The sequence below is a fragment of the Bombus vancouverensis genome, chromosome 1 (genome assembly GCF_051014615.1).
Source record: "Bombus vancouverensis nearcticus chromosome 1, iyBomVanc1_principal, whole genome shotgun sequence".
NCBI lineage: Eukaryota > Metazoa > Arthropoda > Insecta > Hymenoptera > Apidae > Bombus > Bombus vancouverensis.
This window is the reverse complement of record NC_134911.1, coordinates 13,898,206-14,474,921: the sequence shown is the minus strand read 5'-3', so window position 1 is coordinate 14,474,921 and position 576,716 is coordinate 13,898,206. Positions and strand designations below refer to the sequence as shown.

Sequence of the window (576,716 nt, the reverse complement as noted above, 5' to 3'; positions counted from 1 at the left end):
GTATAGAAAAGAAAGCAGAAACGCTTCATACTGAAATTCCCGGTGATTCATGATGCCCGTGAAAGGCTCGTCGCAGTGTGCGAGCCTCTCCACGAGGAGCAGGCTCTCCAGAGACGAGGAGATTTTCGCGTGACACGCGACCACGTTCTCTCAGAGCACGCGTGTTTCGCGGCTGAATCGAACGGAAGCGTTATTGAATCGGCAATACGGCCGAGTGGCTCATTGGAATGCAGTGATGCATCGCTATATACATATACGTGAAGCTGGCGGGTGCCGGTGGCCGATGTGTATAGCGCATCTTCGGGCTTAAACAAACGATCGGTATGCAAGGTGAGAGGCCGACCTATTCAGGCCTCGACAGAATGCAGAAAAAGCCGACGTTTCCAGACAAAAGGTATCGGCACTAGGTTCTGACCGAGTGGAAGTCTTCCTGGAGCCCGTTATTCGCTTGTCGGCCTGCTTCTTCAGCCTTGAAAACGTGCCGGGGAATCTGAAACCCTCATCCGTACGGGAGAATTCGTTCTGTTCTGGACAAAACGTGTTACGCACGTGCTTCTTCTACTGGAAGATGTTGTTTCAACGAATGGAAAAGCAAAAGAGAACGAGTTAGGCTCTAGGGTTGCATTGGAAAAATAATCGCGCTTCGATGTATATCGGATGTTTGATATATTGACAAAATTCTCGATTATCGACGAGTAGTCAGTTGTTCGAGCTTGTTATGCTTCCAACAACCTGCACTGACTGGAAAAAATCCTGGACACGAATTTCTCGTGTGGTTGGTCTTATGGCTGCTCCGAGTTAGACATGGGTGGGCTCCGAGGCTGCATCACTATTTTTGGAGTACTCGAAGTTGACTACATAGATACTTGTGATTTCTTTATAATTACCATGTTATGTGGTATTAATAATCGTTGCGTTCATGTTGGTTTATGATGAAAATTAGAAAGTGTTGAAGTGGTCACCACTTCTAAGAAAACTCTACATCTGGTCTTTTTTAGTTTTCTCAAGCACTGAAGCCATCGACAGCGTGTAGACAAAAGACTGCGACAAAGACAGACCATAAACGGTAGACAGGCGACGTTGGCTTCGGGGTTTTTAGTTATTGGGTAACACAGCTAGCGAGCGGATCTGAACCAGCTTAAATAGTATTCTTACTTACAATTACACTTCTATTTAAATATATTTTCTGCCTTAAAATTTATCCACGAGTTTTCTCTGTTTACACATCGAATAACCTCAACAGAAAGGAAAAAAAATGAGGAAATATTGGTATGGAAAAAGATATTCTATGTAATGTGACATAATCTTCTGGTATAAAACGATATGATATGGTAAAACGATTCGATAGATGATATGGTAAATACGTATATCGAATTTGAGAGAAAATTAAGCAATATCGAGCGGAAATGGTCTGTACAAACTCCAAAAATCACTTTCGTAGAGTGAAGTAAGTGGGGACTGGTCGGGAAACAGCTCACCAGATAACTTCTTTCGAAGCTTTCTCTTCGGCTTATCGGACAACTACGAGGCAATAACCGAAGCCGAACGAAATTACGTAAACGTTTTCGAATTTAGAACTGGATAACGACTAATCCCGAAGGAATAAAGAGTTTCTAGTGCTGTTAATCTAGCACGGAGGAAAAACGCCGAGGGCGAAACTCGGCGTACTGCGACAAAAGGAACTTCTTTCTAGGCTGCTCACGGGAAGGAAAATATATGAACAGGGCAGTGACAAAAAACCTGCCTTATGTAGCTGCTCCTATATCCTCTTGGATTTTTTCGCGAAATTTCTCACCGAACGAATTTAATTTCGAATCGCGCTCGTCCAATTATCAGGCTCGATTCATTAAATTGCCATTGTACGCTGCAAAGAAGCTCGTAATCGTCCGTGCGATAGAAGTTTCTAATACGCGACTTTTTCAATAACTTGTCGATTCGCTAACGTTTATCGATCGATACATTTTCGAGTAAGAAAGATTCAGGTCGGCGCGCAGAGTGGTATCACGATAAAATTTTAATCAAGCGGTCCAAGCGATTCAAACTGAACTTTATTCTTGCCGATTTTCCCATTTCACCCGTAACGTTGGTAACAAAACGCGAGTCGTGTGAAGTCAACCTGTAAGCTCGAAGAAACGTGAAAAGCGGCGCCGGGTAGCTGAAAGCGCTGTTATAATCATTTAGATATAAAGAACGGTCCGGAAGGAGCAACTTTCAGCCGGTTTCCGTCGCAAATTATCTTTGAATTAACATCGCGAAATATAGTTCTCCGCGGCGACGAAGACGACGACGACGACGACGACGACGACGACGTTCCTTTTCAGAGGTTGAATTTTCCGTGCAAACGCTTCGGGCCTCGTTGCACGAAGTTACCTAGAGTATTGCGAGATCGAGACGAGAGGAAGCGAGAAGAGAAGCAGGCTCAGGGCAGGGACTTTTTAACAGTAGAATTGCAAAGCAAACTATGTAGAAGCGCCTCGGGTATAGCATCTTCGTCTCTCTCGTTCTTTTTATCTTTCGCGTGGCTTGATGAAAAGAAAAATTACCCGGCCAGAAAGAGAGCACAAATAAATTATCCCTCGGATACGGCAGTTGTCCGCCGCCTTCGACACGTTACGCTAATTATTCGAGTAACTTGAGATTGAACAACGCCGTTTATTAACGCGCCTCTTCCTCTATCTGGTTAGAGGATCGTTCGAATGAATATGCAAGCGATTAATCGAGATAGGAAGCGCGTCCAGCCGATTCAAGCGGCATTTTCAAATGTAGCGAGAATTTGCGTTGTCAGAGACAAGTTGGTGATTGTTTCGCGAAAGTGAGACAGCATCAGAGTTAGGTTTATTTCGGTCGATTTGGTTAATCGTTTTGGAAGTTTCAATGAGAAGCGACCGATTCGATGATCGTCTACGATTGTCCATCCGTAGATGTCTCTATGGGTTTATAATTGGAAGTTTGTTTGCTTCTAAAACAACTATCGGAATGAGTCGTATCTTACCTCTGGCTGATCTGAAACCCGCTATAAACGAATTCCTCGGTAGCAGTATAACGATACAAAGACGAAACGATGAAATACAATAGCACAGTAACTGCAAAACGTATTTGTACGCTTGCTTACAGTTCCCAGCGAAGTGCATCGTACGTAATTCGTTTCCTACATCTTTTACGAGGGAAACACTGGAAGAATATTCGTACATTCGTTGCAAGGAACGTTAGGAAAAAATTGCGAGGTTATTTTCTGGAGGGAGAAACGAGGCGGTCGCGTATCGGTGAGTGCATTTTAAAAGTTGCACTGGATCGGTGAACTGGGTAGCGCGAAAAGGGTCGCTAAAGGGAAACTTTTATAATTAAAAACGAGCCAGAAAAAGTAGCGTAAACAGCGTTATAGCCTGGTCCCGGAATGCGTACGATCCCCGTGCATCTAGCAACAAATGTCCGACGTGAAACGTAATGGACGCTGAGGAAAGTACATAATTACCATAAAACGCGTGTAATATTAAACCTAAAGCGTTGGATTTCTTTTTACGAATAAACGAACGTCAGGTTGTTCGTCTCCTCTGGCTGGTGTCCTAAAATTTTTCCTCCACGAAGATTACCGTCGTTTCGACCGTGAAAAGACAAATGAAACAGCCTAATACGATTTTTACTGTATTACGTAATAACGCGCAAGGGAAATACAATATGCAAGTACAGGATCGCAAAGAGTTAACTATCGTTAGCGACGATGACCGTAAGTCATGTGGCATCGACCTTCTGAATGACCGCTCGATAGCTATAGGGCAGCCAAAGCGGCATCGATCGAGCAATTATTTGTTATTCTTTCGATACTTTTATCTTCATTTGCCATTATTCTCTTGTGTTATATTCCGAACGGTTTACTCTTACGTATTCGCGTCCTTATTTTTATTCGATAAAGACGAATGACTAATAATCAAGGGATTTGGAACGGTCATTCTGCGACAACGGTGATTCATCGAAGCGATGGTTCATCGGTCAACTTAATCCACTTTGACTTTATAATGTCGAGTCAATATTCTTTGTATTATTCGAGTACGTTATATCAGGGTACTATTTTTCAATCGTAAAGTGACGTTAATATCAGAAAATCTCCTGCGATCTCCGTACCATAAAACTACCTTCCAATATCGAAAACATCGAAACCGGGTAAAAAAGATATCGATCGAGCTATTATGGAATTGTATAAAAAACAGCGTATCCTATCACGAAGAACGTGAAATTCCAATGGGAGAATGGAAAATCGAATCGAACGAGCCGCTCGTAGAAAGCACGGTAATCGAAAGGCACCGGAAACCACGCGGAAAGGAAAGGTTGACCAAAGAAAAATTTCCCAAGCATCTGGTCGACAGTACTGTTTATTCGGTCACATGGTGCATTCGGCTTTGGGAACGTTGTAAATCGTCGCGTTTACCACGAGAAGACACACGATGTGGCATCTGGTCGAAAAATCGCGTCCCTGCTCCACCTTCTACCCAGCCCAATCCGCCTTCGTCGCATGTGCTTTTTCTTCCTTCTTTTCCCCCTGCAACAGTAAATCCGTCTCGCTTCTTAAAGTCCTTCTCTAGGATTTAAACTGGCCAACTTCCGGCTAATGTGCTCGCGGCAATATTTACCTAGTACCTTGCCGTGAATTTATCACTGTGGCGTGCAAGATACGGCAGAGACTCTCGCGATTTTTTATCTGTCGCGACTTAAATTGTTCGAATTGGATTCGTGCACGGTCTCTTCCAGCTCGACTTTCAATTACATATCCGAGGAATGGTGCTAGAGAGAGACCAAGCACGGGCAAACGGCGGAGTCTCGTTAACTCGTGTTCGTCGCTGTAAGAAATATACACGATACGTGAGTTCGTGGGTGTTCGTTGGAAGAAAGATTAATAATTATGGCGCAAATAGTATTAATCGGTTGCTGTTTCCCGAGGATTGCCAAGCCTTGGTAGGAACTATTCGCAGACGTGGTCGACGCGTAAGATAGATAGAACGGAGGAGCTCGTTTATCTTTACCGGAGACGATCTTTTTAAATTTATGACGAGGAAAATTGCAAAATGGTCGCTTGGTAATGCATCAATGGCACCGATTGCCTATTTGGAATTTCATAAAACGCCTTTGGCATGATATAGGGCACACTTTGGAACAGCCATGCATAGGAATTAAGCGACGTGAAAAATGAAACTGCAACACATTTTATGTAATCCTCTTGTATCCTCATAGGCACTCGATTTCCTTTGTCATTAAAATTTCAATTATATACTTTCTTCGACATCGCATATTCCGACCAATATTTCTTATCGCTTTCTCTTCCCAACGATACGTATAATAATTAGACCGGATGTTAAACTGGATCGAATAATAATTAATTAGTGTTATAATTGGAAGGTTTCTAGTATTCTAGCCTGCTTCGAATAGAATTTGACACCAATAGGTATCGATCTACATCGGATTAATCCATCGTTTCGGAATCCGCGATTTTCATCGATACTTGGTTCCAGGAACTGGCTGGCATTCCCATCGACCAACTGGATTCGGTATTTGCATTCCGTAACCATTCCTTGAACGACGTTATTGGTTCCTCGAAGCTCGACGGCAGAGCCAGGATAATACGAAGAACTGAAAGAGATCCTTAGCTGACTGATTCCTTCTCCGGAATGGAGAAGTGCCTTTGAAGATTTAAAACAGTCAAGCTTCGTTCTTCCTTTCTACCTTTGGCTTCCACTTTCTTCTAGCTCCACTTTGTCAACGAGCTAGGAAAAATTAATGCCCTCGTAATACTTATGTTCATTCGGTATTAAAGGGAACGTTATTAAACGAATGTTTGAATAACGATCGCAATTCCTCAGAATTAAAGATATTCGCAGAGCGAAACGTGCGCGTCCGGTGATTTTGCGTAGCAGTCGACATCAAGAAGAAATTAAGAAGCAAAATGACGAACATCGGCATTGGATAATTTTAATTAACCCTTTGAACTCGAGAACTTTTTCGGTCGGGCGTACCAGCTACCCCGTATGATTTAGCGTATACGTGATGCGTGTCGTACAGTTAGCGTAAATTGATTTTATATACAAATTAACTTACAAGAACATTATATTCTAATAATTTATCTATATTTACATCTTTGAAGATATGATTTTGCAATATTAATTTCTGTATTTTCTTTTATGATAATTCATACAGCATTCACCAAGATGCATTCTTGAATATGATCGATCTCATTTTTCGGCAGTTCAAAATCAAGCTCTTTCAAAATCTTCATTTCAGCTAATTTATAAATAGGTTTCCGAAAACCATTTTTTTAGGGTTTCTAAGCTATAATACTTTTGCCATGATCGTCGAATCCGAACTAACGTTGGAGACGTTGTCGGAACCATAGTTTCGAAGAGACATGGGATTAAATATTTCATCTGCATTTTAAAGTCAAACACTTTACACTTCATAACAAAGAACACAAAGAGTTAAGGAACCCATTTACGAACCAATATTGCACTCTCATCAATTGAAGATGTGGAAATCTAGCATAAACAGGGATTGTCGCCTCTCGAGTGCAAAGGATTAAAAGCATTACAAATAAACGTAGAAGTCAGAAGTCAGATGATTTCGATATTACGATTTCTTGAATATTAAACGTCACGTTAGAGACTGAGAATTCTTTTGTATTCGATGGACTAATCTAAGTAGTGATCTAAGAATCGAATCACGGTTAAATGGATAAAGATGTCGGCTAGAAACTATCGCTACCAATCTAAAACGAAACTGGAATCCCGGATTCCGGTTTCTGGGTTGGAAGGAATTACGTTATTTAGCGGTGAAATTTTTCTTGGCGTTGTTCAGGTTACGAGCACGCCGCGGCGCCAGAAGGAACGCGGAAAGGGGAGACGTTGAAAGAGGGCGACTCTCTTTCGCCGGGGAGCATCGACGTTTCGAATCTTTGTAACAGACGGCAGCTGCGGTTTAACTTTGTAACGCGGATAATAGCGTCGCGGCAAGTTTTCCTACCCCTCCCGCCACCATTCTGTCCTCGTAATTTCGTTTCGCTGCAAGCGTACACTTTTATCAAGCGCCCTGCTGCTTATCGATGCACCTCCTCCGATCGCGTACGTTTCCCTTTTGGGCTTTTCGTTCCGCGGAGACAAAAGGTGGATCGATGTACGCGACGAACAATCGCGTTCTAACAACGAGACACATTATACCCATATAATCCATTGTACGATGAATCGTTCGTTTTAGAATTGTCGTTTCTCAAACTAATTCGTGACTAATTACGATACCTTTACGACGTCTGCAAAATATATCTTCGTGCTTGTAACACGAAGCTTCTATTTAATTGTACGAACGTAACAACGATGTCCGTGTCGTATTACGGCGCTTTATCGCTGCGCCAGGTTTCCCCGTTTTCTTCTTTTCTCGACGGAGTCGAAGATTTCCAAGAGCGAACTTATCTCACGGAATACCACGAACGTTATTACCTCGTGTAATTACCAAAATATCGTTACGATCAAACGTCACCGCACGAACCACGAACGAATACACGCTGCCCTAGACACGCGGATATCACGAGACGGTTTATCGCTACTTTAAAACTGTCAAAGTTCACGAAACCGCAACCAATTAATTCGAAAGCTCGAAAACTTGCATGTCACCGAACACGATCATTCCGTAATAGCGTTCAGGATATCAATTTCGTATCGATTAATCGAGCCGTGGAACCGATCAAGTAGCGAACGAAGAGCTGCGGCTAAGGATCGCGAATAGATTTCGATCGGTTGGATTCAACGGTTCGATAACGAAGCGAAATATCGAACTGGGAAGGCGTGGCATAAAGGAGCCCGCTGGAGTTAACCGCGAGAGCGCAGAAATCGATCGGCGGAAGTCGTTGCTTTCCATCTCTCTCTCCCTTTTTCGTCCACCCCGCTCACCCTCGCTCTCGCTCTTTCTCTCGCTCTTTCTCTCCTCGTATAGCTTCACCGTTTCCTCTTCGACGTATTGCTGACATTGTTGTGTCGGGTGACGTACACCGGTTCATCGTACGCCCAGAGACAGGAATTACTCGTCGCGATTCATTCAAAATCACCGGTTAACTGCTGCGATCCGGAAATACCCGCTTACGAAAAAGCCGGCCTAGATACGCATCAAGGAAAATCATGATTTTTAAATCACCAGGAACGCACAATTCATCGAGAGTACAAATGCGGCAACTTCCTTTTCTATCTCTTCTTTTCTTCTTTTTCTCTTTTCTTTTTTCGTTTTGTATTTTCTTTTATTCCTCTTCTTTTTTCATCTTCTTTACGGCGATATCTTCTTGCAGTTGATGTGGCGTATCGCGTCGTGTCGATTCGATATTCCGCGTACCAGCGGTGGCTGAGGAATTGGGGCCACGAGCGAAAGAAAGATAACGAAGCCTGACCTATTTGACGCTTTCTTGCGCTCGACGCATTGGGAACGGTTTTTGAGGTACATGCCCCGTTTCTCTCGTTGTAACGTGTGTAGAAGACTTTATCAATTTCCGTAGAATGCGGTCTGGTTACGCGATGTGTAGGTCTCTTTGTGCTAAATACATAAAAGTTACCGCTCGATGTATCTGCGCGATAATTTAGTAAATTGGCAATTTCTCAAGCACTTTGTTATCTTCGTTAGAGTCAAAGGTTTGGGGATGAACACGACCTATAATTAAACTATTAGAAGCGAGGTAAAGAGGAAGAAAATTACGTGGCAAAAGTGGTACGTTAAAATTCAGTAAACTGCCGAGGAAAATGTCCCGCATGATCTTTATCGCGATTTTGCAAACGTTTTACGACACCGTCCAGTGGAAAGTGCAAGTACCCCCTTAATTCGAATTATCCGGGCCGGTTGAACGCGGTCGTTCGAAATTTGTCGTCCAGCCTTTTACCCTGATCCTCTTCCTCGTAGATTCATAGTCGACGACACTGTATCGAGCTCGGAATAGCCAACTCGCCGTGTGCAGTAGTTTCCAACGTTTCAAGCTGTCGACAAGCTCCGAACCGAACGAACTTGCCCCGTAAAAAATGTTTTACCTCTCGAAATACAGGGGATGCAAATTTTTCCTACCTTCCACGCCCGCTGCTTCTCGGCTTTTTTCTGCTCCCGTATTTTAAAAGCTCTCTAACCTCCTCCCTCTCTTGGTGAAAGAGAAAAAGACGAAAGAAAAAAGGGGACAGAAAAGAGAAAAAGTGGCAGCGGAGCGCGGATGGTTCGTGCTTTTGGTCGTGCAAGAGGATTCTGGCGATAGAATTTTACGCGTATCGCGAAAGATAGAAATTCGTCGCGTCGAAACAACGCGGCGATGACTAGCGTCACGCGATTCTTTTCGTCGTAAACGTGGCCGATCGTAAAAAAAGCTGAGGATCATCCCATAGAAAACTCTCGATGCAATTTCATCGCGAATAAAGCATTTCTCCAGGAATAACGAAACGAGGGGAGAGGGTAGGAAATGGACAGGCTGAAGGAGAAAAACGCGATAATTCGGCGCGTCATCGTAAAGCGTGTAGCTTCGCTCGTAAAAGTTGCCTATGTACGTCGAAGAGAACGTTGAAGGAAATCGTTGCTTTCGTTCGTGGAAAAGGTCCGGCGAGAGCCGCGTTGCCTCGTAAAACGAAACTCCTGATAATCGGGAACTTTGAATGGAAAACGTGAATGAAGATATACAGGGTACACGCCTAGATACGGACAACTTTTTCCTTTGTCGCGCGAAGGATTAACAGGCGAAAGAGGAGTTTGACTATTTACAGGCCGATCTTTATCGACGAGGTTGTGTCAGAAATACTTGTCGCTGTTTGCTTAGGCTTGAATGATGCATACGCTTGTTGCTAGACAAATGAATGTACATATATACCAACGTGTCTGAATCTGGCCGTGAAATTCCAGGTAGAAACAGCGACGTACATTACGACGTGTATTACGATATATCACGACAGTTACGTCACCGTGTTTCCATTGAAAAGTATAATCGGTGGAAATAAATCGAATCTAACATCGTTGGCTCGTGGCATTAGCAATCGCGTTTGCAATGAACTTGATTCGAAGTTGCTTTGCGCGAGGCCTACCAGGTTGAAACTTACGAGACGGTATAATTGCTTTTGGCGGAACAATAAGTACGCTCATTGTGCCAGGTGTTTAGAGTTCCGGAGAAGCGCAAATAGAGATTGTCGTTGCGTCGATTAAACGTTTTCGTTGTAATTTATAGGGCGTGTCGCGTAACTCGATGATAAAGTATCTTGATGTTTGTTAAAATGATTTGAGGTGGTGTTAGATGTAAGTGCCCAAGAAATACTCTCGATGTTTAACAATATAATTTATTTGACAATCAACAGTCAACAATCAACAATCCCTGCTTCTCGACTATGTTTGCTTCGTTGATACACTTGATCCTTCGCACTTCGCTCCATTACGATATCTGTTAGCTTTTTCGGAACTAGAATTTTCCAGGGTACAATATATCATCGATGTTAGTGAGTAATTAGATTATTCGGGGGCTTTCTTTTATATTCGTCCGAATATCGAAGACTCTTGCCATTTTTAGTTTGGTCTTCGTTGGTACGTAGATATCTGAAATATAGCCGTGTCCTTTCGGACGACCTGACCTGACCTAATGCCATTAGACCTTGCTTTTGAAAATTCTACTAGGCCAGATCTGGTGCACGCAGGTCACTTCAATGTACATTCTTCGTTGACGTATGGTATCTGTTAAATGAATCTTTAACAAACATCCAACGCCCGGAAATATTCAGGAACTTGAAATGCAATCAGTCGATCGACCAATGAGTAATCTGCCACGCCATAAACGATGATTCATAATTGCTTTTACCGCAATTGCTTCGCCATTGTATTCATCGCAAATACAATTAAATAAATTAGCCGAAACAACGGTATCGTGTCGTCGTTGCAAACAAATTAAATCTCACTCACCCATTTCTACTCACAGTGGCGATCTATAAAGCGAATAAAACGTTAGTCGTAATTGCCTTTGTTTATCTGTTAACGTTACTCGAATTGGCAATTTCTTAGGCACGATGATCTCTTCCTTAAACAAATCCCATAATTTCTAAATGGAAAAGTTACTCGGCTATGATAGAACACGAAGAGACGAAGAGGCGCTGATCTAAAGTTTGAAATCTAAATCATCGCTACCGACAAGTCAAGTTGCTCGTGAAACAAACAAAACACCTTACCCGCGACTTAATTAAACTTTTTCGTCGGATTGCCGTCAGGAAGCGCGTTCTGCCGGTTCGCAGCTCGGCGTGTGCTCCCGTTAAAATTCAACGCGCGTTGCATGCATGATAACGAGCGATCAGCATCCGTCGGTTCAGCTTGGTAATTCATGCGCGCAAAACTTCTCCACGGAAATTTCAAATATCCGACGCTTGGTCTACGTCGCGACCGGTTGCAGCCATCTCTTCTCTAAAAGGAGAAAAAAAGGGAAAAAAGAAAGACAAAGGAAAAGAGCAAAAGAGAAAGGGTGAAGGGGAGGGGGGAAGTCGATTCGCCAAAGTTTTCTCATTGTCTCAGAGCGCGGAAAAGTTTCGTTGCAATTCCGTGGAAGATAACTATCGACAGCTCGTCGTACTTTGCCAGCTGCTCGCACCCGCCATCGAGCTTCATTTGCAACGAGCTTTTAACGTTAATATCGTCCCACCTAGGTTCGCCGTTTTGGATAAAGAAAATACCGGGAACAGGTTGAACGTGTTCGTAAGCGATTTATAATCCACAGGCGTGATTTCCTTTTTATGCAGCCGCGATATTAAACGGCCGGAAAGCTTCTTGCGCAGCTTTTAAGCGACTCTGCAAGAACTTGAAAGTTTGTACCCAACTATAAAACGATATCGATGGAACGAGACCTGGATTAAGGTAGATTTATAGATATCCGTTTAGAAACACTACGTCGCTTTCATTAGGATAGATAACATCACGTGTAATTAAACGCGGTGCTTTATCTACGAAGCGAGACACGTACACGTTGATTAAACGACGAATTTTTATGCATTTATAGGAAATTTATGAAGGCAGAAATGCAAAGAGTACGACAAAGAAAAATATATATAATATATAAAGTATTCAATGTAAAGTAGATAGAAAAATTGTTATGTCGATTTTTATAAGCAGATTCATTCGACGATGTTCGGACAGCCTTGCCAAGTTTCAAATTACATTTCCGTTTCGTTCCTGGTCTTCGAGAGTTTCCCTTTACTTAGAGTACTATTCAAAGGAAAGTTCTTCCTCGATCTGGGTCTGTATCCTCTGTTCCCAACTTGTACGAAGTATTCCTAGGCGACTCGGTAGGAGGTAATTTTCGCCGCTTACATTGCTCTAATTACCAACTTTTATTCCTACAACTCCGTTCCTTGGGGAACTCCTTCTCTCTTCGATTACTAAAATTTCTTCGATTCTATCGCGGATGATTTTCAGACAATCTTTTGTGTACCCTACGGTCTTCGTTATCGGGGAATTTGATAATTCGAGAGGAAGATACGAACATAAACGCGAAAAAGAAGCGAGGGAAACGGTAGGGGTTAAAGCCGGAGACTCGAGAAATATTCGAAGCAACGGTAATTTCAACAGGAAATATTCACGGAGCGGTAGCGCACTTTTCTCATCGAACAGGCTGCGTTTTCCAACCCCATCGTCTCATTGCAGAAGCGTCTCGTGTCTAATAACTGTAATTTACTTAGCCGAGAATCGACGTTTAATTACGACTACTTTCAGGAAACGTTTTCAATCGTTCGTATATCTATGATATTCCACGGAGAAGTTGAAATTGCACGAATTCCAAGTACGATCGTTACTACGAGGCTGCGTTAATAGATAAGAGACGAGTAGATAAGCTTTATATCACGTGCACCGTTATCTCCTATAGTTACCGAGCTAGGAAAAACGAAAAAAGAAGGTGGAAAGATACAAATTATCGTCGATGAGACAGATCGGTCGGATCGTTGTTCGAATTCATAAATTCTTAAGAAATAAAATCTCCGATGTCGCGGAGATTTTCTGCATCGTTGGCGAGTTTTGTCTCGTGGAGGAACGCACGGAAATAATTTGACATTTCGGAGGAAGAATCGTGGCTAGCCGATGATCACTACGGAAATTACACAGAGGAAATAATTACTCGCACCGCTCGTCGTTTTGATTTTACGCGCGATTCTGTAAACACTGCAATTATCATCGTTCGTATATACAACGACCGTGCGAAACAGAAATCAGCGCCAGACTGTTTAAACAATTACGTGGTCTCGATAAATCATCGAGACGTCGCGTGAAATCGTTGATGACTCGCGATTTCTATATCGTCTGGTCATTTCTGTATTTCCTATCAAGTAATTCGCTAAGAATTACGTGCAAAGTTTACCAAAAATTTAAGCAAATCTCTACTACAGACTTTTGGAAATAATATAAAAACAACGAGTGGAAGATCAGTGGAATAACGTTTGCATCAAACTAATTAGTAAACGTTGATTAACATTGAATAGGCAGCCATACGTTTGTGATTTGCGGATATATTCTTTCTTTAGCTTTTAGGTGAGAAATTCATACAAAGATCGCAAAAATGAAAAATTCATATTCTCACAAGAGCATAGGTATCGCATATAATTAGGTGGTAATGACAAAATCCGCAATCACTTAGTTGTCAACAAAATATGTTGAGCAACGTTGCTGATATTTCAGTCGACGTTTAACTTGCAACATTCTCTTATGCAATAATTAATCAATTTTTTGTAATAAGAGCTGCAGTAGTTCCGTGTATGTTATTTATCGGAATAATCACGATTTTTCTCGTGAATCGTTGCGACGCTTGGAACGTGACATAGAAAGGTCCCAAGAATGTCACGTGTTACAACACGAAGCGTAGTAAAAAGCACACTCTGATAAGATAATCTTGATAACTGTGAAATCGTTGACCGCGCGTATTACCGGGCAAATAGGAAATTCAAGTCGTACCTCGTGTTCGACTTTTATTGTAAATCTTCCGAAATCTTGGTACGAAATTTGATCGTACAGTCGCGATCATATTCGTTTGTCGCAGCCACGCTCTGTGATCTCGATCGATCCAAATTTAAAGCGTTACACAGATCATCATTGAACGCAATTGAAAACAATTGAAATCCTCTGAACGAGACATTAAGGTCCTCCAACAACTAAACTAAAAGCAAACCGTTTTGTCCATGCTGCTTTATCGTTATTTTCATTTTCTCTAAACGGTGGCGAATTAGAGCGAAGGAAGTAGATCGTCAATGTCCACAAGGGAATCGTTCCAATAACATAATTGTCCATCCTCTGCTCCATTATTTTCTTTAATGCCCAGCAAATTGCTTCTATCTCTGTATAAAGACCAGTTGCATTGTCATTATAATCGATACGTGCATTGTAATCAATTCGTTGTGAATTACTGTTATTTAAACTAAGCACACGGAATAGAATTTTCCCCACTAAGTCATCCAACATGTAGGTTTCGCTTTAGCGTCTGGCCCTTTTCACTTGGCTCGAGCTTGGATTTGAAAATCGAATTCCTGCTCCATCTATTTTCGTCTACCTGAAACGCACATCCAGAACGTGCATCGTCTACGAGATAAAAATTTCCTTCCCGAAAGTGATTACGTACCATATTGTGTACAAGTATCCTCGAACTCGAGATCGCGCAATTCTCATAACAGCCCAGCTTTTCCAAATTCGTTCTGTCAGACATCCCACGGGGACGTGTCCATATCGTTCAAACTCGAAAACAGTTAACTGGAATCAAAAGGAAAGGTCGGTACCAGCATCGCCATCCTCGCTTCCGCGAGGGTGGACTCGTCTCGGACGCGATTATTTGCCACAAACAGTAGCCGTAGAGGAAGGAAGTAGGAATTCTCGGGGATGACTGGCGGAACCGTAACACGGTAGTCTAGTCTCTGTCGCGTGGACACACAAACGATGATGTGCGACTCTTTCGTGGGCCGGTTTGAAACACGGCTCGTAAATGTTAATCACCGTTATACCCGGTGAGGCTAATCCAGGTCGGTTGTACACCGCGTTGGCTTCCCTCCCAGCGGAGCCGAGGTGATTCCTGCAACAATTTCGGGCTTGTTTGTTAATGCAGCGTGCACACGAGCGAACGGTTCCCCGCGCTACGATGTATTTAACCTTCGTTGCTGTTGCAATGAAAGATGCAGGTGGAAGCAGCGCGTGGAAAGTTAGAACCCGCGTTTCTCTGACCTGCGAGCTATTTGTCGAGAACGCTATACAATTGCTCGTGAGAGTATTTCAACGCTTGCCGTAAAAACCTTTGACGCATATATTACGCGTGTTACGTGGAACGTCTTGGAGTTTCGCTGGCGCTGCGATATCGCTGAAATTTGAAGATTCCTTCATATTTAATATGAAACTTCGATTCGATCGTAGAACCGATAGGTGATGATAGTCGATGATATTATTTGCAATCGAATCGCAGAACTGTAATTATTGACAGAGAGACGTCGCTTAATCTGTCCTTTGAGTTAGGCTTAGACACGTGTAGCATCTTGAGAGCTAAGTACCGCGCTTGACAATATTTGTCGAGGTGTCGTGCATAAGGTGTCTCGTGTTAATCAGACTCTGCAAATATCTTGAAAATTCGATATGATACGCGTTTCGCCGTATTTATATCGCGAGAAACGTTATTTTCTATGAATCAGGCAAATTACGGAAGATACATGCGAGGTATATTAGTGGTACCTTAAATTGTATTAGTCGACGACATCGAGGCTATTCCAGATCAATCAAACGTACATGCGTTTCCAACATCTAATCTGATCACCATATGCATTCAATTTACGCGATACGATTCTACTTCCGATCGAAATTCTCTCGCTCTCGTGAAATACCGCAAATAAAAACTAACCACTCTCAAAGTTTCCAATCCTTCCGTTATCTGTCAAAGCACAGCGCGATTGTAATCCAAATGGACCACTCCGTGCATTGTATTATATAAATCTAACAATTTTCTATGATTTTGAACACGCTTCGTTTATCTGAATATCTGCAACGTAATCGACGCTCTCGTCATACGAAAGCTATGCACGTGGATCTGCACGGAAATCGCTCGATCTTGTTCGCCGGAATGACCTTGTGGATATGCTCACGGATCGCACTGCTCGATGGAATCTGTTGAAATAATTACGCAGCATGGCAAAGCAGAGATGCTCGCACGAATAGTTTCGCAAAGTTATTCAAACAGCGTGCCGCGATCTTGGCGGAATGCACGGCCACCTGAGAACGAGTGCACTTGTTCCCGCGATGCAACCTCTGATGGATCCGAAGAATTTCATGCTCGAGCAGCTGGATGCCTTTGTGGCGTATGGGAACCACGAAAGAGCAACGTCACAATAAGCAATGCAATTGCCGCGGTAGCTTGCCACTCTTTCCTCCTTTAATTCCAACGAAACCGCCTGCGAGCTACACCGTGTCCACTGATTCCAGATTGTCAGAGAATTTCGAACGTGATTTAAGATTTATAGCAGGTGTCAATTGCCGAACGTGTTCATTAAGAATGAAAAGTTTTCATGAAACTTTGGAATGAAAGCGTAGGTGTGGTTAGGGTAAGGAGAAACGATTTTGAAATATTTATCAAAGTTTGAGAAAGAGTCGAGCGAAAAAAGAAGATTCGCGAGTTTCCTTACGAGCGGAGTAATTTTGAAATCTGGTTTAAGCGAGGGTAGAAAGAAAGGTCGTGGAAGAATAATTTATGCGGCTGAACCCACTAACCGAATCGTCGACGATGCAGACGAAATTTCACCCTCGAATTTCTTTCGCTCGAATTTTTATCGAATAAAGTTTCAAGCGTTTGACGTTTAACCAACGACTCTACAATTAGTAGAAACGTTAAGAAGTTTATGCAATAACAAAACATTACCGGAAGTTTTTCGAACTTTTTGAAGCCTAGAAAGTAAAAAATTAAGCTCGTGCATATGGGAACTATTCGTTTAGATTCTGAGGATTTTTTTTTTTTACAGGACCATTACAGCGCTTGCATAAGGCTCCTTGCATTTTCTATCATTAAATATTCTATGAAATAAGTCCACCATAAGCTTGTAGGCGGGTAATGCATTAGATATCACTAGCCAACTCAACTATTATCCTTAATCCCATGTGGGACCACGTATACCTCAACTGTTGCAAACCACGTTGCAACCTGATATTTACAAGTCTGCCTGACGAATGAAATATTCAAATCTAAATTCGCGAACACGCGGTATTATCTCGTAGTATTACGATATAAGCCGCGAAAACGTCGAAATAACACGATGGAAACGTTCGAATGGTCGAAATTGTGCCCGCAGAAGTAACCAGGTGTAACGTAGTTTAAAGCCGGCATGTGGCAGCTGGTCTTTTCCCACGGTGTTCACGGCAGCCCGAGGAAGTTCAAGAATGGACTGGACCATCGTACTTCCCTTTGCTCCACCTCCGTCGTTTTTTTCACCTATTTTGTCCGAGGGATCCGCTCTTCTACGGTCCTGCGTTTATAATTCCGACGACGACGACAAAGAACTAACTGGGAATGCAAAGTAAGAACCTCCGTTTCTGAACGTTTTTGTGGTCACAGGACAACGATACCTTTGAATCGACGGTTTTGCAAACACTTGTTAACGTATAGATACTATCTGTCCTGAAATTATCTTGTAAGAAGAGATCGTTGTTTTGTCCTGTGAAAAGTTTATGTTTGTTTATGGAAGATCGTTTTAACGTTATACTTCGTACGTAATTTGATCACTGTATTGCGAATAAGATTGCAAATAAAAGGAGTTTAACGTGTGTCGTTCCAAGTTAAAGAAGTTACGTTAAAAAACATAGGAAATGGATGAGAGTAGAAACGTTGGGAACTCGTCATCTTTCAGAAAGCGAATATCACTGAAACAAGGAAAAGAAAAGACGGTGAAAGTAGGAAGAGATCGACACAATCGATGACGGCGTGCAACAGAGGAAGGGGATCAATTTATGTCGTGAACAAGATATCGAATAAATTCTAGTTCGACTCGGATCCATGGAAGATTCTAATTTTAAACAACACGTTCGACTCGACTCTGGCGATATCTCTAGCCTCCTATGAATCTCGCAGTATACATGAAAAAAAGACAAACTTTCTCTATTTTAAACGATCGCCTCCTGTTACATTTCACTGGAACGAGGAAAAGGCAGAGAAGATACATCTAGGAAGATGGCAATCGACGATGTCGTGCAGCTGAAGCTTCTACTTGCAGCTGGTTAACCTGTATATCAGATTCTACCGGAAATCATCAATTTTCTACGACGTTAAATGTATTAATATTCTACTTGCTGCTTGGATTCAGAACGAAATCTCCTAAATTTTATATAATACAATTTTATATATATATCTAATATATAATATATATTATATATAGAAAATATTATACGTAGGAGGATATCGGATCCGTAAAGAAGATTCATCTGTGTTCACGCATTCATCTCAATTGTAAAATTCCAGAGGATATCGCTTCGGACCGGGAAAATGATATTTCGTAGTCTGCCGGTCAGATTCGGCGGGTATAGAGGATATTATACATGGGTGTGGCTGTCGAAATAGGGGTGGAATGGAGGAATAGAACCCGTAGCGGTTTATGTAAATCAAATGCTACGCGTAGGGATGCCGTCTAATCAAAGATTTCTCCTCTACCCTACTTCCAGTTCGCTGAAATTCAATCTCTTGAGCTTACATTGTGTCTTTGTTTCGTCTTCCTTCGATTAAAACTGTCATAATGTATTTATGCGGGTATTCTAATTGGTCTAGCGCGTCTAGCGTGCCACGGTATTACGTAATTGTAACAGATAATTTTGTAGCTTTGATAATTTCAGTTTAACAGAATTTTAATTCAACCGGTTTAAATGCGAAAACCTGAATCTGCAACGGAAAAGCTTTGAAAGTTTCTAACCACTTCCTGTGCGAAAGTTTCATAGCTCAAGTTACTCGACATCCTTCCGAAATAATCGCAAGGAATGGTGAATCGATAATTATCTTAAAAGACGATAACACAAATAGAACAATGACGAACAAGCGAAGGAAGGAGCATAAACGCAACAAAGGAAGAAAAGACGAAACTAATATAGGGAAACCGATGTCCGATAAAGCTTCGGTCCTATTCGTGGACCTATTCGAACATAGCTGCCGGAGGGTAATAGTTCGTTAAAAAGAATCTCGAGATGCTTCCGGAAGAGGCACGTGTTCTTGTCGGGTATCGTCGTCGACGAGAGCGGAACGGAGCAGCTGGCACAGATTTCATTAATTAAGCGCTCGTTGCTTCCACAACGGCGCTTCGAACGTAATTGAATCAGTCCTGGCAAAGCGTTTCGGAGAAGTGACAAAGACTGAGCGGTCGAGAAAGAGAAAGAGAGCACATCATCGGGCAGCGTGACGTATCTAACAAAGATTAAACTGCGTCAAGATCGGCCAATTCGACTCGAAACTAAATGGTATCCGGATCGTATTGGATCCACCTTTTTGCGCGGTGGTTACCGGTTTAATTGCACGTTAAATCGGATAATCGGTTCGCGTCAAATATAACAGCATTAGCCGGCTTTCTTTCTATCGCCGAGCGTCGATTTCCCTGATCGATTCGCCGATCCGCCTCATCCTCACGGAACCTTTAATTTTCCCTCTACCCGAGAATCACCGAGTCAATTTCTACAATATTTTCCGTATACACGTATTGGTTTAACGTCAGATTGCTTTGGCAGTTTCAATTAAACTTGAAAATATTGGAATTCGAAAGAAGGGAAAGGAGCCAGAAGCAGTTCTTAACCCACTGACTCTTTGGTGTTACAGTTCTCGTAGCATGTCTTGACGAGTAGGAGAGGCTCTTCAACGGGGTTTTCGGCAGACAAGGGTTCTCCAAAATGGCGGGCGGTCAGCAGCTTCCCGAACAGTACACGGTTCCGCAGCTCGCTAGGGTCTTCCACAGCCTGCCGCACCTCAACGTCTCTCTCCACTCGGTCAATAACACCTTTAATCCACATTCCGAAATCTATCTCGAGGTAAGTGCAAATTTGTCTTCTCTGCTGTTCCTTAAATTTTATCCGAAACCTTTCGGTTCTTCGACGAGAAACGAAACTCTCATCGGGATATTATCGTATCTCGTCAATTCCTCGACGATCAGAAGAAATGCGCGAATCGTGTCCACGCCACCGGTAAATTTCGCCTGGGTCAGCGGAATAAATGGCGTATCGCGTGGTTAACAGAATCGTGATATCAATCCACCGGCTCTGCTCTCTAGTTAGGGCAGTATACGAAAGCAATCCAGGCTCGATTCCGTTTTGGCCAACGTACAGAGAGCATTCCCGTCGATTTCAAGCAAAATGTTCCTCGATGCTTTCCCCGTCCTAAAGAAATGAGAGATTCTTTGGCAATGCTCCGTGAACCGAGCATTCGTCGAGATAGTTACAAGCGTTGGATCCGTTTCTGAAACGAATCAAAAAGTTGTTTGGCTAAATTTGAATCTTTTGGAGATGTGGTGGTTCGATGGAATTCGTTGTACATGAGTAGTACAATTTTTATTAAATTTAATATTAATATTTTAATATCGATGTATGTGTAATACAATATATATGTCGGAGATGAAAGGACATCCCCAGAAAAACCCCAATACCCTAGTCCAGACTTTTACTATAGCTACACTTAAGTAATAAAACTAAGAAATAATTTTAATGTTCTAATCCGATTTTATGACGATGGGCTTGGGCTCGAAGTGACATAACGGGTCACTAACGTAGCCACGGTCACGGGAGGGACGTGTACCTAACAGAGGTATGGAATAATTATATAGCTCTCTTTAAAAACAAAGATTGACCCGAGAGGTGGGGAGAAGAATATATAAGGGCAGTTCCACTTGGACTGTGAGTTCATTCAGATAAGTTCTACTTGTACGTTGAGTCATACGTGTATCGCATCGCATTCGTCATCCCGTTGACCGTGGATTCGTTATCGAACCTGAATTCATTGTCATCAGCATCTCGACCATCCGATCGTCGCTATTACTTGTAGCCTCTTGTAATAACCACATTTGTGCCAATAAATATCAGCTATAACTGATGGTTCGTCAAACGCCCAAAATTCCAAACTTAACCGGACATATATAAAGTAAAAGCAGCATATCCTATCTTAATCAGATTATCGTTCGATTCGAAGCTTTATTTCGTCTTATTTGCAGTTTCAGAGAAATATGAAAATTGATTGCGGAACGTTAAATTCTTTGTTACATGAAAAAAATCATCCTGTAATTCGTGGTTCCAGTTAGCACGTTAATTAGAGTAATCGTTTCACAGGACGTTTTAAAAGCTATTTGAGTTCGAAAATTGGGCGCCGAACTCGCTGTGCGTGAAATAACCGTGAAATCGTCGAGCTCGACGAATCTTATTAATTCTCTCGTTTTGTACCATTTACTCTGGAAATTAATTACCGCGTATAAAATCTGTGGAACTCTGTAAAATAACTAGTGGAGAAACATATTACGTCTCGTTCAATTCCAAAGCGACCGCGACTATCCGTAAAAATATTTCCTTGAATCGTGCTAATTAACAGAGGCGCGCAATCCTCTAGTCGCAGTAAGATGAAATTACACGATGTTCCAGTCCCATCGGACGTTCGAATCCTCGTTTTTCCACTTATTTTCTTTGCCCCTCTACCCCTCTGCCTCGTATTTTATTGACCATCGCCACACGTCCGTCGACGAGAGTGAATTGCCTCGTGTTCCCGTGTCTTTCGACGAAACTCTATACGAATGAACGATAATGACGTGTTAATCGACTGGCATTCTTTTTCGTCAACCGCGCTGGGTCTACCTGGATCCAGTCGCGTGCCGCTCGTTTCAAATCTGAAATCTTCACCGTTTATCGTTTGTCCGCGTGTTATTCGCGAACTGACGCAAACGCGTTCGTGAAACGTGATCGTATCGCGATAGTGTGCGAATAAAATGTTAACGACGTGCACGTAAAGTATTCGCGAACTGTTTATCGGTGAATACGCCTCGTAAAAACCGTTCGAGAGGATGAAATATCTCGATTGACAGACGTAACCTTTTCCGCGAACGTTCGACGAAAGCGGGAAAAATGACGGTGACCTACCCCGAAGGAAACGGGTATCCCAGACGCCACGAAACAGTTCCTCGGTACGTTTTTTTTATTCGGGCGAAGTGTTTCCAGTTTCTTGTCCCGTCCAGACGGATAGCTGTCCAAAAGGTAGCTGTATCGAGGAAAGAATCGCGCGGTTCGGCGTAACAAAGTGAAAGAGAAAGAGAAAGAAAGGTGAAGGAAAGAAGAGACAGGACACGGCCGGGATGAGAAGCGAAGAGGAAAAAGGACGAAGAGAAACGCAGCTGGATGCCACGAGTGCACGAGAATCCAAGCTGTGTGTAACTGGAAAGCACAATGGCCGGGAAAGCTCAAACAATGCACAAAGGCTTTCGTATAATACGCCTGGGGCAACGTGTGGGCTTTAACGGGCTCGAAACGTCAGACCGCTAACTAGCGATGGGCTCAAGACACTTCCAATCGCTTCGAATAGTATCTCCAGTCAGTCACATGATATTTCCGAGTTAACGGTTACCGAATTAGCCTGTTATCGTTCCGTCTTCCTGATCCTTCAGAGGTTTCCACAGTTAGATGTGAAACTAACGCGAACATTGATCGTTCGTTTCACGTGCCATCACTGTTATCCTGTATCTTAATTATTAAAAATAATATCAATAACTTCGAGATTTCTAAGGTCTTCGAAAATGAATCGAACCATTACTTCGCTAAACTAAAAACACGAAACGGCGAAAACCAATGTAAATTACAAAATTTTTTATCGAAACGGTTGCGATCGATGTTCATTGTGAGATACTTGAAACTACGTCGCATTCAAATTTCAATCAGTCAACGTACGATTATATTTCCATATATTAATAAAATATCGTGGAAGAATAATCCTGCACTTTTATCCTGACAAAAGTTACCGAACGTAGTAGAACATCGATATTTCACGTTTCGGTACGAACCTTTCCCCATCGCTGCTTACGCGGTATTCTCTCCCTCTACCACAGCAACCTCTTGCCCCGTACTCCAAAAGCATCGGGTTCTCGTGCCTCTCGACAAGAAGTACGATCGCCTGGTGCAACGTCTTTCGTTGCAGATGTCGAGGGCATGGGCAACATATTACTACGGGATCAAGACGGATATCTCGTTGCGTTTGAGCAATTCGATTGTCGCTCGTTCGCGAGATTTCCTGGGAAAGAGGTGCGTGCAACGGTGCTCACGTACATTGATCCTTTTTCCTGTAATCGGCGAAACGAACGCTGTCCGCCCAATTATCGTAGCGGCAGGTGCCGGATAACGAGAGCAACAGGAGGAAGTAGCACGTGTTTTGACAACGTTCATATCGTACGAGAGCTCGCAATCGAATTGCGAAATTTGTATAATTTTCAATTTCGATTTGGGGTCAAACTTTATGAGTGTGAATATTTGTGCCAAGTAATTATTTGTTTGCACGCTGCGTCAGCGATGTACATAAACCTTGACTGCAATATAAATGTACGATCGCATTTAATCTTTTATTTTCTTTCTTTTTTTTTTCTTGTTTCAATTTCATGAAATCGTTGAAAAAAGGTCGAAGGAACAAGAATGTGTAACGACCTCGATAAATTCGCGAATAACAAGCATTTGCCGGTTAATGAGCACATCCATATCGATACCGATCGTGGATTACGCTTTCATTACCGCATACAGAGCGTTTCCTGTTTCCTGTTCCAGTTTCTCATCAATCATATTTCTTGTTCATGCGTTTTCAATCATCGTAGATTACAGAGGAAAGATTCCAGTTTCTCTCGCGTCGTTGTTTCTCGTATCCAGCTTTCCTTCGCTTCCTCTTTTGTCTGCCATTTTTCTTTACCCCCTCCCTCCTTCCCCCGCCTGTCCTTCCACTACTTCGTTGCTGCTTTTTCTGCTTCAGTCAACCGGTGGATATTTCATTTTTCCCTTTCTTTCAGACTGTTTAACGTTTTCTTTCTGTTCCTTCGTAAGTTCCATTAACGTGCCGTTTTATGCGCTATTTCCGCCATTTTCTGCCTTTGAATCGAAACAGATGGAATTACCTTCAGCGTATAACGGAATTAAATAATACAGATATTCCGCTTTTCATAATATTCCTTCCCAGTATCGTCTGTTCTGTATCAAGTTATACGCTATATACCTGAATGAACGTTCGAACGTCTTTAAATTGGCATAATATCGGCGGATCGCTCGAAATCGTTCAACGATCGTACGAACCGTCAGAAACGAAAAGTGAGAAAGAGGAAGAAAAGAGAGGAAGGTAAATAGCGTCATAACGTGGAACGTTCACACTGGCCTGGTTGATCGTAGTATATCGGTGACATCGAAAGCGTGCGAAATTTAGCTGGCATGCACACGCAGACACGTTACTCTCGTATGCGTCGTCGGTAGGGTAGTCAGCGAAGGAGAAGCCTCGAGGAAACGCCTGTCTGAGCACCCTCGACGCAACACGAGCTCTGGTAATTGGGTCCCCGGCTATTGTTCCTGCTGCTTGAAAATATTTCACGAAACGCCCGCTGCAACGACACCGCCGCGCCGGGTAATTAAATCGTGAGATGGCGTTTTGTCGTATCTTTCATCGTTTGTTTCCTAACCTCCAATTCGACCGTAGATTAACGATCTCTCTCTCTCTTTTACCACCTCTACCACCTCTGTCTTTTTCATTTTCGTACAAATCGGTTTGTAGAAATTACCGTTTCATTACGCAAATTTTCTTTCGTCGTATCTTGTTACATTGCCATGTTAAATAGACAATTTCCATAATGTTTGAAGTTGAAAAAAGAAAAGAGGAAGAAAGAACTGACGACCTCTGGTATCGAAGTGCGTGACTGCCTTAAAGAAGGGCACTGTACTTTAGTTAAGAGGATTTTTGTTCCAAAGGTATCTCACGTACTTACAAACGCCTTGAAAGAAATCGGAAAAAAGCCCGGGTACGACGACCCTGCTGGTAACCTCTCTCTCGTTCATTCTATTTTCAGATTAGCATAACAAGCAGATAATATGACACAACTTAATTATACTGTCGCAATTTAAAGAATTACCATACCGTAGAGGTTTAAGCCAATGTACGTGCAAATAGGGATATTATCGATCGAGATTAACGACGGGAGATATCTTAATTAATTTCACATACGTCCATCTCCTCGTAACGAGTCATTTTCTTTTTATCCATATAGTAACGAAACCATGTCATTCTCAATGTCCACGTTTGATAATTAAAATGTTCAATACCCTTTCCCATGTATTTAGTAAAATTACGCAATATTCACTGCGCAATTATTTCCCTCCCTTGATAGAAAGTCATTTTCCGTGTACAGAAAATTCGTTCCGATGGATTAACTACCGTAAATTACGTTTTATGTAACGCAAAGTACTTACGCGACTTAATCGAAGTATCGAATATTTCAAAATAGTCGAAAGTATCCAGAGATTTACACACCATGTGCCTCGATTGATAAAATCAGGGAAACAATTCAGATCAACCAGCGATTTTTGCCAACAAATTCTTCAAACGTTTCCGAGAATAAATGGAGTTGTGATTGCCCTCTCAACAAGATAAGTCTCTCGGCACTGCAAAGAGCTTGTTTAATGTGGCACAAACGCGGCGGATTTTTCTGATTAAAGTCGATGTACAACGAACGTTCCTGCTAATTCCACTGATCGTTGTTCGGGGCGGGCTCCTACTCTCTTTCCCTCTTCGCCAGTCACTCGAATAAATGCGTCCGAGTTCTTTACGCGTCGACGTTCTGCCACGGACACAACGAAAAGAGAAGGAAAGGAAGTAGAACGTTTCTACGATTCGTCGACTACGAACGTGGCGGCTACGTGGTGTAAACGTGAAGAGGAACACGAAGTCGCACGTGTTACGTTGCGACACGAAACAAACAGAATGGTGTCGAAACACACAGTCGAGATCCTTTTCACTTACGAACTCGATCATTCAGATTCGAGCAGAGTTTTGTAACGTGACGATATAAAAGAACCAAGTATGCTAACAGGGCAAAAGAAACAACGCGTTTTTCGAACGATGCAAGAAGAGAGGGCGGTGAAGCCCGTATTTACTCTTTCAGAGGTTCGCGAGTCTCGAAAGAGAATTCATTTGCGATTTTATGTGCTACCTTCCTAGACAACCGGGTCCCATGAAGTTCGAGCACGCCCTTTCCGCACGTCCCTTCTTTTCTCTCTCTCTCTCTTTTTCTCTCTTTCTCTCTCTCTTCCTCTATCTCGAGTGCACTTCCGGATTTATTCCAGAGCTTCTGTCGCACTAGGTGCAACGACCGTCTTCAGTTCGTGTTCCGTAAACTGTAAACAGAGGCTTGCTGTCTAGACGCGATTCAGGTCTCGAAATTCGGCCACTCTTTCTACCTCTATCTTTGACTATCAAGCTTCAAACGAGAGTAATTAATACAGTAAGAATGGCTATTACAATTCATATTATATCTGTGCTGTAGCTGCAGCACAGAAAATGCTCCACGATTTGCAACGCAACCAAACAGAAATCGTTTCCAAACCAACTTCTTTGCTTTCCTGTAGTATTAATTTTCGAAAAGTTTGCCTAGAAAATGATCTAGGTGTATAATGTCAAGAAATCGCATTAGCATAGAAAAACTGCATACGTTCGATTCTTCCGATTGTAGAGCAATCGTACGTGCGAAATTCAGCTCGACGCGCAACGAGGTTTGTTTGGAAGAAAAGCATATCGGTTGCCGGCTGGGAAATGCGCCAGTGAAAGAAAGATTTTCCATAAATTCACACGTCTCTCTGTATCATTCGTCTTCAACTACTCGAAACTGTCGCTGAAGTTCTCGACAAAAGTGAGGAACAGATATCTCCCTGATGGCTAGCATCACGGTTTGCGATCATTTTCTTTTCTCTGTCTCCAACTTGGCGACACATATCTGCTTTTTCTTTGCGAATCGGTTTTGCTACTCGGTACCTCGGTATCGTTGCTGGATGACTCGGTTTCTCTGCCACCGATGATCGTTCGAGGATTTCTAAGGATGTAATTATCTACATCGAACGCGATATTTAAGATATTTTACGGGTTTCGTTAACCAGTTAGCTGTTGCGACCTCTTTGAAAAGTGTGTACCTAAAATGTGTCGCGAAAAGTAAGCGATGACGAGTATACTCGTCAAACACAGAGTATATGTGATTGTTATAATAGAGAATTGAGTAATGAAATGACTGTTTTATTTTCCTTACGCATGACGAGTAAACTCGCGTCACAACACAAAATATCGCCATTTCTTCATGACGAGTATACTCGTCAAAAACGTTCTTCCTTCTCTTATACGAATCGAGGTAATGAAATAGTTTCTTGTCAGAGGAATTCCATTTCTAAATTTGGAAAAAATGTAAAACATCAAATTGGTGATATCTTCGTTATATATTTTCAAACTATTGTATTCGACTTTGCTTTGTTCGCGTCGCTTCAGCAATTTCTTTCCAAAAGCATTGTTCGAAACAGTCGAAATGGACGCAGCATCTAGCTGTTTTCAATATTCATCACACGTTTTGAAATATGTAACACTCGCAATCGTGTTGTTCAGTCTAGAGAACATTCGCACCAATTAAATAAATTATACTTCAGTTTGTTATTAACCGGCCGGTGTAATAAACTGACAAACTGACTGAAATTAAAATTCGTCTCTCATTTTAATTTCATTATTGTCCTTATATTCGAACCGCTTTAAAAAGCCCTAAACTTTGCTACGATTTTTGTGCGACAGTTAATATCCCTGCGAATGAAAATTTTGCCGTTATCGCTGTTTGTTACACGTGGAAACATAGAGACGACCGGCTTCCGCGAAAAATCACAGGCATCGAGAATTATAGGCGAAGTTTATCGATGTCGCGTAAATAATGAAATGCAATATGTACATACACCGGTCGATGTAGCCGGTTTCACGGGGTGGCACGCGAGCCGCGAGGGTGGTTGACCCCACGGTGGCGTGCAGGCCTTTGAGTAACACGACAGAAAAATCAAATCTTCCGCGAGTCACAGCAACAACGACAGTGCGATACACCTTTCGAGCGTACTAAGCTTCCTCGCTAAACAGAATATGCGATAGCACTCTCCGCTACGCGTTAATCCACCCTTTACCAAACCAGATGGATTAATAGAATAACGACGATAAAAGTTATTACACAGCTGATAACGACGACACGATTTATCTTTGTTGGATCACGGTGCCAATATAGCTCGCGTGAAAAAATTCAATTGGCCATCCCCATTAAAAAATAATTTCAGTCGTGAAATTCGGTTATTCCATAATAGTCTCGCCTGTGCTTTTTCGATCCTAGATTTTTGAATCCTATCATCTCACAGAAGCCACTTCGATCAATTGCATAAATCGAAAAGCAAAGAAAGACGACAATGCTAATTGTAAAAACAATGCATTTTGCTAATTTGCCTTACCGTTACTTTACTGTTACTCGTGTCATCTTACAGCGAATGACCCCGTGGTAATAAATAAAAATGAAATTGACCAATCTGGCTCCTTAGAGGTTCGTATTGCGTATAAAGAAAACTCAATGGGTAAAGAAATGAAATTTCAAATAACAAATATCCATCCGTCTGTCGATAAAACGCATTTACGAGGACAGATTCTTACGAGGGAAGTTTCCGCAGTGTCAATAACGATAACAAATACAGCAACTTGTAGCGGCGATTTCGAAAACTTTTCAATCTTCCCTCGTAATGCCTAAGATACTGACGGCAATCGACGATCGGCGATCGGCGAGCATTCTGGAGCACGTGAATTCACTATGATTCACTCGGTGTGAGTCACTGTACGGCGAGCGACGATCTTCGCGAGACAGCCGGATCACCTTTCGACATCCTTGCAGGCAGTTAATTAGCGCGAACAAGAGCAACAAGCGTGTTCTATAGCGGCGTTCGCTAATAATATGCTCCGATCGAGCGTAACCGGTGGTCCCGATTAGCGCACGCATCCGTCGGCGATCGGCCGCGATTCGGTTCAACGTTCGCGTTATCGGGCCGGGAAATTAAGAGAACGTCGAGTCTAGTCGCGGATGTCCGCGTGGTTACTGGAAATACTCGTTCGCGTCGCATTTCTTTTAGATCGCCGCCGAGTGTGACGTTCGTGTTCTGCGTGGTGATACCTCGTGCTCCACGATATCGAGACGGTTATTGCAATTTTTATGCGTTCAGGAAGTCGAGTTTTAAGCTTAATTAACGGTACTGGTCGCGTGAGCGGCAGCTACGAATAATCATTAATTAGAAAGTAGCTGGGAAGCTTCTCTGATCTCTCTCCCTCTCTCCCTCCTCTCTCTCTCTCTCTCTCTTTCGCTCTCTAACAAGGAGTCATTAGCGCTCGCAGGAAATTTTGGAAAAAGAAAAACGAAAGACACGAAAGAAAATGGAGCATCCCGGCGATGGTTTTAGATTTAATTAAACCTCGAGATTTCCGTCTACGCCGAAAGAAACACTACTCGAACGTTAATTGCCAGAAAAATAAGGCGAATGCAAACGGTAGTGCGGGGGGAGGAAAAACGGAAACGATAAAAATGAGATAAGGAGGTGGTATACGCGAACGGTTTTATTAAAGATGCACGGCGATAACTAACGTTTAACTTTAATTAACAGAGTCTCGGGATACTTGGAAGTATCCCTGCAGCCTGGTTAATCCTGACGTTGCTGGTGCTCCTGGTTTACCTGGTAACGAGATGCTGCGACCGGAAGCCGCGCCCCAGGAGGTCGATAACCCTGCTGAAGTGTTCGCTGGCCATCCTGGCGTTACTTTGCAGCGGAGCTGTTGCCGTCGGCCTCTACGGTAACGACGACGTGCACAACGGTTTGGTGCAATTGGTGGCCGCCGCAAAGAACGTCGATGGTATTCTCATGGGTGTACGGAATCAGGTTGGTCTGCCATCACGAGATACGTCTGTCTGACACGGACTCTCAAACGTCCTCCTGCCCGATTCTAATTAGATACGCTCCGATGATGATATCGTTATTTGCCTCGTTCCAATTACATAGGCGAATATGTCGATTCAGAATGATAATCGATGCTTCGAAATCAATGGCGAACTTGGAAGAACAAATTATGGATGTTTAAGATAGCGACGTTTATGTTGTGCAATGAAATAATTAATCGGAGTAGATTTGTTGGTTCTTTCGAAATTCAATTCGTTGGTTGATGTTTTACTCGATCTATGCATTATTTTTATCTTTTTTTATCGTATTTATAAATTAAATTAAATCATTTGGAGAAAACGTTGTTTTTAGAGAAAGATAAAGGAAACGAAGAATGTTATCTTACTACGTAATGCAAGAAAGATCTTTCCTACTATTTCTGCTCTCTAGCGACGTTCAACGACTGCAAACCTTCGTTCCGTTCATCTTCAGTAGTCGCTTCTCGAAGGAAACATCTCGTCCACTTCAACTTTCTTATTACTACTTGTTCGTTCGTACATTCATGTTTACACTTTAACCGAAAAAATAGAGCTGCAACTCGTTCATAATTAGTTCACGGTCTTGTCTTCTTTTCCTTTTTCTTTTTTACATTTAAATGTTCCTTGATTAGCGCTTTTAATTCGGGTCAAGAATAGCGAGGAGTTTGCGGACAACCGTAATGGAAATAAACCTGAAAGAAGAGAGACTCGTCTCGTGATAAATAATCCGATTTCCAGCCACCAAGGAGATTCCATTTTTTAATTAAAGATCTTTATCTGACGGACTTAATTTAACCGAATCGCCGTAAACGGGATTAACTTCGTTTTTAAAGAATTCGGCGAGTGAATTATCACTCGTGTCCTAGAACTAGCGATTACTTCAATTATTTCCGCGGTAAAGGAAGAAAACATTTTTTTTTTATCAGTTTTGGAATTATAGCATAGCGTGATTTTATTGGACATTCGCAAGATCGAGCACAATAAAGATGTAAGACGATCCACGGTGCCATTTTTCGTGCAATAGCGTTCTATCTTCATTATTATAAAAAAAAACTTCAACATTATAATAAATTCATTTAGTTTGAATAGGCGATTAAATCCAAATTTTCAAAATCTTGACTTATGCCAATGTGATTGTCTGCCATGCGAGAGGATAAACTTCATTTGTCACCTTTATGCTCGCTTCATTCTCACAAATTACCCTATTAAATATGGCTATCCCGTTAACACTGTGAGTATTACCTTGGCGGTTGAAATCACTTAAAAGGTATTTGCTTTTCAAGACCGACACCATCGAGACGACATTGAAGAAGAAGGTGCAGCTACAGTTGACTGCCTTGGGGGACGATTTCGATGCCCCCGTCAGCAATAAAACCATGCTCGGTCTGCTGTTGGCCGCTCTGCAGAGCATGAAGCAAAACACGAACATCGCCGTGAACCGCAGCTTCGAAATTCGAAAACCGTTGAGTGGAATCAGCTTGGCTGGCGCGATCGGGATGGGAGAGAAGATAGAGCAATTAAGGTGGCCCGTCACCATGGCCGTTCTCAGCGCGCTACTCGTCCTCTGTGTGGTGCTGGTCGTCGGAGTTGCGCGACATTCCAGATGCGTTCTCATAACGTACGTGTTTCTTTTCTTTCGTATGTCTGGCAAAAACCGTGCGAAAACAGGGTTCTCCTGTCCGACTGGATTCAACTCTCTTAAATTACTACGTTTTTGTGCCTTCTCGCAGCTGCAAACGAACGAACGAACGATGGTAATCTTACATCAGTAAATTTCAGAAACGTCTTGACGATGTTAAAAGTTAGAGATAGGATGAGAATCGCTTTGAACATAATTCGACAACACGATACGATAATATTTCATAGTATTTCACGGTAATGTGAATAAATATCAAGTAGAAATGTTTGAAAAATATGGGAATAATAGATCGATTAGTTCTGGTTACTGTAATAATCGTTCGCTTTGAAATCTTCTTTTCAGATTTTCCGTGTTTGGATTATTTGCGGTGATAGTCTCGTGGTTGATGGCTTCGCTGTATCTCGCAACTTCAGTGGCCTTAGGTGATCTCTGCGTGTCCCCAGACGGTTACCTAACCAGAGCGGTACCGGCCACTCTAGCCTCCGAGGTTCTTTCGTATTACACGCATTGTGAGAACACGCGCAATAATCCATTCAGCCAGAGATTAAACGACGGTCAAATCGCGGCAAACAACATGAGAGACAACATGAGTACCGTGACCAGGTTGGCACTGGAACTATTCAAGGAACAACAATTGCAGCCGAAATTGACCAGCCTTTCGATCGACGTGAACACCGTAAACAAGCTCATGTCAGGATTAACGACGTTACTTGATTGCAAGCCTCTTCACAAACAATACGTTCATGCCGCGAAGAGCTTATGTCATTTAGGATTGTGAGTTTGGCACTATTTTTTATTCTTTCGCTATTTAACGAGGGCCACGAGAAATTGATGTAACTATATATGTACATGTATCATAAATTCTCAGAATGATACGAAACGCGAATGTACGATTCAAACTATCGATCGCGTTGTTTCTATGGTATTTTGTGTAAACTGTTTACCTGCTGCGAAATGATTGATCGCGGAAGGTTAAAGCACTCCATTAACTATCCGAGATGTAATTAAAGAAATACCGTAACACCGTTGAAATTCTTCAGATACGGACTAACTTTCATGCTGTTGGCGAGCTTAGCCGCGGGACTGTTCTTCACCGTGCTAGTTTGGGTAGACTCTCACACTTGGATCTATATTCGAAAGCGGTGAGTGTGTACGTTTAACGCAACTAAAAGATACAACGCGCGGAGTATGATTAACGAGGACTTTGTTCTAGAAGAGATTACCATCAAGTCGATGAGCAGGACCCGTATCTACCGCCATCGGCAGCTTCGCAGGCGATAGCAGCGCGGACCCTTCGAGGCCAAGGGTCGTACCCGCCTACAGCCCCTTCTGTATTTTATCCGAATGCTCATGGCACTCAAAATACCATTAAGCAGCCTCTCTTGCTAACGCCGCCCCCGCCGTCCTACGCTACTGCGACTGCTCGAGCACGTCAGCTGCACGAGAGCATGCTAAAGTTTGTGCATGAGATTTTATTCGGTTTCATTTATTAGCTGTCGTCTACCTTTATCGTACACGAACCTTCCGGTTGCTCAAGTAAACGTCGGTTTAGGGGAGAACGCTCAACGAAGATAGTTATTAGCGTGGAAGTTATCAAGCCATAATTTCGAGTTAATGGGAAGACCGTAAGTGGGCTAGTAAGAACGTGAATTTAAGTAGTACCAGATTATTAAACTTCAGCTTCATAAACGGGGTAATTATGGAGCTGCATTTAATACGATAAAGGTTGAACGTTAAGTGAACTGCGACAGTTCGTCAAATTAATTTTACGATGCGGTTTGAAGTGGGATTTAGTTTTATGACGATTGTTCTTTCGGATCATGCGATGGGTGTTAAATTAAGTTTAGTACAAAAAGTTGGCACTTAATCCCGTTTCATAACTGTCATCAAATTGAAGACTTGATGTGAGAACCATGAAATTTTAAACGGATCAATTGTGAATTACATAGTTATTTCATATTAACGAACGTACTGATGTTACATCAAATCTTTACTTGTTCGCTTTACATAGACGATGTGTTTTTTATTGGATTTTATGAGATGCATTAATTTTCTATTTTTACCAGTGTGTCGAATCAATTCAGTTTACGGTTTACGATGTGATTTGTTTATGTCGATAGATACTATGTTAGGTCTGAATGTTGCTTTAATTGTTCACAACACTCTGGTGGCAATAATGCAAACAATATGGTACAGCTATTGATCTTTCAACCTTTACAATGAAATGAACGAAATCACATAATCGCTTGAAGACGAATTAATCATGGTTATCGCCAATTATATTTCAGGACAATAACTGTACAATCGTTTGGTTTCCTCTTTGGTGTTCTTACAGCATTCTGTCAGTTCAAATTTTTTTAAATATTCATATAGATATGTTTCTCAATTTTCTCCATTACTTTTTCTAATCGATGTTTAAAGCAAGGAAGAGAGTTCGTTTTTGCCTTTTTTTCTATATATGAAAACATTAGCGATAGTATGCTTTTGCGCGTGTTTTCATTTTTCATGACGTTCATGTTTAGATTATTTTACGAGATGAACGAATGATACAGAGTTTTCTTGATAGGAATTAGACATCAGAGAACCGTCCGAGAGAAAGATAATGCTGCAACTTTGTTCGTTTCGATTTGCCATTTACAGAGGTGGGGGTATTAACGGGAGCGGAGGAGGCGGGGATCACAAATCGTCTCAGCATAATCAGCAATCGACAGGTGGACGAGCTGAGCACCGTTCTGGGCTCGGAGATCAACCTGGCCAGTACGCGACTTTGAGCAAACAATGCAAGACCCTCGAGTCCAGTGACTTTTACTGAGGGCACGCCCCCGCAGGGCCCGGTAATTTCACCGTTAATCTTTTCTTTAATTTAAATACAAGTTTCAAATTTTGAAATGAAGATTCTGTTTTGGAATCGTAGGTAGAGAACCACCTTGGACACCAAGCGTGGCGTCCTTCACCGGTACCCTGTCTCACAACTCTCACGGACCTGCTCATCTGGCCACGTTCCAAGACTCTCGCAAAACACAGACTCTAGACCCGAAGAATCTAGCGAATCTAAAAAGAGGCCCGACTCCAGCTTGGAATCAGAATCGCCCGTTGCCACCAAATCCCAGTAGTCAACCGACCTGGGAGTTCGAGTCTCGTTCGCAGACCAATATGAATCAGTTTCGATCCCTGGTGCGAAACAAGACGCCAAACATTCGGATTCAAGACCAAATGCAAGATCAGGTGCGAACATTAGATAGAAATTTCACTAGGAATCAGTTCAACGGTACGACGCAAAACAATGCTGTACCAAATATGTACGGAACGTACAATCGAGCGCAATCGAGACAAGAAAACAAGTCAACGGTGGCGACGTTGAGTCAAGTACAGGGTAGCGATCCCAATTTGTACTCCGTAACAGAGTTATAAAATCAAACGACACACCAAACGCATAAAAACTGCCATTATTAAGATTTTTGGAATATCGTCCGATGGAAAGTTCGCTGTGGTCACTTTCACTGAATGTCTATTAAAAAATTTAAATCGTCAATGCACAATATCATTGTCCCAAGGGACTCCTTTTGAAAGCGACCAAGCACCAACGTGCATATTTTCATATATGCGTTCTTATTTTATACGCTAAACCCGAAGAAGAATGGCTCAACCGTTTGGTAACTTTTGATAAGAATCACGAACATTTATATACGTTTAAACGTAAGATTTCATAAAGGGTCTACGTTTTAAGAGTACAATCGGTGGAAACTGCGGAGCTAGAGTTTTCACCCATGCTTTCCGCAACGATATTCAGAATTTTCGGGGAATCAAAACAAAAGGGGAGAAAGAGTAAGATCATACATGTTTTGTAACTATACGATAACCATTCGCACATTTAATATTTCTCATCAGTTTCACGAACGAAAAGGATGAAAAACAATAAAGGAATTGCTATACCAACGTGTAAGAGTTTCGACGAAGATAGTTGTGCAAGCAGGAGTGGCGACCCAATCGAGAAGGTCGGCGAGTAATGTGAGTTAGGAAAAATGGGGGCAAAAAAGAATTTTAGAATCGGAAAGATCACCAGCGGGATGATGTATACCGCATTGTAAAAATTCGCGCTGAAATTGAAAAGCGATTAGAAAAGGTAAAAAGGATTCATTTACATTGATAATCGAAGTATATTTACATGAATATTACTATATGGAATTGTCCTGTGGAAACTTGGAGAACACTAATACGATCACTTTTCTTCTTATCGTTTATTTGTTCGAAACAATGAATATTTAGACCTGCGAAGTCTTGTATGCCCGAGACTTCGTAATTGTATATCATGTACAGTTATTCTTATCATTCTACGTTAGTTTATTCTGTAAATGATTATTGCTTCTTGATCGAGCAGACGAATGATAGGTTATGCGAACAAAGAAGTTGATTGCCATATTTATTATTGCTTGTTAATTATTCATTTTCATTAACATCACACAAGAAAGCACAACTGTATACATAAAGTATTAGTATGTATAAATCGCCTACAAGGAAGATGCAGAGAACACGTTTATCAGGCATCTTTGAAGATGCTGGAAATTTGTTAAGTTCCGTTTGAACGTTTCATGTTCATGGAGATAATTTATGCTGTTAATTTTTAGTCGTTATCGTGGCCTACTACTTTCTCTTATATATAATCGTTCTAAGCTACGTGCATCGTTACTCGCCCACGCAAAGTCATCTCATTCCGACATTTCAGTTCCGTCTCCTTTTAAATTAACTATATCGTACCGAGCTGTAAAGGTGAAACTTTTTGAACAACTTTTTACACGAATTATACGGCGATTATACCAAATGTAAACGATATTCCACGACACGATTTTTATATACTTTTGTATACTTTTTATCGAAGAAAGCACGAGACAGAATTATCATTGATTTTTCGGTGAACCATCTCAGTATACAGTTTATACGTTTGCGAGATAAGTATATACATATTAACATAAGAAGTTACCGCACGAAATACAGAACGAGTGATATGAATATATAAATATATATATAAATATATATATTATATATTATATATATATGTGTATGTATATTTATCAACGTTAATATTTAAAGTTCGCAACGAGACGATGAGTGTTCGTGAATTTCTATCGCAAAATACATCACGATGAACCGAAACGAGAAAACTAACGATAACCGTTGAAGAAACGGATTAAAAAGAAGAAACAAAAAATTCTGCCAATACTCAGGCAAGCATACGTTTTTAAGTACAAACACGGTGAAAGCGCAAGCGTTATGTACGTCAGGTCTTTTTTCATTTTTTATATGTGACGAAAGTTCTAGAATCATCTGGTGTATCGATATCGAGTATCCAGATTGCATTTCACGAATTTATCCTTCGAGCCAGAGGGATGTTGGGATCTTGAAGGATAGATCGATGAGAATACCAATTAATCTATGATTCACACACACACGCGCGCCTACACACACACACACACACACACACACACACACACACACACACACGATGTTAACTTATATCATAAAATTTGAACGAAGGAATTATCGACAGTCAGAACATTTTTTTCTCTTCTTTCTCTTTATATATTTACTGTTTAAAAAGTTCACTGAGAGATTATTCGCAAATATACTGGAAGCAACTATCGTTGCACGATGATGGTATTCTCGTCGATCAGAACAAAGTTTTCGTAATATCGGTGATTTTCAACCGAATAGGAAATAAAGCAAAAAGTCGAGATTGAATTATTTGCGGAGCGCAAAGTCTTCCTTGTAACGGTACTCCTAGTTGAAGGTGTCCGAACGAGATCATTCGCGATTGGTGAAGATAATTGCAACGAACCAGCGGACGACTTTATATTCCGCATCCTATTCAGCGAAAACGTGTGTAAATAGGCAGTAATACGATAGGCGTATAAGGTTGCCGAGGAAATGCGAGGAAGAACAAAAAAAAAAAAAAAAGAATGGAATGAAAAAGGAAGAAGAAACAAGAAGATGTACGTGTGATATAACTTAAATTTAGGTGTTACAAATTTTACACAGAGATAATATCGTTCTCCTCTGCCGTTTTCTTTCGTTTCTTATCGTTTCTTCGCTTGTAAGGAGGAACAAGGGAGGGGAAACGAGCGGCGATATCGCTGAGAAGGAGAGCCGCCATTACCGAAGAAATGTTTTATTATTCGTTTACGTTTACACGATATTATCAAGAGAGTTTAGAGGAGGAAATACGATTTTACGTTCACTGTTCGCAACGAGCATAGAAACGGTGTAGGTAGAAAAAGCATGATTAGGTATAAACACGTTTGATCCATTGTACATAGTTGTAATATTTATTAAAGTGCATAAAGTGCATAGAGTATAGCGACACATAGATTTAGTCATTAATTGATCATAATCTTAAGATCGAATCGACGAACGAGATCGGAAACGAATTAGAGCGTGCGTATGTGTGTGTATATGTGAACTTCGTTTTCTTGAATTTATCGAAGAAAAGGAACATCCTAGTCAGTGAGAAAAACAAAGGTTTTTCTTTTCGTACACGTTCGACTTTGTCCGGCAGTTGCATACGACAGAGTTTCTTGCCAAAACCTTTCCACATGGCTCAATTTTTCAAACGTTTTTTTTTAGAAGAGTTCGTTATACCTTGAATTGATGTATTTCCCTTAATTTTAAATATTCTACTTAATTAACTATCGATGAGGAAGAATTTAGCTGGCAAGGGAAATCTTTGGATCCAAATGAATTTCTCGTCGTTCTTAGATTTTAAGCGAAGTTAGTAATCTCGAGTACGTGAAGCAAAACACGAGCGACATCATACGATGATCTTCATATGTCAATTTTGAGTTTCGGTTGGTACGATGGGGTTGGATAATATATATATATATAATATATATATATATATTATATATATATTATATATATATATATATCTTGTATACTGCAATATCTTTTTATGTAAAAGTGTATATATTTTTATTTTCGTCTTATTTTAATAAAGATTAACTCGAGATTCTTTGCGAATAATTTAAAAATAAAAAGTATTTTTAGTTTCTATCGTATATTTTATTGACTCCATCGCATCGTTGTCGCTCAGTATCGAGAGTATCGAGTATTATTTAAAATTTTTAATTAATCAAATGATAGAGTATTTAAGTTCTAGTAGATTAAACAAAAGTGGGGAGCAAAGAATAAAGAATTAACGTAGAAAGACACTGTATGAACACAGTCGACGCGAGACAGTCGAAAGAAAAACCTTGACCAGTCTCTGTCGTCTTCAAGACTGTTAAAAAAACGCGCAAACGGGATCAACACGGTATTTTCCGGATTTACGAAACAAATATCTTTACACGATTTGAGAAGATCGTATGATAAAAAGGGAAGACTATCTTGTATTTTCTTCTCGAAAATATCTTTGTATGTTCTAATCAGAATCGGCCTGACACGAAAGTCTGAGTAAATCCTCGTCTCTCAAAGAGGAGGGCAGATCCACGAATTCGCGAGAGAGACTCGAAAATATCGATAAATTCTAAATATACGTGCACGTAGTCTAGATGGTCGTTGACGAAACTTTAATTCTAATCCTTTGTCAATTTGTATCATTGTATCGAGCAGCAACCTGCACGAGATCAAATTGAGAACCACTTTTTCCGATGAGTACAACCGTATTTAATTTTTCGCATCATTTTGATACTGTGTAAGTGGCGTGAAAGAGAGTTATATGTGTACGAATGTATGATAGGGAGAGAGCGAGAGAGAACTAATTATTTTCAGAAGCGTTGATATATATAGTGGAAATATAGTACGAATATAGGACGTAAAAAAATCTTCTCTAATCGGTGCATTGTTCTGGCCTATGAAACTTTTTAATTAATTTAACGAAGAACCTTTAATGAGATTAGATGATAAGGAAAAACAAATCAAACGTCAAGATTATCGAACGATATAACGTTTCGATTTTCACGAGGGCTAATTTTCCAAAGCTGGATCCATGACGAATGTACGATCGATTCTCGAAAGGTGTCGTTTTCCAATGAGATAATGTCTTGTTGGAACGCGCACGTTCTCTTTACACGAAATAGATCCTTTAACACGATAATCACAATTTCTTTCGAACACGGATATTGACGAATTTTCGTTGATAATTTAATTTAATTAAAACTGAAATTCTGAAAAACTTGATATTCGTTCGACGCAAACATCGCGCGAGAAATATTCGCCACTTAGAACTAGAAAGTTTAGATTCGATAAATTTTGTTCGTATAATAGACTATACAGTGTGTATGATTTCACGGATCAAATCTCAGCAATAAATGTAAAATTATCGTTTACGAACTTCTCAATACTATCTATTCGAATATCAAACAGCATTTAATCGATTAGTATCACATTTAATAAATAATCGTTTTATATCTTACACGCATAAATTACAGCTAAGAAACAGTCGATTTGTTGGGAAAAAGAAATATCGCACCGAATTGCACACACTGTACAGTTCAAGATATAATGTACGCACTCGAATGAAAGAAATTTTAACGCGATCGTTCGGTGTACATCGATGAACACGTTCGTTCGTTCGTTCGTTCGACCAAAAAGAAAGAAAATGAAGTGCAACTGAGATCTTTGGACCTTGGAAATATCGATTCACGAAAATAATAGAGGGTATCGCCCCTTTGTTCTTGTGTTTCTTCTCTCTCGACGTACGAAAGAGGTTTAGTCACAAAGTGTGCAGAGGCTATTGAGATTTTACGTAAGTTTAAGATTTCTATGGTGTTTTTGTACGCGCGGAAAGATGCATTCTCAAGCGTGTATTGTAAAGAGAATTCTTTGAGAGGCATATATAAAGAGCAAAACGAAACTCGTTAATCGATACCGTTTTTGTGCATTGCGAATTACGTCTAATTGCCATATTCCAGACTTAATTCCTCCTATTGTAATGGTAACACGAATATTATGAAGAGAGAAAATAAAAAGACATAAGATCCACCGTTGTCTATGTTTAAATAACACCACTGCTCCCTCTACGGTGTATAATCTGTACAAAGCATACTCCTTTTAGATGGATGTTTGATTTTTAATCGATGAAACAATGGAAAATTGTCCTGGATCTTTAAAAAGTCGTTAAAAAAAGATATAATAATTACATCTTATATTCTCTTGAATGCCATCTATACGTAATTTCCTAATTACATGTAACAATCTAAATTCCTTTGTCCCTTTCAAGGAAATGTTCTATATCTTTAAAAAAATATTAATTTCAATTTAAAAAAGCACTCAAAAACTTGAAGTTATGTTAAGATCATTTATTGAATTGCAGTACTTTATTAAAACAATTTTGGTACATAAATATACATATAATTTAATTTCTTTCCATTCAATGTAGCTATCAACAATTTACCGAATACTGTAATAATGTGAACGTATTTCTTATGGTTTTTTAACACAACAGAACTAAGTAATTCCTATTCCGTTGCAAATTGCACATTATTACATCGTAACAATCCAAATTGCTTCAATGTAACTCTACATTATCGCTCTCTCTCTCTCTTTGGTTATCGTTCTAATATCGGAACATTGTTCTGATTTTCCTTCTTTTTTTACACGCTTTGTTAGATGCTTAAAGAAAAGCTTAATTTTCTCGAATAAATTTTACAACGCGTGCGTAATACCTTCTTTTTTAAATGCTCGAAGCAATCGCGACTTTATTATGTATGTGTCTTTTTTCCGTTCTTAATGTATGTTGTGCTTCATGAAGAAAGAACTCGCAAATAAAATGTAAAAAATGTAGTCTGTAAAGTAAAATGTGGAAAAATTTAAGTTTGATTGATAAACTTATTCAGAATGTATGTGTACATATCAATGTAAAACACTGTTGTTGGAAACTTAAATAGTCAGCTGTTCAATTTATGTAGTTTTATTGTAAAATCGATACTCATTCGATAAACTAAAAATTTAAAGGGAACTCTTTTCATGTTGCGTTATGAAAGTAAGAAGATACGCTTCTGATTATTGTGCTACGAGAGAAATACTTTAATGAATGAGGAACAGTTATCACTTGTTATCAAATTAACTCGTAGTAAGATTAACATCTTTGCTTATTATCAGTCTAATAAGTACACAAGCCATCTTCGATAGATCTTGCTAGTATCCATGAAATTAAATTGTCGATGAAAGTAATAAAACGGATAAAATAGAAAAAAATAATACGACTAATCCAAGATGACAGAAAAGTAGCATAAAATAGTTTATTGAAGAAAGAACGACAGAAAGGACAGCGTGGCTTTACCTTTGTCGATTTATTAAGCTCCTCAACGCTTTAGAAACGCTAATTCTTTTGCTGTGCTCTGAGAATGTAAAGGGTAGCTTCTACCGAAAACGCTCGATCGTTTCACCTAGAGCATCGCTCCTTTGTCAAGTTCAGAGATTTGAACTTAACGAACTGAATCTTCTTCGATTAATCGTATCGTTTAATGTTTACTACGACTTCACCTCACCGGATTCTTCTTTTACCTGCGGGTGGGGTATGGTATTTGTGATTACAGAGATACTTTTTCCACTCTGTAAACTGGAATGGCTCGATGAACGACTATGACTTTGGCTACCAGCGCCAACTGGAGTCTGTACAAGGGGCTGTGGTGGAGTTCTAGCACCAGATCCATTAATCACCGTGGAGTTTGGTTGCAATTGCATATGGTATTTGTAAATATTCTCTGTACTCTCGACAACTCCTGGATGCGAAAAATATGTCATTGACTAATTAATTAATTATGGATACGTAAAGGAAGTTTAACGTGTAAATAAAGTATGTACCGGCTTGTAAATTTAAACTACGTCCACGAACTCCAGTTTCTTTCGAGGGTGGACTCCACCAATTGACGAAAGTTCCAACGACAGGCACGTGTCTAAGAATACCTTCTTGCCATAATTTTTCTGCATTTTCTCTTTCCAAGTCCGTCTGTGCTGCTTCGATACCTCTTTTCACCACTTCGGATATAGTATCCAATAGCTTGGAGCTAGCTTCTACTTTTTGACCGACTTGTAGAACTAAGGATAGTAATTCGGCCACATCTGTGAAAAATTATATTTTGTTTCAAGTCCACATGCTAGATAAACTCAAATCAACTGTGGGACAAGAAATGTAAATCTTTGCTCACCTGTATCTTGTGTAACCATACCAAATCGTACACAAGCTAAGCCGTCGGCGCCTTCTCCTAGAGAAAATGCCGCGTCTGTGTTCCGTAAAGCTTCAACTAATTGCGTGTTTAATCTGTTCAATTCCTCTTTTGCCTGATCGGTCATGACGTGGATCCAAGTAGGAGGTGCGTATCGTACACCGCCTAAACCTGCCCAATCAGGCATTTCTACCAAATGTAAAGAGTCATTCTCTGAGACTAATCGCACGAACGTTGCTTTATGCTCGACCGTTGCCTGTAATATTTCCTATTATGCAAATGGCAGTGGTTAGTTGACAAATAATTGTCACTACCTTAACTGCATATGACCGTCACTTTTAAAATATACTCACTATCTGCTGTTCCAAACAAGCTATTACGTTATCTATATCCTCGGTCGTAGGAGGTTGGTCTGGATTTTCTAGAGGACAAATACGAATCGCAATACCATGATGTTCTATTTCACACAGCTCTATTTGTACGTTTTCAATGTCTCTTTGAAGAATTTGTCCTAGCCAGGAATTTAATTTATCGTAATAAGGAGGAACACGTTCTGTTGTCTGTGGATCCCTGTCTGCAGGTACAAATTGAAACACTAATGCACTGGCTACAGCTTCGAATAGTTGTGGATTATTCACGGGGTTTGTTAGGAGCTCGTTTATGGTATACGACCCTGTTTCTCCTCCAGGTGGTTGACTCTGGAAAACAAACCGTACGATTTGGAACGAAAATTCGAATTATGGAACAGGATATCATTGTTCGGATCAATTACCAGTATCCTTATGCAAGAAAATTTCTTAATTTTATTGTATAATTCTTCCACAGCCAAAAAGCATCTCTTTAATCTATTATGTACACCATCTCTACCTAACACTTGCAAAGTGGCCCACAAGGGTAAAGTCGGTAAACGTCTTGACAACGAATCTGTCATTAAACCTGATACCAGAGACAAAGTTGTGTCTCTTGGAGTAGGTCGACCACCTTTCGTATCTGTTAATCTATACAGTGTCTATGTATACATTAAGAAAATTTCAACAATACCTAAACAGTTTTTCAACCGAATGTATATATGTATAAAAGGATACTACTACTGGTAGTGATGGTATACCAAGCCATATTCCAAGAGGTAACGTAACACTATCTGCGATCTTCGAAGGCTGAAAATCAAGAAAAAGTCCGTATATTACACACTTTTAACCTTAAAGGATAAAATGAAATAAATACTAAATATGAACACACCAGATCCTTCGCAGAATTATTTAACGCTAACGCGGCTAAAGAATGACCTCTAAGGTGGAGCCAGACATTGTACTTGTCGCAAATTGCACGCAATCTAGCGATATTGTCACAGTGTCCCGTTAATACTGATCCCGCCTCTGCCAATACCAGGAGCGGTGTCACGCTATTTGATTGCGTGTCTTCTGCGAGGCGGCGTTCCAAAGCTGACACGTCCATGCTATATCGCGATCCAAACATTGTGTTATGGGGGATGGGTCTTACACAATGGAGTGGCAAAGAAAGCTAAAAAATAGAACACAAATCTATGGTTATACGCCCACATTTTTTGTGAATCAAACTCTAAGTTTATATACCTGTTTGCACAGATGTTGAACCACACCTAAAGGTGCGGCCACAGAACTGTAAATTAAAGGTGGTGAGGCCGCAAGCGCGGTGAAACCTTCCTCCATATACCGGGGATATTTCCTGTGTAAAGCCAACCTGGTCACTCTGACTAAACCTTCCAAGTGATCTTCGTGAAACGAAGAAGCGCAATCGACGAAACGGAAAATATGACTTAGCCATCTGGTTGTATCTGCGGCCAATCGGCCAGCTAATCTCTGAGCATGCGATTTTGGAAGTGCGAGCGCGTAAGCAGAAACAGTGTGTGCGATTAACGCTAATTTTGCTGGCTCTGTTAATGTTGGTAAGGTAGTCACTTGACTCGTTGCCGTTTCCGTTGTATCATCTTTCACTGGTTGGGGAGCGTCTTCGTGAATTACCAAGTCCTGTAAGCATGATTTATAATTAAATTTCAAGTTTTTCCAAGAGTATAATTACAATCACTAAATAGAAATATATGTGTATGAACAAGAAATATATATGTATGAACAAGAAATATATGTGTATTATAATAAATACATGGTCGTGAGTGTAACTCAAATTACGTATATTTTAATGAAAATTGAATAATGTTTACCTATTACAATTAATATATCTATTACTACATCCAATAAAAGATAAATACAAATCGATACATGTTTGTAAGAACATCACGAAATCATATATGAAAAGTGAGAATGAAACCCTGATATGAATGGATCAAAAATTTTGAAAATTTTTACATTTTTTGGCAGATACGTTCAATTAAAGCCTTGACATGAATGGATCAAAATTTTTGAAAATTTTTACATTTTTTGGCAGATACGTTCAATTAAAGCCCTGACATGAATGGATCAAAATTTTTGAAAATTTTTACATTTTTTGGCAGATACGTTCAATTAAAGCCCTGACATGAATGGATCAAAATTTTTGAAAATTTTTACATTTTTTGGCAGATACGTTCAATTGAAGCCCTGACATGAATGGGTCAAAATTTTTGAAAATTTTTACATTTTTTGGCAGATACGTTCAATTTAAATAATTGAAAAAAGAGCGGCGGCTTCCAATTCTAGAAGAACAGTTAAACGATTCGTAACAATCATAGAGCCACGTGACGAGTATTCGCCAAAATCAGAGCTATACCGACCAATTAACATGCAAATCTAAGGGAAACAACCAATAGCCGCGAATCAATGGTTTCTGCTAGCGTCGTATTTACCTACCTGAATTAAAGTTAATATTTCGTCGGCAGTTTTTGATTGCGAGAGGAACCCAGAGGGATTGTTCCAGGTGGTACCGCCATCGTCTGCTGCCTTTTCGACAGCTTCCTCGAGCCTTGATATCACCTGCGAGGCTTGAAACTCTAATGCGGCTACTTCGTTCGACGTAGACCCACCTCCGGTACTGACCTGTCAAAATGATCGAAAAAGACCGGGATAATAGGGTATTGTCGGTAGCAAAATTTCTTTCGATACTTCGAAAGCTACTATTACGTTATCACGCACTGTCTTGATCACGGCTGACACGAACCTCGAGTATGTTTTGCGCTATACTTTCCATCGTCGCTTTATCGTTTGTGTCAGTCTCCTCAGCCATCGTGGCAATAGTCGTCGTGGCGCAGTACCGTCGCAATTCGACTTCCGTTCACCGCCGCTGAACACTAGCAAAATTCCCACAATTTCCGTTCTACGATTAAAAATAGATTTTATATAGATGTATACCCCCGAAACGCGATACACTTTAGGTTCGATAAAAGTATTTTGTATTCTTCTTCTGGCATTAACTGGTAATTAAAGAAAAGACGACTAGTTAGTTGATACGGTCCTTATTTTATCGATACGGCTTTTATCGCAGTGCCAGTTGTTCAATTCGCTGATTAGCTGAAATGCAGTACTTTGCATACGTATCAGCTTATTAACATACATGTGCTTTTAATTTAAACGAAGGACTTCGAATGAATATTGAAAATATGTTAGTTATTTGCAAATGTTCGAAGAAACAACTCTTATTAACGCGATTAAATTTTTTTAGTCGTTTTTTCCGATTTTATTAGAATTTGCAGAAATGGAAATTACGTTTATTTGAAAACATGCAATTGATAATATTAAATAAATGAATATTAAAATGCACAGTTTTTTATTTCACATTATGGTTTTCTGTACAATTCTAAATTATTTATATGATTAAAATTATTAAAATTTTTTATATAACAATAGTGTAAAGCATAATTTAAATGTACACTTAAATGTTAATCTTTACTTGTAAGATTTATTTATGAACAATGTACGCAAAAACATGGAAAATAAGTTGGTAAAATGATAAAAATAGTGGAATTGTTTTATTTTTGTTTAATGGATCATTGTAAATGCTTACTTTATTATAAAATTCTATTAAATCCATAAAAGATGAATTTCCGTATATATTTACATAAAGGAATTAAACAATTTCAACTGTAGCACCAACTTTGGTGACAATTTCCTTTATCTTTTCAGCCTCTTCTTTCGGGATATCAGATTTGATTGTAGCTGGTACACTCTCAACAAACTTTTTGGCCTGTATAGAAAAAAGATTACAAATTTTAATGAACTTGATAGGATTTTGTTGTACACAATATATAAGGCAAAAGAGTTACCTGAACAAGATTACAATCTGGTAATATGGCCTTTATCTCTTTTATTAGAGCAATCTTTTGTTTTTCATCAAAAGCAATAAGTTTAATAGTAAATGCAGTTTGAACTATTTGAGATTCTTCACTCTCTTCCTGAAACAAGACAATTTTTATGCATATATGTATAAGTATATAATTTTTCTTAACTTTATGAAATTCTTATAATAGCAGCATATATACTTCTACTTTTGGTGCAGCACCAACAAAACCACCCATAGGCATTATAGGTGCATCTGGCAAGTTTAATCTTTTTTTAAGTAAGTCACTCAATTGAGCTACTTCTATAAGATTTAAGGAAACAATGTGATTAGCGATCATCTCTATTTTAGCATTAACTGGTTCTTGCTGTGTAGAAACAGACTCAGACACAGAAGTTGTATTAGCTGTAGCAGCAGCTGCAACTTCTGATTGTTGAATAATACTAAAACATAAGAATTAAAATAAAATTAAGAGAGTGTGAACGATCATTTTCTAAAACTACAAAAACTACCATTGTAAAATAGACACATCATTTTTTTACAATTCAACTTGTTTCATCATACTGTGTTACATCATTTTGATGTAATTATTCGGACTGTATTTTATATATTAAATAGTAGTTTAAAGATACCCAGAAAAGTGAGGTTATGCAATCACGTTTCACTAAATTGCATATTTTCAACATAATAATTCGTACCATTTGTGAAATTGGCGAATTTGATGGATATTCCTTTGACAGCTAAATCGTAATGTATGCATTATATTCATTTTACAGTGGTTTATAAAACTAAAACTTTTTTCACATAAAAACAGCGAACAATGAGAATGAAAACGTTAAGAAATGATAAATGGGTCAAACGTTTCACCACGACATCTAGGATCATTTTAGAGAATTTATAACGCCTACAGTACCATTGATGATAAAAATGTTTTCGTTAGAAAATAGTAAAATAAAAGCCGATTTGTAATAATTCGATAGTTGTATTAAAACGCATTAAAAAATTACTGTTTAAAAAGCTCAGATTTTCAGTTTACTTAATAGTTCGAAAATAAAAAATAACTTCACTTAATAGTTTCAAAAACGAACATTAATTTATGCAGTCGGGACGTATTTAAACTAGAAAATGTTAAGAATATAACATGTTCTGCACAAAATCACTGTTTCAACAGTTGCAGAAGTATAAGATTCTATATTTCCTTCGCAAGCTATTCTATTCTATACGTTACTTGTAATTTCACACTATACTGAATCGATAACGTTGCATGCGACAAGAAAATGATATGGGGGGTCAGGTGAACCCCAAACATGGTTCACGACAAAGCATTGAATATCGCGTGTAGTCTGTGCCTCGTCGGTCATAATACATACGTACATTATATTTTTGATTGGACATTAAAAACATTAAAACTATCGGAAATATATAATCGTATATTTAGTTAAAAAGGTACAAAAAAGACTTTCCAATCTTTAAATTTATTTATTTTAAATAAAGATAGTTGTCTACGAGATTTTTTACGAAATGGAAATATTTATTAATTACGTTTAAATTAATACATATAAGATCGTAAATACAGTACACAGATCAGTATGAATACATAACAATTATCGAGTGAAAATAATATACAACGAAATATACAATTCTGCACTGTAAAATACAGTTTTCTTTATACAATTCTTAGATTGAATAAATCACTTTACTAATACACAAGTTTTATTACTTGCAAGTGTGCATCATTTTTATCACTTGACGAGTTCTTCATCAAGAAACAAAATTTGTGCTCTCTTATTTTCGAATTCAATCAATCGTTTTGATTAGAGTATTTTAGATTAAATTATAACTTTACACATTGTTCGGGTTGATTTTTCTTTTCTTTTTATCACTTTATTTCTTATGAAAAAATTTCTCGTAAGTCGTATCGTTACTCTTTTTAAAATAGGTATTCGAACAATTCTACATCTCTGCACATCAGCGTGTTATTTCAATAATTTGGTGTAGTAGTAAATGTAATTAATCAATCTTTCCCCAAATAAAGTACAAATTATATTACATCAACCTACAAACAATTCTTCAAGGAAACATGATATGAAGGATGTGAACACGTTAAGCAATTCTCCTAAACTAACTTTACACAACTCCTTAACAATGTGTGACCAGTTTTTTTTACATCTATCGTTACTGTAGCATTACGGAAGGAAGGAATCATCGACGTTGTTGGATAAATATTACAGACGAATAATGATCAACGTGGTGTCCCTCGAATTGTTTGTATAATGTGGTTGCAGGCAGTTGAAGAAAGGAAAGAAAAAAGAGAAAATAGTCTGTACAAAGATGATTCAAGGACGGGTCGGTAACCACGAATCAATTGTCTGTCCATTAGTCGAATAGAAATAGTGCGTTTCTTCGAAAACTACAATTGGGTACAAATTACTGTCTCGCAGAACAGTTATACATCCTACCATGAGTAGCGTGACGTTAAAAAACTTATATCCTATTAGTCTTGGCCCTATATAATTACTTCTGCGTTTCATTATTTAATGTATGTATAATAAGGCTTCTTCGATGTCTGACTCTCTCGTATGTAGCAAGAAAAAAAAGAGAACATAATTAATCCTGGAGTTCTATTACATACTCCTTGCATATGACGGATTAATTGTTACGACTAGCTTGAACAAGATCTCAAAGGCACCCGCATCTTTGCCTTTCCTTTTTATCTTCTTGTCTTTCCTCTATGTATTGGTACGATTATGATTTAAGCTCGCTAGGTAATCGCTAAGATGGACCTACGTTTAGAAATTGCGACACGAAGACGGATCGGTACGATTTCTTAAACTAGAATCGGAGAACAATAGCGAGTAGTGTAAAATCTGCTTCGGCAACTACTTAATTACAAATAAACATTTGAACATTTGAACATTTGAACATTTGAAATGCGCTATTTCCTGTAAAAAGGGCTCGATAAGTAGAAAGAGCTTGACTAGCGACAATCGATACACTTTGTAAATATAAAAAAGGTTGCGGTTATCTACAAAAATCATTACCAAATGTATTCGAAAAATCTATCGTGATATATTTTTCTTTGCCTAAATCATTTAAAAATGAAAAAGCAGGAAGAATAACCTAGACGAATAAGTTATTTTTAACGCATAATAACAAATCTATGGATTTCGTAGATAACGCGGATCCACGCTTCTGTAAATTAAGCTTATATTTCAGTTTTTTGTTGCGAGAATTTAAATACTGTCAGGATGCAGGCTCTTAATTGGATCTTATCAAGTTACTATTTAACTTTCGCGTACTATCATAACTATTATATTGCGATATATATAATGCACAAAGTTACGCGCCTCGTGCGTAATATGTATATTTATATATATGTATATATTTATATTTATATATATATAATTCAAACGAAAAAAACGCAAATCGTTCTAGCCTACTGTCACGTAATTGGCTAACATGCCATACTTACAAACTGTACGACAATGTACAGTTTAAGATGATTTCTGGCATATCGAGGAAACGTTTTGAACTAGTCTTATCTATACACTTTTCATTCTTCTCTCAAATAAATACACAACTATCACATTAATGCACGCGTCTTACCAATTCGTTCTCGCGTTTATAATTGTTCGTTTATAATTGTTTGTAAAGTCTTTGTTCCATCACACTTCCTAATCACCTTCGGTTGGAGGTAAAGAACCTCCGGTTCTTTTTCTTCCTTGCAAAGAACGCGAAACGGCATTGTCACGCGCGAAGGTTCCGTATAAAATAAATATTTTACGCATATTTGGATTGCTCGAAGCAATATCGAGCTTCGGTAATTCTCTAAAGCTGCCAGAAAATAAGAAAGATTTCACTCTTTCCAAAATTGTCTCTTCTTTGTTCTGGACGAATCTATCATCCCATCGATCGATAAGCTACACGCGTCATATTCTTCTATCAACTTCCCCAAACATTCCGCCGAAGCTTCCCTCAGAACATCTTTTACCTATCTTTTTGCGAATTCTACGAAAAGAAAAAGTAGTCTTCTCGCGTCTAATTCGAACTTGTCCAGCACCGTCGACGAGATCGTTGGATGTGTATACGGTTTACTACCTTCAAAGTTACTACAGCTTTCAACGTTTCTCTCTCTCTTTCTCTCTCTCTCTCTCTCTCCCTTTCTCTCTCTCTCTCCCTTTCTCTCTCTCTCTCTCTCTCTCTTTCTACTCGTTCATCTTTTAGGGAAACGTTTCGTGTCTATCGTCGAAATCTGTTTAAATAATACACATCTAGGCCCCTAAAACGCAGCGTAAATTCTTATACAAAACATAATGTCGAACGATCCTCAATCAATAGCATCGTTTTCCCCTTCCTTTCGTATTTGTCCCTGTGTCTTGCGTGTCGCTTAAACTACATTGACGAACATTCATCAACAGGTGAAGCGAACATCTGTATATCTTCTGCTAGATCAGCGCAGTCGGATGGAGCTCCGTACAGATTAGTTTGATTGTATTTCACGATCCTGATAGGAACGTAGGCTCGTGAATAGACAGTCTTGTGTCTCGCCAGGCTTCTCTAGAAGCTGTGTCCATGGTAAAGTTTAACTCTTCGAATGTACATTTGTCTTTTGCGCCTTCTTTTTCCTGGCTGCAAGCATGTCGTAGAAGGGATTGTGCGATATGCTTTGCCTAGAATTGAAAAAATTGCGAATTATAGAAGCGAATTTGGATTGCATTACGAGCGAAAGATACGTTTTAGGCGATAGTAGAAATATTTGAATTTATTAAATCACTGATAAAATTAATTGCGATATTTGTGTAAAAGTTGTTTGTGCTTAAAAACTTTTAATAACAAAAAAGAGGAAGAATCGTGTTACAAACCCTCGACCATTAAAAGCGTAAATTATATAAACTCAAACCGTCCACAATTTTCAGTAAAAGATTCACGGAAGCGTTAAATAAGCAGCACTAACCTCAGTCAGAAATGGAAGTCTTCTTTGAATTATTCACAGAATGAATAACAACTTACCGCACGCATTTGATCCATTCTTCTTTCTCTTCGTCCGTGGCCGCAGACATTCTGTACACGGTGTGTTTGCCTGTAAAGAGCAAAGAACAACAGTTACAATTCCGGTGTAATTACTGCGAGCACGACGACGTGCTATGAAAAAAAAGGGCTGCGTTAAATGGCAACGCAACACGCATAGGATTCGATCGTTTCACACGAGAAAGACGTTTTGCCCGACCGATACTTGAATTCTTTATCCTTCGTGCTCTATTAATTCCCTGGCTCTTCCAGGTTTCAATTTAGAGAAGCCAACGTGCGTTTAAAATTGCATTTTTTTCTCCAAGTGATCATTTCGTTCCTACGCTGAAATTACGCATGAGAAAAGGCAGCGTAATGCTTTTGATACGTAATTTAAAAAAAACAATGTGCATTCGCTTAGCTGATTCTCTTAATGGTTCCCACGCGTAGGATAATCATTAACCCATTATAAGAACCAAAGTCACGTCAACGCATCAACGTTTCATTTATAATTATATTCTTGACCAATTGATTACATCGAAGTCATATAATTCGTGCCGTAATACTGCGTTTACAACTTGCGACTTTCACGCGTTATTTCGCCTCTTCTGCCTCGACAGATTGACTCTCGTTCAGATAAGCGAAATTGCTTAAATTCAGGTGACTTGACCGGTCAACGCCGTTAGCCGCGCTGGAAACACTCGTTCCCGGCCGATCACGAAAGTTAAGCAGCAGCGGTCACGGGAGCGGTCTAGGATGGGTGACCGCTCCGTGAGGCGTTGACGAAGAGGAGACGCGCCGAAGCCATTTTTCGCCCTTGGAGTTTTGGGCCAATTCAATAGTCAGGAAATATTAGGACTGGCTAGAACAGAGAACGCGTGAAGGGGGGGTGCAACTGAAGTTAATTCATAAAAGTGGTTGCTGGAGCACCCCTGTCATACGCGTTGAATGGTCATCGTGGAGAGTCTTAGTCGGTAAGAGTCCGACACTACTCTGCTGTTACGCAATTACTGCAACAGCGGAGTGTCCATGAGGATTTCTCCACGTACAAAAAAAAGAGGTAACTTGAACGAGCTGATCGAAGTTACAACAATCTACGATTGTTAAAAGTGTCCAAGTATAGCGCAGGCTCGAGTAATTAAACGCGCTGATAGCCGTAATCGAGTGGATTGGGTGGTAGGTCACGGAACCGATCAATTAAGGCTTTCATCTAGGATCCCCGGTTAGGTACCTTCGACAACTTTTCCCTCGCTGTCCGTCTTGCACGCTTTGATGAACTCGGAGCCAGCGGCGTATAGCTCGAAGCAATGCGGCTTGTGCCGATCCTGCACCTCTCTGACCTGAATGTTTTCCAGCGGAATGATGCCTCGTGGCTCCTTGTCGGTCGTGTACTCGAAGTAATACAGACAGTTGTCGTTTAATATGAACCACCGTCTCTTCCAGCTCTTGTAGCGTCCGCCTGAAACAACCATCAACGATTTAAAAGCTAACGATCGATGCACAACTATAATTGCGTTATTTACCTGCTGTCTCCGTCAGGGCAGCAGAGGGACAAAGCGATACGATATAAGAAAAGTACAGACACTTTGACGGGTTTTTCGTCTCGTTGTCGTCGGGGAATGCTTCCGGACCAACGATTCCCAAACGTATTTCCCATTTTTCGTCCTTCCTCAAATCTTGCATGAACGTAATACACGTAATTACGAGGCAGGCAACGTCCGTCAATTTGTAAATTCTATTTTTGCGTTTCAGCGCGACTGAACATAGAATGCCAGCAGTCACGCGTCGTATCTCGAATCACCGCCAGTATCTTTGGAATGCTTGGGCATAATGGTGAAAATATTCGAGTCGCCCGACCGAGGCTTTCGACCTCTGTGGCCGGACAGTTTGGGAAACGCTGTTCCAGGATGTTCTCACTCGTCCCTGTAACCCTTTGCAGCGACAACCTTATCGTCTCATCTGGTTTCGATTGTACACGGAGAATGGGCTGTTCTCGATCGCGAATCGATCGTTTGATTATGGCTGGTTATTAACGATCGATTCCTTGTACGGATGCATCGAGCGAGTATTTTTGTCCGTCCCGTAGGCCTTTGAATACCCGCATACATCGTGGAAACCATCCGGATCGCTTTACGCGCCATGGGTGGCGTGTACTTGCGGAACTACGTTGGCAATAGAGAACGCGTTAGCTCGAACAACGATCTTGGGAATTTAGAGGATTCAACGGTTTAGATTGATATAAAATATTTACCATGTAGATTAATATAAAATAATAACGAAAATTTCTAAGACCAGAAAGTTACGTACAATGTGAAATGTAAAAAGTATTCTCAGTGGGTGAGAAGTTCGTTAAGTCCTGCACCTGTGATTACTTTGCAACAAGAAACGTATCTTTTACGACATCAATCAGTACGGATCATTACTTTACTTGTATTTACTTTACTTTACTGTGTCGAAAGCTACAAGCTCTACGTGAACAAAAAAGCAGACAGGTCTACTTAACCCTCCGTAGGTAAACGTATTTTTCATATCTCGTAAGCAAACTGCTCCAGGCATTAAGAAAATCTAAGAAACATCTCCAGTCTGTGTTATCTATCTATGGATAACTAAGCCAAATGTACGAAACTTCGTGGATCGCTAATCCAATTTACCTACAGAGGATTACCTAAAGAAAAGGAACAAGTTACTTTCACTATACACAGCCTCTTTTAACATTCCTCGATTTTTAGAATCACTTTCCGTTTTAGGCGAAAATTACTATTTTACTATTTATGCAATCTTCTCTCGATTACTCTTCTCTACTTGTATACCGGAGAAAAAGCTTTCTCCCTGTTGCAAAGAAAGGTCGATGGAAAATTTGTTAAAAAAAAAATCCGCCGCTGTAAAGGGTTAACATCCTCATGCACTCGTAACATTCCCCGGAAGAAAGGGGATCGCATGCAAGCCGGGATACATTCGCAACATTATTCGATCAACAATGGCTCGAGCAGCGTTCTTTCTTCGTCCTTCTCTCAGCCACGCAAAAGACGTTTTCTCGTTTCAATTCATACCGGGTGAAGGGGAGAAGGGAAACGTCAGAAGGGTCAAAAGTCGAATTGCACGTTACACAGTCTACGAAAGAATTACCTTGCTTCCAGAGCCAGCCTTCCTTGTCAGGGTTGAAGAACGTGTGCATCAGATCGTTCCCGTCGTCTTCCGGTATCTTGAACGGTTCCGTCTTTATACTTTCGTATAAGCTCTGCAAAAGTAACGTACTGCTTTTAAAAAAATACCTATACGATCTTTGCGAGTAAATCATTTGGTTGTTCGAAATCAAGAGATATGATCTCGTATCTCTCATTGTTGTTTCAAAATTCGGATAAATCGGTGCGATGGAATCGCTTGTCTCGACGGTACGCAACGAGGAAGATACTAGAGGAAATTCGAGTTTCTGCGAGCCAAACGTGTCGTCAGTGGAAATTCTAGTTTTCCTAAACGTCTCTCGCAACCGTAAGAAAACACTTACTGCGAACATTATACAAAAAGGATTCGACGTTATAATATTATAAGTACAAATCGATTTACTCCAGACGATGCAAATAGCAAAAGAGACTATCTCGCTGAGAAGAGAAAAGGAAGCTACTCGTTTCATTTTTTACAAAACTTCAACCATTATCCACTTTAACCATTATCGCCAAAGCATAAATGAGAACTATAACGTTTATTCTCCGTTTATATGGCACGAAAGAAAATCAACGATGTACTGGACAGGGGCAGTATCGGCATTCCATTCTGCTCGTCGAAGACGATACATAAAATCGATGATATCCTGCAACTGGTAAATCTATGCTTACATAAGAGCAGCTGCATATGATCGCCAGTCTAGAATCGTTTTCGATCCGGCAACGCGTCGATTAGACGAGGTGAGACGAGGTGAAACGCAACGCGCCACTTTGCATAAATCTACCATTAAGAAATCACCGCAACGGACTTCCCCGTTAGTCAGTAGGTTCATTCTAATAACTGCGATCCGCCGGTTGTGAGGCGACTTGTAAAGCGCGCCAATTGCTTTATATCCTGGCCATGGATCACGCGGATGGAAACACGCGTGCATCACGACATAACACGAACGAAAGGTCGGCCACTGCACGCGAATGACGTACGTCCTTTGTTGCACACACTATTGCGTTATTTATCGTGTTTGTTAAGACCCACTTGCCTCCTTCTCCGCCGATCCTCGGCTCGTTTATTCAATTTGGAATTTTTGCACCAGTTCGTCTAACATTTAATGCCAATCGTCCGATATTCATTGGAATATAAGTCGATTAAATCCTAGTCGTATGGAATTTGGATTATCGAACTCCGTGTAGATACTCCGAGCGGACGACTGAATCGATCGGTCAAACGAGAATCTACGCGTGACGCAAACGTTTGCCAGGAATTTACCAGAAATTTCTGATTAATACGCTTTACGTCATCGGAAACGGGAACGGGAATAAACGCAGAATGTTTCAATAACTCGGTTAAACCGCAAACAATATCGTAAAGATTGCTTCCTCGTCGATAGAACTGATTAAAGTCAGCCGAAGCAATATACAAGTCTCATCTGGAAACACGATCCAACTCGATATTCCGAACGATATTCTAATGGCACGTGCAGCATTTTAGAAAAACGACAAATTGGAATTTCATAGCGCCCTATCTTTGAATTACGTCGAACGTGCACCGATTATTATCGACGATTTAGTATAGCGATCTAATTTCGACGTGTGTATCGCCTTTATTTATTTGCGGTGATAGAGCTCCACCTAATCATTACGGTTGCCCACACGTAATAAAATCGTTGCACCAACAGCGCTGCCCTAATTGCAGGAAATCTTTCGTGTATGTTTTCGCGGCACGGCTTGCGGAACAAGGAGAATTTGCATTTTTCGCGAAACACGAATATCGGGCGAAAATTGTAACGCGAAACGTGAAACTGCGAGTCCAGGTGGGAACGAGATTAAATCTCGAGGCACATACGCGAAAAGTAAAGCGAACCAAGATCGAATTAACCTTCGGAACTTTCACATTTTCATCGTCGCTCGAGGTTCGTACGATTACGCTGTAACGAACAACGAAGAGAAATAATGGAGCATTCTAGAAAATATCCAAAAATGTCCCCCGTCGATAGTCTGTAAATTATCGTTAAACATAGATCGCATGACTTTATTTATCGTCGTACGAGCAAAAAGATCTGGCTGCGATCTGACGTTGTAGGCTAGCTATACACGATTCGAGGAACGGTTCCCATAGAGAGACAAATGACACAGGAAGCGCAGATAAAGCGAGAGCGAGCTTTTGCACTCACCACAAGGAGTTCGCGAGGTAGGTCGCCGCCATTGTTGATGCCACGGTTCATGGAAATGAACTGTTCCACGCTGGGCTTATCCTTGACGCTCGGATTGTGCAGCGACGTGTTCAACATAATGATGGCGAAGCTAAGCACGTAACAGGTGTCCGTGTTGGTGAATATGTTCGGGTTCAACTGGCAGTACCTTTGCGCGAAACACTCCATCATCCGGTCGATCTTCTGCGCCTCACCGGGTAATCTGAACGACCAAAGGAACTGTCGAAGAGCTTGTACCAGGATCAGGTCTGTAAAATCGTGCAGTTCGACGAACGCTCGCAACACCCTCTCGTTGAAGTCGTGTCGTTCGCCCAGGTAGTCGCCGATCGCGGTTTTGTTCAGGCCCTCGCCCTTGTAAAGGAACTGGGCGACGTCCTCGGGCGTCGGGGCCAGCAGATTGTGCTCGATCAGGTACTCGATTCCCTTCTTAGGGTCCATGTTGAACTTCTTACGGCCGATAGACGTCTGTTTCGCCTTGTTCGACGGCTTGGTCTCGTCGGCCGCGAGACCACCGCCCTCCATCGCTTCCATCTCGGCCACCACTTCGCCCAGCTCATCTTTCAGTTGCTGCAACAGAAACGGACGGGTCAGCGAAACGTGCACGACAACGGCTTCCTCGTTCTCGCGAGCGAATCTCCACTCACGCTTCCATCTACCCTTGAATCGTCCTCTTCGTCCCGAATCGAACGATCGGTGTAACGCGATTTGCCAGGGGGAAGGTTCGAATCGAACGTGCCGTTTCGAGGTTCTAAGGTTGCTTCGCGGATCGAAGGTTTAACCTGTCTCCGCTTTCATTTGATTAATGTTGCGTGTAATGCCAGGTAGATCGAGTATCGCTCGAATTAGTCGCCACGACGAGCGAAACATTTGCTCGGCGAAGCTTTTCCTGTGGACGTCGAGGATATAGGGACGAATGAAGTTTGGAAGTAACTCAATCTGTTGGGACAGATTGCCCGGAAACGAAAGATCCCGAAGAACCTGGTACATATGTACATCGTGTAGGAAAGTTGCAAAGGAGGTCAAGAAATCCGATAGAATCGAACGCAACTGCGACTTACAGTTACGGTTGATTTCTTCGTGTATCTTTACTTATAGCGATACTTTTAACATCAAATTCCAACGACAATTTGTTCCACCATTATTCGAGGCTCTTTCAAACGATCGGCCGTTTAACCGCATTGCAGCAAATAGTAATATCGCGTTAAGATTCGATGCGAGAAACACCGTAGGATTTCGTAAAATCGACCAAGTTTCTACGGTTCTAAGTTCGTTCTTGCCTGATGCTCCTTCGTTTTTTTGCGCCTTACTACTTCCATCCTCCTCCTTCACTGTCGTCCCTTTATAAAAATCATCGCTATGGACGCACCCCATGTTTAAAGGAAGTCCTTCATCCGACATGGTCTCGTCTTTCCGATTTAGATAAGCAAAGAACTTTCCTAGGGTGAATACCGGGAGGGAAGCGTCACGAGTGTCACACCGGTATCTGTCTCGCCCACGTAGCTTTCGAGCTACCGTCTACGGTTTTATCATTACGGAATTAATCACAAATAAGACGCTGAGTTTCGCGTTTCAAGGTTTAGGATTAAAATTGCAGGAAATACCAGTTTCTCTGATCTCGCTATGTAGGATTTACTACCGTTTCGCTATCTTCTGTACAATTTTGAAGAAGGAGAGGATACGAATATCGCAGGAGAGGAACATGACAAGTACATTTTTGGTGATTTTCTGCTTTCAGATGTCGCACGCAACAATCGTGCAACCTTCTTTTTCGAGGTTTGTAAACGCCAAGCAGTTCACCAGCGATCGCAAGTACCAGTACGCGGACTTCCTGCCGAGTGTCTGACTCTACCAGTCGTTTGCAATTTCCTTCTGCGGTATTTCCCGCTGTACGCGCCGGATTTGGAGGGCATGCCGCGGATTCCGGTGTCCTTTTTTGTTTCCTTCTTCGAGCTGCTAAACTACGTCGAAATCATCGAAAGTGCTCGACCGACCAAGCAGTAGTTTTGCTTATTGTTAGTTAGATACGTCCGTATCGTTGCGAAAGAAGCGAAAAATCGTTCGACCGTTGCACCGTAATTGGCTCGACTTTATCGACTTTTATCAACGAATACGTTGCAAAACAGCTTAACTTTCAAAAGAATACAAGATCGATCGAATGTGTTACGAGAACTTGCTCCCCTTTCCCATTTTCTTTCCCCACCGACGTTTGAATTGGATAGAAATACGTGTCAATTTCTTCTACTTAATTACCCATCGAACACGATGCAACGATCTTCCGCGGCAGAAAATAATTCCACGCCGAATAATTCCATGCCGGAAAATCACAATTACGAAAATCAAGGCGAAACACAATCTCTTGTAACGTTGAACAAAAAGGAGGAAAAAGAGAAGAAGCCGCGATGTGTGTACGTAGTATGACAATGGAACGAGCGTACATTTTCATTCGTCGAGGTGAACAAGAGAAAAAATTGAAACGAGAAACGTTGGAATAATATTTCCACGGTGTCGTACGCGAACGCGTGTCTCACGGTTATGTTTTGACCCGGCCGCCTCCCAGAATGCACCACCTCCGACTTTAATACGGGATCAGACACTTCCGGAAAAACGCAGACACGTCTCTTAATTACGATATCGTGTCGAGGAAACTTCGAAATCTGTCTGTTCGGTTTCATTTATCCACCCAGAAGTTTTTTATCTTTGCGAATTTTGCCTGCCCATCCAATGCCTGTTTTGTTAGGATGATCATCTTTGCCCGGTATATCTTGAATCCTTGAATCTGATAAGTTTTTCGATAAAGAACTTATGTAAATAATTGATCAGAGTTGCGGATATATTTTCAAGCTGAATATTTGTGTTTCGATAAGTACAAGCAGACACGAGATCTTACGATCTTATAGCAATTTCCATGCGAGATTCGTTAGGAGAAGTGAAATAGATGAGTTCTTTGTAGATGATCAAAATAGGTTTTAAATGAAGACATTAGCGTGATTGAGCGTGCGCGTCTTGGAAAATGGCTTGAGGCGTCACGATCTTGCCAAGTATCTTCTCAACTGCATCAAAATTTAATATCGTCGCAGTAGGGTGAGTCACGAATGCCGACCAATTATGAATACGTTGGAAAAACGAAATTTTTACGACGACCGAAGTTCACGTATAAATCTTTAGTATGAAGTTTCAAATTACTCTTAATTACTCGTGCAACTGATCAGCGCGGTATAGAAATTTTATCTGAGAAGATCGCGCGTAGAAAACATTAATATAAAATTCTGAATGCAATTCTCCCGCGAAATACTCTATTCATTGAATTCTTGCTCACGGTACGCTCACCCCTTGTAAGTTTTTAATTAACAACAGACTCGAACGAGTAACAATCCCGGGGATTTTATTAAACAAACGATTCTCCTTTTGCTCTCGCGTCCGCGGATTCATTCCGCTCAAACAATGAGCATCTCTGACAGCCATCGAGAACAAATCTTCCGGTTTTTCCGTTTTGAAAGAACCGTGAAAACTTTTCGAAAAAGCATGATTTTTTTGTTATAAAAAAAGAAGACGGAGAAATGAAGGGGAAGAAAAAGTTGCCCTTTCGTACGGCAGAAAGATAAATTCTGCTTAATTACCGACAAAAGGATATCCGGCCTAATTAATGTTCGGGGTCGGCTTTCTTTCTCGCGAGAACCGCGCGATATTTCTCGAATGCTTAAGCGAGGAAATTATTCAACGATCTCGCTCTCTGCCCTCCTCCATTGAATTGTTAACCCGATTTCCAGAAATTGTCAAACTAATTGAGCGCGAATCTTTATTCGCGGAGCCATGAAAATTCCTCTTTCTTTTTTTTTTTCCGCGATAACTTTCGATTCACGATCATGAAACGAATCGAAAGGAATTCTGCGATATTGTCTTCCGTTCTGCTGGTAATTGCGTGCTAAGGTATAACAAGCCGTCTGTCGGCTTTAATTGCGCGTGTTTATAATATAATGTATTACTTAATAAGGTGGGTGCATCGAACTGGCGAATTAACTTTTTCCGTTAGCCGGCGCTTGAAACGTCTGGTTATCGCTGTGTAACTTTGCTAAGAGAAAGTAAATAACTCGTTGAGTAAGTTATTTGTTACAGTGATATGTGCACAGAAGAGGAAACGAGGATTGCCTTTTTACAAATGCTAATCGGATTTTTGAGTGCTTCGAAAGATTCTATCTCTATACTTTCGACCACATCGTAAGGAATTTTTCAACGTGATACGATTGAACGAGAGACACGATGACTCAAACCGAAAACTCGAATAATGGTTTAGAAAACGTTACTAAACTCGATGACTAAGAAAGAATTCTTCGCTCGAAAATAACCTACGATATTTCATGACGTATTTTCACTGTCTATCGCAAAGACTATACGCACATAATACGCAAAATATGCCTGTTGAACAGACGTCTGTTTAGACTCTATTTCTTCAGTCGTGTTTGTAAAACTACGATTTCACGCGAATATCAACAGACTACTAAATAATACAAAAATAGTATAGTTGCTTATACAAACGTATCGATTTCTGCTTACTGAAATCATTTCGACGTAAGTATACTGTACATAGAGGCATCCATTTTAATATCAAATATTAGTCGCAAATATGATAAATCCGAAATATGAAACAATAAATTGAGTAATAACGGAGGAAAACAACGAGCGCGCTGTTTGCTCGGAATAATAGAAACGGGGGAAAGAGAATTCGTCGGGGATCAGAATCCGGGGCCGGAGTAAATTTTCCACTTCCTTTCAGCCAGCTCGTCCAAAAGCTGTTTATCGAGGCCCTACGCCCAAGGAAGTACAGTTTATTTTTAACCGGATACATTCACGACGCGTTCCACGCGTTTACGAGCGCGTCAACGTCCGTTTTGTCGCGGGACACTTGTCAATGAAAGCCTGACATCGAAATTTCGTTAGCGGAGGAATGATACAACGGAAGCTTGTTTGTGCTTATAAAATATGAAGCAGACGCTTCAAATAATTCAATGGTCACGTTTCTAGACAAATATCGAGAGTCAAACGAAAAGAAGAGATATTACAATCGAATTAGAGAAGAAAAATATTCTTGAAAATTCTTTCGGATTTGTTCGGTGGAACGTTACTCGTGCACCGTTCAGGCTTACGTAAGTCGAATGTAAAACAATGGATAATATGAGTTGTTGAGAAAAGCTACTAATGTTGGGAAAAATGAAGAAGAGACTACGTTACGCGACGAATGTCGAATGCGATGGTGTTAACGGAAGACCCTGAAGAGCAAACGGCTTCGGATAGGTATAATTATTTACTTGATATCCTTAGAGATCTTCGACCTGTGTCGCGATGCAATCGGGTCAGACTCGATACCTATGTCTGGAAGAGAGCAAACGCGTTTTCATATGTTCGAATAGATTTCTAAGAAAACAGTGCAATTTCGTCGCGAAGAATTTAATTGAACGCCGAAACGTCGAATTATTAAACGTTATTTTAACGTCGAAACAAAACAGTCTGGTCTAAACCAGAGCTATTGAATTTTTGTCCCAGAGCAATCATAATAGTTAGACTTTTAAATAACCAGCTAAACGTACGAAAATTAACCCAAGAGACATACAATTGCCTCGTCTAAATAGATAATCTTTCATCTACCATAAACAGTCTCTATTAATTCTGTAGAAAAGTCTCATATACGTGTCGCGTCTTACGACAACCTAAATGATATTAGACTACTTTAATCACGATTACATTCGCCCTTATCAATTAAAATCGGCCAATTCACACAATTCCCCCGTAATATAATCCTGCATCGAAACAATGATTCCAATATTTTTCGCAGAGTTGTTCATCGTGTAGACGTGGAAGCTCGATCAAAGAAAGCAGAGAATCGTATGAAAAGGAGAAGGAAACGCGAGAGACTTTCGCGTTGAAAAGAGCGAGGGACAATCGGTCGCTTTCCGGTAGACTGTAGAGCGTTCGATATCCATCCTCTCTGTCTCGACGAAGATTAAACCTTGGTCGGTTTGGTCGCGAAATGACGAGTGAAGAGTATCGAAGGCTTTGTCGGGAATGGAAGGATGGAAGAAAAAATCGATGGATACGTGCAAACGACGCGGTGGTTCGCGCGATATCCTGGCGATCTTCGCCAGTGTCGCCCTGGAAAACGACGCGAACACGCGATCGTAAAATATTTATTCTGCCCGTCGTGGAAAACGATACAAACCGTCGTAATGCATTTCACGTTCGAATATTCCGAGTAGTTAAATCGTTTGTTCAACTGCTATCTTATTTTACTTTATTTCGTTCTTTTTCTTTTTCACTGATTTCCAACACGAAAACAAGTCATCAATTTTTTGTAGCAAGTATTTACTCATTTTTCTTTTTTTTTTTAAAGTTTAGAGTAATTTAGGTAATCCGTTTTTTAGCCTGTTTTTATCCGTTTATTCGCCTTTGATCGTAATACATATCTCACGATTGTTTACAATTTTTTATCACCGCCGTGATTTCATATATTATTATATTCAAAATTTCGGATCGATCAATTGGAAACGACATTTACACGTTCTACGATGTCAAAGATTGACGTGTACTAGTTCATCGTTTTAATATTTAGCCGATAGAACGAGCTCGACATCAATTATTCCTTGAAACGTCGCATCTCGTAAACTATAACATCCTATGTTCGTTATTCGTTAATGTCCACGATGGCTATGTGCAACTTACAATTTCACAACAAACGTAATCTAAAATGTTAACGTAATTATAGCCGCATAGCTCGCAAACTTATCGCATTAACACCACCGCTAATTATATCGAGCAGGAAGATAAAACGCGCGATGTTATTTCGTGTCGATCTCGCCATTCGAAGCGTTAGACATTAGACAAATTTGATGAGAGAGAGAAAACCTAGGAAGAAACATTGTTTGAACGCGAAAGGTAACTGTGCAAAGGTGAACAGCAGGAGTTGTGTACACGATACACCCTCCTGGAGGCAGCCAGCCCTCGGTAATATCGAAAAGAGGTGGGAAGAGGTCGGAGACGTTGTCCTGAGTACACCGACCGTATTAAGCGCGTTTTACGCCGCTCTACTTGTTATTCAGGTTCCACGATCGGCAGTTCGTTCGCAGGGAAAAAGAAATTTCACCGCGTCGCTCCGAGGCATGTCTTTTATTTTTACCACGACCACTTTGAAGAAACTAAAAATACGACTATCACTGAAACCACCCGGTAAATTGACCCTTTTTTCGGAAGTTATTGGTTAACTCGAGTCAAGTTTAAAAACATTTAAACAAAAAAAAAAAAAAGAAGAAGGAAAGTTTAAAATTTTGTAGATGTTAGATCGTTCTAGATAGATTTGATTATCTAAAAAGAATGCTATGATCCTAAATAAGGGATATATCATCTACGTTTACCCGGAGGGCGTTGTACAGTTAAGCCACCCTTGTGATGTTTACTGGCGGAAAAGAAACCCTCAAGCTGACCTATCTTCATGGTAGGCTTTAACTATACGGAAAGGGTTAATAAGGATACGTAAGGATTACGGACAGAAAACAAGTATTTCGAATCTTAAATTTTTGACTAGAAAATATCTGTCGCGTAAAAAGTATACGTCGCGTAATGGTAAATTTCTATTTAAAAAATTGTCCGCAAATAATTCTTTCATTAAATTTCCTGCTGTTACTTACAACAACCATAGTTCACGATAGTTCCAAAAATGACTGCCGGAACTACTATTGGTGAAGGGTGAAACGAGTAAAGGGTGAAACGATGAATATCGAGGTGTATCAGGGACTTAAAGCGCGAAAACATTGACGTAGAAACGCGACCGGCTGCCTCGGTCGTTAAGCCATTGCTACGTCTGCGGAAGGTGTGGCCCTTTTCCTATAGATAGGCTGATCGGAGGGGCGATAATGTCCCAGAGGGAAGGTAGAAGAACTTCACCCTCCTATACAGAGACCAGCCCTTTTGACTTGGTCTGAAATTTCTGCAACGCCACACCAAACTAATCGTATTTCCAACTGTCTTCGTGCTCGCTCTTAACGCCAACTCTTTTTCCGCCCAGTTCACCGTTCTAGATTTAGACGAATTAAGTTTACTTTTCCTTTTCTTCGAGAATAAGAATCGTGATGCAAGAGTTAATTAGTAGCAATAACATTTCTATCTCGCCTAACGTTTTCACTTCACACAAATGGTGTTTTTTTAATTGCTTCGTATTACAGAAGCACAATCTTCTAATTACTCTGCAACATCAATAGTAATCATGGGTGATCTTCAATTTAACAGAAAATTTATTCGACGAGCTGCAAATAGTCGATAGAAAAAGAAAGGACGCGTCGCTACAAAGAAACTTTTTTCTTTCCACAAGTAAACTGATCGTTTAAGGGAGTTTTCCAAAACAAATATTTCGTTAACAAAACAGGCAATCGAATTGTTCGTTTGAAGTTCAACGAAACCCTATCAACCTCCAATCCTCAATATCAAACGGAAACTTGCCCCAAGACCTATCACGCATCTAAAATCCTACTATGCAGGACAACCAGCAACCACCCTGTACGACAAACCTTTGGCTTGAACAAACGAAAGACAGGCAAACTTCTGCCAAGTTTGTACTCTTGCGCACATCGCGTTAAAGAGGCGATCGCGTTACTCCTTGACAACATCGCAAACCTTCAGAGACCCAGTCCGCTTCGTCTTCGACCCTCTTGTGAAACGGTTGTTCGAGGGGAAAAAACGAAGAAATTAGGAGCGAGAAAGAAAAAAGAATATAAGAAGAAGGAGACGAAGAAGAGATTGGTTCGCATCAGCGACGCAGAACTCTTTGCTCGTGGCAGCATAGCCAGGAAAAAAGGCAGGGAGACCGGAAGTGGGCTCTCGTTGTCTTCGATGGACCTCGTTAACGGGCGGTCGCGGCGATATAGCGCGAGTCACGGACAATAACGTTGGTCGTCTGTGCCGGCACAGAGTGGTATTGTCTGTTATGCAGCCGTGTTTCTTTTGTCCGTTCTCGGCTCCGCATCCGGCCACGACGCGGCCCCGTCCTTCCACGCCATCTTCTCGTCGATGCGTGAGAAAACATGCGTGACTCTCTCTCGCGGTATCTGTTGTATACACCGAGCGCAGACCAGACGCGAAAATGCCAACCGTCTGCAGCTTCGATGCTTCTGTGCCGGTAAAATCGATCGTCCTTCCGATTCGACCTTGAGTAACATCGACTCAAGGGCGTAAGCGCGCGCGACTCAATGAAGCGGCCACTGGATTCGACGCCGCCATCCGGTGCTGAACGCTCCTCAATGGAGAAATTGTTTCGGGGAATCTAAGTAATTGACTGTGCGTCTATGTTCAATTTTTGTCGAAGTAGAAGATGGGGGTGTTTGAAAAGAGCGTTTCAGGTTCATGTTCGCAGCTGATACGTATTCTAAGTTATCGCTAGTTCGAAATATGAATAATACGCCTTGAGGAAGACTTCGATAACTGTAGACAGTGAACATTTGCAAGTTGAATAACGCAGCGTGGCATGCGCATTCGGTTTTCACACGAATTGACGGTGTTGCCGAGAATGTCTTAAGATAAAAAGAAGGCAGTTAGACGAAACGAGAGAAGAAACGTCCAGTTAGGCTAGAAGAACAGCGCGGGAAATCGCGCATAACAGCCACTGGGTTCGCATCGCGTATTGTAATTTACATGGGAACGTTTAACGATGCTATCGCTAAAATTGCCAAGCTCCCAGTAGTAAAGTCGCCCCGCGGACTTCTTCACCGCGGTTCGAGTTTAATGAACCTTAACCTTAACTCTAATGAATCCTGTCGAGACGCCACAACGTAATTGTTAACCCCGTTACGCAGCGCGTTGCTACTTTTACGGCTGACTCTCCGTTTCTAAAATAACACCGCTCCGCACTATATTCGTCATTAGATCAGTTGGTGACTGGCTCTTTAAGTCAAATGTTCTTTAAACGCACCGATTTGTTCGAATCTTTCATCCCGTTCTTTTTTTCCTCCCCTGTTCCCAACTTGTTTAAAACGTTCACATTCGCGAAGGGATATCGACTTTCGATTTGGTTCGAACATGTTAAATTACTGCGAGTAATCGCACGCAAATGAGGAGAGAGAGAGAGAGAGAGAGAGAAAGGGAGTCGTCGTTCAGCGGAGCATACTCCATTTGATTCACCTAAACGACATGCATGCGCTATTTATTTCTCGACTCGCGAGGGTGATCTTTATTTTTACACATCGACCCCATAGAAGCTTTTATTAATCAACCATACGATGACCTCTCCTCTTCACCCAAGGAATTACTCTCTTCGAGCGAATCGAGAGCAACACGTTTACCTCGTTGTTCCTATATGAATATTTTTAGCAGAGCGCATCTAAAAACGTACACTGTTATATACCATCATTATTTAATGTTACTCTCATAACTTATTCGAGGATTAAGAATAATTGCAAGATCCGTTTCATCCTAACCGTGGAATTTCAAGACCACTGACCCGAAGGAGGTTCACTTCGAAACAACCAAGGATCTTTCTAACTTTACGATCAATGGACTCATAAAGCTTTAGACCTCTTTAGAATTTACGATCTAAGATAGTTAGTTTCCCACTAATCTCCGTTAAATTAATTGTTTCCTGGAATCAAATGGACGATTCCATTGATCCATTCGCGATAATCGACAATTTAAATAAAATTAATCTTATCTTCCTTCCTGGTCTCCATATTTTATCGTAAACGAGATACTGTGGGAATATTGCCAGACACGATATAGAGCTAATACGCGGTGTTCCAAATATTAAAACACCTTGTACGAAAGAATAAATATCGTTTAAATCAACGAAGTCGTCGTTGAACGTTAGATAAAATATACAACGCACTCGTTCCAACGAAAATATCGCTTCGAGCAACCTCTAGCTAAGGTATGCGATCGTGCAAGGTGTCGCATGGTGGTTAGCATTGCTAATAGACGTGTTTGTCATCATCGACAGAAAATACAAACGGCAGTCCTTACCTGACCCCGTCAATTAATTCAGTCCGTGACAATGCGTCCCACGGTAAATCAACTACTGTCGTGACACAGGAAGCTTTGTTGACGCCATCTCTGTGAACTATGAACTGTCCTGCTTCGCAATCGACTCGCATTTCCTTTCTCTTATCCAGCATTTTTCTTTTACCTCGTATCAGTGGAGTATTTAGAATTTTCAAAAAAGATAAAACGAATTCTCCAACATAAATACAACGAATATGATTCACTGTGACGTTAATGAATAACTTAAATGCCATTTTAAAAGGATGACGTAAACTGTAAAAGTAATTTATGTAATTCGAAAAATTCTTAGGGTTGGCTCTGTTAAATACCGTTGCTTTTTCCCATTATTATTCCGCGGAATTCAACATTTAACCATTGTAAATTAAACTCCGATGTCTTTCAGCTTTCCCATGTCGAACAATGCGAGACCGCGCGCTCAATGCGATGGCAATTTGCATTTTAAGTCCCTTCCAGATAGAGGAGCATCGCAAAACGATGAATCATTCGCGAACGTCGATGTTCGCGCGGGCCTGCGCGCATTATCGTCGTTTTCGCGATAAACACTTACATAATATCGAGCGAAATACATACATATGTACGACGTGTAACGTCGTTGCGCCGGCTACGCGAATCGAGGCAGCTGATCGTTAGATTAATCGCAGCAACTGATCGCCAGATTAATCGCAATTTGTCTGGCTGTGCAATTCTCAGGATTCTATCTCGATGTTTACGTTAAATTAATCGATGTACGAAATCTAAATGAATAATAAGTCAAAAAAAGAAAGATACAGTCATGACGTTTGTTTTACAGATAAAATAAAAGACGACCCACTAACTCGACAATCTCGTCGATCGATGATTTATAGTCATTTTTCGTGTCGAAAGTATTAAAATAATGGGTCAAACGAAGTTACCGCGATTAACTTTTAGCAAAACATTTTTTTTTTTTTTTCGTTTTTCAGTAAATCGTATTATTTATTATCTGCAATCGGTTATCAAAGCAAACAGGCCTGGAACGTAACGAGGTTCCACAATCTGTGCGAAAAGGAAATGAGAGTATATAGCTTATCGCATCCTGTGTGTGCTCATAGCGATGCACATTGCTCTTCTTCGTTGCATCTCAGGATGCATCTGCTTCGAATCGTTCACCACGTTATTTACATTTTCTCGTTATTCTCCCTTGCTCCTTTATTGTGTTTACAGTTCATCTTGGCGGACCGTATCTTTCATTTTCGAGGGAAAGAAACACGGTCGAGCAGAGTCCGAGGAAAACCTCGCTGCACAGCTAAATGCACTGCACTAATTGCGTTCTTACCTACTGTTTCACTTGTACTTGAAAAAAAAAAAGAAAAAAAAGAACAAATATTTCCAAGCTGTTTTACATTTCACCTCTTTCCTGGATAGTTTCTATACTCTTCCCTCTCCTTTCTCCTTTTTGTTTCTTTTAAAACAATGTTGCAAAGAGCTTTTCAAAATCTTGCAGCGTTAGAAACGAATTTAGATGAAACGAATTTTGTTGCAGTAAAGTTACGAATAAAAAAAAAAAGAAGAAAAAAGCGCAATCGAGCGACCTGGGAATTTTCCACGAACGCGAATTCGATCTGTGTACCCGATCACTTGACCCACATGAGAGCGGTGCTTTTAATCACGAACCCTCGTTTAATCGTCCAGAAATGAAAAGCTTCGCTCGACCGTCTTTTGTTGCTTGCGATGAGGCCCGAAAACGTGTCCACGCCGATCGAACCTGCCCAACCAGATGGCGAAAACAAAATTCTGTTCGTAGAATTACCGAAGCTTACTTTTCCTAACAATACTACCCACATACATTGCCCGTGAAGTAAGCCTTTGAAGATTCCGAAACCGAAGTAACGACGAGAAAAGAGAAATCGGATAAACAAGAATGCGAGGCAATCTTTCATTTGCGAAGCTACCGCTTGCAACTTAGTTTCGGCAAACTTGCCGAGTCCGATACAAGAAAATGTCTACCGCCTACGACTAAAGGTCCGGCAAACAAAAGCAGCAACGTTTCGAGGAATTCGTACCTCCACGCAATATTCGTTACTTCCATCCCTCTTGTTCCGTACACGGTAAAACCAGAGCATCGTTCGGATTATTGCGAAAGCGAAAAAGCATGCCAGTTAAAAGTCTGCCGGAAGATGTTTCTTGGCCGTTGTCGAAGCGGATTCCCGCACACACACACACACACACACACGTGAGACAACCAGAAGGGAAGTCTGGCTCGCTCCTTTTTCACATTTTCCTCGATACTTTTGCTGTAGGAAACAGTACCAGGCTCTCGTATACAATACGTGACCAAAGGCCTCGGGGAATCTGCATCGAGGACGTCTTTTTTCCCATCTTCCCATTGACATGTCGGAAACAATACCAGCTATTTTCCACCAGGGACAACCAACGAAATCGTTTTCCTTGCGCGAACTACTTCCTATGGGAAGCTTCTTCAGGAATCAGTCAGATAGTCGCGAATTATCGATTCATCGGTGAACCACGAGGAACGATGTTCCTTCAGAAATGAGAGACACTGAGTGGGGAGGATCGAACGATAAGGGACTCGAATTCGACGAATAATAAAGGACGAGGCAGAGATACGGCGATGATGGGGCTTTAGACACGCATTAAGATGGAATTTGTGTACCATTTTATAATGAACGAAGGTTGATCGGTCTGAAATAATTTGAGTATACGTATAGAGAAAATAGAGAAAATAGTCGCAAGAGCCTCGCGAGTATCCCCCTTGTTCATCGAGTGCAGATGAAATACAAATAACTGAGTGAAATTGTTCTTGTTAGAAAAGAGACCTCTGTTGTTGGAGGACGAAATGAAAGACCCTTTGTATTCAAACTTTACGTAGGAAACGTCGACGAAAGACTGGGTAAGAATTGAACCGACTCTAATCGCGTTACATAATTCGCATACAACTTCAAATTTCTCGTAAGGCCGAGACATGGCAGAAAATATCAAGCACTCGGTATGACCACAAAAGTATTCACCCGTAACTTCCACGAGTCGAATATACGATTCGTTTCGAAGGAACGACGCGACAGCCGTGTCTGCTCTCGAAACATCTTCGCGGACTATTTTGTCCTCTGCACGACCTCGTGACATTCTACTAGAATATCCGTCGAATTGGCACAGGTGCAAGCGAGAAACGATTTAACGCAGCTGCGTTCGTGTTTGGCACGACATTTCCTTTCGACGAAGAAACTCACCCCTTCTGAACATTTTACTATTCCATTTACTCGATTCATTCACTAGAAGATGTCAGGTATTGTGTCATCTTTCGTTCCTCCTCCGCACGAGATCTAGAACAAATTTTCGTTCGTCCTTTTGTCCCTGCGAAGATGATTCGAGTGGATAAACCGGTTTCGATTTCGTTGTCGATACACGTTGTTCTGGATAATTGAGAATCCTTGTATTTAAATTGCCGCATTACTAGGAAATGGAAGTTCCAAATGCTTCGACGTATGAAAAGAGTGCGAGAAGATTTCGTGATTAAATTAACTATGTCGTTTAACGTTGTAATGTAAATGCATTTTATATCTCGAAGACGACTACCGATCCTCCTTCGCGGAATTTTTTCATTTGATCGACCATCGATTCCGACACGCCTTTACGTTCTTCGATCGGATGCTTCTTTCTCGAAGGGAAAAGGATTGCAAACGTTTGTACACTCGTAAACTCTCTAACGAATGATTTAGCGTTAGCCTTTCTGCCGTTAAGCGTTTGAAACGTGCCCGCGGCGAAGTGGCTGAAATGGGTAAATTGCCTTGACGTGTGCCTGTGCACGTGTATGGGGTAAACGTTACACCAAGGGTGGTTACACCCATGCGCGGTTAGACTGTGAGCTTGACAGAAAACAGAAACTGAAGGAGAAATTTTAGAAGATGAATATAAAGAGTTTCAGAACCAGCGTTCAACAAGAATGGATACTATACTTCTCGGAGAGAAACTTTTAGAAAATTGAAGTTTGATTGGCCGTGGCACCAACACAGTAGAGAAAACACAATGAATATAACGTATCTTCTCGTGCATCTCTTGTTACAGTCTGTAGTCCTTGAACGCACACCGTATTGTCACGCTATCGTAAAAAGTCAAACGTTACTTTCTACGAAGTAACGACGTAAAGGTTAGATGTACTGATCGAAGACTCGGTGCGCAACATGATCATGAAACAAAACGATGCTCGAACATTATCTTCCGTAATCCTAAGGTCGTGAAAGTTGAATTTTATTTCGTCAAAATTTCATTATCGAAAACTGTAAACAACTAATTGTAATTGTAAATGTAATTGATGACAGTCGAGCGTAAAAATTTGTCGCTGAAAATTTTCTCCATCTATTGTTGCAACGTAAATGCTATCTTTGTATTGGAGCTTCGATGTTCAACCAGTTTGTGCGTGGATAATCCTCGAAATTTACTAGAAGCGGCGAAAGACGTATCTCTGCTCGATTAGGTCGACCAGTTCATCAAGATCAATGCTCGCCTTGCCTGTTGAGCTAGTTAAGTCGTCTAAAATGAAAAGCAAGATATCTGTCAGAAACACGCAAGCCTCGAGCTTCCGCGTTCTTGGAACTCCGATCGCTTAACATCCCTTTAAACAGCAACTTTTGTACGACTAAGATATACCTATATCTACTTATCGGTTATTCGATTCGTTAATCCAAATATAAAATGAACAATTCGTTCCCTTCTCCCTGATTTTTCCCGAGCGTTCAAACTCACGGAGTTTACCTCTATCGAATTACGGTGCAAACAGCATGGAAAGGAAGATAAATGCAACTGGCTATCGATAGCCGTGTGTTCGTTTTTCACGACGACAACGAGCGTAAAACACGATGATGGAATGCGCGGTTTCCGCCCCAAGTCATCGCACAGATATCGCCTCGTATTTTGACCCGGCGCGGCGATTTCCTTTCGCGTCGAATTGAAATACATCGTCGCACCACGCACTCGGGGGAACGAAAACTAGCAACAGATACCAACCACGGTCAGAAACAGCACCTAAAGCAAAGGAATCCAAGTCTGTGAATCCAAGCGGAGAGAAACAAAAAGCTGACCCTTACGATTCTCCATGCATTCTGGCGTTTACGTATAGCGTTTCTTTCGCGAAGAAGAAAACTCCTTTCGTTAGGAAGCGGAGACGTTCTTTTTAAGATTTGTATAAATACCTGTAAACTATCTCTTTTAATAATTGTAAGCTCAATTTAGTTTTCTCCGCTGGCTATATTGCGTGCACATATGAATTCGGTATTTTCTGCTGTGTCAAACTAATCATGCCACTCACGGAAGCAAAGTACAAGAATCACGATGCGAAATGCATGGGACAAAAACGTAGAGTTGTAGCGCGTGAGTCAAAGTGGCACGACGGATTCCATCAAAGATCTGAATCTTTAATAATGTCTGTCTTAACCGTTTGGTAAGCCCGCAACACGCATTCGGATAGGCCTGACCTGGCCTACATGTGTTTTCTTTTGTGAGTATCCGGAAAAGGAGAGCGTAGATCATTCGCAAAGAACCGACTAAAACCCGTACCTCGTTCAAACCAACCGATTTTTATGCGAATCAACGAACTCTATTCTTATCCTTTTCTTTTCCTTTTTGTCCTCTGGAGAAACCATTGTTTCTACGAGTACAAATCTTTCCCACCTGTTGGCCAACTACCTTTAGAACCTAATTTTTCAATTTCCACGAAATCAACGAATGCAATTATGACAAAGACGCAATTGTTTATTAAAGTGGTACCTTGAAAACCAGTCAATGGAGTTTCCAAATGAATTTCTACTTTATTGACAGACCGATACGACCGCTACACTGTTCAAGTACCACTCTGTGATTAAACGGAGGAAGTAATTTTCGTATTATTGCCGGTTCATCGAATCAGATTTTCTTTCTTCGTACGGACGAGATTCTGTTATACTCCGCAAACTACGAATACAGCAGAGCTCGAGCCTTCGATTACAGAGGCATTGATTCCCTGGCAAGGGAAGTCCGGATTACTGATTTATTGAACCAAGTCACTCCCCCCTCCCTTATATCCGCTGCTCTGATACGCTCTAGCATTACACTAGTCGCGTTACTTTACGCAAAACTCGTTTGCCACCGCTAGACGAGATTTAACGTGTCTGAGATTCGAAACGCAGAATCCATGGCACAAAGAAAAATGACAAGAATGGGGAATTTCGATATTACGATTCCCCTGGAACATACGAAATAACAGGAACGAATATCACGTTCATCGGACAGACAATGTACCTGCTTGGCCGCCGACATTTACTTAACACATCCATCCTGGCAGATATCAAGCACCCTCGAGGTGCCGCGAAAACGTGCACACGAAACATTTCCACGATTTCCTTTTCCCCTTTCGCGCAATTATAACTCAGCCAGACCAACAGTCGACTCATTGTCCGATATCGATCGGTCTAACCACCCACGACAAGCTTCATCCGCCCATCCATACACGGCGTGCCATTCTCATCCGGCAAGCATTGAACCAAGGGAACAGGATATCGCGACAATTACAAGGAAATTTAAAGCGATCGTAGGGTAAGGTACAAAGAGGTTGGAAAGCAGCCGAGTGTCTCAGTCGGTGTCCGCGAGCGTGGCTAACGGCTCGACCGTCGAGGAAAAGAGGGTTACAGTCGTTAAAAGTCGCTGGAATGCGGCGGCTCGACATTTCTGCGCTCCCCTCCGTTGCATGGCGCGATCCTCACGCGCTCGAAATACAGCCAGCTTCTGTACAAATCCGCGTCTCCACGCTCGAGAGAGACTTTCGCGGATATTCGCCAACGTTCTCCAGTGTTTCAAGGGATATCTGTGACTTTCAGGATTGGTTCCTTTCGCTTCGTTTCGTGGTCTCCTCGAGTGTGACTCTGTCTAACCGTTCACGAGCCATTATTTACCGCGAGCAAAATTCATAAATTTGGAAATTTGAAAAATTTTATCATCGACCTCTGGTGTAACGCGGTGGGTAAATTTCAAAGTGCAACGATACACGAGGATTTTATAAATTTTTATAAACGAACTTTATTTCGCGGATGAGTAATTTGGTTCGATAATTTTTTTTAAGCTCCGTGGTCCGTGTAATGCGGAACGTGTCTGTTACGCGTGTTACAGGATGGCCTACTGCAAAGGTCGAATTTCCATGTATCGCGATTACACGACGTACGCGTGAATAAATGCCGGCGAATGCGGGTGTCCGCTATTGCAGAAGGATAATTAAATCCCAATGGACAATGGAAGAAATTAATTAAAATCGGACGACTAAATACGTTCGCGATTGCCACGGGCGTAAAGCTGCAATGGGAATTTCTTTGTAGACGCATAGAAGAGAGAGTAGATTATGGAGATCGATTCTATTGATATTCATTAGCTCTGGCTGTGTATGCGAAATTCGTGTGCCTATTAGGGTATATAATTAATTTACCGTGAAGGTAGTACATACTTGATCCTTTATTCTTTCTATTTTCGGTGTATTTGAATCGTTATTGTTGTTTTATGGCGGTGGCATTGAATATTCATGGTGGGTCAACGTAGCGTCCAATTGGACAAACTTTGGAAAGTATAGTGTATTTAAATTACTACTGTGTTATTTTATACCGACGAAATTGAATATTCATCCGGAGGTGGACGTGGCATCTAATTGGATAGACTTCGAGAACTATGCTTTCCTCTCCAGTTAAGTCGCCATGATGGACGTAACCCATCGTAATATCCTGTAAACTTCTGTCAAAACGAAAACTAACGCTGCAGCTGCAACAAAAGTTTCCGCACAGTTCAGCCTATATGGATATCGTGATATTAATGATATTTCACAAATAAATATTCAATTGTGGAACACATCGACGTACCATCATCCCCCGGCTATTATCATAAGAGAAGAACCACGATATCTGGTAGCAAGGAGTCTTTATCTTGGAATTATCATTCGTTCACCGCTAATAACGGAAGCTATTATTATGCTAATTTCCACTATTCTTAGGTTAGCTCACGTGTATTGGTTCTGAAGGGCCCGTATTAATATTTATACAACATTTCAGAAGAGATATCTCCTGTACACCCTCGGTGCTCGTGTCCAGTTGCGATTCGTAAAACATGTGACTTCTCGTACAATCGACGCTCGTTCCTTCTGCTTTCTTCCCTCTCCTGTCCTGCTTTAATCCAATAATAGCTCGTGCACGTTTATTTTAGACCCCCAGAGACGAGACTGCACCGTTTCTGTTACACGAGAGTCGGCTACCTGGCTCGTGACACGCTTATACGGCTCAAAAGTGGACTGAAAGTTCATCTGCAACGAGTCTCAAGATCTTGGTACATACCGACTTCGATATGAATTATATTAGTTTCCGTTAACAGTATTTGTAGGATCGTTTATTCTTCCTTGTCTCATTTTCTTCGGCCGTGTAATATATATCTTTGCGATTGATGACGAAGTGCCTACGCCTTCCCACGCGTTAAGAATAGAATCCTTTGACGTAATATTATTTCTTTTCTCCTTGGCAAGTGCGATGACTCTAACGTAGCGTCGTGTCTCTCTTTGTATCCTTCTGACAGGAATAAGTCTTCCCTTTTTTATGTCTTCAGGGAGCAAACGGGCGACGACAAAGGATTCGATAGAGATGGAAATTTCCTGGTGCGAATCGCGTCCTTTCGCGACACTTTCTCCGTATTAAGACCAACATTCGTCAAAAGATATATTCATATATTTTAATACCCGAGTCTTTTCGATGTGAAATATTAACGGAAGACGGAGAGGGACAAAATTTCACGACTAGCATGAATGAACGATTCGTGCTTAAAAAACCGATCCAATAAAAATTTCGTAACCCACGCATTACGAATGCCATTCATCGTTTCAAAGAAACAGAGGAAAACAAATAAAAATACAAAAGATACAGGTTCAAAACGATTTGTCTGGCCGGAAGCGTATTTACGTCAACCACACCAACTTTCGTTCCATTTTTTTGACGACCTACATAGCGGCCACCTCTACGCGCCGCGACTCCGAAATGGAAAGGAAAAGGAGGTCCGGCTATTTTTTCTGGCGACCAACAGCCTTGTTTCGCGTCCTTGAAAGGTTGGTTCGCTAAGCGAAAAAAAGACACCACGGTAATCGCGAGATCAGAAGCGCCGTGCAAGACACGTGCTGTTAGAATGCTCTTCGCTTCTTTTCTTTCTTGGCTCCCCTCGACATGGCCTTGAGTGGTTAGTTTTCCAATTTATCTACCATACTGTCCGCGCAGCTTTGCCTCTCTTTCTTATTTCCCGATTGTCCTTTTACCTTCGTAACTGACTGTACGGCTCGATGAACCTCGATTAAGTTGGACATCATCATCCATGCAATCTTCGCTTTTTCAAAAAGCAGCCTTTAAAATTGACTGCTAAAGTTTTACCTCGGTTTTTTTCAGCGATCGCCTCGAGCGTTAATCTAGGCTTTTACGATGGCTAACGAATAATTGTTTAATTATACTTTTTTATTAAAGCTTGTAACGATCGCAAGTTTCAGAGTTTATCCAGATTATGTGTTTCGCACATAGTAAATGAACTCTGATGGAATCGAACGCGCGATTTTTTGTTACGATTCTCTAAAAGATTGCAGACAAGAGCTATTTTGAAAGTTAAATTCTTGGTATAGTAACAGAGAGAAGAGGGAACAAAAAAGAACGGACAAAGACTAGATTTGTATCTAACCAACGGTATTTACCGCACAACAGAGATGCCAGACGTTGACCATGTGCTGCGGTTTCTATTCAATCCGATGCATACTGAGAAATGGCAGCTAAAAGCGGGCTAAACCTTCGGCGTTAAATTCTCTGGTGCGCTTCTTCTATCGCTCAACTCTTGGAGACGCAATGATCGAAACGGTCTTCCATTCTTCTCAGAGTAATAAACCAACAAAACGAACATCGGTTAACAAACTTAGGATTACGATCGAGTCACTCAACAGCGCGTCTCTATACCGTAAGCGAGAGAGTAAGCACATCATTCGGCTCTAACGCACGGTTAGTAGATACTTGTACGATCAGAAGAAAAACTTGTAGTCCGACGAGTTTTGCACAACATCGGTACGGCTATGTCGCGACACAGGTATTTCGCGTTTTCTCGCCAGAAATCTCTTAGTACGCGAGTATTCACGGTGGATAATAACAGGCATGAAAAAGGGGCGGGGGGAGAGGAAATAGAAACAAGATGGAAAAAAAGAAAGAAAAGCGGAAAAGGAGAAGATAAAAAATAAATGGTCGTAGAATGATAAGGCAAGGTGGAACGTGGAGCGTGAATTAGGGAGACGATACGCGTTCCGCCGAGAGAAAACGACGACTCGTTGGAAACGCGCAGACGTTATTATCATGCCCTGGCGGAATACCAGTTACTTCTACCACGTTCCAGTTCCTTTCTTCGCCAGGTATTCAGCGAACGGTCCCGGTAAAGTGACCTCTCAAGGCCGTCGGCCAAGCAACAAGAGAAGAGAGGACGAGGGAATTCCCCCTTTCGCTCGGTCAGCAGCCGCGCGCAGTTTCATCTAGCTGGACACGGAGCTCCGCTGCCGGAAAATGCGTCGTGGAAACACACTTCAGTGATTAGATCGCGTAACTACCTCTTATCTTCTTTTTCTATTTTTTCTTTTTTTTTTCTGAATACTTTATGCATGCATTTTTCGTTTCACGGTAAATTTTGTCCTTTGAAGATCGATCGAACGATCGCTTCTCACTAAAAAAATGAGCCAAGACTGGTTTCACACTTTATCGTGACAGTCGTACATATAAATCACATTCACACCTATTAACCTAATACAAGATGATAAGAAAATGGTACGTGATAGCGCGAAATTAAGTTCGTTCAACACTAGCGTGACACTGTGACATTTAACGTCATTAGAAATAACGATGGGCTAATAACCACTGGTAGCACATTTTTTAGCATGTGATTTTTAGAGGTTCTCGTTATCCCATTAATTTTCCTGATCGCAGAAAAGCAAAGAGAAAAGAAAAAGACAGAGAGAGAGAGAGAGAGAGAGAGAGAAGCTTACCACAGACGTTACAAGTCGTCACGGTAATTAAAAACGGTACTAATGGAATTACGAGCTGTTAACGCGTCTTTTTCAGCTGGAACGGCAGAAAGAACGATTTTGCTTTTGAATTTAGTGGTTTCACCTTCTAGCAAGGCTGCTCGAATACGTTGATTGAAATTATACGCTGCAACGCGCAACGACGCCGTTCTACGCTCAATTATAACCATCGTTCGTGTACTCTGTTGTAATTAACCCGACACCTGCGCCAGTGAAATTATCAAGCGCGGTTATTACGGTTTTATCGTAGCTACCATTAACTTTGCTTTCCGATTATCGATAATCTTTGAACGTTATGCTGCAGCATCGTAACGTGCGATAAAAATACGCTTAATGAGTGAAATCTGATTAATTATAAAAAGATGGATGGAAATATATACCAGTTTTACAAACATAAATTTTACAAGGAGAAAATCGTAAACCGCTTCAGTTCTTGGGAACACGCAACTAAAAGTAGCGCTCCACTTCGTTACGTGAACTTGCAACTTACAATCGTAGACATACATCGCGATATAACGAGTTGCAACTGCAGTTTTAGTCCTAACAGTTAAACCCTAAGTAGGAGGAGGGTGTGACACGTTTTCTAAGTTGGCGTCCTACATCATAGAATTAATTACTCTTTAACTGTGCAAATGTAGGAAGTACTTTGTTTTGCCTTTTGCTAAAAAAATCGCAATTAGTCATTGTTCGCGGAAGTGTTTGTTCGATCATACTCGAACGGTCGCATTTAACCTTGCCGTTGATGATACATAGAAGCAATCGCACATGCTCGTTTCCGTTTCATAGTTCGCTATAAAATTTGCCCCAACCACTATGACCTGATAGCGCGATACGCTCGATGCAGGATACGCAAATCAGGACAAAAGGAAACGATCCTGACGGACGGAAATAAGAATCGCTCTCGATGGAACTGCAGAACTTCCGGCGGCGAAGAATAGCATACCACGTATAATCAGCGAACGGTCTTTCTTTTTCTTTTTTTTTTTTTTTTTTTTTTCAAATAAAATGGGAACACGGCTCGATCGAATCAAATCTTAGGATAAATAAAGTTAGGACAAGTAGAATGAGCGCAAGTTGTTTGAATCAAATTAAGTGATTTTCTTCGTAATACACCAATCCCGGCTATGAACAACTTTTAAGCGATTTGCATTTGAAAACGGACTATTTAATTCGTTATTAGTAGCGTGATAAGCAACGAAATATATCTTATACATTTATACAAGTCGACGACGGTTATAGATTTCTTCAAAGATATATCTTGTATTCATCATTCATCAAAGATAAGTTTCTTGAACCAACATTGATATCCTCGTTTGTAATTATCATAATTTATTAGCTTTATTAATTTTCATATAATACTTGCTTGCTTACTCAAGTAACCCTGTCGTGTTATATTTCGTTATGGAAAAGCAGGCATACGAACAATCGAATTTCAGCGATAAGAATAGTTCTCTGTGCGAGAAAGGTGCGTCAGATTCGAACGGTATGCGAGTTTGCAGGGATGGAATTTGCGCGTGCTATTTAAACGAATGATTCATCGACGCCAGTAACGCAACTTCGATTTCTTCCGCCACCGTTTTCGTACGTCGTCTTCTCGCTGATATGAATGAATTCTCGCTCGTTTACGAATTGTATTTATAACCCTTTCGTCTGCATCTGGTTCCTCCTCTTCCGGATGATACACGTTTCTCACAGTACCGTGAAACAATTCGGTTCAAAAGTAGTCACGTTGTTGCTTTAAAGGAGAAACCGAAATATCGTATGATGTAAAAAGATTATCATACTTTTTAGCGTAGTGCGTAGGAGTGATAGAACGAGCGATCGGGGATTGAGCGAACGCTTATATTAGACTATTGACGTGAGTGACGAACGATTCGAAGAACACGCATAAAAATTTACCTGTGTATGGCAAGATACGTGTGACGCATGTGAAATCTTCGAACGAGTATCATTATAGCGTTTCGCTACTATTTTATTAAAAATCTGTCTGCAACCCAGTATTCCTGCGAATTGAGAATTTAAAATTGCCATGCTGAGTCTGAACCTTGCAGTGATCATACAGCTATCGTACCTACAATTATATTTTTACGTTTCTTCAATCAATGCTCTCGTCGATACTATCTTGAGACTTCGTTAAAGCTGAAAACCTGAATTTCAACGTTGAAGTTGTAGTATTACACAAGCCGATAGTTATGCATACCTTTAAGCATGCTTATCGATATAACCTTGAAATGTCCTTCAGTATATGAAATTTAAATTTCAATGTTCACTATTACAAGAGCGTACGCTGTATCCATTTACGAAACATATTCGAAATAACGATCGTTTATGGACGAACGTTTTGAGTGTGAACGTTGCTTGTATAATTCGTGCATTTCATTTCAACATGCATAAGGATGTAAATCCTGGAGAACTAGATGTTCGTTTAGAGAAGGAGGATACGTCCTGAGGAAACAGAAGTTCGCCAACGAAGGAACATAGTGTATGTATAACGCGCAAGAAACCTTATACCGCCAAGCTCTGTGTATACCCAAACGACTCGGTTTGTCTGTGCCCTTTGCATTTCACGTCATAACGGAAGAGTTAACAGTCCTTGGCCTTAAGAAAGGAAGCGGGAGGAAGTTCGGGTCGAACGGACGCTTGTGTGTTATTGCGTCTTCCAATTAAATTAGAACGTTCACCATTTCGCTAATGTTTTCCCGCCGTTTAAACGTTCAACGATACTTCGCAACGCATTTTCTTCTCAAGTCTGAATTTTTCGTTTTTCATTCCATTCGATCGGTGTTCGAAGTTTGAACGACTATTGGCATCGACTATAACCAACCACTATGGCGAGACCAATGCCTCGACTACAGTCGACAATTGATACTCCAAAGCAGCTGTGTGTATCTTCTTCGCAAATGTCTGTGCCATTCCAAATAATTTACAATCGAGAGAAGCAGTCTTTGCGCTACGATAACAAAGTCACAACGAGACTTTTCAATAATCGTTCGTTACCCTGAAAGAGTTCATAGATACCATTTACGACATAGAATATTCAACGGCAGCTGCGTCTACGATTCATTCGTTCTTTGATCGCCTGTTTGCCAGATTCTGTAACCTTGCTTCGCAGACGCCATCGCGACACTTGCAAAACACCTGCATCATTATATTTGCCACTATTCGCTCTAATAGTAGCGGTACTCGAGTACAACTATCTGTTGCGTAAGATTTTTTTTTTAATCTTTTTACCAGTAGCAAACTGATAAGCAGTACACGGTAACCTCTTAATCGCCGTAGTCTCTTGAACATTTTCAATCAAAATATAATTGCAAATCGATGGAAAGAACGTCGCGTGGCTCTGTTTTCCAGCGATTCGTTCGGGCGTTTTCGTATCAACACCTCAATGAAACGCACATTACAACAGCGAGGTTCCTCCCACGCGTTGAAAGTTTGCCCTCTAAACCGGTAGCGTTCCATTATTTATTTCTGACAGTGAGTCATTAAATCGAGGTAATCGGAAGAATATCGATGTCCCAATTAGTTGAAAGAGAGACAGAAACGGCGGAAATCTTTGAAGTCGATCGGTGGGCGTGAGAGATGTTAATGTTCGCACGCGTCCAGCAAGGCCGAGGACGCGAGAAGCGTAATTGGAAGGCATCCAACTGCCTTAATACTAGCAGAGATTTCTTTTATTAAAAAGAGGGCGGAACGCGCGGACCTGGCGACACTCCAGAAATTATGAATCGGTGAAAGAAAGGGAAGCTAGCCCATAAATGATGTATAAAAGTGTTCTCGATGTCTATCTTTGCTTTTCTATCTTTTTCTCTCGCTCGTGCTCGCGTTACGGACGATGACTCCGACTTTTTAAGGCTTCCTTTTAATAGGACGAAAACCTTTTGTATCGGATCTTCAACCGACCTACTACTCTTCCAACCACAAAGCTCACCTCGTGTCTCATCGAAGTTAAACCGATGAACGTGTTCGCGAGAAAATCGTAGCGGTCGATGATTCTCATTGACCCTTTGAACCGGTACGTTCTAACTTGGATATATTTAACGCTAGATCGTGGCTAACTACGCATATTCGTATTTTTACGATTGCGATGGAACGAAAGGAACTTAGACAGAAATTTCTTTCATCTGGTAGATATTACAGAGAGTATTCTAGATATTTCATATATCTTTGCATAATATATGCATTCTCTGCATTTTCGTGCTTTTAAATTTCGCATTAGTGCAGAAAAATCAGCAGCTCATCCGTTACTTTACTTCCAAAAGAATGATTACAGTAATTTTATTTTGTAATTTCATGCACAAAGAGTTTTGTGATAAAGATACCACATAAAAATAAGTTATTCGTCTCTTTTGAAATTACACACCACCGATGTATCAGGATAATGAAATTGAGAAAGTAGCAGAAAGTTAAAGCGAAATTAAGCAATTTCACTCACTTGTCGGACAAGTCAATAATGAAATAATATCAAAGTGTATTTAGAAAACCCAGTTTACTATGGCACAGTAACTTGATCGAATCAAATAAATCAGGGAAGGCTTACGTAGATGGATCAACTGATCGATCACCATGAAGATCAGCTCGTGGAGACCTAACTGCATACAGAGAGACTCTGACTGAAAGTAACCCTGACGTTTTTACTCATCGCAAACGACTTCTCGGTCCTTCAGAAACAGCTATAAAAAGTAGATAGGTACAATCGTTCGACAGACGACTGTGTAATGTGCAAACACACGAGAGAACCGAGTCAGCCACGAATCGCGTTCCCAGAAGGAACCTCTATACTCGAGTTACCCATTAGTCATTAATTCAACAATCGTCGTCGAGGTTTGTTAGCTTTTCGATTATTATCGTACCACGATCGGGTTACGGCGGCACATCACGCGCCACTAAATTCGTCCATTGCAATTTTCTTAAGTACCCGGACCTAATTAATCGATAAGTGTCCCGAATGTCCGTTGAGTTAGGCTTTCACCGAGTGGTCCCTATTCGGTTCCGGCATTGGCTTCAACCGAGTAATCGCATCCTTGCGGAAATATATTTCCATTCAATCGTCCTATTACATTAGCCATCAGCGTTCTGTAAATATGGATGACGAATGACTCTTCGAATCGCAAACGATCGTTCCTACGACTTTGCTGTCCTCTTTATGATTCGCAACTACCACTACTCGTCTATTTTTTCTCGTTTTTACGCGCACGATAATTTAGCTTCGAGAAAATGTACTTTGAAAATTGATAGGTCGGCACGTGTGTTGAAACTCGGTTTAGTAAACGACATTAGGGGCGTCCATTAAATGCTCGCGGGTCTCTGGTAGAAAGCAATACCACGTGTACCATGCAATTAATGCAACTAGGATCGGTTGCTCGAAAACAAGTTAATAATAATAACAGTATTCTTGTAATGTTTCTAACGTCGTTATGCGTGCTTTGGTCTCGCTCGTTACTTTTTATTTACCACTTTCACTGTGAATTCAAACGACGATGTCCCAACTACGATAATTGTGTTGCAAAACTCGAAGAGAAGTTGCTTTACGTGTACAGTTACTTATCCATTCGTTAATATGTACCCTTCCTTTATGTGGATTTTAAAACAGGGAATACATAATTTTGTTCATGCGCCATCCTAACAAATCTTGACAGTTTATACTTTCCGGTGTGACTGTACGGTGACTTCAACGGTGAAAGGATTAAGAAGGGACACCAGGTAAAAAATACCTTAAAAAAATACCTTCGAATTCTAACGTACAAGCTATGCAGCGTTAAAAGCTACGCGAATCGGCCGGTCACACAGTTCGCTTCGGTCTATTCGCGGTGCCGAATGGCCGTCGATACGCGGTATGCATACGAAGCAAGAGAAGATCGATATGTATGTCTCACTGTAAACACAATGCCGCGTTTAGAGTTAGCCAGTGACACGTGTTTCACCAGGGTAAACACATCTACGTGCGTTCTGCAGATAAATATAATTTTCCCCACGACCCATATGTTCTTGCTAACATATTGTTCAACGAAATCACCCTCGGCCGCTTACATAGCTTGCTGGAATTATGCAAATTTCAAGGTCCGAATAACACGCCAATTAATGGCGATTCTTTTCCCAGAAGCTCCTGGTAAATAAGTTCTTGTCTTTTCACGGTTCGAGTTCAGATTTCGAGCGACTATTATATTATTGCTCAACTGTGGCAGAGCAACTCGGTAAACCGAGTATAATGCACATCGTGTTGTGCGAATATTATTATTCTCAGCAACTTTGTCGTCCTTAGCGTTGTACGATGTTACAACAGATGCCAATATCGCAATGTGTTCCCGACTGTCGTATCATATGTATACAGCCTTGTATATGTTCTAGCCTTGGAAATCTTGAAAGTAGATGAACTAAATCATCCGTTCGATAGTCTGTTTATTTGCTCATCTCGATCTACGTTTATTTATCTTTTTATCTACGTCTTTTAAAAAACATACACACGTTCTTCTTCTCTTCCGCTGCACGTTCTTGCGAAATTTCTGGCTTTTACGTAGTACACGTATATTTTAATCCATTCATCTTTGTACACAGAAATCCACGTATTGTAACTTCAAATTTTCGTAATCTCTTTCCTTTCCAAACCTTTCATTTTGCGAATTCATACATCATCTCTCTATTCATACCTTCGCTTTCCTCATTTTCTTATCTATCCAGTATCTATCCCCACCGTCTACGGGTTACGGCTCGTTCATTAAATAATTCGCCAACGAAGCACGATTTTCTTCGGTTCTCGTTATATTACGTCCCTCGACGTTGGCGCTCCAGTTCTTCAGATTCGCGGCACCGTCTTAGCACCTCCGAATTCTTCCATTCACGTATTTACCCAATTATACGTTCCATTCTCCTACAACATCGTCGCGGCGCACACCAGGCTGGCGTGCACCCAAACACATTCTTTTTTCCCCCTTGCTGTCCAAAAAGCAGCCGTATAACCCAGATACACGAGTGCTGGTCGCAAAAGGCGGGAACAAACGGAGCGGATGCGGAAAGAGGAATCGCGTCGCTTAAAACAGAACCTGTTTCCTTTGTTCACCGCGTCTCTCTCTTTCTCGTTCCTCTTTTCCTCCTTCTTCTTCCTTTATTCGGCCACGTCTCGTTGTGTCCTAATAAAATTGGATAGCGACGAATAGTAGGCAGAAAAAATGTGACAAAACTTTTAAATAAAAACGTGAGATTACTTTCGCACACTAAAATAGTTCGTCTGTGTAATCAGTGAGACACGATGTCTCTCTTTGAATATCTTCGTCCGTGGCGCGCCCAGAGTCAGTCTCGTTCGATCATTAACAAGATAACTTATAGTCAACAGAATGCTTATCAAGATTTCCAGTTCTTACTCGCGATTCCGTTTGCCACATTCGCTTGTCAAATCGATTTTGCCGTTTATACCTTGTCCGAGCCAATTACTTCGAAGCAATTTAACTGGACACTCGCGAAGTGACAACGACCCTGTTTTATTAGCTTTATGTAATCCTCGATGACGAGAAGATGTCATCGTCGCTGGTGTCGTGAAACTGTTGACGTCAAATGAGGCGATTAAGGTTCTACTGATAAACAACCGTGCAAGCAAAGTCAGGTGCCATGGCTACCGATAAGGACTCGCTGTAGTAAACTGGCAATAAAATTTTCACGCGACGCGAGACAACTATATTCTGATGCTTTTATAACCAACTATGACGCCATAATAAAACGATTTGTTTGTCGTACGATTTACGTCAGGACGTAACAAAGATTTATCTACTAGAAGGTGTCATAGGAAAAATTGACAGCTGTGATTCATATTCTTCGAATCAACTTATACTAGTCAATGGTTTATAGAGTACTTTAATTTCGTTATATGCTTCTCCGACGTTCGATTATCTAAACGCGAACTGTGTTTTGCACGAAGTCCGTACAACTTTAACGTATCTACCGTTCCACGCATAGATCTCGAGCCATGATCCGATGCTGCGTTATATAATTCGACATGAAGCAAAGACGAAACTTGAACGACTCCAAACGCGGAAATTGTCTCTTAACTCATAAACTGATCGAATCTAAAGATGTAATCGTGCTTACGTTCGAGTTAGATCAATTTGTTATGAAATTGCAAGTTTAACATCACATGCTACCACGAACGTTACCAATGAACGTTAAACTCGACCGCTATCCTTCTCACCTTCTTTAACAAAAGAGTTAACAGCCTTCCTTCCTACCCACAATCATTTCATACAGCCAGTGTCTTCTATACTTACAGACCTTTAAAATGCTGAATGACTTAATATCACGATATATATACGTAGTAAAGATTGCTCGAGCAAATGCTTCTCCGGCTACTTTTTTCTACACATCACAAGCACGATAGTAGTAATCGTAGCACGTAGTACTCAATATTCGATACAGAGGCAGACACAACAAAAGACAGAAGCTTTCTCTGCCGAAATATGTATTTGTATCGCGAGGCATGCAACAATGCCGGGTATTGGCACCGATGGCTCGTCGCGAAATGTAATTTATGTAAAAGCGGCGTAGGTTCGCGCCGGACAACGGTGAAACTCGGAAACCGATCGACACACTTTTTCCCGTTGGACGATTTATGAGGACTCGATGTTTTAACGCCACGCAACACGACGAATAAATGCGACAGTTGTATCGATCGCAACACGCTGCAGGCCAACAAAGAGCAATAAACAAAGAAGGAAAGACAGAAGAAAAAATGGTACAAAAAGCAAAAAGAGAATGAAGAAAAAGGGAAAAGAAAGGGAAAAAAATTTCTCTGTTTCCTTTGAAACGATCGTCGCTGTTCCTATTCCCCACGGATCACTCGCTCTTTCCGACCGCCACCGAGCCACCCCATTAACCTAAAAATATTGCCGGCAACCACCAAGCTGAATAACTAATATCATAAAGTGTACCGCCGCGCACGTAACGCCACGATGTTACGTAATTTCCACGTGTACCACGATACACTCGATAAATCCATAAACTGGCAACGAACAAAGGAAGAACTGATACTTTTCTCCTCTCGCTTCGCTTTATCAAGGAGGTTTCCGATTAATCCGTATACCGCGAAATATTCAATGACACACAACTCGATTACCAGTACGCGATTCAAGATTCCACGAATTTCATTCGAGACTATTTAGGTCGGCGTAAATCCTCGATAAGCGGTATATACGAGATAGAAATCTCGACATTACGGTTCTCTCTCTTTCGCGTTGTTCGTTACCGAGGTATCACCGGGTCTTTCGAGACAGAGGAAGAAGATTTCTAGGAAGCATCGCTCTAGGAAGCGTGCGCGTGTTACGCGTTGATTTCACTGCGGCAAGGTCGTGCGACCGGCAAATTTCTTCGACGCCTGATCTGTGAACACGCAATTTGACGCGACCGTAAAAATTCATAGCCTCTAACAGCCTGCCATAGGGCAACGATTGCTAGCCGTTTTCACGATGCGTTTCGATCACTGACTTGTGCAGAGGTTCACGAAGATATTCCAACATTGTTCGATACTTGTTCGAATACGTTCGTAGGTTACTGTACGTAGATCATTAGTGCCACGAGCAAGTACTTAGTACTTAGTACTTAGTGCTTAGTATATAGTGTTTAGTGCTCAATACTCAGTGCTCAGTACTCAGTGCTCAGTACTCAGTGCTTAGTACTCAGTACTTAGTGCTTAGTGCTCAGTACTCAGTACTTAGTGCTTAGTGCTCAGTACTCAGTGCTCAGTACTCAGTGCTTAGTACTCAGTACTCAGTGCTTAGTGCTCAGTACTCAGTGCTTAGTGCTCAGTACTCAGTGCTTAGTGCTTAGTGCTTAGCGCTTAGTGCTCTGTACTCAGTGCTTAGTGCTTAATGCTTTGGAACTTTAGTACTTTAGTACTTTAATACTTTAGTACTTTAGTACTTTAGTACTTTAGTACTTTAGTACTTTAGTACTTTAGTACTTTAGTACTTTAGTACTTTAGTACTTTAGTACTTTAGTACTTTAGTACTTTAGTACTAAATAGGAAATTACGTAACGATAACAGAATATTGAAAGTAAAGCGAAAATGGGAAATTTTCTCATCGAAAAAAGATGTATCATCCTTTTATCGCGATTTCACGAAAAGCTGACTCAACTATCTACCGGTACTTCGTTAACAACTTATGCAATTAGATTACGGTTCTGCGAATCCGTTACTGTACGACCAGCAATTTTCTGATCACTATAAGCAAATAAAAAGTAAAAAAGTAATTATCGGCATTACAAACGAAATATCGAGAATAATTATAATTGGCTGCGTAATAGAATGGGAGAATGGAACGCAGGGTTGCGATTAGCTCAACGATCAAAGCAACCCTGCATCAAATGGCCGTCTATTTGCGTAAGATCCATTCGTATCCTGATTCTCTCTATAAATAAGTCACCCTGACTTGGTTCGTCTGTACGATCTTCGATTCGTGACGTCAGAAACATCATGGAATGATATTTTCGTCAGGAATGCGAAAGAAGCCTGGTGCCATTGTAAACGATCGAATCACGTCGTTGTTTACAGAGACACGGTGTTCTCCACTCGTTTAATTCATTCATACAGAAACGTTTTTGTTTTACGGAAGAAGACAACTATTTCGGCGAAGACCCGTTGAAAGAAACGATCGTTATGATCAAAAGATGAAAATTCACGATCGTTAGACGAAGTATTACAAAACTGAAGACAGCCTTTGCAACAGAGATACGATACAAATTTTGGCGAACCTATTTGTTTGGTTCAGTAGTGCAGTCCTAAGAATACAGAAGGCCATGCAATTCTATAGTTTCCACTAGCCTGCTTTTACCTTGTTACTGGTGTGTAGAAACGTTTATCGAAACTTTATTGATCTTTGTACTTTGTGTACACGACGTGGTGATGCATTATCGTTGAGAAGAGCAATGTAATAAGACAAGTAAAAAATGCGTAGTTTGCTTTGTCAGCTGTACAGCCTCCAAGGTACACCAAAGATATACTACTTGTATTGCAAACAAATGTTATTTACGTGGTGTGTATCTAACATCAATTGTCAAACAACACTTCGTCAAATCATTTATTCTCGAAATCGTTTCTTTTTATGGTTGCTACTATTACTTTGTCTCGCTAGTGTCTCGCAAATTACACACTTCTTGTTGAAACGATATGCAAAATAGGGACGTGTCATCCTTTTATTTCTTCTCATGTGTATGTTCGCGCGTAAGAACTTTGGCATTTTTTAGAAAATAACAAGTCTGACTCACGAAACGCGATCAGATGGACTTACTGATTTCGTCTACCGACTTCGAACGTCATCGAGCACATTCCCTCCAAAAATTACAAACACTTTTCTCACGTACGTAATATTCGTAAACACGTGGGAATTATAGACACGCGATTCCACAGATTTTCATCTTAAATAAATTTGAAGAAATGAAAATTGAATAAAAAATTGTTTCGCTCATCTCTCAAAATACCATAACAAGTACTTTACGTTGCACATTTTACGTATTTTCTTATAATATATACATTCTGTTCTATATCTGACTCTAAATTTTTCATAAATACCTAAAATTTATACTCCATGAGTTATATGCTTTATTAGTCGACTGAGGTAGAATTAAATTTATTCTTATAGAAATGAAAACAAGTTTCGAGAGTGTAAGTGTACATCGAATTGGCTTCATCAGTGTTAAGTCCCTAGAAATAAATTTGGCTGGTCAGCCAACTCCAGAGCGCCACCGTACTCTTATTTTACATCGTTTCTCTGTTCTTAATAGCGTCCGCGATTTATTTAGGAAGCGCCTTTTGGCGGCTTTTCAATTACCGATCGTCGAGATCGGACACATACATCGATCGATCGCAGTTTCTTGTTTGAGTTTCAGTCGCTCGAGGTAACCGCGCATAACCTCAAAATTTTACCGCGGTGTTTCACGCGACGGTTGATCACTGACATTTGTTCAAATAAATTCAACATCTTGCGATCGTTTTCGGAAGTTTTCAGGAATCGTATGCCACTTAAACAGACATATCCTTATTTTCTCTGATCGACTGACTTTACGCTTGACAGGAGCTGATCGCGTGTTCAAGAAGGTAAATAAACAAAGAAGAATGTTAAGAAGAGATGTTGACATCGCTGACTATGATTCGACTGCACTTCATGCGCGTATTGAGTTTCACGTTATCGTGTAGCGATATATGTACGTACTTACTTCGATGATCAAAGCCGGTGTTTACGATTCAGAAATAGGCGGGAGTTTCTAAAAACCCTTTGTAAACACAAAGCGCACCAATGAATATTTGCGCGTTGTTTTCGTTTATTCGCACGTAAATGTAAATAAAAGAAAATATAAATGAAGATAAATAAGATAAATCGTATGTTTGATAAAATAAAAAAGTTTTGGAAAATACGCTCCTGCCAAATCGAGCAAGGCACGTGTAAGGGAATTTCAAGTGAGACACGTAAATCGTTCGAGGGATATAAGAGCAGCCAGACAGAACGTTCAACTAACCATAGATAATGTGCTAAGGTCCCATGTGCTCTTGGCCTGCTTTTGGTAGCCCTTCTTGTTCCTTTTGCCGGGTCTGCGCAAACTGGAAAACCATCCTGCGGCTATGGCGACGGCGCTAACGTCCCGACGGTTGTCCGTCTGCACGTTGCTACCGCGAACTTCGTCGAGGGCGTCCACCGACCTGCCGGTGAAAATCATGCTTGGCACCGAGTTCGCGTTGCCAAACTTCACAAACCAATGGAATTCGTTCCACTCGGCCCCCTTCACTTCTCTTGAACCGTGATACTTTCAGGAACAACCTAACCACACTTTCTGACACCATGCGCTGCATGCGACACTGTAGCCGTTCGATCTCGAGGGTGACATTGACATACGCTTCTATCGTTAACCGATCGTTAACGCGATCAAAAACGATCGCTCGCGTTACGAGTACTCGAGTAAACGTGACCCTTTGTCGAAAGAAACTGTCGACACGCGAGATCGAAGATCTCAACGGTTCAACGACCCTGAATCAGTAATGCAATTCCTTCAAAATTAGTATCTTCCGATCGATCCACGATCGATGTTTCACTGACGCGTATTGACCACTACACGTGATAATCTATCAATAAACGCATCTAAAATTTCGAAAAACGTCTCGGAATTCCTGATCAAATAATGTTCACTCGTCTATCGATGAAAATATCGGTGAACGAAGTAAGAGTCTGAAGTGTAGAATTTTTTACTAAACCTTATTTATCACTTAACATCGATAAACTCTGATAAGTTGGAATGACAGTAGTCACGCGAGATGATACGAGCAATTTAAAGCTTCCGCGAGATTTAAAAAAAAACACTGTCGCACGATCGTTTTATCTTCTTAAAGTCGACTCTCTCCGATAACAACAACGAAAGCAGCGTAATTTTGACCGGAGACCGCGATTGTATCGGGTTAGCTGAGATCGTAATGCTGCGGGATAAAGAACGATCTGCCTCACGCAGCGGCTGCCGTGCGACTCGCGACAGCGAGCTAGAGTAAACGGTCGCGCTGGAAACGCGCTGGCGCCTCGTGGTGGACGCATCGTGAACTCAGTCACGCGTGTGCGAATACAGGCTGATTCTCGTAACTGGTATAACTTATAGCTTTCTTCTAAATAAAGATAAATGCATAGAAAATATTATTAGAATCGTTTGATGAATCGCTTATTCATGTATTTAAAATATAAAAAATAAAACAATACTAAATTAAAAACGTTAAATACGTTCTATCGGTTAGCTGCGTGGTAAATATGTATACAGTAATAATGCGCAGAAACATGCAGATACGTGAATCCCAATTAATCACATTGACCTTTGTTTTTCACGAAGTATTCATTTCCATGATTTGTTTATTTTCTCAAGTGCATGGAAATTTTTATGTAAAGAACAATTTAATTAAAAATTCTTTTACGCGCGATACACAATCGCGGACGTACGCAGCATGAGAATAGAAAACGAACAAGGTTGCATCTTGCACAGATCCACCTACGGAAGAAATAAAACCGATACAACTTGAATTTTTCTGAATCGATCTACGGTTTCATTCTTTTTTCTACCAAGGGTTTTTTTCCGTTCATCGCGAAAATGAAGTACGAGCCACTCCAATTGCAAGGAGCAGCCTGTACACTATACCACGTTTGCGGTGGCTCTCGTATGAGGTCAAACCGATCCTACTCTTCATGGGCGAAGTACGGTTTAAAAAGGCAGCGAACGCAGGCGCGCGGACCGCGGGAATTTCTCAATTGCATGATGCAGTATCTCCTCGTTACCAAAAGACTTCAGCAACGTAATTTCGGTCGTTTTAACGCGCTACAATATACCGAGAGCAGTGTTTTTCGAAAGATTGATATTTGAAGAACGATAGATATTTTTTATGGCGAGTTATATTTTTTGCAAGGATGTTCCAAGTTTCATTGCACCAGGTTCGCATAAATCAAAAGAAAAAAAAAAGAAAGAAATAGACTCTGTTCGAAATGAAATTTTTGAATGTATTGTCAAAAAGCTATAGTTTCAAAGTGTCCACTGAATATATATATACATATATCGTAATCGGCTAAAATTGTAAGTTGTATTTCTAGGAATACTTCATTCGAACGTTGAACATACAGGCAACACCAAGTGTACACTCTAGCACGCATACTTGCCGAAGATCGTGAAAAGAATGCTTCCGAGAACGAGACAGGCTGAAATTTCGCCGACTGCTTATCAATTGGAGGCGCTTGAGTGTCGAGCAGGGCGTTGACAGGCCACGGTTCAATGTGACCGTTTTATCTACTCGTCTGGGCTTCTTCGACAAATTATTTCACCTAACTTTCACGTTACTTAGGTTACCACGCTATTTCGCGTAGCTATATACAGCACTCGCTTGAACGTCAATGTACGGTTCTATTTAAAGTAGCCATCTCGTCCATTGGAACGGAATTTTATCGAACGATTACGCTTTTCTACATATTAATATGTATATATTACGATGACAAAATTGAAAATTAAACATAGAACGTTCCCGCGAAAAACATGATACTCGACGAAGCTCCTTTTGCTTCTTGCTATCGAATTCGACGTCAAGTATCCATTGAACCGCATCAAGCATATTAAAAAACACTGATAAAAAATTTTAAATTAAATAACGAAGTGGGGTTCATTCGGACGCGGATTATCGTTTCTTCGGCCCCGTTGGTTCAACGGTCAGCAATATAATTTGCGTATGTTGCGAAAATTATCAAATATAACTCACATAGATCTCGCTCGCTACTATCCATCTTAATGAAAAAATACGAAAATGCGCGCTGGTGTGGACAAGTGACGCGCTTCTCCAATAGTTAGCAACTAAATATATAGCTCGTTGATTAATTACTGCGTAATTGGGAAATGACCCGGAAAGTCGAAGCTGTAGATCGAATAAAACCGCTAGCAGCTCTATCGACGGAATTACAATGCAAATCAAAACATCGCATAATTCACCGTTTCTCAAATGCGTATCAAATGCGTAAATAACGACGTGTTCCTATTCTAATTCGGATTCCACTACTACGGGGCTGATAAATATCGTCGTGGGACGAAACGCAGAGAGAAAGGGGAATTCATTGCCGAATTGCTGATCACGAAATCTGCTCGTCGCAAAAAAGAATTGAATTCCATCCGCGTGATTCACGATTCACGGCTAGAAGAAACGAACGGAAGAAACGTTCGACTTTGTTTGCTCTCTTCTTTATCGGCTGACGATTCTTTCCCCACTCTAACCAGAGACGAAAAATCGAACGAGAAACAGATTAAGCGTACAGCCCAATATTGCGAAGCAGCGAACAAGCGTTCATTCGCATTTGCAAACGATATCTCCTTGGAGTGATCGAATCGGTGATTCGATCACCGTGTTTAAACGCGATTCAACGACGTGTCGTCGTTGCACCTGCTACAGCTGCATCGTGAACGGGACGAGACGATTAACCAGGCGTGCACGCGTTTATCGCGTGACGGTTACGCAGATGCGCGCGCACGCCCCTCACCAAACTTGCCTCGATTTGTTTTGCTCGACTCGCACTGCATTTGACCAGAATTCGCAATTCGATATTTTCTAAATTGCATACGCATGGATTGCATGGAATAGGAAAACGTAACAAACGAGATGGTTCTTTCTCCGATTTGTACTGAATGGTTTTCAAGTATCGATTGTGCTAGCATACAGACATGTACGTACAATGGAATAATGAGAATATACGTATAGCACGTCTCAGAATACATATTATTTATATCATATTATTTATAGCGAGACGCTTTTTTATTTTGATGCAATGCGAGTAAGGAAAAGATTCAATCAAACACAGGTAACAAAACGGTGAGAAAGAACGAATAAAAAGTTTATCGTCCGAAGCGAAGCTTTGGTAAAACGAGGAATACACGTTTTTATTTTTTCTGGGTATACGTTTTTCAGTCGTCAATCTCAATTACAACGACGAAATAATAATAGAACAGACACCCAAGGAAAACAAAGTAAAAAGGTTCGGGATGAATAAAAGTGCGTTCAAGAGGAGGGTAATTCGAATGGTAAAAGTGATTACCGCTGGCAAGATTCCCAGTTATGCGATAACCGAGGACACAATCTAACCGACAGAAAACAACAAAACAAACGAGTCTATTTTCTCAATAAAAGCAACGCGCAGGCGTTACACTGTTAATGATCCATTAACAAGCAATTTCACAGGTTTAAATAATTCCACGAAATCACGATACAAGCAAGCGGGTGTCGTTACTCGACGAAAGTGCACGCACGAGTGTCATGAATTTTGCTCTTTCAGTCCCAGGGGATGCCATATGCCGGTCAACGATGTAGGGTTCGCTGTTGCTCGCGTTCCATCACGAACTCGTCATAGTTCCCACCTCCAGATACATCATTAAATTTCCCAGAACGATCCCTAGCTGATATAAAATTACGTATACAAATCTGTGATCTTTTTTAATATTATTTTACTTTATTATTTTGCTTTTTTCGTAGAGAATTAAAAAATGCATCGAACGACGTATGACAAAATGTAGAGTTCCATTTAAGAAAATAGAGGCGACCTTGAAACATTTGGAACGTCTCCACTTTCGGAGAAGACACATGCATCACGTGATGCATCATTCAAAATCATTACATTTTTTCCTAATTAAATTCTTTTTATCTCCTGCCGTTTTAACGTTGACTTGACCCCGCTGCGTGAGACGCTCCGTATAGATTTAGACATGTCCGTGGATTGATCACCGTGGGAAGCTGAATCTGCACGAGGTCTGTGTACTAATACGGCACAATAGAATAAGAATATCGACTAATAATATGCCAAGAGACCCGTCCACGAACTTGTTAACCGAACTGGCATTAGCTTTGATTCAGTCTCTGTTGAAGAAGGTAGGCTACTACGAACGTAGTCCAGTTTGTACGATCGATGCATCAATCCAGTCCTGATGTAATTTAGAGTTTTGCTATATCGTGAAAATTATTATACGCGCGAAAGGATACGCCCTATGACTCACGTTACCTATTAGCGTTACCGCGAAGCACATCTACTAGTTATTGCATTGATATGTCAAGCTTCCTCCATGGGTGCTTGTCACTGTAATTTGACGATTTATTCTCTTTTAAGCGGTCGCATTAAATGGGCATCAAAAGAAATGACTTCGCTAAAGTGACTCGTGAATTTAAGAAAAATGTCAGAACTTGTGAAAAACCTTTCTCGCATATTTTTGAATGCTGTTTAATTTTTTGAGAAACAGTTCCCTCTTCTCTTTTATTTTACTCGATCAATGGAGTTCTATCTTCGAACGACCTTCGTTGTACGAATAATTTCTTGCACCATGGCGCAATACAATTTCTCGGAAGTAATCATATCGTCGTCGTCGTCGAGCTATTCAATTCACAAGTAAAAATAGACACGTTTGATTGCAATCACATCCTCCGATGGTAACGTAGTTTCATGCATACACAATTTTATTAACTTTACGTCGATCAACAGCAAGAAATTCCTATTTTCTTCTGAAGTTTTGAGATCGAGGAAATGCTCCATCGAAGGTGTAATACGATCGCTTCGAACAGCGAATAGTTTGCAAAATAATTATTTTCTGCGCAACTGTTCTACTGCTTCAAAGCCATGTATCATACGAGAATATTATCAACGTCGAGACAAATTAATTTTCTTCAGCTACGGAAGACACGCTTCGTGTCACGTCGTATGACATTCGATTTTGTGTGAATTCCTCGAATAACGGTATTCGATTGAAAGATCTTTACGCGATAATTTTTTTCATTCTTTTACTCTCTTAATATTGACTTTTCTTACGACCCATCAGAGAGAGTGAAAATTCTAAATAAAATAAACTGTTACATCACGTTACGTAATCAATCTCGGTAATCTGAGAACAAATTATTAATGGAAACGATACAGCTAACCGCAGTTAGAAATAAAAGAACATGCGAGCAACGATAAGGAGGCACTTGGACTGATTTGCATACGGCATTTTGAGTGCAACGATCGTATCAGCCTCGTTTGCCCCGTTTCGTGAAAACAAACTAAAGTTACGAAATCTTTCTTTTCGCATTACGCTGATAATCTATCTTAAACACATTAACTGCAGTGATACGCAATTTGCATGAAACTCGAATGTCTTGGAACCTAGGAAATATTCGATCGATGTATAAACGTTCGATCACGTACGATCCACTGCAATTGATTCTAGAAACTTCGACTTCGGTACACGAATTTGCCAATTTTATTTTTTCGAAATTACAACAGGCAACGAGGCGTGAAGCAAAATTTTGCGGTTACCTAGAAGAAAATCGAAAGTGGCGACTTTCCAAGAGCGAGCGAAGTCGAGGGAAAGTTTTTGAAACTACGGTATAGAGAAATCGGAAAGAATCGGACGCGAGATGAGCCGGAGATATCGCGGGGGTGGGAGAAAAATGAGTTCTTTTTTCCTCGGTATTCACTATCCATCGCGGCTAATAAAATCGCAGCAGTCGCTTCGAGGCCCACTGACCCGATTCCCATTCCTCGCTTTTCATATTTTCCGTGGCCGAGACGCGTGCAAATTAAACTTTCTAAGTACGTTTCTGCACGAATCGGTCAACGAAGAACGCTGAAATCAACAGGTCTACTAACATGACTTTGTAACAAACGCCAGTCGTACACGGTTATTTTCAAACCGAAACGTTTAGGTTCGTCCGTTTTTATCTCACATTTCAAATATGTTAAATAAGCAACAATGAGATTAGAATGCTTGGAAGGGAGTCGAAATAAATATAGGTATAAGGTAGAAATTAATTAAAACATTTTCGGGGATAGATACATCGATATGTGTTAAGATTTTGTGATGTCATGATAATTGCCGATGCGATTGCACGGGACTTTCGTCATTCTTGCACGCGCGGAAATCACGGCGAACGATTCTATTTACATCGCTAGAGTAATAAGCAACTTCGAGAACGACCTCAAAGTTAGCCAAATATTTATGATTTAATCGTTCGCTGCTTCGTTTCCAGATCGATTTCAATTGTCAATACGATCGTCACTGATTGACTCTTGCATCATCTTTGTCTCCGTATATCTTTGAATACTTCGTCCTCATGTTTTGTTATTTAACGCAATAGCTAAAGCTGACACGATTCGTCCGAAATCAACTTGCCGATCAAGATCCACGGACAATCATTCTTTCATATCGAATTGATATAAAAGTTCAATACAAAAGAGCATGATCTTTAAGTCGAAGTTCGAAAAATAAGATTATTTCTGATCTTTTGAAAGGTCAAAACCGTGACCTTGGATGGCAATCGATTTCAGACCGATTTTAATACGCTCGATGGATTAGTAATCAAAATTAGACTAAAAGATATAAACTTGCCCTTCCTTCGCAATTAATATTGAACAAAACAAAAATTATAGAAACAGTAGAGTGATGACGTTGAAAACACGCTGTCAATAGGAAAACCAGACACACACACATCATAAAACGAGCACCAGGAAATCGTATCCAAACAAGCTTTATCAGAACGAAATTCACCTTTCGAGCTCGTTTGCCAGGGCAGAACCAGATAACGGAGCACGAGCAGCAGCAGAGCCATCCTCGTCCGCCGCCACAACGAGAGCTTGACGTCATGGATGTCGAGAGTCAGGATCCACATGGATCAGACGACGGACCGCTAGATCGATTAAATCCATTTAGGAAGACCGACGAGCGCAAGAAACACTGAGGATATTCAGCATGCGACTTTACCGATTACATATCTAGTCGACTCTCTTTTTTCTCTTTTGCCGATCGTGTTTACACTCGTTTGCTTCGTTCCCGTCTATTGCTCCGTGGAACACGTTGAATGAAAGGCGTACGCGCGAGATCAATAGAAACGGAAACGATGAAAAGGTTAGGGATAATCGATATCTACCAGCGCACCGATGTCTCTGTAATTGGAACTGAAAGGGAACGTAACGCGACACGTGACGCGTATCGTACCGAATCCTTTGTTGATAGCTGCAACCTTGTTGCGGGTTACGCTGAGAACCCCTACGAGTGTTATCGCGACTGAACGATACCTTGATTTACGTTTAATTACGTTAAACAAAAGATGAAACCCGCGAAATATCAATAGTAGCTTAATCGGAGGGAGATGTTTATCGAGATTCCTCGTGGCTAATTTCTCAGTTTCGATCGGTAAGATGCTTAGAAAATGATACAGATCTCCGTACGAAATAAATAGATATTGATAAGTAGACTACACACGTGTGTTATGTTTTGTAAATATTTGCAGGAACTAAATCAATGTTCGATCATAATGCTCGAGAACTTAGTTCCGGTAACTACCAAAAACTCGATGCTATACGTCAATATCGTTGGTACTCCTCGACCTCACTAGCATGAAGAAATTCATCCATCAAACTTTTTAATTAGGTCGATCAAAATCAATTACTCGTTTATGGGGACAGTGTTAATAGATTAATTCCCGACGTCGGAAACTTTAATGTTACTCTATATTCTTCGATATTTACCTTTTCTCTCGGAAGCGTCGTAATATGAAATGCGCATGCGCGCAAGCGTTTGTTATTTTATAGAAATTATACGAGATGTATAAGTAAACGAGAACCCTATCAATTATCACGGAAACGTTTTATCATAAAGACGACATCCTGGAATTTTTGTGAGAGCAGATATGCGCGCGTGCCAAGCGCCAAAGATAGATAGCAGTCAGGAATTTTTAGGCAATCGGTCATTTGTTCGACCATAAGGTAAACACGATGCCCACCAACGTAACTACGGATAAAAAAGAAAATCATTCGATTCGCCCTCTATGAAACATTATTGCAGCTATCAACGTGTCTTGTTTATGCTCGAATGTAATTATCAAAATTACATACAATATGAAACACATTGTGAATTATGGGAAGTTTGTGCAAAAAAATATTTAAGATTCGATATTAGAGGTTATGAACTCTCATCGATGTTTACATGCAAATACATATGAGGTTAAAATATTTTTCGTGTCTTTTAATAGTTTGCGAAATACTGATTTAGAAATTAAGATACAATGTTTTTCTTATGTAAAGGGAATATTCCATTCATATTTCATACTAAATAAGGAACACAAACGATAGGTAATTATTTATGTTACTCATTGATAACATACGTGTATATGCGAATTGTTCGAATGAACTTGATGACCTGTGTTCAAAGTCAGTTAATATCACGACTTCAGACTGTCTTACATAATAAAGAAAAAAGAAAGTTTAGAATTCATGTTTACAAACATAAGATAGAATTGCGTATGTGGCGCCCTCATGGTTCGCGACTGTGAACTTAAGCAATCGATAACATAGAAATCTAGTAACGACTACATTACCATTCAAACATTTGTTATTAAACTTATCATTATTAAAAAAGACATGCATTAATCTTTGTCCCACAGATTTTTCATTTTTACAGACCTATTCAAACGGTCAAATTATTAATTGCAGCTGGATATTAAATTTCAAAATTGGATCTACAAAATTACTACGGGACTATAAACTATCCTCATTGCTTATATCAACTATATTGCTATTCACGATAAACATTTCACGTAATAAGACACAAACTCATTTTACGTCGTAATTGATATTTCAAGTTGCAGGAACTGGTGCATACTGCCATCTGACAAGGCAGCGGTAGTCACTCGGACGACAATCGCGATTACTAATTGAACGTTGCTAATTGTCTAGCACAATCCGTCCAACGGTACTTCAAAGCTGCATACTTCGTTGCATTCCCGTGTTCGTTTTAAGTCTCCACCGAAGTCATTGGAGCCAGTTTCCCTTCGTAATGAGTTTCCCTTACAAAGCACTCCGACGTCTATTCAATTTCCTCGGTGTTATAGATCTTCCTCCCTCGAGAAATAACGGTTTGCCGCGCGGTAAGTGCAAAGGAAACGTATAAGAAGTCTATTGTTACCGACAGAAGAGGACAGGAGAAGCACAGGTAAGCCAGACTGAATAAGAAAAGAAACTATCTATGATCTATATCATGGGTTTTGGTTCTTTAAAGTGTAACGTTAAGTAACTGCTGCCAACGAATCGGCTCTTTCTATTCCCTAATAAACTTCCTTTTAGTTGACTCGTATGACATTACGATTCGATCAACTCGTGGTAGTTTGACCAATTTTCGTATCATGCAATCTTTCCCTTTTTCTAAAAACCGCTTTTCTGTCTACGAAATCTGGCATAACAATGTGCTTATAACAACATTACAGTTTTCTTCGTAATTAGAACTTAGAATTAATTTCAGAAAATACTTAATCCTCGTCTTCTGATTCCTTAAATATTCAGCAACAATACAACAAACAAACAAAAAAAATAAAAGTAATGAAAAAACGATAAAGAAACTCAAAAAATCGAAGAGTTTCTTCGAGTATAGGATGAAAGAAGCGTGGAGGATTTTCCTGAGCGAGACTAAGGGCGGTTCAGAGCGCAGCTATCGAAGAGGTCTAAGCTCGATCCCAAGATCCTCTTTCCATAGATGGACCCGTGGGGGATAAAAAAAGCACCTGACCAGTCTTTACCCGAGACTCGTCTGCGGACGAGGACTCCCGCTCCCTCGGAACCTATGTCTACCATGGAGGACACAATGAGAACACGGTGCGCGCACAACAACAGCAGGTTGCGCGTCCATTTAAAAGGAGAAACGTAGGTACAATGCACTCCGCGTAACAAAACGGACGTCCACATAGACACGGAGAAACGCGACGAGCTGTTCTGAGCCGATGTTCGATGAGCGTCTATCTCGCTAAATAGTTCAAGCTGTTGTTAAACAACCGTTTATAGGAAAAACCTATGTGTTCGACCAGGAACGCTTAATCGCATAGAGTAAGTTTCTTTCTCTCTCTCTCTTTTTCAATTAACAAATAAAACACAGTCCAGGTTAAAATTATGAAAATCGCATCTTAATTTTTCCTGATTTGGTATTTAATTTAACGATCATTGAATGTTTGGTCAATTTATCGTTTGCGAAAATACATCGTTTGAAACATGTAGAATGTACCGAGTTTCCAACATACGGTAAAACACTACTCATTCGAACGAAATATTTTCTTTTCACCATTACTCAAAATATATATATACAGGGTGGTTGGTAATTGATGGTACAAGCGGAAATGGGGCGATTCTACGCGAAAAAGGAAGTCGAAAATATAGAATAAAAATTTTTTTTTAATTTTTTTTTTAATTTTTCCATCGAGACAACGATCTACAGTGAGATCCGTTATAACGAGACACGATAAAGTGCACGCGTACCGAGCGAAAATTCAAAGTAGATTTTCTCGAAAACAAAGCCTCGAACGAAAAATTTTTATTCTATATTTTCGACTTCTTTTTTCGCGTAGAATCACGCCCTTTCCGCTTGTACCATCAGTTGTACTTGTACCAACCACCCTGTATATGTTTCGCGAGTTACATATTTTCACTTTATCATTTTAATTATAATTCTGTCGGAAGGTGGTAAATTCAAAAAGCAAACGACCTGTTCAGACTTCCAACTCACTGTTTTCTATCCGTCGAAAATTCCCAGACTACGACAACAGCTGACGATACATCGAGAAGACCCCGAGACACCTGGCCAAGGTACGAGGCATGGCAAAAGTCGATGGATATCTTTCCCCGGAAATATACGAATATTTCACAGCCCCAAGCTCCCTTTTCATTCGTCCCCTTATCGCGATTATTATTGAAAGAAACACTTCGGAACGGAGCACGAATTACCGATGAAGCAAAACTGATAGTGACAAGTGAGATCATTTCTTGTTTATTACGATAAGAGAGCCAGTTGAGAAACTGAATCGTTGTTCTAACGCGGTCACGTTTATTGTTCGTGATAATGCACAGCATCAGCTTCCGTAGGCTAACTGTAATAAACGTAACAAGGGCACGATACATCGGACATGCGATTTTTTTTTTTAACGAGTTCGAAATTCGTTTGATTCGTTGCCAGCAAAATTCGCTTCTTACAAAAGATACAACTTGCGCGACGAAAATTACCAAATGGTAACTATATGAAATACGTACGAGGACGAAGGTTGTTAGTGAAAAAATATCTTAAGACCGATTTAGTATTAATATCGATTGGCAGTTTGCTCGCTGTAGCCACTGACGTTTACCAATAGAATCTACGACTTCCTATATATATGACAAAACATATTGTTTTTCCGAGTGCAATCTGTTTTTAAGATTAATCAGTAGCTTCTTTGCGTTGATGTTAATGTATGTCAATGTGAGTGAAACAATAATACGTTTTGCTACTTGTACGTATGTTAACATTTCCTATCCATTCCTTTAGTTGCTGAACAAGCGGCGATCAGTATCCTTTCTGTTTGTAGTGTTTTCTTCCGATACTTCTATCTTCTACTTCTATATCATTATTGTGCTATTGTTGAGTTATTGTTGCCTCGTACAGAACTATTTTGTATAAGACGTTTCTTCTGCACGGTAAAATACGTCGAATAAAACACTTTACTTCTTGGAGCAATAGTAGAAAGGTAAGAAGGATAATAGAAAATTTACTTAGATTAAATAGAAGAAAATTGAAAAAGTTTCTTAAACGGTGAATATAAGTAAATTTGTGCGAAAAGAAATTGATTATTCTTTATCAATAAACCGTAACAGAAAAAGACTCAAGCCCGTTAACTCCTGAAGGAGTTCAACAATGTTATTATATATCATCATCGTATCATCATATACTATACAGGGTGGTTGATAACTGGTGGTACAAGCGGAAAGGGGGTGATTCTACGCGAAAAAAGAAGTCGAAAATATAGAATAAAATTTTTTTTTTTTTTTAATTTTTCCATCGAGACAACGATCTACAGTGAGATCCGTTATAACGTGCCGCACGTGTACCGAGCGAAAATTCAAAGTCGATTTTCTCGAAAACAAAGCCTCGAACGAAAAATTTGTATTCTATATTTTCGACTTCTTTTTTCGCGTAGAATCACCCCCTTTCCGCTTGTACCGCCAGTTACCAACCACCCTGTATATTTACTTTCAAGTTTCATTGAGGATGCATCATTATTACAGAATTAAACGCAAAATGGGAATAGGAGTATTATTATATAGTAAAAATTATCGACGTCGAATATTTTCCCATTAAATATCTCAGCTTGGTAACATAGCCAAAAAATCGAATAAACTAGGTCTCGATAGGGCACGTTCTTCGCGGGCAAACAAATAACACGAACGGATAACAAGCAGAACGATAGAAATATTGTAAAATTTCGGTACGCGAGATATCGGATAAAATTGTGAAAAATTCTTTCTCACGACACCGTTTCGCTTATACAGGCAGAGTCGCTAGAACAGAATCGCGAAGAAGAAGAGGGCAAGAGAAACAGGGCAATTGACTCACTTGTATCTCGAGTAGCAGCTCCGTCTTCTTTCGCCTGATGTCTATTAGAATCTTCTGGTGTTCTGGCGTCAATTCTGCGCAACAAAAAAGAGCAATCTTATTACGTGCACTTTCTTTTGCTATGCAACTGTGATATGTAATTTGTTCGCGTAAACGTTTTACATTAGCGGCAAAGTAACACAGTTCGGCAAATGTTGCATTTCCATTGTTTCGAAGAAAATCAGTTATAAAATTAAATCAATATCAACGCACGTTCGTCGATGAAAAAATACCAAAAATTTAGTAGATTCCAGATCGTGTCATCCTTGTCGTAAACTACGTGGAAAAAGAAAATGTACTTTGTACTTTGAGGAAACTAATTACAAAGAAGATTACGGCTTTCCTATCGTATTTAGTCCAGACAAAGAAGCAACGAAAATTGTCTAGTAACGCTAGAATCATCGAATTCGTCAGAATGGTGAATTTTGCATATTTTATGTTCGCAATTATTACACTTAGATAGTAATACTTAGGTACTATTTTTTCCAAAGGATTTATTAGAAATACTATCCAACGTTTTCAAATCAAATTAATATCTTCTTTTGCTCGTTTACACGATACCTTTGATAGATTCGAGCATTCGTTTGAGAATCGAAGATTCATTTACAACGAACACAGGAACGTGATTATGACATTACATAAACGACTGTTTATTTTTACCATATCACTTTGGTTGTAATTTTATTAATAGCACTCTAAGTACGTGGTATATTTAGATACACCTTACGAGCGTTTTGTTCTAACGTCAATTTATACTAAACCGTTGAATGACAGATTTGCTTGTTACTCACGAACGACTTACACGTGCTCCATTCTTCGGTCTCGTAGCGTGTCGGCGTACAAAAGGGAGACAGAAGCTCGATTGCGAATCAATTAAACAAACAGATACGAACGATTAATAATTGATCGTGAACTTGATTGGACGACAACCGGTCTCGATTGGAGCAGCGTTCGAACACAATAGCGCATCCTCGATGCCAGTCAGGCCGAGGAAGGGGCCTCATTAGAAGCAATTTAACGACAGATCTAAAAATAGGTCTTTCGAATTAAGGCTGGGGTCGTGGTACACGCACTGAATAAACGCAAATAGGATTAGACTTCGAAGGGGAACAAGTGGCAAATAAGTAGCTTTTATTATAAAAACCTTGAACCGCTTTTTGCAAAACTTTCATCTATTGTCATCGAAATCATACGTGCTGCTATATCTTTTTTCATTTCGTCATCGTTCGAGCGATGTTTGTAGCTGAACGATATGCGAGTAATTGACCGTTGCCCAAATTATAATGTTTTTATTATACAGGGTGGTTGGTAACTGGTGGTACAAGCGGAAAGAGGGTGATTCTACGCAAAAAAAGAAGTCGAAAATATAGAATACAAATTTTTCGTTTGAGGCTTTGTTTTCGAGAAAATCGACTTTGAATTTTCGTTCGGTACGCGCGCGGTACGTTATAACGGATCTCACTGTAGATCGTTGTCTCTATGGAAAAATTTAAGAAAAAAAAATTTTTATTCTATATTTTCTACTTCTTTTTTTGCGTAGAATCACCCTCTTTCCGCTTGTACCACCAATTACCTACCACCCTGTATATATTTTTTTATTAGAAACACTTATGTATACTGTACGCGAAAAACGAATATGTTGCTTCACTAATGCAGGATCATTATAATAGATTGACATTATTCGTTATATTCTTAGGATACTTTCGTCCCTATAATTAGCACTCCAGTCATGCGTGTGTAAGATCAATGCATACAATCACGTAACAGTAGACACGCATTCTTCATCGCATCGATCGTTTTTAAAAAAAGAATGAGCAATAAGACGAGATATCGATCACAGAGGATTGATAAAAATATAAGGATGTATCGTATATAAGTAACTTCGTATCGAATTGAAATTACACAGAATTCATTGACACATCGTTTTTAGCTAAAACAATTTTCCAAAGTTTTGAAATATCGTTTTATGCTTCTTTACTTGTCTAGTCGAATAGAAGGTCGTTCAACTTGTTAATCGTACCGTAATTACGGGACACCTTGTACAAGTGAATAGTATTACTAACGACGACGCTCGAACAATTTAAATGCTACGGCAAAAATACTACCACTAGAATCTCAAAGCGTTAACCTTTAAGCATCACGAACTTAGGTTGCGCTTCTTCCTTCGAACGTTAGGCGCGTACCCGTTATAATTTAAGCCCTAATAAAAAGGAACAAAAATCGAGCGATTAAACGATGGTGCAGAAGAGAAATTTCAAAGAAGTAACATACCGTGATAAATTTGAATCGGAATGACACGATCATAGGGATAATAAAACGCGAATGAGTGTCGGAAGTTAATAAGGTGACTGTGGCGTATAATTTGCTCGTTTCCCGAGTGAGCGTAAACATGAAAATACAACAGAAGAACGACGGAGGGAGGAGAAAAGGAGAAGGAAATGGTGCACCGCGTTTCATACGCCATTCATAATGCGTTCTGCCACCTGCGCTACGTCGCAAGGGTACCGTATGATCCCGTGTCTCGACCTCCGCGCGAGGTTATGTAATTCGAACGGGTACGCTAACCTCTTCCTTTCGCGCGACGAACGGAAAGTCGCGCCGTTCGGATTAGGCTAGGTTACGTGGTCGAGCGGAACAATTAGAAACTGTTGCTTCGTCGATGGCACGAGGAACGTATAACGGGGTCGATAGTCGTGTTTCACAAATCAGAAAGGGTCTCATAGATCCTATTTGCAATACCGTTAACTCTCGATACAATACCTTCGATGGATACCATAACATTAAGAAACCATCTCGTCGCCGATCTTGATACTACGATCCGTGATTGTCAGCAACATTAACGACGCTGCAGCGATAACAGTACTATCGTATTTCCAACGAGATTGGGACCGTCCCAACGCGTGTAGGTATAACACGCGATACGACGTTTTGCGTAATCGTGTGAATCACCAAGATATTTTGTTTCAAGATGCGCGAATGTAAACAAAAAAGATATCGAAACGACGAATGCATGGAAAGGTCTCTTTTTTTCTCACGTACTGTACAATATCGATCGCTAATGGGTATAAAATTGTTTCCGCGAGATTCCCGAATTCCAGTAAATCTCTTGCTCGGTCGCTCAATCTTCTTTGCTCTGTCTCTCTCTTTAATGCTACGAGAAGCTGCATTTTTGTTGACAGATGGAAGGTACACGTTCAAAAAATTTCGAACGTTTTATAACTCTTTATCAGACAGTTAGATGCTACGAGACGAGAATCAGAGTTGAACGAATCCCTTAGATTTTCTCGAGGAAAAGAAAATTTCGTTTTGTTTACGGGATGTACACAATGGAAAAGTAGAAAGAGAGAGAGAGCGCGTGCGCTCTGACAGGGAAAACCTAGATTTTTGCCAGGTTGCTACGTACATAGAGACAGATAAATTAGGCTTATTGAAAATGTTCTTACCCGTTGTGCCGAACTGGTCGAGCTGGTGAGCACCAGAATTTACTCCCGCACCCCCCAGACCGTCCAGATCCTGCCACATTTCCGAAAACACGCACTTTCCGGACACACGCACGCACAGAATCACCCACCTTCACTCAAGCGGCGCCATTTTCACTGTGTACTGATTACTCTCGGCTTATACGATCTAAGCGCCCTCCTCGATGTCGTAGATCAATCTTCAACTAATAGCACGGCGGCGTTTATTTTTTATCGACGATTGCGTAATTGAAAACTATTGCACAAAAAGTCAGTTAAAAATAATTTCACTCGTTCTACATATTTATGAAACGACCAGCTCTATTTTACTGTAGACATTTACAAAATAAATATACTGTCACATATTTATTTTTGAAGAAAGGAAAAGGTATAAAACACTATTTGCTGAATTTGCAGATGAAAATAAGATCGATATTTCCAAATATATTACAGTAGAAGAATTAGACAAAATTATGTATAACTTTAAGCCCAGACGAAATACAAAATAAACATGACTTGTTATGTAAATTTCTTTTCTTAACCACATACTGCTTTGTCAACATATGTTAAGGAAGATCATGCATTTACCAATCTCCATTGTTGCCCCTGAATTTATCGCAACCATTACACAATTACAATTGCATATAGAATCTGTAGTACATAATCAATACACCATTATTGTACACTCGTATATTCATGTAATATTAATGTTATATATAATTATGAATTGTATTTGCCATAATTCACAGACTATACGAGTTCCAAAAATATTAAGGTAATTTTTTATAAATTTTCGCTAATATTAAGCGCAATTAAAAAACTATTGTAAAACAAATACAACAATCAAATTTACTTCCAGCTTTTTTGTTAATTGATGATTATCAGAAACTACCACTTTTTACATTTATGTGACTCATTATTATTTGGCATGTCGCAAATTATATTCCAAAACGTAGTTTATAATTGCCGTCGACCGGAAGATGATGATATGTCTGATCTTATATCACTGTGTTATTAACCATATCCACAACACAGAGTGCGATTGACATTTGTAATAATTGCGGCATTGAACTAAGCAAAAATCGTAGAAATAGCAATTGCACGAATAGTATTGTAGCATAATAGACCATCAATTATTGTAGTCGAATAGAGCATAGCATATAATACATGTATGTGTATGTATAGGATCTAGCATATAGCGTAGCATTTACAACTGTTCATTTCCCAAGGTACGCGAATGCAAATATAATTATAATCATAAAATACAAGGTGGAATGAAAATGGTAATACAACCGGATAAGGGATGTATACTTAAATGTGGTTAATTCAGAACTAAACAAGTGTAAATAATCAACAACAGTTTAAACGAAATGTGAAAGTAAATAAAAAAATATGGAACGATAGTTTTTCATAAGATGTTTCGTTTTTTCGAGAAAAATAAATTTAGAAATGTATCATGTACGTATATCAGATCAATTCGTGATTAAACATATTCAAACTTCATTTTCTTGAAAATAAGGCCTTGAATGGGAAGATATTATTTAACATCATTTAATATTTTTAACTTATTTTCGCATGTATATATGCCGATTGCTTAGTCATACGTAGTTGATATCCAATCAAGTTACATAAAATATATTCGTAAAGTTTTTAACTCGATTTTTTCAGAAACGAAGCTACATATAAGAAAATTTTATTCTACCCTTTTTAATTATGTTTCCATGTTAGAATCACCCCGAGGCCTGTTGGACTATGATTTCCGACCCACCCTGTATAGAGAGGAACAAGCCCTTTATAATTAGTTTTTGATTTCTGAAAACATCCAGGGAAATTACTAAAGAAGTAGGTATTACAATAAATTTAAAACTATGTCTTTCAACAATATGAACATCTAGAGGCTCTAAAATCTATTAGCTGTCAATAAGATTCTATCAATATTATTTATCAACAAGTAAAGAATAGTAATTAAGGAAATCCATAATAGATTTTGAAAAATGACTAAAAACATAAATTATAACAGAGATGACCGATACAATAGCACGATACAATTTGCAAAAGATAATTCACAATTTTCTAGTTATCTGCAGACAAAGAATCTCCGTCTTCAGCAAAATGTTGATCGCGCAATGTACGTTTAGGTTTCATTTCGCATGCGCGCGACCACCAGTTCGACCACGTACAGACGATAGACGTGTTACTCGCGTACAGTATCGAGCAAAGAAATATAAATACGAAATTGTTAATTTACTGGCAAAATTGTCTCTACGATCGTTACGACAGCCTTGAATAATAACTTAAACCTATACGTTACACATGATGGAAACGTTTACATTCTAAAGTTTCACATATTTTATTCATACGTCCAGTGTATCAGTGAATGACAACCTTCATATTTTTTTTCGCAATGACAAGGAAAGAATAGAAAAAAATATTTGACTGAAAATTTTCTGGAAAAGTGCTGGGAGATGAATGTTTATTGGCAGAGTGTCGTTAGTGTAGCCAGCCAAAAATGATGTGTATTGACGAAAGTAATCAAGTAGTTTTAGTAGTGTTTGTGGAAAAAAGCCAATTACTTCGATACAAGTGTACGACGTTATGTTCCTTGAACGATACGCGCAGAACAAGCAGAACGACAGAATCAATCCCCGGTTTATTGATTCTGTGAGATGAACTAATTCGAAAAGAGGACAGGGGCTAGAGCTGTTACTACTCAACTCGTTGAGTAACCAGGTACACGGATTTCGACCAATTGCAATTCTTTCAAAATATTTTTTTACTCGTCGCCTATTAAACTAATCTTTCTATCATATCAAAAATAAAACTACGTTGCTTGATTCAATATTAAGAAAGTTATTCTGTTTTGAAGGGTGTACGGAGACCTTTTTGACTAGTTATACGCATATACACTAATGTTGCTGACCACTCAGCATAACTAGTAAAACTATTATAAGTTGTAATCGGCTGTCATTCAAGGAAAATGAAAAAGAGGTTTGTCCTCGGCTTCCTGTGCACCATCGTAATTTTCATCCTGATGATTTCCACCGATAACGATTTCATTCAACACATATCACCGTTCGTGATTGGTGTTTGGAACGACATCACGTGTTACGAAGAAGAAGGCGCGCCGGATGGCCTTCCGGATTTTGATCCGCAGTTAGGTTAGTTAAATTTAATTTATCTTATTTAATTACGATCATCCCTTGTAATTGATATTGCTTACCTTATGATACATGTAACAACTGCCTTACTACAAATCATCTATTTCATAATATTCCAATGAAACATCTCTACGGTGTTTCTAATCGGAACAACCAATCTTACACACATTTTATCTCTTCCTGTGAATTGCGTCGATTGAAGTGTATTTATATACGTACGTCGTTGTTTCTTTGGTGCAAGAAGGCAACTCGGAAGAATTTTGGATGCATTTTTTTTCATTCTCTGTATGTTTGCCTTAGCTTATCGCAGAAGACTGACTCATCAGCCAAACTCGTGAAGCTAAAGAGCAGGTCCTGGGTGGGTGGAGCTAATTTTGCTTCAAAAATTAGACAAAGTTGATTAGGATCGGACCATCCCTTCTAAGGCATTATGTAACAACGCAACTTTCTCCCTACTTACATGGGAGGCGGGGGATCATTAACTAATTGTAAGACATTTTTCAGGCTAGCAAAATTGCGCTTGTGCCTCGCTATTCATCTTCTTGAGGCTAGATAGCTGGCGTTGATAGTGCTTGACTCAATAAACAAATGTTTTTGTCCAAGGACGAAATACAAATTCCAATGTAAATTTGTCTTCTTTCTCTACAAGATAAAAATCATATAACTTCAAGATAAGAATTGTCTAATCGGTAGTTATTTCCGTAACATAATTAATACCTTAAAAAGTGTTCAAGATTTAATGTAAAATTTCGAGGGAAGTATTATCGCGAATTATTATGAAATTATCATTGAAAGAAGAAGAATTTTCAATTAATATTTCAATAATATTTTTCACCATGTTATTCTTTGTTGTTATGTAGACGTGCCTGGTACACCCAAATGCTTCAAGCTAATTGTTTTAATTTAAATCCCTCGTGATACTAAAAAAACCAAACATTAATGATATATCTCATACTCCTAATATGATCACCTAAATTGATAATAACAATTTAGAGCGTGTCTATACAATCACGTGATTAACATTTTAAATGAAAAATAACCGATGCTTTTTACTATATCTTATCATTTATATTGTTTTAAGACTGCTTATCAGGATCTTTTACCATTTTACTAGCAAATTTTGTAACCGTATAACTATATATCCTTTATACTAATCGACAACAGATAAACCAATGACGGATAGAAATATCTTCTTCCACGAGACATCCTGCTTCGACAAAGATGGTTTGGTGCTGAACGCTCGTCAAGCATGTGCCGTCGAATCCGCGGCCAAAATGAATCCAAGTATGAACGTGTATTTGCTGTTCATCTCCCCTTCGAAGATTTCGGATCAATCAAGAGAAATGTTCAATCAACTGCAAACCTATTCGAACGTTCGGATCAGGCATATTAAACCTGAAAAATACATGAGGGACACGCCTCTGCATCTATGGTATAGTAGTGGCATATTGAAAAAAAGTTATTGGCCAAGAAGTCATATGTCAGATATTCTCAGATATCTGACCCTTTGGAAATATGGAGGAATATATTTGGATCTGGATGTTGTTGTCATCGCGTAAGCGCAATTATATAGCACTGTTAAATATCTACTTGTTAAATATTTATTGTCAGTGAGTTTATAATAACGTGACTCTAAATTCATGTTCATATATTCTGCTAACTGTAAAATGACAAATTCATGAGAATATTGAGAAATCCGTCATGAGTATATTTCGTGTAAATATTATTCACGAAAGAGGAAGTTTCCATTGTATAGGCTCTATGGGTGTGCAAAGTCCCAAAAATGTCGGGATCCCGGTGTTCGAGACGGTTCAGGAAGAGATCGTTTCGGGTTGGATGAATACCGAAAGTATCTCGGAGATTGAAAATCTCGAGATTCCCGAGAATCTCGAGAACTAGTTTTGTTTAATACGACCATGGTTTCGATTAGAATTGATTCTATGAATTCATGAATTCGATAGAAATTGAAGGTGGCTTCGTTATTCTGCATATTTATCGTCATTTTATATGTTTTAAAATCGAAAGGAAGGAAACTTATTTTGTGAAAGAAGTTTGAAATTACTGCAAATGTATATCGGATTTTCGAAATTTTTGGGAATCCCAAGATTCTCAAGCCCCGAAATTGCTTCTAAATCCGTCTCAATCCTGAAAAGATTTTTCGGCCCGACCCGTCTCAATATTTTCGGTATCTCGCGCATCCCTATTAATCTCGTATTAAGTGTAGTAGAGTTGTGAGTTGCTTGCTATTTGCGTACTTGCTACACTAAACAAGAGGAATGCTTTGTTTATTTATGTACTTTACATGTAAAAAAACAAGGAAATCATGCATGTTTTCATGGATTCTGATAGATTACAATATTTATAATTACAAAATCAATCAATAATATATTGTACGAAACGCTTGTGTCAGATCCCTCGAACGTTTAACAAATTTTGCTGGTGCCGAAGACTGGAAAAATGTTGCTGCCGGTGTTATGGGATTTGACGTTACAGAGTTGGGTCGTCGTATGGCAGATGCCTGCATTCGCGATATGCGAGCGAACTTCCGAGGTGACGTCTGGGGTAACAATGGTCCTGGTGTGATCACTAGAACGTTGCAAAAACTCTGTTCAACTAAATACGTGAGTACAATAATTTGATACTTGTACAACAATTTGATTCGTTGAAAAGTATTATTTTTTTACGACGGCATTGAAATAAATTAATATATACGCTATAACGTAAAGTGGGATAAGTATCGAATACGAATTTTATTCTTCAAAGTAATAATATATATATTATATATATTGATATATGTATTAATAATATATAAATGAACGAAGTCAGCAGATCTAAATATGATATTCAGGAAAATTGATAATTTATCTTTATTACATATTGCGTACTATGCTATTATATTATATGTAGTTAGAAAATAATGATTATACGATACGGGAAACTTCTTCAATATTTTGTTAAATGTACAAGATTCGATATTTCAAATTATTCGTTGATTTAACTTTGAAGAAACGAATATATAACATTTTATCTTCTCCCAGGTTCGTGACATGACAACAAGTCGGTGTCATGGCTTTAAAGTTTTCTCTCCATCGACCTTTTATCCGATCCATTACGAGAAATGGAAGATATATTTTGAAACAAAGGACAAGAACACAACGATGCAGATCGTGGACAAGGCGATGGCCATTCACGTGTGGAATAAATTCAGCAAATTCGAAAAAGTGGACGTAAATAACGATGTTCCGTACGTGATCATCGCGAGAAAACATTGTCCAAAGATTTTTAACAATTGTGGAAAGATATTTTAAAGAATAGAAGTGAATCTAAACAAAATATCTTCTACATTATGTCTTGTATGTATGTACATAATTTTTTACAATAACAAACTCTATGCTTTGTAGTTTGTACACCACTTCTTATCTAAATGGCCAATACGGGTGCTTATACTCATATTTTTCTTAAAATATTGGTAAAAGATGATGCAGTTCAATCAACGACCGTAGTCAGATGCAAAATTTATTGAAGAGCAGATTATTACAATATCAAAGACCAAATTCAGGAAAAAAAAAGTAAAAACAAATAATATACATGTATACATATTGTATATCATATCTATCAAATCTATACATATCCTGCATCTAGTTACGTATCTATGGATAATAAGAGACTACAGTTTTAATCGTATCAAACCTTTGTTAAAATATCCACTATTAAATCAAGAAACTTTAGTAGAACGCGAGAAATGACGTTATTTATGAACTATATAAAAATGATTGAGACATTCGATATAATCATAAAAATTCAGATAGGTACATATGTATAATAACTATGTAAACCTGAAAAAGTCTTTCAATCTTTAAAAAACGCTGATATGTACTGTGAAACATTCTTCCGCTGACGCGATTATATATTTTTGCATACCCTCTTCAAGCAGCATTATCTCATCTTTTATTAACAAGCTAAGAAAAAGTTGAAGAGAAATGAAAATGTATCAAAAATCGCACTTGAAAGGAAAATACGAGCATACGTTAATTGATAACAAGGAAATACATATCAGAAATATGTACTGCTCAAGAGCGAATGAATGTAAAAATGAACATTTCTAACATTGAAATATGCGAATTTAAGGTCTAAAAAAAGAGAATGTTTATATTATATAAATGAATGTTTGATGACGTCGAATTGACTGCCTTGTGAACACCCTGTTAATGAACACAGTGTTTGTTCGTGTTCCTATGTACATAATATGTATTTATATAATTCATGAATTATTATTATGCAAATACAAAAATCTTATTATGCACCCGTTTTGAAGGTTTTATGTGTTTTGTATGCATTTACAACTATTTGCATACCCCGGTTGTATGTTGAGAAAGAAATAAAAAATATTGAACCCTTATACATGAAAAGATAATACAAACTTTTATTAATTCCGTGTATAACCTCGAAAATGAAAAAGATATTATACATATGTCGTATCACATAAATAAGTAGTTAATTGTGCGCAATAATAAGATACGTGAAATAAATGATTCGATAGTGAATATTTGCATCTTTACATTTTTAGTTACATCCATTTATAGATAGGCAATGAAACTATACTCTCCTCTGTTTACATATACTGTAAAATATAATGCTGTTTTTATATTGACAGATAAAGCTATTAAAACTATTAAATTTGCATAATTAATTAATTATCGAGGTTTTGTAAGAGTAAAATAAATTCTATACACTGATATTAAGACAGATTAAGATTAATTAAACTACTATGTGCTTACATACATAAATTTCATTTTCATTTCCGTACGATATATGCGAGCTGCGATTACGGCTACATGTACACAAGTGTAATGTTAGGATAGGTATGTATTGTATAGCGTGATATTTCATAAATGTATATATAAATTATATATATATATATATATATATATATATATATATATATATATATATACACACATATATATACCATACACATTCCAAATGTATATGCATAAACTGGACTTTTAGATTTAAAAAACGGATATTTTTCAAATAAAGTTGTAGAAATATATAAATTATTACAAAATATCTATAAACATCTGTTATCGACTAATGATAAATCTTCCTAAGGATAAGCTACATGAAAAACATCTAGAATTTTATAGTTCATGCCCCCAACGTCGCTATGAAATTGTCGAGAAAACGCAAAGAATGTACGAGTTATATAGAATGAAAGAATACTACAACGTTGGAACCTTAATCTGATATGAAAAAGTAAAAAACACATAACTAATATCATGTTCGTCCATTTTTTGCCGTAATGTATCAATTAAATTAATTTTTTCGCGTAGCGTGTACAATTCGTTCGCATGCAGAATTAGTATTGAAGCCGTATCCTTCAGAAACCTAACCTCTTTCGAGTATATTAAAGAGATTTTTTACAAAATTGAGAAAAGAATGGCGGTTGGATCTACAAAAGTAGTACAGGTGACAAATATTGCACCTCAAGCGACAAAAGATCAAATGCAAACTTTATTCGGGTACCTCGGAAAGATAGAAGATATTAGATTATATCCTACTATACGGGACGTTGCAGTACCTGTTCAATCTCGTATTTGCTACATAAAATTTCACGATCAGGGATGCGTTGCAGTTGCTCAACATATGACAAACACTGTTTTTATTGATCGTGCATTGATTGTAATACCTTACCAGAATGGAGACATTCCAGATGAACAAAGAGCCCTTGAATTGACAAATAATGGTACAGTTGTTCCAGGTAAACATTAATGATAATCAAATTTTTATCTTATATCATCCTTCCGTAAACTTCATTTTCAGTTCTATATATGTATATAATTTTTATTCATAGGTCTTTATCCTTCTGAGCCCAAATTGCCACCAAATGTTGTAAATGCAATAGAAGGGATTCCTCCAAATCATGTTATTACCACTATGGATCCAAAATTAGAGGCAAACGGATTACCACCTTATCCACATTTACCTGGCCATTTAGATAGCAGAAGGATTGAAGAAATAAGAAGAACACTTGTCCTTGCCAATTTAGATCCTTCTGTGACAACAGACCACTTACTAGATTTTTTCAGTAATAACAATGTTGAAGTGAAGTATTTACGCATGTGTACTAGAGATTCAGATACAGAGCACTATGCATTAGTAGAACTCTCTGAACAAGCTGCTGTAGTTTCTGCATTATTATTGAATGGAAAGCTGCTTATGGACAGACCAATTAAAATTTATCATTCGACTCAAGCAATAGCAAAACCTGAAGCAAAAAGTAATGAAGCAGCACAAAAAGAAATAGAAGAAGCTATGTCCCGGGTAAAGGAAGCTCACAATTTAATTTCAGCTGCAATAGATCCAATGATCGGAATGCTGTCAAAGGACAAACGAAGCCGTAGCGGTTCTCGTAGCCGAAAATCTCGGTCGAGATCAAGAGGACGTAGTAGACGGTCCAGATCGCGCAAAAGATCACGTTCTCGTCACAGACGTTCACGATCACGTCATCGACGAAGATCAAGATCTCGTTCGAAACGTTCTCGTTCTAAAGATCGTAGACGAAAGTCACCTTCTCGTAGAAGAAGTAGCTCTCGTGGCCGACATCGTTCCCGCTCCAGATCTCGACGTTCTCGATCACGTAGATCAAGATCTAAATCCAAAGATCGCAAAAAAAGATCTCCTCGTCGAAGGAGCCGTTCTCGATCTCGAAGTAAACGTTCAAAATCCAAGTCTAGACGGTCAAGATCTAAATCTAAGTCCAGATCCTCGAAATCAAAGTATTCAGAAAAATCGAGAGATAAAGACAAAGATAGAAGAAGCAAAGATAAATCGGATAATGGCAAAAAGAATGAGGGTGACAAGGTTGATAAAGAAAAGAGCGAAAAAAAATCTAGTAAAGAAAAGAAATCTGACAAAGAATCAAAATCTGAAGAAAAAAATAGAAATACATCCGAAAATAACGAAACAAAGGAGAAGATAGAGTCTGAAACTTAAATCTTGATAAATTACGGTCTATAAAAGTTTATTTACAACTCTCAATCATTTTGTTATTTTAATGTTACGATATATCGTAATGTATCGATCAATAAAAAATATAAGAATATAATACCGAAGATTCTTCTAGCTTATATGTACGGAAACAGTGTACATATTAATACAATTGTAATAACATAAATGATGAATACATCTTTATTACTATATTTTAATTCCTTATCTAACTTCTAAAAAATTTGGTAATGAATAATTAATAAATACAGTTATTCTATATTTAATCTTCCTTTTATCGTTTTAAATATTTATAAACTATATTAGTTAAGCAAGATTTGATTGTTGTAAACATTTGACATAATACATACATTTTTTTAACTTTTATAATAATATAAAAGATGTTTAAACCATAAACATAAACAACTGCAAATTATCAAAAGTAGTAATTATCAAATTTGTATTGTTTCAGAAATATTTCTTATCTAACAGTTTCTTCTCGTTAAAATATTCTCTTTATCATTCATAGATTCATAAAAAATGTCCTCATTTTTTAAAATTTTATATTATAACTCTTCTTATTGTATGTGGCAATAAATAACAAGGAATTTAACATATTCTTAGTTTTTCTCTTTGTGTGATTTTAAAATGTCCGGTATACATATATCCGGGGGCAGCACTAACTCGTTATTGAGGAGTCGATGATTATTGCAACCTCCTTTCAATAATTTTCTCTGTTCCTTGATTCAAAGTATGTAACAAGTAATACCGAATCATGGTATTGTAATGTTCAAGACACTTTAAGTGACAGACGAATGAATCAACTCAGTTTATTTACTTACAAATTGTAGCAGTAGAAAAAATTAAACAACATTTCATTATATGCATGTAAGGTTGACAGTAATGTAAGTCTGAAGCTTTCAAATACGTATAACGAAAGATAACACGGTAATATAATTGCTCCGTAGAATATTCATTGTTAAGAAATTTTGATATTTAACATCGGTAGAAAATCATTCGTACTTTAAAGAGAAAAGCGTCGGTTTATTTATCTTTCTTATATTCAGTAATTCTAAAATACGAGGTTAGATGGTGAAAATGACATCTCTAGATGAAGGGAAAATAAAGCAAAGCTTATCGAAGGTGTGTACTGTATATTTTTTTGGAGTATATACATATATTTTTAATATTATTTCTAATACATACACTTCAATGATATTTATAAAATGTATCTTATCTTTAAGTATCAAAATGCTGACATCACTAAGAAACATGTCATGAAAGTTTTGAGTCTTTATAAGGGTCTAAAATATAATGTAGAACCATTTGGTAAGTGTAAGAAATGTATCTTCTTTAAAAAAGAATGTATTTATTTCCAACTTTATAATAACATATAAAAATAAATATAAGAAACATGAATTCATTAATTTATTGCTAATGTATTTTATCTTATAACAGTATTTAATGATGGATCACGCAAAGAATTGTTTAATTTGCAAGGAACAATACCTGTCTCTTTTAAAGGTGATATAATTAGATACTTCTGTAAAAAGCAATTGAAAAAGTACAAAACAAATTTTTATGTTATATTGATTTTAGGTACCTATTACAACATTCCTATATGTATATGGTTAATGGATACACATCCTAATAATGCACCTATGTGCTATGTTAAGCCTACTGCTGATATGGACATTAAAGTGAGCATGTTTGTTGATCATAATGGGAAAATTTATTTACCATATCTTCATGATTGGGTGCCAGTAAGTAACTTGTATATAGTTATGTCTTATTATCCATTATCTTATGATATCATTATAGTAGTGTATCATTATTATGTTTAGCACTCATCTGATTTACTTAGTCTAATTCAAATAATGATTGTAACATTTGGAGACCAACCACCTGTTTATGCTAAACCACGACAAGGTATACAAACAAGTTCTACACCTTATCCAGTACAACGTAAGTATTTGTCATTTTTAAATATTCACATGAAAATTCTATTATTCTATTATTAAAGAAAATTCTATTATTAAAGAATACAATTTTATATAGCTTTCATGCCTGTACCTGGAAGTGGAACACATATACCTGGTTCTAATTTCCCACCATATCCACAAAATTCGCAGTATCCAGGTGGGAGTAATATTTATTCTCCATACATGTCTACTACATCTTCTGGGTTTCCATACCAGGGCTCGTACGGTTCATATGGAGGAAGTGCATCAAATTATCCATCACAGGGATGTACTGGTTCCTTTCCATATCCTCCATCAACACAGCCAGTAAGTTATAATTTTTAACAGGTAAATAATATACATTATTAGTACTCATCTCCTTTTTACAATTTTCAAGTCACCAACAGTGCCTGCCACAGCTGGTGCATCAGGTACAATTACAGAAGAACATATTAGAGCATCTTTATTGTCAGCAGTAGAAGATAAATTAAGACGAAGACTTAAAGAACAGTTCTCACAATTGGTAGCCGAGCTGGAAACGTTACGTCGAACACAACAAGAACTCACAAGCGGATTTACCCATCTTACCGACTTGTTCGAAAGATTAAAAAAAGAGAAAGCCGAACTTGAAAAAAATATAACTATACTCCAAGACAAAGAAGCTGAATTGGAAAAAGAAATTGCAAAACTTTCTGACAATCAGTCAATAGATGTTGATGAAGCTGTTACAACGATCGCACCACTTTATAAACAGTATGTATTTTTAAATAGTTATTTGTTTTCAATTCTTTTAAGTAACATTATTGTTTTTTGTACAATTGTAGAATGTTAAACGCGTTTGCGGAAGAAGCAGCCACAGAAGATGCTATATATTATTTGGGTGAAGCTTTACGTTGTGGTATCATAGATTTAGATGCATTTTTGAAACAAGTGCGACAGCTTTCACGCAGACAATTTATGCTAAGAGCACTTATGCAACGCTGTCGCCAAAAAGCGGGTTTGGCTGGTTAAACATTATACTCAATTTTTACAAAGTTACACTATTCAATATTTTATTTTATTACAAATGATGTACGCAAAACAAACTATATAAATCCCACAATAATAGAGGGATAGAGATATATGTTATAAAAAAGAAGCATCCTCGTTATAGAAATTGTATGCTATATATACAGTGATGTATTTTTGTTTCATGTTGTATACATTTTGTTCATAACAAAGGACTTGAACGTAAAACTTTTATACATAAAACTGAACAAAAAACATACACAAACACATACATATATATATATATACACACACACAAAATGAACGAATGAAGGTTTAAACAATTATACTAAAAATAAATATCTTTGTTTTACGAAATTATATTTCAAAATGTAATGTATTTAAAAATATGTAAAAAGTGTGTAGTTTTTAATTGACTTTTTTAAAACTATGGAAAGAAGTCATATACCTCAAATAGTGACTTTAGATACATATTAAAAAATATAAATGCTTGTTCACTGTGTGATAAATGTATAGATTGATCACTACATTGCACGATTTAGTAAAAATACATTGTTTTTATTCCTAATGATGTGAGATTATTATATAATTTCTTAAATGCTATTACACATAATCCTAAAATTAGTTTTTCTCATTAATCGAATCAATCTGCAATAAAAAAGTGAGGCTTATAAATATTATAAAAAATTACAGTTTAATTGTATTGACTTAAATTTTTAGAAAATAATGTACCTATACATAAATTCCAACCCAAAGGAGTAAAAATAATATACCAAAACCAGAAAATATTGCTGCTACTAGAGAGATTAATAATTCTTTAAACATGTCCCTTGTAAATTTTGTGCTAGTAACTTCATAAACAAAGAACCATGCTGTAAAGAATATTCCAATTCCTAGTAACACCACTGCCAGTAATGGAAAAATTGCAGGATTTATGGGAGAGACATATCTTGTCATAGACTCGATTTCCACCTAAAGTAAAATAACAAGATTTTATTAGGAAAACAAATAATTATTCTCATTTATTTGACATACATACAAATTTTTAAATATCTTTATGAAACCTGTTTCCAAATTTCAAAATTAAAATTAATGTAAATATAATTACAGTTTTCTATTCTCTTCAAGCAGAATAAAACTTTTTGCATGAATGATTTTATAAAAACAATATTACGTAAAACACATATAAATGTACATATTATCAATTAAATAAATATATAGTTTAATATTAATAAGTTTTGAAGATATACATCTTTGGTGAAGAAATGCTGGGAAAGGATTCCATAAAATTATAACTGTACTACAACATAAAATACCGGATTAAATATAATAAAAGGATAATAAAAAGTGACGTTACTCTATGTGATATAAATTTTCATAATAGAATAAATATTACACTCACCATTGTATCAAATATTTTGACGTGGCTTATAGGACACGTAAACTTACACGCGACTAACGACAAGTATGCAATTGTACTCTGCAAACTTCAGTATAATGCACACTTATGAACGCAGTCATATACACAGGTTTCGGCAGTCACTAGTCACTATCAATATGGAAGACAAGTTTCTCGCTTTTTCGAGGCAAACAGAGATGAGTAGACTATCTCTGTTTCTATCTGAGCATTCATAGTATGTCACACATACACAGAATAAGAACTTTCTTATCTACCATGTTGATTTTCATGATTCAATTTTCGGACGGTTTTCCCTAGGCTTCAACATATTAGTGTCGAGACCTATTTATATGATGGTGCCATAGACATAGATATATTCACAGTTTAGTATACTATAGTAATAACAAATATTAATATATTATGTCGTGAGTATGTTCATATGTTCATGGATCGTGCTTATGAAAAGAGTAAATATAAGTAAGCTACCAATAGTTAAAATATAAGTTACTCAAATTTATGAGGATAACACTAAATTCCTACTACCTAGTATTATATATCTTAAAAAGTGAATTAAATAAATAAGCAAAAAATGTTGTCATTATTGACAAACAATTTACTGATTTGTCATTTATCAGTGTTATAAAATATACCTAAAAAAATTGATTTATTAAAAATAGATTTTACGTAATGACATATTATTACATAAATTTTACATTACATATGTACTGATATGTACCGATATATTTTTTAATCGTGACATTAAAAAGAATACAGCTCTAATTTCTTAGTCATAAACCTTTTAACTCATGTTAACACTTTAAAAATTATAATAAGTAACAATTTTTAACTAGGTATAATTATATAACTGATAGTGTAATGAATTTCATATAATTTTATGAATGCTTTTTAAAAAAATGTTACTTCTCTAGCAAGCATATCTCACATATCTATCGAAGGTAACATCATTTTCATTTTCAGCTAAAATTATCTTTATCATTATTATTCGTTTAAACCAATTTTATTTTAAATTGTCTGCATAATAATTATTCTATACATATCAAAAATATATATTTAATATATGTTACACAGAATATTCTTTTTATTATCACTTATTATCAGTTTTAAACCTGCGATTATTTCGAAATCAATAGTATGTTTGTCACCATGATATGATTCATAACACATAACATAGTATTATATTTCCATTCTTTGTATTCTTTGATATCTACAGATATTTCTTGTAGGTACTATGTACAATTCTGTATATTTTAAATACTTAGATATAGTAATACTTTATAATAGTCAGGAGGAATTGAATTTTTCTTGTAATTACATAAATAATTATTAAATTTGTAGTTATTAATTTTATAATTATATATTTTATTCTTAAGCTTTAATGAAATGTGTTATTAAAGAAATTCCTATTATTTATAGATAAACATGGCAAATAATTCATTGTCAGAACAATTCTCCTTAAAGTGGAACAATTTTTCTAACAATTTAACATCTGGGTTTCTAAGTCATCTTACTGAAAATGATCTAGTTGATGTTACACTTGCAGTGGAAGGTCAATTGTTACAAGCACACAAACTGGTTCTGTCAATATGTAGTCCATACTTTAAAAATATATTTAAGGTATATAAATTATCTTTTTTACATGTTAAATATCTATATCTAAATCAGTTGTGATTGCTCAGAAAAGAACTTCTTAGAATTATTTTGTAGGAAAATCCTTGTCAACATCCAGTAATTATACTTAAGGACATGAAGTATACTGAAATTGAGTCACTATTGAAATTCATGTATCAAGGTGAAATAAATATCAATCAAGAAGATTTATCTACTTTTCTAAAAGTAGCACAAACATTACAGATAAGAGGACTCACAACAGAAGATACAAATAGCACAAAATCGTTTCCTAGTTGTGATATTCAATCAGATATTGATTGTAATATACAAAATGTTGCTCAATCAAATTTAAGTACAATAAATAGAACTTCCAAAGAAATAGAAATGATAGATAGAAGAAAGAGATCCCATGACATAACAAAAAAAAGTTACAAAAGAAAAAAACAAGATATGTCCTTAACAGCAGAAAATATTCATGATCTATCTAATGAGAAAGTGGATAATGATAATCACGAAGTTCTATTTTTGACGACTGACACAAATAATGAGACAAATGAAATTGTAGATGAGGAAGAAAATATTAATATTCCTACTATAAAAATCAATGATAATAATAAAAGCGATGATAACCCTTTGCTACCTTTTCCCTTGAATACTGAAAATTCAAGAGAAAATTCAACTCAGCAAGGTAAAGGATGTATATAGATATCAAATATATAGGTGGTTTAAGATTAACATAGAAATAATATTCTGAAATTAATAAAATTTAAAAAACTTAGTAACTAATAAAATTTAGTCTTAATATTATATTTTAACATTATAGATGTTGAACCAGTAATTTACAGGCTTTCTGCACGAGGTCGACCACAATTAGTGCATGAGGGTTATGTTTACAATTTGACTTCTCGCTCTGAGGGATTGAATAGGTCTCATTATAGGTGTGCTGAACAGCATCGTGGTTGTAAAGGTAAATGTGCGGTTATTGCAGAAAGATTTATGCCTACAGGTGTACATGATCATAATCATCCACCTGGGTATCAATCAGAACATGATTACAGAAAAAAGAAAGGTTTAGATGTAGATACTTCTTAAATCATAAATATTTTAAGCTTGTAAACAGCATTTTATCATATTCTTATTTTGTTACTGAAACTTTAGTAAAAATGAAAAGTTCTTTCCAAGTAATATTGGCATATAGTATGGCATATAACAATAATTCTTCATAGAAAAGAAGCATACAGTTAGGAAGTATTCATTTGCTGTGCAATTTTATAGTGAAAATAAAATTTAGTACATTGCAATATTGCAAAAATTGTACATTTATAACTATACATAACAGTAATATAACAAGCCAATGTGGTATATGGACCACTGTATTTCAATAAACTGTGATGCACTTTTTTGCGATATATATATATATATATATATATAAAGAAAAACAATATAAAATAGGTGATGAGTACATTCCATTTAGTATTATATTTAATTTTCATTAAAGCCAAATAAAAGTATTTAATTTATGTTACTTGTTTACATATAGACTACTATTTGTCGTGTAATAAATATAATTTGTTTTTATAAATACATATATGTGTATATATACGTATGTACATATGAAATGAATGTTTTGCTTACTTACATTTAAGTTGTATAAAAATAATTTTTTTCTAAATTATCACACAGAATAATAAATTTAGTAATATATAAAATGAATTAATCCAAAAATTAGAAATTGGACATAGAGAAGTCGTTAACGACATATAAAACATTAAAAATTATAAAAAGTTTATTTTTATATTACACTTCATAAACTTCTTTTCTTAGATACAAAAATTGCCAAAATTAATATGATAGTGTTCATAAATATTATTCAATTTGTAAAAAGTTGACCTTATAATTTATGTAAAAGTTTATAAATTTATAAGAGGACATGAAAATAATCTGTTCATAAACATAGAAAATGTAGGAAACAATGCAGGCTAAGACAAAAGTAAAATAATAAGCAGTCTTGTTGCACAATGTTGCTCAACTTTATCCTACACCCATTAAATTTTTTAATATTTATTCAAAATGCATGCTTATTTCTATTCAAAATGTTAATGCCGTCTAGCCATCTTTTTTTCCAACTTCCGTTGTTTCTTCTCACTAATCTCAGGTTGCTCTGGAGTAGAGGCAAAAAACCATGGAGCTAATATTTGTTTCCATATCATCCAACCTCCCCTGAATGGTACCTGTTGTAATAATACAAAATATTTCATAATCTATTTAAACATTTTATGTACGCTTTAACTCGAAAATCGTGAGGAAATTGTAAAAATGTTATTTTAAATTGTTTTGTAATTTATGATGAGTCAATGTACTATTTTATATTTCTATCATTTACTAAGTATACTTACAAGAAGCCATAACAACCAAAAGTAATTTGATATAAGAGAGAGTACTTGTACTCCTGAAGTTAATATAATTAAATCTTTTACATGTCTGAAATAACATTAAAATGTCATTATATTTATCAAAGCTGTTACAGTCTAATAAAGTGTTATATTATTTGAAGAAATCATTAGAATATGTTGTGATATTTACTCTGCTATACCTCCTTCCATATTAAGATCAATTCCAGAATCTAAAAGCTGTCCGGATTCTGAATATGTTGCATGTGCTATATATTTCATAAACTGATAACTTCCTATATATACAATTGCAGAAAATATGGTTAATGTCTGTAATCATAATACATAATAGAATAATATATGTTGTTATATATGTACACTTTAAAAATAAAAATAATACCTTAAATACAAAACTCACAGTTGATAATGTTGTAAAGTTAAAGAACAACATTGTAACAGTAAAATATATTCCTATTGCTCCAATTATCATATTTTGATAAAAATTTAATGTAGTTTTATTTTCTTCCACTATCTGTTTTGCACCTTTTGTTGCTGCTTTAGTTTTTTTTATCTAGAAATGTAATGAATGACTTTACCTAGTACTCATATTGTTATAAAGCAATTTTATAAAAAATGATAATTATTGATTGACTTTGTTATGCAATGACACATTACAAATCATACGGAAATAATTGCATATCCAGAATGGTTAAGATGTAAAAAAAGAGAAAAAGAACGATATTTTAAATAATAATGTAACTTACCGTCATTTTCTTAGTAAATTATAGGTACAAGTATTTAATATATTTAATCAATTAATATCTATTTAACAATCAATACATGACGTAGACAATCTCGTAAGTATTTAAAATTGCTTAGGGTTTGTTAAAGCCACGTGAAAGATGTCATATGAGGAAGTCTCTAGGTTAACATTCCATAATCTATATTTCAATACAGATACGTAAATATTAATAGTCATCATTTTTTACGATTCATAATCATTCGAAATTCGAAGTTCTAATAAATAATTGTAAAAAAGGGTTACTTTAAACTTTTTACTAAGTAATGGAAGTAATGAGTATAGAAATAATATCTTATGATTATATATTATATATATATATATATATATATATATATATATATATATATATATATATATATATATATATGTATGTATGTCTACTCGTTTAGTGGAGTTGTCGAAATTCTTTATATCCATATGAAATTGAAAGAAAATATCGATATATAATTTTCACAAAATATTTCTTATTTTTAAATTTATCTTTTTACATACAAAATTGTATTAAAAATAATACAAATTTGATTTTTACATCATTTATACAAATACACTTTTGCTTTGTTGAATATATATAAATTAAAATAAAAAAGTATTATTACTGCAACAGGAAATCTACATATGTATGTAATTATTAATGTGTGTATAATTAAAAATAATTAAGAAAAACGAATACATAGCTTTTCTATTCACTTCTTGTCATAAGTAAGAGAAGGATAAAAAGAGCTTTCTATCAGGAAGAATTTTCTCTCTGTATATACATATTTCATCAAATCTCATTTTATTATATTACATCACTAAGGAATTTAGGATCATTTAAATTTAAACATTTTAATACTAATTTAAATTGATCAAAAAGAGCTAATGATACATACATATGTACATATTCTAGATTTTCAAATTTTATTAATTTGTAATCTTAAAATATAATAAACAAATTGGATTTTATTTATATGATGATGCAGATTATAGATATTTACATTTAGATCTAGAATTGTTGAAGGTACTAAAATCAATTAAATCAATTTTATTGAATTTAAATTTATTTCTTACAGAAAGATACATGTAATCTAAAGATAATTAAAGTATAGTTGAAAGTCTTGGAAAAGGATTTTGTTTAGAGATGACTAATTTTTTATGTTGATGAGATATGTATCCTTTAATTTTTCCTTCAAAAATTAAATTTGCCACAATGCATTCTACTTCATCCATATCAACATCATCAATTCCTTGCATTTCCAATGCTGAAAGTAAATCTTGAATAGGAATCTGATGTATATTTAATACTAAATACACTTTTTTAAATAAATTTCTGTATGCTATTATCTTCAATTTTTCCACAATTAAATATATTCCTGCTCCTATAAAAAATAATTCGTGTTTTTCCATCACTTTTTCAAGATTGCATAAATCTCCTCTTTTAACAGCTTCCATTAATTCTCCAAATTCCATTAAGTTATATTTTTCTAATAAGTTATGTTTAGGCATATACCCTAATAACATTTTCACTGGCACAAGATAAGTTAAAATTAATCGTTTGTTTTTTGAAGATTGTTTATGACAATGTTCAAAAGCATAAGTAAGATATTCATCAGCTAAAAGATGAATAAGATAATTATTTATAAAATGATTAAAATGTCAAGTTTATTATAATAACTATCAAATTTTAATACTTGCCAGCTTTGTAATCACTATCAAACATTGCTTTACGGCCCACGAAAAATTTATAAGTAATTTGTTGTGCTAATGCAAAATGTGCTTTATATGGGGACGATTCTATTGCCCTTATTAAAGGTTTACATAAATGCAATTTATTTATTCTAAAATAAATTTTTAATAATTGGTTAACTAATGCCAGCATTCCCCATCGTTTTGTATCATCTTCTGAGCTACGATTGTCGCAAGCACATACTCGAAAACATCCCATTAGACAATCTGCACATTTCTCCAAAATTTCTCCAGGCTTCATATTTTTGCTGGATCTTGTATTCTCTGCACAAACTGCTAATAACCGTAATTCTAAACACATTACGTTCATAACAGGCAACATCCAATTTTCTTCCTTTTGCATTTGAAGAATCTTTGTCAAAGATTGAACTGCAGAACTTTGATAATTATACATAGACAATGGGTCATCTTTATGTATTGTTGTTATAGTTCTAAGGATATAAATATTACAGTCAACATTTAGAATAATAGTTATAAAAATATACCAATATTTAACATATTTAGTTACTTTAAGTGGTAAAGTACTAAGTCATCAAGTGGAGCAGATAAATGTTCCATTGCTTTTGCTATTGCAGTTTCAGATCCAATTTGTGAAATTGAAACATGATTATGCCGTAAAGACAATAAATCCTTAAATTAAAAAATTATATGAAGTGTTTATGTAAAATTGGTGTGTGTGTAAATATATTTTAATGTAAATATGTATTATTTACCGCTAAACCATCGCCGTCCTGATTCAACCACATACGTCTGATCTATAAACGTAAATATAACCTCGAAATAAATGATTTCTTTAATTACAGCATATTATATGTTATTAAATGTTTAACACATTACCTGCATTATATACGAATCCATTGTAACATGTGTAATTTAATACATGTATTTATTTTGAAAATGTTTTTGTTTTTAAACTTAATTACATTACTTGAAATTACAAATTGATGGTATATAATTGTATAGCTTAAACACAATTAAATTAACAAATGTCTTTATTATCTGTAATTACTCAATAAAATAATAAGGAAAACATTTCATGGTTCGACAATTAAAACTTATCAAATATATACAGAAATATTTGTTATATATATATATAGATATATAGATACATATAACTGAATTTGCAATGTACACATCCGTGATACATGTACATATACGCAAAGTTGAATCACTAGGAATTACAGTTGTAATGCATAATTGCGGTTATAAACAAACTTGGTCACGTGATAGATGTGCAACGGCTCTAGGAATTGGTTAGCAGTCGTCAGTGAATTATGATTTGCAGGGATATCACTATAGAAAATATTTAAACTATTTGACTAAATATAGTACATTTAAACGATAACAAATATACATCTAATATTATTATTTAAGAGGTTAATGTTTGAAAAAGTAGTTTTCTGTTCTGTAAATTTTACTTTGTGTCGCTCAAATTTTGATCACGCGATTTTACTTTTCTGATTCAATTAATCATGTTGATAGAGTCAGATAGAATATATACGCATATCCTCTAGATATAATTCTAGAGAAAAACGTACTTCAATATCGATAAAATATTATCTAAAATAATGTATTATTATGTGAGTTATTCAGAATGGATACATTTAACTAATAAAAATAATAAAAAATATATGGATAAATTTTTAACTGTATGTAACACATATATTAATATAGAAGAAATAATTAAATATTTGAATAAAATAAATAGTGCAATATAATAACTATTAGAAATAGATTCAAAAAGGATTTTCTCTCTATTATTACATGCCCAATAGTGTAATTGAAAATAAGCTTTTAACTTGCCTTCATTAAGTGTTGATTATACCTAGGAAATTTCTGATTGTCTAGTTAACAAACCTGAGCGTTCTAGTATAAAATCGGCTACCCGTATGGAGCCCGATAAAGCATAGAGGCGGTGCTGCCAAGTCAGGGAGGGGGGCCCGCGGTCACGTGACCGAGCTGCGTTTTGAGCGCACTAACCAGGTACGAGTAAATTCGTTGTTTTTTTCGTGGTTTTTCGCGCGCCACGGCCGAAAAAGCCGAGGCGTCGTGAATTTCGCTTGTTTCTGACTCCGGACGTGTCCTTCGAGTACGCAAACAACGCTTATAATAACTGTGAGTTACTTGCAAATACTTTGACTCAATCATCTTACGGAGATCTATCGATGCTCCACCGCGGCGATGGTTGACAAGCCTTCCTCGCAAAACCAGAAATGGCGTCTACCGTGCACATGGTCTGCGGAAAATATTCTACATCAACGTCATAGTACCGATTCAGGAATATAACGAACTCTACACGGCCAATTTCTTTATCATCCGTTTGAAGAATTTTCACAACTCGCTTACGAACAACAACGCAACGGACAAGGTGTTTTTTGTGATGCGCCAGATAATCCTCCTTCGTCATATTCTCACCGCGCACGTCAAAATTTCTCTCTTTTTTTTTTTTATTACTTCATCGTCATTTGAAATCTTCTGTGTTGCGGGAAGAAAGCTCACAAATCTTTTCGGTGTTTTCGGTGAATTTAATCGTTTGCATTGAACGACATGGTCCTTGGGAATTTCGCAAAATCTTGTGGATAAGGTTTAGATCATTCTGCATATCGCCCTGACGCTTACTTATTCGTTCTTCTTCTAGACAACCGTTTTAGGAAAAACGTGACTATTTTAAGAAATATCTGTTAAATCGTTTGATCTTGTATTTATCATCATTAGCCGACCCTAACCTTTTCATCTATGCTTAAAAGGTAGAAATAAAATTGTATCTTGCAGACGTTTATTTAATGTCGACTTTTTTTATTGTTAATTCTTCATACACACATTTTCATAAATGTGATTTGATATTGTGCTTGACATGTTTTATAACTGTTAAAATGTTTTTAAATACCAATTGTTTTTCTCACTTAGGTTATTTTCAAAATGCATATTTTTATGGTATAATTGCTAATACCGTGGGTTATGTGGGTATTCTAAAAATTCCTAAATTGAACAAGATGTATTTTATTCTTCTTCGCTAATTCTTCAAAATACATAGTTTTATTAGATATAATTATGTGTGATAATCATGGTTATACAATCTATCTGATGATAGTACATATACAAGTAATTTATGGTTATACATTTTTTATAAATATTAATTTGTGTATTTATATATTTACATTATTTTATCTACTTAATGGTATGAAATTTTATTGTATGATATTTTGGTTTATTCTTGATATCAAATTAATATTCTTAATTAATATTAATTAATTCTTATTTAGAAAAAATGTGATATTAATCTATGGTCATTTACTGAAAAATTTAGTTTGTTGAATTAGTCTTTTAACTTTTTAGTTAATTTATGTATTTTATCATATATTCTAAAAGATGTTATTTATTTTTAGAAAATTAGAAAGTGTTTTAAAAGTATGTATCTTATTTATAATATTACAAGTTACATTTTATAATCTGGAATCAATAATTTTGTGCATTATTTATACTTTATTCATCATTAGTGAAAAATAGCTAATTGCTATTAGAAATGTATAATTTTATCATATACTTCTATAAAGATAATAATTGAAGTACTTACAGACATTAATTTTAATTCTTATATAACTTTCAGAATGTAAAATTTATAATTAATGTCAAATATTTTCAATTTTCACAAAATTAAAAAAAAATTCAGAATTATATGTAGTTTTGTTATTGCAATATATTATACATTGCAATAAAATAAAATAATGTTTTTGACTTTTTATATTTTAATTAGTTAATAAAACTAAGTTTGAATTAATAGATGTATTTATAACACATAGTATTTATTTTCAGTATATTATATTAGATATACACAATTAATTGTATTCTTTGTTACAGACTGTAAATAGAGAGTGTATATAGTGTGATAAGGGAGTGATATAGGTGTGCGGCAGTTTAGTTGGCAATGAGTTCAAGCAACAAATCGGTGTCCTCCGGTGGGAGAGGCACCAATAAAAATAAATCATCACAACAACATGGGAAATCAGATCATCATCTAACTAAAGCATCGGATTCGATAAAGCATGAAAAAACGCAGGTCAGTAAATATAGCTAATTACTTTATTATTATGAGTGATAGAAAGATGTCTTTTTATGCACTTTTGTTTTTTGTTTATTCAATAAAGAATTTTTATTAAAAAATATGGCGTTGTAGCCAAACACTGTTCAGATGCGGCATGCACAAATCATTGACACTAGAATGGGCAGCGGTGAAGATCCTGTTTTGAAAGAGCGCATAAAGCAAGTCATGGATATGACTAGACGATCAGAAGATGAAGTTGTTATGGCTTTACATGATAGTGATGGTGACTTGGACCGTGCCGTTAATGATCTTTTGGAGGGAGTAAAAACAGAATGGGAAGTGAAAAAAAAGAAGCCTCGTCAACCTAGTGGTTCAAAACAAAATATGGATACCTCTGGTGGTCAAGATGAAGGTGGTGATTGGGATGAGAGGCGTAATCAACGAGGAGGTGGTCCTCCACGTATGCGAGGTCGTGCTAACCATGATAATCGTGGATGTACGTTAAGATAAATATTATACATATTGATATATATTATTGATGCCACGTGTCTAAATAAATCTTTATTTAGGGCGCGGTCGAGAAAATAAAGAGAACGAAAGAAACATGGAAGATGGTATTCGTGATGGAAGTTACAGTGGTAACAGAAGAGGAAGAGGTGGTCCAGGAAGACCAGGTCGAGGAGGACGAGGTGGAGGGAGAGGACTTGGTCCACGAACATTTGCTAACCGTAATGACCCATCATCTACTTCATCTGCTCATAGTTTTAATCGATCAATTGATACATGGACAGGTAATGAAGAGCAACAACAAGCTGCTCAGGAGCCAAAGATGGGTAAGTCTGTTTAAATATTTCAATTATTCACATTTTAAGTTATTTAATCTTATCTCACACAACAAAAATATGTGAGTAGATGCATGGAATAATTTGGATTCTGCAGAAGACTGGGAGAATGAAGAATATACAGGTTCATTGGCGGATACAAAAGTTTTTACACCGAGCACTTCTGCAGCAGAACCTACACCTTCTACAGAAGAAGCAAAAACTCAAGATCTGCAACCAGTGCAACCTAACCAGACTGTAAATTTATCATTACTACAACAGGAAGTATGTAACATTGCTTTTTAAATCAATATTAGTAATTACATGTAACAAAAAGTATCTTTTTTATTTATGCATATAAGGAATTACCAAAATTATCAGAAATACAACCAATACAACAACAAACTTTAATTCAACAAACTCAACAACAACAACCTGTATTGAGCTTACCTACAATGCAGCTATCACAGCAACCAAACGCTATAAGTGGTGGGGTATTAACAGCTGCCCAAACACAATATTTAACACAACTTACCCAACAAACAAGTGAAAACTTGAAATCTGCTGGACAAAATACATTCTCCTCGTCGATATCCAGCCAGGTAGCTAAATAATATACATGTTTACGAATTATTTTATAATGTAATATATAAACTAGAATATCGTTGTATTTCTTAAATATATCAGCCTCAGAGGCAGACAAAACAACGTCCAAGGGTGCCACCACCATCAAAAATACCATCAAGCGCTGTAGAAATGCCTGGAGATGCTGTTAATAGTGGCATTGGATTTCTTGATGTCCAATTTGGTGCACTGGAATTTGGTAGTGATTCAAGCTCTCTTGATGGTTCTGCAAATGAAAAATACAATTCAGCTAATAATACAATAGCTGGTGTAGAGGTATCTTCTACTACAAATGCTGTAAACACTGCCAATACAAATAATTCCATGGATATTGAAACAACGCAACCATCATCGACGACACCTTTTAATACTACTTCTCAAATGGTTACTTTATTATATAAATATTATTACTTGTCATTTTTTAATGCTTACAATTTATTGAATAATTAATAATAATTCTATATTTACTTACAGTTATCAAATAGCGACAATTTACCGGTATCGAGTGAACATTCGATAAACGCTCAAACATTCACTGCTCGTGGTAGCAGTTCTGGACAAACTTTAGATATAACTAAACAAGATTTCACTTCACAAGTCTCACCAGGAAATGCACCTCCGTATGGTACAACAACAACTTATCAATCTCAAAAGTCATCATTTCAAGCACCTACAGCGACTCCCAGCACTTATAACGCATATTCTACAAATGCTCAATCTGCTCAATCATCTTTTCAAACCGCATCCGGCACGAGTGCTAATAGTTATTCTGCAACAGCAACTGTTTCACAAGCAAGTTATAATTCTTCATCATCATTTCCTCAATCTAATACATCAACCTTTAGTCAAGCTTCTCCCTCTGCATCTGCATCTGCAACTTCAGGTTATAACCAACCAACAACTACAAATCAGGTAATTATTATGTTGTATAATACTAAAATGATTTATATTATATAAAATTCATTTTTTTAAATAGGTATATCAGTCTGCGACTGGATATGTACCTACCACAACATCTCAATATCAAGCACAGTCTGTAGCTACAAATACTGTATCAAATAGTAGTACAGGCTATCAAACAAGTGGGTATCAAGGATCGTCTTCGTTTCAGTCGACCCCACAAGCTTATCAACCATCTGTTACTACATTTACTTCACCTATTACCCAAACATCCGGAGCTTACCAAAGCGCAGCACAGTCTGTAAGTATTTCATTTCATCAGCTCGAATATTACTTAAATGCAAGAAATTACTAAACTATACTTACAGGTATATGCAAATGCATATGGCACATACGCCAGTCAACAACAAACAGCGTCTCACAATCATAAATTGAACAGTAATACAACAAAAGATTCTCAATATGATAGTAACACGACAACATCAAATAGTTCTCTTGCGACTACAACGGCACCCACATTAGGTCTTAGTTCTGCCTCCGTAAATAGTTCACAAACTAAAGTAACAAATTCTAATGGTAAGCAGTATCTAAACACTAAAAATTGAAGTTATTTCTATGGTCAGATAAAAAAAAAATTGTAATGTGATTTTTAAAGCGGTACCGAAAAGTACATCGAGTGGTGTAGTAACGGGTAGTAGTGGAACTGGAAATATGACAGGTGGTGGTGCAGCTGGTAGCATGACTCCAATGCTAAGTCACCAATATATTATGGGTCAAGGTGTACCTTATGCGTTCCAACAACCAATGTACAGTTATGAGGAATTACAGCTTATGCAACAAAGAATACCGCATATGGTCAGTTACTATTTGATTCCTCAATTTATTTATCTTACGTCTCAAGTACAACTTACTCATATGCTAATCGTAAAAGTAATTTGTACTTGATTCCATTAAAATGCTTCGTTAGAGTAATGTACACTTTAAAAAAAGTATATCATTTTATTTCATATACTATAACAGATATTATAACTATTATATTTCTTGAAACAATAATATTAGCATTCATAATCAAAAAGAAAAACTTATATTTCGGGTGTACTACTCTGCGTGCTATTCTATTTTGTCATGATTATTTAGTAAGAAGAATGCTAAAGTAATCATTTGTTTAATGCTTGGTAGCTGCTCGTTATTTCAATATTCTTTTTTCTTTTTAAGAAATTATGGATTTCTTATTCACATTTTCAAGGTGGCACACGAAGTTTGTTGTACTTTTTATAGTGAGATGTTTCGCATCAGATAAATTATTGAAAACATTTTAATTTCTGAAACATTATTTAGTAGAAAAGTAAAACTGTCTGTGATTAATTTGGAATATTATCGTGAAAGATTAGTCCGCTGAAATGAACCTATTACAGATAATATAAAATACCATTTTGATCATAGACTAACTGTAGTTTTTATATATATATATATATATATCTTCCTTCATTATTGGTTTCATTTGCTCTATACCTCATGTTACGTATTTGAAATTGTATAAAAATATATAATATAATTTTCAAGTGGTTAAGTTGTACTCTATTTTAAAATAAATTACACTGGTATGTTTGTTAATATTAAAGATAAAAATTTACATTAGAACAATAATATTTTAAAACGTAGAAAATAATGGATTTTAAATTACAACATCTAAAGAAATTTTAAGTTAAAGTCTAAGACTCTAAGATAGGTACAACCAAACCGCATGTAACCTACCCCCAACCTAGTACGCGTAGACTTAGATATTAGTTAGCCTTCTTGTATTTGGAGTACACAGTGTATGCATGTAGTTTTGTGTTTGGCCTTCCTGACTAACCTGCAGCCAACTACTGGTTACTATGACGCGGCCTTGGGCTATCAGACAACCGGCCCTGCTACCAGTCTCGGTGGGGGACGAGGAGATGCACTTTCCGGTGTACAAGGTGTTCAAGGAGTACAAGGCGTACAAGGAGCCTACACCAGTATTAGTGACGCCAGGTTCGCCAGAAACGACAGCAATGCATCTCCAGTTCCATCAACTATGTCACAACAGGTGAGGTTTATAAACATTTAGTAGACATGACAATCAGCTTAAAAATATTGTTATAATACTTAAACATTGTTTTGATATTTCCGACTAAATTACAGTATTGTATTACATTTAAACAATTTTTTTAATTCATATTATTTGTAGACTGCTACACAGCATCAACAACCAATGATGAATCCTACACTACCTCCAACATATGCATACTTTGCATATGGTGGTGGAATAATGCCAGGTGGCTTTCAATATGGAACCCCTGCTATTTATCCTGTAAGTTAATCAACTTATATAATTAATTCTTTATTTATTTTTTAATATATTCTAATAAAACATTCGTATTTCATTTATCAAAATTACTATAGCAGATAGCGACTGCTGGTAACGCGGGTACGAACAGTGGTGCATATAGTGCTAAACCAGGAAGTTATGGATCTGGATATGGAGCTGGAGCAAGTTATGATGCTTTAGCATCTGCTGGTCCTGCGGCCGAATATAAAGGTGCGGGAAACAGCTATACCACCACACAAACTGGTAAAACAGGAACATCTACCGGAAATACGAATACTGGTGGATCATCTGCAACCGATATAAGCGCCACTATGTATGCTAAGAGTCATGTAGCGCTTAGTAAAGTGAATGTAAGTATTTCTATAAATCCAATTTCATAAAAATGTATTATTTTCAGCGAAAATTAATAACGCTTTAATGTTATTTCAGTCCTACGATAAACAAACTTTTCACTCAGCAACTCCCCCGCCATTTAGTCTGACTGGGAGCCAAAATGCTGGTTTGCCTGGTGCATATGGAACACCACATTTGTTTATCCCAACTATGCCTCATCAACTGCACCAGCCACTTCATCAAGATGGTGGTAGCAGTGCAGGCCAAAGGTCCAATACAAGTTCCCAAAACAAAGCCCAAGCAAAGCCTGGATATAGTCCTAGTTACTGGACTGGAAGTAATTAAAAAATTGGACTGCGCAAGGAAAATGAGAGGATAAAAGCAAAACTGCACCATTTTAGACAAACTACCATTTCGCCATATGATACACGGTGGTGTGAAATAAGGACATTGACACAATGATACAAAGGACACAAGACAAGACGATTTTTTTCTTTTTTTCTTTCTTGGTGAAACTAAATGATTCTGGTATGACACGAGTTAATGTAAAATATAAAATTAATCTTAAAATGTGGAAGGATTAAGCAATTTTTAAAGATTTTGTGTTTAACACAGTGGTAATATTTCTTTTCCACATAAATCTGCTACAACAATTAGTTAGAAAAAACGTTATACTCTTTTTAATTAGTCATATTAATTTCTACATTCTTATATCTTGAGATATTAAGTTGAATTACAAAGAAATCTTTTGACACGTTATTATTTTACTTATAATAATATATAATTCATTAATTGTATTAAACAGTTTTTGGTGTGTATAATGCAATATACATATATATATATTTATATATAAATATATTTCTTTAAAGTGAAATGTAATATGCAAAAAGAAAAAGAGGAGTGGTCAAATGCAGCATGAAAAAATTGCATAGTTCTTCCTACGTGAGGCGCATTCGTGCCAAATAAATTTATAGCGTTTATAACGTATAAAACCGTGAAACGAATGATCGTACATATTTGTCAAGATAAAGAAGAACAGAATTAATTGTAGTATGTTGAAACGCTATGAGAAAAGGAAAATCAAGATTTGTGAGTAGCTCTCGTGTGAAATACTGAAAAGATGATCTAGAAGAGTAATTGACTGTTAAATTTACTTCCGATCTCTTATCTGTATACTACTGTGCAATTGCGAATATACTGCATCGACTGCAAAGGGTGATAGTTTTTTTGTATGATGTAGGCATCTCGGCTCATTAACATCTAAAGTGCTTCTTTACATGAAAACAAAGCACCCCATACGTGATGGAACATAAAACTATACTATGTAAATTACAATTATTGTATGTATTTAACCATGGAACATCAGGTATATAAAGTTATAATCATCATAATGTTGTCACTTTTGGTATTTAAAAACGAATGTATAATCGCACTAGTTTCGCATTCTTGCGCGCACCCATATATAGATATATTTGATTTGGTCGCCTTGCATTTCTTTTAGTTACCAGAATTTTATGAACGTTATATTTTATTAACAAAAAGCTATTAAACCAAAAAGAAGATACCGTCATACCATGTTTTCAAAGAACGTTGATTTCAAAATGAGAGCGGTACTTATTTAATATATCTTATGTTTATAAAAGCGGCGTTGCAGATTAGATAGTGCCACAAACTACTAAGAAAAACAAGCAGAATTCAGTAATTTTCTTGTGGTGCCTTGAATAAAATTCAAATAATAGAGTTCAAACATCTGCTTTTTGCAGGAATTTCTCATATAACTTTTTACAATCCTTTCATACTGTAAGTTGTATTATCTAAAACGTACATTACCTTACCCTTATTCATATATTAACTTTTACTAATTACTCTATATCATCCATGTAATTTATCTTCTAGGAAATAATAGTTGATGCTTTAGTTTAATAACAATTTTAAAGTTTTCGTTTGCAGAGTATTGTTTGCCCTCTCCAAATTTATAGTTTTCAAAGAGATCCAAATGATTCTTGGATCAATAATTGCATTATACAAATACAATATATCTGAAAACAGATAAAAAGATTAATTTGTCAACAAATTATTTATAATTATTATGAAATAGTTACACCAGCTTTAAAACTACATTTTTGAAACTTATTATGTAAGGAAGTTCTTCGGATATAGAAGAAAAATAAGACACATATTATGACATTCTATTTGATGTTTACAAAATGTATAGTCCAAATAATAATCTTATGTGGCTACGTCGTAAGTTCTTCAATTTCTTTTTTACTTTTTGCTTTTAATTCATACTCATTTCTAGGATCTGCTTAAAAACTGTAATATTTGTTAATACATAAATAAAAATGAATTTTAGTTGATCAAAGTATTGAGTATTGAATGTTGAATAAATTTATGTTGAACATTACATGCTGATTACAAATACGTACATAAACGAGATCAACCCGCACTGTTTACATTTTTTTAATTTAATATTAATATAATTTTTCAACGAATGTAATAAAAAACAAATGTCGATGTTAGTGTACCGCTAATAAGTATTCACAATGACCTGTATCATTTTAATTAGATTATAATAAAGAGGAAAATGTAATTGTCGATTCCGTCTGATAAAACAATTTTCATACTATTACATTATTTATGCTGATTAGAAACATATTGTACAGTTATAAAATAATCAGACGAAAAGGAGTAAAATAATACATTAATTAACACAAGTCATTTTAGGAAACATACATTACATTTTTGTATTGTGGATAGCAATCATTACAATATAATTCCTATCATTAAGAGTAAACGAAGATATGAGTAAAGTATTTTCACGAGATGCTGTTGAAATCCTTACGACCTAGCATGTATTATACTTTGGGAATAAATTGTTTTATCGCAAAACAAGTACCGTTTCCGAGTACCACTGATACGAAAAAAAAGTACATAATTGTAAGTAAAATCTTGTTAGCAATTGCATTATACATATATATAAATATATACAAAATTGAATGACATCGATATGGATAGGATATGTTTGAAAATCATGGGAGACCAAGTGTAGAATAGTTCTCTTTAGAAGAACAAAGAAAATGTAAATCTGTAACCATAAATTACCGAGAAAAAAATGATCGATTTTATCGACAAAATCATTCTCGGATACGGATTATTCGATCATCCTGACTATACAGGATAACGAAACTTTACTGTGTAACACTAATGACTTAATAACTTTAAAATATTGTGCTATACAAAGAAAACTTTACAAATATACGTATGATTTTAAATGGTTGCTAAATATGTTATCATTAAAAGCTTTGAAATTAACTTAAATATTACTTTTATTTTCAATCTAACAAACTCAAATTTACATATTAACCATCTTGTTTTTTTAAAGAAATTTCTTTTTAAGATACATTATTTATTACAAATATACAATTTAATTAACGTTTTGTAATTAGTCCTTTAAGTAAATGTTTTATACACATTTTATATATAAAAAAATTGTTTTTGATTGCTTTAGCTTTACATTATAGTACTTATTCAGTCACCTAAAATCGAAAATATAATATATTTAAAGCGTTTATGTTAGTTATATAAACATTTTAATAAGTTAATAAATTTATATTAAACATTTTTAGAACATCTTTACGCATTCAAAATACGCATATTTATATAAATCCACTCATGTAAACATTTAAGGGTTTGGTATGATAATTGAAAAAATCAATTACTTTTCTTGTTTTTGTTTTTTTTCAATATAAATTTTCAAATATTTCCAATCTTATGTGTATGTTCAAATGAATTAGGGGCAAGTATATTAAATGTAATGTACGATGAAAGATAAAGTTGCAAAATATTCTACAAAATGATAGAATGTAAACGAAACTTAAACATTTAAATTAAAGAGTTCATTATAACAATTATTAAGCATTAATAATTTTTGTATTTTTATCAAGTAATGATCTATCGAAAGATGCAAAATTCATTGCGTCATTATTGCTATTATATAATTATTAAAAAAATAGCCACCACTACTGTGTATAAATATGGGTATCTGAGAATAAATGTATTAAAAAAAACCTGTAACATTCATACATATATATATATATATATAATTATTGTGTAAAATATTTTAATTCAACCAGTACTATATAATTTTTTAAACAATCTTTAGTTGTCTAAATAAAGAGAAATTATTTAAAATGCAGAAACAAGATATTCACTATAAAGTAATTAATTTTTATAGATATTTAAGATCTTCAATTATTTGTTAATTAAAACCAGATTTGAAAAATCAGCTTGGATTTTTTATAAATATTTATCACTTATTGATCCTTAATTTTATTATTTACGTATTAACGGAACGTGGCTGCATATAAATACATTTTAAATATATAAATTTTAATAGTTTAATATCTAAAAACAATACTGTAAAAGAATGTATATAATAAAGATAAAATTGAAATGATTTATTATAAACATGTAATTTAAATATATATGCATACATATATGTTCTTATATACGAGTGCTTTATGTAACATATGTATGTATATATAAATGTACATACATATGTCTACCGTGCGTATTTTGTAACGAAGAACAAAAATGAATGATAACGATTCAATCTAACATTTTTAACGACAATATACTTAAAATTCTTATTAATTGCGTTTATATAAATTTTCAATATACTGCAAGTGAGAACGTACGAGTTAATGAAATATTTTAAAAAAATGTTACTTATTAACGTCAATAGACCCAAGAAAATTGGCACAATACGTATGTTTTGCTTCAAGCTATGATTAAACCAAAAAAGAAAGAAAAATGCACAAAAGAATAATAAATAAAAACATTTTTAAACATTTGTATTATATATTTTTTTACAAAACATAAATTATTTAATAGGTTAAATGTCCATGTTTATGTAGCGTTTTATCTTATGCAATACTATATTTATTTTAACAAATCAGTACTTGATATTATTTGATTTGTATAAATATATAGAATTGTTACTATGTGGCATCAACAAGTTTTTGCTCTTGATGCTAAATACAATGCACAACGTGTAAATAAATTACCTACTTTAGGTTTGTATATGTATATTTATAATTCAATATATTGTAACATACTAAGATTTACAAATGATTAATATAAGATAATTACAGGAATGCTTTATATTCGTCGTAGAAATCAACTGTTAAAAGAAAAGTTTAGTAAAGATCCAAATATTAGAGAAAATTATATAAAATTAAGAGCAAAACTGTTATTTCTGCGATATGGCGAAAACTTAGAACAAAATAGTTTTAGTAGCTATACAGCTGAAGAAGAGAAATCTGAAATTAAAACAAAACTTTATAATATACAACGAAAATCAATTGCAGAAAGTTTTGCCTTTGATGGAATGCATCATGTTTTTGATCAACACAATGCACCTGTAATGATGCTTAAGTTTGCAAATAATGATAGATCAAAGTTATGTTGTGCATCATTAGATGGATTATTATCGATATGTGATGCTATCAGTACTCCTCCAAAAGTGATAGCTTTATTGGAAGGACATAAAAAAGGTGTCACTGCATTAGACTGGAGTATTAGTAATGACCTTATAGTTTCATCTTCTCTAGATGGTACAATAAGACTTTGGAATGTCCTGAATCCAGAAAATAATCCAACTTGTTTACGAGTGGTTAATGATCAACAGCGAGCAGAAGTTTTATGCTGTGGATTTATACCCGTAAATAATAATTTGATTGTTGCTGGTAATTCTCAAGGACTAGTACAGATTTTGAATATATCTACTGGTATATATACTCGCAATGGATCTTGCAAAATTGGTGGAAAAGTTAGTATTCTTTAATCTTTCTTAATGATAAATGTTTATGTTAAAATTAATTATAATTCATTTTAATTCTTATAATAACCTGCCATTTTCTTAATTTTTTATTATTATTTTTTTAATGAGTTCTATGAGAATACTGTTTGTTCTCACTTTTTAAAAATTTATTTAAAAAATAATATTAAATAAAAAGAGAAGTATTCTATTTCAGATTCTGTCATTAACTTGTGAGGGTAGCGGTGGTTCCATAATATGGGTTGGAAATGATAGAGGAGTTATTATGTCATTTCAATTGGAATCAGGATCAGGACGATTAACGAAATTAAAGAGAGTACAAGAAATTGGTGGAATGATAAGTAGTCTTTCTTGGCGTTCATGGCTTTCAAAAGATGCTCCATGGCCAGCACTTTTAGTGAGCAGTGCTTGTAATGTAGTATTATTGTATCATATTATTGACAATCAAGGTTCTTTATCTCTGTGGACAAAATATCCAATAAAACACAAGTAAGTTGTTTGAATATTATTACAAGCATAAACGTTTCTTTAATACGAAAAATCTATAAAATTATAACAATAAAATGTAATTCATAAATTTGTTAACAGACAATACCTTGTGAGGTCTACTTTTTGCCCACAAATGGAAACATGTTTAATAGCCACTGGTTCTGAAGATGGTACAATACATTTATTGGATTCAGCAAGAAAAGGCAAAGCAGCAAAAATCAACCGACTTGAAGGTCATGCAACACCGACAATTGCTTTATCTTTTAATTATGATGAATCTCTTCTTGCATCTGCGGATTATCAAGGACTTATTATTTTATGGCGTAATCGTCAACGTCATATATAAACTTTTAATAATGTACAAACATAAAATAATATTATACAAACATTTTATAAAACTAATTACTATAAGTAAAATATTTATAATAAAATTTTAAATGTTCTTTATCTGTCTTGGAACTTGAGCAAATTAATTATATCATCTGTATTTTATCCAATACTATATTAAATTTTTATGATTTTCTGTAGAAATAAACTAAAATTAGTGAAGTTAATCAAAATACACGAAACTAAAATATTTCGTACGTAAATGTGTATGTTATAACGGTATAGGAAATAATAACAATGAAACACATATTCTGTTTAAATCAATGTCTGCTTTGTATAACAATATATTAATCGTTCTCTATTAATATCCTATGTATTATAATGAGCATGGAGTTAGCATTATCAATAGTGATAATAGTAATAGTAATTGTAATGGTAGTAAAACTGCATAATAATCGCAGTGCTATTAATAGTAGTTATAACATGTACGTTTTCGATTTCACATATGTTAATGAAATTATATATCGGTGCAAATATCAAGTATATTGGTATTATTTGTATTTTTTAATATTTTTTATTAATCTAATCTATTCTGCCGCTATATTATGATTTACTTTTGTTGTAGCAACATTGGAAACTTTGAAAGATATTTCCCAAAAATTGTATAATATTAATAATTAACAGTTACTAACATATCTTTGTTGGTTTTCACTTTTATATTCAAATAAATATTTGCATATTGTGAATTTAATAGTTAATACCATATTCATAATAAACAATCTTTTTCTTGTGCACTTATGTCTCACGCAATATTATTCTTCTGTAAAAAATTATCTAAATATTAAAAATGGTTAAAAAAGCTATGAGAGGTGCTCAAAAATATTTAAAAGTATGGAAAATAGTATGCAGGAAAGTACGGCAGCATATTTTCTGTGCTACTTCATCTGCAGTTTTACTAATTTGATTCATCAAATTAATTGAAATAAAAGTGCACAAATTGTGCCCATCACAGTTCTAGTAAAAATAACAGTACAACGTACATTTAAAAAGAATTATTTGTGAATCAGTTACTGTACACGTTTAGCTAAAGGTTGAGACTTAATTATAGTACCGTCCCTCGATTGACACTATAATACTTTTAGAGTAGAGAGCTGTTTTTTACTAATATAATTTTAATATAATACCAAGAAAGATACCGTATTTAAAGATAACAATAATTAAAAATCAATATGAATAATTATCATATATCATCAATGAAAGTAATAACATTAACTTACACAAATTTTACTTTTTTCATAACGATTACGTACTGAACAACTTTTAATAAATATTTACAGATATGAAATGAAATTATTCGTTAGTTTTGATGTAGCTTTTAAAAATCGATTGTCTGCTATTTGATTCAATTAATATTTACGTTTCTTTATCGTCACATGAAGCTAATTGTATAAAAAATTATATCAGTATTAAGCTCTATTTATGTTAATGTTTCTATACAACAAACAAAAATTTAATATAATACTATAGACAATCGATTGAATCTCAGCCACAATAAAAATTTGCTACATCTTATGTACAATAATTCGAGATTCATTTAATAGTGAAATCGTTGAGTAATCACTATACTTTTGCAACGAAATTAGTTCGGACGGACTTCAGCTAAATTATTTCTTTTAACATTTTACTAACGTCTTCGAAACACATTAGTTCTGAGTCAAAACACTACACTTGTCAATAGGCTCAATTTTTTCTTGACTATCACATTGGGCACTTTTTGAAGAAGTCGGATCAAGACTCTTTTTTTGTTGAATGTCTTTGGGAGGCACCGTTGGTAACGTATTGTAATTCAAGGAGTTTGATAGAATATGTTGGTCCTGTGTAAAGTCTATACTTTGCAAGAATTCTGACATGTTTTCTTTATCATGCAACTGTTCTACATTATCCTCTTTTGTTTGTTTATTAGAAACAAAGGGTGAGCCAGTTGTAGATAAATTCAATTTTAAACGATCTCTAGTATGCCTTAATTCTCCTAATTGATATTGTTGACTTTGACTACAATCATTTAACAAGTCTATTCCGTTTTGTGGTACTCCTTGTTCATCACCATCTATTTCGTCTCGTTCTTCAATCACTGATGTAGACGCACCAGGAAAGAATTGACTAACATATTTACTCTCGCTAGTTTGAAATTGAAACGGACGATTTGAACTGCTCACAAAAAACTCTTCGTGTCCTATAACCAAAATAAGTTTGATGATATAAGGTAAAATATAAATTCATAAATATTTTACATATGTTATATTAACTAAATAAAAAAAAATATATATATATAATGCATATAATACCAGACCATACCAGTATGATTGGTATCATCATAATCAAGGGGATACAGATCTAATCGTGGTTCGTCTATCATTTCCTCCCAATCTAAAATTAGAGAAAAGTTATATACGTCATAGATAATTTTCCAATTATTTTCTTATATATGAATTTCCAATTTCTAATATAATTTATTTGTACTTTAAAATATTTAAAATTTACCACTATATGAAGTTGGCTCCCAAGTAGTGGTTGGTTCTCCTTGAGTTTCTGTAGCCAGTGTTTCCTTCGGGTATTCGTATACACAGTGATAGCGCTGTTTCTTAAACCACACACTCTTTTTTTGATCCTGAATAGACCATACATTATAAATCTAATAAAATTTATATTACATTATATAAATGTAATCTAATATACGTAATATACATATAAAGAAAATATTGCTAAATAAGGAATACCTACCAATTCATCCTAGCAGCAAAAGCAAATATAGAAAGATATAAATATTTACATTATATTTAAACAACTGTATAGTAAGTTATAAAACTTACACTAGATTTTAATGTTTTATCTGGAGATCTTAGTGCAGAACGATGAGGCGCTAATGTTGCATTCCAAGCTGATGGTGTAAATTCTTCTTCTTCCTCTTCTTCTTCTTCTCCTCCTTCTTCTCCACCTTCTTCCTCTTCATCCTCCCCTTCTTCTTCTGCATCCATTTCATCTTCGATATCAGCATCTAGTATTTCTCCTTCATTATTACTTAAACAACTTCGAATTTGCACTTGCTCGACATGCGGTTCATTATACCTCTGTAAAACAATATGAAATTATTACATATATAAAAAATAAATTCATATATATTTGATTATTTATTTATAATGCACCTACTTTCCATACAAATTCACCAGAGCTGGAGCTATTATTTTCATCCTCTTCTTCGTCATCTTCCTCCTCTTCTTCTTCATCATCTTCATCCTGACTAACCCACCCATGCTCTGTTCCAAAACTTGTTGACATTAAATCATCTTCTAATGGTAAAGGTAATGGCAATGGAAAAGATGAAGGCAATTGTTGCCATTTAGTTTCCTCCTCTGGACTTGGTAAAGGTGCTCCACCACTCGCCATCATAATGTGCGACTTATCATCACGAGAACGAACTACCGAACAATTATAATCCAGATTTTCTTCTTCAGATAAGTCTCCATTGGTTGTATCTCGTTCATCATCTTGTAGTTTTTCTCCTAGTCCTTCTAACAAAATCATTTTATTTGTTCGAGTATCAACTAATAATACATCATCCGAAGTAACAGATTCTTTTGAAGCGATTGATGTATCCCTAGAATTTGATATTAAAGACTCCGAGGTAAGAGTACTTTCACGTTCTTCTTGGATTGGACTAAGTGGTGAATCATATACGTTATACCTAAATATAATAATAGACTTTTAAGTTTGGTTTTAAATAATAAATAAATTATAATCATTATTAACCCTTTGCGGACTACCGCTGCATATATGCGTTCTGCGTAAGAAATCAATTTGGCTGAGGAACTCATATACGCGTTTGGCGAAAACAACTGATAAAGCCGAATGACTCATATATGTGTCCCACGTAAACGCGTCGCTATGGGCGAGAAACTCATATATGCATTCGGAGAAAACAAATGATAGAACCAAAAGACTCATATGTGTGTCATTCTATTTATCCTGTGGAGAATCTGTGCATGTACATATGTCTAAAATTTGACATCTATGAACGAAAAGCGTGTCTAAGCAGAAATGTGCGCTGGTAATTTTAAATAACTATCGTGGCAGCAGCTGGGCCCCACGGTACGGTTGATTACGAATCGTCCCGTCCGCAAAGGGTTAAATAATTTTGTATTATATTGTTGGAAAATAAAACAGTACCTTATTGAAATACCCACTCCTCCACTACCTTGATTAGAAGATTCTTCACTATCATCATCGTCCCAATGTTTACTATCTATATCACTAGATATAGATGGATTATCATCATCGTGAGCTTCTAATGGTTCTACAACAGACATCTGAGCACAAGGTAATTTCTCTCTAAGTTCATTTCGAATTGCTGTTACAAACTCTTCTTCTATATCAAATGATACATAAGAATTATCACTACGTAAACTCATTGTAGAACTATCTTCATCTTCAATTTCATTTTCATTTATTTTGTCTATTTCTTTTTCATTGTCACTTTCATATATCTTTTCTATTTCTTTTTCATTTTCAATTTTATTTCTAGTTTCTCTTTCATCATTATTTTCAATATTATTTTCATGTTTATTTCTATTTTCATTTTCTTTATCATTTTTACTTTCAATTTGATTTTTATTTTTCTTATCATTTTCATCTTCAAATTTATTTGAATTTACATTTTCATTTTCTTCTCTATTTTTAATATCATTTTCGTATTTGCTTTTATTTTCAATTTTATTTTTGTCCTCATGTTCATTTGCATTAATAATTACATTATCATTGTCATTACTAATTCCAATTTCATTTCTATTTTTAATCTCAATTTCACTTTCGCCCTTATTTTGTAAATATTGTTTTAATTCACCTTGTTCTTTGAGATACTTAATATCTGTTTGTATATTATGTTGCTCCAAATCTGTTTCTTGAGAAGAAAAATTGGTATCACTTAAATGTTTTAATTCCATATTTTTCTTAATATCAATCACATTTTCTGCCTGTATTTCTTGTTTATCTTCTGATACTAATTTTATGTCAGTTTCTACTAAACTAATATTAGGGGTACAATTTTCATTATTCTCTATTTCAACTACAGTATCTATAGTATGAATAGAATCAGATTCATCTTCATTTGTACAAAGAATTTTATTTTCTGTATAATTAATTGAAGTTAAGTTTTCTGTCATTTTTCCAGAATCAGGAAGTGTTGCATAGTACTCTGCATCAAGAATAGTATCAAGTTCAAATAAGATTTGTAACTGTTCTTCTTCAGTATATATTGGTATATTCGCTGTAGAATCATTAGTAGAGGTGGAAGGAATTAAAGCATAAACATTCTCTTCTTCTTCACAGGATTCTTTATCTCTAAATCCAGAATCAGAACTTTGCTCATCATCAGGTGTAGATAATTGTTTTCTTTCTTCTTCATCTTCATTTGGTAAACATCTTCGGTTTATGTCTATATCTTCTTCATTAGAAAATTTATCACTTGCATTATACATAGAGTGTTTCTGAGATTGTAAAGTATCTGGTGTAGATTCAATAGTTACAGTTAATTTTGGTGTGGTATTATTTTCTTGTTTAGACGAAGATTCTATATATTCATTAAATTCACCTTCATCCAAGAAACCAGGTACTTTCTTTTCTAAAGCAGAATCCAATGCATGATTCCAAAGTGCAACATCAACTAAATTGCTTTCATCAGTCCCAAAACTAACTGAGAAATTATTAGGAAAACAAATATTGTCGCTGTTTTCATACTTAAATGGATCATTAGATTGAGATTTATTGTTTTCTTCTAACATTTCGCAAGAAGGTGTATCATCAGGTACATAACGTAGAAGAGGAAAATTAGGATCCCCCTTTGACAGAAGTCTTAATACATGTTTTTCACTGCATGCTTCTGTACTTGCACTTGCAACAGATCTCGTGTCAGATGCTTGATCATTTAAAGATAATCTCAAAATCGGAGTTTGAGTTTGATCCATAGTTAATGTCAGTAATTTTGGCCTTTCTGAAATGTCTAACATCCTGATTTTATTACAAGTATTATTTGGCAAAGGATCTCGTAATTTTCTTAACGCTTCGTCAAATTCATCTGCATGAATGCTATGTCTAAGATCGCTATCACTGCCGGTAGCGGGCAATTTCTTTTTCCCATATTTTTCTGACATTTGAGCTCCCATTGATAATTCTGCATCAGAATCAAAATCGATATGTACAAGTACCATTAAATCAGTAACAGATTTAGATTTTTGTTTCACTTTTTCAGTGTAAACTCCTTGTTCAATTCGTCCTTTCCAACTTTCTTCTTCAGTTTCAGAACTAGATTCATGATGAATAATATTTTTAAAATTTGGTACGTTTTTTACTAGTTCACCAGGTCCGAGCCGAAATGACGACTGTCGAGGTGTATCGTCGACAATAGTGGTCCAATAATCTGAATCTATACTTCCTCGAAGATCTTGTAAACTAGCACTTCGAACATGTTTAGTGTTAACTCGCAAATTCTCCCACCTTTGTTCAAAATCCAAATATTCTGTATATTCATTTAAAAGAAGTTGCTTTACCTCATCCAAATTTGGTCTTTTCTGTGGATTTAAATTCAAACATAAATGAATTGCTTGATATATATTTGATGGACAATTTTCTAGGTATGTTTGCAATACTTGTATACCATTTGATAAAAGATCAGTTCTTAAAGGTAAGAGCATTTGAATTACTTGTTCATCACTCTTATCGTGGTATGGTCTATTTCCCCATGTAATAATTTCCCAAAGAAAGATAGCATAACTCCACATATTTGCTTGAGATGTAATTTCTCTAGTTTCGATAGTAGTATCAGTACATTCTACACTTTCTGGTGCTGACCATCTAATAGGTAATGCGCGATCTCCAACTACATAATAATCTTCAGGGTATTTCTCTACACCAGTTCCATAATCTCCTAATTTTGCTGATAGGTCTGATGCTACTAAACAATTTCTGGCAGATAAATCTGTATGTACAAATCCATGACTATGCATATGTTTCAATCCAGCAGCAATATCTAGTGCCATCCGAATTGGGATGTTTTCTTTATTAAGTGCTTCTTGAGATTTTTTATCATGATTTGATAATAAAAAACCTTTGAGGTCACCTACTGAACATGACTCAAATAGTAATAGATACGGATCAGTTTCTAAACAAAATCCTAATAAAGTTAAGATATTTTGATGATGTAGCTTCAAATATGGAGTAGCCTCTCCAAGAAACCAGGCTTTTTCCTTCATAGTAGCTTCTTCCGTAAGAATTCTCACAATAACACCACCATTTTTAGAAGTTCTCCTGTGTCCTTCTAAATCTGCACGACCTTCAACAACTTTTCCAAACCAACCATGACCTATCTCTCTTAAATACTTCAATTTTTCTCTGGGTACACATAAGTCCTGTGCATCAAACCACTCGTGACAATGTTCTGGGAGAATATTAGAATCAGAATCATGTTCTTCAAAAAAAGATGTTGATAAAGGTAATGGTTTAGGTTTTGTAGTATTTCTAGGTCCAGATATAATATGTTCTACAGGCAAAGGTTCAAACTGTACTCTCTCTGAAGCAACTAACACATGTGGAACATTCAATTCTAAACCTTCGAGAGAATGTTCAAATACTGATTCCTGACCAATATTGTTCCCATCTTTGAATTCCTATAACATAAAACCACAATTATAGTTTCTAAATCTTTTCATAAAAAATTAAAATATATTAAATTATATTACATACTACAATTACTTGCAAATAATACACATGCAGCTATACCTAAATATTGAAAGAAAAATAACAGACATGATACATTTATTACTTTCTTTATATATAAAATAACATGATTGTTTTACAATATATTTAAATGTAATGAATATTAATGATTTTTTTCTACATTCATAAATAGAAAGCTTTTGTAAAAATTATATAAACTGTTATAATTTTATGATCAACAATATATCTGAACATGTAGAATAAACAAATAGTATTTAATGCTAAAACAATCTTTTGTTTAAATTCACATTGCTATCATGCTTTGAATACTTAAATAGAAGGGATTAATTACAACTCTTGTTGATTCTAATATGATTTTCTAATAAAACTATATTTAAATTTTGTCATTCAAAAAATTTGTAGCATTAATTTTACCTGATTGCACTTTCCTGTTTTGTCCTACAATTAGTAACATATAAGTCATTATTCTTAGACAATAAGTAACCTCGGTAAGGAATTTCATTTGTTATAAATAACAAAATAAATGACAATAAATTACCTGAAATCCCTTAGGTCTCCTAGGTCTTCGACAACAAAGACAACCAACTAAGGTAAATGCTGTAGCAGTAACGCTTAAAAGACCAAGGATATATTGTATCCAGTATCGTTCCCATTTTGATGAGGCATAGGAGTATGGCAAATCTATTGTAAGCAAAATAACCTCTCATTAGCAACATGTTATCAAAATAAATATTCAAATATGCAATTAACGTACCTGTCCGTATAGAAGATGATACAGGATAGGCTGTAAGTGTCGGAAGACCCGCCCAAAACAGCCAACATATCCAACATAATATGATATTCAGCATCGCGCATTGAAACTCTTCAATGGTGTGATCGCGATCTATTTAAGTCATTCTTAAAAAATGTATTACTTCTTGAAAAAATGCATGACTGCAAAAGCTGAGAAAATCTAGTAGATCGTAACACGTTCTAATTTTACGACACACATATCACAACTATCTGTAATCTCATATTTTTGATGTCTACAATCTATTGGAAACTAGCTTCGGTATAGAATGTTGTTAAATAACTTTGTCACAGCGATGATGAAGTGTTGCAATAGTATGTAAAATAGAAATACACTTTTCTTAGGGAAACCACCTGGGCCAAGCATGATACGTATCGTAAACCGAATACAATACAATCGGCTACGGTCCGGTTAAAAGGTAGGTGTAAAATCACCACGCTTGCCAAACCCAGTTCTATTCTTGCCCCTCTATTCTATCTATTGCTTTATTGCTCTCTTTCTATCTCCAATGCTACACACTAATATGAATGTATTCTGACTAAACGATCGCCCTAAGTTGTAACATTTTGATTAGTGCAATATTATGTGTATGTTTGACTATTTAATAAATTGTTACAACGATTAAATAATACTTTTTTATTTCTACTATCATACATATGTTGTAGCAGTATATAATGTACATAATAGATTTAATGGTAATTAAATACAACATATATATATATATATATATATTAAATGTTGTATTTAACCATTGTATGTTGTATATAATGTTGTATATCAACCATTAAATGTTGTATTTAATGGCAATTACAAATATAACATATAATGTTTTATTTGATCGCAATTAAATACAACAAAATTTTGCAAAAATTACGTCTATAATGTTAGATGTAAAGATTATATGTATAATTTAATCTAATGTAATAAATATGAATAATATAATAGGTGCACAATTAATGCTACCGAATAAATAAAAGATAATTTTAGAAATATAATACCTTATTCTCTTTTACTCTTTTCCCAAATATTTTTTTGCTAAAATTAGTATTATTTCTAAGTAAAATGTTATTCAAATGTTCTATTATAAAAATAAATTTAAAATAATTCTACTATGTAACAGTATTAGATCTTTTCCCTTGTTCTTTTTCTTACTATTTTCTTAACGTATTCTTTTCATTCTTGACGTACAAGACTTTTATGTAAACAAACTTATGTATATATTTTATAATACGTATCTTATCAAAAATGTTTAATTAAGTTAAATATAACTAGAAAGAGTTTTGTAATTACAAGTTTTTATTAAAAATTTATAAACTGCTAATTTGGAAGATTATGTATTGTATTATGATTACTGTATACAATTACAAGAATTTTTAAATTGAACTATACATATGCATAGAAGTACAACAGGCAACAATAAATAAGTATAATATGTACAGTGACCCATTATATTTCTCTTAATATAATGTAATACGTATAATGAAATATAATTTACAATCCTTTAATTGTTAGTACAACAAACAACTTAACAAAATCATATAATTTAATGTATTAAGATAATTAATTAGAACGGTAAAATCTTAAAAAATAAAAACGTTTAGTATAACTGGTCCCATGGTGTAATGGTTAGCACTCTGGACTTTGAATCCAGCGATCCGAGTTCAAATCTCGGTGGGACCTTAAAAACATTTTTTTCTAGTACAATAAAAAATTTATTAAATTTTATTAAAGAAAATAAAAAATTTATATCAAAATTTTGAAGATTCAGTAATATATAAAAATAATAGTTTTATAATAGTTATATGAATAACATATTCATTAATAATTTGTTTTGAAGTAAGTAGTTATGAAAACAAAATATAATATCATTTAATATTCAGAATAATAGTAATTATTATTATTATTATTACTATTATTATATTATTTTTATAAAACTTCTATTTTCTTTTGTTGCAAATTGAACAAGACAAAATATTTTTATTCATAAAGTATACATTTAAAGAAGAGGGCGTCGTTGTCAACTGTCACTTCGAAGTTCATTGCTGGTTCGTTCAATTTAAAAGGTTAGGATAATTTATAACCTTTCGTTTTTAGTTTTTGGATAGAAGAAAATTTTAATAATAGGTAGCGTAAATTTCTATCGAAATGAATAAAGAATAAGCTTGTACATTATGAATTCTATATATTATATACAAAATAAATGAATCATATTCGTATAATATACCCTTATATTAAACATTTTTTAACAGAAACGTAGATATAAATTTTAGGGTTAATAAAATTATTGAAAAAAATTGCAATCATGAGCGAAAAATCTGATTCTGTTGTGATAATTAAAGCGAAACCTGTTCGTAAGGTATTTAAAGCTCCAGTTAAAATAAATAAAATACCTGAAGAAATTTTAAACAATTCATTGTTAAATGCAGCAATTGCTGCGTTACCCTGTAATTACAATTTTGAAATACACAAATCAGTATGGAGAATTAGGGAAGTCAAAGCTAAAAGAGTTGCATTACAAATGCCTGAAGGACTTCTAATGTATGCTACAACTCTAGCTGATATTATTGAAGACTTTACAGATGCAGAAACTATTATAATGGGAGATGTTACTTATGGTAAGGAATTTTATTGTTGTGTATTAATAAAAAGATTATTTAATTGTAGGTTTTCCATGTACTTTTTAATTGCTAAAATACATAATTTAAATGTATATTGTATAAGTATATATAATTCCAAATAAAAACTAATATAATTGATACAGGAGCATGTTGTATAGATGATTATACTGCAAAAGCATTAGGTGCAGATTTTTTAATTCATTATGGCCATTCTTGCTTAATACCAATTGATCAAACTGTTGGTATTAAAGTACTTTATATATTTGTTAACATAAAAATTGATACTTCACATTGTATTGAATGCTTACAAGCTACATTATCAATTACAACAAAAATTGGACTTGTAAGTACTATACAATTTGCTGGCACATTACAAGCAATTGCAATGGAGATGAGAAGAAATGGTTATGAAGTATCTACTCCACAAAGTAAACCATTAAGTCCTGGCGAGGTATTGATATTTGTATATCTTATTAGGCTAGACTCAAATTACATATATATCTTTTTGCGTGTATTGTAATCTTTACATCATAAATAAATCATATTATTGCTTAAAGATTTTAGGTTGTACGGCACCACAGATTCGGTGTGCTGATGTAGTTATCTATGTAGGAGATGGTAGGTTTCACTTAGAAGCAGCAATGATTGCTAATCCAAAATTAAGGGCATTTCGATATGATCCCTATGAGAAGAAATTGACAGAAGAATTTTATGATCACGAACAAATGCTAAAAACTAGATTAGCAGCAATTGAACATGCAAAAGAGATTGGAAAATTTGGATTAATACTTGGTACTTTAGGAAGACAAGGAAATCTTAATGTTTTGAAAAATTTGGAAACTAGAATTAATTTATTGGGAAAGAAAAATGTCATTATATTGCTCTCAGAAATATTTCCAGATAAAATTAAATTATTTAAAGGCGTTGATGCTTTTATACAGGTTGTTTATAAATATAAAATTTGTTCTCTTAATTCTATTTTCATAATTATGATGAATTTATATTGTATGATTCCTATATTACAGATTGCATGTCCACGATTAAGTATAGATTGGGGAACAGCGTTTGAAAAACCTTTTCTCACACCATATGAAGGAGCTGCTGCTTTAAAAATGATAAATTTTAATAATGATAAGCCATATCCTATGGATTTTTATGCTTCAGCTAGTCTTGGGCCATGGACTCCTAATTACAAAGAATCTGAATTAGAAAAACAAACTAACACTTGTTGTGGTAAATGTAAAGATAAAACATAAACAATAAAGATTAATTTATATTTAACTTAATACCATTAGAAGTTTTATTTTTTAAGTATTATTCAAAAAATGGTTAGTAATACTGTTAAGATTTTAATAATTTACAAATGCTTTTTGACCCAATATTACTTTGTTATAAATTCAGTAACAAAGGTAATGATTATTTATTGTTTAGTTTTTAATATATTTTATTTTACATGCAACAAAATTTACATTTAATATATTATATGCAACAAACATATATGATACGTTTAACTGTAATTCACGCTACCTTCACGAGTAGTAGTGTGATTATAGAAATGTCCGCGTGGGCGAATTACGTCATACGCCCACCTGTAGCCGCACATCTATATAGTACCTTTTATGAATGTGAGTAATAAGTGTATGTCGCAAATATAATTTTTACACATTGCCCAAATTTTTCAATCCGAGAATTTACAAACTATTAAAAGATTTATATTTAACATTACTACAGCCGATTACACATATTTTCATAAAATTATAGTTTATAATCTATGTGTTACATCGTAAATAAAAAATTACAATTTCGCAGAATATTATTTAATTTTTACTTTTGTTAGCGCTGCGCTATTACAAGCGACTTAGAAATATTTTCAAATAAATATTATATCGTAAATTAATTTTATATACACAAATGAAAATTTATGAGAAACAAACAATGTTTTACGAAAAAGTTATTAAGAAAAGGTCACAGGGTAGATCGCATAGTTCCCGGGGGTGGAAGGCTGTTTCGGCCGCACCCCGGCATCGCTACGTTAGTCGTCATTCCAACGTGGCTCAACAAGTACACGCGGCAGTGTACAGTTGATTCAAATATTTGAAAATGTACCACATAATATAAGATAACTGTAATCTTGTTTTGCTTCCAAATATATCGAAGAAAAGCGTAACGAGACACTCGCGTTTCAAGAATATTAACAAATTTAGACATATTCATTATCCTTATACTTTATTTCTCCATTGATCTGTTAATAGTGAAACAAAGTATCTTACTTGTAAGTATATAAATAACATTTCAATCTTACATTTAGATATTACAATTTTTTATTTAATTTGTATACTAAAAATATTATTCTTTTCTATAAAAGTAAGGATATTTATTTATCTATACATTGACCTTGAAATATTGTTTGTGAAATAATTAAATATTTAAATTATTTAACATTAACAAGGAATAATAAAAAATAATTAATCAAAGTGTGACTTTATGCTATAAATAATACATGACACTTTTAAGAAGGGAATCTCTGAATGACATCCAAAGTGATGAATAGGAATAACTGGGAGGGAAAATGGCCTAAACAACAAACACGGACTAATAAAACAGTACACAAGAACAGTAAGCGAACTAAAAAATCCGGACTAAAGTTATCAAATTCATCCAAAGGGATAACACCTAGACAAAGAACTCTTAGAAGATTGGAAAGTAATGAGAGAGAAAGAATGAGAATGCATAGTTTAAATGATGCTTTTCAGGTAGATATAACTGTAGTAATTTGTAACAAAAATTATCTATTTGTAGAAAAACATAAATGGTTGTATTTTGTAGTCTTTACGTGAGGTAATTCCACATGTATCAAAGGAAAGACGATTATCCAAAATTGAAACCTTAACATTGGCAAAAAATTATATAGTTGCTCTCACAGATGTGATATGTGCAATGAGAAGTGAAGAAAAAACTATAGATTCACAGTCAGAAGTTTCTCAATCTCAAGAATCATCTAAGAACATAAAGATTTGTCTAAATATGAATATTCCTATTCCTTCAAAATCCCGTAGTTAGGGAAATATCAATATTTATTGGAATAATTATTCATACACGTAAAGAAACAATTCTAAAAACACTGCAGGCCTCAGAAATAATAACAAATATTTTACATTAACAGCAGTATCAAAAAGCTGTTAAATTTTACTTTATGTAAATCTTTCCATTCAAGATTTATCCTCATATATCTGATTAAATAATAGGTCAAAGAATTAATAAATTCATATATAATTCTAATCTCATTTAATTTAGTTTTATTTATATCTTTTAGCAGTATTATTGAAAATACAGTGCCAAAGAATACTATTATTTTCATGAAATAAAGCAGTATTATATTCTAGTAGTTACTATATATATGTTGTGTAGTATTAAGAAATATTAATATGATTATAGCAAAATATTTTATTTAAATTGTTTTGAAATTATGAATTGCATGGTATATTGTTCCATATATTGAATTAAATACTGTTAATATAATAATTAAGAATACTTATAATATATATGTACGAGCATTTAAGAATACTATAAATGTTACCAAATATAAATTATTTATAGAATATATGTTATAATTTGTTATGTGAATATATATTATAGTTTGTTTTTTCATATATTTATGTATAAGTAAAAGGCAAATAAAGATATATTTTACTTATGTACTTATTTTCATGTTCTTTTCCTTTTCATCTCTATAAGTAAAGATTACATAAAAACATGAAAAAGGTATACAAATAAAATCGTTTCATTAGAAGAATAAATAATATGTTTGCCATGTACAAATTATGGAGAGATTATTTAAGAAAACTGATTATTTTCTTATATGAATATATTATTATATATTGCATTATCTAATGTTACTATATTGCATTGTCCAATGTCATTGTTTTAAAACAATTAAATATTTTAAGAAATTAATTCACAGCAAAGGAAATAGGCCAAGTTTCTAAATCCTGTAAATTAACTAACACACCTGTTTGTGTCTTAGAAAATGTTGGAATACAAATCAATCGTATTGTTTGTCCTTCATCTGCTGTGAATACATATTTTATTTTACCAAGACTATTTCTTCATTATAAATATAGAAATAAGAATGAATAAAGAATATATTTACCTGTGAATAATTTGGTATCATACTTCTCCATATTACCAACAAAATATATATCAGGACATTCTGTTATAATAAATGGATCAATTTTGCTAGATGGATAAGCTGGTATAGTATCTGGTGCAGTTGGAGCATAATGTCGCCAAAGTAACGTACGTTCTAACCACATTAAAGGTGAAATATCAACAAGTCCAGCAACTTTCATGATATCTATAATTGGTTGACCACTGGATCCAGCTACAATGCGAGAGTTTATACTACCAATCCATGGATTAGTAACTCCATAAAAGCTTTTAAACCTATATAATATGAATATTAACAATATTATGATATTCTGTCATATACACATATGTTTTACATTACCTGAAACATTGTGGCAAAATGCATGGATGAAGTGGTTGTTGAGGTAATGTATGACATGTTGGATCAAATTCTCCAGGCATTAATATTATGGGACAACATTGTATGATAGGATGAAGAAAGTTATCCAATTTATGCGTTATGTTTGCAGTCTCTTTAAATATCGCTGCATCATGTGCATTTGTCTCAAAATAATTTTTATAATTGTGGGTCTCCACAGATCCTCTTACACTATTTCCTATGTTAATATTATTGTTATTTATTGCAAATACTATTATTATTAATACACATTAAATACCTGCTATAATAATACACACAATAGATGCCACATCTTTATGAACTTCTTCACAACCAATCATTCCAGTGATCCATTCAAATAATAAATCTGTACTTAACGATTGTAAATTATTTGCTAGATCTAGACCTGAAATTATTAAAATCTTTCCTTGCGTTTCTAGTGGCCGATCAAATATTGATAATTTTGGACAACATCCTGGCAAACACCAATCTATTACCTGGAATCAATACATTTTATAAAAGAAAAAGAGAGCAAAACTCAATCAAATCAAAAAGACAAAATATCAAACTAAATCTAAGTTACAATTTTTACTTTAATTATATTATGTATTTCTTTGTAATTTTAATTATTTTTGTAAATTGTATAAAAGAAGATATTTACTGAAAGTTCACCATCCTTTAGTTCATGTCCCAATACAGCACAAACAATACCAGTAACTACATCTTGAATATTTATATGATTATCAGCCAATTTAATACGTAATGTTTCATCTTCCAAGTACAATATATCTTTAAATGATGCATAATTTGCTCTAGCTGGTTGGGTTTGTAATTGAAGTTCGGTACTAAGTTCGCGTAATAACGATGGTTTCAACTCTTGATGTTTGTATAAAGTGCCTATTATAATACAAGTATCATTTTCGTTTCTTTCACTAAGTTGTTCAAGAGTAACTATTTTATTGTTTCCTACAGCAAAATATTAGATATAAAAAAATATAACCTAAAATGATAACAAATGTAATTTATATAAAAATATCTACCCCATTTAATTTTCGCTTTTTGCAAAAGGTAATCTTTTAATGCTTTTAATCTTGCTTTATAAATACTACAATACTGTTGTTCAAAACGTTGTTCAGAAATATTAAACTTTTTAAAGTCTTCGAATATACATGACTTGCGACGATACGTCGGTTGCGGTTGAATTTCCATTTCAGAAAATGCTTTTATTAGATATTTATAACAATACACTGTAGTTTTAGTAAATTGAATATATTACTATATTCACTAAAATTAAATAATCATAAAAATTAAGACACTGAATATAAAAAAGGAATATTAATGCAATTAAGCAATTTAATTTTTTCTTTGAAAGTTATCGATTTTTAATATTTTTATGACATACAACAAATAACATTTCACAAAATGTTGAAGCTATATTCGTTTTCGAGATATTTTTTGAACATTTAAATTGAAATGTGAAGAAATTAAAATTGCTATAAATACAACCTACTAAATAAATTATATTTAATGAAAGGTACGTTACAGTTACATATACATATAAGACATGGGTCGATTATTTATGAAGATAAGCAATTACTTATCAAAAGTGAGTGAAATCTCCATTAAAATTTATTTTGATATCAATTTTATCAAAAAATTTCATGTAAATATTATATGATTTTATAAAACTGGATATCAAATCTTAATTATTAAGTGACGTATGTAAGATAATTTATTTTATACTGATATCAATATTCGTTATGTGTTGACTATATTATAAATAAAAAATTATGCACAACCTTGAATACATAAATATTGTATGAACAAATAAGAGAGAATACACTTTATATATTAAATTAAATATTACCCAATATTCTACATTGTATAAAACATGATAAATTAATTAAATGATTATGCCGGATTTGGTGGCAATCCCATTGACCAAGTATCTAATAATTTTTTATCATGAGGTCCAGCACCTAAACTAAGCATAAGTCCAGAGAGATCACCACTATGACCACGTCCTCGCATGGCATGAACTACTTTGGCAATGCTACAATTATAATAAGAATTCACAGTTAACACAAGAAATATTGTTGAATATTAATATAAAATACACAATATAATTGTACTTTGCCCATTCCTCTTGTAGTGCAGCAAAATGTGCCTTTAAGGTCGAATTTCCAAGTTTCTCATTTTCAAGTGATTTTTCAATTTTTGTTAATAACGTTGGTAACTTTAGTGGCAATGTTCCTGTCCATCTAACAATATGTGAACTTGAATTTTCAACTTTGTGTTCATCAGTAACAATATCTAATCTACATACATTTGCACAAGGTAAAGGAACAGCTACTGACGTGTCAACACCTGAAATTAATGTGATTATTTATAAAATATTTAATAAAATATCTATATCTTAATATCTTTGTAACAAATAATGTACATACCAATAAAGTTACACTTGTTAGGATCCATATATTCTGTCGCTTGAGTCTTAACTCTTCTACATGCACGTGGAATAAGAGAACTAAGTCCATATAAAGATTCCAATCTTTCAATGTTTGGACCTCTTACCAAAATTTGAACGCCCGTTAAACTAGAATATAAAAGTTGTCTAAATTGATCCTTCCCCAGTACAGCTCTCAAATCTTTAAGTATCACTGTAGTAGATTTCCCTGAGACCTCTGAGAATTCAAGTGTTGTTTCTGGTTCATTTGAGTTTAAAGTTAAATTTACAGGTAATTTGGCATTTACTAAAGTAAATCCATCTTCAGTTTCTAAACAGTGAGAAATGCTATTTGATGAAATAAATTCAAGTATATATTCTTTATAAATGTGGTATTTTTTGTGATGCTAACCAATTTGATCCTCCAAATTGTAATTTAATTCATCATCTAATAAGCTCATGGGAAAAATTTCTATGAAATGTCTTGCTCCTGCACTAAGAATCCATACCAGCCACATGTGGATTCTGGTTTAATTGTAATTTATTAATATTCTATTTTGTAAGTATTGAATACTTATCCCATAACTATAAAACAGACCTTATAAAAACATGTTTCTCATTGGTTATATCACTAAAAGTTCTAGGCTGTCTGTTTGAATTATTATATAATCCTGGTCCATTGTTGGCTGTTGATAAACGAACAACTCTTTGTGGACATTCTGCTTCTTCTGCATTGTACTTCTTTTCAGCAAAATCTTGTAATTCTCGAATTACTTCTTTTAAATTATCAACTAAAAAGGGCCACATATTTAACAGAAATTGTTTATCCCTCATGAAAACAATAAAACTGCACCATTTACGAAAACCTCTTGCCTGTAAAAAGAAAAAGAGAATATCTTAATATTGATGAATTACTTTCTAAATTCCTTTCTAAAAATTTAAAATTATAATTAATGACATGGTTTGAATAATTTGTTGTAATAGCTACCAAACATGCTTTTTCGTTGCATAATTCACCTGGGCATCTTTTAATGTAAATGTATGACTTAAAACATGCCCCCTATATTCATCTCCAAAGTAGCAAACACCTTCTTTACCAGGATGTACTTCACAGCTTAGACTCCTTAAAAAATTAAAACATACATATGATTATCAAATTTTAGAGGATTGAGTAATATATAAATTCATGTTATTATATGTATAAAATATATATTTAAAAAATACGAAGGAATATTTCATAATTATTATACCTAAAGCATGCATGCTTTAGCAAGCACCAAATATCTTGAGTTAATGATTGCTGAGCAGAAAGAAATGATGTCCTTGTTTCATGTTCATTACTTAAATATTTCACATTACCAATACTTTGACATCCTTCACATTCATGCTGTCCATCTTCCATAACACTTTGACTTCGTCTTAGTATTTCTTTTGGACCATAGAATTTCAGTTTCTCTGTACTTTGATTATCATAATTACGATATGATTGAGTTGTAAATATCACTTTAGGTCCATGTGATTCACAGAAAATACATAAAGCAATCACAGCATTCATTGTTAATATTACTGTTTTTTTTATATGAGTGTTACAAATTTACTGTTCATATATTTTTATATCCTTATCACTCTTATCATCTTAAACACACACATTATGTATTATGTGTATGTGTGTGTGCGTATAAATAACGCAATATATTCGCAAGATTTAAATAAAATATTTAAATGTTATACATATTTAAGAATTTAGAAAGTTAGAATTATAATTTTAAACATAACCTCTGTTCATAATGTCAGATATAAAATGTATCTAATATAAAAACACAGTGTGAGTGTATTATTTATTAATTTTTAGTTCACGTTTTGAAACAACGAAATTAATTTTTTTCAGCTTTTTCACGTGATAAGACAGAAATGAAGAGAAGCCAAGAACACGTGACATTATGATAGTCTTTTATACATATCTGAACATACATTTATATCATTCGTTTGTATGATGCCTGCTCACGCATACACTCATAGTTTTGATGACCTCGTACATATAAGTAAAAGCAGAAATATATTTATGTAGCATAATGAATCGCTTCATCTAAGGTGTAACATGTAATATCATTAAATATTTATTAATTTCTTTTCTCATGTATTAATATATTTAATATTAATATAACTAATAATACTTATGAGATACTTATTACAAATTTATTATTTTGTATTACGATAAATTAATTTTAATTTAGTGCCTTCATATGCAGCTCTCATCCATATACCTACTGAATGTGCTTGAGGATCAGGATATTTGAGTTCCTGAAATAGATTTTAAATAAATTTTTCTTATTTTAATATATTATTACAAACTAAAATTTGTGAAGTAAACTATAATATTTTATATTTTTTACATGAGAAGATTGTGTATACAAAACATTTGTAGTAAAATTTTCAGCGGCTTTCACAGCTATTCCAAATGCATCAATAGGATCCACATTTCTACTTAATGCATTTTGTAAATCTATCTGTACTGCTGTTAAAGTCGTTAATAGAGTTTGGTCACCTACAGAGGATGCTTTAAATTGTTCAATTGCTTTATTTGCAGTAATTAACACATGTAACCATACATCTACTGTTATCTCTTTATCATTTTCATATTTTGAAAAAGCCTAAAATGTATTATACATTTAAGGAGTTAACCATATATGCAACCGAAAAGTTAAACATAATATATTATATCTTACTTCAGCAATATAGAAAAAAAATAAAAAATATAGCCTTCCTCGTATATCACTCACTGTCTTTTGAATGATATGACTAATTTGTAAAAATGTTATATATAAATTTGTTCCCAATAATTCATTTTTCTGTAAAATTTTTTAATTAAAATTCCATTATGTGTGTTTTTTTAAAACATATTTAATACCCAACCTGAATAGCATTTTGTATAGCTTTAGCTCCACATGCAAGACTTGTACCATAATTTCCATTGCCATATTTTTGATCCATTATATTCAATTGTCTTTCACATGCTATTATTGCTTCACATGCCATTGATATGATTAATAAAAATGTTTGACTAGTTTTATGATTCATTGTTGGTCCTTGTAAATTTAAAATATTCCAGTCCATATTCTACACATTCATTGAGATTTTATTATACTACATCTTCCATAATGCACTAATAGAATGTAATTACCTTATGGTCCTTTTTTAATGTAATTAATTTTGTTTTGTCATGCTAGAAATTAATTTTAGTTTCAAGTTAAAATATAATATAAATTGAAAAATAGAGAAGAAGCTAATTCCATAAATTTTACAATACCTTTTTAGTTTCTATTGCCTCTAAACCTAATGCTACTGGCCAAGTAGATACAAATGTTGGAAAATCTAAATATTTAATTAATATTGTATTGAATGAAAGATTTAATAGACAAATGTGAAAACCATTACTATTTGAATATTTCATAAATTCTTTCATATATATTCTTTTTAGTTTTAATCCATTTATTTCTATTTGTTGCAAAAGTTCTAAGATAAATATGTTTCCTTGTATTTGACCGCAACCTAAGGAATAGAAAATGTTTCAAGGTAACAGGGTTTAAAAGATAAGCAAAATTTTCAAATGTCTAGTTCTTTTATACCAAAGTTACTTATTATAATTGCAACCTCATGACCAATACAAAACTTTTTGGTTTCATGTATATCTGTTTTAGTTTGATTTTGTGATGTTATATTTAATATATCTATCAGTGGTTTGAGTACTTGTTTAACTAAATTTGGAAACATTTCCAATTTATATCCTTTATGAATTATATTTTCAAAATAATTATCTGTAAAATATAATCTTTTCTTTATATTATATTATTAGACAATTTAATTTAAAGAAAATTGTGTAACCTGTTTTTAAAAGTACTATTTCTCCACTATTTGTAATAGAATTACAAAAAGAATAGATCTCATCTAAACATTTTCCTTCTTCTGACATAGCTCCAGCTATTTTACATATAAAAAGTGTAGGTAAAAGATTATGTTCTTTTACACTATTACCAAAATAAAGCATATCACTGCTATTTATTGTTATTAGTCTAACAACATACCCTTTTAGTTCAGCATATAATTTTGCCAAATTAAAGTTTATAGAATATTCTGCATAATTTTCTATAATTAACAATATACCTGTATATATATATTTTATTTAATTATTTAATAATATAAAATAATATCTTATTATATAATTATATCTTATTACCTTCAGTGTAATCAAATCCAACTTCTTCAATAACTCTTAATATATTATCAACAGAAGGTGCAGAAAAGGTATTTCCTAAAACTGCAGCTGTTAACATCCCAGGACCCACAACTCCTGGATATATCAATTCATTTTCAGCTCTGCTACCAGATATTAATTTAACCTATTATTATAATGCCATATAATATCGTAATTAAAATCTTTATTTAATCATGACAAATTACATACCTTCCCAATCATATTTGCATAATCTTTACGTAAGATTGCATTACATTCTTCTAATGCAATTAAACTATTATGTATTTTTGCCATTCCCATAAGACTTTTATTCATTATTGTATCAAAATAGTCATATTCTTGTTCTCTTAATTCACACATCCTTTTGCATAAAAATATTACCTTCATATATTAGTGGAATAAACTTAAATAAATATTTATAATAAATATATTATATTATGTTAAAAATATAACTTATAGTTTTTAAATATTTGCTTTCAATATCTTATATTTGTAAATTGAAAAGGTTATTTAAACAGTTAACCTACCTAATTTGAGGCAAGTACAATTTGATCCCTTATAATAGGCTATATTTTTTTTCTTATTTCTCAAAACATAATGTTGTTATTCATTTTATTATGAAACAATAATTCAATTAGTTTTTATAAATTTGAATACAGACATATATAATTTAGAAACCTATACATAATCAATCTTGAGAAATTCATATGAATTGACAGTTTTATATTTAATATTAAAATTTATTTGCTGTTAAAAATATGTATAAATCAAATTAATACTATGAAATTTAATGTATCAAAGTTAATGTAAAAAGATTAAGAAAAATATCGTGTATATAAAGATGTATTTATTTATAACTGCTTGATTCAGCCTTAAATGGCCGAATGTTGCACTACATTTTGACTACTTTTGCAAACTCTGCTTTTCAAAAGTATCAACTCATATAAAAATTTTTGATAATCATTTTTTTTAATACTTAAAGTAAAAATTTAATAATTAGATAAGATTAAGTCAGATCAATATGAAATAAGAACTTTGAAAGCAAAGGTTGCAAATACATTGGTGACAAGGTTTATCTTGTCTAATAATCATGTAACAACCTTAAACATTATCAGTCTACAAAGTTATACTAAAATTTGCTTATATAAATGTATTTAGATACATTTGTCATAACAATATCAGCAGTGTAGTCATGCATTCACACAAACAATGCATGTAATATGTACATCATTCTATGCTTAAAAATTCATTATTTTCACGCTGCATTCATACCACGCAGGGATTTCTGTGTTTGCCTAACCCTATCTGGTATGTATTTATGAGTTGTATCTTTACCTGCGTTACTTTAAAAATCTACAAACGGAAATAGCAATCGTACTTTGTATCACATTAATTTTTCACCGGTTAATTTATAACTTTGCAATATCTTCTGAATTTGAACAAATTTTCTGTACAATTTTACATTAATCAAAATTTTGGAACAGCTTCAAACAGAAATGTATAATTTATGTGTATTGTTATATCACAATTCAAGGATAGTGTTGATAATAATGCATATTTAAGCTCATGCAAGTTACCAATCATAATCCCTTACAATATTAAAAAAAATGCTGTTCTATAGTTACATATGTATATGTATTTAAAGTTCCAAACAAATTAATTTTTAAAGTTGCATGTATAATAAAAAGTTGATATTTCATACAAGAAATTCGTTGTAACAAATAATTATGTATGAATTCTACAACAGTTTAAATTCGTCAATTGCAACTTTGTGGTATCCAACAAATTATGTTAATTTCTAATTTTTAGATTCAATTCTACACAGTTATTCACTTAATTCTTCAATTACTTTTAAATTACAAAACAGGCTAATCTTTAGCACTGTTTGCCATTCTGTACTACTTCAAGATGTATTTCCATAACTGTTATAAATTTCTGTGTCTTTCAAAGTGACTTTGTGATATTATTAAATAATCGTTTACCCCACCATGATTCCAAATCAAATGGTTTAAAATCTGAAATAGTATATTTATTTTAATCTATCTCAATTATATATAGTCTTTTTTTAAAAGAGAGAAATTATAGCTTACCTTGGAGGGTATCATTTGGTTCACCATCATTGTAATACACTATAGAACTAGGACCTGAAATTTACAAAATATTTTTGTTTATTATAAATATTTAATCAAATTTCAATTAGTTACTTATGAATTTGTATATACACAAAGATATACAAATCACAAGATATATATTTAATGCTTAGAAAGGTAAATAAAAGTAAAAAATTTACAGTCTGCTTCAATTAGATTTAAAAAACTTACTGGAAGGTTCTGAACAATCTGAACCATCAGAACACTCAGTTCTTTGTCGTGTATTAACTTGATTCCATGCTGATAAATAAAAATGATAATTGTAGTGTTATGATATTATGCAATACAAATACAGTATAAATATATTTCCTTATACACTGTGAAATAAAAATTTTGTTATAACTTTCAAAATCAAGTAACAGAAATGTTTAACCTACATTCATAGACAAATTTAATAAGTTCTTCATGCTGAGGTGTAATAACTTCTTGCATTTGATGCCTCTGTGAACTGAATTTAGATTTCCCATTCATGTGAAAGACTGGTTTTGGCACATGGCTGTGAAATAATAATTGTTTTTATTATACATATTAATGTACGAAAAAACTGCTCATAGTACATCACATAACTTTTTTCTAAAAGCATATGAAAATGATATGATTGTGTAATACTTTATGAATTATAATTTACGAGTTTCTAGGAATACAACATAGGAATTGCACGTGCTTACTATCAACGGACAATTATGAATTGCGTAATGTCGAAATGCTGAAGTTACAAAAAGAGAAAGGAAAGAAACGAACCAGGGTTAACATGGGTTCAAGCATTACTTACCGGGTGGCCTCGTGGTCATCATCAGGATCTGCTTTTCTCGTTAAATCACGCAAAGTTTCCAGCCTCTCAAGGTTCTGACTAATCCCTGAAAGATGATAATGTTCAACGAAGTTGATATTATAACTGTTTATAAATACAGTTAAAAATTCTTCTGGTATCTGTACCTCTTCGTGTCTTAGCGGCTATCTTGCTAGGTCCTTTTGATACAGTATACATGTTTCTTATGAGAAAAGCACAACAATAACTTTGAACTATATTTTCGATACCAGATCATCCGAGATTAATCTTGAAATATTAGTATAGAATCAATCAAATTGTATACTGTGCGTTCAACTAGTACCGATTAGACCAACCACACGGGTTGAAATGATCAGCGTGAAATACACGATGAGTGAACCACGTGACCTTAGCTTGTGGTATCGCAATGATATATATTCACGAACATATGTATCTGTACTTACACATCGATGGACCAATATGAGAAATTTGAATGCGGATATGTATCTTTTCATATAGTGAAACGATAGAGAGAAATAATTTATATACATATATAATATGTTATATTGTATATATTGATAAAGAAAATTTGTTTGATAACCATTTAATATGAATATTATTTTATTATAAAATAGGTCATGCGATCATATAATTATGATTAACAAAATAAAAATTTATTTGAAAAATAGAATTTTAAATAAAAAAACTTACAGTACGACACAATTTTCTCAGTCCTTTTTATGTTATATTCGATAATATATTTGCAAATATCAAAATAATTTAAAATATAGAAATATTGTTGATATAAATAATACCTGTAATTGTGATCTTGATTAAATATTAACATAAATATAAAATTGTAATTTATATAACTGTATTATAGAAGATCTTGATATGTTGTAATTTTATATTAATTTTATATAAGGATTAGAATTTTTAAATATAATCATCAGTATGTTGGAATATTAGAAAAGTTTATTACAAAACGAAAAAATGATGTATAATTTTAAAATATAAAGAAATTATTAAAAATATAAAATTAATTTCTTTCACAATATTCAATAAAAATTGCAATAATCACATAAAACAGAAGAATAATTTTTTATGTTATTACTTACATAGATTACAAGTATTTACGTAGAAGTAAATACAATTCACACAAATAAGCAAATTTAATTTTTCTTTCATCTTGTTTTAAACATCTATTTGAAATATTCTTAAATATTTCATCTATTCTAGAATAAAAGAATTAACATGTTTAGTGCTATACCTGCACTATTTGTCAAAAGTAATATATTTTTAGTAAAAATATTTGACTATTTGATATTAAAATAAAATATTCATTGGTAGAAGGATACAGCCTTATAAAATCAAACATTTAAAGATAGTTTCATAATGATTTATCACATCTTTAAAATTGCATAAAGAATCTTAGTTCTTATCATAGTACTGTCAATATGTTTGCTTTCTTCAAAGTAAAACTATAATTTTAAATTACAAACATAAGATTTACATAACGTTCCTTATTACCAATGATATTCCTATAATATAATTTTAGAATATATTAGTTATTTGTAATATATCGTTACATAATTATAACAATACTATCGATAAATTTATATTACTCTATAATAATAATACTTCATAAAGATCAAAATTACTATAATAATGAACGTATCATATTTATACAAAATATTAAATGATCGACAAATCTAAGATATAAAAATATTTCGATCTATAGCGTAACAAAATCGATCACAAAATGAAATATTAATTTTTTTTCTATTTAAATCCGCAAATTTGAAAAATGCAACTGCATAAATTAATAATTCTTATATAGTTCCAAGGCATGAGACCACACATTGTAATATGAATATTATTTTGCATACAATGTGTTTTTTTATATACAAATAACATAAGTTAGTATTTCTCCTATTTTTGCATTACATAATATTTACGCGTAACGGTTATTTTAAAATAAGTTATTCATTGTTATTAAATTTTTACAACGTAATAAAATGCTAATTTACGATCATTTAGTATCAATTCTATTCTTAAGTACATTTAAGCACAAAGCATTTTCTTTTTACTTTTTTTTATATTGTTTTCTTCAACTTATTTTATCAATGTTTCTAATATTAATATTATTATTAGAAGCATTGATTTATTAAAAAGTGTATTTGATGACCGAATTAGAATAAATTTAATTTTCATCAGTTTTCTAAAATGTAAATATGAAAATTACATTTAAAGAGCAAATAAAGATTTATCTTGATCCTTATTAATTTGACGCTGAATGTTAGAGTTTTCAGAATTTGTAGTATTTCCTGTACTAGTAGTAGTTGTAGGTAGAGTTGGTAGAGCTTCAGCAGCAGCAGCTCGTTCTGCTAAGAAACGTTCGAACTCTGAAGATGTTAGAGATTCTTGATCACCATGTGCTCCTGGCTGAAAAAGAAGTTGTTTTAATAACTACGAAATATAATTAAATGCAATTTACATATAATTGAACATTTTGAAGAAAATTTTAATGATGTGTTAAATGATTATACTACAAATTTTTAATCTCATTGTTATATATAACTCACCGTATGATCTAACCAGGCTGCCATCTCATTAAATTCAGATTCCCGGTTCAGCTGAATATTAAAAGAAAGAAACAAAAAAATAAAAATAAACATACCAAACGAAACAATAAGAATCTGAACATATGCATATATATAGGCAAAAATAAAGCAAAAGGAAACATAAGAGAAAATTAATTATTTCATGCTATAGAAAGCAGTGAAAGGAAGCAACTTCTAAATAAATCTACTAAATGAATAAGAATATGATCACAACGTTTTAATATTACAATGTGTAGTAAGTATGATATTCTTACCTTTATGAGAGTAATTTTAAGCTCATTGTATGAAATCGTAACTAAATTGCTTACAAAAATATAATTTTGCAATATTGTGTAATTAAATTTATAAAAAGTTTTGTAATAATCTTACTCTTTTCAATAATAATCAGTATCTATATTATTCATGATATTAACTAAATGCTTAGCAATAATTATAGGAACAGGGATTACGCACAGAAGTAGCAGTAGTAGAAGCAGCTGTAGAAGCAGTCTGCTGGGGATACTTAGGATTATTGCGATTGAGAATCGCTGTACTGAGACTTCCTCCGCTCACCTGCTCCAAATTATCCTCATATTTGCTACCGCTACAATAAAAATAAGTGGATAGTTATATATTAGGTATACACATTTAAAAGTTGCAATTAATTTAATATTAGAAACCTGTTTTTTGCAGTTTCGTAAGATGTATTCCGTGATTGTGCAAACATATCAAATTCATCACTATCACCTTCTTTCTTCTCCTTCCGATCTATCCTATTTTGGTCAATATTATCAGCTATGCCTGTAATTTAATATAAAAGAATTATCCACACACACACAAACATTATTCAATTATTACAAATATAATACTTACCTATTTCTGTCATTTTTTTCTCTAAAGTATCAGTTTCATCAGATAAATCAATAAGAGAATCAGCTTCTTGTTTATTAATTGATGAAGCAGAATCTATGTTTGGAGGATGACCAATTGTTTGTGCTAAAATAGTACTTGCAGCAACAGCTTTGTTTTTTGTATAACGAGAATAACGCAAAAATAAATTGTTTAATTCATCATTAATACGCAATAATTCTGCTGTCATTTCATCATGCGCCAGCTTTCCAATTAAATCAACAACACGTTCTTGCATTGCTTTGCATGTGGAATGAAGTTCCTACGAATGATAAGTATTATAATTTAAATATATATGTCTACCTTACATAAAAATATATTTTTCAATTTCATATATACAGCATTACATTGTTGAATAGAAAAGGCATTTGTTTTAATGGGTATTTGCTATAAGGTATTTACTGCTATTCATATATATAAGACAAATAATTATATTCATACAGTTAAAAGTTCAAGATCAGCAGGATCAGGTTGTTGACTATTATTCTGATCTGAACTTGTAAAATATGCCAACATTTCTGATAAGACACGCATGTTTCCTTGTACAACATCGAGTTCACTTTGTATTTTAGCCATTTGTTGTTCATTCAATATAGCTACTTGTCCAGATGATTGGTTTTGAAGTTGTTGGACTTGTGGTGTTACAGAAGTTACTGATTGCTGTTCAACTGTAGGTACATTCATGATATTTTGTTCTGACTCAGGTACACTCTACAATTATATTATAATAAAAAAAAATTATAATAATCACAAAATATATAAAACAATAATTTTTTGATCATATATCACCACAAAAAAAAGCTTACTCGTTCTGGAGTGATAATAGGTGCCATGGCATCCAAGTCTGTCATTGGAAATTGAATCCCTTTTACTTTCAATTCTTGATATACTTGAACAACTCCTTGGGTATGTGGCTGATGGCGGAACGTATCTGCCCATGTTTGAATTAAACTCAAGACCTTTTCTTGCACTGCTGTTGGTGGTTCATTTTTTGGTCCAATTAACTTAACCAATTCTTGTACAAATTCTCGTGAACAGGCAAGCGAATGAAAACGTTTTCCACAATTTTTTACGCATGTCTCCAATACCTATTTTTGGCATTCATCCATTAACATATATAAATTAATGCTTATGGATATTTGAAAATAAGGAGACTAGAAGTAAGAAATAGATGAGTTCTAACAAAACAGCTATCATTAACCTACTAATCATAGCTGCTACGTATGGTTAAAACCTAATTCAAATAACTGTAAAAAGAAGCAAATTATTTTGAAAAATTAATTCTGTTAAGAAGTAAATGCTTTATATTACATACATATATATTATTTAATTGTACAAAATAACTTTTAAATATTGCCTATGTCTTATCTGAAATGTAAGTATTATCAAATATATAAATACTAACAGTAAGAGTATACATGACTATAGTATAATTTTTTCCAGCAGCCTGATTTAGTCTACGCTTAATTGCTTTAATTGCATCTCTTGGCCCATCCTCTGTTTCATTTATAATATCACATATTTCCATATTAAGTGACCAATTTTCACTTGGCAAACTACCATCTGTAGCTTGCTCTGAAATATACAAATAAAGATGTTATAATTTATTAATTGGAATAAAAGATGTTAGATAGGTCATGATTCATGATGTGAATGTTGAAGATATATACATATACATGGAAAAAATCTATAAGTATTTAAGCATTCATTAATATTGATGTACAAATAGTTGTCCATATAAAAAGAACTTATTAACTGATTATTAACATAATAATAAAATAACGGACTTAATGGATTTCGTAAAGGTAAATAATAAAACTTACCTATTTTCTGGCCTACTGGTGTTGAAAATGGATTGACATTTACTCCAAAAAATGACATTGTTGCAGGTTGTATGAAACTGTTTCTATATTCAATAATATTACTTTGATTCACTTGTGCTTATGTAAGGCACGTAACAAATTTTGACAGGAACAATACTTGATAATAAATTAAAAACTTCTTATAATGAGTGACAGTATCATATGACCCAACGACGATAAAGTCAGACGTCAAATACAAAGTGACATAAAACTCTAACCAATCAGGCACAGCATTCTGAGAATGCCATTTTGATTGGATCTAACATTTAAAATAAATACATTTATTTTACGAATACCTCAAATTTCTAATTCAAAATAAATGTATTAATAACTTTTTAAATATATCTTCTCGAATAAGAAGGAACGAAATATTTACTTATTCTATATATTTTGTGAAAATAAGAATATTGAAATTTTATTATCTGTCTACCTAAATTTCTATCTAATTTTATCTGTTTAATCTAACACTTTTCTCTAGAGTTTAGTAGTAACTGGACAAATTAGAAAAGGCGGATTGTATATTTTGTAATTCGTTATTAACTTTTTGTACGTAACGTTACGATACAAAAAGCGTAATTTAATTTTACACTTATCAATGATAATTAGCTTAGGAATTTGAACATAGAATATGTAATTCCTAGACAGTTTTCATTCTGGATCAATATTTATATAAATCTCCATAATTACGTGATCAAACACTAGAGAGCGCCGTAAAGCAAAATTATAGGGATCTTACGACTTATTTAAAATAACTCAAACAATTTTTAATTAATAAATGTTTGTATTTAATTTATTAAATAAATGTTACTTAATTTAATAAATAAAACTTAACTTACATACATTAAATACTTTCAAGTTTTAAATTGAACTATACATTTTACAATCAAACTTTAGTGAAATCTCTCTCTCTCTCTCTCTCTCTAACTCTCTAAGTGACACTTTTTATTTCTTAAACTTTTGTCTGTAACTATTTATAAAAAATAATTGAAAACATTTGTACGGCGTGATCAAATAATAAATAATAAGGAATATAACAATGATATAATCTGACTTAACAAAATGTTGTTTTTAAAAGATAAATTTTGATAAAATAGATTTCTTCGGGTCGATAAAACAGGAAACTTCTTTGGTATGAAATTGACACGACATGGTTCTGAAGTTCGCCACAAAATTAATAAATCTTTGTTGCGCGGCAACCGCAAATAAAGGCTATATAAATTAAATCTTTTCGATGCAAAGCAGTACATACATATGTATATGTACTGTGATAATTGTTCATTTAATTTTGTATAGGATATTTATGAAATATCTAAAAATGATGATTGAGGAAGACGTTCCTACTATATTACAAGAGTTTGTACAACCTCGTGTAATAAATCAAGATATGTTAATAAATTTGGCAATTGAACAAGGGCCAAAAGGAGAAGCTGGTAAACTTTTTTACGAAGATGGTATTAAATTAGATGAAATAAAAGAAATTCGAATTGAATTTCTTAGTACGTATTATACATAAATTTTAAACTTGCATTTAGCTTGTTATACATACGTATACTTGGTATTTTTTCTTCTAGATATTCTAAAACTTGATTATCTATGGGTAATGCCAAATCTAATGACATTAAAATTATCCAATAATATAATTGAGAAAATAGAAAACCTAAATGCGCTCGTTAATTTAAAAGAATTAGATCTTTCTTTCAATCGCATTAAAATAATGGAGAATTTAAACAATTTAACAAAACTAGAAATATTGCTTTTATTTAATAATGAAATTCGTGAGATAGAAAACATAGATGAATTATGTCATCTTACGATTTTTAGTATTGGTAATAATATTATAACAGATACAAAACATGTATGTAATGTGCAAAATATACGTGGATATTAAATATTTTATATTTTTACATTTGTATTGTTATTTAGGTACTATATTTGAGAAAATTTAAAAAGTTACGTAGTTTGAATATGAGTGGAAATCCATGCACTAAAGAAGATGGATATTTGCATTATGTATTTGCATTCTTACCACAATTAATTTATTATGAATACAAAATGATAACTAATGAACAAAGGAAAGATGCTACAGAAAAACATTAGTAATTATAAAATATCCATAAAATAGATATATAAAAAACAATATATATATTTATTTTAAAATATTTATATTTTATAATTTAGTAGGACTTTAAATACTTTAGAAGAAGCAGAAATGAAAGAACAAGAAGAATTGGATGCCCAGCAAAAATATGAAAAGAAATTAGCTATCCTCACTGCTGCATATGTAGAACATCTTGATGGAGATTATCTCTTTCATCAAATGTTTGAAGATGACAAAGGTTTATCAATTTATTTATACATACAATAATTATTATTTACTTTTTCATGCACTTCCACATAAAAATTTATTAAGTGCATTTTGTGTGTAGAAGGAAAGGATTTATCTATAGTAACTGATGATACACAAAATGCACATGAAGAATATAAAAAAAATTTTACTGCTATATGCGAAGAGTTTTGTGAGATAGGTTTGAAAGAACATAATAAGCGAATGAATGAAATAAATCTTTACAATATTGCTGTAAATGAAGGTAAAACCATTTCAGAAAATCAAGGTAGAATGTGAGTGATATATATACATAAGCATCAAATATAAAATATTCAAAATTGATGGTAATTTGTACTATTTCAAATTATAGGATTGTAAATGAAGTCTTGCGCAGGAAAACTGACGCTTTAGCAACTGTTAAACAATTATTAAAAAAGCTAGTTGGAGATGTAGATACTGCTACATTAGAAAATGTAACTGAAATAGCACAACAATATTCTGAAGAATTTAGTGATATGGTAACTGATGCATGGACAAGATTAATGTCCATTGAAGTAGATCTGCATGAACAAATGGAGGTATATTTTAATCATTATGAGTTACATATAGAAAAATTAAATTGAAAATAATATTAAACTTATTTAATAAAGGATATAAATGAAGTATTTAGGATCAACATTTCTGATATGGTGGATTCTTTTCTAACAACTGCACGAGGATATTTTTCACAATTACGTAATTGTGAAGCAGAGTATAATGACACTATTAACGGATTAATTCTGTATTTCCTTAGTGGTATTGGAGATGATGCAAAAATGCCACGTCATTTATTAAATCTATGTGAAGATAAAGACATGTTAAATTACAATCTTAATAATTCTCATGAAAGGCATTTACAAGTATGTACGCGTATCTATGTATATTTTTATTGTTTGTACTTTAAAAACTAATATGAATTTTCTAATTACAGATAATAGATGTTCGAGAAGATATCATGATAAATCGATTAAAAAATTGGGTTGAAGAATACAGTGAACAGCTAATAAGGCAAGTTCTTTCGTTTTTTTAGATATTTTCATATCTTTGTGAAGTTTAATTTTCGAAAATCTCTTATTTTGGTTTAATAGGCATGAGAGTGAAAGAAGTAGTCAACAAATATTAGAAATATCACATTTTGCAGATTCTCAACAACAAGAATTTCTGCAAGTATTGCAACAATTAAATTTAAATGTTGATGATTCAGAAATTATATTAGCACTTGATGAGTGACTTGATAAAATGATGCATGATCATTCAGAAGTTATATTATAAACGTATTACTTTGAAAATTAATATAGAAGTAAGTATTTTTGCTGAACTGTATATATTTATTAAACAATATAATATATCTCTTAGTACATGAATATATTCTCGTATAAAATATTTTATTTCTATAAAAATCGTATAAAAATATTTAATCTTTAACGTGATAGTTTAAAATACGACACTTTGATTAAAGTTTCTTATTTTTTCTTCAAAGCTTCCATATATAATTTTAGGCCAGTTTGTACTTCCGGTAATTGAATAAGTGTTAAAAATTGATTTAGATCCATATGTTTGTTTACTTTCAACCATAATGAATTACGTTTCCTTAACTCCATTTTTGTTGCTTGTCTAGCTCTGGCTTTATAAATATTTTATATGGTAAATATTAAGCGTACTTATCTTAATTAAATAAATATTGTACTTACAGGGTATGTGTTTAAAAGATTCAATATAATTTTGACACTTTTGGATTGCATTGGCTTTATCAGAAGCTAATTCATCTACAATTCCAATTTCTAATGCTTCCTTTGGATGAAATAGGGTTCCTCTATGAAATCAATAGTTTTCAATTAATTATAGATATTACTAAATGGGATAAATGTTTTGTTATACATTCATTAACAATAAATTACTTTAAAAGTGCTAATTCAGCTCTTCTATGTCCTAATATGTCAACATATATATTTCTAAACCATTCTGGAGCAATAATTCCTAATTGTGTTTCATTCAATCCTATAGTATGCTTTCCTTCAACTAAAACTCTATATTCACAAGACATTGCTAAAAGACATCCTCCAGCAGGGCTGGCACCCTTTATAAATAAAGTAACAAATATATATATATATTTCTCAGAAAATAATTATACTAATAATATTTATAATAATACATTAATTGCAGCAGCTATTGGCATTTCCAAATTATATAAAGTTAACCATGTGTCTTGCAATGTTTGCCAATATTCAGTTAGCTGTTCTTCAGTCCGATTATACATTTCGTTTATATCAAGTCCTGCTGAAAATATATTTGATAATGACGATGTTAATATAACACCTTGACATTTTTCTTCTTGTACATCCATTAAGGACGTGTTTAAAGCATTTAATAATTCTTTGTTTAAATTGTTTACAGGTGAACGTGCCATAGATATTGTAGCAATACCTGTTAGGAAAAAATATTCTTGAATAAAAACATAACTTATGAAAATTAGGATTCTGATATTACCTGTATCATTTTTTGAAATTTCAACTAATTTTGAATTTGTGGCATAAGTTTGGTATAAAGGAATTCGTATTTTGTTCAAAATTTTTTTTATAGCAAACATGTTTAATCAGATATGGATTAAATCCTGAAATTATATAATATAAAATATTATTTATTTATACACAAATATTATTATTCACCTTAATTTTTTATTGCACACTTCACAATTATTTTCGAATATTATTAAAATATTGTACTGTATTTTGCTATCTTTTACCTTTGTTTCTCTCTGCTACTAACTTAAGTAACTTATTAAAGATATCTCAATAACCTATTCTGTACAATTTAATTATTTACATTTACAATTTACATTTACAATTAATACATTAATTATCATTTAAATCAGTTGTTTTATTATACAGAACATAACGTTATAGTAAATGATAAGAGTAAAAAATATAGTAAAAGAATTTAAATAAATACACTTGTAAGAATGGAACGGAACGGAGTGGAACAGAATGGATCGCGGGCAGGTGCTAATATGGCGGCTATTCAGCTTTATAGTTTCGTGACATCGCCCTTTATCTTAACATTTTTTTAAGCAAGATAGAAAACTTTGGTCACCGTGTGACGAAAAAAACAATGTCTTAAATGGATTCGTTGATGTTTGAAAAATAAGCCAATTAACAAAATGTCAACTAGATCGCAACTTACGAAAGATTTAAATGGTTTGTCTTCTACTGAATGTTTACGTTCGTATTATGGAACTGTCATACATAAAAAAAATATATTTCTTGTTCAAATAGTTATTGTTATAAAATGTTTATAGAAGTTTCATTAATCCTCATTTTATTTCACAAAAATACAAATTGGATTATAATACAATTTTTTTAAACCTTTTCCTTAATTTCGTATATTTTACAAAATTGCCATTAGCTTAATTATCATTTTTCATAAATTATTCATTATTTGTAGAATCGGTGAAAGCATTATTAGGTAAGCATGTGAAAATATTATTAAAGAATGTCGTAAAATTAGAAACAAAACAAGATAAACAGGAAAATCGTGTTCTGGTAAGTAATATTTGCAGTATTGCAATATTATAATGTATAATGAATTTTAAGTTATTTAGATTTAAAGTGATTCAAAATTAAATTTTTCTGATTTAAGGTTTTTTCACCATGCCGTTTGTTTCTCTTAACGGCCAAAGTGCCCACAAGAGTAAGATAATATGATTATTTTGTTTTTACAAATAAAATTATATGATTATTTTAATAATTGTGTTTAAAATATTTTTTACAGATCGACTGCCATTTTCATTATTTAGAAATAACATCTATAGAATCAAAAAGAGCAAACCAATTATCTTTAAGTGTTGGGGAAAGATATTACAATTTTACTACTACTGGAGCAGGTGCAGATACTACAGAAGTAGATGCAATGATTGAGGCCTTACATACTGCAATTCGAAATATCTTTCCCACTGTACCATTGAAGTATGTGTTTGTTACCTTATATGTATAAATTTATATTTATTTTAATTATTATAATATTAGAATAACTGATATTAAAATTATAATTTTTATTATAGTTATATTATAAGAAAAATAGAAGTAATACCAGCTAGTAGACTGCAGAGTATAAGAGGTAGTGAATTAGCTAGAAGTACAGAAGCAACAAGACATACTGGACCTTGTGGGGGGTTTTCAACCCAATATGCATGTATGTGTGATTTACATGGTGTACCATATAGAGAAGAAGTAGCCTGGGTAACTTGTTAAAGTATATGAAAATGTCCTACTATTATTATTAAACGTTTTTCAAGACAATTATATTTATAGGATGTTGATACAATATACCTCTCTCATGATACAAGAGAGCTAAATTTAAGAGATTTTGATCATTTGGATCAAAAAGATCTGGTGCCAATCATTTCTGCCTTGGAATATAATACTTGGTTTACAAAATTAAGGGCATCTCATCTTAAACTAAGTCACGAGCCTTTGGAAAGATTGTTACATGTTATGCGTAGATCCCTTTCCATTCAGGAACTTTATCTAGATAATCTTGGAATAAAATGGTAAAGCTAAAATAAATGCATAATTATGATACAATTAATTTTAGTAAATAAATTCCAAATATGATTTTTTAGGGACTTTGCGCACAAATTATCATTAGCTCTAATTTCAAATGCTAATACAATGTTACAGACTATTGATCTATCATATAATACCATTGAAGATAAAGGTAAGTATTAATTATAAAGACTTTTATGTAGGATGTTATTCCTTAGTAGATCCATTTTTTGTGGTTTCAGTTCTTCTTTTTTTACTCACTTTTTAAGTATGTTCTTAAAGTATCCCTATACAAATTTCTTTTTATAGGAGCCTCTAGCTTGTGTGGGATAATAGCCAAATTGCAAGGTGTGCAAATAACCATTAATGTTATTTAAGTTTATCCTTATCCTTTTATGTTTAGAAATAATCCTCCATTTATAATTTTACTCTTTTCCATGAAAAAAAGATGATTGTTACAGTGTATATTTAATTGTTTAACTTACATAATGTGTACTTACATATACTTAATAAATAGTATTGTACATTGCTATGCTTAATTTGACCATTAATTATTAATATTAATTAATATATGTGTCTACTAATAATATTACTTATAATAATATTATTTTTAAGGAGGTGCACATTTAAGCGGACCTATTGGAAAATTACCCAAAGGTTTACAAAAATTAAATTTGGCACATTGTGGACTAACTGGAAAAGGAATAAGTCAAATTGCACATGCACTAAGTTTAAATAGAAGCATGCCAACTAGTTTGCAATATTTAAATCTTTCAGAAAACTCTTTAAAAGATGATATCAATGTAAGTTGTTTCTAAATATTATTCCAAAATTTAATATAATAAATGGTTATATTAATATTATAATAGTTGGAAATGCAATTAATATAATTATTACATATTTACAGAATTTATGTAATTTTTTGGCACAACCTAATAGTCTAACTCATTTAGATCTAAGTGGTACAGATACAACATTAGAATGTGTAAGTATATTTTAGTTTTCTATACGTAAAACTCATGTAAGAGCAAATAAGCTCATATTTTACATTTACTCTATCTAGCTGTTTGGTGCTTTACTACGGGGTTGTGCAACTAATCTAGTCCATTTAAATGTTGCTCGTAACTCCTTTTCAAGTAAAAAGACCAAAGAAATACCTCCCAGCTTTAAACAGTTCTTTACTGCTACACTCTCATTAAAGTACTTAAATATATCTTGTTGTAAATTGCCGCTAGAGGCATTGAAACATTTGTTACTTGGTTTGGCATGCAATGAAAGTACAGTTGGTTTAGAACTTGATATGAGTGGAAACAATTTGGGCTCTATGGGTGCTCATGTATTGGAATCATGCATTCATGGTGTACGTTGCATAGCATCATTGGATATATCAGATAGTAGTAAGTACAGTATAATATAAATAAATTATTTGCTTTAATATTTGGATTCTATATCTTGTAAATATGTCTTTTCACAGATATGGATGTTGATTTAGCACAAGTAATAACTGCTATAGGAAAAAACAAGTCGATCAAACAATTATACATGGGTCGCAACACTGTTAGTATGAAAAGCAAACATATTGCTGTTGTAATGGATGCCCTTGTGCAAATGCTTCAAGAAGATGATTGCGTTTTGCAAGCATTACATTTACCAGATTCTCGACTAAAATCTGATCTCTATAATCTTATCAATGCCCTTGGTAGTAACACATGTCTTCATACTTTAGATATTAGTGGTAATCAGATTGGAGATCCTGGTGCCAGATTATTAGCAAAGGCATTACAAATTAATAATCATTTGAGAACTATTATTTATGATAAAAATAATATTACTCTTCAAGGTTATGCTGATATTGTTCATGCTTTAGAAAAGTACGCAATCTTTCATATTAATAATGAATATGTTAATATATTTTCTAATATGTGACATCCTTTTACAGGAATTGCAGTGTAAGACATATGCCATTTCCAATTTATGATTTGCAACCTTGTATGAAAACTTCAGCTGAAAAAACGGAACAATTAGCTAAAAAAATCCAGGACTTGTTACAAAGAAACGTTACTCCTTGTAAATATAGTCATGGACAAGCATTTAGATTGCAACAAGGATTTTTGTTAAGCTCCACACAACAAATGGTTGATAGATTGGTTGTACAGACGCAAGACACTATTAAAGCTATTGCTGCGGAAAGCTGCGATGCTAATAATGACATTAATTATGCAACTGGACTCATACAAGATGCAGATAATTCAAAACAGGTATAAAATATCGAATAATAAATACATTTTGAATAAATTTGTATACAAATGATACTTTTGTAGCTTTTACCAAGATTGCACGAAGTTCTTCAACGACGAGATGAAAATAATCCAATAGAATTAAAATTACACGAAATGGCAAATGAATTGCATAAAGTTGTAACCATATATTTACAGGTATTTTATTATCAGATATATATTATTCTTACATTAAACATAATACGTTTCAATTATTAAAATTTAAATACAGGATTCCTTAGATGCTATGATAAAGTGTGCAAATGAACAGTGTCCTACGATACTTTCTCAAACGGTAATTAGAGGCGATGAAAGTGAATCAGTTGCAGTGGAAGATGATCTACGAAGTAGTTGCAAAGAAAAAAATCAAATTAGTAGTGAATTCATACATACCACTATCACAGAGCAAGCTGGGGCGGATATAGTCAATAGAGTCAAGTATGGATCATAATTACTTATTCGTTTTGACTTTAATACATATCTGTCAAATAATCAGTAACTTATCTCATTGCTTGTAATTATCTATTATTAATATTTTTATAGTGAATTAAATTTGGCAGTTGCTGCACATGTATCCGACAGAATAACAGATGAAGTAATTGAATCATTGTCAAGAAGCTATAAAAACTTAGTATGTATAATATACTTCACTATGTGTTAAATACATGCTAAAAGGTATTATACTAAAAGTTTAGTATTAAAATCTTTTAATTTTGATACTGATGTTCATATTTATATTTTCAGATTGGTGACTGTGATAGTAGAACAAGAAGCAGTACGCCTGATGTGTTGCGGCCTAGTGCTGGTTCAATGAGTAGTGGAAGTGTTATAGGAGTTACAAGTACTGTAGGTGTATCTACAGCATTACCAGTTGGTAGAACCAGTATTGCCTCAGAAGAAGATTGTCCACCAGAAACTTATTCACTTGTGAATTCTATCGGTCAATGTTCCAGTGATCAATCTCCAATGGTAAAAAACACAATTTTTTTATTTATGTATATATTATATATATTATATGTATTATATATGTATTACGTATAATATATGTAATACATATATTAGAATAAACTTTGCTACATAATAATTTTAATATAAAACTTCCATGTCTGTCCAGAAATTGGATTATTTAAATCTTGTAAGTAAAGTAAATACATATTTAAAAATATAATGTTTGTTGGTTGACTTTTGTATACCAAATCTTTTGTAGTACATAATAATGAATTAACATATTACAATTATTGTAAAAAATTAAAATACATATTAATGATATTAATTATTGTTCTTTACGTAGGCTACGCCACATTTATCAAATAAACGAAAAAGTTTACATGGAAGGAAATTGCGGCCGAAATCTGTAGTCGATTCTGTGGAAGGTCTTTCAGCTGATGACATTCCAGATCTGTTACCATCCTTACCAAAAAGTCAAGCAGAAGGTTAATTTTTTTTTAACATGAAAAAATGTTATAGTTGATATATTTATCATTCCTGATATCAACATATTCTTTCAGCTATTTCAGAAACAGAACATTCTTTAACAGAATCACTAGATTCTGTTTCTGAATTACCTAATACTGTAGGACAGCAACTGCAACATTTAGTAAAATCTAGACCACGCAGAACAAAAACTAGAGCACCTACAAGACCAATGCTGAGACCAGATCAACCAGTGGATGGTCTTGCTCTTGGAGAAGGCCTCGATGTATTTTTCAGACCAACTACACCAACAACACCTCTTATATCCCCCACAAGTGATGACAGGTATTATTTTTAAAACTGTAATTCATTAATATTTTATGAAAATTATGTACATTACACTTCCTTTTATTTTGCTGTAGCTCTTTGCATACTTTTCCAACGGATGGTAGCCCAAATTTATCTCTTACGAGTCATAAAAGTATTCCACCTGAGACGGATAAAAAACCTGGCTGTAGCTCTCCAATGTTAAAAACACTTCTTGAGCCTGCCCCGCGATCACGATCTAGCGATAATTTAGAAAAGTTTTCTCCTCTTGTTGGCAGGAGATCTCAAGGTGATTCGCCGTTAACTGCATCTCCATTAACTCGGCGAAATACAACAGACAATGCGCAAAATCATGAAAGAATTCTTACAAAATCTGATAGCAACAAAGATACAAGTAATAATGTATGTAATAATTGTGTCGGTAATACCGCTGATACATCTAAACGTAGTACATTACCCATTATTGGTTCTGGTACAAGTACACGCAGTTTACGAGATTCGGATGAAAATAGTAAGGTATTACAACAAACAACTGCTACAAATTCCTCGGATAAAGATGCAACAGCTGTTCCTAAAGATTACGAAACTAGGAAAAGTTTAACAAAAAAATCTGCAATAGATACAGATAAGACTGCAAATCAACCTTTACCTTCTCTTAAATTAAGATCGACAGGTTTTGATCTTCGTAGCCCAACAAATGGTAGCAGTACAAAAAGTAATTCGGAAGTATCGAAATCTCCAGTGTTAAGGTCTCTAACCAAAGGAAATAGTTCACTTACAGATGGAAAAAGCAATGGTGCTCTTTCCAAAACTAAACCTGTTCCGCCTATAACAGCTCCTAAACCAAGACCCTGGAGCATGGCTACTGATAGAAAATCTGGTATGAAAAATGTAAATTATTTAATAATAAAATTCTTAGCTTATATAATAATATATATTATGTGTTTAATGTTTTAGGAGAATTTAATTTATTAAGCGATGGTTCTAGTCCAAATACTTCAGCTGGAAATACACCTGATTCTGGAGATGCACTTGATGAATCAACGGATAGTGGTGTAAGTGGTCCTGCTTCATTACCGCCGACGTTATCAGCAAGTAGTACTGCTAGTTCTTTAAGCAATGCCAGTGTAGAGAAAAGGTCAGTGAGGGAATTGGCAGCTAGTTTAAACAAAAGTAAAACTGAAAGGAAAGAGAATGGTAAGAAGCAAAAATATGTTTTTCTACTGCATGTTCAATGTATCTAATAACATCTTAAACACCATTCGCGATTCACGCATAATTTTTAATTAATTATTAATTCCCTGTTAATTCCAAGTACATTGTGAATATGCATGTTGTATCCTTTAATTAAGAAGCCTTGCTGTATATATTATTTTAGAGCATACCGCACCTGCAGCATGGAGGTCGGTGCTTCAACGTTCTATCAACCAACCAGATGTCAAGGTACCTTATGTAATGTTTGTTTTTTTTTTCTTTTTTTTCTCATTTTTTAAATCATTTAATATAATTTTTTAAAAGTGTGCAGCGTCCTAAGCCCTTTTATGATAGCTTGAAAAAATTGTTTTGCGCTTGAAATCCATTAACGTGATTTTATATTTTTACTTTTTTTGATACAGTTTATTTGTCTTAGCATTACACAAAAACATTATTACAAAATTATAAAAATACTTTGAAGTATCATGTTGGGTTAAATATAATTTTATATATACAATCGTTATATTTTTAGGTAACGGAAGTGCCGAAAACGGTTGAAGAAAATCGTATAAGTTTTAAACTTCGACGTACTTCATTTTTACGTGACTCAAATTTCAACTACAATAATGACGTAGTTGACGTTTGATCGTGACTTAATACAGTAATAATTTACAAATTAATGTCAATGACTGGATACTTATTAAGATATCTTTTATCAAAGTATTTTATATTGGGCACAAAAATCTATGATGTGACACGTTTGTACTTGTGCCATATGAAGTCAAATGCGAAAGCAAGTGTGCTAACTCAATATTTAGGGACAGGGTACTGGGGTCTTTATAGAAAGTACCAATTTATTATTAAGGTGGCATTAAAAATTTTATAGTTTTTTATAGAACTGTAATTTTAACGCAGTTTATCTTAATTTAGAAGTAAATATTTCTATTTAATGTACTAAAATGATTTAATATTTTCAATGCAATAAGTTAAAACACTTACTTCCATGAAGAACATACTAAATGCTTCTACATTCCTCCAGATTTTTAGAAAGAAATCAGTTTGATATTGTCAATGATATTATTTGGAAGATGAGCCATGTTATGTTTGTTTTAACATTTAAATATTTATATATTGTTTGTCTGTATATTTAAACTGATAGACTTTAATATAGATCATAAATTACATGATTTTAATTATTTTAAGTGTACAACCGCTGATCTGTTACCAAAAAATAAGCACAATATATTCTTATCGACATAAAACAATATTTCTTCCTATTATTTAATCAATGTCGCGTTGTCTTCCGAAATCAGTTTTTGTATTTGTTTTATTTTGATTTGTTTCTTATGCAACCAGTTATAACAAAACTGTGATCATAAACAAAAACGGTTCTATTTAGGTCAGGTCAATAATTGTTTACAATATTTTATAATCGTTTCCATACTGGTTGTATTAAGTTATTTAACATTTCTTAAATACAATCGGAATTGATAAGTGCACAAAGCGAGATTCAAGAATCATAAAATGTATGAAGTGTGCCATATAACATAACATAAAATAATAAATGCTTTGTTTTCCACATAATAAGGACAAAATTAAAAGATTTTTATATAAAAGATATGATACTGTCCATGACTATCATTGATTTATAAAAATTTAGTAACAAAATATATAAACATTATGTAATGCATATATAACATATATATGATGTGCGTAAATGGAAAAAAGAAAATAAACTAAACTGTCAGCTAAATTAATTAGAAAAAAGATATTGCAGACTATTATTATATTTCAAGAATTCTTTTGCGATATTTGTAAGCTGTATTCGCTATTTTATACCTTGTTGAAGATATATTGTGATTAAGAATAATTTAGTAAAATCTTTCTGCTATCTGCGTCCTCTTATAAAGGAACAGCTTTTTTACAAACAATTTTTTTGTATGATGTAAAAATGTATCGCAAAATACGAACACCTAACATAAAATTCAATTTACATAAATATATTAAAAGCTAGTTTTTGAATAGCAAAAGACTTCTGTACATATATATGTAAAAAAGTTACATATAGGTAAATTAGCCATAACTATAGTTACAGTTCTTATAGATAAATAAATATTTGAATATCTATTTGATATTGGGTTTATGTATTAATAACTGTGACTAATGAAATATGTAAGTCCTTTTGGATACAGGTATATATTTAACAACATACATCATATAACAATATTAGATGTTTAACTGGAAATATTCTTTTTCAGGCATAATTAAATCAATTGTGAAATGTTGTATTCTAACAAACACATTCTACTTTAATATTCCCTCATTTAAAATTATATATATAATATAGATTGGACATAAAATTTTTAAATCATTTAATTCAAAACTTTTTCTATCAGGTGATTATTTACTCTAAATCTTGCTATATGTAAATTAAATTCATGAAGTATTTGTTAAATCATACATTTCCTCAAATCAATGTAAAAGATTTTCAAATAATATAAAACAAATCAGTATCATAAAAGGTAGCTAATCATAATGTTACTTAATAATTCTTTTCACTGTCAATAATGTTCACTAATAAAATTGTAATTTAGTTATTTCCATAATAAAATAGTATTTGTAAACATGTATGTACTTGTACTTTTGCATAAGTGCATACAATTAACAATTTGTATACATATTACATTGCAGGTGATTTTTTGTATAAAGATACAGATAAATTAATTATGTACTTATGAGCAAAAAATATTACATTGGACTCTATAAATGTAATGTAAGAGTTAAAATTTAAGCAACTGTGCCAAAAAGGGAATTATATTATATGTATGATTAACAAAATTTGCTGAATTTCTAAAATCTTTATCTCTTCTTTAGAAATTAAAAACAAATATAATTTTTCTATATCATACTAATTATTACTTTACATGTTAAAAAGATCACCTGTAATAAACCATGTTTTAGTGTGTAAATATATTAAATACAATTACTATATATATTATGTACTAATGAGTGAGTAATATCATATTCACTCTATCGCACAATCACATGATGCGTGCGGAGAAAATCAGACGACATATACACACATTCTTTCTTCATTACATTCCTGTATTTACATTTACACATGTATACATATGTTGCGATGAAGCACGTTTCAAAATCTGCTATTAATTTTATTATATATGTATTATTACCCAATAAATATCAGTATTTGCAGGTTTCGATACGTTGCTTATTAATCATGCAATATAATTTACTAATAAATAAAGACTCCTATTACATATGCAGCACTAATTGTTTTTCTTATTTTATACACTAGCAACTTTGTATATTTAAATGATTTTCATTGCTAATTTTGGAAAAATATAAAATTTATTTGCTATAATAATAAAATTATATTGTTGTTACTTCAACAGGTTTTTATAATAAAGTTAATATGGTATTCATTGATACAATTATGTATTATTATACGTTCACAATATGTTTCAATGAAATAATTTGGCGGTGGTATAGTATATAGTTATACAATTATATTTTTAAATATTAATGATGGTATATAAAATATATATGCAAGAAAAGACAAAATAGTTTTATATATGTGTTGTTTACGACATTAAACATTAAACTATTAAAAGTATATGTGATATTTATTGAAATAAATATCAAAAGATATAAAACGAATAAAATATAAAAAGATCAGTGCGCGTGCGTGAAAAATTGTATGAAATGCGTCTTGTGTGGCACATTTCCATAATTCAAGAGATGGAAGTATAGCAGCAGAAGGTTTAAGGAAATAAAGTGTATGGAATCTGTTTCACTTAGGAAATGTTAATGAGTTTTATTACATGTTTTATATTATTAAGCTGAGAAGGTGCAGAAATGTCACGTTCAAAACCTGAAAAGATTGGAAATGGTGGTAAATGCGAATTAAGTGTATGGACACGTGCGATAACAGCAAACTCCGAATGGCCGGATAAAGTAAACATAACCGCACTTCAATTAATTATGTTCTGTATATATTTTCATGATTTCATTCATAAGCGCTTTTTATTTACTATAGGAAGAATTTCTTGATGTTATATATTGGGCTAGACAAGCAATTGGTATTATAGTTGGTATAGGATGGGGTCTTATACCTTTAAAAGGTTTCATAGCTCTACTATTGTAAGTTAAAACATAATATAATCGCAATATATAATAGCAAAGTTATAATTATACATTTCAAATTTATGGTTTGATATTTCAGATTTGTATTAGTTAATGCAGGTGTTACATACCTGTATTTTAGTAATTTTCAACAAATTGATGAGGAAGAATTTGGTGGTATATGGGAATTAACTAAAGAAGGTTTTATGACATCATTTGCTGGTTTTTTGGTAATTTGAAGTTATCTAGTGCTATTTATTTTAATCTCTTTATCTCATAACGTTATAAAAAAATTATTATTCATAGGTGACCTGGATCATTATATATTCAGGACTACATTTTGATTGAGCATTTTCAAAACTGTACCAATGATGATTTGACTGATAAAGATGTTAATACATATATTTCAACAATCAAGTGCTCCATGCATATGTGCAATTTGCCTCATAAACATTTCTGTGAAGAGCAATTACTTATCATATAGATTATATGCGCTTTGAATTTGTAGCGCAATAAATATACAAAAGAATTTCTCATTACTCGGATAACTTGTTATATGGAATTAAACATTATCACAAAAAAGTATTTCTTCATCAAAGAGTTTCTTTTTTTGTATAGAAAATTATGTGTCATATTTTAAAGGTCAATTATTTGCTATTAAAGAAAATGTTTTTAAATATTAGTTATAAAATATTTTTATTTCAAATTTAGTTTCTTTGTTGCATATCATTGATACAAGTAAGTACTGTAAACTATGTTACGAAAACATGTTGCATATGCCAAATCAGATTATATATCTGTGCAGATAATTAATATAAATAAACATTTTAAATAACCATATTGCTCAATATTTGACCAGACTTAATACTGGATGTATCATTCATAAAATTTTTATACTCAATATTGTTTTTACTGTTTAAATATATTATGTATTAACAGTCTTAGCTTTTGTCTTAATAAGCACAAGGCTGTTATATAAAAAATCAATTTGAAATGTTAATATAACTGTGTATATGTTAAATTTGATTAATAACAATTTATTAGAACATTTTTCTGAGAAGTAAATGACACTGATGGAAAAAAATGTCTGTACCTATAAAGTTATTAATGTTCAAGTAAAAATAATAAATCAGAACTAATTAATATATAATCTTAAAATTATAGTTTAAAAATAAAACAGTACAGCTCAAATTTCATATAAGGTGGTTTATTTAAGGTATATTTAACATGTATAAATTATTGAGAATATGTTAATAAAATGCGTTTAATATATTCATAAAAAATATGTTGAAATTAACCGATCATTAATCGTTTCCGTCCTCGTAATTGTACTTCTTTATATTTAGAAACAATTTCTTTACACTGACTTTTATCTGTTCTGTTGTAATGTTTCTGATAAATCTCAAATATCTTTGAAAACAAAAGAGGTACTTCTGAATGTGCACTTAGTAATGATCGTTCAAGAACATACAAGTCAACTGCTTTATCTTCTACGTTCGCTTCTATACGAGCCAAACCAAAATCTATTATAACAAAATTGTTCGCAACTAGAAGATAAAAAGAGAAATAAATATTATATCATTAAAGTGATCTTATGACATTAAAATGGTATACCATATTTTCCAATGTGATCTTCATCAATATTTTTCAAAAGTACGTTTGAGGTAGTCATGTCTCCGTGAATTATATTTTTCGAATGTAATTTAGCAATAATTGTTCCAAGTCCTTGCGCTATAAAGTTTAATAAACGATCATCATTTGTTTCTTTTGAAACTTTTTCATCGATAAAATCTTTTAGTATTATTGCATCTTGTATATATTCCATATAAATACACCGCCGCTCTAAATTTGCCAAATATATAGCTGGTGTTGCAATCCCTTAAAAAAAGTAAAATCTTAGAAAAAAAGATATGTTTTGTCAAATTATTTTGACAGTAATGATATTCGTATTATTTTACCTGCGGCTTTAGCACGAATTATAGCACGGCATTCAGCTTTTATTCGATCTTTTGTGAGACGCTTATCTAGATCAGCATGTCTATATTTTTTTTCGAATCTCTCTTTGATTAACATTAGTTTACCTAAATAAATACCCTTATACACACGTGCCTCGGCACCTTGTGCTATTAATTCGAAATCATTCATATTATTCAACATCTGAAATATGTATGCAAAAATATGGATCTCGCATACGTATACGTTCTAATCATGTTATTTTTTAGTATTATTTTATGAATTATATGAGTCATTTCATTAAATCAAAAAAAAATAATATATAACTGCATTCTTTTACTAAATTCACTTTCTATGATTACAAAGTTATACTGTCACATTATTGATATAAAGAATACTTATTATATTTGGAATGTTATTCAAACTGAAAACAATATCTAATAACCCGTAATTAAAAAATGTTCACGTGACTAATGTTGTAAATTTTTATATGTAATAGAAAATCAAATAGCAAGTTGCGATTCGTGAGAAGGGAAGATGAAGTTATTCGCGCTAGCAAGGGCAAGATGAGGGCAAAACGCGAATCGATCGTTACCCGAGAGCGTCCTGCGCGCTAATCGCTATCCCAGCGCTAGTATTCGCCTGTACTTTGTTCCTATCGGATTGACAAGCTAATACTGTGCTTTCTTGCCTTGTTCAAATTACAGAAAAACGCTTTTTCATATACCTAACTGGCAAAAATGAGAGACGAGGTGAAGATGGACGCGAATCGGCTAATCGCCGAAGTTTATAAGCGGCCAGCGCTTTGGAACCAAAGGCATATCTCTTATCACAATCGCGAGGTGACGAACCGCGTTTGGATGGAGATTGCATCGATATTCAAATTGCCCAGTAGGTGCATTGATGAAATCGTTTTTCAATCATATGTTATTCCCGCGCACATTTTTATCATTCATTCAAACTATCAGCAAAATTTTTAGTCTCATTTTTAGCATAATATCGTTCTAAGTGTGAACTGTCAATATTATTGATACAATAAAATAATTACTAAATTATTTATTTTCTTAACCGAGAACAATGTTTTTGTTATAATCATTACATATTTATGCAATAATTTAAATTTTACAACGGCGTGTAAGACCAATAGTACAAATTTTTACTTCTATACAGGAAAGGTTTTTTATATTGTAATTGCCTCAATTAGTGCACAAAATATGTATATACATTTAAACAATGCGATTATTACTTATTTGTGTAGTATAGTATTTTAGTGTACTCGCTAGTACGAATCGCCGTTTAGTTAACCTTACTTTTTCGTAGGGTGACATTACCGGATATATTGTACTTTAAATCAATTTGCATGTTTACTGTTTAATATATGAACTTTATAATCACATCAAATCTTACTCTATGAACCATTAATAACTTACAATCTATTGTAGTTTACAGTATTAAAACTCTGGAATATTTAAATCGCAAGTACATACAGACTTCTTAGGTGAAGACGCATGCGTACAAGCAGCCAATAAATTTCGACTATCGTATCTATAAATTACTTTCGTTATATTTAAGATTTTTATGATACAAATATTAATTCATAATTGTATTTTACAAAAATCATTTATTAATATAATTTTACGTATATAATTTTATATGCGAATCGTAAAGTGTAATGTTCATAGAATAAGATAATTTTTTAACTCAATTAAAATTACATAATCTAATTAAATTAACGCAAAGCTGATTAAAGTATTAAAAATATTAATATAAATTATTAAATTAGAATTCTGCAAGTATTTTTATTAGTAAAGTAAATAAAAATACATTGTTCATACATTTTTCAGAACCAGTATTAAAAGCAAAGTGGAAAGGATTACGAGATACTTTCCGGGCGGAGTTAAAAAAGGACCAAGTTTATCGCAAAAGTAAATTTCATCGAAATAGGCCAGTATGGATACATTTTAAAAGTCTGCAATTTTTGAAAGAGCAAATGTTACCCCGTCCTCCAATTTGGGAACGAAGTAATTCTTGTCAAGATGATGATCGGGTGCCTAGCGAAAGTGAGAGTGATGGAACGCTAATACAGAATGGTTCGTCGGTAACAAATAGGAATATGGACGATCGAAATACAATTGCGAATCATCTACTGTCGATAAATAACGATAACGGATTAAAAATCGACGCTGCCAATCATATAGACGTGAAGCAAGAACCCGAGGAGAATTTTGATAATCTTGAATTTCAGAGCGTCTCTGACAATTTAACGGAAAACGAAATGATGCTACAAAATATTTCTCCTGAACAGGTGCTCATGGGTGACAATGACAATATCCCGGTAGATCCTTTAGAAGGCAACCGTTTCGATGATAATTATTATTTTCTTATGAGTCTCTTGCCTCATATAAGAACACTGTCCGCTGACAAAAGAATGTTACTCAGAATGCAAATGCAAGAGCTGGTTTATAAGGAAGTTTATAAGAAAAATTCGGATGGCGTTACAGCATCATAAAGACAGAGATATTAAAAACGAGTACATATTTTGTAACAGAGATATAAATACTTACATACATGTTTCGTTGGACCCGACTAATTTATCAGAATCGTTTTACATTGTGAAATGAAAAGCAAATTAATTTTTATTTAGAAAAATTAATTAAATAATTAATAGATTGAAAATATGATACAAAGGGTAAAATTATATAGGCTTAAGTTAAACTTGAAATAAGTCAATACTCCGTAGGTTGAGAAATACTGGTGCTTTCTCGTACCTGCGGGTACGACCGTGATGTTTAGTGTGATGTATATAGGTGTAGTAAACGTATTCGTGTATTCACGAACATTCCTGTTTCGTTGCGCATGCGTACCTGCCACGGCTCCTCTTGGCTGATCGTTTCGTTCGTTTTCGCGTTACTGTTACGATTCGGTTGTGCTTTCGTTTAGTTTGCTCGCGATTGCCATAAGACGGTAGTGTTCATGCATCTGTTGCCTCGAACTCGATACTGTGGATTTAACTACGTGTTTTCGTGGACGTACCTGTCTGCACCAGAGATAGTTGCTGTGACGTTTTTTTGTGTGCGTCTATTACCTGATCATGGCTTAGTGTATACAGGTGTTTACTTCAGGTGACAGCTAGAAAGGTGCATCTGCCTCGGATTTTTCATTCTTCTTTATGTTCTATACGTTCCGCATTCAAGCGTACATAATTAACTCATTCACTCCATTGCGACCGATTATTCTAAGTTGAAAAACTTCATCTCGTATACATCAGTGAACATAATTTCTCTGCATTTTTTTGGAATTACCTATCGGTTCGGTTCAAGGTGAGTCAACGAACGAGCAACAATGCAAGGAACATCTTGATGTTTCTTTCTAAAATTCTCACCCTCTGAATACTACAAAAAATACATTATGTGAAATGAATACTAACGGGAACGAAACATCAATTATTTCAATGAATTATGCTAAATCAAATGTAGTATTTTCATTTCATTTTTAAATACCAAAATTTGTATATCATTCCTTTGTAGGTTATCACTAAATAAGTTTTGTGCAATGGTTGATCAATAAATAACGCTACTTAGGTACATTGAAGATAACTATTTAATAGACAGGAAAACGTGATATTTATATTTTCCTTTTTCATTAAGTAACAAATGATATTTTGAATAATATTTCGTATGCAATAACGAATAATTGATAGAAGCGATTTTCGTAATCGCGAAACGTTGAATATCCACGTTAATCATTATGAAGCATATATTTCAGTAAGTTAAGAGAGTTTGTAAAAAAAGAGAACCATATTACTTTCATCAAAGCCTGAATAATGACAAAGTTAACGATACTCCCGTGTCATTATAATTAAGGTTAGAGGTATTATACGCTGAGCGTTAAATATATTCTTCGTCTACACTTTCGAGCTTGCTCTAAATAGCGTACTGGAATCTCCTGGCGATTCGAAACGCATCTACGCATTCCGTTCCGAGTGACAAGTACCTGGAAACCGAGACGCCAGTTATCTCGTGGATAATTTTCGTAACTAGTCGTAATAATGCTAATAAAGATGTTTGTATTCAAAGCAGCACACCGTGTATTCATTTATGTATAGGACAAAAATATAAAAAAATAACAATTATAGAAAATTTCATAAATAAAGTAAATTAAGACAATTTATACGTTCGAACTAATAGTTTCTTAACATGTAACTAAAAGTATTGTGAAAATTTAAGTATAATTATTTAATTATTATACAGTTGCATTGTAGATAAGTAATAATAAAAGACTAATGTCACTAATTTATCTAAACGATTGCAAAATTTATCGATAATATTAGCACATGCATCTAAGAAACCTTCAAAACCTTCGTTACCAAAATGACAATTGAAACAGCGAATCGCAGCAACATATTTGTAAGACGATCTGGAATCACTAAAATCGCGGTGTTATATTACTTATATCGTTTCCTTTTTATAGTATGCAAGGCATTACATGCAGATGGTTTATTTCATATAATTTGTATGATTGAAATTTTGTAATTTTGATAATTTTCATATCAATTTATGGTTGTAATTTTAAATTAGAAAAAAGAAATATTATTATTTTAAATAAATAATGTATTCGGTATTTGGAATAGAATTGCAAAATGCATCTCGTTCGAATAACTTGCATTTTTACTAAAAAAGCGAAACGCATGTTAGAACAGATATTTTTAAATTAGTATTTGTATTAGTGAAAAGATTCTATTGGTTTCTATATTAGGTGGTAATGACAAAATCCGTAATCACTTGGTTGTCAACCCAATATATAAAGTAAAATGTTTCGGGCTGCTTTTGAAACAGCAATATCCGATGATATCGCGATTATTAAAGTACACTTTTACCGAATGATGTTCCCTTTCGTGATTGTCTCTTTGACTATCTTAATTAGTATGGCTTCATTTTACATGTATAAGGCACACTCAACACGGATATGAAAATCGTTTAAATTAATGACACATGATCGAGTACAAGATAAACTGTAAGATATAAATGATCCATGATTATTTCATTTAATACCGTTAAATTCGTGTTAAGCACTTATATTGTACATATAAATATTATTGAATATTATTTCTTTTGACAAATCAATGAAATTTTTAACATGGTATACAATAAACATTATTTCATTGAGCACTTATTTAAAACAAATCTTGATGTTGTAACATAAAATTAATGACAGTCTTTATCTTCTGGTTTTTTCAAATCCTTCAAAAAGATGACTCACCATGGAACGTATGGTTATATTTCTTTTTACTGTCCTCAATCAGTCATTCTCCTATGTTACTGAATACATACACGTTTGTCACAGTCATGTCTGGCATACATTTCTTTTACGAGTCAGTAGAACGAACAGAAAATGCTGTCAGAATTTTCCCTTTTATCTCACGTGCGATCTAACATGAATAACATTTTTTGAATTCTGCTTTCGTTAAAAAAAGGGAAAACAGAAAAAAGATACATATTTCTTGACCTTGAACTATGCAAATATACCTTAATACATTACCTACATACGTAGTACGTATGTATGTAAACACTTAGTTACTTGGACTTTTCTCATGTAGTTGAAGTTTGACTCAGTGTACCATGACTTATTGTTAGTGCGCTCGGTTCTCACGCTTTTGTCGGTCCCTAAGTTGTATTAACGTTGCATATTCATTAAATCACATTCACATAGATTGTAAACTCATTGCTCCGTAAAGTTAGGAGAAGCGTTCTTACCGGTACAAAATATCGTTATCTCCTTCTTCCTTGGAGGAGAAGCTTGCCGTTAGTTCACCGGTCAAGAATGTTAAAAGGATAAAACGAAGATCATGTTACTTTTCATTTCATCTTTTTATTCGCGAACGATCTTACTCACTTAAGGTCGGACTAGACTGCTTCGGAGAGATATTTTTCAGGTAGCTTAGCCGAATTTATACTTTTGAATGATTCATTTCATGAAAATATTGTTTTCATCCGCGTTTTCCAAAGTGACCAGTAAACAAAATCAATCTCTACTTTGGATGAATTGAACTGTTAAACGTATTCCGGTTGCCATCTTTCACATGTTTCACAGATGATTCATCCACGGTGATCATCCGAAATGTGAAGGTGCAAATTCGTTTTAGCTTCTCAGTGGATTCTCAATAAGCTGTGCAATTAGCTTAGCTTAGGTTTTGATGAAAATTTTTTTGTATAGATGTAATTGAAGCAAATGTTTTCAAATTTAGTGTATTAATCTAGTTTAGCTTAGTTAGCCGTTGAATCCTTAGCTAAGAAGATAAAACGAAGATCGTGTTACATTTCATGTCATTTTTTCTAGAAGCGATCAGTCTTACTTTCTTGCAGTTCCAGACCGTCTGACTCATTAAGAACGTTTTTCAGTAACGACCGGTTTTACTGGCGAGGTAGTCGGCGATTAAAGGAGCTCGAGCATCCCTCCGTTCTCGTTGTTCACCGAGCTTCGGCTCCAATCTGGCCGATAACGAAGGATGGTAAGCTCCCGTTCGCCCGGTGTAAATGTCTCGCCAGCTAACAGCGTGGCTACATCACGTGTCGTCGTGTCTGACAGTGACGTAGCTCGTGATGGTGACGCCATCTTACCGAGCACCCGCCAATCATATCGCGTGGAGGACGAGGGTGGTCACGTAAACGGAGCTCCTGGTGCCGTCGAATGGAGCCAAAGCGGTCCGCCCTCGCTTTCTATGTCCGTCGACCTGCATAATCTCATCAATCCGAATCTCCAAGACTCCGGGCATTATTCCGCTAGTCTCGAACACGCCGATGCCTCTGCGTCATCCTGTAACGTTAAATCTGCGAAAAATCACGAGGAAGAGGAAAGCTACGAGGCGTTTGGAGCTGTTGAGGGTGACGCTGATGACGGGGTGGAATCACCAGGTGGTAGCAGTTCTGCACCCTCACCCACAGGAAACAATACTGTCAAGTAAGTTCGTTGCCTTCTCTGTTTCTATATATACGTACTACCTGTATATTGATCGTTTTTTTGCGCGATAGTATCGATAGTATCTATACTGGTTTGGAGAGATCGAAGTACATTTTGCGCGCGAACATTTTTAAGTTCGACAAACTTAGATTCCGGACGTGACCTGTAGAGGGTGCATTGGTCGTTAGGCACACGTATATGAATTAATGAAATAATTGTGTTTATAAGTAGACTGCGAATTTTTATATATTTATGGAAAATTGGAAGATGCAAAAATTTGCAAAGTACGTGAAATATGAAAAAGTATGTAAAATATTAAAGGCAAACACACGTTATAATATTTATTAAATGAACCAAATCTCTATTTGGATCTCATTTTTTTAATTATATTGATAAAAAAATTTGTATAAATGTTTATAGTCTATTTATAATTCAGGTATGCCTGTGAAACTTTTAAAAGAACGATCAGGATAATTAAGAAGATAATTGCATTTTGTGATTTCTGGCAATACTATCTGCGTTTAATTTTGTTCTCTTGTTTGAATCGTTGGAATAATAAATTAATAGAGAACAGTGGTGTATAAAATGTAACAGATACATTCAATTTAGACTCTAATAAAGGAAAGGAAGATTATTTAGTAAAGTATTATTTAGAATAACGACAGGCACATCTTTTTTCTTAAATCTTTAACATGAAGAAATAATATTATAGATATAATAAATATAATACGTTTCTTTATTGAAACGTATCGAATGACATTTTGACATTTGTTTGAAATAACGATCTATATAAATGAAAATTTTTGATAATATAATATTCATATTATATTATGCTTATTTCAAAACTGCTGCACCGAAATGTGTTTGGTTTTCACGTCAGGCACTAAATTATTTGCCTTGCGAAACTGCGTGTACGTATTGTATTTTGTACGTCGAAACTTAATACAGCTTTTCTCACATTTTATATGAGTATCATTCGGACAGATCTATTCTCACGATTAGATCAATGTTTCGCTAGGTGGATGTGATGTGTAGACAAAAAACTTTCACGTAAAAAGAGAAAATAACTGAACATCTTATTATTTTCTGCGTTTTCCGGAATTATTAATACGTATAATTCCTCCTATTTTCTTCCGAACTGTACTGCGTATATTCTGTTACCTTGTATATGTAATCACCTTCGATATAATTATATCTAAGAGTATATAATATCTCGTATATATATATATATATATATACACCATATTTATTTCTTATCATTATTAAAACTGAAACCATCAACAAAATTATAATAATTGGCACAAGAAATTGAAATCTGAGTTTAGAAGGTTTCGAGATGTATGTACGTACGTAAAGCCATTCAATGTTAGTCATAATTGAGATTTATGTGCTTTATCATGACAACGTGATACAATGCACTAATTTATAGATAATGTAGATGGTATACATTTTTGTAAATTGTTAATTTAATACCTTCATTTAACATCGTAAGATGCTTATCTGTTAATTAATGGAATTAATGAAGTGTTTATAGCGTATCTTACTCGTTTATTAGTAAACAATATACATACTATTATTAGGATTTCTAAATACAGCTACAAATATTCTTAAAGCTCCTTTGTTCTGTTTTAATTAGAAATCCAAGAAGCCCCAATTCAACCATAGGAAGGCATTCTTGGCTACGAACGTCACTTAGACGAACTCCTCCGTGGTAAGATTTCTTCACTTTTTTTCTTGCAAAAATTCCAAACGTCTTCCTATTCGGAATTATAAATCCTACAATTCGTATTCTGTTCGTTTTATGAGAATCTTAGTGAAAAAGTTTAATTTACTCAAGTAATTGAGATAGGTTCGTGTCCTATATCTGCTTGAGGCTGCTATTTCAAAAATATTTATCTTTTAAAAATTGTAATATGTATATTATTCAAACAAATAAAAATTTTTCGAGTATACTGAATTTCAACGTTAAGTATTTCAAATATTCACGCATTTGAAAATAATAATTTTGCATTTGTATTTCTGAATACAAACTTTCAAGTGTTCGGTACAAATAGGTACCTTAACTTTTCAATTCGAGCCTCTAAGTATGCAAAGCAACAGTTATACATAAAAGACAAGGTAAATTATGTCTGCAATAAGTCCTGGTTGAAAGAAAGCTCTTGGAATGTAGCACGAAAGTTAGACGGCATGCAAAAACGAAGTTTACGCGCCGCTGATACTATAATCGTCGTGTGTTAGATTTAATTCGCCGCGGGAGAATTTCCTTCGATTCGAAAGATGGAACAATGACGAGGTTACCGTGCGAAAAATTGCTCTTGTGAAATCGTCTGATAAATTACGGTTGTCTGGTCGTGTTAATAGACCGAGGCAGATAAGAAACTGGTTTAATTCCCAAAGAGAGGTATCCTGGAGTTATCTACAAGAAACTCGTTAAAATTTTTTCCAGGAACATGTCTATAACGATCTGTAGGACATGGCGGAAGTTCTTACCAATAGTACAGTGCTAGGAACAATATTAAGATAACGTACACAATGCTTCTGCATTCTATGTTGCGTCATAAGAATTTTCCTAGATAATATTCACTTTACAAAGACAATTACTCGGTCTGTGTAGTTGTAACTAACAGTACCGTGTTTACAATTTGTTCACTGTTCATCAGTCGTGACATCAGACTTATAAATAAACAAGTTAGTGGTGTTCTTCGTATCTGGTAAAATTGGTCTCGGATGATTTGAACCGACTATTAGGAGAAACGAGGTGGAAGAAAGAAGAAAGCGTTTTCGTGAATTAAACGTTTCTATTTCTACGTTTATTATTGAGTATTAAAGCAGAAAAAGTATAAATAAACAACATATGTGAGTCTTGTCCACGTCTACATATATGGATTGACGAAACTTCTTATGCATAAATTATGTGTTATAATATATACGAAACATTTTGAAATTTCATTATATTGTAATTTCTACATACATTTTCGGATTGGTTTTACATTTTATCAATATAATCACAAAAAGTCGTGGCTCGTGATGGTGTGAATGAAATTTTAAAAAGTTTCATATAATGGACACAATATATTCATAAAAATTGTCTATGATAAGTGTTCAAATACCTTTATGAATCACCGTATGTGGAAAATTACAATTTCAGTTGCACATTGTACGCTTGCCAATTATATCAGAATAGAATCGATCAATTTGTTGTTCATCTTTTATAATTATAGGTAATAAATATATATACTTAATACCTTGTTGGCATCGTTTACTATTTCGTAACTAATTTTGGCCTTCATCTGTTCTATTCGACTATATAGGCATTTGGTTCATTTATAGAAATTGTAATTTGACTGGATTTAGGTATTTACTCGTTTAGCAGACACGATGCTAGTTTACTCGAAAGTTTTATAGGATTCATGATTTTGAAATTGAAATAAATAATTGTAAGATCAGATGTACGTGTTGAAGGGGAGAGTGATTGATAGCTGAAATTCATTAACAGTGTTCTAAGTTAAGTCTAACACTTGTGTAGCGAAAAGTTCTATTGCGTAACAATATCTTGGCATATTTTTCACGGTCATGTTATCTTTTTTTTTTTCAGTTCCGGAAGGAAGAGACTTAGTTCCAATGCATTAGCAAGGTAAGAACAAACCGTTAATTTCATATTTCGTTTCTTTTTTCTTACGATAACAACATACTATGTGTTACGTAAATCGTTTTTCCTATTTTAACGATAGCTTGAGAACCGCTGTAATCATTTGCTAAACCGATTAACTCCACAAAACAAGAAGTAGAAAGAAAATTAATGAAATTATATAAAAGTAGTGAAGTCAACCCTTTGAACGGTTCAATTAGTAATTAAAATTAAAAAAAAAATATAAAATTTACGCGGACGAAACCAGATATTTTGTGTATTCTTGAATTTGTTAAACACGGAAAGGTATCTATAAAAACTAGCAAAAGATATTTTTACGTATTTCATCTCTGGAGTTGGTGAGTTGACGTCACGAGATAACAATAGCAACGATGTAACTCAACAGCGGAGAATTTACAATTCATAGAAAGAACCTTCCAGGGTGTCCTTATTCAACTGATAATTTTCAAGTCGTTCCTTTCACGAAACGCAAAACGACAGACTTTCTAAAGCGTGGGCATTGCCTGCACACGCACTTCCACATCTTATTTCCTTTTACGCTTCCATAAATGCTTCAAATATACGTTTTACTTCGTTATCTATATTTATCCTCTTACGACATTTCATTTTTTTCCAACGGTATCCTGTTTCGAAAATGTGATTATATTGCTAATATCGTATTCAATCGTATCGTAATTTCGTATCGTATTATCGTATTCAAAATATCGAACGTTTATGGTTTTCAGACAGAAAAATTTAATTCAATCGAGTCAAAATTTTAAATAAAATTGAGGTTTCAGTATTTTGCGTTTATTAAAATTTGATATTTGGTTATTCTATTTACTTTTTTTATAGCCAACTTTATCGAAGCGGCAGCTTCAATAGCTCTGGTAGAGGCTCCAACTGTGATCCCGCGGACGATATGTACAGCGATGTCTCCCTTGAGGATGATGTCATTGATCTCAATCATAGAGTAAGTACCATTGTTACCAATTATTAACTTAGATTCGATTTGATACCTAGTAAGTACTACATAGCTTTCCATAATATCACAACACTTCATGTATCTGAAGTTCCTCAGCCAAAGATCAATATCGATATAAAATTTCCTTAGAATATTAATCATGTCAAAATTCATCCATGCGAAATGACGTTTAACCTTATGTTTGTAATTATTTCCAAACAAAATTATCGCTCTTACAGTACAAGAGTAAAATCTAAGATTTTGCCGAATTTGCAGAGAACGTATTTCAAATTTAATGTGTGATGAGAGAAAAGGAATTTTATAAATCATCAGGATCTTAGATGTGTGCTACTATCACACCCTGCCGATCACCACCTCGATCAAGATCTCCAACCGAAAATCCTACAGATGATGTCAGATTCCATCAGCAACATTCACCACATCCACCACCTTATATTTATTATCCGCCGCCTTATCCACATTTGAATCCGTACGGTCCTTATCCGTATCATCCTGGCGCGTTTTATTCACCGCCTTACTGTAACGAGGTATCCCAAGAATCGAAAGGTTCCTCTTGGTTCAGCATTGTGTTACTGGTCTTTTTGTTGCTGTGCGTCGTTAGCATTATTTTCTATCGATCCCTGTCTCGTGATAGTCGGCGAAGATTAAACGCCAGGCTGCCCACCTTAGTGCAACCAGCGCAGGTAAATCTGGCTTCCGGTTGTTGCGTAATTGTAGTTTATTTTTTATTGTCATTTTTCCCCACTAACGTTACGCTACCGCGATTGTTTTAAAAGCATAAACGCCGGTTAATTACGGATCGTTACAAAATTAAATAGAGAGCGTTCAAAAGAAATGATTCAAGATTTTTGGGTTGTGAAGCACTTACTTATGAATTCTTTCGATTCGAAAGGCAATTCAAATTAGTTACAGCAAAATCATAGTTCCGGTATCATTAATAACTAACTTGCTTCTATTTGTAAAAGGTGTTTGTTTTGTTAAAGGTGTGAAAGTCAGTGAACAATAAAGCAGGAAGATGTGTCTACAATGATAAAGTTGTACTAATACTAGACATTACAAATAGGAGGAAGTTAGTTCATTGTAATATTGAAACTGACAGTCATTATTGCTTTCACAGGACTGAGTTTTAGATTTATTTCTATATAGATAGATAAATCAATTGTTCTACAAATCTTGAACCCTTTTTCTAGATATTCCACGATTATTTTAACTGTCAATGAGTACAATCATAATCATAAATAATCATAAATGTATAGAGACGTAAATAGTGATAATATTAAAAATGAAAGATAGTGATTGGTGTAAACGATAAACGTAAAGATATTTCCAATTAATTTCGAGTAGATATAATTTAAAAAATGGAGTGCGTTTTAGAAGATTAATAATAAATAGAGAGCACAAACATTTCTCACATCCAGGATTATAATCGTGGGGACAGGGTCCTTTAAAAAAAACGATTTCCTGACCGGACAACCCCTAAAAACGGTGATCTTTCTGAACCTGTAGACCGCGGACAGAAAAAGGGATGCGAAACAGAATTATCCCGCTGAATTTGTTCTATATTCTGATGTAACTGATCCACTCGATAGAGATTACAATATTATCTGCGATGGATGCGAGGATCGTCAACATGGAAATCAGTCGGACTGTATATGGGACAGAAGTAGAAATGAAAGTATCATAGAATATTCGTCGGAGAATAAAGTCAATGTTGCTACAGATATATCTGGTACGTCCATGAAAGAAGTTTCCCGATCGGTTGCTACTTGGAACCATGAAAGTTGAATAAAAACAGAAATCAAGTGATCAAGATTTAATAAAAAAAATATCACATAAGCAATATCGACAAGCGATAAAAATCGAATAATAAAAATAAAAATTCAAGGAATTTAAATTTAATACATATCAAGAAAACTTTCGATGTTTACACCTTTTCTTGGTACTTCACTGTTTACATATTACACATAATACTACAAATTTATAGGCGAACAGATAATAATTGCGATAACTAGAGGAAGAAATTGTACAATTACGAGTAAATGAGTGAATTGCATAAGAGTAAGGTAACTCATTTTATTAAGAGGCGTGATGTCTGTACTTGATGTAAATTCAATTGCATGTTTTATCGTGCATCAAATTGTACGTTATTCATAAACCGATATATTTATTACAGGTTTAATACTGCTTCTTAATGAAGACAAATAAGATTCTCGAGTTAGACAAGTGTAATCAAAACACGGAATTAATGAAGTCCGTTAATTCATTGGATAAAACAGAATTCCAGAATTTGTTACTTCTTTATAGTTATTAAAAACAACCATTTACTATGACATTATACATTTGATATAGAAGTGATTTTAGACGCTCTGTTAATGTGTATATTTTTATAACATGAACATATAAAATTTATAAAAAATTTTATCGCAACAATAAACCATCTATTGTTATAATAATAGAGTGAAGTAGCGAGGAAAATATTGTTTTGTGGTTTTGTATCGTATTCATTTTTGAACCTCGAATAAAAAATTACACATATTTAACTTTCATAAAAAGATAAATTAGTATGTAGTTTTATGTACTCTGTTATGTAATGCTTACGCGATTTTTAATTGTTCGCGTAAGGAAAACTGAATATATCTTCACGAGAGTAAAAGTAAATTAAAGAGATTTATAGAATAAGTTGGTATAAATGAAACAATTATAGAAACGCGTGAACAATGATGGGGCACAATAAAAAGAACCGTGTTAAGATATTCAATCGAACTAATTAAACTCTTGGTTTTAGAAAACTAAACATAACTACTTCATTAGATGATACGAACGAATAAAGTCATGAATCATGACTCACGATGACTCGTAAAATAAGCATAAAGTTTATTAAAATACATAATAAAATGCATAATACATTTTTTCATCGAATAAACAAATGCAACACTGAGCTCGATAGACAAATACGATCGGCATACGAGATGATAAAATTTATTAGTTGTTATATAAAATCTTTGACGAACTAAATTAGTCAGGTGTTAACAAATAAAACAGAAACGTAAAAATTAACAAGTTTATCGGAAATTAATTTGAAATAAAGTATGACATGTACTAGATTACAATCTGACGGAATTATTGAGTGGAGAAGTTGGCCTTTTATAAATTTTTTTATTATTCTTGTTGTGATTGGTTATCTCGCATGTACTGTTTATAAGAAATTAAAAGATTCGGGTGGACTTCGGGTTCCAGATTTGATGTAATGAAGACCAAGGATCATGAGATACTTTTCCACTGAAGTATTGATTCCATACGTAAGATTATACACAATCTTATACGAATAAGTTTTAATAGACTCATTCAGTTGATACAACTCTATAAATATAAGAGGTTACAGAAAAAAATTTTCTTTCTGAATTGAATAAACTTATAATATAAACTTATAATATACTACTATCTTCGTTTAAACCTTTGTTCATTTAAAACGTAAATTTTGTAGTCATTTATACATGTATATACGATTTGTTTATAATGATAATGGCCTGTTCATGGAAGTAGCTCTTAGTCACGTGTACGATGTTTCACAGATAATTTTGACGTCAAATCTGTTTGATAGTAACACAAACCATGCATCTGTAAAATGATCTGGGGCGTACATAGTTTTCTATATTTATTAAAACTATCGCACTACATATGTAAATTAATAATGACATAAATATGCGTTACTAATCGGAGGAATATCATTTACAATTAAAACAAAATGGTTTGTAATATAATACACTATTTACTTAATAATTTCAAATTCCGATAACTTTAATTCATTATTATATTATTCCTTTTATGAAACTATATACTAAATGAGAAAAACATTTACATTTTCTACTTCATTAGTAGGTAGAAAGAAGCACACAAAATACATTCTATTGGCTTTAATTGGATTTCTAAGGCATGCGTAGGGGTGGGCGAAATTCTGTTCAGTATAACATGCCACGTACGATATGTGTATACATTCAGTGGAGTTAGTCGATACGTAGTATGGAGTTCACAAATAGCCTCTCGGCTACTCCCAGGTTACAGTGGGCGATTGAGACGACCGATTATATTCGAAGTACGCCCAAAGAAACGGATGTGCGCGTAGTGTTGTGCTTCTCTCTGTACATCTTAGATTGTCTTCGTGTTTATTCTCGATATTTACCTATTGTTGTGTACTTGGACACATGAAATTTCGAGGTTAGGTTAGTGACAAGAATTGTTGACCGTAGAAGAGGATGGATAGGGAACCGGCGTGCCTTCACGTCGTTCTAACGGAATAATCTCCTGTATCGGATTAGTCAAAGAGGATGACGAGTCTACCTGACACAGGTGTGACGTGAGAGATCACGAATTAGAATGGATTCGAACAATTACGATGAGCAAACAGACACAGGTGCGATCGAACGTTACGATCGTGATAATCGAATAACTTCCGGGGAGGGGCCGTCTCCTGGACCTGGAGCCGGCCTCGAATATGATTTATGGGAAGGCCAGTTTCAATTTGTCGGACAGCCGTCTTCTCGCGGTAGTCGACTACCTCGTCGTCGTGGTCCTCGGCTTACCGAGCAAGTAAGATAGTATATTGAGATCATCACAGATCATTTTCCACATATGATTTATTCATTTCTTATGAATATTATGATAATGATAACGTAACATTGAATGTAAACTGAACATCAAATGTATCATTAACAATTTTCGGATAGATAAATTTGTTACTTTGTATTCCAAAAGTGATATCTGAAAAAATTTTAAATTATCCTATTGGGCATGATAAATAAAAGATAGTAAATAGAAGTGTATGATAAATAAAAAAAACATAGTAAAATATATAAATACTAGTATATGGTTGTATAATATTCCTTAAAATCTTTGGAAATACCGGAAATTTCGGAATCTAAAGTGAAAAATATAATTGGCCGGAAACATTTGCACGGCACTGTAATTCAAACATAGGTATTTTTAGTAACAATTATATTTATGATAATTCATAATTTAATTGAATATCTTTTATAGCATCCATAGTAGCTATGCAGTGCTTATCGTTAGTAATAATTTTTTCTTAATACATTATTGCTACTATAATCGATTAGTAAAAACTGATATACTGATTAATGATAAAATGAAAAATTGATAACATAACAGAAAAGTAGATAGCAGCCGTATAGAAAAAATGAATTGGACGTATCAGAATTACGATCTACTCGTTTACTCTCAATTTTTAGTTTAAATGAAGTAATAGTTACGTGAGAATTAGAATGGTAGTTCCTTTGTAGTTGCGATGAACGCGTCTGAGGAATTATTGAAGGGCGAAAGAATGTTCATTCTGTTATACTGTCAATGAACTCCTTACTTCTGTTAATGGAATTTGAATTTTATTTAGCTAATCAACATAATTACGTGACATTAATATAATAATATAATAATAACATTTTTTATAAAGATGGAGATTTTATCGTGTAAAACAGAAATGTCTTTCAGTTTCATAGCAGGGTAAATTTACATTACATGCGCATTTATGTCTGGTATTCTAGAATTGAAGACAGTGGTGCTTATTAAACATATGGTATGAATTAATTATAGATTTGTAAAGAACGTATTGAATTTAAAATGAGATTGTTTGAAACTATTTCTGGTGATTAATACTTAGGTTTCATAACGATATTTAAATTTTGTTATATAAAAATTAGCGTAATATTAATGCAATAAAGCATAATATTAATAGGATTTAATTGTTTCGGCTTGAGAATCACTGGCTGACGAAGTCTATAGTGTGAACGCATACGTGCACAGGGTTTTAAACTCGAAATTATCATCTTTACCTTCAACAGATTAGGTTTCTTTATGTACTTCTATGCTATGTCTTTTGAAAATTATGTTCGTAACTTCGAGCATTAAATCATGTAAAGCACTAATATATAATTAAAGGAATAATTTGAAACAATTATCCAATTAAAAATTAAGTATAATTTTAAAGTATATTGTATTTTTTCAGGTTCAAATGATTCAAGAACAAATGCATGCTTTAGTAGACACTCAATCGGTCGGGGAAGAACGGTATGCTAGGGCAAAACAGGAAAATGCTATGTTGCAAGCACGAATACTAATGTTAGAAGAAGCTGCCAAAGATGCTGAAACGAGGGCTGAAGAAAGACTTCAGGTAACTCATTAATTATAACATTCATTATAATATAGTTGATAATTATTGTGTATATATTATATATTGTAAATTTATAATATGTTATAATTGTATCCTAGGCGGAACAACGAAGACATAGAGAATGGGCAAGCCGTTTAGAACGCGAACGACAATTGCAACTAGAAAATTATGCCATCAAATTGCAAGCGATAGAATTAGAAGGAACTAATTTAAGAGATGAAATAGGAAGGTTACGCGAACAACTCGAAAAGGTTAAGGGAGAGAAAAGTCGGTTAGAAAATGATCTCGAAGAGGCTAGGAGAGAAATAGATACCGTTCGCGAGAGTGAGCGACAAGCCATAAGCCGGGCTAACGAAACTCACTATCAACTTGAAGCTATTAGAGAAGAACTTTCTATGAAAGTCGAAGATCAACAAAAAATAGAGGAATTAATGCAAGAAGTGGCACAACTTCGGGCTCGTAATAAAAGTACGTTTTTGATCAAGATTATTTACGAGTAATTGATTAGGATTGTTCGCGATAATATTATGAAAAATTATACATTCTTTGAATTTTTTCTAATAAGGTTTGGAAGAATCCCGAGATGAATTACAAGCTGCAGCGGCTCTGCAGGCAGGCCGTGAACTTTTAATGTTAAACCCCTGTAATAATTCTACTGAAAAAGGACCTAGCCTTGCTGTAGAATTATTAGCTGGGATGAACCAAGATCAAGTATGTTATACTCGTTATTTTTATAGAAAACATAATTCTTTATCAAATAACTAATATAAATATTTAATCTCGCATTTTATTCTCCTTTTTACAATTTGTGTTTTTTACAGATGGACGATCAGCTTCCTGAAGATAATGGTGGACTGTGTAGTATATCTGAAGTATGTACATATTAAGTTATAAATGTGTATATGTATAATTTAAACTTAATTATATCGATTATTACATTATATCATTACAATAATTATTAAATTATTATAGGTAAAACAAGCTTTAAAGGAGCAACAAGAGGTCAATACACAATTAAGGGCATACATTGATGGGATTTTATTGAACATAGTTGAAAACTATCCGCAATTATTAGAAGTGAAACAAACTCATTGAACTATTATACAAATAGACAGTTATTGAATTCAATGTTAATTGTTGAAGGCAGTTGTACATTACTTTGTTGGAACTCTTTATTATTTATAGATTTATACAAGCAACTTTGTCATGGTTATACACAAGTACCATATAGGAAAGCGATTGCCGTCCATGTGAACTTAAAAGTTTAATAACGTGTTATAAATATTGAATTAGCAAATTTTCACTGCCATGTTACTATTTCGGTCATACATTTTTAATATGAAAGGCAGTGAACAAATTAAGAAGTTAAAATATGAAGTAGGAAAACACATGTATAAAACTTAATTAAAAAATTACTGTAAGCTCTATATCATCCGAATTTAAAAATTCGGGGCCTTGTAACGTTGCCTTTATATAAACGGTATAAAATTATTTTCACAGAAATAGTTAATGTATAACGTAAGGTATAATACATTATACATAAAATCACCAAGTTTTTTCTCATAAAAAGATAATATAGTTGCATATTGGTATCATAAAAATTGTGGCGTGTTAACAAAATTTAATAGTGAACTACGTGCAAAATTTAAATACCTTAAAAATGAATGCTGAACGATATTGAGAATGTAATGAAGTGAATATATTTTATTTAAGTTTGAACCTAATTATGAATCTAATAGAACTCAATTTTTGAAAATTAAGAACGACTTTAATCATTTGTTATATTACGCTCAAAATTTTTGAATAAGCCATAATTATAAATTTTGGAATCTGTAACCAAATAATTATCTTTGTAAATCTAAGAATTTTGTAATTGAATAAATTTAATTCGTTTTTATACCTTATTGGGAAAAGAAGATAAAAAGATTATTCATGTCACAATTTTTATAATTATTATTTAAAGAAAATATGACAATTACTAATGAAACTTAATTCAACTATTTTGTACATAATTGTTAGATAACAAATTTTTTACATAACAAAATATAATAAAAAACAAATTCGAAACTAAACATTAAATGTTATCTCTAAAATTATAATGCAAATAAAAAATAAATATAAAATTAATAAATAATGTGCTCCAGGCTGCATAGCTTTCACGCGATTTTGTACTAAGTAAGGTTTTCTTATACATATATACATAAAATATATATAGAAAACGTATCTTACAATAGGATTGATGAAAAATGATGTATTTATAAAACAAGTGGAACATTATAGAACAAATCCAATATTTTGATACATGTAGTTTATGGTTAAAATGGTGTGTTACGATGTTCTTTATTAAAACATGTCAAACATAAATGAGGCTCATTAGGGCAATCAGCACAAAATGTTGCTACTCGTTTTGTCTTATTTCGTGCTAGTTCGGTACCAAAGGTTTTAACGTTTTCTTTATAGCAAGAAATGCAACGTTTTCTTACTGATACCAATTTACCCTCTCTCTTTTTAATTTCATGACGTTTCTTAATGGTTACAATTTCACGAGATAAATTTTGAAACCTCTCATCCTGACAATGTGATAGATAAATGACTAATCGTTTTTTGAACTCTATTAATGAAATAGGATTATTTTTTACACTGTTATGCATTACCCAAGCATTTATAACAGCTGTATTTAATAAAAGTTCAAATGCTAATTTTTTATACCATTTTACATTCTTGTGTGATGAAATACAACATATTGTCATTTGATCAGAAATATCACTTGGAGGCTTGCCTTCATTATAATCAAACAAAATTTTAGGTTTAATATAATTAGATCTTCTTCTTTTAAGAGTAACTGTTTCTGCAGAATGTTTAGTAGACAATAACAAGACATCACGTTTATCTCTCCATTTTATCAACGTTATACCAATGCTATTTTCCTTTGCAAATATTTCTCCTTTTTTTAATTTCTTTGTGACAACTTCTTTAGAAATTCCACGACAATTTCGTTGGACCATTCCTACTAAATGTGTAGTTTTAGTGATTAATTCTTGAGCCAAGTCTATACTCGTGTACCAACGATTAGTACATACAGTATGTCCCTTATAAAATATATTTTGACAAAGTGAAATAACAGCATTTGTAGGATTCGCTCTTTCTTGGTCTGACTTTTTACTGCAATATATTTGAAAGTTATAAGTGTATCCTGGATTGAAACATAATTTAAATATCTTGATACCATATTTATATTTTCTTTGTTTTATCAATTGTTTAATACGGCTATGAAATGGTATTACAAATTCATCGATATAAAGAGTTTCAGGTGGATCATAGTATTTCGTGAAATTTCTATTTAATGTATCAATAATTGGACTGATTTTATAAAGTCGATCATTTAATAAATTTGCATTTTCATTATTTGTAAAATGCAACATTTGTAAAAGTAATTCAAAGCGACTTTGTGACATTATAGATTGTGGGAAACTTTGTGTATATATAGAATCCTTGGACCAGTATAAGTGTAACTGAGGTAGTTTTACTAAATCCATCCAGATGAGAAGACCAAACAGTCTCTTTATTTCATTTTTGGTAGTGGGAACCCATTGGTTCAAACGACTTGATCGTTTCTGTGATAATACTTGTGCTGCATATAAATTAGTTTGGTGTGCTATTTCTTGAAATATTGCTTCAGTAACTAGCGATAAGTAAAAATATTCTTCTTTGTTTGGATTGCATTTAAATGATTTTAATCCAGGTATACCCACAAAGTTGATATCAGGTTGATTTCCAACTGGATTTATCCATACTTGATCTTGTGAATTGATATTATCATTAATATCGCCTTTATTGCTGTCACTTTCATTGGAAAAAATTGAGTAAGACTTAGAACTTGAGGCATCATGATTGGTTTCACTTGACGTGAAGCATAATAGTCTGTCAGAAGATGTAATTTTTACTTCACAGTATGGTTTTATGTCAGGTGAGAACTCTAGTTCAACAGATACATCACTGGAAGCCTCTATTTCTTGCATTCCTATATATTGAATTTGTACATAGATAATACAAATTGAGAATTGTATAATTGAACCTATAAGCAAAATTAGATAGTTAAAAAAAAAGAAATACATTACACATATTTGATAAATTAAAGAAGATTTAAAAAAAGGTTTATTAAATTAAAGAAGGTTTATCTTTTCAGATATATATCATACCTGTTATGTCCTATTTATTTAATTTCTGAGAATATCTTTAAATTGATGTATATGACTTAAAGACATTTCATAGCCTATACCATTATATACATCCTTAATAATGCACGATGTAATAACTACTGTCTAGAGTGTCTATGTCTGCTGATATAGTGAAATATCGATAGTCGGCATTATCGATAGCATCCGACAGATGGACACATCGACCATCGATAGCTATCGATAGCGATGGTATATAATACCAAATAATACAATATATTTTGTATATTACACGCTACTATTTTGTATTAGAAATAAAAGGTGAATTTTACTTTAAGGGACGGAGTTAAAGTTGAGCCTAAATTTTTATTTATCTTAGGAAATGTGACTGTTTAAACCCCCCTATAAATAATTAAAATACTATATACTATATTTGTATTAATAAGGAATAAATTTCACTACTCAGAATCGTTTAACTCCTGAGGAGAATATATTCATTTATAACATAATGTGCTACATAAATTTTAATCAAGAATTTGTTAAAGACAATAATAATTAATTACTTTGGTTTGTTCGCCGTAAAACAATGGATGTGAGTATTAATAAGTCAGTTGATCCATCACGTTTATCCACCGTTATCAAAAGTAATAAATTTTGCTGTTAATAAAAGTATAATGAATTAAGATTTTTGTTTGTAATATTTTAATTAAATAATAATTAATTTTGTTGTTGTTTTATCTTACTTTTAGGAAGCTCTAGATTTAAAAATGAGTGCAAAACAAAAAAAATAAATAATTATACTGATGAAATTGGAAATTGGTTAAGTTAAGAAATAGAACTGATGTTATTGATGTAGAATATTCTGTCAAAAAATTAATGCAAGATAAAACATTATTAGTGTGTATGATGGAAAAGTTTCAAAATAATGATGCTGCATATAAAGCAATAATTATTGAACTTAATGATGTTTTTCTGAAGATCGGTAATTTGTGCATTACATAAATCTGTAAATTGATTATTTTTTGATAACAATGGATAACCGTGGTGAATTAATTGACTTTGAAGTTTCTCAAAGACTGCTTTGAATTTAAATCACGGTCACAGTCTACTGGATATGTACATAATATATGCTGTTACCATAGACTTGTCATAAACAGATTTATCACACTATATAAATTTGTATCGCATGGTTCACGAGTATCGACGAAAGACCGAAGGACGGAATAGACATGACATCTTATGGTATTTTGCGTTTCATATACTGAAATATCGACCTGAAAAAGATATTTCCTATGCTGCTTCGTACATTTGGCCACGTAAAAGCGCAGCAACGATCAATGTTTAAAACATGTTTTAAGTATGCCTATCTTATACTGCCCTATAGTTCATGGAGCTATAGTATGTTAAAAGTCGGAACAACAGGAAATATGGCGGCATTGCGCCGAGTACGAAGGTGAATTTGTGTAAACTACGTTTGTTTGTGACGATTTCTTGAGCAAATAGGAAAGACAACATTGTAATGATAGTGTGCAATGCGTAGTGATAACATGTGCAGTGTTTTGTGACGAAAATAACAGCCCCTCGCGGCTGAATCGGATTTTCGGTGTTGGATTGTCGTCACACGAGACGTATAATTGGCAGTGCCCTCGAGGTGGCAGGTACGTAATACAGAAAATCACCCTTAAAAACGTTACAGCGTTATTTCTACAGCTATCATTATACTATTTATGAATACGATCATTAACAAATTTATTACGTTATTTGTATACTGTGTTGTAAAATTCCCTTGATGTTATTATCCCTTAATACTGATCCGTTTACGACCTGAATCGGGTGTGTACCCTGTTGTCATCAACAGGACATTGACTCCTTGAGATATGCCCTTGTTCGACCTTTCCCTTTAACTGCTCTTAAACAACATAAACTACGGTTATTCTAATTCCTTTCAAATACATATTAATATGAACGTATTTCATTGTTCTCAAGGCTCGGATTGAATAAGAACGATATCATTGAAAAACATCGTGAAATTCAAAAGTTTTAGATAATCAGATAAGAATCGAATCGAACTTTGTATTTTCAGTAGCACCACTCAGCGTTTCTCATACGTAAACAATGTGATCAATCACATACTATTGACCTAAGTTAAAACGTTTGCCGTTGGTTAGCTATTTAAAGCGACTGCTCTGGCAATGGCCGTGAATACGTATTTCATCTTTTGTTCGAGTCCTAAATTAGTTAAAGTTTGATCGATAACGTTCGATTATTGTATTTAGCGTTACACACGCATTTACACTGCTATTTATAATGAATGAAATATGGTTGAATGACACTTTACAACTAGGAATTACGAAATGACCTTCACATTCTATTTTGTACAACGCTTATCAAAATGTCAATGTTTTTCTGTTATTTGTTTTTATGACGTATATAATGTGTTATTCATTCCGACTTTGAAAACGATAAAAATAGTAGAGAAAATATTACGAGGTATGAAATAGTTAATTATATGATTGTGATAACGAATAATAGAACACGAGTTATACACGTGTACGCATGCTGGATACATTAGTATGGTACTTGGTATATAGGTCAAGCGCTCCTCAACATCGAGGTCATTGCCCCAGGATTTACTCCGTCGATAAAACAGTCTTTAATTGGCTAAATTCGTTCCATTACCCACATAGGATTCGACGATAGAGGTCACCGTTTGAGATATTCATAATTTATTTCTTCCTCTTAACACTGTTGAAGTTTGATCGGAAGTTGGGCATGTAGTTTTTGATGTGCAACACTCATCACACGTAATAACAAATTACGCTTATCTATTCCGAATAATACGTTTTATCTAACGTTCGTTTTTTTCTTTTTACGTTGAGAATAGATAATTCTTGATTTGGATTTAACGCGATATTGCCAACTTGTTAATTTCCTACATGATTATCATCTTTAAACACTTTTTTGTAATGTTCATTATTATAGTTATTACTATCGTTTTCAAATATTTCCGTATTTTTATCAAATCATCTAGTTACATTGGTGAATCAGCTAAGCATGGTCGATGCTTTGTCTTCTAAGTTAGACTTGGTTAGAAAATACTCAGAGGTAGAGCGTGTTGACCTTGAACCTAAAAACATATTTCAAACTTAACAGTGAAAAATATTCATCTTGTTTCTTTCTCGACAGAAAAATTTCTTATTTTTATATTTAGAATTTTATATAACAGTTTGTTTACAACTATTCTAAATGTATATATTTTATCTGAAGAAAAAATAATAAGTAAAACACGACAAATTACACATTCCATTAGTCAACTGAATAAAACATTCTTATTAATAGAAAGCATACGTTTATTACTACGTGACTCATTATTACTCGCTCGTTTCTTTATTCTGACCCCTGTATGATGAATTTAGGGTCAACTTGCTTCGTTGGACTTCCTTTGGTGATCGTGAGACTCGTTATTATCATTCGATCGATTCTGACCAGCGTGTTCATTCAAATTAAAATTACGACAAACTTGTTGCGAGTACGTGTATCGTAATCGTATCGATAAGCATGGTTGTCTTTTTAACGGCTTACGGTATGCCTTTTTCAAGAAAACGTATATCTTTTTTGTGTTATTTTATTTTATCTCCATCTACAGCTATATCTCGCTTACTCCACATTAGAAACCATTTGTATATTTGGAACACATTAATACATTCTCACTCGCTCGTCCCTCCTGTTCTCACACATTCTCAGGCAGCTAATGCTCACACTCCAATGCAATATTAAAATACACGATAAAAGTTTGTTGGTGGACCGTACATTAAGACTTACGTTTGTAAATTGTTCGTAATACTACATTATCCAGCTTATATGATCGTTATCTAACATAACCTATCGAATGTTTTCTTTCGTGTCTGTGATCGACGGGCGTGTGTGTGGCAGTCAGTTACCATCGTATTAGACCGATCGTCGGTTCAATTTTTCTGTTTCTCTACTTCGCCGATGATAGTATTAACATCTAGGAAATTAACATTAATATCTTCGTTAGCGGATCATCGAGCTTCTCTAATTAGTCCTAGTATTTTTCCCTCTTCCGTTTCTACTTCTTTCAAGCTTTTTAGCTTCTTAAATTTTAGTTTAAGGTGGTGTTCCATGTGCTGTCAGTGATTCGCTCAGTAAGATACAGATTTGCCGTTTCAACTCGATCGGAAACTTATCTTGTGGTGTACATGGAATAACGTTTCAACGATAGAACGAGCTATTATCGAAACAGCAAATTTAGCAACGATAATCGGACGAAACTCGGCGAAGCGTAAGCACGCGTAAACATAATTCGTTCATCTTGACCTAGATACTTTGCGTCTGTTCCGTTGTATTTATAGGAGGAATCTAACCGGGAATTCTCTTTCCATCCGCTTCCATTAGAACTCGAGCGTCGTAATTATCTTCGATCGTGCCATCGATCGACAAATTCGTTATCGTTGTCGTCTCGTGACTCGCATTTATTTCCCTAGCATTCGATCGAATAAAGTACGAACGACGCTTCGATTCTCCTTCGTTCGTGACATCTGTTTCTTCAACGTCTTGCACGGTTTACGTGAGAACGAGGCTTAACGCCGGTTCACGTACAAGAAGCGTTCGATAGGATGTTATTTTTAGTACGACGCTGTCGGTTAGTCGACTAACGAATTATTAATAAATCACCGCCTATTTTTGATTAGGCGGATAGCGTCGATCGACAGACGGGCAAACTACGCGCGAGTTTGCATCTCGCGTAAGTTTGTCGAACGGTTCCACGACTACAGCAAACTCCTGAAACATCGCAAGTTTTCTCTAACGTTCTGCATTCTATAAATTAAAACGTCCGTATCTCTTTCAAGCATTCCACGATAATACGTTGCGTCTTTCGTCGTTTCGCTGTGAATGCAAGATTTTCTTATTCTTCGCGTTTCCAGCGTATGTTAATTGCATTTTACATACTACGATTAACGTATGTTAGTCGTAGAAACCCTCTCGCCATTGTTTGAAAATATAATTGGAAAAGTAGAAGTTCGATAGAAGGTTGTTCTATCTATTGGGTTGGCAACTAAGTGGTTGCGGATTTTGTCATTAGGTGGTAATGACAAAATCCGCAACCACTTAGTTGCCAACTCAATAGCAGCTACTACACGATTTAAGCACCGTACCTTGGATATTTCACGTATCTTCCACTTAGTTGCCAATCCAATAGATAGAGCAACCTTCTATCGAATTTCTACTTTTCCAATTATATCTTCAAACAGATGAATTTGCTCGAAGTTAAGCAATGGTGAGAGGGTTTCTACGATTAACATACGTTAATTGTAGTATGTAAAATGTGATTAACATACGTTAATTGTAGTATGTAAAATGCGATTAACATACGTTGGAGACGCGAAGAATGAGAAAATCCTGCACTTACCACCTAATGACAAAATTTCCAACCACTTAGTTGCCAATAGCAGCTACTGTACGATTTAAGCACCGTACCTTGGATATTTCACGTATCTTCTCGTATTACGAGAATCGTGTGCAATTTTCAAATATCCTATAAATGCATAAATATTCATCCTGCTTGTTATAAAACAAATAGCGAAATACGTTACTCGCCGATGTCTCTCGACAAATCGTTCAAATTTATCGCGAATCGAGTCGAACACCGCTGGGATTATCAATTTGCCATTAGTTTGTACGTCTTGGCAGGATTCGCGCGCGGTTATCGCACATGAGTCAAAAATATTTTTACGAATAAACGATGGTGTTCGTTATCAAGCATCGTAGAGTCAGAGTGGCTACTAATAAAGCGGACGTGTCTACTTAATTAGCACAGAAGGATGATCGTGTGGATTAAACTAGGTCAGGCGAGTGACGCGCTTACATGCCTGACCGGCTAATATTTATTCTTGGCATTGCACGCAGCGGAGATGCTGCAGCCCGTAAAAATATCGTTTACATTTACGCGATTTCTCGAGCGTCGCTTTGTCAACGCGCTTCCGACATTGCTGCACCGCGTGATGCTTGACGCGCAGCTCTCTTGGAAAAAGATCAGAAACTTGTTTGTCGTTAGTTTTAGTTTAACGGATTTACACGGTCTTTCTTATTCGCATAACTTTCATACTCGTCGCATTCCGCGTTATGTTTTCTATTAATATGCAGGGTGGTTGGTAACTGGTGCTACAAGCGCAAAGGGGGTGATTCTACGCGAAAAAAGAAGTCGAAAATATAGAATAACAATTTTTCGTTCGGGGCTTTGTTTTCGAGAAAATCGACTTTGTATTTTCGCTCGGTACGCGTGCACTTAATCGCGTCTCGTTATAACGGATCTCACTGTAGATCGTTGTCTCGATGGAAAAATTAAAAAAAAGAATTAAAAAAAATTTTTATTCTGTATTTTCGACTTCTTTTTTCGCCTAGAATCACCCCCTTTCCGCTCGTACCACCAGTTACCAACCACCCTGTATATTATGGTCGAATATCTTGCGCGTATACGAGCGATCGATAATATTGGTGAAAAGATATATCGTTCTAGACAGTGCAATTTATTTGTACGTGTATACGTCGGATCCAAAAATATGGAATATTCAAATAGTACGGTAATTGTTTGCTGCTATTTGTATGCGATTTTTGTACGAAACGTTCATCGTGCGCGCGTTTTCGGCACCGATGCTTCTATTTCTAAATGTTAGAACGTTCGTTAATCCTACGCCGGGTGCGATAGTCGAGCCAAATCCGCAGGAAAACAACTAGTCGGGCTCATGGAACGATCGATCAGGTGTTACGTGTTGGCTTTCAATGGTCCTTTGATCGCGTAAAACACTGGCGGTGAATCGGATAAGAAACACCGAGAAGTCTGTGAAAGATCTGTATTCGACTCGTCGAATCATTTCGAGTATGTACGCAAGCAAATAAGAAACGTAATAGAAAAGGTAAAATTCGTTGCAAGATATAAGAGAGAAAAGATAAATATTCGCTAATTGCTCAAAGCTTCTTAGAAGATAGTAATTCTTGTGCATTTTTTAATTTCCTAATGATTGTTCGATTCCGTTCAATTTTTCCTAAGATAGAACACTCTATAGAGATTAACGTACGATCGATATTGATTGCTGCGAGAAAGAACGTTCGGAAACGATGGAACTCGTAATTTTCCTCCCTCGAGAACATACTTATCTTGAAAGTTAATATCTTGCATCCAAATGAGATCTCATGGAACGTTGATTCTTAAAGCGAAGCGGAGATAACTTAGCGTGTTCACCTTCGGAAACTTCAGCGTTTGATCGATGGTAATCTTAACGGTCGATGAGAAGCCGGTGCACGTTGCTAATACGAACGTTGCTAATCGCACGAATGGTCTCGCGATGGAAAGTTAACGAATTAACACTTTGACTGTCACGCCAAAATCACACGTTTCGTTGAGGACGCCACGGCAGTATTTTTATTATTCAAAGCATATAATGGCAAAATAATAACAAATTCACGATATAAGACAACATTCTTCCCCAATGGACCGTTTATCTTATTGGCGGTCACGGCTGACCACCGTGGCGCTTTACTAACAGTTGATAGCGACATATTATAACAAGGCTTTGTTTATTTCAACAAACCATTCGCATTTGTTATTTCGTCGTAAGCAAAACGTGCAGAATATATTGTTGAAACGTGTAGAAGATATTAGTAAACAGTATTTGCTCATGCTATATACAGGGTGGTTGGTAACTGGCGGTACAAGCGGAAAGGGGTGATTCTACGGGAAAAAAGAAGTCGAAAATATAGAATAAAAATTTTTTTTTAATTTTTCCATCGAGACAACGATCTACAGTGAGATCCGTTATAACGTACCGCACGCGTACCGAGCTAAAATTCAAAGTGGATTTTCTCGAAAACAAAGCCTCAAACGAAAAATTGTTATTCTATATTTTCGACTTCTTTCTTCGCGTAGAATCACCCCCTTTCCGCTTGTACCACCAGTTACCAACCACCCTGTATAATAGTAAGGTATGTGCACACTTGTAACTTTAATTACATGATTATAATAAAGCAGCATTTACGATTATTTTTTAAGCTGTGTTTATAATAATATTCGTAGATTATCCCTCAAAGATATGGATGCAAACACAGTGCACCGTTAGATGCAAGATTCGTTCTCATTTTCTTTTTTATCGATGTTCTAATAAAAATGTTCAATTGTTCAATGGTGCACTTTTTATTTCAAAGTGTCTTCTAATTTATCGGTTATACTCAAAATGCCCTAACTGTCAATTTTCATACAATTTTTGCAATTGTGAGAAATTCAGGCGTTCCGGTTACCAATGGCCAACGTGGCAGTCAAAGTGTTAAGGAGGAAGCGGTTTGACGTAGCCGCGTTCGCGCGTACCAAATCGAGCTCCGACGTGTAAAAGAGTTAACGATTTTAATCGTCCGGGTGTGACCGGGTTCAACGATACGGTCATTCTTCTCGCTAGTCAAATCTGCAAAGCGGCTCGTGAATTTCTTATTTCCATCGGAACTGCACCTGCCGCAGGTGCAGCTGCGAGCCAATGAAATATCGTTTCAGGCCGATGACCAAAAAGTTCGCCACGACGTCGATGGTTTCGGTGAACATGTTTCGATGCCAACCCCGTCTCCTCTCTAGACTATCTGTCTACATAGTAGCCGTAGTATAGTAGAGTCTTCTGCGTCCAAACTAACAGCATTTTCAGCTAATGGAACAATCGGTTTTCTCGTATTAAATTCCACTCGCTCCACGCTTTGACCACCGTACGCTCTGACAAGCATATAGCACGAGTTCTCGCATACTTTTCGACCGATTAAAAACATTCAAACGGTCGCTCGGAAATCTCGTTCCGATTTACATTTCCACCCGAAATACGTTTATCGAATTATACACGTGGCTTTTCGTTTCACGACATTTCTCCATCTTTCGCGCAATTTGGACGTTCCATCCTTTCGGAAGCTTTCAGGTTTTTCGGCGAGAAACTTCTGATTTTTAACGTCGACCAAAGAGTTAAAAATTGGAAGAAAGTTTAACGAACGTGTAACATTTTATTGATAATCTACGAGCATATTTAAAGATACTTCTAGTGACGTTTTTTTTAGCGCGATATGCTTGAAAACAATTTCCTCGACGGAGAGGTACCAAGCAAAATTGATCGTTTTATTAAATTCCTTAAAAATCTGAACGAACTTTCCGAGCAATCGATATTATATCTGATATATCGATAATTCTTTCGTATTATTCGAGCATGTAACGTAGGAACGTTTCGTTCATAGCATTCATTGGTGCTCTTTTTTTTTACTGTTTTATTTAACGGTAGTAGACGTATGTAAGGCGCGAATTGACATTTGCAGTCCCTGAAGTGTTAAATAGAGACGAAGAAACTTGTCATTGTTTATTTGCAATCGCCCCTTATCGTTTTGGCTAGTGGACCTTATAAATCTTTCATCGCGGGTAACCGTGCAAAGCGTAAAGATATGTAGAAACGTAATTCAAAGTATATTCTTACGAAAGTCGCTTTCTTATTGTGTGTCACACCATCGAAGCTCTTATCCAAATACTTGGTTGCGAGAAAGTGCATCCTCGTCGTTTATTTTCGTCTTTCGTGCCACGATGCGTATAACGTACAGTACAGTGGAATCTCATCTGTATCCGAGCAGCTTGCGATTATTCAAATCAAATAGTTTAGATAACGGATAATACAAATTCTCTAGCTGTCCTTCTCGACTCGTCTTATTACTTCGGATAGTAAGATAACAAGGTTTTGAAAAACGGAAGTTGATCAGTTGTTTCCGTATTTCGTTCGACCATCTTCCGTTTCGACACACGACATTTACTTTAAATACAGATAAGCCATCGTATACTATATTCATTCGAAGAATACGCGTGTTTGTATAATAATTAAAGTTAATACGATGGAGCGCGACAGCTTCTACTATAGGGTCTCGTCTACGAGTTTCTGAGTATCTCAAATCCAGCGTTAGTTTGCTCGCGTAAATGAAATACGAATAAACGATATATTGTATTTGTAACTGGAGAGAATATTTATTAGCATAACGAGTTTCGTGTTTGGTTGAAAGAACGTTTGAACAGCAGAAGGTCAGATATTATAGAATATTTGGATAATGGTAATTAGGATACAGTAGGCTTTACCGCACATAGTAGCTGATGCTAACTACGCAACTAGCGAAAACCTTGCGTCGCTAGCATGCATTTACGTAGCATTCGATATCTTATCTTGTACAGTAAACAAGTCGCAACGTTATTGCAGTCCGTTTGAAAAATTCGAGGGAATATTCCTTGTCGCGAATAACGACGACGCAGTACAAATTTTCTATCGCTCGTTATCTTAAAAGGAGAAAAAAAGCAATTGCGAAAAGCGAAGATTATCGAACGTGAAAAATGAATAATTCACACGATAATTGAGCCTGTTAACTGGCGCGTTTCTTAATAAGAAATTAAAAGGTGCTTAAGAAGAATTATGTATATGGGTTAAAAGTACATGCCGGTACTTTCGATACGAATACGGTAATGCGTTAAAAAGTAGTAATGAAAGAGTAACAAATGTTTGCTCAAATGGATGAACGAAGCAACGTAGCGTGTAAATTTGAAAAAAATCCATTCGAACATTTACGAGATATGTTAACACGATTTTACTTCCACTATTTGTTTGCTATTTGTTCCGAATAATCCAATAAAGTTGATCGTATTACGGTAAACATCGAATTGTCGATTCAACTCGTCTAAAGTTGAATTGTACATATTTTAATACGCTTACAAAAAAAAAGAGAGAGAGAGAAGAAAAAAGAAAGGATTGGATCGATTCATTTTTATCCACGCTAGATACAATATTTCAATACTCGCGTGTTCTGTACAGAATGCTGCAGTTTAAAACGCGTGCTTGGATTTTACAATGAATTGAATTTTCTTTCGTCCTTCCATTGTTATTAACATTTATGTACGCTGCATACAGAACAGACTTAAATTGAATCCGAGCTTCCCATAGAAATTACGTAACGCTACAAAATAAATCGCTACGAACCTTCGAACTCAAATTTTCTCAATTTCCGAATGGACCAGTTGCTGCTTGCATAACAAGATCCAATTATTTTCTTCGACAATGTTTCGAAGCTCGTCGCTGGCTAGTTATCGTGCGACAAGGTCAATAATAGGCCGGTCGTCGGATGTTATCTTCGTGAATCGTAGTAAATAGCTACTGATACGAGCAATGGTTATTTATTGTCGCGTATCTTAGTAATGTAGTAGAACGTCGTTCGTCACTCGTTCGTTGGATTCAAAACTCGAACGCGTTCGAATCTTTTACGCGCAATGACTGGCGAAAGTGTTGGGAAACTCGTAGAAGCTTCCCGTGTACGATATATCGTACAAAACGTTCTGAAATTTCATAACGAGACACGACTATCGTGATAATATCGGCAAAATTTCAAACGGATTTCTAAGAGAATTTATATGGAAGTTACGAGGCATTTGTTGCAAACACGCATTTCGCGAACAAGATATATTAATAAACCGGAAGATACGGTGCTTACAGATCGCTTGAGGCTATCATTCGATCTGTTTGAGACTACTATTCGTGCTGTATATCGATTTCTCATTAAGTATATGTTTGCGACAATATCTTCAGAAGAAATATCCCAGAAGGCAATCGGTGTAAATTTCTTTGTATCGTTTCTTCCTTATATCGTCTCGTTAAAAGAATTGCAATCAACGGAACAATTTAATCGTTGTAACAGATTCGCTGTTTGGTGAAATTATAATTATTGAACTGTCTCGTTGACGAAGGTTCTAGCTTCGGCCAACGAGAAAGTATTAGGTTTTCCGTTAAAGTGTCCTTCTTTTACAGACACGTCTTTTACAACAATGCATCTTTATACAAACATGAAATCTAATCTGTCGAACGTTGTGATCTTTATTTTGATAGAACAAAATAGATCATACGTAATTCGATAAAATAATATAAAACGAACAATATTGTGCATCCATTATTTCCTTATAAAACGAAAGAAACTTTTCGGACGACCTAATATTTACATACGTTCGTTCCCATTCGTTTTCCACACATTTCGTGTGTTACTATTGCGTTGGCAACTAAGTGATTGCGGATAATGACAAAATCCGCAATCACTTAGTTGCCAACACAATATTACAATCGCGGTAGTCGTGTCTCGTTACGGTGCTAACGAAATTCCACAAAAATTCGTATATTCTACCAAATGTCCAAATTGGACAAATTGTGAATGTGAAATTTTAAATAAAAAAAAAAATTCGTATAATTTCGTTATAATTAAGGTGGTCGTTGGTGAAGGTGTCCACGAGAAATACTCGTGATGTTCAACGATAAAGTTTATCAAACTATCAACAACTAAGAACAATTAACGATTAACAATTAACTATCAGGAGTCAATAATCCGTTTCTCTAATTGTGTTTGCTTTGCTACGACGCTTAACCTTTCGCACTTCGCAGCTCCGGGCAGAATGAATCTTTGGTTCGAAACCAACGGATTCTTTTCTTTGTTGTCCTTCGATATCCCCAATACGCACGCGGTTATTAGATGTCCGCGACGGTTGCCGCGTATGCAATCTTCCGAATATTCGGCGAAAGAACCATAGGAATATCGATGGTACATTAGGCATGTCGGTCTTACGCTTTGAAGGTATAGCGCTTTGTATCGCGAAGCCGTTGGAAAGTTCCGTGATCGAGTGTCACCACATAATATACAGGGGGTTTGGTAACTGGCGGTACAAGCGGAAAGGGGGTGATTCTACGCGAAAAAAGAAGTCGAAGATATAGAATAAACATTTTTCGTTTGAGGCTTTGTTTTCGAGAAAATCCACTTTGAATCTTCGTTCGGTACGCGTGCGGTATGTTATAACGGATCTCACTGTAGATCGTTGTTTCGATGGAAAAATTTAAAAAAAAATTAAAAAAAAAATTTTTATTCTATATTATCTAACCTAACCACCTTCCCGCTTGTACCACCAGTTATCAACCACCCTGTATAATATATAATATATATACAATATATATCGAAAATATAGAATAAACATTTTTTTTAATCTTTTTTTTTAAATTTTTCCATCGAGACAACGATCTACAATGAGATCCGTTATAACGTACCGCGCGCGTACCGAGCGAAAATTCAAAGTCGATTTTCTCGAAAACAAAGCCTCAGACGAAAAATTTTTATTCTATATTTTCGACTTATTTTTTCGCCTAGAATCACCCTCTTTCCGCTTGTAGCACCAGTTACCAACCACCCTGTATATATTATAATATAATATAATAATTTCGTTTCGTTACGCATTTCGTATAAGTTGTACAAGATAGTCGTAAGAGAAGTCTTCTGCGGTAAGCGTTCGAATATACCTTCGCGAGCTCGTGTGCGACGAGTAGGAAACAGATCGCATTGATGCGCGCGGTTCCTGTGATCAAATGTGAGCGCAAAAAGATTCGTTTAAACTGCACGTTGGTCTCATTGTATCGGTGCATTTCGTTGGCTGGCTTTGTAGGTGATGCGCGACGCACACGTGTTTCGTACGAACCAACGAATCTTTGAATAGCATCCATTTTCCGAGAAAGTAATTCAGCATTGATTTAACCGCGTGGGTGTTCATCGAGAGGTGGATGGCGCAATAAAAAGAGAGTATCAGAAATTGTGCCATAACGATTTTCAGCGAGCGCCTCTTTAGATACAGCGGCTCTATTTTTGACCAAGCGAATTCGTTCAATTGCAATAGGTTTCGCGCGTCACTCGCGTGCGAGAACGCAGCCGAACCAACAGGCAAACGTCCAGCTCGGTGCTTCGTTTCTTCGCGAGAAATTCTCCTTTCCATTGATCTCGTCGTCTTCGTTTGCTATCGTCGGATAAACGCAGCGACCGATTACACGTCTAAGGATTCTTACAAAAATCGATAGATCCCTGTAACGTATAATCGTGGAAAAAGTAATTACAATTAATCGCAAATAATCGTAAGAATGGAGAAGTTTCGTGGTAAGACAGCGTGTAAGATAAGACAATGGGTCGAGAAAATTGCGTTAAAAGCTTTACGTCTATCTTCTGGATATTGGCTACGATTGGATTGCTAATTAAAACAGATCTTAAGGAACTTTGTATAAAAGTAATGGGTATAAAGTTCATCGAGAGATATTACAACAAACGATAGTAAGTAATAGTTGGAATATTTGAATGGAAAATGCGCTCGGTACGTACGTATCTACGATAGATGAGAAATCTCGTCAGTTTTGAATAATCGTGAACCTGTTGCGTTTTATTCGGAGCAGAGAAACGCAGCGAAATAAGATGGCCTGTTAAAAGAGGTAGTAGTTTATTTATTGCCTAGAGAAAAAACGTAGTAAACATAGTAAGCTGTAAAAGTTACGCGTAGTAATACAGTGGTAAATACGACCCTCGCGATAAAATGATGAGAAAATAAACTCAGCTGCGCTGCAAAATGTCCGTTGACGCGAATCACCGATTCGCAAGGAAGAAATACCGAATTAATATTACGATAGAATTGAAGCAGAGAAATATCATCGAGCTCGTGACGTTGAGGTTCTTTCGTGTGATTTGTTGTATATCGATCTTCTGACTGGAGTGAGAACGATCAGCAAGCTACCACCACTGTAGGACAAAGTTCAAAATCGAATTATTCGATCAACAGATTTGCGAAAAAAATTGAAGTTATTCGTTTATACGAACCATACTCGCTCTTGCTACAGTTTATCGATTACTTGCTGTATAAGACGGCGATAAAATATTTTAACGGTAATTTGGTTGTTCGTGTACCGTTCGTTATGACACTCCTTCGTAACGAAAGGGTTAAAATTATACAATCGACATCGGGGCACGTACATCGTCACCTTTCAACGTGTACGAACGTTTCGAATTTTGTAGAAAAATGCGCGAAAAGATTACATTTTTTCTTTCATCGAAAACAGTTATTTCAGATGAGTCCGCGAGAAGGAAGAAAAATAAAAGATTTGGAAAAAATGATATCACGAAGTTATATTAAAAACACGAAATGCTTTACTCGAGCGCACTTAGAAGCGTAGATGTACGTGCTAACAAAAATTATGTACCCGTGTTCCACGCGTGAATGCAACTTTCTTTCGTATAGAGAATTTTCTTGATCTAAAAATTATATTTACCATCGAATGGATCAATTATTTTCGTCGTCTTAAACGTCTTTGTTTTTTTTTTTAATATACGACAAAAAGTTTTATTTCGGAATTAAATAGTCGTTTCCTCGCCGTTAGAGGGTTTCTGGGGATTTCGAGAGATCGCGTTATCTTTTTAAACTTAAGCACGGTATATTTTCTCGTATGCGGCGGATGTTTGGACAATTTCAACGACCTATAATGCAAATACATACAATGTCAAATAAAGAACTAAAAGTAAAGGAGCGAAGGAGTAAAACGACGAGTCTTACGTCATAAGACGCGCTGGAAGTGGTGTCCGTTTGCATTGACGTAACATTGCAATCATTAAATTACTAAAGCTCGTACATTTGTTATCAGTGCTGTACAACCTCTGTAAATGAAGTTTCTTCGTATCTCTGAAAATAATTAAGTAACATAATTAGAAGATACGAGTGGCTCGCAGGAAGTCGCATCTATCGATTAATCCCATAAATAAAGTTGAAAAGGCTCTGACTTCTGAAAGATTGATACGATCGAAGCTGGTGATTTTATCTTGTACACATTTTTATATGCGCTAAGGATTAATCCATTTGCACGTGGAGATTTTAATATTTCTTTCTATCAGCTCGATAATTAATAACCGATTATGCCGCTATAAATCACGACTACTTGCTTTCAGTGAGATTAATTTATATCTTTGGGAACAATTTCTTGATGATTACAAGGGAGAGGAGTTGATAAAAGAAATTCGTCCTTTGATCCATTGTAGACTCGTTAAAATTGACAGATCTTTTCTTGGAATGAAATGTTCCACGAATTTCTTATTTGGGAAACCAAGGTAACGACTAATCGTCTGAATCTTTTCTACCATCCAAACGTTCGTTTCTTTCTTCGCGTATAACGTGCCCGAAAATCGCATAAATCGATTACACGAGTATCCTCTTTTTTTTTTCTTTTTACGAACGTTATATCCCAACGTTGAGAAATTTAATTAATATAATTAGAAATTTCTGGTTCTGTACTACCCCTCTTGGTTAAAATATCTTATCTGCTATTTCGAAACCGAAGGAGTTTGTTTATCACTCAATGTAAATTATTCGGTCAGTGTTTCGTACCAGCTTCCATCATGATATAACTTTATTAGGAAAACGAAGAAGCACGAGGAATATCAAACGTTCCGATATGTCTTGAGAAACGAAAAAATGCCACGTTTTAGCCCAAAGAGAGCAATATAGTTACGTAATGTAATTTTTCCTGTGCAAATGCACGCGAGCCGTAGTTCTCGTACTCGAACGGCAGATATTAAAATCGAGCGAAGTCTCATCCTTCCACATACAGCGTATCGCTCGGGATATAGTGTTCCACGTGTACGTCCTGCCCCGTGCTTCAGGGGCAAAGGACTCTGCCTCTGTCTTACCTTCTCTACGATATTCTCCGCGTGTCTCTTCTTCTGGATGTGCATGGATACGTACACACGTATATATGAAATGTCCGCGATATCTATAAACTCTCGGTGAACTTTCGCGATTACATTTCCGCGAAGGAATGTCGCCTGTGCTTCGAGATATCGTTAAGGAAGAAGAGTTCGATGCTACGAAGATCCGCGCCGAGGTGGAGATGCTTGATAAACTCAGCCATTCGACTACCAAAACAACGGTTCCCGCGTCCGATCGATATACGTGCTCGTTTAAACGAATATTCCCGTTTCCCAAAGGAGCTACAATGAAGCGTGATCGTTGAATCGCGGATATTTATGTAAATTCGTTTTTTTTTTTTTTTTTTTTTATAAAAGCAGATAGAGGAATAGAATCTAAGCAGTTTCTTTTACATACTAAATATCGCGGATAGGCAGGGCAAAACTGCATATTTTATACGTGCTTTTGCATATTACGCGCAGTTTTCTCTGCATTTTTTGCGCTTACAAATTTTACATAAACGCATAAAAACTCGCGGTCTAGTAACGACGATCGTGGTCGATTCGACGCATTTTACGATCAACGAAGACACGCGGACGATTCTTCTTGAAAGGCGTCATCGCACCTGTGCTTTTGTGTGTGCTTGGGGCGTTGGTCTTACAGCTTATCGTTATATCGCCCTGGTATCAGCGTCAAGTTTTTAGTTTGCAACTACGAGGGACGATAAGTGGAATGCCTTTTAACACGTTCTCTGTTCTATAGTTTTCGTGAAATTTCTAATTCGATTCACGTAGGAACCGGCGATCGCTGTCATTTATTTTATATGCACGGGATATATCGGTGGTTGTAATCGATCAATGGCAACTGATGCAATATGTATGTTAATTCACTCGACCGAGGCTAAGGTGTCGAAGACACAGTTTTTTGACTCTTCCGATTACGAAGCAGTTTATCCTTGAGTCTTTTCGATATCAATATCCAGACTTTCGCACGTATAATTTAATCGCACCGTTGTCTTTGTAGCTATGTAAACTCTTCCAATCGCGAATAATGTTGTTCTCTGACGATACCAGGTCCCTTCTTGTCGATATGGGTTGTTACCTTATCGATTTAACACACCTACGGCATTGAGGCGTAAGTTGTCGTTTGTTTCAGCACGATACATTATCTAAGTGCTTTACGGTGTATTTAACGCGCTCTGTCGCTGTTACAAATTTTCCCAAGAAATACAATTATTCTTTAATTTCAAATCCATCCGTAAGAATTGACATTATGGGTCATCAGTGTCCCCTCCGTCCTATAGCATTATCGGCGTGTCTAACGTCAGTAACCACATAACCCCACGGAATTTAACGCGTCAAGCGGTTAAAGAAATGTCCGTGCTCCCCTAAAACGTGATATATATCACGCCGTTACGGTAGAACGTTGATTAACCAGGAACAACAGCTTCTGAATGGAAACGTAGCAATTTCCTTCAACTTCTGCTCATACGAAGGGCCACCGTGAAATTCTCCATTAATCAACGTCTCGATCATCGATCGTCGATCGTTCCTCTAATAATCGAGGATTTGCTGTGCCAATATCGCAGCAACCCTTCGATTGCGCGGCAGACACGCAAGGGCAGCTTCGAGCTAAAGAGGAGCCGAACACGATCGGACACCTTCTAAATGGACATCGATCGAGCGTGAAGAAAGAAGACAGACGTCTCACGATTCGCAGATAATAATCGGACAGAGACGGCAGAGTAAAACGAAATTGGTAGGTGAGCGTCGTTAACCGGCGCTCGCTGCTCGAGAGAAGAAGAGTCGTGGAACGACGGGCGGTCGCGCGTGCACCGTCACGGCCCACAGTTTCGTCGTCGTTGATCACGAACGTGTCGATCGTCGACCAGACCAAACACATGCACACACCTTGGGGTTATCCTCGTGTAACCGTTGCTCCTCTCTTTCGCTCTCGTACTGTGCCTTCCTGTCTTTCTCTTTGCTCTCTTTCTCGTAGACTCGTGCATTCCTCCGTCCACGGGCACGGTTTACCCTACGCTCGACCAGGAACAACCCCCGAAAATCAGCCCCTGAACGAACAAAGAGTCTAGTGTCTAGACGGCTGGATATTACCGGCGGCGACGACATGCACACCGTGTATCGCATTTTCTTTGTTTCTTTCGGTCGTTCGATACGCCTCTGCCTAGTTGCTGCCTTGGCTTCGTATTTTTAATGCGCCATATAATGTCAGCCTCTAACGCGCACCTAGGAAGGTTTGACTATCGCGCTACGTGGTAGATACGTATCTGGATCGCGTTATGCGGCACGATTGCTTTTCAAGCGATTTTCCAAAATGTTCAGACAGCTAAATAGATAGGGTTGGGTTCGTTTCAGCGGTTCGTTTTTCTTACATCGATCGTCGTTCGTTGTACGCTATATCAGTCAGAAGCGACGATGGATCTTTGAAGATCTCAAGTGGTAGGATTATTGAACTGGTTCCGAAGGATCGATTAGCCTGACGCGGTTAATCACCGACTAAAACATTGGAATTATACCGTATGTTACATAGAATGTAAGAATTTCAAGAGGAAAATTACGCGTTATCGTTAGTTGAGACTAGTCGTTGAAAGTTTGCGGTGGGAAAATTCGATACTGTTGATTCGTGATAATTTAAAGTTAAATGGTTTGCTGAAGTCGAAACATCGTCAAAAAATAGGGAAACGTTGAAAAGTTACTTCGTTAAAATATCAGAGCTCGTTAAAAAGTCGCTCTTTCAAGTTGCTTCTCTCGTAATATCTTATTACGTGTAATTGTTCCCTGCGGCCAAACACCGTACATACGTAGAATTACGAAGAGAAGCTACGTAAGAACGACAAAAGACGACGATAGTTTAAGAATAACGTTGCACGAATTTTCGTTTCGTATTAAAAAATCTGTGCGTTCCATCATCGATCGAACAGAGTGCTTCTTGTTGGTTCTCGTATCGAAACGAAGAAACAATCGACTAATGGATAATCTTCTTTTTTAGCTACAAGGAAAATCTGATCGTTGGATATTAAATAACGCACTCTGTGATAGCTGAACGACGATAAGACGTAAAAATGTTTGTGATTCGATCGAAAGAGACCCATACGTCGCGCAATTGTTCATCCGCGAGCTTGAAGCGGTTTTAAAACGAGTGCATCGCACGTAAGTTGCTTCTCGTCACCTTATCAGTTCTGTTGTATAGCGCACACACAGCGCAACGTAGCGATAGTAGAACGATGTCGACGACCCGATGTATCAACACAGACCTACCTGACGCCAGCTTCTAGATACAGACGTCTATCTATAAACTCGTGTGTCTCCGTACTGTGTCGAGCTACCTCGAAACCATGGAGAACCCTTACGGTCCCATTCTATAGAATTCGAACTGTCGATCGATAACTTTCTTCGATAATTCGTCCTCGATATCGGAATCTTTTTGCCGGCGCGTGCTTGCGAATCGACACGACTACGTTTTTTCGTTGTCTTTCTTGCGTCGTGAAATACACGCGTTTCCTCTTTTCTTTTTCTTCTTGGTTTTATCTACGTACCTTGGAGCGCGAATAAGTTTGGATTCGAAATATACCGAAAGCGAATTGGACAGTCAGTTTCTCGTATTTTCAGTTTTCAGTTGGGAGTTTGCTTTCGTGTTAGGATGTTGTACGACGAAGTGGATGAGCGACGTAAACATATTATTTCCTTTTTATTTTTCAAAAATTTAGATAAATAGAGGAAAGAATATAAACGTTTGCCAGGTACTGGTCGATTCTATTTTCTAGATGTTTTTTTAATCTTAGCATAACTTTTCTATTAATACATCTGGCGGGTTGAAAATTACAGTAGTGTAAGTCAACGTATTTCGACTCTTAAAAGCATCATCTCTCGAGTCTCGTAATTAAGTTACAACTTTATTCTCAACCGCGGTACGTTTTTACGACCTGGAAAAATATAACGAACTTTCTACGGTAATAAACAGGAGAAGAGAATCGTTTGATGAAAAAAGTAGCTATGGTCTGACTTACGTTATTCCGATTCTCAGCCATTCATACGACTACCCTATACGATGGAACAAGAAACCTCGAGTACGTAAATAGGGTATCACGAAACATTCGCGATAAACGTATTCGACTTGTCCCAAGACACTGGAAAGTGCAGTGAACGCGAGGAAATATAAAGAATACCACTGTACCGTGGCCGCGTCGAAGCGAACCGATTCCGACTGTTCCGGATATTGTAACGAAAGTCAATATTCCTTAAAGAACGGTTTTATCGATAAGAGCGATAAACAGAACCGTTCACCCTGCTCGATCGCACGAAATATCGTCGGTACGAAGACGGACACGCCGAGAAGAGAAAAGGAGGAAACGTTTTCCTGCACTTACTTTCTTTCCTTTTCGTTTATACGATCCGACGTTTGTTTTCGGAAACCATCGAACAACAGGCTGCTCATCTGTAAGTTGGAGCCGGACGAGGAATTCTCCGTGCGATAGAGTAAAAGCAAATCTGTAATGCGACTGTGCGGAATTGGCTGAACGTGAACAAAGGCACCGTTGATCCTGAGCAGCATCGGTTGATTGTTTCGAATTAGCGTTGTTATTCGAGAGAATACGCAATCGGCCCACGCCACTTGATGTTTTGTTCGCGACCACCGACTGAAATTACTTGGATTATGCGTTGCATCGATGAACATTGTCGGTTTCCATTTAACGCCATCGTTTCCTTGGCAAGTTACACGTACAACGGAGGCATGCGCTCGTTTTGATAGCTTCCTTAGTACGATCTTGACGAGATTCCCTTCCGAACAAGGTTTAGACTGCTTTGACAGTGGAAATGTGGCGTGGGCGTTCATGCAATACGTCTTCGATCGTATCTTGGTCTGTGGTTATGCGAATTGCAGGTAGACAGGTAGATATCGTACGATTTGATGGATCAGGTACTTCGTTATTAATCAGATCGACTGCGATTGACACGATTCTTTATATGTATTTCACTATATCGAGCGAAGCGAGCTACGGTGAATTTAATTAATTATAGACTTTCTTGTGGTGTATATATATATGTATATCGATGTTCATAATTTATCAGATAGATTTTGAAGGAAATGTTCATCGGGTAGTTTGCAAGGTCTCGAGGTAGACCCTAAGTACGGTTTCCTCGATATGCTATAATTTAGTATGGTCAATAAATAAACGGCTAATACATGTTAACGTTATTTCGCGTTATACGTATCCAGGGTAATTTCGTTTTAGACTCACAGTCTGACACGTAGTTACCATCCAATATAACGATTTAAAGCGGGAAAGATAGGGTACAAAATATAAATAATGAAATTAATTTATGTAATTTTTATACATGGTACACGTGAATCTAAAGAGAATAGACAACGTTTCCTTGATTTAATCCAAATCGAGAATAAACTTTTTAAAGTAACACGCAAGTCGGATCGACTAATTCCATCGAAAATAATCGCTAAACGTCAATCGTATATTCCGATGCTAAATTCAAGAAACTTTTTAGAAAATAGAAAATCAGCATCTACCATACTTTTTATACACTAAAACGAAAAAAAAAAAAAAAAGAAAGATACGTATCTCGTTCCACACATCTTGTCATTGTAAGGAAAAAGTATACCTTTACATCAGATATTCATTGAACCAGTACAAGAATATATGCATGAAAATCAACAGTGTATCGAACCTTTTTCACTTCAAGGTTCGACGAATAATTCTCAACCCGATCGACATGTGGCACATCCTTTCGGGAAAGTCTTCAGACATCGAACGTTTGATCGAATAAATTCCGTGCTGTTGAAAGAGAAAGGAAAGTGTGTAATAGATCTTCTCGGAGTAATATCACGAGCGATCTTACAGTTGCCAACGACTCACTGAAAAATCTTAAATTCTTTCTCTTGAATCCTACTTCATCTATTATTCATGACCTGCAATTTTTTATCGTATTCGCAATATTTTCGACGTTACAAATTCGACCAACTTTGTTGCAAATAGTTCGTGACGGGATCTGTCGATCGATCTTCACGTTGAATTGATTGCAATGATTCAGGCACGTGTCATTTTTGCTATATATTAGCGCCGGTAATTATCATTTTTTTTGCATTATTAAGCAATCAACTGTCATCGCCGTCTTCCGTGTGATGTACATCGTTCTTTCTCGTTGGTTGGTATCGTAGGTCTTTTTATTATCACTGTCTGTACCTAACAGATGAGCATTAGCGATAAAACAAGTATGAGAAGAAGAGCTTCGAGACGTTGAAGCTTAACCATCGCGAATTACGAGTACAAAAGAAAATTTCAATATGTATAGAACGAGGAAAAAACATTTTGATTTATTTGATTCTTTGTTAAAATCACAAAGGGAACAATTTGGTTTATTCCATTGATTCGAAATGATACGTGAAATGCATCGTGATAACTAAAGGACGTATCCGATCAAAGCTATCTCGAGCTTTTCAAAGAACAATATTCGGACAGCGAGTTGTCGTAATTCGCTAAAAAAAGAACTTTCAAAGAAGATAGGTTTCGACGACGTGATAGCAATAAACGTAAATATCATATGTTTTATTACATTGCAGGAAATAATTAAAAAAATGAAGGATGACGTGGACGAGGATGATGCTGGCGCGTTGTCTTCTACTTCTGTGCCGGAAACGACAATCTCGTACGGGTAAGAGTCCAGTTTTTCTACTCCGAATCGTGTTCAAGGTGGAAGAGGTTGGAATTAACAAACGCGTTACCTTCATCGTATATTTATTTCTTAGAAATTATTCGACGAAAGATACATCAGGTAATTCTCAGTAATATGGAGATGCGTCGCATCGAGAGATATACGAATGCGAGATACAAGACTGAAAACGATGACGTATCGACGTTTGTTAATTTCACAAACAACGAATAGCCTGTAATTTAAATTGATGCCAGAATAATTTTAAACAAGCGATAGAATTCTGACTGTACGTACGCGCGTATAATTCGTCGATATGCATTTCGATCACGCGCCACGTGTCCAGTTCCTTATCCTGCGCGAATAATTCGCGATACCGATAAACAGGCAGTATTCGTCGTAGCGTTCGGTCATCGATCGACTGTGCTCGAAATCTCGCGCCTAAATTCAGTAAGAGCACACGTACGAGAATTTGTTTCTTATCGGAACGAGTGGAAGCAGCCTTATACAAGGGAACCGCCTAAAAATGTGTTGTTATCATGCTGCGCGGTCCGAGCGCGGGTAGGTAGCATTGGAAGAAGACGAGGGGAACGACGATTGGTCGTCCGCATGGGAGGGGAAACGCTGATTGTTAGGCAGAGTGGGGGTAGCGCTCCACCGGCAGTTCGCATCAGACTAGCGTACGTGTTGCGTCTTGATGTTCGTTAGCCTGTTTTTGGCAAATGACTATTCTTCTTTGTACATTCGTTCAAGCGTACGCGCAAGTACCGTATTGACAGTTTGACACGCGTTTCGTACGTATCCGTGCATTCGAAGAGATTATCGTCGGGCGAACCGTGAACCGTGCTGTGGCATTGTATTTCACGCGAAAAATTGAATCGCAGTGTGTCGCGTATATCGATAGACAGCGTAGTTGGGAACCGCAGTTCGAAATCAACGTCTATAACCATACGGGTTTCGTACGTGTACCGATCGAAGTGACATTAGCCGAAACGGAATGTAGCAGATATTCTTTTGGCTCTATCCACGGAACGCATAATCGACGAAATAAGAAAACATTTTCTCCGTTCTAAGAGACATTTGGGACAGTGTGTCAAGGCCGGAAATTCTTCGAACTTACGTTGTGCCTTGGGTCTTTATCACGTTTCACACGATGTAACGGAACGCCTGAGCGGGAAGTAAAGGCTATCGTTTATGCATCTGAAACGCGTTTGGATCCGATGGTAACAGCTCGGCTCGTCGATCGATGCCCCCTCGCGATCCGTCTGTGTCTTCGTGTACGGATTTCCTGCTGCGCCTGGATCTAGAACACGGTGTCAAGGTCAAGAGAATCCGATCAAGAATTCGCGTGCATGTCAGACATCCGTAAGCAGTAACAGCAGTCTGCAAACGCTTCTAGACGCTCGTCGATACGTGACGTTTCATCGTACGAGGATCAGTGTTTTTCAAAGTTGTCGATCTAACGTAGCGAGTGTTGTCAAGATCGTACGATTTTAGGAGAAGAACGTTACCACGATCAAATAAGTCGTGACGATTCGAAGCTGATACGTAATAACAATAATAATAATAATAATATTAATAATAATAATAAATAGCTTCGAATGTAATTCTCGTGTGATCTATCGAGCGTCTACGAAGGTCACCGTGTTTCTACAGTTTTTTTCCATCGATGCGAGCTTCCATTGGACTACAGGCTGGCGCACGAAGCGATAAACTGACGTAGAATTTGGCGGGACACGAAACGAACGCTACTAGGAAGGCGTACGCGCTATTTGATAAAATAATCGGTCTCTTTTTTTTCTTTCTATTCTCCTCGTCTTTCTTTCTTCGTTTTTTTCTTTTTACGCGCGCGTCCGAAGCATCGTCTACGAAGCTTCGATCTCGCCGAGTGTTTGTCCGCTGTTGGACGCAGATAGAGAGGTTTCTTTATCTGTACGCGAAGAAACAAGCGCGATCGCGCAAGCAAGATTAACCGGCGACCTGGCTAATTTTAATTCGCGCAACAAACAAGCAGCGAAGACGCGATTGTCGCGCGATAACGGCCAAACATCGCCGCCGTAACGTCGAACGTCGCTGTTCGCGTGTTCTCCAATATGGCGAGTGACGCCGAAGACGAGTCCAGTATCTCGAGTGGTTTCGTTGTCTTCTGAATCGAACGTATCCCGTTCCAAGTGTCGACTATCGCGGTCGAAGGGCGCACAATCGACCATACAAAGTATACCGTTTATCCAGTGAAACGTTACGAGAGATATCGGACACGGTCGAATTTTTATCAGACTTGGACGATTGACATTCATGCGAACGTTACGATATGAGAAGCAAAGATGACGATCTATCGAATTCGAGGTTCTGTTTCGACGGTACAAGAAAATTTCGACATTCGCGCGGCCATGCGAACCGGTTTGCACATGGTTGAGGCGAATCATTAAGAGAAAATTCGTTGGACACGGTAAACTAAACTCGTTTGGAAAAGATGGCAACATTGTGGAGAGAGCAACAGGAACAAGTGTACCTGCACCCTCAGCAACACCAAACGTTACATCCGGGGATCATGGCCGAGCAAACGCACCATCACCATCATCGATCCACCGCTATCACCAACATCACCACCATGGATCTGCCAGTTCCAAGGTCAGACTCGTTGTTCTATTAACGACATAATGTCGGAGGATGCGTCAAGGTGAACGGATATGCGTGTAATTCCGTGTAATGTTAAAGGTACAGCGTTAATCGTTTTGTGGGTAACCCTGTTGCCCGGCTAGGGTGAAATATTTTTGTTACGTAATCGGCTGATGCCGGCCTATTTGACCGTAATGAAAAAATCAAGCTGGAATTTACATTTACTACGCAACTCTATTGCATATGAATATTAGATTGCTCGATCATTCGATATTTAAATAGGAAAATTTAAATTGCAATTGAACGAATAAGAATCATCTTGATAGATTAGAAATTCCATGCTTTTTTCCATCGCGTTCGAAAATTCTTCGCGCGCGTGGATAACGCGAGCCCTGAATCGAACTTTTCTCACTGCGATCGACATTATTTGCCGCGTTACAAACAAACATCGATACCTATTATTCTGCTCTTGTAGATCTGTTAAACAATAGCACGAGACAGATCGTTTTTGCGAGCGATTCGTTCGAATGAATTTTTGTTTTAACTAATCGCCAGGATTAAAAAGTAACCGGTTCGTGGAGCTCGATCGCTTGTCTATCCCGATGTCCGCCGCGAACGATCGACAAAATTCCAGTAATGAAAATTCTTTCTCTTCCATTTTCGTTTCCTTTGATATCGCGTTCTAGTCGACACGGCCAGTTTGAAAATTAATGCGACAGAGAACGGTGTAAGTTACATATGTAGGTAGGAGCGCGCAGAGATTGCAGAGGTCGCGTACATATTGCTTCAACCTTGCAATCTATATTCTACACCGAGCATAGATAGCAGTTGACATTATGTTTATTATCAACGTGTATTATCAGTCCTCTGACAATCGGCTTTAATGGATTGAAGCAGTACTGGGTGGTCCATTAAAAATAAATCGAGACAATATCAGCGTTATATTAAAGAAAAGTGTTAAGAAAAAGTTTCTATATTAAGATTTCCCCAAGTTATCGCCGTTATACCTTTAGAATAGTTCTTACTCTTTATGAACAATTTGAATAAAATTGCAAATTCAAAAAATCCTCAAAGTTGCAAAGTTCTAAACTCTTTCGTATCGAAGATTTCGAACTCTCCGCTTCTCGATATTCTGAATCGTTCAACGTTCGAAATGGCAGAATGTTTCATTCCTTTTCTTTGAAATTCTCCGTTTTTTAAATTAATAATTAACTGTTATTTATGTTTTCTATTCCTGTTCTGTATCACACACGCGACCCCTTCTTTGCATTTAAAACTACGGCATTATAATTTAAAAAACGGCGATCATCGTTGAAAAATTATCAAACAAGCTTCGATTGACGCATTCTCGAGAATGCAAGCTCGAAACACGTGGCGGCTATAAATGTTCTTTATTACGTTTTAAATTTGCTGACAGACGGTCGCGGAAGCTTCGTTTTCCCCATCCGCGTCTCGTCTCGATAATCGAATTAGGAATTAGCTAAGGAATGTTCTGTCATCGAACGTTGAATGAAAAAACATGGCGACAGTTTGATGCAGAGTACACGCTGTCTCTTCTCGTTCGCAACTTATGACCCGTATGCTTTTTTACAAATTGTTTCTTTTTTATAAATCATTGCGAACACTCGATTATCGTTGCAGCCAGCGATTATCATAAACGTTGACTGGCGTATTTAATGTCAGTGGACACGTGAACGTTACACGTGATTCTACAAAAATCGAAGTCTACTGGAAGAGCGTACAATGTTGTTATTCCAGCATTTCATTTAGCATTGCAAGTTATACACAGGAAATTACGTAAAAAACAGAAAAAGAACACTATCTTGAATACATTATACAGTTGTAAGAAGTTTTTACGATATATGTACAACGACTCGAACTTTGAATATTAATGTTGGCTATAAATCGCTAGCCAATGAAAAATACTTTTAACGCGTTGCTTACGTTACAGTAATGCGAAGTAGATAACGGAAAGTACGTTTTCTCGGATACCTGGTGATGCCAGTTGCATCGCTGGTGAAACATTGGAAACGTTTTACACAAGGACGCAACTTGCAATCCCGACCTGGAACAGTAGTATTTATCGTAGATCTCTCTGTTACATTGATGACAACTATTTACGGTACTGTGTTGTATAGCTTTCAGTTCCGATATCGCACCTTGTAACGCACATGAAAAGTTACATGGTAGCTTTTATTAAACGTATTGTGAACGCGTTCGTTTCCATATCTGGTTCACAGCGATGCAATGTTTTCGTTTTAAAATTTCACGAAAATTGCCGACCGGCGAGTTTGTCAAGTTTAAAGATCAAAAGATACGAAAACTGCGTCCAAATTGTCCAAAGTTGACAACATTCACTTAACAATCTGCCACGTTAAACTCAATCGAAGACGATAGAAGAAAGATGAACGCAACAAACGACGCATCGAGCTGTATTCTTTTCGTATTTTTCGTCCATTGACTATATTCAATGGATCGTTACGGTTTCCTCTGCGCTTAAGACGTACGTGCAATTTTGTTTATCACGCGATTCGTGGAAAATGCGCTACGTAATTTGCGTGACAAATTAATTTACTGCGACGACCTTTATAAGGATCCGCCGGTGGTGTTAACGACGTCTTTGTATCTATAGCCGAGGATTTTGTGTGCATACTTCTCAAGACGTTTTCGGCAGATTGAATGGAAAGAGCAAAGGGTAGAGCCGCGCGTGGTTTTTACGTTTTTCGTAAAATGGACCCGTCGAACGAGTCCAGGTAGAACATAAAATTCTGCGAAGAAAATACGTACTACGTTTTTATCGAACGATTATGTATCACGAGTAACCCTCGTCTACCCTTTGTGTCAATTTTACATGGTGCAATAAATTCTAAAAAGGTAGTAATTTCCGCTGTATCGTTTGAGGAGATCGGCAAAAAACACAGGAAACGATAGGCAACTTTATAATAAATTTTCACGCGAGCTTCTACGAGTACATATAGCAAAATCTTTTAGCTTTTGAAAGCATACAAATATTCTATCAAATGTTCTATCAAAGTTTAACTCCACTTACAGCTTTTTATTCGTTCAACGAAGAAATTTCCAAATATTTTTATCAATATTATTAATAATATCGATGTATATTTGTTATAAATATTCCAGTCATTTTTCACCATCGTGTCAATTTGATATCAGAGAAAAAATTAAGTAAAGAAAGCGTAGGATGAACGAGGATTGAGGGGATGAACGATGCACTTGAACGATAGCTAAATTAAAAAAAAAAAAAAGAAAAAGAAAAACATGAAATAACAGAGAGAATATAGATCAGGAATTTTGCAGATGAAAGTAATGTGTATTATCTGCATTCGTGTTATTTTCATTAGGATTCATAGGAATATTCAAGGTTTCCTTTCGCAAGGGCGACGAACGCCACCGATTAATTTGTTAAAATTAGCCAAGGACTATTATAATTAGCAAATAAACAAGAGTCTGTTGTGTCTACGCTTTTGTTATCGAAAAGACTCATGCTATAAATATGCAAATTTCGAAGGTTATATGCGCTAACCAAGATACTAACGCGTTTACTGATCGTTTGTTTTTTTGTTCAATGTTTAAACGGTGTACTCGCGAGTTAATCATAGTTCGTCCGTCTTCCTCTTTTCACTGATATATAATATTCCTCGATAATTTTTCCATTTACCACTAATCCGAACACCATCCAACTTCGAATAGAAACACATGCGATCACGATTTGATCGACTCGTCGACCTTGCTTACTTTTTTTTTTACAAGCACAACTCGTGTCCGCTCGTTCTTGTGATTTTAGAACGTAGTTTTGATCTACGATCCGTATATTACACTGTCTCTGGTGACTTGCTTTTCCCTTGTCGCTTTGACACAGACACGGTATCGTCGACTCCTTGCCAATGTCGTTACGCAACATCCAATTCTGCAGTTCGAATCACATTTTTCACAGGTAGAAGATAATTTCGATTTTTACCGTTGTACATAGGCAGAGCGAGAAAGAGAGAGAGAGAGAGAGAGAGAGAAAAAGAGAGATAGGGAAATATTTGAATAGATCCTCGGTTATAGAGCACCGGGATATTTATTGTGACCGAATGGAAATCAACTTGTAGCTTTTTTGCTTAATATGAAGTATTTATGTTGCTTTGGAAGTAAGCGGCAGAAACTTTTCGAATTTTAATATCCTTCTTTTATAAATAATAGAAAATGTAATTTTGCCTGTGTTTTCAACTGTAACCTTTCTCATAATCAATTTCCATTCCTTTCTCTCACGCGAAGCTTGGCTTACTTTGATAAGAAACGTAGACGACTTTCAGAATGTTAATATAGTTCTATAAAATCTCTATAACGGATGAAAAATGTAATTTATCAAGTTATCTGCGATCGTGGTATTTTTTTTTTTAGCAGGTAAGCTTAATCTATAGTTCGATGATTACACAAAACAGCTAATAAGTCTCGTATTAATTCATTACCAAACACGCTGCTTTTTTTTAACGAGCTATCAAATACTTTCAGATTCGAAAAAGTGTATTAGAATTCACAGAAACGTTCTCGAGAATGTGGTCTCGGTTTGACAAAGTTCAATCGATCGAAAATAACCCTGCTCTTTGCAATTATATTGCGTAACTAAAATCAGAATCCTGCTGGTGATACGAAAGCCTCCCCGCTGTGTATCTACCGTTCCACGATCAATTTGTACCTTCTATACAATTCACGAAATTCATTTTACACATGGACGAAAGTGAGCGGATATTTATGACCGAACTTATTCACGAAAGGCTGTCAGTGTACCATCGCTCAGTTAATCTGTATGTACACTTAGCAAAAATTCGCTTATTGTTGCTACGCGTCGACGAAAGTGTTCGAATATTTATGAGTGGCATTGTACGTCAGAGTAATGTACTTAGCGTCGGTATTTAAAATTCACGTCGCGATAACCGCGTGTCTATCGGCATCTATCTACGCTTATTGATGCTTCATTCATACGCGCAACTGGACGCCACGCTAATCCGTTTGTACGATCGGTAGTCGCAGAGAGATGTTTGCGGCGAAGGTGAAGGTTAAATCGTTCTTTCACGGGCTTAACCTTTTGGAAGGATCGAATCGAGAAACTCTCGGACGTGTCGTACGAATGATTTTTATGGCCTTGCGAGCAACTCTTCCTTTACTGGAAGCGTCGGGACGCGACACAATCCGCCACCTTGTCTCGTGACGAAACTTCGCTCTATTGGTCGTCCCAACGTTTGCCAACAAACGTATTCTCTCCGATGTTTAATAATTTCGATCGCGTCCCTGCGTTTATGTAACGCAACATGCATCTGTTTTTCTATGCAATTACCGCTAGTTACCAGATCGGGTCTTCTATTTTCTGCAACGCGTATGTGACGCGTCTTCGTTGCAAATGAGATAACTTGACGCGTTGATGCACTCGTTTGTTGCTAATTAGACGATCGTTCTCACGATTCCTAGTACTATAGTTTTAGTTTTATATCTTATCTTTTTGGGTTATCTAGCGTTTTGCGTGAACGGTAGTATCGTAGACTTTCGAAGAAATCGAGTCTTCGTAGTTTGTCGAAGAGTATAGTTTCAAGAATACGCGTGGAAAACATCGTGTGTCTTTCGGATCCTTAAAATCGAAGAAGTTATAACTGTTGGAATGATGTGAGAATCAGTCTTGAAGACGTTCGTGGGCGTTTTAGTTTAGCGGAATAGCGTTTAAACACAGTTTCTTCCAAACTATGATATTTTAAAACATACTCGATCGATTGGCTCCGAAGTTTGCATGCTCCTTCGATGTACGTGTCGTGACGAGTGTTTGTTATTTTTTAAATCCACAATAGATACGGCAAAGATAACAAGATTATAGTCCAATTTCATTTTCAGCTAATACTGTGTATCCACTTACTCTGCTACCTCTGTCGTAGCCAAGTTCGTCCTAATTAAGAATCTTTTCCTTTTTCTCTCTCTTTCTTTATCTCGAAATCTCAAGCTCCACGGTATCATCGATTTTTCTTATTTCGCTAAAAAAAAATTTCTGACGTATTACAACATAAATAAATATCCGCGGAATATCGAATAGAAAAATTGCTCAGGTTTTCCGCAAAAAATCCTAAAGTCCTACAATATACCCTGTATCTTGCAACGTATCTTATCTAGAATACCTTTTTAAACGACTTGCAACGTGTCCTTCGAAATAACTATTTAAACGTTTCTCAAATTGTTGCAATCGTTGCAACACTACAGACATTGTACAAAGCTACGCAACAGTTGTTTACGTTTTAAAGAAACGAATTTTCCTGAATATATACAACTTGGATGAATTTTCTATCTCGATAATTTTACAGTTTACATCCGCCCACGTACGCTTCCAAACAAATCGCATCGATATTCCGAATAAACTGAATCGTCAAAGAGAAACGTTCCCGTGCTTGTATTTAATTCTATTCGTATTATGCACGCGAAACGTGGGAGTTTCGAACGATCCGAGGAGCCATGAGCACATTCTACCGTTGCGTTATTCGATCGAGTATGGGTCGCTTATCAGTTTTCTAGTAGGCGATCTGACTCAAATTTACCAACTTCTCTCTTGAATGGATCCAGGAGCGTGAATCAATCCTGTTGCTATACCACCTAGCTATGTGTTGGTACACGTGAAATACAGGCTCGTGGGTGGATCGATGTCGTTTTCGACGAGTTTCCACAGTATGACATTTCGTGCTCTCGCCAAAGTGGAAAAACAAACGTGAATGGTCTTTTAACGAGGTCTAGAGTTTCATTCCGTCGCCGCTGACGATTCACTTCGTTTCAGAATATATGTAACCGGCGTATAAATGTTTTCGTAATGAATGGAAAATAAAAGGCGAAAATAAAAGAGGGAAGGAGAAATTCGTCGAATCGCTGCGATATAATATAGTAGGGATGGCATTAATTTCAATTTGCGTTCGCGAATTTAAGTCGGATTCTAATAAAAATGGTTTTCGCTTTGCCTCTATTTCATTGCTTTCATATATTCGTAAAAGATTGTTTCGGTTCTCGCGTTTGAAAAGCGTGGTCGGTTTCAACAAACAAGTCGATTTTCACGAGTTGGTTTCGAAATACAGAAGGGCTCGTAGGTTTCGAAGATGTACAAACCGATATCGATCGGTTCCGTAGGTCGAAAAATACAGAGAAGCGGCGATGTTGCAAACGCTCTGGCGTTTTAAATTTATTTTAGAATTTCCTGTTATTCGTGCCATCTTCTTGCGACGAATCACCTTATGGAAGTAAGTCGTTTGTTTCTTGATAATTGGATATTGTTAGTCATTTACTGGTTCGTAATGAAATTAGGAAATTAATAGAAAACGCAGTTGGTTGGAGCTTGCCTTCTGAGAAGCTCACAGCGAGGCCACGAAGTGGATCGAGTGTCAGAGTTTACACGTTTCGAGAATCAAAAAATCGTACGTTATCATCTGAGAATTATTTCTTCCTTCGTAGCACATTCAACGGGATTTGTACGTAACGTACAATTTCCAAGTCAAGTTCTACGTTCTATACAAATTGCTAACTGAGAACGAAGCTTCGAGATTCCGCTCCTATACGATACCTATACGTCTACAGCTTCTATCGTAGAATCTATTAGAAAGCCAAAATTTCATGATTTCTCTCACCGTGAAGTACCGTTTCTATTTCACGAAGAATTGATTCGTTTCTTCTTGAAAAATTCAAACCGATTTGCTATATTTTCCTCGTTGATTGAGTTCGTCATCGATCGGCTAAAAGTGATATACCGGGAGGAAACACAGTTGCACTGCAGAGAAACGTCGGACATATTTTTCCTTTGAAGATAAACGCGTGAATCCATTGTTTGATAATTTTATTACAGGAAAAGGACGAATATGAGGATGGGAAGGTGCAGGGGAGGATGCACCTTTAGCTCGATTATGTTTTAATTAAACTCGCCCGTGCCACGTGTAACATATTGCACGTGGAGAAGTTCACTCGGCTTTCAAAGCGAATTACAAACCATCCTGGAATACTGTTCGAAATATTATTGAAAATACACGAGCAGAGGTAACTGATAAATGTTATGCTCGCGAAAAGCGATACAGTTATGGAAACACGAGTATCTCGGCTTTAACGTGCAACGTTGTTATTTGGAAACCGATGTTGTTTCTCTCCGTAATAACAAATAAATCACAAAAGAAACGGCCCTCGATATTATATTAATATACATGTGGTTTGATTAACGGAAGGCGAAACGAGATCATCAACAAGGACGTGCAGCAGCTGTATATCTCGTTAAGTTCGAGGTACAGTAGCTCGCGAAAGTATTTCGACATTTGCAGAAATCTTTTTTAAATATTTATCGTGCGCGTTATGCGAAACATTTTGAAATTACATTAACATCGCGACGAGACTCTGTTATCGTGATTACGTTGGTGAAGTTTTAGGCGAATTGCGAGATGTACATAGAGGCTACGAAATATACAGTGAAAAATATATGTGTTTTTCGCAGAGATTATGAAAGGTGTAAAGAAAAAGAAAAAAAAAAGAGGAAAAAATGGACTAAACGCACGTAATTACGAAACTATCACGTTATTAAATTTAACCAAGTAAAATACATCAGCCACGTTGGTTTCGTATTTTTAGTTGTGTCCACAGGATACAAGATTCGAGCAAAACTAGTTTGTGTTTACTTGCATAAACAGTGTATTTATGTGTATTATACGAAACTTGTGTAAATATTGTTAGCGCTATAACGAGATACGATTATCCTGATTGGCTTGGTAAAGTTCGAAACGAATCAAGAAAACTAGATATGGAAACTACAAAATATTTGATGCAAGGATATCTGTATATCACGCAGATGTCATGAAACTATTTAAATAGTCAATTATTCGTTGTATTGAGAAGCTTCGTATCAACATTAATCTTTTACCTAATACATGTTTACTGTAAATATCTTGTAACTTTTGTATATACGTTTTCAAATTGGTTTCGAACGTTATCAGTGTAATCGCGACAGTCGCGTCTCGTTACGATTCTAATGATATTTCGAAATGCATAAAAATTTTCAAATACCGTCACGATCCGCTGTAAATCCAGCTGATTGCCGGATAGATTAACGGAAAAATATTTTGCTGTCACGGCGATGTTTATCGCGATCTTCGACCTTACTTCTTTTATCGGAACATTCTCGATGCGGAAATTACTTAATTGAAAGGATGATGTTGTGCGTACGATGCAATTAGCGTAATTGCGCGGTAACATTGTTGCATAAATGAATTGCCGGCGTATAAAATAAATGAGAAGCGTCACTCGCCAGATGGAACGAGATAAGAGGAAGAAGAAGGAACATGGAATTTCATAAAGGCGTACTTTGCGGTAGAGTCGATGGATCGCAAATTTTTATTGCCACGTCGTCGATTGTTTCGTACATACGTACATTTCTCAAAATGCTGTCAGTTTCGTCGGATCTCCTTTTTAAACATTTACCGGATGCCATCAGCACACTATTTTAGTCGTGGCGAATCGCTACTATGCATTCCAGCACGGTCGAGGACAGGCAGATAGCGAGGAAAAAAACAAGAAAAAGAAACAGGGAAAAAAGAAAAAATGAATGTTCTCCGATCGATCGGAGCTACGGAAAGCAATGAAGAATCAGAGAGAAAAGGAAGGAACCGTGATCGATGAGAAACTCGATGAGACAGGATTTCTACGCGGTTCGACGCGTTTAGTGGAAGAGACGAACAGAATCGGACAAGCGTTGTTCTTAAAGTAGAAATGGTTGGAGGTCAGCCACGTCACGGTGCATCGTACGTATCGTTGCAAGTGGTAACGCTCGATCCGTCACCACGAGAATAACCAAATTTACCCGTGAACTTGAACTCACCTATCGCACGATGACGTTGGCGACAAAGTTACAGAACCTCGTTGTCTATTGCTGCAATTCTCTTTTACATGCTTTTCCGTTGAACAACTTCACGAGTGACATAATCTCTAGTTCGAGAAAACCATTGGCGAAGCAAATTTTAACGAGGTATTCTAAACACGAGTTCCTTCCGCTCGAGCAACATTTGAATATCTTCGATTTGACGACTAATACCACGGCACTATCACGGTGATAGACAAATCTCGAATCTTCAAACTGAATTTCCTGCAAAACGAGGTCCGCCACGAGAAAATACTATTCTATATGTCTGACGACTTTATATTTTTACGAACTTAATTAAATAAATGGGATTTAAACGAATTTGTTTCGTCTATGAAATATCGTGATAAACGCTCTGCTTGAAATATCTCTTTAAAACTTTTGGAATCTTAAATTTTCCAAAAGTGCAGATCCATTATCCACCAGCGATAATATTCGCGCGTAAGTAAAAGTTGGCAAAAGAAGATGCTACTCTTGCAACATTTTCCAATCGGAGAACGAGAATGCAGTCTCAGTGAGACCTGCAGCTCTTGGCGAGGAACTGTGATCGTTAATTTTCTTACGTAACAGTTTACGATTGAAGCTTTCGTTCGCTGCCTGCGATAAGATGATTCTCGTTCGCGTATTTATTGTTTCGTTACCTTGAATTTCGTTCAAGATTCTTGATAGCGTTCAGCCGGCAAAAGAAGAAAACAAAAAGTTATTTACCAATAGGTCGTTTGAAGAAGGTCGGGCGTAAAGTATGTGCATAGCTCGCTACGATCACCGATAACGCGCAAATTCTCCCAGCAAAGTTAATTGTGCCGATCTCGAACGATAGAGCACCGTTTATGGTTTAATATGTTTGTGAAACATCGTCTCGATAACAATCGACAATAACAATAATACGTCGTCGGATTTGTCCTCTGGTGTAACACGTCCGAGAAGACGTTTCTTATCGATTATACATGTGACTCGATATTTCCAACTACCTGTGCCATTTCGAAGGATAACACACGCGGCTACAACAATCACAAACATTTTGTTGGCGATGCTCGTTATCGTATTATCCGATCGACAGCTTTTAATCTAGACGCCGATACGGTCTGTTCTTTGTCGATCCTCCGAGAACAGATTAATCGTCGTATTATTGTTTGTACGAGAAAGTTAAGAATTTTCGCAGAATTTAAAAAAAAAACAGCCTGGAAATAACACGCTAGATTATTTTATTGCGGATAATGTATTTTGTTGTTTTCGTTCGAGTTACAAAATGACCGGGGATTCTCGTTCGATCGATTGGTTCTTGTTCAAAGTATCGTACGCCTTTGTAAATGGAAAATTGACATCGTTGATATTCGTCTGAATTTCATCTTGATTTTATCTCATTTTACCAAATGAAACGTAAATCCTCCGTGTTGATATTAATTCCTGACGCGAATTAATTTCTACCAGATAAGTCGCGTTCTGAAGCTCCCCGCAAGTAAAACATTCGTTGGACGCTGGATCGACAACAGGGGCCAGTCATTTAAAATTTCGCTATCTTTGCTACAACTTTGTGCCAAAGCATTCTCACGATTCTGTATTTATATCACATGTTTTTCTTACTTTTAATCATAGAATACGCTGACGCAGCATTTGGCGGGACAAGAACGAAACAGCCTGTACGTTGCTCGTATTAACACGTCCTGGCTTGAAGAAACAATCTATATAACGCTCATTCTATTTGAATTTCTTAATATATCGCGTTTACTTCTTATTTTGCAGCTGTTACGTATTATTCCTCTGCTTCGTTCTTAATTGGTTAATTTCAGGTTTGTCAAGGTGGGAGTAGAAGGTTTCTAAATTGGCAGAGAACTGCGCGTCTTCTGATAGAAACAACGATGACGTAGCCGCATCTACGATCTCGTTGTCCTCTACCTAGGACATGGCAGTCTACGTTGCCTCGATTTTGGTTACGTCATTCTCTATCGCGTAACGAACTTCGTAAACAAAGCTAAGAAAATAGATTTGCGTGCTGGCGTAAGATACGAAATGATATATCTACCAATTTGTCGATGCTTGACTGTTCAAGATGTGCTTCTCATACACGTTTATGAAACGTCGTACTGTGACGTCTTGTCATGCATATCCAAAGCTTCTCTTTGTGCGTTTACTTTTTTCCAATCTTCGTTCCTCGCTTTTCTTTTCCTCTTTTAGTTTCGTTTCTCTGCTCTTCTCGAAGTATTCGCACCTCTTTGAAGATCTCTAGTTCGCAATATTATATATTAGCATGAGATGCAGGAACCAACGATAATATTATGCCCCTTTGATCTGTAATTTCAAAGGACATATGGAATAAGAAGTTGCGTTTCAGTTGCTACCTGCTTTTTTTCTTCCTTTTTTTCCTTTCTACTTTCTGTAACACGTCGTTTATTCTAACTATTCCAGCTATTCTAACGTATCGATGCTTGTATTAGATAACGTCGAATATTGTTTCTCTTCTAGATTATACGCGAATAAATATATTTAGGTTTATTCTATTTTTCTTTTCGTTATGAAGCATATTACAAAGACACGTTATAAACAAAGTCAGTGGTACGTTCTATTACATGAAATAGCCCATTAATAATGCGTAAATGTTGTTGTGAAATTATCAGTATACGTATCTTCTTTTCATGTACATTTATCTTTCGTCGGTCCTCGTTTCCCTAGCCTCGTTTCTTCCTTGACATTCATAAACACAGTAATGAAAAGATCGATACAGCGAGAAGATGAATTTGTTATCTATGAAAAATACATAGACCAAGTTTCTACACATTCGAATAGTGTAAGGCGTGTGTAAAACGATGTGTAAAAGCGTGATGCCTTTTTATTCTATATCGTAGCCTATCACAGTAACATAAGGAACTCATATCGGTTAAACGAATGATAATTTTGTTTGGAATTTAATGTATAATTTAAAGTATATACCATTGCTCGGTTCTTCTTTCGAGACACTCATCCAACGCGAGGCATTTCCTTCTCGTTGCACTTTTTAATTAAGTTTATCCTGCAACTCGTTCCCGCGTTTCGTATAGCTATGACGATCGTCCACTTTGATACGTAGCGTGTACATGCGTTCCCCGAAGTCCATTTCCTTCGATACGTAAGTTACCCTTTGCCGCGAAAAAATTCACTTCCTTTCTGTCTTAATTAAACTTCGTCACTCGCTAATTTAAATCGTCCCTGCTCCGACGATTAAGAACTACATATAATCAAATATCTATTATCTTCGTACGATTGCGTCGTGCAAAATTTACATTTATCGTCTGACACATTGCTTTGAAAAATTATCGTGACATTCAAGGAAAACATTGAGAAACATTCAGATGATGAAGTGTTTTCGGTAAATCGTCTTTTTATCCTGTTTTTTTCTTATTCCTCGTTTTATTCCTCCACGTTAGTTGTATCGTTTCTACCGTTTGCAAAACCATTTTCTTTTTCAATTTGTACGTTCTTTTTTTTTTTGGAAATATCAATTTATCGAAGCTTGCGTCGAGCGCTATACAACTACGAGCAGTTTAATTACAAACATCGACAGCTGCTGTTGTCTAGTCGTTGGAACGTAGCGAATATGTTGAAGCAAGTTTAACCCTTTCAGCAGGGGGATCGACTATAGTAATTTATTCAGCCGCGGAATTAAAAATTAATAGAGACAGAACCAGTTCCGTTCGAGGTAATTTTATTCCATGTGAATACGAGAGGATAGATGATATATTTATTTTTTAAATAGAAATGATACGATTTTGATATTTAAAGATGTGGTCAATCAACAGATTAACAGGTTAACGCAAGCAAATTCTTGCAAATGTAATTATGTTATAATGTCTTTTTTTGTTAATTTTAGAAAATTGCCCAGTAAATTATTACGCAAATGAGCTACTATTATACTAATCGCCGGGAGCAGTTCTTGATAAATAGAATCATTTTTCTCTGGGAAATGTACCGTAAAAGACATTAATCTATTTAGCTGCTAACATCATTATCGTAAAAACCTAGTTGATAATAAACGTATATAAAGTTAGCAAACGTGAGGTAACGAGAAGGAAAATATAGAACCACGTGTTGTAGAAACTCTTATATGGTTTAAAATGTCTTAATCCACCGTAGTGACTGCAATAAGCATTGGCACAAACTCTTATTTTTCATCAAACATCTATCCTTGAGTTTTACATTCCATTTTCATAGTGGTATCAAAGTTTTTTGTAATCGTACGAAGGTTCTACAAAATGAAACGTTTGACATACCTGCTTAATTAGTATATAATTGCTACAATAAATACAATGATGTACTAATATTTATTGTAATCACTGTATATTATGCGATATCAAGTATTAATATCTCTTTACAGAATATCTGTTTACTTCAACCTATTATTTCTATCAAAGTTTCAGCCTAAAGTTACATGGCGCGTACTATATCATTAATACAAAAATTTCATATATATATATATAATAAACAAATTTTCATCCATGTATTTTATCAAGAATCATCCAAACTCTAAAAATACGCCATTTACAGCTAAATTTATCATATTTCCACGAAAGAATTACAAATCGATTATTTTGGCCACACTGGGTAGCTTCGTCGTAATTTATTAACTCTATGATGATGTTCGAGCAATTTCATGACCTCGTTATAATTCCTTTATCGACTAAACGGCTTTCTGCGAAGACGAGGCTTTCCTGAACTAACCTGAGGCCACTTCTCCTTGCGCAACAGGTTCAAGGTCCTACCGCAACCTCTCTCGTCCTACCGCAACGTTTATTCGCGCCGGTGTTTCCGTATTCGACGGTCCCTCTCTTTCTACAACCTCGTCCGGTTCCTGTCCGAAACACCTGACGTGGACTTGCGCTCTCTCTTGCCCCGGGTTCCCAGTTCCCCCTGTTTTTCGGCCTTTCCAAAATCGATTTAACCCGGCGACTCGTTACAATATGGAATTACTTTGGTTACGTTGTTAACGAAGTATTGACTCAACACTGTTCAACTATGTAAGTTTATAATATAATCAATGTCCAAGCGTAGCGTTAAAAGTTTTGAAACTAATTATAGTTTGTATAATTGTACGTTGTACTACACGTATTTGTAATTTCGCGTTTCGGTATAATTTACATACATAAACATAGAGCGGTAGAGAAAGATATAAAATGAGTAATTAATTTTGCAGCAAAAGTGGAAACATTTTATGAAATAATTGTTGGTTTCCGACATTTGCTTTTGTTATATATATATAACGCAATATTTCAAAATTATTGGACTATTGCGTTATACCTTTTCCTCTCGTTTATTGTTTTCTATAGATAGATACGATGTAGCATTGAGCATTATCGAGATTATTGCAGTATGTGTTTCCTCTTTGTTTGCTTTTCTTTATCTGGACAGGTACTATTTAGCATTAAACGTTATCCAGATTATTGCCTCGTGATCTTTCCTTTTGTTTTTGCTTCTTTTTTATGATATGATAGGAATTTATCGTCGCTTGAATCGTCGAATTGATTTCTGAGCTATTGGCAAGTGGGATTCTATTTTTACGGTCAAGTTTCGAATGGATTAGGAATTTAACGATATCCTTTAAATGGTCCTACGAATTAGGTACAATATCTGGGTTGACGTTACGTTTGCTCCTTGAATCGAAATTTCTCTGTTCAAATGGAACGATGGATTGTTGCACGACCGTAACAGAAGTTCCATTAAAAAGAACCTGGTTTTTTAAAAAGATATTCGTGACTAATTTTGGAGCGATTCTTACGGTTCTTAACCGTTTGAAGAGGAAATTCCAATATCGTTAGTTGATACGTACAGTTGGTACACATATGTACCAGGAGGGTTCAAAAGATTCGTCAATTTATATATTTTCTATCTATCATTTATTAATTGAATATGTAACGTCTAATGTCGTAATACTCAGCTGAAGATGTTATAGCTGTATAATTAATTTGAAGCAAATGGTAGTAAATAACTTGGACAACTCGCTATATCCAATAACTAAAGCAAGCATTCGTTCAATTTCCATTTATTTAATCTCACATTTATGATAATATCAATTTACTCAAACGTCCACGGTCTGCTAACGCGCATTTAAAAGATTTTTCCCACGCAAATTGATGGACTGCGGATCTTCACGGAAATTTACATTTCTACAAATATAAGCAAAAAGAAACGAAACCTAAATAGAAAAGTGTTCCACCTGCTGAACGTTGTAAGAGACTACTATACCCTAGATATTCTATACATTTTTCTCAATTATTTGTATTTTGCGTATTTCTACATTTTCAAATTTCTCGCAAGCGCATCAAAATTCCCGCTCCACGATAACAGTAACTGCCCTGGCAAAAGTAAAGAACACCGAGCGAAGCTCCGCAACGTGTAGATTTTTCCGAGCGTTTTTGGTGTCAGGACACGATTGCATCGTCTGGAAAGTTGCAGAATAGACGCGTTCCGAGGCGACGCCTGGCCAGAGAGTCGCGGCCGCGGAAAGTTCCCCCGGTTTCGTGCATCGGTTGATAACGCCCGTAGAGCCACGATATAACAGCCTTGACTTATTTCTCTCGTTGCGACGCAAAGAATTTTTGCCCGGGACGTGTAATCGCCATAGGAGAAACGCTCGTTGTACGCGAAAACAAACGTGTCGAGCGTCGTTCGATCGATCGGTTCGCGTCTCCGAGTTTTTCCATATTCTTCTCTTCTCTCGTCCGTCCAGGATGCCTGGCAGGAAAGGATACCAGAGGAAGGATAAAAGGCTGTGACGTTTTTCTCTAGAGTTACGAAGGCATAACATCGCACCGTTCTTTCCCCTTCGACACTGATCGATTTCGCGTCGTTCGAGGAGAAACGTCGACCAGAGTTTCCCGACGATAATAACATAGGATCAAACTCTGTTACGTTGCACGTCTGTGTTATTCTGCTGTACAAAAATTAATAACTCGCATTTATTATCAATTGGACCGTTCGTTTTCGAAGCGACGTAGGTCCATTCTCCTTTTGCTTGGAGTTATCGAAGTATTCGCGTTTCTATCGGTTCAATAATCTTGATAACAGGCCCGTTTAGTTTGTATACGACTCTATGTGTACAAGTGTAAGATGTAAATTCATTGTACAAATAATTCTTTACTTTTTTTTTTGACAATTAACTAGATCAATATCTTCTTGACGGCTAAGAATATACAGAAAATTAGTGAATTGTGTGGGTCGTTCGTTTCGAAGGCGTTTCGTAGAAACATTTTCTTTTTCTTTCGAGATGTCAAAGTTTTTGCGTTTCCATCGATCGAGTAATCCTGATAAGGTTTACTTCATTTTTCCATAACTTGGTTTGTATAGGAGGCAGATGTAAATTTGTTATACAAATAGTTGTTTTCAGAATCAACCAGACGAAATATGTCTTTTTCACGATCATGAATGCTCTTGCACACTGCTTTCGAAATTAACGGTCCGGTGAATTTTAATTATTTAAAATCTACGTCCAATGCTGTCATCCATTTTTGCCTATAAATAAGAGCGGGAAAACGAAATGTAACGCCGTTTAATTTCTGTATCATTTGTTTTTTTATTATCGGTGCCTCGATTGTTTGGACAGGCTATACGGGTTACAGGAAATGGATTTACAACATTTCAAAATACATCAATGATTATGCAATTCCATTTGTTTCGTTTGATCGATATGAACGAACGTCTCAATATTTAAATTGTAAATTCTTTATAAGTAAGAGGTTCACACGAAAATATATGTAAATTCCTAATTTTCTCGATTTTATCGAAAAATCAACTTACGTCACTTTCGAAATAAAAATGACGTAAGTAAGTAAGGTTCGGTCGTAAGTCGTTGTCCTTAGAGAACGAGAGGTACGAGGATAAAATAGATTTTTATGATATTTGGATTTTGAATACATATTATTGCAGAGGGTGTTTCAGTTTTTTTTTTCTACATTTATTTGGATTGTCGAATGTTAGGATATTGGAAGACACCGCTAGATCGTGGGTTCTTACATATCTGAAGGTGCAAAAATGTATATAATGTGTATAAATTTACAAAATATGTAAATTAGAATGCGCACACGTACCTGTTACAATACGAGTGTATGGTAGGTGAAATGAATCTCTGTTTCGGCGTGACTTCTTCAATTTTGCCCACAAACGAATGTGGATATGCACAAAAATTCTACATATCAGAGATTCATAAGCGTGTACGTTTCGAACACTTTTATTATTTCATGAATGAACATATTAAAGCAGTTTGCTATGACACAGGTATTGTGAACATCGAAAAGCGTTATACATTTACATAACATTTTCATAAGTACTAACATGTCAAAGCATGGTAAATGTAAAAGCGTCAAAGAGGAGATTCGCATGTTTGAGATTTTGTAAATGTTACGATACTTTAATATTTACCTTTGAAATTCAGAGTCAATAATTTTCTGTTCGAAAATAAAAAAAAAGGAAACAAAGAAAAGAGAAGAAGTTGGAAAATGTCATCGAGTATATTTTTCGTGTTTCGAAAATGATTGTTAAAGATATCGCTATGCGATCGCGCTAATCAGATATTTTTCCAAGTAAAGCATCGATGACGAAGGTTCGTCGAAGCACCGCGGATTTTACCCGCGCTTTTAATTAATTCCAGTCTGCTTAATTCCCCCGAGTCTCGGCTCTTAAGATATTTTGCATCATTAACAAAGATACTAATCTGCCGCTTTCTCTATCTATTAGGTTGTCCGAAAAGTGTCTTTCTTTTGCAGACACGTATTTTATGACGAAACCTAATCTGTCGAACGTTGTGATCTTTATTTTGATAGAACAGAATGGATCATACGTAATTCGACAAAATAATATAAAACGGAAAATGTTATGCATCCATTATTTCCTTATAATACGAAAGAAACTTTTCGGACCACCTAATATATATCGTTTACGATATCTGTAATTACGTAGATTATGATTGTACATGATATCCGTGAGCAATAATTCGTTTGGTATCGATAACGAGGAACGATCTACTATACCATGAATTTTCTTTCTCGATGATACCTTTGTGAGATACGTTCTGCCTCGATGACAAATTGCCGCGTTTGGGAAGCAATTCTACCACGATGGGAATCTAGCGATCATTCTATAAACGAGATGACTCTTCCCTTTAAGCGATCAGGCATTCTATCGATGAAGAAATAACTCAAATACAGCGAACAATGAGTTTCTTTAGTAAAACGAGCAACGCGAAAGCGTTAAGAAAAATGTAACGACGAGATAGAATTAAGATGTCTGAACGAGTATCAACGATAGACGTCCTGAAGACGATTAAAAACATACGAATACGTCGTGATCTATCGAATGACAAAGCTAGTGCGCGATTCATCTTGCTGCTGATACTAATCTTCAAATATGAGATTCGTCGCAGTTCATTCATCATCGGACCTAGACATTAGATACAATTTATAAACATAAGTGATCCTATCATAAGCCTAAAAGAGCTGATAGAAAGATAGAAAGAAATTTATACATAGTATACAGTTAAGAAACGTAAGTGATCGTATTATAAACGTAGAAGAATTTATAGGAAGATAGAGAGAAATTCTAATCTCCATAGTGTATGAGGAGTCATCGACACATGGAGAAACGAGAGTCTATGCTGTCTATATGGCCCTTGTAGAATTCGAAAACGGGTATATCAATAAATAATAAAAATAATAAAGATAAGAAGTGAGGCAATCTAAATTGAAAATTACCGAGGCAGTACGTGTATGCTGCTTGAGATCAGAATCGTTTATAATGTTTATACCGTTTATACAATTGCAAAGTAATTAAAGTTCAATTTTCAGAATGTCCGAAGATTTAGAAATTCTTAACTTTTCACATAAAAATGTGCAAATAGTGAATTTAGATAACGTTATGATGTAAAAATATGAATATATACACGTATTCTTCTTTTTGTTTCTATCTTACTTGAATAATGTAGCACAGAATGTCTTGGTTTAGCCAGTGGAATTTTTTGCTTTTATGAACTATCGCCTTTCTTTTATCGGCACCAAACGTGTTTATTATTATTTTATCTACCACACGGCCTGCAAAAGAACCTTGTAAATATCCGCAAAATATCGTGAAACACCTCAGTCAAGTCACGGAATAATTTACATAGCCCAGCCGTACTTTGGACAGATAATCGCGCGCATTGATTACGAGCAGAGAATAGGAAGCACCAAAATACGCACACTGATATTTTTTCTTTTTTCTTTTTTCTTTTTTTTTTTTTTTTTAGCAAGGGCAACAGCCCTGAAAAATGAATGCACGCGTGACTACGCGTCGCATTAGACGCGCTAGATTGAATGGTTGTTGGCGAAAGGAAAGAATGGCGAAATTACATGGACAAGCCCTAGTCATGAACGGTCGGTTGGAAAAGCTTTTAAAAAAACGTCTAGACAGTTAGGGAGAGAGTGGAAGTTAGGAAACCTGTCCTCGAAATACACCGACTCACGAAAATACTTTGACACTTACCGTAGACAATTTTTATGGATATATCGTGTACCTACTGTTGATGACTATAGATTTACGGGAAATTCAGGGATGCAAAAAATGCAGAGAAAATGTACAATAATTATATTTATAGAATAGTTATACGAATTATATTCACACATCGTGATATTTAAATTCATAAAAGTTAGAGCTCGAATTTAGATATCTTCTAATTATGTATATCGTATATAACACTCCCTTAAATTTTGTTAGCGCTGTGATGAGATATGATTATCGTGATTATCTTGCCAAAGTTTTACGCACAATTTCGAAATGTTATGCAAAAGTTACAAGCGGTATTTACTTCAGACATATTTCCTAAAAGTCACAAAAATATTTGATACGACAGATATAATCATCCCGAACGTATAATTAACGCTAAAAGTGATCCGACTAAATATCGAGGCTTATCGGTACAATAAATAATTTCCGACTTCTGTGAAGCGTGTATTTGTTACAAATATATTTCGTAACTTCCATATACATTTTCAAGATCTGTTTCAAATTTTACTCGTATATGTACTCGTGCCTCGCTACGGTATATATCAAACTCTCAAACAATTTTTTTTTATTACACATATTATATACGTAGAATATGTTTGTACAACAAGTGTTCAAATATTTCTATGATTCACTGTACATAGTTCGTAAAAAACAAAATTCTCTGGTACGAGCCTATCGTTTCTTCGGTAAAACATTGTTTATTTTTATCGTCATTAGTCCGTTATCTGTGAGTAATGAATATTGATAGACACGATAAGAGAATTTTCAAGAAATACGTATTATTGACGAGGCATAACCTGACTTTGATAAATCGAAGGTGTTGTTCGAAGTGTAAGAAGTAATATGCAGTTTTGTTAGATTGCACGAACAACGACACGTTCGGTTCTTAATCTGTTTTCGCAGAAGCGGAATAGAATCTCGATCGGTGGTGTGATAATTTATCGTTTGTCCGTGATATATCTACGTACGTGGAAAGAGGATTGAAACGAGGGGAAGAAATGGTTTTGTAAATCGATTGCGATTCGCGTTGCAAATGCCTCATGTTCTTTTTCGTTCTCGTAAATTTGCAAAGTATCACTTGTGATATCCGTAAGTCGTTTAATCGACTTGTGAAGAAACAACAAGAAGAGTATCGATAAAATTGTCGGAGATACAGCAGGTTAAAATTTTGCGATCAATTTATGGTGTATGATGAAAAGAAAATAAAAGGTTTTGCAGTTCGTTGTTTATTTTCTTTAAATTAGTTGTTCCAGGCTTTCCTTTGTATTGTCATGTGTGACTTTTATTTTTGCAGACGGTTACGTTCCGCTGTTTTCTATATTAATTCATGCGCCTCGAGTTTCTGGAAATCCTTAATTCGAAATTATTTCAACATATCGTAAAAATCGCGATATCTCAGCCTCGTGTTAGACGTCTGATTAATTTTCTAGCAAAAGAAAAAAAAAGGAAAGAAATAGAAAAAGAAGTAAATATACGCGACATTCATTTCTTTGCCATCATCTATTTACCGCTAAAAGATCCAAGTTTTCTTCTTATCGAAGAAGCAATTCCAAACATTTAAGCAAATGTGCAGGCAATGTAATTATCGAAGTTCCATTGAAAAAAGTCATCATAATCGTATTCTTTCACGGAAGTGATATTATCTCATCGTATATTACCTACGATGGTATAAACGCGATCTTGGATAACGATTAGCTGATGCTGCGACTAAAATGCTAACGTTCGTACTACTAATATTTCAACTTCGCCTGATCGAACGATCTTTTCGCATATGTATTGCTCTTTGATTCCATCCGATTCACCTATTCAGACTTACGTCTTCTTTCGTGGAGAAAACGAACTGGAAATTCCTCGACCGCTTGTCATCAGGTTCATGAACTGTAATCTCCAAACGTGAAACGAAAATGCTTAGAAATGCTATAAAAGCATTTATAAAAAGCTGCCATAAACGCTAGATAAGCTTTATCTTCTAACCATTTTACCATCTAACTATTCGTATAAACTTTGTCCCTTCGAATCTTACGTAAAGAAATCGAAATAGAACGACATTGGATAGATACGTGTGCGATACGCAGTTTTTACATATGTCCGTGTAACCTAGAGATGTTCGATTGCCGATGCTTATGCAAATGTATATTTTCACGAACGTATATCACCGACCGATATGTGTACACATTAGAATATCTACTTATGCTTAGTATAAATTGAGCGCCATTTGTCGCGTTTATTTTCTAGCTATTTTATTATAAATCGGTCGTTTATCACCTTATAACGTAAAAATATTAAATAAATTAAAATTTATCGATGCTATCTACCGAATATAACCTTATAATAGGTAGATTATTACGAGTACTTTTTCTTTCAGGTATTTTACGTGTAGGATGTTTCTAGTAACCGGGAAGAGTATAATTCTGTTGCAAATGAAATCAGAAAACAACGACAGAGGAAAATTTTACTGTTTAACACGCTATGCCGTAATACTCTACAACTTTTCTCACAGATTCACCGATGCACGCGGATGCGGGATACAGTCGCACTCTTATTTAAACACAACTCTACGATCGTTTTTTATTGCACCTAGTTTACTGTATTTTGCATACTTCTAAACACATAAACATGTTTACTTCGTTCACCGATCCGCAGAAGAAAAAGAATAGCAAACACACGGTTTTTATGAATATACATCTGTGTAAGCCTTAATATTGATCGAAATGAAAATGTTGGCTTTCCACGTTGCGTTACGACCCGCACCTTGTGTTTTCCTCGAACGTACCAAAGTCCACGGCCTTGCGATTGAGTAACACCAGAGACATTAGAAACGTGCATGTTGCACGAGTTTCCCGTAATATACACGGCCTGGTGAAACATCTAGAAGCTAACGGTGCTGAAATCTGCTGTCGTGTCCGGAAGAAGTTGTCGCGTGTTTAGACGTCGTTCATGAATTCCACGTAGAGAGAAGATCGGTTGATCACGAAGGACACGAGAAGTACACCGACGAGAGACAGCTTGCTCCTCCGAGATCGCTTTTCGTCCTCGAGTATCGTTTGTCGTCTGCCAGACGACGGATTCTGAGATCTGGTTTATGGATAGTATCACGAACGCGATAACGTCTGTATCTTGTCTGCATCTCGTCTGCTTACCGGTTTCCGCGTTCTCTAAGGCCTGCAACTATAAGATGGAATTCTGTCAGACGCGCGTCAGCTCTCCTCACTTGCGTAATTACGAAGAATGCAAGTTTGACGATGCAAAAGCCAGCAGGGAAAGCCGAGATTTTTATTTGTTCCATCGAATAGATTTTTAATAGTTTTGTTAGTACACCGTCGAATGGGTCGTTGGAAAAGTTTCTTCTTCTGTTTTCAATCTTCCTATTAAATCGCAGAAGCGTAATCTATGCACGCAAGTACGAGAGATAAATGGGACGAAGTTTTGCTGGCAAATACGTCGATATAAATCTTTTCTTGCGCTTATGGGAAATCTCCCATAGCGTAAAAATTCGCAGTATGTAGCATATAATATTTAAATATGCGTGAAATATTCAATATACTATATGTATAGTACTAGTTGTAATATCCAAGTACTAGTTGTAATAATATAACTTCCTATGGAACATCGTAATATTCGTAATCTACTTATAGGGGAATATTAAAAACGCATCCTGAAACGTGCATAGCAATGGTGTTACGAAAAAATTGACGTACGATCAGCATTTATCTACAAGCCGCGAAGAAGTAACGCGGTCGATCAGAAACTCGGTTGCTGATATTTAGGAAAATTGTCGAGGAATTTAGGATACAACTCGAGATATGAAATAAATGCGATATCACACTGGCAACTATATAACCCGAATAGATATATCGTGACATTGTGAAGTAAGAAAAATTGAAAAGATTTCTGTAAATCGAATTCGCGCATATGTTCCAAATTGTATTGATATTTTTCTGGAAACTGCAATGTATCGGAAACGAGAAAGGAAACGAAATTGAAAGGAGAAGAGAAATCGTTTGACATTCAGGTTTCGGTGTGAATGTTCCTTTAATTAGCTTATTTCGCGTAATCGGCGCGAGCTTCTACTCTATTACTCTATCAGCGAAATTTGTAGCTCGGTTCGTCAACCTTAATTGATCGGCCTTATTCGCGACACCTTATTAACTATGCGTGCCGCAAACCGCGGAGGCACAATATATTTCCCGATATCATCGGAGACGGTATCACGTTATTGAATTGCACGTTCGCTAATAATCGAACGTTAACTCGATTATTCGGCATAACTGGCCCGCGACAGGCAGCAACGTAACTAAACCTCTTATATAAACCTTAAAATATAGTAATTTGCATACTAAACGCTGTTCCTCTTATGCCAATATCATTCATGCCCCATTCGATAAATTATACAAATTCGCAATTGGGTATAGAATTGTTGGATAATTCTGATTGATAACGTTGTTGCCTCTTGGTATTCCATTATTCGTCGCAATCGATGCCTGTCGGCTTAGGATGGCTTTCGACTTACAATGGACAAGATACAATACTATTATATTATAATATTATATGTTACATTGTAAGACTGGTTAGAACACTCGTTTTTTAAATATTGGGTTGGCAACTAAGTAATTGCGGATTTTGTCATTAGGTGGTATTGACAATATCCGCAATTACTTAGTTGCCAACCCAATACATAGCTAAAGAACAAGACTAATATCTATAACGAAAGTGTAAAAATTTATACGTTCGAGGTTTTTAGATGAAGAGATGATATCGCGTAAATCGTTGATCACCTTCTTTTAGAAACGTTAGTATCATTTGTTTCGTTTTTTCGGATTCTATCGATCGTTTAGAGTCCCGTTAAAAAATCAGCATTGCTATTCTCACTGGTGACAGTGTAATAGGAAAGTACTTGCGTTCTTTCCGATCACAAGCGGCAGATACTGTCAAATAGAAGAGAGATAAACGTTTCAAAGAAAGACCATTTGAAAATTTCAGCCTCTTACAAGCACTGGTTAAAAATCGGCTTCGCCGTTCTTTCGATTACAAGTCACGAAGAGAGCTTCGTTTCTCTTTTCTAATTACAATCGGCGGATAATCGACAAACGCCATTTCATCGTTTAGCGAAAACAGCTGCCTTTTGTTTCATTTGCACGAGGCATCGGCCTGTACAGGAGAAATAGAAGAGGATAGAAAGGGAATATCGATATTAAATTGCACGAGCAGGCTGTGCGGTAAAAATCGAGCACAATTTTGTGAAATTGCATTGAAACCGAGCGCCAGGATTGCGAGCTGGTGCACGCCTTGTTCCTGAAGGTAGGAAATTGCATCCATTAGCAAATTACTCTTACCTACTTTAGCTATGCTGCAAGTTGCTACACGTAAGGGCCTATGATACAAAAAAGGAGTATCGTTATCTATATTGGTCAAGGTAAAAATTAATTCGCCCGGAATTTTGTTCGAGTAAAAGCAGCTTGTGTGTCGTACGTGATTATCGAACGATACGACGCGATGTACGCGTCAAGATCGGTTTATCGTGGACGTTCGTTGAAACGTTCTTTCAAAATCTCTCAATGTCCGGAGTTTGCTTCCGGTAAAAATTGTATAAACTCGTATCTGGCGTGAATTCGTTATCCGAGAATGAGATATTTATTTTGTTATCTTTTTAGATTTCTACTTCCCTGGAGGGAGATTTTTGTTTAAAATGAAAGAAAAAAATAATAGATTAAGATAAAGTTCAATGTACGGAAAAGAAAAATGTTATTCGAAAGGAAATTACTGAATGCAATTTGTTCAAAAACGATAGAATTGGGTGACAGTTGTTTGTGTAGGCGTAGCGTGGATTACCATTAGTTTCGCAATGAATATGCAAAGGATAGTGTTGCAAAAATTGTGCAGTATAAAATATCGTTATTTTAATTCGTGGATATCGATGGTGAAAGAAAGAAAATTCAAAAATCATGGGACCATGGACAATTTCGAGAGAACAAATAGACTATTCAACACCATCCATCGCTTATCGGTTGGCAACCTATAAATCGAGTTTTCGTTGGCGGTGTTCATTTAACAACAGCCTGTTAATCTCTGAATAATCGATATTATTTTAATAATAGTAACATGATAATGTGAATGTAGTTTGTAAGCGACAGATAAATCGTTAAGCTGTTGTTCTTTTGAATCTTCACAAACTCTACCTCTCTCGAGCGAATCTCCTATGACACATCGAGAGAGTTTTATCACTTTCGATGGTATAACTGGATCGCAGTCATACTAATCCGATGCAGGTCTCTGGTACTGAAATCTCTGGACGTATGAAACGACGTATCGTGAAATGGAAGGGCGCGTTTCTTGTCGCTAAATGTCAACGCTCACTGTATTGAATCAGTTAACTTTTGATATGCCAATAAAATTCAATAGCGTAATAAAATTCAAGTGTTCAATAGTATAATAAAATTTAATAGTGTCAGCGTTCGTTTGATGTATACGCTTTTCCATTTTATATTTCCTTTGCATCGTAAGGTTCCAACTTTTCAAATGGACGATGGAAATGGAATAGCAAGGACGCTATTGAATTTTGTAACGTTTACTCGATATCTGTAACGTATGTATCTCGACAAATCATAGTTTCGAACGGGATTTCTTGTGTAATCCAACAAATAGGATTATCGAAATTTTACGAGATTTCACGATAGAGCAAACGAAATATTTTCATCCAACTCCGCCGCTTGAAATCACATGAAATTGCGACAGCATGAAAGAGAAATCTGTGATATACGATTGGTCGTTTATTAGTTCGTTAACATTGTTAGTTTGCAAGTTACAATACGAAAGCGCTCCGTAACATGGATTTTAGAATTCTGTCAATTTTTAAACTTTAGAAAATCAATCCTATAAAGCAAACAATAATTATTGCTAACAGAATTCGACACTAAAATGCGCGTATACCTGAAATTATTATGCAGGTATGTATGTATGTATATGTACATTTGTCATAATAGTCAAAGAGTAAGTTGACATATTTTCGGTAATTAGCGTCGAAACGACGTGTGCATTCACGTTAAACCGTGAAACTCGTTAAGTAACGACCTTTGTGTTCGTTTTATGCAACCGATAGAATTCTCACAGAGGTAGTAACGAATTAACGAGGAAAAATCGTGGCAGCAAATTGTTGTTTCCGTCGAGCGATCTCGCACTGCGATGATATCGCGAGTATATATGGAGATCGTTAATCATATGTAACGTGGAGGTGATGGGACGTGCGTAATTACATGCAACAGAAGGAGATAATTGATCGCTTGAAGTGGCATTAGTAGGTCAGATGCGTTAAATCTGGAACTTTGTGCTCTGGTTTGTTTGTACAGACAAGGAATGAGTCATGAGAACGTTCGTATCGTCTGTATACCATTTCCAGCGGCTAATGACACCGACGCGGAACTTCAACTATTTGAGTTAACAAGGAGAGGCGACGTTTTGAATAAGGCGACTTTTTGACGATCAGACGCTTATATTTTTTTATTACGATTGTACTATTTATGGCAAATGAAATAATATTAGCGAGAATAGCAAAAGATGATTGGCGGATTCTAACGATTCTATAGATTCTTTCCCTCGTGAACTTTTTAATATTTCAACCACGTTTAGACGCAACTTTTCCGATAAAAATGTTAAAAAGTGTTATAAGAATGAGGATAGTCTGTACTTTCATATTTTTGCAACCTTCGTGCCTATCTTAAATATTCAATAACCATAAATCATACGTCGATAAAGGAAAGATAATATTATAAAACAAATACTTTATATTTGCTAGTATTTTAACTTAAACAAGTCACGCCAGTGATTCTGCTTCCTCAAAGTAGGGAAACATTTTATTACGAAATATTTACAATGCGTATCTGCTCGGTGAGTAGCAGAACGTAGCTGGTATTTCTTCATCGACATAGAGCAATTGTCAGATTTACACTCGTTAGAATATAAATTGCACTTACGCACATCGAAAAACACATTTAAAGGAACAGTTTTACAAAGAAAGAAATCGTCGTTCGTCGTTCATATCTTTTCCGTATTATTTCTAGTAATCTATGTTTCGAATAATAATTAATCGTTACGCTTTATGTGTTTTACTTTGCATAGATAATCGACTAACAGAAAAACATACGAAAAAACAGCTAAAAAAATCTATTAATATTTTTTTTTCTATTGCATGTATTTCCAATAATAGTTAATTCATCGCTACGCTTTATGCGTTTAACTTTGCGCAGATAAACGACCAATAACATATAACATATAAGAAACATATAAAATTCCTCGGTTATATAAACGCAACAGCGTGGCTGTTCTCTCGTGTGCAAGGTCGGTTCGGATGGAGAAGCTGCGATCCTTGGAATATATTCGTAGTTGCTCCAGAATCGCGTCGATTCTTTTTTTAGACCAGCCATAGATTGTCTCGACTACGTTTTGTCCAGCTTGGTCGGTATCTAGTATCTACAGTAAAAATTCTGATCGCACGGACTCTTCCTCTGCTACGGCTTTCTTCCAAGCATTTTATATTAGTTCGATATTAATCTGACAGTACGTATGCAACTGACTAAACAATGTCCAAAACGAAGACGTCGTTAATAGTTTCTTGGCCCCCGTCGACAGCTGTCCACACTTTGCCACACTTGTGTCCTTCGTAGCGAACCACATGTGTGGATTTCGTATAAAGAACGCGACGACCGATATAAAACCGTAATCAGTTCTTGATTAACACGATCTCTTCGACTAATTGCCGTATACGTTCCATGTATTATCGTTGCAGGTCAGTTTTTTATCGTCAAGGCAAACATTTTGCCAGATTTCGAACCTTTCTGCGAAGAAACATTTCTTTCTTTTGGTCCACGGGTTTACTTGCAAATACACTTGCAAATTTTTACGCAAATTTATATTTTTACAGATACGAGATTAAAGGAGCGGAATTTAAACGAAGATTCGTTTTATCCGTGAAACGTCGTAACTGGTACTCCACTTTCCGTATTCTATGGCTTTTGTACGTTGTGTTGTATCTTGGAATTTTCCCCCTAAATAGATACAAATTTCCAGTTTACTCGGAAAATTTTTTCTACGCGGTTTCTTCTAACGTTATCGAACCGACTCGGTTTGATTCACCCTGTAACGTTTCCTTTAACCATCGTCTGCTTTGGTTTTACTCGCAGAAAAATTAGCACCGATCATCGGGTGTGATTCGTATCGAAAATAGAAATCTGGCAGATTCACTTTTTGTCTCATAATCTGTAGTTTGGTGAAGATTGAAAGGAAGAGTTTCAACTATACCGTTCTTTAATCTGGAATTATTCCATCCTATGTTGTGACACGCACTTTATACGTTACAGTCATACGATACGTTGATACTACGAGTGATAGAAATTTCTTTAACGATACATCGACCGTGTATTCGCTATGTTTTTATTGGTAAATCTTAGAGATAAATGTTATAGGACTGTGCGGTAGGTCTGAGTCGAAGCTATCAAACAAGTACATTAGAATTATCTGTTCAACTTAAACATTTATATTTACTATTTATATCTTTTCTTATCGTATGTTATCGTGCTATACTACAAAGATTATTGGAAAGTGTCGTCGCTTCCTATAACAATTCCCTAGATTAACGAGACATCACTTGTTACATCTACGATACAAATTTAACTACACGAGTTAAATATTACCATTGATCACTGGGTGTACTCGCATTTCTGTCAATTTAAATCTCCATGATCCGTGCTGATTATCATTATGTCGTACATTGCACGTACGCAGATTATACGAGAAAAAATAAAAAAGAAAATGATTCTATTAATTCATAAGAAAACTAATCTCGACGAGTTTATTTTACAATATGAAAATTTCTACAGCGAGATGTAATGGTTTCGTCAGAAAAAAAATTGCGATTTCAATTTCAATTTATAACTCAGTAATTATAAATATAAGAGGCAGCGCGATCGTGACAGTGTCCATCGTGTCTATCCGAGGTATGTTTATTCGAGGAATAAGCGTTAGAAAAGTTTACGCTGTTAACATCGTTAACGCGATGGCATCGTTCGGACGTTTGCGTATTCAAATCTCGAAAAAATCAGAAGCATCGAAGATCGTACAACCGTGTTGAATTTATCGCTCGTCGAATTTACGTTTATCGCGATTAATATGCAATTATAGAAAGTCGGATGGGTCTAGTAGCGAAATAGTTCTACATATCCGATACGTATGCATTCACTGACGCACATGTTTGTACTTGAAAATGGATTGCATAAATAAGTGACGTTATCGTCCCGAAAGAAAATGTAAATCGAGCACATAATATCGTTTTTACGTAATTCGTGCATTCTATTAGTTTCTATTGTTATCGACATTCACGAACCGCGTTTCTTGTTTCTTTATGGAGTTTCAAGATTTCGTTCTACCTGGTTCACCTTTCGTGTTAATTGCAGGAGAGCAATTGTCTCGACATTGACATATAATAGAACGTATAATATATACGCAATATGAGAAACGTTGGTATATTTTTATTGGCATATATATCGTATGTACTATTATTTCATCTGGAATTGTATTTTGAATGACGCAGCAATTTCGTGCGATTTTTCACTTGCTAGGTAAATTAACTTTACAGAAAATGTATATTTTCTATATACATACTCGATTCCTCGAAACGTCGAACTGGCTAAAACGTGCGATTTATTCTTCTCGCGTACTTTCAACGAGATTTCGAATTATATAAACGATAGAAGCTCGCATTTCTCGGCCATACTGCCGCAGGAAACAGGCGAAATTGATAAAAAACAGAAAACCTTCGAGATTATATCTCGAGGAACATGGAATCTTCGACAACTTTTGCTTTTGCATTCGTCGAATAAGAAATTCGTAACGTTCGCCTGTTTCTTTGTATTCCTTGGTAAATAATACACAAGTGGAAACGCAATTAAATCGAACGATACGACTTTTTTATTCGCTGTGCACGCGACGTTAATCGCGAGATCGATCAGCAAAGGCTATCGCGAAAGCTCGGGGTCTAAAAGCACACCAGGCAGTTTCGTGCATTTCGGTGCATATTTCCACGATCGCGAGTCACGCCGTTCTTTTTTCCAGCTTAAAAATACCTTGTTGCGAGTCGGCCGAGGGGAACCGAGATTTATACGGCGCTTGGATCACTTTGAAGAATATAATTACGATAATCTATTTGTTTCTTTATTTATTCCGCTGTTGTGATAAAAAAAAGGACGGACAAATAGATCCGAAGACACAGATGAAAGATGTCGAATATTTTCAAACGTAATTTGTAATTTTTCGGTACGGAGAAAGGCCTCTATGTTTCTATCTCTACAAATTTTCTCTGCAAGAGCCCATTTAGGGATATAGAATCCAGAAGATTGCGTTATTGCCGAACAAACGATAGTTCCACTTCGAAATCGTGACTTCCGACAAGGATACAGTATACTATACTTTTGCATAACACGAACAACAAAACGAAAATAAGAATATTATTAGAATTTTTGCAATATTCTTACGTTACGAATATTCGTTCTCAAATTGTTTGACAGGTATACTTTAACAGAGTATTATTATTATGTATCACAATTAGATTAGATTAACAACGATGATGTCCTACCTGTAATTATGATAATGATAATTAGATCCTCGTGAATTATTCGAAACGGTGATAAACGTACGAAAAACAACAAAGTCAAGGATGAACCGATACGTAAAAATCTGTGTATCTGGCATCGTTTCTCGCATCGATTTCAGCGCATTTTCGAGCCACTCGTTGTTTCACGCGGACGTGTTCCGATTGACAATCATCGAGACACATACACGCGGAAATTCGGCGAGGAAGGGCGGAAAAGAATGGTCGGAAGTCCGTATCCGTTCGTACGGAGAGATTATAATTCGTGTCACGCGTTTTTAGTCTCCTCGGAGTATACAAGATGCGTACAACCATCCGCGACATGTTCGATGCTGATAAATTCGATCCCGCGTGTTTTTTCTTTTTCAAATAATGGAAATCGCGATACGTGGGATGTCTGCGCTTATTTATTTTCTTTTATTTCGAAGATTTCGTGCTTAGAGTAATAAGGATTACGTAGGTAGAGATGTTGAAGTCTCGGCGTTGTGCATCGGCGCATGTCCCAGCCGCGTGTTTTTATTATCACAAATTTTAGGTTCGAAGGTAACATTTACGTTTTAGTATATCACGTGAGCCCGTGTCGCTTGCACACGTGCAAAACGGCCTTTAAAAATACTTATCGGCCAGTTACGTTTTATCTCGACACATTTTATTGACTATGTTTCCTTCTTTCGCGTGTGACTGCTCGATTAGATTCGATTCTCCTAGTTACTCTGTACAGCGTATTTTCTGACGCTGTAAATATTATGTTGTATTAAATATTATATTATATTCGTTTATTGCGATTGACTTCTCCTGGATATTACATCATATCGATATGCTAATATTTGTATTTGAGAAATATAACGGAAGATGAGATTTGTAATTGCCAACGATCCTATTGAAATCATAGAATACGCGTACTAAATCGTAATTTGTATCTTTACGTGTATATGTAATATCAATATCAATCGGTGGCTATCGACTCTCTTTATGAAATGCATCGTGTAAATGTGACGCGCAACCACCGCACGAACCTTATTAATAATACGGTTTTCGTTATCTCGAGTAATAAGATTATAAGATCGTATAAATAAAAGTATAAGAGACCCAGTAATTTTTGTTATCAAACCATCTTACCGTTTATTGCACGCTTCTGTTCCACCGCAAGGAACTCCAACTTTTTACAGCGCACAGCTTTGTTTCATTTTTATCTTCGTCGATAAAAATAGGGAAAGTTAACGCATATAAATAAATTCGTAAACATCGATAATCTTTTTCTTTTCGAAAGGAAACCTTTCTCGTTTCGAAAAGCTTCGCTGCAAAGGAGTGTCGGAATTGTAAGTGGTCGATTGCGTTAGAGGATTCTTGGAAAGGGCTAATACCGTAAAGTAATCCTGTTCCGGCTATTGCAACGAAATAAATTTCGACTTAGCGGATATCGATTTTACCAAAGGAAAGATTTAACTGACTGTTAAAAAAAAAGACTGACTGGAGGCTGACGTAAAAATTGATACATACGAAGATAGGATTAAAAACGTGGAATCAGGCAGTAAAGTGAACGGTACGTGGGAGAAAATCATTATATCTATTTGACATTATTACAGAGTTCGTCCGAAGCATTCAGAGGGATATCTGCTCGTTACTCGTAATACGAGGCCGGCTGATATAAGTACAGCAATTTTCAACGTGTTGCGGCTACCCAAAATAATACGGCCGTCTCCAAAATTCGACAAAGATTTTTTGGCTACAATTGGCACAAATTTAGCGTACAATTTAGTTGCTTGGCTCGTTAACAGTGAAAAAGAAGGAGGGGTGCCGTAAGTCGCTCGAAATTGAGGCAATTAGAGGGAGCAAGATATTTCCATCATTTTCTTTCGCTTTTTTCGTAGCGGTTCTTGAAATTAAATTTTTGTTTTTTACACGGGAGAGAAAACGGAGGAATGATGCCTCGTAATAAGGTCAACATAATGAGAAATATAATTATTTAAGTAGTATTTGTACCGAGTAGCTACTAGAGGAGAGGAGTTGTTTAATACATGAAATATTTCTGAAATCATCTCGTCAATTTCTTGCTTACTGCCGAATAGACGGGATGAATTTAATTGCAAATACATATACGAAATGAAGATGAGAAGTTCTGAAGGTATATCGTTCTCGTGCAAACAATTTTAACAAGATGATTTTATTTATACTCTTCTATGTGTGTTTAAGATTAGCGACGATTAAGTCGATACTTTTATAATATTTCTTATCTTCGCTAAATTGAATCAACATAAAGCTTTATTAGATTATGCTACTATCGTTCCATCTTATGTAAACAAATAATCAATATCTATTTTAAATTATTAAATGTAACGTAATGTAATATATATGAATTTTATTTCCAGGCGGTATATCAAGTTTAGATAAAAATTATTCGTCTTGACGAGCGAAACATTTTCCAAATTGTTATTATATAGATCGTTTATTACGTAGATATCGCTATCAGCGTACTTCTTATCAATTACTAACGCTATCAATTTATTACCAATTCATATGTTTCGCAAGCCTTGGTTTTCCTAATTAAACGTAATTATACTTTTTGTATACCGCTGAAATCTGCTCAAAGAAAATTGGATCTCAACAGTGAAACAAGGAAACAGAGGGACGTATCCAAGTGTACGAGATGCGCGGGCGAAAAAGACTCGAAAAGTCTCGCGAAACGAGAAACGAACAGCGCGTATATACACTGACGAGTTCCTACTCTCATCGTCGGGTATTTTTAAAAAGTAAGAAGCTTCGCTGTTGTACGACACATGTAAACTTCTGTTTCCATTCTCGAAATTGAATAATATTCGTACGCTGACGGAATTGTTCGTAGTTTGAACAGTTCCTACCAACGTACACTGTGCACGATGCACACGTAACTCGCAATAAGGAGATAGAGACCCGCAATTCAGCGAATTAACGCGTAATTTTAATGGAACAGGGACAGAACGAAAAGGGACTGGAAGAGAGTTGTCGCGTGCAGCAGTGGATGTCCTGATGAAACTTGGTTGCACATGGTGGAAGGTGAGAGCGGTCAGACGGCGTTACTATGGTCTGGCTACGTACCGTCTGTTTCTACTTGCTTTTCACCGTACAGCGAGCTCTAGGCTAAAGCGATCTACACGCTGAAACGTGTTATCCGCTTGATTAGAAATTTGTAATTATTTCTGTAATCGTAGCCAGGTATATATATTCGATCATTGTTGATTTTATTATTAAATCGAAACTAGTAGCGCCTTAGACACTGATAACGATTTATCCACTTTGATAAATTTATGAATCTGTTTTGTAAAATAGCGGATCTCCAAGGTGAGTCTCTTTTTTTCACGAAATTTTTGATTTCCATGAGACACCTAGTCATGCCAAATATTAATCGATAGACTATGTCAACCGATCTGAAACATTATGATACATTATGATCGTCGAACGAAAAGGAGGACGTAAAACAATACGATCTTTGTTTAACGCTCAATTCCTCGAAAAGCTAACGATCAACTTCGATACGAGTTTATCAGTTTGATTTCGTAGCTCTCTCATAGCAAATATAGAAATCCTTCCTTCGAGCAGAGGCTTATACGGCTAAACCTATGAATTCCAATTTTTTTCAACGTCCAAATCTTCGGTATATTCTTCTAGCAGAGAATTCATTTTATCGTCGATCGAACGGAGAACCATACGCTTTGCTAATTTTCACTGACAGGATTCTCTGTAGCATCGATCGAATGCTGTATTCATAAACATTTGGAGAGGCCCTTAAAGGACGAAACGCGGCCGAAATTATTCCGTGGTAGTTAATGACATCCATCCGTCGAAAGTTCGTAAAAGCGACGTGAAATTGCGAGCAATTCACATCCATTACTTGGATACGGACAGCGTTAAATATAACAGCGAACTAGCAGTACGGTGAAGTATACGTTCACCCTTCGTCCCTAGTGTAAAACCAAGCCAGACAGAGGAGGGCTGGATGATGGGGAACGGGATGAGGCAGCATTGGAACGTGGCTTCCACGAGTACCAGCCACATCTCCCTTTTGCTCCTTTCTCCCTTTCCCTGCCAGGATTTCGGGACTGAGAGAGGGAGAACGACGGCAACGTTGCGAAGGTCACCTTCCTCTACCACCCTCACGCACCCTAACGAAGGGTGGTCATGGTCGAACGTGGTTCATGCCAGACAGAGAACACTGCTACGAAGAGGAGGGTGACTGGGATAAAAAGGATGCGCGAAGGCGTGTCCTGCGGGTTTTTCATACACCTTCAGAAGCAGCTACGTGAGAGTCCTCCAGGACGAAAAAATACCTCGTTTCAGTTAACGAGTTAAGAGTAATAATTTCCTTTTTTCTTTTTTAAATATCACACGTAGAAGTTATAAAATATTCGAGTATAAATAGAAAAAATCGTTGTAAGTCGAAATCAGCGTGTTTGAGATTGTTGAATTGTTGCTTGTAATTACTCCGGGAAATATATAAAAATTTAGAAGATTTGTTATCTTTCGAATGATTAAAACGAACGAATGAAGAGAGAAATGAAACTTGTAATGCAGTTGGTTAAATTTGTACGTTCTTCCCTATATATATGTCGGAGATGAAAGAACACCGGAGTCTTTGGAATTTTGGTTAATCCCGCAACATTGTAACCTAGAGTCTACTATAGCTGTAATTAAACAATTGTAGTTATTCAATCCGATTGTAATTGTTCGAGAGTCGTGATAATGAGCTTGGGCTCGAGGCAACAGCCAATCGCCGAACGTAGCCGCGGTCACGGGATGAACGCTTTGTCTAACAAAGGCATGGAATAATTCTATAGCTCTCCTTAAAAAGGAAATAGTTGTAACACTCGACAGTAAACATTCCAACGGTCTCTGTCCCGTAGCTCGCCACACGCAGATCCTATTCTTCGAGCAAGATGATTGCCAGATATCGATGCGTCTTCGCAGTACATGTTCAGCTAGCTCGAGGGCCCGTTATAAATCTTAAGATTTAGTCCTTCAAACAAACAAACAGTCTTTGTCCCAACTACGGGAAAATAGGGGAGACCTATTTTTCAACGAGCAGCGTCTCCCACTAGCAACTTTCCCTCGAGGGCGGCTAGTATCTTTTTCTAACCACCGATATGGAAATTGACCAATTAGCAGCAACGCCAATTTCCCTTACTTTCTGAACGAAGGCTTTTCTCGACGAATCCGATGATCTCGTGTCCTTAGACACACCCCAATATAGTTTTCCTCTGTGGCATCATCGGGACGGGAAAGTCATTCTCTCTCGCGATCTCATCGATGAGAGGAGTACCCCTTTACGATCAGTGAATATTACGCGTCCGACTTGGATTTTTGAGCACGTTCATCTGTCATCCCGTCGACCGCGGATTCGTTACTGAACCTAGGATCATTGTCATTAGTTTCTCGGGTATCTAATTACCACGGTCACTTGTCCGGTTCTGTGATAATCGTATTTGCACTAGCCAATGTCTTCTCTATTGCATAACGACGACGTGTAACCCAAACGAAGATTCGTTTCACGCCCCTAACCCTAGTTCTAATGTAAACCCGACATATATATAGGGTGTTGCAATTTTTATATATAATTGTTGCTTATCGTTGGACTAAACAGATTAGACCGAAGCTTTGAGATGAGAATTTTTTGTTTTTATTTCAATGACATGTATAAATTATAAAATATCGAGCAATGTACACTGGTGCAAAAAGAGTTTGTTTCAAAATTTGTTTCAAAATTGGAAACTACAGAATGTGAACATATATCGTTCCACTTGATATTTTATACAACGAAAAGAAGCGTTAATGTATCAGTACGTGTCGTTTCTTACGATCTACCTCAAATATTGAAATTCTATTAAAAATAAAGAGTATGTAAATGTAGTACGTTTGAATTCTTGTGCATGATTGTTCTTTATCGTTAGACTAGAAATTCGAGATATTTGAGGTTGCCTATCACTCGGTTATCAAGATCACGTTGATAGATACAGTTATCTAAACGCGTCTCGCAATAATTGGTATGTTTTTTACCAGCGATTTATTTATTCTGGCCGTACCTTGAGATAGTAAGCACATACACTACAGCGACCTTCTAGTTTCGCGTAAACTGAACGACTCTTTTAGACTTTGATTAGTTCGAAAAATAACAGCGCGTATATTTTCCGTACCGATAAATTACCATTAAGACGATGAAATTTCCGGTGCTACGGATGGCATCGTTTCGTAGGTCAGTTTCAACGAAGCTCTCGTTCCCCTTTATACTCGGACACTACAGATGCGTTTGCAGAAAACTAAACAAATGTTCTAGAAAGAAATGAATAGACCTGACACTCGAAGCCAAAAACGAAATTCTAAATGCGTATCGTCGATCGCCCACAGGCCTTCACGATACTCGCTCAACGAACGAACCTGGCCCAAAAATAATATTCCACGAACCAACGAAATTCGCTCGAGTTGCTTGTTTATCTACGATTCACGGAGGAAAATTACCGCTGCAAGTACGAAAATCTCGCCTTAAATAGATCTCGTTCGCGCCAATCCATCCTTGTGCGAGCAAAAGTTACACCGACGACGACCCGACAACAACGAGCGTGCCAAATCGTCGAAAAGATGGACGAAGAGCCAAACCGTGCACCTGGTCACTGTCTGCGTCGTTTCTCTCCTTTGCGCTCTTGCTGCTGGCTAATTTTATAAAAACGCCGGTGCATGCAACCGCCTTAGGTGGAGAACCACGCCCGAAGCCGACGAAGAAGAGGCTAGACGTCCCGTTCGCAGGCAAAGAAAGGGAAAAATAACTAGATAGACGTGGCTGGTGAATCGGCGGGGAAGTCGACGTCCCTCGACCCACGAGGGAGGATAAAAAGAGCAATCGAAAAGAAGGAGGAGGCGCTCGATTAAGAAATAATGAAACAAAATGACAGTGTGTGGTGGCCCAGCGATGGAACGAGCGCGGGATGAAGAGGCGGAGGAGGACGAGGGAGGACAGGAAGGAGAGGAGCAACTCGAAGGAAAGAGAGGACAAAGTCTGGTCGATTGGACGTATAGTCTGTGCGTGTGTGTATTCGAGGATAGAGAGGGGCGTGATGATTTACGATTCTCGGTTGGGCAAGAGCGACGGAGACGAGAAACGACGAAGAGCAACGGAATGAATGTGGTGGCGGTGTTGGAGGCGGCGGAGGCGGAGGAGAAACACCGGATAGAGTTGTGTGGAATGGAAACGAAGAGACGGCGAAGCAAAGTGGTGGCAAGAGGAGGTTTTTGGCAAAGGGGCGAGAAGAGAAAGGGGGGTTCCGTGGTAAAAGGGATTCGGTTTCGCAGCGACGGGGAAGTAGTTTCGCGAAAGAGAGAGAGAGAAAGAGAGGAAGAGAGAGAAAGGGAGAGAGCGAGGGGAACCAGAAGAGGAATGAGCAGAGAGTCGGCTGTGCCGGTCGGGTTCGACTGGTGGTAGGGGAGAGAAAGAGAGAATTCGGGGCTGTTGACCGGGCTTCGAATTCGAAAGGCTCACGCAGGCTCGCAGTGAGGCAGGACGCGGATGCGCGACGGTGCTGACGACGTCGACGAGAACGACGAAAACGGCTACAACGCAGTCGCCGACACCGCCCGAATTTCACGATGCCTCGCTTAGGTGCGAGAGACCTTCCCTCTACTGCATCGTCGAATTCTGCACTGAGTTGCTAGGGCGATACTCGCTCATTCCTTTTACCCACGGCTGGCAAATGTATGGAATATATACAGGGTGTCTTCTTGAATATATATAAAATACAAGCTTTGATCGTAAATAGGTGGAAGGATCGTGTTCAGTTGGATTTGAGATTCGAGTAATTATTCGTTTCTGCAGACGCAACGAGAAGTAAAAGAGTCGTTCTATTTAACAAGGATATAGAAATTGGATGTTGTTTAGGTATATGTGTTGAATTAAATTTCCACTAATCTCTTTAGCGTAATTGTTCCATTAATGGAATATATTTTTAAACTGTGCATATTTCAAGTCATGCGAAGGTTATTAGATCAGCCTTGACCTCTGACATTATCCCGTAAAAAAAAAAAGAAGAAGGAAAGAAAAAAGCAGGAAAGACGACGTTCTTAAAATTATAAAAGATAGAATCTCGTTTTATTTTCGTAAACTTCGAAAATTTTCAAATTATACGTATACGCTGGTCAGCGGTTTAGTTTAAAAATCTAGAGCACCAAATTCTCCGTTCCGTGAAAAATACGATATATAAAACGCATTTATTGATTTAATGACAAACTGAAAAAAGGAATAGAGATAACGTGGTTTTGTTGATGCAAGTATCGATCTCTCGACGTTATCGGACCAATTCTCAAATAATGTCAAAAGTTTATAGTCGCGAGTTACATAACAGACTTATACAATGTATTTGCAAATTTATCATAATCCATATTTTCTTTTTTCGTTCACGAGGTTAAAACATGCAGAACGCAACGAAAATGAGGCAAACGAAATTTCAGTTATGCACGTATCGCGAGCAGGTCTTATCTTGAGAGTCTTATCACCGGAGTTATCACCGAGTTTGTTTTCACTTCTGCATCGACGAGAAATAATTGGAAATCGTTGTAAGCAAACACTTTCAAAATTTATAATTAACGCGCCCACTCTTCGGCCAAATTTCTTAAATCCGTTCGTCGTATCTTTCTGTAAGCAACTCGAAAATTCTTTAACTTCTACGACAAAATTCTTTTTCGATTTCGAAAGGTAGAACAGAGTATATCGTTGGCACGGCCAAACTTTTCTACATCTTCGATGAATTTAATCTATTCTAATCTTTATCTCTGAACCTTATCAGTCTCTTAAAAAGCTTTCTCGCTGACCATTTAAATTACATCACAGATTTCATCAAAATTTCGATTGCTTCTTTTATAAGTGATAATATTTTTTAACGAGTTTTATCATCTTCCTTTCTTAGAAACAATTAATCTGACAACCAATATTCTTCCTTTTATTTCGTAGAATTGGAAAATGATGCATCAGTCCGAGCGTTTGTCAAACAACGGAATATTCCGTTTGACAAATATCGATATTAGTTAGATAGCAACGAGAATTAAAGAAAAAAATATCCATTGGCCTGCGATATACGTTTCATTCATCGAATGATAAAACTCCGATACAAATCACCTATTCAAACTTTTATAAAACATATTCAATAGCGAGAGATATCAGAGTTTAGTGGAGGGAGTTTATTACCAAAAAAAAGTCGGATAATCTTTGAGAGAAGAGCACACGAATCACCGGTTTCCATGAAACCCGAACTTTCATATTCCCAGGGAATTTGAAAAGTTCCAGATTAAAAATTTCCAGTTTCCAAACGAGCGAACTTGCAAATTTTCAAATTTCGCTAGCGTCTAGCTTCGACTAACGCCACTTTCGACTTCTCGAGCTTCAAAGTTTGAAAATATCAATACATTCGTAAAGCTGTGGAAGTGTGGTAACGTGGAAATTTTGAACTTGCAAGTTTTGCAAATCTAGAAATTCGAAGGTACGGAGGAAGTTTGTGAACTTGGAAATTTGAAAATTTGGAATTATGGAAGTTTGTAAGCTTGGGAATTCGGAAATATGGAAATTTACGCGAACTTGGAAATTTGATGATTGGGGAACGTGCTGGTATACCGCACGGATTTGGGAATTCCAAATGTTCGAAGTTTGCAAATTTAGAAATTTGAAGATACGCAGCGAGTTTTTAAGCTTGGAAATTTGAAAATTTCGATATCACGGAAGTTTCTAAGCTTGGAAATATTCGGAAATATAGAAATTTACGTGAACCTAGAAATTTGATAATTCGAGAACGCGTTGATATACTGCGCGCATTTGCAAATTTCCAACTTTCGAAGTTGGCGGATTTAGAAATTTATAGATATCAAAGTTCATGTAAACTATTTCAAAAATGTCGAAGCGTGAAAGTTTGCCGGCCTGAAAGCGCGAAATCGTAGAATTTTCTAAATTTACAACATCCTGAATCCGCACCGATTCTTGTCATCGAGCCGATGTTCGCGAACGATATGAAAAACGGAAGAGAGCTTGCGCCTGTGCAGTGTTCGCGTAACTCGGTTTCATCTGGCGACCTTGAACGTGTACCAGGCGCAAAGACAGAGAGAAAAAGAGAGAACTGTCAAGAGGGTTGGAGTCTACTCTTCTCGTCATCGAGCTCCGCGTAGACCGGAGTATCGATCCTGAAACGAAGTTGTCGGCCCTATCCCATTCGCAAACCCGTGCTCCGGTAACAACCCCTTCCCCGTCGGCGGGTCGAAAGTCTGGAGGCCTTGACTAGAGAGAGAGGGACAGCTAGCGTGAGTAAGAGAGAGAGAGAAAGGGAGAAAGAGAGAACCGGTCGTCAGGATGGGGACAACGGAGGGCGAGAGCGCGCGAGGGTCATGGATTTCGCGTCCCCGCGTGAAAACGTCGACGAATAGAGAGAAAGCGAAAGTAAAGGGGATCGAGCAGATGAGCTGGGGCGATAGAACCTTCGAAGCTTCCAATAAAACGCGCCAATGATAGCTTGATAAAGGCACTGTTCGACGTTTTACGAACCATTCGTCTCAAAGATCGCTGCATAACGCGTCGTCGTGCGCATCGCGTAGCTTGCTTTACGATGCAAACGATATTAAACGAAGCTAATTGAGCCTAATCTTTGCCTCTTGGCGTCCGACTTGCCGTTTCTATGGGCTTTCTTTTATAAAGGTTTGCACGTTGCCAAGAGTGTTTTAAGGGATCGAATTGGATCGTGTTGTTGGTTTTGGGGATTGGCGAGAGCGGAAAGGTGGAAAGATGTCGGAGGAAGATCGCAGTTTCGATAGAAATGGAATTCTCTATAAAAGCTGATGTTATTTGAGATCGGTTAATCCTGTTGCGTTCCTCTCGGCAGTCTTCACTGAAACTGTATTTTTCTAACGATAAAAAATATTTCATTCGTATTTTTCTAGCGATGGTAGTTAGCTATTGCTTCGAATAGTAGAATATGAAGAAATTCTTATCGGTATGCGTGATTTCTCGTTGAAAATCCGAGTTACGTGTCTACGTTGAAACGTTAGAAATCCTTTTTGTTCGATAAGATTGAAGTCGAGTGGAAATGTAAAAATAGGAGCGCCACAGGATTAGGAGATGATGCTACAGTTATATATTCTTCTCGTCCTTTCTTATTAGAACTGGAGGAATTTGAAAGCAGAGGAATATTGTAGTTACACCAAGTTCAATTACCGTTTCTGTCTCATACGTTCGGAAACGATGTGGACCGTCGCGCTGACCACGATTTTGAAATTTCTACGCGATCGATCGCGGCGACTGGAAACCGGAGACAGGAATTCGACTGGAAAGTAACTTCTTACGCCGACTGCATTGTTTTCGAGCTCGTCACTCCGAACATCATCGCTATAAACGGCGTCGTATCGTGTGCAGACGCTGACGTGACCAATGGCGTTTTTTTAGATAACGATGAAATATTTTCGACCTTGAACCTTCGGCTCTAAGCTGGTCCCCGAAACTTTTGCATATTTCGTTTCCCCTTTCGGTGTCAAATCGAAGAAAACAACAACGATAAAATTTGCTCAGTTGCATCTTGCTCTCGCAACTCTTCGACCTATGGATATTAAAATAATCTGTTCGCTGCCCCGTTCTATTATTTATCGATAAAGTGCTATTAATTGCGGCCGCATTTTCGTAACTTGCACGTTATATCACCGAGATAGTAGTTTCTTTGATTAAATGAATCACACAGATGCCAGACTGTGATCGACTTCGTCAAGGACAAGTTTGATTTATGAATCTAATCGCGTGTCGTGCCATTTCTTGCATAATTCGAGCGACGTCATTAGCGAAATTTTACAAGCCGCTAGTTACGAGTAATCAGTGGCAATAATTACTCTCGTGCAGCGGTTTGTTGTAGCAACGAGTTTCCTTAAAAAGTAAATTACATTTCACGATTAACTTTTCCGTAAAATCGCAAAGAAAAGGTCTGTGACTCGTACATCGTAACTTGTCGATTCGTTGATATAGTATTCGGTTAGTATAGTAAACTGTTACGCAAGAGTGAGTATTGTTGTTAAAATTGAGAAATCTGTAAGAAGCGAAATTGATGGTTTTGAAACTCTGAATAAGCGAAGCGTATTGGACTGTGTGACAAAAGAAAAAAAAAATTGATCTTCGAAAAGAACTCTCCAACGTTATGAGCAAGATAACGTTTATCGACGATATAATTTTTTTCTCCGAACGTTTCGCCAATTTATCGGCTATTTTTCATTGCCTCTTATCAGCTACGCTCGGTCAATTTACGAGCAATTTTTCAGTAGCTGTTTATCAATCGATATTCGATCGATCATTAAAATGAGCTAGCTTTCTAATTAAATCCATCAATCGTTCACCGATGTATTTGTTCGTTCGTCGTAATTAACTTTGCGGATTCCTAGTTTCATTATTAACTCTCTCCCCACCCCCTGCCCCCGATATTACAAAGGATCACCTTCGTAAACAATCTGAAAATCCCTCCTCCCTCGATCAAATCCTCTCTGATCTTTCTGTTTGCGTCAACCGCTTCAATTTCAATCGCTTTGCTCCCGCATCGATTTTAATATCCATTTGACGAGGAACGCGCGCGCAGATCTGCGTGATTCACGCAGTAATTATCAAAATTTGCGGTTTCCTGGTTTGTGTGGTACGCTTTTCCTAGGAATATCAGAATACAGCTTCATTAAGCGTTAAATGACAGACTGATTAGAGTAAACGTCAAGGAAGGAATTTCTTCGAGAGAGGATAATGTAGCTTACACTGTCTGGCCATGAATATTAGGACACTACAGCTGTTATTTAGATATTTAATAAACAGTGAACAGTTTCGTTGCTTTAACTTTGAAGTTAGTTTATTACAAGATACTAAATAGAGTAACGAAAGTTGCGTTGATACTTATGATCTTCGGTGTGTGCTATACTTGGAGTTTTAAATTGGATAATTATTGTATACCCTGGATCGTTAAAAATGTAAGAAGGTCGAAGAAACAGAAAACGAAAAGAGAAAAGTTTTTGCGATAGTTTACCAACATTTACACGAATTATCGAACTGGTCGTAAAGTTTCTGACGCTTCAAATGCTATTGCTTCGAGCACTGTCTAGGTCAGTTTTCTCTAGCTCGCGTTCCTCAGATAACACGGATGCATCTACGAAGCTAAATACTTTTAAAACAAACTTATGGACTCGACAGTTGTAGTTAAAACACGAACCTTGTAATAAATTTTTTTCAAGGAGAAAACTCGATTCACACCTGGAAATATTGCCAAGTTCGATAATTCTATTTTTCCACTGTGCAGCGCATAAAATGTCTAGAAACATCGACGTATCTGTTTAGATTTTTAATGTTTCGAAAAACAACCGTTTATTCCCTGTGTCAATAAATTTCTACGTAAGTTGACCAATTTCTCGATCGCTCGAATGCCTCGAATTGTACTGTCACCCGTAGGTCAGTTCTCCTCCCTATCTTTTCTTCGCCCCCAACACCTAACGTATGTACAGTACAGTTTCTCGCAAAAGCATTCCAACATTTTTGTTTGAAATTTCATTAGCACCTCGCCCGTCTCGCGATTACAGGAATTACAAGAAATCTACATTTTTTCCAAAAAGACACCGCTTACGTCTTGAACGCTGATATTAATCTGACAATTATGCGATATTTCGTGGAAACGTCGGGTAACTGGTCCGCCGTCGTAGCGGAAAATTGAAAAATCTGAACTTTAAATCGCAGAAAGCATTACCTACGCCCTATAGTTTTTAGAATTTGTCAATTAAGCGATGCTTCTATGAAAACCATCACGATTCTCGGATTCGTCATAGTCGTGACGTCTGGTGCTTGTGAATAGAACAAAGCTTCGACCGGCTGGCTGCTGCCAGTGGCCCAGGATCAGAGAAGGGTTCGGCCGTATTACAGCCAGTCGCCCGTCCACGTGCATCGATTCATTCGTCACGGTGCCCCGACCTATCCAACGTGTAACTTCAGGACTTTGCCGCGCCGCCTGCAAGCGCGTGTATTCGTGTGCGTATGCTAACCGCATCCCGTCACGTGTACGACGATTACGTCCCGTCTGCGTATATTCCGTCTCTCCTCCGTTCTCTCTATCTCTCCTTCATTCACCACCTTTTTATGCACAACCACAACGTGCCAATTTATACACTGGATACCATAAGTATGAACACACAGCTGCTCGTTACATTCGTTGGAAAACTTTAACAAATTTTACTTTGCCGAGCATTTTGCGTCATAAGCGAGATAACCGGACCACGGATTTTTATGCAAATTCACGCTTTTATAAAAATAGGAAATATAAGCGAAAACTTGTTTCGCCTATCGGATATCATAACAATGCAATATGTTTTGTATATTTTGCCATATTTTTATTATATTTGCATTTTATATGAATTCTACGTATCTGTGCGTCCTCGAATTCCCTGTGTACACGCGAAGATGCGCGAGGTGAAGGTAACAAGCTGTAACAAGATAATTGCGAAATATAAAGACAGCGAGACGTGTTCGCTTTCTACTAAATTTCTAAATAATAATTATTAATACTCGTGGCTGACAGCGTGCACATGTATTTGTTATGTATCAAACACGATACGCCAGTGTAACGTTCTCGATATAGCTAAAGATCTGGTGGAACTGGATGGAGAGCCTCCTGATCCTTTTGGCGAGTCGATACATTCTCCATGGTGGAGTTGTGGTGAAACCGGCTCAAATCGTTTCACAGACGATCCCCGGGATACGTATCCGAAGCACGCACGACATCAGACGGGTTATATTTCATGGAAATAATAAAAACGTACGAATCGAAGATTTCACACAGCGGTTTAATGAGATTAATGAGCGGCGTGGTTCGAATTAATGGGACGTTATATGATTTTTGTGGTGTTTGTGGGGTTTTCTCTTGGGCGGGGGAGATGTTTTTTCTAAAGGGTTTAATTTTAACAGATTCGCGAATATTGATTTTTGTAAAAATGCAGCTAGACGAGAGGTAGGTATACGGGAGAACTACGTGGGCTGTTGCTCGAACGTTCATTCTCTTTTGGTGAAAAATTCATTTGGTAAAAATGAACTTGCATGAGCGTGGTATGTAGAATATTCATGTAGGTTGGATGTCGGTTGAACATACCTTGACTTTTGTTCAAAAATTTACCGGACAAAAATGGAGTTAGATAATTACAGTATATAAGAGGGTTTTATAAGTAGAATAAATAGCATGTTGCTTGAATATTTATTTTATTAGTTGCTTTATAGTTTCTTTTTTTTTTTTTAACGAGTATGTATAACGGTCCATTATAGTCTTTTATGACAGATCTTCTTCATCTTTGTCCTTTGTTCCTGGTCGTCTGGCCACCAGATACGTACATGCTCGAAAAAGTGACGAGTGACGTAAATTAAATAGGGACGTTCGTTTTCGCCTGTAAGGGATTTGTTCTAAGAATTATAATTAATTGCTGATACAGAGGTAACGCGAATCGAGTTCCACTTATTCTTGTTCCTTATCCCCCCAGCTATGCGGTCTACTGAGAAACGTCTACTAATATATCAAAGTTTTAATTATCGTGTAATTACTTCTGCACTAGTACAAACAGTCATTGGAATTTCAAAGTTCATTTCATACAGAACTTTAATATTCTGGAACCTTTCGTAAAACCTATATTAAAACATAAATTACAAATACTTTTTTAATCCCAAAGGATTAATCCTGGCCCACGCCGTTCATTTAAACAGAGTAATCGTTTCAACATTCTATCACAATCGTGGATTAATATTATTACTCGTGAATCCTATAAAACGAAAGGTCGACATCTTAAAATTAAAATATCGAAATATTCGACGTATAAGGAAGAAAAATTCAGCAAACGGGATTATTTCCTTACGCTAACGTTACAGTCTCCTATATCAAATCTTTAATTTTTTTAATCTGATCTCTTGCTGCATAACGCTGTCCGTTCGTACACTGACAATTCTGGTTCATAATGAAAATGTAGAATAAACAAACTGCGAACGTTCGCGAAATTGAATCAATGTTTCGAGCATACGTTGCACACCGATGTATACATTTACGCATATTTCAGAGTAACAGAACAAAGCACGGAAGCAGTTAACTCCTACGTCGGCCGTGGAAGACCGCGCGACCTGACCATCGCAATTCTGCTCGAAATGAGCCACATCCCGGCGAAAGTGTTACTAATATTTTTTTAGTCCCGCCACTGATAACGATTAGGTTCGTTGTACAGCTCGCGATAAGGATATTCTTGATACCAGATACTTGTCGAACTCTGTTCTATTTTCCGCCTCTACAAATATACTTTGCTTCGTAATCAACGTTATGCATCGTGTATTATAGATATATATATATACTTTGCACCAGACTATGGAACACGAGGCAAACTTGTACCACGGGATTATCACATTAAACCATGGATTTTTATGCAAATTCGTATTTTCTAGAATATAATTAAAGATATAGAATCTCGGTAGAAAGTTGTTTTACCTACCAAATATATATTCTAGAAAGTGTTTGGGTCAAACATTCGCGCGCGTGCGTGCGTATGTATGCGAGCTTATACCGTCTTGCCTTTATGATGACGATGATGATGATTTCAGTATTAATTATAGCTACCGCAAGTTCATTGCGTATTTATAATTTTCTAAACAAAGTATTCGTTCATTATACGAAAGTCAATCTCTCACTATCTTATATCCGTGGAAAGAAGAAGCTGCACTTCGAATATTTTCTAATTTTTGAATAATTTATGTTTTTTTCGTATGATATGCTTTCCGTGATAATTTTCCACTATCATCGATTCCTTTTCGTATCCTATTTTGTCCAACTCCTCGAGATCGCTTCCCCATGGACTTCGACTATAACTGAAAGCATTGAAAGAGGAATTTTTAGCCGGCGCTATCTTGGACGATAACGCGTCCCAAGGCCGACAAGGCAGGGATAATTGGCCAAAGTGATTTTAGCATTGTGTAACATCGGATAACCCTGACGCACTGATTTTTCGAAGTTTCCTGCATTGTTACGTCGATTACGGGGAAAGAAACGATAGATCTGGAAGAAAGGAAAGAAAGGAGAGAGGAACAATCGGATGGAACGATTCGAGTTTCTGCGATTGAACAATCTCGCGCGAGAATATCATTAGAATGGAAAATTAAAAAGAAACGTGTCAAACGACTTAATTACAAATTTGATTGTGTTAATCGGCTAAAAGCGATACCCTAGACTGTTGTAACGTTATTCTTTTTGGATAATAACGTTAAAATGAGATATATATGTGTATGTGCGTGTGTGTGAAATTTCGAGCAATTTCGACTGTTTTGATCTGGCGTTGTAGAAACGCCAATGATTGCATACGCGATGGCACATAGTCGTCGACGATTGCCAAGTCGGCCACTTAGCCAGATACGCAACAGAAATATCAGACACCGGGCCAAAGTGTCAGTTGTTTATTGTCGCGGACGTAATTAACAAAAAGCTGATTGTACCGTTACTCCATATAAAGGCAAACTCGATACGATAATGTTGTTTTGCAGATGTGAGTTTCTTTTAACAGTTAATTAATTTTTTTAATTTGTTATAACTGTTAATGTTACTGTAAACTGTACGATAAGTTCGTTATAGTAGCCAGTTATTTCGAAAAATTATAACATTATTCTACACAGAAAGTTATAGAATATATAACGTGTAATCTGTTTCCTTATACCTAAAAAATATCGCAGCTTTGTAAATGAAGTGAATTGTCTGTTATATGTATTTAACTCTTTATAAAGCTACATGTTGAAGTTACATATCGACGCGCATAATCTTTTTTAATTTTATTCAGTTTTACTTGCCCCTACCGTTATATTACATTTTTCATTTTTATTTCGTTTACTTCGCTACATCGTTTATTTATGATAATTATTATTCATCGGATTTCAGACTAAAGAAAAAGAGAGAATATTATATTTTTTGAAAAATGTAAATAATATCTTTTTTTTTTAAATATGAAAAGTCAATTGACCAAAAAATGTAATTTATTAAGTATTTCTCGTTAACTTCGTGACGTTGGACAAGATGTTTCAACTATTGGCCAAAATGCGATCTTTCAGTGCGTTCTATCAGATTATGAGACGCGTAGTACCGCAATTGAAGCCGCCATTGCATTTATGGCAATGATTCTATTATTAACTTAGACGTAGATTATAGTCATAGCAAAGACCTTGATTATTATATGCGCGTACACAACAGCTGTACCATTACGCAAGAATATTAAAAAACAGAGATTTATGGTTTGACTTTATCACTTTCTGCATTCGATCATGGTACAAACGGGTTACGTTAATGCCCAACTCATAATTGGTCGTTGGATCTCGTTTTTACTAAAAAAAGAGTCATTCGATTTTAAGTAATCGATAATTAATAAATATTATCATCGATATTAATTTTACTATTAACCTTTGTGCTGTAACACGAACGAAACTCAGACAAACCATTAATCATCATCTATATTGATCTCTTCGGGAACGAATTTATTGGATTCAGAATTCTTTTTGTTACACAATATTTGTTTAAAATATATTTGTAAATATTGAAAGACGTATTATCGTAAAACGTATTCCAAGTATTTTGAAATGTCTCAGAAAAATAACTGTCGCTTTTTTTTTTGCAATTATGTTCAAACGAAATGTACACGTAGCATTCGTAGCAACGTTTAAAGAAGAATGAACAAGGTTAAATTAAATGAGAGATTTAAAGGAAAATCGCACGAGTGCATTTTTTCCTCTGAATCGAGATAACAAGGAATACATAAGATTCAAATGTACGCGATTTAATCGTAAATTTCCCTGCTTTTATGACTATGTATAACAGTGTGTTAAGTAAGCATACATTTAAAGTCTAATTCTGCTTAATGTTTCCTCTGGTTAAAGATCTTATCGCTTTTCTAATTCCCTCGCATATAACATAACTGCTATGATTTATCATCTATAGATAACAACGTATTTTTCTATATAATGTCTCGTACGTAAAGAATCTATCGATAAAAATACAATTATTCATTAACTTATCACTAGTCAGTTCGGTTACAATACGAAGAAGTCGAGTCGCAACGGTCGATCATCGATTACTTAATAGTACGCCTACTCAAATCTTCGTGTGTTCTGTCTCTTTTTCTAACAGTAACCATGAAAATATAAAACGAGTCATAATAAATCGAACTTCAGCCGCACAAAGTGCATAAACAGCAACCAGTTTTTCAGCTTTCACGCAGGCAGTTGCTCGCCGAACTGTGAACCAGTTCGGCCCGTTACATCACCCACAGATAAGGTTCAATTTTACATCAAGTGTTACGCGAGAAACGTAGACAAATCGATGGTACGAACGTTCGATGCAGTCGGAAAGACCAAACGTGTTAAACGTTTTATGTAACCTTCGAATTTTGTACTACCGACTCGTTTCAACGTACGAAAAAACCACGTTTCAAGGCTCGATGATGACACACAGACGCTGCTAGTTGGACGTAAAAAGCGAGAAATTCATCGGGAATAGACCGACGAAGAGGTTGGCCGGGTCATGCTGTAGTCTGGATGGGTTCGTACAGCCTGACACGTGATGAATATTTCCCTTCGAATCTGCGTCAAAGTGAAGACGGTCGTTACGAGCTAGACCATTTCACCCGACGACTGCTTGATGGCCTATACATGTGACACCGCACACGGTTTTTTCTCAATGCCTCCTTTTATCGTCGGACAGTTATTCAGACCGTGGTCTACAATCGAGAATAGAAATCGAGATGATCGTCGAGAGGGAAAGACGTTTGGTCACTGGAAACGAGTAGACGAGTGTTCGATGAAGTAACTCTATGAAGTTACGTTTGCTTAAAGTCTCTTCGTTGCGTTAAGCAAAAAGGGAAAATTATTTGTAACAAGATCGTAGGGTTACGCGTGTAAAATAGTAGCAATGTTCTGTTTTTTAACTGGAAAGAAAAAGGTTTGGAGTTAGATCTTATTCTATCCTATTTATATATACATTCGTATTTGATAGCATAATGAATTTTTATTATAGAGATAATAAGATAACGTTTATCGTAAAACTTATCGTCGCTGGATTATTTAACTTCGTTCAGCCACCAGTACTTTTACTATGAAACACATTCGTATTACTTAGACTATGAATAAGTAATAGATAGTAAGTAAAGATACTATTTTATTTTGACGAAGTTACGTTGTGAAGTTTAATATTAAGAATTCACGAAGTTATAAAGTTAATTTCTCTTCTAATTATACAACTTTTGCAAGCGATGTTTTCGCATATTACTTGCAATACTGAAGTACAATGAAGTGGATCGATCAACATCCAGTGTGTACGCTAGTTGAAAATTTCAATCAATATTGTTCGAACAATTTTTCATGTGCACTCTTTTCAAGATATTTTATACGTTATTCGCATTATTTGCCGTTTCTACCATTCGACGTTTTCATTATTCGCTATACACGCGTCAGTTATTTGCATGTCCGTCATTTGTACGAAGAAATAAATCGCTTATTTAAATATCAAAGGTGAGAGGCAGTTGTTTCGAACGAAAGTTTAATTAAAATAAACTGCCCGTCGTATTCTTGATCTAATTTTTTTTTAAGTAGCGTAATTATATTTAGTACGTTCTATTGGTATGAAATATATGTCGTTTGATCGAATTAGCGAAAACGTTCGAAATAAACTATACGTTAAAAAATAGAAAGATATAGAAGATGTTAATGCTCAGTGGACTACGTACACGCCCGTTATCTTCCTCGGCATAATAAAGAATAATTAAATCTTTCTGGCCTCGAAACATTCGGGAGACCTTAATTTATTACTAGTACATCGCGAATTTATATGCAAATTTACATTTTTGTGAACATAGATACGGAAGTAGAACTTGGACAGAGATGTGCTTCGCGTATTAAAAATTTTAATAAGAACCGTAGTTTCGATATCTTCTATATTCTTGCGTATTACATGCATTCTATGCATATTTGGATCTTTAAATTTCGCATAAATGCATAAAAGTCCACAGTCTAATCATTAACGTATACAAATTTTAATATGGTTTTTGTACATTGTCCGGTGAGTTCTCAGGTTTTACGAGTAGACTGCGGATATTTATGCAAATTCATACTTTTACGAACTTTATAAAAAAGAAAGAGAAAAAAAGAAAAAGAAACTCAAGTAGAAGATCTTTCTATCTCCCGATGTATCATCTACTAATATCGTTACAATTATCTACCAACATTGTAACGAGCGCTATATAAGATTTACACGTTACGAACCTAGTCCGAGTATTTTTGCATTTTGAAATTTCCCATAAATGCGTAAAAATCTACAGTTTGTTTAAAAATATAAATTGATTTCCGTTCTGGCAAATCGTACAGGGTTGGGCTGGTCGAATTATTTTCGTGGTTACACGATGCTGCCAGTTGACACACACGGCCTCACACGAGTGAGGAAATTTGGACGCGTCGAAAAACATTGCATTCGTCGGGCTTTCTGCGTCTCACCATGAGAAAAGCAGCAGATGAAACTCGATACGAAAACAAACAAGCTTCGTAGGGATTTCCCGATATCTTGAGTTTCCCGCACGATCACAGAGAATAGAAATTGCGTTGGGATTCGCACGAACCCATTCATGACCAAGCGACAGAAATAAGCATCGTTATCTAATAACACCCGTGACATTTGCACTCTCATTGCCCCCTATTCTTGCGACAATGTGTAATTTCGCGAACGTTTCCTTTGCAGATCTGCTAGAGCCAATACTAAGAGTACTTTCACGCCATAAGTGAAATCGTATCCTGATATATCCCGGTAGATCCTGAACGATGGACCCATTGGGCCAGTTAATGAAATTACCGAACAACTTGCACCGTGTATCCTTTCTCGTTGCTTTCCCTCTCTTTAACCGGTTGATTTTAACGGAACTTCTCGATGATCGTAAAATTAAAAATGAACAGAGACATTGGATTTGGATTTCAGTCGTTTTTCAGTCGATTTCAATCGTTCAACGTGTAAATGCGATGTAGTTGTTAACAGAAAGCGATGCGACGCGTAAAAAGGTAAAAAGTTTCTAAGTAAAAATTAGATTCTCGTGTTCCTTGGTCTTAACGGAGCTAAACAGGAACGAATAAGCGAATAAATTTTCTAAATATAGATGCCATCCCCAAGGGCGAGCAGCGAGCGTTTTTCAGAAAAGCGATCGCGATAATTATTTTCACATAGTATGATTCGATAAAATATTAGATTAAAGTTACATGTTCCGAGAAGTCTGTTTCTAATGCGTGCCTCATCGCCCACGTTAGAAAAATGCCATCTCATACGAAAATCAGAAGATAATTGCACTTTATTTGACTATTACGAAAGAGCGGGAAAAAATGGAAAACACGGTATGTATTAGATCGATTAATTCGATTGATGAAGAATTAAGATTGCCTGCCTGTATTTTAAGACAGTATTCGTCTACAATGAAAGAAGAGAGTAGAGATTTAAGGAATATCGCGATGTAATCCCTTAATCCGTTGTCTTTTTATAAATCGTACAAGTGAATCGTCTCTAATTTTCGCATAACCGCTGGGATTAAAAGTTTCTAAAGATAGACGGAGATTAAAACGAAGCTCTTTCTCGTTTCTGTTACAGCAATCCAAGAGCGTCACGGAACATGGCAGAGAAACAAAGACGCGACAATCTTAATACGAATATCTCTGCGATGGCGACACTTGTTCCTACCGTCGCCGAGAGTCCAAGGAAAATGGACAAGATATCCATCCTGAGGTTGGCAGCAGCCTTCCTCAGAATGCGATACAGTAAGTCGATGTAGTAATGTAGCAAGAATAGATTGAAATACGAATGTGTTTATTCGTATTCTTCGAACATATAAACGCTAATAGTTTCTCATTTAATCGATTTATACGTATTGATTTGCGTACGTTTTCAGCGGTCGGTCGTGGTACAGTTGACTTCCTCCCTCGAGAGCTTGGCGAGCTGGACCTGGAAAAATATATCGTCGACGTGAGTACTCGTAAATCGATCCAGTCCTGTTACACACGTTTTGAACACGTTAAAATCGTTTTTGTTAACCGTAACAGAACTTGATCGAAAGCGGGGGGTTCTTCATAGTCATCACGACAACCGGGAAGATAGTTTACGTCAGCCGGCAGGTTCAGGAACACCTTGGCCATACCCAGGTAAATTTTCTTTTACTCACGTTCCTGCTATTTTATAAGCGAACATTTCCAAACCGTTGGATCTGGAAATGTAATCGTTCGTTGAGTGACATTCGATCATAGATTCAATCGCTATTAAATGAAGTAAAATTTGGACGAAATAAAAAATTAAATCCGTAAGTAAATGTTGTAACGTGGTTCTAAAATCTAGCGAGATTGTAATGCTGACTACATGGAACTCTAAATTCGATCGATCGTCGAATTTAAACGACGTTACTCCAAGTATATTTACGAGGGAAGATCCTGGAACCGCGAATTCGAAAACTTTTGAAATTTTGGGAATATGTAGAGAATATACGGGTACGTGATACTCAATTTTCTACCGAATGATAGTCCTAATTAAAAGAAATATCTTTCGCTAGAAAATCCTTTTCCTCTTTCTTATAGTTGGCGAGTTATAACGCAAGATCGGAAAGTAAGTTGTTCAGGCGTGGATTTCACCCCCTTAAAGTAAAGTTAGGTAGCAAAAAAGATTGCATAATACATACCTCTATATCCTCTAAGTATCTCCAAAATTTCATAATCTTTTTAACTTGCGGCTCGAGTATCTTCGCTCTTCAGATGGAGTAAAAATTATGTGCGTTCGAATAAACCTGGTTTCAACTCCAATAAATGTCAAGGTTGTGCAACGGCATATAACAATTCTAACAAAATCGTGAAACGTTCAACAGTCTGGATAAATTTCTTTGTCTTATGTTTTAAGATTGAGGTTTTTTTAAATAAGAATTAGATAGAAGAATACAGTGGATCCTTCGTCTATGACTTTATACCTGTTCTTCATCTTGCCTCTATCTTTTTTAGCCTTGCCGTACCATAACGTTGTTTCTCACGAAAAGTTTCCTCCCTCTAAAGTCTCTAGATAATCTGTTCATCGTTTTCTCTAAAACTTTCCTTCTCCTCGCGATCCTCTCAAACTTCATTCCCGGCTCTCATCGCACGCTATCCACCCTTAAAACCACACTCAGCCCATTCACAAACACACATATACACCGACACGCAACTTCTTATCCCGTAACGAAACAAACGCGAATCTTCACGATTTAAGTCACATTCGTTCACATAGGTTCGCATTTTACTTTATCCGGAAACCCTATCTGTCTCTGTCTACAAATTCAGAAATGAGAATCCCGAACTCTTGAAATGTCATTAGGCGGGAGTCTATGCTACGAAGATTTTTACATTATTACACAACATATTTTATACGAACGTGAAATAATATTCGATATTTACACGTTTCGTGTTTTCATTCAAATATTTGATAACGTAAAACCGTGTTCCTTATATATAGTTCGTAACGTTAGAACGTAGAGTATAGTTCAACGTAAATTAACGAGATGTTAACATCGTCGTTTGAAGAAGGAACAATTTGTACATTGAAAAAAAAGCTAGATCTTTCCATTTTCGTTAATCCACTGGAGAAAATTTGTTAACAAGTTGGAGAAATAGCCTTTTTACAACTAAATGGGTCGAGTTAGCCTTTCGGTGACTTAATAATACCAAAAGCATTTACTGCCTTACGAAACTTCCCTTTGTACGATTGCGGTTCTCTGCGATGCATTAATAAAGCACCGAACCAATTGCAGTTACGGTGAAACGTAGCTCGTGCCAAGGGTCCGGAATTATCGATCAAATGAGCATAACCAGGCCGCCATGGTAACTGACGTGCACCCGCAGTACCTTTTCAACGCGTTATGTCCTTCTGAAAATTCTATATAAACGGACGATTTCATCTGTCAGAAATCACTATATACATCGATTAACGAGTTTTTCACATTTAATCTTGTACCGGTATGTCGCAGATCAACTCTGACGAATATAATATATGTACATATTTTCTTCCGTAAGTTCCTCATCTCGCTATCAGAGACTTCTCATCAGCTGCCTTTGATATTCTCCCAATACAAGACCGATCAAACGTTGCTGATTATTTACTTATTGCATATTTATTAAGAATCTGAGTAGTCCCCGAATTTTTATCCCTAATTTTAACTGTAATTTTGTCTACCTAGAAGAAAAAATTCTTGATATCTTAGATCACGTACATTTATAAACAACGGTGCTCTCATATTCTCCTGAAATTCGATAGAAAACGTTAATGAAACTGTAAATGATGCAAATCGACGATAATTCGTAGCAAGGCATCGTCGAGCAGTATTATATACGTGATATTTCAATTTTAAAACAAACGATTAAAAGCATGAAAAGAGAACTGCCATACGTTTTTATACGAACATAAGGAACAACTAATCAGTGTTATTTTTAACTATGCGAATGATATAACGAGGCTGCAGCATGTAGCGAATAGCGTGTTTGCGTAACGAAGAGGAACATCGATGAAAACGAAACATTATCTTCCCCTTTTTTGGTCTATCGTTATACCGGTTTATCCCGTGTTCCTGTATTTTCGGCCTTTTTCCTTTCTTTTCTTTCTCTTCTTTTTTTTTTTATCCTTCTTAATCATTCATTTGTCATTCTTATGGGAAGTAACCAGTTAGCTACGCGATTCGTGCTCGCTTTTCAATCGAATTGTTTACTGCACGTGTTCGGATTCGGATTATTTCGAACAGAATCCGCGGGGTTTAGATGAATACAAATACCGTGGCGTGTGTGATTTCAAAAGACAAAAAAAAAAAAAAGAAAAAAGTGAAAGAGGAATTGAAACGAAATGGGAAAAAATGTTGCCATGTGGAATATTTCAGCGTATAATAGAAAAGAAAGAAACGTCGCATGCAACGACGAAGAGGAAGGAAGCAAAAGAAGGGAAGAATTGCATTGTAGGAGTGAAGTTTTACGTGGCACGTGTTCCACGCTTTCCTCTGACATGGGAGGTTGAAACAGTAAAAAAATTACTCGATCTCAACGGCAAGCGCAGTTAGTTATTTTACAAAAAAATCACTCGGAGGTCGATAAGCTATTTTTCCTTTTTTCTTCTCGTAACAACTCGATAGCCTGTCGATGGACATTTCGTTCCTATTTCAAAGCGATGTTTCGAACAGAAAAAGAGAAAAAAAAAAGAGGGAACAAGAAACATAGTAATAAGATACATCAGAGATTTTCCAATATTTTTCCTTCGATTTTTTCATAAAGTAGAGAAAACGTTATTTAAACTTTATAATTCGCCGAACGTTAATTGTCGCGTATTTCTCGATGATGAATCTTCTTTGGCAAAATGATAAATACAGTGGCGTTGAATATATTGACATTTCTTTCTGCCTTTTCGTTTTATTTGTATCGTTAAACGTTCTTAAAGCTAATGTTGCACAACTTACTCGTTGACTTCGCTTCGTTATTAACTTCATAACCGGTGTCCTCTAAGTGAAGGAACATGATGGAGATAACGAATAAAGTTTCCTCTGGAACTTTACATTATGGTATCCCGATAATTACGGAAACTGCGATTGAGAATATTTTTAATATGGAACATCTCGGTTTTCAATCTCATCTGTTCTATCTTCGATGTACAATCGCATCGTTAATAGGTAAACGCATCCACTGCGTACGTTTCGAACGATACGAATTTATATTTGCATACGATTGTACAATGTGTATAAATTAAAATAAATTTTACCACATTGATGATATAATCCTAATTATCATTAAAAGAAAATAGTCCAAGGTTTTTTTCGAGTTATAGATTTAACGACGATAAGAACAAGCCCGACTGTAACTTAAGTATGGAAAAATGCACAGGCTATATACCTAAGTTACAAAAATATACAAAATTTCCAAAGCAGAGAGCTAGTTACGGCGTGAAAGAAACCACGGTTTTTTAGGTTCCGTCTCATTAATCTCGCTCGTAAAGATATAAATTTACATAAACGTCTGTAACGCTACACGTTGCGTACAAAGCCGATCTTTGTAGATTTTTTGAAAAAGACGATATAGAAATAGATCTTGAGCGAAAATTATCCGTACGAGCACACGGCACAGTAATAAAAATCCAATCAGCGGTGAACGTATTAGACTCAGCTCGGACGACTCGTCCCTTTTATCAAGCGTCTTCGTGCTTCATAGCCGCCCGAGCATGCTACAAATGCCAAAGGGAGAAGCTGCAACAAGTAGCAACAGGCGAAAGAAAGCAAAAAGCAAGCCACCATGGACGACGAAGCTTTTGCAGCTTCGACGAGGAAGCAAACGACGAAGACCAAACTCTGAACAGAGTCTGGCACCGTGAAAGGCAAAAAGTCCTGTTCTATCGATCCACGTGGTTCCGTAATAGAGGAACCTTCGTGGCGTTCCAGATTCGAGCATAACGATAATTCGACGCTCGAGCGTAACGAACCTGATGTTCGGCCGAGTTCCGACTTCGAAAGCGTAAGGATACCAGAAGATGGTTGAAAGAAAGAAGAGGGCTAGAGCCAAGAGGTGGGAAATGAAGGGAGATGAAAGAGGCAGAGACACGAGAGACCAAGAGGAAAGAAGAAAACGAGAAAGAGGAGGATCGAGAGAGAAAGGAAGAAAGATGGTGGTGGTGGAGCGAGGAGTTGTTTGCGCGGGATCCTCCGGGTTTTTTAAGAAGATAGTCACAATCAGCCGGTATTGTTCTCAAGGAGAAACTCCCCGCGGTGAAAACGAGCCCCGTCGCCGACGTGGTGCACCGCGTTTGCCACGATTAAATCGCAACTCCGCCATCGAGATGCAGGAGGAGACCGAGCAGGAACGCGTGGACGTGTAGCCAGTTTCAACGAAAGCGTTCGTGGAATTCGACGGAATCGGGATTCGAGCGGAGAAAAGCTACAAAAGTTCCAATAATAGCGATTGGAGTTGGATCTGAAGCAAGTCGATTGGTTTCGTTTGATCGTAGGTGAAGTTTGATAGATAGATTTGAGCCTAGGTATAGTCAGTTGAGTACAAGGTATTTCATTTTTATTTCTGTTCTATATTTCAGACGATATTCTATCGATATTCTATTGGCGGTCAAAATGCAGTGTTAAATACGGAATAGAATTAATTCCTGCAAACAGTGCAAGTAAGCTGAGGTCCGATAATTTTTAAAGGAAAGTCGTTTGTTTCGAAGTGATAAAGATATACAACATTTGCAAAGTATATGATGTAATAATTGCGAAGGAAGAAGGTGTACAAAGAGCTTGAATTTTCTAGAATTTCAGCTTTCAAATTTCAATGTACTCTCATTTACGTGAAACCAAGCGATGAGATGAATAAAGAGTACTCGTGCGATCAATTTTTGAAACCAACTTTTCCCACATTTTGTTTATTTCATTAAACAGTTTTAGTTGAGAAAATGAAATCAAGCGAATAATTCTGCTTAATTGTATTTATTATATAACTCAAGATGTTCCATACTCCTAATCCTTCTGTATCAATCTTTATCAAAGTATTAAACATTGATGTCTCCATCAAATTGCAGAAGAAAGGGATCGATCGATAAACACTTTAAAAAATATACGTATGGTATTGCAGGCGGATCTTTTAGGACATTCGCTGTACACCTTCATCCATCCCAAGGATCACGAGGAACTAACGAAAAACCTCACCCCGGATGAGATGCAGGGATTGGTGTCTTCGTCTACGCCGCATATCACCGATGGGGTGAACGATAATTCCAATTCGTCGGAAGATTCGACAACACCGAAGAACGATAGAAAACAATTCAGAGAGCAGAGACGTGGCTTTGAACTTAGAATGCTGCATCATACTGCATCGAGGCGCGAGCACACGCGATACGAATGGTTCGAGATCTCAGGAATGCTCAGGCTGGCGGATGCTTGCAAAAATTCCGATTCGAACCCCAATCGAACGAAACATCGAGGTAAAGACGTGTAGTGAAGTTGATTAAGATACCGTAACAGCATTCATAATCGTTAAAATTGAGGCTCGTGGGTGTAAGTTGTGTTCTTTTGGCGAAAATGTCCCGATATTTGACAAACATCCTGACTAATTTCATAAGAAGTCGAACAAGACACTGACATTAATGTACTCTGCCATTCATAAATCGCGAATCACTTTGCACGTTCAAGACAGATGTATGTGAAAATGTTGTAATCACAAAACGTAGTAAGTACTTAGCATGATTTAGTTCTCTTTATAGTATGCGTGTTTGTTAAGAGAGATTTTACACTGATCCGTTTTACTATGCTTTATTTTTTACATTAGCAGATGTTTCATCACTTACGGATAGGATGCTTATGGTGATTTGCTATTAATAATTAATTGCACGTAACAGACGAGACAGGATGTTTGCATGGCCATTTTTCAATATTTACGACTAAATGTCGATCCTTAATAACAAGCTCGTATATTACCTAAAATATTAAACTTAGAATCTTCTTCCAGAAGACACGACTTATACCCCTGAAAATATAATTTTTATACTTTTAGACTATTATGAGAGTCTCGAATCTCGGGAATAACAGTATTATTTAGTTTTATCAATAATCTACGCTATATAACAATAATGTAATTTTTGTCATTACGATTTATTCATATTCTATTCGATAAATTATACTCATTCGTACACGAAGCAAATAGTCCATGGATCTTGATCGATTCGAGGCAAAGACGTGTCGAATTTCTTCCAATTCGGATTCTATGGGACGATGTTCCTCTTTTATCACGACACGTCGGGACCGGTAACGTTGGTTTTGAAACGGGTATCGCAAATATTTATCCTAGCCATGTATTTAAATTTAGACCGTCGCCTTCGTCGGCAAAAGGTGTAGGCGTAGAGTCGCAGATCCGTTCAACTGTGTAGATTCTCCGCTTTTAATCTCGTGAATCTACAGATTAGAACACGCATAAATGCATGCAGATGCGTCTTATATTTGAATACTATTCGTTGCTTTCCAATTGTTACCTCACGTTTTTCAATGATACCGTACGAGCAGAATTATATGGAAATCTGGAAGAAAAGATCTATTGCACATTTTGGTGAAAGTTGAATTAACAGCAAAGTATGAGACTCTGTTGATCGTTTTAATAAACACAAGTAGCAGATACTTTCCTGACCAGAAGAAACACATTAGACTTTTGAAACTAGCGGAGCAGTGTAGCTTAGAAAACACTTATCTCCAAAATGTATTAAATCGCGCTTTAGTCGCTGGACCATTCGATTCCATGCAATTTGTATTAAACGGAAGATACCAAGGATTCTAATCTTCTTTTACAGAAATCACATCAACCAGCAACGATATCGTTTTTGTGGGTGTAGCGAGATTGTTGATGAGGCGGCCCATTACCAAAATATCGATCATAGACGCGAATAAGGACGAGTATATCACTCGACATTTGGTGGACGGCCGGATCATTTACTGCGATCACAGGATATCGGTAGTGGCTGGTTACTTATCAGAGGAGGTGTCGGGTATGAGCGCCTTCGGTTTCATGCACATGGACGATCGTATCTGGGCGATGGTTGCACTACGTCAAAGTGAGTAGAAAAGCTTGCATTTTTTGCAATCCTGCATTTTTCTTCTCATTTTCTTCAGTAATTATTTTACGTTTCGTTAATTAATATAATAAATTTATAGTGTACGATCGCGCGGAGACTTGCGGATCATCCTGCTATAGACTAACTTCGAAAACGGGCGAATCCATTTATTTACGCACTCATGGATATCTAGAAGTAGATAAGGATTCGCAAATCGCAGTGTCTTTCGTATGCATAAACACATTAGTATCGTAAGTATCGCTGTATATCTCTGGGATGACGCGAATTTTTCTTTTCTTAAATTTGTTACAAACAAATTTATGGTATGGCTATTACGATAGGGAGGAAGAGGGTGTCAAGCTAATGAATCAAATGAAGAAGAGATTTTCTGCTACGATCTCTGAGACTATGAGAGCAATGATTCAGAATGGTGACGATGCATCGATCGACTTGGTAATTTACTTTATAAATTTATGCGTAATGAATGATATAAAATTATATGATATAATGATAATGAATGATATAAGATAAAGAAATGGAAGAATATCATTGAACTAAAATAATTATTAGAAAATTATTAGAAATATTTAATCATACTTGCAGGGTTCAGATTCGCAACATTCGAGAAGTAGTGTGGAGGATCCCTCGCAACTAGAGGATGCAATTACGTATCTAGTTAGCGATTTATCGTCGCCTCTTCCGGAGGATCGCCTCACAGCATCGCCTATGCCAAACGAACAATACGTAAAGGCTGCAATGATTTCGCAACATTTACCGCCAGCTGCTGCTCAAGCTCGGAAACTGGGCATTAAAAAGATCAATCATTATTTGATGGTACAAGGCAAAGGAAGTCGGAATCAAAAACAAGAGTCAAAAGCAAATAATAATAAACACGATTCCAAAGAGAGGCAAGACAAATCAAAGTCACCTGAAGAAAAAATAACGCTACGTGAAGTAACAAAACAGCACAATCTTCATGATAATTCACAAGACAACCAGAGTTCACCACAAATGAACAGCATAATCACCACAAATGAGTCGACTGCAGAAACATATATAAGTACCCAACGAGATTCTGGAATGTCTCATCTTGAGGCCTCTCAGAATGTGAATATTTTGAGTCCTACTGCTGCAGCTGTCAAAGTCTCCACAAATGTTTCAAATTCGCATAATCTATGTAAAATTAAAGTTGAACGTAACATGGATACATCGACCGTGGATTCATACATAAGTACTCAACGAGATTCTGGGATGTCTCATTTTGAGGTCTCTCAGAATGTGGATATTTTGAGTCCTACTGCAGCTATCAAGAACCCCAAAAATGTTTCAAGTTCGCATAATCTATGTAAAATTAAAGTTGAACATAACATAGATGCTTATACGCACCAACAGAAGTCTGTGATGGATTATGTTGAAAATAATGTCGATAACAATATTACATCTGACTCGAAGAATCTTCCACTGAAGAGGATATATAGCGACGAAGATACTAATACAAGTTGTAGTAAAAAAAGACACAGTAACGTCCCTTACGCGTCATCTGACTCAAGCGACGATCAACAGAACGTTTCATGCAAGTCTTTTATTGACCAGGAATTTTCAGAACATTCATCGGACTTCAATCAGTACAACAATATAAATCCTCAGTCGATAAATGTTGCGGAATCTCCGAATTCAATTTTAAACGACGTCGTTATCGATTATGAACAACAGGTGGATTCTAGCGTACCGTTTATATCCCCACATTTGGATGACGAATTTAACCGCCTTCAGGATCTGAAGGACGATCCGTTGCTGAATCCAGGCCTGGGCGCAAATCCAGGTACCGAACTGAGTAAAGTAACGCTGCATTCATCTACAAACAAAGTAAACAAACAAATTATGTATATTGCAAACAGTGGGTGATACTTTTTTCCATTTATATTTCAATCGTATTTTGTTCAAAATATGAAAAGCTTTCTGATAAAATTCTATAATTTTAAAATGGCAAAAATATGTACACTTAAATGTCCAAATCTTTCTCTTATATCTATTACTTTTGTGGTTTTTTTTGTTTACGTTAGGTTTCAATAAATGATAATTTAAAATCTTTTCCAGATATTATAATGAAAATAATTGATGATTTAAGATATGTACCGATTCTTGAAAGTAAGTATATATATACTTATTTATTATACAATATAAATACGTATCCAGGTGAATTTTTCAAATTACTTTTTTTTTTTAATATTTCAGATCCCTTCAATGAAACGCAAGTACAACAACTACCTGATAACAATGTAAGTGTAGATTGTTAAAAATGTTTGGTATAGTATTACAGAATATATATCGATTATTCCGAAAGTCGTCCAAAGCCAAAAGGCACGGACTTAGAATAAATAAAATAAAATAAAATATATCGATTATTATTAATTTTATAATAGATTATCAATAAAGAGATAAAAAGGAAACATCTCCAACTCATGAATAGCATAGCATTACAAGAATCGGAGCTCAATAATATAGAAAGAGACCTGAAAAATCCAGTTTTACGAGCAAAAAGGGAAAGTTTAACACCACAAATGGGGTCCATACAGGTATGGATAAAAAAACAATTTCTTCTTAATGCACTTTATTTTTAAAAAATTAATCGCAACTTTTTATTTTGAATTTTAGGCAGAACATAATAAGCAGAAACAAATTCTTGAAACACTACAACAAGATCATATGCAAATAAACATAAAACACAATATTGGTGTATAAAAATTTTCGGGAATGCCTACAACACAGTTTCAAAAATACTTCTAAATTTAGCAAATTGTTCCTTTAAGAAGGATAGTTTTATTTCACCAAGTTCATAATAATTAAAAGATAAGTATACTGAGAAGAAGTATACAGTTGGTAATGATGTGCGTGTTGTTGCACATCCATCGCACTGAATATTCCAATGAAGTTTACAATAACTTATTCGTCTATCAATGACACAACGATAAAGTGAAAGAACATGTAATAACAATCCAACAATATAGCGAGGTCGATTTCCGTTCTATGATTTAAGAAGAGATAATAATATTTATTATCAGAGACATCTAGTGAAAATAAAGTGTCAGTTGAAAGAATTTCAATATTTTGTTTTCAAATTGAACTAAGAAGAAAAAGCATTGCAAGTAGAAAACAAACTATTTAATTAAGATACTTTACGTCGTGTGTATGCAGAATTTTTAAAACGCACTACACATCGCCTAATGTTTGGCGTAAATATGAACAATTTATGTATTGTAAGTGGTGAGCGTGTTTTACATTTTTCAAGGTCCAGTGTTGCGCAGTTTTCAAATTTTATCATAGTAAACTTGTGTATAGTGTAAAACCAATTTTGGATGGACACACTATTTCTTTAGCCTTCAGGACCGTTTGTGCTCACCCGTTGTTCTCGATTGAGAACGAAAACTATTTCTACGTCGAATAGACTAGAATATGTATATGTATGAATGGATTTCACCAATTCTGTTTAAATTGTACTAATTATCGAAATTCGATTTAATCTATACTAATAAAAGCAAGATGGTAGTACAAAATTTCTGTTTTGAACGAAAAAAACTATGTCTTTAAAAAAGAATATATTATAAAAGGAATATTAGATACATAATTGTATGTAGCTTTTATTATTGTTACTTGAAAATAGTAACAATCACATATTAACTATAAACGTTTCGACTCTTATCGATTTCTTTTTTTCCTAAAACAATTTCTAAAATTGTGTGGATTGCTTATTATTTCTCTATTCATGTATATACTACTTGTGACATACATATGCACTTTTAAGCATTTGACGCATTAACTCGTTATTTTTACAAATTTTTTGAGAGAGTTCAATTCCATTGTATATATACGTAAATCAATGTTATATTTCGTGTTTGCGATCGTCATTTATGACGAACTTTTAGATTTTATTGGTCTCATTATCCATCCATAAGTAGCATAATCAGGCAAATGAATTTGCCATTGAATGTAAAAAGAATGTTAAAATATACAAAATGAAATTGTGCACAGGAAAAATTATACATTATGGACGTATTCAATACATATGAATAATATGTATATCATTTTAGTCCCATTTTCCTATGTACAAGTATCAATAAGGCTGATAGATTGTAAATAAGAATTTCGAATATTTTATTGATCGTATTACCGATTAAGGAAATACGTTTCCTTTTAGGCCGTTTTCTTCTGTTCTTTGTGTATTGTTCATCATTCATTCATGTTGTATATCTATTTACAGTTCATGTGCTATTTCTTAAATACACTAAAGAGTTTTTCATGCTCCTACCTACTGATACGAGTTATGATGATAGGTAGGATTTTAGAGTCGTAATTTACAAATAATCTTCTAATGTTCATGCAACCATCACCCCTTTTTTAACGTAAATTCGTATTTTGAAATATGACGACAAAGCATTGTACAAATGATATTTTTTAAAGTAACAATATTCGAGTAGACTCAAATCAGAGAATACAATTTATATTATTTTATGTGCTTGATGACTTAGCAAAAGTTAATATAGATTATGTATTTATCCTGATTATCTTTGAACGATGCTTTGTACAAATAAGATTTATGAAATTACGAAAAAAGGGTAATTATCTGCGTATAATTATCTACATATATGTGTATACATCATGTTCATTGTAAAAAAAATGATCGTTAACTCGTTTTTATGTCATTGACATCGATGTCAAGCGTATTGAGGTAGATCGTCGTTCTATTTTCATTTTCATCTAGAGTTATGATATATAAATGTATAATATATTAAGAAAAGTATAATATATTAAGATATAAACTATGCTCATTTTTATGGTTAAGAGAGTTCGACTATTCTTACCTCATGATCGCTTGACGTTGATAAGAATCTAAACTTTTTTACATACTATCATACTGTTAGTAAAGATATAAATGATCCCGCGTGTAATCATTATATTATGGGGGTGTTTAGTTAAGTGAATGGCAGATTTTCCAATTTGTCATTATCATCATAGTACAAATAGCAAATTTAAAGTGTCTATGTTTAGTGTCACTCTTGATCCCTTTAATTTATCAAGCAAATTGTTCATATGTTTTATGATTCTTGGTGATGCATTTTGTGCTTAGCCACCGTGCTCATGTTTTGTATGTCTAAAAAAAGTATGCATAGAAATGATATTTCTACAATTAATTGTTATTGAACCAATTACAAATTGGTTAATTTATGTAGTATCTATTATATCTTGTTAATTAAAAATATTATAATACATATAAGTGACTTTTATGTGTTTCTTGAAGCCTTGTAATAAGATAACAATATATAATTCGTATTTATATGAACATTTATTAATGGCAGTGAAAGAATATGTAATAGTCATTTGGTATGAAAGAAAATTACAAACCTGCCTCATCAAATAGAAATCAAAATCTTTACTCGATCAGAAAATATGTTACAAAATGAACAAAACGTGACATAAACAGATGGCACTACAGGATTCGCTATATATTTAATCTTATAATACTGTAAATACTACCTTTATTATATTTTATACTCTGCTGTTTGCACATTAGTGATTTTTACAATTTCTTTCTGTAAGATAACATAGCACAATTCAACACGATTGTGTTATACATCCTTCTTGTACATTTCTATACATATATCTTTACAAGTAAAATGACAATTTTCGAATTATTGTATGATCGAATTACAATATTGATTTGCTGTGCAAGCAATGTCAAAAATTTTTATGTAAAGCGATCGTCTCTCCGTAATCTTGTTTGTAAAAATGGAAACGAAGAAGAAGAGAGATAGAGAGAGGGAGAGAGAGAGGGAGAAAACGAGAAAGAAAGGAGGAAAAAGAAAGTTGAACTTTATGATGACAGTATTACGCTTCTGCGTAAGGTAACCGCATAGTAATATATTAATCATTACTTTTTAGAAATACTGAAAACTAATAATTTAAATTAAAATCTCCATCATGCAATATGTGAGTCGTTTTCTATTGTCAGATATATATATATATTCTTCTTTTTTTCTTTTTTCAAGCTTGCACAGTTGTACTTTGACACGAAAATTGGAAATATTAGTTCCTATTCTTTTTCTCATTTCACTATGTAATGAAATAAAAACGACACATATATTCGCATTCGTATTGTGTGTACAGAATTAATTACCGACTAAGCATCATTGTACAGGCTAATTTAGCTTTTAACTTCGGTGCTCTCGAAAACTTATCGAACACTATGTAAATTTCGCCGTAGCTATTAGGATACCTGCGAATGTAATTCGCTTTTTATGAGCTTCTTTGAAGAGAAATGCGCCTCCAAATTATACTACACTTTGCACATTACATGAAAGCATAATAAAAGTTATATAACTGTTTAATTACAGTTATCGTATATCTTTATTAAGTACTTTCACATTCGTATATGTATATGACCTGAATACTTTTATATTAATTTTATATCCACGTTTTTATGTATATATATTTATACCCAATTCGAATATGTTGATATTGGTGAATGATAATCAAAGCAAGGTGTTGAGAATTATAAGAAACTTGTAATATTGGAGGTGTATAGCTCTTCGTAGATTGCCAAAGAATGATAGAAAATATAACTGAATTCCGTTTCTCTGTTTTTTCAAATTGAGAAAAAGAATTGATATTACTGTGCACGATGAGGAGATTCATGCAGAAATTTATAAAAATGTTTACAGTCGCGTTGTTCAGTGCAGCATAGATATTGAAATGAATGAATCTAAAGACAAGAGTTTACCATGTATACAAACATTAATTTCGAGGGACTCGTTTTCCGCTGTTTAATGAAACAAAATTAAAGCAAAAAAGATGTTAAACATGATTGAATTAAATTTTTGTCTTTTTGTTTACATGATTAGCATTAAAAATTGGTCTTAAGATTGTATATCTAGTAGATCGCATTCTTGCAGTAATCATTTCCTAATTTTTGTTTCCAAATAAATTAAATATGATTAAATGATAATACAAAAACGAAACACATATATAGAGAAGCATAAATAATGGGATGAAAAAAAGATAAATTCTTAGTATATTCAATACTGAAATATTATAACAATTGGAATAATGTACACGTATAACTTGTGTCAAGACTGAATTATCAAGACTTTGTAGAAAGCATAACATTTTTGTAAATAATACTGCCTGGGATAAATATATGTAGAAATTATATGAAAAAATTGCAAACATTGCAACCCTCGTTCAAATATGTATTTTAATCCTAATGTCCTGTCTATTTCATAGCATCGATATGCGTTCCTCAGTATATTTAATTGTTTCAATAAAAACAAAACAGAAAGTACAGTAAGATAATAAAATATTTAAAATGATAAGTTTATATTTATTACATAACAGGATCTTAAAGTAACTGCAAGACTGGCCGCCCTGCAAAGTATTACAGACATTATCACATTAAACACTGTCAACATAACTGACAGTATTTCTTCATGTTCTTGCTGGACTGTGATTATTTTCCTGCTAGTTTATAACACATTATTTGTCCCCATAGAATTCTGCTATTCTTAAACATTCTGTTGTTCTCTTGTTTTTTTTTCTTTGCTTTTTTCTTCTGAGCATTCATCTAACTAAGAAATAAGTAAAGAGTTCTGCTAAGCATATAGGATTCATTTAGATCATGACTGTCAGAAAAGAACAATTTGGCCAGCGCTTCCAATGTAGGTATGTACATACTTATAGTACACGAACGAACAAAGCGTGTATGTTTGGTAACTTGGTAAACAAGGCATTTTGCCCATTTACCTTATCATGAGATTAAAAAAGAAAGAAAAAATCACGATCGATAACAAGGATTCATTCCTCTGTATAGCTATTGAAAAGTTGCAACCTTAATTTATGATTTTTTATCGAGTGAAGGTTCTAATCGAATTCCCAATCGAATATCTCGACGACGAAAACATCGAAAAACCTCAAATCGAAAGATAGAACGATAAATATAGGTTTCACTTTCCATAAATGATCAACGATATTTCCTTTTCTTCCTTTTGTCATAAGTAAATCTACGTTTCTTTTTAATCAAGTTTTAAAGGTAACGGACATAAATGTAGTCAAAGTATGGTTTTTTGCATCACGCACCTTTTTATTCTAACTCGACGATGCAGTTCATGAAAAAATTCAAGAGTAAGTAATAATGAGTTATACACACGCGGATGATATTAATTTGTACCTGTATGAGAAAATAATCGTAAAGGCACGATACTCGAGGCGATCTCAATCAAAGGCACGTATATTTGATAGACGATGGTGCAGACAAGAGTCTCTTAGTAATGAGTAAGCACTGCAGTTTGTCTCTCAATTTTTATTCAACATACTGTGTGTAACTGAGTTGTTCAATACGTGTACAGCGTGGATCAAATCCCAAGCACGTAATCATCTAAACTAAATGACACCTATAACGAGACTGATTCATTTTTAACATATACAGAAAAAAAAAGAAACTCGAAGAGCAATATTAGTAATTGTATTGGTTGCTACATATAAAATGTCGTTTTTTTCAAATAAAACTTTAAAAATATGTAATTTCTTCAAAATACCACATATTTAATTCAAGTAATTTCCACATGATTCATTATCTATTATTTATTATTTTAGGTTTATGAGAATTATCAGTTCTAAAATTCAAAAGGTCTTGAGGTGAAGCTGTTACAATTTCTTTTAAGATGAAATAGGGAATATCACGTCCTTCTCCAAATGGTAAATACATATATGTATACAGTAGCTTTCATGGTATATAAGAAAATTATACGAATATTATAATTATTCGTGACGGCCAATAATAAGGTTGTGATGTTTTAAATATGTAAATCGCCTTAACGTTACATATACTTGATTTATAATAAATTTCCTCTTCTTATTTGTAGTTGATAATTGGCAATAAGACAAAATTTAATGGGTCATCCCATCAACGACATTTCATATGCACCAATCTAAGAGTATTTTCGTTGACAAAAGCGATACAACGAAGGATGTCAAAGAATTTTCGTATTACGAGACTTATCATGAGACTCACGATCGAACATTATAATAAGTATGGTACAAATTAATAATCGCGACTGTTTTATATATACCTTTCATTCTTATTCATTGTTTATATTTATAGATCGACCTTTTATCGTTCGGTGCGTGCGATTTGATTCGTACTGCATGAAAGTTCGCGAAACGCTGTAACGCAGTACAATCGATAATAATAATCAAGATTCAGGGAGGCCAATGTGCGTTTCAATCGTCGTTTTGCGATTCGAATCATCCGGAGGTCGCGGAATCGAATAAGATCGTAAAACGTTAAAGCCTTATCGTTTACAACGCAATCTATAATTAACGATTCTTTCAGAAAGAAAGATAGAAAAATAGACGTGTCTCTAAATACGATACGATAATAATATCTCTTGGCGCGTTTGGAGATCGTTTCCTTTCCTTTTTCTTTTTTGAAGAAAACGATATTCTTTCGTTGCCACGATTTAAACGTAATTCGGAGCAAATTCGAAACGTTTATACGGTTGAAAGCAATGAATCGGTCGTTCTACACGCGCACGACAAAAGAAATTCAAACTGAAATTTTGTTCGCTACCATTTTTTTTATTCTGAAATAAAATGTTGGAACGATCCACACTATTGTCGGTTTTGTCTCGTTCTATGTGTCGCTATACGGATATCTTGGTCGAAGGATCGAAAGGTTAACGATTAATTCTTATCTGGTAAGTAATTAGTGTACGTTATTCAAATATTAAAGATTTTTCACCCGGAGTTTAAGTCGCCGCATCCCATCGTAGTAACAAAACGTAATGAAAGCGAGGAAAAATGATTTCGCGACTAATGAAATTGCCTCACAGGAACTATGGATTGATTCGTGCATAAATGGAAAGTGGTGAAGGCAGGATGGATGGATGAGATAATGGAAAACGGTCGAGATCTGTAGAAATGATAAATTAAAAAATATATAAATAATAGATTAAATTTAATAATTAATAAAAAACAAGAAATATAAATAATAAATTGAATATGTGGAAACAATAGATGGCATTGAATAATCGGTCCCGACGTGACGCTTCCCGAAATTGCTCGATACATACAGATATATGTACATACATATAGGTCTACATACAGGTAAGTACTTATGTGTACATGTATATGCATATATGTATATGTACATAAATTGGGTGTTTGATTCGCGTCTATCATTTTTCTTTTATAATATCTACAACTAAGGGCAGTATGTACAAGGGACAAAGGAATGTGAGATTTATCTTTTCCTCCGTAGCCGCTATACGACAGGCCAGCAGTACAATCTATTCGATATAGATATCCTCTATCGGGAAAGCAGTCTCGATGAACTTCGTGTAGAACCGATGGAAAGCACGCCTACGAAAGAAAACATAATATACTTACATATCAGTAACCTTTTTAACAATCGTAGGTGGTTTGAAACGAACGTTGGTTTATACGGTGGCTTATAATGTTCAATGAAGAGAACAATTTAAATTACATAACGTTACGGCCGATAAAGAAAAATTTGTTTTAATTCAGTCGTGAAATTAACCCCTTGTCCTTTAATTACAAGAATGATTTAGTTGGTTCATGACTAAACAGTAACTATTTATTGCTATAATACAACTTTTATTTAACATTCTCGGTCTAAGGAATTGAAACTGAAGATAGAGTTCTGAACGTAATCTATCTTTATTGAATCAAGAAAGGAATTCTCATGAGTACGATTTTATGTTGTGAGTAAAGGGGTTAAATGAAATTATGAATTATAATAAAAACAAATTGACAATAAGAAAGTACAGGGAAATGCATACCCGACGGCTTCGGCAACGGGCCTCGTAGATTCTTGACCGATGAAAACGTGGCAAGCGAACCTTTGCAAGGTAGGATGCTTCGTGATGAAGCCGAGGTAGCGATGATCACGAGGATGAAACGCGCAAAATGAAACATTCTTAAGCGAGTAGAAATAATCGTGACAGGGTCCTTGATTCTTCTGCAAAAACATAGCGTACCATTTGTTTAAAAGAAAAGGAAAGAATAGATACGATGGAGAAGGAAATTTAAGAAGAACTTTTAAATCTTGAATATACCCGTGGTTTACTTCTATCGACCATTCGAAGACCCTGATCGGACACTTCCAAGATACAGCTTTGTGAAACGGGAGATTCTTGCGAGTTTCCGACAATTCTTCGAACTGCTTGACAAACGACACCAGTGCCTTTATGCGCCAATGTCTCCACAGATCCCAAATAACCAAGAAGGTATCTTTCCCTCTTCACCTTCGGCGCCGAGGGATCAAAGTCACTGTAATCCATGTCGACCGCGTAAGCCGAGGGGAAGATACCTTGGCGACCTGTTCTCAGATTCACACCTTCAATACGAACACAAACATATAAACATATATCAATCATTACTAACAAGTTCATTGTCATTGATGTTCTTTAACTTGAATTTCAGATTGTTCAACATTATGTCATAAGAAGAGTTTCCTTGATCTTATCTAGGAATAATTAAAATTTTGTGTGATTGCTCAAGATAAAGAACGGGTTGGTCAAACCTAAGAGTCAAAGAATATTCGAACCTTCACACCATAGATCGTCAGCCTCTTTCTGAACGTAAATAGGATCACCGATTTCGAGGTCGATCTCATCATGATGTCTTGGTACGAATTTGTGCAATCCTCGATGCGTCGCCTCCAACAGCTCTAATTGAGTAAAAGGCACACCACCGCTTCCTTCGAAGCAACACGGAAACAAATATAATGGAAATTATAATGTAAAATTGTATTGAAAGTTGCAATGAACAATGACATTTCATCGTATGAGAAACAAATAGAAACTCTTAGCACGAAACACACGACCAAGTAAAACTAAGTAAAATATTTATATATAATTTACGAGAATGATATCGAGGAAAAAATCACCTGGTGTACTACTCGGCGAAACAGAGTCAGTGTTCTGTAACGTGTTACAGGGAATCGGCGACACACTTTTCGGTCCATTTTCCGGCGAATGGGCAGTGGAATGACCACTGTCAGTAGCCATTCGCTCGCTGTCAGGTGAACTATCCTCATGACGAAGCCTCGAGTGACATTTTCGTAAGACTAAATGCGGCCGGCTAGAACTCGAACCAGTTGCTGCATTCAATTCATCTGCCAGAGACGATGACGACTGCGTAGACGTCTGACCGATAGACAGAGCTAAAAAAAAAGCAAATATTTTACAAAACAAATAAATTTATTCAAGCAATTTGAATAATTAATAAATGGCTACCTTCTTCCCGAATGAGCAGGTACTTCAAATCATGTAAATTTAACATGTTTAATTTTCATGTATAAACAATGATAGACTACTCATAATGCGTTCGACGCATATTAGTACAAATGTGATCACAGGTCAATAAGTCTCAGTTATATGTATCTTCAACAAGTGACGTGACGTAAGTTAGATGTCATTATGGATTTTCTTTGGTTGCGGTCGTCGATTCTGCGGTTGAATGCATGGTATCGTCAAGATCAGTGAATCAAAACAGATGATGAGAAACGCAAAAGATAAGGCTGATTCGCGATGGATCGTGTTACACATTGAGGGTCACGTTGCCAAGGTATCATAGCGTAACAATCTTTTCCTCACTGACCTTTTATAGTATAAAATATTGTAGCAATTTTATTCTATATCTATTATAACCTATCTTTTTGATTTACAAAGGAATGGAAGAAAAAACCATGAACAAAGCTGAATTGTCTCTGATGAACTATTATGACTACTACAGTTCTATAATACGTAATTTAAGAAGGATTTAATAGTTACTGGGTGATATTATGTCTAAAGGGTTAAACATATGTATATGTATATATGTATATCGATATTTACAGTTTTAAGTTTCTTACATTTCTTCGTTTTAGGAATTTCCGGTAATCTCCGACGTCTGCGCTCGGTGCTACCACTTCCAGGACGATTCGAGGGTACATGTTCAGGTGTCGGCCAGGAACTCAGACTCGAACAGGAATCCCCGACGTCGCTGACTACGCTATCTCTACCACCGTTACCGGTTCCGGCAGCGCTACCTCCACCAGGGCCCGGTCCACCGACGCCTGCCGATCGACCCCTGCTGCTCAGTCCACCGAACAAGCTAATGTCACCCAAGGGTAGTCGTGTAGTGAGCTAAGCTACCTTTCACCATGCCATTTAAAGTGTGTAGATTTTACTTTCTTTTTCTCTCTAATTGGGTTTCCACAATAGTGAGTGCCACTAATAAATTCCCATCACGATTGAGAACGGATAACAAAATTTGTTTCTTTACACAAAAGCACCACGACACTCGTATCCTTGCATGCTTATATCTTTTCTGTTTAATCAATCAGCGGAATGGTCATTCGTTTTTCCTTTTTATTGTAATAAATTTCATTTCATTTGTCGGTCTATATCGCACGCAATTTCAGATCCTATCGCGTATAGTGCCTGATGTTATGTAATCTGTTCTCAATGCTTTAACGACAGGGGGAGATCATTTCTTCAGGAGATGCAAGAGGATACACAGATGACACTGGAACGCACTGCACGAGTCACTATCCTAGTCATAAGTAAATCGACGTGCAAATTTGCCTTTACCATAGTAGCATTTCTAAAATTAAAAAAATATCGATAGCTATTTTTCTTGGAAAGAATAACGAGTGCTTAAAAATAATTGTAACCTTGTACATCTATAAAGATTTAATTGGAAATGTTTAAATTAATAGAGGAACAAAAACTTCTTGCATGCAGAAATTACAAGAAGTTGCATTCAAAGAGGAAACATAGATGCACGACTAAATTTAAATTTGAATTTAAACAGGCCATCTAAATTGTTTAATATCAAACGACACGTAATTTATTGAACATGACATATGGTTGGAAATAATTAGAGGCTTGCCTACTCATTTCGAAAATTATAACTAAAATTCAATCTATTCTTTGAGTTAATTTCTCATGAGCAAGGAGTCCTCTGATTATCTCGAACAAAATTCAAGACGAGTTAGTTAAAATTGCCACTTTGATTTACGCTTATATCAATATCATTATAATTTTTAGAGGAAAATTCTGACTTAAACAAAAATTGCACGATCTCTCGATAATTTTTCAATTCCACAGTCTTGAATCAGAAATATTGATCTATGGAATTTATATGTTCGCAGGCCAAAAGAGAAGTAGTGTGCACTTACGATGTTACCAACCTAAAGTCGCTATCAGCGACGATGGAACAGTTGTGATCGAGATCTTCGCTATCGTCACCGGAAGTGTGTCCGCTCTGATTCTCGTGCCGATGAATGACCACCACTTCCTCGTCCTCGGAATCGCCTGCGACTCCATCGCAAGATCTCTCGACCTCTGGGTCGCTATCCTGCGACGAGGTCGGTGAATCGTCTATCATCACATCGTGAACGAGCCTGTTTTCAGTAATAGTTCGCAGTATTAATTATTGAAATTGATCATTTAAAATATAAAACTTTTAAGAGCAAAGATCAAATGTTACTAATGTTCTTACCAAACACCAGCAATGATCATTATATTAAATTCTTGATTAATTTTAGAGGCAAAGAGTGAGACACGAAGAAGTTTTAAGCGTGAAACTAAGAAATTGAGAAAGCAGGAGGATGATATTAACAGAATGAGAATGTAATGATAACAGGAGCTGTATCTGGAAAGTCTATGTTTGTATATACCAGGGAATCGACTATACAACTGTTAGTGAATCTTATATCATGTAGATGAATGATATATTCTTTAGATTAATTTTTCTACTAAATAATTAAATGTTTTATAATATAAAAATGACGTTCTTGTTATACAACGGATAATATGAAAGGTATATTTTCGTTTCTAGGGAATAAGTAAGATCTTTTATGTCATATTCAACGAATATCAGAATCAATTGAAACTTCGTAACAAAAATAATATGTCGTGTTTTAATACGTCTTCTGTTAAAGTATTATCTATTTAAAAAGCCAGTGAATCAAAGTTGACAGATCGGAAATGCCAGGAAACGTTTCGCGACTAAGAAATACTCGGATACCATTGTCCAACAGGTAAACGACGTGTTATTTTAATCTTGTGGTTTGCGGTATATGTATACGTATCTTCTACAAACTTCAATGTTCATATCGCCCAACAGTTATATGAAAAATTATATTTTATTTTTCTAGAAAATATAACGGTTGTTTTATAAATATAATTATTTATTATTATCGAAAACGGAGAGATGGTCAGTCATTTTAAATCCGATTCTATTTACGAACCTCGAAACTTATAATCAATTCGTTGCTGTAAAGAAATGGGGACGACAGATTAGATAATTAACGATAAAAACTGAGTCGTGACTGGTCCATTAATAGCGCGTGCTTGTTTTGTACAAAAGGCAAGTAATCATGACTGACAGCTAAAGTGGAAATCGTTTCACGTATACGATAGACTCCAATTGATTTTATTTCATTCTATCTTGCCATTGCATCGAGTATCGTTGACCGTAAATAAATAAAATTTTTACGCACATTTTGCATTTTCAAATCACGGTTGATCACTTGCGAAAATACCATTTGATTTATAGATTTGACTTATTAGTAGCAATAAAGGAGATACTTCATTTTTATATTTTTGTGTTTAAGATCTCTACATTAATTCGTTATTTGTTATGATTAAAATAGAGACAAAGTAAAAGGATGTTATTTATACACTTGTAAAAGTAAAAAGGAAAAATCTTATAATAGTAAATCAAAGATGACATATAACGTTAAAAACGGTAAAGTAATATTTGATTTAATCATAATATCAGTTTAATGAAATATTAAATTTGTAGCTTTTCTTATGGAAAACGATAACATTTGGCAAGTGTCGTATATATACTGCATTCTTCCGCACTGAATTTATTTCACAGACAGGGAACAGCATCGACCGCGCCTCCACAGTGTATCTTTTTGATGCACTTATACCTTACCCCTTTAATCTCCTCCCGAATGTGCGATTCATCGGGTCGAAACCTACTCCCTAAGCAATAAAATCCTAACGCAACTCGACTCGAAATGTATTGAATTAATCATCAGTTACAGAAACGAGCTACAAAAACACAATGACGCTTTTCCGTAATGGTTAAAATTTTGCAATGACGAAGCTATGTCAGACCAGATTAATAAAAAGGCCACAAGTATTTCTACAAGAAAGTAATCGTACTACTACAAGTTAAATCAAGAGGGTTGCTTTTCTTCCCATTGTAATCACATACAATTAATTCCCAATTTCACAATTGCTACAATAGACATGCTATATCATAGACGTTCATTTACACCGAACGTTGCCAATTAATTTCATCCCGTCTCTACTATTTTTACAGCTCCTTACAGCTCGACCCTAAAAAACACGATCACCTACTATACTGTCAGAAGCCTTGTCACAGTGTCGATAACGCAACCCCTATTTAAGGAGGTGTACTTTTACGTCAAAGATCGTCCTAATTCAGTCATCGTAGCAAAAGCCAACATGTTCAAAAATCTACCTTTCTAATAAAACAAGGAAAAAGGAAGAACAAGTAAATTATACACTCTACAAATAGAATGTCCCATCGACGTGTCACCGATGTGCGTTTCACGCCATCCTTTCTAACGATTCGCCTTCAAACGTCAGAGACATCGCACGTTGTACAGGAATATATTCGGAAAGGCAAAACAGGAGAATGGAACGCCATGTACTCACGTGTAATTGGAAAGTGGTGCCTTGAGATGCTGCGGAAGCCTCTCGAAATAGTGTCGAAATTCCTCAAATTCGGTATCGGCCATTCTGCAACAGCCAGCGAAAAACAGACGGCGTGGGGTCGGTCCTGAAGGCGGCCGTGACGGCCTGATGGAGAGCTGCTCGGCGACCCCCGGAAAACCGTTAGGGCCAAGATGTCGCTGACGTTGGGGACGACGTCGGTCGAGTACCACCGCTTCGACGCTACTCGCGACGCCCTATTGATTCCTGCGTGGTAAGCGTCGCGCACACCCCCGCGTGCACTCGATGATTTTCCGTGAACGCGCCGCCAGGAAATCGAACGGGAGAAGCCAGCCGGCCGAATGTAAGCCGAAACGCCTTGGCGAACCATAGCTCCTCGATTTAATATTTCAATCGAGCCGACCCGATCCGAACTGACGACCTTGAAACGCGCAAAACCAAAAATATCGACACACCATGTACTGAGATCTAACGATCAGTTTTTTACTTCGAAACAGGAGGGTAAATTTCCCTTCGACGGAACGGATGGATCGAGCGGTTTGCTTTCGTTAATGAGAAACCTTTTAACGCGTTCGACGTCCACTATAAATTGTGTATGTACGTAGAAGGAGCGTGTTTCTTCAGGGGATCTTAGAATCGTGGCTTTTTTTATTTTTATATTTTTTAGTATGATGAGAAATTTGATTTTTACAGACATGTAACGATAAGCTATTTTTGTGTAGAATGATTTCTTTTGTTTTATGACGAGGATTATTGCTATCATTCGTTGAATTATGCGATTTTCTGAGTCGATGAAATGTAGTATATCGCTACAAGCTAACATTGAATTTATAATTATGAGTATTCATGTTCTAATTACACATACACGTCTTCAAAATAGTAACTTTGATAATATGAAAATGCATAAAACTCATAATTTGACGATCGGAAGAAAAAATGTGCAAGACGAACGTGCAATTTTTAATATAAGAAAATAGATAGCAAACTAGACGAAATACTAAAAACAATTGCGAATGAAATATTGCATTAACTCAGCGTTGATTTTTAATGAATTCATACCAAAGGCACTTATCTTGAAGTTCAATCCACTTAGGAATTAAGAAAACCGTCATCCATAATTAGATCACCTTTGAACTGCCAAAATGGTGGCAAGTCAAGAGCGTTAATTTTTTATATTGGTTGGAAAGATGTATAGAGTAGCAAATTCCAGAAGGAAACGTTCTACGTGTCCTACATTCGAATACTATATTCTCGAATTATGTTTGTATGGGGATATCAGAAGTATATTTTAGGACGCATAGTAGTGAAGTATAGACTTAATGAAAACGAACTGTAGTAGAAGGGGAAGTTGAGATGAACGATCCAGGAAGAGTAATTAATGCCGGTTAATCGAGTTAAGGAAGTTGCGAGCGCTTGAAGTTTAGTGAAACACCTTGCGAGCGACCTTGCGTTTCTTCTCGATTTCCTGAATCAGAATCCTTAGCGTTTGAAGATTTCGTTATTTAGTTATATAAAATACAATTGGCAAGGAAACAGCACGACAGTTTGCATTCGATCCGCGCCTAAGATTAAATTTGTTCGTAAATCTGCCTATAAAGTAACAATATCGTTTTCAATCTATTTGATTGTAAAATGTTTCCTTTTTTCTACCGTATCTTGACTTTTATTCGTCTTCTCGTGCAGCCAACTTCTTCCTTTGAATCACTCGTGCTGAGAATGCGCTCCAAGAGGATCTTCCTGTCTGCAAACAGCGAATACTCATCGTCTTGTCCTTACTTAGTTGCCTATTTTTCACTAATCGATTAAATGGTTTGAAGAAGCCGATTTGTATTAAGACTTCAGTAGAAGAATTAAGAAGAAAGTAGAGACTCAATTTATATGGAAACTGATGATAAAATGATGATAACGGGCGATTTTTTCACAATAGGTAGATAAAAAGTTGTGTATTTTACATAATAATGTGTTCATCACTTTTGTACATACTAAAAGCTATATTATTTCAGGATATCGATTATACGTACCACAATAATCCAAGGATTATAACATTTTATAAACATTTAATATCCATACTAGGATATATTAATTCGATAACTTTGGAATTATCCGTTTTCGAAATAACTATTTTAATCTTAAAAACTTACAAAAGCTTCGTACTTTGAATTAAGTTGCTGATGACATGGAAAAGAGATGGTATGTAAGCATACAGAAGAAGAAATGAGAAGTAGTGATTTTGTTGCATAAGATCTTGTGTCGGGAAGGTTACAAAAGCAACAAGTTTGTATCTTCATTAAGACGTCTTGCAATATATACTATATTTTTCAAACTTGGCTACAGATTCTAATTTTCAACTTGTTTAATTCGTCTCATTTTAATCTGGCACGTTAAAATGATCGAAGAAGTAGCGAAAGATACAGAAGAATCCATCGAATCCAAACTATGACACATTTTTTGCGATAGAATGTAGTATTTGAAAAAAGTGGTGAAGGTTTAAAGAGACGGTTTCGATGATTAGCCCTCCGTAAGCAAACTGGGTCGTTGACAACCCAAGCGAGATTTCACTCTTGAATTTCTTCGAAACGAATTCTTATTTCTATTGGGTAAAGTTTCAAATGTTTGACTTAACGAGCAATTATAATGTAATATAACGTAATATATATACGTTGATAAGTATAGACCTCTTATAAGCTTTCCAGACTTTATAGAAGCCTAGAACAATAACAAAGATTAGGCTTACATATAAATGACCCAGTTTGCCAACCCAAGCCAATCTTGCTTCTTCCAACGGAGTATTAAATTTATATTACACTAACCATAAATAAAATATTAGTTATATTTAAGAAACCATCGAATTGATCTACGCGTTCAATATTTAAAGTTTAGTATAAAAATATTAAGATGCTTGCATTGATTTTTTATTAAAGTAATATTCATGAAATTGACATTAGTTTCGAACAAAATCTATATTATTATCGTAAGTTGTTTGATAGATCCATAAAGACGAAATATATGTATGCATATATGGCTCGCACGCCTTTCCAAGGAAGCATATTTATAGATCCTGGCACTAAACAAGAAAAAAGAAGGGGTATCGACCAATTTAATCCGTGTGCTTAGAAAACAAGTTGTTATAATTATATCGTTGATGTTGTACAAAAATTTGTATAAAGGATTTCGTTTCTCAGATAAAGATCGAATTGGTACTTTGTGTTTCAACGATATCTTAATCTTAAAGTTATTAGTAAAACAACAGAAGCAAATTACAAATGTTGAACTTTGGGCTCAAAGGACGACAGTATGATAAGAGATATCATGCTTTGTAGAATCTCTGTGAATGGGAAGTGAATTTGGCGATACGGGTAAAGGATGAATAGTACAATAATTACTTATGTTCATACGACACATACTACATGGACCGCCCAAAAATAAAATTTTTATCGAGTACAGAAAGATACGAAACATTAAAAAATTTAACATAAAATAGGAATAAGTATCTAAGCTGATATTATGACTACAGCACTTATCTTTTTTTTGTGTTACAGTACTATAATTATACATATGTTAATATTTCATAATTATGCAATTAGATGCAAAAAAGATAAGTATTTACACAAATGCCAGAATATCATCTTTTTTTTTAATATCACAAGTATAAATGCATATGTATCTTTATATTTACTCTTATTATAAAGAAATTTTTTAAATAACCATAATAACAATCGCAGAACTGTTAAGTGAGAGCCTTACTGAAGAGTCCATACTAGCAGATCTTGGACGAAACACTCACTTTCTCTCTTCTCTCATTGTGTCTAAGGTATAGGTCTGTTAGGTGAGAGAACAATCACAGAAAAAAAAATTAATTAACAAATGTAACAACCATTCTCAGTTTAGGCTCACTTAAATATATGAAACAACACGGAAGTATCGAAAAGAAATTTTGTACAATGTAGTAAAATATCTTCTGCAAAAAGCAAAACTATCTTACTAAAAGCTTTCGATTTTTTGTCAAGATTCCATCGGTACTTTTAATTATTCTCGTGTTACTAAAGTAACATAGTCTCAACACCTTAACACTTTAAACAACAGAATGTATCGAAAATCGATGCGACCGATTGTTTCAGCAAAACATTATAACACAGTGTCTCTTATCTACTAGTTAAATCTCGCTATTTATCAATATTGCCTGAAAAAATAATCCAAAAGATATTTTCCGCGACGATTTAGTGACTGGCAGACGGGGCCGATAAACGAAAGATTCTCTCCGCAGATCGAACGATACTCTCAATTCTCTTAATGCCAGAGGAACGCTCGGTATAATTCAACAAGGGTGCTAGCTGATAGTCGTAAGTGATGGACATTGGTAATGTGCTGCATCTGCTTTGCCACGAGGCGGAGGAGTGTTCTCGGCTGTTCGAGCTTTTATTAAACAGCCTCTTTGTTCTGTGGAAAAGATACACAAAAGCGAGAATGATTGTCTCGTTGAAAAAAAGAAACGGAAAAGAACGAAAAAAAATTAAATTCTCCGAAGAAGATTACACTTCTCTAAAAGCACTTCTCCATTTAGGTATGTGGTTCACGCTCACTCGCGATATCGTTTCACAATATTTTCACAATCGTGGATTTAGTAATTCAGAAATGTTAATAATACGATAAATTGCGTAACATTTTCTACGACACGTCGTCTATTACAGACATATACTTGCTGATATTTAATAACAATTGAAACGTGTGCCCCGTTATTAATTTATGACTAACAACATTATATATTTAAACAGAAAAATAAATATCGAGAAAGAAATTCGAAAAATCTTCGATGATGTAATTGTTACCAAAACAAAGTCAAAGTCGAAGGGAGTATCACGAGTTGCTAAATGAACGCGGAAAAGCGTGAACTCGGTAAATCGATGGTTGGATTCGTGTCTTTTCCATGGTAGACTAATTTCACTTGGCCCAGAAACTCTGAGTATAAACGTATGGTGCGGATGGGAGGGAAGAAATCTTTGGAGAATAGCGAAGAGGGGTACCGAAAGAAAAGTATAACATCCCTGTTTCGAAGACCTTGCAATCTCTTCTCCCCATTCACCGTTGCTAGTTCTTGCGCCACCCACATTTCGTGCACTCCAGTGACGTCACACAGAATACATCGTGGAACCGGCACAGTCGCCGTTAAATGGGGTGAGCCAACACTCCTCTTCAACCCCATGAAAAGTCTTATCCGACCAATGGGGGAACTTCGTACTACTGTGCGTCGACCAATCGCGAACAGATCGTCATTGAGAAGGACACGTACACGGAGGGGACCGAGGTCTTAAGAAGAGCAGAAGACACTGGTACCGGGACATTGTCGCACGCGGTGCTTAGAGGGACGATTCATTGGATTAACAGCTATTGCCGATTCCGTCGAGAGAAACTGTTTCAGTGTTATCCAAGTTCAACATTTAGATAGATTTTTAAATAGAAATACTTACTTGCATCGTTCGATTGATTTTCTTATTGGTGAGCGAAAATATTATATGTTACAGTATAGATAGAAAATTTTGTAGAAAAATTAGAAAGTTTGTTCAGTTTGAATCGAGGATCAGTATGAGTGGTTCCGGAAAGGGCCTTCTCGGGGTGTGGCTATACAGAAGAGGCGAACACTGGGCCATTAAAGAAGGAAGTCCCATACATAAGTCGAGCGATGTGCGTTGATTTTTGAACTGTTGTTACAAAATACAAAATGCTTTTTTTAACTCGTTGTTCTTTCTTCTTCGACAAATTCATGTTCCGAGTTTCTTAATTGTTCCAAGCTGGAGCAATCTTTCTAATCCTCCTTTTCTTGAGACCTTTTCTCGTACCTATATGTATTTCATTCTTAAGATTATTACGTGACTTAAGACAATGTAGAAAATCGAAGCAAATAACGAGGGAAAAAAGGCGGTTGGGTGTGTGGTAAAAGTTAAACATAACGCATGGATATGTTCTTTCATTCGTTCAGATCCCCATGGTCGAGCGGAAATCAAACAGCGATAATAAAAATTCTGTCGTTTTTTCCTTGAAAAACCAAATCGGTGGCTTGGCACGAGCTCTGCAAGTTTTTCAGGTATGATGTTTAACGATATTACACAGGGCCTAATATCCACCCACTCTCACGCACGTCTGTCTCACCCACGTTAGGATCAGAAAGGAAATAGAATTTTGAAAATTTATTCTTGCATACATATAAATAATAATACATTTTTTAATCTGTCATTTTTCATAAAAATATGTTAACATTACCTTATTAACACTTACCTTTCTTTAAAAATCGATATTTGATTATTTACCAACTACAGAATCCTTATAGACAATAAAGATATCTGTAACATCTTTTTAAAGTGTCCTCTAACATTAGAAACATTAGAATGCGTAGAAACTTTCATGAAAATGTACCAATGTATTTTTAAATCAATATTCCGTAAAGGACCTGGGTGTGAATGTTATTCATATCGAGTCACGGAAATCATTGCGTCGCGGCTCCGAATTCGAAATTCTCGTCGATGTTGAATGTGATTCGAAAAGAATGGAACAGTTGACGAGGATGTTGAGCCGAGAAGTCGCTGCCATTAATTTGGCACAGTACGAGCAAACAGGAAATATTCCTCATGCTCCATCACTTTCCGCCGCTCCGAGTTTTGGTAAGTCATTAATAGATTTTATTTCTTCGTTAAATATCATTTTACATTGTTTAAATTTTGTACTTAAACTTCTAACTTTTTTACTATCAATTAGAAGTTTATAATACCTACTATTAATTTTTACTAAAAATTTAAAATTTAAACGATCATTTCATCGAACGATAATTCTTTTAGAGCAATTTCGTTGAATGATTTTTTACAATCAAAATCACTTTTAAAATAAAAAACTTTCCTGAACCAACAAGTGCTGATCATGTTCAAACTTTATAGATTTCAGCGAAGTAGATATGCCCTGGTTTCCACGAAAAATATCGGATCTAGATCAAGCTCAAAATGTGCTCATGTACGGATCCGAATTAGACGCGGATCATCCAGTACGTTTCTGTTTTCAAACACTGTTCTCTCTTGTTAAATACGTAGTACCTAAGATATATGCAACATTATATAATACGTTTAATTCAATATTTCCAGGGCTTTAAAGACCCGGTGTATCGCAAACGTCGTGTGCAATTCGCGGATATCGCAAACAATTACAGATAGTACGTTAAAAAAAAATCAATGATCTTTTACGAAAAAAAATATAATTATCAAATACGATATAAAACACTACTAACGTTAATTTTCTTTTAGTGGTCAACCAATTCCTCGCGTTCAATACACGCCAGAGGAGATCAGAACTTGGTTCGTAAATTTACATCAATGCGTTACGTATTTTCTTTTTTTTTTTTTTATTTGTTAAAAAGATGTTTTAACATTGTTCCGATAAAAATAAATATGTTCGTTGTGTGTATGAAGTTTCTGATAAAACTTTCGCTCATTGCAAGAAATCTTCGTACGTGCTTCGACAAACATGAAAGCAATCTATGACGGAGAAGAACAAATTCTTTTGATAACTTCGCAAGATTTCCCTTCAATTACGAAACGATATCCTAGTTCTACCAGTATAACAAGGAAAGTTTCAACTTCACCCGTCGCCTACGGGACGTATGAATCAGCCAAGATTGGCCCGCGTTGAATGCACTCCTTAATTGTCCTTATTTAATTTATCCTCGCGATCTTCGAGTGACTTCCCTAACACGATTTTCTCCAGATGTGTATACGAGAAGCGTGGATAAGTAATCTAGTTTCGTTGAAACCTACGAGACATATTCAAGAATGAGAAGATTTAACGCCAATTAATTTAAAACTTAACATCATCGTTAATAATATTTATAAATAATTCTTTGCAATTTTATGTTCTTAAAATTTATCAATGAATAACATTCGTTTTCTATAGGGGAACCGTTTTCCGCGAATTGCATCAGCTTTATCAGAAACATGCTTGTAAGGAATATCTGGAAAATTGGCCAAAACTGGAGAAATACTGTGGCTATAGGTAAAGATTCTTCTTAGGATTAAATCAAATGATATCAAACATAATTAATTTAAATAAACTTCATATTTGATCGACAGAGAGGATAATATACCACAGTTGCAAGATGTAAACGTTTTCTTGAAGCGTAAGTATACGATTAATGATAATAGAATTATTTTAATTAGAAATGAATGAAAAATAAACAAATACAATTTGTCTATGATACTATTAGGTACAACTGGATTTCAACTTCGACCCGTAGCAGGCTACCTTACACCAAGAGATTTTTTGGCCGGTCTTGCTTTTCGAGTATTTCATTGTACACAATACATTCGACATTCATCCGATCCTTTTTATACGCCTGAACCGTGAGTAATTTAAAAGTGTATAAATCATATTAAATAACATAAATATGTTGTACACATAGTAAATAGATAATATAGATAAAAGTAAAGCTAGATAAAATTAAAGAATAAAAATAAAGCTGTAAACATATTTTCTTACTATTTCTTCTTTGTATTTTTCCTTTTTTCTTTTAACTCTATTGAATTATTTATAGGGACTGCTGTCACGAATTGTTAGGGCACATGCCGCTTCTGGCGAATCCAAGTTTCGCACAATTCTCGCAGGAACTTGGACTTGCTTCGCTTGGAGCTTCGGACGAGGACATCAATAAATTGGCAACTGTAAGTGTTCTATGCTCCAGGTAGTTTCTTACTTTCATCAAAAATTTATAAAAGCTCATTTCACGAGTGTAAAGAACGTCATATTAAAGAAATTAATATTTATAAATAAGAAGAAAATTCAGAAAACAAGAAGATTGTATTTTATGTTAGCTTTAACTGTAGAAGTCATTAACTATGTTGAGCTCGTCCTTGTTTTATTTTTATTTTTAGCTCTATTTCTTTACGGTGGAATTTGGATTATGCAAGCAAGATGGTATACTTCGCGTTTACGGAGCTGGTTTATTGTCTTCTGTCGCGGAACTGAAACATGCTGTGTCCGTTCCCGAGAAGACGTTCCGATTCGATCCAGAAGTGACTTGCAAGCAAAAATGCATCATTACCGCGTTTCAAAATGCGTACTATTACACGGATAGCTTTGAAGAAGCAAAAGAAAAAATGCGGTAATGTTGTACATACTTTATTCTTCCGAAATTCTAAAATATTAAAATATAATAAAAATATTCCAAAATTTTAAAATATTGAAATAAAAATACAATAAAAAAGAAGATTGTAAAAGGAATATCAATTTCTGCTTTTAGAACATTTGCGAACCAAATACAACGACCTTTTGGATTACGCTATAATCCCTACACTCAATCAGTGGAAGTTCTCACGGACGCTCAAAAAATCACGGCGGTAGTCAGTGAACTTAGGGGTGACCTCTGTATCGTCTCAAATGCCCTAAAGAAGATACACGAACAGGATGATACGGTGGACGTTGAGAGGATAACCAGCCTTTTAACGCAAGGTATCGAATTACCTCAAGATTCTTCGTCTTCTGACAGCGATGTTGATAGAAGTCCTAATGTCGAGTCGCCTGAGAAACCAATAAAAAATCAGAATAAAAACTATTCTTCTGACAATATTGTTGTTAACTCATGAACGTTATTTCTGTAAACGTAGTCTGCGAATAGAACTATCAAAATTAGAAATTATGATTGTACGTATATAATTATAGAGTTTAGCAATATGTATATGAAATATGCACAGTTGTCTATGCTTGTAGAAAACGATATTTAAATTAGAAGATTACTAAAGTTGCACTGAGTAGAATGAAAATGAATAAAAAATTATGTGAAGTATAGTAATCAAAAGTTTTAATATACTAACATATTTACTTTCATCATAAAATATCCTGTTACGTGTGAATCATATTGTTTTAAAAAACTCGTCTGATTTTCTCTTTGATACGGTCTATAACATGTTTTTTGATATTAACAATTATCTTTTTTTGCTTTATCGAGATCCCTACGACAAATACGTATCAACAATCGATAAATAAAATTCAAAAATTTATAGTTAGCATCTTATTTCTTTTATTTATCAAACATCAAAATATCATGATTATTTTTGTAATATATTAATTTCATATATTGTTTAAGTTATATATGTATATATTATGCGTATATAAATTAAATATCATACTTTAAGAACTGTTTCTATGAGTAAAATAACTGTAGTACGTTCTAGATAGATTCGTACTTCGACACACCTGTTTCATCTGTTGCGTTCATATTTAGTTGCATACAATCGAAGGTTTAAAGAGGTTATCAAAAAGTTAACTGTTAATAAAATACAAAAAAGGAAAATGTATTCAAAACGCCTTAAGTGTATTCATATTTGGCACAAATAATTCTACTAATAATTTGGCAGTACACTTTAATAAATGTTAAATAAACGAAAAGACATTTATCAGATGAATGAAACAATATTTAATTAACGAAATGACTAATCGGACAAATATTCCTTAAAAGAAACAATGTTATACCTTCCACTACCAGGAAGGTAATATATGAGTCTGGAATATTTAAATGAATGTATGTTTTCTTAATAACTATATTTTAAATACGCTTGCATATAAATATGGCGCAAATACAAACTTCGAGCGCGGATGGACTACCAAAGCACTTTGTCACCGCTATGCGTACACTTTTTGATATAATGGATGACCAAAATACAGGGTTTGTAAAATTTTCTGATATTGAAGGCAGATGGCAAGATGATGGAACGCAAGGTCTACCAAAAGGTGTTTTGGACAGCCTTAAAAAAGTCACTCCACCTAATGGATTATTGTCTTTTGAAAGATTTTGTACAGGACTCAAGATATGTTTGCTACAAATTCAAACAGATGGTGACTCTAAAAAACATGATGGTCAACCAAATAGACCACCATCTGCTCCAATACTTATACCTGATAATCAAAATAAAACAACATGGACATCTCCAAATACAGCAACTATTAGGCCAAATAATGCTATATCACAGCAACGTACCTTAAGCATGCCACAATTATTAGCAGGTCGAAAAGATGTTAATCATACACACTTAGAATTAATGGATAGTAGAGGCGGTCCTGAATTGAAGCTAAATAAGGCATATGGACCTCCTAAACCTCCACGGATGGGTGCTGCATTAGAAGCTAGAACTATTAATTCAGAAAGAAATTTTGACAAATCTGAAATTCGAACTGTATTACAAAATTGGCAGATGGGTTTGTTAATGAATGATGATAAAGCTATAGAAAAAAGACAATTACCAACGGTAAATTATAGATCTGACACTAGAACATTATTAAGACCAACCAGAGTATTGGGAGATGGTAAAGCAGTTGAGTTACAAAATAATCAAGTTGGCTTACAGCCTAAGAAACCGTTAAATAGACGCAGAGAACCTAGGCGTCATACGTTGCAGAATGGTATTGATTACAATATGGTAAAGATATTCTTCTCTAGGATTCCCAACTAACGATTGGTGATTGGTGTTGGGTATGCATGAAATTTGGTGATTATTAACATGTAGACCATAATACAATTTATACTAAATTCAGCATAGTATATAATATGTTTATATTATATTTTAATACATAGTTGGGAAGCCTGTTTCTTAATTTTTAACAGCAGTAACTATTTGATAGCTCTCTTTTTTAGATGAAAAGAATGAAACAGATTGAACAAGAGAAAGATGTATTACTTCAAGGTCTAGCTGCAGTTGATAAAGCTAGAGAATGGTATTTGAAACAAATATCTGCTACTCAGGAAAAAATTAAACATCTTGGGCGTATGGGATCTCATGTGGTATCAAATATGCTTTCCAACTTTATAAAATTATCTGAAATATTCTGTGTTAACGTGTATGATTTTATTTAGGAACAATGGACAGAGGCACAGCAAGAACGTTTAGAATTACAACGTGCTCGCGTCTTAGAAGTCAACAGACACTTAGCTGCACTAATAAGTAGTTGGGAACGTGGTGGACTTCCTCTTCACATGAATCTTGCGTTTCTTAGCACTCCTACATCGACCCAACTTCAGCAAGATATATTATCTAGGTTAAAGCAACAGAATCATAGACTAACAGAGGTAAATGAAATAAATATATATGTAATTAATAATATATTTAATTCACATTTGATGATTAAAAATTAGGAAGTCAGTAAAAAAAGCCAACGGATAGCATTACTTGAACAAGAAAAGGACAACTTGGTACGAGAATTGTATAATAGACAAAGTGGTATAGTTCAATCTAGAAGAGCAACAATGATTCATGAACAACATGATCAAACATTCATGTAAGGTACTAACAGTTAATATTTTAATTCTTTTATGTATAACATAAAATTATATTTTACATAAATATTGTTCTTTTAGAATATAAATAAACAAGAAGATTTGCCTTTGATGATATAATGAATTACATGCAAAATATCAGATACACATATATTTAGAAAAATAATTAAAATCATTGTTATAAACTTTTATATCTGTTATATGTGTTGAAATATTTTAAATATCTGCATAAAACATGAAATATTTGTGTGAAATATTCACAGTACTAATACTCGAATGTACTTATACATTGTAAATGAAGTCTTAAATTTTTTATAATCCGTCCAAGTCTCAAAAGAGAGATTATGTTCTTCTCTAATAAATTATTATTCTAATTAATAAATTGCCTTGACCTAATTTTTTATTTTATTACGATATCATAATCTTAGTTTATACGCAAAATTAAATATGTTCGTATTACATTTTTGAAACTGATTATCCTTATCTTATAAACAACTATCCACAAAAGAAAATTGAACGAATAAATTATACACGTTCCGTACTGTAAACTGTAAGCTACATCTACTTCCGGAATTATGACTGTACGTGTCAAATGTTATCGAACTTTAAAATGTGATAATGTACTTCCCTAACCACCCAGCGTTACTATTGGCACTAAATTTACTTAAAAAAATAAGTGTCATTGCAAAAATGTACAATATAAGAGAAATATGGTAAAAATTAACGTTCGTTGGCATTCTATTTCAACTATAAAAGATATTTTAGTTACAAAAGTAAAGAGCTAATAATGTTTTCTGCCGACCATGTGTTCTGTTTAGAAAAACATGTGCGGAATCATATAACGGACTGGGGCTAATCCCGACCGATATAACGTTCCGTGTCTCAGGTCATATTAGTCCGGAATCTCAAGACCTCTCTCGTTATTTTGTTTAAAATAATATATAAATGCACAAATGAACGATATTGATAATAAAAAATTATAACAAATTTTGAAAAAGTATTAAATTTAAAATTAACTGAACAAAAGTCCAAAATATAAATAATAATTCATATCGGTAGAACAAATGAAATTGTAAATCTATATGTATATGTTTGTTAGAAATATATTATATATAGTCAGTGGCTTATTTTACACCCCACGCATGGTTCTTTAGCTTAGTAGAGTCTGGTGGGTATACTAGCTAAGCGCGTTAGTCCGCATTTAGTTAATAGTCATAGTCATTAAGAGGCAGTTGCCTCTGCTGCTGTCCGGAGTCGGCTAGTCGGAGTTCAGTTCAGTTGACGCGTTCAGCGAGTATAGATGCTAGCTGACATAGGGAACGTTGCATTGGAGCACAAATTTTATCCTCGCGATAGTGAATGTGTAAAGAACCCCCTTTTAACGAACGACCTTTAACCCTACTGAGTTCAAGTAATAGCCTAACTGCAGGCGCTGGTCGTCGATCTCTGTCTTCTGACATCTACAATTATCTGGATTATCGTTATCGGAACAGTTCTCCCCCGGATTTTGTGAGAGCTTTAAGCCCATCATGCTACCAAGACTGATACTACCAATAATTCTGCTACTCGTTATTATAGGTACGAACACGTTACTTGCGTTTCACTAGAATTTTCATACTGATTAAACATATCAGAGAGGATCGAGAAATCGATATTTCGCTTACGATAACGTAATTTATATGGCGGTATGTTATCACTATGAAAATTTTTCTTCTAATTTAATCGGCATATTGCAACTGTATTTTATCATTTCATAATAACTTACTTCTGCATGCGTGTCTTCATCAATTGTATAAAGATGACCTTAAGAAATATAAAAATTACATTAATAAATTTTTAAATTTGAAGGCGATAGATTTTATTTTAAGATCATGGAAAAGTTATTTTCGTATGATATTATTTGTACTACTTTCCTTAAACAACGTTGATTTGAATGTTGAATAGTAACTCTCTAATAGTAATTTGCTTAAGATAAAATAAATGCAACCGTTCTGTTAAAAGAAACGTCTCGGTTCATTCACCGAGTAGACAGATAATGTGTCACGATAATAAAGCGTACTTTCAATGATGCACATTCCGCGTTTCTTCTCGATTGTACCTTATGAAATATGTTTACAATTAAATTTCGTCTTTTGCATGAATAAGAAGAAATATATTTAAGCATGAATTTATTTATAGAAGAAAATAATAGTAATTTCTGATGCATACCCGAAAATCAATTAACCCGCGCAGACATGCTTTATCTCGTTAAATGTTTATCAATCTAGACAAGTGGGAAGTGCAGTGGACACATCCGGTACAAATATGTAGTTGCCTCTGGCAGCGTGTTTCTTCGTAGCATTATCTTTTCAGGGTAAATAAACTGCAGATATATTCACTGCGAACAGAAAATGTTGTAGAAAATGTGCAATTTATAACTTATTGTTTCAATATTTATCGCATTATTTCGTAATACAAAATTATTTTTATTACTAATAAAGTTTGTTCTATTTCCAAATGAATATTCATTTAATTTCACTAAATTTTAATCCACTTAGTTATATTAGAAGTTACATAATTGATTTCATATAGAGACTTATTTATCATCTACTGATAGAAGTAATATTCTTTTATGCTATTGTCATTTAATCCGATGGTAAACGTTTTATATTCCGCTTATTGTTGTTTCCAGAATCACACATAAAATACAATATGAATATTGTATTAAATTATATATTTCCATACTACTCTTAATATGTATTAAATTATATATTTCCATGCTATTCTTAATAAAAGAAGGGAACTAAAAAATTAATTACTTTGTGTCTTTTTTATAGTTTAAATGATATACATATTGATATTTATGAAAATAACATAAAAGATACGACGAATAGTTAGAATTTGATTATTATGTGCTGTATCATATTGTTATATGTATATTTACTAAGTACTTCGATTTGGTTTAAATAATAGGCACATTATCAAAAGCTTGCGATTTGGATCAAATGCAATATGGATGTCGTATCTATAATGCACAATGCAGATGCGGTTACGGTTGTTCTTCTGAATACAGATACAATACTAACGAAGATTGCAAAGAAGCGTTAAGAGGTAATAACTTACCTGTTAATTTTATCCACGATATTAAATATCACTGTTAAACTTGTTCATAGATACTTAGACGAATACATATAAGTATCCAATATTAATACTGGGAGAATTAACCGATTGCTTTTTATTATTTTATTATTATTTTTTAGGTAGGCGTAGTGATATATGTTATAGATCGAAACCTTGTTTGAATGGAGGATCATGTTTGCAAATATCATCAGATCCTGGATTTAAATGTCGCTGCGAAGGAACTGGTTATTACGGACCACATTGTGATAAACGTTAGTAATTATTATCATCGATAAGTAATGATTATAATTATAAACTTTGCAGACATATATTTTACTAACTAATTGATAACTATTCAATTCGGTACTAAACACAATCTGCTCAATTTTCAATTATTTAAAAATGCTAATAATATATTATTTAAAATTGAAGTATTGTTTTAATATAAAATTGAATAAGACTAGTAAATAGAAAATATAACAAAACATTTTTTAATGAAATGATACATTTTGCAGCTTGCCCAGGACCAAATAACCAACGTTTTCGAGGACCATTTCCTTACGAGTGTGTTGTAATTTAATTTGTAATTTACCTTCTTTTAATCTATCAAAAATCAAATACATATTAAGTACAAAAAATAAACATATTTTGCGAAAATTTACACATCTTTGTACATACATAATAAATATATTGTATATATGATAATCGTCTTGTTACTAGAAATATTTTAAAAAATTATTAAAATACTACTTACAAATAATATTCATTAAAAAAATTATAATCTATAGAAATCTCAATTTTTTATATATTGTTTAAATCTCTGAAATTCATAGAAAGAAGATATATCTGATATTTTCACTGTTTATTCATCAATAATTTTACAATATGTATGCACATGATGTGTTGAATCCATGAGTTTTTGACAAACGTTTAGTTTGTATCGTGCTTGCGTTAATGCAAGTTGTTATTTTACTCCTTTCCTATTTTCTACATAATGCCACGTGTACCTCGCTTGCTGTTTCTGATGGCAGAACTTATAAAATGCAATTTTTTTATTCTTCACATAAGTACTTTTTGTAATTTTTTGTATTATATATCGACTGAATCCGTAATACTAGTTTGATTTTATAACACGAGACTGCATCAGGAACTTAACGACATGTATATATATTTATATGTTATATATTATCTAGGACAAACAATTGGCCAGTTGTAACTTTTTTTACAAATTCATAGACATTTTCTCCTCAATAGAGTAACATGTTACAATAATTTATATAGTAGAAAACACATGTCTGCTTCTTCCATTAAAAAATTATGTAAATTCACAAATTTTAGTAAATAATACGAATGCGTCTTCTTTGATTTTTTTGATTATATGGCCAATTAATATTATCACATATGCCGTGTATTGCATATGATTTCATTTCCGACTATTATACATTATTTTAACTGATCGCAATACACATTACGGGTAAAACAAATATTCTAAAGAAAATAATATAAATAAAGATTTTATCAACATGTACGTATATTTTTATAAAGACAGACGGGACATTATCTTTGAACGTTACAAACAGACAGGTTGTCAAACAGTTCAATGTTAAATTATTTTCCAATCTATAACTGTACCTATAATAAACTGAATGAAGGAAATATCTTAAAATTTTTTATTGAAAAGAAAATGTAGTAATTAAAAGTTTTAATAATATTTCGTAACCATTGTTCACAATTATAAAAATCTACATGCTTTTCGAAAAAAAGATTTTCAGTAAATTTTTTAAAGAAATTGAAATGGTTCAGACAAACTGCCTTTCTGATTATCTTCATACTTTATAAGATGATAAAATGACTCGTTGTGTTTTATTTTATATTCTTTTCTCAACAAGAAAATCCAATTGATTATTATCAATGTTATTATTGTTGTCACATTAGTCTCAATTTGGCAAATGTTTACGATGCTTATAATAATAATAATCTCGGTACCGAAGTGTATGGACTAAAAACAAGTAATGTAGATTACAATTTGGATAAGCAATAATCCTTTCAATACGACATTACTCTTGGATGGCACCAGGGGTATGCTGGGATCTTTCCTGACTAAATCCACGTGTGCCGTCTGGCCCTCTTGGTTGTCTAACTATTGTTAATTTAGGACCTGTGTCTTCCAAAGATGTAGTACGTAAACGGCTGATCAGACGTTCGGGTCGTTGTTGAACTGCATCACTGTATAATAAAGAAAATAGAATGATATATCAATTAATCAAGATATTAACGAAAAGAAAATATTTAAGTAAACAATTTAAAAAATTCACCTTAATCGCGTTACATTGCATGCAGATGATTTACCAGTACGTTGATTCGTAATCAAAACGAATTCAACCTGATCTCCTGGTTGAAGTATTGCATGATCTCGAACTTCGCTCATGTGGAAAAATAACTTCTTACCCTCATCAACTTCATAAGCAAGAAAACCGAAAGGACCTTTCACTGCATCAACTGTTGCTCTCCTCTTTTTCCTAACTGCTACGATATTACAGGCGTGACCTGCCGAATCAACCTGTAATTGTACAGGATCACCAGCTTGTAATAGTTCTCGTTTGTTGACAAGTCCCATAATTCTAAATTCATATTCCGGAGTATCTTCGTCTTCATTAGCGGCATTTATCTTTATTAAGCCAGCATACTCTGCCTGGTCAGGATTTGCACTTCGTAAAGGTCTAATAACCGTTCCATCAAGTACTTCGCTAACTGGCGTTGGCCTAGGAATGCTTCCACGAGGTAGCAATGTGACGTATTCCGCGGCTACGCAACCACCATTACCTCTATTATTTCCAGAACTGATCGTACATTCAATATCAGCTCCTACTTCCAAAGCTCCTACATCCCCTTCAAAATTGCTAGAAAATAGAAATGATGAAAATATAAAAAGATGATAAAAAAATAGAAATATAATAATATTTTCTTAAATACGTATATGTTAATTATTCACCTGAAGTGAAAAAATATTTCTTTATCATGATTTACAGTCTCAATAAAACCAAATCCATCTTTAAGTGCAGCAATGAAACCTTGACAAACTTGATCATTCAATTTTTTGTTGCCATTTTGAGTTTTTTCACCAGAAGAGTTCACTAGAGATATGTCAACTGCAACAAGTTCTTTATTTCGTTTTACTTGACAGATACTAAATTGAACCTGAAACACTAATACTTTAAAAGAAATGCATTAATAAAATTACAATAGTACATATATATATATATTAATATACCTTGTCACCAAGTCTTGGAATATTCTTAGGATCACAATCTTTACTAAAGAAAATAACGCTCTTTTGTTGATTTTCTTTTGTATATCCAATAAGACCAGGTACAACACCATTTATACCCTGAATTATAGTACCCAATAAATCTTTTTCTATAATTGTTTCGAATTGAACTGTACCAGCTGGTAAATGCTTCAACCTAATTGCACTTTGTCGATTGTTTGAAAATGAAGAGGATGGGTCCTAATGTAAAGATAATTAATTAAAATATATTTAAAATGTTAAAATAATTTCGAAAAATATGTAAATCATACTTACTTGAATTACTGTGAATTCGACCTCATCTCCTACACTAATTTCTCTATCAACATCCAAGACTTCATTAAAGTGGAAAAAAAGTCGTGTATCTCGATCTACACAACGAATAAAGCCAAATCCATCTTTGAGTGTAACTATAATGCCTTGTTCTCGTCTTTCGCCGGATACAGTAAAAGATTCAGATAACAATAAAATTTCAGTAGCTCTCTTGAGTTGATCTCTAGTATCTGTAGCAATACGAAATTGGACCCAGTCCCCATGTCTACAAATATAAAGTCATAATTATTTCAATGAAAATTAAAAATGAATAAAAATATTCTATAAATATACCTGAGAGTAAAATCTCCTTTTTGATCTTTATCACCAAAAGGAATCTCAACTTCAGAATGCTGTGTATCTCTATATCGAATTCTTCCAGGTAATGGATCATTCTGATGACGAGCTGCAGTGCCCCTTTCCAGAGGTTTCAATACTTGTCCTTTTACTACTTCATTGCTAACTTCTTCAAAAACTATTGAACCAGGTGGTAGCTTAGTAATATTACAAGCTACTTCTTTACCCTGAAATATTAACAATAATTAAATTTATCTCAACGAAACGCGCACGATAATTGTTCATGTAGAATGAAGAAAATATTTATACATTTCGTATTTGTATTGTAAATTCAACGTCATCTCCTAGTCTAAGTTCTTCTTTCATAGATTTAGCTTCGCTAAAGTGAAAGAAAATTTCCTTAACTACGTCAGCACGTTCAATGAAGCCGAAATTTTCTTTCATTGAGCATACAACTCCACGATAGCGAACTGGACGTGTTGGATTTTCCAACCTTACATGACATGCACCCAAATTTCCACTGTAATTAGCAGTATTGCATTAACTCTGTATTCTGCGACAATTTATAATGTATAAATATGATAAAAGTTGATAATAAATAAATGATTTACCGTTGAGTCTCAGCAATTTGAAATGACACTCTGTCACCAGCACGTAAAGTAACATTTCCTTCAACATCATCTTTCGTATATGGCAGAAAAAAACACTCTCCACGATTTTCATAACTGATACGTCCTTGTGTATCACCATTTGTATGCAATTCTGTTGTTACATTTCCAAGTACTCTTTCTTCATTTAGCACCTATATCATATATTTATGTGATTCTGTGCTCCTTATATATTATATTTAATACTTTAGATAATTTTTGTGTAAATATATTAATGATATACTAACCACTTCTGGAGCAATCTTACTAACAATACTAGCAATAGGTTTGCCTGTCCGTCGATCATAAGTCATTTCAAATTCAACGGGATCTCCAATTTTTAAGTGTTCTATATTACCACTAAATTGGCTAAAATGAAAGAACAACCTTGCTTGTCTTTCACAGCACTGTATAAATCCATATGAATGCTAAAAGAAAATAATAGTATTGTAATTATTATATGGTAAAACAAATATTAAAAAGCTAATAAAGAATAAGTAACAAGATCCTTACTAATAATTTTTCGATTATTCCAGTTTCTCGAGGTCCTTGATTCTCAAATTGATCTTGATAAGTAGAATTATTTGTTGTTGGCTCTTCCGTATAGCCAGTACTTCCTTCCATTCCTGTAAATGTTCCAAAAGGAAATCTGGTAACTTCATTACGTGACATTTTAGTGTTGGGATAACCGGCATATTGTATAGAATTTTTTCCATTCCCAGGAGGTGAATCCATCATATAATGATCACCACTATGATTGGTACCATTTCTGTAGATATTGGTTGTTGGTTGATGTGATCCCGTTATAACTTTGGGACTTGGTATAGTCATAGACTTGTAATCAAGTATTGCAGGGTCAGAGTTCATGATTGGCGGCTGGAACGTTTTCCACTGAGGATTTTTGGACATTGTCTCGAATTTGCAGAATTTTAAATGTAATCTTTACGTATAAGTTTTCCTCTTTTCTTGAAACAATTACTTAATTTCTTTTATGTTCACTTCTGTTTCACCACAATATATATTTATATATATATACTTATATTTAGAAATTTTTAGTCTTTTCAATTATTTAAGTGTTAACATAGATATCACAGAACGGTTCTTGGTACCTTATATCTTCATTCACTATTATAATGTTACAAGAACTTAATACAGAGGAAGAGAGGCTCTTTAAAATGCTGCAGAAATGCAGGCTCCTTTGTGACCAAGAAGTGGAAGGAAGGGTTTGAAAGTATTTTGACGTTTGTCATAAATTATTTATAAGAGAGTACCCAGGCAACTCTGTGCAAAATTGGCACTCTTTAAATACGAATACAAGTGTTTTATTAGTCAAGAGCAGCACAATCTCAGCCGCAATCACAATCACGGTCACTTTATAGCTCACCTAACTCTTTCTCACAAAGCTTGTGTACACAATATACAAATGAACAATATAGTTAATGTTGATTTACGAATTAATACAAGTACAAAATTCTTAGCACGTCATAGACCATTGATACTTTCCATATATGTATGCACATGTTATAACAACTGTTTGATATTTACTCAATTTAGCGTACACTAGAACAACTGTGTTCCTTTTAAACAGCAGTCATCCTTTATAAAAGGAGTAAATCAAAAAACATAGGAGATTTAAAAGATAAATGTTGACTTGAAAATCCTCAGATGTCTTCAATGCGTGCTGAGTGTGATTGTGTTGTTCCAATATTTCTATGTTAGCGTTTCTTTCTTCAGCATTTAATTATGGAATTTACAGTAAGCCTTGGTTTCAAAAATGTCCTAAACTAACAATTACACAAGCTGAAATAAAAAACATTTATTTAATTAATATAATCAAGCACACATTAAAGAAATAAAAATGTATTATCATAATGATTATGAGCTTTATGAAAATAATAGTAAGTAATTACTTTTCCTCTTAATACTTAAAAAAGTATCTACAATAATATACTAAGTTATATGATTATATCTAAAGAAGATTCTTTATGTTAAAATAAAAAAATAAACAATATTGTTTATGTATCTTAGATAAAGTATTATACATTTGTAGTAATAGATTATTTTATAAACATATTGGAATATAAAATTAAATTATTTGTTTCTTATTATGATTTTAATTTGTAATTATAAACTTTTACAACATGCAAAATTAAAAAATTAGCTATCATAAATCAGAACAGAAGTGTTATTCTAACTAAAGTAAAAAAATTGTTATCAGAAATAAAAAGAATAATATCTCATTTGTATATATAGGTTATTATATATATTTTTCAACCCACAATATTCAAATATATATAGCATTCTAAAATATATTTCTTGTGATCTATTTGTGGTTACATATGAGATAAATAAGATATTTACAATAATTGACTGCCAGTTTGACATTGACTTTTTATACTCCAACTGGCACTGTTTCTTCATTGCCTTTTATTTATTTTTCGAAATTTTACTCGTATTCAAAGTCTCATTTATCGATATGATGCAATTAGTCAAAACATCGTTATCATTAATTTATCATTTAAATCATAATTCTCGAACTTTACTGTAAATGGGATACAATACTTGAACACCCACATGAAAATGTTTGAAATATATGTAACAATATAAGCAATTACAAGTTTCTTTAAAAAGTAAATAAACAGACGTTTCATTCAACGGAATTTCATGCAAGATAATATTGAATTCAATATAACGATAACTGTTTATAGGATGTACCCAAACAAAAATCTGAAATATTGTACATGCTCGCTAGTTACGAGAATCTAATTTTTTATGAGGTCACTCGTTTCTTTGGGTATCATAATGATTTATCAAAGTCCCGTATGCATATAAAATATATATACAATTGTCAGGAAGCAAATAATTCTGCTAATTATAAATGTTTCATTGCAAAGCTCATAATCGAATAGCTTTAAAAAGATTTATAAAACTCACCACGACACAGCACAGCACTGACGACATGCCGCCATGTTGAATGTCAACATTCAGTATTCACATACAAAACAGGAGCAACTACAGAGTGACTACAGCTAAAAATTTGGGTTCATAGCCATCTGGTAATATTGCTACAAAAACAATTATTCGCTAGTCCTATTAACCGTAGAAAATTATAAATTTATATTTAAAAGCTAATAAATTTAATAAAGAATAAATAATTGGTTGATTATAGAAATAGGGTGCACATGAAAATGAAAGTGTGTTCTCAACATAACGTTTTTGAGTTATGTCCAGGAAAAATTTAAACCAATGATATTAAAGTGCGTTCGAAAAACTGTCAAGTTTAATATTTTGCCGAAGTTATCAAAAAAGCAAGTGTTTCATATTTGTGTTAAAAATACAAAATGGAGTGTTCTTTAACCCTTAGAGTGCTATGGACGCATATATGCGTCTGGCGAAAGCTATCGGTGTGGACTAAGGACACATATATGCATTTTTTGTAAGTGTCCGGCATGGACTAAGGACGCATATATGCGTTTGTCAATTTTTCCGAACACCTACGCAGAAGTAATACTATTACGTTTGTGTGAGATAAATATAAATGCATTTCTTAGTAACGGCAGTAAACAAATGCCAATAATGCCTCGTTATAACAGTTGTCTACCTGTTTTGCGGACAGTCGCATCTGTTTCGCGGACTGTTCCGTACCAGACAACGACCGAGGACACCCAGAAAATCCGCGGCATAAAGACAATTTATAACAACTTCCAAGAACCTCAGAGGCTCGTCACGTACCGGAGAGTCCAAGATAATGCCCTATATAATCTATATTCACGATAGTGCCCTATATAATCTATTTGATTATCTTTTACTTGTGACATTCTTCAAAATGGCAAGTAATATTGAAGAATATTTTACAAGAGACGACAGCGAAATAGAAAATTACGATTTAGGCGATTTGATGAATGATGTGTACCAATTTGATCCACCATCATCAGACAGTGAAGAATCGATCGATCAAAGAATAAATAGAAAACGGCCTAGAACACTAAGTACATCTTCAGAAGAGAAAAGTTCAGAAGTACCTGCAAATATCGAGACCTCTTACCAAACAGGAATATTATTGTGGTCAAAAACGAATTTAATGCCTAAACTACATATCTTTGAGGAACAAAATGCAGGAGTAAAAGGAAATCTGAACCCAGAATCAACACCTTTAGACGCCTTTCAAATGATATTTTCGGAAGAATTAGTCGCTCAAATTACCGAGCAGGCAAACAATTATTTCAAATGCGTACAACAGTGTACAGCATATAAAAAGAATTCCCTTTTGACGAATTGGAAGGATGTTTCAGTCCCTGAAATGTACGTATTTTTATGCATTTCAATGCTAATGCCGCGTTCGTAGAAGCTGTCTTTGAGAGAATATCGGTCTACGGACGAACTGTTGAAAGGCAATATTTTCCGCAAAATAATGGCACGAGATCGATACGTGGTATTATTACAAATATTGCACTTTAACGATAATAATGCAGCAAGTGACGATCCTTTAGCAAAAATACGACCAGTAATCGATAAATTAAAGATTTCCTTTTCGCGGTCATTTGCACCTTACGAAAATCTATGCGTCGACGAAAGTCTATTGCTGTACAAGGGCAGATGTTATTTTAAACAGTTTATACCATCCAAGAGAAGTAGGTTCGGCATTAAATTATTTCTCCTTAGTGACTGTAAAACTAATTATGTATTGGACTTCATAATTTATACTGGACAAAAAACAAACATTAGTAGAAGTAACACAGCCATTGGAATTTCTGGAGATGTGATGACGCTGCTTCAGCCATATCTTGGAAAGGGCCATACACTAATTGCGGATAATTGGTACACGAGTCCACATTTATATACCTTATTACATGAAAACAAAACCAACGCATTTGGAACCATTCGTAAAAATAGGAGAGATATGCCCCACATGGAAGAAAAGTTGAAGAGAGGAGAAATGTGCTACAGATCGACTGGCATTTTATTGGCAATGAAATGGCATGATAAAAAGGAGGTTTGGATGTTGTCTTCTGCACATGCAGCTGCATTGATTGAATCTGAGAAAAGAGATTATCGTACAGGATTATATAAGAAGAAACCATTATGTATTGCCAACTATAATTCCAACATGGGTGCTGTAGATAGAGTTGATATGATTTTGAGTACACTTAATTCCCTATGGGAAACTATAAAGTGGTACAAAAAATTATTTTTCCACTTGTTAGATTTAGCTATATATAATACATATATTTTATATCAAAAATCTACTGCTTCGAAACAAAAATTTAGTGAATTTCATTTAGCGTTGATAAGAGATTTTACGAAAATATTTCCAACGTAGAAGCATGGTAAGAGGAGGAAAGAGAAAGTCTGAGGATTTACCATTTCGTTTAATTGATAGGCATTTTCCATCAAAATGCTCTAATCATGCGGGCACAGCACAATTATCAAGAAGAAAATGTCTTGTTTGTGTGAAAAATAAGAGAAGGAGCGACACGCAATACGAATGCAGAAAATGCGATGTCGGATTATGTATCGATAATTGTTTTGCAATTTTTCACACACAACTGAATTATTAACTTATGCTTATAATAAATAATTAATACTAAAAAATAACGCTCTTGAATCATTTAATCTCGTGCAAAAGAATTACTATAACTTATTACGATTTACGCTTTGAATAGTCAATCAACAGAGTTCAGTCTAGCGAAAAAGTACTCCGTCCACAGCGATCGTCAGTGCTGGCCGCGCGCCGTCCGTACGGACCGCATAGGCCGCAAGTATTCAGCACTCTAAGGGTTAAATAACATTAAGCATTGGTAAAATAAACCAGTAATGCAGTCAATTAAAACTTATAACATGTACAGATTTTTTATTTATATATTTATTTTTGAAATACTTATCCATACTACACAAAGTAACTAGTTATTTATAATTTACAAATAAAATTTATTTTAATATAATATTAAAAATATTCTTGCACATATTATTAAATATTCAATTTCTGTGAAGTTTCTCCATTTGACGTTCTTGAGTATGTACCAAAGTGATTTAATTGATGCCAGTGTAAATCTTCAGATTCTGGCGTTGAAGGAGCAGTAGCACACTCTAAACTTAATTGAAGAGCCCTCCTTAAATCATCGTCCTCATCTGTGTCATCAGTCCCACATGCTTTTTTATTGTAATCATGAAAATCCAAACTTAATTTAAGATATTTATCTACATCGTTTCTTTTATTCTCTTCAAAACTTAATTGAAGTGCTCTTTGTAATTCTGTATTTTCATCATCATCTTCATCACTTTTCTCAATCTTTATGGGAATTATCTTTTCTTGTAACTTGCTTGTCGGTACCTTTTCTTTACTAGTTAATGTTCTGGTAAACGTATTTGATATCACATTATTACTTACAGCTGTAAAACGAGAAATGCTCAATGTAGTAGGAGAAAATATGCTATTGTGAAATAATACAATTTCTTCTAGAATGAACAGTATTTAGAAATTCATTATTTTTTCCTTTGATACCTAGATAATAACCTTTTGGTTTTGTTCTTAATGATGTTTGTCCTTTTGACATAGGTTCTATTGGATTTTTCATAAGAATATCATCTGCAGTACATTGTGGAAGTGCACCAATAACAATAAAAATAGAATAACCTATAAAAATATGTAATTACCTATATATAATTTTGTTCTTTACTATATTTCATTAAGATGTTTACCTTCTTGTAACAACTGGGCTAAATACATTGAAAGATAAGTATCCGATATAAGTTCTGGCCCACTTAGGACTGAATTTAAATTAAACCATTGTCTTCCGATTTTTCTTATAGTGAACCAATGACCTTTGTAGTTACAAATATATGCTTTCATTTCTCTAAAAATAATAGGCCTCTTTTAAATTTATACATAAATAATAAAATTTAACTGTAAGTTTTGATATATAATAATTCATGCATATATGTATATATAATATATAAATATAAATTACATATTAATTTCTCCATTTATAGTGATACAAAATAATTATACTTAATAAATATCTTTAAACTATCTTTTAAATGAATTAGAAACAATTAAGTAACATACAAAGGGTCATTCTGTGCCATTATAGCTGCTGATTCCGTACTATTATATGGAATTAACTCCAATCCCCAAACTTTTAACGCACTACTGATTACTTGAACTGAGAAGTATCCACTGTCATCCATATTTCCTGATGGTTGCTAAGCAAAATAATTAATGCCCTTTACCACATATGATATTATTAGTACATATTAATATTTCAAATAAAATAAATTGTCGAATATCATAGAATGTTTAAAAAGTTATAATTTGTTATTATATTATGCAATACATTGCAATAAAAGATGCAAAATATCTACAATGCACAGATTCACCTCTAGAAAAAGTTTATAATCTTCGCTGTCAACACCAGATTCTGCCATTCTTATCCTCTCCTCTTCATCCATTTGATGACCTAAACTAGCAAGATCTACAGCATTGTAATATGGTCCTTGTAGAAGTGCGTTTAAACAATGTTGTGCGCATAAAAATCCCTCTTGCTGTAATAAACTTTGCCGTTAAAACGATTTACATTGGAGAAAGTCATTAGATGCTCATGTATATTATTATTTACCTTCTCATGAAATATGGTGTCCATTTTATTAACACTTCTTTAACGTAGTGTGTGGGACATATAAATACTATGTAATAACCAAATCATACGTCGAAAAATCTAATAAGATTCTACGATCAAACGTCACCCACAAAAATATTTTTTGGTTATAACCAGAAATGTGTCATATACAGTTGGCGGTACTTTTGGATATTATGATTCACGTATATAGTATTGCCATCTTGTAACAGATTCTATAGTTGTACAATTATAACTAAATGTTTCTCATTTAAAATTCGTTATTCATGCGTACTATTAATAGTTATCTAATTTTTTTATATAGAAAGTATTTATATAGATCAACATAGAAATTATTTTATACATAAATGATTTCTTATATAAGATCTTAATCTGAGCATAATGAAAAAATACAGAAGAATTTTATACAAAATATAAGAGATTAATTTAGATATATTTCGTATAATGTGCTTCCATTGATTATATATGTGTTAATCATAATTGGTATGTTATCGTTATATAATATGATACTAGCTGATACTAAACATTATTTTTGATTGGCTGCGATGTGATTAATACATTATTCATCGAAACGTGTTTCAAGTTTCACCAAAGGAAACCTTAAGCTAAGTACAGAGTACTCTATGAATTTCATCAAAGGATAGAATAGAGACTTTAGTATAACCGAAGCATCAGAAACTATAAAATAATTATTTAAAGGCTTTAGATCGAATTGGAAGCTCGATTCCTACCACGGGATAGAAAAGTATACTGAATTATTGAGTAACAAGCATTAACGAAGAGAGAAGTAGGAGATTGTGAGTGGGCGGGGGCGGCCATACTCAAACAACCGCCGAACGAAGTGCGCGGCACAGCGCAGAAATGAGACGATAATAAACCGCATCATAATCATATCGTTCGTAAACCCGGGGTGGGTGACGGTAACGGGTGTAAGTGCCTCCATTGAAACGAAAAATTACGGAAGGAAGCGAAGACGGAAGTGTGAGAAGTGTTAAAGAAAGAGACGAAAGCAGCCCGACGAATCGAGGTGCAGAGAACGGTATGAGTGCAAAGACAGACGTGAACAGGCGAGTCCTAGCAATACAGGCCAAAAAAAAAAGGCACAAGCCAAGTAAGCGAAAAGGAAAGGGTAATACTCAAGATGAATCAGAAACATCAGGAGCTCAATGCTCGAAAGCATCGGCTACTCAACAAGGACAAGGATCAGGTTTCTATCAGGATGCTTCTGCACAGAGACCATATTCCAGTGACAATGGAAACAGGTATCTGAGTTTCTTTAATATGTCATTTTATTCTATTATGTTGATACTATTCTAACTGTCATTTTGTTATTTATGTAAATGTCGTTGATATGATATGAAAGTTCCATCAAACTTTCTATCAAAATCTTTTTTACACAGCGACATGGATAAATTTTATCATTCGATAACTCTTGCGAAAAATAATAAATATTTGAATAAATGTATTTCGTTGTGTTCCGTTTTATTATGGAATAATTTAATTTAGAAACTTTTATCTGTTGAAAGCCCCATGAAAATTTTTGAAAGCAGTCTGTAGTCTTTTATTTTTTGATTCGACTTGCTCCCTACCTTTCCTAACTGGAACTTACAGATTGGAACCATGTCATAGCTCAAGTAACGAAACAATGGAGGATGGTGATGAAGTATACAGTAGTGAGGATGAAGAACAAGAGGACAGTAGTGACTATTGTAAAGGAGGATATCATCCTGTTAAAATAGGAGATTTATTCTTAAATCGTTATCATGTAACTCGTAAACTTGGTTGGGGTCATTTTTCAACAGTCTGGCTTTGTTGGGATTTACAGGTATATATCTGATTTATAATAAAAGGCATTTTTTTGTTCGGTAAAATTATAAGTGGAATGTTCTAAAATGTGTTCTTCAGGATAAACGATTTGTGGCACTTAAAGTCGTCAAATCTGCATCTCATTTTACTGAAACTGCATTGGATGAAATTAAATTATTAAAAGATGTGCGTGATATAGATCCCAGTGATCCTAAACGCAATAAAACCGTCCAGTTACTCAATGACTTCAAGATCAGTGGCATTAATGGTTTGCATGTTTGCATGGTATTTGAAGTGCTTGGGCATAATCTTCTAAAATTGATCATCAAATCCAACTATAGAGGAATTCCAAGAAACAATGTTAAACGTATCATCAGACAAGTTCTTGAAGGTCTTGATTATCTACATAATAAATGTAAGATTTTTTTAATGAAAACCGTGTTTAGTATTTAATATTACTATAGTGGATACAATTTGTGTCAATAGGTTATTCTAACATGATTTAAATTTGACATATTTAACATTATTATCATAGGAATTAATTACTAGCATAAAATACTTTTCTTTTTTAGGTAAAATTATTCATACAGACATCAAACCCGAAAATGTCCTTGTTTGTGTTGATGAAGCTTATATAAGAAAATTGGCTTGTGAAGCTACAGAATTACATTCACTTGGAATGAAGTTGCCAGTATCTTTAATCTCAACTGCACCAAAGGAATTCCAAGAACCTACTCCTAATTCTAAAATGTCTAAAAATAAAAAGAAAAAACTTAAGAAGAAAGCGAAACGTCAAAATGAATTATTAAAGAAACAAATGGAACAAATAGAAGAACTTGAAGAACAAGATAAACTCGCAAATAGTACAAGAGCAAATGGAGAATTAGAAACAAATAGTCCAGATCAAGACATAAATACAGAAAGTATAGAAGATAATACTGAAAGCAAAGGTTCACCTGATATCTTAGAACCATCAGCACCTTCATTACACATAAATGGTGTAGATAGTTTAACAGCTGAAGAGAAAGCAGAAAATCAATTACCTCAACAACCTGAAAAAATGGAAAATGCAAACTCATGTGACATAGAGAAGAATTGTGGTGAAGAAGTACATTCACCTGATCATGAAGATACAGACGAGTGTAGTGAAGGTAAAATTTACAGTACTATATTATATAACTTATAAATAATTACAATAACTTTACATTTATTATTTTTTATAGGTCGCAATTTACATCCACCTGAAAGTAAACAATTGAAAAGAGCATCTGTAGCTCCTTTAGATCCTGCCCTGGTAGAATGTGATGTTGAAGTAAAAATAGCAGATCTTGGTAATGCATGTTGGGTCTACAGAAAATTTACAGATGATATTCAAACTCGTCAATATAGATCATTAGAAGTGTTATTAGGCTCTGGATATGATACATCTGCAGATATATGGTCCACTGCCTGTATGGCATTTGAACTAGCGACTGGTGATTATCTCTTTGAACCACATAGTGGTAATTATTATTGCAGGTAAAGCATCATCTTTTTGTAATTGTTTAAAATTATTTATTAGTATCATTATAAAGTACATTTTGCTTCTTTATTACAGAGATGAAGACCATTTAGCACATATTATTGAATTGCTTGGAGAAATACCAAGACATATTGCTCTTTCTGGCAAAAACTCAAAAATGTACTTCAATAAGAAAGGTGAACTGAAGCGGATTACTGGACTAAAACCTTGGGGACTGTACGAGGTGCTTACAGAAAAGTACGATTGGTCGCCAAGAGAAGCGCGCGAGTTTGAAGAGTTCCTAACTCCGATGCTAGCGTTTGACCCGAGTATGCGAGCTACAGCAGCAGAGTGCCTGAAGCATCCGTGGCTGAAAATCAAAAAGTGATCATTTTTTTTATTGTTTTATCTTTAAATTCTTCAACACAACTACACTTCTACCATCCTGATGTAATTATACATATGTCGGGAGTGTGACAAGAGGCAACGACCGACAATGGTCAGGTTCTTTCGAATTATACATATAGCTTTATTTTTGCGTGACGAGTGCATCACCACTGAAGAAAACGCACAGTATAAAATTATTTAATATTTAATATTATAATATTATTATAATATACATACATAATGTAATAATGTTATAATATTTAATATTACAGAATGCAAAATTATTAAAAATATATTTTATAAATTATAATTTAGAAATGATTTTTACCTTTTTTAGCTATTGGTAATTTTGATTATCATTTACGTCCACGTGATTATGACTAATTTCATACAGCAAAGGAGATATTTAATATTGGGACAATTGGAAAAGAAAGAACTTGCTACATTCCACCAAATTCCAATATTTGCTACAGTTGAGTATGCTTCTAATTGTAACACTCTCGACGATGGCTGCCTACTTGTGTATTTATAAATTTGTTAAATCATGTTTTTCATTTAGTATAATGCTACCTTAAATTAAAATTTCATAGTACTTTATTATTTTACATGGTCATCGTTATATTATCCTTTACACTACTTGTCACTTAATTTATAAAATATCCCAAGAGTCATGGGACCTACTCATAATGTACTTTAAGAAAGGGCAAGCCCATTGTTGTATTATAACGAATATTGAAATTTTCATTAAAATATTTCTTTTTCATTAAATTGATTATTCGAAATTTACTAATAGCAGGTTTTTTCTCTGTGATCTCTCCTTGTGCTTAATTAGTGTGTGTTCAGAAAAAAATATAATAATCATTACTATCATTGTCTCTATACTGATTAAAAAGATACTCATAGCACATACTGGAACGTGTGTTTAAGGAACTGAATCTTTGTACAAATTCAATGAATGCAGAAATACATATATTGTTAGTATAATTAAGAGTTGGTCGCCAGATTCTTGGTAAAACAACAGATATGTTTCGGAATAAGACAGTGCATACTTTATTGAACTACAGAAAATAAACCAGATGAAAGGATTCGAGCTTGTAGTAATATATAGTAATCTTACAATAATTATAAATTTTAACTATCACATAAATAATAAACTTATAGGTATCAAAAAATGAATTTGTAATGGAATTATTGCAAATGCATATACACTGTCGGATTTCGAACAATAACCGAGGCATTCAACATTTGTGGTATATATTTTCGTTCACTTTTATTTATTATACATTTCTTTATACTGCTGAGAAGCGTGTATCATATACATATTGTACAATTATGAAAAAGGGAGACTAGTTTCTACATCATGACTGAAATTTCGGTAAACATAAAATAACCATGGTAAAGGAGATACGATGTTAAGTTCTGCGCGACCTTCTTTACTTCGAGCTATTGACTGATTATTAAGCTCTCTGCCGATAAATTGTCTTCTATTTTATAATGAAGATAGCGAAACAGTACGATCATTGAACTAGTGAACATTCAACATCACAAATATATTTGTGTTGTTGAATTCTGTTTATGCTTCCAAACGAATGTTCTGTTTCGCTGTGTCTGCCAATTTAAAATCATTTCATCATCAAAAAACTGAGTAGTTAAAAAGCATTTTGAATGAAACTGGTAGAGATGCATATGAAAAGGACAGTTATTATTAACTACGTTTCATTAGTTGAGAATATATTTATTCCGGGTAAAAGAGAAAAATAATTACTTAAAGTAAGCTATTTAAATATAGTTACGTTTATTTTTGTTAAGAGTTTGTAAATCAATGAGTCTTAAAAAGAGACTACTCTAGTAGTTTAATCCATAATTCACTTTAACATTTAATATTCGTACTTTCGAAAAATGAAAGGAAAGATATGGGATTGTTGATGTTGACTTTTACAATATTTAATAGAGATACATGATTCAGGTCGTAAGAATATTTGTTTTATTTTATTTTATTTCTATGCATATCCTTAACGAAAATGCCTCTTCTACCTGTACTGTGATCGATGAAATTCAAGCTTTTCATTTCACATTATCGTACTTGCTTAACTATCCCCGTGTAATCATGTGATCCCACCGTAATTATGATCTTGGGACTGATGATGGCAATCGTGTTGAATTTGTACAGTACGCAACCGAAGTTATCGTAATTATATACACCGATATTATTTTATGAAACGCGGCCAGTGAAATCCGGAAACAGTGCAGTAAATAACAAGGACACAAGGAATTGCATGGAAGAATGTCTTTTCCAAAGTACATCTCGAATTTTTGCACGGCCGTCCTTCTAGCTGATGACTGGTAACCGATCATTGTGTGTTTCTATGTTGTTAATGATAATTCTCATTTTGATGAAGAACAATATATAATACGATGTATGTTACCAAGCGAGGAGGATCTTCAAAAACGAATGATAATTTGCAATTGTGCAACAATCATGTTGTATGATAAGCGAATGATTGGTTTTTTTAGTAACGGTTCAACGGATTTCAACGACATGCGATTTCACCGCGTAGCCGCACATTACGATTATACATACCGAAATATACATATAAATATATAAATATATATATATATAGATATACATATATACATAGAATAAATCTAATGACAATTTATGTAGGTGTGATTCGCTGCTTGGCGCTAGGATAGTTAGGATGAAATTAACATACATTAACAGCAAAAAATGTGTATAGCTTGATGTACGAGAGACCGCCCGCCCCCCTCGTTTCCCTCTAAGGTTTGAAGAAGTAATGTATTCGTACATATATTAAAACTTGAAAGCTCGTTGCGCATCATTTTTTTTCTTATAATATATTATATAATTCCATAATAGAAGAACCACTTCTGCGAGTACAGAACAAGAAAGATCAATGAAGAGTTAAGCAAAGCCAAAGAGGCTTGTTTATACAGGGACCCAAATTTGGAACTTTTACAGATTTATGTTCCAGTCAGTAGATCTAATCATGCGCCATGTAAAGATATGACTGAATGATTAAAATTTACGCGCATTAATTATACATAGTGAGCTAAGTTCGATATAGGAAATCTAATTTTGTTCTTAAAATTCGTCTGAACTGGGTCTTCAAGAATTCTCACTATTACATGTTTCTTTCAATCTGCTATCGTTGGGATAAGATTCTTCGATCATAAAAAAGCAAGAAAATAGTAAATGAATTATAAAAACTATTAACGCACTGAGAAGGAACAAACAATATCAGTATCAAGGAAACGTATGTAAATGGAACATACAATGTGATTTTTTGTAATATTGCAACGTTAAAAAACGTGGATCGGCAGATAAAATTGTGGACTCGGAATGGAAATCTGATGTTTGATAAAATAAAAGAAAATGAATCTTACATGAACACCAAGTTATATTATGTAAATTGTGGCGTGTGTAACACACACGTATCTATGAGATATTGTATATATTGAAATGGAATTGGGGATTTTACACATTTTTAGACCGAAGCGTCTGCATTAAAAAAAAAAAAGTTTATAAGTTTAGGGAAGTGCTTGAAAATCTACTCCAATGGATTATGCACGCTGTATAACGACCACTTAGTCAGATTATAATCCCTTGGAACATTTTCTGTAATAAATGGATACAATCGGGTATGATATTGTTTTACGAATTGATATATCGTCATAATGGTCATAGCGTTGTAGGATTATTTAACTCTGCATGCTTAGTCGATTGCTCGATGTTGTACATACACACATGTACTGTACTGAGCATTAATAAGGATATAACTATTGATAAAAATGCATATAGAAGCTCATGATATATGAAGATCCTTTTTAGAACTTTATTGGGTGATAATCCAATGCGTGAATAATATTTGAACAGAGAATATGTATAATTAAACTGACTGGAGCATTAGCAGAAAAGGAGGCAAGTGTGTTCTACCATGCTTTCAGACAATACTTCATTAATCAAAAGGATAATAATATTTATCCTTGTATTAACGTTGGCTGAATAGAATTTAAATTGCCGTAATATCAAATAAAAAATAAATAACATAAAAACAAATGATGTGCTCTTTATAAAAAGAAATGGTGCAAATTTTGCTCATTTTATCAACTTCGATCGTTCTAAAAATATCTTACATTGAATTTAAATTTCATGCAACGTTCATCACTGTATTTCCTATACTCGATGTGTTTTTGCACTAATAGAGGAAAGAAATGTATCATAAAATCAAAACTACTGTTTTCTATGCCTATATACATACATATATACATTTACCTTCATACCATTATATCTTCATGATCAAAAGGAAATATCGTAAAAGATCAATTATAAGAAGGGTATTAGGAAATTGCAGCAAATCGTTTTTAAAGACAAATATGCCTTATGCTCCAGTCAATCAATGTACAACCAGATGAGGCATGAAAAGTGTAGACATAATAAAGTAGAGATAATGATTCGAACAAATAAACGGATTTGATGTTTAGACGCTGCCTCCGTTATGTGCCCTGCCGCAGAAAAATAAGATAACAGACCCATGTACCCACCTTCCGAGATCGGTATATGATATTAAAAATAAATTCACATTAAAATAAAATTTACTGTATTTTTTTCTTTTATCTCCATATGGCCTTTGAAATCACTAAAAAACTTTTTTCAGAATCAATGGTTTGTTATACAAACTATATATTTCGAATTATTAATATCCTTATACATTAAGTGAGATTTTAATTGTGAAAGTTATAGATTACAATTGAAAATATTTATTCCTAAATTGAGAAAATATAACTATTCGATCTAACTATATTAAAATAATCGAATTTATTAGATAAATAAAATATTACAACATAAAAAATCAAGATATGCATCCACATATTGTGATTTATAATTAGTACGATATAAAAGAAATATGAAAGTAAAATACTTTCGTAAATTGTTATTATTAAAAAATTAAAAATTGTTTTCCTGTTTTGGATATGAAATATAAGTAGTACAATCTAAAATTTATTTCGGAAACGGATCATATTATTAATTAATATTACATATAATAAAAACATATATTAAGATACAAGAAAATATATATCTTTTATATCATACAAATTAAAATATAATACTTCACACATATATATTGTATGTACAAAATGTAATCATTTTATACACTGATACTTTAATAACATAATAGGGTATTTATAAATAGTATGATCAATAGTAAGCGACCTTGTGTAAATTTAGAATTATATGCTATTATAACACTAACTGTTACAGATTTTATTGAAAAAATGGAATGTATAAATACCCTATGGTAATATATCTTTATGTATCATATATGTATATACACAGATAAAAAATATGTTATTTTATATAATTCACAAAGAACTAGTTACTTAAAAAAAATTTTAATCGTCAAACTGATATTCGCACTAAATAATTAAAATCTCTATGTCTTAGATTAATCTATATTTTTATGAAATTATACTTATACTTCCTAATAAGTATATTTTTAGTGCCATATGAATTTTATAATTCATACAAATATTTATTTTGCACGATATGCAGTATAACTATTTTATAATGTATATAATCTGTATTGTGCAGAAATTTAAATATTTTTAAAAATATCACATTTCTCATTATTACATTATATTATTTAATCATCGTTAATTAAATCAACGTGAATTAAATACTTTTTCTCGTCCATTACTTATAATATTACATAGTGATTTAAAAATTATAACTTGTAAGTTTTTAAAGATGATCAACTGTATCATTGTTAATATAATGTAGGAATTTGTTATTTTTATACTTTCTCCAATATTAATGTAATATCAATTTCTACAATATGAGTTTGCAGGTATTTTTAACTGATGAAACAACTCATAAATTTATATATAATTTACTTGATACTAAATTTACTTGATCATTAATTAATCAGACCAATCCTCGTCCTCTCTGTAAATTAATAGCAATTAATGTTTCAAAATTTTAAGTGATACCCCAACTCACCCCTCACCAACAATAAGCTTTGACAGCAAAGCAATGTTTAGATGCCATATTATCTTCATTACTAAATTTTCATAACTATATAACAATCATAAACTGTTCATTGAGGTAATAAATAATTTTTTTATTGATATACTTTCTTCTGAAATAATACCTTATTGTCGTAGAGAATATTATTTCATTGCAATATAAATCAGAAAAAAGTGAGTTACGACCTTGGATTTTAAAATATTGTAGAAGAAAAAATTAAAACTATGCTCAGAATCACAGAAAATTTGTTCGTTAAATTGTAGTGGATGTCATTATTAAGGAAAGTTCATATACATTTACAATATAAGCAGAGCAATGACAGCACATTTAGCACATCACACAAAATAAATTAAATACTTAATATAGACCCATGACTTGGACGTCTTTTGCTTTGCTTTCCATGTATTTGATTCTGATTTTCCACAGACAAATTTATATTTAATTGTGCTGTTGATGCAGTTGTTACTTCATCATCTGACTCCATTGGACTAATTCGAATGGCTTGATACCATTGATTTGTTAAATCTGTCATTTGAGATTTACAATCTTTCAGTTCTTGCTGTGTAAACCTCCTTGTGAAAAAGGGGATAAAGAATTTTAGATCCCATCTTGCAAAACCACGAATACGGGACTGAAGAAAAGATACTTCAATCTCTTCTTCTGTAAGTTCTGATAAATGTTCAGAATCTATTGTTTGTCCCTAAAATAAAAACATACACAAAATATAAATATCTTTTTTATATAAATATTTTTATATATAAACATACCCATTCTCTAGTTTTACTTAGTGAAATTTCTTTATCTTTTCTTTTCCTTCTACTATTACTCTTTTGCTTCTTTTCTGCTCTCAAAAATTTCAGTAATGGCATAGTAGAACCACCAAATATTAATGTTGTAAACAATACAATAATTAAAGTAGTGGTTATAATCACATGTCGTGTTTCATCACTAAAATCCAAATGCAATGATAAAGCATAAGAAATAGCACCACGTAAACCACTAAACCACATTATGAACATCATTTTTCTAGTAATCTGATGTTCCCGGAAACGATTTACAAGAAAAGCTAAAGGGAAGATATTTGCAGCTCTTCCAATCAGACATAGAACTATAGACCATATAACCAATGCTGGTTCAACCTACAATTGATAATCAGTATTAATATAAAATATATTATGAAAATTAAATATAAATCTTATATCATATTACTTTACCCTATGTCTGAAACTAAACAAAGCTAATCCCAGATATGCAAATACACAAGTTTCAGCAATAAACGCTAAAGTTCTCATAGTTTGTTGCATTGTAATTTGAGTAACAGTTGATAAATTGAAATGTGTATAATGTGACATTACAATCCCATTAAATAAAATTGCCATAATACCTGAAACAATTGATTATATTAAACTATTAAATTTTTTACTTATCTTAATTTATTTATTTCATTTTTATATTAAATTTAAAAATTCATGTTCATACCAGACAGTTGTATGCCTTCTGCCAAAACATAAGGTGCATAAGTAAATACCAACATAAGTCCAAATTCAAGAGAAGGATTTTTTCTGAGATCCACATGTTTAAGTAATAAAGCACTTATGAGAGCAAAAACAACTCCAATGCCAGCAGAGGCAAAAAACATAAGACAAAATCTATTTAAGCCAAGTATAATGGCTTCACTGGTAGTTGTTGCATTATTGGACTCCAACACAGATGTAGTTAATACAATTGAAATGGCATCATTTAATATAGACTCACCGAAAACTAACATATTTAATACTGGATCTACCTCTAAAGCATGAAATATAGCTACAGTAGCAACAGGATCTACTGCTGATATCAATGATCCAAATGCAAAACTTTCGACAAAACTAAGTTTATATGCTACCTGTGCTAATCCTAACAAATAAATTCCAGCTCCAATAACAAATGCAGATATTGCTGTTCCAAATATAGCAAAAACTAAAATACTACCAATATTTTGAAAGAAATTTCCTTTGTGCAAATTATATCCTGATTCAAATATAATTGGTGGAAGAAGTACGAGAAAAAATGCAGTTGGAGAAAAGGCTTCTTCTTTTCTCCAATTAGCTATATTTTGATTTGACATGAGATTTATAATCATACCAATAGCTCCCCCCAAGAAAACAATTACCACCGACTCTGGTAGGTATTGAAAATTTGTTTGTAACATAAGATGTATAAGTAAAATACCTAAAGCTAAAACACAGAGGACAAAAAATATGGACATAGAACTATTATGTTCTTCTTCTGCGGATCCCTTATCGGGTAATACTGGTTCTGCTGGCACAACTGTTGTTGTACTTGTGTTTGTTACATTACTAATATCTGGACTTTGTGATGGAATTGTGAAATCTGACATATTGTTCCCATTTTTATCATTAATAATAGTTGTAGATATTATATTAACTTTTTCTGTTGTTTGATTAATATCATGATCTGGTCGAACTGAGGTTGTAAGTACATTTTGAGATGTATTTACTGTATTTGAAGCAGTAGCATTCAATTTTAAATTATTGCTATCAGAGTTTTCTGATGTATGCGATTCTACTGATACATCAGTACTTATCTTTGTTGGCGTGAAATGTTTTAATACGATATTTGTACTGTCCAATGTGATATTTTCGTGCTTGAGGTTAGAAACCTCTTGCGCATTTGACACTACGGCCCACACATTAAAACCAAAAAATATAATATAAATTATAAAACTTTTATATAAGAGTTTATTACTAATTGAATAAAACTTCATTTTTAAAATATTTTCGTCACTTAGATGTACATTTCTCTGGTTATGTTTAACATTGCAATGACAGCTGATTCAGATTATTTCAATATCTCGTTATGTGCTTACGTCATATATTGAACACGTGTTTCAACTTCAATCATAGACATATACAGATATACTACGCATTTCCGTAAGACGTAATGTAACACGGTCGGTAAGAGGCAGAGAAGGTAACCCAGCAATGAGAGAGCAATATTGTGACTATTCCTTTCTCTCTTTAATGGATATTTTGATGGAGGAAGAAAAGGGAAAAAATAGAGGAAGAGCTTATGTCGTAGACGGTGTACGGTGGGTCGCTCCTTTATTGTTCTCCCCACTTTTTGCACAATGCGAAAGAGAGCGCGATACTTCCCGGCGATTTCGGTACTATCTGTGCCCTTCAATGTGGTCTTCAGATCGCATATAAGAATGCGTAGTCTATCTGTCTAAGTCTATGGTTTTGATAGGGAAATTTATACAGACTCATAAAACGTAAATTAACAAAAAATGTTTCATATAAACTATAAGTTATTTTTTAATACTGTTTCAGATAAATTAATAAAGAACGCAGTAAAATTAAAAAAAATTAACTCTTTCAGGAACGAATGCTTTTTGTCATTCTTAATCAGTACATTAACGAGTGTATTTTTAATCAATTGTCAGTAATAGAAACACTTCTTATCTGATTTTTTGTAAACAGGACATAATGCATTTTTTCGAAAATAAACACATTTATCGTTTAATTAATTAACAGTTTGTCAAAATACATGGTTAAGCATAGGAAATTATAGTTTATGCAGTTATAGTTAAGCATAGGAAACATAAAGTATGTGAAAGGATTAATTATATCACTAACACTTCTGTGTAAAGATTAGAGAAATTAAACAACATTCTTTCTCTTGAAATAATAGAATATAGAGAATAGAGTATAGAAATTATTATATTTATTATGTTCATTCATTATTATCTTCTCTGGAAATCGGCTCGTTTTCATAGCAACTTGGTAATCCATAGCGGCCAATTTCTGCTGAATGTACTGCATCTTTGCCTAATCTTTGTTCAACCCCTTTCCACGATCTATTATATAAAAATTCTGCTCCTGCTTTCCCAATTGCAACAACATCTAAATCCATTAAAATAATGGTATTAAACAAAATATGCTTTATTGTAATTTGTTGATATCTTTTGAAACATGTAAATACCTGATGAATTATTAATTGCTAGAGCATTCATCTTGTCTGTACATGGAATATTTTCATCACAGTTTCTAAGTTCACCAGTAATTAAAGAAACATCTGAATCTGTTGATGGCTTAAAATCAACATAATTCACTCCTCCAGGAAGTATTTGTCTAAAATCCATACAATATTGTGTATAACATTCCCTTGAACTATTAAATGCCAATTCTACTTCATAAGGCATTAATAGTGGCTTTAAGAATTCTCTAGAATCAAATATTTCATTTTCGGGGCATGTTATTGCAACAAAAGCATCGATCTGGAAAGATAAAATACATTGTTACCCATATTAGCAATGTATTTAATACTTCAAGTAACATTATTCAACATACCTCAGGAAAATTAGCAAGTTTTGTTGGATTTATTTTACCAACACTTAAAATATAAGATTTTTTCTTTTTTTCTTTTATGGTGTTTTTAACCATTGTTATTATTTTAAGATAATCTTTAATACCTAGAGTAGCCACAACTATACCAACAACTCTAGCATCTTTTAATTTCTCAACTACAAATCTTCTTCTTTTTAACCATGGTGTATTTAAAATTTCATATTCAACAACGCTATTATTTTCAAAATAGTACCATTTTTTTGCAGAGATTGTCATTGCTAATCTAGTAAATGTGTTTCCACCATTTCCCAAGAAAAATGCTATATAATCTTCTATTTTAGATTTCTTATCTAATTTAAAACATCTACCTAAGATTATCGTAGATGCATCATCTTTGACATCTGTGAATTCTACATTAGAGATACAGTTTAATGAAGTAAAGATTAAATTCTTATAAACAGCATTTAATATTTTATATATCTTTTCTGAAATAGAAATATATTTGTAAAAGTAATTGAATACATTAAATAAACATTTTTTTAGATTTAAGAAACTTACCAATTTTATGTGCATAAGCAATATCATAAAAAAATAAAATTTTTTCAGTCTGATCCACAAAATTTAATTTAAATTTACTAATAAGTTCTGATATATCAATTTCTTGTTTGGGTAACACATGAAACACAGGTAAACGAGTAGTTGGATTTAGACAAGCGTGACCAAAATGTATTATGCTATCAGCATTAATATGCTGAGCAGCTATTTCATCAACACAACAACTACCATAAGAAGTATCTCCCAAAATATATACTTTCTTGTTGATACAGTTTTCCAAACGTAATGCAATTTCTACTGAATCTGGTAAAAGGTTATCAGGAAATTGTAGGCAGACCTAGAAATATAGAACAGTTATCAGACCGATATTTGTAGTATGTATTTATAATTATGAACTTGACTGCTTTCAATTGTAAATATATTCATGAAATATTATTGTATATGTCAATATAAGGACAGATACATCTAACCTCCAAATCGTGTTTTTAGCCTATTGGAACTATAGAAGAAAGTTAAATATTTTATGAAAATTATATTATATGTCATATATTTCTAATTAATAAGACAACTATCACAGAAATAAAAGACTCAAACCTTATTTAAATTATGCTCATTAATCCATTTACCACATTTTGCTACCTCGTAAGAATCATCTTTACTAGTATCGTTCATTTTGTCTTCTATATTTCTATTAGTCATTTCTGAAATTATATCATTTCATATACTAATACACTAAATTGTACATAATAAAAATTGTTTACAAACAAATACATTTACATATACCATAAATCTATGAACGTGTTGCATACACATGTATTCACACCTATTGTTAGTACTTAAATCACATACGCTTATACAACATGAAAAATCTGTATAGATTATATTCACCTATGTATACTGTATACATTACATACTTAAAATGTAATAATATTCACAAAGATAATTATAAATTTGAAGCTCTTTACAACAATTCTTGCATACGTCTAATTTTTTAATTATTCAAATTATTTATTACTTTTTTGATGTCTTATTATGGTTTTAATTTTATAATATATATTTTTAATTTAACTTACCTGTAAAGTTTTTTTTATATATTCTTTATAAATAAAGAAATGATATATTTTTAATAAAATTGCAACTCACTAAAAATTAAATGTCAATGTTACTGAAGTTCTATGAGTTGAAATATTATATTAAGTTTTATAATTAAATTTGGTAATATTTTCATATATCCAATTGATGTTATTTCATTTCTATTAATTCAACAATTTTACATAACTAATAATTAAATACTTTAAGATATCCATTAAAATAGTCTGAAATAATTTTGATAATATACATCTACAAGTAGAAAGCATTAATTTGAGACATGTTAGAAACTAAATAGTGTGTACTGTAATACAATTCCAACTAATTTTGTAATCTGTGGGATATATTAGAATATAGATACACGTAAAAAACATGTAATTTAATATAAATTTTATGTGCCTCTATTAAAATACTATATAATCCTGACAAGATAAAAAAGTTGACTGAACATTATCTTAAAAGGCACCTAAACTTGTGATTGAAATCAATATTTCCATAATATTAGGAGAGGAATTGTCCACTACAAGATATTCATGATATTCAAAATCATGTAATTGATAATGCTAATTACATTTTATCATATTAACCACTTGACTTCACTCTCGTCAGGCATCTCACATTACTGTGTAAGCTTTTTAGTATTAGAAATCGAATATTCTGCTGCAAACTGAAATTTTAATTATAGACAAGGATAAAAATATTTTCATACACATACTTGTGAAATATCGGCAATTTATTAGGATCAAAAGAACTATAGCATATCCAAATTTTAAAATCTTTGAAGAATTCATTAAGTCACGATTGCCGTCGAGAGTGTAATTGATATTATGTACAAATGATTATTTCTTATTGTAATACATTACATAGTTTTGCTTGATTCTCTGTATATATGTCAGTCTTGGATTGCTTTTGCCAAAAACATTTCATTGCCTCTGTGTATAGAGAGCTATCATGAAGTTTTGTGGGAAAAGGATGTAAAAATACAACCATGTAACTAAATCTTTGTTGCAAAAGCACTGCTGGTGATAATAAGTTATTCTTTTAATGTATGATCTTCAGAAAATGATTAAATCAGACCATAATCTTGTATGTATAACATACTGATTAAGAAATCTGCATTATGTAACATGTTAGCATTGATCGAATAAAAATTACAAGTCAGGTGTACATATAAGATATATTAGTCATCAACTATGTAGAAAATAAAAAGGCACATATAGAAAGATTTGTTTTTTAAATCTTATTCACCGGTCATCTACTGTTTATTTAAAATGTCACCAACATGTAATTACCCTTTTTCCACACATGTGCTCTCTACACATGTACTCATTTACTCAGATCTATTGTGATTTCATGTGATGACAAAAAACTTGTAAAATACTATATCTACTTAAAAAATGTCTATCTGTTTGATTTTGCATTGTAACATTTAAGACTGCATATACATTAAATAGAAATAAATTCAAATTATCATAGAAATTTTTGTGTTCCCTTTTCACCTTATATATCATTTGCCTTTTGTTTTCATTGTCTTCCATTTCAGTCTCTTAAATCACTACTTTCTCTTTATACCATACATTCTCTTCATCAATGTAGTTGATGGTATTGACAATAATAATTGTAATAATAATATAATAATAATAATAATGATAATAGTAATGATAATGATAATAATATTAATGACAATTATAATGATAATAATAATAATAATAATAATAATCATAATAATAATAATAATACAATTATAATTCTGAGAATGTGAATCTCAATAACAATAATACAAATAATACCAATAATAATAATAATAATATTAATACACATTAAAAATGTATGTACAATTTACCGACCCAGTTTTAAGTATCTGTAAGATTTTTCTACAAGTACTACGGACAAAGTGGAATAAGTTGTTTTAAATAATTACTTTTTACAAAATTACATTACAAAGTGGCAGATTCAAAAATCTGAGCGAATTAACTATTTATTTTACTATCTAGCTATTAAACTATTTGTCTATCTATCCACATGTACAGCTGCTAAATTTAGGTAAACGCGATGGCTTTATTACAGCTAAACTACTGGAAAGTATACTTGTTTTTATATTATGAGTAGTTATTGCCATTGCAGACAAAAATTTTTGACAAATTTTGGAGAAGTATACAAAATTGGATAATCCAGATAGTCGTTTTAATTTATGTATAAATGAAATTAAAATTGTAGGATTTGTACAAATAACTTAGCAACAATTTGCAGGATTTCAAATATGCATTGCCAAAGATAATGTCGCATTCTTAATATCAAACATAGTTTTTATATTATTCACATAACCACAAAAAAATCACCAAAAAAATGTCTAGTTCTTAAAAATTTTTTAAACGAACAATTAGCATGATGTTCACCATTAACTTCACTTGTTTAACATACTTTATTAAAGGAGGGTCACGAGCCTAAAATGCTGCGGACTGCTTGGTCAAGCACTGTGTCCTTTGATTCACTGGATTGTGATGCACTGTTACCACTACTGCCAGATAATGTATTTGTAGGACGTTTTTTAAGATTAAGAATGCTATCAATGGCAGATTGTACCTGTGCGGTAATGTCATCATGTTCATTACCATTTCCACTTTCGGTTGTTACTTGAAGAGAGCCTGGACATTGAGTTTGAGAATGTAAGGCCAGTCCATCTAGGCTGTCTGTATCTTCTAACAAATCTCGCTCGAGATCAGTAGCACTATTCCAACGTTTTTCAAAATCTGGAGTACTATCCTGTTCACAATTGTCCTTTATAACTGCGTTTTGAACTCCAGAAATACTCGTACTTGGTACAGTAGTACGACATTCACCATTTGCTCGTGTTCTTTCAGTTTTTGATGACCTTGTAACAGCCACAGCACATGCACTATTACTACCACTATTATTTATATTTTTACATTTAAACGAGTCTGTGGTAGATGGATATACACCAAGTTCTTTTTGTATTTCTACCCACTCATCATAATCACCACTAGTGCAATTTGTTGATTTAAGCATTGGTTTACATTCCATTTCATCACTTAGAAAGTCATCTTCTAACTCACGTTTTACAGATACATTAGTTAATGTTGGTGATAATTTCTCTTCTTCTGTAAGACCAGGTTCAACCTTTGGCACTAATGGCTTCTCTTCTTTTTTGAACTCTTCTATAAAATAAATACAAGAAAAAGATTATTATAATAAATAACATAACAGAAGAAATTTATTCATTAATATATTAACTTTACCATTAACTTTAGCCTCTTGTTCTCGTAACCTATTTAATATACTTTGTTCTTCAGCAACAAAAGTTCTATCAATCATCATCAATTCCGACGTCCTCACTTCTCGCTGTAAGTTTAAATTAAGTGATTATTAAAATTTTAAGAATAAAATTACATATTTTTAACATACCATACTCTCCATCAGAAGAAGATACGTGTACTTGTTCATCATAGAATTGAATTTTGATAGTAAATGTTTGGCTGTTTCTTCAAACATCTCATCAGCTTTTGCCAAGTCCTTAGAACTAAGTACTTGCTCATTTAAACAATGATACCGTACAAGACGTTTACAAGCATCACGCTTACTCAAAAATGGAGTGTTTACATCTGGATTTATCGCACCGTTTTGATCAATTTTCAATTGTTGCTCTAATCTGTAAATATAAAAATAAAGATATATTCGTATGCGTATCATTATATTAAAATAAAAGATTATACTTACAAATCACTACGATTAATTTGTCTGCAAATTGGACTGGATGCAGGTCTTTTTATACCTTGTCTTGGACTTACTAAAGGACTTGAATTGTTGTTGGGACTAACGGTTTGTTTATTGGGATTACCACTGGTATTTACAGGACTTTGAATTCTTTGTGGTCCTTTGCCAATCACTCTAGGTGAGGCCACCTGTCCTGCAGGTGATCCACTTTGAACTTGTATTTGAATAGGTGAAGAAAGTTCTTGTTTAACAGGACTTGACATTTGTATATTTGGTTTTATGTCTAATGGGTCTGTTTGACATTGGGTTGATTGTTGCATTCCCATTTGTTGTGTTTGGACTGAAGGTGATTGTTGTGCGTTACTCTGTACAGTAGCTACAGAGGTAATTGGTGGTGAAAAAATTTGCATATTGGCAGAGGACGGACTCAATATCTGATTTCCATGATTTTGATAAATCTTGTGCTGTTTTGTGTGCGTTTGGTGTACATTTTGATTATTTTGTTGTACACATTGTTGTCCTTGCACATTCTGTGATATCTGTAAATTTCACCAATAAGTCATCAATAAAAACATAAATGAAAATTCAATTATGATATAAAAAATTATTATATACCGAAAGGTTATTCATATAACTGTTAGATGAATTATTCTGTACCGTCGAAGATGTACTTGGATTCAAGCTTTGTGAAGTTACCACAGTAGTAGATGGTTGTGTTTGAGTTTGTACAGCTGATGTCTGATTTTTATACGAATTCTGGGATATTATATTTGGTGCCATTGTTGAAACTGCATTCATACTAAAACCCGTTTCTGTACCCTATATAAAATAAAATTGCATAGCATTATACATTCTTTTTACATTACTTTACACTTTTTACATTATAAGTTACTACAAACTTTTTGCTTTTTGTATTAATAATATAACAAGACTTACACTACTAACGTGATGTGTTGAAGCACCGATAACCTTTCCACTTGCCACAATTTTTGCTTGGTCTTGATATAACTTTGTTAAAACGGTTTGATCTGGTTGTGAACCCGGTTTACGAGTTAATATAACTTGTATTTGAGATTGTATATTTTTTAATAATTGCTGTTTTTGAGCATTAAGTTGAATAGTCTGTACTCTTTGAACCATTTGACCATTTGAAGGAACTGATAAATGATTTCCAGGAGAAGATGGAAGTACAGGACCATTTGTAATAATTTGAGAAGATTCACTCTTAATTGGATTTGTACTTTGAGACACTACAGTGTTTATTTTGTTAGAATTATCAACTTTCTGAAGATTAGTTGTATTTGTTGAAATCATTGTCGGGCGGGGAACCGTAATTGTTTTTGTCACCTGTTATTATATTAAATTAACAACAAAAAGGAGACTGAATAGAAAAATGGAAAAAACCTACACATACCTGGGTATTTCCAGAATTTTGAGTAGTAACAGCAGTTTTTGTTCTTTTAATAATTTTTGTCTTCTTTGGCTGGTTGTTACCTAAATTTCTGATTTGCTGTTGATTTAGATTGTCAATAAATTGACTAGGAAAACTAGAATTTTGAATTTGTATATGTTGCGGCATTTGCGAAGGAGCAGCTTGTACTACAATATTCTGTATATTATTTTGAATTGTAGGAGCTCCACCAGAACTATTTACAATTATTTGACTCGTTGGAGTATTGATTTGTACACCTTGTAAATTCTGATTATTTGCATCTGGCTCACCGATCACTATTTTCTGAGTTTGGTTTTGATTTTGTACCTGATTAGTTGCATTTAATTGTCCTGCTAAAAATTGTTGCAACAACTGTTGACTGATTAATTGCATTTGTCCGTTTGCATTTGCAATTAATAACTGTTCATTAGGATTTAAATTACTTAATGCATTTAAAATTTCAGGAGTAATTTTTGGTGCATTATTTAATATATTATTTGTTGTTGAATTAAGCATTGTTGCAGTTTGAGTTTCTACTTTCTGAGATTCATTTTGCTGCATAGCATTAGGAGGTGGAGCATTTGTAATCAGAATATTTTGATGTTGATTATTTTGCTGCGTATTTAGTCCTTGTTGTATAGCATTAACCGTATTCTGGGATTCAAAATGATGCGTATTCACAGAAGAAAATGTGTTTGCTGCAACAACTTTTTGTTGTTGTACATTAACGTTTTGTTGTTGTACATTTACATTTTGTTGCTGTACATTTACATTTTGTTGTACACTTGTATTATGCAAAATAGCAGATGTATTTTGTTGTTGCATACTCGTAATAACATTTTGCTGTGCATGAGTTAAATCACCAATGGCAGACTGCAAATTTTGTTCAATGTTTTGTACATTACTAGATGCATTTTGCTGTAAAACATTAATTGTATTTTGTTGAATACTAGAATGTTGTTGCAAAACATTCATAGCATCATGCTGCATTGCGGTATTGCAAGAACTTTGTTGTTGTAACATGTTTAAAGAATTATGTTGAGCATTTGATCCAGAAGTTTGAAGATTTTGTTCAAAAACTTGTTGGACATTCTGCGTTTGTACAGTCTGTGCTGTTATTTGCTGATGTTGATTATGCTGATATATTGGTGTTTCTTGTTGCAGTGTTATTGATTCCTGCTGATGACTTTGATTACTTTTTGTCACTATGTGTTCATTTTGTACAGTTAAATTATTTGGTAAGGATTTTTGAACATGAGCAGCACTCTGAGATATTTTATTTAAATTTTGTCGCACATTAGTAGTAACACAAGCATTTGTAAGTCGCACTTGACTAGATTTCTGTGCAGAGACATTAGAATTTTGTTGATTAGTAGTCGTTTGACTTGTATTAGTCAATCGAGAATTTTGTACACTGAATGTAGTACACGAAGGTTTTGTTGCTAAAACATCAGAAGTTAGAACATTACTGTTTGGTTGTGGAAGGCTAGAATTAGATGACTGATTAGCTTTTGTTGTTGGTGTGAGATTTTGTACATTAATATTTTTCGATGCTTGCATATCCAATGTTTGTAGAGATACAAGATTGTTTTGAACACAAACATTTAACACAGGACTGGATTCTTGAGGAACATTTACACTTTTCTGTTGATTGTTTGATTTCGAGCATACTTGCACATGCTGTGGACTAGTAGCACAAGTAACACTTTGTGGAGCTGCAGAACTTACAGTAGTAGTAACCGCTGAAACACTGGATGATAAAGGTGATTTAACGAATTTTTGTCTCTGTAGCACAGTACTTTGTGTAGATTGTGTCGTCGTTTGTGCTTGTCCAAGAAGATGAGAAATAATTGGTGAATTTTGTCCACCACCTTGTGTTAATGATCGTATCAGTGCTTGAGCAGTAGCTTGATCCATTTCAGGCTGATTTAGTTCTGGTGTACGGTGTAAAACAACTCTTCCATCTTCTCCAAGAGCAAATCGTAATTGCCCTTGTACATTCTGCACAGGCATCTGAAGTTGGGCAACAAGTTGGCTATTAAATGTCTGAGATGCAGACGTTTGTGTGTTCGTTGTATTTGGTGCAGGTACTTGTATCAAATTCTGAGCAGAACTGGTAGGTATTGTAGGTACTTGAGATGAAAGTTGTCCCAGGTTTTGTCCCGAACTTGATTCAACTTGAACTTGACAAGAAACATCTGATTCAGTTGTAAGATCAGTATCAAAAATATCATCATCATCTCCAATTCCTGATATTTTCATTATACTAGCAAGATCCAGTCTTGGTGGTTCATCATCTTTCCGTTTTGCTTTCTTTTTCTTCTTTGCTTTTTTCTTAGGAGGTGGTAATAAAGTTTGCTCAACAACAGCTTGCGTACATGGAGTGTTACCAGTATTGGAACCTGAACCTACTTGTGAAATTTGTGGCTGAGGGCTTTGTACCATTGCATTTTGAATCACTATGGAATTACCAGTCCCTGAATTAGCAGCTATATTAAAAAATAAATAATTTTAATATAAATATTTTTTAACTCTTTTATAGAAAAATATATTTAAACAAATTTTCAAGTATATTATAAACACTTACGAGGTGCAGGACTAGAGGGAGTATGTCTAATTACTGGAGATGCAGCTGGAGGAAAACCATTAGGTACAGCAAAAAATGTAGGTGTAATGCCTTGTAACTGCATACCTTGTGCTGTGACGACTCTTACTAACTGCTGTTGTGTTAGCTATAAAAAAAAAAAAAGAAACAGATTTATACAAGAACATATTTCTTCCACTATATTAACAAAAAAAATTGTCTTCCTAATTTTGTTCATGTTATTATCCTAATATATTTTTCAATATTGTAATATTATTTACACTAAAGTAACTTATCTGAAACTTGCAAAGATGCTACATATAAAACATAAAACACATATAAGATCCAACTGTTGATATAGCATGTAAAAATGTTGATGAACTTAAGTAATATTTAAAATGACATATAAAAATAAATTCATAAAGTATTAAGTAAGCAATGATTGTGAACATGATGAAGTTGAATGGCTGAATGGATGAAACCATCACCTGTGCAGTATGTGTTTGTTGCTGGGCGCTTGCTGGCGTTCTTAGTATGAGCTGAACACCACCTGGTTGTTGCTGTACAATAACGGGTCCGGTTGACGGCAAAACCTATGTATGAAATGTGATAAACATATGAAGCACAAAGCAGATATTTGTGACACTAAAATGCATGTAAGCTCTTACAATAGATATCAAGCATATTAAAAATATTTCATATAATATTGATAACTGCTAAAACAGGCACAATGTGTAAACTTTTAAATGATCACATAACAAAGAGACATGCACATGATGAATATCTTAAACAGATGTTATTACCTGATTTAACAGTAGACCTTGTGCTGTTGGTATCATTGTAGCTGTTGTAGGATTTGGTTGTGGTCCAGCAAGAACTAACTGTGGCTGAGTTTGTTGTGTCACCTTATAATAATTCAATATTTCATGTTTTAATAGAAATAAATAATGTCTCTAAGATATTTCGAATAGAATAGACATTTCAAAATATATTACTTGATTTGTAATTGTAGTATTAACACGTTGTTGTTTTTGTTGTGATCCAGCAGCTTGTTGATTTGGAGGTTTTGGTAAAATTTGTGGTGGCTGTTTTGCCGGTTTAGTCGCAGCTATTTGAATTTGTTGATTTCCAATTAAATGCGTCCTAGTAACCAACTGTGTTGGTGTTGATTGATACCCCTGTGGTGTACCATGAATTATTTGCAATACTTGCATGCCTTGCTGAAGTATTGGTGTATTGGGTCTAACCTGGAAATGAAATAAATGTTTGTGTTCAACTTTTTTTTATTTTACATTAATGTAAGTTGCTTCTTACCACAGGTGGACCAGGACTCCCACCAGGTGCTGGACTTCTGTTGTTCAGAGAGTTATTTCCACTTAACAGATGAGGACTTTTTGCAGGAGGATATGGACTAAGTACAGGACTCTGTATTTGGCTAACACTCATTGGACTCTGCATTGGACTTTGCATTTGTATATTAAAATTATTATTTGATGTCGATGTTCCAACAGGACTTGGACTATTTCTATTAGATTGTATTGAGTTTGATGCTGGACTTCTAAGTAATAGTCTGTTAGGACTAGGGCTTGGTGTAGGTGGTGCAATATTAGATGCTGGACTTTTTAATGGTATTGAAAATGGACTGCTTGGAGAACTAATATTTTGACTTTGAATGTTCTGCATAGATTTTACAGTATTTATTGTACTGACCACATTTGATGGCTGAGATGAGCCCGTTAATGTTACTGATGAACTTAAACCAGGGTTAATTCCCTGTGAATACTGTCGCTGAGGTTGAAATCCAGTTGTCTGAGAAGAACTTAAAGAAGAAGTATGGCTCAGTGACATATTCGGTTCGTTTGATGCAGATATATGCTGCACATTAGATGTTGATACATTAGATAAATTTGAGTGCATTGTACCAAGATGTGGAATATTTGTAGTGAGATTCACGTTTGAAGCGTGATTCACATTTGCTGTGGTTGAATGAATTGGTTCGCTGGAAGTGCTCGTGAATATACTGGAACTTGTCAAGGTACCGGTATTTGACATTTGTGAAATAGTAGAAACGTTTGAATTCGGGTGCTGCGATATAGCAGAACTTGGTACATGTGCAATATTTGACCCAACAATGTGTGGTGCAATGCTTTGTATACTTTGTATGGCTTGGAATGGAAATTGTGTACTGCTGGAATTTAGACTAGTTTGAGTCAATCCAGTTGTTAAAGCATTAATAGGTCGATTGAGACCTTGATTTATACCAGAATTTATACTGGTAGTAGTTAAATTTGTATTTATATTTGGGGTAATAGCAGTTAAGCCAGATACACCAGAGCTTGGGGATGTAAAGTTTGTGCTCAAACTGGTAACATTCTGGTTTATGTTTGAATTTAAACTTGTCAAATTCTGATTTACATTGGTAATTCCAGTATTCACACTGGGCAATCCAGAATTTATATTTGTTGAATTTAATGTATTGAGCCTATTAATTCCAGTATTTATACTATTTATATCCTGTCCCAAACCAGATAAACCATTATTAATACTGTTTGAACCAATATTTGAAGTTAAATTTGAGTTTATGGTATTCAAGTGATTGAGGCTAGGATTTATTGTAGTTAGTCCTGTATTTATACTTGGCAGGCCCAAATTGAGCAGAGGATTTGATGTAGTGATAACATTAGATGTGAGGGATGTAAGGCTAGTATTTAGAAGTGATAGTGGCAATCCCATATTAAGGCCCACCCCAAAAGTGGGGGTGGCCGGGGGTAGGCCCATACCAGTCCCCGAGGGATTTATGGTACCCTGATTTAAATGGTTTAACTGGTTTACATATACTATATGGTTCCCAGTCGTTGACCTATTTCCTTGGTCTTGCGGCTGTAAGATTTTGTAATAGAAACAAATATTACTTACTTACTTTAATGATATATCTTTCCAAATAAATATATATTTTTAATTACTTACATTGTTTGATGTTTGTTGCAAAGCAAATGTCAATGACTGGCCACTCGAATTTTGAGCCTGCAATTGTTGTAACTGTTGTAACTGAAATAAATTGCAGTAAAAATATGATACTAAGTATTATATGAATTTTAGAGTATCATTGAAGGTTTATTTAAAAAGTTCATACTTGCTGATGTGTCAAAACAGCAACAGGATTGTTACGCCGAGCAGTCGGGGAGGTTGTAGAGGATACTGAGTCCCCGAGAAGAGGGCGTGACTGAGGCTGCTGCATGCCCACGCAGCCCCTCTTTACTCCGGGCAGCGTCTAGCCACCTTTTCAGCTTATCTATGTTTGTTTCTATATACCCCTATATATTTGTAAGACATTATGAAAGTTATTAACTAAAATCAAGATAATAATAACTAAATTTAATATAAATATATAGCTATATAAAATTATACATAATTTCATATTTTAAGTTTTTAATAAATGTTGTATGTAAACCAATTGCAGAACTTACCACTCATAAATTACAACTCAATGACAGTAGAAGACTGTATTTGCGCTACGGCGCCATTCAACGCGTCTGCGACCTACGTCTCCTATTCCTGTCATGCATGTAACTTCTTACTTCATCTGTTGTTTAGGCAATACCCTTTTATGTTTTCAAAATATGTTTATTTACATGGATTGTTGATATTAGTTTTTAATATCACACTTTAATGTTACCCATGTTTTTATATTAATTTCTTGTATATAGTAGGTAGTTCTTCTTCGAACTACATTATCCATTAAAGAATAATTGCACAACTGCATTTTGAAAGTACTCTGACTTATCTTTAAAGCACATTTGTTGCAAAATTACATCCATGTATAAACACAATTGAACTACATTTTTCCATGACATAACATCAGAATTTGGGCATATAAAACAATTTTATCACTTTACAAATACTATATTCTGTATTATCCCAATTTATCAAATAACATTTAATAGATATCCTTTAGTAATCCATAGATATTCTTTAGTAATGTTTAAAGCACTAATATCAAGTCATTTTACATTTGAACTACAAACATAGTTCAGAACTGTTTCAAGTTTGGTGTTGTTTAAAAATGTCACATACACTACACTTATGGCTTCACAGATTCTATATTTAATTTGCACCCTGTAACATGTAAACAATATTCAATTAGTCATTGTAGATAGAATAACACTTTATAGTTTCATTCGAATAGCGTTACTTCTTTCGAATTTGCACTAAACTATTAATATTTAAGTTTGTTAGAACTTGTACTATAGAACAAAATACATAATACTACTGGGTAATAATGTCATGTACACTATGTCAGGAATCATGACAATTTTATGACACAATAACACTTGCATGTACAAGTAACCATTTTAAAGTGGAAAAAAAGTTTTGTAGAAAAATTCGACAGCTGGAAGCATATTTTGAGGTTATAACTTGCGCGCCTGTGTGCAAGCATACGTGCCACACAAGCCACTTACACGCATACAAGGGTCGCATACATCTCACTCTCACTTATAGGTACCAGCGGCGCGCGGATGCACACAACAAAAGCCCAACTGACAAGGCGTAAACAAAAGAAAAAGCAACCATCTGTGAAAAATTTTTCGGTTCGAATAGCTGAGAAACCCAAAGAAGGTATCCTGGATACAACTATTTCATATTGACGCGGAAAAATGCGAATAGCGTCGTGATGAAAAATTGTCAATATTACCTCCGCGAACGCGGTTTTGCCACCCGTGTTTTCTTCTCGCGATTTTACGTTTTTTCACACTTCTTTTTGCATGATTTTAGTTCTAGGCACAAAATTTTATTCTTTTACAAACAGAAACAATATAGATTAGGTACATAAGAGGAAAAATTCTACTTAAAATAATAAACTTCTCTGGTACACGACAGTTTCATGTACGCGTTACACTATTCGGTGGCAACGGCCATCATGTATTTGTCAAGGCTGCCATTAGCACAAGTCTATAAAATCCCAGAGCTTTTACCATTGGCGACACCTCGGTTATGGTACTGTAACTTTTTGCAGCACCCATTTAGCAAAATCTTTATCCTGATTGGCCAATATTTTACTTATGACCAATCAGTAAATAGAAAGTGTTGATGATCTTAATATGATAGCTTTTTCAAGATTTTAAACAATACAGATTCGCTAAACATTTTTATTCAATTATATCATAAGTACTTAGTAAACTCGACAATTATTATTATGAATAAGTGATTTTTGAAATTATTTGCCAACGCATTTACATTATGTATATACATAACGTAATGTAATACATAAATATATATATGTATATTTTACTTGCACACATCTATAAATTAAATTTATAATGAAATAAGTATTGCTACATGCTTATCTTTAAATGTATGTTTTTATTTTAAATAACAAAAAATTATATAAACAACTTAATCTCACAATAAAACATTAATTTCAACTCAATTCATTCATAAAATATCACTGTTGAAGAAAATTCTAAAATTTATTAATTTTCTTACAAATTGAAACTGTAATTTGTTATTGTAATTAATTATAAACCATATTCTGAATTGATAGATCCAACTACATATGCTACAACTGTAGCATGATCTAATTTCCCAGGGATCATGGAAACCTTATCCAAAGTTTTTATTCGTCGAGTTCTCTGTTCTTGTTTGGAAAGCTGAATTAATTGGCCATCTTTATTTTGTGCATAATATAAATCTGTATCTTCCAATATTCGTCTTTTAGCGGCAGTTATGCGTACCTTATTATGTATAAAAATTAAATGTTAGTATTAAAATTAACACTATGCCTTATTCTTTTCCTCCCTCATAAAAAGATTAAAAGAACTTACAGTACATACATATTGTATTGCGTTCATTACTATTAAATGGTAAATAACTTACTGCAAAATCTAAGAGGAGTTCGCAGAGATGTTTGGCACTATTACATGGTGGTCCTTCTCCAGATACACCCCTTCTTAACAAATCTTCCATTCTAAGCAATGTGAGCTCGTGTCTTTGATATGCCTCAACTACAGGCAAGTTAGATTTATTTCTATTACTATTGCCGGATTCTGCATGTCTCAAGTTTTCTGCAGACTTTCGACGTGTTTTTGATCTTCCTTCAGTGTGATTTTTTACATTTGAATCAGGTACGGAATTGTGACATGGTAAAATAGCAAATTTTCCGACTACAGGATCAAAATTATCCGAAATTCCATCACTAGTCAAAAATACAATATCTCCTTTCTCAACTTCGGTCATTGCAAGAGTCAAATTATTCAATTCAGGATTAGATCCATCCACAGGGCCTAAAGCTCCAAGAGCATCACGCATGTCACGCATACAGTGAATATCATGGGATCCTCTTGTTATTTCTCTTACACCAGTTTTTCTGTCAATATGAAATATTGTTTTTATCTTAAACAATATTCTACTTAGTATCAGTAGGGATAATTTATAAGTTCTTGTTTATGTATTACCTTGAATACACATAAGCTAAACTGTCACCAACATTACAGGTACATGCCATATATTTATTTTTTTCTGTATTAGAATCAGAATTTGGCAGTGGCAGAACTGCACACACAGTTAATGTTGTAAGCATTCCTTGTTCCTGCAAAATTAACGAATGTGCAGCATGGAATGAACGAAGTAGTGCTATAAAAACGTCTTTTGTTGTAGTCATTTCTCCATTAATCGAAGGACAAAAAAGTGCTTTATTTAAGTATTCTATACTTCCATGTACTGCAGACCTTGCTGCAATACTTGCTTTGGTACCTAATAATTTTATTTCATTATAAAACACATATATATATGTATATGCATATATTGCCATATCTCTATATAATCTTATCTAAGATAGTCTACTATCATCTATAATCATACCCCAATTAACACCATCAGCAAGTGCTAAAATAGCTGAATTCGATCTTGCTACAATACCAAAACAATCTGCTATTGGTTCACCATTATTTGTATTATTTGTAGGATTTTTCTCATATAATGTAGTAGCAATTCCATAAGCTATTTCATGAGGATTAAACCAATCAGTAATACCAGCAATTGTAGGAGTTGTTGTTGTTGATGCTAAAGAAAATAATATTGTTAATGTATCTTGCTATTATTTCATAACTTCATAATGCCTTCAATACATACTATTTCTATACTGTTCTCCTTGATCTAACATATCAATGTAATCTATATCAATATCATTAATACTTAAATGTCTTTGTTGTACATTAACAGTTGTAAGTCCATTATCTGGACCTGTATGAGCGGAAACTACATCTCTATCTTGCTGAAAATTTCCAAGCTGCCTAATTGGAAGTTCCTCTGGATTTCTGCCATGCAAAATTGCTGGCCCTTCCTGTTTTGTTTCCAAACTGAAAATATATATATATATCAATATATGTCAACCCTTATTTAAGATGTTAATAAATAAAAATTATACATATGCACATTGCAAAAAGATTATTACCCATCAAGATACCGTGTAATAAAACAACCACTTGTAAAATCTTGCGTTAATGATCTAGGACTACGTAAAGTCTGTTCTCCCTGACTTAAATTTTCTACAGCTCCAGCCAAATTGCTAATAGATAGTTGTCGCATAAAACCAGCAACCTTTTTTCGCAAACTTGGCATTCTTTTATGAAATAAAATTTAAATGCAAGCAAAATGATCAATGCCACATAACATACAACATGACGTTATAAAATGACTGACACATATCAGTGGGCACTTAAACCATGATTTTATTTTGGAAAACACGTTCCTATCTAAACCTTAAAAACAAAGAAATTTATATCACAGTTACAAACTATATATCGCCATTTCTATGAGATATTTAATAATTCATATTTATATCCATACTTATATATGTGAAAAATCTAATATAATGCAGAGTAAAAAAATGATTAAATAATTAGATGCATTACAACTCTTAAAATTGAAAACTTTTAAATCAGTTTCTTTGACATATTCATTATTCATTTAATTTTAGGATAGAATATTTATCATTCTATAATATAAAATAATCATTAAGTTCACTACAAACAAATACTTTTAAACAATCCTTATATAGACATTATAATCGTACCTAGAAAAAATTCTTATGTATATTATACAGAAGTGAAATCGTAATACATACTGAAAAGCACATCGTTTTCCACTTTACCGCCATATTGATAGTGTGTCAATAACCGATGAATTCCCTTACAAGTAATATTTATCTTCTATTATGTCTTCAAGAATGAAAAGATTTGTGTAACTATTAAGGAATGTTCTCTAACTTTTACCTACAAATACTCTTCACAAAATAAATTTTTTTGATAAGGATAACAAATATATCAGTTTTTTCTAATTCTGAGGTATGTATGTTTAAAATCATCATGAATCAACATAAAAAGATTTTAGAAATTAAACCAAACAAAAAAATTATAGTAGACAATATACTTTTCTGATTGTATTATTGTACTTAATAATCATGTTCACATATTTAACAATATGCATCTATATCGTATTTTTTAATCTGTTTTGACACTTAGCAAGTCAATATGGCGTCCTCTTCACAGGTGAGAGACTACAATTTTCTGCAGTTGTTTTCACAATTGCGTTCAGTGCTATTTGCATAAATAAGTTTACATAATCATTTAATAATTTTCTAAGAATATTCTACTCGTGAAATAAAGTTTAGTGTATCTAATAAATAACTTGTTAATTTCATACGTTTCTTTCGCTACGTGTTATACACAACGTGCTTAGATTACACAAACTGGTTAGAAACAAATATTTATTCCATTCGATGGACTTGTCATTATGTAATCATTATTTAAAATTCTGTCACCTGTATGTTAGGAATAAAATTATGTGTGTGGTTTTTTCTCGACATTTCCTTTAGAAAACGTCGCGTATACAATTGTATCTCATTTTTTAAGTGTACATTAGAATGTTTTTTAATATTTTGTTATCATAAGAAAGTTAAATTGCATGTGATCTAATTTTTTTCGGATGACAGGTGTATCGATTTTCATAAACTTAGTGTATTTCATTTTATAGTGTATGTTTAATATTAGAAAACTTACATTCTAAACATAGTGCATCAGATGTATATACATGTATATATGTGTGTTCTATGTTAACAGATTCTTTAAAATAAATATGAAAGAATGAGATGTTAAACTATTTGAAATAATCAATTATTTAAAAAGCTATAGAGGAAATAAAGGAAGAATATTTGTGTGTAAACAAGAAAGTAAAATGTTTGAGTCACCGAAAAGCCTCCTTGAGGTTTGCATAGATTTTATTTGTAACAATGTCTTGGATTTGTGTGACGTACACCTAGGTGATATGGAAGAACATTCCCCTAATTCACTGGATACAAACACATGTAGTAAGTATTCATCATAATTATTTAAGAAAATATTTTTTCAATTATCTTATATTTTATTCATATTTTACTTCATTTTAAAATGAATTTAGATATTTCATTAGAGTTAGAGGAAGCTATTTTAATGCAACAATTTGTTATAAGGTCTTAAATCAGTTAGTTAACTTTTAATAGATTGTAATAATACAGATATTTTAAATGCAATAGGTAAAGCATCTAACGATGGATCATCAAGTTCAGCTACAAGACTTAGTTTTAGACATCCAGATGCTTTTTTACCTGCTGAAGTATCAGAACAATTATTGGCTCACCTTTGTGAGAAAAAGACATTATCTGATTTAACAATTACACTTTTCAATGCAAAGTCCACAAGGTTAAGGTACTCATATCTCATTTTAAGTATGCAAATTTGATTGGAATGTAAAATCTACATAAAAAATGAAGTATTCACTATTTTTTATTATCCATAGACATGTACGGTTGAAAGATGCATCTACATTATCAGCGAAAGGCTTAAAAGTTTTAAAACAGCATAAAGTGGTAGATCTAATGGTAAATGGGTTGAAAATAACTGTTAATGATCTTATAAGTTGTTTAGGTGACTGGAGTTTACAAAATCTTAGATCATTAAGTGTAGCAAAAGGAAGTTTTATAGACTGTTCTCGGTATTTAATGCAATTAATTTATTTCTATAAATATAATTAAGTATTTTAAAATATTTAAATTATATATATCCATTATTTCATAATAGGTATTGTGTGGTAGTAACTTTAAGTAAATTGAGGTCACTGCATACATTAAATGTGTCATGTACAGAGTTTAATACACATGGTTTGGGGATAGTAGTTGAGGATCTTCCTCTTCTAGAAAGTTTAGACATTTCATGTACAAAGGTGAATGATATAACAGCACTGAAAAAGTGTAAAAATCGTCTAAAAACACTTAATATGTATAATGTGAAGATAGATGAAAATACAGATTTAGTCTCAGTATTATTGGAGCTGAATGAATTAAGGAATTTAGATATTTCGGATGAAAAAGATATGCATGCTCTTAACTGTATGTTTGTGCCCGGAAAGCCAGACATAGAAGATTTTTTGAAAGCTGTACATTGTATGCCATATCTAACTAGTTTAGATTTATCTGGTAATTATATAATTTATAATGTGTTTCTGTATAATATACAGATCAATTTAAGAACTTTGTCTTAATACTTAATATAGGTAGAAGTGATATAAATTCAAAAGATTTAAAAGAATTTATTAAAGCTCATACATATTTAAGGTTTTTGGGACTTGTAAGTACAGATGCTTGTTATGATGACAGTTTAACAAATCCCGCAGATGAATATTACAAGCCTGGACTTGTTGTAAGTATTATTAGGATATTCTATAGAAAGACAGTTATTAATAAAAAAAATACAGTAGACTCCCATATAACATGATGAAAAAATAGCAACCAGTATTCATAAAAACGTAATAAACGCACCATATGACATGTTAGATAAATTTAACATTTTAAAATATTTTTTGACTTTAGCTTAGAAAAATATTTTTACCTGCGTTATACTGGGGTCCACTACATAAGATTTCCACGAATAAAATATCCTATCTTAACATTTAAATAGACAAATGATTGAAAATATACTTGTATGTTCTAAGATATTTAATGTTTACTGTAGGTTACTGGTACAGCCACAGAATCCCAAATTTTGGAAGGTTTGAGAAGATATACATGCAGACCACTTTATCTCGAGAAATGTTTATTTAATTTATTCCGTTTAACACACAACTTTCTTGAATCACGGATTGATGTTATAAAATTAGTGTTGCCTGCAATGAGAGAACATCCACAAGAAGTACGTGTACAAGTGCCATGTACTGCATGTCTTTATAATCTCACAAAAGGTGAATTCTCCATTATGATTCACCCATCAATTCTCAAACAAGTTGTTGAACTAACAATGATTGCAATGGAATGTTATCCAGCCAACTATCGACTTCAAATGAATACATTATTAATTTTGTGTAGTGACAGAATTCTACAGGAAATTACTTTTGACAAATACAGGTAATCAAAATTCATAAAATTATATCTTTTGCATTTTATTGGATTGGTAACTAAGTGATTGCGGATTTTGTCAATAGGTGGTATTGATAGTTGCCAATAGTTGCCAACCCAATAGAAAGCATAAATATTACTTCTGTCTAAAATTTTATGTATTTATTAATATATAATTGCATTCTTTAAATCTATCTACAATTTATAGTTCAATTATTTTCCATTTATGTAGATGTGCAAGATTAGTGTTAAATTCTTTGTTGACCTTTAACGAACCCTCAATGAATCGTATGTCTGTTGCCATTTGCTCCATATTGGCAGCAAAAATATCAACGGTGGAAACATCTATGCTTGGTGCTCAACCTCAATATATGTCTAAATTATTAGCAATGGTTAGGACTAAAGTTGAAACTAGATCAGTAGACATAACAATGAAGTTTACATTAAGTGCTCTATGGAATTTAACCGATGAAAGTGCTACAACATGTGAAGTCTTTCTAGATGAAGGTGGGATGGAATTGTTTCTGAAAGTGTTAGAAAGTTTCCAAGGACAGTTTAGTGTTGAAACTAAAGTACTCGGTTCATTAAACAATATAGCAGAGGTTTGTAATATAATTCATGATTTTATAAATGCAGTAAATTTAGTTTAATTTTTTTTATAATTATTATATAAGTAGTTATTGTCTGGTTATGATTTAATCTATTAATGATTATAAGTACACATACACAGATTCGTATAATTGGCTATATTTTGTAATTCGTTATAGGTGGTTCATCTAAGACCAAGACTTATGCAACCTAGGTTCATTTCTATGCTTTCTACGTTACTGACATCTGTACATATTGATGTATCTTATTTCGCAGCAGGTATTGCTGCACATTTACTTAGCGATGGTCCACATACATGGCCTACAATATCCTTAATGCCAAGTAGAGATGTATTATTAGAACAATTAGCATATACTATAACACATTGGCAAACTCCTCAAGGGGAAATGGTTGCATATAGAAGTTTCCATCCATTTTTCCCACTTCTTCATTGTTCAGATGCATATCCTGTTCAACTTTGGGCAGTTTGGGCAATACATCATGTATGCACAAAAAATCGTAAGTACATTTATATGAATGAATATACCTAATGTGATTATATATATGTCGGAGATGAAAGAACACCGGAGCCTTTGGAATTTTGGATAATCCCGCATCATTGTAATCTAAAGTCTACGATAGCTGTAATTAAACAATTGTAGTTATTCAATCCGATTGTAATTGTTCGCGAGTTGTGATAATGAGCTTGGGCTCGAGGCGACAGCCAGTCGCCGAACGTAGCCGCGGTCACAGGATGAACGCTTTGTCTAACAAAGGTAATGGAGTAATTCTATAGCTCTCCTTAAAAGAAATATTTCTGGCGGCACGCGACAGTAAACATTCCAACGGTTTCTGTCCCGTGGCTCGCCACACGCAGACCCTATTCTTCGAGCAAGATGATTGCCAGATGTCGATGCGTCTCCGCAGTACATGTTCAGCTAGCCTGAGGGCCCGTCATAAATTTTAGGATTTAGTTGACTAAAGTCCTTCAAACAAACAGTCTTTGTCCCAGCTACGGGAAGATAGGAGAGACCTATTTTTCAACGAACGACTAGCAACTTTCCCTCGAGGGCGGCTAGCATCTTTTTCTAACCACCGATATGGAGATTGACCAATTAGCAGCAACGCCAAATTCCCTCACCTTCTGAACGAAGGGTATCCTCGACGAATCCGATGATCTCGTGTCCTCAGACACACCCCATCATAGTTTTCCTCTGCAGCATCATCGCGGCGGAGAGTCATTCTCTCGTGAGGTCGTATTAGCGAGTTACTTAGAGTCTGTACGCTCGGTGGATATTCCACGTTTTCGCAAAGAGTCCGACTTAGATTTTTGTGAGCACGTACATCTATCATCCCGTTGACCGCGGATTCGTTATTGAACCTAAGACCAACATCACTAGTATCGCGAATGTCCAACCGCCGCGGTTGTTTGTCGAGTCGGTAGTATCCATACTCGTATTATCAGGCCGTACCTTCGTTATAACCCAACGATGACCAATTCCAATGAAGATTTATCAAGCGCCCACAACCCTATTCCTGACGCTTCTCCGACATATATTTAATCATATTAATAACAAAAATTATTGTTTATGTGTTATGTTTATATTATTACACTGTTGTAGCAAAACGGTATTGCAGTATGTTAGTCAGAGAAGGTGGAGTAGAGATATTAAAATGTTTGGAGAATATGCATACAGATCAGACAACAAGACCAAACCTACAAAGTTTATGTCGATCAATTTTTGAAACACTTGAACTAAATTCTCAATGATCACTATTGCCTTCCAAACTAAATTTGTTGAAACCATGAAGTTGGTATACTAGTCAATGTTTATCTCAATGCAATCTTATATCCTGTTCTGTAGACCAAATAATTAAAACTATTATGTGAACATGGATATTTGTCAAAAGAGGACTGAAATGAAACAAGTCCAGGATGTTGCTATTAAATTTTGTAGATTTACATTGAAGACCTGAATTATAAAGAATAACTGTGCATTATGAAGTACATTATATAATTATATTATATTATAATATTATAGATCTGATACTCAAAAAAGTATGTTGAATTTGTAGAATAAGTTACATTTAAAGCCTGATTATTACAAAAGAATACATTTAAATGCTTAAAGTTATGTATTGGGAGTTTAAAAGAGACAAATTTTTAACCTTCTAATATTACAATAATATTTTTTAATTATTAATTATATATTAATATGTCCAATATTTGTGTATCTCAAAGTGACTTAATTATGTAAAAATGAAATGATTTAATAAATAAGTGATAATTTTTTAAGAATTAATTTAGTTATCTTTTATAAGTCATATTGTTTGATATTATAAAATTTGAAAATATATTTTCATTTTAAAGTTCCAACCTAATAAATTCAGTAATTATTAAGTAGATTATTGAAAAATTTATCTAATTTACTGACATGTTTGAGGTATTTTTATTTGTACTAAAATTAGGTATCTAATATATCTCTTGTGGCCATTAAAAGTACTAATTATGTTAGAAATATTCAGAATCTGTACACATACTTCGTGTTAACATCACAAACAAAATGATAACTAGACTAGAATCTAATAAATATATGCTTCAAAAATGTAATTTATTTACATTATTATGTAGTTATTAAAAGATACAGTGGTAAATATTTTATTATGTTGTACTTTTAACATAATGAATTCCGGTCTTCAATTTTTTCTGTTATATCCCTTTTACAACCTTCCCATGAATTGTAAACTTTTTAAAAATCAATTGTGCATTCATATGCTTTCAGAGATATAAAGAAATACAAATTCTTCTAATAAAACAACAAACAAATTGTTCTAATAAAACAACTACAACAATATTCTGGTTATATCTGTTATTAAAATATTACTAATTTATATAAGAATAAAATTTATCCACCTGGTAACATTAATTGAAATGTAAAAATATCGGTTTAAATACTACTGACTGTTAATAAACACAAATCATTAATCCTTGGAGAAGTTAATTTTATTTTACCTATTTATAATAATGCTAAATATAAATATATATAAATCCAGTGATATATTCAACATGTGATTTTTAAGCCAAGAAAATCTTTATTGACCACCCGATCATGTTACATTTATATATTACACTTATATGTTAATTATCTTTTCTTTTCTTTTCTTTCTTTCTTTCTTTTTCTTAATGGAACGTAAAAACTGTTCATGAAATTTGTATGATTATCACTCAATTGATGCTGATGCTGCACTGCACCTGCAAAATACTTAGCGACATGGAAGTAACGTTACGAAATGTGGTTCGATTATTAATATGTGGAAACTTGGCTCTCCTCCTAACATCATAGCACAGTGGATTAATAGTTCAAAAACATTTTACACGCATCTTACAAATTAGTAGCAATATGTTTGAGATAAAATTGAGGATGTATAGTTAGTAATAAATAAATGAAAGTTGCACACATTATTAATATCATTTTAGAAATTGTAACAATCATTACTCTCCGCAACTTTCACTTACTGTAGCATACAAAAGTTACTATAAATTATAGTAATATGATATTACTCTAGATATTTACATTGCAGTTCAATTCTTTTCATTGTATATCTAAAGTATATTCTTAAATATAAACTTATACAATTGAAAAATATGAAATTATTAAACATTGATTTTAGAGTTATTACAAATATATGAAAACTATATTGTAATAATATTACTTAAATAGCCACACCATGAACTTTATTTTTAACCATAATTATATTATCAGCCTTTATACTATACCAAAAAATATTCTAAAATTATTATTGCTATTTTATAATTTATTAAAATCAATTTCTAAATTGTTAATATACTTCTTTGAATATCGCGTATACTATAAAAATTGTTCTCTCTGTGTACAATTTAATATTATCTTAACATATTTAATATTATTATCATCTTTATTAACAGTCACAATTATATTTAAGTAATTTAAAATCGAGAGATGATCCTTTTATATATTATATTAATTTGTTTTAAGTAGGAAAAAATCTAATTTTAAATGCATTATAGTCTAATATATTGAGCTAAATACAAATTTTAGCAAATAATAAAAATATTTGAGTTTTTCTACAATATGCTAATATGTCAGGTATAAAAAACAAAAATTACATTTTAAGAAATTTACTATAATTGTTACAAAAAGAAAGATAACATAAGTTACGGATGATGATATCTTACAATTATTTAGATATGCATGAAAAGGAATGACACATTTTTTATTTTGTAATAACCCAAGATATAAACATAAATTTTTTCAAAATGCATAACAGATTAACAATTACATTTCTTTTGTGCTAAAATAGTATTTAGTAATTATAGAGTTGTATATTTATGCATATATCCATATATATAAATTTGCGTGTGTACGTATATATATATGTATGCATTTACGTTGCATACATACATACACGCGCGCGCTCATTTAATCAGTGCATTTTTTTTGTATATATCAATATAATGTTATTAACATCCCAGTGTTTTATATACTTTTGTAATCTAAACAAACTGAAGTTCTTGGGAACTAATAAAGGCTGATACTACGAAATTGTTTGGATTTCATTGTAAATTATGAAAAAATACAATTGAACTGCAATTGCAAATTATCGCTGATCTACATTTGTAATTTTTATATGAAGATTTGTTAAATCAAATATGAATAATTGTGCCCATCTTTGTCCAATCTTTTTTTTTTTCTTTTGACATGAGGTTTTTTCTTTCTCTTTTTTTCCCCATCGTATCAGTTTTTTTTTCTGTGGACATATCATAAGAATTTACTTAAACACTTTAACTGCATGATAGTGTAATGCGTGTTCATAGAAATATGTAAGTTTTGTGTAACCTAAAAATAAGATATGCACAAAAACTTACAATATTTAGTGTTACAGTTCACATGGCCATATTCTATAAGTCTACAATGTAAATATGAACATCACTTATTTATTTAAGAACAGCACAATACAAAATATTTAAATCTGCAAAACTTTTGGCAATAAGTAGATTAGAGTACAATAAAAAAATAAAATGTTTCAATATAAGTGTTTCTTCTGTTTTTAATAATATTTAAAATATGGCCAAGTGTTAAGGATGAATACGAATTTTGAGCACATTCCTAAGGAAGCTAATGTATCTAGATATAAATTTTATAATATCCACTGTAAAAGATTGATGGATACTCTGTATAGCATTTTTAATTTTAGATTATTTGACGTCATAAAAAGTTTACAAGATTTGTTAAATTATATAGATACATCAGAACATTAAAACAAGGATCTAGTACATACAATAACTGTCACTGGAAAAATAATAATTTTACATTTATTCAGGAATGGCTAGTGAATGTTATAATAGTTTATTTTATCATTTATCTTAGTATTTGTAATTTTGGAATAATATTATTTTTAACATTTATTATTTCACCAGCTTTTCCTATAAATGCATTGTTCTATAATACATACATTGGTTGTTCAAACAAAAAGATCTTTAACTTTATAGTGTGATTGTACAATACAAAACATATCAGAAATCTTCTGTTTAATGCATGTAATTGTTTTATGTATAAAAATTTATTATACTTTCATCAGATATTTTATGTTTGAACAATCACATAAACAAAATATCTTATAAATCACAATAATATAAAAACTTACCTCAATTTGTCAAATTGCAGTAAAATACATTAAAACGGTCAATACGGCATGTAGTATCCTCGCCTATAGCTTCTATGTATAGAGAATATTAAAAAGAAATATTATTTTGTTTGAATTATAAATAAATATATATTTAATTCTATAATATACCTAGGTCGTCTTATAGGTCTATATCCGAAATATGCACTACCACGTATGATTCCTCTGGCTATACCTCGGTAACCTCGTGCTCCCCGCGGCCCCCTTAAAGTTATTTAAATATACTGTAGTTATTATCTTTAAGAAACATATAGATATAATATACATGTAATGTATTTTTAAAGCACCTATTTGTCACTGATAATCCAGGTCTATTTGTTCTTTTAGGCATTACTTTAATTTGACGTCCTCTAAACATAGATTCATCTATTGCCATAGCTGTTTGTACAGAATCACGTTCTGCAAATTCTATGTAAGCGAAACCCTTGGGATGTCCATCAAATTTATTGCACAATATTGTTACTCTGTTAATACTGCCACAACCATGAAAATGTTGCTCTAATTCTTCTGCTGTGGCACCGTAATCAACCTTTAATTTTGCATAATGTATATTAATTAATAACTTCTTAATGAAATAAAAAGTTGTTTATTGCAATTTGGATGCAACATTTAACTTACATTACCAACATAGATGGACCTATTATCAACTTCCATTTTGTCTTCAAGTGACATATTTAATGGACTTGCTAAAAATTTGACAAAATATTATGTAATCATTTACAAAAAAAAATGTTCATGTACAAAATTATAGCACTAAATTTTGATATATGCTAAATTTAATATAATCTATAACTTACTTATTCCGGGTGGACTACCCATATTCATTTGTTTGTCCACTTCGGATTGTAATTGTTTTAATTTTTCTGCTTCTTCTTCCATCTCTCTAACACGTGCTTTAATAGCTTCTAGTTCCTACAATTAAAATATAAAAAAAATTTAACTTATAAAGAAAAAGTAACAAAAACATTTGTTATTTATTTGTTATAATAAAATAAAACAAGCTACCGGATCATCAATATTTGCTTCATTTAATTCACGTTTTACGCCATCGCACTGCATAATAGCATCTCCATCTTGACCATTTTCAAGTCCGTCTAGACCATCAATATGATCAGCAGCTAAAAGATCTGATTCAGACATTTCTGCAATAAAGATATAAAATACTATTGATATATAAAATATATAAGATATATAAAGATATAAACATACATATAAAGGATAGAAATGCTAGTAATAAAATATATTTTTTCTAAATATAGTATCATATACTTTTTTAATTTAGATTTAAATTAAACGAATAGAGGTTAAATTAACAAATTATTATTAAAAAAGGGTAAATAAAACATTCTATTATATACAAGATATATTGCATAGATCAAAAATAACTATAAACTGAAATTACTGAGTAATTTACAATATCAAAAAATTATTCAAATTAGCAATATAACATACCAAAATTGTTTCAGATGTGGTATAATACAAAAAAATATATTATATTACTTTCTTTCCTTCGCTCTTTTTGTTTAAATTAATGTAATTATAAAATATATTCGTATGATGATAAATATACAAAAAACTAAAATCAATTTAAGCAACAATACAATCTGATAAAAACAACTCCAATAGCGTGCAATGTAACAAAATATACGTTCGTAATCTTTGCGATGTATAAACAATATATAATACTTATTGTTGTTAATTATACAAATAAATATAACGTACGTGTATACCTTCAGACGTTGTTATTTAAAATAGTAATTTTATGATAAATTTAATAATTATTTTTAATCAACAGCTCACGATTCCACAAATTGGCTAAGCGAGATTGACGCTACTACTGAAGATACATACAACAAGGCACCTAAGTTAGAAAATTGCCTTAACATGTATTCCTCCTGATTGGTTGCAACGAAATACAGGAATTTAATGTTATTGGTGGAAATAAGAGATTGCCGCATATATGAAAATCTAATGATCGTATAAGATTGTTTTCATTAAAAATACAAAGTTAATCTTAAAAGAATTAATATTATTCTCTTATATATGAAATATAATTTTTATTCTCCTTTTTATATAAGAAACAATTTTTTAACAATTGCTAGTACTTTACTATACTACTAAGTACTACTGTAGTTACGTTAGCAATATATGATCGTAGTTTTTTTACGTATATAGAGTTATCATTTTGATATCATCGTCAATCTTAAATAAAAATTATATTTTAAATATATATAATTTATAGAACTGCAGAAATTCTCTCAATATTATTTGTGCAATAATTCCAATTTAAGGTTATAAACAGTAAAAATCAGGAACAAAATATGTGTAAAACAAACTGTAAACCGAAAATAATTATCTTTGATTTAGGTTAAAAACTTTTTCTTTTTTTCTTACTTTTCTAATTGTTTTCTTATAAACAAATTGGTATTTTATTAAAATAGTAATTTAATAAAATACCAATTTAATAACGTTTCAGACTATACTTTATGGCCATTTTGGGTTGATACTCATGTTATTCCTCCTTTTAAAAAGTGAGTTCAAGGAACATAATTTTAATATATATGATTTTATGATCGGTGAAAATTTCTATTGAATTCGTTTAAGGAAAGGAAATGATGTAGTAGATTCTCGTGGTCAAATTATTCAATATTACAAAGAAGTACCTGATGTATTAAAACATTTATATGAAGAAGGATATGAACTTGGTGTTGCATCTCGTACATCAGAAATACAAGGTGCCAAACAATTATTAAATCTGTTTAATTGGGACAAGTATTTGAAATATAAAGAAATTTATCCAGGATGTAAAGTAACTCATTTTTCTAAGTAAGTATCAATGAAATTTCAGCTTTATTTGTTCCCATTTATCTAGGAAAAGTTGTTTTTATAAATTATTGTTTTTTAGGATTCAAAAAGCATCAGGAATTGATTATAAAGATATGGTGTTTTTTGATGATGAAGATAGAAATATTGTTGATGTGGGTAAACTTGGTGTTACTTGTATATTTGTTAAAAATGGTGTGAATCATGCACTTGTAGAAAGCGTCCTTAAAAAATTTTAATTTTTATAATTTAAGAGAAATGTATATAATAAATAGCTTTATTTTTATATTTTATTGCACTGAATATTTGAGATTAAAATGCTTCTAATTTATATTTAATAACAAATTCATGTTTTATGTATCTAAATTTGATTAATCATTGTAAAATAATATTGTAAAGGGCTATTAATAACAATATTATTGCTGTTATTTTGATTTAGCATCCTAAAATATTTAGCACAAGAAATCTGAGGAGTTTGAGAACATGTAGTTTTCAATAAATTTGTAACACAATCACTTGATAATGATAAAGATAAAAGATCTTTTAAAGTATTTACATCAAAGCTTTTAAATGGACATCCTCCTTCATACATGGGATTTGATGTATTCATCTGATAACATAATAAAAAGGGATGAGTTTGAACTAGATACCAAACTTTCTTGACATAAGAAAATATTACTTACACATATCAATTCGCAAGTAGGAGATTTATAATTTTTCCGAGATCCTTCTAAACCATAAAGGTGACGAATACTGTATATAAATTTTCGTTCATTTGATTTCCAATTATGTAAACAATTAGAAGAACAGGAATGAGGTTTAGAATATTCTTCTTTCCAATAATTTATAGCATCCTCTAGTTTCATTCCACCATCTTTTAAAAATAAACTATAATAAAAACGAGCATAGTGACTAAGTCTATGTGTCGTCCTTAGTTTTGTGTGCAGGTGTTGCATACAAAGCGGAAAATTTTTTATTTCTATGTCTATATTTTTTTTAGTTATATGTCCATATTTGATAGATATTTGATTCTCTTGCAATATTTTAGAATGAATTTTGTAATATAAGTAATTAAGTCTAATATCCTGATTTATAATATATTGCGCTTTTGATTTCATGCATATTACTTCATTACTTATATAAGTGTAAAACAATGATTTTAATATTTTTTTCCAGTTGGAGCAGTATACAATAGCATATCCTGCACTCAAGTCTAGTTTTCTTTTCTTTATTAAATCTGGTATTGCCTCATGTCTCACTTGAAAAAATAAAAATTAACGTAATTTTTAAGTCATTAAATTAGAAATATAAATTGACCTATATATATATATGTGTGTGTGTGTGTGTGTGTGTATACCTTTAGTTTTAAGAAAATCACAATTCTCTGTATGATTTTTTGATACAATATGTTTAAAGACAGGCGGTTTTGAGAAGAAATTACATATATCGATTAATGTTCTATTAATCAGTCCTTTTTTATCTTTAAGCTCTCCTAATTGATATAAAATACTCTTAAATAGCCTATATAGTTGTCTTGGTAAAATATAATTCAGCCTAGTTTGGAATAATAACGTTTCTCTGATTACCCAATAATTACATATCTCCTGTGACACAGATGTTAATAATCTAAAACAGTTATTTATATATTACAGAATTGCTACATTAAATAATGAATTAATAAATTATATTAAAAAAACCTCATAAATTTGTATGTTTGAAGATTAATAATTATTGTAATCGCTTGAAAAACTTACCGCAATATAAAATGTCCAATTTTATCATATACTGAATTTTCTAATAAATACTCAAAATCACCATTAAATTCATGAGGTTTACCTTCGTACAATAATTGTAAGTATTCTAACCTATCAAGGACGCACTTTTCTATAATATGAAACGATATTTGTCCTGTAGGAGTTTTAATATAAAACATTTTTTAAATAAATAATACTTTTAAAGATCATTATTTTTTAATTACAAAACATTTTTGTATCTGAATAATTGCTAACGTTAAACATTGTTCGAAACTATTACGTCCAACTATACTTGAATAATCAAGACTGAATGTCACATATAAATTTATTTTATTGCAATACTTAAGACATGATCTTTATATGTTTAACATATTTTCATAGTTTACTTATATTCTGAGCAAATAAATAAGTTACGATTACATTTTCATTGTTTCTTTGTCAATCTAATTTTTAAACAATGGTATTTTAATATTTTGTAATTCTTTTTATGACTACTAAAATTGTATGTTTCGTGTTGTTTATTCACATTTAAATCCATTTTTTAATTTGCTATACAACATTTAATTGAACAAAAATATTATACTTTTCATTTCAATTCAATAACATAGTATATTTATGAACATCATGTGATTTGAGAACACCTGTTCTTTTTAACGAGATTGGTATAGTCATTTGAATTATATATTAATACTGATAGCATAAATTACTTTCATCCAATGTCTAATAATACCGTATTAAATATTTGAATACAATTTATATTTGGATATATTCAATGCTTACTTTGTAAAATTAAATAGATTGAATACAAATTTTTTTAGCAATTTTTCAATGCTTAATTCATCTTAGGAAGAGAAGGAAAGGCAAAGAATTACTAAATAGTAGGTTTTCGTTGAAATGTGTAATATTGTTTCATTTGACTGTTCGATACAAATAGGTTTTATCGTTGTGCTTCCCGCGATTTCCTGCTACTTGAACTTACAACGTGTACTTCCGTCTTTATCGACACATACATATAAGATATACGAATAGAATTATCTTACGCAAGACTTAGATTACCGTCAATAACGTTTAAGTGATAGTTCGCACTTAGAGGCAGACAGATAGAAATAGAAATAATACAATAGTTGACAAATAGGTTTCATTTATAACAATGTACAAACGTACATGTAATTATAATAGAAGAAATAAAAAGGACATTATGTTAAAGGTGCATGTGGAAACATTTATTTTTAGGGCGCGAACATTTCAATTTTTTTCTTTCTTTTTTTTTTTAATTAAAACATAATTTAGAACAACACGTTCTTCGTATGCCGTGTTTCTTTGTAAAAGATTTACTTTAGTTATTATAAAGTGTCATAAATGACTAGTTGGATTCTACACCGTAATACTGTACAGGGTTTCTCAAGTGTCGAAACATTTTCTTCTAAAATTCCGCGACAATCTTGTGTTCGTATATAAGTTAATATTAATTAAATAATTTAAACGATAATAGAAAATAACTTTTCTCGTTAATCAGACATGATAAATTAACGTTAAGACTGTTTATTATGTTATATTTATTTAATACCTTGAAAATTTGTAACGAAATGTAAGATAATTATTTTCTATATATATAATAATAATTATTCTCGATCGGAATTTCAGAACAAATATGGAATGGAGTACCCTATACACATACGTGGCTATTGAGTAACATGTATACTTTTATGATTTGTCCCTTAAATTGTCACCTGTATAGTACAAATAATTCCTAGATCGTTGTACATTGGTATATTACCAGTTTTCCAGTGAAATTTAATTACATTTTCTCGCTCGCTTTCTTATCACTAATTAAAATATATATATATATATGTATATATTATAAATACCTATATATATATATATATATAATTCCCTTTACATAGTCTAGTTATATCAATTTTGTTTAAGCTTTATTAGCCATAGACAATCTGCTTGGTATTTACAGAGATTAGATACAAAATTATAAACAGTTTTTAGTACAAAATAATTTTATGACTATAACGATTAAGGTTTAATAGCATAGAGCAGGCCTAGGCAACCTTTCACGGCCTATTAGCAGGTTTTCTCTTTCCTTCCCACTCTTTCCCTCTTCCTTGTTTTTTTTTAACGTGTTAATGATTATAATCATTCAGATGAAACATTTCACATTTACCAGATTCGCCTGGAGTGTGATATTTACAGATTCTGCAACATTAAGTTCCATTTTTTACCAAATACGCTTAGTTGCCAGGAAGAACATCAACCGGCTGACATCAGATTTCATTATAATGCTAACCGATGACGAACATTGCCTACCAAATGTTTTGCAACAATTATTCGGTATTATTTTGACAAGAATAAAGCAAGGAGAACTATCTTATATTATTCTTATGCCAAGATAGAACCACAAAAAATGATTCAAGTCGATGAAAAATTATTTTCTAGATGAAATATTACAATACAATATTTGATAATTTTTTGGTAGTTTATTTAAATTATTGGTTGTTGAAAATTATTGTCCCACGAAGAGAAAAATGCAAGATGAATCGAAAACTAAATGTATGATGGTATGTTATAGTGAAAAAGCCAGAGATTGCCTGTGCCTGAGTAGAAGATATAGCTAGGTGAGCTCTGCACAGTCTTCCGTGATTACCTCTACATTTCTCTCAATTCCACGTCAGATTAACAATCGGGTGTGCCGGGAATCTGATTCAATAAGACCACAGTTAATGACGCTCTTTTATCTTTGCGAAATTATAAAAGAAATTTGCTTAAAACAGTCGAAACTATGGAAAGTTCGTTTTACATGATGGAATTCGATAACTAATTAACAAATTCGTTGATATATTTGTCGTAAAAAGAGTTACAGATTTTAGCTGTATTGATGAAGATAAACAAGAAATATTCAGTAAACATAGACTGGAAAATTAACCCTGTCAAATTTATATATTTAAGTTCCTATTTCAGTGTACAATAAATAATCTGCGTTAGTTGAGTATTTTTTGTTTATTTTTTGCAAACAATGTAATAGGGATTTGCTTCAGCAACGGGGCTCGTTTTAAATGAATTAAATAAATTAAGTATTGGAAAATTGCTAAATAACTTTCATCTAATCTATTTAATCCTGTTCTCAACTCGTAAATATTTGTGCACCTTCGATAATCTTGTATTCATCTTTAAATCGAATGCTTGTTAAAACGATCATACCTTTTCTGTAAAGAAATGTTATCTTTAGAAATTTTAGGATATGTTTGTAATAAATATAATATATAATAAATACAGTACAATTAATAAAATATTATGCGAGTATCGATATACGAAAGTTATTACAATTCGGCCACGAGATTAAATAGGAATTTCTTTTCTTCAATACTTAATCCATTAAGTAAGTCAATAATGGAAAAGTACCCTGTATAGAAATCTTTTGCTATTTCGTACCATGCAAAACGTACTTAAACAAACGGGTTGAGGAAAATGCAAATAAATACTTTGCAAAATCTAATATAAAACTCGTCGTGGACTCGGTTACAGTAGAAAATTGGAACGAAACGGCAATTCCACTGTTTACGCAATGCTCTTCTCATTGTCAATACTATTTGCAATAGCACCAACATGGAAGATTGAGCGATCCCGGAAGCCTTGGGGCTTAAACGTGATTGTCGATCGTACACTTGTCGAAAAACATTCGTTCAAAGGGAACAGAAGAGAAACGAAATTCGTTCGCTTCACAGAAAATTCGACCGATTTCCAATTCACCCCGTTAACTGGGATCGTCGAAATCAACGTAGAGCTCACGAACCAAAGTGACGTTTATGAAACATTATTAGGTTCGTTGAAACGATTGTTTTCAAGCGATCGATGTAATAATGATGGAGAATATCTACTGACAGAATATCTTTTCGAAAAGGAAAGGATCAACTTTTAAAAGCACAGGAGATAAGATTCGTTGTAACAATGTCGTTAAAATAATTACTATATAAATGGATTATCTTTGTTCTTCGTTTTAATAGATTTCTTCAATGTTCTAATTCTTAACGATCATTGGAAACAATACTAAATTACTCGAATAATGCAGGACAGATATTTAAATAGAGGGAAGAACGTGCATTTTTAAGAAAATTTTGTGTTGAATCTTAGGAGATCAGAAGCGAATCTACATAATTTTTTATGAAGTTCTCTTAAGAAAACTTTCATCAGCTGATATTCATTTTTAGTTTCTATCAATAAAGATAATTCTGTCAGTCGACGAAATTGAGATAGAACGCAACGTAAGATAAATAAACCCCTTTACTACTGAGATTTCCGAACCGGTGTAGGTACAGGTAGGTACGTAGAGATATACTAAATTATCACATGAGTAGACAAGTGAGTTACTCGTTAGCAGTAGGGGCAACGATACAGCCAAAGGCAGCAATATGCTTATATCGATGAATCTAAACGCAACTATGATTCGTTTTTCTGATGTCACATGCGAGTGACGGCAGTTTCTTTTCAATTTTTTCTTTTTTTTTTTCTTTTTTCTTTACTTTGACGCTAATGAAGTGAAAACTATGAATTCGTGTGAATGTCTATTTTAACAAGGTGCCCGATTTCAGTATAAAATTCTACACTGTTAAACTGTCCTACGTTATCAATACGGAAAACAGTGTCCCTTAATATTTCTTTTTTTTTTTATTATCGATAACATCGTAAACTGATCTACGCTTGATTTGAATTTATATTATGATTATCTCGTATATTTTTACCCTTTTTTATTTTCCACTTCTTTCCTCGACTCTTTATTTCCTTTGTTCAACGACAGAGAAGCAAACTTACGAATATGTTACGTTTAAATTCAACGCACGTACGATTTATATACGAACGGCTATGTCTCTGATATATCTACTTCTTACGCGGCGTTACATTAAGATATATAAATAGTATTTTTAATGTTATAACGGTAACATCACCTACTTACTAGATATTGCGAATGCTATTAATAGTATTCATCTTGTATAAATACATACGGAACATAACGAATCGAATGATTAATTAGTTGAATGTCGTGAGAATAGCATCGCTAAACGAACATCTGACTTGGAAATCTTATAAACTCGTCGTTTTCTTGTCCCTTCGCATTTTTATTTTCTTGCTTCGTTCCATTACGAAACCAAGACTCCGATATGTTGATAACGTTCCAGACTTCACACCGGAATATTCTGTTGCTATCCTTAGAACGACCAATTCCGTTGGTTTCTCAACGGAATCGTGTTGACGAAAGAGACAAAAAGGAACACGGTTCCAAAGACGACACGCAAAGACGAATTGCTTGTACGCTGCTAATCTCGTCGTCTCGTTCGCGTTTGTCTCTCTCAGCGCAATGATAAACGTCTCCTACTTCTCGATGTACGTCTATATGTACAATATACTAGTTCTTTTTTTTGTCTTTGTATTGATCCCGCCTATCATATAAAGTTACAATTATGATGTGTCATAGTCATGGTGAGAGTCACCATTTGTCAACAGCGAAATATGTATATCTTCGTGAATCACGAACTACATGATATCGCCGAGCTCTCACGCGAAAATTGCTACTTCGATACATTCGCCGAGGCTAAAAACTTTGTTAAGTCTTTTTCAATCTACAATTCGATTCTCTGCTTAATAACTTAACGATTTAGTTTCGTTCCTAAATATTATCCTAATTTTAATGTAATCCGACCGAATACAGAAGCCATAAAATAATACCATGGCGAATCTTTCTAGTTTACGATGTATGCGATGAGAGCCCTATCGTGTACGAATTACACGAGAAGTTCGATAGTCTTCGTTCGCTTCGTTCGAAGCAAAACCCTATCGAGCTGCCTAACGATTACGATAAATTTACGCACGATGAATTGTAACCACCTATACGTTCACAAACACACGCATTCATACTCGTTTTTTCATATGTCATAATCTTTTTTCCCTTTGTCTACTCGATTGACAACCCACGGAGGAGTTTGATACTTAGTTACCATATTGCCATACAATTGCAATTTCTTTCCTTTCCCTTCTCCTGTTCAGCCATTTTCTTATTTTTCTTTTATCGTTTCTTTATAAAGGAAAGACATTTTCCAAAGGGTAACTTCTAATATCTTAAACGGCGAGTATCTCTTATTTACCTCGAAGATATAGACATATCTTTAAATCCATGCAGGAATGTTCACAGCTGAATTATAATTACACGATATTGCTCCTAAATTTTCGACGATCATATCGAGGATCAACGGATCGCTCGAGATCTTTGCTGTCTCGTGCGTGAAACTGTCAACAGATTTCGCGCAGTCCAACAACTTCGGTGAACAAAAGTCGCCTCGCGTTCTCTTCGTTCGATTGTCGAATTCACAGTTTTACATTTGTATTCCTTATATGCGTCTTACGTCTAAACAACGGTCTCGTCGAATATGCTCTCGCGTCTAGATCATCTAGCGTCTCGACGAATCTCGCTGACTTATGTACTAAGCAAATACGATATTTCCTCGAGTATCTTCCTACTATTTCGACTTTGACACGGACAGTCCTTTTATATCTACGACAGTGCTGCGCGATGGATTATTCACATCAGTTTCCCTGAAAGTCGTTTCGAAGTCTTTAACGCCCCTACGGAATATCTCTTCGTATCGGTATCGTTCGAAAGAACTGTTTCGTGGAATAAATTATGTAAGCAGCCTGAAGAGTTCGATTTCGTTGCCGGAAACCAAGATTGAACCTTATCGTTGTATCTTCTTCTTCGATGTTTCTATACCTTTACGCGTCTCGATCCTTCGTTCGAGTACATCGAAAGCTCGCCTCGTCGAAGAATTCAGAACTTTGTTCTCATGGTTATCCAATGTGGGTAGACGGCGTCTTCGACCAGCCCATGGTCTATGTTCGAGCGTCGTTTAGCCGGGCACGCGTGGCAACCGCCACGAACCATGTGCTCCTCGACTTTACCGGACGTTCAATATCAGGACGTGGGCGCGTAGCCGAGGTTCTTCCGCTGGAGAAACATCGAGATCTCCCGGAAGGTCGGCCTCTCGGTCTCCTCACGTCGCCAACAATCCAGCATCAAATCGTAAATATCCTTCGAGCACGCGGTCGGTTGCGGTAAATAGTTGAAAAGGTTATCGGTATTCTCTTTGCAGCCGCTGTTCTCGCCATCGGCGTCGGTACACTCCGTGGCGCGATGCAATCGTCGCAGGCTCTGGACCACTTCCTCGTTCGACAAGTGCTCGTAGGGGACCCGTCTGCCCAGGTTCAAGATCTCCCACAGGGTCACGGCAAACGCCCATACATCGCTCTTCGTCGTGTACTTGCCCTGTGAACGATCGTATCGATTATTGGTTTCTTCTGGTTACAAAGAATTTGGCTGCACGTGATATTGCTTAGATTTGATCTTAGAAAGCTATGTATGTTTGTTTTCGAGTTGGGTCTAATCGATAAAATCTTTTTTATATCCATGTCACGACTATTAAAATAAATAGCAGTAAAAGTAACGGTAAATGGACTTTATCGTGCGTAATGAGAATCGAACATTTTTGAAACATTGTTTTGATATTTAACTCGATAATGCTTAAAACTAGATATATAGAAAACATATATGTATGTATGTAATAAAAACAAAAGCTGATAACAGTAAAAATTAGTACGAACGATTGCTTAAAGATATATTTAAATGATCATACGATAAAAAGATATAGTTGAATTATACAGGCATATTGCGACGATTTGAACTACAATAGCTTCGTATATCGGTCATACACGATTTGTAGACAATTCGAAAACATGCATGCATGAGGCAATGTATATCGCGTTCGATTGGTATCGTTCGAATAAAGCTTACCAGGAATATGGATTCCCAGGCCATCCAGCGTATCGGCAGGGGTACCGTGCCATCGACTTTGTAATAATCGCTCGCGTACAATTCGTTGTCCGTACCAAAATCCGAGATTTTAATGTGATAAGCTTTGCCCACCAAGCAATTCCTGTAATCGAAAATCATCGTTATCGATGAACGCGATGAATCGACTGTTCTGCTCTACAAACGTTCCGATCTGCGCCACTTAATTAACTTCCGAAACAACATCGAACGAGCTTTTATCGTTATTATCGCTATTGCTAACGATCATCTAATTTACCGCACGATAACTGCTTCCATAGGTTTTTGATTCGTGTTATTTCGTCTGTCAAATTTCGTTTCCAGCGCGTTTCACGTGGACAGGAAACGTTGATCGGCTCTTGTGTTTCGTTTGTAGCTTTCGCTTGCTAAAAGGGTGCAGTTTTCTCTGTGCACCTCAAAGGGGAAACTTGTATCGAGAACACTTCGGGAATGATTGTAGGCTCGGCCGCAGATACGTGAATCAGTTTCGACTTCAGCCGGAGAATTCGAATACTTTTCCGACCGATTCATTTCGAATGAAAAAGGCACGGTTCAAATCGATCTCTCGTCGGTATGTGGGGTGCATAGCGTAGCCGCCAATCTGCATACGCGTACGCATTCTGTGCATGGTAGCCGACCGGAAGCAGGAATGGCTGCCTGCAGGCTGTATTTGCACGTACGTGTAGATGAGCTACGTTTCCTGTACAAGCACACGCAACTCCACAATCGAACGTAACGTTGTGGCAAAGTTTACAAGCGACCGGCTGGACCGTTGAATGATCATCGCGGATCGTTATGAGACGGGATAAGGTTCGCGGTCGTAAAAGAATGCGAATCTAAATACGGACGTATCGTGTTCTATCACGTGTACACGTTTATGTATGTACTGTATACATTAGCAGATTTATATACGTTTGTGTATGGTTGTATGGATGCTGCTATAATTCTAGTTTATATATAATATATAATTCAGATGCTGGTTTAATTCTAACTGGATTTGAAACGAGTTGTGCTTAATTATGGCTCGATCTATCCCGAAACGTCTATTGCTTGTGATAATTAGCGAGGTTTAAGATAGACTTGAACGTTTAAATTTGTTATTAAACGTCTCGTTTCTATGGTTTTTGGGGGATGGAATGTTTCTAGAAGAATAAAAACTTAAGAAATACCAAGTTGCTAATTCTTAGAAGCAACAAATTCTGTAATTAATTCGCCGTTTGTAATATTAGATTCCCATTAACTCTAAATCACGGAGGTGAATTCTCCTTTCATAAGGCTTTCAAGAACGAAGTTAAGGGAATCAGGCTACGGAGAAGTGACAAGAACGTTGTCACGCGATAACCGACGCGAATTACAAAGTTCGTCCATTAATAGAAATGAATCAATTCTGTAGCGAAGTTGCTCGATGGTCGAGCACATCCGTATACGTTTCTCGTTGTCGCGAAACGGTGTTAATTCGTGTCTTCATAGAGGACACTCGAACACCGCGAAATATCCATCTAACAGCATTCCATTTTGGTGTCGGTCGGCGGACTGCCTCCTGCTTTCAAAGACGAACTATAATTCTCGCCGAGACAAACGAGCAACTGAACGGTATTTGAGTATCCAGCGCTATCGAGTGAATGGAGTCAATTAATTTCGACGGTGGAACAAAGCTTCAATTTGCAGCCAGAACCTAGGTAATTAGCCGCACTTTATCGATCACGTTATTGGCTATAGCATGTTCCTGGAGTACACGGATGGCGACGACGACGACGACGACGACGGCGGCGGCGACAACGATGCTAACCTGATCCACGGAAGTCCTGGGTCAGAACGTTAATGCAATAAGCAATGTTCACTAGCCGGATCCTATTGAGCCTCTGTGTGAATTATATTAAGTGGAAGTGTCTATCTGCAGATACCAGTATGTTTGACTCGATTATAATTGGATTTCGCGACAAGCGGGGATAGCTAACGACTGACGAACCAACCTCAAACCACTGATGTTCTAATTCGAACTACTCTGTTAAACTGTACTCCGTCGCTAATTATATTTTATAAATACTGCTCGCGAGCTTTCCACACTCACTGTAGACTTTGCTTACGATTTTTCGTTACTTAGGTACTACTCAGTCCCGGTATTAAGTTATTCATCAAAGAGGGTCTTGAAATATTCAGGGGGTCCGTAATGCGCGACAGAAGACTTCTTGCTCGAGTTCAGACGAACGAATCCTCCTCGAAGACAGAGGGTATCTACTTTCCCTCGACAACTCGAGAAGAGTCACTCGTACGGCTATTATCGATTGTCACTGCGTTCAAGTGTCTTCGGCGATGCTCTCGCGTTAGTCGTCGAGCCAAGGAGTTCGAAGGCCCTGTGTGCGATCGGCCGGACTTCGACCTCGTGATGTCTGGACGCCGTCAGATCGAAAACCGAGTAGCAGAGGTTGCTCTTGTCGCTAGAAAGAGGGTGACGGGAGAGGTGAATGATCTAAAAGAAAAAAAAAAAAAGAAAAAGGAAGCGAGTAAGAGAGGAAAAGAAGAAAGGGACGGTAGAAAGATGTGGGAGGTAGAGAAAGCTATTCTCTACATTTGTAATCGAAGTCGGAACAAAGGAAGAGCCACGCTTAGTCGGGGTTGGAGTACCTACATTGAGTCTTCGTCGTTCTCCATGATCGAGCTACACGTTCTTGCGGCGTGTGCGACCACTATTGCCGTTTCTGGTAACACCATCACCATCACGAACCACCACCATCGCTATTGGTATTGCTCTTATCCTGACGACCACATAGAACCATTCTGTGTATGTGTATGCTTGTGTGCTGCTCCTTTCTATCGTCTTTCTCTTTATCCTTAAGTGTTTCACTCATACGCGCTTACTCATATACTCTCTTATATCCCGATCACACGCACGTTCTTCCTTTCTTCGACTATTACAGACGCACACGAATATACGTACGTATACACACGTATACACGTACAAGGAAGAACCCTTCCGTCCGTTCTCGTCCTTTTTTCGATCGTGCCAATTGAATTGCATTACCGTTTGATCAGCGATCGATTCTTTCCTCTTTTCCACTTGGTCCGGCTCCGAGAATGACTTTATACGGCGCGCACTCGCGAATAAAATAAGGTGCCAGGAGAAATTGGCTGGCGAGTGTTAGGATAGGCAGTCGGGGTTGCGGAGCTTCTCCGACACCGGCGATACATACGTGAACTCGCCCCTTCCAATTGATTCTTTCCCTTTTACCTTCACTCAGATTTTCATCATGCTCGCTTAAACCTCGATTGGTTCCCAGCGAGATTTATCTTACCCTCTGAAAAGTACTTCAAATCTCGGGTCTCAAATTCGAATACGAAATATTCTTTCTTTATATCTGACTACAATATGTTGGTCAATCAATGTTATCCCGTGCAATGTTAGACAAAGTTGGAAAAGTAACGAGTCATCGACTATGAATCAAGAAGAGAACATGTAGGAATGTAACAGAGGTACAAAGTTACCTGTTCTTGAAAGAGAATTTTTAGGGACGAAGATTATAAGCTTTGGATTACGAGGTTCGTAAGAGGTCTGTAATAAGCTGATCTCTTAATTCCTCTTTCAGGGCTACTTCAGACTTCACAGAAAGCAGTTCCTTTTTCACGATGCGAGCTTAATTGGTCGTGGCACGCGATGCACGCGTGATGTTTCGATGGACGAAAGGAATCAGGTTTATGCCAGAGGATGGGCCACCTATCGTGGACGTTGCTCTTTCAACGCGTTACAGTCAGCGGAAGAATTTACGCGACGATCATGACGAAATTCCCACAGAATCATATGTTTCGCTGGAAATCGTCGGTTCGTCGCGTCAACGCTTATCATCCGGACGGACGTTTATCTACGGCATTACATTTTGATTAAATTCCGGGCCACCATGAAATTCTGATTCCTTTGCAAATGGATTCACCGCGTTTGCGGCTGCTCTCCAGTTACATCGTGCGACAACAGGTCGTTCACGTTCGACGACCAGCTCGGTAAAAGCCGGTTAAATATTTTCGTCGAACGTCCTCTCGCCGCCTCGTTACGAATTCTCGAAAATCGAACGAGTCACGATTCGACCTGATAAAATTTAACGAGTCAAATTCATCGAGTTATTTACAGTTATTTTTCTCTTCTGATTTCGAGAATTGTTACCTTGTTAATTGAATTTTGTATTGAATTTTCCACTGAAATATAAATATTTCAGCAGTGGTCAAATAGGTTAAATGGTAAAACAAAGAATGGAAAAACATGTGACGTGTGTTTAATTGTTTAAGAAATACTCCAGTGGGCCACGAATTTTGTTTGAACGAATTGCAGAGTTCTATTTTATGAAACGTTCCTTGTTAAACATTGCCCAACGAACGTGTAACTTCGTGTTTTCGTTAATATTCAAACAGAGCTCGGTTATTTTCCGGTTTTCCGTTCACTCGTGAAAAGTTGAAATTCGTGTGTGACGGATCTCGTGTGCAGCTCTCTCGCGATCACGGATATCGCATGTTATACGCGAAGATTTAATAAAGCTGATAGTAAAGTAACTTTAGTTTTTGCAATTTCACAACAAGAATCTTCTCTTTGAATCGACAAAGGGCTGTTTAAAGCTTTGTGGCAACCGAGAAATACGTTTTCTTTCGTCGGATCGTTTGAGGACTCGGACCGTACGAACTTTGATGTTTGGAATTTCCATCTCTATAATTAACCTACATCGTAACTAAAGAAAGAGGAAGAAAAATGCAGGAAACATTATGCTTTGCATCAGAAACATTGGACTTGCGACCGATAATACGAAAATAATTAAATATCATTTTTCTAAAGTCAATGTTAAATTAATTGTTATCGAAACATAAAAAGAAATAAAAATGTCCGATGTATTTAGGGAATGGCGTGGATGATGATGAGATCGACTTAAATCTGCTTCTAATAATACTACGGAGAGAACGTACAGGAAACGCATCCTGGTATTCTATTAAGATTTACGAGCGGTCGTTTGAGAGACACTGGTCAACCGGAAACTAGGTTCCACGTGTTGTAAGAGCACCGCGGTTAGCGTGAATATGTATGTAGAGCACATATGCACATATGTGCATCTATACTTCCCATCGATTCAACGGGGATGGCCATTGCATTTCAATAACAGGAACATGGATGGGTTTCGTTGCATTCTGGCTATACATATACGCTTTTGTCTGTGAAAGTCAAGGGTTTCTGATCCTGGATATTATACGCCTTGTGCGGGATGTCAAAGATCATCCAATTCTATTGGCCAATAACAGAGCATTTGTTAGTCTTTAGGATTTTCTTCGAAATTTTTAGCAAATCTGTTGCCTCGTCGATATCAATAAAAATAAAGTAAATATCTATATTAAGCGAAGTAATTTTTTTTTTTATGAAATACAGTTGGACATAAAATATATTCGAGCAAATTTATTTCGGGTCCATTAATTGAAAAATATAAATATAGTGGACTATTACTATCACGTACTGGGCGAGGAACAATATTGGCGAAATTGAATGACGCGTGAAATACATCGAAATAAAATTGATCGCACCGATATCGGAACGTTTCGTAGAATTGGGAATGTCCCATATTACGAAAATACTCTTTCTAGGGGGTGTCACGCTTGTACACTCTATAAAAGTTTATCGGGCCTTCCTATCGAATCGAATGTAATTTTGGTACTGGTACGTTGTTAGGAGATTCGTGCTGTGATAATTTCGTACGACTGGAAAGTTACGCCGGATTTTACGAACAACCAGGTCGAACTAATTTATAGTTGTAATAAACCGAGCAAACAATTTTGATGTTGACGCATAGCCGATAATGACTGCAACGTACACGTTTAATCGTTATTCCACGGGAAAATAAACTACCGTTCTTGCTATTTTCCGCTCGACGTATCGCTAACGAATCGCTGATTTCCCATGTGGTTTTGCGGCTTCGTTTGTTTTGGGGGCTTATGGAAATGCGCTCTGGGAAAGCTATAATTTAATTTCAACTTCAGCGACAAACCCCGATATCGGGTTTTCGCTTTCCTGCGAACTGATGCTTATCACGTTCTAAAGAACCACTTCTTTAAGCGGTATTTATTTCTGACCATTTCGTTAATCGTCAATTCTTTCAATTTTATTTTTATACCACATATCAATATTTCCAGAATGCTTAGAGGCATATCGATTATACGATTTCTTTTATAAACACAAAGGTAACTTTCAAAATTACGATACACATTTTTACCGGTACAAAAAAATAATCACGCTACTGGAATATTTTGTACACAAGTATGTGTAATCATAGAACAAAGAAGTAAAATTTTCTTAGCTCGCATAGTGTCTTATAGAGACGGAATGGTGGATGAAAAACCAGAAAATGCCATTCGGAATCGAATGTAAGTACGAAAACACAGGATTATATTCCAAAGCGAAAGCTACAGAAATTCGTCTTCCTCTATGGAATATCACATCACGGTAATCCTTTCAGGAACCTCGAAAATTGCTTTCTCCGTATTCGTAGCTACGTCTGTGTTGCGCCGACGCGACGAGCGGTTAAAGGGAAATGAAATCGCGAAGAGTACGAAACAGCTTGATTAAAGGACGTCATTTATACGCATTCCCTGTTGTATTCCACGGGCTAGAAGTCGAAACAACATTTACGTATCTCTCTGTCTTCTCTCTTTCTTGTCGACTCCTCCTATTTAGAGTAACAAAACATCTGCGCTACGAACGAAACGATGATAGTTTGGATGTGCGCCGCTAAGACGCGTTTATCCTCGTGGGAAAGAGAGATCCGGCCGGATACGTTCGCTCGAACTTCTCGTCGTACTCACCTAGTAGCCAGATCCCGGTGCACGAAGTTCAGATTCTCCAGGTACCGCATGCCCGACGCGATTTGCGCCGCCATGTAGATGAGACAGTTGAAACTGAAACGAGGAAAGCGGCGTGAGTTGCAAGAGGACGAAGTTAAGGCGTGAGACTGCAAGCTTTTCAGAGTTAGGGTGAGTCAAGGAGAGAGGGAGGGGGGTGATAGGAAAGGCAGATAGAGGAACAGAGAAGAGGAAGGTCTGGTTGGTTGGAAAGAGACGGACGGGTTCGTCGGAAACGACGGAACGCGAAGGGGGTTGCTGACTGTACTCGAAGGCTACGTCGCTCACGATTAATAAACGCTTCAAACTCCAACCTGGGCGAAACTTATTGGGTGTTAACTTCGCGACGCCTCGCCACAGCGGATGGAACTAAACCACGAGTCTTGCTGACGAACGCCGATGTTTCACCGGAGGAGTTATTGAAATTTTAGCGTTTGATTAATTTTCACGCGTTGCCTCGTAGGCATGGGATCAATCTCACTGTGTACTTGCGAATCCGGGTCAATTTCCGTACGATCCGAACGATATTCGTTACAGTTTCTGATGTTTTATTGCAGTTTCTTTACTTGTAAAGTGATATAACGTTGGCGAATACTGTAAAATACGACGTGTAGTTATAAGTATAGAAAGCGTAAATACTATAGATTATGTACAACGTGGATTAAGATTTTACTAGAGTTCGATGTTGTAGATGGAAAGCTATTACACAGACTAATCTTCTGGTTAAAGTACTCATAAAAGGCTCGAATCTCCTTGCTGAAAGTTTGATTGTACTTGAAAGTACCGTTTACTCGGGATACTTGCAAAGAGTTCTAACCCACCTTGTGAAGATTCGAATCTACTTAAAAGTATTTTCTCTTTTTTCCGAAATCGTCACTCATTAGGTGTTTGAAAGTACGCGGATAGTTTCGATTTTACTATTTTAAAGATATTTCCAAGATCCCATCTCTACCTGATGCAATTTTTATTTACTGTCTGAAGTTTATCAGACTGTGATTTCATTTTCTAAATGCTGTAACAAGGTACATTCTACTTCGGATGTTTTTCATACTGTTGCATATTATGCGCATTCGGTACATATTTCTACGTTTAAATTTAACAAATGCACGAACATTCGCGGATGATTGGTTTTCTAGCGTCGTTAAATGGATAGTTACCTGAGCGTTTTGACACCGATCGGCATAGAATGGGCATCTTCGGCAGTGATATGCGTCTTGAGGAATTGGCAGAGATCTCCATGTTCCAGGTACTCCATTACTACGCAATATGGCTCTTCGCGGCAGCAGGCACCCAGGACCCGGGCGATATTGCGATCCTCTAGAGCTGCCAGGATCCTGACGTCTCGTTGGAAATCCATCCTTAACAGATCCATAGGATTTACTAACTCGTGGCTTTATTACCTACGAATATTTGGTTTAGATGATTCGATCGTTCGACAAAACGAAACATCTGAATTCCAATTTCTTTTCTGCATTCTAACGTGTTCTTTTCTTAGGTAATCTTGTTATTTGTTATCTTCTTCAAATTTCTATCGCCAAGACCCGTGTACATAAACAGAAATTCCGTACGATAAAAAAGAAATAAAAAGAGGAAAAAAAACAAGTATAAACGTAGAAAATCGTATACAGCGTCCAATTTTACATCGACGCGAGGCAATTGGAAGATTGTTAAAGCAAATGGAGCCATTGCTTGACTCGGCAGTGTCCATCGCGCGAAATAACCGTAAGATTTTCGAAGAAAGTTTCGACGTTTCGTTTGTATGCAGGCACCGGAGGTAAAACGAGCTCAAGACGTAGCCGTGTCGAGGGAAGCTCTGCTTTTCAGAAACGCGGTAACAAGACGCGTTTCCACGCAGCATCGTTACTTCAGCCTTACTTACGATCGACTTGGTAATGGCACTCTCGCATGATAGCTTAATGCGGCCGTTAACAAAACTACGTGGCTCGTATCGATTCTCCATAAACTGCGAATTCTGGTGCGCTCCATGGTCCTGGCACCTCGGAACGTCGCGTGGGCGACAAATATATCCCTGATGGGGCTAAATTGTAAGCGAAATAATACGTTGCCCGTCTCGATGTCCGTAGGTGGAGCGCGTTAATTGCAGCTTGTCCATCGTCTTCCGATTCTCCTTATCAAATGTCCGCGTGATCAAGCGTCCAGGGAACGTCGTTACGCTATCTGTTCAGCAGGGATAAGCTTAAGAGGCGCGATTCATTTTTCGAATGAATATTCATGGAAGATAGGCAAGGCAAGAAATCGAGAGATGAAAATGTTGGCGAGTAAAGAAACACGGATATAATGAGAAGTGTCCGAACAAAGCTGAACTACAGTGGTGATATTGCCTTTGACCTTGCAATCGAGTTGAACGTAAAAGTAAAGCTACGTTGAAAAATATTATTTCTAAAAAAAAAATTGGATTTCACAAAATCGAAATGTTCGAGCGACTCTGTGTTTGTTCGTGAAAATTGAAAGCATTGTTCGATGGCTGGAGGACCGAAGTTATACATATTCCCCGAAAAATGGCCGCGATTGTTAACGGAGGGAGAAAAACTCTCTTCAATAATGAACGAAACACGAAACGATGGAACGGTAAAAGGGTGCTCAGAGCCGGGAAACGTGAACGCGATTAAATCATATCGCGTATCCGGGATCGAAGAATTCAGTGTGCTGTTTTTTAACGAGAATATGACCGGCAGAACATTAACCGGCTCGTTATTTAACGTTGTTTTGAACAAAGCGTACGCCATCAAGAGAGTCAATACCTGTATATATCTTGATGCCGGCTATAACGCATAAAATATTCCTTATTCGTTGTGAGCAGGATCTTTCGTGAACGTAGACCAGTTGTCAAGAGCGAGCTGGTATTCTTGTTGCGTGTTTGGACGAGAAAGTTGAATTGGTTGGATCGTTAAGCGACCATCAAACATTTGCAAAGTGAAAGCCGAAGAAACACGAGATTTTTTTGTCTTTGATGGTGAGATCATGTGGATAAGTTGAAAGCACAAGGTGGAAGCGCGAGGTGGAAAAGGAAGTGGAGCAAGTTCCAGTCACGATAGGGGCGCGATAAGTCATCCTCGCGGTGGGAGACTTGTTGCGTGAGCAGACGTTCGAAGAACCGTGGAAACCACGGAGGAACCATGGGTCGGATCGTTTCGTTTTTTATTTACGATAAGGCGGAACGACAAGAGTATATTAGTAGAAACGATTGGTATACGTGATAAATCATGAACGCAATTACCTCTGTTAATACTACGAGGAGAGTTTCGAAATCTATTGGGTCAGCTTGAAAGCGAGGCAATGATTTTCCCATTGAAATTGACGCGTTGCCGTGTTGATCATTGGTGAGCAACATTGGCAGCTTCGATTAAGTACGTTCTTCATTTATCATTTTATGTTACACGGTTACCATTTTTTTATATTCATTGAAATGTCCGAGTGATATTAACGGGTCATAAATGATTACAGAATTATGTGATTTAATTGAAACCTAATCTTAGACCTATCGCAGTCACGTACGATTGGTTGAGATGTAAAGAGAATATAGTATTTCATAAAAAAAAAGAAAATTGTACGACGCCAAAGATAACGAGAAACAGCGAAGAAGCTTTGCATGTAAAATACCATTCTAAAAAGAAAGATGTTACACCGCGTCGAAGCGTGTGCTTTAAGACGCTGGAGCAAACTGTACGTTAGTGGAGCTTTTCCCAGGATCTCCTCGCTAAAAGCTCAAAGAAGAAGAAAAATCTTCTACGAACTAAATAGACTACGTAAATGACTCGTCTTTCGCATCCTTCTTGTCATCACCCGTGCGACATCATCGAAATTAGTTAGAAACTAGAACGTCACGGTCTTAAAAGTCTTGAAGGCGAATCGTTTTTCCATTCTCCTTTTCAGCAAGCATCAGATAACTCATTCGCGACGATGAAACTTTCCTTATCCCCTCCCTTGCACAGAGTTTCTCGGTCACAAAAGCTGGAGGGAGCTGCAACGATGTCCGATGGACGTTGTCGATATTCGTTTCGGAAGAAAGCTTTGTCGTCTGTCCCTGGTGGATTCGTTTGGTTTGCTCTTCCTGTCCCCTGGCCAACCACCCTATGATCCCTCTTTCGCGTCGCCACGAAGCGCGGCGAACTCCCGATACCCTATCTCTCTGGTCATTGTATGCAAATCTATTCCATTCGTGGAATCGAACTGGCCTTTTTCTGATGTCTAGCTTGATAGCCGCGAGAACGATCGTCTTCGCCGGTATATCTGGACGTTTCACCGCCGTGTGGTTTCCTCTATAAAACGACACGGCCACGATGCGACCGCTAGAACCAGGAGGAGAGGGGCAGAGAGAACCGGTGGCCCCGGTTTCGGAGGAAAAGAAAAACCGGGACACATTTGGGAAGAGCCAGCAATGCTATGAATTTTATGCACAGGGCAGCTATTCCGGGGATGGCGATCGCTCGATGCATTCGCAATCGGTTTGTATCACGACCTACGTTGCTCCTGTGCACGGTGCTGCTAGCGAAATAGACCCGATTTCGTTGCGTTATGCTCGCCAGCCATTGTGTATCTTGCAGGTAGCATCGGTATCGAGGACGCCGTTTCCTCGAACGGTGTCATTTATGTTTCTTTTTTGGTTTTAATCGCAATACTTTTGAATGGGTTTGAGAGAGATTTTGTAGATAGGTTCTAGTCATTATTTTCTATGCGAGAAGTGTTAGAAGCTTCTCTTTGTTATAACGACTACTGTTGCTTGTAAGCAGAGGACTTCTACTTTGGATTGCCGATTTTAACGAAACAATTAAGGTAGGTAATCCGGGTTTCTTTTTAATCAGGTTTTCCAACTGGATAGTTGAAAGATAGGGCAATAACGTCTTACGTCAGGGAAGTATTGGCTATTTCTACTTGAATCTTGGGATAAACGTTATCCTTCTCCTTTCCCTTCTGCTTTAACACTCTCTCCTGTTTTACGTTTCCTTCTATTTCTTCTCTTTCTATTTTTCTCCTCCGCTTTTTGCTTTTTCTATTCCTTCGAAGACATTGGTAATATTGCAAATTTCAAGAATTTGCTGCCATTTTTCATGGTAATTAATAAATAAAAATCGGTATTTTGAAAACTTCGAATTCTCGTCTTATTAAATCTACCGCTATCTTGTACTACCGAGGTAGGATAAATTAAATATAAAAAATTAGCCGTAACGAGCCGATCTTTCATCTTTCTTATCACCAACATCTTTCCCGGTGATCAGTTGACTCTTTGGAAAGTACGGCCTTGGTTGAATAGAAGAAGAAATCTTGCGTAAAATCAGGTCTCGCGTAACCGAGGCCGTTCTTCCGCGGTTGTAAAATGTTTATCGCCCTGACGTCGAGAAAAGCGGGACAAGAAGATGCGGGGCAATGGCTCGATCGAGCTCGTTGTAACGGCGAAACGGAATGCAAATTACGTGCGAGCGATGCGCGCAACTTTTCTATACTCACTTTTCTTTCTCGCTGGCTTCCGGCAGTAAAAATTTGACGGCGACGAGACGCTTGCCAACGGTGGTCGTCGTTCCGTATTCCGGGATCCCTTCTGCTTCCGCCACGTACACCTTTATGGGCATAATTTGTTTACATTTTACACGGGAATCGTTTTCGTTTGGGATCGGTCAGCTATGAAGAAGAATACTCCCGGTGCCGACCGTTTATTACAAAATAAAATGTCTGGGTATCGCGAGCTGCTCGTTAGAGCTATAAATTCGTCTAACGAGAATGGATGATCCCTGAATTAGATTATTCGTCGTACGGCGAATTTATCGCGAAACTTTCACCGGAACGGTTATACTCGCCGCCACGTTTGTGGAAGATGGCCGTCGATAGCGGCCAGTCAGACACCGGAAGTCAGATAAGGTTCGATACACACGAGCGATACGATATCGTTTCAGTTTCGTAGCGGTGACATGGCGCGATTCAACTTTACATTTTCAACAGCGATACTGTATGTTTGCGTGCATCGCGTTATTAGAAATACATTAATTGACAGAGTTAACAATATCGAAATTGTATTTATCGGAAGAGAAAGAGAGAAAAGTACGGGTTTCATATTCAAAAACAGGAAAGCTTATCGCTACGAACATACCAGTCGACTTTGAATTTACATAATGGCACAGCATCACTGCTACGACATCGTTCGCATCAAGCCCAACACATTCTCTGCTATCGACGTGCGAATTACGTCGACGCAATTAACCAAGTAACGGTACCGACGTGATTCCCGCGTCTTCATGCTTTAAGCGTGTCAACAAAATTCATCCCGCGATTCTACAAAGTAGTAGGCCGTTCGTTAGAACAGCAATCGTAGATACAGGATTAGGCTGTATTTTAGTAAAAGCGAATGGGTTAAACAATCAACATTGGAGCATTGTCGCTGCCACATACGATATACATCGAAATCCAGCTGGGAAATTAGTAATTTTCTGATGGTAACCGACACCATTATCCTATGTAGAGCGAACAACGATTAATTCCGCGCTTGATCCGCGGTCGAGATTTCGAAGTCAAAGCGATCGCGTGCATGTAGATGCAGCGGCCGGCTGACACGGCCGAAACTCGAACGGGAGAGAAGCATCTCTCTTGGCCCGGTCATTAACGGTGTGCCAGCGGCCGGATAGGAAACAAAAGGGAATTATTAGCCGCTCTAACGCATTCGAAACTGATTATCCTCGACGAGCTAGACGAGGCGCTATTGTGACGGGAAGAATAACAGGGTGGACACTTCGTTAATCGACGTATTGTTGCGCGTAGCCAGTGGCGAATTGTCCGTGTACGGTCAACAAACGGATTGATTTCTCTCTCACTGGCTCTACTCTCGGTTTCTCTCGTCGCTACGGTGTTCTCTGGTTGTCGTTTAACCACCACCGTGCAAGGAAAGCTAGACGTGTATCGCGCGTATTCCCGAATTCATGCAAAATCGACGGCTGGGAATACCCGTCACGATGCCTCTGTCGCTCGTTGTTGTCGATTGGTTGCGCGAGCAGTGCTACCAACGTAACATCCGGTTCGTTCGTAATATCGGCCGTTTGTAATTTAACCCTGTGTGGCTCGATGGTATTTCAGTAGGTGTTTCCGTTGGTCTGTATTAGCGGGGTAAAGCGACACTTTATAAACAGCCAGTGTATTATGATAATGTTGCGGGAATCGCATAGAGAGGTTAGGTCTGAGGTTACAGCGCCGCCCCGATGATATGACGTACTATACAATAGCATTGGAAAACGCGAGATCGCTAATTTCGTGATTCTGTGATGAACGCGAATGATATGGGGCGATTATGTGACGTTCAGAAGCAACTTGATGTTATACGATGTAGGGATATATTTGTTTTTTTTTTTTTTTTGGATAAAATGTCTCTAACTGTCTTCTTTCGGAATTGCGCTGATAGAAGGTAATAGGATTTCCTCTTATCCGGTTTTCCTTTAATAGAACTCCGCTTTAATTATATTTTCGTTACGAAGTCCAAAGGGATAAATAAGAGAACTTCGTAAAGGAAATTTCAATCGAACGAATGACGAGGACATTCTTTGGATCTAATTTTGAAGCAGAAGAAAAGGAAGGAGATGGAAGTGTGTAAGAAGTTTAATTAAAGAGTTCTGTTTTCCTAGATAAATAATAAAGTATAGATAAATATTCTTGCCATTTAATATTCTGAACGCGGGTTAAAGTTAAAGAGAATTTATGGAAAATGAGGAATTAAAAATTTAGAAACTCCAAATGGAGATGAAAATGAAAATAGTACGATTTTCCTGCAACAAATGGATCACGATCAAGAAAGCAAACGAAAATTATCGACGGAACGTTATTTATTTGCGTATATGTCGTCGTAATATCTATATTTCATAAACAAAGTATCAAAAATTATTCCATTTTATTTACAATCTACAAATGATATTCTGCATATATTTTCAGCTTAATTGATTGCTCATTCATGCATCCCTATATCCAGTCTCGTGAAGACCGACTAAGAGGAAGCCTATCGTACAAGATCGAGATCAAAATGAACAAAGTATCTACGTTTCAATGCGAAGAGGATAATAAAGCAAATCCTAACACGGGGGTAATTCGTTATTGAAGTGGACGTGACGAATCGTCGATCGTGGCGTCCAATTCGCGTGTCTAATTTAAAATAGATATGTGGTTGGTACGTAATAACAATGTCGTTACCGTTCCGAAGGCCCCTTCGGCAAGTTTCGAGAGCATGCGGAGGCGATGCCGTGGGAAGAGCGGGACGCTTGTCTGCTCCAGACGTCTCTTCAGGGCCGAAAGTACCTCCTGTTGAGTCGGCGACTGAAACAACGAAAGAACAATGCATCGTTCGTGGTATCGATCGATAATCAACGATCTATGATCACGCTAACCGCGGTAACACGAGGGTTTCATGGGGGCCGGTCAGCGGATGAATTATTCGTCATTTCCCGCGCCAGTAAATTACCTGTGATGTATTACAAACCCGACAGACTTATACAATAATTTAAGTGGCAAAATTATCTCTATAAATCGGAGCCTATATCTCTCTCTCTGTATAAAATATCTCGTTCATCGTCGATTTCATCCATTTGACATCCCTCGAAAGCTTCCTGTCGACTAAAAATCTATTTTTCGAATAATTTCCATATGTCTATGATCGGGAATTGCATACACTCGTTCGTCACATCGATACTCTCAATTTTACGTTAAAACGTTCATTGTTACCGACGTGAAATAAAACGTGGGAGATGAGGGAGAGAGAGAGAAAGAGAGAGAGAAAGAGAGAGAGAAAGAGAGAGAGAAAGAGAGAGAGAGAGAGAGAGAGAGTTAGAGAAAGAGAGAGACAGAGAGAGAGGGAGAAAAAAAAGGGGAGCAGAGATCGCGTCGAAAGGACCAGTCGAACGTGACGGGTATAACATTCGACACGTCCCATTGTAAAACTGCATCGAGCCACCGATAACCCCTGGCGCGATGTTTTCGGAGGACGGCCGTTTGGGTCTAATGACGGATCGCGCGGGGACAATGATTGGCGTCGCTACGATGCGTCAAGGCCAGGCTCGACGAGCCACCCCGAAATGTTTTGACTGTTTCGAGTGGCGCTGTCGTCTGTCAATCACGCGCAGACGTCTCGACGTAGACGACCACTTTGGGAGCATTGTGTTCGAATCAATCTGTCTACATACCGCGGAAATCGTGGCGATCGCACTGCAATCGTTCCGTCCGATAGTCGGTGTTGCGTCTTCGCGTCAGAAAGAAATCTTGCCATCGACGATCTATCACTTCTGACTTTAAGAGCCTTTACAGGTAAAATTCGTACACCTTCACAGGTAGCGATTCATAACGTCGCCAAACATAAAGCTTATAGAAAATTCAAAGAAGTTCAATGGACAGGTAACTCACACGACGAACGAAAGACCCAGATTCGTATTCAGCTGTCGGATCGATCCATTCCTTTTCACTCTGTGGCGGGCAAAGATGTTGGTTGTACAGGGGATGGATGACTGGGTGCTCGATGAAACGGGGCGCGCGAACACGAGATCGGTATTCTCGAAAAATACGTCGTTCCGTCGGTTGGCACGGTGTGTATTCGGCGTACGCGTTGCAGAAAATAAATCACCGGCATGCTACAAATTTGCCGCGGCGTATTTTTATTCCAACAGATCGCGGCGGGTAGGCGCCGATTTAGGCGCAGGTTGCCGAATCAACCACCCCCTATGTGTAATATTTCTGCGATGTCGGCACGCGAGTCGACGGAAATTGGGGGATGGGTTGAGCACGCGAAAACGTGAAAGAGAAAAAAAGAGGGAGAAAGTTGGGGAGAGGAAGAGAGTCAGAGAGAGAGAGAGCGAGAGAAAGATAGAGAGAGAGAGAGAGGGCTAGAACGACAGAGGGTGGCAGAAGGGAGATAGGATTGCAAACGTGATTACACGACGCGCTTTCTCTCCGCAATTAACAGAGCGAACTGGCCCGGAAGCCACCGGACCGCGTAATGATGATACATTCCACGAGGGTTGCTCCGAGGGTATTCGCGAAAGGGTTCGACGCAGCCCGTTGACGGCAGTTCGTTTATACGTCGACAAACCGATCAATCGAATGATTCTGCAGATTGAGCGGAAACGTTCCTGAATACGCGCGATACTTTATTTGTTTGCCAGCGTGCATACCTTTTACGTTACTTGTTATGCGTAAACAACGTTATCCATCGTGCTCGGTGTCTTGATGTTTATGCAAAATGGTCGATACAACGTTTATTACTTTTATTGTATCGTACGATAGATATTGGGTGGTTTGGTTCGATCAAATGTTGAAAAATCTACCAAATTTTTGAAGGGTAGTATGGAAAACTGAAGATCAATCATCCGAATTGGTAATCGATACAATGTCAGTATTACGGTCACAATTAAAACTGATTGAAGCTAGTTTCGTCAAAGGATTATTAAGGATTAATTCCAGAAATAATGGTATATATCAGAGCGAGGTATTATCTAAAAATCTTTCAGTTGTTAGTTTTACGTAACGCGACTGTATTGGTTTTGCTCGATCTATATTCAAAATACGTATAATTAAATTATCTCAACCAGTTAAAACTAATATCGACGAAACAAATCTGTTAACGGCCAGATTCAATGGAGCGTATTTTGCATCTGTAACATCTATTGCATTGGTTACACGAATTATTATCTAATCCGATAGAAAGCCCGCGGTATCGATCGAAAGTATTCGTATTGACCTTTAGTCGCGATTCGGTGATTTTTTATGCCAAAAGAGAGCCCTGGGGAACGTCTCGCGCGTTTGACGTCGACGGTGCGTAGCTCCTCCGCTTTTTTACTCTTTTCTCTCTTCATCCGCCCTCACGTTCCGGCGTTCTGGTATTCCGGATACGAGCTACGTTATACTGTACCCACGGGAGGTATATCTACCCCAAATGGTCTGCACTCGTTCCGCCATATTGATTTAAATTATTAATTGCGAACTTTCCCTCGACGAATAGAGTGCACGTTTAATGGTTACTGCAGAAATACAAGTACATTTGAGCAAGGGTGGCTATTATTTATAGATCCAGCGATAACGTAGTTGAATTTTTGCGCGTCGACTTTCGTTTACTTTGTTCGCGATCGAACGTTACGATTATTTCCTTCGTCGTCCGGACGCCGTTTTATCGGTCCCGATACGCGTTCTACCTATTCAGTCCCACCCTGCTCGTCTCCCCGTACGCCATTTTGCATATCTTCGCGTTGCGAAATCGAATTAGAGTTTGCATATCAAAGATCCGACCCATTCGGAGAGTAGTTTTAACGTACATTATGAAAATGTTTGCAAATACACGTTACGTTCCAGATTATCTCCTAAGTAATAAATTACGGTATTCACTCCGACGTTGTATTCAACTTTTATTTCCTCTAACTCGGCTACAGGCGTGCTCGAATTTCCCTTGTTAATTTCGAATAAAATACTCGTAATAAAAATTACGAGCAACTAGTTCCATCGGGAGAATAATCATCTCATAAAACACCTCGATAAACTCAGACAGAAATCGTACAAATGCAGTAGTATTGCGTTAACTGGTTCTGAGTAGGTATACTATCTGGCCAATTATCGAAGGAGGCATAGGGAATTGCGAGTATATTTCTTCTCCATTGATTGCGAGTCAGATACATACATTTGTTTATTTTACGAAAGCAACGTTATGCCGGGGCTTCGCATAAAATTGTTCGCCACCAGGTAGCGAGTTGTTGGCATTCTTATCGCGAATAAATGCATTGTGTTTACGTTGGAACTTGCGAACAACTCGCGAGCAGAGTACAACCAGACGTGTCGTGAACAGATCCTTTAAAACGTTGAGTGCGGATAATTCCACAGTGATGTCATGACCTGGCTGCTCCAGAAGACGAGCGACACCACGTCGGCGTCATTAGCACTCAGCGTGTTAAGAAATAAAAAAATTCACTCACACTGAACCATCGCCATCTCATCTCCGCGATCAACGCGTTAATATATCATCTCTCGAATGAACAATGCCCGCTGGGAAATGCGTCGACGCTACTATCGAACGCGATCTATGATTTGTTCACGGACACCGACATGGATACAGGATTAGACACTTTCCTACGAATTGAATTTCAACATCTCGTAGAGCCAGGTGTCATCCATTTAACGCGACGCGACTGCACTCGAATCGAACTGCTACCCGTTGCAACTCGTACCAAAGTAAAGACGATTCGTACCTTTTTGTTTTCTGTCTTGTTGCCACGCGAAGAGGTCTTGGAGAAGATGCTGTCCTGGTCGCTGGTGCCGCTGGAAACGGCAGGCCCGCGTCCTGTGCTGTCCTGGTTGAGCAGGGGCACCGTGCCGAGTTCCGGTACCGCATAATCGTACGATGTGTCAACTGCACCATTCGCGTACACCGCTGTGGATGATATAGCAAAGGAGGAACGGGCGCGGAACAGGGGGAGGGTAGGGAGAGGAGAGTGCAGGGGGACAGTGTATTGATTGCGGTCAGGCGAATGCTTTGTTGTTTGGTACATACGTACGCGTAGCAGCGGTAGCTCGTAGCGAGCACAGGGACCAACGTGCGCCAGCGTATAAATATACGGTTGATACGCGTGTGTGCACGCGCGTGGTACGCGTACGTATGTATGTATGCACGCAAAACAACGCGGGGCGACCGTGTACGGAGCACGGCATACCTGAGTGATTGATGTTGCTGCCCTTGTTGTTCAGCATCATGTCTTTCATCTCCATAACGACGGTGCTGTAGCTGTAGTACGGTGCGTACTTCAGGGCCTGGTAGGGTTCTTGATAGTCGTCGAGTTTCACGATGTCCAGAAAACGGTTCCCTAAATCCCGCGGCAGTGTCGGTAGCGAACCACCGGCGTACCTTACGAACAGAAAGAACAGAGACACTCGTTTCACTCGGATTATCCATCGTGGGATTTCCCTGTGTTTCGGTGATGCATCGTGTGGGACTGCGAATGGGAGGTGGCTACGGGAATACGCAGAATTCGGATTCGCTAGGGTGTGAAAATGTCTGGTACTTTTATGTTTATCCGACACCGTGCCGATAGCGTAGAATGGAAACAGGGTTGTACCGTCGAGAAATCGACTAGAATTTGTATTCTAGTAGTTTGTTCAGTTGGAAGGTTTGCTCTTTTCTTTGCTTTAGCTAAAGGTTTGCTTTAGCTAAACAACAAGGAAGAGTTGAGAAGAAAGGTGGTATGTGTGATGAAATCTTTAATTTGACAAAGAATAATCTGTATGCTTCTAAACATCGAATCTTCTAAATAAATACGAATCCTAAGTATTTTTAATATTTCGGAAAAATACATTTAGAGTAGAACTCTATTTACTCAGACGAAATTGTAGTTAATGCCCGATTAACTGAACTTTTGCTAGCTGAATTCACTTATCTGAACGTGAGTTCCTGTTATATGATTGGGAAACGGTAAGTAGTGATAACCTATTTTAAACAAACTCCAATTATACATATAAACTATTTGTCCCGCCACAAGTTCAGATAAATGGAGTTCCAGCGTATTCCACTGTTCCAACGAAGAGTCTTTCAAACGAAATATGTATCTACGTATGTATGTACGAAATTAGGCTAGACCCAGATTCTCTGTAGAATTTAATAAAACTCACAAACTCACGATTGTGACCTTTGAATCGTCGCTAAAGAGTGACGGTATTTTTTAAGCTGTACGACAACCATTAGCCGAAGAGGATGCACCGTTAAAGAGAACAGCGCGACTGGAAAGCCGGCTTTAAAGCGTCTTTTGTAGCGACGAAAGTGCATCGTTTTTCGAGTGGATACTTTTTACTCGGCGAGTTTCGCCGTTCAACTTAAGTGCACGTCAGATATTCGTCAAAGGGTGGTAAAACGTTCGTACGTGCACTTGAAGCACTCGTCTATACGGTTCTCTTTTAGGACATTCTTCGAACGGCAATATTAGGTTGCACAAAGCGGAGCCAAGGTTGAAGATCAATGTTGAAACGTGTAGGTCGCGTCCGAGTTACGACGTGGCTCGAGGATCTCGTCTGGAGACATTCGTGCCATACAAACTCGATATATTGCCCGAGGATGTCCGTTATTGGACATCTACTAACGAGCACGACGGATGGAAAGTTTATTGGAAGGTGGCTTCCGCCGTCATGGAGTACTGTGAATGGTTGTAAAGTTGGAAAAGGATGTTGCGGAATTCCACGTTATTAGAACATCTTTATAATCAAGTAGGTTGCTTTCATAATTCGCAGAATAAGAATCTTAAAAGTATTCCTCGCTAATTGAAGGAGTTTTTAAGAGTACAATATAGAGAGAGATTTATTTAAAATTTTTCTGATTATTTTTCTTACATTTCTTGGATATTTTGGATTTATAGCCTATTTCAAATGCGTATGATGTATAGAGTGATTTATTTGAGTATCTTCCTATTCTCTTTTTTTTTTAATCTTTTAGATGTATTGGAATGCTACTGGAATTCTATTTATCTGGAAATCTTTGTAATTTTAAATTTCTTAGATCGAATTTATACTGTGTTATAGATGTGTATGATATGCAGAGTAATTTGTTCGTATGCCTTCACAATTTCGTTTTTAAATGTTTAGATGCATTGAGATTAAATTGTACTTTAAATATCATTCGTGAAAATATAAATCGTTTTAACGTATTTCTTTCGTCTCGCGACGATAACCATACATATATCGAATATAGCTGTTTTGCAACCATTTTATGCCGACAGTTGGCAAACATCGTTTCATCGGAACCTAAGCAAGGTACTAAAATCGGTAAACCGTGGTGTTTGCACAAGGTAGACGCGAAATCGACGCGAAACCGTAGGCCTATCACGAAAGCTAATATTATTAGTAGTAATATTTACTATAACAGCGAAAGCCGCAAATCCTTTGTGTCCACACCGTTTCCTTTCACCGTAACCGAGTGTCGCGGTGCCAGTATTGTATCGTACCGTTATCATTTGATTTCAAATATTTGCACGAAATATTTCCAACGAATATTTCCAACGAATATTTCGAGTTATTGTAACTAAACAATGGCAATAAATAAAATATCTTTGTTTGTCTACGTAATCCTCAACGATTTATAATAGTCATCTTTTCTACTTATTCTTTCAAATACCTAATCCAGCTTTGGCAAATTTTGTCAACCGATGAATTACTACACTGTGAATATTTAAGCAAATTCATCTTAAAGTAAGAAATGGAAAAAATTAAATCTAATCGAATCAAATTTACCTAAATGTAGATAGAAAATTGTTTTACCTATTAAATATTAAATACATTTTTACATATTACGTGTATTCTATGCATCTTTGAACCTACAAATTTCCCATGAGCCTATAAAAATTTGTTCTTCTACAAATCGTCCTCCAATCAAAGAAACGTCTAAAATTTTTAAATTTCGCTTTGTCGTTTTTTAATAAAGTCGAAGACAAAAATAAATGGACAGGCAGTGGAAGATTGCTGAAGTTTAATCGAACTAATACCAATACCGTGCAGTTTATTTTCATCCATTATATATTCTTACAGTACACGTATTATGTACCAGATAATTGAAATCAATATTTGTATTTATGCGTAAACAAGCCGTACTAAACAAAACTTCGTTGATATCTATTTCTATCAGCTGTCCACTTACTTTTGCCCCCGATTGTATAATCTTCATTCATCGAATACCTTTCATCATCCTCCAAAGTGTACGCCATGAGTGCGGCTCCTTTCTCGACCGTAGCGCAGGTAGATCCAAGATGGGATGGTGCCTTTCCAGTCATAGGACTGGCGAAACACTTTCGTTGCCTGTGCCTGGAGACGATGAGAAATATCGCAACGGCGAGCAGAAGGATCACGGCGGTTAGCACGCCGATCACGACCGCCATGTACGTCGGGTCGTCGTGCTTCGCAGTCGAGACCGGAAGTTCACCCTCCGCGGCACCGTTTTTCTCCACGAAGACGTCGCTCTGAATAGGTGACTCGGTTGTCGGTGCTTCCTCTGGCGTGAAGTTACCGTGAGCCACGTCTGCGTGAAAACAATCACCGGCACAGGGTTACTCGTGGTTCGACGACTATGAAATTAAACGAGTTTCTCGTTCGCTATCCGATATTATCGTGGAAATTATACAAAACCAAGGCACTAAAAATATCGGGAAAATGGAGCAACATTTTGCTTCAACGTTATTTTATCTCCTTCGTGTTCCGTGGTATGAAAATCCCGTTCGTTCCGAGAGAGTTCAGGGGAAAGGGGTTTATCTTTTCTATGGGATTACACCATGCGTAATGTAGCGCCTACTACAGAGGTTCGTCGGCCGCGAGCATTTGGGGCAGAAAAACATTATCGTACGAACCAACGGGTAAACGCGGAATCATTAAACGGAAGGAAGATACTTGAGCGCATATAGACCGCATAATCAACCTATATGCGTTTTGATGAAAAAAAGCGCGCAGTATACCGTCAAGTTCTCCATTTGCTTTATTGCAACGGCACTGAGTGATCCGATTGTCCGATTACCTCTTCGTTCCTCAGCTGTAGGTATATTTCATTTACGTATCTCCGAGGAGAGATTTTTAATATTCGTCGGCTACTCTAGAATTCGGGAAACGACGAAACTTCGTCTTGAAAGAGGGAAATCGTCGGAAGAAAAATATTTCAACAAGCTGTTTGGCCGCGAAAGGCGCGACAGAACCACGTTACACGCTGTCACAAGCAACTAAACGCGGCGTACGAGTCTTGAGCGAATTTTTTCGACACGAGACGCGACACACACGTGTTTCTCGCTGGTTAACTCGTGGTCCCTTTATCTCGGTTGCACGACGCTCGAATAATTCAAGCACCGCGAAAAGACGGTTGTGCGGGTTGTACGAAATTAGTTTCTGCCGCCCAATTGCCAAACGCGGGACCTACGCGTCGAGAAGAAAAAGTTTCTCTGTAGTTAAATTAAATTAGTTAAATAATAAGTTAGTCAAATTAAAGTATACACGATTTTGCATTATCAAATAATCTTTACTACGTTGAAATTACGTAATGTCAAAAAATATTCAGTGACTTATGAACAGAAACGTATATTCCGAAACGAGTTACTTTCTATATTAAGAACGTCCCGTATGATTCAGCGGGAAGATTACCGTGAAATTAACGAAATGGCGCGCGACGCTAATTAATTAAAACGGGCTATTGATAAAACTTGCTATTTCTCTCTCTCTCTCGTCTCATTGTGGGGAAATTTTTTTTTCCAGCCCTCGCTCGCTGCTGAATTCTATCTCCGCGGTTTGTTTCGTTAAATGAGATCTTGCCAGACATTCGTGCGACGTAGCGGAGCCGTCGGGCGGAGCAGCAAAAACGGTTCGAGGTTAACGGCGTGATAAAGGAAAAGAAGAAAAAAAGGAAAGGACGGAAGATTGACTCGCAGAAGTGGGTAGCGAGGTTCACCGAGGTTTCACAGGTGAAGCCTTCTCTATCTCGATTCACCAAGCTTTTTCCACTCGCGCCAACGAGCAAACCCGTATTCCGTGGGTTCCTGGCAGGATTATACCGCACGAAACAAAGCTGTCGTCGCGTTTGATATCGGCTTTTACATGGTCTGGCAAGCGTTCTGCCCTCTCCTGTCGCCTCCGACAAACCGTCTACCGTTTCCCGTGCATCCCGTATGAAATCTGATATTAAACATTCTTTGCGTGGCCCAGGGGGTTAACTGTGAAAAGAGGTTTTGTCTCGCGAAGGCCACACCGTCAGGTGGTACAGTGCGTCAGGTTCGCTTCTCTCTCTCTCTTTCTCTCTTTCTCTTTCTGTCTGTTTCTCGTTCCGTTCAGCAGCCATAGTTACGGGCACGCTGGTAATCTAACGGTAATGAGTATGCATGCGATGCAAACCAGTGGGGTTGCAGGTGCTGCTGACGAGAACCAAGGTGGTTGAAGAACGAGGTTTTCATACCACTGTTCACCGTTTCGAGCGGAATGGTTTCTGTGAATCGGTAAATATGGTTCTACTCGTAGAAATTGTGTGGTTACAGCAGACTATGTTGACCGGTTTTAATTAACTCTTGGATGGGCAAGAGCGGATCAACTCTGACTCATGTAAGTATTTTATGTTTACCTCTCTGTAAATCACATTTATCAATACGTTCTATCAAGCTATGTATGCTTATACATAAAAATTTTCAGATTACACGAAGACTTCTTTCATTCGTTCAACTATCTAAAAATTCTTTAATACCTTAATAATTCTTTGAACGAATCAAAAACGAATATCGTATTTGTTATCATTGTCGTGTTGCTACTAGATAAAAGTATGTCTATCGGAAACTAAAATTAGTCGGCTTGTAGTAGGCTTGGAAGTAAATGCAAGGAAAAATATGTAAAAGGATAAAGTTGATTTTCGATCAGTTGTTCCCTTTATTACTATAAAATGAAATCGTAAATGAAGCGACAACGATTCAAGCTGTACCGTGCAAACACTGTAGCTGTACGGTGGTAATTCGATGAAAATGGATCTGGCAGACGATAAAGGTGGATTTGACAAGGGCAAAGGTGATCGAAGAGCAATTTTCGTAAACCAACGATTGCGTCTCTTAGAAAAACGATGCATTGTTCGCAGATTGATTGGTACTCGAATAATTGTAGCCATATAATCCCTCTGTACAATTGATCGTTGGTGGCTGAGAGCCGAGATGATTGAAAAACGAATTTCTGGTTTCCATCGGGTGCCCTCTCCACTTTAGAAGAAGCGATTGCTGTACAGAGCAGGAAATGCGATTCTATGGCGGAGGTTGCTTCCATAGGGGACATGCGCGAGCGCACGGGTGTTAACCGTGTCGATTGATACTTCGAGCGCGATTTAAATTAAAAAGCCTGCCGGACAACGCCGCGCCGAACAACGTGTTAAGCAGTGCTCCTATTTTTACGCAACAATTAAATTCTTGTCACGGTTGCGCGTGTGCAAAGGACTTCGAGTATCATAATCGAAATTGAGTTTTCAATTAAATTCTTTATCCGGCGTGCTCGTTATCCTCGTTGCGCGTCCTCGTACACGTTGAATTGTTGCGTCTGTCTTGCGATTAACGCGACCGACTTTTTTCTTATTCGAATTAGTACGTAAAACGTCAAGGAAAGGACGCAACGTTTCATATACTACGATCTATGGTATTTGAATTACGCGCAGTCGAGTCTGGCTTATTCTTATTCGCGACGATCAGTCAAGATGATGATTCGTGCGTGATTTGTGAAATTGATTTATTAAATACATGCCGTGCTAACTATGCAGCTCTTACTGAGAAATCGTTTTGGTATTTCGTGTTCAGGTATTCACCAGCCACGCTGTTTCTCGTTGCTACGTCAAATATGAAATGCGATGAGTATCGCTTTTGATCGATACGTACGAGGCTTAGAGCGTTTTTCAGATCTGCAGTTCTTAAGAAGCAACTTCTAAATAGCAACAAATGACTCGAATCTTCCAGGTTTCTGTTAGAAAACGTTGTTTTCCTAACAGAAGGTTTCTTTCCGCTATCCGACATTCATTTTTTCAGGCAAATGGTCGTAAAACATTCCAACCAGCCACAAAGATTACTATACGTCGTATCAATACACCAAATAATATCATCAAGCAAGTACACGTTCGATACGTGGAAGCGGACAAACGATCACTTGCTTTCATATCTCAGGTCCGAACGACCATTACTAAAACAATGTTCAATCTACGTCGACGAAATACGCGGTGCAGATTCAGCGGACCAAAAACGAAGGAAATTGCGAACTGGAAATAGAGTCAGAGGCAGCTATACATTACCGTAGCTCGACTAAATATTTTCCAAGTGGCTCCTTCGGCCTGCCTCGATACCGAATTCCCGTTTAATTATAGCGGGCCCTCTCTAGACCCGTGATTATTTCGCCATCAAAACAATAACAGAGCCGTCCTCCCGTGGCTGCATACACACTTCCAGAGTACAGTGGTAGTCAGATTTACGATTGGATCAGGATGCTGCGCGATTGCGACAAGGGTGGGCCATAACTTACGTAGGTGGATCTTCCGCGTATAAATCATCGCGCACCGAGAGATGCAACGGGATGCCTTTCTTCGAACAGGAATGAAAATAAAATCAATGGGAGTAGAAAGGGAGACGAAAAGAGGAGTCCGGTAAGAGACCTCGTTCTTACGTCCCGCGATTTCCTCGCGCTACGCTTTCGTATCTTTCCCTTCTTTCTTTTTCCTCGCTGTTTCTTTGTACCCTTCGTTTCGTCTCTACTTTTGCGTGGTCCGTGCAACAGGCACGTTACAGCCACGACAAGGACAACGAGAGACGGTGCAAAGACGGTTGCACGTGCAGCGTGCACACGCAGCTGACGCTCTACGTCAAATGCAACTAATGCGCTCCTTGATCTTGCGACGCGGTTTCCTCGCGAAGAAATAGGAAAAAGAGAGGCAGAGAGGCAAGGGGAAAGGAAGGCTCAACAATTTTAAAAGCGCTTTGATTTACCGCTGCAAACGGAAATGGAGCCGCGAACTTCGTTTCTCGGCCTTCGTGTTCGACCTCATTTTCAAGCACAGAGAGCGAGGCCGCTTAATCGAACGACGGCCATTGTGAATCGGCCACCGTGGGATTGTCTGGCGAAAGGATGCTTCCGGTGCTTGGAGCACGTCAGACGTCGCCGCCAATCGTTGCCTTAATACATCCACCCCTCGTTTTACCATTATTTATTGCCCGATATCGCGTCTATTGTCCAACGATTTTCCTATTCTCGGCTTATCGTTTCAGTTTCCACCTTTAAATCCGCATATCTATCGAACAATAAAGTATTACATTAATCGCAGATTAGTAATTCCTGGTATTCTTTGCCATTTTGATTCATCGATTGATTAGTCGAACTTGCGTTTGTCTTGCGTTCGTTTAAAATAACGGCAAATCCTTGTCTATCCATAATTTGTAAGACACGAGGCAGCAGAAAAAGGAAACTCTAGCGTTTCTAACGTTAATCTCCTTTTTCTCCGTGATGTTTTGTCTTGGGAGAAATCGCGAGTAAAAATATAAGAAGCGTAACTGGAACAATGTGACACGGTACAAATTTAACGCGGAACAGCTAACAAAGTTCTCGAACGGGGTGACTCGCGATTAATTTCGTCCCCCTGTTTGTAAGGTTTTCCCATGGATCCGAGTGACTTAATCTGGGAGCCAGGCGTACCAGCGGTGTCCCGGTAATGGGATTATTAACGAGATAAGTTTAAGGGAATTTTTCGCGGGCCAGTTACGTTCCTCTCTGTCAATTAATAATCGAGTATCCGGCGTAGAGTCTTTAGAGTAGACACTCGCCGGAGGCGGTTTCCGGGGGCCGATAACACGGAAGCGGAGCACAAGAACCCGGCCGGCGTGCCAGGAAAATGCTCGCGATATATCAGCGCTGGGACACGATATTTTGAATATTTAAGGAACAGAATGGGATGAGCGATCCTCGACGGTGAATCATTTTTACGGCAGCCACCGGTAACCGGAGAGGCGGAGAAGAAAAGGGGGCAGAGCTCCTCCACCTGGCAAGGCGATCCACGACCCAGCTTCTCGTATTTCCCTGTCCAATTACGTTTCTCGTAGAGGAGAACAAGAAGAAGCAGCGTAGAAATCCCTGCAGGACCTTCGCGAAAAATGGAACGAGGAAGAGCTGAAAGAATCTGACCGGGTACATCCATTATAGTATTCCCTTGTTTTTTTCTTATTATTCTTCCTTTCTCCTCTCTCTCTCTCTCTCTCTCTTGCTTATCGTGGACGTGCTTTAAAAGTGGATCGAACGATTGTATTCAAAGAAATTGCGAGGAAATAAACGGGCAGGAATTGTCGATAAACTTTTTAACGAATCCCTTTTGCCATCGACGAGGCGTCGCGCGACGCGAGGTTGTTCCAAGGACTCGCGAAACTCGATTGCCACGTTCCAGGCGATTCGTCTCTTTCTTTCGAGCACCTTGGCCTTTTCTTTCCATCGTTTCCGACGCTGTTCATCGTTATTCCAAAGCATCGATGTTTTCGTTAAGCTTCACTGGAGGTGAGAGAATCCGATGAAAATGTCGGTTGAAAGTTGTTAACGGTGAAACGGACTGAATCTATTTTATAAGGGTAATGTCTCGTATAAATTTGTGACTTTAAAGTCGAAAATACAATTATCGATCTTCTTGGAGGTTCTCCGTGACGCTTACATAATCAATTTCCAGCGACAAGCGTTCCCGCACCGAGAACGATTTCCCATTTCGCGGACAGGAATTATTCGTGGACATCAGTCACACGGTGGTCACATTTGTAGGGTGTGCCGTTAGACCCGGGTCATTTTTCTTCGACTGCTATTTCCTGCTTTCTATCCCCCTTTCGCCCTACGATCCTTTTCTTTCGAAATAAATGAGCGGCTGCTGCTGGATCAACGAGCATGAATTTCACGCAGAGCACGCGAATGAGATCCGTATGAAATTATCTGTCTAGAGGAGGGGTCGATTTCGAAAAGGGTGCACCGAGTAAAAGGGTTGTTCCCGATAGGGTGGCAAACTTGTCCAAATAAAGTAGTCGAGCTGACGCGTCATTAGCAACAGCCCGTTGCAGAAGCTTCTGTTTCGAGGCTCCTACAAAAGCCTTATCCTTTCAATCGATGAATCGTTTCGGATTCGTTTCGTCGATGTTGCCGGCCGATTCGTTTACCTGTGTAAAAACACGATTTCGATTAGGATTCCTTCCGGAGATCTCGTGAAATGATAGAACACGATTAAGAAGGGTTCCCTTCCCAATGGTACTTTTCTCTCGGATCATTTATTATCCTCAGAAAATCCTGATATAATGACCAATCCTTTATTAGGTCGTATAACACCTTGACGATCTTTCTCGATGGAATATTTTCTGTGCCACGGTTATGAAAGTTTCTTTTCAGACCTCGATTTTCTATACATAAATATTTAATATCCTCTTGGAATATTATTATATACTTCAGATATACGACCTTATCGATTCAACGATCCCGTATTTCGCTTGAGTCTACGTCTCAGCTTTTTCCAACCGCTATTTGCTCGACGGGAAAATTGTCCGCCGTACAGTTCCATGTACATCCTTTGAGATGGAAAAAACAGCGGACGACGGAACGTAGCCTGGAAGAGTTTCATGCCCACTTTATGAACCTGTTGTTAGGTGGGCAAATCTCGCTGACAAAGGACCCTTTGTGCCACGAATACCTTGTATAATGTTAAGTCTTCTTTCAGCGCTGTTCCTTCGTGGTCTCGGTTTGTGACGCGTTATCTTCGATGCGACGCGTTTTGCCGCGTTTAATTTAAGAATAAAGAAGGAAAAACAGATTACACGGTGTTCCATGTACGCGTAGCGCATACACACGTAAGTTGATTTCACACGTGGTTCTACGAAAACCAGCGCATTTAACGTTGCCTCGATCGTTGGCTGATTCTCTTTTCATTCATCGATTCTTCCGCTCGAAGAGCGTCTTTGAGGTCTATTTAGAAATGCTCTTGGGTTAAATGATAAAGCTCGGAAGTCGAGTTTCGTGACACGGTTTATACGAGGAGGGCAGACTCTTCTGTTCAATTGTTCGGTGACTCGAGCACCGTTGCGTTTAATCCCTCCGCTACGGATAACAAAGAATTTTTCTTCACAGAACCATGGCCGCTCGCTGGAAACGAGGAGAGTTTTAGCGCGTTTCATTCTTGTTGTTCCGGTACCTTTTTCAACGAACGCCAAAGCTTGTTTAATCCCTTCTTTCTTCTCCCGTTAGATTTTTCTCTGCCCTCGGTTGCTTCTCGTTTTTCTTCCTCCTTCTATCCGCCGGTTTGTACATCATCTTCGAATTAATTGGATTTCTTTTCCCGTGACTGCGCCGAACCGGACCGTTCGTCGATTTAATCGCACGGAAAAATGAACTAATTCGAAAGACGCGAACGAAACGGGACAAGGACTCGCATTCGAGGCTACCGTCAATTTTTACCGCTAACTCGACGGAGAACCTTATCCACAGGGACGTCGATTCGAGATCTTTGAATCCGACAAACATTTTCCAGAATCTTTTTCAAATATTATTATGTACGAGTATCTCGAATACGCATGAAATCTAAAGAATTTGTTTCGATCGACTAGAGACTACAATTCTCGATTCCCAATTATTAAATTTAACAAACATTTTCAGAAGATTTATCAAACCGTACGCTTAGTATTTCAACGCCTAAAACTCGGGTGAACTTGTTCGTCGAATATCGCGATTCGCAATTCTCGATTCGCACAAAATTTTTGTGGATATTTATTAAAATCTTAGCTCTTATATCGTGTTTTAAAATGAAAGATCTGCTTCGCATTTCACGATCCTGAATAACCTCGTGTTTCTATTATAAATCCTCTTTGTACAATACGGAAGACAGAATATTCTGTAAACGCGGCTAAACTCGACGCAACGAGACGATTTCCATCGAATGCCGCGTTAAATCGTACGGAAGCTGTATTCGGTCGAGAGGATCGAGGACACTCCGTTATTCGTACGTTCGCGATTTTATATCGTCTCGTTGATAAAACGCTTTAACCTGTCTAACATTCGTGTCGTTATTTCTGCTGTCTTCGTCCGGACAACTTGATTTCTATTGAAACAGCTACGCTGACCTGTCCGTATATACCGAAGGCAGACCTGGTTTTCATTCGCGTGGAAGAAAAATATGGAGCGCTAGCGGGAAAGAGAGAAGGAAAGGAAGAAAAAAAAGCAGGGCAAAGGATAATAAAACAAGCAACGAGCAGCAGAAGCGGTAGCGAAGCGAGGTTCGATTTGCGATTCATCCTTCTGCATGAGAACTTATCCACCTGTTATCTTTCCTTTTTTTCTTTCTTTCTGTCTATAGACAGCGTGTGTACGACTTAATCGAAATCGTTTGACTGACAGATATATAATAAGCCGTTGTCAATTACCGTGTATCAATTTATATACACACGGGCCTGGTTTTATTCCTCGATGATTGACAGTCGCTGGCTGGTCTGTCAGATTGGTGTGTACGGGGTGGAAAATCGGTGGGAGTGGAAAGAGGGTTGAGCGCGGAATCGCGGAGCCTGCGAGCCCCGGCAGACTACGAGTCACGTCAAATCCGAATGAAACGACTGGAATTACAAAAAGAAATACCGTTTGTGCGTTCCTTCTCCCTACGGCGTTCACGACCAAAAGTCTGGGTGCCGCAAAAACGATTTTGCGTCACAAGCAGAAATTTTTCGTTTTAAGTTTTCGCCGCGGCGGCAGTACGACGCGTGACAGGACTTTCTTCCTTAGCTATTGTTTTTATCCTGCGATACGTTTTTATCCTCAGACCCGGGGAACGAACGCTGATATAAACCTATATGTATATACATATATATATATATGTACATGCGTGAACGTACTACGGGTACTGTACGTTTTATCGCTCGACACTTCAGACCGGGGAACGAGAAATGTTTCGATGAAGATTGTGCGATATATCATACCGCGGGGATCGCGTGTTTCGTGTGCTTGTTCTTTCGAGAGGGAGCCGCGAATCCCAATATTTTCACGTCGACTGGCGCGCGATTGTTCGAACATGAGGAATTTTGCTCGCTTACCGGAATCGAAGGTCACCTCGCTGATCATGATCCATCTGTCGGAGAAGTGAAGCCTCAACTTCACGTACTTGCCGACTCGATGATGGAGCTTGATGGTGATGTTTCTAGATGATTCGAAGATCTTGTCCTCCATGTAGGTATATGTTATTGGCTCGCCCGTATAATATTTGCCACCGATGCTGAACAGTATGTCGACTTGGGAAAATATCTGAAAAATAAAGTATAATTTTTTGTCAGTCCAGATAGGAGAAAGAATAACAGAGAGAGAGAGAGAGAAAGGAAGAAATTTTCTGAGAGAGAAGATCCGTGGACTTTGTACGATAATAGAAGTGGAATATAACTCTTCGTGCCAATAGGAAACAGCTCTGAGACACGTAAACAGACACGTGAAGATATTGGAGACACGCAACCTCGGGTGGTTTAGGTTTGGGGCGCGATATAATATGAAATTTTGAGGCGTTCTTGGTCGAATCTTTTCTATTTGCGATTTATGATTTACGATCCAATAAAAAGTAACATAGAAATCTAACAATAAGTTAGAACTGAATGAATACAGCGCGAGTCTGACAGAGGAAGGTCAAAAGATTTGAAAAGAGAAGAAATTGGAGATGGTGGGATCGGCTATTGCAGTTAAAACGGCGGTTGATCAGATCTGTAACTTGAATATTGAAATATTTTTTAGATTTTTATTTCGAATGCGTGGACATCTTACGAGATTGAAAAATTCTTCTATAGAAGAATTGACCAAACTTCAACGATCTGACGATCCAAGTTTCATTCGATAGGAAGAATGCTCGTCTATTTTATCCTCTGGATCGAAGTTCAGAAACAAAGTATCTGCATATTAGAAGAGAACGGAGCGAAACAAAGATCCATTTCTATCAAAGTGGCGGTAACCGGGAGAGATTGATCGAGGTGGCCTTAAAATACATCGGAAACCTAAATAAGCCGGCGTATAGACGAAATAAAACAGACGTAGACGAAGTGAGACGTTGATGGATAGAGCCGACGTGAAAACCCGCTCTTCGCCGAAGAAGATTTAGGAACAAAGTAAAATACGATCCTCCGGCGCGGAAGAAACAGAGGAAGAGATAGAACGAAGAGGCAAAACGAAAGTCGTATGACTTTTGAGAACGTTATAAAAGTTTAATACGTCCCTGAAGTTCGATAGGGTATATGATCTGATCATAAATCAGGGATATTATCCGAGGTCGCAAAAGGCTTTACTTAGCCAGCGTTGTATCGGCGCTACGTTCGTATGATCTTGCCGGTCGTCACGGGATTTGAGTATTTTACGATCCATCTCGTCCGTTTTTTGTTCCCCGTCTCTCCCTCTCTTCCCTCTTTTTTCCTTTCCCCCTCTACATTTTTTCTATCTCGCTCTTCTTTCTTTTTTTTTTTTTGCTTTGCTATGAAAGCGCACGTAAAAAACGTCGCGTGGAAGATGAAAATTGAAGCTATCGAAAGGAATAAAAACTGCAGCCACCATCGAATTTCACGTTGACAAAAATGTCAAGTAAAAAAGAAAAATAGAGAAAAAGAAGAAAGGAAAAACAAAATAACGAGCGAAAGAGGACAAATTGAATTTTCGACGGTGCAGCCTGTCGAGCGGTGAAATCCAAAGTGGATAATAATGCGAATCGCTCCGGATCGAGAGACACGAACGATAATTGGAAATTTTGTTAATTTCCGGGTAAAAAAATATTGTTGGATAATACGGGTATACTTGGCGCAACTTGTGAAACGAGATTTTAAAATAGGTCAGCAGCTGAAATTTACATGTTACGAGGTTTGAAACGAGTTATTTGAGACATTTCGTGTATAACGAGCTCGAACTTTGTACGGAGCACGCGCGATGTGAATTTGGAATTGTCAGTTTGTAAGCATTGCTATTTTCTTACTACGATACGAGGATTGATATTACGAAAGGGATATACATATTTTTCGATGATAGGCTACATCGGCTACATTCGTCTTCAATATTACACGCGATATATGCCATCGACGCTGTTTGTTACGTAAACCGTAGGAAATTTTCTAATTTACTCGTTACATCGTTTTCACCGACTACAACGTTATGAGCGTACGAGTGTACGGTAACGTGTTGCTTTGCGACTTGTCGATTCTACCGCGACAGTTTAACGCTTATTTGCATATATTAGTCACCAACTGAAGACGATCCAGACGCATGTGTCCGACGTAGACCTGTTGAGAATCGCTTCTAGGAAATGTTCTTAACAATGTGCTTTCTCATTGTATCGGTATAAATGGTAAAACCGTACTTTGAACCAACAGCTATAAACATACGTATGTAGACCTCAAAAGGTGAAACGAGTTCTGTAAAAAAAAAAGGAAATCCTTGAAATTTCAATTCGAACGAAAGACCATGGAAAAACTACTATTCGCTGTTTTACGGGCTATCGAATTATCCGTGGAAGGAAAACTTGCTTTCAGCCGGCGCGGCGTTGCGGTGGCGTACGAGCCGAAAGTCGATAATGCGATTGTCACAACCGCGGGGCAACATCTGGAACGGATTCGTCGTCGAATCGGTTCCCGAAGATTTCGTTATCGTAATTCGCGTCATGTAAATCCAATTACGAAAGATTCGTTTCAGGCCCGATGGGAGTCGGAAACGATATCCCAACGACGGCGTAGAGACGGACGGAGATAGACAGAGAAACGAGAAAGAGAACGAGGCGTTTATCCCGCCGCTATCGATATCGATGTTCCTGTATCCGTCGCTTTGCCTGGTGGTTCCCTGCTGGTGGATCGTCATAAAACTCGTTTGCTTCACCCTTGTCGTCTCTTCGGGGTGGATTTCGGTGGCGAAGGTCCGTCGACACCGGCCGTGTATTCAATCGAAGCTCGACGAGAGACAAGCGAGGAAAAGCTGTGCGAATGTGTGCGGGTAGAGAACGCGCGCGACCGCGCCAGGAGTCAGATGCAGAGAGACGGAAGCCGCGCACGGATTATCCGATATAATATACCGGATGAAGCGCAATAACTGATCTGGAAGTAAATCTCTTTTTTACAGCACGGTTCAACGAAGAAAAATGGAGAAGCCCGGCCCAGCGAGCGGCTCTTTTTTCCTCTGGACCGGGAAAATGATTTCGTTGAAACGTATCTGCAGTTCTCGCGCAAACAGAGAGCCTTACGCTCAAAGAGCAACATTATTTCATTCTATCGACGATTCGAGTACAACGTAGCAGCGTGTATAAACGTTTTAAAACGTTCTAATCTTTCGTTCATGCACGGATTTTTCCTTCTATCTCGTCATCGTATCGATTCGTCGGTTCTTTCATGCTTTCTCCATCTACGTACGTAGATCCAGTGGCCTACGTGTAATTTAACGAGATGATTTGACTGACGAAACTGGATGGTGCTTTTAATTAGTCGACTCGATGTTTCATTACATCCTGCAAAGCGAGAGCTCGGACGTTTTTAAAAAATCATGCAGAGCCGGATTCGATTCGGTTCGCGTGAAAATAGTCGGCAGGCTTGGTCAGTGCAACGCGGCTCATTTCGCCCATTAGCCGGTCGTCGAGTCTTATGTATTATGCGGAATAGACGGCGCTCGCTTCCATTCGTGACCGTCAAAGGGAACGCACCCACCGGTGAAATTGAAATGGAGTCCGTAGGAAAGAGCATTCGTAAACAAAATTGACACGAGAGCAGCCTGGGACCTGAAGGGGGCGAAGAACCGTTGCATCGAGACCCGCTAGAGGATGCAATCACGGAAATTTATGCACTTTGACAAGCCGGAACGGTGAACCGGCGGCAAAGTAGACCGGGTTTCGGTCCTTACACGACCAAGGAAAAGTATTTGCACACTGTCAGAAACGCAGTGAAAGATCTTATCAGCTTGTCGAGTTTGCTCGTTTTCGTTTCCTTCTCTTCGACGAAGAAGGAATAAGTAAATCGACTCGCAGACGTCTCGGTCGTTACGTTTATTAAATTGCTACGCCAAACATCTCTCCGCGTATACAAGAAAATTACAAAGTGATCTCGTTACTTATGTTCGAGATTTCGTCAACTTCTATCAAACCGGATGCCGCCATCTCGTTTATGCGCATCAACCAATATCGGAGCAAACGCGTTAAAATGATCTACTGCTCGAACTTCGAATGAAATTCTATGACTCAAGGTATCACGCGTTTAACGATATCCCGGTGTCGTTACTTCCAACTTGAGCAACTAGACCGCGATAGTCTACGGTCTAGGACAACCTGTGTTCATGTACGATCAGAGGATTTTGTCTTCAGCACTTCATTTCGATTCGTCGTTTCGATAATGAAAATTCGCGTGGCTGCATTTTATTACCATTCAGCGAGAGAGAAGCTAGATAAGTCTATAAGTTTTCGTTTAGAATGAAAACGTGAGCTAATTTCTACTACTATATCTGATCAAACAGAGAGTTTTAAGAAACGTGTAAGATCATCTAGGACTGACCAGAAGACAGCTAAGAGTATTTTTTAGAACTCATGACATTTAACACGCTATGGTGGGCACAATCGTGGATACATGAGTTTTAGCTGGAATTATCGTAGTCCTAAGATTTGTTACCTGCTAGTTCTGGGTCACTCGAATTAGAAAATATCACAGGACTGGTAGAACTGACTCCGCCATAATTTTGTCAAATCTAACGAGTTTGAAAAGTTTTTTGTCGGATCAGGAGAATTTGAAGTGATTTTGTTTTTGAAATGGTTGCTAGTAAGTTTGATGTGTTTGACCACAGAGACTGTCAGAGTCCACGGATTTGGGATAATTCTAGTTGAATCCTGTAAGTCCGTGCGTATATCGTGGAAGGTCTCAGGTAGGTCCCATAGTGGATATAGTATGCCATGGAACCGGGATACTATCACGGTAATGTCAAATAAATCCCATTGCTCCGGGTTTATATCCAGACGATCCCATGATCCAACTAGAGCACGACTATGAGGTCATTGGATTCGATTCGCTTATAATACAAATGTGCGAGAAAATTTTACGATTCCTGTGAGCCGCTACGCAAAGTGCAATCTCAGATATGCAATGGAAGGATTAAGGAACAGGGAAGTTCATAACAAAGTAAAGAAAGAAAAAAACTCAATGACGCGGAATTTTTTTGCAATTAGCAGTCCTTTTTCTTTCCTTAAATCCAATGGGCTTTGTTATTTCATAGCTGTTAGTTCGATGTGACTAATTATAAACTAAAGATTGAATTTTCTAATTCCTCGAAACATGCACTCGAGAAAATACCAAGTCAGGAAATTCGACTGTCCACCCCCAGCAACTTGTCCAACTCACAATCATTTTTCCTCCACAAGTCCGCAACATTTAAGACTAAACTCATCGAGAGCACACGTATTTCATCTACAAGTCTGCGCGCCTATCTTGCTTTTTTCAAACTGTCCTTGCGCTTCAAAGAGACTCGATTGCATCAAGTTGCAGTTCGAGGGAGCCGAGTAAAAGTTCGCGTGAACGATCTCTCGTACTGCAACGCGTACATATCTAGAATCCTTCGGCAAGTACATTGTTTCACAAGAAAAATTCCATCTCCGGTATATACAAACTACGTGTTTGCAAGCGAAAAAGTCCCGTAATAATTAGAAAGTTAGCGGCTCCTTTCGCAGTTCGTTTGCAGCTAATTTCTTGTCGTCTTTAAAGACGACGACGGCGACGCGACGTCTCCTTTTTGTCCCGAACGGGAGAGGCCCGCCCCTTTTGGCAACGTCGGGCAAAACGTCGCTCGTCAGGGCTTTTTTAAACGCGTGGGAGGAGAATAGCGTTTCGTATCGCAGTCTATTATCGCCCGTAGGCGGCGTGTTTCGTTGGCTGGTTCCGTCGAAGGGGAAAATGTTATTTGGATATCAAAGATGCGCCACGGGCAAAGCCCCGACACAGCCATTGTGCGAGGGGTTCCGGTTTATGAGCTTGCGAAACTACGCCGGTAGACGGGGTCACTCTGTATATAAAACCTGGCGACGCGGAAGGGAATCTGGAGGACGATCGGGTGTTCGGGTGCTTCTGTTTCCAGACTCGACCACCAAGAGGGCACCGACATGGCGGTATCAGAGGGCTGCCGCGTCAAAGAGCGTCCTCCCGTTCATAGTTTATTATACGCGCTTGTTACCGTATTCTCTCCCTCTCTTTCCCTCTCCTTCTGTCTCTCCCTTCTTCTCTGTTTCTCTTTTCTCTCATTCTTTTACTATATTCGTGATGGCCCGTGAGCATGCATATTTGCGTACGCTAGCGACCGGGATAAGTGAAGAATTTCGTACGCGTAATTTTTATCCATCCGTTTTGTCGGTCTCGCGAACACGTCACGTATCTACCGCTGCCCCCAGGTTCGTTTCAATTGCACGCGTTCCGCGGTCGAACGGCGAAAAAGCGCTTACCGTGGTCGTTCAGAGGAAGACCGCTCTCCCACGATCGCAACACGTCGAATCGGAACGCAAACGCGTTTTTCGCCCGCCGGTGTTCGCCGCCGCGCGTATTTGCGTTCCGCGGTGAACGCGCTTTTCCTGCAGGCGGGAATTTTTTTTTCTACCCTTCCCCTCTCTCTCTCTCTCTCTCTCTATTTTGTTCGTTCTCCGGTTCGCTCAGTTTGTCGATCTTCGGCATTAATTGCCTTGAAAAACGTGGGCCGTGCACGCCAGCCAAGCCCCGTCGAAATGTCCCGATGATTTTTCCTCTACCCAACCCTATCCCCACCTGTCCCACTGGTCATGGCTGAATAAAATATCGTCAGCTTTACCGTGGCCGCGCGCGTGAAATCGCTGATACCGAAAATATAGTCTCTTCCTGTGTTGGTCGGTGGTGCGCGCCTGTCGAACAGCGCGGCCCCGAGCTGCGGAGATCGAACGTTTCAATTAAACGGTGTTATTTATTCGGACAAAATGCTCCGCGTCAATGTATTCATGAGCGTGACGTCGTATGAAATTTTTAAAGTTCATCAGGCTGGTTATCAACGTTGCACACGGAGATACGCTGTTGCGAACACGAACGACCGTTGTCAGATAATCACGGTAACAATTATTGAAAATGATTTTTTGATGAGCGAGAATACGACCGATGTTCGATTAACATTGTATGATTTAGCCTTATTGATTGAAAGCCGAACATGCCAGGGGCACCCTCGGCCACCCACGCACCCTGTCGCTTACGAAATACACGAAATACCCGGAACGCTTTTATCCGAATCAAAATTCGGCCACTCCCCATTTATAGTACATACTGTTCAATAATCGTCCATGCATATTTCATCGCACGCGCTACCAAATCTTTAAATGCGCTACGCCGACGAGCAAAACAGCCGCGCGAGTTAAAGCGGATTTGCGACGAGCACCCTGTGGATTGCGTGGCCTGGCAAACGCGCTCTACCGGTGTGTTATTGCCGTTTCAAGTATTTGCGTTATCGTAGCACGGCAATGTTAACGGGAGCGAAAGTGTGTTCGCGTTTATCGTTCCGAAGAAAAAGATTACGATATTAATTGCGATGCGTTTGCTTGCGCGTTGCTTTTGCGTACGATAAATAATTTTCATATCAAAGCCGCTATGTTATTTCAGAAAGTGGCGAAACGAGATAAATGAAACATTTTTGATTATTTATCGTTTGGCATATTATCGATTGTCTCTGACGGGAAGTTCGTTTATAAGTTGTATATAGAGGAGAAATTTAATTACGCGAAAATAATTAATTCTATATAAGAATGTTGTACGCGTTCCATGGAACGTGATTTCGTTACTGCCGCGCGAAAATGCCTTGCCGTAGAAACTCGAAGATTGTATAAGCGACGCTTCTTTGACTTTTTTACTCGGTTAGGAAGTGGTAAAAAGCTCCGACGAGATATAGACGGTTTACGGGCAAAAGAGTCTTGATTGACTTTTGGCAAAAGAGATTTAGAATCGGTTAGCGAGGTGCTAGCAAAGATAGGTACCGGGGGTTTACTTTCTTTCCTTCCTTTTTCTTTCCTTCTCTCTCTCTTCGATTCTTAGGTTTCTGTTCTTTTTCTCCTCTTATTCCCTACTTTCTCGTCCCTATTATCTTCCCTATTATACTATTTCTCTCCTCCATTTTTTCTTGCTTTTCCCCCTTCTCCGTTCCTATTCTATCTTCTCTCAAAAGACTTCGCTTATATCAGTCAGATTATCCATGATCTGCGCGGAGTTAATCCTAGATATTCATCGTCAGTTTCTCAACTTTCAAATATTTGAAACTCGGGCATACGTAATATACAGGCACATGAAAATCAAAATTGAAAACAGATCCATTTTCCAGTAATTTGAGGAAACCAACAAAAACCAACTCGACATCGATCGAAATCAAATCATTTTGCGGAACGTGCCACAAATTGATAGTCACCTAATACGCGTTACTAATAAGCTTTTACACGTTTGAATATTTCAACAGTTACGATTTAATCCTGTCACGTTTTATCGGTTATTTACCACCCGATTATATCTTTCTAACGTTAAAAGATACATTCGATTTGGGCAGAATACGAAGGAAGAATTTTCATTAGCGCGCACGATTTCTCGTCTCAATTTTATGTCAAACACGGTTTTAAACGTTACGAATTCTTTCTGTTTGCTAAAATCAGAACGAGATTGAAATACAAATGGAACATAGCAGGGTTAAATACAGCTGTCTGCTCCAAATCCTCCGATTATTCTCTTCGTTATCAATAAACATTAAAGCTTTTACGACCATTGTCTTTAAGAGTTACATTATCCTTCTGGTTATCGATATACCAGTGACAAATCGCTGGGTCAGCAACGATTCGTCGAATCGGATAAATCTGCAGTTTTGATCTCTTTGTGCATGGTAATCGTGAATTTTATTCCGCGGGCGGAAATAATTCCATTGTCGGGCCGATTTCGCATTCGAGTCGCATGCGTCCGCCGCTATCGTGTCCGTATCAATGCAGAGGGTGGCGTGGAGCCGTGGGGGTTGAAAGAGAGAGGCGAGCAGATCGAGTGGCGGATGTATTTGCATTATATTATCGAACTTAACGCGGACGACGCGGAAGGGTCGCGAAATCGCAGCGAAACGGAAATTGTACAAGGGATCGAATTATTGGCCAAGCGACGAAGAATGTCACGAATAACACGAGTTCGCCAACTCATTTCCGGTTCGTCGTCACGCATTGGATTATAATCGTAACGAACGACACGCGGCAACGTTTCTTCCGCGTTTTCAAACGACCTGCGATAGCGTTTTTCTGTTCGCGCACGCGCGCGTTGGTATTAGATTTGCGAATTTACATTAATTTTACGGGACCGAAAAAGAAAAAAAAAAAAAAAAAGAAGGGACAGGAGGAAGCGTCAGAATCGAGGCTCGCGTGAACACACTTTAATACCGTCCGGCATGCGTGTAATACCTCGCGTATTTTTGTAATTAACGAAGCACGGGGGAATTAAAGCGAAACTTTCCTTGACTCGAGCTCGTCTCGAATTCATGGCATTTTGAAGCGGGAATGAATTAGTAACAGTCATATCGTTACTCTGCTCTTTCCCAACGACGATCGTTCGTAACGTTGTTAGCAAACGTAACGTAGTGGAATTTTTATATACAGGCTGTCTCGCAGCATGTATGATTCATCCTGATTCAGTCGTATGCTCGGCAGTGAATATAAATGTAATAAGGGGAAACGTTCTTTATTTTTCGTTAAAAGGAATATTCGTAATGTATAATCACGTAACGGAATCATACTATCATAGTGATACCACTTTGTCATTAAGAATTATTTATTATATAGACCATAGGAAATAGGTTAAAACTCGAAAGAAGTATCGAACGACACTGGTCTTCTCACAGATTCTGTGCAGTAGATACAGATAATTTATCTGGCATTTTCATGTAACAACCTAACATAATTCCTATTTATACAAGTGGATCATTTTCGTTAAATCGAATGACCGGCAGAGAAGCATAAAGATTCACGATACCAACGTTGAAAGCGAAAAGGGAGCGAATTCGAGCGTTAATGCGTTCGGCTTAAAAGCATATGCTAATGAAAGCTAGATCGCCGATGATGAAAGTAAGTCGCTGGGCTGTTTAATAACAGAGATCACGTGTCCCGATTATTGCTGCTTTTAAGCAATATCGCGCGATCTAGCCAATAAGGCACGCTCCGAAGATACCCAACTACAGGAATTACCGTTTCAAATTGTATTTATATTCAGCCGGCGTCTGACTGATAAAGCGTCGAGTGGAATATTCGATCAACCGTGGGGGGATACGGAGAAGGAAGAGACGCTCCGAAACGACCAACCTAGAGCGAGCTAACGGTAAAAGGATCTCGAACAACTGTGGATGGTGAGCCTGTTGATCGTGCGCTGCTTGCGCATTCCTTACGGGGGTTACAGGAATAACGTCGCCAAAGCGAGGGTAAACGATTTCGCTTTCTGTGTGTTTACGCTGGCGACAAGGGCGTGGATACGTAATTAGACGTAAAACCTGTTCCTTCTTAATTCCCACTTTATCTTTATTTTACCGAGATCCATGATTTATAAAGGTACGGTGGAATTTTATTTCGGATCTTTTATTTCAACCATCGAATGATGTTTCCCAGCGCTTTTACGTGTGGAATTTCGTTAAAGATTCACGTCGCGCCGAGGGTCAGAGGCAACGACCTCTTCGTAATCGCGTTAAATTGCCATCTTGAAATAACTTAGAGCTAATTAAGGCGAGCAGAGAAGTACTGCGAGGTATGGAAAATGTGTTAGAATAATAGATTCTTGCGGAGGTTCGCTATGTACAGTCGACGATGAGAAAAAATTTGTACAGTTCGTACAGAGTGCATTATCGCAATTCTATAGAAGTTCGTAAGATTGTACAATCTAAGAGAGCAACTTATAAAAAGAATATTATACAAACTTCTGAAATTCTCCGTCATAACCACAAAACTTTGGGTGATTTAATAATGCAAAATTAAGTGATAGAAGATTGCGAATGAAACACGATGTTGTTTCTCAAATCTCTCACGCTCGATGTTACATGTGCACGATATTGTACTTTAATAAATATCGTTAATTAACTAAACGACAAAGATATTCGTTTTCGATAAAACTGGCCCCAAATTTTACTACTACGCTCTGAGACGATTAACGAATGAAGAATTCAACGATCAGTAAAACACTCACCTGAACATCCTTGGTGAACTGATTGTTGCAGTAGATGTGGATGGCCGAGAACTCTCTAACCTTGTCGAATTCGAACTTGATCTCGACCGGTTGTCCACGTGTGTCGTTTCTCCATCCAACCCATCCCTGCGTGCGATCGTTATCGTAGTATCCCAGTTTGAAGTTATCAGGACCCGTCCTGCCGTCTGTCAGCTGGCCCAGTCCACGTCGTAGCTCCCCGTCCCAGTGTCCATCGTAGGTGGCATCGAAGAATTCCCATCCATTACCCCTTTTATCACCTTGCGGCATCGAATAGGATACCACGCCATCTGCGATCAGGAGGTCAAGGTGTAAAGTCACTGCTGAATGGTCATCCTCCACCTTTTAATGACTCGTGTAAAAGCTTCGACTCTGTCGGCTGACATCGTTATGATCGTATAGAAACACGATACGGGATACGTTAGGAGTTTCGACAATGCAGTGAAAGGAACAAAGATTAATGATACACAAATACGTGTATTTTAATGAATATACAATCCGTAGATATTAATTTTTTGATACCGCGTGAATGTAATTAACGGAATATGTACGATGGAAAATGATACGAGGAATAATGGACGTTTTCAATTAAACGTTGAAACTAAAAGGATATTTTATCCGAAGCAACATCGTTGGTTGATTAAGAGTTCGCTTAAACGTGGAAATTTGCAGTTTTTTTTATTGTGACAATCATTGACATACGCCCGCGTGCGTGCAAGGAAGAAAGAGAGAGAGAGAGAGAGAGAGAGAGAGGGCGCAGTCGATGCAAGTCTGGCAAAATACCCGAAGGCGTTTGAATTCACAATTAATTGGACTCGCTCGCGTTGCAAACGTGCAAGACACAATAGTAGGTCTATGTTGCTTGGTGTGTACCTTTCCGTTTGGTTAAACGTTTAATTCGATGTTGGTTCATCAAAGGAAGAAAGGGATAATTGTACAAGCAAGATTCTGAAAAGCAAATTTGCGCACACGGCAATGGCATAAGGGTTAATGGACAGTCCAGTGAGTATTCTAAGCGGCGGCAAGTTCAACGAAAATTGGAGAGTGCAAACAGCTTACCGCTCCAGTAACATCCGTAGAGCTCGACCCGCATGCAAACCGTCCGCGTGTGATGGCTGTAGGGCAGAAAACGGATCTTGCTCGCCCACAGAGGCGGCTCCAGCTCGTGCTTGGACTCCAAATACGTGTTCGTGTTACCCTGTATTACCTGTAACCGTGGAAACCTTGGTTAAAGACCAGGACAATTCCGGACTTCGGCCTAACCTTTGAGTTCTGTCGTTTCAGCCTCGCGAGAGAACGTGGCATTTCCTCTCTCTCTATTTCTTTCCCCTTTCCCTCTCACCCCACTGTCCTAGATACCTTCAACTTAGATCATTAGGAACATATACGTCACTCGGGGACACTCTAACTTTGTTCAACTCTCGAACAGCATCGAGGAAAGTTTCAACGAATCGCCGGGACGATTCGTCGGTCGTACAGCAATTTCTGACTCTTGCTTGGTCAGACTTTAGGTCTTTCCGGCACCTAAGCCAAAGACATTTGAACTTAACCCAAACCAAAAAGCAGCAGCACGCGTCACGGTGCGATGTTTCGCAACGGGACGTGCTTCGAACGAATGGTTCACGAGGGGAACGTTTTCGACGTGGATCCTTCCGCTTTCCCATGCGCGAACCTTTCAACGTACGTATGTGACGCGACGGCAATGGGAAAAGCTATAATCGGCGCGCGTCAATGTGTCTGCGACAAGTTCGGCCCCTCTTCTGTCCACACGGTATTCTGTCAAAGCACCTCCCTCGTTCGTGATGACATTTATATCACCGGGAAGATGCGTTTCTGCACTTCGGCACATACTGGCATACCATCGTCTGACCGTGGACATCCCGTCACAGGGCGGACACCGCGTTCCATCGCATCAGACGGGGGCTAAGGACTAATTTCATCCCACATTCCACCACGTTAGGTATGATGAGGGAGAGAGTGGGAAGCGAGCCGGGAATCGACGTGGGTTGGATCACAGAGGCACAGACAGGTCGAGGAAGAGCGATAGACGTATATAGCAAGAGAGATATAGTCCGAGGGTTTGAGTTAAACGTCCATCGCCCGCATTCTCTGATCTTCGTCAGGGAGACGAACATATTGCAGATACTCCTCTCTCTCTCTCTCTCTCTCTCTTCCCTCTATATCCTTGTATACGTTTCCACGTCTACGTCTTGGAACGTGCACATAGTGATGCAATATTGATTTCACGTTGTGGATTTATGAATAAAATAAGCGGTTTATCTGACGTTGGGAAAGGCTGGTGTGGACGGCGTGCAGAAACTCTAAGGTGGAAAAGGGGTGCAAGGTCTCCGGGGATCACGCGAAGTGGCGTTGCCCATGGCGAGTAGATAGCTACCGCCACGGAGATACTCTTGTGTATACGGTATACGTTGTACACACCTCGACACACGGATACACGTGTAGGTACACAAGGGGCGAGCGGATAAATCTACGTGGATGTGTGGACAAACCGGCAGTTTCTTGTGTGTTGCGGCCCAGCGTGCAACACAGTTGCGTGACGGAGCATTTTGCGGCTGGCACGACACATTCTGTGCACGTTTCCTATCCCTCCCACCCTTTAACATATACACGTTCCGTACCATCGGCCAGCCTCTGTCTCTTTTTGGTACGACTAAGCATCGACTTCGACTACTATTACCGCCTCTATTCCCACCGCGCTCTTCCATTCCTTTGTACCACCGGCGTCACTCCATGTATAACCGAGAGGCCGTTTCTTTCGATTTGTTTGCGCGGTTATTGAAATACCTTTTCCACCTTGTTTTTGGTCGACTGTTTGCTCTTCCTGATATTGGATTACTTGGTCCACTGTTTCTAGCGTGTTTCGAATGTTGCTGTTGATACTTTTATTTTTTGTTAGGGGAGATACCAGCATTTTAGCGGGATAAAGGCAGTTGTTAACCGATAGAATTTCTCTACGATATGTTTTCCAAGTGTCATTTTTCTTTTCTCCCTTCGCATTGTAATTTGTTTGTTTGGGCTTTCCGAATTAACGTTCATTGTATTTTGAGAGAAGTAGATTTGCTCTAAAAATATCATCAAATCGGTACAGCGGTTAACGGATTGAATTCTTCGGGAAAAAATAATACGTTTGTTGCAAGTTTTATAATTTCAAAAAAGACCGAAACAATACCTCGTTGGAAATCCGGTCATTTATATGTAATATAAGTTCAGGATTACGTAAATAAATTACAATGTACCGCATTCGATAAATATGACGTAACTTTAAGAAATATTCTCTTAACCTAACCGTACCAAAAATGTTTTCTACGAGTACGACACGGATACGGGTCGTCGAATACGGAACGTGCCCGCCATACATATCGACTTTTCTTTATAAATATATAATTAAGGTTTTTCAGCGCTGGAGAGCAAGTTTTAGGCTTTTTCCACCCCGAAGCTGGTCCTAGCCGGCTTGCAGGTCATCGCTTCCTTCGAGAAACTGCCACATGGAAAGCGCTCCCCGAGGTGAACCCTTACTTCTTGGTCGGCATATACCTTACAGAACGCAGAGTAGCAACCCACCCTTCTGTCTGGGGTCGATTCTTTCTCATTTCGGGCACCCAGGGACCCGTACCAGTAGCATGTTACACCATCACCTCTGCCACGCTTTCCACTGGCGTAGAAGCGTAAGTTTGTTCCCTTGGAATTTAATGAGATAGCCACGTGCGAGCAGAATTTAATTTCTCGAAATGGATCCGCTAAAACTATCGCCTATGCGAACATTCGTTCTTAGAATATTCTCGACCTTTGCTTTCTTTCTTCTTGACGTCACATTGAAATTGGTAATCATAGTCATATACACGCAGTGGAACTGTATTCGTTGGAACGAAATCTTTATTTACGGTCGATTAAATAAACTCGCAAATCGAATACATTTATTTGAACTTCTATCATGCGAATCCTGGTTATACGTATGTATCGCTTGCTACGCTCGGATAAATAGAATTCTACTCTTTTCGCACCGAAATTACCACCTCGCAATTTGTAAAATTTAATCGCAAGATCTAAATTCTTTTATCGTCAAATTAATTGCTGTCACGTAAGAGAGTTTATTTAACTACTGCTAACTGGTAACTTGTGTCTTGTGAAATTTCGCTAATACCATTGGCTCGCGCGGGTTCAGACAATTGAATTCGTAAATCCAAGTTAAGTTAATCTTTGTACAATCATCGTTAATAGCTGAAAAATAAATCGTGTCTAATACCGAAAACTCTACCACTGCTTGCCATTCTACTTCCTCGTTCGTTCCACGATCGAAGTTGAAATGTCAACGAGGCAATTTATCCCGTATATATCCAGACTGTCTGCTATACGTCGTAGGTCTCGTGTGATAAACACCGAACAAAGTACGATACTTTCGCGAGGGTCGACGCCATTGAACAGATGCACGCCATTCTTCCGCGCATTAGCCTTCAGGGCGATGACTGAAAAGGGTAGATATTACTTTTCATTACCTTGGCAGCGCGAGACCTTCGAAACGCTAGACGACCTTGCAACTCTACCTGTTCGCTACTACGTTTACACAACCGAATACGTTTACGGGAAAAGAGGCAAAGCTGTGGAGACGGAGAGGGAGACGTCGCGTGCCCTTCTAATGCGATTTCCTGCTACTTTTACTTTCCCCTCTCGATGCACGAATGCGTGCGTGCGTGCATGCGTAGCACGCCAGTGCATGCGCACAGGGGTCAAGTGTTAAGCGCTGAGCAATTATAGCTGATATCGATCTGCGTTATTGTTCGGGGTTCTCCGGTTCACGAGTGTTTGCTCGTGTGATACGTATTATCTGCCACTGTTCCCTTTCGTCTGACCATTATCATCGATATAATGGAAAGCGTGCTGATAAAATGTTTGGAACAATTCCATCGTGGCATTAATATTCTTTCGTTGATTGTTTGTGAATTAAGTGTCGATTAAGCATTCCTGTTTATTTTCTATTTTTCCTCATATTTTGTATATGAAGATGATAGAGGAAGAACGTGATAAGTGAAACCTTTTGTTCTTATAAGGGAGCAATTTCAAAATTCAATATGTTATTAGATAATCATTTTTTGTTACAGGAAGACTATGTTTCTATTTGGTCTTTTGGGTTAATTATATATTTTGTCTATTTTCTTGAACATTTTCAATACTAAAGAGATTAATACACGCTAGTAATCCCATTGACATTTCCACGAAACTTTGCGGATTTACTTCCTACTGTTAAAAGATTCACGTCGTTGGACCTAACAGACTGTTCTTTACGATGCACTTTCTCTTAATTATAAAAAGGTCAACGAGAAAAAACTTATCATCTTTTCTTCCTGAGATTTTTAAATCGTGAATTAAGGAAACGGAACTGCAGAAGTTAAAAAAGTATTTGGAACAATTCAGCGTGTTTGTAACGTCGAAATGTTTTGAAACAATTTTTTTTAATTATAGCAGCACTCTATGGGAGCGCAGAATACGAAAAAAAAGATAAATAAACGTTTACCACGAGTTTATTACGTATTAAGCAAGTGAAATTGTAAGGCGTATGAAGCGAGTTGATCTTGTTAATAACTCGGGGACACGAGACAATATCAGCGAAGATAGCCGTTGTTTTGTATGCCTTTCATTCATCATTCAAACACTATAAAATTACATCGTGGTCTCGTTCCGCGACTATCAAAGATGCGATGTATTTTTGAAGAAGCAAACGACGCGGAAAATTTCTCAAGAGCGATTGTTTAGCCTCGAACGAGTTTTGTTATTGTCTCGCTACGGAATCAAGGTATCCACCTTTACCTCTTTGTTTCCAGCTATATCTATCGTATACTATATAAAGATATGTTTGTAGTAACATCGTTATTCAAGCCCTCATTTTTATGGCCAAGGAAATTGAATGTAAACATCGTATCGAGCAACCGAACGTTAATTGGAAGCCACCGAATAAAGATCATCTTTCGTTCGTGTGACGATAGAAAATAAATTCAAGATTCGGAGCACAAATACAAGAGAAATTATTGTATATACTTACTAGAAAGGGATTTAGCAAAAAGATACTGGAATAGATTTTACATAATATTCCTTTTGTTACAGAAAGGTATTTTAACATTTTTCACAAAAATTTATCATAAAAAATTTGTATGAATATATAATGTATGTTGTACGAATTCTGATTATATCGGTAAAATTTAAAAACAGTTCGAAAACGTATGTACAAGTTACCAGACATTTATCGCAAACTACGTTCGCCGAGCAAAAATAAAAGAACGGAATGAATAATGAGCTCAAACATATAATTAGTATGAAAGATGGTCTCGCTGAATATTGTGATTTATTTATGTAGCGAATAATTGATTATTCAAACTTGCAACGAATATCGTGTAACTTCAGGTTTGTTCCAAATTTTACCGATATAGTCTTGATAATCGCGTCTCGTTACAGTACTAACGAGATTTCAATATGTTTCCTACAACACGTGCAATATATATTCATAAAAAATATCTATAAGCGTTCAAACGCTTTAAAATGTAACACGGCGAAAACTGAGGTTTTAACGTCCATTTTGTTTCATTTGAATTGCAAAAGATTGAGAATGACGAGAATATCATAACTTGCTCGTGAGAATATTAACAACGACGAATCAAAAGTAGAAATGGATTTCGCTGAATCGAGATACTCGAAACTCCTGTGTCGTCGAGACACTCGCGGCTCTTTGAAAATCGTTTAGCTTCATAGGTTTGGACGAGCTGTCGATCGAAAGTTAGCAACTTTGATTCCGTTTATATGGATGGGAAGCAACGTACGGGAAAACGCTAAAGAGATCGCTTATCCCCGAAGAGATGCTTGGAGGAAAAATTCGGTGAGCCAGGCGTTCCAACGTCCTCCACTTAAGATACGCGATTTTCAAGTACCTATAACTTATGCCCATGACCGTTTTTGCCTATCGAGCCGGCGTATAAAAGAAATTTATTGCATCGGAGCGTGTACGTCGCGTACCATGGACGAGCGTTTCCGTGAACCGCTACACTCGCGATGTTATTGGATTTTCGGTTCTCGATAGAACGATATTTTTACGAGAACGTTTTACTTATTTGCCTCCCACCGCTACTCGTAACTATATATCTGCAGATCCAGCTGATTACCTTTTACACGAATGCAAACATCGTATTCGCGGTAAATCGACGAGTTAAATCGACGAACGCTGCTCCACAAGGAATTTCGTACAATTTGACGGTTCGAATACGTAATCCAATATGCGATGTATCATATCACCTGTTCGCTAGGAGTGTGACATATTTCAAAAATCCTCAACTTCCACATATCTGTTACAATTAAATCTGTTAAAGCGAGATATTAAGTGGGATGACAATGTCGTCATTTCACCGAATCAAGTTAATGCTATTTGTCGAACGCTATCGAATAACACGAATGAGAAACTGGCTTTAGAAAACTATCGGGGGAATTATAAAAGAAAGCAAACTTCTCCACCGCGAATTGCTCGAGTAATTCAGATATTTCAAAATCTTTGTTCCAAACTTTCCGAAAAATTTGCTTTTCTTAATCGTATTACTCTTGCCGCAAACCGCAGGCCATTGAGATATTTTCCCTCGAGTATTCGACAATTGTAAAATTTCAGCGTGTAAAATCGCACAGATGTCTAATTTTCGGAAACGTTGGCAAGCTTTTTGGTAGACTCTGAAAATACATGTACCTATACATACTCGAGCACGGCTGCACGGTTCGCTCATCGCAGGAAATTTCGCGTTTCGCATCCCCGCCGCGTAGACCGGTGGTGGTTAAACTTTCGAGTCTGTCCGTGGTTCGATATCCATCCTGGTGGTATCTCCGGCAACGGGCGAAGATCTGGTTTCCGTCGAAGCGCGCCTCGCTTCATCCGGCCCATTAGAAACAGTTATGGTACCGGTTAGAATAACAATCGGCCGTGATAAAGCTTCGACCGAGCGTATTCCGTGACGCGGCCGAATTATCACGCGGACAACATTTCGCTAATGTTCCCGGCTTCCTGTGCGTGCGACATTATAACTAACATTACACACCGGCCGCAATATCGCGTCGACCTGTCACCCTTATTTTTTCCACCACCCCATCGCGCGCCATTTACCATTTACGTATGTACGTGTGCGCGTGTATGCGTGTGTGTGCGTACGTTTGCGTGCGTTTGCGTGCGTACGAGCGCGTGATTTACGTGGAATCGTGGCTTAGCCAGGTTCCAGGACTGGGAACCAACGCAACGTTGCTTGCGTGTCGACACGCAGGCATTCGTCTCCTCACGCACCCTCCTTCGCCCCTCTATACTTATCCCTTTCCGTAATTATCGGATTTCCACACGGAATTCCCGCGTCACGGGTCGAGGTACACACGAAGAAAAGCTGACAGTTCGAGCTGGTTGTTCGCGTGACACGATAATGACGAATTGAACGATCGGCGTATAGGGTGCTTTCAGCCTGGTGATACACCTGAGCAGCTGGTTATTCTTCGTGAAAAAATTATAGGGATAGAAGGAAGAAAGGTTTCCCGTTTGAGGCTCCGTTTTGAAGAAAATCAGGGTTGCAAGTTTGCGGCTATACGTGTACTTGGCTCTCTTTAAGGCGAATAGGGGTGGTAGTACGATAAGCAAAGTTACTTTATAGACAAGAATATGAAATGTAAGATAGAATTCGTTTATTTCGTAGGCTTTGTTCTTTAGAACATTAAATTCCGTATAGATGTCATCGGTATATCGTCAGAAGTTACACTGGATATATTTCGTCGTCCATTGTCCAACATTAAGTGCACGTGTACTCACGAAATTCTGAATATTTTTGATTAATAATATGATATTTATAATTATCAACTATATCGTCTATCTCCAGACACTCCGTATACGCGAACGGCGCACGCTATCTCGCTTAACGACGAGCGTTTCGCGCGACAAGTCGACGAACTCGTTGATTTTACGAAGCGACGTTCGACGGTGAAACGAGTCGAGGAAATGACTCGCGTGACGCGTCAGTTTTAACCATCACCGGCTGTCGTTGGACGTGGTTGTCCGTGTTGTTCACCATGTTACTGGCTACCATCGCGTTTTTCTTCTTCGGTACTTTTCCCTTCTAACTGATGGAAATTAAACGTGGTCGAACAGAGCGCAACTTTTCCTATAAATTGTCGAGCAAAGATAGATAGATGGCTGCGCACGCGACGCTTCTCCCTCGCGCGCGTGCAACCTTTGTATCGGTGCAACGTGCGTGGAACTCCGTGATTAAGTGACGTTTCGAGATTCTACGCGGCGAGTTTGTCATAGTAAAATCGCGAGCTAGAGGACGTTCGTGAAAGAGAAAATGTTAACGATGGATTGTGGGTGGTGGACGATGGGAGAAGGGGCAGGCGAACGACAGCGTCCCTCCAGTGTCGAGGGTCACTGGACTCTACCGAGAAGCATGATTAAGGGTCGTTTTAAAGCTGCCGTACACGGGGATACACGGCCGCCTCCTTTGAGAGCGAAACCGGGTCACTCTGATTAATTGAAGTTTTTGCGAAAACCGGCCGATCTTGCCTGCCCCGATCCTTTCTCTATTTTCGTCCCATTAAAATACGGGTAATTAATGCCGTGACATCCCTCTGTGGGCCGACGTTACGCAACCGTATCGTCCCGCTGGGAGCTCTCGATAAAAAGATACAGAGTGTTTCGAAAGGTTAATTTTGATGAAGGTTGAAAAGAAAATGGTTTTCAGGGGATTATGTATCAGAATGGTTTGGCCAGGCGTTATAGGAATTTAATCTTTCCGATATCGAAGACGAGCGCGATCGTTCGATTGCAAATGTTTACGGATTCGCGAAAGGAAAATTGAAATCAAACAAATCGTCTTCTTCTTCGAAAGTTCTTTCATTTACGATAATGTAGTCCTTCACACACCGAAATAGCGTTCGAGGGACTTTATATTGGCTTTTCAGGAATTTTTAGAAATTACATTTTTAATACCTTCGAAGCCTATCTTCCATTCTATTTTCGTATTGTCAAGAGCTTTACATGGCTTCGTAAATAAAAATCGCGCGATGTGAAACCCGGTGACTTAGGAGGTCGAGCAAAATTATATCGCTGATCGTGACCGATTTAACGTTAAGGTAAACGAACATTAAGAAAACCAGTTACATTTCTTGCAAAGTGTGACGAGGCGCGCGTTGAGCTACAAGCCTCGCTCGAAATTAATATTTGAATAAGAAAACGAGTTTTTAGAAATTGAAGTGTTTTTCATTTTACTCGCTTCTAGCGTCCTGCTATAACTCTCGAATAAATCATTTTTCAACACGAACATACTTTCTAAATGTGTGGTAAGAATTTTGTACGAGTCAGTTGGAAGGCCCTTTATTCCACGAACCACTCTATAAAACACTGAACGGTACTTTTTATATCGTCTAGCAGGGTTTTGCATATTCGTGTGGCGGCATGGAATTTTTTTGCAGACGCGGGACGGCCGGTTATCAAAAGATGTAATCCCGGTTTAACAGCTTACGTTGCACTAAATAAAATAACGAGGCAGAATGGCGGTCGTAGAAAAAGGAAGACAGAAAGTGGAACGGGAAGTACGTCAGTGCTTATTAAAAACTATCGCAATGGAGGAAAGGCAAAAAGTAGAACGATTCTAGGGGCTTCGAGTATCGGTGGAACGCCTATTTTTCTATTTTTCCATATGTTCTCTGCCATTTTTTCTTGTTCGTTCTTGTTGGTCTTTTCGTACGAGAAAAGAGAACGACGTTCGCGAGGGGCGTGACACGTCGATTAAAACGGGAACACGCGGAGTAGCGCGTCGATAATCCGACAATCAGCCGCGAGAACGCTTCGTGTCGTTGAAATAAATCTCGACACGTCGCGTTTATCAGTTTCGGATCGTTGCTCGTGGCACGAGTGGCTGAATGGGGAAGAATGTTTCCTTTTATCGCGAAATCATCGTTTCGTTCGCGGCATCCGAATGAAACCTTTGCCAAGAAGAGACCAAAACTACTGGCCGAACTGGGGTTGAATATAAACTTTAAACGAATCGAAAGATAATTCTGGAAAATTACAGCGACTTCTTGTCGCCAACAGTGGAATTTAAATTATTAAAAGCGGACTCGCTGTTACTTGGATCATTAAACGCAATAAGTGGAACGAAACTTATACTTATTCGTTTTACACAAAGATACTAACTTCTCGTCAATTCCATTAATTACGAGTAACCGAACAAGTAAAAGTGGATAAAATCTCGTTAGAGACCGCTACAAACTCGCTATTATTTCAATTATCAAACGCGATAGATACATTGAAACTCGCCAAAAGAAATTTCCAACTGTCCGCCATCCCTTCTAATTAAAAACTAATCATTTCCTTCCATTTACAAAAAGTATCGCAAGAATTGTTATAGAATCGACAAAAGTCTCGGCCATTTGAAAACGCCATTTAATTATTCCGCTGACTAGGATGCAGCGCAGCCGTTCGTTATCAAATACGAGGACCAGAGAAAAGCAGGCCTCCTTCTTGCCCCAGAACGAGAACGTGCACTCGCATTCGCGGTACTGGCAGAAGGGAGAAGCTTGTTGGCGCCTGCAGCCTTAATTACCTCTGGCGGTCTTTTGAAGCAACACCGCTACCGTCTTTGGCTCGGTGACAATTATTATTACGCGGTACAACTTGCACGGCCGCGTACGCAAACAGCTACGAGGACATTCTTGCCTGCTTTCCCCGCTCTACTGGTAACCTATACGCGCGGTACGAAACACGGATGGCACCCGGCTGCCTTGAAAACTTGAGGCTTCCGCGCCATAGCGAGGCGCACGGTATTCGAGAGCACTCTTTTCTCTCCCTTCTATGGATAATTTCGTGGAAATATCCGAGAAATTCCGACGAGTTAAGCGTACACGTTGATGTCGTGGAAACCGTGGCTAAAAAATGAAGAAATTCGGCTTTCGTCGACGAGGAAGGTTCGTCGTGAGTCCGCAAGTAATTAAGGAATCTGCTGGTCCGCTTTCACGGTTAGGAGGATACGTCTCAAAAGATTACGTTTCTGGTCAAGGTTTCTCTTATTCCGCGCAAATACTAACCTCTCATTTTCTATAAAATGCATATGTGGTAACTGGATTGTGGATTTTTATGCAAATGCGCGTACTACGCAAAATATATAATATATTCAAAGTGCAGTGCTCTAGGTATATACAGGGTGGTTGGTAACTGGCGGTACAAACGGAAAGGGGGTGATTCTAGGCGAAAAAAGAAGTCGAAAATTTTTTTTTAATTTTTCCATCGAGACAACGATCTACAGTGAGATCCGTTATAACGTACCGCACGCGTACCGAGCGAAAATTCAAAGTCGATTTTCTCGAAAACAAAGTCCCAAAGGAAAAATTTTTATTCTATATTTTCGACTTCTTTTCTCGCGTAGAATCACCCCCTTTCCGCTTGTACCACCAGTTACCAACCACCCTGTATAATAATATATTCAGTAGATAAAATGAATTTTTGTCCACGTTTCACTTTTTTTTTACCGTATGTAGAAAGTATGGCTGTATTTAAAATAATATTCGCAGAAATATCAAATATCCGCAGCGTGGTTATAACACCCTTGTGTATCGCTTCACCCGGCCAAGTCATCCAGCGTCCGTTTTACTTTTGCTCTTTCTTTCGCTTCATCCAAAACGCGTTAAGTAGAGTTTCCCTTTGCAACGACGCGAAACTACAAGTGTGGCTCGACGAGCGTGCCAGAGAAGAAGATCTGAAAGTTGTCAGCGTTGGAAAAAGCGATGAATAATGGCGGAGTACTTTGTATTTAGAAAAAATACGCGAACCTATGCGTCAACTTAATAAATCGTCGTTTATTTGCTTCAAACGCGCACGATCTTCGTCGCAAAAGGAAACCGTTCAATCATCAAGATGTTATTCGATTTTCAGATGTTCAACCGGTTGTAATCGTCCAATTTACAAGCACGAGGATGGACTTCGTTACACCGACGAAGATCCCGCTGGAGACCGATAATTGGGACAGCCTGGTCGCGAATCAGTGAATAATCATGAGTCTGAAGATGGAAGTTGGTGTTTGCATGAAATCATAAGGTTGAACACGTGACGGGGAAGGCGTCGCCCTGAGAAGCCGAGAGCCAACTTGTGCAGTCTGTTGGTGTTGCTACATTAGCGCCGGCGCAAGTGGTCCATCAATATTAATAAGGCAGTAACTGGACAGCGGATGTATAGAGATGGCCGATCGGATAACCGATTTACCGAAAAGAGAGAGAAAGACAGGAGGTTCGCGATTGGTCGGCCTTCGGGAAAATTTACAGTTCTATTTTGCATGCTGGCTACGAGGGCAGAATTTTTCTCCCTCGGAACGTGAAAGTTCGACGACAGCGACGACTACGACTACGACGACGACGGCGACGACGACGGGATGATTAATCCTGTGACGCCTAGTAGCCAGGGATTTGCATTTAATGACGATATCTGCCGGCGAGTAATTCGATATCCTGATTCGAGAATTTCTTTGAGCCTCGATGCTGTTGATAGCTTTGGTAAATCGCAGTTTCGCCTACACAGTCCGCCGTGTCTTTGAACCTTTTTCACCTTCTTGAAAATATCCGATCGGATTAACGTGCCGTAGTTTTGTTGGAAACTATAACCGTTAGAAAAGCGAACGTTTCAGGATAGGCTATAAATCACGAAGCGGAATACTCGGTGTACGTGCAACGTTCAACGCTAATTTCTATCGGTTCGGTAGTGTAGGAACGATGGTTCAAGCGTGCCCCGAGAGTAGTCTGGCGATCGTTATCGGCGTCGAAATTAGTCTTTACACGAAATCACGAAGTGGAACACGCGACGTGAAACCATCGTGGCTCGCAGACGAGACCGCCGGTCCCTTGGCACGTTCGATTCTTGGCTCGCCTCGGTCCATCAATATTAATAAGATCCCAAAGACCGGACAGCAGAGATACCAAGACGATCGAGAGACCAGGCAATTTGACCTGCCGAGCTTTTTCATTCCGCCTTTCGTTGGCAGCGTATCGTTGGTAGCGTCGTAAAACGAAGCGAGAACCCCATTCGTGCATTAATGACCGTCACGTCAGTTGGAAATCGCGCCCTGGAGGGACACACCGTGTTTAAAGTGTCGTAATAGCCATACCGACGAAGTCCATAAACACTGGACGAACCAAAGGACGATAAGTTTGGTAAAAACGTATCGTGTCGCCCTTGGCGAACTCCTTACGAGTCTCTTATTGCTAGTCTGCACGTTGCTTCTACTTTAAACCGGTACTTGTTGAAACAGCCCCGGTATATTCTCTGTCGTGCTATTCCCGCCGTTTCAAGTGCTCTTAATTCTTCGATAAGTTCCTTAGTTGCACGCTTAATCTAGTTTGAAATTTATTGGGACATTGACAGGTTTATTCGAGGCGCGATCGGTTCATTGGCAGGATGTTAAAACGTTCGAGGATTCTCATGCTATTTGTACGCAATCTTTTTGTTTGAACCCTTTCGATTTACGTTTTGATATGTAGGCGATGTTTTGACAACGGTACCTAATCAAGTACCTCGAGTACCTAAATACCTCCTTTGTTTCTCGTAATGCTATAAAATATTTCAGATACTATTTGTATAGAAAAATGTACAATACAAGATGAATCGAGCGTTTGGAGATTATATCGATATTTTTTCAGAAATAGTCCATCGGGTGTTTCGTCACGACGGTAGAAAAATTGAAAGAAACGATTATTGAAACTTGTGATTAACGAAATTGAAAGCATACGGGTCGTGTGTAATGCGTATTTTTCAATATTATTGAAAACGTTAAAGCTGTATAATGCTACAGAAAATTAAAGTGTAAAACTTGTATCAAGGAGATAAAAAACGTATAACGAAAAAAGAGAGGCAAGCTTTTATTCGTTTGAATATTTTATAAAAAATAAAGGAACCATACAAATGCCTGAAAATCGTTGTAAATCCATCAAATTTCTACGAGACGTTACGAATTAATCATTTCGACCAGTAGTTTTAGCGGCAAATGTTAAAGATTCAACGGAACTCGAGCATTAATCTAACATTTTGCCAGGGAAAAATCCAAGATCCGCAGCCTCTCGAAAAGTTCTGTATAATTCAGAAGCCGCTGGCGAAACTCAGGAACACAAAGACCGCAGGGTTCCGGCTTCGGTACGGGCCTCGACAAAGTGGCACATCGTCGGTACGAAATTAGCTTACGGATTCGCGATAAGCTGCTTACGTTTCGAGCGGGATAATCCTTCCCGTTGGTCTTCGATTCTTGATCATAGGCCGGAGCGCTCGGAGCTTGCGCGTTCTACTCGCCCGGCGCGCGCTTCTGCGCTTCAAGAGCACAACCAGGAATAACAATCACGCCGCTTTAATCGTCACGGAATTATTATTTCAGGCCAATGACCAGCCTGCCAATTCGGTTTCGACTATTACGAGCGCAGCTGCTGCCGATCGACGGCGAGCAGATGCGCGAATCGTTCATAAATCACGATATCGTAAGCTGTTTTTATCAATCTCGCGGCTGCGCGTGCACTTTCGCTGGCGACCCTTTGGCTTCTTTGAAACGCTACAACGATCGGTGCCATTGATCGTGACGCTCGTTAACAGAAGGCAAAACATATCCCGAAATTGAAACGTAAGATAGAATCTCGTTAAAACGTATTAACAGAGACAGGGATGTTAAATTAATATTTTCAACGTTACGAACAATTTTTGGTTTCGTTTGGAAAGTTACTCGTTTCGAATATAAAGACAACAAAGCATTTTAATCGCTTCATCCTTTTCCGTATCTCATCGTACGCTTGATACCTTCGTGGTAAAATATCGTGTACTCTTTTAGAGATCTTTCGGTCTCTGCGTTGATTATTTCATTACGCCTTCCGATCTTCCGACGTAATTCGTTTATATTATGTCGCAGAAAAACCTATAAAGGTAGTATCGTATATATGTAATCGGTAAATTGCGTGGATTGAAACAAATCGAAACGATAAAATTACTTTATGTCAGTACCTAACCGTTTCTACGAATGATACAATGCCTATTACCATAACATTGAATCGAATGGAAGAAATAATCGAACGTATGAATTAATATCGTGCAACGAAAGCAATTACGCATAATACATAAGTACTCGATTAACGTTCAATTATAATATTTTTGTACGAAGCGAAGCATCGTACGACAAAAAGTTATTTTATCACTGCGATTTATGTTTAATCGCGGAATCTTCTGCAACGCGTTTGTACAGCGAATTACAACTCATCTTACGTATATTCAGTTAGTCTTGAAACTTAAATAGCATGATCGACTAGATTTGTGATAAGTCCGAGAAAGTCTGAGAGGTATATCGAAACTAGATGACTTCGTGTCAGTAAATTAGTTAATGGAGCTCCGGAAGAGATAAGGGCACTCACCTCTTTTCCTTTGATATCTCTGTATCGAACCCACTTGCCCAGACGCGGTCGCCAGTACTCGAGCAGATACGCCTCTGCATACTCAACACCGAGACCGTTGCCGAAGCGACCTTGCGTAGCGGTAGCCGTGATCAAGTGAACCGTATGAAGGTCGATCTCTAACCATTCTCGGGCTTCTTGGGTGATCTGATTTTTCGGACACCAAGCGCCACCCAGATTCTCCACTTTTAATCTGAAACAGATGGTTAAACGTCGAAGGTTATTATCTTTTCGAACTCGAGCAGTTTTGCTTCCCTAACACTAGAATCTACTATCAGAGTGGTAACAATTAATTTGTAATTTCTCCGATATAAACTTTATGAGTTTTCTTTTATATAGAAATCTTCAAGAATTTCTATGATTTATTTTTAACTACGAAACAAGGCTCGTTTTGCGCTCGGAATGTATTTCTTGTACACCTTTCGTTTAAATTTCTCTTGATACGAGTATCGTACTTCAATCATTGATAGTTCTAAAGTTAATAATTGCAACAATTTATCGACTATTTTTTATTTGTCATTTCTCGTTGCACGAACTAGCGAGCTTGTTGTTGTGAGAGAATCGACAGAAGCCTGATATTCGTAAATCAACGCGAAAGTGTGTAAAGAGAGAAAAGGTTAAAGGGAACGCAATCGAGAGGGTTGTAACTCCAGGCACGCTCGAACAAGTTTTCAAGCATCGGGGTAATCAGACACAACATTCTTGGGAGATTCCGTGAACTTCGACGTTTCTGCCCTGGAACGTTCGCGAGGATCGGCTATTTTTCACCTCGTCTTTCAATACTAAGGCGAACGTAACGAATTAATTAAACGTGAAGATACCCGGCGACCCACCATCTCCTTCTCAATCCAGCCGGTTTGCCGGGATTTTCAAACTAAATTCCGATATCGTAATACGATGGCTCGTTCATCGGCAACTTTTAATACTTTCATTATTCCAATAATAAATTTGAGCACCCTACAGCGGCAACTTCTTAGACTCGGGCTTACTCTTGCTCGATCTTGCACATTAAATACACTCTCGAAGTAACGAGGAGAAAGAAGAAGTAGGAGAAAAAAAAAATAAGAAAAAAGAAAGGAAAAACACGAGTTTAACTACTTAATGGGATCCAGCACGAGCAGATAGCCCGGGAGAAGTATAAGTGATACTTGGAAACTTTCAAAATCATCTTTGTCACGTGAACCCTTAGCGCGCTTTAACCACGACAAAGACGTACCATGTTTCCTCCATAAAGCAATGTAGCAAATAGTTTTCTCCGGCATAGAAGGGATCTTCCTTTCTCACGAAAATTACAACGTTTCGAGAAACTTTGAGATTCTCAGGTTGGTTTCCCACCCCTGCTATCCCAGACCAAACAATTTCAATCGTCATTAAAAAGGAAACAGCGACACGAGCGCTGCGAGGCTCATTTGAAATTAAAAACGAGTAGAATAATCATAACGCTGTAAAATCTTCGTACCCTCGCGAAACTTCACCGCCTGTGGGACCGGGTGCCCCAACTTCCACCCTCTAGGATTAACGTATTTCTCTCGTTTTCCCCCTTTACGCTTATTACGAATAATTAATAGTAAAGAAAAAAGAACGGTGAAAAGTAAACAACGAAATTGCGTTGTTGGACGAAAGAATCTTGCGCGGAATACTCGAATCCCATTTGCATAAAACATAGAACGTTTTGCACGCGTTTCTCCTTCTTTCTTCCGCATTTCCTGCAAATTTCATTTCCAGTTTTTAACGAGAATTAGTGTATGAAATTAGACTCGAATCGGACTATGTTGGCTGACTTGAACTATCTTAAGATCTTCGCTTTCACAAATTTTGTAGTCATTTCACGATATCGTGCATTCTTTTTAACCTCTTGCACGGAACAAGCGAGAAACAAAGAAAATTATAATTTCGATCAATCATTTAACTTACTACGCATATTTCTTACCAAAAACCATAAACCTGAAAAGAAGAAACACGAAATATTTTGAAATATACATTTCTGAACACTCGCCAATTACGAAACCCATTCAACTGTTTCGTTATTCATGGCTAAAGCCATTTTCCTCAAAACTTTTAACACGCAGTTCTCGCTCGCATCCAGCACCGCGATCAAATATAAATTATTCACAAGCCAGCGTCAGGATAATAAAAATTGTAGCTCGCCAAATTGAAAGATGAACGTGAAACCGTAGAAGCTCGCATTATGTGTCCAGATGACGATCCTTAAAAAGAAAGAAGCCGAAGGCTCGAGGTTGTCGAGGAGAGACACAGCGATATCTCTGGACAGCTCGATCCATCCTGACGCGTATACACACAGGTGATCTCGATCGAAGGTGCAAGCTGGCCATTTAATACGTGCAAGCTGTAGAGCTGAGGGATCGGCGCGGTTCGGTTTTAATCTTTCCGGGGGTCGAAAGCAAGGCGCGGAGAGGCTGGCCGTAGTCGGCATGAATAAAAGATGAGGCGCGAAGCGCCTTCCCTAATTGCGTGGACCGTTTAAATGCTTGGCTAAGAGGGAAGCTTCTGCCGGTCGTAACGTCACGCTATACCTGTATACAGCCGTGTTGGTATATCCTTTTGGATGGTGCGAGGTGAATGGCGCGGAAAGAGACGAGAAGCCTACACCGTGGATGGGGGACATCCGACGTCTTCGAGGTTTAAGCGGCACTCTCCCTCTCGGGAGAGTTTGTTTTAGCATCGTGCATTATTCTTCATTACTGGAATATTTGGAGGCGTGTCTTAACAACGTGTACCTGACGATATTTGCTCTATCCTTAATTGTCGCTAGGGAAATCGACCTGACGACGACGACGGCGGCGGCGGCGGCGACAACGACGAGACGACGATTCTCTTTTGGTCGCGATGAGGATAATTCGGTTTCTTTCGTAAGAGGAAAAGAGGGAGCCAACGCGAGCTTTGCAATCTTTGCGGAATTTTGAGAATGTAATTAGGATTTGGACAGGGTCTTCCCTCGTTTAATTTTGTTGATTTTAATTAACGGTGTATTTGCCTTTCGATGCAAATTGCAGCGGGGGAAACGTTTTATTTTTCTTCGTTCTTCGAGCTCGATGGAAAGGAAAAATCAGGTCTAGTCTATCGATCAGGTTTTCCTCTAGAATTAGCTTTCTACAAAGGTTTGTTATCAGATACGTAGTAGGAATAAACCCAGAAAGTTAAGGTATGTAGCAGCATCGTCCAGTGTTTATATATATTTTTCAATTTTCTAGGTAGCGTGACACGTAAATGTATCCGTTTAACGACTTTGTTGTCTAGATTTTTCGTATTCTACCTCCATCTTCTTTCTCTATTTCTAGTCTATCCATTCCACGATTTTTAACTACAACGCCAATCACGGCAGATATTAACATTACGGCTCTGTTATTTACTATAAAATTAAACCACTCGCCATCTTTTCTTCAAAGAGAAAGAGTGTCTCTAGCCACACCCGTTGCGTAAAAATAAATTATTCATCGGCTTCAAATTCCCAAGAGAAATTCTAGGTGTGTCACCGATAAAACGTAATCAAACGATCCAACAAAGCGTTTAAAAAAATCAACGGAGATCGGAGATCATCGTTCCATGTGCAGTCCCAAGAACTCGACACCTCGTGAGATGGTCGACACCTTGACTAACTACTCACGCCTGCAGAAATAACGATGATGCTTCTATCACTTCACGCTGCCTCTATCTCAAGAGGATTGAAGTTGAGTCCAGTTTATCTAAACTCGTCTCACCTGACCGCTCGTTCAGCTTTGCGCGTTACATAGTATTTACTCGCTGGTGTTTCAGGTAATTTGCAACAGGCCGGCAAAATTAATGCGTACCAGGGGATTTTTCCAGGATATTCTCCTATCGCCTCGGCGTGGTATCGTGTCTCGACGTGGTGGTGCTAATAATCGTGCTTACCGGCCATCAAACCGAGAATGATAACGCGGCGGCGTTCTCGAGGGCAACGCGTCGTTATAACAACGTCTGGGGCCTGGTTTTGCGAGATTTACAGCTCTCACGATGCAACCGCCTCTTTATCCTTAACAACCAGCTCGAACGGTCCGGTTTCCTGTTGTTGGAACAACGAACAAGGAGGCGCAACGATACCACGGCCGGCGAGAACCCAAACGCAACCTGCAATTCCGTGATGGAATAATAGACAAATGGACGCGTAGGTCGGTTTTATGGTGTTGGTCGGGGCATTAGCTGGACCACAGACGCGAGCCAAAGTCGTCTCGTAAAATTGCATCGTCGTACGGCCGGCTACAACAAAACGTTAATTGATACCGTTTGGCATTAACGACTAATTGGCATGGATCGTTGTATACATAGATGTCGCGTGTTTGCTGACGTGGTGTAACTAAGATATTGCCGGGTTTGCATCTGTTACGATAACGTAACTTAACGTAATTTACAGTGCCTCTGGAACGTATATGCAAATATAGATGCGAAGAATATTTAATTACACAGAGTTTACGATGCGGTTAGCTGCTGTCTGTCTTAAAGAATCTTAAAGCGCTTCGGACGTTCTGCTTTAGGTTTTAGATATTTCTCGGCCATGAGATTTATCGATAGTTTATTGGTAGTTTATGCGTGTGTATGTTATAGCGGACGTACCCCGTAAATCCATTTAAACGTATTACCCGTAGGAATGTTGGATGGTGGTAGACTTTTGACTCGTAAATTTTCATGTAAAATAGTAGTAGCTGCGTTTAGTAAATAATAATTTGTCTAATAAATAATAATTCGATTGCGCGATAATTCTTGCTCTGTATTATAAAACAGCCGGTCGAGAACTCTTACTTTCTTAGATACACTCATACTTTCTCCGAACTCTGAACTTCACGTTTCAATGAATTCTACACCACTTACGCTTGCACGCGGCAAATTCTTTCTTCGCTCTTTTTCCTTCGTTTTCAACGTTTATCCAGAACTTCGAGTTTTCTATTCAACGCAAAGCAAGATCGATTTAAAAAGAAAAAATCATTCTCGCGCTTAATATACAAGATACACTATCACATACGATTTCAAACTACTATCTTGAAAACTTTCGCCCTTTAATGCAGACAATTCCTGATTGAAAGAAGGAATATTTTTCTTTCACATGAATTTTACTAAAATCGACGCGTCTCTGAATTTGTAGTATTAAGTACATCTACATTAATTTAAATTTGGAACGCGTAAATTAATCACACGTCTATTTCTCTGCCCTAGACACTCTCGACTCATCCAGCATTTCATTCTATCACTTCCACGATTTTCTATTCAATTTTTGACCGATGTTACATTCAACATTTCCATACATTTCTCCATTAGCGTCGTCGTAGCCAAGATGGTTAAAATACTCTCCATTATTATCACTATTGGCGTCGAAAAAGTAATGCCGCGATCATCGCAGTTTGCCCCTTCCATCATTTCTGTCTTCAGCCGACATTTAGCCGACGTTTCGTCCGGCTACAGCCTACACGTGCCATTTAAAGCGACTTTTTGCGGGGCCCGGTCTCGAGAAAAGCATCGAACGCCGTGTGTGGTCCGACGTCCGTCGAAAAAGAACGATCGGTCGCGTGTGTTCCGCGAGAGGAGACTTTGTTTCGAACCTTCGAAAATCCTGTCCCTTTACTGGCTGCATTAAATCGACCACGACCAAAAAGAGATACCGTGACCGGCTTAAATTTCCCATCGCGTTAACCGCTTCGCGGATGATTTCGACTTCGCTGAAATTAGCTGAGCCGCGACACTGTCTCCTCTTAGCTGTCTCTTAGCAACGATATACCGTTTATATTATGCAAAATGTTCGCCAGGGGAATTGACATGCGGGTAGACTTATCTGATTCGGGTTGCGTAGACGCGCGTCGAACAAAAGAAGAAAAGCAAGGAGGGAAAAGAAACGACGGAAGAAAGAGGGAAGGAAGAGCAGGTCGTAATTCCCCGATAGGTCCTTGACCGATGGAAATTTCGAGTTCACGTCGAACCGTAAATTTCAGCGTTTTCGTATCGACGCAGCACGCGAGAACATTTGCCTGCTTCGTTTTCGCAGTCGGATCGTTTCCAGTTCCGTTGGATATCCGCGATCATTGTTTTTTAAACACAAAACTTCTTGCTTCCATTTAACGTCTCGATCGCCGTTACAGCAAGTCGGAGAAATTCCCTTTGACATTACGGTTCGATGAGAATTCGGAAGTTTAGAACAGGGGTGGATTTACGGTTGTAGGAAATTTGTAGGTAAATCTAGTGACTATGAGGTGATCTCGCAGTGGAGGAAATCCAACCGATAAGATTAAGGTTAGAATGTAGTCACGTCCCTGCAATTATCCTCTATCTTCCTCTAATTGTATTCTCCGGAGTTTCTCTATCGATCGTCTAATTGTAATAAATGTTTTTGTATTACTCGTTGAGAAAGGTATCGTTAGAATTTCTTATCGTAAAATGGTTGTGCAATTTCCCTCGATAACATGTTTTTCAGTTAATTAAAATACTCTTACGTTTCCGAATTAAACCCGGTAACAAGTACGCGATCAGGTACCGCAATTGGAGATAGTTACTCGATTAGGTTAAAGCTGGAGTGTGACCACGTTCCTGCAATTATCATGTGTCTCCTATTCTCGTTGCTTTCGCTGATGCTTCGCTGGCCACTGTGTGACCTCGGCAATCGCTGTTAGGTACTCTAACAAGGTTCCTGTTCTCCGATGCTTTTATTTTCCCCATATATTACCACGGTCGAGTATAGCTTTATAATTCTGAACACCGTTCTCGAACGTTATTATGAATCGTTGCTAGAATTTTTATTCGATAAGATGAAACCAAGCGATATAGCTACGGCTTTCTACGATTTTCTTTTTCACACTTCTCTCCTCTCCTCTTCCAATCGATTACTATTTATACCCGTTAACCTCCACTATCTTTTTCGTTTGATTATTCAATTGATCGACTAAAACACGTTTGAAATTTTAAATTAGCCAGTTGGAAAATTGAAGTTAAACGATACGGAGCATCGTGGACGCTACTACGTTCGAGCAATAAACGTTATCGCGATACGCTCTGCTCTTAGATAAGAAACTACTTCCTTAAAGGTTCGTTGCGTTTTTCTTTCGCGAAATCAAGAGCACACTGCCGATACTTAGGAAACCAACTATCATCCTCCGTTGGCCATTTTTCGTTCTTTTATCTTGCCACCCTATTCAGGGACGTTTCTATTCTCTCGCGGTTGGTATTGCTTCGAGGAATATCAGAAGTTCGCTTATTGGACCCGTTGAAATTTGTTCTCGTCCCGTACGATTCGATACAGCAGCCGTGCAAATTGAATTCCGGTTTTCGATTTGGTATCAGCGGAGAACGCGTGTAACGCGGATAACGACAGGCTGCCTGATTTTCTCGTTCCCGAATTATCGCGACACGACCCAGTTCAACTTCCCTCTAGTTTCATTAAAAAAAAATTTCTTTCCTCGGAACAACTAAACGGAACATCGTATCTTCTACGAACAATTTTTCTTCCACATCTTTCCCAGGGATCGTGGGTTTCCGATTTTATCAGATGCCTCGAAATTTTATGGAACTTTCGTAGAAGCTCGAGGAACGAACAATGGAACTGAATTACCCTCCTCCTAGCCTAGCGCGAGCAAGATCGAAAATGGGATTCACCTTGGTATCGTCAAACGCGAGTGTGTAATCGACTGCCGAGATACAAAGCCAGCGTATAACCCTCGTAGCTGCAGCCTTATCTGCCTCTTCAAAATTACAGTGTATCAAGTAATGACTCTAAAAGCCATTACTCGCATGAAGAGTCCGGGCTGGACGTCGTCGCGTTCCTCGTTGCACTAGCTAAGTATTTCTATTCTAGCCGACGCTGTTTCGCCATCGTATCTTCACAGTTTTAATTTTTACGAACAGGGAACACAAAGATTCCTCGTTCCTTTAACCTCTTAGGTACGATGCGCCACTATAGTGGTTTTCGCGGATGTCATTTTATATTACGACGCGCCACTATAGTGGCTCACTCATTTGCTCCTCGTTTGAACTGAACGTTCTTTTTCATTTGTCTTGCTTCACACTTTCCTTGTCCTCGCAACGTTTTATAACATTGTTAACAATATACAGATAGAATATATAGTTTTTGTTTTTGATGCGCCAGTGTCAGATATCAAATGTTGCTTTCCGTTAAAATAAATATACCATTGTTAGATGCTTTTTTAACTTGCCGATCCGTATCATTGTAATTTTTTAGAATCTTCAAGCTGAACATGTCGCTTCAAAATAGAAAACGAACAGCAATTTGAAAAACACTATCGCGCTACGAGTGTGAAAATTGTGACGTGTGTCTATGTGCCGTACCGTGCTTTAAAATATATCACACACAATTATATTATCAATTGTAAAGTAAATTATTAAAGTTCAAGTTACAATTTAATTATCAAAAACTTTATTCCAATGTGCTTACGTATAGAACAGTATTATCCGTCACACATTGCAGTGCTGTATCGTTTATGCGTAATTCGCGTCAAACTCTGCTGTACAGAGAAACAGCCCCGTACTTCCCTCCAGTTTCATTAAAAAAAATTCCTTTCTTCCTAAGAGGTTAAAAGCGGTATCGAGGAAAATTGTTTTTGCCAGGTACGCGTTCTCATCGGCCAGCAAATGGGAATCGTGAAACGAAAAGATATTCCACGATCGGATCGTAGGTTTAGAAAAATGTTCCTACCAGAGCATTTCGATTAATTTTATTCCTTTTTACCTACGTACTCTGTTTAATTTCTTCGACGACGACGACGACGACGTATCCTCTACATTCTGTGATACTATTTCAGAATAAAATACGATAAAATTGTATTCAAAGAGTTTTTATCATACTCGAATAAAAACGAACTGTATAAGTAATTTTATTCTATTTATCGGTTCGAATATAATACGCAGCCTCTTAATGCAAGAATTTAGAAGATAAGTATAAAAAATGATGTCCACAGGAGTTCGAATTCGGCTATTCGAACAAGTTTCCACGATGCACGTGAAGAAACCGGGCAGTTACGTTCCAGTTTTTCCAAAGTGCGTTCACCCCTCGCGTAATTCCAATTGAATTCGCTCGTTGAATCGGACTGTGTGTACACGGTGAAGCAGCGGGCAAACTCGCAGTTGCGACTTGCCTTTTGACTTCTCAATCCACTGCTATTTCTCTCCACAGGAGACCGCTCTCTTATATACCGCGCACGCTCTCTAACCAGTATCTTAATTGCGTCCATTCTGGAAATATCGTTGAAACTGGGAACACGGCAAGAAAAGGGAAAAAGACGCGCGAAAGAAGCGGAAAAGCCATGGTGTCTCTTATAGTAAAAGCACGAGTCGTGTGTCTTCTTACGATGGCGCGCTTGAGAATCGTTTTGTGTACTCGCATATGGAAAACGATCGTTTCGCGCTACAGAAAACGGCTACTCCAGATTTGTCTGTAACATCGTTTCCGATGTTTCGCCATTCAACGAAGAAAAAGCTGCATTCAAGGGAAACTTTGTATTCGACTCGTTTCCTCTTTTCTCGCCCGTTTTTCTTTCTCCCTTCTATCCGTTGTTCCCCGTTTTCCATCTCTGAACATTCCATCCACGCGAAAAGCGTCTTCGGGGATTCGTTCATCGATCAGCCGTTGCCTCTTTATCCCGCAAGCCGCTTGAAATGAAATTATCACGGCGACGTTACCATTTCAACACCGTTAATTAAATTACACCGCGAACGTGTTTGACATCCGTACGAACTTTTTGCCAGAAGCCGAGAGAAGTAACGCGGCAATTTTTTAAATGTCACGCTCGCAACGCTGCCGCGACTGTGGAAACACGGCATGACACCGATTTATCGGTGCTTTGACGCGCTCTGACGGCGATCGTTCGTGTTCCACGGTCTCGGATACGGATTTTCGGTATTTTCGTCGTTTCGCTTGTTGCGGCTCTTTCTCAATTACTCGACGTCCTTAATTTTCGCGAGTTCTGTCCCGGTTTCTCGGCAGGTTTCCAAGCCACAGACAGACCGAGTTACCTTTATACATCAATTATGAACAGGATTGACACGACCTACTGGGGATAATCTGGCCTTAATTGAAGTCAATATGAACGATCGAACGACGTCTGGCATTTTTGTCGGTTCCCTGGCCAGGAAGTTTATATAGGACGAGCTATTTCTGATTTTATCTTTTGCGGAAAGAAGACCGAGTGCTTGAATATTTCATCGATTCAAATATGCAGACAGTTGGGAATTCTACCTTTTCAAGCTACGTAATTGTATTCTTTTCGTGCGTCACGTTTCGTTCCATCGAGGATTTATCGTAACCGCAACGAAAGAGACATCGTACAGACCTATCTTTTACCTTTGAAATCTATTATTTTTAAGCTTTTGGTTGGATTATTCGGGTTACTTGAATTTACGTTTCTGTTCATACAAGTTAAGTTACTCGCGTTTAAGTAACGTCATTTTGATCTTATTACCGTTTCGAATCATTTTTCATCTAATCGTATTCCTCTATCGTTAAAAAGTTTCTCAATCTCGAAAATAAAACGGAAGAATCGTTATCGATGTGTGATCGATATTAAAAAACTTTTTTATAGCTTTAGGTGCTTTTATGCTCGTTTTAACGAGATCGAGATAAAAGAATTTAGTTGATGGCAAGCGGATGCTTAAAATAGCGTGGAAGAAAGTATTGTCTGCGATACTTATAATAACGAGAAAAATAGAGAACGAGTTGCTAGAAGTCTAGAAAGACAATACTGAAAAACAATCAATTTGAGGAAGAAAGTAAATTACCAGATGAATACATCAGAGACTTTGTTAAAAAAGTTAGCTGTAGGAAGATAAAGAAGAATATAAAAATCATCTCGGAAGGTCTGTAGGAAAGTTTGATGATTTGCGCGATATGATTAAACGCAAAGTTCATAAAGAGTAGATTAGATTTAGGAAGCCAATAACGAAGCTGGAAATAACATTACGTTACCTAGTAACTATCGTTTCCTTTAAACGATGGAATAGTTGAAAGAATCTCAATTTCGCTTGAAACTTAAGAGGGCCAAGTACTAGAAAACCATACCGATCCTCTCTTGAAAGAGAGAAAAATAGGGAAATATTACGAAATTTCAAAAACAGTATTTTTTACAACTTACATCTTTCTGTAATAAATACACTCGTAAGAATAAAGTAAAATAAAGTTTGCAAGTGATTCGTTCTTGAAAAAATGGAATATGACAACGTACCTGTGCAACGAAATTGAGAAAGCTAAACCGATGGGACCGATCAGCTCGCTCATCGAGAAACTTAGATGACAAAATGCAGAAACATTCTGTACGAAGGAAACTTAATCGAATTATGTGAAATAAAGATACGCGTATAAACCCGAGAGAATACTTGGAATAGTCTGAACAACGCGATACATTCAAATCGATCGAGTCCATCTACCTTAAATGAAACTTTACAAGCAAGACACAATACCCAGTACAGTGAGTAGAGTATCCAATCACCGCAGTCGCGCGAAACCCAACAAAACCGCGGTACTTTCGATTCGATTTCAATTTATAGCGCCCACCCACCGTCCAATAGCGCAACCCATGTAACAATCTTCGAGTTGGAAGAAGAACGCTGTATCAAATAGCATTGTCGATGGTTGTTCTTTGGTGCGGTTTGCTCGGCGGTGCATCGTCAGCCATTCTAAGCACCTTCGCCCGAGGTCGCGGTGTATTAAATTAGACGGTGACGTGGACTGGCAAAGGAGGCACTTGGATGCGATGCGGGGGCGCCCCGAAGCTCATCAAGAGTCAGGCCCATTCAGCCAGTCATTGTCTGCGGTAATGGAATGTATTAATATCGGAGAGCCCGCGGGGCCGGCGACCGACGCTCTTCGTGTTCCACGTTGCCCGAGCTGGTTGGTTTGGCCCTCGCTTCGAGTTACAACCGCGGCCTGCACCAGAGCGGATATGTCCCGTGGGATGGAATATTCGTATAAACCGTTGTTGCGCTGCAACCGCCGCTGAATACCGGACCCTACGCATTAATATCTAAACGCCACCGACGGAAGGCTATCCGTGGGGCGAGACAAGGGGACGAGAGGGTGCACGAGAGGGTTTGGCTGGAACGAGAACTGGAGTCGGTCAGAAAGAGAACGAGACGAATGGAGTGACGATAGAAGAGAGCAAGAGAAACGGTATAGCGCACGCGCTGCCGTCGCATCTCGTATTCATGCGTTGCACCGTCGGTTACAAGAGGCGTTACATGGCCAACCCTTTCGCCACCAGCCAGGTGTAATATTCTTTTTACGTCGCTGGCCGACGTCAAACATCTCCCCGTGATAATTGTATTAGAGGCTCGAGGCTGCTGTAAGTTTTACGGTGGAAGGGTAGCAAAGGAGTTGCGTGGATAGACGATTTGAATTTCAGTTGCGTCGGCTAGTTGGAGATGAAAGAATGAATTTGAAAAATATATTAGATAGATTCGGACAAAGGAGAGCTCTCGACGGATATAGTACTTTTGACGATGGCTGTCAGAAGTTTCCTGTCGTGGTGTAATTTTATTAGATCGAAATAAAGAGTTTTTGATGATAAAGGACTGCTTTATGAGTATAGCTTCTACCGTGAGTTATGAAATACAGTGTTATTAAATTTGTGTAAAAGGGACTTTATTAACGTATGATTCAAGCAGGAGAAGTGCAACCTGCAAACTCTTGCCAGCTACTGTATTAAAACAAGCAAGAAATGTCTCATTAATATAGGTCTGCAAATGAATCTCAAAGGAGACACGAACATCCCGCTTATACATATATTCGTAATTCCTTCTTACGAAGATGTCAAATTTACATTGAAGTGAAAAACTAAGGAAAGGCGGAATTTCTTTTACAGAAGGATAAAATAAAAGTTCGACTGGCAGTAAACGTTCGTTTCTCTCTTGTCTTATCTTTATCAATATAGATCCGCCATAGAATGAATACACTATACAGATAAATATATAAACAACGTATTAATACAATGGAATATCTTTTGTTTATTTGTTAAGTGATATACTGCAAATATATATGATTTTATCCTCAATAACATTTATTCTTTTATCTCCAATAAAATCATAAATTGTTTAATCCATTTTCCCAATCATCGCATGTACGCATTGTTATACGCATTGTCATGTAAAATTACTTATTAGCAGACAAAAGTACGGGCGCGGATACGATCGCGTCGATGGAAGACCGATGAATATGGAACGAGGTTCGCATGCGTTCGATCACCGCGGAATTATCGAACTATCGTCCGGTTGGATTAATTGCACGGGGAGCGGCCTGGATAAACACCGCCGCGAAGGAAGTGTTTCGCGTAAATATTAATTACAGCCGAGCGACACAGCGCGCGTACGAAAAAGTGTGGAACATGCGATCCCGGTGATTTAATTGCACGTTGGATTATCTTAGGATTTATTCTTCCTGGAATATGCATCACCCTTGCGATTAAATTCATCAACCTCTTCGCGGGTTGCGAGAATCGAACAGCCTTCTCCGTTTCTTTCCTTTTTTCTCCCCTCTATTTCACCTATCCGAATAAATGAACCTGCACTGATAGGGCATTGATATATGTATTTCGATTAACTATTTATTTTTTCATCGCACAACTAGACTGTGGTTTATTATGCAAATTCATATTTTTACAAATAAAACCGAAGAAATGAGATTTAGATTTGTTCCGCTCCTTACATATTATGGAAAATACTTGCGACATTGAACGTGTGTGTGTATATTACATGTATGTATTGTGAATTAAAAATTTCTATAAACGTAGAAAGATCCGCAATCTACATTTAATCGATACTTTCGTTAATAACCGTTTTGTTACTTTTCATCCCCCGTTTACTCTGTGCTAATTACCATTGTGCTTCGTGTTCTTTTCGTACTTAAAACAACTCGCGAAAGTCGCGTGGTCGTTATAATTGCGCGATTTAAATGGCGTAAAGATTTTTTTCATTGTAAGATGATGTAGGCAATTTCCATATTGGATACAGCGTCGAACGTTGTAAGCGACGAAATAATTTATAATAGCTTTTTCAGTCCCAAAGCGATATTTTTAGTTTACACTGAAAATTTTCAATACAAATTTCATATACCGCAATAATCACGTGATCGCGTATGCAAAATCAAGGTTTTTCACAAATTGAACCTCGGACTGAAAAATTTTATCCCGCATATTTCGCTCACTTTTGCATAAAGAATTACCTTCTGCATGTTTGTCCAATACGTTTGTACAACCGCAACCTCTATACACGCGTATACTCTTTTTTTTCATACTTGAAAAATTTTGTTAATTTTATCTGGCTGCACGAGTCGCGACAGTGAGAAATACCGCGTAGTCGTCACGTGGTTTCCGTGTATAAATCGGGGGAAAAAGCGCGTGACGCGGTCAGATTAGAAATAATTACTGGCGGCTTTTCCCACTCTGCTCTCTTTGTTTACGCGTGATAACGTCTTTCGTCGTGCGTGCACGCAAACTCGATAAACCGGATTTTACGTATTAACGAGTTACCATGGTGGCACGATGCAACGCATTTTTAATATTCATGCGAGCCGCGTCGCGATTAATGAATCCTGAAGTATTAATTTTCGTTCTCTTCGCGTTTCGGCCGCGATTAAACTGGCTGCCGCGCGTGGAAAGGGGCGCTGATTTACTTTTCCCGGCTGCGTATCACGTCTTCGCGAATTTGCCACGAGGTTTTCGACGCACGAACATCGTCGCCGCGTATGAATAATTCACCGAATAACTGCTTGGTTGGCATCTTGAAATAATTATGGTATAATTGGGCGTGAGCAAATCGGAGCCTCGAAAGGAACTCCCCTCGGGGGAGTCGTTTCTTTGGCTAGTCGTGCATTTGATCACATAGAGTGATTTAAATGTAAGAGATAATATTTCGTCGAGAGAGAGAGAGAGAGAGAGAGAGAGAGAGAAGGAAGAAGGGCGTAGAGAAGAAATAGGCAGTAAATTTTCGAGGCTCGAGTAGTTCGCGAGATCGTTCAATCTATGTTTCGAGTTTCTTGGATTTCTCTTTTGGATTTGTTATAAACGATGGTTGCTATTTTTTTCAATATAAAATTGGAATTCTAATGAGCTTCTCTTAATCTTCTGTAACTAAGCAACTATCATATATTATGTAGGTACGTTCTAATCTTCGCCGAAGCTTTTGCTCGCTTTGCAACGTCACGCTCGATTATTAATCGATGGAACAATAATTCCAATATCCCGTCTAGTTAACTGGATAAATAAATTTTATTTCATCCGAACAAATAAAATTCTTTACACGTCGCTCGTAATACTCACATACCAAATCAACATACACGCACAAGACAATACATGTTTGTAGAAATGTAAAGTACAACCACCGAAACTACAAATCATTCCACAATCCCATTTAAGTTTTGCATGACTAGTAAACGTGCTTTCCTAAATAAGTCTCTCCCGTCGCCGCCTTCGTTACCATCGCCAACTCGTCCCCCTTCGTTTACATGTCTCCCAAGATCACCGCTATTTCTCGAAAACATAAACCCTCGTCCCTCGATCTAACGACCTTAGTAAAACCCTCGATCAACCCTCTCTTGCCACTCGAATGGCACGCAGTTTCATCTTGGATACCCGTCTGCTCTAAACTGGTTGTCTCGCGAAATCCATCGTTATAACGGCTATTCGAAGATACAGGAAGGCGCGTAACATTGTCGTAAAGACAAAGTACTATAGAACACCTAACTCATTGTCAGATTCCCAAAGTAGATTTGAAAGTTAGCTATTGGAATTAAATGGGCAGTATAATTCACAGGAAACGTATTTTTGTTATTTATATAACAAATTGTTACAAAGATTTTACATTTATTACCTCTTCTTCGAAATAATAAATTATCTCTATTGAGATATGTATAATTTTATGTGCTAGACCAGACTGACCGCGTAGTAGTGATACATGTATGTGAATATGAGTGTGTGGAAGTATGTGTGTGCGCGGCGCCTCGAAAACAAAGGAATGTAAATTGTTCAGTTAACAGTCTGGTATGGAAGAAGGTGAGACGCGTGCAAGTGTGCATCGATGAATATCTTTGAAATCGTTTATCAAATAAATATATAACTATTCTAATATGAATTCTGAATGTAAATTTAGTGTTCCTATACCATTATTTTGCCAATTAAGATCCAAAATTCTCAACAATCTCTAAACTGCGGATTTTTATGCGTTTATGGGAAAGTTGAAAATGCAAAATTGCACAGAATGCGCATAATACAAAATGTCTTGGCTATCGTGTGATTTTCATGGAAAAGTAATTATTTCGGCCTTTCGGTGCAAACGCTCCACTGTGTGCCAGCCCCTGCTACTCCATTGCTCAAATACAATTTTAAGGTGTTCTTCTATTTTCTCCCATTGTTCTGATCGCTTAGGATCATAGAAGTTTCATATCCGTTACAATCGATCGACAAACAACGAAAACATCTTACAGATTCCTACATTTACCATTTTTGAACTCACTCTTCTTCTTATCCCCAAGCTGTCCCTCAGCAAGTAACTTTCCATGCATGCGTAGTATACGTTGGAGGGTCGTGGCCGATGGCAATTGGATGGCGCGCGGCCAGAGCAACAGAAGTCACCGATAGATAGGGATGACGAATGATATGGAGGGTAGGCTATCGAAATGAAAAAGCGTCGCTTACCGTGCTAGGTGCGGACCAACGTTTCCCGTGTCGAACGTAGAGCTTGCCGTGATATCCGCGTCCGGGATCGCGCCGGATTCCATACCAAGCGGCGCGATGCATTGGGCTGAAACAAACGAAAACAATCGAGTTCAAAGTTTCGTCTTGCAACGAAAAATTTACATACGAGTCTAAAGGAAGAAGGCAGAGAGGAAAAGGTTTGGTTGGGTATCGATGCTCGTCCTGTTTTCGCCAGCGGATCATAAATGGCTAAATAACCAGGTAACCGAGATGAATCTGTCGGATAGAGCCGGTTTACGTTCTTGTATACGACCGCCTTTCCTCCAGCTTCGATGCGAGGAGAACGAGAAGAGTTAGGACGACGGCAAGGACTACCTCAACGTTTTCGTATCTTCGGGACCGATCAAATTGTTTCATAGGGGAACACAGCAGCGTTACGGGGACGCAATGTATCCTGCTACCAGGAACCGGGCCTATCTTGATACAATATTGTCGGCCATGGAGAACTGGCCGCGTTATTTACGGTTTTGCCATCGTTCCGCCACGGCGAAAACTTCGAAATCGTGGCTAACGAAACATGCACCGTGGAGACGTTGTGCCTGTAACGTGGCACGATAAATCGTCGGTGGAACTAAAATTACGATTCGGATGGCAGTTCGTGTAAATTGATATTCCGCGTTGTCATCGATGCTCGTGATTTCATCGTCGAGTCGCGGAATATAGTTACTTGTTTGCATCCGTAATAGAAACTGGAATATTCAGTGTTCGTAACGTTTCACTCTTTACGCTCTGCTCAACTATCTGTGTATCACTTTATCAATGAACACCAGAGTTATTAGAACGGACAAAATGATCGATACGTAGATTTTCATGGAAACTTTGTAAATTTATCGTTGAGGTTGAGGTTGACTGATTGAAGAACGAGTGGATCAATTTGTGATAGAAAATTATATTGAAATAATTAAAGGTATAAGTATAAGTTCATGCTGATTCAGATCCTTACTCTCTTTTCTTACTAGAAAATGTAATGATAGCACGTTCATATATTTATAGCAAAAGGACATTACCAAAAAAGTTAAGCTTATAGCTTTGGCTAGAGGCTACAGGGAACATAAATAGAAATCTGTTTATTAGTTCCTTTGTTCCTAGACTTCGCAATCCAAAACATAATGTACATTCAAGGGTACAATAATATACACCTTTCCTTATTTAGAATATTTTTGCGTAATAACAGTCTGCAGGTCACGGATATACATAAACAAAGATGTAGAGTTTTTCTTGAAGTAGTTGCTTCAACATTTATAACGACGCAATTTCGCAGATTCGAATAATTTCTCGTAAAATATTTCTCGCGTTATCTATATATTCCTACGTATTCACGCTTTTCATTGCAATTTCTCCGATACAATTTTTACGCTTCGGTTATCGATGGTTCTAACGTTAATCCTTTACTTTATCGCGTTTTCAGGAGAAGCGGAAAATCCGGATAAAACAATTTTATATTTACACGAGGGAATCGTATCTGACAAACGGGAACGATAACAGCGAAGAATTAAAATGACGCCTTTGCGATAGAGATGGAATTCCAAGCTTGCCAGTCAGAGGTCCGATATTCACGAATGTCTGCATTTTTCCTCAACCCCTAAATATCATACACACTTTGCATTACTAGTAAAATTGGATATACAATAGGAAGAACGCGTCGAATTCTCTAAATTTGAGGACGTCTGGCTGTCTCGCGAACATAGTTCGATTATCGAGGATGCTGCGAGGGGCGACTGGTGCGCGACGGGGCTGGGGGTGGTTTCGCTTCATGGCGCGGGTCGCATCGATTGCAATTTATGCATATCGAAGTTCTATTACCAACTAAAATGCGCCACGGTAAAATTTGCTGGAGCATCGTTTGCCTGAATGGATCGAATACGCGGCGAATAAACGATAATACGTAATGCCGGATATCGAGTGCAGGTGTACCGGAACAACGTGATGGGAGGTTGCAGCTTTGTGCCGCGAATAACCAGAGACCCCGCGAGAATTAATAGCAGGGAATTCGAGCTTATAACGGAAGGAATCCGTGCTAAGCCATCGAGAAACAGAATGGCCACGTAGGTAGCCATTAATATCGGTGAAACTTTGCACCATCCTTGGACGAATCCGCGACGTCGTAATTTCGTGGATACGATGGCAATGGTAGGGTCCGTCGTGTTATCGTCGGTAAGATGAAATTTCTACAGATTGCGAGCCTGTCGTGAAAAGCACGTTACTCTGTGCTTCGAACCGGCTAACGAAGTAACTCGCGTGTAAATGAATTAATTTCCGCGAACTTGTCGCGCGAACGTGTCCCCGAAAACTGGGGCATCGATGAAACTCGACGGCGCCCCCAAGTTTTGGAAAATTATCGTTACTATGTCGAGAGAAAGCATTCTCGCGAAACGAGCAGCTCGCGAAATAGTTATATCGATAGCTTTTACCGAGCTACGTCTCCTAAGATATTTATACGCCATAGTTTCTACGAAATTTAGATGCGAAAACGCAATGGATGTTTGTTCTGCCGAATACCTTCCGTTTGTGTATACGTATATACAGGGAGAAGTAAGAGCAAGGGAAATATAAAAGGGAAGTAGAAAGGGGAAAGGGGATAGGAAGAAGAGAAGACAGGAGAGGAGAAATGGGAAAGCATGGGGTAGGAGAAGAAAAAAGTAGGTGGATGAGAAAGGCAACGAAAGGGAGATGGAAAGCGGAGAAGCATTTCTATCCATTAAAGCACTCTAAAATTTCATAACAGCTACAAATAAATAAAGAACGATAAGAGGAAAAAATAGCACGAAGGTCCATAGCGTCTCGTCTACTTGTATTATGGATCGCGTCCTGAAAATTTACGAGTAAGAATCAATAACGATACCCATCAGCGAAACAAAGCGGTCGCCCGTGAATCAAGCACGCTATTATTATTAATGAAGCCTCGATATATCGCTCGCACCCTCTAGAATTCTCACGATCCTCGGCTGTCGTTGCAACTTCTCCCTTTTCGCGAGGTAAACTTGAATCGTTCCTCTCGTAGAATCCGTTTCCTTTGTCGGCACGTTCTCCCTAACGAGCCACCACGGTGAGATATCGCGCTCGTAAATCGATCGTGAATAACGGGTTTCCGCGGCGTGGAAAACTTACTTCCCTGTTTCTGTTAATTTCGCCTAAGTGTTCCGCGGCAACGTTATTTTTTTCGTCGCTGTTAGCCTCGTTCTCGCGTTGTCCAATCGCGAATTGTCTCTTTCAACGTAGCGGACCCTTTAAGGATTGCGTTTGGTCGCTACGGAAACATCATTAATTGCTTCTACTCTATCGACACTGGGATGAATGGTCCCGAAACGGGGACATTTCTTTCCGCTGGTTTCCAGGAAAATTTATATCGCAATTAAGAGCAAGCATTTGATAAAGCCCGACGATGGCGTTTCCATTTCTTTAATGAAAAACCGTTTTCAACGTACGACCGTACAACCATTTTCAACGAAACGAAAGTTATGGCGATATTTCTCTTCTTGCCATGTATATTTCGCTTTTTTTTAGTTGCTCTCTCTTTCTCTTTCTCCTTTTTTCGTAGGTGACTCGTGGTTGCTCAACGAAACGCGATTCTGAATTGATTCTCCGGAAACGACTCTGCGCTATGTATTACATTAACGAGCCCCTTTTCGTGCTGGAGGTAAGGAGTTGAACGTTTAAGGGGTACAGCGAGAAACGAGTGTCTGTTACAGTTTATAGAATCGATGTACTTTGCTGCAAATGCTCTTGGTGTAAATATAAAGGTCTTGTTTCAGCCAGTGAAATTCTATCTTGGGATATTGCCAATTTTTTCATAGTTACGGCAACCGGTTCGTTCATTTTACGAAACGATTCTCTGGTTGAAAGTTTATCGCGCACGTTGAAAATTCTCGTGATGTTCGTGTAGCAACAGGTTAATACGTTTGCTATCTCGGCGAAAGGAACGTACAGGGATAAGCAGCGCACTTGGCCAAGCTTGTTTGAATATCGATTCGGGAATTTTCTGTAAAACGTCAACTATACGAATTTTGCAAGAATGTCGAACTGCAGGTAGGTTTTTATTCGTTACACGTAAAGTAACATCGATAAAACTCTATTTAATAGCAACAGAAAAATAAGACGATAATGATTTGATTTTAAACTAGTACGACATTTTTAATACTCTAGTGATTCGCTTGAAATTCTCTCGCTTTATACGAGCAGTATCCACACATTCTCCGATCTCCTCAGTTTCGTAAACTAATCGAATATAAACTTGAAAAATTGCCGAATATTCACATGGTACTCTACGCTTTGATCTACTTGCGCGTTCTCTCTGCCACTCGAATTGCTTTCCATTAGCTACCGGTACTTTGGCATTTCAACGTTCATTCAGTTTTCTATCACTCATCGTTCTCAAAGAATTCTCACCACCGCGATACGTGCTCCACCATCGTATACCTGCATCTATGAATTTATATGTACATTTTTAGTTTCTGAAAAGGATAAAATCGAAATGATGTTTCTCCTTCTTGAATCGGAATTCGAAGCACGATCTATCGTTTATCCCGGCTCCCAAACGATTTCGATACTTTCAACTGCTGAACTCGTTACAAGGAAAAGTAACGCGCCTGACACCGACAGATCGTTTAGCGAAGTTAACGGGCCTGCTGGATGCTGACTAAGCCACTCCGACATGCAAATCGATGCAGGTTGCTTTTTTCGTACGGACAGTGGACTGATGATCGATTAAACGCTCGATGTGGACAACTTGCGAGACGTCTACCACGGGAAATTTACTTGGACGTTTATTGACCCATTAAATTCCGGAGACCTTCGGTCGAGAATGGGTGTAAAAGTCTTCTTTTATTTCAGAAAAAGTGCCACTAATGTGGACACATTGAGGTACCTTTTAGGTACCAGTACTATACTTTCAACCGAGTAATGGGCAATTTCTCTACGTATTGTTTTACCTTTAAAAAATACGAGCAAATGTATTTGTTGTTTCGTGTAATCAAAATTCTTTAACCTGATCCAACCAAAGGTTAAATAAGATGAGTTCATATCAAATTTAGGATACCAGAAACTCGTACAAAAACAGCACCGTATATTTTACAATTAAATTAATTGCTCCTAATTCCGAATGCGAATAATTTCATAATTTGTAACGGTCAACGTTCACTCTACAATTAAATAAATAAAATATTACCTAATCAGAAAAGTGAATATATAAGAAACGCAAATATCCAGGTATGTAACTTTCAAGTCTCGCGACAATATAGAGGGCTAAACGTAGAACGTAATCTCACCCTTGAAGCGAAAACCCGTCGGAAATGAAAGTCCATAACCCGAGACACATATGTACGATTCTTCTCGGTGTAGTTGGCGTACGTTCCGGCATTCGAGCGTACCAACACCACCGTCCGTTTCAATTCCACGAAAGTTGGTCGATCACCGCGAAGTAATTTGGATCGAACAAAATCGCTTGTCGTCGATGCATTGCGCACAAAGGTTTGCTGGTTGTAGTATCGAGCGGGCGTATCATGAGTTCCATGGTGCGGCTCTACTCCCCCTGCCAACGGCCAGCCTCGTGAACACTGTTTAAATACACAACTTCTGCCTAAAAGTTTGCAATTTGAAGAGAGGGGGGGTAGCAGTCTGACTGCGAGGCAAATGGTCGAGGGTGTGTAAGAGGGCGGCGACGACGGAGTTACAAACGCGCGAATCCAGCTTTTCCATGCGAACGCGGCCAAAGTCGATTCCGGATCGAAAGTTCGTCGACTGCGGTCAAGCGCCACGTGTATCGTCGTGGCGCGCGGCGCTCCGCGTCTTGCTCGTTAATAACTTACAGAGGAAGTTTCGCGATGAAAACTATAAACCTCCGGCGAGGGAAAGGGGACAGATCATGGCTTTGCAGTGGTCTACTTACAGAGGTCTACGGCGCTCGTCGTGTCGGCCAGAGCGAGAAAAAGCATAAGGTGGACGGCAGGTATCGCCCTCCCGGCGAAGAAACCGAAGCTTTTCACCATAGCTCCCGTTTCGCGCGAGGGCTTCACCCTCGCCCTTTTCTCACCGTGACTCCGACCGTGCCATTTCTGCCTCGTCAACCTGGAACAAAAAAGTAGAGAAAAACATGGAAACCGTTATGAGACTCGCCACCTTTAACGATATACCACCATAGCCCGGGGTGAGGGATTTCGAGGGTGTGTTTTGTTGTTCCTCGCTCTCGTTTCGCGTTCGAACGCTTTCGTCGCGCGGTACCTCTTCCGCTGGCAAGTTCGATGACTTCGTTAGGGTGGTACTCGAGGGGAGATGACAACGGTAAGGGAGTCGAGTGTCTCCCGGCCCGATCATCGATTTTATCTTCAATGAAAATACAAATAGGGTATGGGTTCTCAGACACCCAAACGAGTTTCGACTTTCAACGATCACTGACTGATCGGTCTTTTCACTTGTTGCGTTGATTTCGAAAAATTTTTCCTCGAAAATTACCACGTTCGAGAATATACACGATAGAACTGTGTATTTATCGGAAGCGAATTCCGGCTAGCACCGGTTCAATCAATTTTTACTGATTTAATTCGCTTGTTCGAACGTGAAGTTATACGAATAAAAAATCATAGGTAATTGGGAGAACCAATGGACTCTTATTATATGATTTTCAATTAAATACATGAACTCTTGGTTGCACGGAATTTTACCATACTTTGATTCGTGTAACGTTCAAAGCGTAATTTATAAAATTTGAAACAACGTACGATGAGTTGGCAATACCGCGGAAGAGAATATCGGCGATATTGCGCGCAGCGTTTGCGATTAATTCATGAAATTATCCCGTTCGTGTCGAATGAAAAATTCAAACCGGACAAAGCTACCGTGAAATTTTCGTTTCCTACCGTGTTAATTTGTTGTTCTCCGAGGAAAAGCAAGCGAAACGGCTCGTTCGAACAATTTAAACTTAAATCAACGCTCGAGCGTAATGTCGTAATTGTAAAATTATTACGTTCTCAGCATTAGCGTGCTTTATCTTATTTGTGGAAGCGTACGGAGCTTCTAAAAACAAAGCGCAGGGACAACAAACGGGTATCGTGTTTGTCGTGTCGGTAAAACAAAGTTTCATAAGCAAAACCAACAAAACGAGCAGACTCGAAAAATAACGCGTTTAAAAAGCGCCCTGAAGGGCTGCCCGCGGCCGTTTTGTCGATGTCAACCGATCCATTTTTATTCCGGCTCAGACAGGGTGCCGTTAAAACGATAGAGATGTACCTTCCTAATTATCCTTTGCTCGAATCTCTGATACATCGTTGCATGACATTGAAATATACTTGGTGTTTCAGAATAACTTGTAATGGGATAAATAATTTGTCCCATTGCTTCGGAATAAAGTCCTCGTTGAGTTAAAATCTACGAATAATGATCTTTCACAAGAGGCTTACAAACCCGAGATATAAATTAGTCTACCACTTGTTTGCATAAAATAGCGTTCTGCGTTTGTTGTTACAACAAATTTATACTTGAAATATCGATTTACACTACGATTACGACGATGGTTAAATTATCACGAAACGAACGAATCTACAAAGAATTTTGTTTAAAAAGCGATACGAAGTCTGTTATATTTAAAATTTTCGAGATGAACGAGAAATACTGCTCTTCAGTGACTATAATCTAAGCTAAACGTTCCTCGCGACAGATCAGAATTTATTCTCAAAAGTACTCACTTAACAAGAAAGCCACAAACCCAAGTTAAACTTTTACAAAATTGGGAAACATCTGTATTGAGATACGTGTCATTTTGTGCGCTACTCGTTTCGTAAAACAGATAAATGCAACCGTTTCGTTAGTAGTGTGGTACAGAAGATGGTGAGATAAAAAGAGTGCTGAAACGCGTGCAAATATGTATCGACGAATATCTTGTAAATCACATATTAAATAAATCTGAAACTATTTTGATATCAATCCTAAATGTAATCTAAGTGTTCCTGTACATTTATTTCGCCGATTAAGATCCACGATTCTCAACAATCTTGTACGAAGCAAACGTACATACGAATGATAAGGCAAAGCGATCCGATTGCGTATGCCCGTGTCACTTACCGTTAACTGATCGCGCGACGTGATATCTCGAGACACGGTATACGCAGGTGTGACGCGGCATGGGAAAGCGAAAGGTCGAATAACTAATTCACGACCGTGGACGACGCAACGGGAGATGGCTATGGATTTATTAGTTCGACAGTACGATGCCTGATTGCGACGTTATTGTCGGCGTAACGCGTCAAGCGAATAAGCGGCAAGAGAAAAGACGCGCGCGCTGTCGAGGAGACGACGGGGACGATACGCTCGTAAGAAAGGTGCGATTCCCGTGTCTGGACTTTGATGGAGTACACGGCGGTAATTGCGCCGGAAGTGAATAAGTAATGGCGAACGGTAGTAAGAAGTCGCCCGGTCGTAGGCCTCGCGTGCTCGCATTAAACATACATGCGGCAACTTACGGCCGACGAGGCGGAAAATCCACAGTTTAGTGCGTGTACGCCCCGTATACTTTGTGCTACGTCGGAACCGACGTTCTCCTCTCTATATCTATACATACACTGCCGTATCATAAGTATCCGGACGCTTTGGTCGATCTCTAGCGAGAGTATTTGAAGTTGATCAAAGTGTACGAGCTAATGGTGAATTGACATAATTAGAAGCGGTACGTGCTACCTTTGGAATTAAAAGGGTATAAAAAAATTACCTGTTAAAAGATGGGGCAGTAATGTACGAGACTCTTGAAAGGCATACTGATCGACTCCATTTTTTATCAATTTCTCAATTTCATTAGACAGGCACGATTAATGTTCAATTCCGAAGAAGCAAAAGATGTGTAGCCTTAGCGGTTGATTCATCGTAACAGGATGACATAAATAATGGTCAATTTTAAGGGAAATTTGAAAAAACAATGTTCGTAGCGTCATAAGTTTGTACTTTCCAATTTATGGAATCAATCGATGCGTCTACTCGATGGCTCACCCGAAGTTTTATTCGAATCAAGTCATTGCAATTTAATTTGTCCATAATATCGCCAAAGTACGCAAACGTTCTGATAATTTTCAGCGTTAGCGTCTATCTCCCTGGAATATTTCTCTCTGGCGCTCTTTTAGAAAATTCTTTCAACTCGGCCAGGGCTTGTTACGAGACGTACTGGCACGGCAGCTTCAATTGCTGATCAAACAAAGTGCTTCAACCGCCTACAATTACGCCTATTGCGGCCCGGATGAACTTTCTCTACGATCCTCTAGACTTTATCCGCGGTGAAACGATGAAATTCTCTTCTGCCGACCACAAGCGGCCAAAGAAAATCGAAATCACTCGACCACGTCGATTCGTGAAATATCTTCCATTTGGTAAAATTCGAGGCTATGCAAATTTTTCCGTTCCATGGTTCGACGGAACGACGAGCGAGGAAGAGTCCCTCGACTCTTATCTCGATGCCGTGACTCTCGAGAGTGGTTTTAAACATTCCAATCAATTTCACGTCACCTGTTTCCTGTCGCGCGTTCCAATAACGAAATTATTCATCGACTGTTTTCTTTTCATCTCGCTGTTGCGGGGGAGCGGGCGGATTATCGATGCTCGCAAGGGAACAGATGGTGATGCGCGCCGTTGTCTTCATCTCGTTTACGAAACCTGACTCGATTTTCCTGCTCGTCAGGCTAGGCCAAGCTTTTGCAATTATTATTCCATCGACGAAGGAGGTCCGTTTTACGATCGGTATCGTCCTACAATGTCTATATACTTACGTATATACCTGTAGACCAAGCTACCTGCTGTTTATACGTTTATCTTGACTAGGTGTTCGGCGGGTGTGCACACGCGGAGTCGAACGAACGTAAGAGGCCCGGTTAAGCCACGGTGTAAGCCGCGGAGGCTCCCCGTGATATCCTAGTTCGACGTCGAATCTCTTCGTTTGCATAGCAATGAGTTTATGCAGATTAATACACGCGGTACGTCTACGCGTACAACGTCTCGTGGGATGTAAAGCACCGGTACCTACACGGATCCCGCGAGCGTGCATGCATATTTTATTGGCGGCGCCGGGCGCTTAAGGATTCCCGATCGCATAAACCCAGCACGCGCGTCGCGAACCTACACCCGCGATTTGTCTCCCTCTCGCAGTTCCATTAGTTATAATCCGCGGCTCTGAGACTTTATCAAACAATAGCCTGGGTCGGCCTGCTTGTCTCTCTGGGATCAGATATAAGCCCACCGGTCCGCAAGCTGTTTAGCGAATGATAGAAGCCCGATATACGGCCGGTATATATCGATTCGTTTTCTCTTCTCGTGTTTCTTTTTTCGTTCGGGCTGATCCGGCCCGTTGTGCTCCGGCGTTCGCGTGCTATGTCGGTAGTCTAGAACGTGGGCTTAGGATTTATCGGGGAAGATTTAGTGTCGTGTTTCGTTTAGAACACGATGCGTTTCTTCCTGATTGATTTCGTTTTATGGATACCGGTTTTTTGAAAAAAAAAAAACAAGTTTGCTTTCCGAAGAGCAGAAGAGAAAGGAGTTAGATGGTAAGGTAATTCAGGTAGAGATTAGATTGCTATCTTTTTATATCATCTGTCAAACGTTCAAGTGATCGTGGTCGAGCGTGTCTGACGATTATGTTTCATATTTCTACGAAGATCTAATGGAAATCGAGAGTTTAATTCGTGTTATGAATAATCATACTTTGCGTGGCTATAAGAATCGCTATCATTTTATCGCTTGAGAAAATGATTATATTATTCTCGTAGAATAAGTTTAAATAACGTAATCGTTTAAAACCAAATTCGAAACATTTTCATCGTCGAGATCTATCTACTTTCGGAATTGCTCTATGTGTTTCCAAATTCTGTCGAAGAATGGTATGTTTGAGCGGCGGAAGAGCGACAGAGATTAGACAATTAGTACCAAGGACAGTTAGCGCTCAATTGGGGTGGTTATTGTAATCAAGCCTTGTACGGTTCGCTTTGTTTGCCCTCCTGCCCACTTTGCGATACAAAAGCTGTAACACTGGTGTTTGCATCTTGACTAACACGTTCTAATTGTAAGTGCTACATGGTTGTTTGCCACCTGTCCAACCTCCCTTTTCAAATTAAACATCATCGTGTTCCTTAGACGAATTACCCTTAACGTTTCGCATCTGTAGACGAAATATCTCGCGATATGATATTCGTATCACGTTTTGGACGGGATATTCGACTGAATAAACATGAGAGCCTGTTTTTCATACTATGATTGAATATCACTTCGTGCAAAAGAAGATAAAAGATAAAACAAATTTGTTTTTTGAACTGTAACACTGTATTTAGTATGAATAGCATGGCGAATAATAGCGTAACGCTGTCATTAGCATTCACAGACGAAATGTCTGGCCAAATGACTTTTATTTCTATTTATTGAAGATCTGAAATTTCCATGGGCGTTAATTCTGGCTGTATACGGGACGTAAATATGTACATATAAATGGAAATTTATATTTGGTATTTTATATATATATATATAGGGTAATTTTGTAATTTCCTGTGTAATTAAATGTTTCTAGATTCGTAAAGATTACAATATTTTAATATTCGAAATACGTATCTCGTCTATCGCAAAGCGCAATTGAGATATTGCAAATTTTGTATACCTTTTAATGTTTACTCTTTGGAAATTCTTGATTAACTTCTATCCTTCGGATGCGCTGGATTTGCATTGCTAAACTAGATAATTTACATTTTCCCTTTCGCAGTTTCAATTTTAGGTTATTCGTAACAGTAACGAAAGCGAGAGAAATAGCATTTATCGCGACAGTACATTCTCTAATCGACGCTTTATTTAAGTACCATGGTATTTAATTGCCACTTTCACACGAGTTGACTTTTACACCGAGACGATGTATTTACGTATCTCGCGTCGTAATGAAAACCACACGCCTTAAAGATATCTTATGCAAAGTATTGCACGAACAACGCTGCAGCTCGAGATACTCGTATCTCGTGCATATATGCGAAGGATTAAATCCACATATACGAAAAGGTTCGTCTCTTTTTCTTGCAAAAAACAGCATCGATTTCCTTTCTCGTGAAATCGAATGCATAAAGAAACGTGATAAAATACGGGTCTCGCGCTTATCGAACCTTCCATTGTCCGCAATTAAACGTACAACCGCCCACGCAGCGGCTATTTTATTGCACGGGGCGTTAAAACGTAATCGATGTCGCGATAACATCGACGAGGATGGCATCGCGGATAGATTTCACGGTAAAAAGACTGGTGAAAAAGGAGTCGTTACTGGCGCGGTGGATCGCCGCGTTGACCTTAATTACGGATCGAGAAGAGCCTCGATACGCTCTCGACGTTCCCGCGTCAGCCAGATGCAAGCGAAAAAAAGCAAGGAAAAGAAGAAAAAAAGAAGATACACGCGGCACATTGGTAATCCGGCGTATCATCGAAACCGACCAAATGGTGCAGAACGGGAAAGGCAAAGGAGACAAAGGGAGAAAAAATAAAAGGCTGTGTGGAACTGGTGGAAAAGCGATGCTTATCCGCCATGGAAATATGCGTACACGTCGGAAATGGGAGAAATACGAGCACGCTGCGCTCCATGTCCGAACGAAATGTTAATGTCAGTTAATTATCTGTAAAACGCCCGAGGCGGGGGATTCGTTTTCGAACCGGCGTGCTTGTAACGCGTGGGCGCGGCCCGCGTGTTTTCTGGAATCACGACGGCCGTACAGAATTTCTCGTTGTCGATTTCGACCTCGTGAAAAAACGCGGCTCGTTTATGCTTCCTCTTTCGCTCGATGCAACGAGAAAGAATCGCCGCGTTTCGTCGGATAATCAACTCTTTAGAATCTAGAATCTACGTAAATATGCATGTTACGTATAGCTGCAGATACAGTAAGCTTTCTAAAGATTCGTTAAGATAGTTGAAATAATTCTCCCGTGTTCGTGTTTTTCAATTTGTTCCTTTTTTTCCTTCGGTTTCAAGAGAAGGATAGGGCGACCGAAGGAGGACGCTGGCGATATTGGAATTGTTCACATAGCAATCGATGGCAATTTTTCACGTTTTTACCGTTGGTATTTCATCGCTACCATGTCAGCCTTTCGACGAGGGAATTTAACAACGAACAAAAAACATGGACGGATCAGGGCAAGTTTGCGGTTCGATCCTTCGCGTGATCCCCGCGTCCTGTTCGACAGCACGCTTCGACGATTCCAATCCATTCCGAGGCTGAAAATTCGTGTGTCCGAAAAGAGACAGTTGTCCGCCTGACGGACTTTCTTCCTGGCATTTCGTCGGTTCGGTCGATGCACGTTCGTGTTCCTTTCAAATATTTACCCACCAAACAGGCTCTCTGTCCTTGGCTCAAGATGAAAATTGCAAACCGCGATGGTCGTAAATACGATCAGGATAGATGGGAAAGGAAATGGTTTTCCGGCGATTTCAACACGGATTTTCCGCTCGTCTAAGATGCAACGTTACGTGGTGAACGTAATGGAGAAAGTATGCCACCGACTGTTCATCGTCTCGCATCGACAGACATCGGTGGATAAGATACCATGGAATTATGGTGGGCTTTATTCGAGAACCGTGTATCGCGACGTTTAGATTTATAGCGTTGTATGTAGAGGCCGGTCGACGTTCCATTTATCAGAATGGTACCTGTAGCATTCGGTCCGAATGGCTGCGAAACATCCGCAAACTTCGATCCCGCGAACAAATGGATGGAGTTCCGCAAAAGGAAAAACGCGGATGGAAAAATCACAATGGGAGGCGGCTTCGGATGCTTCGACGTTCCCTTCCTATTGTGCGCCGACTCGTGAAAAATGCACACTGATTTTCCGTAACAATGCTGACGAAAGGAGAGTTTTACCGATCGTCGGACTAAAGAGATGTACCGTGAAATATTTCCAGCCATCTTACGGATACGTGTATCCTCCATTGGCCCGCCATAAGTTCTACTATGAACGGTAGACGACAGAATGACCCGCGGTTTGTCATTGACGTTCCATTACGTGGATATTGCATGCCACTTGTTTCCTTTCCAGTATATTCCATTTTTTCTGTTTTTGTTTCTTCATATCAATTTGTCGTGGCATCGTGGAAATACGAGAAATGAGAGCAGGTGAACGTGCATCGAGTTTCCAGCAATTAATTGTATCGTAACAAATTGCGAGCGGTTGTTCGTTGCGAGCGATCGAATTACAAGTACAGTAGCAGAAACGCTTGTTTCAGACTACGGTCACAACGAAGAGTGTACGACTATGTATAGTTCAAAGTCAATGTGATTAAATTCCTATGTTCTGACAAAGGGATGCGTAGTTTTCCTGAAGCGCGTAAAAGCAATTGCGAAACAGAGGAAGAAAGAACAAATGCACGTTAGAATATACGTATCGCGTTAACGATGCTTACTTTTCATACTTAAACTCCATTCTACAATGATACGCGATCGTTGGGATGCTTTGCGTTATACTGTCGCAGTTTACGATATCGTAAAACGATACAATAACATAATCTATCGTTCATTTTCGTATAGCTGATCATCATTTTATTTTAGTATTGAAACGATATCTGGTAAACGTAAAACTTCCTTATCTTTCCGTTTCGAGTATACCGCAATAATATTTTTTTAGAGTATGCTTTTTAAAATGAAAAAGGATTTTGAATCGATTCTGACGAATGATAAATTTTGTACTTAATAATTTAAGTCATGTTTGTATTTTATTTATTCTATTACGCTTATTACGCTTATCATTATATTATCATATTACACTTCTTATATTTACCAATGGAAATTTATTTTAATATTCTTATTACCAAGGATTTTGGTACTGAATATTCTTCGTTATTGTACTTATTGTTATTATTGAAGTTGTTATTATATAGTTTTTATGACCTCAGAACATGGAGTTTCTTTTGTAAGATAATAATAGATCAATAAATATAAAAATATTCTACTGTTACGTATTTTTTAAAGACCAATCATTTTGACTAGCTTTGGTAGAGATGGCTACGTCTCAAATGTCGGTAGTTCTATTGTTAAATGCATTAAAGGTGCCGATCAGTCAAAAAGTCTTCCATCCTTCTGCTTTTTTTCTCCTTTCTTTGCTTCGTTCGTGGAAATTGTTTCGAGTTAATGGTGTTTTCAGGCGAACGAAAATAACGATAGCTGTAAAGCACTCCGCCAGTGTTAATTGTAATTCAATTTCCTCTCGACGAAGTTGAAGCCCCACGGTCCGCGATGGAATTGCAGTGAAAACGTCTTACGGGGGTTGGTTTTCGTGGTTAGTCGGTGCAAAACCATAAAAGGGTCCTCTTCTTCAAGACGAACGTCGTCTAGCTCTTTTCTACGAGCACTCGACGGAGAGCGTCGAGTGGCGCCGCATTAGAACAACGACTTTATACAAGTCAAAGTCGTGAGTGTGTACTCCACCGTATGGTGAGCAGGAAGCTACACTTGTGCCCCGGTTAGGTGCTCACCGAGAAACCAGCCGCATTTTTCACGATCGCAAATTTATACGGTGTCAGCTGTTTTCGTTTACTTTACGCTGTTAACAAAACGACGATGGCTACTCTGATATCGATTGCGGTATATCGGTAGATCACGGATATTTGTTTTTATTAAGATAATTAAAAAAAGAAGAAAAATTGGAATCTAACGAAATATTTATTTCGTCTGTTGCATGGTATCGCGTATTTTGTACATTTTTGCACAGCACCTGCGTTCCGTAGAATTTTGCATCTAATCTTAGTTCCTTCCATTCTAATTTAAATGTAAGTATCAGCTTATAATTTATTTGTGCTACGGTGTAGTATCGTAAATTAAAGCGACGAGTGGAGAAAACGATTAATGTCGCAGGCGTATACTTCGAATATATTTCCTACATTCTGTTTTATGGCTGCATGCAATAAAATACATCGTATCCTACGATCAAAGGTATTTTCCTTGGATACAAAAGAGTCAAGATTCAAAGTTTCAAAGTGTCGCCATTTTTTCATTATTGGCTATTTGTCTTCTCGTTTCGGTATAGTCAAATTCATTTCGATTCAGCAGAATGGACACGGTTTACATTAGCGTCGATTTCGATCAATTTCCCTTAAACAATTTCTAACAAGAGAAAAGAAAACTTAAAAAACTCGCTTCACAGTAGAATACTCCCTTAAAGGGTGAGCCGTTATTTCTGCCTCTACGTAGCCTGTCGTGGCATCGCGAATATGTCACATCACGGTACAAACTAAAATAATAAATGGCAACCGGTGACGATGATTAATAATTTAATATCACGGTGAATATTTCAAGTTAATGATTACGAGGGTAGCGTAAAGTTCAAAGCAGACTGTAAAGCGACGGTAGAAAGTCAATTAAGAAACTGACTGCTGCAGCGTGCTTCGCGTCTCGTTATAAATAGTTTTTAACGTTAAACTCGGCACGCGTGTATCGGCACCGGTGCGACTATAAACTGCCACGCGGATTCCACGAAACACATTTCGCAAATGCAACACTCTTGAAATACTCGAGAACGCCTTTGAGTGTATTTGGCATCGCAGGTGAGCGGAACAATGGTGTCGGATGATCCGGCAGTTTGGTGGCCATTCGAGTAGAGGGATTGTAATCAGCACTTAAACCGAGTACTTTTCTCGACAAGACGAAGTGGCTGAAAGTATGTTGCTTATTGTGCTGCTAAATGATTTTATTTGACCCTCGGATTACCGAGCTGCACGGAGAAAAGGTTCGCGCAAACACTCGAGAGAACTGTTTAGCCGTGGCTGCCATTAATGTCCATTATTCTCGGGGATGGAACATGGATTCGCCGTCGAGTGTTCGTCCGTAACGGCCACAGATCCAACGAAACCACGGCTGGACGTTGTCCGTCGATGTTTCTTTTCTGACCGAACAAAACAAAAGCGAACGAGACGCTCTTCGAGGAGAAGACGAGACGCTGTTCACGCGCGTTTAAAATCTTGTTTGAACGGACGATCTCGTGTTGCGTCGAGATAAACTGTGCTCTTCTCGACCCTCTTTTTTATTTTTTTACGTACCGTGTAAAAATGTTGAGAATATGTAACCGTATTCCGTGAGCCAACATATATGCGAACCACTGGAATGTTTAGATCCACACGTATGTAGATATTTGCACAACTATTCGACGTAGCCGCGTGCCTCAGTGACGTCAGTGTTTGTTCATTTATTTCCTAATCTGGCGTCTAAACGCGTCGTTAGTCTTCTTCAAGACGTTCGTCGTCCGAGAAAGGCGACAACCGGTGCTGAGTCATTCGACTGACGCAATGAAAAAAAGGGGCTGAGAGGAGCGCAATCGAAGTTGGGCCATTTCCAAACGTAATTCTCCTCGCCCGCTGAATCACATTCCGATCTTTGCTACTGATTCGCTCCTTTTCATCCTGAGTATTAGAGTCGGCCATTGGATTAAATCCTCCATCATTTATCAACGATCAGAATAACGTTAGAATAGCTCGTAATGATTCCACGCGTATGCCGAAAAATCTAGAAATTCTCGAACGTGAAGTTTAAACGCCTTACACGCTCGTGTAACCTATGTCGTGTATAATTTGAAAATTTGATCTTCGCAAACTCTTTGAACGAAGAAGCGCGTGATTCAAATTAAGAACATTCGTGAACGTGACATCTGGAAGTTGGCCGTTTCATCGTCGCGTGTAATTTCCGCCGCGTTCAATCATTTGTCGCAAGTGCGTAAGACGTTTATCTGTTAATTAACCAATCACGCGATAGATTTATCCGATGCGTTTGGGAACCGCACAGGCCGTGCTCGGTTTATTTGTCTAACCTGTACGGCTGGCTGGCATTTATTGGCCATTCGCGTGATTTATCATCGCGAGATGAGCACGAACGGTAATGATCGGTCGTGGGACGAGAAAGAACGCGCGCTCCCCTGGGTAAACTGGTACAATTTTTTAGGTCAGCCGACGACATTGGCAAGGTTACACGGACCGTTCGTTTGATTCAGCAAATAAAAACGGGGATAAAATTCCGGCTAATCAAACAGATCGGCAGTTCGTGCATGTGGCTCGGGTAAGTGTCGCATTGCGATGGCCTCTTAACGACTCGCGACTTTCCAGGTTAATTTCTGTTCAATCTGACTCGAGAGACTTCCAGGGCTGTCTCTGTCGTATTCTCAAACGACTTACTTCCAATAACTATTTTTCAACGCCTAACTGCTCTCGTTTCTAACCGATAGAAAAATCTAGAAACGATAAATCAATGAATGCCTTGCAGAGTGACAATTGAAATGCAGTGGTACACACGTTGAAATGCAATGTTAGCGACGATTGAACAGGTTGGAGGTGGGCGATGGAAAAGATATCGGTCATCGTATATCAGATCCATTATTTATTGGAATACGCATAACGCAAATACATGAGTTTTCGATGAATCGACCGTATCTGCGAAAAGTGCATGCACCACCAGTCGATCCGCCGAAGGGAATTCAGGGATACAAAAGCGGATGGAAAAGCGAAACCCCTGGCGCATGTATATGTATGCGCGCAACTACGTTTTCCCGATTCGTGTATACACACACACACACATATATACATATGCATATATACATATACATATATATGCGCGCGTATGTGTGTATGTTTGTGTATACGTATCTACATATATAGTTACCTTTCGCAATAAAATACAGCGGCGCACGTAAAACGCCGACGCGCTCTGGCGAAGCAAAGAACAACAAACAGCGAGTCAGGACGGACGATTTACATGCATAAACTGCCTTCCCTCCAACTCTTTTTACCCTGCCTCCCGCTTTGTCCCTCCCATCCTCGGTTCCTGCGCCCTCCTCCCTCCTTTCCTTTATCCGGTCTACTACAATTTCTTTCAGATTCACTTCCTTAATAGCGCGGGATTTTCCTGCAGTCTAGGAAACCAGAGCTATCCACCGAAATGGAGCTCTGATTTTAATTTTCAGATAACAACCCCTCGTAACGCCGATACATGTGTAAATCAACGAGACGTGATACCGTTTCGTTGAGACGCGAGACTTGCTTTTTTTTTTATCTCTTTGGATAATGTACAAAGCAGGGGACCGGTACGGACGAGTGCACAGAACGGGAAACGCGAAGATTGTTCGAATCGAGTTTGTATTCTGTGTAATGCGAATAGAGCAACGCGCGCGCGGTCTAGCGGAATCATTAACACTAGAACTATCGATAGTTAACACAAAACTACTTCTAGTCAAAATGACTGGTCTTTAAAAAATACGTAATAATAGAATATTTTTATATTTATTGATTTGTTACTTTCTTACAGAAGGAATTCCATTTTTGGTATAAACGAGGGGCGACACATTTTTAAAATTGTAGAACGAGTCATTTTGACTGGTGTGGTATTTCTAGTATTGGCATCTAGAGATCTAACGTTCGATCCGGAATTTTCCTGATAACTGATATCATCATATTGAATGATACGCAGTAAAAATTTTAAAAACGTGTGGCAAGTTGTACAAAACGAGGAAACTGGTTAATTGGAGTTCGATAAACAGATTGCAAGACTTTTTTATACTTTGACAAATACCAGTCATTTTGACCAATACAAAATTCTTTTGAGTTCGAATACATAAAAAACAAAACAAAATTCATTATATTATTCTTTTAGTTATCGTTGCGAAAGTCATTGCATCATTGCGGGGAAAAAATATAACGTGAAGTAGAAATTTAAAAATAAAATTGTAAAACCAGCCAATTTGACTGGTGAGGTAGTTCTAGTGTTAACTCTTGTGTCAAGTATAGCAGATGCGTCGTTTATTGCATATTATTTTCAATCGAATTCGTAGCACGCGAACGAACGAAACGAAATATCTGGCCAAGTTCGGAATTCGTTAACGAAACTCAAAATATAACGCCCTAAGAACTTACTATAGCCAATATAATGGAACGTTGGGAAAAATATCACTCCCGGCTCGTAAGAATTTATAGGAACCGCTGAAAATTCGCCGAGACTGCTAGAAGTCTTTCCAGCCACGTTAGAAATCCGATAGAAATGTGCTCAAATTTGTCAGAACCAACGAAAGTTACATTAGACTTGTTAAATCCAACAAAAGCTGCGTCAGATTCGGCAAATCTAATTTCACCCAGATCTGTCGGACTTTTCATAGAAATCGTTCGAAACGTGTCAGACTCGATAGGTCAACTCAATCTCGCTAAATTTAACGGAAATTACGATAATCTTGTCATTTTCGAAAAAGAAATTCTTGAAATATTCCTATTTTTGTACTACGTTCGTACTACTACATATATATCCACATATATACGCGCCGAAAATACATTTCCTCCAAGTATTCGTCTATCCTCCTCTACGTACAATCTCCGACCTAACTTGTAGTACTATTTCAGCGTCTGAGACAGGAACCTTTTAGCGATGAGTAGCCTTACTGACGACTTCGCTAGCGTCGAAACTCTCGCTTCCTTATTTTCCCCCTTTCTCACTACAGCATCACGGAACGATGTCATCTTTGGACCTTGGGACTTGAAAACCACGCAGTTACGAGATTTCTCGACTTAAAGATGGTTTTAGCTAAGTCTCTAGAATCTGGCTTCTATGGACACGAGATACGCAAGGGGGTAGTTCCTGTCTGCACCCTTGAGCTTCTAGGGATGTTAATTCCTGCTGACTCTGGGTCGACCTTTACTAGGTATGAGTTTAAGATGACCTTTACTCGGTCTTGACAAGTCGGAAATGATTCTACTCGGATCTAATTTGTTCACGGTGATTCTTGCTGAGTCTGATGTATACTTAGTAACTAACACGACTCTTATCGAAAATTATAAGAACCATTTTTACCGGTTACTTCAGACTTATATTTTTTAAGGTGGAAGCGACGCATCGGAGGATTTAAAGTAGCCATGTCGATGAAATGGAATAGCGTTGGAGAATTTTAGACAGACTTGAGAGAAAAGCTTCGAGTCACTTTCTATGTCATTCGTTCTCACGTTTCTAACTGTTTCGACTTTCTTATTTCTCTTGTCATATCCTGTATTAGAAATTAAATTTATAGGAATCTCTATAGTCAAGACGTAGGTATTACGTATGGTGTGTGAATAACAGTGTACTCGTTAGTAATTTCATATCAATCATCGTGCTCGTCAATTAGCCCGGGACGGGAGCGTGAAAGCGGCGTTACCAAAATAGTATTGTACGTTATATAAAAGCCAGGAATGAATTCAGCCGAAGGAGATACAATTTAATCGAATGCCTCATCCGTTTAATGATCCGTCAACGGACAAAAGCGACAAATTATGAAGCCCGTAACGAAGCACGTCAACTCCGATGAAAACGGATCAAGGATAGAAAGAGAAACGAAGTGATTTAAGTTTCCATTCAAAGCGACGCGGCGGTTCTTAAATTACGCCTTTCATGTCCCCGTCGCGCTCTGACATGTTTGTGCCCAAGGAATCTTCCACATTTTCAAAATAACGTCGTTCGCGTCGTCCGCCGCTGAGGAATAAAAAGAGATAGCGAGCGAGGGAACACCCCTTTTATATCGTCCTATTAAATCAAATACCAGAGAGAAACTTCGCTGTGAGAAGCCACTCGTGAAAGAACGCGATTCAACGCGATTAAATGTGATTTCCAAGCGGCAGCTGTTCCACGAGGAATAACGAACTCTGCGGACAAAAAGAAAAGGAAAAAGAAAAAAAGAAAAGAAAAAAGAAAAACGAGCAGCGCGAAAAATCGCCCCCTATAAATCCGGACGCGGACCAAAACAATAATATTCTTAAGTGAAACGGCGAGAAACGAACGAAGAAGACGCGCGAAAGCGTCTGGTTGGAATAGCGCGACGCGATCAAAGCGATTGGTTATTAAGACGGATAGAAACGAGCGGGCTGCACACGCACCAGTTGACCTAAAACGAGAACAGACGTCGCGGAAGAAGAGAGGATAAAGCGTGTACGGTAGAAAAGACGAGGCGCCTCCGCGAACACTCCGACTTCTGTGCCCTCCGGTTCTCTCTCCGCATTCCGTCACTCTGTGTCTCGGCTCCCTAACAAGCCTCTAATGAGGAACGGGTGTTACTCGTGTCCTCCGCGGTACTTTTGCGCAATTACCATTTATCACATCTGCCTCTTCACCCTGCCACTCCTACGTCTCTCTCCTTTCTCGCTTTCTCTTTCATTTTCCCCTCCTCCTCTTTCTTTTTTTCACTCTCTTTTCCGCTCCTTATGCCACTTCACCAGGTCTATCTTCCTCGTTCTCTTCCCTTCGCCGCCCCTGTCCACGCAGCCCCTTTCTTTATTTTTACTTCGCTGCCCCTTGTAGAACGTGCCGGGCACTGACACAATGAGCGGCGTGTTGTTTCGACGTATCCGGTACACGTCGTGTCTCGCATACCCGACTTTCCGGTCCAATCAGCCGCCACAGATTACAAGCGGAGCGGTTGTCCGTGATACCGGGAATCCTTGTTTCAGATGGCTCGACTAATTTACAATGAAACGGAACGTATGGTTTCACGCGGTTCCGATACATTTCCTTCGTATCTAATGGTGCTTGGGTAGCAACATTTCGATCGCGTGCAACGATTTACGGTGATGGGGGATGCTTCATCGAATTAGTCCTCGCATCAATTCGACACGTTATGATCAACGTAAAACCACTGTATGGCCACTGTGTCTTGTTTTATTGTTTGTAAACGAAACGGGCAATCGTATACTCGAATGGACACGTATTTCACGTTTCTATTCCCGATACGAGGGTTTTCCATTTCGATTAATCCTCGTTCGTCCTTCCATTAGCTTGCCATTTTACAAAGAATAAATGGGCAGTAACTTAAACAAATCATTAGCGATAAAATAAGAGATAGAAATTAAAATAGAAAATCCACGATATACTGCGAAGATCCTACAGTCTACGGTATTTCAAAATCCACGGCTGTAACGAGAATTATTTGAACAACGCGAACGCGAGTCGCGCTCCTTCAGTCGAACGGAGATAAATATAAATTCTGACATCGCAGCTGAAATCCCCGCGGGCTTCCTGAAAACCGGAGCACGTCGGGTGTTCGCGCGATTCCACCGTTGTCTTCGCCGACCATGCAACAGACGAGGATAGGTTAAACGATGCACGTAAGAACAAGTTTAAACGCGCGGGATAAATAGATTGTCGAGAGTTTCGCGCAAGTATCCGGCAGATTTCCGCAAGATTCGCGGCTACACCGTAACCACCTAAAGTTCGTCGCCCATTACGTAGGTCGTGGGAGAATACCCCGCGAACGTGTTCGCCAGACGATTGATTCGAAATCGTTATCGGTACGGTATGTCGCGAGGCACGTGCACGGGGACAAGCGACTCGCGCGACGGAAGTCACAGAGGCAGACAGCGGGAGATCGGTTTTCTCCGCGTTGATTATTTTCGTTGGAACGTTTCACGTTGCGCGTTCGACCTCGTAAAAGGGGCGAGAAGAAAATCGGCGAAAGAAACGGAGAGGAAGCGGAAAGTGGGACAGCGCAAAATCGAAAATCAGCTTCGTACAAGCGACGACGACCTCGGCCCTAGAAATTTCCGGCCCGGTGATAACATTCCGCTCGGCTAGATCGTATCTTTTTCGGTGAAAAGTTGACCGAGAGAGCGAGGCGAACCGATACCATTCCCCGGCGACTACGACGGAATCAAAGGAAGGTGAACGACAAGTTCTCGCGGGAATTGCAGCCTGTTCTACGCGTACTGTACCTTGTCACGTCATTATACGCGAATTGAGTTACCGGCTTCGATGCCGCGTCGAAAGAAAAGGGAGGGTGCGGCGAAACATCACGCAAACGAAGTGGATCGTTAAAGTCGCGAGTTTCGATCCTCGCCTCCTCTTCGCGCCAACAACGATCTCTCGTGTCCTGGGAATTTAATTTTAAGATACTCGGAAATGGGCGCGATAGCATTGCGTTTTCTTCTTTATCTTTGCTAGCGCTGAATACTTTCTTATGACGGCCGATACCTAATAGTCGTTTAGTCATTTATTTTTTAATGAAAACGGCGAGTATTCGCGAATTCCTAGAATTTGGTAGTAACATCATTTCGATAAAATAAGACACGTAGCCGATTAATTTTCCGTAGATCAAGACAAAGCAAAGATGATATATTATTTTTTAAGATTTACCTTGATTGTTCGTGTCGTCTGTTCGTCTTTAGGCGAGTTGAACATTAATCACGTACTAGACAATAAAATTGAGAAATTTACAAGAAACGAAGTCGATTGGTTTGTCCTCGGAGAATAATCTAAGAACTCAATCGACTTGAACCCGTTCAAACTGCACTTTCTAGTCTCGCTATAACTCACGGATTCGCTGCTTTGTAATTTTACAGTTTACGGCTGTCCATTATTTGTCATCGACATTTATTTCAACTTCGGATCTACCCCCTTCACGGTCCATTCTCCTAGAGAAATAAAATAAAATTTGTCAACTCTGCCGTTCACAGTAAATCAGGCAAGCTTTCACAAACACATTGCCTGTAATACGAATAACAAACACCGTATTCAAACGGATTATATTTCGGTTTAAACTGGTTACATAGAAACTACGTTATTCGTTACCAAAATAATATATTTATCATTAAATTCCCTTCGCTTCATCGCATGCATCCACTAAACAAACGAAGTTTGTCTCGTTAAATTGACACGAGTCACTGTACGAAAATCGTTGTGTGTCACACACGTGAAAGTTATAAACTCGTTAAATTTGAGGAGTCGGACTGCCGCTGAACGAACGGCACATCGATAACAGTTAAAATTAGAAAGAATACCCGTTTAATGATGTTAATAACCTCGAAAGAGTGACGTAAAACAACGTTAAATAGACAGTGAAATATTGCCCGATCGCAGCAGACACGCAACCATCATTATCCATCGACGGTGGCTATAGCAGGTACGATAAAAAATTTGGCAAAGTAATTCGAGCTGCACCACGGTGCTGGTGTTGAAGAAAATGCGAGATTTGAGCAGCAAGAGTGAAGGAGAAAGGACGAGCTCGTATAGAGAGCGTACAGAGAGAAAGAAAACGGAAGGGCGCACGTACAAGAAAGTCGATTTACAGCGGCGAGCGCGTTTTTGAGCGGAGGAATTCTCGGGCGTTGATAGCGTCTCGGCCGGATAGATCGAATCTCCGCGAGTGAAAAGTCGACCGGTCGTTTAGTCGGGCATTCCCATTCTCCTAGCCTGGCTCGAGGAGGGTGGAAAAGTAGAAAGGATAGAGGTAGCGCGGCTGGAAGTATGAGAGGGAATAGATCCCAGGGATTCTTTCGAAACGGTTATTTCTCCGTTCATTAAGTTTTACGGTCTCCCGAGCACTGGCTCGCAGTGTTTCTGCGAGTGTAGATCGCGTGCTTCTCCGCGATTTTCAATGGCGTGCGACCTCATTACCGAAATAGTACTCATTATCGTAGCGGAGTGTCGGAAAGAGGGTCGAGGGGTTGAAAGGGGGGCGAGAGGTATTTCGTCAGGGTGTTACATGCCGGGCACTCTATGTAAAAAGGACCGCCTGCTAATGACCGCGAGTTATTCAGAGGCACGTAGTAGACCTGACCGAGCAAGAGAGAAGGAAGTAGAGAACATCGGTGGCAGGATCGTTGGGAATACTTAGCCGAGTGGTTTCTCCGGGCATGGCTGAATAGCTACGAGCATTCTTGAGGTAATCCGACGCACATTGTATCGAGCTAACACATACGCGTGCCATTACACGATCATATATTTTCTTGCTTTTCTTTACTTCACCGGCTAAATTTTCTGGAAATTTCGTTTTTCAGCGTGCCACTTTAACGTCGGGTATAAACCGTAGCGTCTAGAAATTTTACGACAGCAACTACGAAAAGATCGAACGGGTTCTCTCGTTGCGAGTAATTATTTAACGTCACGATAAATTTCTATTTTAAACCTATTTTTATAGAGTAATTCTTTTATTAGCCGTATTTTTATGCCACGCTACACGCCTAATTGATTTTCCTTGCTCGTGTCTTTTCCTTCCCTACTTTTCTTCCTTGTGTGCGGCTGTTTTCCATCGTTTTTTAATAATATTTTTATACCGTCATAAAAGAGGCGTATCAAGGTAAAACAGCGTATAAACTTTCTCTCCTTTTTCCTCTCCTTCTTTTTATTAGTATACCAGGTAACGCTCGAATCGCGAAAATGCCATTTTTCAAACTTTATAGGCAGTAAATGGTAAGCGAACCATCTCTCGGAACTGTTCGCGTTTGACTTACTACTTACGTCCATCGTTTAAAAACCGTGTCGCGAATCCATTCCTTATTTCCTCTGTTTCCCTCATTCCCTTTCGCTCGAATCCTGTCTACTTGGATTTTTGTCAACCCTATCAATTTTGATTTAGATGGCTCGTAGTCGAAACGAAGGCATGAAACGAGCGTTCGAATTACAAGCACACGCGAATGAGAACGACGCCTGGGATTTCCATTACGGACATGCTCGATCGGCCCTCCACAATGAAATGGTAGTTTATTGATATAGATGCGGCGTGTGCATCAACAAATTTTCATTTACCCGACGTGCATCAAGTTTCCAATTCGACGACGCATTACCGTACCCCTATGTAAATTTAAATAAAAATCATACATCCCATCTCTCTCCTTTACACCCGCTTGCATGGCATCCTGGTCGCAAGCGGGCGCGTATTAAAAACAAAAATCGGCTGGACGCTTTTACCCCAATAAAAAGTATATTCCGTTGGCCGTGATATTTTCGATGCTACGTGTAATCCGGGAAACATAATGGTAATCCCACGCTAAGCCGACCGATGAAACATTACGGTTCGTCCCGACCGGAGTATATCGACTGTGTACACGGAATTTTTCTCCCCGGAGAAAACAAAAATTTATATCTGCTTTCCTCCTTCTTTATTCTCCGCCGGGATATCGTTGGCGAGATTTTTGTCATGAATTTTTTTAAACTCCCAAAAATCCTCAAAACGTTTTCATTTGGAAACCAAACGTTTACCGTCGTACCGATCGTTTCCCATCCTATAGACTCGTTTAATATCATTCTCTATCTGCCTGTTTAACTTGCGAACTCTTCATTCGTCATATTCGGAAGATTTATTTTCATTTATTTATATTCTCGGAAATTAGACTATACGTTAAGTAAGTACACCAGTAGATAGCGACGAATAGAAAGGAGTATACGTAACAGAATTACACAGAGATTTACAATAACTTCTGAGGGAAAGTTTTTGATTAATTTGAAATTTCCACGGTTAAATGCAACGTGCAACGTGAAATTAGCACGGATTGAATAGTCTTAAAGGCAGTTACGGTAGGTAAAGGAAAAGGGTCGACTGATAACCGTCGCGTTAGAAATATGCTGAATATCAAGTACTCTTACACGTGCTAGCCAAGAGGATCGTATTTTACAGAACTTCAACAATGCTATCCCTTTCTCGGGCTGTCCTCTCTCCTTACCGTTCCTCTGCCTCGTCTTTCAGTCTTCCCCGTGCTCATCCTCAATGTGCCCGCGTTAAATAACAATGGGTCCGTGGAAGTGGGACTACTCGAAAACATTTGCCCGTTTCCTACCACCTTCCAGCCCGCCATCCCTTCGTCCCTTTCGCCAACCCTTCCACCCCTTTTGTCGCGATTCATTCGTCCTCCCGCATAATGACGCGCCGCGTCTATGGGAGCAGCGCAGTCGCATTCACCGAGCTAAGGCCTGCCAGCATCTCCACCTTTTGTCCTTTCTTCTTTCGCCGGTTTAATTGTTGCGCTAACATTTGCCCTGCAGGGGATCGATCCAAGCTGGGGCGAATACAATTACGTCCAAGGTAAGGTGCACCTTGATTTCATTTCTCTCTCTCCTCTATTCCGAGACAGTACGTCCCTCGCGAGAATCGCGGCTGGATGTTCGTGGATGGAATTGATACGAACGAGGGACTTTTCGTGGCTCGAAAGTGTTACGTAAAATTGATAGCGGGGATTTTCATCGGCAGACAGAGAAATTTCCGACGTAGGGTGCGAATTTCTTAACCGACTGTGAAAATGTAAATTTTTATGGTACGACTGATCAGCGATTTTAGTGTACTTTCATTATGAAGATATGGGACAGAGAGTTGTATATTGACGAGGAAAATATTACGAGTATTTGTAAATTTAGAAGAAGCAATTTTTATATTGTCAGTGTCGGTGTAGTGGCACTAGAAGCGTACAAAGGGAAAATTCTGAACGGGTTATGAGATTCGCTGGCTGTATAATCAGCGAGTAATCTCGATTCGTAATTGATAGAAATATTCGTGGAAATTTTGGAAATTTACAAGGGTATATTTTTGAAATTTGAACGACATATTCAACATTTTTTTATACATCTTTCGTTCTGAATTCTTTGGTGCAAAGTTTATGTATTTATATAGCTTTCAATCTATATTTGTGTAACTATTCACAGTTGATAGTTCAAATTTCAAAAGTTATTTTCCTTACTGTAATGTCTGTAATGTCTAAATTGACGCTTTCAGGAACAGTTTGAAATATTAATTAGGTTAATATACAAATGAGTCTATTAAATAAAGACAAGATACCACCAGGGTTGAGGAGGTAGTTAATGGAAAGACGTTTGCTGGAACAACGTAGTGGAAATGTTAGTTCCACGAATCACTCGGATGCTACTTGCAGAGGTGCTTTACCGCAGCAGAATTTTGCATATTTTTCCACTTGAATGTTGGGGCATGCCTTTATTCAATAAGAAGATAGAGAAGAAAAAGAAAAAGAAGATGTCGATCCTTTGTAAATATGTATTTCCTAGATGAATACGCTATTCTTACTGAAAATTCTTCGGAGAAATACATCAACTCTTCGATAGATGAACCAATTTTACGGTTGGAATACAATGAGATTCACTGACGCGATCTAATATTTTCATCTGATATTTTACGTCAAAGTATCAGATCTTTCGCGAAAGAAAGAAAGAAAATGCAATTCTAAACGATGTATAACCACATCTGTGTGACTAGTTTCACGCATAGTTCGAAGATACTCGTATTATTCAAGTTTTCAATCGGCTACAAAATGCAATACTAAAAATTTCAAAGAACTTTTTTTTCGATAAAGAATAAAAGCTTTCGTTAGTACGCGTCGCGCATATGTGACGCACTAGTTGCTTTCCACGGTCTCAGCGTCGCACGTATGTGAGCATTCTAAAAGCCGCTTGGATTATCTCTGCTTATCGACATATTACGCAACATGTTGAAAATTTGAAACTCGGACCGTGAACATCGACTTTTTCCTTAAACCGTAGCGAAAGGATCAACAAACGAACTATCTATTTTTGATTCCACAACTAGCTGATATCAAGACGAATTCAACGACCTAATGTACTACGACCTTTAGGTTTAGAGGTTCAGGTTTATAAGTACATCAATGCTATATTTCTTATTCCAAATACGATACTTTCTACTATAATTCCCATTGCAAGTTCGTATTTGTTAAGGTATTATCTCGTAATAGAGAGAGAAAGTCCGGAAAGTGTCTTTCTTTCGCAAACGTGTTTTTTACAACAGTGCACCTTCATACAAACGTGAAGCCAAGTCTGTGAAATGTCGCGGTGTTTATCTCAACAGAATAAAATGGATCGTACGTAATTCGAGAAAATAATATAAAACAAAAAACGTCGTGCGTCTATTATTTCCTCATAGAACGAAAGAAACTTTTCGGGCGACCTAATAGAAAAATATATTTAAACAAGTTGAAGTATAAGTACAATGTGTATGCACGCTGGCAGCGTTACATTACGAAAGAGCGTCGAAGTCCATGGGTCTATGGGTATTTATATAATTATGGAAAAACTGGCTTGTCTATACCTCGTTGCATCATCTGTGCAAGGCATGTTCCTAGAAAGCTACGAGGCTGAGAGGCTCTTCAAATTGACTTAGTGCTAAACAATACTCAATGGCTTCCAGGACTAAGAAAACTAAACTTTAGAAAAGATCTGGAGTTTTCTTAACAGTGGCATCCACTTCAACAATATCGTACCGCGTTTTCCCGCAATCCTCGTTTTTCTAATTAAAGAAACTTAATATTTGTCAGCGTCGTGCCATCTGATCTCAAAACGAGAAATTTTGTCTGAAAAATCAATTAGCAATTACGGTAACAATACCCTGACACGAGATGCCGGAAAACTCCCTTACTAGAGCGAACTTCTTTCTTGCCAATTACGGTCGCATCGCTAATCAGGCATAATTACACCGCTAGCTCGGCAAATAATCCAGCGTTCCGGCTAGTTTCATTAAAGATCGCCGCACGGCAAACACACCGGACCTCGACACAGCCGTGGCGAGTGGCGAAGTTTCGCGATCCAATTTTTCAACGCGCTTATGCCCGGTGGGCAGCTCTTGCTCATCCACGGCGTAGCACAAGGGGGTGAACCGGAGGAGAGTAAGAGTTTGCGCAAGCCGGTCTCTCATTAGGTTAGGGCAAATTAGCACGCAAATGCAAACACACGTAGCCAAGCCTGCCCGTATCCACCACCAACATTACCGCCTCCTGCCTCTCTCGCTTTCTCTCACCCTCTTACTTCTCCGCCCTACAACAATCTCTCCGGGGGAACGTTCTGTGTTTCGAGATTGATTATCCCCTATCGGCTTGTGCAGCGTTCCCTTCACGGCGAAACTTCGCGGGCCAGCGTCGATAATGCACGAGGGGGTGACTGAGGGCCTCGTGTACGCAGCGCTTGCTCCCCTACAAAGTGTGGAGATCGTAAATTTCCTCCGGTGAGATCATAGACTGCGCCGAAGAGGTATCTACATACACCGGACGAGCGTGCAAAGCTGGATAAGCTTTGCGGCGAGATCGCGGTTAATCGGCCGCGATCTGTAAATGTTGTTTTTTCATTATTCGGCACCGTGAATGAGGGATGCAGCGTTTTGTTGCGTCGTTGCACTGGAAAATTGCCAAGTCCGACGGACGCGTCTCTTTGCCTCTCGCTTTCTCGAACGCGTTATCGCGTTCTCTTTTATACAAAACGATCAAAGAATTTGTTTGATTTATTACTCCCAATACTTGGACGTTCATTCCTCTCTAATTTGTACAGTCGAAGCTGTAATCGGATTATCCGAAGAACCCTTGGAAGAACTCATGGTTTTCTCTCGAGAGTATATTAAAAAAAAAAAGTAAGAGAAAGGGGGAAAGCAGAAGTAGAAAGTGGAGTTCTGCCTTATTACTTGGGGAAAACGGACTAGTCGGGAATACGGAGAAACAAGGGCGAAAGGCGGTCGCGTAATTGTTTCAGGGGAGCGCGCAGGAATTCTTTCTCTCCTCTCGCTGGGGATATCAGGCGCGACTTCGTACAATTTTGCAAACGTCGGCCGAGGAATTAGCAATCTGGTGAAAGACAAGTTTGCTGAGTGCGATAACGTGTCGTCGGAGATCCAAAGATCGAACGACCAAGAGAACGACGAAGGACGAAACGAGTGGAAATCACCAACGAAACGAGGCAAGAAAATCGAAGAAAAAGAAGATTCATGGCGTTCCGAGGGAACGAAGAAACCGTGAAATGGTATTTCCAAAGACCGTTTAGTCAGTTAGCTGTTGCGGCTTCTTTGAAAACTGTGTACCTAAAATGTGTGGCAAAAAGTAAGCGACGACGAGTATACTCGTGAAACACGGACTATGTGTGACTGTTTTAGTGTAGAATGAACTTGTAACGAAACGACCGTTTTACTTTTTAATTTTATCAACGACAAGGCTCTTCGTAACACGAAATATTGCAGTTTCTTCGTGACGAGTATACTCGTCAAAAACAGCTAACTGGTTAACGTATATGATTTCCGGCGGTAAATTTGCCAGCGTGTGAAATCGAGCAGCAACGAGAAAATGCGACGGAGGTCAGCGACAGCCGAGAGCAACGGAGTCGGGGATCGACCACATAACTTTCAGATTAATTAAATTTAAGCGCTGTTAAAAGGATTAATTAGCAGTAGGTACTTTTGCGAGGACACCGAACCTCGGGACAGAATTATGCCGGGACGAAAGTTTCGTCGAAGGGAGAATGAAACACCGGCTGCCGAGGGGTAAGGCTGCGTTTACACTGGCGCCAGCCAGCCAGGAACGTCGAATCTAGACTTATATCGGATCATTTAGCTGTAACAGAGCGTAACATTGACTTTAATTTGGCTGGCTGATTTAAGTGTCGTCTTCGACCGTGATTTTTACGGCAATGAAGGAATTTCGTTAAAACCCTTTGACGTCTTAAATACAGAACCAACGTTATCGATCGTAGACCACAAATGGAAGGAAAGTGTCTGAAATTAATCCTTAATTACACACCACTTGTCTCTGACAGCGTTATACGTTCAGTATTAAAGTACCTTTTGTCAAGAAAAACATATCGACAAACAAATATATGTTACATAATATATGTTAGATTAATTCATTGAATGATTTAAACTGTGAAAATCATTATCAATAATTTGAGAAACACTGTGAGTCTGAGAAAGTCTGTGACAGTGATGAAAATACACAGGTCCGTACTAAACGTATTTTTGACAGTTTCTTGGATGTTCGAAAAATATTGATCGTCTTAACATTTGTTAAGACTCGAGAGACATCTCTAGATCTTTAGCTCTAAGAAATTTTATATTCGATAACTTACAGGCTAATTATTACATAACGGTAAAGAAGCGAATACGTTTGAAAACAGGTCTTAGTGAACTATACAACGCGACGTAAGATATAAACAATGAGCGATATCGTGCCATGAAATACATCGTACTAAGAGGATATTGCGCGAGTACGCGGCGTGTGTTTCATAAGAACAATCGCTAACGACCTGTACCTACATCGGGCGGTATATCAAGAAGCCGATATAGAACGCAACGTGTATACGCGTTACCTAACGAGTCTCACACAACTAGACCCCTTAACCATCGCGAATTCATATGTCGCGAGACAAACAGACCGTGCAAACGAATTATAACATTAAATTAGACGCGAACCGCGTTAGCCAACGCGCAGACGACGCTATTAGCATATTCGCTGTAAGCTGTTTTAATTAAAGCTAACAGCGTCGGTCATCGATTCGCCGTAACGGCGAATGCGTTAAGGTAAAATAAAATCGCCGAAGCTTGCCGCGTAACGACCATCCGACCTTTTTTCCTTTCTCTTTCCCCTTATCTTCGGCTAAGGAGAAAACACGAGCCTATCTCATTTGCATAACTCGCTCGCTGTACGCGGTACGCGCGCAACCAGAGTCAGAGAGACGGGGGTTGTAATTTTCCTCGCGAACTGCGATGGCGTGCAGGCGGTGCGTCGCCTCCAACGGTTACGCACGAAATTCGTTGCGCACCGACAGCCGCGCGCGAAAATCAGCTTCACGGTTCGGCGAGCGTTGAAATTTCGACGGTGGTTTATAAAGGATCAGCGACGCGGCTGATGAGTTAAACAAGAGAATCCGGTAGAGGACGCATTGTTATCCGTCAGCCGGCGGAGTATCATCTTACCAAATATGCTTCCTGGCTGAGAAAGTGAGACTGACAAGAAGCACTTGGGGCTCGAGTAGCTTGTATACCTCGGCAGGAGTAACGGCTCGAGTACTCTCTAAAGTCATGAGAGCCGAATGTCGAACGGCTCGGTGTTGAAACAACCAATCCTAGCCGGTGAAGTATTCTCCGCGGTTTGAGAACTAATACTTGCGAAGATGTTGCTATAGTTTACGGAGCCGCTTTACTACGCGGCAAGGCGTGTGCTGAATTGCGCCTTCCTAACAGCGTCCATTAATACCGTAGACAAGAGCATAACTCGAGCACCGGCGCGCACACCGAATCTTCCTATTCATCCGGAAGAAATTCCCCGTGTTTGTTCAGGTCGACGGCCGCGTATCATCGCCACGAGTATTTTTATACACGGAACAACGCGGTTTGCGTGCTCGAGGTAACTATTTGCACGGAACTAAAGACTAATCCGCGCGAATCCTCGATCGCTCTCGATTCCTTTGAAAATTGTTCGCGTTCTTCCGGCAATAATTTCAATTAGGAATTCCATGATTTTCTTAGGTAAAGTTAGTAGGTAAGTTGCTCCAAGAGTTTGTAGATCTTTCGAGAAAAGTACTTTGCGAGAGAAAAGTACTTATCGGAGACTACGCTTCTTTGAACCATTGTACGGTAGAGATGTTCGTCGAGGAAAATTACGAGAGCGAATCGACGTTACGTCCGACACGAGAAATAAATAACGAACTGGATCTGCGATAAATTGGAGAATGTATGTAGAATGACCGCGGTGCAAAAGCGTCGTTGGACGTCATCCAAGAATTTATCCCACTGGTGTCTGCGTATCAAAATTTCAACGTTAGCAGGATTTGACCTACAGTCTGTTTCCACTGCTGAATATCTAATGGAATCGAATGCAAGAAAAGAAGTTTGTCGATCGATATCGATTCGATTTACGGCTGGTCTGTTTCTCCAACATCGTTCTCGCTTGTAGGATGTGTGCTGGAATTTTTAGTATCCTTCTTAAGACGTTCCTCTCGAAGATAAAATTTAAAAAGGAACGAATACAACTTCACTTACTTATTCACGAACGTAAGTATCTGCTATTTATTAGAGATAATGGAAAACACGATTCTGAGGATAGAACGGTAGAAAGAAAATATTCGATAAATAATACTAATGATACAAAGTAATAGTCTTGTACGCCTTGCACGCGAGACTCGTTGGAAAAAGCAACGAGTCAAGTAAAACGTTAGTTTATCCTATCATCTATTAAAATTGTCTAGACGCGACACGGACGATGTAGACGCAAAAAGCAACGTACTCAAATATATTCCATTACATTCTCGCTAAATCCAAGATAAAGTCATTGCAAACCTTGAGTTACAACGTTAACACGATTTCGCTTACATAGGCTCTTCGCTTTCAGCGATTAATTTATTTCGACCCGCGTTTCTCTCGGTCTCGGACGCGCTTGTAAGACGAACCGTGTAAGATCTCGCGGTCGGAATATAATTATCCTAGCGGCGGACGGAAAATAATTTCAGGCTGTCCAAGCGCTATGCATCACTCGGTCGAACCGATCGGGAAAGGAAGTTTAACGACCGGCTGCTCGCATCGAGCACGAGTCCGTCGCGATCGACGATTCCCGGCTCCGTCGTAAATCTTTCTCGAGTTCCATTTCCCACTCGATCTTTCCGGCCGGGTATCGACTTACTTTCACGTGCAGTGGACGTATCGGCGTCGCGCTGGCAGCTCCAACTTCGGGAAAACGCGGCTTATTTCCCGGATCCTGTTCGACGCTTCTTCCACGCGCCAACCTTCGCGGATAAAAGAAGAAAGAACACTCTTTCTCTCATCCTCTTTCCCAGCTCTCTCCATCGCGACTTCTTCGGGTTCGCGGTTTTATCTTGTCGGTATTATTCCTGCTTGGTGGCTGTGACGGCGCGCGCATTAACGAAATTGTACGAGACGAGGGAAAAAAGCGTAATAACGCGTCGGGGCGTTCGGTGCACTTGAAAAATTCAGCAGTTAGACGATGCGCGGAGGCGGCACGGCCACGGAACGCAGAGAGGGAAGGGATTGTCTGGATGGATCACCGCGTGATACGGTTTCCAGCAGGACGCGTCGGCAAACGATGGAGTCGGGATACGGAGGCAGCAACAGAGGGCGAAGGTAGGAGAGGTTGAAGAGGGACGGTTAGGTCGCTTGTGTCTGTCCCCGGGGGCTCAGCTGCGGCGGCACCACGGTGATCGATGTCTCCACTCTCCGCAATTTGAACAATGTCCCGCTGTCTTGGACAGCTTCTATCTTTCTCTTTCAGCTCTTTCGCTTTCTCTTCCTTTGCTTCTACTACTCCTCTTGCTTTCCGTTTTCTCTGACTCTTCCTTTTCTGTTTCTTCTCTCCGCATCCTCTAACCGCTCTTCCCGCCGTTTTCCACCTTTTCCGTTTCCTATTTTCGTTTCCGTGCCTTTGCTTCCCCCTTTTTTCTCCCTTGTTTTGCTGTCTGACCGCCATTCTCGACATTCTCCGTTAAAACGAACGTTATACCGAGCAAGAAGGATGCGCGCCCATTCTTATTTGCTATTCCAAACGTGGCTGAATGCGAGCAGGAAGAATACGCGCGTGTGTATACGCGGCGGGGTTAAAACCGTAAGAAAAAACGGTAGCGACTTCTTGCCCCGATAGAAAGAACTCTGAGCAATCACGGGCTTCCTCGTGCGAGCTAAACAAACGCCACCGGAATGAGAATTTCTGAAACGTGGCTTGGGATCGACCTTTAAAAGTCTTTACCCCTCCGTGCGTGCCGACCTGCTTTCTTATTGGAAAACGCGTCCACAGATGGGACGATGAGAACACCCGATTGATGTGTTTTTACCGTTACGTTGATTCAGGTTATTTCTTGTTCCGAGTAAACGTTCTGTCAATCTTATCCTTTTGTGAATTCACATATGGAAATTGATCTTTGCTTCGTGGTTTCCCGTTACATGTACACCGTTGTCCTCAAAATCGTGGTACAAATAACGTGAGGTTGTTTTTATAACTCGAAAGAGCGTGTACGGTAGAAACGTATTTGAATATCAATCGAGTACGTTTGCACTTGATATGCGAGATCTTTTTACGTCTCTTTATATGTACATAGTTCGACGTCAAGGCTCATTCGCTATCGATACCTTATTATCGATATCAAAGAGATTTTTTAAAGAAATCAGAGAGTCGGCTCGTACGAGTGAGCGAGTCGTCGATTAGAAAAGTTATGGAACGGAAGAGGAAGGAGGAAACGTAGCGAATCGAGCGTAATTCATTTAGGGAATTCGCAATTTCGTCCCTTATTCGCTCGAGGCGTTTGTCCTTCTCCTACATATAGGCATTTGTTATCGAGTTAGATTAGGCCGGTACCTTGAGATCAGAGTATGTTTGCGTAGAACCTTTGGCACAATAGTTCTCAAAGAGGCTGACAAGGAGTGTGCATACCTTGGATGAATACAAACAATGGCACGGAAGCAGCCGATGGTGCGCGCAATTGTGAGCTAACTTATTCAAGGGTTACGTCAATGCGGTACGCTGCCGGTATATTTGAAACTTTAAAAGCAAATCTCACCCTTTGTCCGATAAATTCCGATATTCTCCAGCTATTCGTGGTTCTATTAGCGACGAGGAATGGTCGTGTAAACGAATCGGTCTTAAGATCAACGTAACGACCGTAGGAGAACGATAAATCCCTTCGAATCTTCATTTTTACCTACTTGTTGTCCATATAAATTACTTCGATAAACCTTAACCGCGCATTAGATCCACGTATTACGTTAAAAAGGAAGTGATAAAAAAGCTAATTAGCTTTTTTAATTAACCGACTCCGTGTACGGTACACACGTTTAAGGAAAATTTCGCAATCTCGCTTTAAACACTACGCTCGCGATGCCTCTTTCGAGCATATTCATCTCCACCTCTATGAAAGAATCCGTCTTCGTCAGAAAGAAAAAAGAGAAGAAAAAAAGGGAGAAAAGAAAGCAGAGAAAGGGCAAACTTTTCGACGAGTTTACGCGGGTCTCTTTTTTCTGCGGTCGCGGCTCGAAACCGCGAAAAGAGAGTGAAATTCGGTTCCTGGAGATGAAAACCGCGGCGCGTCACGGGACGCTTTCGTAAGTCAGAATCGCGGTACGATTTTAATTCCGGCATTCGCAAAACGTCGAGGATTACGGAGGCTCGACGACGGCGGCGAGCTCGAATTCCGCTCGGAACCGGAGGATATTCGGCGCTTTACGTTTCGACGCGATGAATATTTAACGGTGGTGCTTGAAAACGTTAAGACGCCTCGTAGACGCGCGACTATACTGCAACGTTAACCTCCCCTTCTCCTTATCCGACCTTTTCATCCCTTTCGTAACGCGACGTAACAGGCGGTGCTTCCGTCTTAACTTCCGCCAACGGGGATCCGTATGTCGTTTCGTTGCGTCGACGTTGTTTACAACTTGCCAACGACGCTTTGCTATAATTACGCTGTGTCAAAAACTGTAAATTCCACGGTGCGTTTCCTCCACGATGCAACTTCGCTAAGACGGTTACAAGGGAGCGTGTACTTGACAAAGGTCGGTTGTTGCGGTGCGGAATAGGATACACCGAGGCTGGAAAATCCGTCAGCAATCAAAGGAACGAGGGATTCGAAGGAAACTCAGTGGGTAATCATCCGAATGACTGAAATTTTCGAAAAGATTGTTAGGAGAAATCTTTAATCTTTGTCGGACTCGTATATGATCCATACACGTATACAGAAGGTAAATTGATTGATTTTATCAAAATACAAAATTAATATATTCCGGTAATGAAGTCGATCGATTTGGTTTTTAAATGAAATGCTCGTTGTACGTATTTGTCACGGGTATTGAACAGTGGTAAAGCACACAATGGAACGAGTAGCCGAACGTTGCTCCTAACGTAACGAGGATGCAATGAATTTACTTAAAAAATACAATTTCGTATAGTTTGATAGAATAATTTGTTGCGTGGCAAACTAGGAACGAAGGAAGGTAAGAAAGAACGAGGAGAGAGGAAAGTGAGGCAAAGGTTAGTTATTAGGAATTAACAGTATAGGATTTTCAAGTTCTTGGAATTTTTAAGCTACGCTGCGAGTTAGGCGAGTCAAAGTTGCAGAAGTTGAGCCGGTTGAACAGCATGTAACGTGATTAATACCAAAGTAGAATGAAATTTCTGCAAGTTACGTCGCTGCCTGATTAAAACCCTACCTCTATTGTGGAGAGGCAGAAGCGTAACGGCGAACTCGAGAAAGAAAGAGATCGAAACAGAAATTATCGACGCCCGAAGATGGTACACGGCGAGATATCCGAATTGTATAAATGCATTTATCTAATAAACGTTGCTCGGTGAATTTTAATTCGCCGTCAAGGACCGAAACCGCCTTTTCCCGCCTTGTCCGCCGCTACAGAGGTAAAATTCAATTCCGCCGAGTAGAAAGTTTCCTGCTAAAGACATACTTGCAAATACTTCCTTAAAAAGAAACTTTGGAACCGGTGTGCCGCGGAAACTTCGGGCCTCATAAAGTACCACTTTGTCGCTAAGTAGATACGGTTGGAGAACGGGCACCGGTGAAAAGCTGACGTAATTACCCAAGATACATTTAACACGGTGAAACTACGATAACAAGGAATACCCGATGAACGTCTAATCAACCGTGCCGGCGTGTAAGTGCGATCACAAAGCAACTTGCGAAATAATTAACGCGGAAGGTCACGGGATAGTTGTTAATAACGAAAATTAACCGAGCTCGCACTGGACGCGAGGCGAACGAGAAACGGAAACAGAGTTACGGAGAGAATTGGAATTGAAGAGAGAGAGAGAGGGAGAGAGAGAGAGAGAGAAAAAGAGAGATGGAAAGAGGAAAACCGATCTTGCACGCCAGCCTTGGTTAATAATAACGAGAATCGCCAACTGTCGCGGATTTTAATTCGGAATGTTCAATTAGCGAGCGCGCGGCGAGCCGTGACACGGCCGTATCATCGCTGGTAACGACTGCCTTCGTTCTTCGCCGGCGTAACAGGCGTAAATTGGAAAGTGATACCGAATTCACGCGTCGCTGGGCGTACCATGCGATCACCGTGTTAATTATAGATATCGGGGAACGTTGCGTCGCCGGTGTATTTTAGGTAATTGGGGGTGGGTTCCTCTCGTCCGCCAAAATCGACTCGCTTACCCTTTTATTTTATCTCTCTGTCGCTCTCTTCCGCTCTTCGTCGTCGCACTCGCATTTTCCATCGTCCAGAAAAGCGCGTACACGCGTCTACCACGAAGGAGCAGAAAGTAAAAAACGAAAAAAAAAAAAAAGAAATAGCCCGGCAACGGGAGCCAGGAGGGGAGACTTTAAAATGTCCGACAATTTGTATCGGCCCTTCCGCCAGCCACCCCCGTCGGCTGTTAAAACGTTCGACGTCGTAATTCTCGCTGAATTAATAATTTCACTGCCGCGAAGTGGCTCTTTTTATTTCCTGTTCTTGCAACGAGAAAATTAATCCGGAGAGATTCCGGTGGATTTTGGTTGTAATTAATACTATTTAATGGCTGGTCGTACCGTAAAATGTCGACGTAAATCTAGAGGTAAATTCAACGCACCGAAATGACAAGAAAAAAATAAAAAGATAGAGCTTTTGTGTTTTAATTATTATTCCCCGTTATAATATATTTGCGATTTAAGAACTCGCGTTACAGGATTTAATAATCATACGGTGGGTAATATTAAACGAGTTATATAACCCGGATCGTTTCGATAGCAACGGTGTAATAGTTTCTAGGAAAGTTACGCGTGAGGAAGGGCGAACAACTAGTTTAGCGCAAGAACGGTGGTTTAGAAAGGAAATCGGATGGTGCAAACATTTGCACAAACTTTTTTATCTCTCCCGTGCTCCGTACTAACCTGCAAACTTAAATCCACGCTTTACGATACACCCAGTGCATCGCGCCGACTAATATATTCTTTCTTTACCAAGCCGTTTCACCCTATCCGGACCGGCGCTTGATCCAATTTACGTCGGGTTTATACGCGACGCCAAAAAATCACCGGTTCTCGTTACGAAAACACGCAGCGTGCCGGGTTAAAGCAAAACGGATCGCAAAGTACATACCTACGCGTGGTACGAAATAGCGGCTACCGACAAAACATGGTCGGTTCGATTAATTTCCAGTAACAACAGCAATTACGCGCGTACTCGTCGTTTTCATCTCATTCGTTGTCGACGGATAAACGATGCCGTGTTTTACTTGATCGACGCGTGATCCGAATGACGATCGTTCGTCCCGTCGTTTCGCAGCGGGATCGTAAAAAGGGGACCACGACACGAAGCCGCGTCGTCGTAGGAGCTCAGGTGCCTGTGTTTTGGATGACGCGTTAAGTGATTGGAAATCATCCGGGATCGTAGGCGTTGTATTCTGGTAATTTTCGTGGCGGCTTGCGGCGATTGTGCGTACAGGTACGGGATGTCTATGTACGTGGAAACGCGTACACGGTCGATCGAACCGAGAAACATGCCAGAGCAGGATGCTGCGGACGGAAAAGCGTGCTACTCAGTCGGTCCGTTTGTGATTTAGCGCGATTGCCGCCGCACGATTTCGTTGGCTGCGTGTTCACGGAGTGAAAGGGTGCACGGATACGGCACCACCGTCACCAATAGACGCGTCCACCTACCGGTTTGTACTTCCTAGCGGATGACTCGCCGCTGTACTGGTGTTAGGGGATCCATTAGCTAATGGCCGCACCAGCCATCTGCTCGACGCTAGCTTTTATTCGCCCGTTTCTGCCCTCTCTTTCCCGCACTCCTCTTAGCCTCGCCCTTCGTCTTTTTCTCACATCCCTGCCGCTTTCGCTGTCCCGTGGTTTAGCCAGACCCATAACGGGGGCCACCGATTCATTTATTCATATCTTCCTCTTCTTTTTTCCTTTTTTTCACTCGCAAGCGAACCCCTTGCTACACCCAACCCTGCCGCGGTTCCTTCGCGGTTTTCGTTCTACGAACCAAACGCGCCTCTCGTTATGTTGCTGTCTGTTATGGAATGGAAAATGGGGTGCGAAATCGTTCCTGTGTGTGTGTGCGTGTGCGTGTGTGTGAGTGGGGAGAGGAGACGTTCAGGCAAGGAACTTTTCGTTACGACTTTAGGTTTGATAACGTAGAACGACGAAATATTGGTGCGATTTCATAGCGATTCGACAGATTTATAACTTTAATAACGAAATATAAGCGAGCATATTATGGTTCTGTTGTTAGATACATAAATTTGACGAAACGTACAGCGTGTTGGATACAGAATCACAAAGCTGCATTGTCCATCCGTGTTGCTATCTTCTCGTCTAGAATAAATAATTTTTTAGAAACCATGGAAGAATTATCTTCGAGTGTTTCGCAGAATGTTCGTGGGCTCGTGTATGGAGACAAATTACCAGATAATTTTGAGATTACGTTTCTGGAAATAGTGAAATTCATAATATTCTTGTTGCTCGATTACGAATGAAATGTATCTAGCGAGGAAATTCTAAACGGCATCGTCAACCTTATTTCCCTGCATTTCTTTCTGTCTGGAACGACAGTCTCTTATTTACACGAACACGTTTTTACCACGGGCAGAAATTATTTCCCCGTAAAAAATTCAAGGGGATACATATGGGTTTTAATTTCCGGACGCCTATATCCAGGATCTCGTACAAAGCACGAGGATTGCTTGTTCCTTTAAAATGAAATGTGAAATCCCACTTCCTTCGCATGAATGTACGCGCCATTACACGATACGTATCAAAAACCATTGTGTCATTTGGTGCTTTTAGCGTTAACTAAAAATATATTGCCCTGGTTAATAGAATAATTTCAAAACTATTCAACTTCAATTTGTCGCGATAGTAAATTTTCAATCGTAGATCTGTCAAACAAACGAAAAATAGTTTCGAATCAGAGTTTTATAGAACTCGGGAATTTGTATTTTGTGTTGCTTTTCCGCCGAATAAATTTTAATTTCGGCCGAAATGTTACGACGAAATTATTTTTTGATCCATCCTTCACAGGAACCATCCTACTTTCATACAACAACAAAAACGTGGAAACTATTCGCACAGAAAATATCCCCCAAAGACCAGAATTTTCTAAGAATAAGAAAGAAAAGAGACATATTCACGGAAACGTAAAGGCGAGTTTGAAAGCATAAAGCACTGGCGGCGCAGTTTCCTTCCACGGGAACCTACAGCAGCGACGAAACATGAATCACGAATCCACGAAGATTTAGAGAAACATTTTGACAGAAATGCACGAGGCAACGTTGCATATTTCATCGGTCACGGTCTCCGCAGGATCGGGGAGTCTCCTTCGGAAGCGTTCTTTGTCTTCGTTTGGTAGACTCGGCCCGGCTCAAGGGCTCACGAGTGAGGCTGCGAGGTTGAAAGGGCTATGCTTGGGTACTTAAACGCGTGATATATGCGATATATACTCGATGCTGCCCACAGGTACTTACCTGTGTACTGGCGAGGCAGGTAGAGGGCATGAGCTAAGGCCGACTTCTACACATGTTCGCCTACTTTACATTGCGGTGAGTAATGCGCCACGGACCTGGCATTAAAAGCGCCTGCAAAGTCGGCTTCGCCAAAGGATACAGCGCCAGCGACCGCCACGAGAGCCATGCGACGAGAAGATGGACGAGGCAGAATATCCCAGGTCCCGGTTTAATAATATGTCATTAAACGCGTTCGTTTAAAAAAATATTTCGCGTATCACGATTATGTGCAAATGCACTTTTCAACCTGATTCGCTTCTCTTGTTCTCGTCGAGTTCTTGTACGTTCGCCGGAGGAGGTCGACTCGATGTCATCGATATCGTACCACGTGTCCTTTGAATGTAAATTTGCGAATCTTCGCGTCGTTGCATAGCTCGATAATCGTCGATCGAATACGAAGTCGAACAAAGAACAACGTTTGGCTTCGTGTCAGGTATTCAATTTGAGAACCATACACCATCTTTCGACGCGTGCAAACGGTACACGTTTCTGGCCACAACAAGAAACCGAGAGCTGCGAAATTGAAATTCACGAAGTGGCGCCGAGTATTAGCGACGCGTACGAGCAATTCAATCGCATCGGTCGCCGATTTTGCATTTAATATTGCGCTCATTGTTTGTACGCGGTCGGATTAATTTTGCGTAGCAGTTTGCCAGCAACACCGGGCATATTGCTGGCTAATTTACCCACCGAAGAGTAGCAGACTTCGGCTATGCTCGACAAACGTTATTATTCGATCGTAGATTATAACAATGCCCCACGCGTATTTCGCGACCCCGCGTTAGATTTTCCCACCTCTGCAACGGTTAACGATACGATTTGTTAGTTTATCACTTTTGATTGTTCCATTAACGTTTCGATCGCTACACATTTTATACTTCCATTCCCTCGACGTTTTCCGCTTAATTACCCTGACGAGGCGGCATCAATTACGCGGTTACGCGTACCTCGTCGACATTTCAAACGATTATCCGATCGTTTGTTATTTCGTTATACTCCGACCGAGAGTTTCTAAATCAATGGGATTTTTCAAATCCGTCGACGCATAGGACGCACGACTAACTATGGTACACAGAGAACCGAGCCTTGTTGTTTCGGAGTTTCGCATTGCACGTCTGCTTCCCTCCAAGAAGTGCACCTACTAATTACCTGCTGCGTCAGTCTCCTCGTTAACAGTAGACAGGCAAAGGGAACTGCGAGAATACTCCGAGAAAGGGAGTTAGAGAGAGAGAGAGAGGGAGGGAGAGAGAGAGAGAGGCAGAGAGAGAAAGAGAGAGACTAGAATCCCGAAATAACGTGGTTAAACCGTGGCAACGAGTCGGATCAATTCAACGTTTCCACTGACAAGACTAGATTATTCTTCTTTTCGCGGTATTCTCGCAAGTATGGTGGTTTAATTATCATTTCGTTCAATTAAAATACCGATGCGCACTGAACGGAAGAGAAATTACATCCGTGCGGATATTTGTCGAAGCGAATCAAACAAGACAACATCGTTGTCGGCGGTGCTGTATCAATTAAATTAATATCAATACGATAAACAGGCGTATATAACGTGATTCCGGCGTTGTCGTTACTTTTAACTTAACCGAAGCTATCGATCGAAACGATAATACGATCGGTTGAACACTGGTCGTTTTTCGTGTCGCGAATCACGATTAGTTACCCGACCGAGGAAGTTTCGTCGTTGACTCGAACCGATTGTTTCCTTCCACAACTGCTCCTCCTAATTACTCGTCGACAGCCCGGAAGTCTTCCTTCTGCTTGGAACGTCCAGACCGTTTTCCCGGAGATAGAGACGCAGCCAGCGAAGAAGCAATCAAGGGACGAACGAGAGGGGAAAAAGTGGAGACGAGCCAGTCCGGCGAATCGAACGGCAAAGATTCGACGGATGAGGACGAGGAGTGCACGAGGACAGAGATTGAGTCGCGTGCACGGTGTGCTCTTCATTCATCGCGTCTTATCTCTTGCTTTTATGAATAGTGAAATTACGTTTAAATCACAATACGATGTCTAGACACGTTAATGATGCTCGACGTACAATGAGATTGTGTTCGTACCTCGAGCGCGCGAATGACCGACCGGAAGAAACTAAATCCTCGATAGCACTTAAAAAGCGGGGAGAACGGTGAACGAGCGTACTGTGAAGCTGTCCCGTAATCGCTTTAACCAAGTAGCCCAAAGGAAACAGAACAACAAGTTCAAAGGGTAAGACAGCCGTGGCGAATCGAATCGAAAGTCTGGACGAAGGAACGAGAAAGGCAACTTGAAAAGAGGCGCGGGATTCTACAGCGAGTATACATCGGTGTGAAAGTGGTTGAAAGCTAGCAGGGACGCTTTTGTTGCGCCACTTCAGACGTTTTATTAAAATTGGCCCCGCGGAAACACTCGACGCTTTACCGACCGCTGACCAAACTGCGAACAGTCTGAGTTATGGTCGCATATTTTCGAACGGCAACATTTACATCTTGGAAATTTACGTCGCGTGGTAAAATCCACGATGTGATTTATACTTCCTATGACTTGAAGCTTACGCTTAGCGAGGTTATTAAAATCGTCGAATTCACCGACTGGCCAGATGCAAATTCACAAATTCCAAGTGATAAGAAAATTGACCGCGGAGTTACGAAAGTAGACTTCGCTTCCAAAAGACCACGGCACCTGCCAGGCCACGATCTCGTTCCAATTTGATATTCCAAATAGCCAACATCGGGGACGCAGACTCATTTGAATCGAACTCGAACAAACTCGACCTTAATCGAATTCTAATCTAGTCCCGAATATTCTACGTCGATCAACCTTCGAGGCCATCGACGATCCTTCTGAGCAATTACCAGCGAAAATCAACCAGCATCCAGATGAGACTGGAACAAATTCTGCGACCGTTTCGCGTTCTACGATCGTTTCGCGGAACGTCGATAAATCCAGCACGCGCATCATCGCACGCGTGGTCTTTTATGGGTCCGTATAGGAATTCTCATTGAATGGACAGGAACTATCATAGCGGGGGCCGGCTGCCTTTTCTTGGAAGCAACGAGCAATCTGGAAGACGCTTCCATTGCTTTATCTGTGCATTCACAGCGTATGACTGTTGGCCAGTCGTCCGGCTGTATCGAATGTCCTGACTCAACTCGATTGCCGTAATACCGGGAAAAAGCTTAACGAACGGATTGTTGCTTCTTCGACAGACGAAACGTGCGGCTGTCACGACGCCGGATGAATGTCTAACAAGTTACGAGGCATTCGTTAGTCGCATGCACAACCGACTCATTCAGACGCCGTTGCGAGTGAATATCTTCATTCGTCGTTGGAAATATTTTTCGATGTCTCCCCTCTGACTAATTAAATTGTAAATTATGCCCAGTCGTGACTTCGAAGCGGCCCCTTTTTATCCGTGAAACCGTCTTTGTACCGTCGATACGAAATGAGCAAAGGATGTAACGAGTCGATTGTCGTTACACCTTGAAACGCGAGGAGAATGGCTGTCGGTGTAATTGGCAGTTTATCGGACTGAGAGGAATCGTCGATCGGAAGAAACGGAGGAAAATTGGCAAAGGTGTTACGCGACGCGTACTATCTAAAAGGTGTTGTTATACGTTTGAGCGATCGATTAAAATATTTTTCGGAGTTGAGATTAACAGAGATACGTAAGTGAGTTCGGCATCGAATAAACTATACTATATACGATATAAAACTATACCGAAATATTTAGACTAAACTGCGATAGGCGGTGTGGATCAACACGAGAGCAGAGATATAGATAAACTGTTATAAATTGATGTATACCGATACGACTATCCGATAGAAAAATACTCCATGAATTTCGACTTGTCGATCGAATGGCGAGCGAAACGAAGTTTAAGGGAAGACCGTGTGCGAACGAGATGGAAACACGCGCTAGCGCGAGCGCAGAGGTAGAACGAAAATTGTCAGTCAGGATTAACGTTGTCCGTAGGCTCCATCGTGTGCATTACGTCCCAGGAAATATTGGCAATAATTCAAACGAACGTCCTCCACGTACGTGCTAACCTCCTCGGTCACAGTCAATCGCATCGAACGATTATTTCGGTAAACGTTGTTAAGCGTTGAATTTTGTAAAATGTAACTTTTTACACGAGTTTATAAATTTCTGGGAACGAAAACGTTAGCATGTATAAGTCACGATGACTCTTGACACGAAATCGCTGGAGATTATGTGCTCCGCTACTTCAGCTCTTAATCCCCTATCATTTAAATTTTATCAAAGAAAATCGCGACTTTGCTTTAACGCTTTCGAATTAATATTTAACACGTGTCGTAGCTACTATCGCGACAACATTTCCAATGAACGTTTAATCGCAGAAGCAAAACGTTATTGTGCGTTTAATTATCGTAACCTAGTGCCGATCTTTTGATTAATTCGAGATATTAATTACCGGTTTGAGGGTTTCATCGTAATTTCCAACTGAAATACAACTAATTACGTGCGATTAAAATTGCACGCCGCCGCCGTAAAATGTGTATTTCGCGATGCAAGCGTCGCGCCGTCGATCGAAACGACAATCGGCCGCCCCCTTTTTAATCATGAAACGAACACGTGCGCGTGTATATATATATACATATATATAAAAAGGATCGCACGAGAAGGAAGAATGTCCGGATCAATATGAATTTTCATTTAACGTTCCCCTCCATCATCGGTCGACCGTATCGTTTGACAACATGTAACAAGCCGATGCTCGAGGAACGTGAAAAATTTCATAATTTCCTGAAATTTCAATATCGAGATAAGCGGTAATATCGGTAATTAAGCAAGAATTCTTACTCATATACACAATTTCGGATGGTTCTGCGCGACCCCGTGAACATGACTCCGTTAATTCTTCCTCTCGTAAATAGGCCGAATTCCCTTTGAGCCGAACACAACACGCGTGTACCATTTGCACGGAAATGCCTGTCGGTATTGAACATCCGTTCATCCAAAGCGCGCATCTCGCGGTTATACGAGAAATTGCTTAACGAACGGGATATAGAACGGAATGAGCTATACTAATTTCGCAGCACGAAACACTTTACCGCTTCTGCAAAGCTGCCACTCATTTCATAACGTTTAAGCAATTCCGTACGGCAACTGATTGTTAGGACGCTGATCGATACAACAAATTGCTTGTGTTTAGGGATTACTTAGGGATCAACAAGGGTTCGAAATAACAAACTTGTAGTAACTTTAACGTCGAGTTTGTTCACCCATTATCCCAGCCTAACTCATTCTATATCGTCTTTCTTATCGTTCAAGTTTAACGACTTTCTAAGATGCGGTGATCTAAACTACAGGTAACCAGAAGTTGATTAAAAACATCGTGCGAATGATGGTTTTGGCAACGTTGTATCGCTTTTGATATCAACCATTGTCGCGAGCAGCAACAGAACGATATGCATTCACGCGTTTTTACCATAGGTTGTCGAACTTGTTTTTCTTCCTACCAGATACGATGCACGTCGGAAAAGGATAAGAAATTAACCCTATAATCTTTTAAGAAGATTTCGGTGCCGTATCACCGTGATCTTAATTAACTGATTCATCGATCAATGAAACGAAACTCGGAGAGATATTACTAGCGGATGGAAGGGGCTCAGAGGATATTACAAATGAAATTGTCAACGCTTTTGAAGGAAACGCGTTCGTTAATGCAGGTTCGAGCGGCCGGTTCTTGAATATTCATCCTGCACGATGTTTCACAATGCACCATTGTTGCATTTCAATAGAATGGTTCTCATTGTTCAAATGTAATGCTTGCACGATCCGGCCGCGGAGGGGTCGCTCATAAACACCGACAAGCGTGAGAACCACGAGATGCTCATAGCTTTCGTGGTGCACGCTGATTTTTGCGCTGACGCGCCCGCGGCACGTCGCCTCCGCGTTCTCAACGGCGTCGAATTTAATCTCTTTGCCCCTTTAATTAATCTCTTCGTATGCCACGTCGTGGCAGTCCGTTCGTACGGGGCTACGGAAATCAGGTTGCGTCGTAGACCAAGGCGCGTACGATTCGCGTCCAAAGAGCTGTAATTACGCGGTGGAATTATTTCGTAGCTTTGAGCGAAGGCGATGCACGAGGAAAAAAAAGAATAGAAGTAGATGTGTAGGTACGTTCTACGAGAACGCGAGTTCCACTACACACCACTGTACACGCTGTAGTAGCTGTTGGTGCTATTACGCATCGTCGATCAGTCGCTAAGACTTGGTCGAAGAGGAACGAAAACCAGATGACTAAACTCGGTGATTAAATTCGACGAATTGGAAGTTGTCGATTATTATAGAAATAGAACGCACGTCGAAGAAATTAGAATGATTATAAAATATGTTAAAAAATTAAATATGATAAAAAATGTTGGGTGTACCGTGTATTACGAACTTACAATTTGTTTACTAGCGATATTTTATTCATCATTCCAAAGACTGTCGCTTCAAAATCCGGATTCACGTTTTCACCAGTTAGTTATTAGGTAAATTCGTGTTATTGACACAATGCATTGCATTATCAATAAAATGCACATCGGTATGGCGATTCTACAATGTAGCAAGGCAGTTTGCTGGTTGTTACAACCTAGCAGTGGTATGGTTTGAATTTTTTGAAAAGAATGGAGAAAATTCAACGAAGAACACGACAAGGAAACGAGGAGAGCAGTATACCGTTGCAATCGGTTTCTTCGTTGGTCGATCGAAATAACACGTCACGCCGCGCCATCGCGGTGAACTCTGTAATATTAAACGTAATTGGCCCCCTGTGTCAAGTAGTACTTTCCTCTGTAACTGGATGATAAACGAGCGTGTACAGGCCGTCCTTGTTACGTATACGAGCGTATTAGATTTCTTAAGAAACGATTGCGTGAAAGTAGTTTAAATTTAAGTTTTAGCCGTCGGTGGAACGGAGGCGTGAGAAACGCTGCGCGACATCGGGATCTTTTAAGCTTTAGTGGTGGTGAGGAAATGGAAGAAAAGGAAACGGTTCTATTTTCTGAGGAGCGAGGACGTCTCGTTTTCGAGATAATAAGTAATTGCATGGTTAGTGGTTAACGAGCGCCGCGCTACATCGAGGATGCGTTCCGTGTCGAATTCACGGGGTCCGTTTTCCTCCTTCAACACGCTTACAAGCGGAATTGCTTAATGACGATACTCATTCTCCCGTTCACTTAGTTTAGTATGATGCCAATGGGGAAACCGCGACATAAGTGGATGGTGTCCTGTGTGCTTCCAAGCCCTTCTACGGTTAAGTGCACCAAGGGATGCCGGAGGGTGCAGTCACACCACTACCGACGAGTACGCACTACGAACTTGAGGGGATACTGTGGCCAGACTGGCTGCTGTCGCTTTCTCTGAAATTTCATGTTCACAGAGACGACGACGGAAAAACCGGCACGCTAGATTCCTGAATATTTAATTCGCCTTAGACTCCGGCTCATTCCCCTCTTTCTCTTTCTATATTTGTAAACGAGCTATTCTTCCATATAATTACGCGATTCTTTCGCGCATTACGCTGCAATACGTTTAAAGCATAGTTACGACGGGAAATAAATAGCCGGCTCCGGCCTTATCAAAAAATCTGCTTTATTACCTGTTTAATTTCTCAAAGCTCTTTCTTCGTAATGAACAGCCCGAGCTCGTTACCGTTATGCTCCATTGTTTAACCTCGTTCCTAAATTGAGCGAAAGAATTATATTAATCCCCCTCGGTGGTAACATAAAATTCGAGCGGTGGCTCAGCCAGGTGGAAATTTATTTCTCAAAAGTTTCGTAAGCACCGCGAAAATTATTGCCCGTGAACGGTAGTAACCGTGGTGAGCGGAAGAGACGGAACAAGGACGGGGACGAAGCCACTGTAAGGGTGGAACAGGGGTGAAATCGGATGGTACGCGTAAAAAATCGTCGATAAGAGGGAGAAAGAGTGTCCGTGGGGTGTAGTTAGTTTTTCGCGGCACCACCCGTTCTCTGCCTTTCCTTTCTCGTTGCTTGCTTTTTATCGTCCGTTCACGTGTGCGGAGGAGTACGTATGCTGTCAGATCAAAAGCATGAAAATGCGGGGGAACTGCGGCTGCGTCCGGCAGAAACAATGAAAGCAAATACGGGCAATGGAAAACTACCGGCACAAAAGGACGAAAAAGCGGTCATTGCGAGTTACAAAGGACCACGCGTGGAAAAGTACCGTGGATATCCAGTTTGGGCAAACACCGGGATGAATAAAAAAAAAAAAAAAGATACAGGCGCACACTCGCGAACAGAGACGGGTACATTTCGAAAGAAGAGACAGGAAAGAGCGAGACAGAATAGGGTGCGCCAGCAACGATATTGCCCAAAAACCGCCGACTATGGGTTCGATATATCGGTGATCACAGACGTAACCGTCATATGCTCCCTTTCATCGATGTCCAATGAGCGCCAGGTAAAAAACCGACTGGGAATCGATCGAGCTTGAAAACAGCCTCGGAACCTGCGTGCGTGCGAGCGAAAAAGGAAATTCGCTACAGGCTAACCAGGTGGTAGGGATGGAGAGTTGCTTGCCGATAATTACGCGCAATTTGCCCGGTGAAATATCTGTGAAAGGCAAACTAATGCCGGGGGTGGTGACCGACGCCACCTATCGCGTCAATTTGTACCTCTGTATAAACGTTTCCGGGCAAATTTGAACGTTATAACACCAGAGAGCGCGTACGCGTTCCAACCACAAATAACGGATGTCTATTCTCGCGGATTGCAACCGGAGAATACCGAGGTACTTGATGCGGGGAATCACGGAAATATCGGTTCATCGCCGTCCGAGGCTGCGGTCTAATAAAGTAACAGCTCGGAATCAAATGGAGAAGCTCTATTGCGTCTCGACGAACGGGAAGACCCAGATGTTCAGACACGAAAAGGCCGCAGATGCGAGACAGTAACGCGACATCGAGCGTGAGACAATATCGTCGAGACAGGCTGTATCACACATCCAAGGTATTACCTGGCGCGCGATTGAATTTACAAACACGTAGAACATTTATATCGCGAGCAGTCAGATAGATCGGGACGATGCACGACTGTCTAGGTCCGTTATGACGCCTGGAAATCGTGCAATTTTTGAGATCGATGCATATTTTAACGACCGCGCGGGCAACGGGCGCCTGGCGAAGATCGTTCCTTCCACCTTTGCTGCAAGTATGAATTTCAAAATAGCAAAGGTACGTATACTTGTGTCGGCGGGCGATTTCGCTTTATAGTCTCGTAACTTCAGAGATTGATTCGCAGATCATTCAATTCCGAGAAATCGTAATCTCTGTAACTGTTTTTGCTGACATTCCTAGTCGCTCAATTTTCCAAGTTGATTCTCAATTGATGTTGCGCCGTAATCGACGAATTCCAATAAATTTCGTGCTTCGTTTAAGCAATTTCCTTCTGACATATTAGAAATCGATTTTCATACTAATCTGCCGCGTAAAAAGGATCTACCTGTTATTAGCATTCTATTCTCACGTAATTACTGGGGCTCGTTGATTACGATTTCTTCTACTCCGGCTGGCAACAACATCCCTCTCCTCCTTTGACAGAAAACCTGTTTGATCCGAAGAGAATAAAACGAAGAAATCGAATCACCTTTAATACGCTTCATTCCGCATGAGCGATTCAATTTCTGCGCACGCAGCCAACGTACACATAAAGTGCGACACGAACGCGAGTACTTTCGTGCCGTGCGGGCATTTCTGCGCGCGCCAGAGGTACCCGGAGTAATTGCGAAAAAGAGTTATTCCGCTGTCCGGCCGCCTTTCACCGAAAGCACCACGCGCGTTCCCTCGGGGAGGTCGCCATTGACTACACCGGACACATTCCCGAGCATCGAACGTTGCTTTTCACCGAGACGCAAATCTACGATCTTACAAGCAAACCCCTTTCGAACTCGCCACGATCTACGAGCTCGTCCTTCCACGCAAAGTCGCCAAGTGTCTCGAGAACGCTCGAGACTCGTTACCACTGCAAACGATTATCGCTTGAAATATATTAGCGACAAGCAACGTAACGATTTTCGAAGCCGTACGTACCTGCTACGATCGTTACCGTATAGATCTTGTAAAATTGTTGGAAAAAGTAATCGACGCGTTCCGAACGGTCAACAATGGAAACGCCGCTTTTGCGCTAAAATTTAATTAATTACAGCGACGAAGAGAGGAAACTCGTCGCGTTCGACGCAGGGAATCGAAAATACAGAAATGTAATTCATTATTTTGATTACGAGTCGTGTACGAGTTTTCGTGTGCTGATGCACAATGCACCGCGTGTCACCGTAATGGTTATGATTTTTCAAGTGCACGCATATAACGAGTGGGACATAGGCGAAAAAAGAGACAGAAAAATGCAGACGAGCGCACATTTAAATTCCCGTCTTAATTTGCGGCACCGAAACGACAGACGGTATTTCCAATTGAACACACGAAACGACCCCAGGGGTGGATTGGTGGCATCGATACAAATCGTACACTGGCGAACACTCGAGGAACGAGTGCTCCGTGCACTTTGAATCCTCCATCCTCGTGTCCATTATAACTGGAACCACTCTCGCGGCGTGCACGCTCGTATTGCTGGTAATAATTCGTACGTCTGTCTCTAAAGGGGGAAAAAGTGTCGGGGTCCGAAAGAAGAACAAACGACAAGTGGGAACACGTGCAACGATCCCGTATTTGATATCGGGAGTGGCGCGTTTCAGTGCTCTCTCGTCCCTCTGTTGCCTTCAATTTATTTCACCTTTCGTTTCTAAACAAAAGATCATTCTTACGGGACTCCGAGTTTCCACGATCGTCGTTGTTTGTCAGTTGTCCGTACTCGTTTACGGAGTAGACGTTCGTCGTTTGTCTTGGATGCCAGAAATGTTAGGAAAGTAAACACGAAAGCGCTACGAATATGTTATAGAAAATTTAGGAAGCAGAGAAGCTTCTTCTACCGGGAATTTAAATATTTCGTGCACATGGCTGTGACATACGCGCCTGCCATTTCACAGTTCGTTTATTCTAGCTACTGATTCGAGTTACGATATTTTGCACGGAGATGTAGATAGATTTTGTAAAAAACATATCATGAATATTTTCTCTAATTGTTAATCGTCTTTTATTCTAAACATTTAGAAGAGAAATATCCGCTGCTACTAAGATACGATTATTCTACCTCAAAAATCACATACCTTATTCATCAAAAATATCCTTAGTTCAGCTAATAAATATCCTCTACTTCGATCTCGTTGATTACTGTCGCTAAATCTTTTTGTTAAAACACGTAAACTCAAAACTCCAATAATAGCGTCAAACAGTTAAGTTTCAGTTAATTAAGAGATCGCAATTTACGTGTGGATAGCAGCAAATATCTGTTAATCGGTGTTACGTACATGCACGGAAAATATAAGCCGAAGAACAGGGTGTAGAATTAAAAACAACGAAAAGATAGCAAGACAAAAAGAAGAAACCTTCTCGCTAATTACTTATTCGTAGCAGCGGAACGAGCCACTTCATATTCACGAATTAACTAGTTACAATCGAGTGCGCAATTACGAGGGTCGAACTGTAAAAAATTACCCGGTCACGATTGAAAGTGACTACACGAGCGGTTCGGTTTCTACGTCTGTTTGAGCAAATTGAACGGAGTTAATGAGACCAGGTGCGTATCGTTCGAAGCTCGGAGAACCGATCCTGGGAAAAAGAAGCGTAATCAAGCGAATACCGCCGATTTGCCGCTCATATTCGAAATTGCTGTCGTCTCGTAGCGATTATGTCCGAGCCAGTGATATCGAGAGTATGCTAATTCATGCAGGCGTGCGCGCACAGTGAGAGAATATGGATAGCTTGTAGGAAAAACGAAGAAGAGGAAGGAAGAGGAAAGATAGACAGGGTGGAAGTTGGATTTTCATAATGAGCGTGAAAAAGAGACGGTGTCGGGGCATCGGTGAACCAAACCGGAGTGAAAAAGGGGGTCGAGAAGAGTCGTTGAAGAGGGAGGGAACGTGCGAGTACTCGAGGAGAGGGAAACCAGGCTATGCGCGGTTCCATTGAGTAGGGCACATCTGCCGTGGCGCATTGTGTTGCACGCTGCGCTTCATCCCCGTGATCCGAGCTTCGAACGCGATGCAACCACGACTCGCTGCGACAGAAAAGGGTAAGGTAGAAACGGTGATGAAGAGGAATCGGGGGAAACAACAGCGATCGAAGAAGGAAAGCACGAGCTCATCGAATGACGGAAGGAAAAAAGAAAGAAAGGGAGAACCTCCCCTTTCAGTCTCGTGCCAGACCTTTATCGAGTTATTTCGTCATATCGTCCTACCTGCCAACCAATAAATCTGAGCGAGCCCTTTCACCGAGACATCCGTTCTGATTTATGACGGAATTAATATTAGATCCACCGAAAATATCGTCGATATATCGGGTTACGCGATTACCCCCGGGAAAGCTGGGATGGAAAAAAAAGAAGGTGCGCGCACGAGCCAGTCATCCGGTTCAAAATCGAGTACTCTAGCATCTGATATACCCTATACCTGTGAAATATGCCACGAATCTCGCAAGGGGAGGCCTATCGTTTGATTTATCCCTGGTCGTTTAAGGATTTAAATACTTCAGAGATACGTTCTTTGAATAAAAAAGGTGAACCTCGGCTGCGAGATATTTGAAGTCACGAGGTAAGCTTCGCGAAGAAGAATGGTCTTGAACTATCGCCAGGTTTAGAGCGAAAGAATGTATCGACCTAGATAGTTCGAGTTGTAGACAAACCGTCTGACCGAGGATCAAAGAATCCGTGCTTCGATCTCGGCCAAAAATCCGATCGATCGGTTCTTTCTCTTTTCCACGATAAGAGAGACGCTCTAAGCGACTAGAAAACGTCGTTACGCAGAATAAAACGAAACTTAACGAAGTAATATCGAAGATGCGCATGGAAAATTGTTATCCACCGAGCAACAGGATTTTCCGTTCTCCTGGCTGGATATCCGTTTGCTTATAATCTCCAGTGCATTTTTCATAGCAACGCGTTACGTTACATATTTATGTCACGCCCGATGTCCGACTCCTTTCACGTCGCTGGATATGCAGAAGCTGCACGAACATAGAACGAACGTAGCTCGCGTGGCTCTTACTACGTGGTACCCATTAATAATTTAGCAAGTTGAACAAAAGGGCGGTGCTTGAATTTGATGTTACCATAGTTCTGCTTCCATCTCTCCTTTTCTCTCGTTTTCGTTCTCTCTCTCTCTCTCTCTCGCTCTGTGTGTGCTCATTCCCTTCCTTCCTTCCTTCCACTTGTGTCTGCTCCCTGCCTTCGTTCTGTTCTGCTTTCTGTTATCCATGACTCGTCGTACCCCTTGTATCCCTTGTATCACGATATATAAATCCTTTTCAGAGGCGCGCGTCCACCCTCTTCACAGAAAATCCGGACGGACGGGAATGAAAATGGGAGCTTACACGCGATTACAGACCCTCCGCCGGACCCTCCGGCCAGTTAGCCTACTTTCGAATAACTTTTGACATCGCACTCGACCAAATAAACCGGTTAACAGGACAACGGAAGCCTACTGTTGAATACGCTATGAATTAATGATCCCTCGTCGCGATGAGTTCTGGTTCAACGTTAGAAATTAGTCGAACAACGCTGGGTCGTTCGCTTTTTCAACTGGTCGACGCTTTGATGTTGGTACGGTTCGCTTGTATTACAGACAATGTCACTTCAAAAGGAACAAAAGCAAGTAATTCGTTACTATTTTTTAATTTCCCGACGAAACATAGTTAGAGCAACGTTCTCTAAGAGAATACGTGGCGCAGTCCTTTTGTCGTTTACCAGAAAAACCGATTGTCCGTCCTACCGTGACGCACCTACTAGCGTAACCTTTCTGCTATATCTCCAACGCACTGGCGCAGATGACGGATTATGCCGGTCATTGAATTTTTCAATCATGATGCGCGCTTTGTACGCGCTATTGTCGCACAAGGGAGACTAACAATCGCGATCAAAGATCCTCGTATTCAAACACCCGTGATCGTACGCCTTTCACGTGTCTCCGATTTACATGTGGGGTTACGGCTCCATTCGTGGGGAAAATGAAATAATCTCGTTATGTAAATGGACATCCAGCGACACCCACTGTCATTACGTCGCATGACTTGGTCGTGTTTCACGGTTGTTTTCTATACTATCTATTCTTATACTCGACGAAAGTCAAAGAGAGTTGAATCATCGACATTTCCACATACCTATTTTCCTTCACTGTCTGAATCTTAAAATCACGATCGCCTTAAGATCGCTGTGGTTATTTACATACAACGATTTCTCTATTAACTCGTACCACTTTCCGATCTTCTTCAAGAGGGAACATCTCATTGACTGTGTAAAATTCTACAAGGGGATTCTATCAAACGCGTGTTTTACTACCTCCATTCAGGCGGCCGGTTAATAAATGTTTCGCGACAGTACAGCCGTCGGCGGAAAGAAGTTAATAGGAACCTCTAAAGTTAATTAAGAAATGATAATAACTCACTGGCCGCGCCGGCATTTCTTATTTATGCCAGGCCTTCCTCTCTGCGTGTAATCGTGCCAGTGGAGGTTGCACGGTCCATCGTAACTCGTGTGACGGTAGCACACGCAGCGAGATTATGACACCAGCTCGTTACTCGAATGTAAGCTTACGACCATTCAGCACGAGACATCGCGTCCAGCCTTATTACGAGTGCAACGCGCGATTCATCGTAAATTAAAGGAACGAAGGGAGCAATCAGCAATCTCGCAATAGACCGACGCCGGAGATAAGGCTGCCTCGTTGAATCTCATTTAAGACCGAGTCTGTCTAAACGAAGTCGCTGCCGAGGGTGACTCGTTCTTCTCGACTCTAGTTACAAATTCCACTCCCATTGTCCAGGGTCAGTGATGCCAGAAAAATACTTTTTCCAGCGATTCCCCCACTCCGATATTCTCGGATATCTTCTTTCCACTCAAATGACGAGACTACGAGAAATAAATATGTAGCGAGTCGTTCGTTGGCCTTACCGAGAAATTTCTCCTGTTGCACGCGTGAGAGATACATATGCATGCAGGTCTCGTCGCGGAGCAACGTCACTGATCGTGCGTATTATATTTTTCTCTTTCCACTCGTACACGTACACGTATTTCTCGTTTTATAGCCGCGCGATCTGACATAATTCGTAATAGTTGGCTATAATCGCCGGCTAGAGATTCATAGTCGACAAATTACTCATTAAATTGCGTTATCTAAATGCACATCGGGCCTCGATGGATACGTGTCGCGATCACTTAGCGCGCAAGATGAATGAAGCGCGCTATCTGTATCGAAAAATAAATTGAAAATCTATAATGAAAGATCTTTCTCAATCCATCACGTTACGTCGGTTACCGAAAGAATGATGAAAGTTTGTTAGCTATTTTTTTTTTTTTTTTTCGAATATTTGTCGCTCCACGCTATACGCGGTATTCTCTGTCTTGTCGGTTGTACGTCATCGAGTGTTTGATCGATTCACGATGGATATCGGTCGCGGGATAAATAAAAGCAGTCTGGTATAAATAAAACCGAACAAACACATCCTTTTCTCTATTTTTCGTTCCACCGGTATTATTCCTTTTGTACCTTCTATTTTGACTTTGTTACACGAACTTCCATTAAGTCTCGTCGATTTAGTGCTCAATGCGCTATACCATTCTTGTATGCCCTGAATGTAAATAATTTTTCGAACGAATAATAGACGAAAATTGGTACCCACGATAAAAGTACGGAATTAAAACGCGGTTAACCTTAACTCTCGTTCTTAATTTATATCGGTGGTCATTAATGCGAGAGTATCGATAAGCGGGCGAGTAACAGAGGCAGTCGCGCGTTCTTCAAACGATTATACCCGGACGACTCGCTGATTACATTACAATCGTTCGGAGAGTTCTTGATTACTAGGCAATTAATAAAACCGATAACCGGATGCGGAAAGTCGGTTGGCGCCAATCGCTCAACGATAAATGGCAAATGTACGAAGGACGATTCAGAGAAATCGATAATGAGTTCGTCTCTTTCGCCGTGTACTATTCCTCGCCATCGGTAAACCATGGATAAAATGTTTATGTACACTCTGTGGTATATAACGTTCATAAAGTACGCTTTAAACCCTCTCGCGTTCTATATCGGGAATTTTCAGTTTGCTTCTTTCCAAGTATTTCTCCTTTCGATAATTCAATTTGTTATATTTCCTAGCTCTATCGTGATGTACCTAGCAGACATACTGATTACTTTCGTGAATTAATCGAAAGGTAATGTCGTTATAGATATTATTCATTAAAATCTACTTTGAAGTTTACGATTATTCGTGCCATTTCTCTATTACAAGTAACTTAGTCGATGTAAACGATTAATTTGTATTATGAAAATTAGAACAAAAATAGAAGTTTATAGAAAGTACAGTTGATCAATGTGGCTTCTAGATATGAGCGTAACGCGTCTCAAAAAAGTGCAGAAAGAAGAGAGATAGAAAGAATCGTTAAGGTGTAAGTAAACGATTGCAATGGTTACATGGGAAAATTTTCGGGTAAACGAGTACCTTTCACACGGAAAATCGAGTAATAATACGATACCATGGACGGTATATTATCTTCCATTAGCGAAATCTCATCGTGCCAGGCCTTAATTATCATTAACGACAGCGAAATCGATAGCGGTCTGTCGGTGTACACGAGCTCGTCAAGTTTCACGGAGAGCGTCGATAAGCTATACGAGGCTGTGGAATAATTCGCAATAAGGCAGAACCCTCAGGAATCGTGCGCTCCGAACCGATTCATGGAGAGTTCATCCTTTTTCACAGACGTGACGCACACGCGTATGTAAATTCCCCCGCGTCTCGCTGCAAAGATTCCTTTCGCGGGAACGAGAAAACGCGGTTGTACAGAAATTGCTTTGCCGTGTTTTGCCCGCGTATACGATTTCTCCCCGCCCTTGTCCCTGCCACTTTTTCCTCTCCATTTTCTTACTTCGGTCACGCAGACACACCGTTTCACGTACGGGTCTACTACATGAATGGGATTCGGCGTCGAGACGTAACGTGACTGTGTACGTATTTCACTTTCGACGGGGTTGCTCTCGAGTCTCGGATTTCACGGCTACACCGACCAACCTGCGATTACTTTTCTTCCGCTCGCTCGAACTTTGCGTTACATCCATTCAATCCGGGGGTGTTATTGAGAATGTACACGCCAAGCGAAAAATACTTTACTACGTCAATGGATACGTATACATTCGTAGATCGAGGAACAGAGAAAGTAGTGTTTTTTCTACATATCGTGTATTTTTTAAAGTAAATACAGTTTGTACAGTTTTTATATACGATTTTCTCTGGACTCAGACCAGCGAAAAATAACAAAATTGTCAGCTTAATTGGTTTCTGATTTTATCTAGCTTTTGTAATGGAATTTAGTTATGAAAGATCTAACGATGAAATGAAATAAAAGTTGGTGTAGAAACCTTAATAGAATATTCGAATAAAAATAGTTTAAAAACGGAGGAAGATTTAACTTTGCCTAAATCAATAACTTCGTCGCTTCTCGATTAATTTTTAATCGTGAATTCTTAAAGATCCGCCTGGAACGAGCCTGTTTCTGTTTCATACTAAATGGATCTTTTCAAGACCATTTAAATTTGCAGACGTTCCGTGTCAAAGAGACTCTAGACTCGAACTTATTTCAAATCCAATAATCAAAAGTGAAAGTGAAAGCGGCACGCAGCGAAATACTCGTAACTGTTCCGGATAGATGGATTTGCACGTCCGATTAAACACTTTCCGAACAACGTTATGGTTCGGTGCGAATGCTGCGAAAGCAACGAATTCGTCATCCGAAAATTCTTCTGGCTCCGCCTTTAAGAGGCAGCGTCGCGTGCTTCGCTCGCGAGAGATGCCGACTGAAATTCTCTCGCAGCTCCGCGTCCCGACCCTGTTCCTTGCAACCACCCCGGCTTCTTCTGCTCTTTGCCTCTGTCGTGGAATATTAATTACGACCACTTCACAAAAGACACCGACCGGAAGTTTTTGCCGGTTATCAAATGCAGAACAGGTTAATTAAATTCTCACCGCTCGCGGTTCGCAAAGGAACGCTACGCGCGCACCCATGGCCCGCACAATGCCGGGGTCAGAACACCTCGAGGTTGTGTTAATTAGGCATACGATGAATGGCACTACATTCATCCGAAAACGCTTCAAGTCAGCCTCGTGACTATGTCGTCATCTATCGCGCGTTCGAATCTTCCATCATCACGCGGCAGACACGTTCGCGCATCACGATTATCGCGTATGCTGACACGCACACATTCTTGCCCATTCTTTGACCGCGCCAACTGCCGGAAGTGCAATAAAATCAAATGGAATTACCGACGTATCTAGGTACTTGACTTTCATATTATTTCTGGATTGCACACGGAGGCACGATGTTATTTGGATTCGTTTATTTCTCTTCTCTCTTTCCCTCGTTTTGCTATACGTACCGTGAAATTACAGCGAGGATGTTTTTCAGCTCGATAATTTTCTTTCATGGCTGTCCGATACATTTTGATAAATAAAACCGAACGAACGAGCGAGCGAACGGACGTGGAAAATGTTGCGCAAAAAGTATATTATATAACATAGTTGTTAATACGCGAAGGGTATTTAAAGCGAGCTATTCATTTCCGAAAACAGCACATAACACGCTCTTTGTTCGCAGTTGACGAGTCCAGGAAGTCGCGGAATAATCAAACTAATTAGGCGATACCATCAATGCACGGTCAGCGAGGATTGATTTCCACGGACCTACAGACAAAACCCCATAAGCGTAATTGGATAGAGAATACCACCGCACAGTTTATATTGATCGGAATGTTCACATCAACGATGTAATCATATTTGTCCAGGCATGCTTTGGAGCCCATTTCCATTGTGTTTGCTTAATAATTATGGATCGATTTTGGTATTGGATAATATTGACCCCTGTTCCTGCCACATATCACTTCGTTGCGGTGCATAAACGGATAACGGGCGACCGCAATCTAGTGCAATCTAGATGATAGGCTAAAAATCATGTCGGTATGCTAAGCGCCGTACATTCCCATTTCATCATCGAACATCCACTATCTATCCCCTATTGTGGCGACACGCACGTTCGCCGCCCCTCGGCATCCCAATCATTTTCGATTTTCTACTTTTTAACGTACCAAACCTCGTTTACAAGTTCGTTTATTAGAGGAATAATGTATATAGAAAATATGAACGATACGTTGTTATCGAAACCTGTTCCAGTTTACATGCCGAAAATGATCAGCAAAATTTGACATGACCTGGCGTAGTCGTGTTTACTGAGTCGAGCATGGCAAGTTTTAATTAACGAGTCGAGCTGCGCGAGGGTGTTGCAGAAACCTCCATGCACTCCCCTACACCCACCGTAGTTGATCGCTCTAGAGGTATGTAACTTTATGTACATATATGCTACGATGGTGGCCTATAAACCCTTCAGGGATTACACGTGCAGATGCGCGTAAACCCGCTGCTAGATAGTAGCTGGACATCAGGCTTCAGTTATTTCGTCCATCAAAAACGCGCGGATCAACGGTGAAGATTTTCACGTGCATCATTCCGAATTTGGTTTGCGTCCGTTTCATATCGCTATCAACCGACGTTTCACTGGATCTACCAGACAGTTTCCATCGGAGCAATTTTTTACCTTCAATCACCGACGGCTTGCAAAATGTACAAATCCAAAATCTAATCACCTCTAATTGCCGAATGGATGCATTGTTCGAAACGATTCGATTTGCTACGCGAAGTTCGGCCGGAAATTGTACCCAAGCGTTGTAATTCTATCTGGACCAATTGCTGTGCATTTCCTACCTTAGATTTACGACGTGTCAATATTGACTGTCAAGCACCAAAGAGTAAGATGCCAATAATGTGAAATTCGTAGGTAGATGTGGTAGATCGTAGAAACTTGTCTATATTCGCTAGCGATTTAACCGATAACATTTGCAAATTCAATAATCGAATTTCGAGAAAGATTTCACGAACTCTACAAACATCCTCTTTATACCTTTTCTATGTATGAAGTTTCAAAAATTAAATTTCGTACATAATAAATTAAATCTAATAAATGTAGTCGAATTTTTGCGCATCACTCAGTATACTCGCGCACGGGTGTGTATCGGCCGATGTCGAACGTCGAAAAGTGTTCGTTCGCTCGGCAGGGAAGGTGCTACACGTATCCCAGGGGCAGCGGTGCATGTCGGGCTAATTGATTCCCAACGACGACGCGCACGTGTCACGCGTCATCAGCTGCAATGTGCATATGCACACGAGCAACACGCGCGTTTTATGTATACGAAGGGTAATTCTGCGAGTTTCGGTCTCGCTCGGTGAAATTCATACGCGATCCTCGCGTGACCGTGATTTTTAATTCATTTATGCCGTAGGTCTGAGATATTCGTCGAGCAAATTGGATTTTTAAGAGCTTAAATCGACACGCGGCACTGTATGAATGGAATATGAATAATCATCGGTTTTTCGTACCGTTGCCGATATTCGCCATTAAAATATTCCGCGTAATATTAACTACGAATGAAAACGAGATAATTTAGCGGAAACTCGTGGTTTCCCGTGTTGTACGGCTCGATGTTTTGCCCGTGTTAGCCGATGAATTAACTGATTTCGAACGACAAGTGTTTCTCGTTCATGCGTGACTACGATCCACGTTACACGGAGAAGGCACTTGCTAAACGCGTTCGCAAACCACGTGTCCGTTTTCGTGGCGTTATCTTGAATCGTACAGTGTTATTAATGGGCTCACAATGTGAACGGGTTGTGCGTATCCCCGACAGGTATACGATGTAATAATAAGCTATTATCGTTGCGCTTTCATTGTCGTTGCGAGCAACGCTAGAAACCTGACCGCAACCACCTCGTCTCGAGATTCACGAGGAGAGATACTTTCTCGTCGGTTGCCTGCCGGGGTAATCCAATTTTTCTCGTTTCACTTTTTTCATTGGTGAACTTCGTTTCGAAACTTGTAATCTCCTAGATTGAATGTATAACCGCCAAAGGGAGTGCAGGTATACGCGTATATATTTCGTTCGATGTGCAAGCTGCATTTTATTAGAATAGTTCGCTCTAAGTTTTTTAATAGAACACCCTTCCTATATATATATATATATATATGTATATACACGATGTATCTTTTCTTGTCTAACGCTACATAGCCGGGAGAGTAACTTTCTTTTTTTACAGCAGAGTCTCGAGTTATAGGAAGAGGTACCGTTACAATAATAAATGCTGGTGAAATTTTCGTCGGTAAAACGTAGGTACAAAGAGAAGTATACACGGAACTGACGTAATTTTTCTACAGCCATTATCGCATTATCGGCTTTGAGAAGTTACATGCCGTGTGACAAGAAATCGGTAGAAGTTGCCGCGGGGAGTCTCGAGACAACGCGATCTTTTATCGATTTCTTGCTCGCGTCTTCTGCTTAACAAGAGAAATTCGAATTCAAGCTTACAATAGAATCCCCGGCCAAAGGAACCTGCGATAAACGAACAGAAGGGTCTTCATGGCGAATAAACACAAGCAACGGATAGAAAAATGTAATAAATATAAAGCTTTACAGCGACGATAGAAGACACGAAGTACAATCTCTCTTTAAGCGGATCGGTATTTCTCGTTTCTGTAATATCCTTTTCGTTTCCCGAGCGAAAACAAGCTATCGAAACACGGAACGTGATCACACCGTCCGCGTATTTTCCACGACGACGTTGAAAATCTCGACTTAAATCATTTAACAGGAGGTAGCGACACACGCGCGCGTTAGAAGTGCAATGGCAACTTCAGTAGCCACAGCGGCGTTCTATCTCGTCGTTTTCGACTCCTGCCATATTTTGCCCTTTCATTAGGCGACGAAAGCCACGTGATTAATGGAGTTCCGTTACCGCGCGGTTTTCATCACGACGCCCCGACAGCCACGTCAGTCAGGAGTTTCGTGAAGCGCGATACAAACGCGTGGAAACGGAAAGGTTTAACGGATGAAAAGACGAGGGAAGGGAATCGCGCGATCGTTCGCGCGAATCGTAAACACGTACATTTTTGCTACGGTGAACACCGTCACCCGCCGAGCGTGACTTTGCAAAACGAAAAACGCAGGGAAAGAGAGGAAGGTAAAAAACGACAGAAACACAGGAGGGTTAGCGAGGGGCAAAAAATACGAACGAATCGTGCGTAGAAAAGAGCCGCGATGTTACGTGTCAATGGATATCGTTCTAATGAAGAGAGCTCGACTGATGCACCCATCTTTGCTCGGGCAAATCCTCGATTTCATAAAACGCCGTCTTATAAACGCGTCGACGCGCGTTCGGTGGTTCCTCTACTCTCTGTGAAATCAGTCACGACGACAGACGCAGAGAGTCCGCGTGTACCACGTTTTCGCGTAAAAAGGAAGAGACGCAAATGCTGAGACGCGGTCGTGTGCGTGCGTGTATCCGTGATACAAAACACTTTTGTACGAATCTGCATCGGCAGCTATATGATCCATGCGCGAGCGACCTCGACCCCTCCGGCTCCTTTTCACGAGTGCACATAATGCGATCTTATTTTATTTTGCGCCTCTCCGTTATCGTCTGCGTTCGTATAACGCCGCCGGCTGGCGTTCATGAGAGAAGAAGGGGAGTCGAACAAGGAGAAAAAAAGGAGGAATTTCCGTCCCTTTTCCAGCGCTTCCTCGTCTTCGCGCAAACGAAAGTCAAGTAGATTTTTCACCGACGTTCTTGCGCTTCTGTGCAAAACGCACAGTACGTTCACGCGCTCGATTGTGTATTGATTTGGGGGCAAACGTTGCCGATATATTTCTTCTACTCGATCGGGTGGTGCGGAATAAAAGAAAGTGCCGTTATATTTTCCAGAATTGACGCATGACAGGCGTAATCGCATTAGTGGTAACGAACGATAGGAATATATGGAATACGCCAAAGGAATTCTCTGTAACTGGGTTAACAAGTCGGAACTTTATACGATAGAACAAAATTAACTTACGATATTACGAGCTCCATTATATTCTCATTATCTTATAAAAGGCTACTTGCAATACCCTATTAATCGAGCTTCTCCGCCGGTAACAATTTTTGGAAGTAAATAAATTCGTCTTTTTGTAAGATACTATTCGAGAAATGTCGACACGAAAGTCGATATAAAAGATGATCGGCGTATCTACTCGGTGCTATCGGCGCTAGACATCGCGAATCGCTATCGATGGAACAAAGCGCATAGATAATGAACGACATTCGCGACGGGTTGGATCGTTGTCGATTGCCGCGCTCACCGCAACGATAATCGAGAGGTTAACGATCGACGTGACCGAAGGTATTGCGGAAAACGTGACGCGTTGCTATTGATTGTTACGTCGGCGTTGTTCGGAGCAACACCGTGCGTATGCCAGAAGAAGATGGATACAACGTGCGAGAGCGTATGCCGCTTGGCCTCGACCCTCCACGTAACAAATTGTTTATTGCCACATGCTCGACTCTCACACCGTACGGAAATGGGGTTGGGTGGCCGCGACGCCGGCCTCCCAAACACCCAATGCCAATCTTCGCCCATTGCCGCAGCATACGTTGTTCCTTGTCCGGGGGTTGCTGCAGTATAAACGTAAAATCGTGCACACACGCGCGCGCCTGGCTCATTGGCGTAGGGATACGGACACCAATCCCAGAGGGTTAGACAAGTTCGTAACTGCGGTCCGTTACAAAAATTCTAGAAGAGATCGTTGTTTCGTTCCTTTTCTTTTTCCTTTTCTTTTTCCTTTTCTTTTTTCTGCTTTTTTCCCTTAATATAGACGGATCACGCGTGGCTGCCAGAGGCTCATAATACATATCTGGAAGAGTGTGTTCTCGTATCCGTGCGCATACATACACGCATGCGTTCCTTTTCTTCTTTTGTCCGACAGCGCCGGATCCCGAACGTGGAGAGATCGACCGGACCAAGAATACTACGAAATATTCTTCTTGTGCATCCAGATATCCATGTAGGGACTTTCGTACGGAGCGGACGCTATTACGAACCGGTAAGAACGTCGGCGTACCCGAGGCATTTGAAAGATTTTAATTCCAGCGACGGCTCTCGCGGAAGAGACAGGAGTAATCGTCGGGGATCAGGTATTCAATATCGGGGAAGACTGAAATAATCGTGTCGAACGAACGACGCTCCGACACACCAACTTTAATTCAATCAACCGTCGAGTTTCTATCACGATTGATCAATATTTGCTGCGCGATAGTTCCCCGTTATGATTTTCCGTTTTCAAGTTTTCGCAGCGACGACGTTACGGAACGCAATGTACTCTGTGAGACGTTAGCATTTTACGATGTCGATCTCCGACAATTTCTGCATGAGCAAGCATTTTGTGGTTCCATGCTGGTTTGACAAAAATTCGCTCGATACTCGGTCGATACAAAATGGCGAGAAAAAGGAAGACAGAGAGAACGGCGGACAGTTAAGCTGGCAACTTTGCTCGAGGACCCTCGGTAAGGAAGTTTGAACAAACGAGCGTGTATCGGCGCGTGAGGTTGCGGTAAACGCGCGTTCGCGTAGGCTAGACGTTCTCCAGCGTGAAATAGGCGGACGAAGAGGCGGAGATCTTTCTTTGCTACAAGAAATACGACGCTGAAGAAGGCGAGAGGACAGTAACAGGAACAGCAGCAGCAGGAAAGGTGGACTCGATTCACCAGACAGTCGTTATCTTATTACTGATATCGCATCGCTGCCGTACGCGTCTCGTCCCGGTTTCGCCCCGTGTCCTGAACAAATGTTTGCGCCACACTACCGCGGACAGATAGTGGTGCAAACCGGTAGACTTCCTGTTTGCCCTTGAGTGTGCTCCGGTGCAAAGAACACGTACACAACGCACACAGCTTGCACGACAAACGAGGACAAACGTAGACAAACGGGGCCACGATCGGCCCGTGGTCCCTACTCCCTACTGCAACTGGGCTATTTGGGTTAGAACGAGTTATCGCCTTTCGGAAGTTTGCACCTAGTTGCACCTTCCGAAAGGCTTTCCGTGCGGTGCGCGCTGAACCTGCACTCTCATAATGCATTATCTCACAGGGAGATGTGTGTTGTACGCGCGCCAACGACGCGGCTAGCTCTCTCGGTCTTGTCGGATCGAACTTGGCATGTTTGCGTTCCTAGTTACGAACAACCACCGTTACGAAACAGTTCGCTTACCGTTTCGTCAACGTCGTTAACGGCAAGGCTGCAATTGATGACAACAGGCTTCTCGGAGATAAGACGTTGAGCTTAACGTTCTGATATGTATCTTCGATCGAGAAAGTTGATCTTTGATTTAACACTTTGATAGACTTACGACTAAGTATAAAGGAACATAAGACAAAGTACTATTTATGATTAAGTATTATACAATACCCAATTCCATAATTTGATAATTCTATCAAAAATTTAACGCACCGTTGCCTCAAGATAATAACAATAAAATTGTAGATACCGTCCAAAAATATTTCCGCTATAGAAAAAAACAAAAAAAAAAACAGTTTTATCGCGCGGATAAACTAAGCCGCTTTAACCACTAGAAAACAGCAATTTCGTTGAACATGGTGCTTCAGCGGAGAGGATTCGATGCCCTCCAGTGAATACATATTCAACGATACATTTTTAAAAATATTCTACGAGGCTCTTTTAAACACCGCCCTCGTAACGTAATGTCGATAGGGGTACGCGTGGTAAACGAACGCTTTCATAATGGGTTAATACAGGCGCATACATAACGCGCGCCACGCATCGCAGTAAACGTTCTCGTTACCTTGACGCATATCCACTTTCGTACAGCCTGAGATAACGTAGGCAGCTTGGTAACGGAAAAGCGGTCGCGGTGAGTAGTTTATGGCATGGAAATGGTATTAGTCCCGATAAATATAAAGCATTCCCCGGGTGGCGCGAGCTGGAACATGGTATCGGCGCGAAAGCGTATTTCGCCTTCTAAGACAAATGATGTATCGCCCTTTAGGAAATATATCAGGCGTGAAAGATATGACGCGCGTGCTAGATGAGGAAAGAAATTCAATGGCAGAGCATCTCACAGGCTGTTTCATCGACGCTGCATGCCAGCCTCGGTGAAAGATCGATTCGCGGTCTAAAAGCATAAGATTCCTGAACGAGCACGCAGACGGCACCAGGTTTTATGTAACACTGTTACCATTACGGATGTTAGGTGGCTCGAAGATTCTATTGGTGGAACCGGATCGCTTTACTGTCCAAGCGGTACAAGCCTGACGCGCTTCTACGTTCTCGCGCTGAACAACTCGAAATAGCAATGTAACAGGCGTGATGGGTAAACGGTCGCGAGACTATTTGGAAAGACGCCGAGATACAAACTGTCTAACGAAGACGGGACTGACCTAAACAACTGTTACTGCGTCCAACGACCAGCGGTCTCGTAGTCGAACAGGTGCTGAGAGAACAGGTTCCTAAATTAAACAACCTCGATGCCAGTTTGGCGAAGTATCGGTTCGAAACGTACCTATGTAACATGGCTACGATACCTAAACGATTTGAGCTGTTTCTGCGATCTCTAAACGGAAGAATAAATAACATCGTGTAGGTAGTAGTAATATTTTTTCTCCGTAACAGGTCAGAGTAGTTAAAACACCGAGCACTTTACTAAACAAGCACGCTTCTAATTATTTGGAGCAATCTACTCCGGATAATGGACTCTTTTCGTTGCACGTATGGAACGACAATGATTTCACCAGGTACGAAAGAAACGAAACAAAGAAGTTTGGCGTATTAATGGTAGGGACGAGTAAAGTAAGACTTACTCGGGCGATAATAACCGATGCCGGCTAGCGAGATGCCTGCGGCCGATATAGCCTCGTTTATCGCGAAATCCCTATAAAAATGTTTACGAGAAAGCCGAGTCCCCTGACGGCTGAAATCGACGTGTTAATCGCACGCGATGCTGACAGTACTGTGCACAAAATGTGACTGTAATCTCACGCGCGTGATCACTCGACGAACAGGTCGATTATTCATTATGCGCCTCTGAGCTGTTTCAACGTGACGATGTCGTGCACGCAATTACTCCTAGGGGCCTCGATAAATATTTTGTTCGGGCGAAATTAAGGTTTCGGTGTGCCACGATGCTGCACGTTACGAGGCCTGGTTAAAGTGCCGTAGTAAATTGCGCCCGAGTATGACCCGGTGTCATCGTTCGTTACATCGGACGACCTTATAATTGCTCCGACGCGGAAAGAGACGCTCGTCTCTGCTTCCTCTGTCGGGGATGGTGGAACAGCCCCTAATAAACGTCTCGGTAAATATTCCTCCCCGGATAGAGTGTTTCGTTGCGTGAAAAGCGTAGGATCCGTTGTCGAAAGGCCAAAGGCCCAAGAGTGGTTGTTCGATCGAAACCGGTAGCGGTGGTGGTGGTGTCGAAAACGAGGCAGCGTTGAAACGCGAAAGCACAGGCCAACGAGGCTCGTTCCCGAATCGACAGAGAAATTTTGATGCGGCTCGCGCGTTTGTTTGTTCCGCGAACGGCCCGGGTAATTCCTAAATAATTACGCTTTTAATTAGGTAACGTTGAAAACGGGTTGCTAATTTTCATTTAATTTCTGCCTTGTAACGGGTTCTATTCAAACGGTGCGCCCAGCAACCGTGCGTTGGAAAATTTATTATCGCGAACGCACGTAATTGAACGTTCGCGAATATTTCACGAGATATGCGAGCAATTTTCCCCGAATCCTTAATGAAAGCTTATTAACTATTATCGTGGCCGTAAATCCAGCTGCGTAGTTCCTCGAATATATTGAGTCATAGAGGTTCGTGCATCACTTCACGAGCAGGAAACGCGAAAGAGAAACGAAGAGAAAGAGAAAGAGAAAGACAAAGAGACAGAGACAGAAAGAGATATGTCGCGCAAAAAAACCGTATCTAGCAGCGCGCCTGTTTCTCTACGTTTTAAATCATCGTTCTGCTAGGAAACATCGATTCCAATTGTTCTCCATGGACGCGGGTTATGAATTCGAAGCTAGGAAACTCGGAAAATCCGAGCGTTTCCTGGCGAAAAGCAACGAGACGAAAGTCGATATTCGAATTCGTAACAGTTCTATACCGGCGTGAACATTGTGCAATTCTATCCCCTGGGTGATCGTTTCGTGCGTTCGTTCTTCGTTCTGCATCGGTAAAATCCGTTAATTAATTCACAAACGCACAAAGTGAATACCAAATCGTCGCTCACGGATTCCTGCTTGTGGTTTTATCCTTTCACGCGTTACAATGTACCCCGATGGAAGCAACGGTTGCAACTGTGCGCGCGTGTGAGAAAGAGACCCGAATAGAATATCGGAGAAGAAAGAGAGAGAGAAGGGAAGAGAAAGAAAGGGGATAGTCGTTGCTCCGAAAATACGCACTTCGGGAATACATCAAAGGCAGGAGCCGGACGTGCATATTCACTCGCCTACGTTAATTTGATTGTTCTGTTTATTTCTGGTAAATGAAATTAAAATAGCTCTACTTCTCTGGGGCCCTGCAGTTTTGGCGACAACGAACGAGAAAAGAGGAAAGCAGGGAAAAAGGGTGGGGGTGAAAAGGGAAAAAGAGAGAAGGGTGGACGCGGGGCCGGTGGTAGCTTATTGCGACTCCACCTTTTTAATTAAAGTTTGAAACTGAACTAGCGCATGCAAGAGGGTTCCGTGGCTCCGAGCGAAGAGGAGTACGGCACATAAAATAGTCAAGTGTAGCTTTCTTCTCGGCCGAGCACTGTCATCCTGCTTGTTTGACATTCTTGCCATTATAAAATGAACACGGCACTACATCCGCGATGCCCTTCATTTACAAATGAAATTCGGGAAGTTTAATCATTTTACAACCCGTTCAAAGGTATCGTCTCATTCATCCGGTTGTAGCAAAAATTTCACCTATCACTCTTTTGGAGGATTCGATTCTTGTTAAATATAAAATATGTGGCCTGAAATACATCTCTTAGAAAGTAGCTTCTTCCTTTTTATGTTTATTAGCAACTGGATACTAATAAATTCATCATACAACGGTACGTTTTCTTAATGAAAATAGCTTTTTATCAGGTCGTAACAAAAAATTTATCTACTTGTTTTTAAACGATATTATCATTATTACAATACCTATATATAAAAATAGCTTCTCGATATATTTATATCTGTATAATAACTGTGTATAACACGCATCATTAACCCAGGCTCTATATTACTTTGTTTTAATTAATCGATGAAAATCACGAGTTAAATGAACAATCGTTGCGTCACAACGACTATTCACATGATGCATGAATAAGTGCAACTCGCGCAAGTGTCCCGTATCTAATTCACCTTCATAAGCTTTATAGCGGCATTGTGTTGCAGCCTGGAGCTACCATTAATTTCGTTAATGGTTAATCAATAAACAAGCAAGTCACGAGCATTGCTCTAGCAACGGGTAATACGTGTGTTCCTATGGTTTTGGCTGATCATCGAGAAAGAGTGGGAGAGGAAGAAAGAGAGAAATGGACGGGAGAGGCAAGAAAGATAGTAAGTAAACGGTACGTGTGCCCGGGACGAGAGAGCGTAAGAAAATAGGCACCTGTTCGGGCCACTGTTGTGCAGATGAGCGTTTGAATGCTAGGAAAATGAGAGACGGTCGAAAAAAGGAAGCGAAGGAACCAAAGACGCGAGAACGAACAGGAAGAGAAATTATCGCGGAAGAAACGCTATTTGTTATCAGTCCGAAGTAATATAATGGCTCATATGGCCGTTGATTGATGTTGCTACACTACATTTATATGCTCTGTTCAGGCCGATCTATATTCAGAGGAAGCATAATTTAACTTCAGCCCTGTTCTTTGTTGTTGGAAAACGTGGTTGTGGTGACGAAGAAGAATTATACCCTTCGATGTCTACCGAAAGTTTCTTTAAACAGCGCGAGCGAGTGAGAAGCACGCAGAGCGGCACAGTAAAGAAAAACGTTTTTAAATCCACGCATTAAGCGAAAGAAATTACTCTGAAAGAAATAACATTACGTTGCGAAATTGTTTCTTCTATGCACACGTATACGAATAACCGAGGCAAGAATACACGCACCGGGCGATTTGAAAACGCATCATTCAGCTTGCAATTCACGTTTCCACGACAAAGAGAAGCAATTTTCGCCGGACCGACGGCAATATGGACGTAAATACGCCGATTACGCGCGATTAATTATTTATGCGGTGGTCGCTTTATTATCGGTGCAAAACGCTTGTAACTGGTTGATTGTGCAAAACTGTCGTTCCACGGAACGCGCGTGGTATTATCTCAGGAAGATTGCCACGTCGAGTTGATGCGTGTCTAACCTAGTGCAGGAAGAAAGTACACCAAGAGAGATTCTAAACCAACACGTGAATGGATCGCGATCGTAAGAACCTTCGAAGGAGTCGTTGACATGAAGTAGTTTATAAGTAGAATGACGTGCATGGTATACACTACTGCATTACGCGAAGAGAATCGCTTATCGCGAGGAAGCAACCAGTGGTGCAGTTTCCACGTGGCCTTATGACAGTTACGTTTCGAAACGATTAATATCAGCTAGCTGTATGCGTGAACGGGGACATCCTCGTTATACCTATAGATGCGAGTTGAGAATGGTGTACGGACGTTACCTTGTCTCTTAGTTGCGACGCGCAGCGAGATAAGTGTACGAAACAGTTGGTAAACGGTGAAAGATAAGAGAAAACGGAGACTCGAACTTTTCTTCGTAATTCTTCTTGTTTAGAATTGTATACGTAAGCGGGCGGGGAAAGCTAGGAGTTTCTTAAATAAGCGAAACGTGTGTTGGTTTTTTCTGGTTTGTATGGTTTTCTCCGCGCTTCTGTGTATAGTTAGCGATGTATCGATTTGTTTTTACATCACTTTTCTGGCATTATTTTTACGATATTTTTATTTTTGTATTTTTACCCAAACAGTTACAAGATCAATGATTTGTTTTATGAATCTAAAATGAAATTTTTATCATTTATTTATGGAATATGTTTGAAGAAAGTATTTTTACATCTCGTGCCTTCAGTTTCTGGTTCAAAAAATTTGAATGCTCTACACTTTTTTTTATCATCGAACAGAGGAAAAATTATTTCGAGGAAAATATCTCTGAATAGAATAGCAGAGTTGGATTTTCCGTACTAATTGAACCTCCCCTATTTCCTCTATTTAAATAATTACTGTTTCGTCATAATTCTGAATTACTCGAAAATTACCGCATAGAGCTTACGTAATGATTTTTCGTCTCATTATTATAAAACGAATTCGTTGTGTTTAATATACAGAACACGTTTCATTTTTATTAATACATAATTTAAAAAATGAAATAAAAAAGAATATTCTGCTTTCATATACGTTATTCAGTCTAGTTAATATTTTATGCAACATGCTATTTGCATCGTTGCATTAAAAAGAATTGTTCGATAAGCAGTTATACGAAAAAGATATACTTTTCAAATAATAGCGCCATTTTTGTAACCTATGTGATTGCGAACTGCACTGCTGTCGCCTGAATTATGATTATAAATTTCTCGTTCCTACTGCCTTCTAAATCGTCACTTTTTCTTAAAAACTTTACATTTTTAATACGTAATTTGCATTCGGACTAGAAAGGTTCGTGCTTTCTTATAAATTCACAATATAAATATATCTCATATATGAAATACTAATAATATTGACGATAAAGGATTTACAAAGCACCGAGATAGAACGTATACGATTGTCAAATGGAGTATACAGAGAGTGCACCGTGTATATCTATGCCGAGTATGTCACCGCATACGAATACGTTACACGTCCTAATATACATGAAACGACACACATGTACTCACGCGCGCTATTCAAACGGAAGTTCAACTTTATCGGTCTAAGAATATTGGCAGGAAGGTAAAGGAAACACGTCGCCTCGCGCGCGATCAAGAATTCTAAACCACGCGTCAGAATCGAAGTCTGTCGAACTGTCAGTAACGATTGGAACTATCCTTCCTTTACGGGACGTGTTCCACGCGCACGTTCGAAACAATTTCGAAGAACCGAAAGCGAAGAAAGTGAATGAAAATAGGAAGTAAGAGAAAACACTCACGTTTTTTTGACAGCAAAAATAGCCGGCGTGCCTTGCGTTTTCGTGTCGCAGGATACGCTGAATCGTTGATTTCGTCTTCCTCTTTCCTTGGTGCACTGTCTCCTTCGTTGCGTCGTAAGGATATGAAGTATCACGCGCGTAACATGAAACTTCGCGACATGACACCGCACAGAAATCACTAACAGAAAACTGCGAACGATTCACGATCGACGAAATTTCGTCCTTCGTAATGTTAGAGGTTAAGCGTGCGAGTACAGTTTTCGCGCGTTATGACGAACGAACGTGGGTACGGCCAATCGACGAAGGCAATGCGTACCCCTCGCGACCCCGTGACGAACTGAGGATCGCGCTGACGGTACAGCGCCACCGTGACCCGTGGAGACACCGTAAACTAAACTTGCACCCGTATATACCGTCTGCCGTGGGCCCGCACACGCGACTAGTAAATACGAAAGGAGTATCTTCGAAGTTCGGTAAAGTTGTTCGTCTTTCGCATTTTCATTTCGCGTGACTCGATTTATCCGATCGTAAAGTGCTAATCGAATTGTTTGACATTTGTAATAGTGCCGTGATACCTTCCTTCAAACTCTTCGAGACAAGAACTAATCAAACGTCAAAGTGTTGACAGGGGTACAGTTTACTTCTGTGAGTACAAACAATATTTATAAAGACATCGCTTTTTCATGCTCAATGATGTTTTCGACGATATTCGAGAATATATGATGATATATTTGATTATTGTAATTGATGTATATAAGCTACATATGTATAGGTTGTATATGTAGTGATTCTTGTAAAGTGACGCCATTAGAGAGATATCGATATGAGCATAAAAATTGATCGATATGGTATAGATGGAGAGCGTAGACACCAGATTACAATATTGTGTCAGATCTTTTATACAGTTGCATAGATCTTGATAGGTTAGGACAATAGAAAATTAATTTTTATTTCTTTAAAAGACATGATATATATTGTATCTGAATTGCTGTTCGAACTTGCATATATCATAATTTAAACATAATTAAATAAGTTTGAAAATGTACAGCGTTACGAACATGTCACGAAAATAACAATATACAATATAACCTACGTGCGCAGTGTATATATAAATTAAAAAATTGATAAAAGAAAGGTTTGATTTTACGATACACATAACCTTAAAAAGCAAATAGTTCTTATACGTCATGCGACGTATCTCTGCAAAACAACAATTTTGTACATGTATACTTTTCTCATATATCTTAAAACTTTGTAATAACCGTATTGGTCGCTTCATGAGGATCACTTTATACATCTATCAATTCGATCATAATTTCCGCTGCTTTTTGCCATAAAAATTCTACAATTCATTGGATTTCAAAATTCGGATGTTGTGTTTGCAACGTCTACACATACATATCGACCATTTTTCTTCTTTCTATTTTTATCCTTTGCAACATCGAACAGTACCATACAAGTTTACGACTGACCGTAGTTTTTCATCGTGTTTTTTTGGTTCCTCCTTTTTCCCCTGTTGTGTTTTCGTCGTTTCGAATGAATTTGAGTTACCGCATCGCTTCTCTACTACTCCGTTTCCATGACTGTAACTTCGTATATGAGAGACTATGCCGCACGTACGACTCCTTGCACGCGTTTTACGATTCACGGTAGACCCCGAGGTCTGATTCGGTTCGTCTGGCGCGACGAATGTCAAACGTCGACGCGAACATTCAGCGGCTCTGTAGAGGAACGAACGGAGCGTATAAGAGGATTCCTTTCAAAAATGTATCCTTAGGGCAGCTTCTGTAACGGATGTTTTGACATATTAAAAATGAAGAAATATCAGATATGAGTAAAACTCACTTCATATAGGAATTCAGACTAATATACGTACCTATACATTGTCAAGACATCTTTACTTTTAAATTCTCTTCATATCTTTATCCCTTCCTCTAGTTCTTTTGTAGTCGAACATAGGAATATTGATTATACACATTCATATCTCTTGTTTGAACGATGATATTAGTCATAATATATGATGATATAAGTATTGTACGTAAATATTTGTTTTTGATATCGTTTGTATAATCTTGCAATAATTAATTAATAGAGTGTGAATGTTTATGCATTTATGAAAAATTTAAAGATACAACAATATGTAAGTAGAAGTGAAGTATGTACTCGTTATAATATTTATTTATCTGTTCATTGAGTATTTTAAACTTGAACGGAGCTTTATTACTGTTTACACGAATATATTTACATGTGTAAATATATTTTTTCCAACTTCGATAATTACATATAAGTGGAATAAATTTCTGCATAGACGCAATTTCTTCAGTTACATTCAAACAGATATGAATCTGATAAACATTCTTTAATACCAATTTAAAAGCCTTTAAACACTCTGTGTAATACAAATTCTTTTTTATGCGATTTATAAAAATTCTTACGATTTAAAAAAGAGGTAAAATCGAATTCCGGTATTCAGCTGCGGTGTTCACGCTTCTGATTGAGCGTCCGCCTCCGATATGTCGGCGAGCGTCGCGGCAATGCGATTGTGAACAATATTGCATGTCCATGAATCAAGCGTACCCATTCGAGATATTGCTCCCTATTGCCTTCTGTATGATAATGCATGCCGATAGTACGAAATCACTTCAGAGAATCAATCAGCAGACGTGTCGTGAGCATCTGAACGGAGTATAAGGCGTACTTGTATAACGCAAACAATCTTGCGTGCGACATGTGTAAGGTTGGTGTGTAGTGTGTATTCACAATGCCTTGTTGAAACACTTCAGTCGTACGCTGACCTCACTATGTATAAACCTCTAATCCCATTTAACTCGACGAGCTGTCGTTTTTAACAGTTTCTCCAACTCGTTCCCAGAAGCGTTTCCTTATTGTCTCTTTCTCGTTTCAAATCAACAGTCTACATACGGTATATTATATCTCGTAAATGTCGTAAGATTATTGAGCGAAGATAGTAAATTAATAATTCAATTGTTTAGATTTAATACCGTGTCGCGTGTTTTTTATAGGACAACTTTATTCGATCGTATGTTCGCATCGTTTAGTAATCTATCAGAGAATAGTCTCACGAGTCTTAGCAGCGTTGCGAATAAGCTGTAACGGATCGACTTTCGTTTTTTGCTGGTGATGCAATCGGAAATGTAGAATAAGATTTCCACGGAGCAATTCCTTCCTGATAAGTGGCTGGAGGGTTCAGCTTATCCAGCTGGTAGAAAAAGAAAAGCCGGAATTGTTTCTACGAACTACGCCGTCATTACACTCCTTCCTTTCTTCCGGGAGCTTAGATTTAGTGGCGCGCAGAAATAAACGCTTTCGGTGTAGCGAACAACAAGAATCATTTTTTACGGCAGTGGCAGACTTATTCGTGCGCAGAAAGGAGCTGGCCGCTTTTATATTTCTGCTCAAATTGTATGCTATTAATTAGAAAGGCGATAACGGTGTATAACCTTGGCAACCTGTGTACAGTGGATTTACTTAACGTTGCGGAGGAAATTATTTCGTAAATTATTAACTCGTTAGCGATAACAATTTGGAGATGAAATTTCGTTGCCGTAATTTGCTACAATCTTTGGTATAAACAAGATTATCCATGCTTTTTCTTCATTCTTTTTTCTTTTGGTAAAATAATTTTTAATAACTCGTATCATGGAACAATATGGAAACGACGTGCATTAAAAGTTTTTGTACCAGAGTTACAATTCAGTAGGATTTATACGTATGCATTAACAACAGCGGAAGATACGCATCAAGGTATTATCACTGTGTATAAAAATACCGTTTCCGAGATTTCAGATAATGTATAACATTATTCATAATCTGACAGCAAAAATATTTAGATATTATCAGTTAGCGTTGGAGATGTAATCTGGAAAATGCAGATACTTTGATGTTGCAACGTTAAATTACATTTTTACGAAACAATATTAGCTCCGCTAATATTCAGTCTGAGAAATGAATAAAGATATTTTTCCTATCGTATCATCGACTTCGAAACATGCAAGGAATCTGCCGGTCCGCAGAGTGTTTTAAATCTTAGCGTAGCTCGCGTTCTCCGTGTATATCGAATCAATTTTTCTTGCCACGATAAATTGGACAATAAAAATTAATCCCTTTCCAGAAATTTGAATTCTCGAAAAACGGAAGTCATTAATCATCAAGGTGCATTGTTCCTTTGCGCCCGGGCAAAACTTATCGCGCTTTAAAATCGTAGAGTTTCAAAGGTGGGCCGGTACGCGTTCGATATTTTGTTATGCCATTAATAACCACTGTCTCGCTTCTCGGTAACAGGCTTTCTCAATTAATCTATGTTACGAGTGTACCGAATGGCGAGGGGAATGTAAAAGCTCGAAAATTAATATTAACGCGTCGGCCAGAGAAAGCAACGTATCTGCAGACTGCAAATCGATATTTTACGTAGTAGATGTCAATGGCTAATGAAAACGTCGAATAATCCGATACCGATGTAGATATCCCACGTACTGCTGCGTTCCCGATATTTTTGTGCCGGATACTTATATTCCATGAGCTGATTCCGCTGACTGTAGACTGTAGTCGTTGGGTCAACGAATTGCCATTGTAACCTTGGACTACGCCAATTCAGCGTAGATCCGATCAAATTTAATCGAACACTTATCGCTACGATTATACATTTCTCTCGCCTTTTCGCTCGATTTTTCGTCACTTTCTTTATTTTCATCAAACATACAAGTAATGGTTGAAACATTTCACGTCGAAATAAACTTTAAATAGATAATATTGTTAACTGAGGGAATAGTTTAAAATTTCGAACATTTTCATTATTATTGTGCTCGGCAGTGGTGAAGCGTCCATTAAATGGTAGTTATTTATCGGATTGGATTAATAAAATAACGCGCGCATTGAAACGGATTGTCATCCACAGAGAGAGAGAGAGGGGGGGGTGAGAGAGAGAGGAGGAGCAAGTCGAGGAAGGAGAAACAGTTTGTTCGCTACCATTGAACGAGTAGTCATCCAGAATTTAACAACGCGCTCTTTCTCTCAGAATATTTTCATACGGGGTCCGTGCATTAAATCTTCATATATTAATTCTTCGCTTCGATCTTTGCATACAATTATCGAAATGTCATTAGCGTCTAATAGCCATTTTCGATTATTAATTCCGTATGAGAATCCTTTAATAGCAAAATCCATCGAACCATCGGTTCCATCCGAGCTTTGCGATTGAAGCGTCATAAGCGACGTTCTCTTCATGGAGCCAATATTCCAGGTAGGATCGATGTGTGCTCATACTGACGGAGTCGAAAGTAGCATGAATTAATCGTAACCAATCCCGGTCTATTTGCTATGCCACAGAGATTCTACCATCTCTGACGATTATGCGCGAACGCACTATTCCTCCTCTTTAGGTAGCTACTGTTCGAAATTCTGGCCGTTGCGTCGGCGAGTGAATATCTGTTTTCAGTTGTCTTTTTCTTTCGGGCGAATCAAGGGCCTAGCCGTTAGCTAGATCTGTCTGATTCCTACCAATTTACAGTGGCTGCTGCCGCATAAGTAATAACGTCGCGATATAAACGCAAAATACCTCGCGGCGGGCGGCTACAGGCAGAGTGAGCCGCGGTGAGGGTTGACCTGGCAGCCGGATCGATCCACTCTACGTAGAACCTAGCCTCCTCTTTCACGTTTGTACCCCTGCGCCGCGCCTGCTTGCGCTGATGCCAGCCACAAGGTATCCGCGTTTTACTTCTCGACATTTCGTCTATCCAGCCGAAATCCTGCGCCAGATATTTAGGCCGAATATTTCCATTACGTCGATCGCGTGTCCCGAAAAGGTAAATATAATATAAAGGGAAAGCCGACCTTCTATATGCTCTAAAGATCGGCACGGATACGAAGAATAGTCGTCGAATTTACATGGCAAAGTTCCTGCGTGAAAAATTTTCAAATCGATTTAGGAAGTTACTGAAGTCGGTAGAGAGTAGAACAAAAGTTTTCTCACTCGAATGAAGTTTCCAAGATTGAAAGGAATCGATGTTATCTGCGCTATCCGGAATTCTAACAAATATCGTATTTTGAAATAAGATTTTGGTCGAGTTTTCTTGCAGAAACGATCGAGTGAAATTTATCGTTACTTTTTTGGGGGGAGAGTCTTCTGTTCGATTAGTATCGACGGATAATTCATTTCTGTTGGCCGATGAACAAGATTGTACATACTGTCAATCCGCAGGGGCTGCTCCAGATATTCTGGCCAAACATTCCAATTAGCTGGACTGGCTGCCACTGAACCGCAGAAAAGGATCGAATTCCTTATGCGGTGAATCCGTGGGCTACGAGCCCAGAGAAATCGTGACACGGTAAGTCGAGGGATTCGGAGATACGTCGACGTGTATTATTTAATGAATTCCCCACGGCGAAAGGAACAGGTAAAGAAAAACTGCTCGATCCTGTTTGGAACTGTTTCGCGAATCTCGCGCAGAATCAAGCAGAGACGATAATAATAGCAAAAAAGAAAAACTAAAGAAAGAGAATAAAAAAGGTTAAAGTGCTGATCAAAGAGCCACGGTTATCGGATTAAACTTAAATTAGATTACAGAACGAGGGTAAATCATTTCTACAACAAGTTGAGAAACAAGCGGCCGTAACTAGAATTCATTACGGCCACTTGACAGATATAAACGGTACGGTGGAATTGCACGACCCGAAAGAAACGTTCGTCAAGGTATATCGACTCGGGTCATGTAATACGTAGTTGTCGTAATCCAGTGACCGACTTCTGAATACGGGTCCACGACGTTCGCGTTCTGTCCTCTGTATTCCTTCCAATTCGCAAGCTCTAATGAATCACTGGTTCCCTTCAGACTCGTTGATTTCAACGTTAACGAGAGGATATTTAAACGGTAGCTTCAATTATCGCGTCTTCCGTTCACCGGTGTAATCGCGAATCCTTTGATGGCCAGTTTTACTAGGTCGTAGTACAATTTCGGATCCGGCAGATCTTTTGCTTTGCTGCACGTAGGAGAGGAGATTCTCTTAAGTACCGGAACTACTTTAGGATCCAAACTCCTGCTAGCTTCTGAATTGTTTAACGTCTGGAAGCAGAAACCCGACCTACATTCGTGCTTGCATTAAATATAGAGAGCCCTTCCGTCTAAGAGTGCTGCACGAGAGAATGTGTCGCATTGTTGTATCAGCGTCGGTTACGTATATAGCCTGTCTATTATTGCTCACTTTACACGGTTGTGTGTCTTCATACTGAGATTCAGCTCAACCAGTATCGGCAGGTTATTTCTGAAAGGATGGCTCCGCAGCTGTTTCGACGATGAAGGGGTTTAGATCCGCATTACAACATTAGTACAGTCCACAATTACTGTACCTGGCATGACTATAGCGTTCGCATAATGCATCGATATATGTACGATCATACCTTGTTACTGGACTACAATCAGCCGAATGTCAATAGTACGCGACGTTAAGGCTATTCCGTTAATCTTCTATACCCGTTCTTTTCAATCGTGGTTACCGAGGTTGTTACCGCGGTGACGATAAATTAATAACATTCCAGCGAATTGACCGCAAACCGATGCCATAATCGAGTTCCATCGACGCCCGATTCCAGTCAATTTCGTTACACAGAAACGTAAATAACGCGTGGAACGAAATCACCATCGTGTATTTGCACCGTATTTAAACCGTTAAAGCTTAGCGCTTGGAAAACTGCCAGCGTTTCTCATGTAGAGTAATTTTCTTAACGCCTCGTCCAGTAATTTCCATCAAATTTCGATTTCAGCCGTTGATCTCACTCCGATCACATAATTAAATAACGTAACTGTGCGGCGCGGCCCGATAGTTTTATCAACGGTGATAATTAAAATCCGGTCCTGTATATTAATTACACGGCCCTTTCGCCACTTCTTTCGTGCTCCGACGAACCGAACAGAAAGGAGGGAAAAAAGACGTTTGCAGAAGGGAAACCGAGGCCAAGACAGACAACGGCGAGACGAGATAGACGACGAGGCTTCGTCCGGACTTTACTCGGTAATATTTCGAAGGGTTTTCCCACTGGGATCACGAGTGACGCCCGAAAGAGAGAGAAAGATAGAGATAGAGATAGAGATAGATAGATAGATAGATAGATAGAGAGAGAGAGAGAGAGAGAGAGAGAGAGAGGCGGCGTAACACAGGCAAGGAACGATCCATCGGTTCACGGGCGTCGAAAAGGGACGTCTCTTGTTTCGCGCTTGGCGCATCCTTAAAGCCTCGTGTATCCTGCTACGGCACGAGCTGGCACCGACTAAGGTGCCACGAAACGACGAGGTGTTCCCCGATGTAGTAAGTGTAGTAGGGTGAGACGTACACAACAAGGGGTCGGAACATTACACCCACCCCTTCCTACCTCCTGTGTGGCGTAAGCGCTGTTTATGGAGACCGCAGGCGGCATCTCCCGTCGAGCTTAGCGTTACTACTGCGCCCAGCCAGCCTCAGTTACGAGCGAAGGGATTTTCTGCCGGATGAGGATACCATCTCCGACAGCCGTGCGGGCTTTTCTGGCACCCCCTTTTGCGTCCGGATCTCGGTTTAATGTATAAAAATAAGCTCGTTCGACGTGCACGCGGCACACGCGACCGTGCGTGTCGCGCAGTGTATAGCTACATCGGTGGTTGCAATGAATTCGAATATCTGCCGCGTCTTTTTCGCGGAAACGCGCCACTGTTTCGCTTTCTTCCGTGCATTCGATGGCGTTACGAATCCCAGTCTGTTACGTTTTCTTTTTTATCTTTGTCGATAAGCTACACCGAACGAAGTACATAAGAGACGAACGCGTATACCTGCGTCTTTGAGAGTTGTTTTAGTAGAAGAACGACTATAAGACACGAAACAGTGAAATTGAGGGGATACCGTGTACGTATCTCGCCCGATACGAGTGGAAAAGAAATGGGGATGAAGTTTGAGATTCGCGGCGTTCTAAAAAAGTTATTGAGGCATTCGCGGGCCGGTACGCGTATTGTACTCCCTGACGTTTATATACGAGTATACTCGAATGGAATGGTTGCATTACGTTGAATGCGTGCCCTTTAGGTATTCGACGATTTAATGCAACCATCTCGAAAACCGCGGCTAGGGAAAAACGACGGGACAAGGGATGGAGGTAACGAAGGAATGGAAAGATGGGAAGCGGCGTGAGGTCATCGTGGAGGGGATGACGAGGGAGTAGAACGGGCGATGGATTAAAACATTTTTATTCCTTCTTTGTTTCCATGTTCCTCGTTCAACCAAGCTATCGCTTAGGAGGCATTGTTTCATGGCCACTCGCGCGACTGAACCCAGTAGCTGGAGGCGCTATCACGCGGACTCTCTTCACCTTGCGTTGTTATCCGGCTCCCTGTTCCCTCTCGAGAAATTATTTTTCTCTACAGACAGGTGAGACGCGTACAGTGAGCGAGATTGGACAGACGTCGGTTCTCACGAAATACAAGCTACTTGATAGAAAATAAGGAAACGAAGAAATAGGAAGAGAAAGAGAGTGGCAGGGCCGCATACCGAAAATATACAACTACCCGAAGGAAACAAATTTTCCTTTGTACTCGTTCGCCGGTCAAGATGCCCGCCGTCTATGAAAAGGATTCGTAAAATATTTTCATCCCCTTTCCATTTCATTTGCCATCGTGAAAACAAGTTCAGCTTTTAAGGCATCGTTTCCAAGGGGAGTAAATATCGTCGCGATATTTGCTTCAATTAGTGGCCCTTGTTGGACTTAATACTTTTCGCGCATTCGTAGCGACTGACTCTTCTTAAATCGCCCCGCGACCGAGTTCAAAAGCTCGACCGGAGGTTTTCAAGCTCGGTCACCCACCAAGGTAGATTAAAAGCTGTACGCGAAAGCTTCCTACCATCTCCGACTGGTTTCTCTCTCTCTCTCTCTCTCTCTCTTTCTTTTTCTTTCTGCAACGTCCCCTTCCAGTACTTTTTTCTCTTTTTTTTTGTTTCGTCAGCCACGATATCTAACCGTAGGTAAGAGGCTTTCCCCTTTGAAGTCCCTCACTTCTGCAACTTGTAATTCTTTCATTAACGTACTTTGCTTGCCGTATTTTCACGGTTGTGGCAGGGCAAAACCGTAGAAACCATCGCTATCGCTGTTGCCGTCGACGCTGATGCTTCTTGCCGGTCGATCTACATATATATATACAGATAGGAAATCTTTAAACCATCTTTTCCTTCCATTCCTACGAAATCTGCCTCGTTCGATACTTTCTCTTTATCGTCCGTTTCCCTCTCCGCTTCTTCTAATTGCTGTCTGTTAATCTTCCAGCATTAACTCAGTTCTGAGCGAAATCTTTAGGGTTCTGGGAGCCATTTGGTTCCCGAACGGTATATAAAAAGGAAGAATTAGTATATTTTAGAGGCTATACCGGCGATCAGGTTTGTGTGTATAGGAATTCCTGGTGTCGGTGTAGCCGACTCACGGTGGGGAATGTTGCGAGGGTGAATAGGTGGAGGCTGGTGGGCTCAGGTGTTTCCACCGGCATAGCGGGGCAAAGTGGCGTGGTCGATATGACTGAAACTACCCCTGGTGTCCCCCTTCGATCCCCTCTATCAGACATAGCTTCCTTTTCCACCTATCATACACCATCTCTCTTTTACCGTGCCTGCACTGGCCGTTCTTTCAGTCGTTTTCCTTCATCCACCTTCGTATCGTTACCGCACGATACTACCGGTATTTATGGAATGTTGCTTGATAATATTTAATCACGTTGAATATTGACGACGTTCAGGCTGCACGAACGTTTAAGTTACTTACCAGCTTTTCTTGTACGGCGAATCTATGGTTAGCAGAAAACAATATGACAAACGATGTAAAGGAAGTTTTTTGTTACATCGTTCTGGTACGGTTAACTTATACGAAACGAAGTGGAGGGAAAACCATCGCATTTAAATCCTAGCACCCGGTAATCAATTTTTCTCAAAGTACCTTTTCATCGCGCGGAATTAGCGCAGTCGGCTGGAACTAATTTCATTGGACGAGAATCGGTGTAATTTTCATACATTCGTGGAAAACGGTACGGCGGTGATGTTTGACGTGCCGTTTGTACAGCGGAACTGTACGAACGTACGGACGAAGGGCGGAGAAAGGGCGGGAATTAACTTTACAGTCAGTGCACTTTTGTTCGCCTGGTTGAATGAGGTTTATTGATTGAAGTCGATTGTTGGCTCACGCGAAAACGTTCGAACGTGGCCGCGTTTCCTCTATGAAATTCTATGAATTCCGAAGAAACTGGGAGGAAATTCGTGGTTCCCCTGCCGGCATTCGATTTCGCCTTCTGATATAACACGGTTTCGAATCTCGGCTCATCGAATAGCCCGGTATAACGATAAACTGAAATCGTAACTTTTCTACGAGGAAGGGAGGACCGTATTAATCCAATAATCCCAAATAATTCGATATAATCTGCGGCTGTCTGTCAGTTAACTTTCGAGACGGTGCCGAGTACAAGAGTGCTAATTAGGTGATTCGATTAAAACCAGCGGGAAATTAAGATTCGTCGTAGAAAAGCGGCAATTCAAAATAAGACCGAGTCCTTATCGTTTGAATTTTAATCGCCTCGGAATTGTTTATTCGCGACAACGTTCTTTTTTTTAATCGTGTATTTTATTTCATCGTGTCTCTTGTTTTTGTTTTATGTTTTTTTATTTTGCCTTTCAACTAAGCGAAGTTACACGAACAAAGAGACGCGCTTGAAATTAATCGAATTCTGTTTTAGCCTGCGTGTGACATTTCAACGCGTGTAATAATATATAATGCCGCGTGTAATTAAATAAAATCTGTTTCCACGCAGTGTACAAACGTAAGCGATCGTGTCAGCGATAAAAAAAAGCTTATTAGCCGCACGTGCATGGCTTCTTTCTGCATGAGTGTCCCCTACCCCTCTAAAGGGGGTAGACATTTACGGCTGATATTGCAGACCGGTATAAATAATGACTTTGCAGTCAGTGCGACAAACAGTAATTAGCATTGCACGCGTGGACGAATACCGAGAGAAGTTTTTGAATTGTTGAAGGAGGGTTGAACAAAAATATATATGTTGCATAACGATTCGGTGACCTGGCGTACCCTTACTTTTTCATGGGTCCCCTAAAACGTTTTTCTACCAATTCATAAATTCTCCCGGTCTTAATAGAAAATAATCGATGTTCTCGTTTGCACGTAAATAATTCCGATAAATTTAAGGAACGTTAATGGACGAAAATCATGAGCCACGAATACTCGCGTGTGGTTCAGATTCTGCCCCGAGTGATAAATGACGACCGAGAGCTCGTGATAAGGCATCAAATTAAATTAAGGCGTGGATTGAAACCGAGCCAGAAATAATATCGATTGGTCGGTGTTCGTGTAACGAGATCGATGGAACGGACAGCATAGATAGAGGTAAACGCCTTATGACTGATGGTCACAGAATGAAAACGCAGAATTCGAATCGGTATCGTAACGAATTGAGAAATTAGACGAGAGGCAGGATCCCGTCTAATCGGGGATTACGGTCCTTCACCGGATCCCCGAATCGAACCAAACGCTCGCGTTGGGCGTGAAACGTTTCGGTGAGAGATATATTTTATTAAAACCACTTACGCGCTCCGTAACTTGGCGAGGATTTCATAAATGAGCCAGCATCGTGATCCGCGTAATGCGCGACTAAAGCGCACAGTGAAAGACGAAAGCCGACCCACTTGTTCCGGTTATCAAGAGATGGAAGGGAGAGATAGAAAGGCCAGGGCAAAAATGAACATATAAAAGGAAAATCCTGGACTCGGTCCATGTCGCGCTTTCCATGGACTTTGGCTCCCGACGTGCCGGACAATTCGAGAGCGACTTTAATATGCACCCCAGAAATTGAATTCTCTCCCCCGTTTCTCCCTGTCGCCTATCATCTCGTCGCCTCCTTCTCTTCCTTGTTCTTCGTCAAAGCGATTTCGGCGCAAGAGTAGAAACGCAGGTGCGGCGAGATCTGTAATATGGGCTTAAGAACACTCGGTGATATTGACGGATATGATCGCTTCGCGAAGGGAAATGCCTGGCTGCTACTACCCTCGACTACCCCGCCATCACCTTTCAACCACCCTTGGTATCGCCAGCGCGTAGCTTCATGCAACTGTATATATTCGCAACAGTGACTCACGTCGCATGCCGCGCAGTGGGTGTTTTTCTCATTCGGTGCGATCATAAAGTCTTATTCTTGCGGCTTAACGCTTACGCGTGATCGGGGTCGTGTATGCCACAACGAGGGGTGTTTATCCGATGACCGTGTAATCCATTATTGCCTCTGCCACTTTCGATGACGTGTACCGCAGGAATGTCAAATTAATCTTACTCCCGTTCTAATATCGCGCCCGGACCACTCGTGAAATATACAGGGTGTCAGCGGGCCGGTCCTATAATCTGTTTCTTCCATACGGCGTTCTGTTTACCATAGAAACCGTACCATAGAAATCGTAGAAATCCGTCAGAATATTAGTAAGAGAGAGAGGGGGGGGGGAGTCGCGTCGGATAACGACACGGGTATGGCGAACTTTTAATTCAGCTATATTATTTTATCATTTAATTAAACGAGAGCCCCGGGAAAGTGCTTTGAAGGGACGTCCGTTTCTCTAACTTACCGCGAACATTTCTGCGGTTCACAGCGGTAAGTAGAATTTGCTCTCAAATAATTTCCAGACTTTTTGCAAACACTTTATGCGGCCTTTGCTACCCCTTCCCGGATACCGGCGGACTATTCCTCTTCGAGTAGGCGTTGTATTTTTAAATTTAACTTCTGAAAATCGCATCGCTTTATGCCGTCGTCCGCAGTCAGCTACATAACGTAAATATGAAATATTCATCGGGACCCACGGTTGCATACGTAGGCGGCTAGGCGCGCAAGAAACAGGAAAAGTTACGATTGTTTTAGCAGCCGCCAAGGAAAATAGGGTCAAAGTAATGCAAAGGATTAGAATACCTTATAACGGTGAAAGAAGCAAGTTTCCTATTACTTGTCTATGGAATAAGTAATAACGATATCGAGAATATTACGAGTCACGAACTACGAGTTTCGATAGTACATCCTTTTCTTTCGCTACAATCCGCAAGAACGGAAACTTTTTCATAACCATCGCGCTAAGTACTTTCTCGTTGTTCCGCCGGTAATGAATAATAAATTATCTTTTCGCCCGTTTCGTAGCACCACGGCTTAGAGTGTGGGGCCGTTCAATTTTCAGTCTAGCCTAGAAGTTGGAGAAACGTGGATCGTCGTTTGGGAAATGGTTCGCGGGAATTTCGAAGATGACCGATCCATTCGTATCGCGTAACAAATCGAAGATTCATAGCGAAACATTAGGAAACTTGGACGTTGGAATGGATCTTCCTAAACAGAATTGCAGATACTCCAATCAGTCGCGGAATTACGCTTCTCCTTCTGAAATGGCGGGTTCAGAGGGACAAAGTTTCGTCTTCTCGTTGCGCTATATACGGACCCTTCTATATCAACACACACAGTGCGTACCTACATATTCCTAGAATGCCCTGATCCGGAAGGGCAAACTTCGTTCCCCATTGCTATATGCCGTATCTAACCTGCGCCCGATGTTCCGCAGACGGTCGTTACTTTCTCGTTTACTACTCTTGATAAAGTAAGTCCGGCGTTTCAGGGTCCGCGTACTTTCCGTGCAGGTTAGCCCGTGTACCTAAAAGCCGAATTCTCGAGGCTTCTTGCTACTTACGAGAGCTAAATCCTCGCGATCCGTTAAGACCGGACGTAGAACGAGCTTGACAGTTTTCGGTAAGAAGCGTCTAAGATGAATTACTTCGTTAGAGACTTCTTCCGAGTCCGTTTCCACGGCCTTTGACGCCGGTTCGAGGACTTATGACCTCGTCGGGGATTACCCGAACGTCGATATTTCGGCGAAAAGATGGGGATTTATTATGACATAGCATAGATGATGCGACTATAGATGAGGAGATCGTCGTGTCGCGATATTGTACAGTTTTGCTTCGCAATATTTATTCGCGAGCCGCGATAAAACGATCGCATAAAGGACGCTGGACAACAGCCAGTTGCTTGTAACTTGGCGCGTATATATCCGCTGATTCTGTACGAAGATAATTTTTTACCCGTTTCGAGTGCCAGGTTGCGCGAAAGTGATACACGATTCGAAACGAAGTTCAGGGGTAGGAATGTTGATGATTACGGATGCTGGAACAGACTATACGTTGCCATCCGGCTCATATTATATGGAGTATTGTGGGTGTTCTGAGGAAATCGATCGTCCACGAAGTGGCAATCACACAGAGAGTGAGACTCGATCACGTGATTTCCCGTGGGTGTCGTCAACGACAAATGACCCAGCTGCCGTTCCGTGGATGCTCCTCCAGCTTTGATCACGCTATGCTTACTTCGACGTTTTGGGACCGCGGCTCAACTCCCGAGGTACTTTTCCTTCGATCGAAGGTCATTGGTAACGTTCGTTTTATCGAAAAAAATGATCGGCAACCGAATGAAGTGGGATTGCACAGGGAATCGCATCGTACCGCGTTCCGTCTGTGCCAAACTCATCTAATAGAAATAATCTTTCTTATATCGTTAATAAATGGTCCGCGATATATGAATCTTTACTGGCACCTGCCTTTGATGCGTAAATAACTTTTGTAACTGTAGAATATTTGAGAATTTTATTAACTCTGATAATTTGTAATTGCTAATACGTGAACTTTGGCTACTGATATCAGCTCGAGCGATAACTGTTTCATCTGTCGTTGGAAATTCTTCAGAAGATCGAACACGTTCTTCAATAGTAATTTTTCGCTATTACTTTGCTTCTCCATAAATATTTATAAAACAGTTCGCCGTGTTCCTAAACTCAACGACAGCGTTCGATACGATGAAAGTAAATATTGAATATCCGATGCAAAACCGTAGACGGAGACAAAGGATCGTGAAACGGGCTTCGCCAAAGAAACGTAACATACTCCAGCTTCAGTTCGACGGACGTGGATCCATGGCGAATTAAATTCGAAGTATAAAGATAAAGTAGTCGGTTCGTGAGCGGCTTGTATCCACAGAGCTTACCCGTCGGGCTGAATGCACGCGTAATAGACACATACCTCGTGCGCGACGCACACAAGAGGCTTCACGCAGGCTACACACAAACGCGTCGGGTTTACCTAAGCATCCGAAACGTACAGCCCATCTGGGATATTACGCTCATTCCTTTCGATCCCCCACTTCCCACCCTCGCCAGCCCTTCGAGCAGAGGCTCGTCGCGGCGGCAACACAGAAAGATATTGCATAATGTCGGTGTATCGACAGGGACCCCGGACTTTTACCGAGATTTATTTTTCAATGCACTACGGAACGATTCTCTGCGGGAATGTATATAGATATATATACGCACGAGTATGGAGGAGAAAGAGAGTAGAAAAAGAGGATGGAAGGGGACGAGAATAGAGAGTTTGGAGGCTCGTGCGTTCAAAAAGAAAAAGGGAGAGGATAGAAGGCGCGGCGTGTCTCCGCGTACTCGATGGCCGCGTGGCGAGAACAAATCTCGCTTTTGCCTCACGCTCGATACCCATTACATTTTCCTGAATATCGTCAGGCAGGACGCGTGTTATTACGTATGTAGTGCGTTTATACACGGCGAGCCGATAGTTGACATCTACGCTCGTAGGAGAGGACACCTCAGTCAACATTCATCCGCGGGAAATGCACCGTTCCGCGGATGTATACAGATATCTGTTTCCTGGAAGCTCGTTGTGTAACGGAGACTCAGCTGTTTTGACGCAGTCAATCTCGTTTGGGGATTCAGGATCTTGATACCGCGAGAGGTGGTACCGCTCCTCTTATTTGGTTTTATGTCGATGGTGGCACGTCGTGGTTCTCGCGCTTCGTCTTTGCCGAAGCGCCTGCGTATTCGATTTTAAATGATCAAAGACGAATGACGAGTGTATATTTGATGGTCGCGTTTCTTGTCGCTCCTGAAAGGTTTCCTGATGAAATGTATGCATACGTTCGACATATTCTAGACGACGTGGTTTCTTCCCTTCATTTTTTCGATCAGAAACGTTTATACATATTTGTATATATTTGAAACGGGCGTGTCAGTGGAAACGTCTATTGTTACTTTATAAATAGGAAAGTATTTTTCTAACGTCTGTGGTGCAATAAAAAGGAGATGTTACGAGTAGGTTTCCGGCGTGCTTTCTTGGAAGAAGCTCGTCGGCAAGGAACGTGACGACATCCGCGACTCGTTTCCTTTCGATGAGTTTGTTCCTCCAGCTGGTCCTCGTCACGGTTTAAAAAACGTGCCCGCCCTTCGCCGTTTCTTTGCCATGGAATTGCGAGACTGTTTGTACAACGTCATCGTCGATACAACTTCGGGATCCACAATTTATTTTGACGAACCGCAGATCTTTCAACATCCTTCGAACGTTATTTAGAGCTCTTACGAAATTTCCTTGAAAAGAAATTTTAGACGCGCGTTGAAACCTGGTTACAAAATTATCATAAACTTTCTTACATAGAAAATCATACTTTTCGGTTTGGTTATTTTCATTATTTCAATAACCGCTTTATAAAAGATTCATGGTTGGATATTTTGATACAGAACGAACGTAATACATATTCATTAGTACAGAATCGTTTCTCAGGCGGCAATTAAAGTGAACCGCGTCCCCGCTGCAATATCATTTATTACATTTGTGTCGTATCGGGACGTTTATGTGACGTATAATAGAAGAACGATGATGAATGACTGGTCCGTTGCTCGAGCTTTGTTTAAATTCTAATGTGCTGTCCTATAAATAACAGCACGCATGATTCGTCGACCATTGTCAGCAAAGACAATGATCCTTGGATGAGGAGTATGCGCAGGGTGATAGGTCAACGGGATTCGTCTGGTCTCGATCTGAATCTCGAGATCGACCGAGTGCCAGCTGCGGTAGCTTCGAATCAGATTTAATCCGAGGTCGTACATTGACTTGACAGCAGTTCAATCGAGGATCGGTCGACGGGTACGTCGATCGACTGAATATTACACGCGCGTGCACTCTAATCTGCGAACTTAAGTGCGCGTGATTAATGGCGTCACGATGCAATGGTTCCTGAGTTACTTCTATCGATTCTCATCATAATTACGAACATCATTAATAACGGGTGTGTTTCGCGTTGCTACGATACCTCAATAATTCCCAATCGTATCGAGTTACGCAAATTGTTCGTGGAATAGAGAATCTGATACGTGATGTTGAATTTTTCGCCTTTGGCGTCATGTTCTACGGTGTTGCTGAAATTGGCGAGCCCCATGTATTCGTATCGGTGCGTTCTATTGATACAGATATCAGGAGGAAAATGTATTTATATTCGGCGTGCGCGCGATAGGAATGCGATCCGAAAATTGGTAATGGACTTTCCGTGTTTTCTGCCGATCAAATTTTCGAATCGATTCGATTCAATTGCGACTGTGCCTCTCTCTTGCCCTACCCACGTTTTCGCCGCCTTTCACCCCCTCGTCGCTTTTTGCGACGTGTATGATAGGAAAAAGGGAATATCATTTGGCGAAGTTGCCCGCAGAGAGCGATAACAACCGCGAATCTAGGACGAGTCCGAATATTATATCGCCACCGCTGCTCCACCAATTCTCGTTGACCGCGATCTCATAATTTTCCTGTCAAATTCTGGACATATATATACTGGGCGATACTTCAATCGATACCACGCGAGTTTCTCTAATAATTCGCTGTGATTCAAAACGGCCAGCACGTTACTTACTAATTTCGTTAGCACGATTGAATAATTTTGTCGCGACGAGCAAAAAGTAACTTATAGAACGTTGTAAATTTCCTTTGTGATGGATATCAATCAGGAAAATATTTCCTGCATTATACAACGAAAGCCAGGCGAGGTACGGAGGAAATGAATTAAAAATGGATCAGAGTTTCTGAAGCTATAGAAAGACAGGTTCGACGACGCACGGTCGCCTCTTTTCGCGTCGAATAAAATATAATAGCGGGTTCCTCTCGGGTTGATGTTATATAATTTTACCGATATCAGCGGTAAGATATTCCTGAATTTACATCCTACAGAGATATTTAAACAACAGGATGGCTCGCGAATTTTCAACAATTTCACGAAAATACATCTCGCCCGTACCCGTTCAATATGAAATGATATTCTGTATGTATTTTATGACCAGTGCGAAACAAGCCAATATTGTTTGTTTAAAAAATGTTTGATTTCATCTACCTTGAAAGCGTGCATCAATATCAAATATCGGAGAGATTCTGGGCAATATAACCGACTATGGCGCACGTGTTTTCGATATTTTTGATATTTCCTTACAATTTCGATTCCGTCTAAAACGAAAAAGTTCTAAAAGAAGAGGAAAAACGAGACGTGAACGAGGGTGGAAAAAATGGAAATATTCGAGGCGTCTCGACGTTAGCGTGCACGTCGACGTTTCTGTCTACCAACGACGGATTTCTGTCTCTCTGTTTAATAGTTCGACGTAATAAACCGAGAAAGTAATCCTCTTTAACTGAATTGTTAAAGCAAATGTACGGCCCAGATTTTACAGACGCTTTCCCGCTATCCATCGCCGATTTAATATCGTTGGCGTACACGCGCCTCAGGGCCGCCAACGGAAAAACAAGTTCCTACCGAATTTTACGGCCGATGAAACCGTATATCGGAAAAATTCGTGACGAGAAGCTCGTCGAGCGTAGAAATTTTCGTTATTCATCGCGCACCGCCGCGAGTTTGAGGGTGGCCAGGATACCGGAAATCACCCCCGTTTATACCGCAACCGGATATATATCCGACCGAGCCTGTCCGTCAGGCGTCCGCAACGGACCCCGCAACGCGGTACAGTCGTAAATAATGAGTACGCTTTGGTATTTGTTTATTCAGGGAGCACTCAACGCTGCCCCTCTGCCCCCTCGTCTTCATCGACCAACTCCGCCACCCTTTTCCAGCGGCGGTGGTGAATTGCAACACGGTAGGTCGTCTCTATTATTTACGACACCACAATTAGCTAACCCGAAAGCATCTATCCTTCACACCTGACTAGCCTTAATAATTAAATTAACTGACGTGCGCGGTCCGTACCTCGCCGAGTCTTCCGCGAGCGTCGAGTTTTCTCTGACGCGAAGGCTACATTTTCACACACGGATAATTGAGAGAAGTAGTTAGAAATTCGAATCGTTCGGCAAGCTTTGTCCGTCGTCGACGAGAGACTGAAATTAAAGCTTCGTCCCGGCTACGATATTTTTTTCATGAGACGAAGAATTTGAATTGACGTTTTTATATCAGCTGCACCCTCCTGTCCGTCACCGGCTGTACGAATCGATCTCGCGTTCCACGTCGCCCTCGCGAACGAATCATTTTCAATTTTCTCTATATCTCGATTAACTGCAACGTTTCCCCTTCTTTTTTTATCTTCCCTCTCTTTCCTTCTGTACCCTTCTCGTTCTCTTCTCTCTCCGCCGTTTTCTTTATACGTGACACCGAAGACCGATAGTTTTCAATGAAAGAAAATTGGAAAAGAATCTCCAGCGTGGAACTGGCAAGAAAATAGAGGGGCAGAAAGTCAGAGAATTCACGGGCAGGAATTTTCCGACGGTAGTTTCGCTGCGAAAAGTTTCGTCACGTGATGGCAGAAGTTTCGACTGCAACTGGTGCACCGCGGAATAATTGGTTCCACTCGGCGAAACGACGCTGCGGACAATTACAGATATAGATGGTCGACGAGGCGGCGGGCGGTTTTCGAGCGGCATCTCGAGACGGCACAGGGTGACGCGCAGGACCGCCCTTGGTCTTTATTACCACTTTTCTTTTCCTTTCCTTTTAATCGGCCGTACGCGATCGCTCTACAGGTTTGGCGTTTACAACTTGTAGCACGTAACGAGGGCGCGCACGTCCGCCGCAACGAATGTTTTCCACCGTGTCGGTCAGTAACTACCGCCATAACCCGCTCCCATAAAACTGTAACTCCATCTACTCGCATCCGTTGCTCACTCACGGAAAATGTCATCCCTGGAAATTGTAGACGTTAAAGCGAAACGATCTGAAGGGGACCACCGGAAGATTCGTTTCGTTTCGCTGATTGTCGGATTAAAAAATATTATCCCAGGCAACGTCAGCGGCGAATAAACGAGCCACTACTATTTCCTGTCCACTTACCCTTACGCCCCTTACGACGGATGCAGCCGCTCGTGACACGCTATGGCATAACTATACCATGATTCGATCTTTCTTTCTTCATTCTCCTCTCTTTTCTCGCTCGTTCTCCGAGAAACCCGACCGGTTAAACGTTCAAGAGTCGTAACTTCGGATAAAACGTTGCGCCTGATATCATTTTCAGCGTGATGTTTAACTACAGGCTTTCTTTTCGCGGGCGAACAATTTACACGGCGCGGAATCGCAGCGCGCACCGGCCCGCGTTATAAATCCTCGTCATAACTTTACATTTGCGGCCATTTGAATCCTCCAGACGTGGCTTTAGACCGGCACGGTAATCCGTAATTATTATTAACGATTTGAGGGGGATACCCGAGCTCCGTTGCCTCGCCCATTTCGACTTCCGTTGCTTTCGGATTTTCATCTTAACCCGCCTCGTATTCGATTCCTAGCGGATTCGTGCCGTTGTGTGTACGTACACGTACGTTGGCCCGTGCGGAGAGTCACGTCACCGAACGATGAAATATGAAGCTACGAAAGGCAAAAACCGAAGGACGTGGAAAACGCGGGCCACACTGCCATTATTTCATCGTG

The 576,716-nt window shown here is 37.2% G+C and overlaps 45 protein-coding genes, 1 long non-coding RNA gene and 1 other non-coding gene across 118 annotated transcripts in view; 23 read left to right on the top strand and 24 right to left on the bottom strand.

Moving 5' to 3' along the window:
* The window catches only part of tty (tweety), a 46,062-nt gene extending 5,466 nt beyond the window's left edge, over positions 1-40,596 (top strand). For 2 of the 3 annotated variants that reach the window (XM_033328092.2, XM_033328093.2), the window contains exons 2-9: positions 19,808-20,016; positions 29,677-29,949; positions 31,268-31,602; positions 31,966-32,397; positions 32,664-32,765; positions 32,837-33,079; positions 34,264-34,457; positions 34,538-34,676. In XM_033328092.2, the coding sequence (XP_033183983.1) occupies positions 19,879-20,016; positions 29,677-29,949; positions 31,268-31,602; positions 31,966-32,397; positions 32,664-32,765; positions 32,837-33,079; positions 34,264-34,435 (1,695 nt within the window). In that variant the 5' untranslated portion in view covers positions 19,808-19,878 and the 3' untranslated portion in view covers positions 34,436-34,457; positions 34,538-34,676. Of the gene's footprint in view, positions 1-19,807; positions 20,017-29,676; positions 29,950-31,267; positions 31,603-31,965; positions 32,398-32,663; positions 32,766-32,836; positions 33,080-34,263; positions 34,458-34,537 lie in introns of all 3 variants that reach the window. The other variant, XM_033328095.2, reaches the window with a different exon arrangement.
* On the bottom strand, positions 24,191-28,908 carry LOC143303033 (uncharacterized). Its single transcript, XM_076620771.1, is given in 5 exon segments — positions 24,191-24,205; positions 24,362-24,454; positions 24,456-24,581; positions 27,905-28,026; positions 28,899-28,908. Coding segments are annotated over 5 exon segments (366 nt in total).
* Positions 40,597-41,508: 912 nt separating the features above from the next.
* Positions 41,509-46,208, bottom strand: LOC117153380 (putative pyridoxal-dependent decarboxylase domain-containing protein 2). Of its 3 annotated transcripts, none has more exons than XM_033327378.2 (10): positions 45,912-46,208; positions 45,605-45,790; positions 44,375-44,788; positions 44,022-44,303; positions 43,868-43,939; positions 43,555-43,791; positions 43,136-43,480; positions 42,765-43,038; positions 42,421-42,678; positions 41,509-42,338 (listed from the first exon to the last, which is right to left on the bottom strand). In XM_033327378.2, the coding sequence occupies exons 1-10, from the start codon at positions 45,975-45,977 to the stop codon at positions 42,088-42,090; spliced, it is 2,385 nt and encodes a 794-aa protein (XP_033183269.1). In that variant the 5' UTR covers positions 45,978-46,208; the 3' UTR covers positions 41,509-42,087. The 3 variants fall into 3 exon arrangements, with proteins under 3 accessions (XP_033183269.1, XP_033183268.1, XP_033183267.1); XM_033327377.2 differs by having other exon boundaries at positions 42,765-43,050; positions 43,868-43,930; positions 45,912-46,207; XM_033327376.2 differs by having other exon boundaries at positions 42,765-43,050; positions 45,912-46,206.
* A 494-nt stretch (positions 46,209-46,702) lies between these two features.
* On the bottom strand, positions 46,703-47,883 carry mRpL12 (mitochondrial ribosomal protein L12). Its single transcript, XM_033327722.2, has 4 exons — positions 47,726-47,883; positions 47,230-47,470; positions 47,014-47,142; positions 46,703-46,934 (listed from the first exon to the last, which is right to left on the bottom strand). Exons 1-4 carry the CDS (start codon positions 47,794-47,796, stop codon positions 46,818-46,820), a joined length of 558 nt encoding a protein of 185 aa, XP_033183613.1. The 5' UTR covers positions 47,797-47,883; the 3' UTR covers positions 46,703-46,817.
* An 834-nt stretch (positions 47,884-48,717) lies between these two features.
* On the bottom strand, positions 48,718-109,033 carry step (cytohesin steppke). Of its 6 annotated transcripts, none has more exons than XM_033328010.2 (7): positions 108,868-109,033; positions 105,386-105,459; positions 57,364-57,969; positions 55,161-55,272; positions 53,266-53,493; positions 52,038-52,107; positions 48,718-51,697 (listed from the first exon to the last, which is right to left on the bottom strand). In XM_033328010.2, the coding sequence occupies exons 1-7, from the start codon at positions 108,944-108,946 to the stop codon at positions 51,610-51,612; spliced, it is 1,257 nt and encodes a 418-aa protein (XP_033183901.1). In that variant the 5' UTR covers positions 108,947-109,033; the 3' UTR covers positions 48,718-51,609. The 6 variants fall into 6 exon arrangements, with proteins under 6 accessions (XP_033183901.1, XP_076476340.1, XP_076476331.1 ...); XM_076620225.1 differs by lacking the exon at positions 108,868-109,033 and adding an exon at positions 106,227-106,362; XM_076620216.1 differs by lacking the exons at positions 105,386-105,459; positions 108,868-109,033 and adding an exon at positions 99,530-99,668.
* Positions 104,155-116,460, top strand: LOC117153713 (lactosylceramide 4-alpha-galactosyltransferase-like). 6 transcript variants are annotated; one of them, XM_076620263.1, is made up of 8 exons: positions 104,160-104,285; positions 104,361-104,519; positions 110,611-110,724; positions 110,960-111,612; positions 111,856-112,040; positions 113,205-113,595; positions 114,451-114,661; positions 115,079-116,460. In XM_076620263.1, the coding sequence occupies exons 5-8, from the start codon at positions 111,860-111,862 to the stop codon at positions 115,346-115,348; spliced, it is 1,053 nt and encodes a 350-aa protein (XP_076476378.1). In that variant the 5' UTR covers positions 104,160-104,285; positions 104,361-104,519; positions 110,611-110,724; positions 110,960-111,612; positions 111,856-111,859; the 3' UTR covers positions 115,349-116,460. The 6 variants fall into 6 exon arrangements, with proteins under 6 accessions (XP_076476392.1, XP_076476378.1, XP_033183907.1 ...); XM_033328016.2 differs by having other exon boundaries at positions 111,749-112,040; XM_076620268.1 differs by lacking the exon at positions 110,960-111,612.
* A 721-nt stretch (positions 116,461-117,181) lies between these two features.
* On the top strand, positions 117,182-119,248 carry Srp54 (splicing regulatory protein 54). Its single transcript, XM_033327174.2, has 3 exons — positions 117,182-117,296; positions 117,374-117,801; positions 117,895-119,248. The coding sequence occupies exons 1-3, from the start codon at positions 117,289-117,291 to the stop codon at positions 119,034-119,036; spliced, it is 1,578 nt and encodes a 525-aa protein (XP_033183065.1). The 5' UTR covers positions 117,182-117,288; the 3' UTR covers positions 119,037-119,248.
* A 487-nt stretch (positions 119,249-119,735) lies between these two features.
* Positions 119,736-122,564, top strand: TSG101 (tumor susceptibility gene 101). Of its 4 annotated transcripts, none has more exons than XM_033327177.2 (9): positions 119,736-119,932; positions 120,095-120,170; positions 120,272-120,356; positions 120,486-120,551; positions 120,627-120,790; positions 120,872-120,992; positions 121,086-121,315; positions 121,386-121,741; positions 121,813-122,564. In XM_033327177.2, exons 2-9 carry the CDS (start codon positions 120,117-120,119, stop codon positions 121,997-121,999), a joined length of 1,263 nt encoding a protein of 420 aa, XP_033183068.1. In that variant the 5' UTR covers positions 119,736-119,932; positions 120,095-120,116; the 3' UTR covers positions 122,000-122,564. The 4 variants fall into 4 exon arrangements, with proteins under 4 accessions (XP_033183068.1, XP_076476360.1, XP_076476355.1 ...); XM_076620245.1 differs by having other exon boundaries at positions 119,737-119,915; positions 119,996-120,170; XM_076620240.1 differs by having other exon boundaries at positions 119,737-119,932; positions 119,996-120,170.
* On the bottom strand, positions 122,336-123,667 carry kud (oligosaccharyltransferase subunit 5 kud). The gene is made up of 3 exons (XM_033327183.2): positions 123,399-123,667; positions 122,729-122,968; positions 122,336-122,644 (listed from the first exon to the last, which is right to left on the bottom strand). The coding sequence occupies exons 1-2, from the start codon at positions 123,399-123,401 to the stop codon at positions 122,729-122,731; spliced, it is 243 nt and encodes an 80-aa protein (XP_033183074.1). The 5' UTR covers positions 123,402-123,667; the 3' UTR covers positions 122,336-122,644.
* Positions 123,668-123,803: 136 nt separating this feature from the next.
* Positions 123,804-127,590, top strand: LOC117153281 (uncharacterized). 2 transcript variants are annotated; one of them, XM_076620252.1, is made up of 4 exons: positions 123,804-123,862; positions 124,830-125,030; positions 125,121-125,712; positions 125,848-127,590. In XM_076620252.1, the coding sequence occupies exons 1-4, from the start codon at positions 123,827-123,829 to the stop codon at positions 126,114-126,116; spliced, it is 1,098 nt and encodes a 365-aa protein (XP_076476367.1). In that variant the 5' UTR covers positions 123,804-123,826; the 3' UTR covers positions 126,117-127,590. The 2 variants fall into 2 exon arrangements, with proteins under 2 accessions (XP_076476367.1, XP_033183071.1); XM_033327180.2 differs by lacking the exon at positions 123,804-123,862 and adding an exon at positions 124,331-124,351.
* Positions 127,016-128,466, bottom strand: LOC117153282 (transmembrane protein 208). Of its 2 annotated transcripts, none has more exons than XM_076620283.1 (5): positions 128,179-128,466; positions 127,815-127,985; positions 127,608-127,744; positions 127,421-127,505; positions 127,016-127,255 (listed from the first exon to the last, which is right to left on the bottom strand). In XM_076620283.1, the coding sequence occupies exons 1-5, from the start codon at positions 128,182-128,184 to the stop codon at positions 127,121-127,123; spliced, it is 534 nt and encodes a 177-aa protein (XP_076476398.1). In that variant the 5' UTR covers positions 128,185-128,466; the 3' UTR covers positions 127,016-127,120. The 2 variants fall into 2 exon arrangements, with proteins under 2 accessions (XP_076476398.1, XP_033183073.1); XM_033327182.2 differs by having other exon boundaries at positions 127,833-127,985; positions 128,179-128,457.
* A 769-nt stretch (positions 128,467-129,235) lies between these two features.
* Positions 129,236-131,388, bottom strand: PCID2 (PCI domain-containing protein 2). Its single transcript, XM_033327154.2, has 5 exons — positions 130,776-131,388; positions 130,652-130,693; positions 130,447-130,568; positions 129,888-130,369; positions 129,236-129,805 (listed from the first exon to the last, which is right to left on the bottom strand). Exons 1-5 carry the CDS (start codon positions 130,794-130,796, stop codon positions 129,291-129,293), a joined length of 1,182 nt encoding a protein of 393 aa, XP_033183045.1. The 5' UTR covers positions 130,797-131,388; the 3' UTR covers positions 129,236-129,290.
* Positions 131,389-131,784: 396 nt separating this feature from the next.
* On the top strand, positions 131,785-142,323 carry lig (ubiquitin-associated protein-like lingerer). Of its 6 annotated transcripts, none has more exons than XM_076620190.1 (15): positions 131,785-131,921; positions 133,797-133,995; positions 134,128-134,476; positions 134,550-134,813; positions 134,893-135,086; positions 135,164-135,403; positions 135,489-135,809; positions 135,900-136,337; positions 136,402-136,626; positions 136,694-136,901; positions 136,981-137,180; positions 138,187-138,396; positions 138,538-138,660; positions 138,753-139,028; positions 139,108-142,323. In XM_076620190.1, the coding sequence occupies exons 2-15, from the start codon at positions 133,864-133,866 to the stop codon at positions 139,354-139,356; spliced, it is 3,429 nt and encodes a 1,142-aa protein (XP_076476305.1). In that variant the 5' UTR covers positions 131,785-131,921; positions 133,797-133,863; the 3' UTR covers positions 139,357-142,323. The 6 variants fall into 6 exon arrangements, with proteins under 6 accessions (XP_076476305.1, XP_076476307.1, XP_076476296.1 ...); XM_076620192.1 differs by having other exon boundaries at positions 134,113-134,476; positions 134,920-135,086; XM_076620181.1 differs by having other exon boundaries at positions 134,113-134,476; positions 138,756-139,028.
* A 1,228-nt stretch (positions 142,324-143,551) lies between these two features.
* Positions 143,552-145,786, top strand: LOC117153274 (WD repeat-containing protein 13). The gene is made up of 4 exons (XM_033327168.2): positions 143,552-144,086; positions 144,165-144,841; positions 145,047-145,339; positions 145,439-145,786. The coding sequence occupies exons 1-4, from the start codon at positions 144,014-144,016 to the stop codon at positions 145,683-145,685; spliced, it is 1,290 nt and encodes a 429-aa protein (XP_033183059.1). The 5' UTR covers positions 143,552-144,013; the 3' UTR covers positions 145,686-145,786.
* Positions 145,787-145,975: 189 nt separating this feature from the next.
* LOC117153275 (uncharacterized) lies at positions 145,976-154,772 on the bottom strand. Of its 2 annotated transcripts, XM_076620161.1 has the most exons (9): positions 154,206-154,772; positions 153,990-154,132; positions 153,866-153,889; positions 149,891-153,381; positions 148,874-149,408; positions 148,537-148,794; positions 148,208-148,334; positions 148,022-148,093; positions 145,976-147,899 (listed from the first exon to the last, which is right to left on the bottom strand). In XM_076620161.1, the coding sequence occupies exons 1-9, from the start codon at positions 154,297-154,299 to the stop codon at positions 147,370-147,372; spliced, it is 5,274 nt and encodes a 1,757-aa protein (XP_076476276.1). In that variant the 5' UTR covers positions 154,300-154,772; the 3' UTR covers positions 145,976-147,369. The 2 variants fall into 2 exon arrangements, with proteins under 2 accessions (XP_076476276.1, XP_076476281.1); XM_076620166.1 differs by lacking the exon at positions 153,866-153,889.
* Positions 154,773-155,849: 1,077 nt separating this feature from the next.
* TRNAQ-UUG (transfer RNA glutamine (anticodon UUG)) lies at positions 155,850-155,921 on the top strand. The gene has a single exon. It is a non-coding gene; the product is annotated as a tRNA-Gln (tRNA).
* Positions 155,922-156,273: 352 nt separating this feature from the next.
* Dph1 (diphthamide biosynthesis 1) lies at positions 156,274-158,145 on the top strand. Its single transcript, XM_076620127.1, has 5 exons — positions 156,274-156,365; positions 156,491-156,856; positions 157,003-157,310; positions 157,417-157,800; positions 157,885-158,145. Exons 2-5 carry the CDS (start codon positions 156,544-156,546, stop codon positions 158,113-158,115), a joined length of 1,236 nt encoding a protein of 411 aa, XP_076476242.1. The 5' UTR covers positions 156,274-156,365; positions 156,491-156,543; the 3' UTR covers positions 158,116-158,145.
* LOC117153250 (DNA polymerase delta subunit 2) lies at positions 157,913-162,730 on the bottom strand. Of its 5 annotated transcripts, XR_013058824.1 has the most exons (7): positions 162,422-162,727; positions 162,043-162,347; positions 161,662-161,878; positions 161,367-161,601; positions 161,010-161,302; positions 158,387-159,101; positions 157,944-158,044 (listed from the first exon to the last, which is right to left on the bottom strand). XR_013058824.1 is itself a non-coding variant. In XM_076620121.1 (6 exons), exons 1-6 carry the CDS (start codon positions 162,588-162,590, stop codon positions 158,013-158,015), a joined length of 1,251 nt encoding a protein of 416 aa, XP_076476236.1. In that variant the 5' UTR covers positions 162,591-162,728; the 3' UTR covers positions 157,913-158,012. The 5 variants fall into 5 exon arrangements, 4 of the variants coding, with proteins under 4 accessions (XP_076476236.1, XP_076476227.1, XP_033183007.1 ...); XM_076620121.1 differs by lacking the exon at positions 158,387-159,101 and having other exon boundaries at positions 157,913-158,044; positions 162,422-162,728; XM_076620112.1 differs by lacking the exons at positions 157,944-158,044; positions 158,387-159,101 and adding an exon at positions 160,707-160,925 and having other exon boundaries at positions 162,422-162,730.
* LOC117153252 (uncharacterized) lies at positions 159,013-160,293 on the top strand. The gene is made up of 3 exons (XM_033327118.2): positions 159,013-159,131; positions 159,374-159,612; positions 159,686-160,293. The coding sequence occupies exons 2-3, from the start codon at positions 159,388-159,390 to the stop codon at positions 159,917-159,919; spliced, it is 459 nt and encodes a 152-aa protein (XP_033183009.1). The 5' UTR covers positions 159,013-159,131; positions 159,374-159,387; the 3' UTR covers positions 159,920-160,293.
* A 151-nt stretch (positions 162,731-162,881) lies between the features above and the next one.
* On the bottom strand, positions 162,882-168,471 carry BHD (folliculin). Its single transcript, XM_033327122.2, has 17 exons — positions 168,290-168,471; positions 168,062-168,224; positions 167,710-167,988; positions 167,454-167,642; positions 167,135-167,376; positions 167,009-167,050; positions 166,741-166,944; positions 166,554-166,676; positions 166,221-166,478; positions 166,067-166,128; positions 165,078-165,227; positions 164,845-164,950; positions 164,426-164,700; positions 164,240-164,352; positions 163,829-164,158; positions 163,514-163,748; positions 162,882-163,434 (listed from the first exon to the last, which is right to left on the bottom strand). The coding sequence occupies exons 1-17, from the start codon at positions 168,464-168,466 to the stop codon at positions 163,293-163,295; spliced, it is 3,090 nt and encodes a 1,029-aa protein (XP_033183013.1). The 5' UTR covers positions 168,467-168,471; the 3' UTR covers positions 162,882-163,292.
* A 435-nt stretch (positions 168,472-168,906) lies between these two features.
* On the bottom strand, positions 168,907-171,306 carry LOC117153253 (MAPK regulated corepressor interacting protein 2). The gene is made up of 6 exons (XM_033327121.2): positions 171,166-171,306; positions 171,002-171,086; positions 170,607-170,725; positions 170,401-170,469; positions 170,170-170,223; positions 168,907-170,094 (listed from the first exon to the last, which is right to left on the bottom strand). The coding sequence occupies exons 1-6, from the start codon at positions 171,215-171,217 to the stop codon at positions 170,024-170,026; spliced, it is 450 nt and encodes a 149-aa protein (XP_033183012.1). The 5' UTR covers positions 171,218-171,306; the 3' UTR covers positions 168,907-170,023.
* Positions 171,307-172,281: 975 nt separating this feature from the next.
* LOC117153478 (TOM1-like protein 2) lies at positions 172,282-176,968 on the bottom strand. Of its 3 annotated transcripts, none has more exons than XM_033327564.2 (9): positions 176,334-176,968; positions 175,916-176,085; positions 175,317-175,598; positions 174,952-175,221; positions 174,475-174,772; positions 174,282-174,402; positions 174,175-174,205; positions 173,584-173,634; positions 172,282-173,443 (listed from the first exon to the last, which is right to left on the bottom strand). In XM_033327564.2, the coding sequence occupies exons 1-9, from the start codon at positions 176,389-176,391 to the stop codon at positions 173,246-173,248; spliced, it is 1,479 nt and encodes a 492-aa protein (XP_033183455.1). In that variant the 5' UTR covers positions 176,392-176,968; the 3' UTR covers positions 172,282-173,245. The 3 variants fall into 3 exon arrangements, with proteins under 3 accessions (XP_033183455.1, XP_033183454.1, XP_033183453.1); XM_033327562.2 differs by having other exon boundaries at positions 172,291-173,443; positions 174,076-174,205; positions 176,334-176,966; XM_033327563.2 differs by lacking the exon at positions 173,584-173,634 and having other exon boundaries at positions 172,287-173,443; positions 174,076-174,205; positions 176,334-176,967.
* Positions 176,969-177,450: 482 nt separating this feature from the next.
* Positions 177,451-180,649, top strand: LOC117153346 (dynein regulatory complex subunit 3). Of its 2 annotated transcripts, none has more exons than XM_076620053.1 (9): positions 177,451-177,868; positions 177,944-178,227; positions 178,296-178,468; positions 178,551-178,708; positions 178,802-178,991; positions 179,069-179,276; positions 179,349-179,597; positions 179,669-179,745; positions 179,826-180,649. In XM_076620053.1, exons 1-9 carry the CDS (start codon positions 177,604-177,606, stop codon positions 179,965-179,967), a joined length of 1,746 nt encoding a protein of 581 aa, XP_076476168.1. In that variant the 5' UTR covers positions 177,451-177,603; the 3' UTR covers positions 179,968-180,649. The 2 variants fall into 2 exon arrangements, with proteins under 2 accessions (XP_076476168.1, XP_033183208.1); XM_033327317.2 differs by having other exon boundaries at positions 177,452-177,868; positions 178,799-178,991.
* LOC117153347 (enoyl-CoA delta isomerase 1, mitochondrial) lies at positions 180,043-181,983 on the bottom strand. Of its 3 annotated transcripts, none has more exons than XM_076620079.1 (6): positions 181,918-181,983; positions 181,225-181,348; positions 180,890-181,161; positions 180,636-180,814; positions 180,429-180,550; positions 180,043-180,361 (listed from the first exon to the last, which is right to left on the bottom strand). In XM_076620079.1, exons 2-6 carry the CDS (start codon positions 181,322-181,324, stop codon positions 180,201-180,203), a joined length of 834 nt encoding a protein of 277 aa, XP_076476194.1. In that variant the 5' UTR covers positions 181,325-181,348; positions 181,918-181,983; the 3' UTR covers positions 180,043-180,200. The 3 variants fall into 3 exon arrangements, with proteins under 3 accessions (XP_076476194.1, XP_033183211.1, XP_033183212.1); XM_033327320.2 differs by lacking the exon at positions 181,918-181,983 and adding an exon at positions 181,481-181,635; XM_033327321.2 differs by lacking the exon at positions 181,918-181,983 and adding an exon at positions 181,481-181,637 and having other exon boundaries at positions 180,218-180,357.
* On the top strand, positions 181,755-191,772 carry LRR (capping protein regulator and myosin 1 linker 1 leucine rich repeat protein). Of its 5 annotated transcripts, XM_033327312.2 has the most exons (24): positions 181,755-181,931; positions 182,179-182,276; positions 182,374-182,424; positions 182,506-182,699; positions 182,795-182,972; positions 183,045-183,283; positions 183,356-183,450; positions 183,588-183,626; positions 183,894-184,081; positions 184,186-184,263; positions 184,342-184,675; positions 184,753-185,149; positions 185,218-185,536; positions 185,600-185,713; positions 185,787-185,992; positions 186,098-186,185; positions 186,299-186,523; positions 186,669-186,689; positions 186,846-186,987; positions 187,063-187,312; positions 187,390-188,174; positions 188,252-188,491; positions 188,673-188,737; positions 189,021-191,772. In XM_033327312.2, exons 1-24 carry the CDS (start codon positions 181,895-181,897, stop codon positions 189,132-189,134), a joined length of 4,497 nt encoding a protein of 1,498 aa, XP_033183203.1. In that variant the 5' UTR covers positions 181,755-181,894; the 3' UTR covers positions 189,135-191,772. The 5 variants fall into 5 exon arrangements, with proteins under 5 accessions (XP_033183203.1, XP_033183205.1, XP_033183204.1 ...); XM_033327314.2 differs by lacking the exon at positions 183,588-183,626; XM_033327313.2 differs by lacking the exon at positions 186,669-186,689.
* A 423-nt stretch (positions 191,773-192,195) lies between these two features.
* Positions 192,196-194,217, top strand: LOC117153759 (GEL complex subunit OPTI). The gene is made up of 4 exons (XM_033328113.2): positions 192,196-192,463; positions 192,546-192,649; positions 192,732-192,861; positions 192,938-194,217. The coding sequence occupies exons 1-4, from the start codon at positions 192,365-192,367 to the stop codon at positions 192,977-192,979; spliced, it is 375 nt and encodes a 124-aa protein (XP_033184004.1). The 5' UTR covers positions 192,196-192,364; the 3' UTR covers positions 192,980-194,217.
* Prpk (TP53 regulating kinase) lies at positions 193,823-197,320 on the bottom strand. Of its 3 annotated transcripts, none has more exons than XM_076620095.1 (4): positions 197,153-197,320; positions 194,590-194,788; positions 194,246-194,509; positions 193,823-194,178 (listed from the first exon to the last, which is right to left on the bottom strand). In XM_076620095.1, exons 2-4 carry the CDS (start codon positions 194,786-194,788, stop codon positions 193,925-193,927), a joined length of 717 nt encoding a protein of 238 aa, XP_076476210.1. In that variant the 5' UTR covers positions 197,153-197,320; the 3' UTR covers positions 193,823-193,924. The 3 variants fall into 3 exon arrangements, with proteins under 3 accessions (XP_076476210.1, XP_033184002.1, XP_033184003.1); XM_033328111.2 differs by having other exon boundaries at positions 197,149-197,270; XM_033328112.2 differs by lacking the exon at positions 197,153-197,320 and adding an exon at positions 196,015-196,131.
* On the top strand, positions 194,761-196,653 carry LOC117153756 (uncharacterized). Its single transcript, XM_076620099.1, is given in 2 exon segments — positions 194,761-195,479; positions 196,396-196,653. Coding segments are annotated over 2 exon segments (273 nt in total). The 5' UTR covers positions 194,761-195,324; the 3' UTR covers positions 196,514-196,653.
* A 92-nt stretch (positions 197,321-197,412) lies between the features above and the next one.
* nuf (rab11 family-interacting protein nuf) lies at positions 197,413-214,411 on the top strand. 5 transcript variants are annotated; one of them, XM_033328108.2, is made up of 11 exons: positions 197,413-197,721; positions 200,983-201,092; positions 201,170-201,541; positions 203,178-203,252; positions 205,137-205,175; positions 206,025-206,142; positions 212,168-212,332; positions 212,431-212,800; positions 212,898-213,043; positions 213,154-213,204; positions 213,305-214,411. In XM_033328108.2, exons 3-11 carry the CDS (start codon positions 201,303-201,305, stop codon positions 213,425-213,427), a joined length of 1,326 nt encoding a protein of 441 aa, XP_033183999.1. In that variant the 5' UTR covers positions 197,413-197,721; positions 200,983-201,092; positions 201,170-201,302; the 3' UTR covers positions 213,428-214,411. The 5 variants fall into 5 exon arrangements, with proteins under 5 accessions (XP_033183999.1, XP_033183998.1, XP_033183995.1 ...); XM_033328107.2 differs by having other exon boundaries at positions 197,413-197,904; XM_033328104.2 differs by having other exon boundaries at positions 200,983-201,541.
* A 3,506-nt stretch (positions 214,412-217,917) lies between these two features.
* Positions 217,918-312,294, top strand: LOC117153439 (uncharacterized). Of its 5 annotated transcripts, none has more exons than XM_033327495.2 (14): positions 217,918-218,165; positions 239,678-239,769; positions 297,098-297,264; positions 297,396-297,469; positions 297,547-297,645; positions 303,106-303,454; positions 304,811-305,071; positions 305,172-305,322; positions 305,413-305,524; positions 305,675-306,893; positions 307,169-307,219; positions 307,307-307,350; positions 307,495-307,647; positions 307,727-312,294. In XM_033327495.2, the coding sequence occupies exons 2-14, from the start codon at positions 239,693-239,695 to the stop codon at positions 307,811-307,813; spliced, it is 2,844 nt and encodes a 947-aa protein (XP_033183386.2). In that variant the 5' UTR covers positions 217,918-218,165; positions 239,678-239,692; the 3' UTR covers positions 307,814-312,294. The 5 variants fall into 5 exon arrangements, 4 of the variants coding, with proteins under 4 accessions (XP_033183386.2, XP_033183387.2, XP_033183385.2 ...); XM_033327496.2 differs by lacking the exon at positions 217,918-218,165 and adding an exon at positions 277,381-277,463; XM_076620005.1 differs by lacking the exons at positions 217,918-218,165; positions 239,678-239,769 and adding exons at positions 242,267-242,397; positions 277,381-277,463.
* On the bottom strand, positions 310,576-322,077 carry Aplip1 (JNK-interacting protein Aplip1). 4 transcript variants are annotated; one of them, XM_033327501.2, is made up of 8 exons: positions 321,829-322,077; positions 319,308-319,532; positions 317,997-318,238; positions 317,031-317,306; positions 316,689-316,841; positions 316,198-316,478; positions 315,922-316,100; positions 310,576-315,481 (listed from the first exon to the last, which is right to left on the bottom strand). In XM_033327501.2, the coding sequence occupies exons 1-8, from the start codon at positions 321,909-321,911 to the stop codon at positions 315,409-315,411; spliced, it is 1,512 nt and encodes a 503-aa protein (XP_033183392.1). In that variant the 5' UTR covers positions 321,912-322,077; the 3' UTR covers positions 310,576-315,408. The 4 variants fall into 4 exon arrangements, with proteins under 4 accessions (XP_033183392.1, XP_033183394.1, XP_033183395.1 ...); XM_033327503.2 differs by having other exon boundaries at positions 317,997-318,217; positions 321,829-322,076; XM_033327504.2 differs by having other exon boundaries at positions 317,997-318,217; positions 319,320-319,532; positions 321,829-322,075.
* Positions 317,514-320,698, top strand: LOC117153449 (uncharacterized). The gene is made up of 5 exons (XR_004463613.2): positions 317,514-317,710; positions 317,815-318,299; positions 319,281-319,541; positions 319,677-320,171; positions 320,289-320,698. It is a non-coding gene; the product is annotated as an uncharacterized LOC117153449 (long non-coding RNA).
* Positions 322,078-325,715: 3,638 nt separating the features above from the next.
* On the top strand, positions 325,716-331,651 carry Trhn (tryptophan hydroxylase). Of its 4 annotated transcripts, XM_076619984.1 has the most exons (14): positions 325,778-326,407; positions 326,619-327,339; positions 327,409-327,525; positions 327,821-327,925; positions 328,286-328,499; positions 328,770-328,873; positions 328,971-329,038; positions 329,130-329,180; positions 329,776-329,874; positions 329,952-329,998; positions 330,086-330,221; positions 330,413-330,539; positions 330,750-330,979; positions 331,118-331,651. In XM_076619984.1, exons 3-14 carry the CDS (start codon positions 327,427-327,429, stop codon positions 331,458-331,460), a joined length of 1,623 nt encoding a protein of 540 aa, XP_076476099.1. In that variant the 5' UTR covers positions 325,778-326,407; positions 326,619-327,339; positions 327,409-327,426; the 3' UTR covers positions 331,461-331,651. The 4 variants fall into 4 exon arrangements, with proteins under 4 accessions (XP_076476104.1, XP_076476099.1, XP_076476094.1 ...); XM_076619979.1 differs by having other exon boundaries at positions 326,619-327,525; XM_076619989.1 differs by lacking the exon at positions 331,118-331,651 and having other exon boundaries at positions 325,716-326,407; positions 326,619-327,525; positions 330,750-330,983.
* Positions 331,652-332,079: 428 nt separating this feature from the next.
* On the top strand, positions 332,080-334,482 carry LOC117153444 (suppressor APC domain-containing protein 2). Of its 2 annotated transcripts, none has more exons than XM_033327508.2 (5): positions 332,080-333,290; positions 333,506-333,652; positions 333,725-333,937; positions 334,004-334,151; positions 334,226-334,482. In XM_033327508.2, the coding sequence occupies exons 1-4, from the start codon at positions 332,442-332,444 to the stop codon at positions 334,148-334,150; spliced, it is 1,356 nt and encodes a 451-aa protein (XP_033183399.1). In that variant the 5' UTR covers positions 332,080-332,441; the 3' UTR covers position 334,151; positions 334,226-334,482. The 2 variants fall into 2 exon arrangements, with proteins under 2 accessions (XP_033183399.1, XP_033183398.1); XM_033327507.2 differs by having other exon boundaries at positions 334,004-334,146; positions 334,226-334,481.
* An 855-nt stretch (positions 334,483-335,337) lies between these two features.
* Positions 335,338-337,885, top strand: LOC117153446 (uncharacterized). The gene is made up of 4 exons (XM_033327513.2): positions 335,338-335,722; positions 337,097-337,234; positions 337,384-337,515; positions 337,759-337,885. The coding sequence occupies exons 1-4, from the start codon at positions 335,674-335,676 to the stop codon at positions 337,821-337,823; spliced, it is 384 nt and encodes a 127-aa protein (XP_033183404.1). The 5' UTR covers positions 335,338-335,673; the 3' UTR covers positions 337,824-337,885.
* Positions 337,886-338,086: 201 nt separating this feature from the next.
* Positions 338,087-344,858, bottom strand: Unr (cold shock domain-containing Unr). The gene is made up of 11 exons (XM_033327498.2): positions 344,741-344,858; positions 342,320-343,606; positions 342,055-342,234; positions 341,771-341,961; positions 341,469-341,679; positions 341,157-341,386; positions 340,827-341,088; positions 340,515-340,751; positions 340,236-340,441; positions 339,559-340,143; positions 338,087-339,469 (listed from the first exon to the last, which is right to left on the bottom strand). Exons 2-11 carry the CDS (start codon positions 342,713-342,715, stop codon positions 339,301-339,303), a joined length of 2,667 nt encoding a protein of 888 aa, XP_033183389.1. The 5' UTR covers positions 342,716-343,606; positions 344,741-344,858; the 3' UTR covers positions 338,087-339,300.
* Positions 344,859-347,630: 2,772 nt separating this feature from the next.
* LOC117153445 (ataxin-3) lies at positions 347,631-349,616 on the bottom strand. Of its 4 annotated transcripts, none has more exons than XM_033327510.2 (6): positions 349,423-349,616; positions 349,184-349,358; positions 348,873-349,009; positions 348,506-348,660; positions 348,309-348,440; positions 347,631-348,196 (listed from the first exon to the last, which is right to left on the bottom strand). In XM_033327510.2, the coding sequence occupies exons 1-6, from the start codon at positions 349,428-349,430 to the stop codon at positions 347,775-347,777; spliced, it is 1,029 nt and encodes a 342-aa protein (XP_033183401.1). In that variant the 5' UTR covers positions 349,431-349,616; the 3' UTR covers positions 347,631-347,774. The 4 variants fall into 4 exon arrangements, with proteins under 4 accessions (XP_033183401.1, XP_033183400.1, XP_033183402.1 ...); XM_033327509.2 differs by having other exon boundaries at positions 349,184-349,348; positions 349,423-349,614; XM_033327511.2 differs by having other exon boundaries at positions 348,321-348,440; positions 349,184-349,348; positions 349,423-349,609.
* A 405-nt stretch (positions 349,617-350,021) lies between these two features.
* Positions 350,022-357,747, top strand: SRPK (SR splicing factor protein kinase). 2 transcript variants are annotated; one of them, XM_033327748.2, is made up of 6 exons: positions 350,022-350,702; positions 351,052-351,265; positions 351,346-351,661; positions 351,819-352,397; positions 352,470-352,764; positions 352,844-357,747. In XM_033327748.2, the coding sequence occupies exons 1-6, from the start codon at positions 350,482-350,484 to the stop codon at positions 353,133-353,135; spliced, it is 1,917 nt and encodes a 638-aa protein (XP_033183639.1). In that variant the 5' UTR covers positions 350,022-350,481; the 3' UTR covers positions 353,136-357,747. The 2 variants fall into 2 exon arrangements, with proteins under 2 accessions (XP_033183639.1, XP_033183640.1); XM_033327749.2 differs by having other exon boundaries at positions 350,024-350,702; positions 351,070-351,265.
* Nhe1 (Na[+]/H[+] hydrogen exchanger 1) lies at positions 355,113-362,352 on the bottom strand. 2 transcript variants are annotated; one of them, XM_076619904.1, is made up of 5 exons: positions 360,660-362,352; positions 360,395-360,564; positions 359,948-360,319; positions 359,538-359,880; positions 355,113-359,099 (listed from the first exon to the last, which is right to left on the bottom strand). In XM_076619904.1, the coding sequence occupies exons 1-5, from the start codon at positions 361,945-361,947 to the stop codon at positions 359,071-359,073; spliced, it is 2,202 nt and encodes a 733-aa protein (XP_076476019.1). In that variant the 5' UTR covers positions 361,948-362,352; the 3' UTR covers positions 355,113-359,070. The 2 variants fall into 2 exon arrangements, with proteins under 2 accessions (XP_076476019.1, XP_033183638.1); XM_033327747.2 differs by having other exon boundaries at positions 359,549-359,880.
* A 321-nt stretch (positions 362,353-362,673) lies between these two features.
* On the bottom strand, positions 362,674-364,972 carry Dph2 (Diphthamide biosynthesis 2). 4 transcript variants are annotated; one of them, XM_033327750.2, is made up of 6 exons: positions 364,868-364,972; positions 364,679-364,785; positions 364,088-364,421; positions 363,533-364,014; positions 363,165-363,459; positions 362,674-363,085 (listed from the first exon to the last, which is right to left on the bottom strand). In XM_033327750.2, exons 2-6 carry the CDS (start codon positions 364,781-364,783, stop codon positions 362,916-362,918), a joined length of 1,386 nt encoding a protein of 461 aa, XP_033183641.1. In that variant the 5' UTR covers positions 364,784-364,785; positions 364,868-364,972; the 3' UTR covers positions 362,674-362,915. The 4 variants fall into 4 exon arrangements, with proteins under 4 accessions (XP_033183641.1, XP_076476060.1, XP_076476066.1 ...); XM_076619945.1 differs by having other exon boundaries at positions 364,856-364,884; XM_076619951.1 differs by having other exon boundaries at positions 364,862-364,880.
* Positions 364,973-365,888: 916 nt separating this feature from the next.
* On the bottom strand, positions 365,889-377,849 carry LOC117153581 (BRD4 interacting chromatin remodeling complex associated protein). Of its 4 annotated transcripts, none has more exons than XM_033327743.2 (16): positions 377,615-377,849; positions 376,389-377,037; positions 376,055-376,235; positions 375,889-375,969; positions 374,236-375,801; positions 373,917-374,168; positions 373,725-373,826; positions 373,410-373,514; positions 372,925-373,069; positions 370,320-372,826; positions 369,842-370,252; positions 369,521-369,724; positions 368,909-369,444; positions 368,597-368,840; positions 368,431-368,533; positions 365,889-368,349 (listed from the first exon to the last, which is right to left on the bottom strand). In XM_033327743.2, the coding sequence occupies exons 3-16, from the start codon at positions 376,157-376,159 to the stop codon at positions 367,610-367,612; spliced, it is 7,101 nt and encodes a 2,366-aa protein (XP_033183634.1). In that variant the 5' UTR covers positions 376,160-376,235; positions 376,389-377,037; positions 377,615-377,849; the 3' UTR covers positions 365,889-367,609. The 4 variants fall into 4 exon arrangements, with proteins under 4 accessions (XP_033183634.1, XP_076476009.1, XP_033183635.1 ...); XM_076619894.1 differs by having other exon boundaries at positions 369,563-369,724; XM_033327744.2 differs by having other exon boundaries at positions 375,889-375,945.
* A 413-nt stretch (positions 377,850-378,262) lies between these two features.
* On the bottom strand, positions 378,263-381,183 carry LOC117153613 (PP2C-like domain-containing protein CG9801). 2 transcript variants are annotated; one of them, XM_033327811.2, is made up of 7 exons: positions 381,044-381,183; positions 380,372-380,678; positions 380,050-380,276; positions 379,780-379,980; positions 379,374-379,671; positions 378,796-379,285; positions 378,263-378,653 (listed from the first exon to the last, which is right to left on the bottom strand). In XM_033327811.2, the coding sequence occupies exons 2-7, from the start codon at positions 380,536-380,538 to the stop codon at positions 378,438-378,440; spliced, it is 1,599 nt and encodes a 532-aa protein (XP_033183702.2). In that variant the 5' UTR covers positions 380,539-380,678; positions 381,044-381,183; the 3' UTR covers positions 378,263-378,437. The 2 variants fall into 2 exon arrangements, with proteins under 2 accessions (XP_033183702.2, XP_033183703.2); XM_033327812.2 differs by having other exon boundaries at positions 380,993-381,084.
* On the top strand, positions 381,124-388,382 carry LOC117153612 (protein zyg-11 homolog B). 4 transcript variants are annotated; one of them, XM_076619866.1, is made up of 11 exons: positions 381,124-381,263; positions 381,441-381,467; positions 382,038-382,285; positions 382,490-382,661; positions 382,753-382,947; positions 383,034-383,428; positions 383,506-383,651; positions 383,964-384,352; positions 384,576-384,945; positions 385,111-385,450; positions 386,554-388,382. In XM_076619866.1, exons 3-11 carry the CDS (start codon positions 382,153-382,155, stop codon positions 386,700-386,702), a joined length of 2,289 nt encoding a protein of 762 aa, XP_076475981.1. In that variant the 5' UTR covers positions 381,124-381,263; positions 381,441-381,467; positions 382,038-382,152; the 3' UTR covers positions 386,703-388,382. The 4 variants fall into 4 exon arrangements, with proteins under 4 accessions (XP_076475981.1, XP_076475986.1, XP_076475976.1 ...); XM_076619871.1 differs by lacking the exon at positions 381,441-381,467 and having other exon boundaries at positions 381,126-381,263; XM_076619861.1 differs by lacking the exons at positions 381,124-381,263; positions 381,441-381,467 and adding an exon at positions 381,536-381,670.
* Positions 388,383-390,616: 2,234 nt separating this feature from the next.
* Positions 390,617-392,529, bottom strand: Pabp2 (poly(A) binding protein nuclear 1). Of its 2 annotated transcripts, none has more exons than XM_033327815.2 (7): positions 392,378-392,529; positions 391,661-391,797; positions 391,453-391,567; positions 391,274-391,341; positions 390,943-391,184; positions 390,767-390,859; positions 390,617-390,688 (listed from the first exon to the last, which is right to left on the bottom strand). In XM_033327815.2, exons 2-7 carry the CDS (start codon positions 391,793-391,795, stop codon positions 390,655-390,657), a joined length of 687 nt encoding a protein of 228 aa, XP_033183706.1. In that variant the 5' UTR covers positions 391,796-391,797; positions 392,378-392,529; the 3' UTR covers positions 390,617-390,654. The 2 variants fall into 2 exon arrangements, with proteins under 2 accessions (XP_033183706.1, XP_033183707.1); XM_033327816.2 differs by having other exon boundaries at positions 392,386-392,515.
* Positions 392,530-392,809: 280 nt separating this feature from the next.
* LOC117153615 (magnesium-dependent phosphatase 1) lies at positions 392,810-393,894 on the top strand. The gene is made up of 4 exons (XM_033327818.2): positions 392,810-393,022; positions 393,132-393,186; positions 393,260-393,481; positions 393,561-393,894. Exons 1-4 carry the CDS (start codon positions 392,977-392,979, stop codon positions 393,715-393,717), a joined length of 480 nt encoding a protein of 159 aa, XP_033183709.1. The 5' UTR covers positions 392,810-392,976; the 3' UTR covers positions 393,718-393,894.
* LOC143302370 (uncharacterized) lies at positions 393,483-395,543 on the bottom strand. Its single transcript, XM_033327813.2, has 4 exons — positions 395,233-395,543; positions 394,836-395,104; positions 394,162-394,736; positions 393,483-394,088 (listed from the first exon to the last, which is right to left on the bottom strand). Exons 1-4 carry the CDS (start codon positions 395,409-395,411, stop codon positions 393,840-393,842), a joined length of 1,272 nt encoding a protein of 423 aa, XP_033183704.1. The 5' UTR covers positions 395,412-395,543; the 3' UTR covers positions 393,483-393,839.
* A 574-nt stretch (positions 395,544-396,117) lies between these two features.
* Positions 396,118-555,136, bottom strand: LOC117153611 (discoidin domain-containing receptor 2). Its single transcript, XM_033327805.2, has 16 exons — positions 554,938-555,136; positions 485,746-485,924; positions 479,802-479,907; positions 463,114-463,345; positions 447,733-447,880; positions 446,656-446,963; positions 435,529-435,736; positions 425,642-425,981; positions 422,641-422,831; positions 422,179-422,360; positions 418,151-418,273; positions 415,436-415,545; positions 411,127-411,327; positions 409,934-410,026; positions 403,076-403,217; positions 396,118-402,550 (listed from the first exon to the last, which is right to left on the bottom strand). The coding sequence occupies exons 2-16, from the start codon at positions 485,843-485,845 to the stop codon at positions 402,200-402,202; spliced, it is 2,835 nt and encodes a 944-aa protein (XP_033183696.1). The 5' UTR covers positions 485,846-485,924; positions 554,938-555,136; the 3' UTR covers positions 396,118-402,199.
* Between the last annotated feature and the right edge of the window lie 21,580 nt (positions 555,137-576,716).

What these genes read in the sequence shown, in the direction of transcription:
- LOC117153380 (XM_033327376.2), bottom strand. Translation starts at nt 45,977, where the DNA reads ATGGCTGAGGAGACTGACACAAACGATAAAGCGACGATGGAAAGTATA. An exon ending in ATAATTCTGCGAAGGATCTG is followed by an intron (nt 43,940 to 44,021) that starts GTGTGTTCATAT and finishes CTTGATTTTCAG; the next exon opens with CCTTCGAAGATCGCAGATAG. An exon ending in TAGTTTAAATTTACAAGCCG is followed by an intron (nt 42,339 to 42,420) that starts GTACATACTTTA and finishes TTTCGCATCCAG; the next exon opens with GAGTTGTCGAGAGTACAGAG.
- mRpL12 (XM_033327722.2), bottom strand. Translation starts at nt 47,796, where the DNA reads ATGAATATAATGCATACATTACGATTTAGCTGTCAAAGGAATATCCAT. An exon ending in ATTCGCCAATTTCACAAATG is followed by an intron (nt 47,471 to 47,725) that starts GTACGAATTATT and finishes CTTATGTTTTAG; the next exon opens with TATTATTCAACAATCAGAAG. An exon ending in CAGATTGTAATCTTGTTCAG is followed by an intron (nt 46,935 to 47,013) that starts GTAACTCTTTTG and finishes TTTTCTATACAG; the next exon opens with GCCAAAAAGTTTGTTGAGAG.
- step (XM_033328008.2), bottom strand. Translation starts at nt 92,182, where the DNA reads ATGATTTTCACCGGCAGGTCGGTGGACGCCCTCGACGAAGTTCGCGGT. An exon ending in TACCTCGCGAACTCCTTGTG is followed by an intron (nt 55,273 to 57,363) that starts GTGAGTGCAAAA and finishes TTACTTTTGCAG; the next exon opens with AGCTTATACGAAAGTATAAA. An exon ending in AGGCTGGCTCTGGAAGCAAG is followed by an intron (nt 53,494 to 55,160) that starts GTAATTCTTTCG and finishes TGGTTGTTTCAG; the next exon opens with GCGGACGCTACAAGAGCTGG.
- LOC117153713 (XM_076620271.1), top strand. Translation starts at nt 111,860, where the DNA reads ATGAAAAAGAGGTTTGTCCTCGGCTTCCTGTGCACCATCGTAATTTTC. An exon ending in GGATTTTGATCCGCAGTTAG is followed by an intron (nt 112,041 to 113,204) that starts GTTAGTTAAATT and finishes AATCGACAACAG; the next exon opens with ATAAACCAATGACGGATAGA. An exon ending in AACTCTGTTCAACTAAATAC is followed by an intron (nt 114,662 to 115,078) that starts GTGAGTACAATA and finishes ATCTTCTCCCAG; the next exon opens with GTTCGTGACATGACAACAAG.
- Srp54 (XM_033327174.2), top strand. An exon ending in TAATGGTACAGTTGTTCCAG is followed by an intron (nt 117,802 to 117,894) that starts GTAAACATTAAT and finishes TTTTATTCATAG; the next exon opens with GTCTTTATCCTTCTGAGCCC.
- TSG101 (XM_033327177.2), top strand. Translation starts at nt 120,117, where the DNA reads ATGGTGAAAATGACATCTCTAGATGAAGGGAAAATAAAGCAAAGCTTA. An exon ending in AATACCTGTCTCTTTTAAAG is followed by an intron (nt 120,552 to 120,626) that starts GTGATATAATTA and finishes TATTGATTTTAG; the next exon opens with GTACCTATTACAACATTCCT. An exon ending in ATCGCACCACTTTATAAACA is followed by an intron (nt 121,742 to 121,812) that starts GTATGTATTTTT and finishes GTACAATTGTAG; the next exon opens with AATGTTAAACGCGTTTGCGG.
- LOC117153281 (XM_076620252.1), top strand. Translation starts at nt 123,827, where the DNA reads ATGTTCATATGTTCATGGATCGTGCTTATGAAAAGA. An exon ending in GGATCGTGCTTATGAAAAGA is followed by an intron (nt 123,863 to 124,829) that starts GTAAATATAAGT and finishes TATTATTTATAG; the next exon opens with ATAAACATGGCAAATAATTC. An exon ending in ACTTTAAAAATATATTTAAG is followed by an intron (nt 125,031 to 125,120) that starts GTATATAAATTA and finishes ATTATTTTGTAG; the next exon opens with GAAAATCCTTGTCAACATCC.
- LOC117153282 (XM_076620283.1), bottom strand. An exon ending in CTGTGAGTTTTGTATTTAAG is followed by an intron (nt 127,745 to 127,814) that starts GTATTATTTTTA and finishes TTATGATTACAG; the next exon opens with ACATTAACCATATTTTCTGC. An exon ending in ATGGAAGGAGGTATAGCAGA is followed by an intron (nt 127,506 to 127,607) that starts GTAAATATCACA and finishes ATGTTATTTCAG; the next exon opens with ACATGTAAAAGATTTAATTA.
- PCID2 (XM_033327154.2), bottom strand. Translation starts at nt 130,796, where the DNA reads ATGGATTCGTATATAATGCAG. An exon ending in AGGACGGCGATGGTTTAGCG is followed by an intron (nt 130,569 to 130,651) that starts GTAAATAATACA and finishes TTTTAATTTAAG; the next exon opens with GATTTATTGTCTTTACGGCA. An exon ending in TGATAGTGATTACAAAGCTG is followed by an intron (nt 129,806 to 129,887) that starts GCAAGTATTAAA and finishes TTCATCTTTTAG; the next exon opens with CTGATGAATATCTTACTTAT.
- lig (XM_033327147.2), top strand. Translation starts at nt 133,864, where the DNA reads ATGAGTTCAAGCAACAAATCGGTGTCCTCCGGTGGGAGAGGCACCAAT. An exon ending in AACCAACAACTACAAATCAG is followed by an intron (nt 136,338 to 136,401) that starts GTAATTATTATG and finishes TTTTTTAAATAG; the next exon opens with GTATATCAGTCTGCGACTGG. An exon ending in AACAAAGAATACCGCATATG is followed by an intron (nt 137,181 to 138,186) that starts GTCAGTTACTAT and finishes ACTAACCTGCAG; the next exon opens with CCAACTACTGGTTACTATGA.
- LOC117153274 (XM_033327168.2), top strand. Translation starts at nt 144,014, where the DNA reads ATGTGGCATCAACAAGTTTTTGCTCTTGATGCTAAATACAATGCACAA. An exon ending in AAATAAATTACCTACTTTAG is followed by an intron (nt 144,087 to 144,164) that starts GTTTGTATATGT and finishes AGATAATTACAG; the next exon opens with GAATGCTTTATATTCGTCGT. An exon ending in AAATATCCAATAAAACACAA is followed by an intron (nt 145,340 to 145,438) that starts GTAAGTTGTTTG and finishes ATTTGTTAACAG; the next exon opens with ACAATACCTTGTGAGGTCTA.
- LOC117153275 (XM_076620161.1), bottom strand. Translation starts at nt 154,299, where the DNA reads ATGCTGAATATCATATTATGTTGGATATGTTGGCTGTTTTGGGCGGGT. An exon ending in AAACAGGAAAGTGCAATCAG is followed by an intron (nt 153,382 to 153,865) that starts GTAAAATTAATG and finishes TTTATGTTATAG; the next exon opens with GAATTCAAAGATGGGAACAA. An exon ending in ATAAAACATTAAAATCTAGT is followed by an intron (nt 148,335 to 148,536) that starts GTAAGTTTTATA and finishes TGGTCTATTCAG; the next exon opens with GATCAAAAAAAGAGTGTGTG.
- Dph1 (XM_076620127.1), top strand. Translation starts at nt 156,544, where the DNA reads ATGAGCGAAAAATCTGATTCTGTTGTGATAATTAAAGCGAAACCTGTT. An exon ending in AATGGGAGATGTTACTTATG is followed by an intron (nt 156,857 to 157,002) that starts GTAAGGAATTTT and finishes TAATTGATACAG; the next exon opens with GAGCATGTTGTATAGATGAT. An exon ending in GCGTTGATGCTTTTATACAG is followed by an intron (nt 157,801 to 157,884) that starts GTTGTTTATAAA and finishes CCTATATTACAG; the next exon opens with ATTGCATGTCCACGATTAAG.
- LOC117153252 (XM_033327118.2), top strand. Translation starts at nt 159,388, where the DNA reads ATGACATCCAAAGTGATGAATAGGAATAACTGGGAGGGAAAATGGCCT. An exon ending in GTTTAAATGATGCTTTTCAG is followed by an intron (nt 159,613 to 159,685) that starts GTAGATATAACT and finishes TGTATTTTGTAG; the next exon opens with TCTTTACGTGAGGTAATTCC.
- LOC117153250 (XM_033327115.2), bottom strand. Translation starts at nt 162,590, where the DNA reads ATGGAAATTCAACCGCAACCGACGTATCGTCGCAAGTCATGTATATTC. An exon ending in AAAAGCGAAAATTAAATGGG is followed by an intron (nt 162,348 to 162,421) that starts GTAGATATTTTT and finishes ATTTTGCTGTAG; the next exon opens with GAAACAATAAAATAGTTACT. An exon ending in TGATACCAAATTATTCACAG is followed by an intron (nt 160,929 to 161,009) that starts GTAAATATATTC and finishes ATGTATTCACAG; the next exon opens with CAGATGAAGGACAAACAATA.
- BHD (XM_033327122.2), bottom strand. Translation starts at nt 168,466, where the DNA reads ATGAAGGTAATATTTTTATGCAAAAGGATGTGTGAATTAAGAGAACAA. An exon ending in AATTATAATAAGTAACTTTG is followed by an intron (nt 167,377 to 167,453) that starts GTATAAAAGAAC and finishes TCTATTCCTTAG; the next exon opens with GTTGCGGTCAAATACAAGGA. An exon ending in AGGCAATAGAAACTAAAAAG is followed by an intron (nt 167,051 to 167,134) that starts GTATTGTAAAAT and finishes ATTAATTTCTAG; the next exon opens with CATGACAAAACAAAATTAAT.
- LOC117153253 (XM_033327121.2), bottom strand. Translation starts at nt 171,217, where the DNA reads ATGTATACTGTATCAAAAGGACCTAGCAAGATAGCCGCTAAGACACGA. An exon ending in TATTAAATTTGTCTATGAAT is followed by an intron (nt 170,470 to 170,606) that starts GTAGGTTAAACA and finishes TTTATTTATCAG; the next exon opens with CATGGAATCAAGTTAATACA. An exon ending in AGATTGTTCAGAACCTTCCA is followed by an intron (nt 170,224 to 170,400) that starts GTAAGTTTTTTA and finishes TGTAAATTTCAG; the next exon opens with GTCCTAGTTCTATAGTGTAT.
- LOC117153478 (XM_033327562.2), bottom strand. Translation starts at nt 176,391, where the DNA reads ATGTCATTTTTTGGAGTAAATGTCAATCCATTTTCAACACCAGTAGGC. An exon ending in CTATTATCACTCCAGAACGA is followed by an intron (nt 175,222 to 175,316) that starts GTAAGCTTTTTT and finishes ATATAATTGTAG; the next exon opens with AGTGTACCTGAGTCAGAACA. An exon ending in CAGCCTGGTTAGATCATACG is followed by an intron (nt 173,444 to 173,583) that starts GTGAGTTATATA and finishes CTTCTTTTTCAG; the next exon opens with CCAGGAGCACATGGTGATCA.
- LOC117153346 (XM_033327317.2), top strand. Translation starts at nt 177,604, where the DNA reads ATGCAAAGCAGTACATACATATGTATATGTACTGTGATAATTGTTCAT. An exon ending in AATGTTTGAAGATGACAAAG is followed by an intron (nt 178,709 to 178,798) that starts GTTTATCAATTT and finishes TTTTGTGTGTAG; the next exon opens with AAGGAAAGGATTTATCTATA. An exon ending in ATCTGCATGAACAAATGGAG is followed by an intron (nt 179,277 to 179,348) that starts GTATATTTTAAT and finishes TATTTAATAAAG; the next exon opens with GATATAAATGAAGTATTTAG.
- LOC117153347 (XM_076620079.1), bottom strand. Translation starts at nt 181,324, where the DNA reads ATGTTTGCTATAAAAAAAATTTTGAACAAAATACGAATTCCTTTATAC. An exon ending in AATTTCAAAAAATGATACAG is followed by an intron (nt 181,162 to 181,224) that starts GTAATATCAGAA and finishes TTTTCCTAACAG; the next exon opens with GTATTGCTACAATATCTATG. An exon ending in CAATAGCTGCTGCAATTAAT is followed by an intron (nt 180,815 to 180,889) that starts GTATTATTATAA and finishes TTATTTATAAAG; the next exon opens with GGTGCCAGCCCTGCTGGAGG.
- LRR (XM_033327312.2), top strand. Translation starts at nt 181,895, where the DNA reads ATGTCAACTAGATCGCAACTTACGAAAGATTTAAATG. An exon ending in TTTCCCACTGTACCATTGAA is followed by an intron (nt 182,700 to 182,794) that starts GTATGTGTTTGT and finishes TTTTTATTATAG; the next exon opens with TTATATTATAAGAAAAATAG. An exon ending in CTTTAAAAGATGATATCAAT is followed by an intron (nt 184,082 to 184,185) that starts GTAAGTTGTTTC and finishes ACATATTTACAG; the next exon opens with AATTTATGTAATTTTTTGGC.
- LOC117153759 (XM_033328113.2), top strand. Translation starts at nt 192,365, where the DNA reads ATGTCACGTTCAAAACCTGAAAAGATTGGAAATGGTGGTAAATGCGAA. An exon ending in GGTTTCATAGCTCTACTATT is followed by an intron (nt 192,650 to 192,731) that starts GTAAGTTAAAAC and finishes TTGATATTTCAG; the next exon opens with ATTTGTATTAGTTAATGCAG. An exon ending in CATCATTTGCTGGTTTTTTG is followed by an intron (nt 192,862 to 192,937) that starts GTAATTTGAAGT and finishes TATTATTCATAG; the next exon opens with GTGACCTGGATCATTATATA.
- Prpk (XM_033328111.2), bottom strand. An exon ending in AATTCGTGCTAAAGCCGCAG is followed by an intron (nt 194,510 to 194,589) that starts GTAAAATAATAC and finishes ACTTTTTTTAAG; the next exon opens with GGATTGCAACACCAGCTATA. An exon ending in AGATCACATTGGAAAATATG is followed by an intron (nt 194,179 to 194,245) that starts GTATACCATTTT and finishes TTTATCTTCTAG; the next exon opens with TTGCGAACAATTTTGTTATA.
- nuf (XM_033328104.2), top strand. Translation starts at nt 201,090, where the DNA reads ATGGTAAGCTCCCGTTCGCCCGGTGTAAATGTCTCGCCAGCTAACAGC. An exon ending in TCATTGATCTCAATCATAGA is followed by an intron (nt 206,143 to 212,167) that starts GTAAGTACCATT and finishes GTATTTTTTCAG; the next exon opens with GTTCAAATGATTCAAGAACA. An exon ending in ACTTCGGGCTCGTAATAAAA is followed by an intron (nt 212,801 to 212,897) that starts GTACGTTTTTGA and finishes TTTTCTAATAAG; the next exon opens with GTTTGGAAGAATCCCGAGAT.
- LOC117153439 (XM_033327494.2), top strand. Translation starts at nt 242,240, where the DNA reads ATGGCAACATTGTGGAGAGAGCAACAGGAACAAGTGTACCTGCACCCT. An exon ending in ACGATGCATCGATCGACTTG is followed by an intron (nt 305,525 to 305,674) that starts GTAATTTACTTT and finishes TCATACTTGCAG; the next exon opens with GGTTCAGATTCGCAACATTC. An exon ending in CACAAATGGGGTCCATACAG is followed by an intron (nt 307,648 to 307,726) that starts GTATGGATAAAA and finishes TTTGAATTTTAG; the next exon opens with GCAGAACATAATAAGCAGAA.
- Aplip1 (XM_033327501.2), bottom strand. Translation starts at nt 321,911, where the DNA reads ATGGCCGATACCGAATTTGAGGAATTTCGACACTATTTCGAGAGGCTT. An exon ending in TTCGCCGAGTAGTACACCAG is followed by an intron (nt 316,842 to 317,030) that starts GTGATTTTTTCC and finishes GTTGCTTCGAAG; the next exon opens with GAAGCGGTGGTGTGCCTTTT. An exon ending in TCGATAGAAGTAAACCACGG is followed by an intron (nt 316,101 to 316,197) that starts GTATATTCAAGA and finishes ATGTTTTTGCAG; the next exon opens with AAGAATCAAGGACCCTGTCA.
- Trhn (XM_076619984.1), top strand. Translation starts at nt 327,427, where the DNA reads ATGAGTGGTTCCGGAAAGGGCCTTCTCGGGGTGTGGCTATACAGAAGA. An exon ending in GAGCTCTGCAAGTTTTTCAG is followed by an intron (nt 327,926 to 328,285) that starts GTATGATGTTTA and finishes TATTCCGTAAAG; the next exon opens with GACCTGGGTGTGAATGTTAT. An exon ending in AATTAGACGCGGATCATCCA is followed by an intron (nt 328,874 to 328,970) that starts GTACGTTTCTGT and finishes CAATATTTCCAG; the next exon opens with GGCTTTAAAGACCCGGTGTA.
- LOC117153444 (XM_033327507.2), top strand. Translation starts at nt 332,442, where the DNA reads ATGGCGCAAATACAAACTTCGAGCGCGGATGGACTACCAAAGCACTTT. An exon ending in ATGGTATTGATTACAATATG is followed by an intron (nt 333,291 to 333,505) that starts GTAAAGATATTC and finishes TCTCTTTTTTAG; the next exon opens with ATGAAAAGAATGAAACAGAT. An exon ending in AGAATCATAGACTAACAGAG is followed by an intron (nt 333,938 to 334,003) that starts GTAAATGAAATA and finishes ATTAAAAATTAG; the next exon opens with GAAGTCAGTAAAAAAAGCCA.
- LOC117153446 (XM_033327513.2), top strand. Translation starts at nt 335,674, where the DNA reads ATGCTACCAAGACTGATACTACCAATAATTCTGCTACTCGTTATTATA. An exon ending in TTGCAAAGAAGCGTTAAGAG is followed by an intron (nt 337,235 to 337,383) that starts GTAATAACTTAC and finishes ATTATTTTTTAG; the next exon opens with GTAGGCGTAGTGATATATGT. An exon ending in CGGACCACATTGTGATAAAC is followed by an intron (nt 337,516 to 337,758) that starts GTTAGTAATTAT and finishes TACATTTTGCAG; the next exon opens with CTTGCCCAGGACCAAATAAC.
- Unr (XM_033327498.2), bottom strand. Translation starts at nt 342,715, where the DNA reads ATGTCCAAAAATCCTCAGTGGAAAACGTTCCAGCCGCCAATCATGAAC. An exon ending in GAATAATCGAAAAATTATTA is followed by an intron (nt 342,235 to 342,319) that starts GTAAGGATCTTG and finishes ATTTTCTTTTAG; the next exon opens with CATTCATATGGATTTATACA. An exon ending in GAAATATTTTTTCACTTCAG is followed by an intron (nt 340,144 to 340,235) that starts GTGAATAATTAA and finishes TCTATTTTCTAG; the next exon opens with CAATTTTGAAGGGGATGTAG.
- LOC117153445 (XM_033327509.2), bottom strand. Translation starts at nt 349,446, where the DNA reads ATGGACACCATATTTCATGAGAAG. An exon ending in ACACCATATTTCATGAGAAG is followed by an intron (nt 349,349 to 349,422) that starts GTAAATAATAAT and finishes AGTTTATTACAG; the next exon opens with CAAGAGGGATTTTTATGCGC. An exon ending in ATTATAAACTTTTTCTAGAG is followed by an intron (nt 349,010 to 349,183) that starts GTGAATCTGTGC and finishes TATTTTGCTTAG; the next exon opens with CAACCATCAGGAAATATGGA.
- SRPK (XM_033327748.2), top strand. Translation starts at nt 350,482, where the DNA reads ATGAGTGCAAAGACAGACGTGAACAGGCGAGTCCTAGCAATACAGGCC. An exon ending in GGCTTTGTTGGGATTTACAG is followed by an intron (nt 351,266 to 351,345) that starts GTATATATCTGA and finishes TGTGTTCTTCAG; the next exon opens with GATAAACGATTTGTGGCACT. An exon ending in AGTGGTAATTATTATTGCAG is followed by an intron (nt 352,765 to 352,843) that starts GTAAAGCATCAT and finishes TCTTTATTACAG; the next exon opens with AGATGAAGACCATTTAGCAC.
- Nhe1 (XM_076619904.1), bottom strand. Translation starts at nt 361,947, where the DNA reads ATGAAGTTTTATTCAATTAGTAATAAACTCTTATATAAAAGTTTTATA. An exon ending in AGAAGGCATACAACTGTCTG is followed by an intron (nt 360,565 to 360,659) that starts GTATGAACATGA and finishes CAATTGTTTCAG; the next exon opens with GTATTATGGCAATTTTATTT. An exon ending in AAGTCATGGGTCTATATTAA is followed by an intron (nt 359,100 to 359,537) that starts GTATTTAATTTA and finishes ATTAATTTACAG; the next exon opens with AGAGGACGAGGATTGGTCTG.
- Dph2 (XM_033327750.2), bottom strand. Translation starts at nt 364,783, where the DNA reads ATGACTAATAGAAATATAGAAGACAAAATGAACGATACTAGTAAAGAT. An exon ending in AACTTGCTAATTTTCCTGAG is followed by an intron (nt 363,460 to 363,532) that starts GTATGTTGAATA and finishes TTATCTTTCCAG; the next exon opens with ATCGATGCTTTTGTTGCAAT. An exon ending in AGCAATTAATAATTCATCAG is followed by an intron (nt 363,086 to 363,164) that starts GTATTTACATGT and finishes TAATGGATTTAG; the next exon opens with ATGTTGTTGCAATTGGGAAA.
- LOC117153581 (XM_033327743.2), bottom strand. Translation starts at nt 376,159, where the DNA reads ATGCAGCAGCCTCAGTCACGCCCTCTTCTCGGGGACTCAGTATCCTCT. An exon ending in ATACTACAATTACAAATCAA is followed by an intron (nt 373,827 to 373,916) that starts GTAATATATTTT and finishes AATTATTATAAG; the next exon opens with GTGACACAACAAACTCAGCC. An exon ending in CAACACATCACGTTAGTAGT is followed by an intron (nt 369,725 to 369,841) that starts GTAAGTCTTGTT and finishes TATTTTATATAG; the next exon opens with GGTACAGAAACGGGTTTTAG.
- LOC117153613 (XM_033327811.2), bottom strand. Translation starts at nt 380,538, where the DNA reads ATGCCAAGTTTGCGAAAAAAGGTTGCTGGTTTTATGCGACAACTATCT. An exon ending in AGGAGAACAGTATAGAAATA is followed by an intron (nt 379,981 to 380,049) that starts GTATGTATTGAA and finishes TATTTTCTTTAG; the next exon opens with CATCAACAACAACAACTCCT. An exon ending in TGCTGATGGTGTTAATTGGG is followed by an intron (nt 379,672 to 379,779) that starts GTATGATTATAG and finishes TAAAATTATTAG; the next exon opens with GTACCAAAGCAAGTATTGCA.
- LOC117153612 (XM_076619866.1), top strand. Translation starts at nt 382,153, where the DNA reads ATGTTTGAGTCACCGAAAAGCCTCCTTGAGGTTTGCATAGATTTTATT. An exon ending in ACTGGATACAAACACATGTA is followed by an intron (nt 382,286 to 382,489) that starts GTAAGTATTCAT and finishes TAAATGCAATAG; the next exon opens with GTAAAGCATCTAACGATGGA. An exon ending in ATTACAAGCCTGGACTTGTT is followed by an intron (nt 383,652 to 383,963) that starts GTAAGTATTATT and finishes TGTTTACTGTAG; the next exon opens with GTTACTGGTACAGCCACAGA.
- Pabp2 (XM_033327815.2), bottom strand. Translation starts at nt 391,795, where the DNA reads ATGTCTGAATCAGATCTTTTAGCTGCTGATCATATTGATGGTCTAGAC. An exon ending in GGTCCATCTATGTTGGTAAT is followed by an intron (nt 391,185 to 391,273) that starts GTAAGTTAAATG and finishes GCAAAATTAAAG; the next exon opens with GTTGATTACGGTGCCACAGC. An exon ending in GGATTATCAGTGACAAATAG is followed by an intron (nt 390,860 to 390,942) that starts GTGCTTTAAAAA and finishes AATAACTTTAAG; the next exon opens with GGGGCCGCGGGGAGCACGAG.
- LOC117153615 (XM_033327818.2), top strand. Translation starts at nt 392,977, where the DNA reads ATGTGTAAAACAAACTGTAAACCGAAAATAATTATCTTTGATTTAG. An exon ending in AATAATTATCTTTGATTTAG is followed by an intron (nt 393,023 to 393,131) that starts GTTAAAAACTTT and finishes ATAACGTTTCAG; the next exon opens with ACTATACTTTATGGCCATTT. An exon ending in GTTATTCCTCCTTTTAAAAA is followed by an intron (nt 393,187 to 393,259) that starts GTGAGTTCAAGG and finishes AATTCGTTTAAG; the next exon opens with GAAAGGAAATGATGTAGTAG.
- LOC143302370 (XM_033327813.2), bottom strand. Translation starts at nt 395,411, where the DNA reads ATGTTTTATATTAAAACTCCTACAGGACAAATATCGTTTCATATTATA. An exon ending in ATTGGACATTTTATATTGCG is followed by an intron (nt 395,105 to 395,232) that starts GTAAGTTTTTCA and finishes TAACTGTTTTAG; the next exon opens with ATTATTAACATCTGTGTCAC. An exon ending in TGATTTTCTTAAAACTAAAG is followed by an intron (nt 394,737 to 394,835) that starts GTATACACACAC and finishes TATTTTTTCAAG; the next exon opens with TGAGACATGAGGCAATACCA.
- LOC117153611 (XM_033327805.2), bottom strand. Translation starts at nt 485,845, where the DNA reads ATGGTGAAAAGCTTCGGTTTCTTCGCCGGGAGGGCGATACCTGCCGTC. An exon ending in GAGATATCAAAGGAAAAGAG is followed by an intron (nt 447,881 to 463,113) that starts GTGAGTGCCCTT and finishes CCACGGTTACAG; the next exon opens with GTAATACAGGGTAACACGAA. An exon ending in GAAGCCAGCGAGAAAGAAAA is followed by an intron (nt 411,328 to 415,435) that starts GTGAGTATAGAA and finishes GGATCTGTTAAG; the next exon opens with GATGGATTTCCAACGAGACG.